Genomic DNA, 565,286 nt, shown 5'->3' on the forward strand with positions numbered 1-565,286 from the left:
AACAAGAAGCCAAACTGTTAGAATATGGAGGCTTTCACAACATACGTTCAGTTCAAAATACTGCAGCAGCAAGTTCCACAAGTTCCTCTAGTACTTCACTGGTGCAAGTACTCAAAGCATCTTTACATTTCTTGGGGTTTATAAAAGCATAGATTTGTTTAACTCAAAATTTCTTCCCCTTTTGATCAGTTACACCCTCCTGTCTACACAGGTCAAGACATTGTTCAACCTCTCCAACGTGAAATTGGGGCTGGAAGGGTGCAACAACCCCACATATGCCCTGCTAATTGGATTACCAATGCCAGGATGTCTGTGTCATCTTCCTGCTCCCTTCTCCCCCCCGACCCCCATCATGAAAGCTCAGAGTCTTAGGCTCAGAAAGAAAATAAACATCTGGTTCTTTTCAAAGTACTGCTAAGCTTTTTAGTTTTGATTAAAATATTTATAATAAGTTCTTGCTCTTATATCCCAAATGGGAGTTAATTATCTTCCATATACCCATAACAAATTTTCAGATACTTTCAATAAATAAAAATAATGTTAAAAGGCCCAGTCCTTGGGGCAGTTTGCCACCAAGAATCTCCTCTCCCTCCCTCCCTCCCTGACAATCAAAAGAGTCAGTCCAGCCTCCCCCATTATGATGCCAGCCAAACATGGGGGATCTCCTCTCACCCTGACGAGCAAAAGATTCAGTCTGGCCCATGAAGAAACCAGATTCTCCTCCCAGCCTCCCATTATAATGCCAGCCAAACATTTTTTAGGGGCAGTTTGCCATGAAGAATGAGTCCAGAAACTGAACAATGAACTCACAGATATATATATATCATTGATTTCAAAGACTGGTAGGCTGGCTAGCCACAAAAATAAAGGAATATTCTGCTTGCTGCTACTTTAACCTTCAAAAGGAGGGGAAAGTATCTCAGCCTCAGAGCTGGATCCTCTTGGGAGTAATCTCTCAGAGGTGCTTCATACTCTTCATCTCCCAGCCCTCTTCGGGGTAACCCATGTTTCTTGGAGACTATGCATATTGCGCAGAGAATGTACAAAAGAGGGCTGTGCACAGCCCCTCCCCCCAACTGCCCTGTGGCTCTGATCGAGGAAGAATCAGGCCAACCTGCCCTGCATTGAACTGGGGACCAACACCCTGCCCTGCCCTGGATCCTTTCCCAAATAAGTTTGAAGGGGGCAATCTTTAATTAGTTTTGATTTTTAAAACTGTAATTAAACATATAGCTGGGAAAGGGGTGGGGAAGGAAGGCCTTGTGTCTCCTTCCCCCCTCCTGACTGAGATATTAATTCTGCAGAGTATGTGATGTCCCCCACCCTCAGAATCAATACCTCAGTAGAGGCATGGATCCAGGGAGGAGGCATCACAGCAGAATGTAGAAGCAACCCCCTTCACTAAACAGCTGTTGGTGATGCTCCACAAACAGCTTTCCTAAAGGAAAGCTGCCTGTGGAGCATAACCTGCACATTGCAGAATTGACCCCTTCACGGAACAGTTGTTGATGATGTTCCACAAATCCCTTTCCTAAAGGAAAGCTGCTTGCAGAGGATAAACTGAATGCTGAAGAATAGAACAGCTGATGAGTTGGGTGGAGGGGGAGATTCTGCATGGGTGAAAACCACTTGCAGAGCATCAATCACACCCTGCAGAATTGTCTCTCAGTGGAGAGATTGATGTGAGGAGGGGTAGGAGGTGGCAGGCAGGCAGGAAAGCAGCAAACAGCAGAAAGTTGGGCCTAGCTTCTCCCGCTTCTGAGATAGGTCTTGGCATTTTCACAGGGATTTCCCACCTTACCTAGCTCTCCTTTCCTGATGCCCCTCATCCTGACAACCATAGCAATCTATGGCTGTCTGAACCCAACTTGTCCAATGCCTTAGTCCCTCTGTATAGGCCCAATTTGGCTTGGGAATCCACAGACTCTGGTGCACAGCCCTAGTACCAAGTGCAGTCGAGATATGTACATTCCCCAAGGCTTGTTGGGAATTATGCATAATAGCTGGAGAATGTACAAAATTCAGGTAATTTATGCATATTTTCCAAGGCCTGCTGGAGTTTATGTATATTTACTGAAGATTAATGTGCATATTCTCCATGAGGCTGGGTTATTATTATGCACATTAACCACTCAACTTACATTACCTTTCACATATACATAAGATTTTTAATATTTGTACAGTAGGGCCCCGCTTTTTGGCTTTCCGCTAATATGGCGGCTTTCAGTTAGAGTAAGGCCCCACTCATACGGAGCTTGTTCCATTTTTATAGTGTTTTTCAGGCATCAGGCACCATTTTATTGACGGAGTTCCGCTTTTCGGCGGGTTTCACTTTTAGGTGGGGGTCTGGAACGTAACCCACCGTATGAGTGGGGCCCTACTGTATTGGCAAATGCGATTTTGTGTTTATACCTTTCAGCCTGTTTGAATTTTTGCAGTGGCCTTTGGCTTAACTTAAACAGATGGAAGAATATTAAGTTTCGTGGGGTTTTGCCCAAGTGGGGAAGAACATTTCTGATCTGATTTCTCTTGGCTTTGTGTTACTTTTTTAAGGGCCAAGAGAAAAATCTTGGATTTTATTCTAAGGGTGGGGTGAACAATATACAACAACTCTCCTCTACTGGGTGTCAGCAAAAGAGGATAGAAGGCACCCTCTAAAATCCCAAAAGCCTCCATTTGCCCCTCCCAAATATCTGAATGCGCCTCCCTCCAAGATTTTCAGATCACCTCCTAGGGATCCATATCTCCAAAGTTAAGAGTGACTGGTTTAAACTAATGCCTACATTTGTAGATGAGCACAAGTAGGCATCAATACTTGCACCTTCTGCCCACTCCAAGAAAGGGAGGATAGCAGCAAACAAAACTAAAATAATAAAGAAAGACTTTTGCACAGAGGATATATTTCACATGTTACTGATTGCAACACCAGGCCTCCATATTATCTAAAGAAGTTCTTTTCCATGAAAGTGAGATGTGAGTCAACAAATGTCCTGGCTCCCAATCAGAGAAGCAGACTCAGGACTTGGTGACTCAGTTTTGTTCAAAGCTTTATTCCAGAAGTCAGTACAGGAATGCAGCATCAGGCATTCTAGGCATGATTCAGGATACAGAACATGAAGAGTCTATGCGTATCTCAGAAGCGGACTAGGCCTGTACAGGCTAGGCATGTCAAAGCAAAAGCAGAATGCATATCTCAGGATATGAACTAAGCATGCGGAGACAACAGCAGACTGTTATTGCAACAACCTAATCAAGTCCACCCATTCTAAATATAAGACAGGTGGGTGGGCACTCTGCTAGGCACTAGTTGCTCTGGAATTTTCTAGCTTGTGCTACAAGGTGGTAGCTTCTTCTGGGAAGAGATGCCGATTCCTTTAGCTGAAGCCTCCTTTTCTGAATTCTAAGTGACCTTAGCAAAAGTGTAATCTCTGACTCTGACATACTACTTTCACTTTGCTCTCTCTGGAACAACTCCAGGCTGTTCATTAAGTTTTACCTGTTCAACAGCTAGGTGTGGGCTGGGTGCCAGTGGGAATTCCTTTTTCTTTGTCATAGACCCAAAGGGGTTACAGGCACTATTAGACTCACCAGACTCAAAAGTCAGAGATTTCTGTAAACATTTCTCCCATTTTTTCTCCAGTCCCCTCTGTAACCCACTCCTTATCCTCCCAATCTTGCCAGAGGTTCTCCTTGGGGCCCATGACAACAAAGAACAATGTATTCCATTCATTGTAGATTTCTTTTCAGCATCTCCTAACTATCAACCGATAATCAAAGAAAGCTGCCCCCTCTTAGAACTTCACGCTAAAGCAGTCAGCAAGCCTCCTGTTCTAGCATCCCACCAGCCTCCAAATCTATAAAGATTATTAATGACAGTTATACTTAAATCTTCAATCAGCAATCCTGGATCACATCCTTGTGAATCTAAATGCTGCATCACTTGTGTTTATTTCAGGGAGCCTGTTACCTTCAACAGCACAATGGCAGGCAGTATTTACTATATCAAGCAAAATATCACCTGCAATATCACTTCCATGCAACATCCTTGCACTGCAAATGTCCAAGATCCAATAGTACATGGGTTAAACAAGTGACCTATGCATATGTTATAAGAACCACACATTCACAATCTTGATGAAAATATCGGAACATCCATTGCAAAGCACTTCAGATAATCACAGCCTCGCTGATTTATCAGTTATGGCAATAGAGATGCCATCCGATCCAAGAATGCTGGGAACAAGAGAAAACTTCTGGGTATATAGACACTGTAACACCCCATTGCCTCACTCTCAAAGATTTTATTTATTTATTTGCTTGCTTGCTTGATTCCCATAAAACATCCCAAAATGATTTAACAATAAAAACATCAGCAGTAAAAGCATATTTTAAAACAATTTCAAGTCCAAAACAGGTAGAGACTGGAATAAAAAAATCTCCACTGAAACAGCTGATCGTAAAGAAGGTCTTCAATAGGCGCCAGAAAGATAGATACAGCGCTTGTCTGATATATAATGGAAAAGAGTTTCAAAGGCGTAGGTGTTGCCACACTAAAGGTTGGATTCCTACATCATATGGGATGCACCTCTCAGCTACCGCTAGGGATGGGGGGGGAATCAATTTTATATGCATTTTAATGAGAAACTTCCTAATTCCCACTTCTCGGACCAATATGCGAACCAAAACACAGCTAACCTTCAAAATTTGCATATCTCTAAATGTTGCAATGAGGTTCTCCAAATGCAACCAAACAATGTATACAAACATCCATATATTAAGGCAGAGTGTGCATAAAAATTCATGTATGAGTGAAAACAATATTAAAAATCATTATATGAGGAGAAATTACTTACGAAAATGTGTGTATTAGAACTGCATACAAAAATGTGTTTATTAGCAGAAATTCACACTAAAGCTGCTTAATTTTAATGACAATTTGTTTTCTTAAAAACTGCAAATTGCTGCAGAAATGTGGAAGACTGAATTTAAAATTGGAAAAATGAAAAACTGAGAGAAAACCAAAATTGACAGATTTGTCCACCCCTAGCTACAGCAAATGGCATCCCTCTGAATATTCTAAAACTGCCATTTTGGCTACAGCATCCTTTGATTTACATCAGAGCAGCTGAAGAAAGAAGTCAAAACACTTTTGCTTCAAGACTTCGATAATTTGGTTTTGTTAATCACAGTGATAAATATATGGCTTTAGTGATTAACTGGATCCTCTGAAGATCCAGAATAAATTTGTCTGAAGTGCTGGTTGATGGTTTAAAAATAGTGCGCGCACACACGCACACACACCGAGAGAAGCCTTGCTTGAGATATCTCATTACAATATAATTTGCATCTTCCCCTCAAAAGTATACAGGGTTTGAGCTGGTTGTTGAACTTCACACAGAAAATTGTGCTGTAAACCTACATATCCGGTTTAATTGCGATATCTCAGTACTCAAGGGAGTAATTGCATTACAGTGTGTTATTTTTATTTATTTATTTATTATTTGATTTATATCCTGCCCTTCCTCCCAGCAGGAGCCCAGGGCGGCAAACGAAAGCACTAAAAACACTTTAAAATATCATAAAAACAGACTTTAAAATACATGAAAACAAATCAATTTTAAAAAGTTTTTCTTAAAAGCTTTGAAGACTTTTTAAAGAAAGGTTTAAAAAACATATTAAAAAGCAATTCCAACACAGAAGCAGACTGGGATAAGGTCTCAACCTAAAAGGCTTGTTGAAAGAGGAATAGGCTCCGAAAAGATAACAGAGATGCCGCCTGTCTAATATTTAAGGCTAAGGAGTTATGATATCTCACGTTTGGAAGATTGGGAATATGAGCTCCCTCCTCCCCTGTCACATGTGGCTTTCCTTCTTCACTCTGGTTTTCTCTAACCATAAATTACCATGCCATTTGAATGGGCAAACTTTTGTTAATACGGCTTCCAAGCATAATTTTCAAAACCACTCCTCAAAGTGTTAGCCACAGTCTGACAAGTCCGTGGCAAAATATGTCTGGAGCAAAACAGGCAGTGGGAGAGATCGCTCATGCATGAGAGGAAAGACAGGAACACAGGTGGCTCCAGCACATTACCTAATCTCCAACAAACCATAGCTTGGAAGATTGGCAATTTGTGATGTCTGAACTAAGCAAGTGTATTTTTACATATTTTCTGGTGTGGAGGTTTTGCTGAGGATTTAAACATGAAATGCAGGAAAATACCTGAACATGCACACTAACTTTCACTCTCATATCTTAGTCTTCAAGGAAAAGAACACATTACAACATTTGTGGCTCGTAAGCATACATGGCAAGTTGTTCTCATATTTTCCCTGGCTCTCTTGAAAACAGGTGTGAGGTTTAAAATGAGGTTTTGAATTTGAAGTACTGGACATCAACATTCATTCCATTATTTCACTTTTCAATGGAACACGCTTGATACGTTTCCTAGCACCTTTGAAAATGGTTGCAGGTAGGGATGGAAGGATCTGTCTATTTTGGTTGTCTCAGTTTCTCATTTTTCTAATCTGAAATTCAATTCTCCACATCTCTGGTTTAAATGCAAACTAAATTGAATTTATCCCCTACCCCTAGTCGCAGGGGTCCTGCTGCAGTCTGAACTTGAAACAGAGTTGTGCTATCGCATTACAAACAAGCAGCCTTAAACCAAAGCCCTCTCTTTGTTCAGCCATATATTTTGCTGCAGCTGCATGACCAAGAAACAGAACTCAGGACAGCTACGAAGGTGAAGGGCTGGAACTATACAGATAGGAACAGAACTGATGCTTGACTACAGTTACAGGGAGCAGATTTATCTTGACAACACTGGGTGCTTCAAGGCTGCCACTATTTTCGTGCAGGATTCAGTCACAGTAAATTCAGGCTGTACAATTAAACTTGATTTGGAGCTCTTGCGGGGGGGGGAATCTGCTACCCCAAAATATCAGACATTTTGTGCTAAGGAATGTGATGGAAGATGCACTACAAAGTAGGATAGTGGTTAACACAACATAATCTAATCTTCATACAAGCAAATCAGGATGAATGCTCATTAAACAGCTGATGTTGTCTACGCTCTCCACAAACAATCAGGATGAATGCTCATTAAACAGGTCATCTGGAAGTGACCACAGGCACAATATGCCCTCAACCCCTGAAACTGGGTGATCTGGCCCTCACAAATCAGAATCCTGCAGGAAGATACTTTTGTGTTGTGTTGTGTCTTGTTCACTGCTTTCTGCTTGCATCACATGAGAAGAAAGATCAATGGGTTAAAATGTAGAGGGGTTGTTGTTGCATGCTTTGCCTTGACACATTAAAAAGGATGGCACTTGTACTTTACAGAAAGGAACCTGAACACTAGACTCAGTCAATGTCCATCGAAACCAATACACAAGGAATATAAATGATGTTGGGGAATTCTTTAATCTAGCAGAAAAGCTCATCTTCTTGAAAGTCAAGGTTCAGGGAAGAAAATGAACTAAACTTAAGAAGCTAATTTTAAACAACTCTGACCAGTACTGAAGTGCCATCCCAAAGGATGGCACAAATTTAAACATCTCCTGTAACCTGAACATTTTTCTATAGTCTTCGGTAAAAAGCTGGGTACAGTATCACTGTAGATCATCAGCATAACGGGTACAATATGACTGTAGATCATTCAGCCTCACTAGAAGATTAGCTTTCTAAAATTCTACTGCCAAATATAAGTGGTAGGTCAAACTAATTTGTGCTGATGTTCTCTTTTGTTTTTGTTTTTTTAATAAGTCCTGAGATTCAGTTCAGAGGACCCTGACTCTGGATAATGTATGAAAAGCAGGAGGAATTCAGCACATATGCTTGCCTTAAAACATTATTTATAATAACAAATCAGAAGGAATGAACCTTTCAAAAGAGGAATAAAGTTGTTTCAAACTTTTTATTACATCTTTAAAACACCTATTAATATTGTATTGAAACTTTAAATCTTCATAAGTTTTTAAGTTCCACCATGGGTGGATCCTGAAATTACTATAGCAGGGGTGGCTGGCCTTTTTGGACTAGTGGGCACATTTTTCACAGTCGCAAAATGGTTGCCATGGGGGTGTGGCATAACACAAATGGCTGCCATGGGGGGTAGAACATAACAGAACATTAAAGAATATACAGTCACTGCTGCTTTCCCCCACCCCCCGACAACCTCATGCTTACCAGAGGAAGTCAGCTATGTCCTGCTGGTCTTAGCTGTGGAGATACAACTGTTAAAGGCACAACAATCCTGTTCTTCCCAATGCCAGCCCTAAACCCAAGCCTAGGCTGCCATTCTGTACCCACTTATCTGAGAGTTGTCCCCAAATACAAAGATAATTACTTCTGAGGAGAAATGTATACCATTGTACTGTAAGTTAACTACACAGCGAATTCTTAAGGAGTATGTGGCTTTAGAGTCTGCTTTAGGAGACATGCCTAAGCATCTTTGCAAAGTTTTCACATTTTGAATTTGCCATTTAGGGAGTAGGGGTGTAGTCATCCGGGGTGCTGGGAGACAGATCCCAGCAGGGTCCCTATGTCTCCAACATCCTGCAAGCCAATCAACATGAAAAGGGAGTGTGGTAGCCACTAAGAGTCCCAATGAGTGTCAATTGCAAGCAAGTCTTTATTAGTTCCTACTTCAAAAAGCCAAGACAAGTTGTGGAGAATGAGAATTCTGTAACTGAAGAAAAGATGGTGAATCCTGATGTTAGCATCCCATCTACATCATCAAGCAGTTTGTTAGCAGCAGGAGTTAAATGTGTAGACACCAAATACTGTAATTCAAGCAATATCTCCAACAGTGTGAAAGCACAGTGAAATGGTGATCATGATAGAGAAGCATAAAGCAGTATTCAAGCCTAGCCAGATTATTCTATACTCTCAGAAGGTTACATAATCTTAGAAGGGGGCATGGCTGTGATTATAATGAAAGGGCCCTACCCTTCTGAATTTTCCACTACACTATTGTTGGGGAGGGGATTCTTTCATATCCACCCACATTTACTATGGAGTAGTATTTGCAGAAAATAACTTCTGAGAGTACCTGACCTCAGACAAACCCACCCAGCAAAGATGCACTCTGGTTGACAGAAAAGAGGAAGGACTGACTATGGAGGTTCCAATGACTACTAGAAAAATGGCAGAAGCAGGAACAATGCAAAAAAGAGGAGAGGAAAACAGCAGCTTGCTAAGACCCCAGGGATTCCTGTTGCCTGGTATCTAAATGACTCACCTATCAATCACAGCTCTGACTTCACTCATTGGCTAAAGACACTGACAGGTGGGAGTAGCCAGGCTGGCTCACTTCACAGAAATTGCTTAGAGATGTACTTGCATATTTAAATATGTATTGCTCAGTAATGGAAAAACAATAATGTTGTTAGGATGGTTGAGAAAATATTGGGAAACAGTACTAATGATTAAAATGACATATAACAGGAATGCTGTACACCATAATTACCAAAATATGTTTTTAGAGAGATGGGCCTTGTTTATACAATTGTGGAACTATAAAGTGACCAATGAAATAGTCCCATTTACATTAATATAGTAATCTATCAGTATATGTGTATGTCTGTGTGTATAATATACAGGGGTTTTTTTCTTAAATGTATTTTCTGTTTTATCTCTTTCTTGTCACTTCCCTCTCAGTTTTTGCAGTTTGTTTTGTTATATAAATCAACATATATGCATTGTTTGTCAGCACTGATATGTTAATGTAATATTTGTAATTACACACCCGCACATTTTGCTTCATACCTTTCTTTCTAGGTGGGCTAGAGATTTTTTTTAGAAAAAGGAAGTTTAAGAGTCATGGATGGAAATAGAGGCCTTTGTGGGTGCTGCACTGGCAATCCTTAAGTATACATTCATTGGTTTCAATGTGAGATACTGCAAGGTCTGATCCAAGTCTGGTCAAAGAAAAACTTTTAAGTGAAGTCATCAGCTCACTAATTACAAATTCCCTAGGGGGCCTTTTGCAAACTGTAAAATAATTCTGCATCGGCAGCTTTTCTAAATGATAACACCTCAGTAAAACTAAATATCTTCCAATATGTACAAGTTATACATGCTGTGCACCCTCTTCATCACAGCATTGGTTGGAAGATCTCAACAGTTATAGTTCTCCCCAAGTTGTATGCATGTACTATGTCATCTAGGCATGCACAAATACACAAAACAGCACAAAGACATTGGTATTTCTGCCTTCAACTATCTCTTAAAGGAGAGCATAAAAGCCACAATGGACAAAAATATACATGTGTGTGTGTGAGAGTGCCCACACGTGCACCTAAATTATTTGCATAAATATATAATTACCACTGCTCCCTCTCATAGCAAACTCAGACAGTGACTGCTGACGGTTATTTAGGTGAAATGCTATTGCTGAGAAATAAGAGGGAGTTATCAGCATGCTGGGAAGATGTTTGTAGTTTCCAAAAGATCCTGAGGGGGCAAAGTACCCCCCCAATAGCATTGGTCATAAAAGAAAAATAGAAAATTTCAAATGTGGAATGAAGAATTCTGGAGGAGGTGATGGCTAGCTGAAACACTGAACAAGAGCACTCCTGTTGAAGGCAAGGGTATATTGCAATATTTTGTTGCACTTATTATATCACGACATGCTTAAAAGGTTCTGGTTCAGCAGGAAACTGCCTGTCACATGCCTTACTAAATTTCTAATCACAGTTCTGTAAACTGTTAGTCAGGGATATCCATGCATTAGAAAGTATGCATATCTTTCCTCTATTAAGAGTCCATTCAAACCCAGGGACAGGAGCAAGCATGAAGGTCATATATCATCTCTCTGTGAATGTGTAATATTTAATGAAATCTGACACCCACATACAGCACCATGAAGAAGTCTTATTCAGGCAAGCTTCAATTCTCATTACAGGAGAAGGAGGATAAATGAACCCAAGGCTCCTTCCTTCACACCACTGCCTAGAAAGGCCATGTGTGCACTGTCTGCAAAGCAGGCCTAATGGCATTCTGTTGAGAATAGATTCTTACCATGGCTGGGATCCAAAGCACTTGTGAAAGGACCCCAATCGCTCCTCAATAGTGCATCAAGCACTATTCTGGAGTGTCACCCAAACTTCAGGAGTAATCAGGGAGGGCACAGGGGGCTGTAGCATGAGAGAGGAATACTACAAGCAGAAGTCTGCTCATAATTTTAGGGCCCATTTCTACCTCAGTCCCCATAATGGTGCAAGTGGAGAGGTTTGTCGCAAGTCACATCAATATTTTCTGACAGAACAGAAGATTGAACCAAGGTCTCTTCCAAAACAGGTTAATTTGGTAACCACTGGTCTGGTGGTAACAGACAGAGGAGATGTATCAGCATCAAACACACAAACTTTTGTGCCACAGAGGAGTTTCTCCAAAGGGAATCTCCAGCTAACTGAGGAATTAAAGCATTTAGTGAACTGAGTCCAAAATGATTGCTCAAATTGCTTAGATGGTGGATTACTTATTAGGAAATGCCACGCTCTATAATTTAATCCTTCATATTCACCATTCTGATTCTGACAAGCTGATGGCTATCAAAACGCTCTCCCAATGGTCTAGACCAGTGGTTCCCAACCTTTATGAGTATGGGACCCCCTTTATAAGCTCAACAAATTTCATGACCCCCTCCCTCTAGAGAGGCAGGCTGCCTTCCAGGAAGGAAGGAGGAAAGCAGCCTTTCCCTGCAGCCTTGCTTCTTTTTGCTCCGCAGAAAGCCCTCTCCTCTTGTTCTGAGTAAGGGTGTCATCATCAGCGGCAGTGCAAGGAGGAATCGGTGATAGTAATCCCTTCTTCCAGTATCTCCACCCTCAGCCTCCTTTGGCGTCTGCCATGTATTTTATAGGCGGATGTCTGAAAGATTCTCTGGTGCTTCAGCAAAAGTCCTCCCCTCTTGTTTGGAGTAGGGGGGAGGTGTCATCTGCAGCAGCAGTGGGGAGCAGACTGTAAAGGGAGTGAAGACTTTTTTTTAAAAAAAATCAATAAATAATTCATTTTTTTACTGTTCGCAGCCCCCTCTGGATTACTTTGCGGCCCCCATGAGGATCACGGCCCCCAGGTTGGGAGCCACTGGTCTAGACCTATGATGATAAATTGTTCTGGTATATTTTTATCCAGTTACCCTTCCACACTGCAGCTTCTTTCCTTTCTTGGAGAACATTAATTCCTCCATTTCCTTCTAATGACCTTCACTTTATTTAACTTAATTAAATCTACTAATACAAGTAATACAAGTAATTACAACCAAATTCTTTTTTATCTTTTTTGGGTGCTTAAGAAGCAGCACCACTAATAGTTGAGTTCATTAACACATCTCTCTCGGAATCAAGATGTATTGTCATAAAAAATGACACCTTGATTCTTTACAGTCATGCTTCTGAATCTTGCTACGACCATTAAACTTGTCTTGGTGGGAGTTCTTGTCATCCCAAGAGCTGTATGTTTCCTTACAATGAGAATAAAATAACAGTGTTCTCTACATTCATATTTTAAAAGATGTGCATATTTCATCATGGAAGAGAGAGATGTGAGTAATGATATGATCAGCATTATAAATGATCAGAGGGCTGTGAAACAAATCCATTCTTCCTGTGAGTCATATTTACAAGTGCTCTTTCAGAAATCAAAATGATTGGCTTTTCAATGCACATTCCCCTTTCAGTTTCCTCATGTATCAAGCTTTAAATTTTCAGAACTTCTAAAGCTGTATTGATGTCTTTATAAATCAGTAAGCATGTCTGGAAAAGTGAAAGCATTCTACCATTCATTTTTATTTAAATTTAAATTTATATTCACCTATCACACAGACTGCAGCCTGTTGCTTACCCTGAGGTATGGCACCTCCTCTTCCTGCTCCTCTACAATCGGGCCCTGCTTGGGGAGGCTGTTGTTGAGGCTTCTGCTCTATTGTTCAGTTCAGGAAGTCCCCCTCTACTCCTCCTCCATGGTACAAGGGGAGGGCAGGCATGGGGCAGATCGTTGGCAAGTCCACAGCAGGCAGATTCTATCCCTAGCACATCACAGCAAACAACAGTTAATGGTTTACCACAAATGCACTGATTTTATCTGGTTTGCTGCTCCCTGCTTGTTGTTGTTATATGCCTTCAAGTGGATTTCATCTTATGGCGACCCTATGAATCAGTGACCTCCAATAGCATCTGTTATAAACCACCCTGTTCAGATCTTGTAAGTTCAGGTCTGTGGCTTCCTTTATGGAATCAATCCATCTCTTGTTTGGTCTTCCTCTTTTTCTACCCCCTTCTGTTTTCCCCAGCATTATTGTCTTTTCTAGTGAATCATGTCTCCTCATTATGTGTCCAAAGTATGATAACCTCAGTGTCATCATACTTCTAGTGATAGTTCTGGTTTAATTTATTCTAACAACTTTGTCGTTTTCACAGTCCATGGTATGCACAAAGCTCTCCTCCAACACCACATTTCAAATGAGTAGATTTTTTCTTATCCCCTTTTTCACTTTCCAACTTCCACATCCATACATAGAGATTGGGAACACCATGGTCTGAATGATCCTGACTTTAGTGTTCAGTGATACATCTTTGCATTTGAGGACCTTTTCTAGTTCTCTCATAGCTGCCCTCCCCAGTCCTAGCCTTCTGATTTTCTGACTATTGTCTCCATTTTGGTTAATGACTCTGCCAAGGTATTGATAATCCTTGACAAGTTCAATGTCCTTGTTGTCAACTTTAAAGTTACATAAATCTGTTGTCATTACTTTAGTCTTCTTGATGTTCTGCTGTAGTCCTGCTTTTGTGTTTTCCTCTTTAACTTTAAAAAAACTTTCAACAGCATTCGTTTCAAATCATTACTGGTTTCTGCTAGTAGTATGGTATCATCTGCATATCTTAAATTATTGATATTTCTCCCTCCAGTTTTCACACTTCCTTCATCTTGGTCCAACCCCACTTTCTGTGTGATATGTTCTGTTTTCCCACAATTCCTAGTTTGTTCTCTACTTTTGCATTCCAGTCCCCCATGATTATCAGCTCATATTGTTCTGGTGTGTGGTCAAGTTCTTCCTGTACTTCTGTGTAAAAGTTCTCCAATTCCTCCTCTTCTGCGTTTGCTGTAATGTTTATATGTTCCATTTTTTGCTAGACAATTTCTAACTTTCCCTGGTTCATATTTCTCAGATTACATGTTCCTATTGTGTACATCATACAGCTCCAGACTCTCCTTTCACATCTGTGCGCATCAGCATCTGAGCTTCCTTTCAGCTTTGATCCAGCTGCATCATTAGTCACAGTGCTACTTGTCCTTTGTTCTTCCCCAGTAGTTTGCTGAGTGCCATCTGACCTGGGGGTCTCATCTTCCAGCACTATCTCGTGTTGCATTTTTAATACACTGTTCATACAGTGGAAGATATAGGGCAGATCCCTGAACCTGAACTAACATTTACAGGAAGGGATTCTGAGGAACTGAGACAAATAGTGGTAACGAGAGAGGAAGTTCTAGGCTTAATGGACAATATAAAAACTGACAAATCACCGGGCCCGGATGGCATCCACCTGAGAGTTCTCAAAGAACTCAAATGTGAAATTGCTGATCTGCTAACTAAAATATGTAACTTGTCCCTCGGGTCCTCCTCCGTGCCAGAGGACTGGAAAGTGGCAAATGTAACGCCAATATTCAAAAAGGGATCCAGAGGGGATCCCAGAAATTACAGGCCAGTTAGCTTAACTTCTGTCCCTGGAAAACTGGTAGAAAGTATTATTAAAGCTAGATGAACTAAGCACATAGAAGAACAAGCCTTGCTGAAGCAGAGCTAGCATGGCTTCTGCAAGGGAAAGTCCTGTCTTAGTAACCTATTAGAATTCTTTGAGAGTGTCAACAAGCATATAGATAGAGGTGATCCAGTGGACATAGTGTACTTAGACTTTCAAAAAGCGTTTGACAAGGTACCTCACCAAAGGCTTCTGAGGAAGCTTAGCAGTCATGGAATAAGAGAATTCCTCTTGTGGATAAGGAATTGGTTAAGAAGCAGAAAGCAGAGAGTAGGAATAAACAGACAGTTCTCCCAATGGAGGGCTGTAGAAAGTGGAGTCCCTCAAGGATCGGTATTGGGACCTGTACTTTTCAACTTGTTCATTAATGACCTAGAATTAGGAGTGAGCAGTGAAGTGGCCAAGTTTGCTGACGACACTAAATTGTTCAGGTTTGTTCAAGCAAAGAAGGATTGCGAAGAGCTCCAAAAAGACCTCTCCAAACTGAGTGAATGGGCGGAAAAATGGCAAATGCAATTCAATATAAATAAGTGTAAAATTATGCATATTGGAGCAAAAAATCTTCATTTCACATATATGTTCATGGGGTCTGAACTGGCAGTGACCGACCAGGAGAGAGACCTCGGGGTTGTAGTAGACAGCACGGTGAAAATGTTGACCCAGTATGCGGCAGCTGTGAAAAAGGCAAATTCAATGCTAGCGATAATTAGGAAAGGTATTGAAAATAAAACAGCCGATATCATAATGCCGTTGTATAAATCTATGGTGCGGCCGCATTTGGAATACTGTGTACAGTTCTGGTCGCCTCATCTCAAAAAGGATATTATAGAGTTGGAAAAGGTTCAGAAGAGGGCAACCAGAATGATCAAGGGGATGGAGCGACTCCCTTATGAGGAAAGGTTGCAGCATTTGGGGCTTTTTAGTTTAGAGAAAAGACGGGTCAGAGGAGACATGATAGAAGTGTATAAAATTATGCATGGCATTGAGAAAGTGGATAGAGAAAAGTTCTTCTCCCTCTCTCATAATACTAGAACACGTGGACATTCAAAGAAGCTGAATGTTGGAAGATTCAGGACAGACAAAAGGAAGTACTTCTTTACTCAGCGCATAGTTAAACTATGGAATTTGCTCCCACAAGATGCAGTAATGGCCACCAGCTTGGATGGCTTTAAAAGAAGATTAGACAAATTCATGGAGGACAGGGCTATCAATGGCTACTAGCCGTGATGGCTGTGCTGTGCCACCCTAGTCAGAGGCAGCATGCTTCTGAAGACCAGTTGCCGGAAGCCTCAGGAGGGGAGAGTGTTCTTGCACTGGGGTCCTGCTTGCGGGCTTCCCCCAGGCACCTGGTTGGCCAATGTGAGAACAGGATGCTGGACTAGATGGGCCACTGGCCTGATCTAGCAGGCTCTTCTTATGTTCTTATGTTTTCATGGTAAGAGGTATTCAGAGGTGGTTCACCATTGCCTTCCTCTGAGTCTGGATGCATCTTAGTCTTGTGTCTCAGCTTTAACCATTCTGCTTTGGGTGCCTCTGCTAGGAGTCTAGCTTCTTGATCTAGACTTTTGAAGGCATTGCTCTCAGCTTCTTCAACATTCTCAAACCTTCTCACCACATTAAGGTGTGCATCCTAGAGGGGGTCCTCCCTACTAGCATGCAGAAATAACAAATTACAATCCCTGGCTTAGTGTTACAACCAAATGAGGAACTGTGGATTGCTACACTCAAACAAACCATAATCATTAAGCTGAGTACAAGTCTTAGCTATACAACATGCTTTGTTTGGAGTGAAACAAACCAAGACCTCTGGTTCAGACATAATATCAAGCAAGGGATTGTGGTTTATTTCTCCTGCAGACTAGCAGGTGAGGTTAGTGCATACACAGTAAACCATTGACTATGACATCTCCCTCCCCCCCCACGCATATAACATTTTCAAGTGTAGAGCCATTTTGATGTAATAGTATACATTTATCTTTCTCAGCAGCTCATTTTTTTGATCCGCTTGTCAGAGATCCTGAAACACCAGTTTGATATTGTCTGTTGGTCAGTTCATCATAGGGATGGGGGAGAAATTTGATTTAGTTTGCATTTAAAGTTGAATCTATAAAATTTGCTCTTTCTGAGACAACATGAGAACTGAAACACAGCCATCCTTCAAAATTCACACTTAACCAAATTTTGCGATGCAGTTCGCCAACCAAACAATGTTTACAAGAATGCATACATTAGGGGAAAGTGTGCATAAAAGGAATATTTTAGTAAAGCTAACATACCAAAATACTTAATATTATGAGAGATCCTTTGAAAAATGTGTACATTAGTCAAAACTGCATGGAAAATGTGTTTATGATGAAAAATTCACACTAAAATGCTGAAGAATTTTCATAAGGATTTCTTTTTAAAAAATTCACTAATTGCTGCAGAAATGTGGAAAACTGAATTTTAAGACTGGAAAAATGAGAAACTGAGAGACGAAACCTGACAGATCCTTCCACCCCTGGTTCAGCAGACTGCTTACTTTCCTGAAATGTCTTGCCATCGGTTCCTCTGTATTTTCTGCTTATTTTGTTCTTGTGCAGTTTGCTTGGCTTGGTCACACCATGCAAAAAAAATTGTGCTTGCCCTGAACTCTTGGGGGGAACGTTTTTTTAAAAAAATCTAGGGTTCCATGGAATTTGCAGTTGCACTTTGAGTTTTCTGCTTCTGAAGATTAGTTACATTCTGAAACTATTTTTATTTCTTGATAAATAAGTTCAAGCCATCACTTGTGGGTTATATCAATACAAAGAACAGTACATGTGTTAATTAGCTTAGCAATACCACAATATATGTGCTATCTAAATCTGTTTCTTGCTAATGGTTCATGTCCCACTACAAGTGTTTACAATCACCTCAGCACTTATCACCAATCTGCTACTGCCTATATTTAGTTTATATTCACAGCACAATCCTAACTGTGTCTACTCAGAAAAGTCCTATTGAATTCAGTGCAGCTTGATCTCAGGTAAATGGGGTTGCAGCCTTAAACTATAATTATCACTGACTATAATTTTTCATTTCATTACCATTCATCTCCCACCTTACAATTTTCTCCTTTATATACATGTCAACTAAGATTTCACTTCATGCATCTGTAAAATGGATCTGAGTCCAGGAAAGCTTATGCCATAATAAAAGTGTTAGTCTTTAGCGTAGGTACCACAAAACTCTTCAATTGTTTTTGCTGCATACTCCTCTGGATATTTTTATTTTGCACCTATGGCAAACTATTGCATTAATGCTGAGGGATCATGGCACCTTTACCCAAAGCCATCACTTTTACTATATCATAAACAAAAGATGTTTAAGAAATCTTCCAGTCACTCAGAGATTTGAAATTCAGAGATTTGAAGAACCAGGTCCTTTAGCTGGAAAAGTAATCTTATAGGCAGCCCTTGAGTTTTCTCACATTTTTGTCATTCTCTTCCCCAACAAAAAAGCACTTTGAGCACCAAAATTTACAACATAAATGGTAAATAGCAAAAAGGCTATTCCCCATAGCAACAATGAATGGGCATGCTGGAAAAACCCAATTGGCAAAACATGAAAGGAAAACCAGAATGAATGGGAATAATTATCTGTAATCTTGTGCCCAAATAGCACCACAACCAATGTATTAGCATGGCAGAACATAAACAGCATATAGTGAGAATTAAAACTGTGATCTAATACAAAAACAAACATATACAGCCTGATATAAATAATAAGGGTGTTGTACACACAGAAACAGGCTTCCATTAGTGCATTGTCCTTCTGGATCCAATTTATGGAAATATGATTATTTATTGGGGGAAACCTACATTCAGCACCTAGTGATCTGTGCATGAGACACATTACTAAGGCTAAGGAGGATGGGTGTGTTACAACTTACCAGCCTCTTGGCCCTGTGTACTCTAAAAGCCTTTTCTGACCTTTAAGTCCCCAGATGTTGCTGGACTACAATTCCCATTCTTCCTAACCATTGGCCATGCTGGCTGGGGCTGGTGGGAGTTGATGTCTGACAACATCTGGGGACCCAAAGGTTGGGAAACTCTGCGGTCTAATAGTTTTATATCTGAAAAAAAGCTGGGAGATGTCTCTTGCCATTACACTGAATTGGCAATTTATATATATATCTTTATTTGCCCTCTAAGCAGCAGTTTCTTCCATAAAACCAAAACATCAATATCGCTAAAACAAAACAGAACATTTAGAACAGAAATAGAAAACCTTAGTCCTCCAGATGTTGTTGGACTTCTACTCCCATCAAACTTGACCATTAGCCATGCTGACTGGGCCTGATAGCAGCTGGAGTCCAAGAAGTCCACAGGTTAGAGTTAGAGTTAGAGTGTAGAGCAGTACAGAAGGTTCAAACCCAGAAGAAGTTTGGAGCACAAAATAGGATTATATTTAGGAAATCACATCATTTGGAATTCAAAGCACAAAATAAAATAATCTAATTCTGATAGGAGGGTCAAACAAATTTTCTTTGTCCCATGTTAGTCAAAAGGTGAAAAGGCACAAACATGCTTTATGGAGCAATCCAACGCCAGGGAAGCAGAAGGGGAAGATCTGGTAGAAGGTCTGTGGCATCCTATTGCCTGTTTGGAAGTGTCCGGGCCGGCTGAATGCCGGTTCAGCCAGAAGCTGCACGCAGGAACTGGAAAGTAAAAGCCAGCTCTCAGAAATACCCCTACCAGGGAGCAAGCACTCCATTGACTTCCATTGTAATTATTTTCTTAGAAGGACCTTTTTCCTGGCGTAACTTTGGCCTGGATCGGGACCTGCAGGAGTGCTCTGAACATGGGTTGGATGTGGCCTAAGTCCCCTTCCCTCGGCCCCTCCTCTGACATGCCCCGGAATGCCCCTTTTTGGGGCCTTCCACTGGCTTCTGCTAGCCCCCTTTCTGCTGGGCTGAGCTTCCCCAGCAGACCCCCAGCAGAGCTGACTGGGTCCTGGCTCTGCTGTGGTTGAGTTGGGATGAGGGGCTTCTGCTAGCATAGCCCAGCTGAGCTAGGACCCAGCCAGCTCAACCAGGGGTCCACCATATCCAGTTCCCCTCAGCCTGGTGGAAATAGCAGTTGGCTTGCACCCTTAGTGATTTAATTTAAGAATCCAATTCCAAAAGTGGAACCTAGGGCTTGGAGAAAGATGTGCTTGAGATTAACGGAGGCTGGACATGTCAGAAAACAACAGAAGCACAGGAATCAATTACATAGTACTGAAATCTCATAGTACTGAAAGAATATATGAGGTACCTAAGGGAAAAAACCTGCCCCCACAATTACTTAAAGAAAAAACAAGATACAGAGCTGCCTGCCACTTATTTGATTGCAGTCACACCATACATTTTAAACACATTTAAAGCACATTTAAAATACCTTCCCCCCCAGCTTCCTGGGAACTGCAGTTTATCTCTCACAAAGCCGCAATTCCCAGCACCCTTATTGATCTACAGTTCCCAGGATTCTTGAGGGGGGGTCCTTTAATGTGCATGATATATGATTTAATTGGATGTGGATGTGGCCTGTGTGTCTGCTCTGGTTCTGATTTAATGTGTGTGAAGCAATTTAAACATTTGTGGTGATCTTGAGCTTGCTTGACAAGGCTACTGCCATTTTATAGTGTCCAAACCCCATTTAAGGAGACTTTGAATTTGGCAAAGTTTTATCTTTCCTTGTTGTCATGTGCATTCTTTGTCTCTTACCTAGGAAAAAACATCTGGCTGACTCTTCTTTCTCCCTGGTTTACAACTCTGCCCCTGTAATTAGTTAAGAAAAAGCAAGATATATAGCTGCCTGCTACGTGCACATCTAATTGGGCCTTGGCAATCATTACAATGACTCTGACCCTGTAACATGTCAGTATTGTAAAACACCAGTAAATATTTATTGGCCCAGATCATCAGCGGCATCAAAACTAATTTAGGTTTCTTCACTGTCAACAGAAATTGTTGGGTGCTTAGGAAAGGGTTGTTCTTTCTAAAATTAATTTTCAGTTAAAATAGCAGAGTCAGGAACAGTACTGTGGTTTATCTTCCTGCCCATGACCAGCATCTCTAAACCACAGGGATTGCCTTCCTCTGGCCAGGCTGATGAAATAGAACGGACAAAACCAACACAATCCTATAGGAATATAGGAAGCTGCCTTATACTGCATCAGATCATTGGCCCATCTAGTTCAGCACTGACTACAACCAGGGGGTGACAACGTTTTTAGACCACAGCACACTTCAAATTTTGAGAGAGTGATGGGTCACCAGTCACAAAATGGCTGCCATAGGGGCATGGCATAACACAAAATTAGAGACTAGTCATAGTTAAGCTTTTCTCATAATTGTATTTCCATACTAGAAAGGGCTTGACTTGTTGAATTTCTGACTGTTGCACAACTTTAAAGACACATGAGCCCTATTTTTCCCCAATGCTAACCCTAAACCAAAGCCTAGGCTATCATCCTGTACCCACTTACCTGGAAGTACAGTAATATCTCAGTTAAGGAATCCTCCAGGAACAAAGCTCCTGTTAACAAAGGCTTTTTAAAAGGTGAAACTGATCAGCTTTGCTTTGCTATGGATAAATTTTCAAACCTGAGCCTTTGCCTTAAGGTGAAACTGACTAGCCTGTGTCTTGGTTTAGCTGTGGATAAACTTCAAGTCTGTGCCTTTGCTTTAAGGTGAAACTGACCAGACTGTGCTTGGCTTTGCTATGGATAAACTTTCAAGCCTGTGCCTTTGCTTTGCTAGGGTGAAACTGACATGTCTGTGTATTTGCTTTGCATTAAAGAGATATCTTGCTTTCTCCCAGGGCTGAACAGGGAATGATCCAATATGATTCAGAGAAGGTGAGGGAGAAGGAGCTGGGTAGGCACCCTTTAAAGCCCCTGTTAAAGCTGCCCCCACCATCTATGATGCTCTTGGAGGTCACTGATTCATAGGGTCGACTTAAGTCGTAATCGACTTGGAGGCACATAACACCAACAACAAACCATCTATGAATGGGTATAGGAACCTATCCCTATTCTTTCCATGTTATTCCTACATCTGATACCAAAGTTTCTCTTGAAGAAGTAATGTCCAGGAACGCATCTACTTTGTTAACTGAGGTATTACTGTAATTGCAGAAAATAACTTCTAGGCACTATGTGATCTCAGGCAAACCCAGCACAGGAAAGATACACCCTGGTTGCTAGGGAAAAAGAGCAAACAATGGAGATTCAAGGACTTTCAAAAAAAAGAAAAGCAGAAGGAGAGAAAGTGCACTAAAAGGGAGGGTGAAACAGCAGTTCTGTAGGACCCCAAGGATTCCTATTGCCTGGTATCCAAAGAACTCATTTACCAGTCACAGCTCTGACTTCACTCACTGGCTACCAATAATGACAGGTAGGCTGGCTCATTTCACAGAAATCACTTAGAAGGGCACCTTCACATTTTGCTCCATAACTTTTCTTCTAGGAGGGCTAGAAACTTACTTTTTAAAAAAGAAAAGAAAAAGAAAGCTCAGATTCTATGCTACCTGCCAGGCATGCCAGTGAAGGCCCATGGGCGACAGGCCTATGCCACTCTGGGCTTCTACTGGGGCAAAAGGTAGGATGGATGGATAGATAGATAGGTGGTGTCCCCCAGTTTACACTGAACGGCAGCGACTGTCCAGAATTTCAGATAAAGACACTCGCAGCCCTACCTGGAGAGATAGGGATTAAATCTGGGACCTTCGGTATGAAAAGCAGATGTTCTACCACTGAGCCAAGGCCCTTTGCCCAAATTGAATGAGAGTGAAACTGTCCTTGGAAGCATGGAAAGCTGCCTTATACAGAGTCAGACCATTGGCCCATTTAGCTTACTGTTGTCTACATTCACTGACAGTGGGTCTCCAAGGTCTGAGACAGGGGACATTCCCAAACCTTCCTGGAGATGCCAGGGATTGAACCTGGAACCTTCTGTATGCAAAGCAGATGTTCTGTCACTGAATAAGAGCCCTTCTAACAAGGACTGCAAAACTGCAGCTGCTCAACATGCAGGTGTTACAGACAGAACAGCCCTGCCAGAAACAAAAAACAAGGTCCCAATCCTATCGTGGTCTTAAATCATCAGCCTCTACTGGTCCTAAGTATGTCCTCTGTATGTCTACTCATAAGTAAAAAGTGAGTTCAGTGGGGCTTAGTCCCTAGGGAAGAGGTTTACAGCCAAACGAAATTTCAAGACTCATAGGCACTCTCTCCCTTTAAAATGCAACTTCTTTTAACAGCAGCAATTCCCTAGAGAAATTCAACTGATTTTCATCAGGCTCCACAGGAACAACGAAACATTTGCTCTTCTGTTCCTTCTTGCTCCTATTCTTATTAGCTCTGATTTATTACTGCCAAACCAAATCCCTTAGTGATATTGCAGCAGCATCCTAAAATTTCCACCCCTATCAAATTTGTGGGGGACCTTATTAACACCTCCAGCAGCACAGCCCTCCTTCATTCACTCCTTGGGAACAACAGGGATTTGAACAGTTACAAGAGTGCCTTCCATGCCAAATAATAGACTACATGTACATTTGCTAGCTTTGCTGCTAGATATAATTAGAGGGAATTTGCATCTCCTGATTGCTCATGCTCCTCAAAAACAATGTGAGCTAATGACAGCCTCATGAAGTGGTTTGGCTACATTACTAAGCTGCCCGAAGATCTATATTCCTGTTTGAAAACAGCTTCGAGTATAGAGGAAACTGTGAAGAGAAAATGATTTTTCCCATTCCCCCGGACATTATTCAGCTATGAATGCACTTCTTTTAGACACCCGCCCCCACCTCTTCCCCATTCATTCTCTTTACTCATAACAAAAAATTGCTTTTCACTGTTGGTTAACACCTGCCCGTTTGTTACAGCTGGCTGGAGAAGAGTCCTATACAGAATGTTTTATTTCCTTGCAGAAGCAGAATAGCAGAGCCTTTACATTTAGGGGAGTCCAAAGTGTGTGGTTTTGTCTGTATGGTGCCTCCGTGCAGTAAAAGGAGATGTGTTGTGTATAGGCACAGTGCATTAACTGTTCACTTAACTGTTAAGAACAGCCCTTAGACTCTTCAGACCTGTGTAAGATGTCCTATTGGAGAGTTTTATATTACACTGGAATTATTATTACTATCAGTAGTTTCCATACTGTCTTCAAAGGCAGTGCCACGTATAATCTAATAAATCAGTGTGGAGTCTCAGTTCAATAGTAAAACTTAATAGCACGGATCTTAACATGGATCTAGGTTAGTTGTAGTTCACATTACACCCTCAAGATGCTGTGGATCTGATGGGACTAGGTAGAGGCATAGAAGTTAACCTGATATTCTCTAACTGGTCTGTTTCACCATCCCTCTCTATAACCCCTGATGCAGCTGCTTCTACAAAAATCTGTCACAAAAAGTTGGCAGACACAGGCCAACTTGGATGCTATAGTTGATACAGTCTCAGTGGATGTAACTTTGGCTCCTGCCTGTCCAATAATAATGGATTCTTTTCCATTTGTACAGCCCAAGGATGTGGACAGGATCCTTGGAGAGGTGAGAGCCACCACATGTCTTCTAGACCCCTGCCCCTTCCTGGCTCATTAAAAGTGCCAGAGAGGGACTGGCTGAGTGGGTGAAGGGAGTGATCAATGCCTCCTTACAACAAGGCAGAGTTCCAGTGTGCCTAAAGGAGGCAGTTGTAAGGCCTTTGTTGAAAAAGCCCTCCCTGGATCCCTCCATAATGGATAATTATCAGCCAGTGTCCAATATCCCATTTTTGGGCAAGGTAATAGAGCATGTGGTGGCCACCCAGCTCCAGGGATTCCTGGATTAAACGGAGTATCTAGATCCATTTCAGTCTGGTTTCAGGCCTGGTTATGGGACGGAGACGGCTTTGGTCGCCTTGGTGGACGACCTACGCAGAGAACTGGACAGGAGGAGTGTGTCCCTGTTGGTTCTGCTGGACCTCTCAGCGGCTTTCAATACCATCCACCATGGTATCCTTCTGGGCCGCCTTGCTGGGATGGGACTTGGGGGCACTGTTTTACAGTGGCTCCATTCCTTCCTGGAGGGACGAAACCAGAAAGTGGTGTTGGGGGATTCCTGTTCGACTCCTTGGCCGTTGGCCTGTGAGGTCCCTCAGGGTTCAGTTTTGTCCCCCATGCTATTTAACATCTACATGAAACCACTGGGAGAGGTTGTCTGGGGGTTTGGGGTTCGGTGCCATCAGTATGCTGATGACACCCAACTCTTCTTCTCCTTTCCACCTAACTCCAAGGAAGCTGTCTTGGTTTCAAACCGATGTCTATCATCAGTGGTGGACTGGATGAGGGCGAACAAATTGAAGCTTAATCCAGACAAGACAGAGGTGCTCCTGGTCAGTCGAAAGGCAAATCAGGGAATAGGGATTCAGCCTGTGCTGGGCAGGGTTACACTCCTCCTGAAGACTCAGGTTCATAGTTTGGGTGTGCTCCTGGACTCAGCCTTAAACCTAGAGGCCCAGGTTTCTGCGGTGGCCAGGAGTGCTTTTGCACAATTAAGATTAGTGCGCCAACTGCACCCGTTCCTTGGGCCGTCTGATCTGGCCACGGTGACACATGCCTGTACATAACCAGAAGACGACTGGGGGACGCAGGACTCCATCCAACCTTAGACTGCTGTTGTGCAACGCCAGGTCTGTGGTGCAGAAAACAACGCTCATCCACGATATGATCTTGGATGAGAACGCAGACCTGGTGTGTATTACGGAGACCTGGCTGGACGAGGCCTCGGCTCCTACGCTGGAGGCCATGTGCCCGGCCAGTTTCCAATACGCACAGCAGCCGAGGGTTGGTAGGCGGAGAGGGGAGGTGGCAGTCATCTATCGAGGGTCCTTGGTTTTTGCCAGGCCCCCTCTCCATGAGACCAAGTTTGTACTGGAGGTTGGGCCCAAAGGGCAGTTTAGGGATTCTACTTGTGTACCGCCCTCCCCGCAACACAGCAGACTCCCTGACCAAGGTGCTTGAGGTGGTCTCGGGTGTACGAGTGCTCTCCCCCAACCTGCTGGTTCTGGGGGACTTCAACGTGCATGCCGAGACCGTCCTCACTGGAGCCCCTCCGGATTTCATGGAAACCATGACTTCCTGGGAACTGCACCTTAGTAATATAGGGCCCACCTATGTAGCCGGTCATGCTCTTGACTTTGTGTTTGTCTCGTGAGGGGAGGGAAGTGCTCTGAGAATGGGGGCTGTTTCTTCTAACCCCGTGTCATGGTCAGATCACTACCTGGTAAATATGGACCTCTCATTGCCACACTCCCTCTGCAGGGGACAAGGACCTATTAAGATGGTCCGCCCCAGACGCCTGATGGATCCAAAAGGATTCCTGAATGCGCTGGGAGATTTGGAGCCAGCTGAAGGCCACTCGGTCGAAACCCTGGTGACAGAGTGGATTAGGGAGATCACTAGGGCAATAGACCGGGTGGCTCCGAAACGTCCTCTCCACCTGAATAGAGCTCAGATAGCACCCTGGTATACACCACACCTCCGGGGTCTGAGACAGGAGGTGAGACGACTAGAGTGCCGGTGGCGGAAATCTTCCTCTGAAGACGATCGGACACTGGTTAGAGCAGCAATAGCCGCCTACCAGGTGGCAACAAAGGCCACAAAGAAGGAATTCTTTGCTGCCTCTATTGCATCTGCAGAGTGTTGTCCCAGGAGGTTGTTCCAAGTGGTCCGGAATCTGGTCGGTCCAGTTGTTCAGGAACCCGTGGAGCAGTCTAAAGCCTCCTGTGACATGTTTGTGAAACACTTTGCCGATAAAATCGAGCACCTGAAGAGCTTGATTCCGTATGCCGTGGATACAGGAAGTGAGCCAGAGCCGGCCAGTTGCATTCTGGTCTGGTGGGATTGGTTTCAGCCTCTTCCCTCTGAGGAAGTGGACAAGGTGCTCTCTACTGTGAAGCCAACCACCTGTCTACTGGATCCTTGCCCCTCGTGGGCTCATTATGAGCTGCAAAGAGAGACTGGGTGAAGGGATCAAGGCTATAGTAAATGCATCCTTGGAAGAGGGTGCACTACCATTAGCCCTCAAGGAGGCAGTTATGAAGCCATCTTAAAAAAGTCCTCCTTGGATCCCCAAGAGTTAAATAACTTCCTCCCAGTCTCTAATTTACCATTTTTGGGCAAGGTGATTGAGCGAGTGGTGGCCAAACAGTTACAGACACACTTGGAGGAAACAGATTATCTGGATCCATTCCAATCGGGCTTCAGGACTGGACATGGAACTGAAACAGCCTTGGTCGCTCTGGTGGATGATATGAGGAGGGCGCTGGATAGGGAGAATTCACCTTCCTCATCCTCCTGGATCTCCCAGCGGCTTTTGATACTGTTGACCACAGTATCCTTTTAGAATGCCTGGAGGGATTAGGAATAGGGGGCACTGTTTTACGGTGGATCCGATCCTATCTCTCAGATAGGCATCAAAGGGTGGCATTGGGGGAGGAGGTTTCAGACCCTTGGCCTCTCAATTGTGGAGTGCCACAGGGTTCTATCCTCTCCCCCATGTTATTCAACATCTATGTAAAGCCGCTGGGGGCCATCATCAGGAGATTTGGGCTGCGGTGCCACCAATATGCGGATGACACCCAGCTCTATCTCTCGTTTAAGTCCTCACCAGAGTTGGCTGTGGATACCATCTCCAAGTGCCTGGAATCCATAAGTGGATGGATGGGAAGGAATAGGCTGAAACTAAATCCCGACAAGACCGAGGTGTTGCTTGTGGGAGACAGGGGCAGGGTGGGGGATATAGACCTGGTGTTCAATGGGGTAAGATTGCCCCTAAAAGACCAGGTCTGCAGCCTCGGGGTCATTCTTGACTCCCAGCTGTCCATGGAGGCTCAGATCTCAGCAGTGAGCCGGGCAGCTTGGTATCAATTACATTTGATTAGGAGGTTGCAACCCTACCTGCCTGCCCATCTGCTCCCAGGGGTAATACATGCCCTGGTCTTCTTTCGCCTAGACTACTGTAATGCGCTCTATGTGGGGTTACCCTTGAAAATGGTCCGGAAATTGCAACTGATACAGAATGCGGCTGCACGCTTGATTAAGAACAGCCGCCGCCGTGATCATATCACTCTGGTGTTGATAGATCTACACTGGCTACCAGTTGTTTACCGGGCCCAATTCAAGGTGTTGGTATTGACCTTTAAAGCCCTATACGGTTTCGGCCCAGTTTATCTGAAGGAGCGCCTCCAGCATCACCAATTATGCCGCCTGACGAGATCAGCCGCGCAAGACCTTCTCTCGGTCCCACCAGTTAAAACAGCGAGACTGGTGCGGACCAGAGAGAGGGCATTTTCGACTGTGGCCCCCACCCTCTGGAATTCCCTTCCTTTTGATCTTCGCCATGCCCCTTCCCTGATAGGTTTCCGCCGGGCCTTGAAAACCTGGCTGTTCAGGCAGGCCTATGGGACCTCTGGGGTGGTTTAGTTTTAATACTGATATTATTAATTATTATTATGATTTTTGTGGTTTTATTGTATTTATTGATGAAATTGTACGTCGCCTAGAGTGGCCGTTGATTCGGCCAGATAGGCGACTCAGAAATAAAATTTATTATTATTAGTTACATCCCGTTTAGATTGCTGTAACGCGCTCTACGTGGGGCTGCCTCTGAAGACTGTTCGGAAACTTCAGTTGGTGCAACGTGCTGCAGCCAGAATGTTAACTGGGGCTGGTTACAGGGACCATACGACTCCCATGTTACAAAAGCTCCACTGGTTGCCACTCTGTTTCCGGACACAATTCAAAGTGCTGGTGATGACCTATAAAGCCCTATATGGCTTAGGTCCAGGCTATCTGTCAGACCGTATCTCCCTATATGAGCCTGCCCTCAGGAGAGGCCCTTCTCTCAATACCTACGTCCTCACAAGCACGACTAGTGGGGACACTAGATAGGGCCTTTTCGGCAGCTGCCCCGAGGCTTTGGAACTCCCTTCCTAGGGAAGCAAGAACGTCCTCCTCCTTGCAGTCCTTCCATCGGCAAGCAAAGACTTTTTTATTTCAACAAGCCTTTGGAACTGAAAGCTGTTAAGGACAGGACTTGAAGGGTGCTGCATTGCTATTGTCTAATTGTATTATTTTAAACTGAGTTTGAATTATTTTAACTGTATGTATGAATGGTTTTAATACTGTAAATAGTTTAATTCGATTTTAATCTAGACTTTTGTATGTTTTTAATTATATGTGTGCTTTTATCTGGAAGCCGCAGTGAGTTCCAGTTTTGGAAAAAGGGCAGGGTAAAAATAATGACAATAAATAAATAAATAGATGTCAGCATGGTTGGGTGGCTCATGATGATCCATTAACACTTCCTTGCCGCTGTCCCTCCTCCTTGGCTATGCACTGAGTGGACCAACATATTAATAGTGCCAGACTCCAGCCCAGAACCTGGAAGCCACAATACATGGCCTGTAGGTTGCATCACGTCCACGTCCGCCATCTGTTCTGCACTGCCACATCTATTTCCACCAGGTACAGCTGAGCAAACAAACGGGCTGGATCACTCATGCTGTGGGGAATGCCAGGGAAGGGATAAGTAACATTTTATAATAACAGACCAAGTATCCAGGATGGAAGAGCAATAGCTCAGTGGCAGAACTCATACTTTGCATGTAGGAAGTCCTGGGTTCAATCCCTAGCATCTTTAGTTAAAAGGAGCTTAGGTACCATGGCTGGGCTGCCCCAGATTTAAGTCCTGGGCATGTTGTCCACAGTGGGGTTCTCAAGTGGTGTGGTGGGCCCCCTGCCATGTACTAGTTAGTGGGTGTGGGCTAATGGCACTGAGTGGACCAACATATTAATGGTGCCATACTCCAGTCAAGAACCTGGAAGCCACAATACATGGCTTGTAGGTTGCATGTGGTTTGGCTCTTTTATCAGAAACAAAGCAGATCATGGCTAAACACAAGAGGTATGGTGAGGGATCACAGAGCAGACAGAGAATATCAAGTTAACTTCTATGTGTCTACCTAGTATGACAGATAGCCTTAGAGGTCAATATCAGCTGTTCAATACCTTATTAGGGTCGACACCCTTCTATTTCTTTCTTATGCTTATAAAATCTTCTGCTCCCTTCCTTCTCCCAACCTCGCTTGGCTGTTTTTTGCAACTATTTTCTTTCTTTTCTTTTCTTTTTAAATCTAAGCACCAAATCCAAAAGTCAAAGCAGAATTGTGACAATGAAACAGCTGAATTTCCCCCACTGGAAAACAGTCAACAATGTAGTTAAAACAACAACTCATCAGTGACTCATGGCCTTAAATACCTTTAGATAATGTGTTTGTCAGTTGATTCTAAATAAGAAACAAAATCATAATCCAAAAGAAGAAAAGAAAAAGAAAAGAGCAAAGGCCAATACTTGATAAATAACAGAGAACAGAATAGAATGTGTCTATTATTCACTATATATATTATCAAGTTGTAAAGGGGAGTATTTAAAACCCGGATTGCTGTGTTGCTCTGATTATATATTAGGTTAATGCTACTGTAGCCATAATGTTCACATGCATAGGAAATGAACCATACCTACAAAAAGCAGGTATTTCTTATCTCTGCCTTTTAACAATTTGCATTTTAACCATAGAGTTTCAACAGAACACTCACAACATATATCTTAAATTAAGAATGTGTGGACTTTATGACGTTCTCAATGTAAGGGACATATGATACTGACAGAGATATTTTCTAATGTGGCCAATTTAAAATGAGAGAATAAGCCACATACCTTGGAAGTAAATCAATGTGCTTTTTAAGTGAGTAATATTTTTTAAAGCATTCTGTGAAGTGTTTCTTTCTTTCTCAGCCATAGCTGTTCAATGTAAAAGAATTATCCTTCTGACAGAGGAGTTATTGCAGTTGGTGGCACATTTGCCTCCGGGCCAGGAGGTTAGAAGTTTAGTCCAACATCATGGCTTAAGCTAAAATCATGGTTGGCACAGCCACACAGGCCATGGAGAAGATGCTATACTATTAGAGGTGGCATCCTTCAGATAAGATATTATATCAGACTCATTTTATCTCATCCCACTTGACTGGGGAGGTAAATGTTCATGATCTCCTGACACTTTCAGAAGGAGAAGAAGGTAAGTTCAGTGTGTCGGCTGATGTCTGTCGTCTTAATAGAAAAAGGTTCTGAAGTGCAAGGCAATGAATAAGCCACAAACCAACAGCTGGCAATCTATTGACAAGAACTGCTACTTATGTACCTATATTAACGTCTCCTAATCTACCTCACAGGGCTGTTGCAAAAATTAAAGGGAGAGGGGAGGATAATGTATACAACCGGGAGCTCTGGGTGGAAAAGCAAGATATAAATATATAATGTCATTCACAGATCATATAAAGTTAGAAAAGCAATCCCTCCTTGTTTTAACGGCAATGTTGCATAGTCCTGAACTGACAGAAAAATACCCCCTCCCCCAAAAAAACATTTTACCACTGCAGTTAAATAGCAACAATCAAAAATATTTTAAGTATGTGCAGTTTCACAACTTTGGTGTCTGAACTACCAACTCCCATTGGAAGAAATGTACACAGCCTTCAGCTCCTGGGAGGAAAATCACAGATACCAATATACAACAACAAACAATCAATAATTGCAGTTTCACAACTCTCAGCAAAACAGATACACACACTTTTTTGCCAACCTTGATAAAGCATTCGTGTGTTAAAGTACAGTCTATGAATTTTAGCTTGCTGCAGCTGTAAGATGTTTGATTATTTTATGGTTCCACAGAATCCACAGAATCGTTGTGGGTGGTGATACCATGCCCCAGGAGTGATTTAATACTGGGAACAATCTATCGTCCCCCTGATCAAAATGCTCAGGGAGACCTGGAGATGAGATATGAAATTGAGGAAGGATCCAAACTAGGAAATGTGGTAGTAATGGATGACTTCAACTACCTGGACATAGACTGGCCACATATGTGTTCCAGTCACGACAAAGAAGCAAAATTTCTAGATATTCTAAATGACTATGCCCTAGAACAGTTGGTCATGGAACCAACCACAGGGATGGCAACCCTGGACTTAATCCTCAGTGGGGACCGGGACCTGGTGCGATATGTAAGTGTTGTCGAACTGATTGGGAGCAGTGACCATAGTGCTATTAAATTAAACATACATGTAAATGTCCAATTGCCTAGAAAATCCAACACAGTCACATTTGACTTCAAAAGAGGAAACGTCACAAAAATGAGGGGATTGGTAAAAAGAAAGCTGAAAAACAAAGTTCAGAGGGTCATATCACTCGAAAATGCTTGGAAGTTGTTTAAAAATACTATATTAGAAGCTCAACTGGAGTGCATACCGCAGATCAGAAAAGGTACCACCAGGGCCAAGAAGATGCCAGCATGGTTAACGAGCAAAGTCAAGGAAGCTCTTAGAGGCAAAAAGTCTTCCTTCAGAAAATGGAAGTCTTGTCCGAATGAAGAAAATAAAAAGGAACACAAACTCTGGCAAAAGAAATGCAAGAAGACAATAAGGGATGCTAAAAAAGAATTTGAGGAGCACATTGCTATGAACATAAAAACCAACAACAAAAAATTCTATAAATACATTCAATGCAGGAGACTATCTAGGGAGGCGATTGGACCCTTGGATGATAAGGGAGTCGAAGGTGTACTAAAGAATGATAAGGAGATTGCAGAGAAGCTAAATGAATTTTTTGCATCTGTCTGCACAGTGGAAGATATAGGGCAGATCCCTGAACCTGAACTAACATTTGCAGGAAGGGATTCTGAGGAACTGAGACAAATAGTGGTAAAGAGAGAGGAAGTTCTAGGCTTAATAGACAATATAAAAACTGACAAATCACCGGGCCCAGATGGCATCCACCCGAGAGTTCTCAAAGAACTCAAAGGTGAAATTGCTGATCTGCTAACTAAAATATGTAACTTGTCCCTCCTCCGTGCCTGAGGACTGGAAAGTGGCAAATGTTATGCCAATCTTTAAAAAGGGGTCCAGGGGTGATCCTGGAAATTACAGGCCAGTTAGCTTAACTTCTGTCCCTGAAAAACTGGTAGACATTATTATTAAAGCTAGATGAACTAAGCACATAGAAGAACAAGCCTTGCTGAAGCAGAGCTAGCATGGCTTCTGCAAGGGAAAGTCCTGCTCAGTAACCTATTAGAATTCTTTGAGAGTGTCAAGCATATAGATAGAGGTGATCCAGTGGACATAGTGTACTTAGACTTTCAAAAAGCTTTTGACAAGGTACCTTACCAAAGACTTCTGAGGAAGCTTAGCAGTCATGGAATAAGAGGAGAAGTCCTCTTGTGGATAAGGATTTGGTTAAGAAGCAGAAAGCAGAGAGTAGGAATAAATGGACAGTTCTCCCAACGGAGGGCTGTAGAAAGTGGAGTCCCTCAAGGATTGGTATTGGGACCTGTACTTTTCAACTTGTTCATTAATGACCTAGAATTAGGAGTGAGCAGTGAAGTGGCCAAGTTTGCTGACGACACTAAATTGTTCAGGGTTGTTAAAACAAAGAAGGATTGCGAAGAGCTCCAAAAAGACCTCTCCAAAATGAGTGAATGGGCGGAAAAATGGCAAATGCAATTCAATATAAACAAGTGTAAAATTATGCATATTGGGGCAAAAAAATCTTAATTTCACATATACGCTCATGGGGTCTGAACTGGCGTTGACCAACCAGGAGAGAGACCTCGGGGTTGTAGTGGACAGCACGATGAAAATGTCGACCCAGCATGCGGCAGCTGTGAAAAAGGCAAATTCCATGCTAGCGATAATTAGGAAAGGTATTGAAAATAAAACAGCCGATATCATCATGCCGTTGTATAAATCTATGGTGCGGCCACATTTGGAATACTGTGTACAGTTCAGGTCGCCTCATCTCAAAAAGGATATTATAGAGTTGGAAAAGGTTCAGAAGAGGGCATCCAGAATGATCAAGGGGATGGAGCGACTCCCTTATGAGGAAAGGTTGCAGCATTTGGGGCTTTTTAGTTTAGAGAAAAGGCGGGTCAGAGGAGACATGATAGAAGTGTATAAAATTATGCATGGCATTGAGAAAGTGGGTAGAGAAAAATTTTTCTTCCTCTCTCATAATACTAGAACTCATGGACATTCAAAGAAGCTGAATGTTGGAAGATTCAGGACAGAGAAAAGGAAGTACTTCTTTACTCAGCGCATAGTTAAACTATGGAATTTGCTCCCACAAGACGCAGTAATGGCCACCAGCTTGGATGGCTTTAAAAGAAGATTAGACAAATTCATGGAGGACAGGGCTATCAATGGCTACTAGCCATGATGGCTGTGCTCTGCCACCCTAGTCAGAGGCAGCATGCTTCTGAAAACCAGTTGCCGGGAGCCTCAGGAGGGGAGAGTGTTCTTGCGCTCAGGTCCTGCTTGCGGGCTTCCCCCAGGCACCTGGTTGGCCACTGTGAGAACAGGATGCTGGACTAGATGGGCCACTGGCCTGATCCAGTAGGCTCTTCTTATGTTCTTATGTTCTTATGGTTGCATTTGCTGATTCATTTTGTATTTTATGTTATGTTACATTATGTTAATGTTTATTTATACCCTGCCTTTCAGCCAAACTGCCCTCAAGGCAGCTTACAGATAAATTAAACACAAATATAAAAATACATCAACAAGGCAATACGTCAATAAAGCAATACATTCTACAAAAAATGAAATTAAATAGCAAATAACATTAATTAAGAAAAAATATCCAGGAAAGGCATTCCATCTCACTTGAACTTATAGCTATTTCAAGGGGCGGTACACCAATCTGAAATGGTGATGGCCTGCGGCTCAGGCCAGGAGTAGTGCAGCTTAACACTGGGGGTCTCCATCTGCATGCCCTGGCCCAGGGCGCAGCTGCCGCCACCACCGCTGGTAAAGTGAAAACAGGACGGCTGCAACTGGCAGGCTGACCAACTTGACTGGCCTGAGGGCCTTCCAATGCTGCAGTGGTAGCTCCCAGGCCTCGTAGTCTTGCAGCTCTTCCGGGGCGATGGGTGCTACTGTAAGTTCCTCTCAGGCTGACTGAACGACTCCCTGGCGGCATCTGCAGATGAAGCGAATAGACCAGGTAGATGTAGACCTTGCACGGCCAGTTGTCATCGGCTCGGCGACGGCTGCAGGCAGCATGGGATCAAAGAAGCCACAGGCCATGGCGTGGATGACGATGTAAAAGGGACCAAGACGGTTTTATATTTTATATTTTAGTCTGATGATTAATGACAAGCAGACCAGTTCTGGCTGGGGGGGCAACATGGGAAATTGGGCAGGGGAGAGGGGAAAACCTCATTTATTTCAAGGGAATAATTTTTGACTCCAAGTAAAATATACCAATACCCAGCAAATTGTGTTTTATTCTGTAAAGACAGCACACATGGGGAGTGAGTGAAATGGTGTGGACATGGAGGAAAGTTCTTAAACAGCCATACACCAGTATCTTCCTCTGTCCAGTGTCAGGCTAACAGCAGCAGCAAGGAGCTTCTCCTATTTTTTCTGCTGCTCTGGGAGCCTCCCCCCTTCCCACCCTAGAGTCCCAGGTGGGGGTGATTAGCATTCCTTCCTCCAATTGCTTAGCAATGGTGATTAAGGCTGCAATCCAATACATGTCTACTCAGAAGTAAGCTCCATTGGGTACAGTGGGACTTACTTCCACGTAAGTGTGCATCAGATTGCAGTCTAAGTGATTAAACATCCTTAGCATTGGTGCTGCCTGCCCAATGCCAAAGCCTTAGAGTTTCCTCCACATTTTGCTTTCTAACTTCCTTTAGAAATGTCCAGTGCACTTTCTTTATATATATATATATATATATATATATATATATATAAAATATAAATATAAATATATATATATATATATATATATATATAAAGCTGAGAGTATGGGGCCCTTGCTGGCTCAGAGCCTTGCACTTGTGTACCTCCAGTAACCTTTGTCAGCAGCCAGAGGACAATTTAAACATCAAGAGATACACAGCTGTAGAATTCCCAGCACTCTATAAAAGCAATCGTAGTTTGAGATCCTATATCAGACTACAGGAATGGGATAGACTGTGATATTATATAAGAGAGAGAAAACAAAAGCAGAGCAGTTGGCTTGACTCAGGATAGAACAGGGTGTCGCAGAAGTAAACAAGTAGACAAGAGAGATTATAGGACATGCAGTCACTGAATATTTCAGGACGTACAAATGCCTCAACAACTTCCAGAAGGGAAGTCATGTTAGTCTCTTGCAACAAAAACAAACACAGTGTTATATAGCACCTTAAAGGTTAAGACACAGAATCCAGTTGGTGCTTTTTGATCAATGGAATGGAGACTAATGGAAGAGGAGGGGAAGGGATTTTCAAAAATTTATTCCTTCTCCCCCCTGCAGCCCCCAGTATCCCCACCGCCCAAAAAAACCTTCACTCCAGAGGGTTGGAGTGGTAAGTGTATAAGGGGGACTTTAGGGTGAAAGATGAATCAGAAAATATAATCTCCCCTCCTCTTCCATTAGCCTCCAGTCTTTGCTTGGTGAAAAGCCCTTCTGTGATTTCAAGACACCATTTGAATTCCATCATAAGCAACTTATGATGGCATAATGACTGACAACTATGAAGTACACCTTTGACTGTGAAAGCTTATGCTGCAAAGAATGTGCTATTATAATAATATATAATAATAACAATAATAACAATAACAACAATAATAATAATATTAAACAAGATGTGCTGATAATCATGGGGGACTGGAATGCAAAAGGAAGGAAATTTCAGTCAATTCTTGTGCTCGAAAGGACAGTTTACTGAGAGACAATAACATAGACCAATGAACCCATTGGGCGAGAGACTACCAAGAATCTTCTCTCCCCAAAATGTGCCAAGCAAAACATTATAAAGGGATTGCACATCATACATATGTCATAACCACAAAGCAGAGGAAAAACCCATATTTAGTATTATCTTACACTTTCTGGGTGGTTATCTTGCACATTATTGCCTTGCCCCTCCATGTGCCAGGTTGGTATCCTCCTCTTATCTCCTTATCGGGCAGTTCAGATTCTCAATCTCTTCACCCTAAAACCCTCTCCTAATGGGAGGTTTACTTCTTCACTTTAAACCGACACTATATGTGAAATATCTCTCTCTTGACCACAACTTCTCCTCCTCCATTGCTTCGTGCATTTCCAAGCTGCTTTCAATTTTAGGCTAAGCTAATACTACATCTAAAATGACAGGTCCTTTTGGACAAGAGAAGAGACAAATTGCAAAAGACTTTTTAGGCCTGATGAGTTATAATTTCCACTCTCATAGGGAACATAGAAGAACTAGGAAAATGGGGCTTAGGAGATACAAATGAAGCAGGAGAAAGACTTAAAGAATTCTATGAAGCCAATACAGTAGGGCCCCGCTTTACAGCGTTCCGCTTTAAGGTGTTCCGCTGATACGGAGGCTTTCATTTTCCATTTTAAAGGTTTTTTTCCCCTTTTGCGACGTTTTTCAGCCGTTTTTGCATCATTTTCGTGCGATGCAGCCCATTAAAGTCAATGGGGTTCCGCTTTACGGCGTTTTCCGCTTTACGGCAGGGGTCCAGAACGGAACCCGCCGTATAAGCAGGGCCCTACTGTAATTTGTTTCTTGCAAACACATTTTTTGAGCAACTGAAAAGATGACTGTACATGTGCACATCACCAAATGATCAATATAGGAATCAAATTGATTATATAATTGGTAGCAGAAGATGGAGAAGTTCCATATTTTCTGCGAAAACAAGACCAGGAGCAGACTGCGGTACAGATCATGAACTGGTCGTATCTAAAATCAGAATAAAGCTAAAGAAGAAGAACAAAGCAATCATAATGCCAAAATACAATTTAAATAACATCCCAGAAGCATATGAAGATCAAATAAGGAACAGGTTTGAGGCTTTAAACTTAGTTGACAAAGAACTAGAAGAACTATGGAGTGAAGTCAGAGACATTATCAGGGAAGAATGCAAAAAGACAATACCTCTAGTTAAAAAGAGAGAAAGACCTCAATGGATGACTGAAGAAACTCTTTAAATGGTTAAAGAGAGAAGGAAAGCAAAAGGAAAACCCTAAATGCAACTATACAGCAACTAGGACATAGAGACAAAGAGAACTATTACAATAGTTATTGTATAGAAATAGAAGAGGACAACAAAAGGGGTAGAACAAGAGGCCTACTCCAAAAGATTAGAGAAATTAAAGGGAAATTTGAACAAAGGGTATGGATGTTGAATAATCAACAGGGAAAAGAGATGCAAGGCTGACAGATTCATTCACGGAGGAACCATATGATGAAGAACCTGAAATTTTAGAATGTGAGGTAAAAGCTGCTCTTAAAATACTTGGAAGAAACAAATCAACAGGAACAGATGGCATACAATAGAGTTGCTACAAGCTACTGAGACTGAATCCGTCCAAATTTTGACAAAAATCTGTCAGGAAATATGGAAAACTAAAAAATGTCCCACAGACTGGAAGTGTTCAATATACATCCCAATTCCAAAGAAAGGGATCCCAGGGAATGCAGTAATTATTGAACTATTGCCCTAATATCCCATGCAAATAAAGTAATGCTCAAGATTCTACAACAAAGGTTCTTACCATATATGGAGCGACAAATGCAAGATGTCCAAGATGGATTTAGAAAAGGAAGAGGTACCAGAGATCATATCGCAAACATAAGTTGGATAATGGAACGGACCAAGGAATTTCAGAAGGAAATCACCCTGCGCTTTACAGATTACAGCAAAGCCTTTGATTGTGTAGATCATGAAAAACTATGGAATGCTTTAAAAGCAATGGGGGTGCCACAGCATCTGATTGTCCTGATGCACAACCTATACTCTGGACAAGAGGCTACTGTAAGGACAGGATATGGAGAAACCAATTGGTTCCCAATAGGAAAGGGTGTGAGACAGGGGTGTATTTTATCACCCTATTTGTTTAATCTACATGCAGAACATATCATACAGAAAGCGGGATTGGACCAAGATGAAGGAGGTGTGAATATTGGATGGATATGCAGATGATACCCTACTCTTAGCAGAAACCAGTAATGATTTGAAATGAATGCTGATGAAAGTTAAATAGGAAAGCACAAAAGCAGGACTGCAGCTGAACATCAAGAAGACTAAAGATATGACGACAGAAGATTTATGTAACTTTAAAGTTGACAACAAGGACATTGAACTTGTCAAGGACTATCAATACCTTGGCACAATCATTAACCAAAATGGAGACAATAGTCAAGAAATCAGAAGAAGGCTAGGACTGGGGAAGGCAGCTATGAGAGAACTAGAAATGGTCCTCCAATGGAAAGATGTATCACCGAACACTAAAGTCAGGATCATTCAGACCATGGTGTTCCCGATCTCTATGTATGGATGTGAAAATTGGACAGTGAAAAAAGCAAATAAGAGAAAAATCAACTCATTTGAAATGTGGTGTTGGAGGAGAGCTTTGCACATACCATGGACTGCAAAAAAGACAAATAATTGGGTATTAGAACAAATTAAACCAGAACTATCACTATAAGCTAAAATGATGAAACTGAGGTTATCATACTTTGGACACATCATGAGACGCCATGATTCCCTAGAAAAGATGATAATGGTGGGAAAAACAGAAGGGAGTAGAAAAAGAGGCAGGCCAAAGAAGAGATGGATTGATTCCATAAAGGAAGCCACAGACCTGAACTTACAAGATCTGAACAGGGTGGTTCACGACAGATGCTATTGGAGGTCTCTGATTCATAAGGTTGCCATAAGTCCTAATCGACTTGAAGGCACATAGCAACAACAAAAACCTAAAAAAATTAAGTGCTGTACATATACTAAACTTGGGTGCAGACCTATGTTCATAATTTAACAGGTAAGAGACAAAAGGAAAAAGGAATGGGGAGTGAAGAAATGAGCAAGCCCAGGAGCTGCACGTTCACTGACTGATGGATAGGCCTAGGCTGGTCCATGCCATAACAATTTTCCTGAGAGGCAGGTAGTGCAGCCTCTCTGTGATCCATCCTAGTTCTCCTGGGCAGTGACAGAGGCCAGAAGATGCCTTCCTTTAGCAATGTCATTGGAGTTTCCTGAGTGCTGGCTGCAGCCATTGCACATGGTACATATTATGGTAGACAATAACATGAGGAATGAACAAAAACCAGTCATGAGATCTTGTACAACACTTGAGGCCCCTGCTGTATTCTAGGTTCTTATAGTGCTGAAAGTAGAGAGCGACTGGGTTTTGTTCAGCATGGACAAAGCTCATATATACTGAGCTTGTTCTCTGTGAACATGCGGCAGCCTTTCCTTTCCCATGTGTAACATTTGATACGTTTGACAGTGTTTTAAAATAGCAATTTTGATGTTAATAAGTAGGTTTGGTGCCAGCATGACCATGTTCTGCATAGAATAACCTCAGCTGCCATAAATTGTGACCACCCTACATTGAAATGGGCAGAATCACCTACAGCCATAATCTCGGAGTGGCAGAGTGGTCTCAGTGGAAAGAAGTGCCTGTGTTATTTTTGGCTTCACTGTGCAGACTTTTACAACTGTATCTGGGGAAGCAACCGGGAAACTGGCTTTTCCTTCTTGTTTCTCTTACTCTTCGTGCTTTTTAAAAAATGCTTTCTATTGTTCTCATTAATTCTTCTTTGCCAGAAGGTCCAACATGGAAAGTTTATCGTTTCCCTTCAGCTACAGATTGGTTTCAAGGTTGCAGCAGCACACACCAAATTCAAATCCAAGACTTGACTGATTTATGTGGATAATACACAGTCAGCAAAGTGTTGGAAATCCTTTCAGTTCCTGCACAACCCTGACTCTCTGCCTTTTGTCTCTGTAAGATGGGGCCACATTCACACCATACATTTATTCCACTATTATTCCACTTTAAATAGTCATGGCTTCCCTTCCAAAAATCCTAGGAAGTGTAGTTTGTGAACAGTGGAATAATTGTATGGTGTGAATGTGGCCAGTTATAAGAAACCTGTAGAATTCTCCTGCAAGAATAGAAGGTTTGGACATTGTCTTACCAATGAAAAGCAGTTCCATAAAGAGGTGACCTTTCCTAATTTACCTGACTCGCTTGATTGACGATCACCCTACATACTGGTCTGTTTGTGGTGTGACATTGTGAGGCAGACACAGGTAAATGTGAAATTCTAATGGGTAGTTCTTAGGTTGGTTAACTTCTTCTTTGCACATTAATTCCATAGAAGCCAACTGATGATAGTGCTTTTCCTGCTACTTGAAAATATGTTAAGAATCTTGGTCACAGAAAGATGCACTACAGAACAGGTGTCAACAAGATACCTGCCCTTGTGTAGGTGTGGTTTGGTTGATAAAAGTGAGGGAAAGTTTCCGAGTTACATGGAAATAGTTCTATATTGAGTGGATGAATGTGAGGTCACAGAGTTATAGATGTGTACATTAGAAAGCTACAATAGAAATCATGTTTTGTACCTTGAGTTCTATTTTATCATCTATTTTAATTTATAAAAATGTGCTATGAGTTGAATGTGCTGTTCATACTCTTCTGCTCCATTCTGTACTTCTCATGTTTCTTGTTGCAAATCAAACAAACAAAAGACTATAGGAATGAGTAAAATACATGCAATGTGCGTATGAAACAGCATGAGAAAGATACATCCTTGATCTGATCTCTTGCTTTGACAAATGTTCACAAAGACACATAGATCATACTGACTCTGCCCATCCATAATATCTTTCTTTGTCTTTCCAGTGCTTTGTTAACTGATAGTTATCAACTAGAGACAAATTCTCACGCATAACCAAGAATAGACAAGTAGTAAATTTCTTCATTGATGGATGGATAAGCAGCAGAGCCCCTGCAAACATTCTTTACAAAAGAGGTGGCACCAATGACTCATTGGACAGCCCCTAGATCACTTTTTGGCAGGCACTTCTTAATTCTAAAAAAACCCCGATATTCAAACCAGTCTAAAATCCAAACTGTTCCATTAGCCTCTTCTGCCATGACCCATCATGATCACTATGACTACCTATTCTTCTACACATGGTGCAGAGGAGTGTTCTTGGTGGCTTCTGTAAACTTTGTAAGATCTGAGTAAGGGTGCAAGTTGTGAAGCAAGAGTTTCCCAGTTCAAGTTCTCAGGTTATGGTCTGAAGGCACACAAAGCCCTCACCTTGCAGAAGCCAAGAGAGTCTGGATCTGGTCAATACCTGGATGGGTAACCACCAGGCAACCACATGTACACACCACCTTGGGTTCCATGAAAGAATAAAGTTGGCTAGAAATTTAATAATGTTTTGAAAAAAATAATCTCAGCTATAAACTCACTAGGTAGCATGAGGCAAATCACAATGTTCCAGCCTCAGATTCACATTTGCAATGCTGTATATTATCCATGATTGTTGCAGCAAGGATTTCTACGAAATATTTGAACACTCAAAACATGTTCTTCCACTGACAGGAGGCTCTTTGATCCAGTGGAGATTCTATGAGCTGAGAGGATGGAGGCAGATGATTTTTGCAAATTCACCTTTTCTCTTGCTGTCTCCTGCACCATCTACCAGGCTGTTCCAATTGGCCCCCAGACTCTCTTGAGCAAACTTGGATGGGGGGCGGGGGAAGACAGGTGTCTACAGAAGAAAGGAGGAATAAGCAAAAATCACCTCCCCTCTTCCTGCTAACAGAAGCCTTTCCTGGATATAACTGCTATATATACAATATAACTGCTGGGCTGTATAATTTTGATTTGAGTTGGCACAAAGTTGCCAAGCTTGTTTTAATAAAACCTTTTATATTTTAATAGGTATTTATTCTGCATTTTTAATGTTGGCATTTTAAAACTCTTTACAAACTCTACCAAAGGCCTTTCCCAGGTCTGTTCCAGCTATGATGGGCTGGTGCCATCAGTTCAGTTTATTTGGTCATAACAAAGCACCAAGCAGAAAGCCAGAAATAACAAAATAAAACTGATCAGGTGGAAAAAGAAATACACATAAGGGAACCACACAAAGTAGCCACCAGCCAATGCCTAGCACAAAATGACACTTAAAACCTGCTGTAAGGTATTCTTGCTTTGTTTTGCAAAAGACGCAACAAAATGAGTTCCATAATGTGAGAAACCTTCTTGGTGCTATTGACCAGGAGAAACTCTCACTTCTGTTGGTTGGACTAGCGTTCACAATCTCACAGAAGATTTTGGAGAAATCTACTTGGAGCATTCTCATAAACAGCACAATGGAATGTGTATTGAGGGATGTCTTTACCCCCACTGATAGAACAATGTAGATTCACCAATAGGCAAAAAAAAAAAAACACTGCAAGGATTTTTTGCCTATTAGTGAATTTCTCTGCTTTTTAATCTGTTAGGTAAGAAATGGGATCCTGTGCAGGTTTGCTGAGAATGGACTGATCATTTGCATACTTATTGAGTTCAGTGGTATTTACTCCCCTGCAATCCTGCTTAGGATAGGTGAAACTGGCCACAAGGGATGGGGAGGGGAGGAGGAGGAAGGCCAAGGAGGGGAGGAGGGGGAGGAGGGGGAGGGGGAGAGCAATTTTGATCATTTGCATGCTTATTGAGTTCAATGGGATTTGCTCCAATGCAATCATGCTTAGGATAGAAGAAACTGACCACAAGGGAAGAGGAGAAGGGGGAGGGAGGAAGGAAGCAGGTGGGAGGGGAGGAAGAGGAAGTGCAGGGGTAGGGGAGGAAGGAGGGGAGAAGAAGCAGAGGGGAGGAGGGGGATGGAAGCAGGAGGGGGGAGGGGAGGAGGAGAGCAGGCTTGATCATTTGCATGCTTATTGAGTTCAATGGGATTTAGTCCAATGCAATTATGCTTAGGATAGGTGAAACTGACCATAGGGGAGGAGGAGAAGGGGGAGGGAGAGAGGGAGAAGGGGAGAGGAGAGGAGAGGGGAACGAGGGGGAGATATTTGGAAGGGGAGGGGTGAGGGGGCAGGAGGGCAGAAGGAAGGAGGAAGGAAGGGGCAGGAGGGAGAAGGTAGGGAGGGCAGGTGTGTTCATTGGAATGCTTATTGAGTTTAGTGGGATTTACTCCTGTACAATCATGCTTAGGATAGGTGAAACTGACCTGAAGAAGGGGCAGGGAGGGGGATGCCCCTTCTATGATGAGTTCCCGCCGGGCCTTGAAGACCTGGCTCTTCAGGCAGGCTTTTGGGGTGGGCTAGATTTTATCCTCATTGTTTTTAGATTTTTAATGTCTATGTATTGTATGCCTATTTTGTACGTTGCTCAGAGTGGCTGGACAGCCAGCCAGATGGGCAACTAATAAATTTAATAAGTAAATAAATGACGGAGGGAAAGGGATGAAGGATAGGAGTGGGGAGGAAGGGGGAGGGGGAGGGAGGGGTGGCAATTAGGTGAGTGAGCTCTGGGCAGAGAGGAAGCCCCTTTCCTTTCCAAAAGGAAAACATTGTGAACAGTATTATTGTTTTTCAGGGTTTCCCCCACCTTTTTATTCTACAGCAGGCACATGTAGTCTCCCACCCAAATTTAAACCAAAGCTGTCCCTGGCCACATCCACACCAGATATTTATTCCACTTTAAACAGTCATGGCTTCCCCAAAAGAATCCTGGGAAGTGTAGCTTGTGAAGGGTGCTGAAAGTTGTTAGGAGACGCCCTATTCCCCTCACAGAGCTACAAGCCCCAGAATTCTCTGGGAAGAGGGGCTGAATATTCAATCACTCTGGGCACTGAAGCTCTGTCAGGGGAATAGGAGTCTCCTAACAACTCTCAGCACCCTTCACAAACTACACTTCTCAGGATTCTTTGTGGGAAGCCTTGACTGTTTAAAGGAGAATAATTCCTGGCATGGGTGTGGCCCAGTCAGAAGGCTGTTAGTCTGGCTTTTAGAACACTGACGGTTCTTACTGAATATGCCTGTGCTATCACAAATGTTAAATTTGTTATATTAATTAAAAATCAGCCAGGCATTTTTTTAACTTTTAAACTGCAGAAGATGAATGTCAGAGTATGGGGCAAGGTCAGTAACAGGATTACAGATACTCTGTGAACATAGCTGATTTTTAATTAATTTCAAGAAATTATGAGACCACTGACAGAAAAAGTCCAATAGGGGTATGGATTCCCCCCTCTCTTGTTTTACACTTTGAACTCTAGATTCTCTCTGAGTGTTTTGTGTATCACCATGAAAATTTAGAGGATTGTTAAGCAAGTGTTTCTTAGTTCAGGACTGTAAGGTTTTATAAGGTTTTGTTTTGAAATGAGCCTATGGGAAGCAGCAGAATGGCATAGGGGGTATTTTCAATTTACATGGCAGAATGTGAAAAAATCCATCCTGGCTACAGTGTACAGCCACTCTTATGGCTGTATAATTAAAAGGTACTTTGTAGTTCCATCTGTCTAAAATGGCTGAGGGCATTTGGTGGAATCTCAGTAAGGTTAAAGCCCTAATTAAATCAAGACAGCTCTAGCAGATTATTTTCTAGTCTGTATAGTCAATGTATCATTGCATACTATGGCACATTAGACAATACAGACATGTCTTTGGATTTAGGCCTGTTTCGCATGGAACACTAAGCCACAGTTTAATACAACATGGTTTAATGTTCTGTGTGAACCCTGCCTAGAACCTTAATGATGGTTTATAGGGCTATGGATTGTATTCGGCTGATTCCCAAGCCAAATTGGGTCTATTTAGAGGAACTCAGGCATCGGACAAGTCAGATTCACACAGCCACAGATTGCTATGGGTCAAGGTTGGATGACCCAGAGTAATCTATGGCTGTCATGGGGTGGGGCATCAGGCAAGAAACAAGAGCCAGTCAGGGAAAGAAAACCACGTGAAAAGGCCAAGACATACCTCAGATCCAAGAGAGCATAGGCCCAGCTTCCTGCTTGTCTGCCGCCTCCCCCCCCCATTGATACCACTGCTGATGGGCAATTCTGCAGAGTGCAAGTGATGCACTGCATGTGGCTTCTGAAAAGAAAGTCACCCTAACATCTCAGCTGTTCGATTCTGCAGTGTGTGGGTTATGCTCCATAAGCAGCTATTCAATGAAGGGGTAAATTCTGCAGGATGCTGTGATGCCTCCTCCCCCCCCCAAATCAATGCCATCCTGGGTGGGAGGCCTCACAGCTCCCTGCAGAATTAACATCTCAGTCAAGAGAGAGTGAAGAAGATGTAAGTAGGGTTGCTAGGTCAGAAGTATCCCAAACCCTGAGATTTCAGGGGTGCACCCTAGTGATGTCATGGGGCAGGCCCTAGTGATGTCATTAAGCATGATACATTAAGTATCAACCATAGTTGCTTGGTGCATACAATTCAAACAAAAACATTTCTCTGATTGGAAATTAAGATAGAAATCTTAGCTACAAGATGGAGCCTGGATAGGGAACATTTAATCTAGCATACTTGGTTCTGGCAAGAATGGTTTAAATGCCCTCAGGCCAGACCAGTCGCTAGAAGGCCATTGTAGGAAGAAAGGAGCCTAGTGTTGTGGAGATGTTAGATGGGAGCACTGAGGAGTAAAGATGAACGCTCTTTGAGGTTTTTTACAATAAAGTGGTATATAAATGTTGTAAATAAAATACATAAATACATTTTGCAGTCACTGTGGCCCTTGGGTCTCTTTCCATTTTTAGGAACAAAGGAATCTGCCTTATACCGACTCAGGCCATTTGGTACAATCTAGCTGAGTACTGATAACATGGACTAGCATTGGCTATCCAGGATTCCAGGCAATAGTTTTTTCCAGGAATTGAATTTTGGACCTTTGCATGCAAAGCATATGCCCTACCACTGAGCTATACCCCTTCCCCTGTTTAAAAAAGTATCTTTTTTAAAAAAAAAAATCAATTCACTAATGAATGCACTTCATACCTAGGGCAGATCCACATCATTCATTTAAAGCACATTCAACACACATTTGAGGCACATGAATCCAACCACAGGATCATGGGAACTGTAGTTTTTTAAGGGTGGTGAGAACTATAAATGTGAGGGGAAAACTATACTTCCCAGGATTCTTTAAGGGAAGTCATGCACTTTAAATGTGAGTTGGATGTGCTTTAAATGTATTGTGTGGATCTACTTCATAAACCTTGCCTGAATGGAAATCATTTTAATTAGTTTTTTAAAATGGAAATGAGCTATAAAGTTTACTGGGTGAGCATGGGCTGATACTCACTATCTCTCAGCCTAATCAGCCCCTCAGGATGAACACAACAGACAGGAACCATGACCACCCCAGGGAAGGACACACTTAAAATAAAAATGTACACCCATAGTGTGAAATCAGATACTTATCAGGACGTGGTATGAAGAAATATTTATATAAGCATGACTGTCAGTGATGCTTATTATTTACACAACCTGTAAAGATATTTATAGTGCAATCCTATGTTTGCTTACTCAGAAGCAAGTGCCAATGTATTCAATGGGGGTTACTCAAACAGGGGACCGTGCACAGAATTGCAACTTCAAGTGATAAGGAGCTTCACTCACCCAACCCGAAATTCAGAATCTTGCCACTTTAAGCTGTTTTGCAACTGTTTATACTTCTTGTTATGGTTATTGGATTTTAAAGAGAGCTATTTCTTATTGTGAGCTGCCTTGGTTTCCAATTGGCAACCCTACCTCACAGGGTTGTTGGAAAGACTCCATACACACACTTGAGATGTAAAAATACATGCACCCCATATAATAGTTTATTGTCAAAACCAGTTGGTAAGTGTAGAACATTTTTTAAAAAAAAATAAAATCAGGATTAGTTTCCTGCATAATATAAGCAGTGATACCTAAGCCTAATTGCATTTAAAAATAGGATTGGAGAGGGAGAAAAAGATATACAACACAAACACAATTCTTCACAATTGCTATGTTCACTCAGAAGTCCCATTAATTTACAACAGTACAATCCTAACCATGTTTTGGTGTATATCTTGTAAACCAGACCACCTAGAAACTCAATTTTTTAAAAAATGAAAGCTGAGAGTCCGAAGACTAAGGAGACTCACCTGGATACCTAGAGAGCAGCCCATCAATCTGAAGTCTCCATGTAAAAACCAGAGACCTAGCAACCCTAGATGCAAGGTCTCCTTCCCATGCCCTTCTCTCAGCTATATGTTTAGTAAGAGCTTGAAAACCCTAATTAAACATTAGCCCCACCCCTGAACTTATTCAGGACTGGATCCAGGGTGAGGTAGTGGTCCCCAGGGCAATCCAGGGAAGGCAGCCTGACGTCCCCAGGTCACAGACATGGGGCAGATAGGGGGAATAGTCTATTAACTATGGTCTGTTAGTGAAAATAAGCCATGGTTTGTTTTTGGCTTATTGATCTTAACTACATGAAGCTGGACACTTGCTTAACTACAGTTTAACAGGTTTGCATCTTTGCTGCATCCTAATCACAAACCCAGCAACAAAGATGCTAGCCAAGACCAGCTAAAAAATAAAACTATTCTACTCATTCCATGTTCCTGTTTACCAAGGCATTTGATGGCTGAAGGAGTCTGTTCCTGTTCAAGATATCACTGGATGAAAGAATGTTTTTAACTATAGCTGGTTTAGATTGTTTTTATCTTTAACTGTTTTTAGAATGCTCTCTTTTCTTATTTCTTTTTGGTTTGTTTTCTTGATTTGTTGCCACCCTGGGCTCATCAGGGGGAAGTGTGGAATATGAAAAAGCATATAAATAAGCAAGGAAATAAAGTAAGAGAGGACCCTGATTGAGCCAGGGTCCCACCCTTGCGTAGAGATGTTTTATGCATCTAGACCCCTTCAAATGCCAGCAGAACATGAAGAAAATGGAAGCATGATCATTGCATGCAGTGGTGTGAGAGCTAGACTGTATTATTTCATATTATTTCAGTTATTGTATATTTATTCCAAACACATGAGCAGGTCATCTGAACCCCCCAATAGATTGGACCTTTACAGTGGTGGCCCTAAACCAGCCTTTCCCAACTAGTGGGCCACCAGCTGTTGTTGGACCACAATTCCCATCATTCCTGACCATTGGCAATGCCAATGCCATTGGCTGATGGGAGTTGTGGTCCAGCAACAACTGGTGGCCCACTAGCTGGGAAAGGCTGCTCTAAATCTTTGGAATTCAATCCCAAATGAAGCATATGGTGCTTCATTGGTGGCTTTTAAGAGGATTTTTAACACTTTTTACAATTCTGTTCATTTTTTTACTGTTTCCTTTAGTTGCTACAATTTTAGTTATTAATATACTCTTATTGTATTTCTTGATTCTTATAAGCCACCTTGTGAGGGCTTTGCTCTAAAAGATGGAATTTAAATACACAAAATAAAGTAAAATAAATAAGGTTTGCATACATAATACGCTCTATGTAGCCAACATGTAGTTATAAAATAGGGTATTTTTAAAAAAAATATCAAGAAGGGAGGAGAAGGAAAAGAGTAAAAGATGACACAACATTCCCATTTCAATATGGTCAAGTTAATACAACATGTCATGTTTTGATAAATATGTATATCAGATCAACAGATATCCTGCAACAGAACAAAAAGTGTCATTTTTTAAAAAAAATTTTTGATTTAGACTTGTATTGGGAAATAGCATTAAAAAAGCCTGAACTGTATGCAAAATTATATGGGAAATTATATCTAATATATGAACCTGCAGAATGCTCTTCTGTGACATCCAACAGAGGTTCTCTCCTGCTTTTTACGGAGCTGACATAGGTGCCTACTTTTTGTACAGAGCAGCACAATCTCATCAACAAATGCTAATTGTTTTTCTTGTTGATATCTATAGCATATTGACATAAATTGTCTACTCTGTTAAAAATGTGGGTGACCTTCCTTTTGATGAATAAGATAAAGTCTGTAAGTGAAATGTTAGCAGTAATCTCCGTTGCCAAGTTTATTTATTTTTTCTTATGAAGAACATTAGGAAGAAAAGTTCTTTTAAGATTTCTTCCTACTGTGAAATAGCCCTCAATATCAGTTGGGAGGCTGGTTTGCGATTACATTGTAGATGGTGTCACTGCTATTACAATGTTATTTAGGGGTTTAATATGTATGCCTAAATGTCTGCAGCTGCAAAATGGGGATCCTCAGTACTGGACAGACACCAGAACAAAAACATTGTATAGAACAGTCACTGTGCAAAGATTCTGCATTCATGCTACCAGTAGATTGCTAATATTCAATTCGCATTTTCTTTTCTTTCCATCTGGATTTATCATATTAATTTATCCTCTTGCCTTCCAACTCCCTAACCCTGGCCAAGTAAGTACAGGAGGTTTAGTGGAGCGTTTCCTTTCTGGGCTACTCTAGTGCAGGATCAACATGTACACACACATGCTACTTGGTCCCTTGCCCCTATATGAAAAGGGTAGGATCATGCCCCATCTATGGTGTCTTCCTGTGTGTTAAAGTCAGGGTAATCACTTGCGATTTGTGCTCAATAGCCATTACTTAGGTGTACATTGTTTCTTTCATTTCATGTGCCTGAAACATCACAACCCCATCTCCCCCTGCTTTTGTATGTGTGTAAATGTTATTTTATTTGTATAGGGCAGGGATGGCCCTCCTGATATTGCTGGACTACAACATCACTCACCACTGGCCATGCTGGCTGAGGCTGATGGGAGTTGGAGTCCAAGAACTACTGGAGGCCACAAGTTAGCTACTTGTGGTATATAGGATCTCCCAATTTGTAATTAATTGAAAAAGAAAGCAATAAAATCTGTTTTTTAAAAATCACACAGTGGACAATGAAGAGACATGACTTTGGCAATGTGGTGATCTTAGGTGATTTTGGCGACAGCCGTTTTAGTGGAGTAGTAAAAGAAGAAGCCAGTATGGAGGGATCAAAAGCAGAGTTGCAGTAGAGAAAGTTGGAACATTGTCAGTAAGCAAGTGTAATCCAAGAATTTGGAGATGCTGGATAGAAAGGAAATTGAGGGGTACTTGGAGAGAGAAAGAGGATGGGTCAAGGGTTTTTTTTAGAAAAGGAGAAGCAGTGCATTGTTTGAATGTAGATAAGAAGGACAGTCAGAGATTTATTGTGTGGTGGAAAGGAAGGGCGACGGATGATGAGATAGCACCCAGGAGTCCAGAGGGGATATGATCAAAGATCCAAAGCAGGATATCTGGTGCGGGTTAGTGAAGAGAGTTGTTGAAAGCTTCTGAATTGATGTCTGGGAAGAACAGATATAGTATATTTTTCCTCACTCCTCTAAATTATGATGGGTATATGAAATGATTTCACCATAAGGACATTTGAGACACATCTAACAAAAAAGACAGAATAGGAGCCAGGACTTTGGTTTCTTTCTCTCCTTCATATCCATCACACTATCCAGAAACAGACTGATGATTACAGTAAAGTTTGGTTACTATGTGGAGGTTGATAACATCCAGGGGAAAAATCACTAGTAAGAATAATGAATTTGTAACAAGTGACAGCAGTGTTTAGAGAGCAGTCACTGTACCTCCCCGCAAATTGGAATGAATGAATCATCTATTGTGTATGAACTGACGATACAGTTGCCTGTAGTCTGAGCCTAGAAAGCCCTTGTCTCTTGTGTTGGCCTTCTAGAGGGGAAACATGGGGGCCCAAATATCACTTTTGGGGAAAGAGTTTGATTGGATTTGGTTCCTGCCCTCAAATTGCTTATATCATACCAAGGTCAAAAACACCCCCACATGCAATTTACAAGGCTCTTACTGGCAAATCTGTTCCAAGTGCTTAAGAAAAACACAAAAGCAGGGCTAAGCATGTGCCAGGTTTCCATGACTCCCTAGTCAATTTCTAACTGCAGCTGCCTCTCAAGAGCTAATTGCCCAGTACAGTTTTTGAGTTCTCTGCCTGCTCTCTTCTCTTCCCCCCCACCTCCCGATTCTGTATTTTGTTTCTCACCAGCTCCCGAATTCATCCTTCTTTGTACTTCCCATTCAGCATATGAGAGAACCAGAATCACAGAACCCCTTAAAAATGTCCCTCCTCTGAGTTCTGCTGCCTGGCTGCTGTGTTCCATGGGACAATATAAAACAATGCAGCATCTTTCCATACTGAACTTTCATGAGTTGTCACAGTGAGCTGTTAAGCTGTTTCTCCAAAGACTAAATATGGTTGCTTTTTAGTAATGCACTTAATGGTGTTGTGAGTCACACTGTTGTGTTACGCGAAGGAAGAAGAGCTTTTCCATCAAGCTGTGGTATATAGCCTAGGTGTTGGAGGGAACAAGAGGCACCAGTGACTAACTGGCTGTTCTATCACCTGGAATCCAACCCATCCACTTGGCAGGGTGGAGTTTGAAAGCTGGTTTTCCAGAGGCCTATATGGCAATTAAGATTGCACCCATTGACTCCTGCCTCTGATCTTCATATATTGAGTGGACCTTGTCCACAGAACATGCACACATAGAAAGCACAGACAGGACAGGATGACACTTGCAGCCCCCCTTCATATATTAATTGTGTGTACAATCTCTAACCACCTAGGCTGTCTGAGCAGGATCTATAGGCTATAATACCCCCCTCCAGTGTACAGGTCTGATCTCAGGAACCATCATGCAAAATTTGCTGACAATATCATAAGGGGAGTCCAAATCAGCGCAGTTTTGACAGGTTCAATCCATCATATTGATTCAAAATGGCATCTAATTGTAGCAAATACAAACCAAAATATGTTCCTCAATCTAAGAAATCACCATGCAAAATTTGGTGACAATATCTTAAGAGGTGGCCAGATCAGTGCAGGTATGAAAGATTCCATCTGCCATCTTGATTCAAAATGGCATCCAATTGTTGGCATACATGGCCTGAAACCTGCTCCTTGCTATCAGGAGCCATCATGCCAAATTTGGTTAAATATGAATGGTTTTGAATGGTTCAGTCTGTTATCGTGGCTGAGCCAGCTGGTAAGGAGGAGAGAGATGGAGGAGGCCAGCAAATCCACCTGCACAGCCCTTGAGGCCCATGAGTATTGTTGGGATTGGGAAGGGGAGAGGAATGCCAGCCATGGCTTGTTGGCTGTGTTTGAGCCTAGAGATCCCTATTTAAGGAGTGTTGCCACACCCCATGAAGACACCAAATGCTGTTCGTAAGCAGGAGAGAGATGGAAGTTGCCTGCAAATCCATCTGCAGAGCCCTCCTTAGCAGCCTTACTGACCTTGGAGTTTTGTTAGGACTGGGAAGAAGAGAGAAACATCAGCTGTGGCTGATTGCCGCTCTGTTTTTCTTTTGTGTTTGTTTTTTGTTCTGTTGCTATTATGGCCAAGAGGCGGGAGGTTCTTGCTGTGGATGCCTTTGGACAATGATTCACACCACTCAGGGTGAGAGTAGGAATGGGGTTCAGTAGCTGGTTCCTAGCCATTTGAGTTCTGACAGTCTGGTTCAGTACTGATCTACCATTCCCCCCCCCATTCTTTGCCCAATTGCTGATTTGCGGGTTTTTTCCAGTGAAACAAATAACAAAATTGCTTTTAAAAAATGCTTATGCTATAGGCACTTGTTCCACTGAGTTAAGAATGCATCAGCTTAGAGGAAAATTGATTACAAAGACAATAACATAACATTGGGAGTGGAATTTGTTTAAAAAAAGAGAAAGTGCTGATGATAGCCGCGACCTGCCACAAGAAATAAATGCTTGTCTGAAAACAATGCGGACTGTCAGATTATGTGAAAATCCAGTAAAAAATCCAATGTAGCGGATATTCTCTGCTATCCCTAGGTGAGAGCCTGGATGGGTTAGGGGAGGTGTGACAGGTGTTATATTGCTCAAAAGCCACAGAGTGAGAGTCTGCTGGTCCTGAGTGAGGAGGTGTTGAACATTTTCAGTTTCAAAATACTGTCAAAATAGCCTTGTTTTAGGTGTAGCCAGAGGCTGGCAATCCCTAGTGCAGTCTTCCCAACCTAGCAACCTCCAGATGCTTAGAACTATAACCCCCATCCGCCCTATACAGCATGGCCAACAATCACAGATGATGCAAATTGTGATCCAAAACATCTGGAGGGCATCATTTGGGTAAGGGCTGCCTAGCAGAGCTAGGGTGAATGTTGTGGGTCAGACAGAGACAGAGCCTGATAGAATCCGATTACTCTCTCAGGGTGGGGACCAATAATACATTTCCTCTACTTCCCCCTCCCCCAAAGATGAGCTTCTTCTAACATTTACTGGCTTCTTAGAATTAGGAACTGGTTACTCATTAGAGCATGATATAATAAAATAATGGCTGGTTGGCGGCCTTAGCTGTAAATGTACACTTCCTTGTAACTGCATGATGGTTGGTCCATTTTGTGGATTTGGTTTTACTGTAAGTGCATTTAGTTTTATTGTAGGCATAAAAGCCAGTGTAGTGTAGTGGATACAGTGTCAGACTAGGACATGGGAGACCAAGGTTCAAAGGCCACTCAGCCACAAACATTGCTGGATGACCTTGGGCCAGTCACTGTCTGTCAGCCTAATCCACCTCACACATTTGTTGGAAGGATAAAATGGGGAGGGAGGAAACCATGCACGCCACCTTGACCTCCTTGGAGGAAAGATGGGATATAAATGCAATAATAAAAATAAAATAAAAATATGGTTAGAGGCTTTATTATTAGATTTATTACATGTCCTTTACCCTAAGGTTCCAGTAATACTTTTATTTTATTTTATTTTTATTTTTTAGGGGTGGGTGAGATATATTTATTTATTTTTAAAATGTAACAGCGTATTCAGTCATCATGCCAAAAAAGAACAGGAGGAACCATATAGTGGCTTCCTCAGAGCTCATGGGACACTAAGCCTCCTGGTTGTGGCACCTCAGTTGTGGTGGATCAGCCTCCCTCTGTCGATTCATTTCATGTCCTTCTGGAGAGTGTTTAGATACCATTTGAAGACTCTGCTGTTTCTTTTAGCTTTACTATTTATTTTTAAGCTTTTCTGTGGTTGTAGTCTATTGTCCTTATCTTCATTTATTTCCTAATATTTACAAACCCACCCTTCATTATGTGGATCCCAGAGTGTTTTTTAAAAACAAATAAGAAAGGTTTTTAGTCTTGATAAAAAGAGAGGCCAGGTATAAATGAATAGATAAAAAACTGACTGATTCAAATCCTCAACCAGGAACTCTCTGGTTCAAATACTGCTTCTATTATGAACACCATAGGAACATAGGAGCTGTGTTATATGAACTCACACCATTGATCCATCTAACTCAGTATTGTCCACCCTGACCAGCAGCAGCTCTCCAGAATTTTAAACAGGGAGTCTCTCCCAGCCCTGCCTGACGACGTCAGATATTGAACCTGGGACTGTCTGTGTGCAAAGCAGATGCTCTGCACTGAGCTACAACCCTTCCCTTTATCACCACTATCTTTCACCTGAAGCCTTCCACATTCTCTCAAAATCTGCTCTGGAGGGTTGGGACACTCTCTGAAGCAGATTTGGGGGGCATGCTGAGGGCTGCAGGGGGAGGAGAGGAAGGCGAAGTTCTGTAATGTCAGATTCTGCTTCTTTTTTATTCTTATCATCATCATGATTGCTCATTTTGTCTGACCTTACCTATAGACACAGCGAATTATCTTAGAATACAATCCCTTAAATTGAAACCCAGAACAACTTGTCAGTCTTGAATATATGAAAACAGCCCAATTTGTGTAATTCTAATTCGGTGGCCACCACACCTGACCCTGTTTCCTATGGAGAAAGGCCTCCTACCTATTAGACTGTAGCTGATTGGTTTGACACCAGTACAGTTGACTGAGAATTGGTAAATGTCCCATCTAGTCCCCCCCTCCGGATATCTATAGTGCTAGCAGGTAGCGTATAATGAGAGTGTTCTTGAAAACTGAGAAGGGTGTCTCACACATGAAAGAAACACATTTGTCAGAATAATCATTTGGTTTAACAAATACAACAGCAAGGGAGCTGCAAAACTGAATCTCTAAAAAGGAAGGATTGACCTGTGGAAGGTGAACTAAAACCCATTTCCTTGTTGCACCACTCATTCACTTTATGTATCAGTCTTATAGGGAGCAATTATCAATCCATTTTTTGCAACAGAGAGTTTTGCATTATGCACCATCAAAAAATAGAAATAAAACTTGAAACAAATTTGTCTGGACTCCTTTCTCTCCCTTTCTCTCTTTTCTTAACCACCACTAAGTTGAAAAAGAAATGGCCAGGAAAGGCCTGCAAAAACAAATGGTGTTTCAATAAGAACCAAAATTCCATCAATGTAGGTACATGCTGCAATTCAGAGGGGAGGTGGTTCTACAGAGAGGGTGCCACTACTGAAAAGGCCATCTGTCTGGTCACTGCTAAGCAGGCCTCTGCAGGTCATGGCATGACAAGGAAGGGCTCATCCAACAATCTTAGTGACCAGGGAAGTGGCTAGGAGAAAAATGCTCCTTTACGTAAGCTGTAGGTCAAAACTGACATCTTAAACCTGGCCTAGCAACAGGAGCTAGTGCAGGTCCTTTAAGAGTGGTATAACTTGTGTATAGTAGGCTGCACCTCTGAGCACCCCAACCTCTCCATTTTGCCCTCGCTGCAGCTTCCAGTACTAAGGGCAGCCTCACTTAGAGCATGCTACAGTCTTGAGGTTGCCAGTGCATAAGTCACAGTAGGAAGGCTATCCTGGTCCAGGAACGATTGTAGCTGGTGCACCAGATGAAGCTGGCAAAAGGTGCTCCAAGCCACCATGGGCACCTAGGACTCCGATGACAAAGATGGGCTTAGTTTATTGTGACCTAACTTTGCATTAAAAAGCAGCTTCTCCAGATCAGAGGGTGCAATGGTACAGAAACCAGAATGATGAACACAGGGAAAGGGACCAGAAGAAGGGATAGCTGGAAGCCATCTGCCTGTTCTCCACAGATAACCACCCCCTCATCCAGTGCCATACCTCTTACTGGTCTATCCTTCTCATCTTCCCGCTAGTCTATCCATTCATGCAGATGCTGACCCAATCCACTGCTAAGCATTCTCTCAGCTTCTCATTACTCACTCTTCAAAATAATCCCCCTACTTATGCTCTGCTCACCATTGCATACCTCCAACATCCACCTACCTATACAGCTCAGAGCCCCCTCTTCACAATGATCAGAGCTATAGCCCCACCATTGACCACATATAATAAAACCACCCTCATGTCATCTGCAGTACAACCAAAAATATATTAAAAGATTAACCACCCAACATTCACTCAGTCCCTCTGACCAATCCCACCATGTTCTCTGTTATTCTCTGTGACCAGTTATTCACTTGCTAATCCTGTCTCTCACCCAGAGCAGCAGTTAGTACTCTCACTTACCCACTCCAGCCTTGACTAATAATTCTTCTGGGCTCTATACCAGGAAGATTAATTCAACTCCGTCACCTTCTCTCTCAGTGGTACTCACTCAATATTCAATTGAAGGAGGGGGGTACCCTTTGACTCATGACATCCCTAAGGAAAAATCAAGTGTGCTCCCTTGGTTGTCAGCCCTATTGGAAATGGCCCACTGCACCACTTATCTCTGGATTAAGTAGTCTTTCTAATATAGTACTAAGACTTTGAGAAGTAGTCACAATTCTGCAAGAGCATCTAGGTCAGCATTTCCCAACTAGTGGGCCACTAGATGTTGTTGGACCACAACTCCCATCAGCCTTGGCCAGCATTGCCAATGGTCAGGAAAGATGGGAATTGCGGTCCAACGACATCTGGTGGCCCACTAGTTGGGAAAGGCTGATCTAGGTTTTTCATTTCTTTTGCATCAAATATATGTATGGGTTGATTTATTTAAAATTATTTATAGCCTGCTCTTCCTCCCTATGGAGATGAGAACAATAAAACAGTAAAATCTGCAACATTCCAGAAACAGAGGACACAAAAGCCTGAAAAATCAAAAGCCTGATTCATATAATGATTGTTCAGATTAACGTGAAGGCATGGAGAAAGTTCATGAACTGTCAGCATGATTTTGCACAGTGCATGGTCAACGTGTCTTGTCTCCAGGTGCTTCTGGAGTACATACAAAACCATACAATCAATAAAAAATATATCTATTGGTTCCACAATAATAACACACGTGTGTATCTGAGATTTGGACAACATTCTGAGATTTGGACCACAACATACAGGATACATTCCTGTAAAGGTTAATTCTCCAGCTCATAAAGGGCTGGAACCAGGGGCATGCAACCTCTCCCACTGCACCCAAGACATTCACTTTTCTCAAGGTTCATTGGGAGTTTGTCCCAAACAGAAATTTCCAAATTCATCAAAATCTTTGCTTTAGACCTGTGTGGTGATAAATTGAGAGACAAATTGTGCTGAAAATTTCTCCCATTTTATTTCTCTACATCAAAACAAGAAACGGCATTCAAAAATCTTTATCAAAGGGGCAGGACATTTTCAATGAAATTGGAGTGTGAAATGTTTGTTCTGCTGAGCTTATTTTCAAGGTGGCTGAGAGGTATTTGAGAGTATCCGTTCTCTTATGACACAAATCATCTCTCTGGTGTTCTGTGCTATGCAGCATTCCCAGGTGTCCACACTAGTAAAAAAAGCACGATGTCCTCAGTTGGGCTTTTCCGTAAGCAGAGGAAGGGGGGGACTAGGGATGGAAAGATCAGTCAGTTTTGGTTTTCCAGTTTCTCGTCTTTCCAATCTGAAATTCAGTTCTCTGTACTTCTGTAGCAACTTGAGATTTTTTTAAAAAGAAAAAACATCCTCATGAAAATTCTTCAATATTTTAGTATGAATTTTTCCTAGTAAACACATTTTGGGTGCAGTTTGATGTACACAGTTTTTACAAACAATTTCTCCTAACAGAATACATTTTTGTATGTTATTCTAACTTATACATTCGTTTTATGCACACTTTCCCCTAATATATGGATTTTTCCAAAGTTTGTTGGAGAACTGTATTGCAAAGTTTGGATAAGGGAAAATTTTGGAGGATAGCTGTGTTTTGGTTCTCGTAAATCTGATGGATTTGGCTTTAAATGTGAACTGAATCAAATTCCTCCCTCATCCCCAGGGAGGACACTACCTACTAAATGCTTGAGAGCTGTTCCTTTTTTTAAAAAAAATGAAGTCTTTTTACTTTTAAACAAATCAGTATGGGAAGATTTTTTTGAGATTAAAATGAATGACCTTCTTTAAACACAAAAAGAAGCAACTGCACAGGTCTCAAACAGTGAAGAGTCATAGTTCAATGGTAGAGCATCTGCTTTGAATTCAGAAGGCCCCAGGTTCAACCCCCGGCTTCTCCAGGTAGGGCTGGGAGAGACTCCTGTCTGAAATCTTGGGCAGCCACTATCAGTTGGTATAAACAGTATGGAGTTAGAAAAACCCATGATCTACATATAAGGAAGTTTCCTATGCTATGCTCCTATGCTACTCAGTAACTAGCCTCCCTGGCTTCCAGTGGTAGATGGTGGCTCCATGTCAGTGGGGCATTGGAATCCATTCTGGGTTTTAGTTTGAACTGTCAAGGAGCTGACCAAGGCGCTGAACCTATTTTGGGAATAAGTTTCAGCACCTTGGACAGCTTCTTGAAATTTCAGACTAAAACCCAGAGTGGATTACACTGCCCCACTGACATGGAGCCACAAGCCACCACTGCTACATTCCCATGCTTCAGTTGAAGCCCAGAGGAAGACATCATGAGGTAACTGCTCCGGTGGGACTTTTTCAGATTAGGAACCACAGGCAGCCAGGGAAGCTGCAGAGCACTGGAGAAATGTTTAATAGCAAGAAACAATACACACACTGCCCTCAGCCACCTCACCATAAAAAAGTAAGCTCAACCCTGCACTCACTGAAATTTGAAAAGCCCTGCAGATGGTGCAGAAAAGTGGCAGTTTCTTTCAGAGGGGAAGAAAACATCTGGAAATTAGAGGCCAGGTTTCAGCACAGCACTAACTGGATGACTTTGCAATGGTCATCTCTCAGTCTAAGACTGCTTTCATACTGCACTTTATTCTGTTATTCCAACGGTTTCTTACCTGATAATTTGTGCATTTTATTTGATCTTCCAAATGATATAAAAGCTAGTTACAGAAATCTAGTGGAATATCATGGAAGGTCCCAGGCTATGGTCTGAAAGCACATGTGGCCAGCTCCCTGCTGAAGCTAAGCAGGGTCAGGTCTGGTCAGTGCCTGGATGGGAGACTGCCTGGGAACCATATGTAAGCCACCTTGGGTTTCAGTCATGAAAAAGAAAGGCGGGGTAGAAACGTAATAAACAAATAATAAATAATAAATAAGTTTAGCACTCATTTCCATGATAAATGATTCCAGAAATAATCCATTTGCAAGCTTGGAAACCTGGAAAATCACAGGAGCTTTGTGCTGGCTGCAGCCACTCGTGTGATAGCCATCCTGGTATACAATGCATTCCCATCATTGATTGATTGATTGATCGATCGGTTGTTCAATTAATTGACTGATGAAAATTGTACCGATTTTCCAGCATAGGCATGGGAAGCAGCTTCTCCTTCCTCCTTTTCCCACGCACACCCCTGTGTCCAGACACTAACTCACACAGTGAATTATGGGGGAACTACAGTGAGAATGTGTATAATGGGTGAGGGACAAAAACAAGACATTGTTCATTGCAATAGTGTGAAAGACATTTGCATGAAATGCCGGTATATGGGCCAAAACAGCCGTAGTTCCTTAACACAACTGGTAATGCAGTGTGAAAGGAATTTTAGAAATTGGAACAGCAACACTACCATTTTAATCTGCAAAACTGACACAATATGCCCCATGTGTGAAAGCAGCATAGCTATGTCACAGGTGTTGTTGTGAGGATCAAATGGCTTCAAAACATTATCCAGGTCTGAACTCTGCATTACCACTGTACCTGGCAGTTCTGCCAAAGTTCAAATGCTGTCATCACTTTAAAATGAACTTTTCAGCAATACAGGTTTAATTTAGATTTAATTTAGTGTATATTACAACACTAATTTCTTATTGAAAACAATTCTGGATTAACACCTGTATCATGGATCTGCATAAATTACCTGGCTGTTATTCCTCATTTAATATGGTTTTTTTCAATCATTTTGATGCTTAACTTACAATAGCTGTCTTATGCATTTAGTTTTCCAAGGATTGCTGTTGGTAAATATGCAAATTCAATACTTTTTAACAATTTAGGGTGCAATCATAAGATAACAAATATGCTTCTTCGCTTGTGGAATTACTTACAGGTAAATAATGTCAGGCTTCCAGGAGAGGCATTTTAAAATAAGCAAGATGTGCCAGTAGGATTCAAGTCAGCTTGAACCATGTGGGAGCTATTTCAAATTACTTGCCAAGCAGACTTGGCAGCCATATGATTAAGGTTCTCACAGCATCAGCCATAGTGCATGAATAACATATATGTCATGGGCCTGGGTGGCTGTAGATAACCATCAACTGAAGATTCCAGAAATAGTTCTCCAATATACTCACAGCTGAGATCGTTCAGAGAATTCCACGTCTTGATATACTTACTTTTACACACTCAGTGCTAACGGGAGCTTTTATTCTAGGGTCAACAGCAGTGCAGGACTTGATATCTGTTCACAATAGACATTGGGGCACATCATAATTATTTTCAAATATTCACAAGGCTATCATAAAGAAGGACAATGCCAAGAAACAGTTGGCTCAAGACTTAGCAAGCAACTATCAAGAGACAGTTCCTAACTGTCAGAAAAGTCCAAATTGCTATGGAACATTAAAAATGTAAGATTATGCCATCATGGGAAAACTTACCATCCACATAAGAATGAAGGAAAGTAAACAGAAACACACTTGTTTTATTCATAATTGGAAGACTTTTATTGAATATTGGCAAAACAGATTGCAATCTTCAGGAGACCTACAGTATTTATTTGGAAAGTTCTAACATGATTTATTTATTTGTTTTCAGATATGAATAATTTGTAACTTTTGTTTTCTTCCTTGTTCTCCCCTCCCCTTCCTAGTGTTGATTTTGTTATGTGGATCTATTTTGTTTTTATAGGGGTGTGTGTGTGTGTGTGTGTGTGTGTTTAAAAAAATTGAATTGAAAAATCTAGTCAAGGGATCAAGTTGTTCAGACGCTAGAGGAACTGTCTACAAATGTTTCAGAGGAAACTGGATATACATTTAAGGCTATTTCAAGATTGCTGTTCTACAAGTCCAGAAGGTTTCACCAAATTGCATTCAAGCTATCTTCCTATTTCATTATTCTACCATATTCCTTACCATTTAATGCCCCCCCCAAAATCAAGAAATTGGGGAGGTCTCCTTATGAGTCTTTAACCTCAAATTCAAATTGAATCAGTGGGGATGTGCAGAGGGGAGCATGTGTATGAAATGATTATTGCAAATCTGCTTTTGTCAGGACATAAAAGTTTTTCAGAACTATACTACCAAACAACATAGTTTCTTAATCTATTTTAGTACAGCTGCCTTTAAGGAGTTGAATGCGATTCCATAAAGTTCACAGTGCTCTTCACAAATATTTACCTATCTAGTGTTTTATGAATAAAGTATGTAGTCTTGCTCTGTAATAACGATAATGTCTGCATTAGCAGAAATAGGTTTTTATGATACCTTTCTATTACATTAGAGATTAACATTTATATTACATTACTTATTGTAGGCTTAATAGTAAGAGAAGAAATAGTAGCTGCTGCAGCCATCATTGCAGAGTCTCAGCAACACTGTCCCAAGTTCTATGATTATTTTTTCAGTTTATATCCTGCCCTTCCACCCAAAGAATGATGAACATGCCAGTTCTATAGGTACCTATGGGTCTGTCTACATATTACTGTCATTGGCCACATCTGCATGTCATGTTGTTGTTATGTGCCTTCAAGTCGATTACGACTTATGGTGACCGCATGAATTGGTGACCTCCAAGAACATCTGTCATGAACCACCCTGTTCAGATCTCGTAAGTTCAGGTCTGTGGCTTCCGTTATGGAATCAATCCATCTCTTGTTTGACCTTCCTCTTTTTCTACTCCCTTCTGTTTTTCTCAGCATTATTGTCTTTTCTAGTGAATCATGTCTTCTCATTATGTGTCCAAAGTATGATAACCTCAGTTTCATCATTTTAGCTTCTAGTGATAGTTCTGGTATAATTTGTTCTAACACCCAATTATTTGTCTTTTTCGCAGTACATGGTATGCGCAAAGCTCTCCTCCAACACCACAATTCAGATGAGCTGATTTTTCTCCTATCCATTTTCACTGTTCAACTTTCACATCCATACATAGAGATTGGGAACACCATGGTCTGAATGATCCTGACTTTCCATGGCTTACTGTGCATGAGTGAATCACTTCCCCCATTCACACTGGGAAGAAACAAACCATAATCCATTACTTAGCATTATGTCCAAACTAAAATCATGGTTTGTTTTGCTCCAACAAACCACCATCAGTAAGTCAAGAAGAAACTTTGGCTACAGTTCATTATTTGTTGGGAGAAAACCAAAGCATGGTGCCTGGCAGTGGCGGCTGATGTCCATTAGGACTGGTGGGGTGGAAATAAGGGAGGCCAATGGTAGGGGGAGCTAGAGCCAATGAGAGGCAGAGCCAATTAATTCCAGTTTTGCCCCATTCTTCTCCCTGCTGTGCTTTACAAAACTGAGACTAAAGAGGAGGAAGCTGACAGCCAGCCCCAGCCCCCTGGACTGGTTGTAAGAAAGAATGCAAGCAGGCAGCTGAGAGCTAGGGATGGATGAGAATTTAAATCAAACTTGACACTGGACTTCCCCATAATTTGCATGTTCACTATCTGGTGTGAACTTCTACAGCTTTTCCTGATACTAGATTTTTTTTAAAAAAAATACTTCAAACATAACAATATAATTATTGTTGAATTCCCTGTGCTGTGTTGCTGTGCTAACATGGAACTGACCAGCAGGGGGCTTTGCTGTGCTAGCATGAAACTGACTTTTCTTTGCTAAGGTGAAACTGACTAGCATGCATGTTTGCTTTGCTAGCCTTAAACTGATCAACATATTTGCTTCACTAATATGAAACAGACTAGCATTGGTCTTTGCTTTGCTTAGGTGAAACCGATCAACATTTCTCTTTGCTTTGCTAACCTGAATCTGACCAGGCAATCTCTCCTTTTTTCTCAGAGTAACTAACCAGGCAGTCTCTTGCTTTCTTCCATGACTGGGGTGAGGGAGATCCAATACAATTTGGAAGGAGGAGGAGGAGGTAAAGAGGGGATTGGGTGGGTGGGCTCGGGGTAGACAGAAAACCACTTTCCTAAAGGAAAACATTATTAGAAATAGCGATAGCAGTATTATTATTTTTTGAAGGAAAAAAGCAAATTGGTAAAAGCAAAATATGGCAGATAAACAACAAAAATGGACAAGTGGAATAAGATTCAGACCAGAACCCAAAGCAGATCCCATCCCTATTGAGAGTAGACTGAGGTTGGTGGGGCAATGCCCCATTTATCCTTATGGACCAGCCACCACTGGTGCCTGGTTCAGACATAACAAGAAGCCAGGGATTGTGGTTTGTTTCCTACCAGTGGGAGTGGGAGTGAGCAGGGAGGAGACATGTGGATGTGATTCAGTCATCCATAGTAAGTTATGGATTATGCCTTACCAAGACATGTAAACATGTCCTTATGTGGTGGAAGCTGGAAATAATCTGCATAAAATGGATTATCTATATCCCCACCATAATGTTTAGCATTGGCTATCATGTTATAGATTAACATGACATCAGCCAATAACCCTACCCTTATCTGGGAGCAAGTCTCATTAATTAACTCAGTGGGGCTTTCTTCTGAGTAGCCTCATCTAGCATTGTACTGCATGTCTTATAGCCCAAATTTGAAAAGACCTTAAAACATTTGCACAGGAGCTCACTAATATACAATGACACTCATATTTGCCGAATAAGCTGTAGGATGAGCTGGTCAGCATGCTGTGGTGGAGAGACGCAGTGGATATCATTACCCATTAGCTTTATGTTGCTGTACTGCCTCCCTGTAGCAAATGGCCATAGCAAAATAATAGCTAGTAGCAAAAAACTTAATCACAGAACCATGCTAAAGGAGTGTTTGTTTCCCCCTTTTTTATACAGGGATCTGGAAGTGATCATGTTGTACACCGCCCTGGGAGCTGCTAGCTATAGGGCGGTTTAGAAATGCAACTAAATAAATAAATAAAATAAATAAGTGAAGAGATTAGTTTCCCTACAGGTCCTGCAGAGCACCAGCTACCCCTGCCTGGTGATGTTTCATATATGATGCTTATAATTTGCTATAAGTACCTATACATACAAATGATATTTAAAAGACCATTTATATTTATTTATTTATTTATTTAATGGATTTATATTCCGCTCTAGTTCAAAAAATTTAGAATTCAGAGCGGAGAACAGTAAGGCACAGTCCAATACAAAATACTAAATAACGCAATTAAAAAATATAAAAGTATATCTACTAAAACAATTTTCTACAACATTTTCAATCAGATGTTAAAAGCTTGGTAAAATAAAAATGTTTTTATCCGGCGCCGGAAATCGATGGTAGAAGTGGAAAGTCGTATCTCGGGCGGAAGCTGGTTCCATAAGGAGGGAGCGGCAACCGAGAAAGTCTTGTTTCTGATAGCCGTGTGTCGGATGGTAAATGTTGATGGAACAATCAGAGTAGATTCGGTGGTCGATCTGATAGGACGGGAAGACTGGAATTCAGAAAGACGATTAGTCTTTATCGGTGCTAATCCGTGTCGGGCTTTAAATGTTAGAACCAGAATCTTGAACTGGTGCCGGAATTCGATGGGGAGCCAATGTAGATGATAAAGAAGGGGCGTGGTGTGGACCCACGGACTGGTTCTAGTGATCATTCTTGCTGCTGCTCTTTGAACTAATTTAAGAGGTCGGAGCGATTTTGCAGGTAGTCCGATGTATAGGGAATTACAATAGTCTAATCGTGAGGTCACTAGTGCTTGAGTAACTTTTCTTAAGATTAGATATCCCTCATCTAATCTTCAAAATACATGTAAACATGGGATCTGCTGAGTAGTTAGCCAAAGGCAGTTTCTCAGATGACATCTTATTGCCATTGTCATCATTCCTGTTTACACTGGGAAGGTGAGTCAGCTGAACAAGAATTTGTTATGCAGAAGCATTGATTATTTCAAGCTAAAGCACAACTACACGTGCCTAGAAATTCTTGACCCTTTTATTTAAAAGATCCTATTTGGATGCTGGTGTCAAACTTTTATCGGCATTAATTACTAGATACACTCTTCACAGGTATCATTTTCATGTAAAAATATGAATAGGAGAAGAAGGAAGATTGACATCTACCTGCATATTTCCCCCTGCTTTGGGAAAGGCAATTTCTAGGGAGGTAGCTAGGGGGATGGAGAGACAGTTAGGAAGTCCATTCTCTTTCTATCCTACCCATGCCAATTTAATACTTCACATTCCAGTATATGAGACTATAGTTTGTTTTAAACATATATAGAAAAACTATATTATGTGACTGAGCATCATGTGTGAACTGGCCCTTAACATGACTTTACTAGATCAGAAGACTAGGATATGATGACACTTAGGGACAATTTTGCAAAATGCAAAATAGCTATTATTGTTCTGGGACAAAAATAAATGCCTTTCTGATAGCTATGGCTGTACCTCTGGATACAATTCTGCAAGAGAAGCTGCTGTACAAAAAGAGGAAATGTTAGAATCTTACCTATAAAAAAGTTAAGACACTTTTTTCTTTTTTCTTAGCAACAGTTTTGTCAGCAGGCAAAGTAATTTACAGACAGATTTGGATAATCCTATCTCTTTAAAAGGGTCTCAAAAGAGTCCTTCACATGGAGCCATGGGTTTTATGTGCTATTCCTTGAATCATTAGCATCACTGCCATAACAACAAAGGAACATCTCACACTACAAACGGAATGATCAAATGGGTTCACAACAATACACATTCTGAGTAGTCTTAAACCACATTATCCTACACATAAATTCCTAGTGGATATTCCAAGCAGATGAATTAAACAAAAAAAGTCCTTAGGCTGGCCAAATATGAACCCCAAATATTCTCAGGAAGTTTTAGCCCATTGACATTGTAGAGTGCAATCCTAATCCTAGATCTCTCAGGATGAGCAAATTAGGATTGGGCAGAACTCCAGCTGAGCTGGCTGGGTCGCAGCTCAGCCAGGGTATGCTGGCATAACTCCCTCTTCCCATCTCAGCCAGGGCTCAGCCAAGATTTGTATAATTTAAACTGTATTATGTCACTCCAGGTTCTGTATCTCAGGATTGCTCTGTTAGAGTGACAATACTATGTCAATCTATAAATTCAAAAACATCTCTTGAATCTATAAATTCAAAAACATCGCGCTGTGGCTGCCGTTGCGGGCTGGCCACTGCTGGGGCATCAGGACGTTACGGCCCTGTGTTGCTGTCGTCGTGCTGCTTGCCTGTTGCTTGGTGTCATCGTTGCTGCTGTGGGTCGTCCTCATCGCGGGGTGCGTTGCTGGTTGGGACGCTGTCTACATCGCCATCGTGCTGTCGTCGCTGCCGTTATTTGCCCGCCCATGTTGGCTAGGACCTTATTGCCGTGACCCGGACCAAGTATTCTACAGACCTGTTACTGTGGCTGGCTGCGACTACCATTCTGGCCGGCTATCACAACCCGGTTTCTGTTTTAAATTGGTGTATGTATGGATGTATGGATGTATAGCTGTATGAATGTGTGAATGTGTATGAATGTGAATTGGATTGATCTGTATTGACTTAGTTAATTTAATTTAATTTAATGTAATTTAATTAGTTTAATTAATTAATTATTGGTTTAATTAATTCAATTTAAATTAGTAATACTGCTGCTACAGGGTACGGAGGCAGGTCTCCGGACTAATTTTATTAGGGTGGGTGGCCTGCTGAGAAGCAGATAGGGATAGAGGCATGTGCAAGCCAGAGAGGGAGGTGGGGGGCCAAGTTATAGGAAGTGTGGGTGGCAGGCGCTGGAAGGGTGCTGCTACCAGACCACGCCGGAATAGGGGAACACGGGACAGATGCATTATATCTATCCCATGTTCCGGGTCTGCTCAGAACCAGACGGAAACTGGGGGACGCAAGGTTCCTACCGACCTTCGACTGCTGTTATGTAATGCCAGGTCTGTGGCTCAGAAAACCTCGCTCATCCATGATATGATCTTGGATGGGCGCGCAGACCTGGCATGTATTACGGAGACTTGGCTGGACGAAGCCTCTGCTCCAATTCTTGAGGCCATGTGTCCGCCAGGTTTCCGTTATGCACAGCAGCCGAGGGTGGGAAGGCGGGGAGGGGGTGTGGCAGTCATCTATCGAGAGTCCTTGGTTTTTGCCAGACCTCCCCTCCATAGGACTCAAATTGTTGATTGCATGTACTGGAGGTTGGGCCCGAAGGGCAGTTTAGGGATCTTGCTGGTGTACTGCCCACCCCGCTGCATGGCAGATTCCCTAGCCGAGGTGCTAGAGGTGGTCTCGGCTGTACGGGCATTGTCCCCAGAGCTGGTAGTGCTGGGTGACTTTAACGTGCATGCCGAGGCCGCTCTCATAGGAGCCCCTCGGGATTTCCTGGAAACCATGGCTTCCTGGGAACTGTACCTAAGTAATACTGGGCCCACCCATGTAGCCGGTCATGCTCTCGACCTAGTATTTGTCCTGGGAGAGGAGAGAAGTGGTCTGAAGTTGGGAGTGATTCATGCCACTTCTGTGTCATGGTCAGACCACTACCTGGTAAATATGGACTTCTCGTTGCCATGCCCTCTCCGCAGGGGTGAAGGACCTACTAAAATGGTCCGCCCCAGACGCCTGATGGATCCGGATGGATTCCTGACTGCGCTTGGGGAATTGGAACCTGCTGAAGGTCGCCCGGTCGAAACCCTGGTGAAGGAGTGGAATGTGGGGATCACCAGGGCATTAGACCAGGTGGCTCCGAAACGTCCTCTCCCCCTGAATAGAACTCAGCTAGCTCCATGGTATACACTGCGGTTGCGTAGCTTGAGACAGGAGGTGAGACGACTAGAGCGCCGGTGGCGGAAATCCCGCTCCGAAGATGTCCGGACACAGGTTAGAGCAGCAGTAGCTGCCTACCAAGTGGCAATAAAGGTAGGAAAGAAGGCTTTCTTTGCTGCCTCTATTGCGTCTGCGGAGTGTTGTCCCAGGAGGCTGTTCCAGGTGGTCCGAAGCCTGGTTGGTCCAGTTGCTCAGGAACCCTTGGAACAGTCAAAGGCCTCCTGTGACCTATTAGCAAAACACTTCGCTGATAAAATCGAACACTTATGGAGCTCGATCCCGCGTGCCGTGGACACAGTCGATGAACCAGAGTTGGCCAGTTGCAAGCCGGTAAATTGGGATCGGTTTCGGCTTCTCCCTTCTGAGAAAGTGGACAAGGTGCTTTCATCTGTGAAGCCAACCACTTGTCTTACTGATCCTTGCCCTTCGTGGCTCCTTGTGAGCTGCAGAGAGAAATTGGGCGAGGGGATCAAAGCGGTGGTAAACGCATCCTTGAAAAAGGGTGTGATGCCATCAGCCTTCAAGGAGGCAATTGTAAAGCCCATCTTAAAGAAGCCCTCCTTGGATCCCCAAGTGTTAGATAACTTCCGCCCAATTTCGAATCTACCATTTCTGGGCAAGGTCATTGAGTGAGTGGTGGCCAACCAGTTGTCAGCACACTTGGATGAAACGGATTATTTGGATCCATACCAATCGGGTTTCAGGACTGGTCACGGAACTGAAACAGCCTTGGTCGCTCTGGTTGATGATTTGAGGAGGGCATTAGATAGGGGAGAATCCACCTTTCTTGTCCTCCTCGATCTCTCAGCGGCTTTTGATACTGTCGACCACAGTATCCTTCTGCTTCGCCTGGAGGGATTGGGAATTGGAGGCACTGTATTACAGTGGTTCCATTCCTTTCTCTCCGACAGGTACCAACAGGTAGCGTTGGGGAGGAGGTATCAGACCCTTGGCCTCTCAATTGTGGTGTGCCACAGGGCTCTATCCTCTCTCCCATGCTATTTAACATCTATATGAAGCCGCTGGGAGCAATCATCAGGAGATTTGGGCTGCAGTGTCATCAATATGCGGATGACACTCAGCTCTATCTCTCGTTTAAATCTTCACCAGAGTTGGCTGTGGAGACCTTGTCCAACTGCCTGGAATCCGTGAGTGGATGGATGGGAAGGAACAAGCTGAAGTTGAACCCTGATAAAACCGAGGTAATACTTGTGGGGGACAAGAGAAGGTTGGGTGACATTGACCTGAAGTTCAATGGGGTGAGTTTACCCCTAAAGGACCAGGTCCGCAGCCTTGGGGTTGTGCTTGATTCCAGTCATCTGAATTAACAGGATTTCACCCACAGTGAGATTAATGAGTTACACTGTATAGAAATAGAAGTTCAGATTAGTCTTTCATACTTTTTTATAGGGGTGTGGAAGATTGTTTTTTTTTTAAAAAAAATCCATTAAACTATTCATTTTTTTATTAAATCTTTCATTCATCTCATTGCTCATTTGTTAGAATCACACATTAGTCTTGCAACAAATTTAATGCACTTTCATTATTCCCGTTCAGTCTAGTTTCCACTGATTTCAAGCTGCTCTTCTGCTGCTTGTAACTTTGGTGTTTTCCATGGGCATGAAATTTGCACATATGATGATACCCTGACAAATTTTAGCTGGTTAGGAAAAAGGGTGCCCCATTTTATAAAATACTGGCAAAGCCAAATTGTAAACAAATGAAGAAGGGAAATGGGACATGCAGTTAAAAAGAGGCTGCCTGAAAGAGGTGGTAGTAAGACCACTCCTGAAGAGACCCTCCCTGGACCCAGAAAATCTTAATAACTATAAGCCAGTAGCAAATGTTCCATTCCTGGGCAAGTTCCTTAAATGAGTGGTGGCAGGCCAGCTCCAGACACTCTTGGATGAGACTGATAATTATCTGGATCCATTTCAGTTGGGTTTCAGGCCTGGTTTTGGCACAGAAACAGCCTTTGTCACCCTGTATGATGACCTCTGTCCGGAGAAAGACAGGAAGAGTGCAACTCTATTGATTCTCCTTGATCTGTCAGTGGCTTTTGATACCATTGACTATGGTATCCTTCTGGGAAGACTGGCTGAGTTGGGAGTGGGAGGGACTGCATGGCTGTGGTTCCACTCCTACTTGGCAGGTCGCCTCCAGAAGGTGGTGCTTTTTGAACATTGCTCGGCACCCTGGACTCTCCAGTATGAAGTTCTGCAGGGGTCATTTCTGTCCCTCATGCTGTTCAACATCTACATGAAACCATTGGGTGCGGTCATCCGGAGCTTTGGAGTGCGTTGCCATCATCTTCTTCGGATGAGGCTGTCAATGTGCTGAACCAGTGCTGGCTGCGACAATGGACTGGATGAGGGCTAATAAACTGAGGCTCAATCCAGACAAGACTGAGATGCTGCTAATGGGTGGTTCTTCTGACAGGATGGTGGATGTCCAATCTGTCCTGGATGGGGTTGCACTCCCCCTCAAGGAGCAGGTTTGTAGCTTGGGGGTTCTCTTAGAACCATCTCTGTCACTTGAGGCTCAGGTAGCCTTGGTGGCACGGAGTACCTTCTGCCAACTTCGGTTGGTGGCCCAGCTACACCCCTATCTGGACAGGGATAACCTGGCTTCAGTTGTCCATGCTCTGGTAACCTCCAAGTTAGATTACTGCAATGTGCTCTACATGGGGCTGCCTTTGAAGATGGTTTGGAAACTGCAGCTTGTGCAAAATGCAGCGGCCAGATTGGTAACAGGGACCAGACGGTTCAAACATATAAAACTGATTCTGGCCCACTTGCATTGGCTGCCTGTATGTTTCTGAGCTCGATTCAAGGTGCTGGTTTTAACCTATAAAGCCTTATTACACGGCTTGGGACCACAATACCTTTTGGAACGCCTCTCCCAACATGAACCCACCCGTACACTATGCTTAGGGTTACCAACCGTACGCTTTTAAGAGTACATGTACTCTTTTTGAGATGGTGCAACAGCATACTCTTACTTTTCACTTATCGAAGCCAAATGTACTCTTTTTGAAATGACAAAATGATGGTAACCCTAACTACGCTCAGCATCTAAGGCCTTCCTCCGGGTTCCTCCTCCGAGGGAAGCTGGGTGTCTGGCAACAAGGGAGAGGGCCTTCTCAGTGGTGGCCCCCAAATTATGGAATGATCTGCTTGATGAGGTGTGCCTGGTGCCAACACTGTTATCTTTTCGGCACTAGGTCAAGACTTTCCTCTTCTCCCAGGCATTTTAGCATGTGTTTTTAAATTGCTTTTTAAAAATGTGTTTTTAAATATGTATATTTGTTTGTAATGTTTTTAATTGTTGTAAACTGCCCAGAGAGCTTCAGCTATGGGGCGGTATACAAATGCAATAAATAATTAAATAATAAAATAAAAACTCAGGGGTGGATTTAAAATGCTTAAAGTGATTGGGAGTTGGAACTTGTTTATTTTTTCACAAATGCAAAACAAAGCAGAACCTGCAAGTGATCTTTCTTGAAATAGCAAAGAAAGAACAAAAGGCGCAATCCAACTTGTATTTATGCCAAGCTGCGGGGAATTGGATATGGCTGACCCCCGGCTGAACTGGCAGGATCTCAGCTCTGCCAGGCTCTGCCAGCAGAAGCCCCTCACAATGGCTCAGCTGGGGGTCTGCTGTGTAAGCCCAGCCTGGCAGAAGCTGGCATAAGGCCCCCAAAAGGGGCATTCTGGGTGTGTGTTGAAGGAGGGGTGAAACATACGCAATATTCAACTACCATTCAGAGCGCTCCTGTGGGTCCTGATCAAGGCCAAAGTTACACTGAGAAAAAGGTTAATCTAAGAAAATAATTATACAACAGGGAGCACTTACTCATGGGTAGGGATATTCATGAGAGCTGCCTTTTTCTTTTCCATTCATGTGCGCAGCTCACAGTTGAGCCAATGTTCTGCCGGCCTGGCGGCTTCTGAATGGTAAATGGATGCCACCGGCTTCCCCGATTTGGATTGCTCTGCCCCTCAGGTAAAGAAAAGCCTTAGATTCTATTATATTCCTCCACATCCCTCTCATAGTGACTGTTTTGTAACAATGAATGCCAGGATTGGATATTCATCCTCCTTTCTGTTTGGAACAGAGGAGAGGTGTGGAAAGCTTCTCTCTGTGAGTGTGGCAGTGGATAATGCCTTTCCCCCACTGAGCTGGCGGGGGAGCATTTCCACACCATTTGGGGGGTCTTTTCTATTTTTCTGCTCTTTTAGATGTGGCAGCCATTTTTTTGTAATGCCAAGCCCCCATGATAGCAACATTGTGTTATGCCAAAGCCCACCAGCAATCATTTTATGTTTTGCTACATGCCCATGTCACTCTCTCAAAATTTCAGATGTGCTCACTGGCCCCAAAAGGTTGGTGACCCTTGATGTAATATATAAACCAGCTCTTAGTGTATGGTCTGATTTGGGATGTTGCTGTATTGAGATTAAGCAGTAAGAGGGCATCCTTCGCGATCAATGATCCATATGTAGTATTTTAATAAAGAATTATGTAACACCATAAAGGATTAAAAACTAGACTAATGGTCTGAGTGATAAGACATTTAAGTCACCTCACTATGTAAATAATACACATCTTAGCAAGTGACAATTGGGGGGGGGAATTATGTTCTTCATCCATGGTGTTTTATTCCTTACAGATGCCTCAAACAATGAAGTTAAGAGAGTTCATTTGCAGTTCACCTTCCAAATATGAATAACCACAACATATAAATGTGTATACCAGAAATACATTTTAACCACAACACACTACAATAATAAGCTCTGTGACTCAAATTCAGCCATGCTTGTGGTTAGGTTCTTTGCTGAATTGCAAACTATTTTTCCTTTTCAATTTTTTTTTTTAAAAATATTTTTTGAATATACTTCCTACAGAGATGTAATTTCTGAAATGTCTCTTTACATTATGTTAAGTAAATCTTACTAATAATAATAATAATAATAATAATAATAATAAAAAACCATGGGTAAGAAAGTTTAACTATAGTTTTGTGTGATTTCTGAAATTGACAACCCATGGTTTGTGATTGGCCAGCAAACCAGAATCAGAAACTATGGGTTGAAATGGATTTCAACCCATAGTTTGTACTAACTATGGTTTGCTATGGTGTATAAACCATACTTCTGGCTTGTTTCTAATCCTAGATACTGGAGTTCTGGGCAGACCAAAACTAAAGCAGATAAGGAGCTTTAAAACATCATTTGCATGTATGTTTGCAAGTTCAAACTATGATTTGGATTCTAAACAATAGCACAAATCCATCATGTTTTAGAGTGATGTCAGAATAAAGCCAATAAAACACCTTGCATCACCATGCCACTTCCAATGAGATTTTCAGTAGAGCAGGGATACCTGGCTGTTTTTGTGTGGCAAGTCACTGTAGATAACCTGCTACAGTGTCCATATACTGAGCAGCCTCCAAAAGACATCAGTACGTTACTTTGGACTGCTTTCAGTGATGGCCAGAAATGTAGATGGCTTTAAAAGAACAGACAAATTCATGGAGAATAAGGATATCAACTGTTATTAGTAATGATGGTTGTATACTAGTTCAGGATCAGAAGTAGCATACCTCTGAATACCATTGGAAGGCATCAGCAGGAGAAGACTATTATTTATTTATTTATTATTTGATTTATATCCTGCCCTGCTTGTGGACTTCTCTGCTCATGCCCTGCCCTTCCCATAGGCATCTGGTTGGCCACTACTTTTAAGTGTGCTTCTGTGTCTGCTATAAACCATCTAGAACACAGTTCTTACACACTGTACAGTGAGTATTTGAAGTCAAGATACAAGGGCTTTCCATGTGTAATGATGTGAAACCAAATATCTCTTTGATTGCCATGATTATGATATTGTACCATTTTGAAGCCTCTGAGAAACAGGGACTCCAAGGGGAAGCATTCCGTGAAAAATAGGAGATTGGCCACCAACAAATAGATAATTAGTGGCCACCAACAGAGTCAATTAAGAGAAGAGTCACACACAAACACCCATGTTACACTGAATGGACCACAACTCCCAGGAGAGAAGGAAATGGGTGCAGGGAAATGAAATACTTTCTCAAAAGTGCTAATTCAAATATGTATCTTTAGTCTATGTGTTGGTAGAGAACCTCCTTTTTTCCCTCTACTATGAACAGAGGCCTCTTTTTATTTGTAATATTAGTTCTTATTTTTGAAACTAAGGTAGAGGGAGTTTGAAACAACTATTTTTGGATTTATTATATATATTGACTTTTTTGAGAACATCTCTATCTGTAAACTTACCCCTTATATACCCAGTCGATCACTGCGCTCTGCAGATGAGGGCCTCCTGCAGATATCATCTCATCAGGAGGTTTGTTCTGCACAATATAGGAAATGGACCTTTAGTGTGGTGGCACCTACCCTGAGGAATTCCCTCCCCTTAAATATTAGGCAGGCGCCATCTCGGCTATCTTTTCGGCACCTTTGAAGACTTTCCTCTTTCAACAAGCCTTTTAAATTGAGACCTATCCCAGTCTGCATCTGTGTTAGAATTGCTTTTAATATGTTTTCTTTAATAATATGTTTTAACCCTTTTTCTTTAAAAAAAACCATGTTTTTAAAGCTTTTTTAAAAAAATGATTTCAACGTTGTTTTGTTTTAATGTATTTTAAGGTCTTTTTATGATGTTTTAAAGTGTTTTTGGCACTTTTGTTTGCTGCCCTGGGCTCCTGCTGGGAGGAAGGGTGTGATATAAATCAAATAATAAATAAATAAATAAGATAAAAGTGGGAGGTGAAATATATTCTAGCAAAATTCTAGGTGTGCTCTACGTTTTTAATTGACTGTGCCCACCTTGCCTTAAATGAAGTGGTTTAAACATAGCAGGCTGAAAACATGCATCTTTGATATAAATCAAATAGTAAATAAATGAACCAGGTGTGGGGAAACTTTGGCCCTTCAGATGTTGCTGATCTACATCTCCCATCATCCATGGCCATTGGCCATACTTGCTAGAGCTGATGGGAGTTGTAATTCAGCAATACTTGGAAGGTCAAAGGTTCCCCATTCCTGATGCAAACTAATAATGCAGCAAAGCAACAGCCATCTCCTACTGGGAGGAAAGGCAGGATATAAATGAATGAATGAATGAATGAGTGCCATTGTTTATGGATTATGTTGCATTTTCTGGCAAAGTATATAAGCAGACTTTCAAACCCCCCATCTCTGCCAAGAAAAGTTTGACCTGCTGAATTTCTGCTTGCCATGCAGCTGTTAAATGCACAGAAGTGTGGCCAGAACAACATGTTAATAATCACTTGTGGAGGCTCTTAAGAAGTGTATGTTGTGACTATATTTAGCACAGTGAGGCCTTCTCCTCTAGGTAAGCCAGGCTCTATCAGAGAAAAGGATGAGAAGACAGTTTACCTAATTAGCAGTTTCCAAACCAATATGTGAACCAAAACATAGCTATCCTTCAAACTTTCTAGTGAATCCTGTCTTCTCATTATGTGTCCAAAGTATGATAACCTCAGTTTCATCATTTTAGCTTCTAGTGATAGTTCTGGTTTAATTTGTTCTAACACCCAATTATTTGTCTTTTTCGCAGTCCATGGTATCCGCAAAGCTTTCCTCCAACACCACATTTCAAATGAGTTGATTTTTCTCTTATCTGCTTTTTTCACTGTCCAACTTTCACATCCATACATAGAGATCGGAAATACCATGGTCTGAATGATCCTGACTTTAGTGTTCGGTGTTCGGTGATACATATTTACATTTGAAGTCCTTTTCTAGTTCTCTCACAGCTGCCCTCCCTAGTCCTAGCCTTCTTCTGATTTCTTTACTATTGTCTCCATTTTGGTTAATGACTGTGCCGATGTATTGATAATCCTTGACAAGTTCAATGTCCTCATTGTCAACTGTAAAGTTACATAAATCTTCTGTTGTCATTACTTTAGTCTTTTTGACGTTCAGCTGTAGTCCTGCTTTTGTGCTTTCCTCTTTAACTTTCATCAGCATCCGTTTCAAATCATTACTGGTTTCTGCTAGTAGTATGATATCGTCTGCATATCTTAAATTATTGATATCTCTCCCTCCAATTTTCACACCTCCTTCATCTTGGTCCAATCCTGCTTTCCGTATGATATGTTCTGCATATAGATTAAATAAATAGGGTGATAAAATACACCCCTGTCTCATGCGCTTTCCGATGGGGAACCAATCGGTTTCTCCATATTCTGTCCTTACAGTAGCCTCTTGTCCAGAGTATAGGTTGTACATCAGGACAATCAGATGCTGTGTCAACCCCACCGCTTTTAAAGTATTCCATAGTTTTTCATGATCTACACAGTCAAAGGCTTTGCTGTAATCTGTAAAGCACAGGGTGATTTTCTTCTGAAATTCCTTGCTCCATTCCATGATGATATGATCTCTGGTGCCTCTTCCCTTTCTAAATCCAGCTTGGACGTCTGGCATTTCTCGTTCCATATATGGTAAGAGCCTTTATTGTAGAATCTTGAGCATTACTTTACTTGCATGGGATATTAAGGCAATAGGTCGATAATTACTGCATCCCTTGGGATCCCCTTTCTTTGGAATTGGGATGTATATAGAACTCTTCCAGTCTGTGGGCCATTGTTTAGTTTTCCATATTTCTTGACATTTTTGTCAAAATTTGGATAGATTCAGTCTCAGTAACTTGTAGCAACTCTATTGGTATGCCATCTGTTCCTGGTGATTTGTTTCTTCCAAGTATTTTAAGAGCAGCTTTCACCACACATTCTAAAATTTCTGGTTCTTCATCATACGGTTCCTCTGTGAATGAATCTGTCATCCTGGCATCTCTTTTATAGAGTTCTTCAGTGTATTGCTTCCATCTTCCTTTTATTTCATCTCGGTCAGTCAGTGTGTTCCCCTGTTGATTATTCAACATCCTTACTCATGGTTTAAATTTCCCTTTCATTTCTCTTTTCTTTTGGAACAGGGCTCTTGTTCTACTCTTTTTGTTGTCCTCTTCTATTTCTATACAGAAACAATTGTAATAGTTCTCTTTGTCCCTATGTAGTAGTCACTGTATTGTTGCATTTAGGGTTCTGACTGTGTTTCTATCTCCTTTTGCTTTTGCTTTCCTTCTCTCTTTAACTATTTTAAGAGTTTCTTCAGTCATCCATTGAGGTCTTTCTCTCTTTTTAACTAGAGGTATTGTCTTTTTGCATTCTTCCCTGATAACGTCTCTGACTTCATTCCATAGTTCTTCTGGTTCTCTGTCAACTAAGTTTATAGCCTCAAACCTGTTCCTTATTTGATCTTTATATGCTTCTGGGATGTTATTTAAATTGTATTTTGGCATTATGATTGCTTTGTTCTTCTTCTTTAGCTTTATTCTGATTTTCGATACAACCAGTTCATGATCTGTACCGCAGTCTGCTCCTAGTCTTGTTTTTGCAGAAAGTATGGAACTTCTCCATCTTCTGCTACCAATTATATAATCAATTTGATTCCTATATTGACCATTTGGTGTCCACATTTACAGTCATCTTTTCAGTTGCTCAAAAAATGTGTTCGCAAGAAATAAATTATTTGCTTCACAGAATTCAATGTCTTTCTCCTGCTTCATTTCTGTCTCCTAGGCCCCATTTCCCCACAATCCCTAACTCTTCTCTGTTCCCTGCTTTTGCATTCCAATCCCCCATGATTATCAGCACATCTTGTTTTGGTGTGTGATCAATTTCTTCCTGTACCTCTGCATAAAATCTCTCCAATTCCTCTTCTGCGTTTGCGGTTGGAGCATAGACTTGAATGATGGTTATGTTATATGTTTCCCGTTTCATCTCATTGATATAACTCGCTCATACCTTGTGTTGTAGCTCCTAATTGCTCTTGCTACATCACTTCTCACTATTAAAGCAACCCCGTTTCTTCTTAATTTCTCATTTCCTGCATAAAATATTTTGTAGTTGCCTGATTGAAAATGTCCCATTCCCGTCCATTTTAGTTCGCTCACACCAAGTATTGTAATGTTGATTCATTCCATTTCTTGCTTGACAATTTCTAACTTTCCCTGGTTCATGCTTCTCACATTCTATGTTCCTATTGTGTGTGTCGTACAACTCCGGACTCTCCTTTCGCATCTGTGCGCATCAGCCTCTGGGCTTCCTTTCGGCTTTGACCCAGCTGCATCATTAGTCACAGTGCTACTCGTACTTGTCCTTTGTTCTTCCCCAGTAGCTCGTTGAGTGTCTTCTGACCTGGGGGTCTCATCTTCTAGCACTATCTCGTGTTGCATTTTGGAGACACTGTTCATAGGGTTTTCATGGTAAGAGATATTCAGAGGTGGTTTACCATTGCTTTCCTCCGAGTTTGAATGCATTAGTCTGGTGTCTCAGCTTTGACCATTCCGCCTTGGGTGCCTCTGCTAGGACTCTAGCCTCTTGGTCTAGACTCCTGACGACATTGCTCTTAGCTTCTTCAACACTCTCAAACCCCTTCACCATGTTAAGGTGTGCATCCTAGAGGGGGTTCATGGTTTGATATGAAGCTCATTCAGATATGAGCAGTTGGCATCAGTGGCTCAGTGCATAAGGACACTGTAGAGCCAGTAATTACAGCCAGCAATTTGTCATAGTACATTACTAAGAACTTCAGTGGTTCAAAATATTCAAAAACTATGAATTTAGAGTGGGGAAATAATTTCCCAAGTCAACAGGTCACATAAAAAATGTAAACCCTCATTGTTCAAGGAAAACTGCTCAAGACCATTTAATTCCTTAAATGCAACAGTTTAAAACCAGTTTGAAATGGGCCTGTTGAAACTTCAAGCAGAATGACAGAAAAGCATGTAGAGAAAAATGTCTTGTTATAATCTTTTCCCCCCTGATTGTGAGGGTTCCTAACCTTAGGTAACCTTACATTCAGCCTGTGCTATATGTTTGTAGGTCTCCCTTTTTTTGCTGTCTGAAAGCTTTCAAAATATTAAAACATCAAAAGAAAAGACCCAGAAAGCTTAGATATCCAGAGCCACAATGTAAGTTAGGTACATGTAAGCCCATTGATTTCAATGGGCTTACTGTGCTTGATTGTGGCCAAGCTATTTAATGAGAAAACACACACCCTCCCTCCAAAAGTTGAAACAAATATAGTAATTATCATCATTGTATCTACTTGATAAAACAAATCATCTGTATTGACCTGCCAAGCTGTGAGGAGAATTTGACTACTGAGCTGCTTCCCCAGATTTCTGATCTGGGCAAGTGTGGAAAAATATTCCTTATTTGTATTGTCTGGTCAGATGGTGAAGAGAATTTTAATTTTTCCACATTTCCCCTGATCAGAAATCTGGGGAAGCCAATTATCAGGTGGTTATATTCACACGTGGTAAAAGTTGCAGCAGTGTATTCACCCAATCTAGTAAAGGAAAATACAAGGGGAAATAGTTTTATTGCCCTTCATGTTAGTTATTGACTATAAAGTAACTTTAAGAAGAACCTTCCATACAAAAGAATACTTATGATTCATCCTATTCCTCTTGCCTGCTTCTGGGTTTACTGTTAGCAACATAAGAAGCTGCTTTGTATCGTCAGACCATTGGTTCATCTAGCTCAGTATTGTCTACATTGTCAGGCAACAGCTCTTCAGTGTTTCAGACTGGGATTTCTCCCAGGCCTACCTCGAAATACCAGGGACTGAACCTGGGACCTTTTACATGCACAGTGTGTGCTCTACTCTGAGCTACAGCATAGTTGTAGTTGAGCAAGCCTATAAACATCTCAGAAAGAATCTTGGGAAGTGTAGCGCAGAGGGACTGACTGTTAAACCAATTCTAGAATGGTCTCTCTGTGAGGGGAAGATGGGTCTACTAGCAACTATGAGCACCCTTCACAAACTACACTTCCCAGGATTCTCTGGGGGAAGCCATGGCTGTTTAATGTGGAATAAATGACTTGTGTGGATGTGGTCTTACAAGCAAGCAAACAAAAGTCTCTCAGAGATCCCTAGTGTTTTGCAGTCCTTCTTGTGAAACCCTAGCAAATGACAGCCATATCCTCCATGGTGCCAAACTGGAAATCTGTGGTGGGTTCATCAGTGCTACACTGGACACAGATAAATTTCAGACATTACAGCCATAAATTGACTGATCAGACATGAACAGGAAGAGAACAGCCAAAGAGAAACAATTTTTGCAGACATGGACCCCATTCTTAGGTCAAAGGGAAAATGATAAACAAGATGGCAAAAATACTTATGAGAGAAATCCAGGATGTAGGTATATCCTAAAGCGGGGAAAGAAGGTAGTTAAAATTTGTTAAATGCTTGCAGGGGTTTTTTTTAGTGTTCCTGTTATCACTGCTAAACAGCATGTTCGGAGAACCTCAATTTCTGGATGCAGATGAGAGCTTTTGAGTTCTATGGATAGATTTATCACCTCTGCATAGAAACTGCATATTTAGATTTGGTGGTGAGGTGCCTTCTGACAATTTCAATATGATATATCTCATACTGCAACCCAGCAAGTAGGTTCTGATCATGGTGGGACACAGGGGCATAAACTGTTTAGTTTATATGTACATTTGCTAATAATACACAATTAGTATATGAGTTTTAAAAAAAGAAAAGAATGTACAAATAGCTTGGTTTGCATGACACGCTAAGGCAACAGCTCTTAGTGAGACTGTGTGAGCGTGAGGGTTCCTACAGAGGAGCCCTCAGCTACTTATGATTGTACATGTCTAGGCATTTTGGTTTGTGCTAAATAAGCCAGGTACGGTGAGGAATTTGTCTTGTTCCCAGAGACCACCATGATCAGCCCCTACTTGTAGGGATGGGGGACAAATTTGATTCAGTTTGCATTTAAAGATGAATCTACCTAATTTGCCCTTCCCAAAACCACACGCACACTGAAACACAGCCATCCTTTGACATTCAAACTTCTCTGAATTTTAAATTAGTGAATGTAGCATGCAAGAATGCAGTAAAGTAGGGAATATTGGTATGCAAAAATGAGTAGACACAATTGTATACCAAAATAAGTATTAGGAGAATGTTTATTAGGAGAAAAATTAGAAACTGAGAGAAAATAAAAAATGACAGATTCACCCATCCCTACCTATAACCTGAAGATGTACTGCAAAAACTGACATATCTTGGTGATTTTTACAAAGAAAATTGCTTCAGGTTTGAACATTTTAAAATAATATTGGCTCCAGTCCAATGAACTTTAATTTTGCTGAGTTGTATTTACTTATTTGTTATTTAAAAGACGTACACCTCACCTCTCCACAAAATATAAAATACACAAAAAATATAAAATACATGATCCAATCTGAAGCAATTTTAGGCTGCAATCCTATACCCATTTACCTAATAGTAAGCCCCATTGAAATCATGTATAGGTTTGCACTGTGAAACAAACTAAAGGTGTTAATCACTGTTCCGTTATATAACAAATGTGTAACTATTTTAAAAGATGAAAATTCTGACCAGCTAAGGAAAATGCAAGCCAAGCTTGCAACCCTTGGTATTGGAATTAGGGTGTTGCCAGCATATCCTGCCGTCCTCTGTGATATGTTGGAGGGCACAATTTAGCAGTCCATTCCAGACAAATGCAGCATTATTTATTTATTATTTTCAGCAGTTTATATACTACTTAATTACAATTGTCTCTAAGCCTTAGCAAAGCTAATCACTTACATCATTATCTCGCATTCTGCATCTCAGAGTTTTACAATAGTGCACTTTTATTAAAATATTATTTTAAAACACAACTTTAAAACATTTTTCACTCATCATTCTAAAGGAAGATATAGCATTATTTTCCTCCAAATTTCTGCTCACCCCCAATTCTTTTCCCTCCCCATTTTTCTAGGCCAATATCGCTGGTCTCTGTCCTGATCCCTGATTCCCTTTTGTCCTTGAAGAGCTGGTGACTATGCCACATCAGCAGGCCCCTCTCCTGCAGGAATTAGATTGTGTTCATGGTAAACATCAAAATTACTGGGTTAAGTCACTGCACAAGTGGAATGTGCAATGTGCAATGGAACTTTCCCTCCCTCTCCTCACCCCATAACCCCCAAATCTGTTTTGGGGATTCCTTTGAATTTTCCTTGAGATGAACAGTACTGGTCACAGCCAACTATGTGAGACAGTATGTGCCTGAGGAGAGGGAAGTATTTGCATTATCAAATAAACTTGATGGTATTTGATATCTCACAGTTAAGCTACATTAATGTGTTGCTTTTTATTTCTTCAGCATAACCTTTTAGGTTCACAGTACCTACTTTGTATCTCAGCTTCTTAATCAAGGGAAAATAATGATACTTGTTCATTTTGGAAAAATATTTTAAAGTATGAGGCTGTTTATTCAGTGTGAAAGCAGAATATTATTCTGAATGATGCTGGTTTGAGTGCTGGCTTACCTTCTACACAACTGATGGTAAATTGAACAACAATTTAAATATGAGTGTCTGTGTTATATGGTTCCACCTACTGAGTAAGAGAAAATGGCATTATTGAATAATTTACAATTCAGATTATGAAGAATGGCAAATTTAATTGCTTATTTCATGTACCATGATGCTATCTGCCTATTTATCCTACAGTTTTTACAAGACTCAACTACCTAAGTTTGAGACTGGATAATTAAAGGATCAAGAAGACAGAGAGAATCTCTTTAATGTGTAAATATTTCAGTGTAGTTGACCTAGAAGTTGACCTGATTTATTTTCCCGCAGTAATTGTGTTATTCAGAAAATGATTAGGCTGCTTAATGCTTCAAAGTGTGGTAGGACAGACTTGGTGTTGGAAGGAGATGCAAGTGAGACAGTCTGCAACTGCTGTCTTTACATACTGCACATTCTAATGGCCTAGCTAAAAGATCAACTGGGTGATATCCAATATCATGTATGTGGATTTCCACTCATACATGGGACTTCCCCTTCCTTTCATTCCACACCACCCCCAAATGTGCTCCGAAGGGTCTCTCAGCCCTCCAGAGCAGCTTTTCAGGGTGTGCAATGGGCTGCAGGAGAGTGAAGTCGATTTGAGTGACACATAGGGGCCTGAAGAGGGGAGAATGGGAAGTTGAAGTCCCATTTTGTGAGCAAAAGTCTACTCCACTGGTGGGCAGTCACAGTTGGATGCCCCCCACTGTGTTTCAGCATATCAGATTTTGGGTATACTGACTGTTGCACTAGCACAACATCACAAACCCTGTGAAGTGTTAGCTGGAGTACCAGGAAGGCCAATTCTTATCACCCTCTCAGCACATGGCAGGCAGGGTGACCACATGTCCTACTTTGCAGAGAATACTCCTCTATTTGAATGTATTTTCTGTTTGAAGATCTGTCTGGTCCAAGCCCAGTTTTAAAATTAGCAGGTGCTGTCTTTTGATGCACAGCTTCAAGATCCATGCTCTCTCATCCTATGGCCCATAATTAGATAGCACATGGACAACAGAAGGAGCAGGCACATATCACCTGATCGGTCTTCCTCACTATGGTGAGATGCATTGTATTTCAATTTAAATTATAGTAATTATTTCTGAAATTTCACCTATACATTTACATTAGCGTATGCAACAATTTATGCAAAATCCCTTTTTTGTAATGCATTTTCTCTTTTCTGGCAAAGTGTAAGTGGCCACCATATAAGGGTGTGTAGGGTCAATATTACTTTTGCGTTCTGTACATCAAATAACACATGGCAAGCTCTAAAAAGACCTTTGAAAAGAATGCCTATAATCTCTAGGACAGATGTTCCCAAACTGTGGTCCATGGACCACCCGCAAGCTTCATTCAAGGTGGTCTGCAGCATGTCCATATTAAATATTCATATTGATTTTTTCATTGTATTTTTATTGCTTCTTTTATTTCTTATATTTTATTGTATTACAATTTTAATTCTATGGAATGCAAATTGTAATACAATTAAATAAAATTTAAGAAATAAAAGAAGTAATAAAAATACAATGAAAAATCATACAGCACTGAGCACAGCGCATTACAACTGCAGCAACAGGTGGAAAAAAATCATTAAATGGCCCACCCAGACCAAATGGTCTGTGGGGGGGGGGAGTTTGGGAACCACTGTTCTAGAAGATGAAGAATCTTTCATTACATATCATACCAACATTTTTGTTTTCCAATTGCTTGAGAAGAAATGACTAGGCATGGCTACACAGGAAATGCCTAGGGACATTTCTCTACAGGGATTGTCAAATGAAACAACCAAGAAATGGCTCAGTTCTATGAGTGTTTCTTGTTGATTCCAAGAACAGAGGAGCTCCGTGCATGAAACTCCAATGCAAATTAGCCTTTCAGCATGGACAGCTTTGACCTTTTGTGAGGCCTAGGAGAAGTGTGATAAAAAATCATTATCAGATGCAAGCCATCTCTTATTAACACAGCACAAAAGGGAAAAAAAACAGCTTTCCCCTATTGCTGTGTGTCAAAATATAAAAAGGCTGAGACATGTCTTTTTAAGTTCTTCTCATGGTTACATCTAAGGGGATCTGCATGCCTAACATTCTGTGTTTTGAGACTCTGTTTACCTCCAGACTGTCACTTAGGCGTGCACAAATTAAGGCTTGCATGCCAGTAAAGTGGATTAAAGTACTCTGCCACAACCAATCCACTTAAAAAAAAATAAGAAAACTGAAAGTGACCAGGAAACACACTAAAAATGTGGGTAATGATCGACTGATAGGAAGATGTATAACCTCTGCACAAAGAAATCATGATGAATGCCCATTGTCACATGACCTTCTCATAAACACATCAGAATGAATGCCTCAGAAAGAGCAGGCTTTGTATAACCTCTACATAAGCTTTGTGCAAGCAAATCAGGATGAATGCTCAATAAAGAGGTCACCTGGAGGAATCTTCTCTGTGGAGAACATCTGTAGCAATCATAGGCTTGCTTCCTAGCTGCAACAAAGCCTACTTGAGGATCACTCATTTGCCATGTTCATATCTCTTGGCTGCTCATGCCAGAATTGGCTCTGCTACCTACAGAGCTGGACCAAACTGAAATTGTTACGTTACATGACTCATGAATTATGAAAAAGTAGGTCCTTTCTAGGGTTCCAGGTCAGAAGCATCCCAAACCCTGAGATTTTGAGGGTGGGTCCAAGTAATGTCATAGGGCGGGCCCAAGTGATGTCACAGGGCAGGTCCAAGTGACATCACAGGGCGGGCCCAAGTGATGTCATTAAGCATGATACATTAAGCATCAGCCACAGTTGCTTGGCACATACAATTCATACAAAAACATTTCTCTGATTGGAAATTAAGATAGAAATCTTAGCTAAAAGATGGAGCCTGGGTAGGGAACATTTAATCTAGCCAACTCGCTTCTGGCAAAAAGGGTTCAAGTACCCTCAGGCCAGGCCAGTCACTAGAAGGCCACTGTAGGAAGAAAGGAGCCTAGTGTTGTGGAGTTGTCAGAAGGGAGCACTCAGGAGTAAAGATGGATGCCCCCGAAGGGCTGCAATTCTGAACACACTTACTAAGCTACCAAGTCCTATAGAACTCAATAGGACTTACTTCTCAGTAGATATGGTTTGGATTGTGTTGTTGGTAAAGCTTGACTAGGGATCCTCTGCAAAGATATCCATATCCAAGTAGGGTTGGCAACCCCCTGCCTGGAATGCCCTGCCCCTACATTTTAACATCCAAATTTCTTTACAGATTTGACTTCACTTCAGAAAGAGGTCTGAGAAATGAGTAAGAAGATTCTCTACCCTTTTCTGTCTCTCCTGTGGGCTGCTATAAACTCACTTCATCAGCCAACCCAGTTCCAGTGAATACAGGCATACCCCACTTAACGTTGCTTCACTTAACGTTGCCTCGCTATAACGTACATGCTCCATACCTCCCCATACCCCGCTTAACGTTCGCGCCCTTTGCAATAACGTACATTTTATTGGCATGACGCTGCTGCCATCTAGTGGTGATTGCGTGCAGTACAAGTGAAGACAATTGCTTCACTTAAAGTAGATTTTCACTTAAAGTATACTCTCCGGTCCCATTGCAAACGTTAAAGCGGAGTATACCTGTATAATTGACAGAGAGAAAGCACACAGGATTTGGTCTGCCTTCATAGGCAGCAGCTCGGAAACAACAACAATTGCAGCCACGCTGCCCAGTATGTGAATTCTCTTTTACCACTATTGGGCAAAAAACAAACAACAAGGCATCATCAGTGGGTTTAAGAGGGTTGAGCAGAGCACATGGAACCACTGTTGTTGCTTCTATGGATGAAAGGGAGTGAGGATAAAGGTAAATGAATGCAAACAGAAAAAGAAAATCAAGAGACAGTGATGATTTCATAAATGCAATACCATACCAACCACAACAAGATTCCTATGAGTAAGGAAGTAAACTAAGCATCCCACAACTAGTCAGGATTCCTAACCAAAAACCAAAACGAAAAAAATCCTGGCAGCCAGTCAGCCAAAGTCACAGAAATCCCCATGCAGCACACCCTGACCCAGGGGCTGCAGTTGGCACAGAATGCTGTGACACAATTGCTGGCATGAGTGAGACCCTATCAGCACGTAATACCTCTGCTCTGAAATCTGCACTGGTTGCTGATTTGCTACAAGGCCAAGTTCAAGGTGTGCTTTCGATGTTACAGGTGCCACATAGTACTTGTTCTGCTCTTCTAAGAAATCAGTCCTTTAGTGATGGACAAGGTGCAAAAACTCCCATCAGGTTATCCATCTTTGGAGCTCCCTGCCTATTGACATTAGCAGGTGCTTTCATTGTACTCTTTTTGGCACGTTCAGACACTTAATGATGTTTCTCTGTGTTGTAGCAATTGTGCTGAGCTAGATGCTATATGATTTTAATTTTATTATATTGCTTTTATTTCTTACATAGAAATTTCTTACAGAATTTCTATAGAATTGAAACTGTAATACAATAAAATACAGTATAAGAAATAAAGGAAGCAATAAAAATACAATTAAAAATCAATTTGAAGGTAGTTCACAGACCAAATAAATAAATAAATAAAAGAAGCAATAAATATACAATTAAAAATCAATATGAGTATTTAATGCCGGCATTCCTCAGACCACCTGAATGTAGCTTGCAGACCCTGGGTGCCCATTAACCACAATTTGGGAAGCCCTGTCCTAGAAGATCAAGCACTTTTATTCTGGATAAAGAGATCCAGAATATATATCTCCTGATTCAGTTCTAATTTTTCCCAACTGTACTTTATGAAGAAAATCCTTCTAACTGTATCTATAAGAGTCTTAAAAATACCTCAAAGAAGAAATCTGTATCAAATATGTCCCTTATGAATGTTGAGTGCTTCAAATGAAACCGTTCACCTTATTATAACTCTCCATGAGCTTTCATAGCATGAGATCAAAAAACAAAGAAATGAATAAAATAGCTGCAATATTGAAAATTATTGCAAAAAAAATGTTGTACATCTTTCATTTATCTGATGCATTAGACAATTTCCAATAATGAAAAATGAAAGGCCAGGAGCTTGTCATGGACAGCTCATTAAGGCCACTTTTTACAACACTTTTTGGGCTCAAATACAGATACCTAGGTTCAAAATATGTGTGTTTTGATTGTGTCGGTTATGAATAAAAGTTTAAATGTTTGTTATATTCTAGGCTTGCATTATAAATTCTGCTGCACAGCCCGCTGCCACTCTCCAGGCCTGCCACCGCTGCTGTCGCCCAGGGAGAGCCCCACCTGGTGCAGCCGCCTGCCTGCCCACGTGGTGCCTGGGCGATCCTCCACCTGCCACCGCAGCTGCGCACTGCTTCTTGGGTGAGGGAGTCCCTGGCTAAAGTTTGTGTCAAGTGCTGAGCAGGAGGAGGGGGAAGGGCAAGGCGGGACCAGGGAGGGAAGGACACAGAGGCGGCTGGTTGCTCAGTGAGTGAGTGAGCGAGCAGGAGGGAGTCAGAGAGGGGAGGCAGCAGCCCGCCCAGACCCCTTTCCAGCAAGCAGAGAGTGAGGATGGCTCCCCTGGGAAGGGGCTGCTGGAGCCTTCAGCGTATGCGTCAAACACATGCGTGGCTGGGTGCAAGTCTGGAAAGTCTGGAAAGCCGGAGATCCAGGTATTTGGGAGTGATTTGACTGGAGACCGGAGAGCGCCCCCAAATGTTGGAGTCTCCAGCTAAAAAACCGGGGTCTGGTATCCCTAGTCCTTTCTGCTTTCCTACCAAGAAGCTGGCTCTTGTCATTGTATCTTGGTTTGTTGGTTATTCCAGTGGTGTGGTGTGGGGGTGGTGCCTGCATTCTGAACAAAGAGACTGAACATGGGGCGGTGGGGAAGTAGAGAGGGAGAAAAATATATTCCACTCCAACTGTTACCACGGTGACATTTCATAATCATAGCCCTTGGGAAGCATACTTCAGTTCAGAAACAGCAGGAGGAAGGACTGTTTTTATATACAGCTAAATCATTAGAGGGTTTAGGCCCAACACCAAAAGAGTGACCCATTCGGAGTAATAAAAGGTCCACACAATGACTTCAGAGGAGGCTGTGGTCATAATGGGAAAGGGTTTACAAGTCCATGGATATTTTGCTCTTTTCTGCACCAAGTAGACCAAAATTCATATGAATTCTTAGTCATCATCAGTTCTTTTCTCTCAGTGACTATGAAAGAGGGAGGGAAGAAAGTAGAAAGCAGGCACGCTGGCTCTTGTTAAATGATAAGAAATATATGTTCTCTGCTAGATTTAAGCCTAGTAGGGAACATATATTTTTTTTCTTTTTTTTTGCAATTCAGAATGAAGTGAATTCTTAGCAGATGATGCCAGAGTAGCCGTTTATTTTATTTTTTTTAATCCATAAGGGGTTGTCAAGTGCCACATTTATGAAAGCACTGGAAGCTAGGTTTTTCAGATATACCCCACTCAGAACTGAAGTTGAGATCCAGTTTAAAGGTTCATACCTTTAAAGCCCTCCACAGCCTGGGACTGACATACAGGGCCAGCTCCAAAGGGCGGCCAGGTGGGGCCCTGATCGAGGGCCCTGTGGCCCACAAGGGCCCCTGAAGAGCCCCTCATTATGATAGGGGAGTGCTGCGGATTGCAGGGGGGGAGCTGCCTGCCCACTCACCAACCTGCCAGTGCTTGCTCGCTCGCTCTCGTCTCCACCCACCTGCTCGCCCTCCCTCTGCCCACTCGCCCTCCCCCCACTCACTCTCCCTCCCCCTGCCTGCTCGCTCACCCTCCCCCCACTTGCTCACCCTTCCCCCAGCCCCCTGCTCTCTTCCCTGCTGTCCCGCCCCCCCGCCTGCTCGCCTGCCCACCCAACTTCCCGCTCCTCTGCCTGCCTGGTAGGTAGGTAGGTAGGTGGGCATGCAGGCATGCGGGCATGCAGGTGCCAGGGCCCAGGGCAGGCTGGAGCCCAAGGGCCCCGGCATGCCTGGGGCCAGCCCTGCTGACATATCATAGAAATCACCTCTCCCAATAAAGGGTCACTCAGTGTTGGAGATCTTCAGTGAGAGCCTTGCTCTGAGTGCCCTTGCTATGGAATTATTGTCCACAGGAGGTCCTGACTTTTAGGTGACTTTGTAATGCTTTCGCAAAAGGAGGAAGGAATGTGCTCTGATTTCTACTCTTTTTTAGGTTTCTGTGTTTTTATTTAATGTTGATAGGAGCTTTGAGCAAACGTGGAGCAGTGGGATAGAAATGTTTTAAAGAATTACAAGTGGGACTTGCAACAAGATGTTTCAATGTGGAGTGCTTCTGTTCAGGATTCCAGCTAGCCAGCCATGCCCTCTTCCAGGATACTCCATTCTATTCCATCCCAGTTTGCTAGGTCTCCTCTCCTGTCGGTGTTCCATGTCTACTGAGCTTGCTCAGTTCTCATTGAGCTACCCTTTGGGTTCTTTTCTCTAATGATTTTTATACTTTTGAAAGCCTTAGCACTTGCCCAAGCCTTCTGATGCCTCCCTTTGGGGTGTGGATCGTGGTGTCATTATGGCTACGTAAGAATCCACACTCAGAGAAGGACTTCACAATAGGCATATACAATTTCCTTATTTCATATAAGAAAGGACACCAAAAGCCTTCTGAATCACAGAGGCTATGAAAGAGTTTCCTTTCCTGGAATACAAAAATGTGAATTGCATAGAACAGAGGTTCCCAAACTGTGCTCCACAGACCACCAGTGGTCCACGAGCTTCATTCAGGTAGTCCGTAGCATGTCCATATTAAACATTTATATCGATTTTTAATGGCATCTTTATTGCTTCTTTTTTTCTTTGTTGTATTTTATGTTCTGTGGAATGCCAAACAAGAAATAAAAGAAGCAATAAAGATGCCATTAAACATCATACAGCATCTAGCAGGGGCATTACAATTGCTACATCAGGCAGAAAACAATCACAAAGGTCTACCAAGACCCTCAGCAGTTTTTAAATGGTCCGTGGAGGGGGGACTTTGGGAACCACTGACATAGAATATAGTTCCAATACCACCAATGCTTCCATGGAAAAGTAGTAACCATAATCACATAAGCTGAGGGGAAAAGTCTGTAAACATTGTACTGACTGCCTGACAGCTTTGGAGCTCAAGAGACAGAGAGTCTGGTTGTTAGCTCTTGTTCCATGGAATCTCAAGGGATGTCTGGTGTCCAGCTTGGTGGACTCCTGATCCAGGGTTGAGTGGCCTTAAGGAGTGGTGGGACATACTACCTTGCAGGGTTGGTTTTTCAGCCCTAGTAAGATTAGCAATGGCTGTTTGCCTTACAAGAGCTTGTTCTCAAGTATTTGGGACCCAGTGATCTTGACATAGGAAAGCAATGAAAACGGTGAAGGGGTTTCTGCTTGGTCTCCCCCTTTATCCATCCATCAATTGATAAGAGGAACTCAGTTATATAGCAGTGAACACTGCAAAGACAGAACATTGGTATTTTATCTTCTCAGCTCATTTACTCCACTGCAAAATGTTGATTCCCTTTGGACTTTTAGAAAGGCCAAGATAAGCCACTTCATTGTGAAACCCAGCCTGTTTTTTATTTTTCCTGTATGTTTGCAAAGCTTCTAAGCCAGATGGTAATGATGGTGTTTGCAAAGCTGCTTGAATTATTGAAATTGCTGATCTTTCTTTATGCAAAAAGAAGAAAATGAAGAAATCAGCACCCTTTCATCTTGTTTCACATGTGGGTCTTTCCCCCAACTGTTTGCTTCCGATGCTGAAAATGAGAAACGAGTTGATTCATACATCAGTATTGGACAATTGCCTCAATCTTTATTTGAATTTACAAAAAGCATTCAAAGTGTTTCTCAAATGTTTGATGTGCATGTGTCTGTGTCGGGGGGTGAGGTGGGAACCCACAAAACATTCAGGGGTTCTTAAGGTTATCTGATCATATGGCTATCCCAATTTTTTATTGTGGTCTAAGTCTGATACAGCTTACATGCTAACAGTAAAAAATAAAATAAATCCCTTTAGCACATATTTTCAAGAACTTTGTATACTTGCATTCTATTTGTTTTTTCATTCAGCCAGAAAATAACAAGTCATGTTTGTAATAGTAATAAAAGGAGTGCTAGAGTCAAGTGCCACTGTTGTAAGTAACCTTAGTAAGTTAGCAGCAATTTCTGCCTCCGTTTAAAAATACAATAAATGTTTTAATAAAAGGCAAGGTTTGAAAAGACAATAAGTGTTTTAATTAAAAAAAAACAGAACAAATGCAGAAAGACACTCCCCACTCTAAGGACTGGTGCCAAAAGATTATGATTCAGCAATGAATGGAAACTGAGTAGGAAGAAAAGAAAAAAATGTAAAGGTAGTTCTCAGTTTGCTTGCACCCAGAAATAAATGAATCTTACCGACCAACTGGGATTTAAAATTTTGGTATTTCAGGGAACACTTGTTAAAGAGATACATTTAAAAGAATAGCAAGAAAATTGTCATCGCAGTAAGAACAAATGCAGTAACAATTCCTTCCTTATTTAAAGACAAAGGAATTAATGACACTTTTGAGGATTTGGTATACTTCTAGAGTGCCATATTTTGTGGATAGGTAGGCCTTCTATAGAAATGTTGTTCAAGTCATAGCTTGAGAACAATAACAAATAGAACTAAAATTGTTTAGAGGAAAATTGGCCAGCAAAACAAATGATCAGAATTAAGAATACTTACATCTAGCTGCCACATACACATAATTCAAAAAAATATAATTCTCTAGCATGATTCAGAGATATAGGATGATACCCAATAGTGACTGTCTACTGATGAAACGGAATTTGTTAGTGGAAGGGGGAAGAGAGGCAATTTTGGGTGACCCCACCTTCCACCTGCAGGACCCCTCATAACCTCTAAATCTACTCGAAACGGCTGGGAACCCTCCGGTGCAGATTTCAGGGGAGTACAGGGTAGGATTGCAGAAAATTGTCTGCCTCTCAGTTACAATGACAAATTCCCTTCCATCAGCAGACCATCACTGCTGGATAACACCTTGTCGGATGTTGGATCTGGCTCAAGCAGATGCCCAGAATGCAGAACAGAATAGTGACAGGCTAGATCCCAGTTGAATCACTCAGCCAGACAAGACATAAGTTTTAAGAGTCACTTTACTGACAATAGAATATATCACAAGCTCTCTCTCTGTACAAACTCCTCGACCCCCACACCCTGCCAGTTTGAGTTTCCAGCTATATACTGATAAGACAGCTGGTTGTCCTGGCAACGTGTCCTTGAGGAGTGCACGTCCACTCCAGCCTTGTGAGCTACTTGGCCTTGTAACTCTGCCATGGAAAAATACTCTTAGGAACTTTTTACTTGCCAACACCCCCCACCTATTTTTCCATAAGCAGCACCTTTTACATTTGTTCACGTTTTTGCTTCCATTTGTCATTACATTTACATTTCTTGTATTCACTTAAATCACATTTCTCCACATGATACATTTTTCAGTTTACATGTTCAGTTCAGTGTACATCTACATTTCTTTGTTCCTTTATTTTACAGAGGTTTTACAAACATCATCAGTTTATCTCTTTGGGTTTTACACACTCCAAGTATAATGTGTCAGCATCCATTACCCTGTGTGTTTGTGCTTCAATCCCCTTTACTGTGGCATTCCTAAATCTGTCAGGCAGCACACCCAAATTTGCCCTTTCAGAACGTCTCAACATTCGCTTGTCACTTTTACCAAGGTATTCAGTGTCTTTTTCTTTTACCCCTGTTTCTCTGTCATGTACTGTGGGTGCATTTGTATTAGACTTGGCTTCAGTGTTTCTTGTTAACACAATTGCTTTGGTTAGCTGACACACATTACAGGCTACATATTTACCACAATTTCTCAATGTCACGTCTTTACTATTTTCAGTTGCTTTCACCACATTTTGATATCCTATATGTCCCAATTTTCTGTGCCATAAATGTACACAATTATTGTGGGGTTTCTCATTGGCACACATAAGCACATGATTTGTTTGTTTCAAGTGTAGGTAGAACAATGAGTTCTTTACTATCCCTTTCATGAATATTTTGTTCCCTTTCATGACTTGACATGAGCCCCTTTGAAACAACACATTGAACCCCATTCCATTAAGTTTTGACACAGCCATAATGTTGCATTCAATGTCAGGAATAAACAGCACATCTGTCATAATGGTATTGAAACCTGCTAATTTCACTGTACCCCTACCTTTGATCAGTTTCTTAGATCCATCAGCCATTATCACATAATCCTCTAGGTCACGAAATGTATGAAACATTGATTTATCTTTGATTATGCTATTTGTAGCCCCACTGTCAAGAGTCCATACATCATTACATTTATTTCCCTGCTTATTGTTAATACATTGCTTATTCTTACTAGCATAGATCACCTGTACATATGGTTTTCTTCCTCTTTCTCTTCTTCTTGCTTCACAATTCTTTTGAAGATGTTGCCTGGAACCACAAAAATAACATGCCTTTTGTCCATACAGTCTCTCCTCCGCTGCTTTGTTGTTCTGCTTTTCCACGTTGTGTTTAGACTCAGTCCTTTCCTGCTTTGCCATTTCTTGCCTTCTTTGAAATTCTTGTAAAAGTTTTCCTTCAATATAGTCCATGGTCAGGTTTGCGTCATTCATCACTTCCATCGAACTCACCAGAGCATCATAACTTGAATCCAGACTTGATAACACAATATAAACTTTTTGCATTTGAGAATGTTCAACGTCACATTCTGTCAACTCAGCAAATATTCTATTCATCTCCAATAAGTGCTCTGACATGGTTGTATTGTCAGATAAGCGCATCTGATATAATCTTCTGGCAAGATATATTTTAGAACTGGCAGTCTTTTTCACATGAATATTTCTTAAAGTTTCCCAGGTTTCTTTAGCTGTTGTTGCTTCACGCACATGCAGTAATTGAGAATCATCAATAGAAAGAACAATTAACGCCTTTGCCCTCTCATCCAGCCTTCTCCAGTCTGCTGGAATTGGCACCACGGCAGGTGGGTCCTCTGCGATAGCTTTCCAAACTCCTTCTTTCACTAGAAAAGCCTGCATTCTCTGTTTCCAACTGCCATAATTTTTCCCTGTCAGCCTTTCCAAGGGAATCCCGGCCGATAACGTAACAGACATACTTTCACTTTTCACAGTTCACCGCCTTTGTAATTAGAGCTTCTCACCTCCGTCCTTCAGTCAGTTATTCCCACGGCTCTCACAGCTTTCAGCTCGGCTTTCAGTTTCGCCGTCTCTTCACACGCTTGTCCTCTTTACTCCTCTTTTGGCTTTTCTTCGGACATCCATCTGCGCATCGAAACCATCCTCTGCTACCAGGTAACCATCAGCACCAGGTAACCATCCTCTGCTACCACTTGTCGGATGTTGGATCTGGCGCAAGCAGATGCCCAGAATGCAGAACAGAATAGTGACAGGCTAGATCCCAGTTGAATCACTCAGCCAGACAAGACATAAGTTTTAAGAGTCACTTTACTGACAATAGAATATATCACAAGCGCTCTCTCTGTACAAACTCCTCGACCCCCACACCCTGCCAGTTTGAGTTTCCAGCTATATACTGATAAGACAGCTGGTTGTCCTGGCAACGTGTCCTTGAGGAGTGCACGTCCACTCCAGCCTTGTGAGCTACTTGGCCTTGTAACTCTGCCATGGAAAAATACTCTTAGGAACTTTTTACTTGCCAACACACCTATGGTGAATACACTTTAGATAGTTGTGGTGGTGAATGGGATCATAGTTAGGGTTGCCAGGTGTCCGGTTTTTGCAAACACCATTTTTGGGAGTCCTCCCTGGTTATCCGGGTGACTCACCTTAATCTCCGGACACGTCGCTTTCATTTCAAGAAAAGTAAGTTTCTAGGTGGTCTGGTTCAAAAGATATAAACCAAAATGTCAGCTGCCCCCCCCCGCAACTTCTGTTACTATCAGCTGCTCTAATCCCTGCCCTTTCTTGTTTTTAGCCAATAAGTGAAGTCAGGGTTGTGATTGACTAGATTTGTTGATTCCCAGGCAATAGCTAAACTCACAGTTTCCTTTTCCTGCTTGTCTCACATCAGGAATTCAGTAAATATATAGCATATATAGCAGCGTAAAGAATAGTTTCTCTGTACAGGATTGGGACTTGCTTCTGCGTAAACATGCATAGGATTGCACTACAACAGAACATCACAGCAGGATCTTGGTAAGCATAAAAGTCTACATGCAGGGTTTTTTAATTACTTGTAAAAATGGCATATACATTTTATCTTTCAAATAATTTTTGAACAGAAGTTTCTAAAAGTGTACATGCTGCAGTGTTTTACTTTTCTAATTAAGGAGTCAAACCAGTTTAAATTTTACTGGAAGAGGGCATTTTATTTGTCTTATTCATAACCTGTTTTGAAAACTTTCCCAATACAAAGTTTTTCTGGGAGGAAAGCTGCAGTGCTAATTCTACATACCTGGGAGCTAACCCCATTGAATTCAGTAGGACTTACTTTTGAGTAGACATGGTTAGGATTGTGCTGAAAATCGATGGGACTTTTGTGTGAACATAGAAAAGGATTGTGTTGTAAATCTTTCCCTCTCCGATCCTTTAAAAAAAAAAAGCAGTTAGGCAGGGCTTACTTAGGTGTCACTGCTTTTATTTGGCAGGAAACTTATACTTTAAAAAAATGTTCTGCAATGGCCAACTGGTTTTGACGATAAACTATTATATGGGGTGTATATAGTTTTACATCTCCAGTGTGTGTGGGTATATGGAGTCTTTCCAACAACCCTGTGAGGTAGGGTTGAAAACCAAAGCAGCTCACAACAAGAAATAAACCCATTTAAAATCCAATAACCATAAAACAAGTATAAAACAGTTGCAAAGCAGTTTAACGTGGCATGATAATGAATTTTGGATTGGGTGAGTGAAGTTGCTTATTACTGAATTGCAGTCCTGTGCTGGCTTCCCTGTCTGAGTAAGCCCCATTGAATACATTGGAACTTGCTTCTGAGTAAACATGCATAGGATTGCACCTTGGGGTGGACATGGTCCCCCTCTGTTGTTTTCACCCTGAGGGGCAGATTACAGTGAGCATTGATGCGTAGCCCATGGTCACCCAATAAACTTTGTATCTTATTTCCATTTTTAAAAATTATTTATTTATTTATTTATTTATTATTTGATTTATATCCTGTCCTTTCTCCCAGTAGGAGCCCAGGGCTATGATAGAAATGATCTCTATGAAGGCAAAGTTTATGAAGTAATTCAGATCCACATAATACATTTAAAGCATATCCAAGCCACATATAAAATGCATGGCTTCCCCCAAAGAATCCTGGGAAGTGTAGTTTCACCCTTACAGTTATAGTTCTCACCACCCTTAATAAACTACAGTTCCCTGGAGTCTGTGATGAGATTCGTGTGCTTTAAATGTATTATGTGGATCTACCCTATTATGCCGTCCATTCATTAGTGAAATGAAATTTAAAAGATACTTTTTTAAACAGGGCTGTACCTCAGTGTTAGGGCACATGCTTTGTATGCAAAGGTCCAAAATTCAATCTCTGGAAGAAACTGTTGCCTGGAATCCGGGAGAGCCAATGCTAATCCATGTCAGCAATACTGAGCTAGATGGTACCAGATGGCCTGACTCGGTACAAAAGAGGAAAGAAACCCATGGGCCAGTGACTCCAAAATCTATTTATTTATTTTATTTACATTTATATACTGCTTTATTGTAAAAAACCTCAAAGTGGTTTATAGCAGGAATTAAAACAATAAAATTATTGGCAAAAACAGTAAAAGACAGGTATTTTAAACATTCAGAATAATAACACCAACAATCACTTAAAAACAAAAAAAAGTGTAATAGCTTTTACATGCCTGGATAGGCTTGCCTAAACAAAAGTGTTTTTAGCAGGTGCCAAAATGAGTACAATGAAGGTGCCTGCCTAATGCAAGTAAGAAGGGAGTTCTAAAGCATAGATACTGCCACACTAAAGGATTGATTTCTGACAAGAACAGAACAAGTACTATGTGGAACTCGTAACATGGAAAGCACATCTCGAACTTTGACTGGTAGCAAATCAGCAACCAGTGCAGATTGCAGAGCAGAGGTATTATATGCTGATAGGGTCTCACTCATGTCAGCTATTGTGTCACAGCATTCTGTGCTAACTGCAGCCCCTGGGTCAGATTGTGCTGCAGGGGGATTTCTATGACCTTGGCTGACTGGCTGCCAGGATTTTCTTAAATTTAGTTAGGAAGTCTGATTGGTTGTGGGATGCTGAGTTTTCTGTCTTGCAGGTATATTGTTATGGTTGGTATGGTATTGCATTTAGGAAATCACCACTCTCTTTTGTTTTACTTTTTCTATTTGCATTTCATTTACCTCTGATCTACTCCTTTACATCCTTAGAAGCAACAACAGTGGTTCCATGCAGTCAGCTCAACCCCCTTAAACCCACTGATGATGCACCTTGTTATTTGTTTCTTGCCCAATAGTGGTAAAAGAGAATTCACATACTGGGATGTTTGGTTCAATTGCTGTTGTTCCCAATCTGTTGCCTGTGAAGGTAGACCAAACCACGTGTGTTTTCTCTGTGTCAATTATTACTCACTGGAATTGGGTTGATTGTCAAAGTGAGTTTATAGCAGCCCACAGAGTAGGCAGGAAAGAATAGAGAATCTTCTTAACTCTTACTCATTTCTCAAACCTCTCTCTGCAGTGAAGGGTCAAGTCTGTAAAATTTGGAACAGCCATGTTAAAAGGCAGATAGGGCATTTCAGGCAGGGAGTTGCCAACCCTGCTTTGATATGGATATTGTTGCAGAGGATTCCTAGTCAAGCCTTACCAACAGCACAATCCTAACAATATCTGGAAAATGGAAATGGACTGCTTCAAGTCGATCCCGACTTATGGCGACCCTATGAATAGGGTTTTCATGGTAAGCGGTATTCAGAAGTGGTTTACCATTGCCTTCCTCTGAGGCTGAGAGGCAGTGACTGGCCTGTTGAGTTCTATGGGGCTTAGTCCCTTAGTAAGTGTGTTTAGAATTGCAGCCATCTTACTCCTGAGTGCTCCCATCTAACATCTCCACAACACTAGGCTTTCTTCCTACAACAGCCTTCTTGTGACTGCCCTGCGGGCACTTAAACCCTTCTTGCCAGAAGCAAGTAGGCTAGATTAAATGTTCCTTACCGAGGAACTCTAAGTAGGTAAGAAGGAATGATCCCATCACTTCAGCGGGACCTGGAAACACACTCATTTAGCTAAGATTTCTATCTTAATTTCCAATCGGTTAATTTTTTTTGTTTGAGTGGTGTGCTCCAGGCAATTGTGGTTGATGCTTAATGTATCATGCTTAAAATCACTAGGGCCCACCCCTATGACATCACTAGGGCTCAGCCCTATGACATCACTAGGGCTCAGCCCTATGACATCATTAGGGTATACCCCTATGACATCACCAGGGCATGCCCCCTATGACATCACTAGGATCCACCCCTGAAATCTCAGGGTTTGGGATGCTTCTGACCTGGCAACCCTAATCACAGTAGCAGGTCCAAGCTTTTTGCAGGGTTTTCAGCGATACATATAGTGTCTGCACATTTGTTAAAAACACATAGGGATCATACAGACCAAATGATAGGAGAAAGTTGCCAGATGCCAGTGAGAGTCTGCAATTGGCAGAAGGTGACCTGCCTTGGGTGTGAGATGAGGGGTATGTCCCCTGTGTGAAAGATATTTAGTGGGTCTGTCTGTTCCCAATTCTTTCAGAGACCTACTGGGATAATTGCTTCAGATAGGATAGGTTTTGTTGGTGGGATCTTGTTGTGTCCATATCAGGAGTTTAGGAGGAATCTTAGTAAGGAGGAACATGAGTGATGCCACCCTAATTTCAGTGATCATGGGTAGAGGGAGGTATGGCCATGGGGAAGTGGTGAGCTATCCTAGAAGATGAGGGCATGGCTATCTATGCCTTGTTCCTCACTCCCACTCCTCCCATGGAAGCTTTCCTCATTGCTCATCTGCTGTGCCCACTGGCCTGTGTGTGCTGTTGTTTAATGCCAGATTGGTACGCAATAAGACCACATTCCTCCATGATTTGATCATGGGAGAGGGTGCCGATTTGGTGTGCATTACCGAGACCTGGGTGGGTGAGTTGGGAGGAGTTGATCTGATCAGTTTTGCCCACCTGGATACTCGGTGCACCACCAGCACAGGCTGCTGGGACAGGGGGAGGGGTTGTTGTCATCTACAGAACTTTCATCTCTGTCACCATGAAACCACTCTGTCTTGGAGCTGGCTGTGAGGGCCTGCATCTGGTGTTGGGCCAAGGAAACAGAAAACTAGGGTTGCTGCTGGTGTACCATCCGCCCTGCTGCCCAGCAGCTTCTCTGACCAAGCTGGTGGAGGCTGTCTTGGCTGTGGTATTGGAGGAGCCCAGAACAATAGTCCTGGGTGATTTCAATGTCCATGCTGAGGATGCCAGTAGAATTCCAGCTCGGGGCTTCATGGCCTCCATGATGACCATGGGGCTGTTTCAAGTTGTCACCAGCCCAACTCATAGGGCAGGGCACATCCTTGACTTGCTTTTTCTGCAAATGGAGGAAGGGGTGGTCTGGAGATGGGGGGGTGGATGTCACCCCATTGTCATGGTCAGACCACTTCCTCGTGAAGTTGAGACTTACAGCTCTGATTCTCCCTTGCAGGGGTGGTGTACAGATTAAGATGGTCCACCCCCAGAGACTAATGGAATCCACTGGAGTCCTGAATGCCCTGGGTGAGTTCCCAGCAGATAGAGCAGGTGACCCTGTTGACTCCTTTGTCTCATTCTGGAACAGCGAGATGCATCAGGCTCCTAACACGGTTGCCCCTGAGTGCTCTCTCCGACATTGTGGAGTTCACTTTGCACCTTGGTACACCAGTAAACTAAAGGTAATGAAACAGGCTGGACAATGGCTAGAGCGCAAGTGGTGCAAGACATGTTTTGAGGCTGATTGGGCATGAGTAAAACTGTCAGTTGTGCTGTGGGGTGCCACAGGGTACCATCTTGTCCCAGATGCTGTTTAACATCTATATGAAGCCCTTGGGAGCGGTCATCAGGAGATATGGGGTGAGCTGTCAGCAGTACGCTGATGATACCCAGCTCTATTTCTTTCTAACATCCGAATCAGGAGAGGCCGTGCAGGCCCTGGACCAGTGTCTGGACTCGGTGGCAGGCTGGATGAGTCTAAATCCTAGTAAGGTGGAGGTGCTGTGCTTGGTGGTTCCCGAGTTTGGATAATTGGTCAGTTGCCTGCTTTGGATGGTGGTGTACTCCCTCTGAAAGAGCAGGTCCATAGTCGAGGGTAGTCCTGGATCCATCTTTGTCACTAGAGCCCAGGTGACCTCAGTGGCTAGGAGTGCCTTTTACCAGCTTCGGCTGGTAAGACAGCTGCAGCCATTTCTGGAGCAGGATAGCCTGACCACTGTTGTCTGTGCACTGGTAATCTCCAGGCTGGATTACTGTAATGCTCTCTATGTGGGGCTGCCCTTGAGGTTGGTCCAGAAGCTGCAGCTGGTGCAAAATGCTGTGGCGCATCTGTTAAGTGGGGTATCACCAACATTTCACCCCACTACTGAAAGTATTGCACTGGCTGCCTATTAGCTATGATCACTACGCTCTGCAGGTGAAGGCCTCCTGCAGATACCATCTTATGAGGAGGTCCATTCCACACAACATAGGAAACAGACCTTTAGTGTAGTGGTATCTACCCTTTGGAATTTCCTCCCCTTAAATATTAGACAGGTGCCATCTCTGTTACCTTTTTGGTGCCTACTGAAGACCTTCCTCTTTCAACAAGCCTTTTAAGTATAGACCTTATCTCAGTTTGTGTCTGTGTTGGAATTGCTTTTTAATATGTTTTTAAACCTTTTTTTTTTAAAGATCTTTTTAAAGATGTTTTGTTTTAATATGTTTTAAAAGATGTTTTGTTGTAATATATTTTAAAGTCTGTTTTTATGATGGTTTAGATGTTTTCTGTGCTTTTGTTTGAGGAAGGGTGGGATATCAATCAATCAAACAAGCAAGCAGGGAAATAAATAAATAAGGGAGAGATCTTCCTGCTGTGACCCTACTTTCCCTGAGCCTAGGTTTCCCCAGACAGATTATTTTCTACATCACACTGGTTCCTTACATTCTTATGAGTGTTTCAGGTGCGATGAAATAGGGTGTATTTCTGATTAATACTCTAAGTGCCTTTACTCAGATTTTTTAAAAAATATTTCTTAAAATAAGGCTGAGCCAAAGGTGTGTGATTTTCATGAACATTTTTGCCAGTTTTTAAAGGCAAAACCCTTTAGAAAAATGTTCAGGAACTGTTGTAAACGAGGATAGATGTATTTGCATTGTCAGGAAACATTGCCCCAAACAGCCTAATTGACCTCTGTGACATCATCATGTACCTTGTGATAAGTTCAAGGAGCTACAATGTGTTGAATACCAGCTGCTGGAAATTGCTATTTCACTCTCCCCGCTTAGTAAAGTAAATTTTGCTAAGGTACATTATTCTTCAGTGAATGGCAGAACTGAGAGCCTTTCACTCCATTCTCACACTGAAATGAAAAGTGTGCAAACTCTATACAAAACATTACATCCTTGAATGGCATGGGGGGGGCACACAAACAAAAGCTTTCAACTAACTCTCTCGGTGAGTCATAATTTAGCTTTCAGTTTCCTCAACCTACTGGTTAATTGCTATATTTGTGCTACCAGCTTGAGACCAGCACAGCAGCTCAGATGCCTGCTTGACTGACACCTTCATCTCCCATCAATCTGTTTATGTAATTAACTGCTGGGGAAAGGAAGGAATCTTCTCTTACAAAATGATGGATATAATGTTGACCAGAATGTGCCTATACAGCAGAGATGGACAACTACAGGCCCAGGGTGGGGGGATGTGGCCCACAAGTCTCTCTATGTAGTCCTCAGGAGGCTCTCCCGGCCCCTCAAGCCACATCCCTCGCCAACTCTGCTTTGCACCCTCCTTTATTTTATTTATTTAATTAATTTAATTTATATACCGCCCTAAGCCTAAAAGGCTCTCTGGGCGGTGTACATCAGAAATAAAACAAGCACAATATATAAATACAATAGATATAACAGAATCAAAAAACAAACAAACAAGCAAAGAACCAAACTACACCAAAATACAACAATAATGCAATACTGTTAAAATACACTATAAAATACACATAAGATACAGTTTAAAATGCCTGGGAGTATAACAAAGTTTTCACCTGGTGCCGAAAAGATAGCAGCATTGGCGCCAGGCGCACCTCATCGAGGAGACTATTCCACAGTTCGGGGGCCACCACTGAAAAGGCCCTAGTTCTAGTCATTACCCTCCGAGCTTCTCGATGGAATGGTACTCGGAGGAGGGCCTTAGATGTTGAGCGCAGTGTACGGGTAGGTTCGTATTGGGAGAGGCGTTCCACCAGATATTGCGGTCCCATGCCGTGTAGGGCTTTATAGGTCAAAACCAGCACTTTGAATTTAGCCCGGAAAGAAATAGGAAGCCAGTGCAGACGGGCCAGAACAGGTGTTATATGAGCGGACCTTTTGGTCTGCGTCAATAATCTGGCCGCTGCATTCTGGACTAACTGTAGTTTCCGAACTGTCTTCAAGGGCAGCCCAACGTAGAGCGCATTGCAGTAGTCCAATCTAGAAGTTACCAGAGCGTGAACAACTGAGGCGAGGTCGTCACTGTCCAGATAGGGACGTAGCTGGGCTACCAATCGAAGATGGTAAAAAGCATTCCGTGCCACCGAGGCCACCTGGGCCTCGAGAGACAAGGAAGGATCGAAAAGAACTCCCAAGCTACGAACCTGTTCCTTCAAGGGGAGTGTAACCCCATCCAGAACAGGATGAACATCCACCATCTGGGCAGTGAAGGCACTCACCAACAGCGTCTCGGTCTTGTCTGGATTGAGCTTCAGTTTGTTCGCTCCCATCCAGTCTATTATCGCGGCCAGGCAACGGTTTAGCACGTTAACAGCCTCACCTGAAGAGGATGAAAAGGAGAAGTAGAGTTGCGTGTCATCAGCGTACTGATGACAACGCACCCCAAAACTCCTGATGACCGCACCCAGCGGCTTCATGTAGATGTTAAAAAGCATGGGGAACAGTACCGATCCCTGCGGGACTCCACAATGGAGAGTCCAGGGTGTCGAGCAATGTTCCCCAAGCACTACCTTCTGGCGACGACCCACCAAGTAGGAGCTGAGCCACTGCCAAGCAGTACCCCCAACTCCCAACTCCGTGAGTCTTCCCAGAAGGATACCATGGTCGATGGTATCAAAAGCTGCTGAGAGATCAAGGAGAATCAACAGAGTCACACTTCCCCTGTCCCTCTCCCGACAAAGGTCATCATACAGGGCGACCAAGGCTGTTTCAGTGCCAAAACCGGGCCTAAAACCTTGAATGTTTTTGCCTGCCTGAGATGGGTCCTTGAACTCTGATCATGCCCCTTGATTGTCTGGATGGAGGACACAGACGGATGTGTGAGTGTGAAGAAACTCGCCTACTGTGCAAAGGTGGAATTCACATTTGTTGTCCTTCTCACTTTTGCCTCTGGCCCCACACTGACATGTGGTCCCCAGAAGGTTGCCCAGAAGGGAATATGGCCCCCAGCTTGCCCAGCTCTGCCATGCAGCTTGTAACAGGAGAGCAATTTCTTCCTAGACACAAGCAATATGTTGTACACCAGTTCTATTCAAAAAGTAAATGGCATTTCAAAGTGGATGGGACGGGAGGCTGCAGGACCCCAAATATTTAAAGGCCACCCACGTGACATTTTGAGAAAATGAACAGAGTAAATGTGTGTCTCCTAGCAGCTACCTTGATAAACCTCTTCTTTCCTGGCCTAGCTGAACCTTAAACTACGCCATTGCACTGTTTGGCTACATAGTGCAACAATGCCAAACAGGGTTTTCTGACTTAGATCTCTCTTTGTCCAAGATACAGTAGTCCAGTCATCTTAGAAGTTTAAAGGTAGAGTTGGGACTTCCGGGAAGGGTGACTTAGCCTGTGCCTGCTTTTGAGACGGGCTCCTGCCTCAAAAGAAGCTTATTCAGATATATCAGTCAGATTTTTTCTTTTTTTTGACTGATTAAACTTCTCCCGGGTAGGGAGAAACGAAGAGATTAACCTCAAAGCCTATTTTTGTTGGGACGACCAGATCTCATTAATTTATGGGACGAGGTCCAGCCGACGAAGGTGGGACGGATTTTTAACAACAAGCTCTATCTGGAAAAGCGAACGTTCATCTTATCTTCTAAGAGAGAACGCACTAACAGGCAAGCACCCTTCTTTCTATATTTTTCTTTTACTTGACTTAAATTGTTGCTGTTTAAAAGAGATTTGCCAGATTGATCGGTTTTTGACATCTCACTGGGGAGCCATAACTTCTCTCTGCTACTCACTAATTAATAGCTTATCTCTGTTTTTGTTGCAAAAAGCTGTCCTGGATTTGCATTCTAAAGATATACACTGAAGAGGGATTTCTATTCCAGATTTTTATTTTGAAGAATATTATATTGCCTGAGACTACTCTCTTTTTGGTCTATTTTATTTTGACGAATCTGTTTTCTGACGACCGCCATTAATTGTTTCGATCCTGGGAACTGCATTTTGTTTACTTAAACATGGAGAGATAAGGCTGTCTGCTCTGTTTATACTGTGATGTCACCAAGTTTGGAGTATTAACCCAATTGTTGCTGAAATAAGAAGTGGTTTTCCTATATTTTTCTTTTAAAATGGCAATTAAGAAAGTGGCTGAGAAGCTGGAAATAACTATGTTTCAGAAAATAATGGATGAGATTGAGATAACGAAACAAAACCTGCGACAGGGTTGTAAGGAGCTGAAAATTGAATTGAGTAAAATGAAGCAGGAGATTAAAGATATAGGGGTCCCTGTGAGAGAGGTGACCCTGGAAGGGGTCCCTGTGAGAGAGGAGACCCCGGAGATTGGAACAAACGTGGAACAGGAAAAAGATTTGGAGTCTATGGACTTTAGAAACAAAATTTATTGTTTGGAGACACAGGAGATTAAAGACATAGGGGTTCTTGTGAGAGAGGAGACCCTGGAGACTGGAACAGGGGTCCCTGTGAGAGAGGAGACCCTGGAGACTGGAACAGGGGTCCCTGTGAGAGAGGAGATCCCGGAGATTGGAACAAACGTGGAACAGGAACAAGACTTGGAGTCTATGGACTTTAGAAATAAAATCTATTGTTTGGAACTCAATGTTATCTCTGAAGAAATTAATGAAGATTCTAGAGATAAAGTTATCAATGGCATGGATAATCTTCTGGACTGGAATGATGTGATGGAGCCCAATATAGAGAAAATCTATGGAATTAACTGCAGCCATGTGACAATGGAAAAACTTTCAAGAGATGACCCAGTGTATTTTGAAAAAAAGAACAGAGATATGATTTTACAGCAGTATTTCAGCAACCTATTCAGAATGGATGGCAAGAAAATATTTGGGATAGAGGTAATTCCCATCAGACTCTTACTATATGACTATGGCTTTGACAGCAAGATTATTATGGAATACTGATAATGGAAGATTGGATACTGAAATTACTGGACTTAACAAGACTACTGAAGATGGAAGATGGAAAATGGAACTAATAGGGATAATAGAACAATGGCTACTGAAATTACTGAACTTAACAGATTCTGATGTGATGGATTAATTGAAATGTTTATTTTGACTATGGTTATGACAATAAGATTATCATAATTAGTAATGAGATGGATTAATCGATATGCTTATCTGGAAAAAAAATTGATAGATATATTTCTTAAAGAATTGAAACCTCTCTTTGACTTTTTGTGGAAAGAATAAAGTAATGTTTATGAGATTTGATGATTAAGTAAGATAACTACTGGAGGAAAGTGATTTTATAATATGACTTAAGAGACAGGATTGTTATATATTATAGACTTATAACTGATTTGATCTTTGACAAATGGGAAGTCAATATTTTACTCTTTATTTTTTATTTTTGTTTTTTTTTTCTTTTTTTCTTTTTGTTTAACTATTTTTGATTTTGTTTTTTGTCTTTGAATGTTTTATGATTTTGTCTTGTATGTTTTATGAAAATCTGAATAAAAATTATTGAAAAAAAAAAAAAAAAAAAGAAGTTTAAAGGTAGAGTTGTCCTCACCTCAAGCAGAGCTCTTTGACTGCCCAAGCTTAGAATATTGACTACTGCAATAAGCTTTATGTGAAACTGACCATGAGGTCAATGTCTGAATTCTGTAACAGGTGCAGAATTCTGTGGATGCCTTCCTTGATAATATGAGAAAGTAGGAGCATATCCCGTCAGTTTGGTGCACTGGCTGATAGTAAGCTTCTGGCTTCAATTCAAGATGCTCATTTTAACTTTTAAAGAACCCCTTAACCTTAGACTTGTACATCTGAGAAAACCACTATCCTCATAGCTCCCATTTACCAGGTACAATTTGGTTTTCAAATTCTTCCAAGCTACACAGGAAGTGGATTGGACTGTGAAAGACCAACCCAAATTGTGTTTGCATTTTTACAAAATCATAGGGCAGTACAATATCTCAGAGAGGAGGTCAGGTCTCCTGCTCCCCTGGTGCATTCACTATAGCTGCCCAATTTTCCTGCTTTCAAAAGTTGGATAGAAATATCTGTGGGCTATAGGTACATTCTTAAACCGCAAGGGGTTTTTTTGCCTATTAGTGAATTTATCTGTTTTTTAATCCGGGAGGTAAGAAATGGGATCCTGTGCAAGTTTGCTGAGAATGGATTGATCATTTGCATGCTTATTGAGTTCAATGGGATTTACTCCCCTGCAATCATTCTTATTAGGATAGGTGAAACTGACCACAGCGGATGGGGAGGGGGGAGGAAGGGCAGGAGTAGGGGAAGAGGAGGAGGGAGGTGAGGAAGGGCAGAGGGGAGGAGGGGACTAGGAACGGGCAGGAGGGAAGAGGAGGATAAGGGCAGGTTTAATCATTTGCATGTTTACTGAGTTCAGTGGGATTTACTCCTGTACAATCATGCTTAGGATAGGTAAAACTGAGCATAGGGGGGAGGAGGAGGGAGGGAGGAAGGGCTGGGGTGGGCAGGGGAGGAGGAAGAAGGGAGAGGGGAAGGGGAAGAAGGGAGAGGAGAGGGGAAGGAGGGGGAAGGCAGGGCTGATCATTTGCATGCTTTTTGAGTTCAGTGGGATTTACTCCTGTGCAATCATGGTTAAGATAGGTAAACTGACCATGGAGGAGGGGGAGGGGGAGGGGAGGGAAGAGGGGATTGGAAGGGGAAGGGAAGGGAGGGGCAAGAAGGGGGAAGGGAGGGGTAAGAGAGAGGGGATAGGAGGGAGGAGAAGTTCAATGATATATAGTCCTGTGCAATCATGCTTAGAATAGGTGAAACTGACCTGGGGGAGGGGTGGGGAGGAGGAGGGAGGAAGGGGGAGGGGAGGAGATGGGGTGGGTGGGCACTGGGCAGAGGGGAAGCCCCTTTCCTTTCCAGAAGGAAAACATTGTGAAAAGTATCGTTGCTTTTCAGCATTTTCCTCACCTTTTTATTCTATAACAGGCATGTGTAGCCTCCCACCCAAAATTAAACCAAAGCTGTCCCTGGCCACATCCACACCAGACCTTTATTTCACTTTAGACAGTATTGGCTTCTCCCAAAGAATCCTGGGAAGTGTAGTTAGTGAAGGGTGCTGAGAATTGCTAGGAGACGCCGTGTTTTCCTCACAGAGCTTCAATCAGAGCGGCTGATTGTTAAGCCACTTTTGCCACTGGAGCTCTGTCAGTGGAATAGGAGTCTCCTCTCGGCACCCTTCACAAATTACACTTCCCAGGATTCTTTGGGGGAAGCCATGTCTATCTAAAGTGAGATAAGGGTCTGGCTTGGGTGTGGCCCCCTGATTAGCCAAGCAGCTGTTAGTCTGGCTTTTAGAACACTGACAGTTGGTTCTTACTGAGTATGCCTGGCCTTATCATTGAGTTTAAATTTCTTAAATTAATTAAGAAATCAGCCAGGCATTTTTAAACTTTTAAACTGCAGAAGATGAAGGTTAGAGTATGGGGCAAGGTCAGTAATCGGATTAAAGGTACTCTGTGAACGTGGCTGATTTTAATCAATTTCAACAAATTATGAGACCACTGACAGAAAAAAGTCTATCAGGGGTCTGATTTTTTCCTCTTGTTTTACACTTTGAACTCTCAATTCTTTCTGACTGTTTTGTTTAGTGCCATGAAAACTCAAGAGTTTCTGAGTTCAGGGCTATAAGTCTTGTAAGGTTTTGTTTTGAAATGAGGGGGGTATTTTCAATTTAATATTGCAGAATGCAAAAAATCCATACTTGCTATAGTATACAGCCACTCTTGTGGCTATATAATAAATACACATCCTAAACGGTAGCATTCTGATATCTCATTTTGCCTGACTGTGTAACTGAATAATTGAGAAATAATTAAAGGAAGCCAGTATTTGTAGGTAAAGAGAAAAAGCGAAGCCTGGAATGAAGCAGTGCTATTAACATGCATTTATGCTAACTCTGTACAGAAAGCTGTACAATATTCTTTTAAAAATGTAAATTAATCATCATAATTACATCCTGCCCTGTATATTTTAAAAGAAATCTCCTACTGAGATTGTCCAGCCAGAAAATAAAAAGTTCTTTTTTGTAAAAAGAAAAGAAAAGAAAAGAAGAGAGAGAGAGAGAGAGAGAGAGAGTATTTCATGAGCATCCTTGAAAGTGCTATCGCTTTGCAGAAAATGTCTAGGCAGAATCGATTCAGGTCAAAAGCCAAATCATTTCTGTGTATTTGTACTGAATAATTCACATGGCTTCTTAGGACTCTACCTGTGATGGTTTTGTATAATACCTGCTATGGTTAGAACACTGTGGCAGTATTGGTTGAGGAGAGTGGACTTCTGTAAGGTGAAGTAGGCCAAGGAGTTATGAACCAGGAGAAATGCCTCTGAATTTAGTGAGATGGGGAGTGTGGCAAAGCTGTAGGTTCTTCTGAATGGCATTGCTTTTAGATTATCTGGCAATAGCCCTAGTCAGCAGTCAGTGGTCATCCACCACAGTTAGGCCAAGACATTTTGCTGGCTGATGCTGAAGTTGCACAGACCTCCAGAATGTGAAAAGAGTTTTCTTTAAAGGAACATTATATTCCAGATCAGTAGGTAAGAACAAACATAATCTATACTACTATGATGCTTGCCTTCTCTTCCCATCACACCAAATACTGTATGCCAGTCTGTGTGGACAACACTGAGCTAGATAGAACCAATGGTAACTTCCTATGTTCCTATGCTTCCCCAAACCCAGAGAATGGGTCAGAGAGAAATATTTGCTGCAAGGTTCAGTATAAACCTCTGCTTTTACGCATGCGTTGTCTATCCCCCTTTTGCTTCTTTTTCTTTTTGCTGCAATGATCCATGAGTAATTTTGTGCAGCCCCATCCTATTCATTTGAGAGCAGATTGTTCAGGAGGAATGGCAGGATGATGGTGGTGGTGTGCTGCTGCTTCTGCCACTATTCTCAGCATCTGCCACCTGCGGTGACCACTTCACTATGCCTAATAGTAGAGCCAGCCCTGCCACATATGCAGTGATGTGACTGAGAGAACTATGTAGGTCTCCCCCACACATTTTGATATCAGGAGGCAAACTGGGTCATGATGATGGAACTCCCAAGGTGAATTGATCTTTCTTGCAGATTTCAAATCAGAATATAAAACCAAGTATGTCTTGAGTATAATAGGAAGCATAATAAGCATAGTAAGTATAATAGGAAGCATTGGAATATACTTAATCTGAGGGAGGCGTTGGGCACAAAAAGATTTTGCAAAGGGGCGTTGGGTCGAAAAAGGTTGGGTGCTGATTTATCCTATCTTATCAGCTATAGATTTGCTGTTGATATTGACAAACAAACAACACAAACAAAAAGTAGAGTGGTAGGGCTGATGTTAAATAATTGCATTGAAGTGAAGCAAACTTATAACTATATAGTTTACATTGGCCAAGTTTGGATATCATTCATGATAGACCTCATTTGGACATCATGCCAAACCATAGTTTGAATGACCTACAGCATACCTTGGTATCACATGCCCCTTCCTCTTCTGCCATCGCTGTAGTTGATATTTGAAAGCTTTCACTTCTGGTTTGGATTAACTGCAGCTTGTTGTGTCATATGAACCCATCAAACTGTAGTTAGCATTAATTATGGTTTATTTTAAACAAGTCATTTCAAAACACAGGTTATGGTGCTGGCTTGTTGAAACCAATGATAGTAAACATTAACCAAAATGTCACCTGTGATCCACCATTTACCAACATTTACTTTTTTCAGTGGATTTTAATTTTTATGCAAAAAAAATTAAAACAACAATCAATATGGATTTGAACAGTGGGTGTGTTGCCACTACCCTTCACACTTTCATGGTATGCATGAGGAGGTTCATTAGAGCACTCCTAAAATCTCTTGGGATCAGTTCCCTATCTGGCAACTTGTTCGGGCAGTAGAGGTCTTAAAGGTGCTGATCCCAGTTACTGGGATTAAGCTATGGAAAAAGTTATTATATAGCTTGAGAGACTTTCAAGTTGGTTTGAATGTGCTTTTAGCCCTCTGGTCCTCAATATGGTGCCTGCAAGCATCACCTATCCCCTCCCTGCTGCTGACACTCCCCATAAGGCCTGCTGACATGCCCCATAAGGCCTGCTGGCACATGGTGTGTCTTCTGATTTTAATATATTTTGAAAGTTTTCTCCCTTGCACCTTGGTCAGTGGTTGACTATTGTAATGTGTTGTATGTGGGGCTGGCCTTGAAGCTGATCTGCAGACTGCAGTTAGTTGAGAATGCGGCTGCTGTGCTGGTAAGTGGGACAGACTCAATGCTAGTGAGCTACAGTGTGCAATTCAAGATGTTAGTACTAGCATATAAAGCCCTAAATGGCTTGGGACCCAAGTATCTAAAAAAGCACTTTTCCCAGTATCAACCATCTCAGACGCTACGATCAGCAAGTGGTGCCACCATCAAGCACTGCTCATCTGGCACTGACGCATGACAGGGCCTTTTCAGCGGTGGCTCCCTGTTTGTGGAATGTCCTCCCCAGTGAGGTGTGTCTGCCTCCATCACTAATGACTTTCAGGAGCAATTTGAAAATATTCCTGTTAACCCAGACATTTGATAGCTGAAGGGGACTGTTCCTGGTAACCCAAAGATCACCGATGAAATAATGGTTTCAACTGTGTTTTAGAATATTTTTTTACCGTTTTTAGAATGTTTTTAATTGTAAGTTTGTTTTGGAATATTTTTAACTGTATTTGGAATGCTTTTCTTTTCTTGTTAAATTTGTTTATGTTTGCTGCCCTGGGCTCCTTCGAGTGGAAGGATGGGAAATAATAATAATAATAATAATAATAATAATAATAATAATAATAATAACAACAACAATATAGGCCTCCAGCCTTATTCTGTCCTTTTCCCAGAATACCTCTGAGCCCCACATGGGCCCAGATATATTCTTCAAAGGAAAGGAAAGAAAGGAAAGGAAAGAGGGTGGAGCAGGTAGAGGCCTGTGCTTTGTCTTCCGCAGGAAAGAAAGTGAAAGGAACTCCTGCTGCTGCCTGCTAACTTTTGGAGATGGTTGAAGCTAACAGTGGGGCAGGGGTCCCTGGAGAGACAGATAGATAGATGTGTGTGTGTGTGTGGTTTTTTCTACTTGCTTTTCTTTGTTTGGGTGGGTGTTAGTTTGAGTTTGTTTTGGTAGGGTTAGTTGGGGTGGATAGAGTGTTCTGCTTGCATTTTTGGGTTGTTTGTTTGGGGGGATTTTGCCTGCCCTTTTGTTTGTTTTTTGGGAGGAGGGAGCCTGTCTTTTTGTTTCATGGTTATTTGCCTGTACCATGGGTTGTTCTTTTGGAGGAGATTACCTGCCCTGGTTTTTGTTTTTTGGGGGGTTGGCTTTTTGTGGGCAGGTGTTTTGCCTGCCCTGGATATTTGGGGTTGTTCTTTGGGGGGAGGTGTTTTTCCTGGCCTTTTTGGTTGTTTGACGGATGTGTGTTTTGCCTGCTTTTTATGTCCCTGTTCTTTCAAGGTGTATTGATGTTTTGCCTGCAATTTTGGAGCTAGGTGTTTCTGAGAGTTACCAATTTTTCTTCTGTGAAATGGGTGTTTTGTGGTACTAACAACAATTTGTTAGACTTCCAAATGTGCTCCTGGACCCAAAAAAAGATTGCAGACTGAGAGCCCTTTGTGGAAGGGCTTTTCTATCACAACACTTGTGGTATATGATCTGATCCTATGGACTGGTATGGAAGAAAAAAGAACAAGATCAGGTATAAAAAAATCTTGCACTACCGCAGTATTATGATCAGTAGTGTTGCATCTTTTTACCAGAAAACCCAATAAGCATGAACAGTACAACTTCATTGTACAAGACCTTGCACATGTCAAATAGGTGCTATATCATGGAAATAGAAAACCTCCTCACTGTAGTGATACATTTGTGTCACATAAATCAAAAAACTGAGCACCAGGAATTATGGATTACCACCCAAATAGCAGTGGATCAGTGGATGCAGACAAGGGAGGCTCATTCTCCTACCAGCCAGAGTCGCCACTCTCTCTCCTGTCCTCCAGGCCTCTATACTTGTTTGTGCTTGCCAGTGGCAACTTCAGAAGACCATTCCCATTGTGCCTGCTGCATAAATATCTCTCTCTCCTGTGTCAGTTGACTTGTTTCTTGTGCACCCACTTAAGTCCAGAAAAAAACATATCTTTTTTTGTATGTCAGTTGAGTCAAGGGAGGGTGTCCAGGATGAATAATGTGCTGTTTTCTCTGTCTCACTCTGACTGGCGTAAATAGGTGTCCCTAAGTCAATTAGGGGACAGTCTTTTATGCCAGAGTATAACATTTTTGAAGGACACCCGCAACCACTCCTGTTGCAATTTGTATCTGTGCATTGGTCACAACTGACTTACTCTCTTTGAGGTTCAAAGTCAGACAGAAGGAAAGGAGAAAAGAGAGATTCTGGAGAAGAAGCAAGGGAAAAAGTTTTGTAATTTGTACATTGTCAGAGTGGTGTGTGAGCTGTTTCTCACCCATTTGTGTACCTGTGTGGTTGTGGAAGAAACACATCATTTACTTGCTCAAAGCAAACTGTTTGTCTGACCAAGAAACACTCACAAAGGCTGTAACCCCCAAATGGCTGTTGTCCTCCACCAAGGAACCTTGGCACAACAAAGTCCTTGCAGAGGCTCATTCCCACCAACCATTTCTGGGTATGCAGCATTTTTTCCTCCCACATCAGTGAAGATATTGCTGTCTCTATTAATTTGCATAAGGGGGGGGAAGAGGCTGCAGCCACAGAAACAGCTAGGGCAAAGCTCTCCTATCACAAGCCCCAATGGACACCAGCCAGCTCTGGATTAAACTGCAGGTAACTTGCTTCTCTCAGGAGGCTTGTGATGCTTATCCAGGTGTTAAGGGACGTCTTTGTAATACTCAACAATGCTTCCCATGAATTTACACTGGCGATGACACATAGCAGTGGCTTTCTAAAGACGCAGCCCCTTTCTAGATCTTGCTTGCCATTTCGAGACAATCTTTGTTTAACAAAGCTGTAAAATTTGCCATAATAGCTGAGCGCAATCTGACCCTGATTTGTTTCATTGTGTGATATATTTCTGTCCCATTTTTGTTATGTAAGCTAGGGGAAATTCCTGTCATTATGATGGGCAGGACGTTTGGAGGAAGGGTTTTTTTTATATTGCAAAGACCTATTGGGGAGGGAGCTGATATTTGTGTGCTCTGCACATGGAGGCAAATTGCATTAGAATCCCTGCCAGTGAGAGTCAAGCCTCCAGTGTCCAGTGGACTGTCGGTTTTCCTTTCAGTGCAGCGATGTCTCAAGAGCAGCATTTCACATTCCCCCTAGAAGTGTGTGGCAATCATTCAGTTATGTGGGAGAAATGAAAGAGACCCTCCAAGAGGCAGTTTTTCAATGGGGCCCCAACTGGCCTCCTCCTTCTGGTTATCCCACCCACTAAGAATCTGCACTTCTTTTTTCTCAATGGACCAAACTCCATTTGCATTGAATCATGCTGGGTTCTGTGGAAATGTAGGAGGGTAGGGTGCGAGTTTGTGTGTGTACACGTCGTTTTTATCCTTTTAGTTTGTTGTTGCAGGTGATGATAGCTGCCGAGGTTTTATGAAGAAATGTGAGACCATATAGGTATAAAAAGTCAGGATTGGCTGATTAACATGCCAATAGAGATGCTGATGCAACTTTTTTTTTGTTAGGCCAGTCAACTACAGGACCGGGCTGCTTAGAGGACCTGTCTCTAGGCTGGCATGCCTGGTTGCTACTGTAGTATACAAATAATAAATAACAGCAATTGAACTGTGCCTTCCTCCTTCACAGTGGATTTGCATTTACAAAATGAATGCCTGTGCCCTAAATGTTTCTAAATCCCAGAAGAGATGTTGGGAGAGTGGGAAGAAACGTTGTTAGCATATAGCCCTCACAGTTTCTTTCTCTCTCTCTTTCACGCACGCACACACAAACACACACTCCATTAATATGCCTAAGGTATGTATCTTCTTAGCATTTGTGCTACCCCCACCTAGTCCTGTATAACCTGGATTGCTTTACAATGAGGCCAGGAACAAAACACATCTTGAGGAAAGCAAAATGGGACAACCAGGTTAGTGATTAGACGGAGGAAAGAAAACTTGGTTGGAAAAGGAACGAAAAATGTCATTTTCCCTCTCCCTAGCATCTCCTTTTGCCTTCTAATTCTGATTTTCCGCTCCCCTCCTCCCTTCTGAGAGCAATTTGATTCTATCTCGCCCATCGTTGTCTTAATAATGATCTGGGCTGTAGCGAGTGACATAGAGCTAGCTGTCTTGGCTCCCAAGAGCTGAGTAACCCTGCCTGAGGACCTATTGATCGGTGACTAAAGAGCAGAGCCCTTTTCAAGTGGAGTTTGCCGCTTAGGGACTGGCAGCTGGGTGCTCACGGCCAGGATCTACCAAAATAATGTTTGGTGGCGAGGTGGGGTGGGGTAAGAAAGGAAACGAATGTTATGGGGAAGAGCTGTAGCTCAGTGGTTAGAGCATCTGTGTGGCAGGCAGAAGGCTCCAGGTTCAATCCCCAGCATCTCTGGGTAGGGCTGAGACAAGAGCCCTGTCTGGATCCATGCAGAGCCGCTGGCAGTTAGTGTAGACAATACTGGCTCGATGGACCAATAGTCTCCCCCGGTGTAAGGCGGCTTCTTATGTTCCTGTGGGAGACTGCACGTGGTGAAGGAGGAGACCCTCAGGAAAGAGACTGCCAAAAAAAAGTCGGGTGGACTGTACAACAATGAGAGGGAAATTAGCTTGATAGAAGAGGGTACTCGTGCATATGCGTGTGCGCGAGGGGGAGAGAGAGAAACAGGCTGTGCATGCATGAGCGTGAGTGAGTGAGGAGGAGGGGGGCTGTGGATGAGAAAGGGTTTCTCTTTCTCTCTCTCGGAGCTCAGTTAATCGTGCTGTCAGTTGGTGTTAAGGCAGCGATCGTAGCGCTGGATTCCAAGAGAAAGAGACACACATAACAGAAGGAAGAGAGGACCAAAAGGGGGTGGGAAAGGGGGGGAAGAAAAGAAAAGAAAGAAACCAGAAGGGGGAAAATACCAAATCTATGCTTGGACCTGGGCTTCTTTCTCGCCAATGCAAAAGGGAATATGCAGCACATTTTTGCCTTCTTCTGCACCAGTTTCCTAGGGGCAGTGTTGGGGGTCAATTTCCCCAGCAACATCCAGATAGGTGAGTGTGAAACTACTGCCTTCCTATGTTGAATGCATTTTCCTGGATCTCTCTCTCTCTCTTGCTCTGTGTGTGTGTCTGATCTAATCCATCCACTGCCTCTACTTGCACAGAAAGAATGGGAGTCTGGCTCATGTATGGGATGGAGTACCATATCTGTAGAATTGTGTAGGGAACAAAAAAAATAAAAATGGTTTGCGTATATTCTTCTTAGTTGGTGGGTGAGGGACATACCTGTACCCAAAGTGCTTTTGAAATGGAAGAGGCAAACAATTTATTTTGTCTTAAACCTGGACTCAGCATTTCATCCTAAAAAACGATTAGGCAGAAAACCACTTTGTATTTTTCCATCAGGTTTTTCTTATTGGGTGTGGGGGTGGGGGTAGGGATGTTTTCTGATGTCTGTATGTAGGTAGAGATACCTGGAGAAATCAGTTCTCTCTAGTCTTTGTTGTTGCTCTTAAACAAAAGCAGAACAATGCCAGGAAGACGTTGCATTCAATCTTTTTCCATTCCATGCATCCCCTTGTCCCCTTTCCAAGCATTAGCAGTATTTATTTCATTTGTCTCATTCATACAGCCAGCCCACAGCTCCCCTCCCAAAACATGATTGATAGTATTTGGTATTGAGAACTGTCTCTTTCCTCGCCCTTCTGTCTTGAACCTTTCTCTCTTTGCAGTGCCAATTGCTGGCTTGTCCTCAGAGTAAAAACAACTCCTGGTAAAGTGTAAAAACACTTGCAGGATAGGCAGTTTTATTGCAGTTTTATGTTCCCTTGCTGGCATCCTCATTTTCCAGATTTCTTCCATGGTTCGCCATGAAACAAAAGGTGAACCTGGAAAATTAGCAGGCTGCCATTTCTAACACCTTCCTTTGGCAACGAGATCTGAGTGTGATTTATTGTATTTTATTTTATTGGTGCAAAATCCTTCCACAGCACCATGCATTGTGTACGCTGTTGAACATGTAGAAAGTATCCTGCTTCATAGGAGACTACACTTAGTGCTTTTGCTTTCTTGCTTTGCTGAATGTAATTGTTATAGCAATTAATAAGCATGATCATGATCATGATGTTCCATTCCATCGAGCCATTTACTCTATCTATGCCTCATTTGCACATCTGTACCTAGGGATGTAATACTCCTTTTGCATTTCGATCAAACTCAAATGTACACTAAAAGTAAATTAACTGCATTCAAAGGTATAATCACACATTTAGTTCCAATAAGCAACTGTCAACAACAACACACTTGGATCCATCTGGTCGCATCATTAGCTTGTGCTCTATGCTATGTTTCTAAGGCTAGAAATTAAATGAATTCAATAATAGCAGACCCTACAGTAGCCAGGTTTCTGGGTGGGCGTCTTGGTCCCTGAATATAATCCCTGGTACAGATAATATCCCTTGTGAATGATCCTTTGCAGCTGCAGGGAGCATGGCTTAATCTGTTTGTAACACTAATTTGGCCATTCCCAGTGCCCATTGTAAGAAGACAGGTGTTGCGTGGATAATGCCGGATTTGCCTTCCTTTGTTCATTTTCTCTTAGTACTCCAACAACTTGTTGAGTAAACATCTGCTCAATGTGGGCAAATGTGGCACACTCAGATCCTGTGTAAAAGGGAAAAGGGTCTCCTTTAGATGAGGGGAGGATGGAAATGCTAATTCCTTTCTTTGACAGTACTCATTTTTAACCCTTAAAGTCCTTTCAGGAAATGATGCCCAAATGATTACCCCCCCCGTCCCCAATTCTATTCCTGATTCACTCTTTATTATCATATTTAGGATATAATTTTTTTTGTGTTATATAATGGTCAGACTGCACAGGATGCTGAAAGCTCATGCCAAAATGTATTTGTTAGTCTCTAAGGTGCAACAGGATTATTTTTGCTAAAAGAGACTGTCTGAAATGGCTACCTTTCTGGAAATGTATCTGGAGAAGTTTTGGCCACTATGCTAGCAAAGTAGTGTCCTAGAATTACTACATGCTGAAGTGGAGTCATAGTAATGCCGTTGTCATTTAATGTTTAACTGATTATCAGTTTTCCATCTCTTTCTTTCTTTTTCCCCCAGGGGGATTATTTCCTACTCAACAATCCCAGGAACATGCTGCTTTTATGTTTGCATTGTCTCAGTTCACAGAGCCCCCCAAGCTGGCTCCTCAGATTGACATTGTGAATATTAGTGACAGCTTTGAAATGACCTACACCTGTAAGTAGTGGCTATCTCTATAGGCCAACTTTTCTCTCTCTCTTCTGTCTGGTTCATCCATGTAGAAGTTGTTCCTTTAAAAATAAGGACATTTATCAAGGTCTGTGTCATGAGATTTCATTCCGATTTCCACCCCACTCCCCAAGTTCCTTTTCATTGTTTCTTTATTTGGAGATTTAGGCAACTTTGTTTTTTTTCACTGCAGTGTTCCAGTTTTTTTCACAGTTTGGGATTATGGATTTGTCATAGCCCAAATGTGTGGTACATGCAGAACAGGAAAGGAAGTGGGATGCATGGGTTATTCCATGTGTTTTTGATAGCTATGACTTAAATCTTGCAACATTTTTCTTAAAAAAAGAGCCAACAGTTAACTTATCTGAGGTTGGCTGGAAGAGCAATGAAAAGTCAGATCTAAAGCTAGCAATCCAACCAATAATGAATGCAAGGTGATATGTTTGAGCTCAAATAGTTATTTGTAAACTTTTACCCAAAGCAGTTAAAGGCATTCTCAGATTAAAACATGCACTAGCAGATCTGCTTATAGAAGGTTTTGTTGGACTTTGCTCCAGAACTCAGCATGGTGGAGGGCTTCGTATGGTACAAGCAGGACAGAAGCCAAAACAATTTGATTAGCCATGAACAAGCATAAAAGAAATAACAAAAACCAAACCTTCACCAATAAAACAGGATTGCTGACAAATTTTGGTCTTTGTCAATGTATGCTGCTGTTCTCAGAGAAAAGGAATTGATTTGGTATTACAGGAATTCTTTAGCTCGGTTTTCTGCTCTGTGTTGTACATTCATAAGACCCAAAGGTTTTAATTAAATGGAACTACCCAAGGCATTTGGTCTGATCTATCAGTTTTTAAGCTTACCTTGTCCTAGCCATCTGTGAATGATCCCAAGGCTCCTATGCACCAGCCAGACAAGAATCATTATTGTGTATGTAGTTGTCATTCTGCAAGCATGTTTTGGCATTTTGTTAGTAAAGGACAACGTGTAGAGAAAGTCAGAATACTTCCATCTCTGATTCCTTTTATGCTATTCCTATTGTAATTTCCATATGGTGGATTTAGACTGGCTATGACAAATAGTAGAACACAAGGACTCAAAGAAGTGTGGCATCAAGATGAGAAGATGAGTCAGAAATGTGGGGCTTGAACAGATACAGTTCTATGGAAGAGATGGAGGCTACAGGTTTTTGATGAGTAGAGTGAAAGATGTGATTTGCTGGATGCAAAAAAAAGTGAACAGCATCAAAACTAGACAAACCCAGAGGGGTGTGCTGCTGATGGAATAAAGCTGCTGGATAATGACATGGACAATTAGTTGCAGATATTAAGCAGGATATTTTGTTTCTGATAAAAGAGTCTGACTTGTCTCAGAATGAAACATTCTACCCTTCCATATTTCCATTCAAAGCAGCTTATGACTTTCTGAGCTCAACTAACTTTGTAGGCCTATGAGCTTACATCAGTTGTGTCTATAGAATCATATAACATCACTGTTCATTGGTGAATTTGGTTTCATGGGCCCAGGAGATCCTTCCTAGCCCTGTGATTTTACAGTTTTATGTCCCCAGTTGTGCTTAGGTAATCAGCACAGAACTGAGATTATGCTCAGACTAGAAATTGTTAAGTAAACAATCTCCTACTTTCCTCAGTTCTCATGGAACAACAATTTTTGACTTGCTTTATATTTGAGATCGGCATTTTGTAGAACAGTTTGTCCTACATGGCCCATGAAAGTTACTCCATGCTATCCGATCGCAGTTTATTCTCCTTTTCTGTTAAATTAAAGCTTCCATCATTTTGTTCTCTGCAGATTGTAGGCAGTCTGTGCTTTCAACAACAGTCATGGAGTACCGCATTTGTGCCTCTGAAAAGTGGTACTAAAAATTATTCTTCCTTATATTCCTTTCTCCATAAGCACAGATAGCAGTGGAGAAACAATAATTTCTTTTTCAGCATTTATATAAGCCGTAGTTTCTTTAGTGGGCTTTTTCTTTTCGGAATATGATGTAAATATTCTTACAGAGATTGTTTGTTTCCATGGAGATGCACAACATGTTTTTGGTTGAGTTGGGTTTTTTATATCATGAGTTACCTTTGTCCTCACATGCCCTGTCACCGATATTTTCAGCTATTCATAAAGTAGGTGGTTCTTCTGACAAGAGCAATTGCATGATGCCTCATAACAGAATTGGCGTGATCACAAGAAAAACATGGAGCTTCTCAATCCCCATGTTTCCCTTGTCAGACTAATGCAGGGGTGAGCAGCACTGGGCAGAGAAGAATTGGCTAATGGGAGAGGGTCTTTTACCCTTTCTCCACCTGTCAAGTCTCCCCTGCAAATACAGTGGTATTCCCTGCCCCCACCCCCACCAAAGCTGGACTCTCAAATCAGATATGAACCTGGCTTGGAAGGAAAAACAGCCTTGCAAGGGCATTTCCAGAGAACAATAGAGGGAGCAGGAGGGGTTAATATCTTACACTCCTCCATTCTGATATCTATTTTTTTTTCCTGAAAGGGCTTCCCTTGCTCCTGCATTTCTAAAAATAAACTTGGAGAGCAGGAACAAGTTGGATTGCCAGAAGCAACTACTACAACTACAGGATCCGTTCTTGCACAAATGGTCAACAGCCTTATGGTGGAAGTTGGCAATCATTGCTGTAAATGAGAAGTGGGAGTTTAGAGTCAGCATGACAGGATAACAACAATATAAAATAACTGTGTGGGTGTGTGTTTCTTGAGACCAGTGTCACTGAATTTTTTAAAATTAATTAATTTATTATGTGATTTCTAAGCCACCCTTCACCAAGGTAGTTTACACATTTAAAAACATCAGAACACCCAATGCAACATTAAATTAATTAAACATTGAACATTAAAATATAAAATTAAAATCGAAAGAAAAGTTGCTCTGTTTAAAACTATAGCTCGATCTATTGATGTATTTTGTGAATATTTGTTTTCTGCATATGGCAGAAGGTTTGAAAGGAAAATTCCCCAAACACCAATGGTGAACTGGCAGAGCACAGTGTAAAAAGGCATCCATTGCCATCTAGCAGGTAATAATGAAATAGAACTAGGAGTCGTATACAGCAGAACTGAGACCCTGTACCAACTGGCAATAAACCAGATGCAGTGACACACTGTTGCATGGTTACCATGCCATCATCTTTGGTAATATAAAGCAATACTAAGCAGACTATATCTGATGCATTTAAATCTTGGCTGCTTCTGCAATAATATTGGCTACTACTTCATAGGAAATGGGTCTGGTTTCAAATTAAATTGCTATAGAAGACATTTGTCTTCCCTTTAACATTAAAGCAAGATCACTATTATTTGTTGTTGGTTATGGCATAGGGTTCAAATCCCCACATAGCCATGAAGCTCATTGGGTGACCTTGGGCCAGTCACTGCCTCTCAGCCTCATGAAAACCCTATTCGTAGGGTCACCATAAGTCGGATTCAACTTGAAGGCAGTACATTTGCATTTTTTTATGGCATAATACATTTATTTGTGTTTTAACAGTGTTGTAAATCGCTTGGAGACCTTCAGGTAACAAGTAACTAACAAACTGAATTATGATGATGATGATGGAGATGATGGTAATAATAAATTTAAAAGATTAAAACTCCATGATAAAAGTAATATCTAGCAATGTTGACTTCATACGTTTAGGCAATCACAATACATATTTATGAAAGTACATTCCAACAGTCACATTAACTTTGGCCCTAAAAAAAAAAACTGTTATGGTGAGTGCATTCTGTGTTTATGTTATGTACCCATTATAGGGGCTCCTCACAAAGAAAACTAATTAAAGGGCCTATCTTGACTTCTGCTAACACTTGTATTTCAGCAATCATTGTAAGATCACCACCCAGTTTTCCATAGTGCTTTCTAATCTCATTTTGGCACCATGTAACTAAAAAAACAAATCAGGTAGTATAAAAATGTATTCTAAAATTAGAAAGCCAAATAGCTTAATGAAGTGCCTTTTCACTTTAGGAATATTAAAAGCTCAGTGCTGCAAAACACTACAGCAGTGTGCCACCCTCAGCAGACCTAACCCCTAAACAGTCAAAATGGAGGGGCATCATGGAAAATAGTAAATTAAAGGGAATGGCTATTGTTCACTGGTAGAGCATCTGCTTTGCAAGCGTCCTGGGTTCAATCCCCAGCATCTCCAGGTAGGGTGGGAGAAACTTCTGTCTAAAATCATGGAGAGCCATGGCCAGTCAGCATAGAACAGTGGGGAAAAGGTTTTCCCCATGGACCAATTGAAAATTGCTGATGGTCTTGGTGGACTGCTTAATGATTTTTCTCTTCTGGTTATAGCAGTTGTAATGTACTGTGCTAGATGGTGATGATTTTTAATGGCATCTTTATTGCTTCTTTTATTATATATTTTATTTTATTACAATTTATATTTCATAGAATTCAAATTGCAATACAATAAAATACAATATATACAAGAAGCAATAGAATGCCATAAAAATCAATATGAATATAAATATTTAATGCAGCCATGCCATGGACCACCTGAATGCAGCTCATGGATCACTGGTGGTCCACGGATCATAGTTTGGGAACCTCAAGCATAGATAATACTGAGCTAAATGAACCAATGGTCTGACCTGTGGGAAATGGCAGTATGTGAAAATGTAGGAGGTGGACACCTTAGATATAGCTTGGAAGATCAATCGTAGTAAAACCAGAGTAGATAGGGTTTTTGTTGCATCTGTGAGATTTCTTCATGAGAAATGGAATCTGTTATCATTCCCTGTCTTTCCAGTATTCATTGTTCTGTTTGCCATTGCTTATGTAGTCAAAACAGCACCATGCACTCTAGAGGAAGGTATCGTCTGGCTTGGTGAAACCCAAGTGTTCTCAGAGGTGGGATCCTAAAAACAGCCCATTGAGGACTGAGGCACTATGCATTTAAAGCTGTATCATACCACTTTCAACAGTTATGGCTTTCCCCAAAGAATCCTGGTAACTGTAGTTTGTTAAGGGTGCTGGGAAGAGGGATTGACTGTTAAACTGCTCTGGGAATTGCAGCTTTGTGAGGGGAATAGGGGTCTCCTATGATACTGTTTTGAATGCATAGTGCAGGTGGGGAGTGTGCTCAGTGGCCATGGAATGCTAACTGTTGTAGGGAGGGGGGATTGAAAACCAGGTGGAGGTGAAATGGAATGGAGCGCCTGGAATCCTGAACAGCCGCACTTCATATTGCAACATTTTTATTGCAGATTCCACTTATGGACTGTAATTTTCATGGTATTGCTAGCCAGAATGCTACTCCACAGGGTATTGCATTAAAGACATGGAGCCTCCCACTAACATGCACAAATTCACCATCTCATTATCAACAGAAACATACCTCACACATACAGTTGCTAAAGTAATATGCCACATAACTGATGGTGCTTGGAGTCTTGTTCTGTTAATGAAATAATACATTAATCTTCTTACATGGTAACAGTTCTACTGTTAGGAAGTCTCTTAGCAAGCCTTCCGTTGAAGAGGGCTATTGTGGAGTATAATACCAAACATCCCAGAACATTATATGTAAACATAACAAAATCGAACACCCAAATATTGAACTCCACTTGGCAATTGCAACCATAACCTAGAAATCTGTTTGTAAATGTATTGCTCACTGTGACATATCGCTTCAGATATCGATAATACTACTACTAGTAGTAGTAGTGTTGTTGTTTTTACTGAATACCAGAGTACACTTACACAGAAAAATGTATAAACGTGACATGAAACTAGTTGTGTCTCAAAAAACCTCAACACCTAATTTTTATGGCCAAAAGAAGGACTTGCATATTCATAAAATTAGTAGCGTCATTATTTTCTGCATTTTAGGCTACCAGCTGTGATCAGTTGTTCTGATCACAAGTTAACATTAACAAGAGAAACCATTCACTAATAGGCAAAAAACCTTGCGGTTTAAGAACGTACCTATAACCCACAGATATTTCTATCCAAGTTTAAAAAGCAGGGAAATTGGGCAGCTATAGTGAATGCACCAGGGGAGCAGGATACCTGACCTCCTCTCTGAGATATTGGACTGCCCTACGAATTTGTCAAAATGCAAACACAATTTGGGTTGGTCTTTCACAGTCCAATCCACATGCTGTGTAGCTTGGAAGAATTTGGTAACATGTGCATATGGTGAGTGGTGGCAACACCTGCCATCTCCAAAGATGGAGAATTATATTTTTGTATGTTTGTTGGTGTTCTTCTTACTTTGCTTCTTTCCTGTGTTACTAATGTTTCTACACAGAATCTAATCTAGAAAATTTTATTTCCCTCATTATTCATCCTAGAAATCTGTGTCAAATTTATTTTTATTAATTTCAAAGCCTTTTTATTGGTCAGTGTCATATGATGGTGAAGACAGCCTTTTGTGTTTCAAATTGGAGGTTATGTTCTTTTTTATTTTGGGTGCAATAACAGTTGAATCTGGAACTGCAGTTTAATGTAAAACCAGACAGATTCCAATATGTTGCTACTTCAGCAATGACTCTAGCTGTTGGAAAAAAGAGGATGCATGTTTTCAGCCTGCTATGTTTCAACCACTTCATTTAAGGTAAGGTGGGCACAGTCAATTAAAAACATAGAGCACACCTAGAGAGGAGGTCAGGTCTCCTGCTCCCCTGGTGCATTTACTATAGCTGCCTAATTTCCCTGCTTTTAAAAGTTGGATAGAAATATATGTGGGCTATAGATACGTTCTTAAACCGCAAGGTTTTTTGCCTATTAGTGAATTTATCTGTTTTTTTAATCCAGGAGGTAAGAAATGGGATCCTGTGCAAGTTTGCTGAGCATGGATTGATCATTTGCATGCTTATTGAGTTCAGTGGGATTTACTTCCCTGCAATCATGCTTAGGATAGGTGAAACTGACCACAGGGGAAGGGAGCAGAGGAGGAGGAGGAAAAGGGAGGGGAGGAAGGGCAGAGGGGAGAAGGGGGACGGGAGCAGGCAGGAGGGGGAGGGGAGAAGGACAGGTTTGATCATTTGTATGTTTATTGAGTTCAGTGGGATTTACTCCTGTGCAATCATGCTTAAAATAGGTAAAACTGACCAGGGGGAAAGAAGGGAAGGCTAGAGTGGGCAGGGGAGGAGGAAGAAGAAAGAGGGGAGGGGAGGAGGAAGGGAGAGGAGAAGGGAAGGAGGGAAAAGGCAGGTCTGATCATTTGCATGCTTATTGAGTTCAGTGGGATTTACTCCTATGCAATCATGGTTAGGATAGGTAAAACTGACCATGGGGGAGGAGAAGGGGGAAGGGGAAGGAGCGGATTGGAGAGGGGCAAAGGAAGGGGGACAGCAGGTTTGATCATTTGCATGATTATAGAGTTCAATGGTATTTACTCCTGTGCAATCATGCATAAGATAGGTAAAACTGGCCATGGGGAGGAGGAGGGGGAGGGGAAGGGGAAGGAGGGGATTGGAAGGGGATGGGGAGGGAGGGGCAAAGGAAGGGGGAGGGAAGGGGCAAGAGGGAGGGTGTAGGAGGGAAGAGAAGGGAAGGTGGGTTTGATCATTTGCATGCTTTTTGAGTTCAATGGGATTCATTTCTGTGCAATCATATTTGAAAATGGAAATGGACTGCCTTCAAGTTGATCCCGACTTATGGCGACCCTATGAACACAGTTTTAATGGTAAATGGTATTCAGAGGGGGTTTACCATTGCCTTCCTCTGAGGGTGAGAGGCAGTGACTGGCCCAAGGTCACCCAGTGAGCTTCATGGCTGTGTGGGAATTTGAACCCTGGTCTCCCAGATCGTAGTCCAACACTGACCTGGGGGAGGAGCAGGGAGGGGAGGAGGAGGAGAGGAGATTGGGTGGCCAGACTCTGGGCAGAGGGCAAGCCCCTTTCCTTTCCAAAAAGAAAACACTGTGAACAGTATCCTTTTTCAGTGTTTCCCCCACCTTTTTATTTTACAGAAGGCACATGTAGTCTCTTACCCAAATGTAAACCAAAGCTGTCCCTGGCCACATCCACACCAGGCCTTTATTTCACTTTAGGCAGTCATGGCTTCTCCCAAAGAATCCTGGGAAGTGTAGTTATTGAAGGGTGCTGAGTGTTGCTAGGAGATGCCCTGTTCCCTTCACAAAGCTTCAATCAGAGTGGCTGACTGTCAAACCACTCTGGCCACTGGAGCTCTGTCAGGGGAATAGGAGTCTCCTCTCAGCACCCTCACAAACTACACTTCCCAGAATTCTCTGGGGGAACGTATGACTGTCTCACATGAAATGAAAGTCTGGTGTGGGTGTGGCTCCCTGATTAGGTAAGCCCAGCAGCTGTGAGGCTTTTAGAACACTGACAGTTGGTTCTTACTGAGCATGCCCCATGTTATCATTGAGTTCCAGCCAAAATTTCTAAAATTAATTAAAATTCAGCCAGGCATTTGTTAAACTTTTAAACTGCAGAAGATGAAGGTCAGAGTTTAACATTGTGGAATGTGAAAAATCCACGCTGGCTACTGCAATGCGCTTTATGTAGGGCTACCTTTGAAGACGGTTCGGAAGCTACAGCTAGTGCAAAATCCAGCCGCCAGACTGCTAACAAGAACTAAGCGGTCTGAGCATATAACACCTGTTTTGGCTCGCCTGCACTGGCTTCCAATATGCTTCCAGGCCAGATTCAAAGTGTTGGTACTAACCTATAAAGCCTTATACGGCGCGGGACCACGATATCTGTTGGAACGCCTCTCCCGATATGAACCCGCCCATACACTACGGTCTACTATGAAGGCCCTTCTCTGGGTCCCGACCCATAGGGAGGCCCGGAGGGTGGTGACAAGATCTAGGGCCTTCTCAGTGGTGGCCCCCGAACTATGGAATAGTCTCCCCGAGGAGGTGCGCTTGGCGCCGACACTACCATCTTTTCGGCGCCAAGTTAAAACCTTCCTCTTCTCTGAGGCATTTTAATGTAAGTTAATTTAATTTTAAATTGTTGTAATCTGATTTTATATTGTACAGTTTTTATATACTTCGTTTTATTAGATTGTGTAATTCTATTGTATTTTTTGATGTTCACTGCCCAGAGATCTACTGCTAGTCGGGCGGTATACAAATTTAATTAATAAATAATAAATAATAGTATACAGCCACTCTCGTGGCTGTGTAATATCATCCTGCCCAGACTTTGAGATCAGCTGGAGAGGCCCTCTTGGTAATTCTATCACTTAATGAGGTCACCGTCAGGGGATCTATGAACCCCAGAAGACTTTCTGAGCAATAGCACCCTGACTGTGGAACACTCTCTCCCTGCTGAGATTTGGATGGCACTGACTTTTTCTATCTTCCAGTACTAGCTGAAGACCAAACTCTTCCAGCAAATGTTTCAGGCATGATATAGGGCCTGCATTGTGACAGATGAATTTTTTTTAAAAAAATAATCTGACTGATTATTTTTTTAAACAATCTAATTAGCCAAAATATGGAGGTTTGTTTTGCAAATATTTTCTTCACCCATGAAAAGTGCCTCCCTTTTTGGTGATTTTTTTCAGGACTGGGAGCTAGGGGCATTTTTTATCCCTCTGTGCACAGGAGTCTTCACTAACACTTAGTCAGGTTGTTCCTCTCCCACTTTCCAGCCAAATGCCTGTCATTCAGGTGGTGGTGATTAGTTTGTTCCCTATCCCAATCCAATGCAGCTTCAGTACCAAGTTCCCCTCTTCAAATCAGCTATCATCATCTGACATCATCATGCCAATAATCGGATTTGACTATGTAATGACATCACTGAGACCAATTCAGAGTAACGTCAGTGGTTCTCTAAGGAGTCCTGTTAGTTGTCGTTGCCCTTGTCTTGTCATCACATAGCCAAATCTGATTAACTCTGTATATTACTACAGGGGATTAAGACCAAAATATAGTACTGAAGCAGCAGCCAAGTGGGACTGTGAACATCAGCAAACAGATGCAAAATAATAATAGTTTGGACTCTCCAAGAGCCCTGATTTTCTAACTGAAAATGTTTGGTAGACAATATTTGGCTGAAACAATAAGAAACAACAAGAAACAATAAGCCATAGTTTGGTCAATGTATAAAGCCTTTCACATGGACTACAACACCACACCTCCTTGATGATTCATGCTGACTGGAGCTAATGGCAGTCATTGTCCAAAGAATCTGGAGGGCACCAGGTTGGGAAAGGCTGATATTAAGTATAATCTGTTCTGGTGTTTCATTTGTAGTGGTTTGGCAACAGGAAGTGACAGTGCAAACATGAACTCAGACTATCCATCCTCTGCCCGTATAAGGACATGATCTTGACTTTCCTTTTTTGATTGGCCTTTTCTTTCAATGGGCACATGGACTGCAAGATTAAAAACTATAAAACATTAAAACATAAATAACAATCAGCACAAAAACAAAGATGATGGGGATATTTAGCCTTGGTTGACAAAACTCAAAGATGTTCTACAGCACTGACTCTTTAGGAAGCACAGCCATGGGTGCAAGCAGAAGTCCTTATGTACTCCAGATATTGGAGGTGTTTCAAGCCCAAAGAATGGAATGGAGTATGGTGCATCCTAATGATGAGCAGAGTTTTCTCCTTTTCTCTGAGATATGTTGTATTTAGGTATAGTGAATTAACTGTGCACTGTTCTGATCAGTGCAGACGTGTTCAGTGCAGAAGTGTTGTTACTTCCACCATCACACACATGTAATTTGATTTGGAAGGCTCAATAGATTAGTTCTGCTCATGGTCAAGACTGATTGTGAAAATGGGAAGTCATTTTTCCACAGTTCAGATTTACTGGAAGCACATATGTGGTGGAAGGTTTGTAGGGTATGATTTGTTAAGCCATCTGCAGCTATTTTGTCCAGAATAATGGTGTTTGGTGCTCCCCCTTTTTTACACATTTTGCTAGTCTTGCAGGAGCCTTAACATTTACCTTAAAATATCACTTTAGGCAAACTTCAGTGTCAGCTGCAGTCTGGATGCACATTATGCATTATCAGCTATTTACTTTTGGCGCATGGTGGTCTGGATAGGATAGATTGTTTGGGGTTGGTTTAGGGCAAGGCATTAACATAGAAGGTTGCTTGATCGTTTTCCAGTTTGATGTGATGGTTTTATATACTAGTCACACATTTTCTTTGCCATTTGAAAATTAACAAAACCATACAATCACATTATTATTATCATTATTACTATAGCAGTAGCAACAGTTGTAGAAGTTGTAGCACCGTTACAAGCAGTAGATGATGATAGTAGTAGTAGCAGCAGCAGCAGTAGTAAAAGAATAATGTTATGATGCTAACATTATTTTGCTATGACAATATTTTCCTTTCCCGATACAACACACTGGAACCTTGCTTTTCAGTGCTAAAATTGCCTTGTAGTTGCACAAAGCAATAGGCATACACATTAATATTCCCAATTGCAGATCCAAATTTATTGCAATTAAACCATTATTCTGTGTTGAGCAAAAAAAAAAAAAAACGAAACTCCTCTGTTGATAAACGTACATTGGTCACCATTTCTTAGAATGGCACTGCTGTAATTTATTCCACTGTTAATTAATTAAAGTGCAGTTTTGTAATTAAACTTCCTCAAGCTCAGTTGTACGATACTATGTAAATTTTTTGTGGGTTGTATTTGTTTATCCCAGGAGTGCCATAAAATTGACTCAAATGTATGTTCCCATATGCTGCAATGCTGCTCACAGTTAGGCCTTTGAAACCTATTGAATTTGAGCAGCCTAACTGTCTGCAGGATGAAAGTCACAGATCACTATACTGCACACATGAGATAATCGTAGCAATGGCTATTGGGCCTGAATCCAACTATCATATGTATCAGATCAATCAGGCAAATTATGATTATTATTACAATAAGCAATAGACTGGGACAGGCGCGTCCGTTTTGAAATAACATGAGAGGGTGTATCACTTCTTTGAAAATTTAATGAAAGTGAAATGTACATAAACTGAGCAGATGAGATTTTTTGTTTTATATTGTATTACATTGTTCAGGCACTTTATTGACGTTGTTGTTGTGGACTACGACTTGGGAGACCAGGGTTCAAATCCCCACATAGCCATGCAGCTCACTGGGTGACCTTGGGCCAGTCACTGCCTCTCAGCCTCATGAAAACCCTAGTCATAGGGTCACCATGAGTTGGAATCAACTTGAAGGCAGTACACACACACACACAAATGTAACTAGCCTCTCAAAAGGTTATGTAAACCATATTTATTTATTTATTTATTTAACAAAACGTATGTACTGCTCGATTGTAGAAAACCTCTAAGTGGTTAATACACATGAGTATGTATGTATGTATGTATTTGAGGGCCTTTTGGCCAAAAGGCAGGATAGAAATAAACGACAACAACAACAACAATAAATGTATTTAATTGATATCTTCCCCTTTCTCCCAGAAGGAGCCCAGTTGAAGCACTGATTATAAATTTCCCTAAACTAATGCAGAAAGTAAATTACAGCTGACATATGCAGGTTTACTCAGAAGTAAGGTAAGCATGCATAGAACTGAAGCCTTAGACAACCATGTATGAAATTATTACATTTGCTATTGATTCCTCTAAAGGGTAGCTCCCTGTGGGTTCTGGTTTTCTTTAGGTCACAAAATCCCAACTACAGATATAAAACTAGAGCCAAATTGCCTGGTAGGCAATGGGGGATTGACTGGGGATGTGCTGTTCTATGGTCAGTCAGTCGAAGCATTGATTACAAATGATCATATTGGTTCCTTTAAGCTGTTGCCCCAAATAAAACAAGTTTAAGGGGCAGACATATCTGAGTCTAACCTTAGCACTTATACTGTTTTGTGAATTCTTCTTTCTGCACTAGTGGTTTTCATATAATGAAGAAAATTCTGCAAAAGAAACTTTTGTTCAGTAGTGGAGATGGGAGGAGCGCAGCTCTGGATATGTGTCAAGGTCAAATGTTTGACAAACTGCAATTTCAGAGGTGACTTCTCAAAATAGGTCTGTCACCAATATTTTGGACCATGATTTCAGCTCATTGTTCTCTCCCCCTTGTCTAGAATAGGGTTAGCCAACATGTACCCACCAGATGTTGTGGACTATAATTCCTATCATCCCTTATCTTTGGCCATGCTAGCTGGGGATGATGGGAACTGTAGTTCAACAGCATCTCTAGGGCTATGGTCTGAAGGCACATGAGGCCAGCTCCCTGCTGAAGCTAAGTAGGGTCAGGTCTGGCCAGTGCCTGGATGGGAGACCGTGTGGGAACCATATGAAAGCCGCCTTGGGTTTCTATCATGAAAAGAAAGGCAGGGTATAAATAATTAAATAAATATTACCCTGATCTAAAACACAGATGGGCACCCTAAGGCTGTATGTGGCCCTTGATCACACTTCATGAGAGATCTCTTATTTCATGTGAGTGGCAAGGTGGGGGGAAAGGAGGAAAAGAGAGGGTGTGGCCTCTAGTGACCCTCTTCCAAAGAAAATCAAACCTATGGAACTGCTGCTGCCCTGGAAGTTCTCATTGTGCAGAAAGTGGGCTGAGTGTAACTATGAATCAGAACTTCCAATGAAAACTAAGATTTAATCAATGCTGAAAGTGAGCAAATATGATCATGTCTGGAGAATTGCCATAAAGTATAATGTTGGCAGGGTAGCTACTGCTATATCCTGTAAGGTTTAAAAATGTTGTTTTGAGACTGTGTTGTCAGAATGAGGGAAGTGCTTAGTTTCTAAAAAGAAAGTGCAACAGACTGTATGGAAGCCCTATCATTTGCCTTTCAAGGAGGCCCTGCTCCTTAATTCTATGTATGGGAGGGATGGACTACAGTTTTTCAGCAAAGAAAAGGCACTCTGAACATGCTCAGAGGGATTTTAATCTATATGCATCATATCTACCTCTTTAATGAAGGGATATGACCACAGATGGCAGGGGCTAGGACTAAAGATGAGAAGGAATGAGGTTGCAAGGTCAAGACTAATAGCAAGAACTTTTCTTCTTCTTCTTCTTCTTCTTCTTCTTCTTCTTATTTATAACCTGCCTTTTGGCCAAAGGGCCTCAAGGCGGCTTACAAAGAAAAATAAACACAAGTATAAAAATACATCAATGAAAACAATACAATTCACAAAAATCAAACTAAACAACAAACAACATTATTAAGAAAAAAAAATGTCCAGGAAAGAAACTCAGAAGCATCGTTATTATCAACCATTTTGTCAGTGTTTCCCTAGCACTTTGGCTCCAAATGGTTCCATTTTGCCTACTAAAGGAAAACTGAGCAGAGACTTGCCTGATAAGGGCAAAGCTTCCTGTCAAAATCCTCTGCTGACACAGACAAAGGAGTAGGTTTCACCTTGCTATTCATTAGTGTTGGGCTTCTGGATAGTGTAAATGCCCTGTCTCCTCTCCACCTGGTTCTATTTTAATCAAAGCTTCACTGCACACCATAAGAGGTTATGTACTGTACACAAAACGTAGAAGTAAAAGAGAGTTGCCTGCCAGCACTGCACCTTGTGCATTCATCAAGCCAAGGACAGTTGCCTTCCTTTTGTTTGTGTCTGGAGAGCACCCTCCCAGGACCTCCCTCATTCTTTTTTAAGGTTTTGTACACCAGAACCTGTAACTGTCTGGACACAGCAGCCTCCCATATTCTCTGCATTCCTGAGTTAGGCTGCTCCACCCCTCCTGTCTCCTATTCCCACTGAGTCTTCCCCTTCCCTCCCCCAGGTTCTATTCTATGATTCTAAGTTAGGACAGATCTTGGATGGTGCCCACCTTGCATCCTGGGATCATTGCCTCTTTTTCTGCAGGCAGACAGAACCTAACAGAGAAACACTCACTGTTCTGCCAGTTCCAGTGTGTCTCCACCTCTCTTTTCTGAAAATGGGGGCATACAATGATAGTCAAATCTCACCCCTTTCTGCTCTGAAACCTGGTCAGATCAGCTTGAGTGCATTTTTAATTCAGCTTCAAACAGATTTCTCAACTTATCAGCAGATTAACCTGTTGCCCCTCCAGGTATGGCCAATGGAAACACTTTGCTGTAAGTGACTAGTGTGCTCACAGTCTGTGTGGAAGGATAGATAATGATTCCCCTCCTTCTCTATCCTTATTGTCCTATATATTTTCATCCCTACTGCAGTAATCCCTCTTCTTTTCCCTTCTCTCCAAGCCAAAGCTATTCTGAGGGGCTATGCCACCAAATCACCCCACAATACCTCCTTGTTTCCTCTATCTCTTTTCCTTCTGGAAAAGTTCTGAATTGTCTCGACTGCTCTCAGAGTTTATGCTCCTCTATCCAGACAAAATGATCTGACCATTACCCACACTTTGTCCCTTGGTATTTGATTAGCATGCTAGTGGAACTGGCATCAGGCTGACCTCCAACTGAGTATGGGCAGGGTTGTTATGGGTAGAGTTTCCCTCTTGCAAACCAATGGAACCACTGGATTTCTGAATGCCATGGGGAGTTCCCATTAAATAGAGCTGGTGGCCCTGTTGAAGCCCTTGTCACACTGTGGAACAGCAAGGCGAGTCTTGACACGGTTGCCCTGAGTGCCCTCTCCGGCATTGAGGAGCCCGATTTGCACCTTGGTACACCAGTGAGCTAAGGGCAATGAAACAGGCTGGATGATGGCTAGAGCGCAAGTGGCGAAAGACGTGCTATGAGGCTGATCGGGAAAGAGTAAAACATCATAACCATGCCTACTGAACGGCAAGGGGGCAGCGAAGAAGGCCCACTTCTCTGCCACCATCACATCCTCAAGTAGCCGTCCAGTGGAGCTTTTCCGTATTGTCAGGGGTCTGTTGACATCAACTCCAGGAAATTGAGTTTTAGACCCTTTGGAGGCCCTCTGTGAATTGTTTGCAAGGCACTTTGAGGGTAAAGTTGCTCACCTCCATAGCAATCTTGATGCCTCATCCACATCTACTGTAGTTCCCAATGAGGTATCCAGTGCAAGGTCTGCTGCAACTTCCTGGCAACAGTTTCAGTTGATGAGGCCTGATGACGTGGTTCCAGCCACCCTGGAAGAGGTGGTGATTTGACTGCTCCTGAAGAAGCCCACACTGAACCCATTGGTTTGCGACAACTACCGATGGTTGCAAATACCCCGTTCTTATGGAAGGTGATTGGGAGGGTTGTGATGCAGCAATTGCAAGTACTCTTGCATGAAATAGACTATCCTGACCCATTCCAGTCTGGGTTCAGGCCTGGTTATGGGACTGAATCGGCCTTGGTCGCCTTAATGGATAACCTTTATCGGGAGAAGGACAGAGGGAGTGCGACCCTGTTATTCTTACTTGATCACTCAGTGGCTTTTGATACCATTGACCATGGTATCCTTCTGGGCTGACTTGGTGAGATGGGTAGTGGAGGCACTGTTTTACAGTGGTTCCAATCCTATCTCCAGGGTTGTTTTCAGAGAATACTGTTTGGATAATTAGTCAGTTGCCTGCTTTGGATGGGGTTGTACTCCTTCTGAAAGAGCAGGTCTGTAGCCTGGGGGTGTTTATGGATCCATCTTTGTCACTAGAGGCCCAGGTGACCTCAGTGGCTAGGAGTGCCTTTCACCAGCTTCAGATGATAAGACAGCTGTGGCCATTTCTGGATAGATAGCCTGACCACTGTTGTCCATGCACTGGTAACCTCTGGATTGGATTATTGTAATGTGCTCTATGTGGGGCTAACCTGTCACTCCATTACTGAAAGAATTGCACTGGCTACCTATTAGCTACCAGGCTAAGTGCAAGGTTCTGGTTGTGGTTTATAAAGCCCTATACAGCTTGGGACCAGGATACCTGAAACACCGTCTTATCCCTTATATACCCTCACTGCACTCTGCAGGTGAGAGTCTCCTGCAGATACCATGTTATCAGGAGGTCCATTCTGCACAACAAAGGAAACGGACCTTTCGTGTAGTGGTGCCTACCCTTTGGAATTCCTTCCCCTTAAATATTAGGCACCATCTCTGTTACCTTTTTGGCGCCTACTGAAGACCTTCCTTTTTCAACAAGCCTTTTAAGTAGAGACCTTATCCCAGTGTGCATCTGTGTTGAAATTGCCTTTTTAATATATTTTTAAACCTTCTTTTTTAATGTTTTTAAAGCTTTTCAAAAAACTTTTTTGAAGATGTTTTGTTTTAATATGTTTTTAATGCTTGTTGTGTTTTAATATATTTTGAAGTCTGTTTTTATGATGTTTAAAAGTGTTTTTAGTGCTTTTGTTTGCCTTCCCTGGGCTCCTACTGGGAGAAAGGGTGGGATATAAATCAAATAAATGAATAATAAAACCATTCATTTTCTAGAAGCACTTGTTCCTTGAACATGGAGACATTGAGTGTAGATCTGCTAGAGACTCATGTTCTGAGCTAACATGGTACTACCATTGAAGCTAACATTTTCCCTACGAGAAGCTTGTCCGTTTAAAGAGCAAAATTAGCTATGTAAATGTGTCAGGTGGGGGCATGTGCTAACTGGTCTTAAAAGTGTCTAGTGTTATAATTTAAGTGCTATAATTTAAGATCTGAGGACTGTTAAGTGAAGCATATTTTTTTACCTTTTTTTTGCCCATTTCTTGAGATAGTTTTATTAGTCACCAGACCATCTGATTAGCTTGTCCTTTTCTGATGCCTCACCTGGTTCTGTTTCCTGCTATGGCCGCCTTTTGAGATTTCACAGGATGGTGAACACAAAAGAATACCTTGCAGAACAATTGCCTGAGGGGGTAAAATGAGTCTGAGATGGATTTGTATCTCACCATTAGCATTCCAGCATCTTCTTAGCACAAGACGTCTCATATTGATACAGCACATTACATGCCACAGCATTCTCCTTTCTGTTTGCTCAGTGTGTCAGTCATTATTCTTCACATCACCTGCCTTTGTTCGATTTCCTCCATTCTCCACTTTAAATGTCATTGCTGATCAATCCCGACAGCAAGATACTTCTGCTTACTAATTTTCCCCACCGTGCCTTTGATCTTGAGTTGAAAGCAGCCCCCATTTTCACTGAAATATTTGCATAACTCAGACCCATAGTTGGAGAAAAGGAAGTGGAATATAAATCCATACATTTGTTTGATCTCTTTGAGAAAGTGATGACAGGAGGGAAGTGAGGATGGAAGACACAAATACATTACCCAGGCTGTGCTTTTTCCTTTTTTCCCCTTTTTGGCCAGTGTGCAGTAAAAAAGAAAGAAAAAAGTCTAAGGTTACTAAGTAATATGTGGCTGATGACAGGGATCCTCTAGTGGGTAAAGAAAGTCCTTGCTCTCAGTTAATAACTGAAGTCTTTGAGTTGTAATAGAGACAGATACACATCCCGTCATGGGATAACAGATAGTGATTGCCTGGAATTGAAACTAGTTCTACAGAACTAGACCTAAAATCAATATCCGAAGTGATATGAGACTTTCATGGATTGCATAGTGTTTTGTCCAAGACAAAATATAGATAAGAGATGATAAGAAGAAATATCAGTAAGGGTCTTCGTAGTGTTGGAAGTTTGGATTGTTCCACAGTGGAACACTGGACAGTAGGTTTTGTATATGCCCAGTGTATGCAGAGATTATATATAATTAGAGGAGCAAGATGTTGCTACCCTACTCATGTCAACAGGAGAAACAGTCAGAGCACATCATTGCACTGGTGAAATAAGCCTTCTCCAGATGTTACAGTAATAGGGAACTATTAGATTAGATGTTGAGGGCAGCTTGTCTAAGGCCACCCAGTGGGTCTATGGCTGAGATGAGATTTGAATAAAGACATGGAGGTTCACAGCTCACATACTACTATGTGCCAGATCATGATAAACCTTGAGGAACACCATATTATACCATGGCACTGTAGGAACTATTTAATGTCACTTGGCCACTTCTGTGCTTGGCAGATGCAGGATTCTCTCGCAGGATGCTTGTCCATATTGAGATATTATAGGCCACTTGGCTGTGGGAAAGGTGGCCTCCCTGATAGCTGTTGATGGGAAGGTGTATCCTATATTGTGGTTGGAGAAGCAATATAACTTCTTTGAATTGATGATTCTCAATCATAATTCCAGGGTATGTTCTCAAGTTACACGAGGCATCAGCCTTACTGAAGCTAAGCTGGTCTGGGTCTGGTAAGTGCCTGGATAGGTGACTGCTTGGGAACCACATATGCTGCCTTGGGTTTCATGGCAAAAAATAAATAAAAGTGGGATATGAAAGTAAGGAAATAATTAGCAGTCTGTGCAGGTTCTACACATAAGCACATGGTATGCAGAAAAAGCTGGCAAGCTTGTCGATAATTTGAACAATCTCCTTTCTGTGTCTTCCTCTACTTTCAAATACATTGTCATAATGGTCCTTAGCAGCAGGACAGTTTACCTGGCAGTAAAACCATGAAGGACCAGACAGTACAAAGGAAACTCTCCTCCTTCCCAGTGCTCTGATAATTTATGAAACCTGAAACAGCTTTGTCATGAATATAGAATCATAGAACTGAAAAGGTCTTGGAGTCTGCCGAAGTTCAACCCTCTGCTCAAAACAGGAAACCCAAAGCTAGACAGATGGCTGTCCAGCCTCTGTGTGAAGATCTCCACTGTGGGGGAGCCCTCTTACCCACTTGGTGATTGCTTCCAATGTCCAATTGCTCCTTCCTTCAAACAGCTTCTCCTAATGTTCAACTATACATAATGATCAAGAACACACTCCCAAGAGGAACTGTTTTGGAGATTACTATTGGTTTGAACTTGAGGACATTTAAAACTATCTGACCAAAGATAGCAAGGAAAGCAATAATTTTATTTTTTTATTTATTAAATTGAAATGCAGGGCCATAGGCCGACGCAAGTAAAACAGTAAAAAATACAATACAAACACAATATAAATACGATAAAAAATATTGCCTAGGTGATATTTGATGAAGTAATGTAATTTGTCCGAAGTTTTCTGGCCACTGTTATGAAAAGGGAAACATTATAAGTTACTTCTCGGTTATGATCTGCCATTAAGAATATAATTTTTTCATCAGATGAGATAAGCCAGGGAATGTCTAGCCATTTCTTAAGGAATCTAAATCTAGGTTGGGTATATATTGGACAATAGAGCAATACATGAGGGAGGTCCTCCAGTATGGGAGAACCACAGACACAAATTCTTTGATCCTTGGGAACACCAGCTAATCGGCCTTCCCTGTCAGCATTTGGAAGGGGAAAAAAAGTAAGGCTGTAAATGCCTGTCTAAGGGCAAAGGGTATAGGTAGTGTGAGGTAAGTAGCACATTGAGGAACAAGTTTAAAACGCCAGAACCAGGGAGAAACCTTTGAATTGGTAATAGTTAGCATATCTAATTTCAGGGAGTGATGGAATATTCGTTCACGTAGAGATTTGTTGTTTAAATCTAAATTAAACTCCAATGGTGAGAGATGGTATGTAGATAGCAAGTTATTTAGCTTAGAGCCCCATAGGGCAAAGGCAAAAGAGTGATTAAGGCATAACTGGAGTAGTACCCTAGACTGAGACTCTTTAGGAGATCTTAGAAACTTCAAAAGAGTGTAATGTATATGTGCTATAAGGGAGGGTAGCTAGTCTCAGCACGCATCATTGCTGCTGAGGTTCCCATCGGGAGAGATAGTAAGCGTCTGAGGAAGCTGTTTTGTATTGTTTCTAGGGCTTTTACAGTGTGATTATCCCAACCCCAAACGGAGACTCCATATAAGATCTGTGGGATCACCTTGGCATTATAAATTTTTAATGCTGGTTGGATCTGATTGCCACCCATAGTGCGAAAGAATTTTAGTATTGCCCCTACTGTCTTAGATGCAAGCAGTTTAGTATATTGTCGATGGTATTGCCAGGAGAGAGTGTCCGAGAAATAAATTCCCAGATATTTGAATTCCCGGAGTTGCTCTAGCTGGTGTTCAGGTATATACCAGCGATGGCCTTGGAATTTCTTCCCAAATACTAAAACTTTACTTTTAGCGTAGTTTATATTCAGGTTTTCCTTTGTACAATAGGTCTGTAGAGATCTCAACAGCTTTCTGAGGCCGATAGGGACTATGGAGAGGAGGACCATGTCATCGGCATAAAGAAGTGTCGAGACTTTCCTTTGGCCAATTGAGGGGGAAAAAAATTGAGGTCCTGATAAGAAAGGGATAATGTCATTTAAAAACAGGTTAAAAAGCAGGGGAGCTAATAGGCATCCTTGCTTGACACCTCTCTCTACCTTGATCGGGTCAGAGAGGGCTCCAGAAAAGGGAGTTCTTACCAGAGCAAATGTATCAGCATATAAAGTGCGAATTAAGTATAAAAGACGCAGGTCAATGTTCAGTTTGTGCAACTTATGCCACAGAGCGTTCCTGTCTATCGAATCGAAAGCAATAATGAGAATGCATTATCAGAAGATGAAATATAAAAATTCTTCTATTGCTGTACTACAAAGGGCCAGGGCTGCTGGGATAAGCTGAAAATGAGAAACAGGCTTGGGCTGCTTTTACACATGGGGCTAATAGCGCTAGTTTAACAGATTAAAAATCTAGCACTTCGTTCCGGATTTCAAAAATCCCTTTCAAACTGCAGTACCAATTTAGCGGCATTCCGCGCAATGGTCTTTCACACAGCACTCTCACCTACCCTGGCCGTTAGAAGACTGCTTCTGTTCCCGCCTTTTCTATTCAAAAGCTCTGCTTGTTCCTTCTGCGTGGGGGGGGGTGAAAGAGGTGCGATTGTGATCAGCTGAGAGGCACGGTAGCACAGCAGCAGAGGCTCTGGTTGAGCACAAGCAGCAGCAGCACAGGCTGCTCTCAGGAGCAGCTGGGATTGGCTGGGAGGCGCAGCGGTGGCAGCGCAGCAGTGCGCGAAGGCTGCATGCTGGGACGGCTGTTGGTAAGGGCGGGAACGCACTGCATGCTGGGATGGCTGTCACGTGAGCAGCGGCAGCTGGCACAAAATTCCCGCAATCTTCCGGGTTCTCAGCCTGCTATCGGAATTTTTCTGGTATCATTTATTGCGGAAATTAGCACTAAACTTCCACTACATTCCACCAGAGCTACCCGTTATGTCGTGTGAAAGCTCAAATTTTATGTGCAATTTAACAGGAAATAAATCGTCAGAATAATGGAATAAAGTGCAGTGTGAAAGCACCCCTAGTCTACAGGGAGTACAGGGAAAATTTCTATGTACAGAAAGTGGTTAATGTCTTTAATGAATTACCAACAGAAGCACAAGATGTGAAACCACAACCAGGCTCTCTAAAGAATGACAAAGGATGCCATACCAGGCTGCAAATTCAGTAGCTATATTCAGTCTAGCCCATGTACGTCTCAAAAAAGCTTTGTCATGAACTTCATGCAGAGGCTTCACTCAGAGCCATCACAGCTATTGCAAGCCCCATCTATGTTCTCTGTGCCAACACCGCATAAGTGTCCAGGGATCACTGGACAATGACAACATTACAACATAACTTAGTGGTAGAGCAATTTATCTGCATGCAGAAGGTTCCTCGGTCCAATCCTTGTATTTTACAGTTATAAGGATTTCAGGCAAGAAAGATAAGGAAAGCCCTTTCTGAGATCTTGGAAGCCACTTCCGTCAAAGTACACACAACACTCGAGTTAGATGGGGCAATAATCTATATATGTAAAGTTTCTTGTGTTCAAAGAACACTGGCTGTTAACTAGCAGAGTGTAACAGACCAAATCTTCCAAGAAGCAGTGGAGTATCTAATAGGGACACACATGTGGGAGGCAAGACAGGAAAGACTCTTTATTGTGAGGAAAGAGAGATGGTTACCTGAGTATATACCAAAGTAAGAAAAATGTAACATGAGCAACATTGCTAAGAATTTGTCTAAATTTCTAGGTCTCTAAAACAGGTAATAAAATGCTGTATCATGACAATGCTGGACTCTCAGCATCTCTGTTAGCAGATTCAAAAGGAATTTGTGCCTTTTTGATGTTCTTTCCTGACTTCCTCACACATGGCTATGTCCCTATCAGACTGTCCAATTTAAACATGTTTTCTTTAGTTTGAAGAGTAGTGCAAGGAAGCAATATTAACAATGCCTGTGGTGTTGCAAATAATTTCCTAAATCTGATTATTACTGTGATAAACTCTTTTAATCTTTCTTTTAAAAGTGCTCATAAAATGCATTTTGGTTAGGAAAAATCAACTCCCTTAAATATTAGGCAGGCGCCATCTCTGTTATCTTTTCGGCGCCTTTTGAAGATTTTCCTCTTTCAACAAGCCTTTTAAGTTGAGACTTTATCCCAGTCTGCGTCTATTTTGAAATTGCTTTTTAATATGTCTTTTAAAAAACTTTTTTTAAAACAATGTTTTTAACCCTTTTTTAAAGATGTCTTTAAAGCTTTTTAAAAAATGTTTTTAAAGTTTTGTTTTAATGTATTTTAAGGTCTTTTTTGATGTTTTAAAGTGTTTTTTAGTGCTTTTGTTTGCTGCCCTGGGCTTCTGCTGGAAGGGCGGGATATAAATCGAATAATAAATAAATAAACTCCCTAAGGAATTGTACAGGCTTCTCTTATTTTAATATGAATACTATTATTGATGTAAACCAGGACAGAATGTGTTGTCTCACAAATCCCTACTCATATGTAGCCCAATCATATTATCTTATTCAATGAGTGGGGGAAAGTCCAAAATAAAACACACCAACACCTTTAAAAAATACCCAACCCCTTCAACACTCCAAAAGTGTGTCAGATGTATGTTCAATCCCCACATTTTCTCCAACTTATACATGCTGAGAAGTAAATCCTATTGTATTCAATAGGGTTTATGTGTTTAGTTGGTGGTATACACACTTAATCTGGGAGTAAATTCAGTGGGGTTTATGGCCTAGTTCGACTAGCTTTATAACACAATCTTTCTGTATGTGTCTACATAGAAATGTTGCACTATGTTCAGTTGGGTTATTCCCAGGGAAGTGCATTGCTACTTTAACATCCTTCACCTGCTGAAGGAACTTTCAGCATGTGTAGCTGCAAAATGTATTAGCTATAGATCCAATGACAGCTTGTTATTTAAAATATATACAGTATTGCTAGTAATCTAACAACTTCACTGACTCCAGATTAGTTTCCAGGCATAATTTAAAATCAGAGCTTGGAAAAATTACTTTTTTGAACTACAACTCCCATCAGCCCAATCCAGTGGCCATGCTGGCTGGGGCTGATGGGAATTGCTTAAAATGCTAGTTTTGTCCTTTAAAGCTCTAAACATTTTGGGACCTCAGTATCTGAAAATCCATTTCCTCCAGTCTGAAGCTATCCAGGAGCTTAGGTCTTCAGGAGATGCATGACGTGCAGAACACGGAATAATGTACTCAAGTTGCAGGAAGCCAGATTTCGACTAAACATCAGGAAAACCTTCCTAACTGTTAGGGTGGTATGACACCTAGGGAGGTGGAGGGCTCTCCAACACTGGAGGCATTCAAAAGGCAGCCAGAAAACTACCTGTCACATATAGGGTTGCCAGGTCAGAAGCATCCCAAAGCCTGAGATTTTAGGGGCAGGCCCAAGTGATGTCATGGGGTGGGCCCGAGTGATGTCATTAAGCATGATACATTAAGCATCAATCACAGTTGCTTGGAGCGTACAATTAAAAAAAAATCTGACTGGAAATTAAGCTAGACATCTTAGCTAAAATATGGAGCCTGGGTAGGGAACATTTAATCTAGCCTACTTGCTTTCGGCAAGAAGGGTTTAAGTGTCTTTAGGCCAGGCCAGTCACCAGAAGGCCACTGTAGGAAGAAAGGAGCCTAGTGTTGTGGAGATGTTAGATGGGAGCATTTGGGAGTAAAGATGGATGCCCCTGAAGGCTACAATTCTAAACACACTTACTAAGGGACTAAGCCCCATAGAACTCAACAGGACTGACTTCTGAGTAGATATAGTTTGGATTGTGCTGTTGGTAAAGCTTGACTAGGGATCCTCTGCAAAGACATCCATATCCAAGCAGGGTTGGCAACCCCCTGCCTGGAATGCCCTGCCCTTATCTTTTAATGTGGCTGCTCCAAACGTCTTTACAGATTTGACCCTTCACTTCAGAAAGAGGTCTGAGAAATGAGTAAGAGTAAGAAGATTCTCTACCCTTTCTGTCTGCATAGATGCCCTCATCCTTCCCCTGCGCCCAGCAGAAGCTCTGGGCCAGGCGGGACGCAGTGGCATCTCATAGAGGACACCCTCCCCTTTCATGGGGTGTATGATTTGTCCTGGCCCAGACCAGATTTTGGGGTGGGCACCCCCAGTTACTTATTTTTCCTGTATGTTTTTTTCTGCTTTGATTTTGTATAGATGCCCACCTGTGTGCCCTGCGCCCAGCAGAAGCTCTGGGCCAGGTGGGACGCAGTGGCATCTCGTAGAGGACACCCCTTTCCTGGGGTATATGATTTGTCCTGTCCCAGAGCAGAGTTTGGGGTAAGCACCCCCAGTTACTTATTTTTTCCTGGGTTTTTCCTCTGCTTTGATTTTGCATAGATGCCCTGATCCATGCCCTGCGCCCAGCAGAAGCTCTGGGCCAGGTGGGACGCAGTGGCATCTCATAGAGGACACCCTCCCCTTTCATAGGGTATATTTGTCCTGGCCCAGAGCAGATTTTGGGGTGGGCACCCCCACTTACTTATTTTTTCCTGTATGTTTTGGTCTGCTTTGATTTTGCATAGATGCCCTCATCCTTCCCCTGCGCCCAGCAGAAGCTCTGGGCTAGGTAGGACGCAGTGGCATCTCATAGAGGACACCCTCCCCTTTCATGGGGTATGATTTGTCCTGGCCCAGAGCAGATTTTGGGGTGGGCACCCCCACTTACTTATTTTTTCTTATATGTTTTTGTCTGCTTTGATTTTGCATAGATGCCCTCGTCCATGCCCTGGGCCCAGCAGAAGCTCTGGGCCAGGTGGGATGCACTGGCATCTCATAGAGGACACCTTCCCCTTTCCTGGGGTATATGATTTGTCCTGTCCTAGAGCAGATCTTGGGGTGGGCACCCCCAGTTACTTATTTTTTATGATTTTATGACAACATTATGTATTTATGATAATATCAGAAGCCTGATGATTTTGATTGCATAAATGTATTGTTATTCTTGACGGGAAGAGTCCCCCGATCACAGTGATATATCATACAGGGTACCCCAACATATATTTTGGGGTTCAGAGACATGTTAAGTTTAATTTGAAGTCGTGGTAGCTGTCAACTCTTCTTTTTTAGTGTTTTGAACTTTCAAGCAAATAAGGAAGTGGGAACTAGGAACCAACTTCAGCATCGTATCAGTTAAATAGATTCAACAGTCATGGGGGTGGCTGACGTTTTGGTGTATATCTCGGGAACCAGACCACCTAGAAACTTTTTTTTAAAAAATTGAAGCTGAGAGTCTGGAGATTAAGGGGTGGTAGCCAGAGAGCCCCCCCCCAAAACCAGAGACTCCAGCCAAAAATCGGAGACCTGGTAACGACCTAGTCGCATATGTTTTAAGTTGAATTCCTGCACTGAGCAGGGGGTTGATGGCCTTATAGGCCCCTTCCACCTCTACTATTCTATAATTCTATGATCCTTGCTTGGCATCTCACCAAGGTTTGAGGTTGCTGGGTGGGAAAGCCAGATAGAGCCTTTTCAGCAGTGGCACCCAGGCTGTTGAATTCATTGCTGCAGGCTGTCTCTCTGCCTTTGAAAGACAAACCAAAACACTGTCATTCACACTACATTTGGCTTGAGTAATCCATAATTAATGTGTATTTTGCTATTGTCTTAGTTTTCTTTATTTCTTTTTTAAGTTATTTTATCAGATGTTTTAAATTATTGTTAGGCACCCTGATTTCCCTTGAGACAGAAAGTTGGTGGCATACATAGCTACAAGATATACGAAGCAACCTGATTGCAAACCTTGTGGATCATATACTGAGAAAATCTCTTGATCACAGATGTAAATAGTTTATCTTAGTTTGTTATGTGAGTCATGGTGAAATGAGCCACCACTTTTATTACATGTAGATGTCATAATTAAGAGGACAAGTCAAAGTACATACTATATCAGGTTTTCGTAGGCTACATGATACAGTTTTGTGCAATAATGATACAGTTTTGTGCAATAATGTTCCACAGTCATCAGTATAACTCATGAGCTAACCTTGAAATCAGGCTGCAGATGACAAAACAGAAGCAGGAAATTACTTTTTGGGAAAATGGGGCAGATCCATGCAAGTGTTTGATTTTCTGAAGAGTTAGGACAGCTGTATAAATTAAAAAGGATGGGCTCCTTGGTCTGATGCTAAATATTAGGTATAGTTACACCTCTGGTATGTGTTGTGTTGTAGTCACTGAATGCTTATTTTTCAACACTTCAGCTTTTCTTTGTTGTGCCATTTTACCTACTTGTACAATATTTTATTAAGCATCAAATATTTTCCATCTTTCCTTTTGAGAACAATGCTCATGCATCAGAAATATAGAAATGAATTAACTATGAACTCCTAGTGTATTTCTTCACCATAAACTAGTTCAGATGTTCACAGAAAATTATGTATGTATATTAGTTCTTGTTCCCAGCTTTAGTATGAACAGAGTCTGTTGTTGACACATGTGTCTATCTCTATTTTAAAAATATTTATTATATCAAATGAGTACGACAATAGACCCTTCTCTGGCACATGGTGACGAAAATTTGGCTAGCTTGTCAGTAATCCATCAGGTTGGGAATTTTTTTTGAAAGAAAGAGTTTATTTTTGTATAATTATGAAAATGAGGAGCAGCTGTGAGATCTTTATACACACAGGTCATGGAATGTGAGCTCACTATCTTTCCTAGCAACTCATTTATTACCAGGTGGCAGACACTGTGTGCTGACCCTCTGGTCTATTTTGCTAAAAGAGGCTGGATTGAGTTGAAAACAATTTGCTTTAAGATCCAGCACAGAGGTTCACAAAGCATTTGTATTCAGAGAAAGCATTCCCTTAGCACCTGGTTTGCCTCTTGCTAAATTGAACAAAACCAAGCATGTGTGTACATTGTGTACACACCCTAGAGACATATATGCCAGGACCCAGACACAATAGTTACTAGAAATGACTTCCTGCAAATCCCAGGACAGCTGTTACACCAGGAAGCTCCCCCCTTCGATCAAAATCCAGTGCTCTTTTCCATATTATAATTGTTGGTAGGAAAGAAAGTGGAGATTAAACACAAGAGATGGCCCTGTATGTTGCTCAGAAAAGAAAGCATATAGCCATATATGTAGTTATTTTAGTGCTCATGGCTGGTGTTCAGAACATGATAAATGTGCTCCCATCAGCAATCTGGCCACCACATTTTGCACCAGCTGGAGCTTCCAAACAAGGGCCAAGGGCAGCCCCACATACAGCACATTGCAGTATACAGATACAGATAGACAGTTTTGAAAGCAAAAAGCAGAACTTCATTCAAGCTTGCTCTGGATCCCTATAAGGATTCCGTTAATCACCTAAAAATATATGAACGTAATTGTGATTAACAAAACAGAGGTTTTTATTGTATTAACAAAATGTTAACGTTTCTGCCTTCATCAGCTGCTAACAAAGAAATGCTGTTACTAAAGTGGCAGTTATAGAGCTTTGAGGATGGAATGCTCAGAGGGGCTTCATTTCTCCTTTACTTTTGGATATATTCTCTGGACACATTGGCACCACATGGCCTTAACCTGGAGGACAGTACAAACATTACTTAGCTTCTGCAAATGAAGCCCCTCTGAGCATTCCATCCTTAAAGTTCTATAACTGCCACCTTGCAAATTATAAATCAACGCCATTACCTTTTATAATTTTTTTTGTTCATTTTTCAATTCAAATGTTATAAAAAATGTAACAAGGCAAAAAAGGACAAATAAGAAAATAATTATGGAGTAGGAAAATCTCCAATCCAAGCATTCCATCATGCATATTAAATGGGGGCATTGCCTTTGGTGGGTTTGGAACTATTGCTTTGTTTCTACCATCTTTCAATGCTATCTTTGCTTTCTATATCCTTTTATTATTTTTAAAACAGTAATGTGAAAAGTGAGTATTTCAAAAGAGCTGTTACTAGTCGTGGTATCCTCTAGATTTATTGATGTGATTTATCAAGCTATATCTAGTACAGTCTGTCAAACCTGCTGTTGTCTAGGCTGATATTACTATATATCCTGTATTGCATTCCATTATTTTGCATATTTTGTACTTGTAAATGTACAAAGCAAGATGGAGCCTCTCAAATTTTTCAGTGTTTGTTTTTAAGCAGAATAGCAAGCCTCAGCATGGAATTCAAGTAGTCGATTTGTTACCCTTCTTGATTGTCCTACTGCACATAAACACACACACCCTTAAACAATCCCCACTAGGGTTGCCAGGTCAGAGCCATCCAAAAACCTGAGAAAATGGGGGCGGGCCCTAGTGATGTCACTGGGCGGGCCCTAGTGACGTCACGGGGTGGGCCCTAGTGATGTCACGGGGCGGGCCCTAGTGATGTCATTAAGCATGATACATTGTATCAACCACAGTTGCTTGGAGCATGCCATTAAAAAAAAAATCTCTGGAGATTAAAATAGAAATCTTACCTAAAATAGGGTGTTCCTAGGTCCATCTGAAGTGACAAGGTCATTCTTTCTCACAAGCTTAGGGTGATGCAAAATGGAAATGGACTGCCTTCAAGTTGGTCCCAGATAGGGTCTTCATGGTAAGCAGTATTCAGACAGAGGTGGTTTACTATTGCCTTCCTCTGAGTCTGAGAGGCAGTGACTGGCCCAAGGTCACCCAGGGAGCTTCATGGCTGTGTGGGGATTCGAACCCTGGTCTCCCAGGTTTTAGTCCAATACTCTAACCACTACACCATACTGGCTCTCAATCCATAATACAAAGTTCTAATATTTAATTCCTCAATGGCCATGTTACTATATAAGCTTTTTTTCTGGATCCCTTAATTATAGGGTGATTGTGATAATGAAAAATCCACCCTCAGTCAGGGAAAAGTCTTGAATGAGCATAGTTTGGGGGGCTCTTCTAGATGAAGCTTTTGTTGTGCACTCGCTCTACCTTATTCACTGAATTTTTCAGAGGGTCCTATTCTTAAATTGCTCCTGTTCTTAAAACAAGCTGTCATTATTTAAATGGAGACTGTCATGTCACAAATTAAAAACACATTTTTTAAAAAAAAATGGGGTGGGGGTGGGGAGAAAAACACAGCTCTAGGGGAGGGCAGTGCACCCATTTGCCCCACACTAGCTACAGGGCAGGACCAAGTGGGCAGAAAGTAGATTGGGATGAATCTCTTGGGTGCTTTGCTGAAATTTCTGGCTCTGTAGTTGGATGCAAGGAGGCAATCTCTGCCACACTGTAAATTGCCAGGTGACATTCACCGGCTCCAATGAGTTCAAGGACCAGTGGCAAAAGATCAGCTAAGAATCAGGTTTCCATAATAAACTCAGTTTTGCAAAAGCTGTTGTGTATTCTTAGCAGTTCTCTACAGTTCAGTAACTTGACATGGCCTTTATTAGGGAAGGACAGACAAATGAGAGGTGATAAAGAAAAGAGGGTGAGAGGAAGAATGAAAAGAAGGGTGTCCAGCTTGCTTTTGGCTTTATGTTCACCTACTGCCAGCTCTGTCAGAAGTGACAGTAGGAAGAAAGAAGTGTGCATGTGTGTGCCCACACCACAGCAAGCGAAATCTCTCTCTCAAGCCACCTCCTGTTTTAAAAAGGACTGTTTATGTTCAAGCACAGTGGGTTTTATTTCTATAACGAGAGGCGCCAAGGTTTTGAGCATGTTGGAAAGCTTATACCCTCTGACCAGGATGCCCTTTGGCCTAGTTCTTAATGTATGGCTGAGGGTGGCTATAATCACTTAGCAGCAAAAGAAATGCACTCTGCACACCCTCAGAGGTACTTTGCTTCACTACTGCCATAGCTGAGCACTGTCATGGAAAAGTGGTTTAGGGGTTGAGCACTGACTCAGATTAAGCCCCGGTCTAAGGAGGGCTAATGTATCTGGACAAGAACACACCCACCCTGCGCACTAACCAGTTAACCACTCTATATGAGATTCAGTGAGGTTGGAACACCCCAGGATCAAATCCCTGCTGGGCCATGAAGCTCTCAGCCTAGCCTACCTCACAGGGTTGGTATGAAGATGTGTGGAGGTCTTTTCTTTTTAAAGAATATGTTTATTCAAGATTTTCTTCTGTCTGTCCTGAAGTTCTGCTAGTTAATTTCATTGAATGTCTGAAGTTCTAGTACTGTGAGAGAGGGAAATGAACTTCCCCACATCATGCATAATCTTTATTATGCCCCCCTCCCTTGCACACACACACTTAGTTGACTTTTTTGTACACTAAAAAATCCAAACACTTTGCCCTTTATGAAGGATGGCTAGATCAGTCTATTTCTGGCCTAAGCCAGTTTCACATACCTTCATTCCTAAATATTTTCTGTCCTGTTTCCATATAAATTTGTGATTTTTTTAATGCACAGAATGCATTTCATTTTTGTATTTTTTTAAATAGGCATGTTGTGGGCATTTTGCCTTATTTATTACCTTATTGTGGGCATTGTTCATTTAATGACATTTGTGTACTGCTTAATCATAAGAAACTTCTAAATGCTTTACATCAAATACTAATTGGTGTATGCATGCATTTTTAGCCTAAAATATGCCATTTTCTCCCGACACACTTTCAGTAAAATACAGATTTTATATGCTTTTTGGTACATTCTTGGGATGGGCCCCCCCAGCCAGAGGGAGGATGGGTGAAGCCACCGGCCGTCCTTTCCAGAGCAGGAGCTCCGGGGCTAAGAAGGAGCTGGCCCGGCCTGCCCTCCACGGCTCCTGCTGAGGCTGCTAGGCCGCGTGGGCCCCGTCTCAGCAGAGGTTGCTAGGAGACTGGGCCCACGCAGCCGGGCAGCCTCAGCAGGAGTGGAGGCCGGCCAGGGCCGGCTCCTTCTTAGCCCCGGAGCCGGTTCCCCTGCTCAGGAAAGGACGGCCGGCGGCTTCACCCCTCCTGCTGTGGGCGCTGCTGGGCGGCAGTGGCCACGATGGGCCCCCCCAGCCAGAGGGAGGAGGGGTGAAGCCGTCGGCCGTCCTTTCCGGAGCAGGAGCTCCGGGGCTAAGAAGGAGCCAGCCCGGCCTGCCCTCCACGGCTCCTGCTGAGGCTGCTAGGCCGCGTGGGCCCCGTCTCGGCAGCAGTTGCTAGGAGACGGGGCCCACACGTCCGGGCAGCCTCAGCAGGAGTGGAGGCCGGCCAGGGCTGGCTCCTTCTTAGCCCCGGAGCCGGTTCCCCTGCTCAGGAAAGGACGGCCGGCGGCTTCACCCCTCCTGCTGTGGGCGCTGCTGGGCGGCAGCGGCTGCGATAGGCCCCCCCAGCCAGAGTCTGCTGAGCCCCATCACGGCCGCTGCCACCCAGCAGCACCCACAGCAGGAGGGGTGAAGCGGCCGGCCGTCCTTTCCCCCAGCCAGAGACTGCTGAGCCCCAGGGGAACTGGCTCCGGACCGGGGCTCAGAAGCAGCCGGCCCAGCCTGGCCTCCACTGCCACCGCTCGCCTCCACCCATCACCCTCACCTGTACTTCTGTGGGTGGCGGGAGCGGGCAGGGGCTGCTGCTGGGGGTCCCTGCAGGGGCGGCGGCGCTCAGTCCTCCTCGTCTCTAGTCCCTGCCTGCGACTGCCTGACTGAAAGAGGGCGGGAAAGCGGCCAGCCACAGCCAAACGTATGCGTGTGTCAATCACGCATGCGTGGCTGAGGGGGCCAATAAAAAGCCGGAGATCCACCTTTTAAATTGAAGTATAGCCAGAGGCCAGAGACGGCCCCCTTTTGCTGGAGTCTCCGGCAGAAAACCGGAGACCTGGCAACCCTAATCCCCACACACATCACAGCAACAGGAGTGTGTTATTTGTTCCTGTACATTTGTTTTTCACCTCCACCTTTGTACTTCAGAACGTTTGAACTCTGAATCTCTTTTCAACTTCTCTACTTCCAGAACCCCTCAGCCAGCCCTTAGGTAGGTAAGTGTGCAAAGATCTTACAAGATGTCTACTCTCAACCCATTGCACTAGGAAACTTTTATTTGAACAAAGCAGTAGATTTTCCTTATAGTTAAGTCTTAACTTCTTTACCATCAAGTAATAGCAATAGTGCCAAGATTAAAATGGCATTTTAGGCCATATGGAGGGACTAAGCAGGCCTAATTCAACATCTGCCCCCCCCCAAGTTAAGGTCTTGTCATTCTTTCATAATCTTATACCTGAGTTACTTACGGACTAGCTGAGCTTCAAACCAATTTTAATTTTCTTAACTTGTGGAAGCTTCAACCAATTTTAATTTTCTTAACTTGTGGAAGCTGAGGTCTTAGGAGGATCCACCTTGATCTTGCAGTTCAGATTTTGAAACTTTAATTTCTCCTTGAAAATAAAGCAGAACTCCTTGGGTGATTGCTTGAATGAAATCAACAGTAACACAGTGTTTAGGAAACTGGAATGAGCTGAAAAGATAGGCTTGGAAATGTCTGTGGGCAATGCCTGCAGGTACACTGAAAAGGATTTATACCATACAGTAAGCAAGGCTTCATGCTGATGCATATCTGATCCATTTGACCCTGTCCATTCCTGGGGAATGGTGATTTGTTTTGCTTCCAGAATGAGCCCTAAACAGCTGTGAAGTGTAAAGGTCTCATTAACTCGCCCAGTTGTGTGATCTGGACATCTTATTTGTGTACAGAAAGAAAGAGATTGGGGGCCAGCTCAGCTCTACTTATTTCTTCTGCACTTAAGCAGGAGACAAAGCAGGGGTCATCCACCCTCATCTTGGACCCTGTAGGCCTTTGTCTATTTTGTCATGACAAGACTCCTACCTTTGAATTAAGAGGACTTGCTTAAAAAAGAACAAGAGTGGTGTTCGGTCAAAGCGCTGGCATGCCTGTCTTGCCTTGATCGGATCCGATCTCATGATGCCCGCAATCAACACTGGTCTAGTTTTATTAATAGCAGGTCAGGACTGCATGGATGGTTCCTCTGCTCCCCTTTCCCTCTCCTTCGTGTAGGGAGGGCGAGCCCTCTGGTCAATCGCCAGAATCAGACTACATCTCCCAGGCTCCTCCCTGGGACTGAAGCGCAGGGCAGAGGGGAGGGGCTGTATCCTCCAGACGCATTGTAGGGGCACCCGGCGGCTTGAGAAATGCTGCAAGCCGGTGGCAGGGCTGCTGTTCGGCTATCATCTCCGTGCTTGGGGTCCTCCAGGGCTAGAAATTGTAGCTGATTTTAAATATACATTTTGTAGTAATTTATTACTACATTTTCCAGGCGTTTTAAAAAAATTTCCTGGGCTTAGGGCGCCTTTGGCGCCCCTCAAGCATTGTGCCCTCCTGCCATGCTTACCTTGCTTACCGTGTTACGCTGGCCCATTAGCAGCTGATGATGGGTGGAAGCTGAAACATTTTGTTAATACAATAAAAACCTCTGTTTTGTTAATCACAATTACGTTATATATATATAAATTTACAAAACTTGGTGCAAAACCTCCCATCGTATATCAAAGACACCAAGGACTTCTTGCTTAAAATTGAGACTTTAAACAAGCAGTATCAATTCCACAACAATACTATACTAGCTACTTTAGATGTCACATCTCTTTACACCAATATACCACATAATGATGGGATTCAGGCTTTAAATGAGTTCCTTAACACCAGAGATATGAACAATCCTCCAACAGAGGTTCTCACAACTTTAGCTACACTAGTCCTGACTTGTAACAACTTTACATTCAATGGAGCACACTACCTGCAATTACAAGGCACAGCTATGGGGACTCGCATGGCTCCATCATATGCAAATCTCTTTATGGGTAAACTGAAACAGGAGATCCTCAAAAAGGCCATCAACAAACCACTTATATGGTGGTGATACATTGACGACATCTTTATGGTCTGGACGAATGGTAAAGAGAGTTTGGCACAATTTAAAAATTACATCAACTCTATCCATCCCTCTATTAAGTTTACATTTAATAGTACAAATGACAATCCGCACATCCCTTTTCTGGATGTCCTTCTTACCATTGAAAACAACAAAATAGCCACTGATCTCTACAGCAAACCCACTGATGCCCACACCTATTTAAACTGGAAATCCTGCCATCCTAGGCATATAAAGAACATTGTGTATAGCTTAGCTCTGAGAATCAAACTTATTTGCAACACTGAAGATAAATACCAGAGAAGGATCAGTGAACTTAAAGAACACCTTCTTCGAAGAGGATATTCTCCACATATTATGAATTGCAACATCCACCGAGCCTCCATTCTGTCCAGAGAAAACCTCCTCCATCATACTGAGGTGTCAAAGAGCAAAGAGCAACGGATTCCATTTGTGGTAGATTTCCATCCAGCATCTCCTAACTATCACCAAGCAATCAAGGAGAGCTACCCATTGCTGGCAAACTCTGAACATCTTACCAGAGCCATCAGCAGGCCTCCTGTTATAGCATTTCGCCAACCTCCTAATTTGCGCAGACTGTTGGTGAGAGCTGTGCTTAAGCCACCTATCACCAATCTAGGGTCTCATCCTTGTCACTCCAAACACTGTATCACATGTGTGTACCTCAGGGAGACAGCCACTTTTACAAGCACTAGGACAGGCAGGACATATTACATCAAACAGAACATCACCTGCAGGTCCTGCAATATAGTTTACATCATCGAGTGCAAAAGACCAGGATGTCATATCCAATACGTAGGAAAGACCACAACTGACCTACGCACGCGCTTCAGGAACCACAAGGCAATTTTGACAAAAAAAAGTGGAGCAACCAGTTGCAAAGCATTTTAACATCGAGGGCCACAGCCTGTTGGACTTTTCTATAACAGCTATAGAGATGCCAACAGATCCAGCAGCATTGACTAAAAAGGAGAACTTTTGGATATACTCTCTGGACACATTGGCACCACATGGCCTGAACCTGGAGGACAGTACCACCACTACTTAGCTTCTGAAAATGAAGCCCCTCTGAGCATTCCATCCTCAAAGCTCTATAACTGCCACCTTGGTAACAGCATTTGTATGTTAGCAGCTGATGATGGCGGAAGCTGAAACGTTTTAGTATTGCAATAAAAACCTCTGTTTGGTTAATCACAATTACGTGCATATATACATATATATATATATATATACATACACAGAGAGAGAGAGAGAGAGAGAGAGATCCTCAGCTGTCTGAGCTGCATGTGTGCCAGTTTGTGTATTTACCTAAGAAGCAGGCTTTTACCCGCATTTAGATCACTGAGACTTATTAAAATAACAAAAGCTACGTTATTTATAGAAATACATAGTAGATAGGAAAGGCATACCTAGTTCTAACTATCTAAGTTGGAAGCACAATGCCCAGACCTGGGTATTGCCCTCATGGCTCAGGAGAGAGAGCAAAGACAAAGATGTCTCTTTTTCCTCGGACAGTCAAAGAAGACAAAGGAGGGGCAGGCCAGCTTCCCTGAGCATATCAGTTTACAACGGAAGGAAGTTAGGTAGGGAAGAGCACAGGTAAAGGTAGGCAAGCCTAGCCCGCTGGAGGACCCTAACTCTATCTCCCTTCTGGAATACAAACAAAAGAACCCAAACAGGAGTTGCTGTTGCCCCACTTCCAACACTTTGGCCCTCCAGAAGTTGTCGGACTCCAGCTCCTATCTGCCACACCCAGCATGGTCAAAGGCCAGGAATGATGGAAGTTGTAGTCCAACAACATCTACAGGTCCACAGGTTCCTTCACCCTGATATAGAGCCTTCAGCAAATATGAGGGTGGGGAGGCCTTAAGCAGTAAATAGGTATGTTACAGGTGGTGTCCCTCTTTTTTCCTCTTTTTTATCTTCTCTTGACAAATTATTTCTTCCTTATGTTCCATGCAAACTACACTTCCTTTACAAGTAGTACTAAGTAGAAGTTATTCTTGGTGTTGCAGAACACATAAACTATGTACTCTGTTTTATGTATGTTATCATAAAATTGTTGGGCTATTTTTAATTGGGAAAAGAGGGAAAAAACAGAGTTCTAAAAACATATGAATGTGGTTTAACAAAAAATGTTCAGCTACTGCTCCCAGAGCAGGCACAAGAGAATCTGAGATATACGATTAGCTACTTTGGTTATATTTAATTTTCTACACTTACTCAGATGCCTGGAGTTTTGAGTTTTGTAGCTCTAAAATAGGCAGACATCATTTTACATTCATATTTCAAGTAATCTCTCATTAGACATTTGAGTGGAACATTCTGGGGTGTTGGGCAAAATAAGGATCAAGGGGCTAATTATACAGCCACGAGAGTGGCTGTATACTATAGTCAGTAGGGATTTTTCGCGTTCTACTTATACCATACTTGTAACTTTCCTTTGAATCATGTATTTCTGGTTATTGCCATGCACATGGGGACCCAAGCCAGCACAGGCTCATATATTAATGACACTTTCCTCAAAATTCCTCCTCTTTCTTTCTGTGCCTGTGTATAATTAATTAATATATGGCTTATTTTATATCATGTCAGATTCCGGAGACCCTGGGTTAGTTTCAAAAACAAAGCCAAGAAATACAGAGAAATAAATTCCACAAATAATATGTAAAAACATTAATATCAGAGCACATTGGAAGATTCAGGACAGACAAAAGGATGTACTTCTTCGCACAATGCATGGTTAAACTGGAATTTACTGCCATGTGATGTAATGATGGCCACCAACCTGGACAGCTTTAAAAGGGGGTTAGGCACATCCATGGAGGATAAAGGCTATCAGTGTCTGCTAGTCATGATGGCTGTGTCCTACCTCCAGTATCAGAAATGATATGCATCTGAGCACTAGTTACTAGGAAGCACAAATGGGAAGAGTGCTGTTGTACTCATGTCCTACTTGTGGACTTCCCATAAGCATTGGGCAGTGTGAGAACAGGATGCTGGCCTTTAGCTTGATCCAGCAGAGCTCTCCTTGGGTTCTTATCATCACACACACATAAGACCAGAAGATACAAACTAGTGATGAAAAAGGTGCTAACAATGTTTCCATTTCCAAGGAAATCCACAGGAGCAACTGCCATATATCAATTCAAACCTTTGGTCCTGTTCCCAGAGAGCCAATTCCATCACCATTGTGTGTGAGAGACAGAGACATCATGGATATCTAGGTCAAAGGATCATATATTGGCTGGATGTGGCTGGAATCAGCTTCAGAAGGACATAACGATTGCAATATTCCCTACATGCCCCCCTCATAACTTGAACTAAGGAAGAAAGCCCTTTTAGCTGTTGTTGTACTTCTGGAAAGCCAAGTCCTCTTCCCATCCAAATGTAATCAAGATTCACTTATACCTATTAAATTGTTTCTAAGGGCCCTGAAAAGAAAAGAGCATTGTTCCAGAAGCACTGTACATCCCACCATAAGAACAATATAAGGAGTATTCCTTCACCCATTATTACCCATCATGATTTGGAAACTGTTTCCAAAAATTGTGTGTGATCCCCTTCTACACATTCATACTTGATACCTATGGTTGGGCAATCAAACTCCACTAATGTCGCACTCTCTGTTTTGTAATTAGAAGTTCCTGCCATGGGAAAACCAAGCCTTTAATAGCAATTCTCAGGTAGAATAAACAGTTTTTTCAGCTTGTTTTGTACCAGTCTCCAGGAGAACCTGTTGTTTGGCAATGCCTAAGAGTCCCTATTTTTCCAGAGAATTGCATACCATGCAGAGCCCAAGGGCTTAGCCATCCCCATGTTCTTCCATCACAGCTTTTTCTCTGAATGTTTGTTGACAATTTGATAATGCAAGTAAATTGACTAGAATCCTACAAAACTGTATGGCTCTAAGATAGATTGCTAAAGAATCTACACCTGCCACTACTGAGCCTTGGTAAAGAGAACAACAGCCCAATTCACAATGAACCTATGAAGAACAGTACTTCTCATCCCCTTTGCTTTTGAAAAGGTAGCATCTGTGTTCTTGCTCTGCCTCTCCTTCTAATTTCGGTTCTTTTCCTGCTTTTTCTGCGGAGCTACCTGTGCTGCCTTGGTAGAGCTGTTATGCGCATTTCGGATCTCTTCCTCAACATAATTTAGTTCCTCTCTTGGCAATAATGTTGATTCCTTCCCTCTTCTTTCTTATTAAGCAATCATCACTTTTTACTGATTCTTCTTGTGGAATTAAAATTCTATGGGCCTCAAAGCTTTGCAGACACAAAGGGAATGATATGTAAGGTGATGTAAGATGTGTAAGATGACGAAGAAACGTGGCAGAGTACATGTACAGAGTGTGTTAATACAGTGTTCCGAGAAAACTGTTGATGGAAAACCACAAAGTAGATAGCACATGTGCGTAGGTCAGGCCTTCTTTCGCAAATAGTTGAAAGAGCTCAGTGTGATGATGGAAATCTGCTTCTGTATGCCTTAGAAATTTGACTATAAGAATGAGCTGGATATTGTCTATGGGAGAGAACTTTTTGGACTAATAGGAAGCCGCCTGGTCTGTTTGAATTTTCTCTCTAAACTGTTTGTTTTCCTTTAAATAAAAGTGCCTCTGGCAAAATCTGGATTAACCACAATGCGAAGCTCTATTTCTTCCACATCCTACAGTTCTCCTCACTATCTCTATCTCTCTGTTCATCTTTCCCTAGTGCCTTCCTTCTCGTCATTTTAAGCTGACTGCTAGTTTGGTTTTAAACATCACCCATGTATTTTACCTCTCTGTCTTTGTAATAAGCTGTGTACCATACACCTCTTCTTGTCTTTTTGCTTGTTCTGGAAGCCTTGATTCCTTGGTTAAAGATCCCAACGCATGTTTCTTTGGTGTTACCTGCACGGCGATAAGTACATGGACAAAAGACACATGGTAACATGGTAACCAGGGCTGGCCCCAGGCATGCTGGAACCCTTGGGCACAAGCCTGCCCCAGGCACCCGCACGCACGGATGCCCCAGCTACCTACCTTTCCCTTGGTGAAGGCTGCCCGTGCTGTGCACACATGCCTGCCATCAACCAAGATTGTGGCCGAGGCTTCCCTAAGGGGCTGATGCCTCTGCCGCCAACTTAGTTGATGGCATGCATGAGTGCTACGTGTGCATCCCTGCCATCAACCAAAATGGCGGCAGGGGCATTAGCCCTTAGGGAAACCTTGGCCGCCATCTTGTTAATGGCAGGCTTGTACCCACAGCACAGCCAGCATTTATATAAAGGAAGAGGTAGGTGGGGCATGCAGGTAGGCGTCACAGGGGGTGCCTGGGAGCTCCCTCTTGCAATCTGTGGGAGGGTTGGGTGCCAATGCTGCCATGGATTGTGGAAGGGAGTGTGATGCGTCCTTCCCTGGCTCTCCCTGTCAGGTTCCTACCTGCTCGTGGTTACTGCCTGTCTCTAGGCACCACAAGGGACTCCACCAGTCCGGACCGCACTCTCTTATGGTTTACCTATCCGCTCTAGCACAGATCTCAACAGATCCCCCTGCTAGGCAACCACCAGTAACGTCCCAATACTAGTATTCCCAGAGACTCTGAATACTGGTATTGTTATTCTCTTCACCGCTGCCACCATTTGTTACAGTTCCCCTTCAGCCTTGGTCATTACCTTACCCTCCCTTCTGGTCTGTGAAACCCCAGCCAAGGATCAGGCCTTTGGTAAACCAAATTAAGTATTTATTACAGATAACAAAGCTAACAAGATTAACAAGATTTCTTCTTAAGGCACATAAGCATATGGTTTTACTCAATACTAATCCGAACTCCACCTCCCTCCTTCTCCACTCTCTCCTGGCAAACAACTCTCTCAAACCCCACCAAGCAATCCACTCTTTCTCTTCTCCCCCCCTGATTCCACTCTCACTCTTCCTTTTATACATTCAGCCATTTTAAACACTCAGCCAATCATCTCGCATTCTACTGCCCATTCACTCCCCCTCCTCTTTTTTATTTATTTATTTATTTATTTTATTTAGACTATTTCTATACCGCTTAATATATAAAAAGATCTCTAAGCGGTGTACAGAGAAATAAAACAAGTACGTATTATAAAAATGCACAATAAAACAGTAATACAAAAAATACATACACGATACAAATTATTAATAAATAAATACCAACACAAATTCCTTCACACTTCCCCTCTCCACCTCCTGGGTCCCATGCAGGACTCCACCAATGCACCCTGGCTCTCACCCAGGGCCCAAACAAACACAAATCCCCCCAAAGTCTCACCAAAAAAGTGGGTTCCCAGGGGATCCCAAAGATGGCACTTAGGACCCACATTTTATAAGCCTGGGAACCATCTTGAATGCTGGATCTTTCCTGCCGCACATGAATTTGCTGAGTTCTTTGCTGAACACTAGGAACCAGAGCCTGGGGTTGTTGCAGCCAACCAGGGCCTATGCTCTTTCTCTCCATCAGCGGGTTGGCCTGCTCCATTGATGATATCCTGTTGGCTAGTATCTTTCACTCCACTTACCATGTATCTTCTAAAACAACAGCACTTACCATATATACATTAATATAGGAACATCACATTTCCCCCCCCCCATTAAACAACAGCAGAGTATTATTCCTGTTCCAGGATTTATACGTCACGTTAACAAATAAAAGTCTCTATGGGGAAAATGTCTTTCTTTGTTCCTCTGTCTGGTCACGTCACTGCAGTCCCAGCCACTTGCCTGGAAAGTCCATCGGCCAGTACATTGTCCTTGCCTTTGATGAACTGGAAGTCCACTTGATAGTCCTGTAGGGCCCAGGACCACCTCTGCAGCATAGTGTTATGGTTTTTCATAGTCTGCAACCATAACAAGGCCCGATGATCCGTAGTCACTGTGAATCTTCGTCCCCACACGTATGGGCGCAACTTGTTCAGTCCCCACACGACTGCTAGGCACTCCTTCTGGACCGACGAATAGTTTTTCTCCCTCGGCGTCAGCTTGCGACTCAGGTACGCCACTGGATGTCTGGTGCCTTCTCTCTCCTGTAGCAAGACGACTCCCAGCACGAGGTCCGACGCATCTGTAGCCACGATGAATGGTTTCTCATAGTCTGGTGCTATTAATATGGGTCCTTGGCACAAGGCTTGCTTCAGTAGATCAAAAGCCTTCTGACATTCATCCGTCCATACCACACGCTCAGAACACTTCTTCTTTGTTAATTCATGCAAGGGGGTTGCTATTTCCCCAAAATTTCTCACAAACTTCCTATAAAATCCAGCCACACCCAGAAATGCCCTTACTTGTTTTTTGGTTAAGGGGATCGGCCATGCTTGTATTGCCTCCACCTTGCTCCATAAGGGGGTGATTTTCCCACTCCCCACCTTATGTCCTAAATAGATTACTTCCTTTAGTCCAAACTGGCATTTCTTAGCTTTTATTGTGAGGCCTGCTTTTCTTAAGGCCTCCAATACTGTTGTCAGGTGTTGGACATGCTCAGGCACCGACTTGCTAAAAATGGCTACGTCATCGATATAGGCCACTGCAAAATCTGACATGCCTCGCAACACAGTATTGATTAGCCTCTGAAATGAACTTGGTGAGTTCCTTAGTCCCATGGGTAAGGTCACAAACTCATATAACCCATCTGGTGTACTGAAGGCAGTTTTGGCTCTGGATTGCTCGTCTAGTTCCATTTGCCAAAATCCTTTACAGAGATCTAGTGTAGAGATAATGGTTGCTGCCCCCAATAACTCTAACATTGCGTCTACCCTAGGCATAGGATACGCATCTGGGACCGTAATTTTATTGATTGGCCGATAATCGATGCAAAACCTTGTCGTTCCATCTTTTTTCAGAACCAGGACAATACTTGAGGCCCAGGGACTGATGGATTCCCTGATCACTCCTAATTCCAGCATATCTTCCACCTCCTTTTTGATCTCATTCAAAACTTTCCCATTCACACAGTACGGAACAGATCTGATTGGGGCATGATCTCCAGTATCAATGGAATGTATAACTATACTGGTTCGGCCAGGTTTGTTGCTAAAGAGATTCCTATAGGTTTTCAAAACTCTCAGAATCTCCTCTTTTACTTCCTCCTTCACCTCCTCTGACCATTCCACTTGATCTACCCCTCCTTTGTCTTTGCTTTCCTGTACCAAATCTGGAAGTTCAGGCCCACTTCTCTCAGGGAATAAGGTAACTTGCAACACCTGTGCATCCCTGGTATGGTAAGGCTTCAACATATTTACATGAACCACTTTGCTTTTGTTTAATTGGTCTGTGGTAATTACATACGTCACTGTGTCAAGCCTTTCTCTGATGGTATATGGTCCTTCCCAGTTAGCCTGTAATTTGTCATGTTTCCTGGGTATGAACGCCATAACCATATCTCCCACATTATACACACGTTCTCTGGCTGTTCTGTCATACCAGTAACGTTGCTTCTCCTGTGCTTGACTGAGATTCTCTTTCACCACTTCCATCATTTGTTTCACTGGTTCACATTCATCCTTTCTCTCAGCAGGCATCCACAGTCTATATAAAATCCCATTTTCACACACAACTTGATTCCTCAGCTTGTCAGTGAAAGGAATCTGTTGGGTCAGAGCTTGTTCCTTTATCTGCTTCAAACTTATATCTTTATGCAGCTCTTCCCTAAATTGCTCTGCTTCTTTCCCAGAGACCACTTGATACATTTTGTCTCCTTCAGCAGGCCTGCTAGTGGTTGCTATGGTGACCTGAGGCTGGTTAACAGATTCCACCCTGTTTGCTTCAGCCCCCCTTAATATGGCTTCTTTTTCTCTGACAATTTGCTGTCTGGTCACTACATAGATCTTTCCTTGGGCGCCCATTACATCCCTTCCCAGTATTACTGGTTTTTGTTGCTGGGCATTAATGCCTACTTTATATCGGCCCTCTCGCCCTCTCCAAGTCATATCCACCAGGGCCACAGGCAAACTTTCTGGTTGACCCCTCACTCCTTGGATAGTCACAGTTTCCTGAGGTAATATTACCTCAGATTTTATTAAATCTGGCCTCAGTAATGTCTGAGCGGCACCAGTATCAAGCAATGCCCAATAATTTGCCCCTTGTACACTCACTTCCTCTCTCAGACTTGAATCAAGGTCTGTTACTTCTGTCCAGTTTATCTGGCAGAACTGAACTTTTTTCGCTGTTTCTAAAGCCTTGGGCTCTGTTTTCACTGCCCTTGTCTGAGCAGGATTACTAATGGGGTTGGCAACCTCACATTGAAAACGTAGGTGCCCCGGTCTACCACATTTGTAGCATAATTTCTCCTCACTTTTAGGGTACACAGATCCACTCTGGGGTGTCCTGTGCCCTTCAGATTTTACTGGAGGACTCACTCGCTGTGGTACCACATCCCTTCTGCCAGCATTATATGGTCTGGGTTTAAACTCTCTTGATGTTTTCCCCACCCAGCCAGTTCTATTGGAGGCGAAGTGATCCGCCATCTCTGCGGCCTCCTGCACAGATGTAGGGGAACGGTCTTTGACCAGGAGCCTTATTTCTGGTGGTAACTGATGGTATAATTGATCCAGTATCATGAGGCTTTTCACCTCTTCCACTGACTGAGCTTTGGCACTACTCATCCACTTTCCAAATATATCCATCAACTTTGCTCCCAGTTCCACAAAAGACCTCCCTGTCTGTATCTGGCAGTTTCTGAAAAGCTTTCTAAAATAATCAGGCCCCAGTCTGAATCTTTTAAACACTGCTTCTTTGAATTCAGCATAGGTGACGGGCCTGTCTGAGGGGAAATATTGGTATACCTCAGCCAATTCCCCTTTAATCAGATTTGATAAATACTGCATGTATTTATCTTCAGGTAGCCCCCACAACTGAGCTGCTTTTTCAAAGGTGCTGAGGTAAATTTGAGGATCTTGACCAGGCTCATAGACAGCAAAGTCCTTTGGAGTAATTTTTATTTTTGCTCCATCTCTGTCCTTTCTTGTTTCATCAGAATGAAACTTCTCTCTTTCAAATTTTAACGTTTCTACTTGTAATTCGGCATCCACTGCTCGTTGCTTCTCCCTCTCCTCAAACCCCAATCTCATTCTCTCAGCTTCCATCTTCAATCTCTCAGCTTCCAACTCCCTCTGCTTGTCTTTTTCCTCAGCTTCCATCCTCAATCTCTCAGCTTCCAACTCCCTCTGCTTGTCTTTTTCCTCAGCTTCCATCCTCAATCTCTCAGCTTCCAACTCCCTCTGCTTGTCTTTTTCCTCAGCCTCCCATCTTAACTTCTCTCTCAAGTACTCTGTGTAAGCGGGATTGCTTAAATATCCTTCTGGGGTCTCTTCCTTGACAGGTTGTTTTTGCTGGGCAGTTGCAAATCCTATAAGTGCTACCCTCAATTCATCTACCCCTTTACCCTCGTGAGGTAAATTGAATGTTATGCACTTCTCCACCAGCTCCTCTCTTTTCATTTTTATGTATTCAGCCATGGTGTTTGAGTTCACTCACTCTTTGCCACACACTCTTTGCCAGTCACTCTCACAAGAAATCTTGTTTTGTTATTTCTGTTTGCCACACCACTGTATCTGGATTCTCTGTTGTTCGTATCCCACCGCTACTGACACCACATGTGATGTAGTCTCCTTTGTTCGTATCCCACCGCACTACCCACACACCCGGAGTGTCAGGGAGCACTACCCACCCACCCTAAGGAGGGACCTCTCGGCCAGGGCCCAACCTGGCTGCCCTCTAGCCCCGTCCTGATGGTAACAGTCTGTTTAGCTCAGTATTTACACTGGCAGAAGTTCTCCAGGGCTTCAGACAGGGCTGTTTCCCAGCCCTATCTAGATATGTTGAGGATTGAATTTGGGACCTTTTGCATAGAAAATATGTGCTCTATCACCAACATGTGTTCCATCACAAAATTGCAAATGACTCAAGGCTCTTCATGCCTGACCACTGCAGTATAAAGAGTGCTTTTCTATGGTCTTGGGCATTATGGTAATATCTGGGAATCAGAACAAGTAGCTGGAGCCCATTGCATGTGTCTGTCTCACCAGGTCATTCCCCAGTCAGGGAAAGGGACCATGAAGGTTAATTCATGATGAGTGCCTTGCATTTCTTCTTTCAGAATTTCCTCTGTAATATTCAAAAAAATAAATTAGTTCAGACTTTTCACGCAAGAAGCATGAAAAGAGAAGGCTTGGATCTTTTTGGCTTCCTTTGCTCTGCTTGTTTCTAATATATGAAGCAATCCAGATATTGTAGGTGTTCAGAAATTGCCATTTTGATAACTCGTTTATCTGTTGCCCAATAATGGAAATGAAAAATATCTCTTTCAATTCAATCTGGGTTAGTAAAGTGCTGGGAAACCTATACAGCGCAGAAATTGACTTATAAAGCTAGTGTGAAGCTTGATTATTTGGCTTCTGTTTATTGACTTCTGCAACAATAATTGAGTGCTGGTATTGCGTAATGGGCTATACTGTGATGTCTCCCAGTTAATATCTCACCTCAACCATGAACTTGCTAGACACCCTGAAGTAAGCAACTGTTTTCAGCCTCGGCCCTCATTTGCAACAGGAGGATCATACCAACCTACCTTTCACTAAGATTAAATATTTTAATTTACTGTATTTGAACACTTTAAACTGCTATATAAATGATAACATTATCAAATGAGAACAGTGCTGTCATAATCTTCAAGTTAATCATTGCATGCATTCATAGCTAGGATGACACATTATAAATTTTAAGAAAATTTATGTGTATAGATATCATATTACTTTGGTATACTTCTAAGGAAATTTTAGATTTGAACAAGAAATAAATGTTCAGTTGGCAGGTTGTCCCCAAAACAGTAGCTGGCTGCAATAGCTCTTCTACTATTTAATTTTCTTTTATTTGATCACTGAATCTTTATTCATAAACAATTATCAATGCCATGTTTATGATAAGATTGTACAAAGGACACAAAAATTCCAGAAAGTGGTGTTGGGTGCAGAATTCATTTGCCTGAAAATGTTAGCATTCATATAAAAAAAAGGGAATTTATATTTGGTTGTAGCAATATGCTTGAAAGTGTGTGGCAATGAGCCTACTGAAATATCAGAAGCTGTAGAGTGGTTGAATGAGGTGGCCAGTAATTAGGGACCTTGAATAGCGTATTGATCCCTCTCTTATGTCCAGCAAAATCAGAATAAATGATGCAAAATAGTAAAAATTATGGGGGGAGGAGAATTCAAAATAGGAAAATCATGCACATTTAAGCTTGATTTTCTTCAAGTATTTGAAAGGTTATCACACAGAGGAGGGCCAGGATCTCTTCTCAAATCATCGCAGAGTGCAGGACACTGAATAATGGGCTCTAGTTACAGGAAGTCAGATTTCAACTGAACATTAGGAAAAACGTTCTGACTGGACTTCCGGGAAGGGTGACTTCGCTTGTGCCTGCTTTTGGGACGGGCTCCCACCTCAAAAGAAGCTTATTCAGATATAAATCAGTCAGAACATTTTTTTTTGACTGATGAAATTTCTCCCGGGCAGGGAGAAACGTAGAGATCAACCTCAAAAGCCTGTTTTTGTTGGGAGGACTGGATTTCATTAATTTATGAGATAAGGTCCAGCCAACAATGCCGGATGGACTTCCGAACAAGCTCTATCTGTTTAAGCGATACGTTTATCTTTTCTTTAAAGAGAGAACGGACTAACAGGCAAGCACCCTTCTTTCTATTATTTTTTTACTTGGTTTAAATTGTTGCAGCAAAAGGAGATTTGTCAGATTGATCGGCTTTGGACAACTTCTGGGTGAGCTATAACTCTTCTCTGTTATTCACGAAATTAACAGCTTATCTCTGTTTCTATCGCAAAAAGCTGTCCTGGAAGTGCATTCTAAAGATATAAACAGAAGAGGGATTTCTATTCCTGATTTCTATTCCGAGGAATATTATATTGTCTGGGACTATTCTCTTTTTGGCCTATTTTATTTTGACGAATCTGCTTCTTCACGACGCCACTAACTGTTTTGATGCTGGGAACTAAATTTGTTTTGCATTCTTGAACATAGAGAGATAAGGCAGGCTGCTCTGTTTATACTGTGATGTCATCAAGCCTGGAATATTAACCCAATTGTTGCTGAAATAAGAAGTGGTTCTTCTTTATTTTTGTTTTGCTTTGTTTTCGTGGTTTTAAAAATGGCAATCAAGAAAGTGGCTGAGAATCTGGAAGTAACTATGTTTCAGAAAATAATGGATGAGATTGAGATAACGAAACAAACCCTGCGACAGGGTAGTAAGGAGCTGAAAATTGAACTGAGCAAAATGACGCAGGAGCTTAAAGAAATAGGGGATCCTGTGAGAGAGGAGAATGAGATCAGAGATGAGAAAAGAAAAAATAAAGGGAAGATACAAGCCCTGGAGATTGGAACAAATGTGGAATTGGAAAAAGATCTGGAGTTTATGGATTTTAGAAATAAAATCTACTGTTTGGAATTTAACGTTATCTCTGAAGAAATTAATGAAGATATTAGAGATAAAGTTATCAATGGCTTGGATAATCTTTTGGACTGGAATGACGTGATGGAGTTTGATATAGAGAAAATCTATGGAATTAACTGCAGCCATGTGACAATGGAAAAACTCTCAAGAGATGAGCCAGTGCATTTTGTAAAAAAGAAGAACAGAGATATGACTTTACAACAGTATTTCAGCAACTTATTCAGAATGGATGGCAAGAAAATATTTGGGATAGAGGAAATTCCCATCAGACTCTTATTATATGACTATGGCTACGACAGCAAGATTATTATGGAATACTGATAATGGAAGATTGGACACTGAAATTACTGGACTTAACAGGACTATTGGAGATGGAAGATGGAACTAATAGGGATAATGGAATAATGGCTATTGAAATTATTGAACCTAACAGATTTTGATGAGATGGATTAATCGAAATGTTTATTTGGACTATGGTTATGACAATAAGATTATTATAATTATTAACGAGATGGATTAATCGACATGTTTATTTGGAGAAAAATTGATAGATATATTTCTTAAAGAATTGAAACCTCTCTTTGACTTTTTGTGGAAAGAATAAAGTAATGTTTATGAGATTTGATGATTAATTAAGATAACTACTGGAGGAAAGTGATTTTATAATATGATTTAAGAGACAGGATTGTTATATATTGTAGACCTATAACTGATTTGATCTGTGACAAATGGGAAGTCAATATTTTATTTTTTTTGTTTAATTATTTTTGTTTTGTTTTGTTTTTTGTCTTTGAATGTTTTATGATTTTGTTTTGTATGTTTTATGAAAATTTGAATAAAAATTATTGTAAAAAAAAAAAGGAAAAACGTTCTGACTGCTTGAGTGGTCCAACAGTGGAACCAATTACCTAGGAAGGTGGTGGGCTCTCCAACACTGGAGGCATTCAAGAGGCAGCTGGACATGCACCTGTCAGGTGTTCTTTAACTTGGATTCCTGCATTGAGCAGGGGGTTGGACTCAATGGCCTTATAGACCCCTTCCAACTCTACCATTCTATGATTTTCTGATTCTGTGATTTACCCAATTAATACAAGTTGCAGAATAAACTTCTGTTTGTACAGAATTTGGATTACCCTGGCCAAGAATGTTATTGGTATGTAATGTGCAGGATTATTCACAGTTCTAACAATGATTCTAATTTAAACCATTTCAGCTTTATTTGTAATTATTGAATACCCTGATGCTTTATCCAACTAACAGTCCTTAACTGGTTTCAAAGAGATATGGATATCACCACTGTTAATAGCCCCATACAAATCTTTCATCTCAGCTGTAACCCACCATGTTAGGTTTCTTCTGCATGGCTTTTAGCATCACTGGCCTGTAACAGGTGATTAAACAGGAAGTAGTCCAAACTAGGATGTGGAAGTAGGAAAGGTTTAAATTAAGCAGAGCGCTACTTCCTGTTCTTGCTTACATTGGAAAATATCTAAGAAAACTCTGCAGAAGAAGTGTTTGAAATTTAGCAGTTCTGTCAGGAAGGGATGCTATTCATTGTGAATATTAAAAGTCATACAACCATATTCAAGGTACCTCTGTTGTCCTGGAATATTAGATAAATTCAGTGTGCAGTGGCTGTTTTGATGAGAAATAGGGATTGTATATGTATATGACATATAGACAAAAGAGAACTGTTCTTGTTTTTTCAGTGATGGAAGCACATGCTGGAATTGAGAGGAACCATTTTGGACAGTGATGATAGCTGCTATTTGCCATCTGTTCTTCCAAACCCATTACAATTGTAGAGGAAATTTCCCTTATAATTAACATAGAGATTCATTCCTCTCCATTCTATTGAAGTGACAAGGGAGTGATTTACTTGCTCATTTCAATCTTCATCTTTATCCCATAACATGGCCCTGGAGGCCTGGCCATATGCCTGGGGCAGCTTGATTGACATGCTGGTAATCACCCTTGTGCTGATTCACCTATGAGAATTTCAAGAAATTAAACTGTGGAGAAATGCTACTTGGGCAACCTGTTAACTCAGAAGTAGATCTGATCCACTCTTGTCACTCCTCATACTTGCTCATAAATGATGTTTCATCATTCAAAGGCAAGTTCATATAAAGACATGGCAAATATAAAATAATGTCTCAGAGATGCATCCAGAGATTGTCCACTTGGTAGGAAAAAAGGTTATGGTCATTGAAATATGTGAGTATATCAATTGAAAGTATGCAATAAATACCGTGAAAGAAAATATGACAGAACTCTGTATGAATTCAGTGGTTGATTTTTTGTTTCTCCACAAGACAACAAAACTTAACCAGAATCTGGATTTATTACGCTATGGTGTGTTCTGCTTCAGGGGGCCTTTTTGCAATTAAGCAGACATCTGCACATGCATGCCCTTTGAGTGGGAGGAACCTTTTTGCTGACATTGTAGACCATCATAGTGTTTTACCAGCAAAGAGGGTTGATATAGTATGCAGCATCAAGAAGGCATCCAGACCTGGGAGAATCTCTCAAACCCCCAAGCAACTTTTCTGGTGGAACTAGGACATTTTCAGTTGATTTCTAGATAATTTAGAACAACAGGATCCACTACCTCTAAACATAGCTTACATGATTATGATTGCTGCTTATACTGTCCACATCTTCTTTTTATTCCAAAGGGTCAGTGAATAAAAACATGTCTGAATTTATCACAGTTGGATTAAATCTTATATGCTATTAGGCTGTTAGGCAAATGGTCGGAGGAAGCACATTCATACTGCTATTAAGAAAAGTTTTCAGTCTGTTTTTAAGTGAAAATATATTTGGCCTGAGATAAATGCAAGGTATAATTAAGAATGCTTGCTCAAAAAAGAAAAAGAAAATTCTTACACTTTTGGAGGGGAAATAACCGTGTATTGGCATGCCCATTTTCTATATTTCAGTTAATTAGTTGGTTAGTTGGTTTTTATACTGCTTTGTGTGTGTGTGGGGGGGGAATCCCAAAGTTCTGGCATTGCTCCGGTGTAGGATTGAACTGTAAGTGTTACAGACATCCATTCAGTTCCTTTAATCTGCATCTTACAGACAACAGTACTTCACATCTGCACTGTTGTATGACAAAGATACATGCACTGAAGACTGGAACATGATTAGATGAGTGCGCTAGTAAAGCCTCAGACTGTCTGTATAGTTAGGTCAAATGACAATGTGGACTGAATTGAGCTCATAGTGTACTTTCCTGATCTTTGTGTTTAGAAAAACTTACCAGAGGCTACTGGGCAGGGCCGGCCTTACCATTAGGCACAGTGAAGCGGCTGCTTCAGCAGCCATTTCTGGATATCATTAAAGGGCAGCAAATTGTTAATTACTATTATTGTATTTTTACTGCTGGGGAGGCGCGTGTGGAATTTCCTGCCTTAGACACCACAATAACTGCTGCCTTTGAGTACCACAACCTTAATTTGGGGAGACTGGGGGACGGATGCCATTTATTTCTTTACCTCAGGCAACAAAATGTCTTGGATCAGACTCCCAGAGGATAACAAATCATTACAATTCTGGTCCAGGTCCAGAGATTCCAGTAAACTGGTTCTCAATGCCTGTTTTGTTGTTGTATTATTCTCTAGCAAAGTGCATAGTTTTATTCTCCAGCAACCACCACATACTCATTTCACTGGCAATCATAGCTAGAAAGACCTAACTGATTTTAAATCGTCGAGTGAGGTTATGAATGCTGTGATCCCTTCCCAAATGGTCTACCAGGCTTATTTTAAAGTCTACATAAAAAGGCAGTTTGCATATCATGTCAGATTACACCTGGCTTGACTGTACTGCATTAAGAGGGGAAATGCCAGCATAAATATGGAAATCACATTTTAGAGAATGAAAAATCAATATCTTTCAAGTAGCTTGCCTTCAGTATGTTTGCAAATTATTGCTTTGTAATAGCCTATTCCTTTGGAGATCATAAACCTCGCTAACTAGATTGCTGTGGGGTTAGGGGAGCAGAAAAGGGAGAGCAGGTTGAAGAGTAACAAATACCCAATGCTCTCTGTGGAGGAAAAATGATTCCCCTCTTTCCTTTTAGAGCAGAGCCACTGTTAGGAACAATGGAGTGTTTCGGAGTGCTCCTGTTCTCCAGCTATTTATGGAGTGATGTTGGGATCACTGTACAGGATATGTCATCTAACTCACCCTGCTTCCACCACAAACACTGCATTCAGAAAGCTCTTTACATACATCATCTTCACATTTGCATGGCAAGGAATTTAAATCTCTCTTTTTCTTTCTCAGACAGACTTTTGGTAGCTCAGAGAAGTCCCAAGAGCTTCCAGAATCAGCACAAACAACAAAAATATTATTCTGATACTTTAAAGATAAACATTTATAGGCATCTGTATTGGTGGACTAGATGCATGATGTATCTGATGAAGTAGATTTTAATCCACGAAAAGCTATTCGTTTTTTGAAAAAGAATATGGTTTAAATCAGGGGTGGGGAACCTCTGGCCTCTAGGCCAATCATGACCCTTCATGGGATCCCATTTGGCCTGCAACAACATTTTCCCTAAACTACACCCACACACCGATATCACTAGTGATGTCAGCAGAAGTACAGGAAGAGCATGGTTTAATCCTGCCTTGGCGTACCATCCTGTTCCCTGCAGAGAGTAAATTCTTGCAGCCAAGGGAGCAATTTTTTTATTGCCACTGATCAGTTAAGTGGGGATTAAATCCCTGTGTAGGAGCACTCTTTGAAGCAGCACATTCATGCACACAAGCTACTTCAAAGATGATTTTGCAAAGGCTTTAAGGCAGCTCCTGCACTCCCATTTGCTCAAACAGGAGCATGGGGGCTGTCTTAACATCTTTTAAGTGTGCATGATGAGAGTCTTCAAGGGGGAGGGGGGAGACTTGAAAGAGGCTTTCCAAATCTCCCCCCTCCCCGTTTAAGTCCTTAACTGTGTAGAATTAAAAGGGGAATGCGGGGAGACTTGGAAAACATTTTTGTCAGTCTTCCTCCTCCCCTTTTAAGTCTCTGATCACAGAGGTTTAAGGCATGTGCAAGGGATTTTGACAGGTGTGCATGCCCACCCACCAGGGTTGATAAAAATTAATGATATTTTTAAGTCAGATTTTTAAAAATTAAATCTTTTTTTTATTTAAATCAATTTAAAAAAAAAATTAAATCACACTTCAAAATGTTCCTAAAACAATTATTAAAAAAAGGAGCCTAGGTCAACGATATCATCATGAATACTAATTATTGTCCTGCTTGAACCCACTGAAGTCAGAGGTGTGCTTTTGTTTAGTAGTTTTAATGGAAAGTTTCAGTCCAGAGCACTTCATGAATCAGCTTATAGGTTACACAGAATTCAGCATAAATCCTAGGAATAACTAGACATGACTGCACTGCACTAAGACATTGTCTCAGCAACTAGATATGCCTGCTTACCAGCCTTAAGTAAGGATGGGCGGGCACCCTACTTGTGTGAACTGGGTGTCAATGTTGAATGTGTGCACACACGAGCGCTCCTCCTCAGAGGGCCAGTGGGGGCCCATTGAGCTTGCCAGCACCACAGCCTACAGGTCTGAGGTGAGGGCAGCTGATCCATCTAGGAAAGGTCCTCCTCAGCAGGGGGAGGAGGCTGCACAATGGCAATGGTGGAGCGGGCGAAGGAAGAGAGTGAAAGTTGGGTGGAGAATTCCTACTCCATATTAGCAGCTTGAATGGGAATACTTTGCAGGATGTTTTGCATTTCTAATTAAAAGCTAAAGGTTGCATTTCATATAATAAAAAATCTTTCATTAAAGCTCTATGTATTTTACAAGTTGAATCTACACAGTTTTCCCTTGATTGTCCAACAGGAAGGAAAATCTAAAGATCAGGAACTAGTCTAGGACAGACCCTCAAGGAAGAGTTAACAAACATACCCTAAAGTATTTGTTTTCTCTCTGCCATTCCCTAAACTTGTAGTATGGACATCTTTTTTTTCAAGTGGAATTTAAAACTGAGATAACTAATGCAGTATCAAAGCAAGCTCAGGAGCTCACTGTCATTACCAAAAAAGCTCAGTTCACGAAGAGTCAGAACACAGGACAGACCATAGGTGAAAGAGGGCTGTATAGGCAAAGTTAAGCTTTTGAGTCTGGCATTTCTGGGGATCTCTCAAAAAGGGGTGAGCCAATTCAACAGCTAAACTTCATGTAAATTAACACACTCTGGAGTGTGGAGGAGGAGTGATGAGGAAGGTCACTGCCTTTCCCTTCACCTGGCCTGGCCCTGATGTCCTCTCCACCTGTTGGGGGGGGGTTGTCTGGCACTATGCACCTCTCCCCTTTAAATGCCCCACCTAGAAATCTGGCTACCCCACCTAACAAAGAAGGCTGGCTACAGGGCTGCCTACAGTCACAGTTGAATATTTGAACTAGAGTGGGCCTGAATGATCCTCCTCCTGAGAGGATGGGTGGGATATAAATCTAATAAATAAATAAATACCGCTGCATTTTCCTGTCACATATACATTTTGTATTTATTAGATGACATTTGCTGAATTCTATTTCTTTTGTACTATGGTTAGGAATGTGTTTGATTCTCACAGTATTTCAGTGCAGTTTTTGGCTTTACATCCCCGTGCTCTCTTGGATATCCACATAATGTCTTCAAAAGTGATTTTAGATGTTCTTGCTTTTCTGAATACCATCTGTGCATGTGGAGTTCTTGTGGCTTTTCTTTTCCCTAAAAAGGCTGTTATGCATTGCACACTGATGTATTTTCTGGCAGTGAGCTGGTGCATATATGTTGACTAGCTGCATATGTGTTGTAGCTATTTCCATAGGGAAGCCTATTTATTTGGAGGCTGTGATGGGCTTAGAGGTGGCAGGTAGCAGTAGTAGAACTATTGCTGGCTGGGAGGTGAATACGAGCTGTAGCCTCCCTTGCCCTTCTTTACTTCATCTGCTCCTGTTCCTGCACCTGAAGAACTACAGACTGTTGAGAAGCCAGAAACTTGAGCCAGCCAGCCCTAGCCTGCAGAGCATCTGTAAGAACTTTGGCACAGCTGTGTAGTTGCTTCCAGGGGGAAGTTTATTGTGTGGAGCTATGATTTGTGAATGGCAGCTGTGTTTGTGGTGAGAGCACAGATGAACTCATGAGTGTATAAAGTGTGATTTATGCTGTGCCTGGTTTGTTAGATAGATAGATAGATAGATAGATAGATAGATAGATAGATAGATAGATAGATAGATAGATAGATAGATAGATAGATAGATAGATAGATAGATAGATAGATTGCACTGTACTATTGCATTTGTATTTACTGTAATTTTATTATATTTTATTCTGTATTATTCTGTTGACGGCTTTGGGCCTTGACCAAAAAGGGGGAACAGAAATAAACCAATGATGATGTTGACTAGGACCCACCATATTCTTTTGTTTTTAATTTGTTTTAAACTGTTTTTAATATTGAATTTTAAATTGTTGTGACCTGCCTTGGGACCTTATGGGGAAGGGCAGGTAATTAATCAAGATGATAACAACAATAATAGACAGGAATGCATATCCAAGTGCACATGAGAAGGCGCATCCCTCTCAGGGCCAGCCCTCCCATCAGGTGGCAGATACGGGAAAGGGTGCGGCAGATAGCAGCAGCAAGGTGTTGAACAACAGGTGTATGTGTGCCCTGTGTCCAGAGCTTGGAAAAATTACTTTTTTGAACTACAACTCCCATCAGCCCCAGCCAGCATGGCCACTGGATCGGGTTGATGGGAGTTGTAGTTCAAAAAAGTAACTTTTCCAAGCTCTGCCTGTGTCCACCTAAGTTAACATGCTGCCCTCAGGAAGGAAGGTAGGAAGCTGTTCTGTCACCAATGTTGACGGTAAATTCAGCTGCCAGCCCAGTCAGCTTCTCTGTGCAAAAAAAGGGTAGCACTATTTTGCCCTTCACTCAGGCCACAAAATGTCTTGGTGCAGCCCTGATCCTACCGAGACTAATGCAGTGCAAACATATGTCCACTCTGACACACATGCAGCCTCTGTTGAATATGTCTAGCTTGCACAAGAGGTCAGGATAATGGTATGCACCTGCAGAAAGGAAACTGAATGCAACATGAATAGAATCTTGCAAACTCCAGTGTCTGCATGTGCACTTCAAGCTATAGATTGCTCATTATGGAAACCCAAATTACTATGGTAAGTATTGTTGATAAAATTCCAAAGAGTTTCACTGGATTGATAGAGTGCTGTTGCACTCTTAGCCTGCTTGTGCTCTTCTTATGCGCATCAGGCTGGCCACAGACAGAAAAGTGTGTTGGACTTGATAAGCCTTTAGTCTGATACAGCATGGCTCTTCTTATGTTCTTATGCAGTCGGGGTGTGAGCGTGTGTCATTTTTCATAGAATGGATACACATGAAGGAGTATTTTGCAGATGTGTGCTTAGGTTACCAGCCTTCAGTGCTCAGTGTTTAGTGGGTTGCATTTTTAAAACCACTGTGCCTTTTGACAATTATATTAAGTAAATTATATGGTACATAATATTTAGATAGTCTCAAGTGGGAAGAAGATATCTGCAAAGAAAAGCAAAACAACACAAGCTGCTGGAGGGAATAACTGCATCTAAGTTGAAAGATCAGGAAAGGAGGGGGAGGGTAATCCACAAGTGGCTAAGGAAGCCAATCGTAAGCTGCATTTGAAGTCCCAAATTCTCCAGTTGGGATAGAAGATGTGTTTGCAGTTGTCGAGATATGAGCTGTCTTGCCTCTAGGCCTTTTCTGCTCCTTAGTATGAATCAACCATGGATTGAATAAAAAATGAACTCAGAAAGACGGGATTTGTGTAATAGAAGAAGCCTCCTGCTTCCCTTCCGCCTCCTATATGGGCAGAGTGTGATTTTTTTAGAAAAGGAAATTCTATTATTCTTGGTGTTACCTGGGAAGCATTTAGGGATAATTACAAAAAAGGGAAGGCCATTAGAGGAAACTTATCGTATGATGAGGGAGAAAAGACAATGGCCTGGCTGTATCTATTTGCATGGATAAAAAAACCACAACTTCAATAAAAGGAGATGTTGAATCATAATTATCTATCTGTATGGTTTGTTTTATGTGTTTTACACATTGGGAAAAGGTGTCTGTAGAAGGTCAAAAGCAGCCTTTCCCAACCAGTGTGCCTCCAGATGTTGTTGGACCACAACTCCCATCAGCCTCAGCCAGCATCGCCAATGGTCAGGAAAGATGGGAATTGTGGTCCAACAACATCTGGAGGCACACTGGTTGGGAAAGGCTGGTCTTAAGGATCAAAGCTCATTGCCAATTTTTTAATTTTTTTAAAAAAACCCTAAGGTTGTATCTAATAGCTACAATTGTCTGGAGGAAGGATACATCCCATAGCAATTAGTTACTCTTCCTAAACTGTAATAATTATATCTTTACAAATGGGATTTTCATTTTCATAATTTGCAGACAAACTCTTCAAAAACCACACGTGTAATAATAATAATTTAATTTTCAAAATAATCAGATGAGTGAGTACATAGACACAAATGTAATGAGGTCCTTTGCTTTAATTTTCCTTACAAACTAGCCCTCTGACTGCACCAAATTCATATTTGGAAGTAAGAGTCATTTAACCTCTTGAGAAGCCAGTATCAAAAGCATCATCACCGTTTTGTAAGACCATCTTTTTCAGGAGATTCTGAAAAGTGGAGAATCTGTATTCTCAGCAGCATCAAATATTGCTTCATGTGCCACATTTTTTTCTTTATGCATGCCAAATAATATGGTTAATTTTATATTTGTTCATTTGCAAAGAAGAACCCCTTGGATTATAGACAAAGTCAGGAGAATTATCAGAGCAGCTCTTCTTCTAGCTTGTGTCCATTCTGAAAAATTCATAGTAGGATTTGACTTCTGCCCGGACTAAATATATTGCCCATCAGTTAATAATGGAATCCAGCTGTCATTTTGATTAACTACATCGATGGCAGTGCAAAAACTCCAGAAACTGAGTCTGTACAGCCCATCACAAATCTCATATACCTTTTGCAAATGCCAGCTCTGCACTTTCCGTCTGTCTGAGTTTGGATTTCATGCCCGCAGCAAAAAGGGCATGTATTATTAATAGACGCAGCTGGGAAGAGCATAAGCAGGTGTAGGGAAATCCTCCGGTCAATCAAATGGCTGTTTGTCACATAAAAACCAACACAGCTTACTTTCATATAGTATCCATCAAAAGTAGCATTGTGAGATGCTTTATGGAAAAAAAAAAGTCAAACAGGGAGCTAATGCTTTAAAGAGCTAAGTGCTGTGTCTCTCCTGCAGGCAGGTGATGCACAGAGACAGGAATAATTGAAATGGAAACAAGATGAAATTTAGACAGCGGTAAGGATGCTAATACATGCTCAGGTGCCAGCAGAGAGTTATAATGAGGGTGGAGTGATAGGCACAAGTGTCAGCTGGGATTTCATTTCATGCTAATGTGGTTTGATATGTGGCTTCCCTTCCATTTCAGCCCCAGGCCAATGTATGATATACCAATATACTTCAAAACTGACCTGAGTCACCTCTTGCCCTATGTTTTAGTTGTCCTAACCTAGAGCAATCCCTGCCAGTTCCAAGATATTTTAAAAATGCACAATACATGGCTGTATAGGTAGGCTGGTTCTGGGTTGAGTATATTCCATTGACCTATTTATTTTACTGCAGTCCCTGATATTGTTATGAAATTATATGTTTGTTGCCCTCACACCTGTGAAATTTTATTTATTATTTATTTATTATATTTATACCCTGCCCTTTTCATGATAGAAACGTAAGGTTGCTTATATATGGTTCCCAGGCGGTCTCCCATCCAGGCACTGACCAGACTTGACCCTGGAGCTGGCCTTATGTGCCTTCAGACTATAGCCTGGGACCAGAAATAAAAACATAAGAAAATAGATGGTTGAACTGTAAGCCACAACTCTTCATTAATTTACATGTTTGATCTGCATCATTTTTGTCTACTTAAAGCCAACTTTCCAAACTCAACGTGTGTGTCCTGCATAGGTGAGTGATAGGAACTGTATGCCACCTTGAGCTCCCTGTTAGAAAGATGGCATATAAATGTAATAATAATTAAAAAATAAATCAGGTCAGAGATATGGCTGGTCTTTGCTTTTCACTGCCCAATCACCTCAAAGGTATGCAGAGAAGGCCCAGTCAACATCATCAACCTCTGAGCTGGTAAGCTTTATGGTCCCCAAGACTCTTGAAGCCCAGGAAATCCCCTACTCTAGGAGCCTTCATTGTTCCTGTGTCTCCCTCAAATCTGCACAGTTGTGACCTATTTATTTGAGTGAAAACTCCTGCCAAGTGAAACCAGCCTTTGAAATCCAAACAATGCAGAGTAAGTGAAAAAAGTCCCTCCCTGCAGCCAATTTTGGACTGGAAATTAAAAAAAATCTTGTTCAGCCCTACTGTCAGCTGGCTAACCCTACACTGCCCAAAGATCAGGGGAAGGGGGCAAGGGCTGGGGTGGCACCACATATTGAAACTGCACTCAAGGGAAGGTGTGACTTTCTTAAACAGGTGCTGCCACACCTGCCACTGATTGGCTTGGCTGCCAAACACAAGGCAGCCAATCAAATTGCTCTTTCTGCTTTCTCCTCTAAGGGATACAGGCAAAACTCCCCCGTTCCATACATGGGGTAGGGAGCGCAGAATTTCTGGGGTACCTAAAGCAGTGCAGAAAATATCTGATAGCCCATTATTGTGTTACCACAAGCAGTGTGGAAACTTCTACTTTGTGGCTTCTTCTGTTCCTGTTCCAGTAATGTGAGAGGCCTGAGAACACATGGTCATGTGCAAAATGCAGCGGCCAGATTCCTAACAGGGACCAGACGGTCCGAACATATAAAACCGATTCTGGCCCACTTCCATTGGCTGCCTGTATGTTTCCAAGCTTGATTCAAGGTGCTGGTTTTGACCTATAAAGCCTTACACAGCTTGGTACCACAATACCTGATGGAACGCCTTTCCTGATACGAACCCACCCGTACACTACGTTCAAGATCAAAGATCAAGGGACGCTCGGAGGGTGGCAACAAGGGAGAGGGCCTTCTCAGTGGTGGCCCCCAAATTATGGAATGATCTTCCTAACGAGGTGCGCCTGGCACCAACACTGTTATCTTATCGGCGCCAAGTCAAGACTTTCCTCTTCTCCCAGGCATTTTAGCATGTGTTTTTAAATTGTTTTTATATTGTTTTGAATTTTAAAATTGTGTTTTAAATTGTTTTTAAAATATGTTTTTAAATTATATATTTGTTTTAATGTTTTTGATTGCTGTAAACCTCCCAGAGAGCTTCAGCTATCGGGCGGTATACAAGTGCAATAAATAAATAAATGGTCATTGTCAATGATAAAGCTGTTTCTTAAGTCAGTATTGCCTCATCCAGGAGGTGGGATACACTACTACAGAAGAAACAGTGTTGGCAGCCCCTTGTACTTATTGGAACTGTATGGGGAAAATCCACATAGTTGAGGTTACAAAATCTCTGAAACATATTTTCAGATATTTTTTTATCCTCAACCTTTAACTCTCACCCCCACCCAAACAGACCACATGCCCTCATCTTAAGGGATGACTGGTTTTCAGCATATTCAAATTGTTGTTGGTACTGTATGGATTAAAGAGAACTATAGTTGTAAAATTGACGAAGTGACACCTTTTGTTGGTGTTGAAACTTGTAGATGCAATCTACATTTGCTGGTAGATGCTGATTCAACTAAAATACTGTGTCATCCATTTTGTATGTTATAACTCAGGTTTCTGGAGTATGAGTAAGCATTAAATGAAGGAAACTGATAATAAGCATATGTTCCCTATCTTCTGACCACATGACAATATACCTCTTGTGATGGTGATGATACTACTTACCCACATCTCAGTCTTCACTGAGAGAGAGAGCTCATCTTTTTTTAGTGATATAGTCCCTTATGGGCTCCTACTGGGAGGAAGGGTGGGATATAAATCAAATATTAAATATTCTTGTTCCTGCATGTAAAATCTGTACTGCTCAAAAGAATTCTGAAAGTTATGCCTTCTGTGATGCTTGCATCCTCAAATACATCATTCTGTCCTAGAGCAGCCTTTCCCAACCAGTGTGCCTCCAGATGTTGTTGGACCACAACTCCCATCAGCCTCAGCCAGCATTGCCAATGGTCAGAAAAGATGGGAATTGTGGTCCAACAACATCTGGAGTCACACTGGTTGGGAAAGGCTGTCCTAGAGTGTCAGAGGTAATACAACAAAATTTAATCTAGGGGGGTTACTAGTGAAGTCAAGACAAGCTAGTAACATATTCAGGGAGACAGGTTGTAGGAAGAGTAGAATGAGGAGCATTATTAGGGACAGCCTTTATGTTAGATAGAATGAGTAAACTGCCCAAAATGCTGATGGTGAGGAAATTGTGTGTAACATCTGTTCTGGTTGGATCCAACATTGGTTCCTCATTCATAAGAACATAAGAGCCTGCTGGATCAGGCCAATGACCAATAGAGAAGTAGTGGGCTCTCCGACACTGGCGGCATTCAAGAGGCAGCTGGACAGCCATCTGTCAGGAATGCTTTGATTTGGATTCCTGCATTGAGCAGGGGGTTGGACTCTAGGGCCTTGTAGGCCCCTTCCAACTGTACTATTCTATGATTCTATGACCCATCTAGTCCAGCACCGTGTTCTCACAGTGGCCAACCAGATGCCTGTAAGAAGCCTGCAAGCAGGAACCTGAGCATAAGATCACTCTCCCCTCCTGCAGTTTCCAGCAACTGATATTTAGAAGCACACAGCCTCCAACTATAGCCATCATGGTTAGTAGCCATCGATAGACTGACATTCCTTAAATTTGTCTAATTCTCTTTTAAAGCCATCCAAGTTGGTGGCCATCACTGCCTCTTATGAGAGAGATTTCATAGTTTAACTATGCAATGTGTGAAGAAGTACTTTCTTTTGTCTGTCTTGAATCTTCCAACATTCAGCTTCATTGGATGTCCATGAGTTCTAGTATTATGAGAGAGGGAGACAAAATTTTCGCTGTCCACTTTCTTCGTGCCATGCATATCATGTCACTTCTTACTTGCCTTTTCTCTAAACTATAAAAGCCCCAAATGTGTCAACCTGTCCTCAAAGGGGAGTTACTTCATCCCCTTAATCATTTTAGTTGCCCTTTTCTGAACCTCTTGCAATTCTTCAGTATCTCTTTGATGCGAGACAACCAGAACTTTACACATTATTCCAAATGTAGTCACACCATAGATTTGTATAATGGCATTATGATTAGTAGCAGTTCTATTTTCTTTTCATTTCCTAATGATCCCTAGCATGGACTTTGCCTTTTTCACAGCTGCCACACACCGTCAACATCCTCCATGTGTTACACTTGTACATCTGAACCCCCCAATGCATGTTTACCCACCAGAGATCTAAATGCACCCCCAAGGGCATAGCGGCAGCTTTTGCTGGGATTAAAACTGGCACACTGCTGTAATGTGTATGATCCCACGCTTAATAACCCAAGAAACACACACAAAAGATGTAACGTGTTGGCTTATTGAAAGAGAAAAAATGGAAAAATATAGCATTCAATTTACAGCTAAAACATAGGCAGTATCTAGCTAATACAATCATGCACTAGAGCTATAACAGTATACAGAGGCCTTAGAGTTGGTTCACACCCTAGATTTGCAAATACATAGATTTATACCAGTAGATAAGAAGGAAAAAGGAAGTATTGAAGGGATATACCTCTCCTGAAGATTATCGATACCCAATGTCAGGAATAAGACTTCTGTGCCTAGCAAGAGCCTAGCTTTCCACTTCAAAATGATCAACAACCGGAAACATATGCACACTGTAATTCATTAATATATTCATTTTTATGCACACTTTCCCCTAACGTGCATTTTTGTAAACTTGTTTGGTTGGAGAACTGCATCACAAAATTCGAATAAGTGCAAATTTTGAAGAATGGCTGTGTTTCAGTTCTCATTGTTTTGGAAAGAGTGAATTCGATAGATTTGGTTTTAAATGTGAACTGAATCAAATCCCCCCCCCAAATTTCCAGGATACTCCCTGGATCCCTTTTTAGAAATTGGTGTCACATTGGCCACTTTCCAGTCTTCAGATATGGAGGTGGATCTTTTGGACAATTTACATATTTTATTAGAAGCCCAGCAATTTCACATTTGAGTTGAGAACTCAGAGTGGATGGCACATGGACCTGGTGATTTGTCTGTTTTTGTTTTATTAGGCCCAGAACTTCCTTTCCCATCACTATTTGCCTCAGTTCCTCAGACTACCGTCCTCTGAAAACATTCCTGGTATTTTGTAAGCCTCGGGCTGAATCAAAGTGGTCTTGATAAAAACAGGGAGAGATTCTGATGCTCTCGAGCTGAATATTCAGTATGCTTGGAGGGGGGGGGGAAGAAAAGAGGCCTCAGCCTTTGATGGGAGGAGGCTGGTCTGAGAAGATTCTATACTCTTGTTCAGATTGCCATGCTAACTTCTGCTAGCCCTAAACATTATTTTCACTTTAACTAGGCAAAATCCTGGGTTATCATTTTAGAGGGAAGGAAGGCCATCCTATAAAAAGAAATACCACTAATCTACTTAATTTACAAATACTTGTCATAAACCTCCCCAGGATTATAATACAATGATGACAGAATCAAGTTTGGCTTTAGCTTGGAATCTGCTGCTCCATATGGAGAGAATGTGTGATTCTAGGAGACATGTTCATATAATACTATGACCAGGAAACACATCCCCAGCGGAGCAGACTCCACTGTAAAGAATTAGCCTGAAACTGACTGAAGGACAACTGACAGATGAAATTATCACTTTGATAGGTATGAACCAGTACTGTCAAGTTAGTTCTCTGAAGGGGAAAATCAATATGCCGAAGAAAAATAATGGGAGCAGTTTGGGTTTGCTAATAATATAAATACTATACAGCCACATCCAAAGTTCAGACTGTTCAGTACAGCTTCAATGGCCTGTGCTGGAAATACAGATCCTTAAACATCAGTACTCTCTTTGAGTCTTACATACCGAAGAGTATTTGTAACATTAAGATTCTCAATAGTTTTCCTGTGGAAGAGGAATTGGGTATTAACTCACCAAGACTGCAATCCTGTGCACACTTATTGGAGGGTAAATTCTATTGAACTCAATAAGACTTTCTTCTAATTGGGGTGGGCATCAATGAAAGCAAGAACTATAAATGGAGGAAATGCTAATATGAGGTACAGAAGAGAAAATGAGGAAGTCCAAGAAGAAATCTGGCTGACCGGTGCCTCATTCATTGAAATACATGGAATGTTTTCTGATACAGTAATACCAGTTAAGAAATACTCCAGGAATGAAGCTCCTTTCAATGAAGACTTTTTTGGGGGTGGGAGCACAGGGGAGGCACACACTCTGAGATAGTCAGAATGTGGCTCCTTGCCTGCTGGATTGCAGCTGCTGCAGGCAGCTCTCTAATCCACAGGTGGAACCATGCTCCTTGCCAGGTGACGCAGGCGCCTGTACAGTAAACAGTGCTTCTGGCAAAGAGCACAGTTCTAGCTGCCATGTGAGAACTGCCTGCAGCCACTGCAATCATTCCTTCTTGCCTGCTGGATTGCCTGCTTGAGTGTCGGAGAGGATGTCAGAGAGAGAGAGAAAGAGAGTGCACATGGTGATGGTGGCTGCCCCTTTCCTGCCTGCTTGAGTGTAGGGGAGGATGTCAGAGAGAGAGAAAGAGAGTGCACATGGTGATGGTGGCTGCCCCTTTCCTGCCTGCTTGAGTGTAGGGGAGGATGGCATGTCCCAGTTTAAAACACATGATGCCCCTTAAATCACCCACCAATGCCTTCATCCACCTGCTGTCTCTCTCACCCCTCAGTACCTGTTGAAGCCACCCCCACAATCTACACAATAAAAGAAAAAAGGCAAGGCAGGCTTCCCTAGATGCATTTTGGAAGAACCCTTCAAGTGGTCTGTAGAAGGTTCAACATATTTTTGTTTACTTATGCAAGACTTCCCTGACCTGGTTGTTACATTCAGTCATGTGTAGTTTTGAATTAAAGGCTTGCTGAAATTATGTTTCAAACTGCTCGTTTTTTGTGGTGCAAGAACCTATCCCTATTTTTCCATGTTATTCCTACCTCTGCTATCAAAGTTTCTGTTAAAGAAGCAATGACCAGGAATGCATGTACTTGCTAACTGAGGTATTACTGTACCACTAAACTGTATTTGACTGGATTCAGCCATTTAACCTGGATGGAACATAAGGTTTTTTATGTGATACACTTATGTTTGTCTCATATGTTCCTCCTTGTACTCAAATATCTATTACCAAAAAGAAATACATCCTGCCAAGCATGAAAGGGGTACATATGTAGGATTGAGCATATCTCTGTATAAATACAAACTTTAAACTAAAGCAGGAAATTAATGCTCTCTCTTTCAAACTTGAAAGGTCATGCATGTATTTTGCACTGAAACATACATATTCAAGTGCTGGTCTTGGGTACCATACCAAATAAACATGAGAATTATCCCCAGGATTTAATGTTAGGCTGCAGTTTGGCAATTTGGGGATTTTCTCACTGTTCAAAGCAATCCCACATTATCATTGTCTTCTTTTTTAAAAAAAATATTTATTTATTTAAGGCAATTCTAAGTCACTTAATCATTAGCATTTCTAAGCAGTGCACATGATAAACCATAGAGAAAACAAAACAAAAATTTATCATGAAACTAAACACTTTTACTTTGTTTAACTTACTTCACTTACCACATTCCTACTTATGTATTTTTGTCAGTTTGTTTTCTTTCATGATTAGCTACAACAATCATTATAAACAAAAATACTCCCCATTATGCAGCCTGACACATGTTCTTCACATTTTTAATTTCCAATCCACCTCTCTCTTGCTGTCATCATCTATTTTATCTTCCTGGTACTATATAGCTATGACTCCAGGGAACACGCTCTTTCTGTTGGCCTACTTTCATGAAATGCCAGGTTTCCCACAGATTACTCAGTACCATTGCATCATTTTCAAACACAGCAGACAGTCCACTATGCAATGCTTCAACAACAGAATATTGCTTCCATCATATTATCTTGCAGGAATTCCACAATCATAGTAAGGTGTCAGAGAAAAAGGCACGTGCCTCTTTACTGGTCTATAGTCCTGAATTTATCAGTCAAGAACCAGAAAAATGTTAAATCCTAATCCCTGCTAATTTCCTCATACACATTGTATGTCATCTTGGACAAGATGCTTGGCATCTTTATTCTATAGGGAAACTCATCTGAAAATGTCAGATTTCCTAAGCTAGAAATTCTGTTTAAGGCAAGTTGGGCTATGATGACTTAGGACCCAACGGGCCTCAGTAATGGAAAAAGGGGTGTTTATTGTCTTACTAATAGGGAACATCAATTTATTCATCATCTTATCAGTTGATACCAAATCAGGTTCTGAAAACATAATGGAGGGAAATGATTGCACAATCTGGGGAGGGGAGTAGGTAGAGCAATGGCCAAATTGTAATGGGAAGAGATTCAATTTAGATACATGTATGGTAATATGCAAAGGGAATACTAACATCGACCTAGCAAATCAGGAAACTATAAAGGCTAAAATTTAGAGAGCAATAATGAGAAGGTCATTGGTAAATAGTTGTGGGGATTAGAATTTATGGTAAAATGATTTAGAGAAAATGTGCACACAAGATTAAAACGTGGATATGAATAAAAGAAAGGGATGACTTGAAAGACGAGCTGAATGAAACCCTACTTCAGACTTGACATTCCGATTGAGGCTTCTTATTTTACATGTGTGTGTTTGTGTTTGCATGCATACACACATATATGGATATGTTTTAACATATGCTTCCAGCTTTGTTTGATCTAGCAACTTGGAAACATCTGCACAAATGTCAGTTCTCATTAAGATAAATTAGTTCAATGTCTTTGATTATAGTTAGTCTGAATGGAAAAATCATGGGACCTCTCCATTTAGATATGTGGAAACCTCAATGAAATTATACCAGGGAAGTGTTGGGCTGCCACTCTGTATCCATAACAAGGGTCATCACCATTCAAAATGTAAATTCATTTTGTTTGCCTATCCACAAATGCATTGATATCTGTGATGTAGGTAGCTTGAAAAGTACAGATGGAAGTGAACCACTATGTTAATTGTTAGTGGTTGCCCAAGACTGGGATCCAACCCTGTGGAACTCCATCCCAGCTGAGATTTGTCAGTCCCTTCCCTGATTAATTTCTGGTGCTTGTTGAAGACCTTTTTTATTTCAGCAGGCATTTTAAGTACGTTTTTATGGTTAATTTCAACAGATTTTGACTTGTATTCAACTATCACTAAGTAGATCATTCTGTCAGCACAAGGATTCCTCCTTGTGTAATGGAACAATCTCTCCCTCTCCCTCTCCTTCCCCTGTGTGCCCCCTGAATCTGTTTTGGATTTCCCCCCAACCTTCCTGAGTACATTTGGGGATGGCATGGGGCATGCATGTGGGAAGGAGAGGGGGAAATCCCCTTGCGCTAGGACTAACCCTTTCACTACTGCAAAAATGGAGATGATGCTGCCCATTATGTCTATTGTATCTTTTTCATAGCCTCATTATACACCACTTAGAGACTACAGTGTTAAGTGGTATACAAATGGTTGAAATAAACAATTAAGTAAACTTAATTTTCTTATGTACAAATATTTTTTTTAATAATTTTTATTCAAATTTTTCAAAAGACAAACAAAACAAAGTAAAAAAACATAACAATACAACAAAAAAATAAAAATAAAATAGTTGACTTCCGATTTGTCGCAGATCAGCTATGAGTATATAATATACATCAAACCTGTCCCTTAATATATACATACAGGATCACTTTTCTCCATAGGCTATCTTAGTTAATCGTCAAATCCCAATATCATCATTTTATTTTGATCTTTCAACAAAAAGTCTAAGAGAGGCTTCCATTCCTTAAGAAATGTGTCTGTCGATTTTTCTCTAAGTAGACATGTCAATTTATCCATCTCTACTAAGTCCATTAATTTCAATAGCCATTCTTCCGTTGGTGTTGATTCCATTTTCCACTTTTGTGCATATAATAATCTTGCTGCCGTAATCATATATAATATTATTCTTCCATATTTCTTTTCTATTTGTTTATCCATAAAACCCAATAAAAAAAAATCTGGTTTTGACTGAATATTTATCTTTAGAATTTTTTGCATCATCCTACCTATCTGTGCCCAAAATGATTTTGCCTTTTTACACAGCCACCACAAATTGAGGCTATATGCCATTTTTTCTCAGCATCAGAAAATATATACATTTGAAAACATAATGATATGTTCTCAATAAGCCCATGAGTTATTAGCGAAGCAAATTAGTACTCTGTTGATATGAAACACTTGGGGAAGGGGCAGTTGCCCTGTTCCCTGGACAGCTGTGTAAAAGAGAAGATTTCAGCTGGTGTAACCTGCAAGATAAGCTGCACCTGCTGAAATCTGTTCTTTTACAAAACTATTTGCTATATATCCCCCCCCCCAAAGAAACAGGTTTGTACTCCTGGATTCCAATGTGCTACTGGAGTCCTAAGTGAGGTCTGAATCTAGGAGTGCTTACTTCCAGCTTAGGCTGGCTTATCAGTTATGGCTGTTCAAGAATAGCCTGGCCTCAGTTGTCAATGCTATAATGACTTTCTGCAGTGCTCGTTTTATTCAGCTGCCCTTGAAGATGGTCTGAAGGCTGTAGCTAGCATAGAATGTGGCTGCTAGGTCGGTGAGTGAGTCAGCCCAATGTGACCATGTGTCAAAGGTCCTGAAAGCACTTCACTGCTGCCAGTGAGCTACCAGGCCCAATTCAAGGTGTTAGTACTAATGTATAAAGGCCTAAACATCTTGGGACCCAAGAACCTCAAAGAGCATCTCCCCCATTGTCAACTATCCCAGGCTCTTTCATTAGCAGGGGATGATCTCTTGTTGGTGCCACCAATGAATGCTGTCAGGGGAGGGCCTTCTCAGTAGCAGTTTTTCTGTTTATGGAACACCCTCCCTAGTGAGGTGCTTGTTATTAGCATTCGGGAGGGAGTTAAAAGCATTTCTATTCATCCAGGCGTTTGATGGCTAAAAGAGACTGTTCTGGCAACCTTGAAATTATTGTCTGTGAGTGTATGTGACTGGTTTTTAAATGTTTTAAATGTGTTTCTATTTTATTTTCACTGTATTGTCTTATTGTTTGGTTGTTTGGCACCCTGGGCTCCGTTGGGAGGAAAAATTGGACAGAAAACTTTATGAAATGAATAAAAAATATTTAAAAGTGCAGGAGCCCTGTCGTTCTCACCTGGCCCCCATATTTTAAAAAATGAAGATTATCCTTGGTAATAAAAAATGCTAGAAGCCATATAGTATAGAGTTAGATTCATTTTGCCATCTATGGTTTGAAACAGATCAAATTAAGAATAATTGAATAGTTGAGGATTGCTTATGAAATTCCACCAGCCAGTACTGGCTATGGTGGACGTTATAGCTAGGGTTGCCAGGTTCAGGGCCTGAGACTCACCCTGTATCTTCAGGAGAAGAGAAAGTCAGCCAAGTGCAGGTGTTCTTGGAATCCGGGCCTGGCAACCAGTAGGTCTTCTGTATCTTTACAAGTTGTGCAGGGGGAAGGGAGAATTCCAGCTTGTGGTTTTTCCCATTACAGTGTTGCAAGAACACCTGCACTTGGCTGACTTTCTCTTCTCCTAAAGATACAGGGTGAGTCTCAGGCCCTGAACCTGGCAACCCTACTTGTAGCTATTTCGTTAAGGTTTGTTACATTTGTTGTCTTTTACTATATGGACATACAGTGCAATCCTATGCATGTCTACTCAGAAAGAAGCCATATTGAGTTTAATGGGACTTACTTCAAGCCAGGTGAGTGTGTATAGGATTGCATTTTTATTGTAGGAAACACGTTGTAGGATTATGATTAAAAAATAGGCCAGTTCTCACTGCTCATAATAAGCTGAGAAAGGCAGAGAATGTGATGCTTATGTGTAAATTTAAAATTAAGACTGAAATAAATAATCAACTGCACATCATTTGTTAAGAAACTGGGGGTGTCTTTATGGAACAGAACTTTTAATATCCTTGCTGGAAGTTTTTGTTGTTGTTGTAGCATCTAAATAAGTAACTTTGTTGTGCCTAAACAATTATTATCTAGAAAGAAACTCTCAGTCGGAAGAGCCTTGCTCATTCACCTTTTGTGGGAACTGGCTTTATATCCTGCATCTTTGACGTTAGCAGCATCTGTTCTTGCATCTTTAACATAAGCTGCATATTTAGTCTTGCTAGATGTCACAGGTTGCTCCTGGTCAGAACTTTGATTGTCATGTAATTTGTAGCTCAAGACTCTCATCAGATTGGTATGTAAATGGAAACAGATGCTTTTTGTAACACCTGTAATGGACCATCTCAGCCATTAGATCTGGAGCAATCACTTTCTGAGGGCTCTTTCTCTCCAGGGGAAGTTCTTATTGCATTATTCATAGATGCTATTTCCATAGTACACTTTTGTTGTTTTTTGATTATAGCTTGTTGTGCTGCCTCCCCAACCCGTTCTTGTTCATGCTTCTTTTACCCAATGCAAAATCCAAGGCCTTGGTGTTTAAAATTACTTAAGGAGAAAAGTCTTCCATAGCAACTAGAGAATCTGAGATGCTAAACTTGTTACCACATCTCTGATGAAGAATCAAGATTTTCCAGTCTTGGTGGGACACAATTGCATACTTTGTTGCAATTACAGTAATAATTGTGAAGATTACATCCACATCCACATAGGATGGGAAGCCTAGTTGTATCTGTAGAGCAGGGATGGGGAAACTTTGGCCCTCCAGCTGTTGCTGAACTACAGCCCTAGCAAGCATGGCCAATGGCTAGGGTTAATGGGAGTTCAGCAACTTTTGGAGTGTCAAAGGTTCACCACACCTGATATAGAGAGAAAAGTAGTAGCCAGCTGGGCTATCAAACTTTCATATCAAACTTTTGATTGACTTTCCCACAAACTCAGAGTTGATATCCCACAAAACGCAGTGTGATATCTATGCACCAAATTACTTGAGAGTTAGACTGAGGATTAATTAGGATCTTAAGTTTCCAGATCCTTCTGTAAACATAATCATTATTTATAAATGATAAATAGTTTGTTAACAAAGGATTCTGAAAGTCTGGGTGCAGCTGCATGCGCCAAAATCCATCATTCATTGTGTAGAAGAGAGCATTGGACTTCTGGGTATATACTGGCAATTGCCATCATAAGGTAATGTGTTAATTATATATTATACACCAACATTATATGCTTATTAGGTGTTAGTTCCCTGTGCCTTAATACAAATCACATAGCACAAAACATGGTCTTAAATATTTATCATCCACATGGGAGAATATTTAACATTCTATTATTGTGCATGGCATTACTGAATATTTTATATCAATAGCAACAGGCCACAGGCTTAAAATGTGTTGCAAACTGGCTATATTTGCATGTAAAAGAATGAAAATGACAAATCATTTGGGCCTGAGGTTCTCAAATCACTTAGGTGTTGCAAACCTTGTCCATTTGCATGATGCTCAGACTCTAAAGAACAAGAACTTGTGTTAATGTGTACATAGACAGGCCCCCGGAGCCCAGGATAATAACAGAAGCTTTTGTGTACAGCATGCTTAAATAATAATGCACTCTGTTAATAATACCTGATGAAGTAATTCTGTGGCATGCAACACAGGCATTTGCGTTGCCCACCAGTGTACAGTAAGAGTTGGTGTTTTACTTCTGTTTGTTTTTATTTCTTCTCATTTACATTCACATGTTTTGTTTTTTATGAACATAGAAGACAATGGCATGCTTTCCATACATTCTTTGTTACAGTTTAACAACAACAGCAAAAGACCTGCCGATCAGATAAGCCTTCCTTGGTTCAGGCTTCTCTGGTGAACCTATGTACATGTTTGAGCTTCACAGAATTTTTCTACAGGTGAAATGAAAACAACCAGAATGTAAAACTGGGTTTGTGTTAAAAGCAAGAAAGATTAATGCGCTATGCGTGGCCAGCATCCAGGTAGTAATAATTCTGATATCCGTCTCTTTCTATATTAAATAGTTGCTGATAATACAAGGTCTTGTGTAAGTTCTGACAGATCACTGAATAATGTCAAGAGAACTGTTATCCATGAGTGACATTCTCTTGAGTGAAGATGGTTAGAACTGACAGGTTCCACTACACTGAGTTTTGGCAGAGAACAGATTCCAGTTCTCAAAAACTTTGGACTGCATAGTCACATAAGCCAGAGTGATTTCTGCGACTTGCTTTCACTCAGCAAAGCAAGTATTTTTTTTTTTTAAAAAAACACCTCTTGCAGAGTCAGGATTTTCAGGTGCAAAGGAGGCAGCTAGCATGCACCTGAAGTCTCTGATTCACTGAGGTGTGTGCTTTATTACTTTCCCTCTGTTTGTTTGTTCTGGGTCTTCAGGCATGGGCTGCACTAGATCCCTCCACATACCAGGAGATATCGGAAAATGTTTTACCTTCCTCTGGCTGAAGCTGAGGACTTCCATTTTGGTATGCATACATGCTCCTACCCACAAGCTCCAAAGCCTCCAAGACAAGAGAGGAAAGGCAAAAACGCATCCTTCCTTCCCCAGAGGCCATGCTTTATTACCAGAGCAGGGCAAGGCAAGAATTGCCAGCCTGGGTTGCTTCAATGTCACATTACAAGGATAATATTTTTATGTTCTTTTATCCTTTCTCCCATTTTTCCCCATTTCTGCATCATACCATTCCATCTGCCTGAGGTTCAGTTACATCTCATATTTTTAAGCCTTCTATGAATACATAGTAGCTTGAAAATAATAGAGTCATTGTAGCTTTGTAGGAAGAATGAGTGTCAGCTACAGGTCCTGCAGGAGTTCTGTTGCTAAGGAGAGCCTTGGAACAGACAGAAGATTAGCCTTGGCATAGAGATGGAAACACATTAGGGTCTTTGTATGATTGGTTCCGTTTCTGCCTTGCTTAAGGGTTCAGCCGATTGTTTAAAAAAAGCTAATGCCAATGGCACAGGCATATTCCTTAATCCCAAACCTCCTGCACTACAGCAACTTTCAGATCTTGACATAGTTCCTCCATGAAGAATGAACATGGATGCCAACATTATTTCTGGGTGGGGAAAGAAAAAAAATATTTGCCATATAATCACTTTACTACAGAGGCTTAAACTATTTGTGCATGCGTGTGTGCATGTGTTCTGAGTGCAATGAAGTTTACACTCCCATTCACATCAAGGCTGGTTGTTGTATTAGCATTTGGAAAATGGGTCAAAACAAGGAGGAAGGCAGCCAGCACTTGCAAATTTATTACAGGTCTCATATTTTTCATTATATAGTCTCAGCTGCTGAGGCTGTAAGATTTGCAATGTTCATTTTGTGAAGTAAGCATCTAACTGCTTTGGCTCTAGAGAAAATATTGAAAATGTACCAAGAAGGGCAACCAAGAGGATAATTTTTTAAAAAAATACAATGCCCAAGTTATTCTCTTAAAATCTTGTCAGGGGACATCAAGCAGCACCCCCTAATCCTGATTAACCTCTTAGTAAAATCACAGGCATTGCTGATATCCTACAATGCCCAAAATATTATAGTTTATTTTCAATATTTTTTTTGGATTATGTCACTACATTAAGGAATGTCTTATGCTTCTGGAATTTTGATAAAAATATTAAGATGGTATCCTGTCTGCCACAAGTAAGATCTCCAATTTCAGGGCTGAGAAGTCCTTTCACATCATCTTCTACTAAACCTTGTGGCTGGCAAGTTAATTTAACTCCGCATTACAATAGCACAATAATCAACTGTCTTCTGTTCACATCCTCTAGTCACCTGTTCCTTTCCATATTGTCACTGACCCTCACCTATGGGTCCTAATAAGATGCTTTTGAGAGCATCCAAATCATCTAGTGAAAACTGCAAATGAACTATAAAATGAATATTGAGTATCTCGACCTCTGGAAATCCTGACATGAGGGCCGGAGCCAAAGGGCAGCCAGGTCGGGCCCTGTGGGCCAGAGGGCACTTCTTTAGGGTGTGGGGATAGTGCTCCCCTTCCACAATCCTTGGCAGGGTCAACTCCGGACCCTGCTGCAGATCACAGAGATGGAGCTCCCAGCCCCCCTACAGACCATGCAGGCCCACAACACCTACCTGCTGCACCTACCTCTCTTCCCTGTCTGTGAAAGCGTAGTGCACATGTGCGCTATCAATAAAGATGGCAGGAGGGGTGTTAGCCCCTTATAGAAGCCTCCGCCACCACCTTGGTTGATAGCAACGACCTGCGTACCCAGCTCACAGGTCATTCACAGAAAGAGAGAAGAGGTAGGTGGAGCGGTCCTGCACAGTCTGGAGGGGGAGCTGGGAGGAGGGGGCTCGGGGCAGGCTGGCGCCCAAGGGCCCACACTATTTCCTGGGAAATTTTGTTTGGCTCTAGAAGGTCTTGATCCATGCTGGTGGAGGCTATGCTAATGCTGGTGGGAGGGGATGCCATCATCAGTCCATGTGTGTGCCTAGGGGCATCTGCAGCCTGGATGACTGGCATTGGACCTTCCCTCCAAGTCTGACCTCAGTCAACTGGCAGTGTGGATAACTTTATCCATACTACATATGCCAGGGATCCTCCCATGCATAGGGGCTGCAGTTCCTCAGGATAACTAGGAGTGAAGTTCACATGTGCAAAAGCATGCAGGTGCTTTGCATAACATAAATAAATGCTATTAATACAGACATTCCCAGTTCACCATCACTAAACATCCACATTGCAGATCCATGCAGAGGCCTCTAATTTATTTATTTATTTCATTTGTATACCGCCCCATAGCCGAAGCTCTCTGGGAGGTTTACAACAATTAAAAACATTTAAAACAAATATACAAATTTAAAAACACATTTTTAAAAGGCAATCTAAAAACACATGCTAAAATGCCTGGGAGAAAAGGAAAGTCTTGACTTGGTGCCAAAAAAACGGTGCTGGCGCCAAGCGCACCTCGTCATGCAGATCATTCCATAATTTGGGGGCCACCACTGAGAAGGCCCTCTCCCTTGTTGCCAGACTCCCAGCTTCCCTCAGAGTAGGCACCTGGAGGAGGGCCTTGGATGTTGAGCATAGTGTACAGGTGGGTTTGTGTCAGAGGAGGCGTTCCATCAGGTATTGTGGTCCTAAGCTGTGTAAGGCTTTATAGGTTAAAACCAGCACCTTGAATTGAGCTCGGAAACATACAGACAGCCCATGCAAGAGTGCCAGAATCGGTTTTATATATTTGAACCATCTGGTCCCTGTTACCAATCTGGCCGCTGAATTTTGCACAAGCTGCAGTTTCTGAACCATCTTCAAAGGCAGCCCCACATAGAGCTCATTGCAATAATCTAACTTGGAGGTTACCAGAGCATGGACAACTGAAGCCAGGTTTTCCTTGTCCAGATAGGGACATAGCTGGGCCACCAACCGAAGTTGGCAGAAGGTACCCTGTGCCACCCAGGCTACCTGAGCCTCAAGTGACAGAGATGGTTCTAAGAGAACCCCCAAGCTACGAACCTGCTCCTTCAGGGCGAATGCAACCCCATCCAAGACAGGTTGGACATCCACCATCTGGTCAGAAGAACCACCCACTAGCAGCATCTCAGTCTTGTCTGGATTGAATCTCAGTTTATTAGCCCTCATCCAGTCCATTGTTGCAGCCAGGCACCGGTTCAGCACATTTACAGTCTCACCTGAAGAAGATGAAAAGGAGAAATAGAGCTGCATGTCATCAGCATACTGATGGCAATGCACTCCAAAGCTCCAGATGACTGCACCCAATGGTTTCATGTAGAGGTTGAACAGCATGGGGGACAGAACTGACCCCTGCAGAACCCCATACTGGAGAGTCCAGGGTGCCGAGCAATGTTCCCCAAGCACCACCTTCTGGAGGTGACCTGCCAAGTAGGAGCAGAACCACCACCATGCAGTCCCTCCCACTCTCAACTCAGCCAGTCTTCCCAGAAGGATACCATGGTCGATGGTATCGAAAGACGCTGAGAGATCAAGGAGAATCAACAGTCACACTCCCCCGTCTCTCTCCCAACAGAGGTCATTATACAGGGCAACCAAGGCTGTTTTCATGCCAAAACCAGGCCTGAAACCCTACTGAAATGGATCCAGATAATCGGTCTCATCCAAGAGTGTCTGGAGCTGGTCTGCCACCACTCGTTCCAGGACCTTGCCCAGGAACGGAACATTTGCTACCAGCCTATAGTTATTAAGATTTTCTGGGTCCAGGGAGGGTCTCTTCAGGAGTGGTCTCACTACTGCCTTTTTCAGGTGGCCAAGGACCACCCCCTCTCATAGAGAGGCATTAATCACATCCCTGGCCCAGTCGACTGTTCCATCCCTGCTAGCTTTTATTAGCCAAGAAGGGCAAGGATCCAGCACAGAAGTGGTTTCACGAACCTGTCCAAGCACCTTGTCAACGTCCTCAAGTTGTACCAACAGAAAGTCATCCAAGAAATCGAGACAAGGCTGTGCTCTGGATACCCCACTTGATTTACCTGCTATAACACTGGAGTCTAAGTCTTGGTGGATGCTGAAGATTTTATCCTGGAAGTGCCTAGCAAATTCATTGCAGCGGACCTCAGATAGTTCTGCCATGTGGGGACAGCATCTAATAGACCCTGGACAATTCTGAAGAGCTCCGCTGGGCAGCAACTTGATGATTTGATAGGGGCAGCAAAATACTGTTTTTTTGCTGCCCTCACTGCCCCTACATATAGCTTACCATAGGCACTTACCAGTGTGTAATTGATTCCACCAGGAGTTCGTCTCCATCTGCACTCAAGCCATCTCCTACATTGTTTCATCACTCTCAGCTCTGGGGTATACCATGGAGCAGTACGAGCTCTACACAGGAGAGCATGCTCAGGAGCAATCATGTCAACCGCCTGGGTCATTTTCGTATTCCACAGTTCAACCAGGGTTTCAACAGGAGTGCCAGCCCTATCAGCCGGAAAACTCCCCAGAGCCCTTTGGAAACCATCCGGGTCCATTAGTCTCTGAGGGCAGACCAACTCAATAGGTCCCCCACCCTTGCAGAGGGGAAAAGCCGCTGTAAGTCTAAACTTCAGCAAGCAGTGATCTGTCCATGACAGAGGGACTGATGTAAGGCCCCCCCCACGTTCAGATCACCATCTCCATGTCCAGGTGCAAAAACTAAGTCTAGAGTATACACTGCTACATGTGTTGGGCCAATGGCATATTGGGACAGTCCCATGGTAGTCATAGAGACCATGAAATCCTGAGCCGCCCCGGATAAGGTGGCCTCAGCATGGATGTTGACATCCCCCAGAACTAACAGTCTGGGGGATCTCAACAGTACACCCAAGACCATCTCCATCAGCTTAGCTAGGAAGTCTGTTGGCGGGGTGGGCGGTACACCAACAGAATCCCCAGTCTGTCCCGCTGACCCAGCACAAGGTGCAAACACTCCAGGCCAGTAGTCACATGGACAGGGTGCTTGCAGAGGAAGATGGACCTCCTATAGACCACAGCAACCCCCATCCCTGACCCCCAGGTCTACCCTGATGCTGAACTGGGTACTCTGGCGGACATAGCTGGGAAAGATTGGCTCCTCCCTGCTCACCCACCCAGGTCTTGGTTATACATGCCAGATCATCTGCCTCATCCACAATTAAACAGTGAATGAGGGAGATCTTATTATGCACCGATCTGGCATTTAGGAGCAGCGTCTGGAAGTGTGAGAGCTGGCTGATAGGGCAACCAACAAACCTGTAGGTTTGGGGAGTACTGGAACAAGGCACAGTCATTAACTGCCTGGGCCATGTTCCCCTTATCTGGCAAGTCCTCCTCACAATGCCATCTCTCCCTCTACCAGTCACTACACTAATTGGGGCCCCCTCAAGTCTCCCCACTTGGCTCTGAGTCCTCTCTCCTAGGCACATGACTCAAGACCCCCAAAAAGCCAGGCAATCTGCAAAGTAGGAGTCACCGCAGCCAGCCAGCTGTATCTCCTCCAGGGAAGGGACAGGTGGCTGAGTACCTGGGGGCCTGGTCCTGCAAGGCGTGACACCTACAGAGCAGAAGTCCAATAGGGAGAGGGCGGTGGTGGTAGCCAAGCAGCAAGCAGGCAGGCAGGCAGATAGCAGCAGCAAATGGCTCTCCTTCCTCCCTGGGTGATGGTGGTCCCCTTCCTCCTGCAGGCACTGGGTCTCTAGGCGCAATTTACTCACAGCTGTGCTGTCTTATGTGTATTATAGTATGAAGGAGCACAATTGCAAACTAGGTGGAATTCAGCAGGGCTTTAAGGAATCCCTTGGTGTCAAGAGCCAGGTGCACAGATTTATTTGTGGATTTTCTATGCTTTGTTTCACCATCTCTGGTTTTACGTTGCGTAGTGCAAAGAGGGCTACTTACCACTCATAGGCACCATTACAAGAGGAACAATTTGTCTAAAGAATGTTGAATGAGAGCAGATGTGGCTGGTATTATTAAGCTGCAGGAGACTGAAATGTCAGCCATAAGTAGTTTTTTTGTTTTGTTTTTTGACAACACAGTTTTAAGGATGTGATTTCTTGGCTTGAACTATTAGAACTCGGCTCCAGAAGAAAATTGTGAGAAGTTCTGTGGCTTCTGGTTGGAGATGTAATTAACTGGCTGGCAACCTATTAAGAGGTCAACTCTGTTGTGCTTCCTTATCACAAATTCCTTTTGCACTACCTTCTCCAACTTTGGAAGGGCCTTGTTAAACAGGGCCAGTTGAGTCACTGTGTCCCACGCACACAAAAACACCAAATATACATTGCCCTACTTAGCATTCTGTCTCTCCCTCTGAGCCTTTCTTTGGTATGAAAATTCAATAGGCTAGGATGCTAGTTTGGCACAGAATAAAGTCACTTGTGTTGCCTAATTTCCTTGTGCACCTCTGTTATATCCGTGGCATCACTTTAAATTGTAGGCTAGTATTAGCAGAGAACCATTTTTCATTAATGGTGTGATTCCTAATATAGTGGCGCTGGCATATGATTAAGAAATTTAATACCTCATACATACCCAGTCGATCATTGCTTTCTGCAGATGAGGGCCCCCTGCAGATATCATCTTATCAGGAGGTCTGTTCTGCACAATGTTGGAAGTGAACTTTTAGTGTTGTGGCACCTACCCTTTGGAATTCCCTCCCCTTAAACATGAGACAGGCACCATCTCTGGTATCTATCCTCTTTCAACAAGCCTTTTAAGTAGAGACCTTATCCTAGTCTGTGTCTGTGTTGAGCCTCGGCTCTCCCTGAAGGAGCAGAGAGGGGAGAGGCATGAGTTTCAGGTGCCTCAGCTGCTAGAAGGCGCGTAAGACCCAGGAGTTGTTGAGTTTGCTTGGGGCCTTGGGGGGAGCAGTGAACTTGAACTCCAGCCAATTCCCACGGGTGGTGCAAGCTCCGTAGAGCAGAGTGCGCCGCCCCCAGTAGTTCCCGAGGGCCCATCAGGAGACGCCCCGGAGGTTGTACCAACTCCTCCCTTGCCAAGCAGTTCCCAGGACGCTTCCAGCATGACGCCACCTCCTGACCTCGAGCCTGCAGCCCAAGAGCAGGTGTCTTCCGACGAGCCATTGGAAACACGCCCCCCCCTCACCTCACACCCGCCGCCGTGAGAAACGGACAGGGCAGAGACAGGACTTACAAAGGAGTCAGAGATTACGATCAAAAACGTTCCCTACATAAGCTGGCCTCTCAAAGAGAGGAGTCGCTGAGTCAACTTCCTTCACGCACCACAGAGCATGTCTAGAGTGTAGTTAGGGGTTTCTAGTGAGTAAGGCAGGTGTCTATATGAAGCGCAATGTCCTAGATGTATCCATTACTCTGATAAAGCAAGATTTAATTGCACCCGCGTCTCCGTCTCGTGGTTCTAGCTCTGGATGGGACAGTCTGTGCTGGAATTACTTTTTTACAAGTTTTTACAGATGCTTTGTTTCAATATGTTTTTAAAGATCTTTTGTTTTAATATGGTTCAATTTTTTTTGTTTTTAATATGTTTTAGAGTGTTTTTAGTATTTTTGTTTGCCCCCCTGGGCTCCTTCTAGGAGGAAGGGCAGGATATAAATTTAATAAATAAATAATAAATGAAATGAACAAGGAATCTGTGACTCTCCAGAAGTAGTTGTTGTTATTGTTGTTTGACTTGTTAGTAGCTTGTTACCCAAAGGTCTCCTAGTGGCTCACAACACTATTAAAACACAAATGCATATGTTATACTATAAAAACAAAAGCAGTACCCCCACACACAGCAGCCACAGGAAGTGTTGGCAGCAGACTAATAACAAACAATATAATCTTAGTCTATCAAAACCCTGGGGAAAAATACAAGTTTTTCCCTAGTGCCAAAATAATGTCAACAAAGGCACTTGGTGGACTTCACTAAGGAGTGCATTCCACAGATGGGCAGCCACAACTGAAAAGGTCTTTTCCCTTGTCACCATCCTCCGAGCCTCCCTCAGAGGGGGGGCCCAGAGGAGAGTCTGGGTAGGTTGATATCAGGAGAGGCATTCTGAAAGATGAGATTCAACACAGAGGAGACAAGAAAAGGAGGAATTTCAAATTGCATACTCATATGGGAGTAAGTCCCATTCAACTCATGTTTCAAAAGTAAACATGTATAGAGTTGCACAGGAAGACAGGTCTCTGTCTTGAGGAAGCACCAGAACAGAGAGAGAGAGAGAGAGATGTGTGAATGTGTACATACACCATCTCTCCAGGGTGGGGCAAGGTGGAGGAAGAGAATGTTTGCAGTCAGGAGGAGGAAAGAGGAAAGAATGTGGCTTTGAGATTTTGGGGAAAACTTAAACATTTTATGCTTGCAATTTCTCTTGATAGGGTAGCACCCTGGTTGCCCTAGTGGACCAGCCCCCACTGACAAAACACATTCATTTTTGAAGCAAACAAGTGTGCATGCAGTATGTGCTGCTGGTGGCCATGCAAGCATCAAGCTCCCATTTCTGTATGTTTCAAAAGTAGAAATGGAAATACTCATGAAACTTAGAAGTGACATAGCACATCCCTGTTTTGTGCTTGGATGTCTTGGATGAGATATATTAAGTAACCTGGTTTATTATGTGGGCATGTGAGCTTTGTAGTACACAAAGGTTTATACCACCATAGATCTCTTTAAGATGTCACAAAACATATTGTTATTTTTGCTGCAGCAGACTAACATGGTTGCCATTCCAGATAAAGCATGATTTTTTTTGCAGCAAGGCTAAGTAAGCTGACTGTAGATGTTTGAGTAGAAGAAAAACCATCCTTCCTGCTAAATGCCTATTTGCAAGAAGAGAGTCAGCTGGATCTGTGTGTGTGTGCTCTACTGTTTGAGAAGCAGTCAGGACTACTAATTCCCTTTTCTTATGTCAAATGTGACTCAGCTGGCACAGTCTGACTCTGTTTAACAAGACCCTTCTAGACTGGGAGAAGGCAATGCAATAGGAATTTGTGATAAGGAAGCGTAGGAGAGTTGACCTCATAATAACATGCCAGCCAGTCAATTACCTCTCCAACCAGAAGCCATAGTTTAAGAACTCATATATTTCATCCCAAGGAATACTTCTAATGAGTCAACCAAGAACATCTTTAACAGCCATATCCTGAATATTGTGTAGTCCAAGAAATCTCTGGCTGACTTTACTGAGCAAGCCAATGGGCTCATCTACACAATGGTTTACTGTGTGTTTGGTGCTACTCACATCTCCTTTTAATTTACATGGTTCACATGACTTTAATGACAAACAGAAGCTATCACAGTTTTCCCCCTGTAAATCCATACTAACCCAATCCTCTGATAATATGAAAAGGGAAGAAAAAAGTGACTTCACTCCATATCTCTAGTGCCTGCAGATACTTTGCTCTGATGCTTTTAGGTTGGTGTGTCAATCATGCCCCTCTCCACACTACTATCTCCTCCTCCCTTCTTTCATTTTTATGTTGCTGCAAATGGTGCCTTATTTTTCTTTTTCCCTTAACTTGTGTGCAAAAACATAACACTGCTCAAACAAAGATTTGTATTTCTGCTGTATTGTACCAGCAAAAATACAAATAATCGCACTTCCAGGTTGTTGTTGTTTTAAATGAAACCTACTGTAGCCGGCAGAACAAACTGAGCATGCTCAATTGCCAAGTAACCAGAGGGAGTGGCAATGTTAAATTAGAGGCTGTGGTCATTAGGAAACTGTGTGTGATTAATCCTTCCCCTCTGTATGAATAGAAAACACTGTGTTTGTAGCTGGCATTGAGCCCTTACTGTGGATGCTGCAAATAGAAAATGGAGGTAGAAACAGCATTCGTAGTACGAAGTAATGCTCCCGTGTGGATAAGTCCAGTCTCTCTTGCAACTCAATGCTAGCCACATTTACTCTGTCCAAATGAGGCTCACTTCCAGGTGAGTTGCTGCCTATGACTGCAGACTTATGCAGATTCCTTGAAGTTCTCCAAAAATGCACCCTCTCTCAATACCGTCACCTTCTCATGCTCTCGCTCTCTGAGCTTTTGGAATAAAGCTTTAGGTTCCCTAGAACCTTGAATGAAGCTTCCAGTTCTGGAGACAGAATGAGGTGTTTGAACTGAAGGCTTTATCTGAGACATAAATGCAGTAGCTCTTATTTATGGAAGGGTGTGAAGGGATTTTTAAAAAAAACAAAACTGCAACCTAGAGTTGCCTCCCTTTTTTCCATTCCTGATAGGGGTACAGCAGTAGGGTAGAGGGAGAAATTCAGTTCAGTCCACATTTTAATGTGAACCTACCTAATTCACACTTTCTGAAACAATACAGACACTGAAAACATAGCTATCCTTCAAAATTTGCACTTCTCCAAATTTTGTGAAGTTTTCCAACCAATGTGTCTAAAAATACCTATATGAGGGGAAACTGTGCCTAAAAAAGCCATATATCCATGCAAATAAGAACAACATGCATTATAGTAGGAGAAATGGCTTGCAAAGATATGTATATTACAAAAATGTGTATGTTGGGCACAACTGAATACAAAAATGTGAATATTAGGAAATATATGCCCTACAACACTGACAAATCTCATGAGGACTTTAAAAAAATGACAAAATGATACAGAAATGTTATGAACTGAATTAAAGATTGGAGAAACGGAGAGAAACTGAAGTGGATAGATTTGGTCTCCTGGAGACAGATTTGTGCTCAAGGTTCCTGCTCTAGCACTGAAGGCACAGGTGTCCTCATTGGCTAGAAGTGCCTTTGACCACCTTTGGTTGGTAAAACAGCTACAACCATTCCTGGATCAGAATAGCTTGACCACAGTTCTCCATGCTTCGGTAACTTTACATTTGGATTACTATAGTGCACTCTATGTGGGGCTACGCTGGAGGTTGGTCCAGAAGATGCAGCTGGTGCAGAATGTGGCGGCTAGGTTGCTTGTGGGAGCAAACTACTACCAGCGTATATCACCTTGCTTGAGGGTTTTGCACTGGCTACCAATCTGCTATGAGGCCAAATTCAAGTTGTCAGAAATAACTTATAATGCCCTATACTGCTCAGGTTTAGGTTACTTGAGAGATTGCCTTAGCCCTTATTTACCCAGTAGGTCACTGTGGTCTGTGGGAGAGCATCTCCTGCAAGTCCCAAAGATATCAGAAGCCCATTCTACAAGAACTCGGAGGAGGGCTTTCAGTGTGGCTGCCTCTGTTCTGTGGAATAGCATTCCTGTTGAGATTTGACAAACACCCTCTATCTGCACTTTCCAGAAACAATTGAAGACATTTTAGTTGCAAGAAGCTGCCTCTCTGTTTTGTTCTGTTTTTAAATATATCCACTATTTTGTGCGTGTTTTATTTTTATTTATTTTTTTATGTTTATATTGTAGATTGCCTTGAGACGCTTGCATAGAAGGCTGCTATTATTGTTATTAATTGCTCAGGCCAGTGTTGTACTTTGGACAGAAACTGGGTTTGCTATAGGGTACTCATGATTGGTCAAGTGCTGCTGCCACAGGAAAGAGAAAAACTGCACCTTCTCAGATTCCCACTTCTTGTCAGCTATTAAAGGGAGAACAGTTCTGTCCTGTGCTGCACAGACAACAGCTTGGTGTTGAAATCAGACTATTATGTTCCTTTGTTTTTACAGAGATATATTGGGTTGCATTCAGTATAGTGCTAAGGCAGTCATTCCATCTGCACAAGGATTTCTCCATGTGCAAGCGAACGATCTCCCCCTCTCCTCCTCCCGTGCACCCCCTAAATCTGTTCTGGATTCCCCCCCCCCAACTTTCCAGAGCAGATTTGGGGACAGTGCAGGGGAGGGGTGGAAATCTTGTTGCAGTAGTGCACTGCTAACTCTAGCACTAGCACAAAAAGTTAGTTGAATACCACCAATTGTCTTAAGCCATAAACTGAAAATTGAATTAAGAGGATGAATAAAATAAATTCAAAACTAGCCATGTGCTTGAAGATGTGTAGGTAACTGTATTCCATCTAGGATTGCTTCTTTTTTTTAAAGTCAACTTGTTCCTATGCCCTTCCATGGTGGACTGTCACAGAACTGTAGCATGTGAGACTTTTCCTGACATGGAAAACAGTGGTGAGGAAAGCTTCTCCTCCTAAATGTCTATGTATTGAGCACTGTGAATGACACAGGACTGGCGTACGTCGAAGGCTTGATAGCAGTAGTGTAGTGGCAAATTCAGAAGCACAGGGTCCCTCATGATAGTCACAGCCACTCCCTTCCCTCTTTTTTGCTGCTGGGTTGAGAATGAGATCCTTGTTAATGCCTTCTCCCATAACAACAGACGTCCCTAGGAGCCAATAAGCACAAAAGTGGAGTGTTAGCTACTGAGAAGAGTCTTCTCAGCAGCTGACTCACCTCCTTTCACTCTAATTGGCTCCAATCAGCAGCAATGGATAAGGAAGACTCTTCTCAGTGCTGAACAAACTTCTCTTTCATGACAATTGGCTCATAGGATGCTGGAGACATAGAGACCCTGCTGGGACCCTGCTCCCAAAAAAGTAAGGAGTCTAAGACCCTGGACGACTACACCAATACTTGGTAGCACTCATTGAATTTCAGGGGGTGGGATCAATATGCTTTCAAAGGGAAGCAAACAAAACAAAGTATTTTGTTATCCTGCTGGATTTTTAAAATAATAATCATGCACTGCATCAAAAATGTATAATGTTGGATGTAGATGCCCTCAAAATATATTGTGCTTTCATAAAAGACATCTGTTCGTCTCCTCACCCCACCCCACAACCTTTTTTCAGAATGACTGGGTAAGCAGAAACAATCAGGGTTCAGTAGTGGGTATGGAGGGGGGAACAGCCTTGAAAACCAGTTCACCTGACTCCCTTGTGCATTGTTCTAAGATGATTTTTGTATTCAGCCAGAGAATGGCTCATCAGTATTTCTATGGTTGTTCCTTGTCACACAGAGCCCATGTGGGAGAAGAAGCAAGGCATGCCTTTCCCCCATATGGCTGTCAAATAAAGCACAATAAGATGTTGTAAGAGGTGATCATGCAGCAAGTCTTGGGCAAATGGGAAAAGAAAGAGCCAGAGGTAGACACAGTAGCTCAAGAGGATTTGTAATGGGATACAAAGATTTTCACCTGGGATGTGAGTTGCTTCTGCACATCTAGCCGTAACCAACTATGCTGTGTGAAAGGCTGACGTACAGGGCATCACTCTGTCCAGGAGGAGGGGGGATCTCTATTTTCTATCCAACCAGCTTCTATGAGTCAAATTAGCTAGGATGTTGGACTACTCCATGTAAGAATGGGGGAGAATTAGTTCCAGTTTTTATTTAAAGCTGAATCTATCAAATTAATACTTTCCAAAACAATATGAGAACTGAAACATAGCCATCCTTCAAAATTAAGGCTTATCTGAATTTTGCCATGCAGTTCTCTAAACAATGTTTACAAAAATGTATACAGTACATTAGGAAAAATGTGCATTAAAATGAATACATTAGTGAAAATAACATACAAAAATGTATTGTATTAGGAGATATTGCCTGCAAAAAATGTGTATATTAGTCAGATTGCATGCAAAAATGTGTTTATTAGAAGAAATATGCCCTAATATGCTAAAGAATTTTCATGAGGTTTCTTTAAAAAAAAAAACAATTGCAAACTGCTGCAGACATGAGTACTGAATTTAAGAATGGAAAAATGAGAAAAGCAGAGAACCCATCTTTACAGATCGTTCCATCCCTAATGCTATGAGAGCCCCAAGTGGAAGCCCTCACTTATCCATCATGATCCTTAACAGCATATGTTATACTTTCCAGGTATCTACCGAGCTTGTTTCATGTTTAAAACCAGGGCCAAACTTCACATTGTATGGAAATGCATGTAACACATCTGCAACAGTATACTTTAGAGGGGAATCTGCTTCAGCAGAGGAATTTTGAGTAAACGAATGGCAGATGTATGGAGTTGCTTTACCCTTTTCTTTAATGGAAATTTCTCCTCCTTATTAACCATCCCCTCAATTCTTTTCTTTCCTCGAAGGGAAAACATTTGCTGATTAACATAAGCCTAGAACCTGTCAGAGGATGGAACAGTTTAGGGAGGGGGGAGATTTGGAATGGGAGAATGGGTTTTGGGAAAAGCAATGCCTCCCCTATGTTACCTAGAATTGGCTGCCAAAAGCAGCTTGTCATTTTTTTTAAAAAAAGATGGTATTTAATGTGTTATTTGCCTCTATATGTGACAGATGCATGTTTGCAGGCATTTTTATTTCACAGGTGCTCTAAGTTTGGGAGCCAGCAATGGCAGTAGCTCCCTGTTGAGTGATACACTAGAACTTTCCAAACCCAGGCTGATCTCCATGCTATGTATAAAGCAGCCCTTGGGTTTGGGTTGGGTAAGTTACTATCTCTAAACCTAACCTGTCTCATAGCCTATAGGTAGAGTGGCCAGATGCAAAAGATGACAGGCTCTTGCAACTGTGTTGTGCAGAAGGGATACTTTCAGCAGGTGTAGCTTGCACAACGATCAGAGGTGCACAATCCCAGTCCTCTTTGCATCTGGCCACCCTACTCTCAGGGTTGTTGTGAGGACAAATGGGATTACTGTATTATGAGTGGTGTAGCAATTAAAATTGTGTGTGTGTGAGTGAGTGATATGTACATGTACAGGTGTGGTTCCATACACTACTACCTCTGGGCATACTTACTGTGGTCAGTCTGCATTTGTTTTTATCCTCCTCCCTGCTGGTAGGGGACACTTGGAAGGTTGGCTATGAGGTAATCTGGATCTTGAGCTGAAAAAAGGTAGATACCAACCCCTGGGTGAAGTACAAGACTAGAACTGAGGAGACCCAGCTTCAGGCCTTTACTCAGCTGTGGAGCTGATTGGGTGACCCTGGGCAAATCATAACCTTTTGGCTTAATTTACCTCACAGTATTTTTGGGAGGATCACCGGGAGGGGGGGCATGCACACCACCTTGAGCCCCTTGGAATAAGGATGGGACAAAACTGTAGACAATAAATAAATAAACAGTACACTGTAAATTTCTAAGAAATTATCATCAGTGACAATAATTTTCTATAATAATACTTGGGTTACTTCAGATCTGTCTCTAAAGCTAGCACTAAGAAGTGAATGTGAATATTTCTTAACTGTGACTCAAGGAACAGTTTTTTCTTGTTGTAAAAATGAATAGGAAGATCTGCTTCTATCTTCCATTTATTTTTGAAAAACGCATATTTTTGGGAAATTTAAATTCAATAAGCGTAGTTAGCCTGATTTTCAGAGAGTTGCAGTTAGCTTCATCTACTCATATGGGACAGTTAAGTGAATTTTAACTTTATACCATGAGATCACCAATCACAAGTAGTCATGCTATGAAATTACTGGCTTGACTATTTTAACCAATCTAGAAACATACTGAATAATCTGATTGCTTTACTATCTTATACCAATACCCTGCAGTTTCTTTCTATCCTGTACTTTGTATCCATGACAAATTGCTTCTGTGTATTATTCACCCAATGAGCCTTTTCTTACACATTGCAGGTACATAAGTTATTTGTACTCATGATGGGTCAGTGCTCATGAACTGTTTGCCATGTGCACATTCAGGCTCTCTGGGCAGGGAAAATTGGTAGGTGGATTTAATTAAGTGATGGTGTCAATTAGCTCAATAGATTGACTGCATTATTTCACCTAATAGAACAGTGATTTCAAACAGACTTTGCAGGAAAACTGTAAGGTTGCCAACTGACCAAAAGAAAAAAGGCTACTCTGTTCTTGTGCCTTTAACATTGGCTTGATGTTCAGAAATCAGCAGGTAAGGCTTTTTACAGTGTGGTCAAGATTATCACCTCTTTGAAGTCCTGAACATCATGACAGGCAGAGTTACAAAGATTTGTCAAAATGCTGATAACACTGTTGGTCCTTGGAATTTTGACCTCTTTTCATTTATAGGAAGGAAAAGGATGCTGGAGCAAATTCTGAACAACTATTAAAGTAACATGAGCCCTGTCTACGCTGATATCTGGTCATCCAATGTACAGGTTTATGGTCAAGTAGATAGATAGGCAGAGAAATCCATACGAGCAGGTCAAACAAGCCAGATAACAAGGTTCTAAAGATTTCAGTACTGGGAATCGGGAGGTACAGTCTGTAGAGAGAAATGCCTTTGTTTCGGAGGAATAGACAGGATACGCTTTGCTGTATGACACAGATGGCAAATTTCTAGTGCTGGTATGCATGAAATGTATTTGTGGCTCTCTAGTCATTTATGTGGGGCCACACAGACCCTCAAACAGAGGAGTAGGTAGGAGTAGGAGTTCACAAAGACACAAGAGAGATGTTTCCTTGGACATCAGAGCTACATGATCTGCAAGAGGGGGAGAAAGAAAGATGATGATGAGTCAGTGAGGTTCCACCCCAGCTCCCCACGTGGGAGGGTATCAACTCTGGAAATGGCAGCTTACAGTAACATTTTCTTCTATTAGATTGATTCCAACAAAAATTCCCCCCAGTTCTGAATCCAGTCTTGGTAACGTGGATTCCACAAATAAGAAAAAAAAAACTATGTTGTGTTTTTTTCCAAACTGAAGATTTTACTGTTGAAAGAGGAAATGATGTCTTAATCCAATAAGCAAATTCACTATTTTGCAAAGTTTTAATTTAAGCTCCAGAGGTAAAAGTTCTGACTGGGTGTGCTGCTTTGAAATACTGAATGAGACTAGACATAACACCTTTAAATCTCACCATTTGGCTGTGATATGTCAGAGTACACTCTTATGTCCATTTACCAGTACTGGGGGGGAAACAGTCATCAGTAGCAACTGGCAGGGCTGTTAACAGGGCTGCATTGCTCTCCTGACTTCCCAGTACCACACATCGCTGCTGAGAAGGAGAGGTGCAAGACAGCGGGAAGCATGGTGTGAATGCAGCATTGGGAGCATCAGATTTTCTCCGCCACTGCACCACACTATGCTGAACTCCCTGCTGTCTTGCCCCACCCTCTCCCTCTCAGTAACCAGTAGCAACAGGCAGTGTTTGAAAGCCAGAAGACCAACATAGCCATATGTGCACAGCCCACCAATGGCTATTGACACCCATAGTGACTTTTCCACCTCAGTTGTTCAGCTTTTTTCAAGCAACAACTGTCTCCTAAATGTCTTGCGCTGGTATGCATTAATTGTATTTGTGGCTTCTAGCTTTCTAATCATTTATGTGGGGCTACACAGAACCTAAAACAGAAGCTCTTAGAGAAGGACATTTCTCAGAAGGTCCCATAATCCATCACATTCAGTCTGTTCGGACCAGGAATGAAAAATTCTGTCAGTTTTGGTTCTCTCAATTTGTCATTTTTTCCAGTCTTAAATTCAGTTCTCCACATTTCTGCAGCAATTTGCGATTTTTTCTAAAAAAAATCCTCATGAAAATTCTCCAGCATTTTAGTGCAAATTTCTCCCACTAAACACATTTGCAGGCAGCAGTTTCTCATATAATGCATTTTGTATGTTATTTTCACTCATATATTCATTTTTATGCACACCTTCCCCTCATGTATGCATTTTTGCAAATATTGTTTGGCTGGTGAACTGCATTGCAAAATTCGGATAAGTGTGAATTTTGAAGGATGGCTGTGTTTCAGTTCTCATATTGTTTCAGAATGTGTGGAATTGAAAGATTCAACTTTAAATATAAACTGCATTGAATTTCTCATCTAACCCTAACTCAGACCTTCTGTTCTTCATCTTTAGCAAACATTCACCAGACTCAGGTGCAGAAATGAGCTTTCAGCTTTCCAGGGACAGAACATGCATGTGTTCTGCCATTGAGCTATGGCCTTTCCCCTTGGGCAGCTTTTTGGCTCTTATGAGATTTTTCAGTTCCATTATGTTTGTCCTAATCATTTAAAAACTCCAATATTGTCCTTACCATCAATATGTCTCTGGTGAGGATATTATGGTCAGCCTTATCTGAAATATCATATTGCTAAAAGAGGTGCAGTTGCACAAAAACTTGGCATGACAACACATAGGATGTTATCTTTAACCCAAAGTATAGCAGAGCTTTTGTCTCCTGCTGGGCTTCACCGTTTGGAACTATATATATATATACATATATACATACATATATATATACATACATATATACATATATACATATATATACATATATACATATATACACATATATACATATATATACATATATATACACACACACATATATATATATATATATATATATATATATATATATATATATATACATATATATATATACATATACATATATACATATACACACACACACACACACACAAACACACACAGAGGGCCAGTTCTAAAAGGTGGCCAGGTGGGGCACTGGCCTGAGGGCCCCTGGTGCTACAGGGGGCCCCTCAGCAGCCCCTCCGCTCCCCTTCCATGACCCGCAGCACCATCTGCAGATCGCAGGGCAGGAGCTTCCGCCTGCCCGTCATTCCCTTGCCCCACATACCTTTCTCCTGCCTTTTATCATTGCCCTTAATGAAGATGGCGGCCACGGCTTCCCTAAGGTACTGAAGCCGCTGCCGCCATCTTAGTTGATGGCAGAGATGTGCACGCGTAGCACGCACGTGTGCCATCAACAAAGATGGCAGTGGAGGCTTCATCCCCTTAGGGAAACCGTGGCCACCATCTTCATTAAGAGCAATGGTAAAAGATAGGAGACAGGTAGGTAGGGGATGTGGGGGTTACGCGCCTGTGCATGCTCACATGCACACACGCCAGGGGCCAGAGCAAGCTGATGCCCAAGGCTCCCAGCATGCCTGGAGCTGGCCCTGTCTGTTGTATATGACATCCCTCCTGCAGCCTGAGAGACTGGCTTCTACCCCAGAGAACAATGCACAGCCAATGAGTTGCTTTAATAAACTGATCTTTAAAAAAAAACAAAACACCAGTTTTACTGTTGCTTCAAAAGTTATCCAACTTCCATATAACTGAGGTTTCTATTCTCTCAGCTTTGTCTCACTGCTCATATTTCCATCAAGTTTCCATCACCGTTTTGAACTATATATATATATACATATATACATACAGGGCCAGCTCCAGGCATGATAGTTACATGATTTATGTAAAATGGGAAATAGGTCTGCATTTCTTCTCCCACTTCCTTAGGGACATATTTATACAACAGAGTTAAACTGGTTCAACAGCTATTCCCTCTCCCCACAAGGTTGTGGGAACTGTAGGTCTAAGATTTCCAACAGAGAATTTTCAGCATTCTCAACAAACTATACTTCCTAAAATATTTTGTGCTGGCCACTGAAAGCAGGAATTGCTCTATTTTCATTTCCTTGTTGTTAAGGATTTAGACAGAGTTATCTTATGTTCTCACTCTGTACTTAATGGGATGATATGTGCACTATAATAGCATCAGTTTAAATACAATTGTTATATGCTACTAACCAGAGCTTGGAAAAGTTACTTTTTTGAACTACAACATCCATCAGCCCAATCCAATGGCCATGCTGGCTGGGGCTGATGGGAGTTGTAGTTCAAAAAAGTAACTTTTCCAAGCTCTGCTACTAACCAGATCTTGGAAAAGTTACTTTTTTGAACTACAACTCCCATCAGTGGCCATGCTAGCTGGGGCTGATGGGAGTTGTAGTTCAAAAAAGTAACTTTTCCAAGCTCTCCTACTAACATTGGTGTTATGCTGTCAGATATCAGTGGGCAGGTGTGGGGAAGAACCTTATGGGTGGGTTATGAATCTGAACTTTTGAGAACCCCTTCCACTGTTAATCTATTGAAGATTTCACCCTATATCCATAAACAGGCCCTAGATGCATCTTTGCAACCCTATGCCTATGAATTGCATTCTGTTCTGGGTTCTGCAATAAATGAAATATACATTCAGATGGAAAAGCAATTACTAATTATCACTGTCGTTGATAAACATTGCCTTAAAATGTACACAAAGGACACAGAGCCCTCTCCAAAGGTTGGACACTTTCAGTAGGGTAAAATTTCCAATCACCAAGCCATATTAATCTTCATTTTCCTGTTACAAAAAGAAAAAGGCTGTGCCTTCCATAAACTCAGGGTAGAAATCACCTTGACTGCATATAGTTATTTTGACCTGTGGTGGGTAAGGCACCAGCAGTTTCTGATGAAATGGTAAAAAGATAAATCACTTGTTTCTGGTGATTGAAGCAACATCGCGGCCATTTAAGTGTTTTTATGGCCATCACATCATCTCTGCCAGTTGTTGTCGTGTCAGTTAGAATACAAATTCTACTGAATGCACTTGTTGGCAGGCTGTGAATTATAAAATGAAATGCATGCGTATGAGATTCCAGATATGACAGGTGGGGATTCTTCCAACAATAAAGTATTTGGATACCCGTTGTTGGAGTGCACATTAAAAAACAGACAAAACCCACTCTTATATTGACTTGTTGCCCCTTGGAGGAAACACACAGTCAAAGGCAACATGGTTGCAAAATTGTTCTCGCTGTCAGTACAAGAAGCAAGAGATACATGCAGTAAGGCAGGTCTGCTGTCAGAGGTATCTTGTGAAATGGCACAAACAAAACGCCAGCAGGTTTCAGGGTAGGGGCAAAAGGAGAAATTCTGTTCTATTCACATTTAAAGGTGAAACTACCTGATTTGCATTTTTCAAAACAATATGCAAACCAAATTTGCACTTCTCCAAATTTTGCAATGCAGTTCTCCAACCAAGTAATGGGTACAAAAATGCATGTATTAAAGTGTACATAAAAAGTGCATATTAGTGAAAATTGCTTTGCAAAATTTATGCTATGCAAAATGGCATACCAAATGTATATATTAGGAGAACTTTGCACTACAATGCTGATGAATTTGCATGAGGACTTTTTAAAAAAAAGAATTCACAAATTGATGTGGAAATGTGGGGAGCTAAAGACTGAAAAAAAGATAAATGGAAAGAAACGGATCCCTGTTTCAGGGTCTGAAATTTGAAGGAAGAAAGGAAGGAATGTGCTCTTCCCTAGTTCACTGTTACTTTCTTGATGGCCCAGATTTCTTATTTTTTTATTTCATTTGTTGGTCGCCTCATACCCAAGGGTCTCTAGGTAACTTACAACAGATATTAAAATATACAGTTTAAAACAGATTTTAAAACATATAATATAATACAAATTTACAGATATACAATCTAAAAACTTAAAACCCAAACTCAAATAAAATGAAAACCCAAATGAAAGAAACTGATTAAGACAGCACATCTCAAGCGCCAAAGGCCTAAGTGAAAATCAAGGTCTCTGTCTGGAGCCTAAAGATGGATAAAGAAGATGCCAGGCATGCCTCACTTGGAAGAGCATTCCACAGCTGAGGGTCACCTCTGAAAATGACTGTTCTGGTGTTGCCACCCTCCAAATCTCCTGTGGAGGGGGCACACGAAGAAGGGCCTCTGATGAGTGAAGGATCTGGGTCAGTTCATATGAGGAGAGGTAGTCCTTGAGATATTGTGGTCCTGTGGTGCATAAAACCCATGAACTGAGCCCAGAAACTAATCTGTAGCCAGTGCAGTCATGCCAGAATTGATATTATGTGTCCCAACCGACTTACCTGGTCAGCAATCTGGCTGCTGAATTCTGTACTAGCTGGAGTTTCTAAACTGTCTTCAAAGGCAGCCCCATGTATAACACATTGCAGTAGTCTAACCTAGAGGTTACCAGAGTGTAGGCAACCAAAGTTAAGCTATCCCTGTCCAGATAGCAGCACAGCTGGAACACCAGGCAAAGCTGGTGGAAGGCACTCTGAGCCACTGAGGTCACTTGAGCCTCAAGCAACGGTAATGGATCCAGGAGTACCCTCAAGCTACATACCTACTCCTTCAGAGGGAGTGTGGCCCCATCCAGAGTGGGCCACAACCCATCTAGAAATGAATTCATAGCCCATCATAGATGGGCTACCTCTGCATCTATGTTTATGTCTCTCTGTATCCAGACTTGAGTTAAATGTCCACAATTTTATTTGCATGTGTGCAGGGCTGGCTCCAGGCATGCCAGGGCCCTCAGGCATCAGCTTGCCCTGGGCTCCGGTGTGTGTGCGTGCGCACACACGCAGCCCCCTCACGCACCCCACCTACCTGTCTCCTGTCTGTTACCATTGCCCTTAATGAAGCTGGCGGCTGCGGTTTCCCTAAGGGGATGAAGCCTCCGCCGCCATCTTTGTTGATGGCACACGTGTGTGCTACATGCGCGCATCTCTGCCATCAACTAAGATGGCGGCAGCGGCTTCAGTACCTTAGGGAAGCCGTGGCCACCATCTTCATTAAGGGCAATGCTAAAAGGCAGGAGACAGGTAGGTGGGGCAAGGGAATGACGGGCAGGCAGAAGCTTCTGCCCTGCGATCCATGTATGGTACCGCGGATCATGGAAGGGGAGCGGAGGGCCCCTCAGGAGCTCCTGTAGCTCTGGGGCCCTCGGGCCAGTGCCCCACCTGGCCGCCCTTTAGAACCAGCCCTGCATGTGTGTCTATCAAAATTTGCATTCTCAACGATGGAACCTTCAGTTAAACTTCTAAGCTGTCAGTGGTGTCCTTTTCCTTGCATCCAAGCCCTCAACATTATTTTATTTGACAAGATTTATATACTGGTTCATCAACAAAAACCTCTAAGTGGTTTACAAAAAACTGGTTTATTGTATTTGTAATGATATGGAATTACCCCTCCCCCCAAAGAAAAGGTCTTTGGGATCTAAGTAGTTACTGAGCTAGCTCCATAAGGCATAGCTCATTAAAGCCTCCAAGCTGTGAGAGCAAGTAAATGGTGTAATCCCTGAGGTTCTCTGACCATGCTTGCAGAAGCTCCAAGTGAACTGAGTTAAAGCTTAGGTACTTTGTTCACAAGCTCTATGTAAGCCCTCCCGTAGCCAAAGTGATGGTAGGCAGTATAGAACTCAGGCAGGGCTCTTGGAAGCTCAGCTGGGGGATGGATGTTAATTTGGAGATCCAATCAAGGCCAGTAGATACCTTCTCATACTTTGGCCAGTGCACCAATACTCATTGGACCCCTCAATAAAGGTTTGAATTTGCTGAGCAGCAACCCAGTGGAACAGTGAAGTAAGGTGTAACCAGTGAAAATTACAGATTCAAGGCTATAACTCGGACTAATCACTTGGTTTGCTTAATGCTTAATGATATTATTAGATCTTATAGAATTTATAGGGGAAGAGCAAGTTATATAAGATAAAATATTTTAAAATAAAGCAACTTACATATTGTATTTATTAATTAAATTTATACCCCACTCTCCTTTCCAAAGGAGCGCAGGAGAGGCAAAAAATCTACAATTAAAATGTGATTACATTTCTGCCCCCCCCCCTTAAATATTAGCTTTGGATACTTTCTTATAGTATCCAATATGCCCTCTCAAGGCATAATATAATGTGGAGGCAGTTGAAAGCACATTGGAAACTGGAGGTACTTTTTGACAATAACCAAAGTAATAACCATTTCTGGACCAGAATAGCCTGACCACTGTTGTCCATGCACTGGTAACCTCCTGGTTGGATTACTGTAATGCACTCTATGTGGGGCTATGCTTGAGGTTGGTCCAGAAGCTGCAGCTGGTGCAAAATGTGGTGGCAAGACTGTGCACTGGGGTAAGGATTGCCAACATGTCACCCCGCTGCTGAAAGAATTGCACTGGCTACCTATTAGCTGCTGGGCCAAGTTTAAGGTTCTAGTTTTGGTGTACAAAGCCCTATACAGCTGGGGACCAGGATGCCTGAAAGAGTGTCTTACCCCTGATATACCCAGTCAATCACTGTGCTATGCAGGTGAGGGCCTTCTGCAGATACCATCTTATCAGGAGGTCCATTCTGCACAACATAGGAAATGGACCTTTAGTGTAGTGGCACCTCCCCTCCTCCCCTTAAATATTAGACAGGCCGTCTCTGTTATCTTTTCAGTGCCTACTGCAGACTTTCCTCTTTCAACAAGCTTTTTAAGTGGAGACCTTATCCCAGTCTGCATCTGTGTTGGAATTGCTTTTTAATATGTTCTTAAAACTTTTTTTTGTAAAAGGTTTTTAAACCTTTTTAAAAAAGATTTATTTAAAGCTTTTTTTTAAAAAAAATGTTTTTAAAGTTGTTTTGTTTTAATATATTTTAAAGTCTCTTATGATATTTTAAAGTGTTTTTAGTGCTTTCTTGCCACCCTGGACTCCTACTGGGAGGAAGGGCAGGGTATAGATCAAATAATAAATAAATAAAAACTAAACTTCAAAGCTTGTTGAGACACAGCTCTAGTCTATATGCTTACTGCTACTACTGCAGTGGTAGGTTGTTACTATTACATTTTAATTACCCTTGGAAGATACACCTAAGCATTCCAGGAGAATCCATTTTGAGGAAAAAACCTGTTAAAAGTGTTCTGGGATTCAGAGCAACTACTTCTCACAGAATTCACTGGCTACAGCCTCCTTAACAAATGTATATTCCTCTGCACTGCACTCCATTGCTTGCTGCAAAGGAAGATGGGACAGTCTTATTATCAGCATGAAATGTAGCAAAAGAGGAACTGGAGCAGCTGGGGAATAATTAACTAATAATTCAAGTATTTGGTCAAAACAATGTCTTAATATTTTATTATGGAGGTAGAAGCAATTGGGAGTTATTCTGAGGGGAAAATGTGAAACTCTCCACACTCAGGGCTTATCCACAGGGAAGTCTAACTTTGTATTAAAGATGCTCTTTTACCATCGTAATATATTTTCAAGGTCCACACTTCTTGCTCAATGGGAAGTTCCAATCTGCTGTTTTCCATTCACACAAGTAGCTGTTCCTCTGGGAAGGATTAGTGTCGCTGTTTCCGTGTGGCCCCACCCCCAATTTTACATATTTACTCCCTCCGGAGTATCGATAGAAGGCAACAATTTCCTCAGTTGTAATCCCCATGACTGTTTGGGCTTCAAGGCTGAAGTGGTGAGAGCACTTTGGCATGCAATTGACAAGAACCAAGGAAACTGACTAGACCCCCCCTCCCTTTCTCCATTGACCAAGCCTGAGGGGGTGTTCTCATGTTACTCTGTACCCAGGTACAAGTTGCCTGTACCTGTGTACAGCTGCTCGTGAGAAAGATTCTACACGTGGTGATTTTTCTAGTCACCACGTGTAGCTGTTCCCTGAATAAACTTGAGTTCTGCTCACGTGTTCATGTCTCCCTGCATTCTCTCCATGTGATCTTGAACGTGTGTAGCTTTCTCCCCGGGGAGAGCCTCTCCGAGACAGTCAGCTATGAGCACCTGCTGTCAACCGGAAGTGAAATAAACCAGAAGCATCAATCTGTGGAGCCAGAACCTTGACCAGAGCTAGGAATAAAGCCTGATTGACAGAGTTGTGGAATTGGCTAAAACTGACTTGTTAGTTTCAGGGGAGGTCCGAGGAGGTGAGAAGGGGAAAGGAATGAAAGGAATGGAATGTAGCACCATGGTAAGAAAAAAAAAGACAAAAAGTCTGAAGGAAAGCTCAGCCAAGAGGGAAAGGGGAGGGGAGTTCAGCAACGGAAGGATGGCAATGTAATCCTAAAGAGGCTTACTCTGAAGTAAGTCCCCAGAGTTCAATGGGGCTTACTCCCAGGTAAATGAGGGAAAGCACAGGGAAGGAGGGAAAAGTGTGTAAGAGAGATCAGCAGCTGAAGGATTGCAGTGCAAACCCAAAGAGGCCTACTCTGAAGTAAGTCCATAGAGTTCAATGGGATTTACTCTCAGGTAAGTGAGGGAAAACACGGCAAATGAGGGGAGAAAGAGAGAGTTCAGCATCTGAAGGATCACAGTGCCATCCTAAACATGTCTTGCATCTCATAGCCTTCTGGTTTCCTTTATCAATTTTTTTTGGATATATATGGATATGTGTGACTATCAACTGGTGGTAAAGGCATTGGTCCACATGAGTATTTATGCCACAATAGGGTTGCCAGGCTCGGCAATCCCATACACAGTCACCTGGCTCGGCGTAAGTCCCATTAAACTCAATATTTTTTTTTATTTAATTCGATTTTTATACCGCCCATAGCAAAGCTCTCTGGGCGGTGTACAACAATAAAAATATAAATTTACATTTCAATTTTAAAACCACATAATCATCATATGGCTTCTTTCTGAGTAGACATGCATAGGATTGCACTATATGTCCATATAGTAAAAGACAACAAATTTAACAAACCCTAACGAAATAGCTACAAGTAGGGTTACCAGGTTCAGGGCCTGAGACTGATCCTGTATCTTTAGGAGAAGAGAAAGTCAGCCAAGTGCAGGTGTTCTTGCAACACTGTAATGGGAAAAACCACAAGCTGGAATTTTCCCTTCCCCCTGCACAACTTGTAAAGATACAGAAGATACAGAAGATACAGAAGACCTCTTGGTTGCCAGGCTCATTACAGTGTTGCAAGAACACCTGCACTTGGCTGACTTTCTCTTCTCCTAAAGATACAGGATCAGTCTCAGGCACTGAACCTGGCAACACTAGTCCTAACCATGTTTATTCAGAAGTAGGTTCCACTGAGTTTATTGCGGCTTACTCCTGAAGTGAAAGTGAATATAGAATTATAGCCTTTAACTTCTAAATTCAATCCTTTCCTTTAAATACTAGGTGATTTATCAATAAATACTATAAAATTTATAACGTCTGTTAAATGTTCAATGTGTCATCATGTGACTCTTATTGTTTCTTGTTACGAGTGGTACACCTACTCTTCAGGATAGTGGCACAAATAGATTCCAAAAAGTCTGCTTTAAATTTGCTCCAAGCCCCCTGTGGCTCTTCCTCTTCTTTTTCTGCCTTCAAGTCGATCCTGACTTATGGCAACCCTATGAACAGGGTTTTCATGGTAAGCGGCATTCAGAGGTGGTTTACCGTTGCCTTCCTCTGAGGCTGAGAGGCAGTGACTGGCCCAAGGTCACCCAGTGAGCTTCATGGCTGTGTGGGGATTCGAACCCTGGTCTCCCAGGTCATAGTCCAACACTCACTACACCTGTGGCATGTAATGAATAATAGCTGCAGTCACAACTGCAATAATAAAATAACTTAATGACTAGGTAACACATTGCTCAGAAATGATAGTTATCAATAAATAATAGAAACGTTGAATAATAGTTATCCCTTGTATCTTAACAACATAAATCCCAAGCATGCCCAAAAGTCACCCAGTGATTTTCATGGCTGAATGAAGATTTGAATCCAGGTCTCCCTAGCCCTAGCCCAGAACTCTTATCACTACACCACACTGGCTTTTGCAGAACCTGTACACTACAGTACCTCTATAAATCCAATATAAATTACCCACTATACTTTTCTTCCTTGGTCTTTTAAAACCCATTGAAATCAATTGTAATGTAAATTCTGTTGTGTGGTTCATATTTTCTCCTGAAGGTCAAGAGAAAGAAATACAGCCGGGACTCTTCCAATAATTTAATGGCATAGATCAGCAGTGATACATTGGGGGGGGAGGGGCAGAATGGCAGTGGCACAGAGATGGCAAGGTTGGGGGTATTTTGGTGGAATGCAGCACAAACTTGCAGGTATATGCCCACCTGCTGCAGGATGGTGGTGCCACCTGCCCTGAACTTATAGGTACCTTGCCCCATTCAGTGAGTGGCAATGCTGCTATTACTGAGAGAGCACTGCTGTTGCAGAATCAGTGGGATCTACCCTGTGTTTTACTAGAACCTCAAGAGCCACCAACTACAGCCAGCTACAAAAGACATATGTCTAGTATGAAAGAACATGGCATTGCTGAGCACAGGGTTATCAGAACTGAGATGAGCTCACAGTCTTTCCACACATAGATCTATTCCTAATTTCCACAAGTATTTTTCATTTCAGTTGTCAAATTTCCAAACGGGTGTGTGCCCTTTCGTTGCTATTGTTAAACAACTGGAAGCCAGAAGCACTTGCCAATTGACTGCAAATCTCCCAGGGATCTACCAATAGGTTACAATCTATCTTCTTGCCATCCCTGCACTAAATCATTTGTATGGGCACAGGCCTACTTTGAAGGGTTGTTGTAGCATGGTTCAAAGGAGTGCTTGCAAGAATGAAACTACAATAGCAGAGGTAAGACTCTTCAAAACATTGCCAAAGAAGGCATTGTGAAAAAGGCAATGTCACCTTTCTACTGCTTATCCAGAAATTAAGAAGAAAAAAATGTGGATTTGGTCATCTCTGTGCAGCTCTTACCTTCTGTTTCAAGTGTCATGCATCAAAATTAGACACACCTGATAGTCAAACGCATGATAATGACTGCCTCCATTAGAAACCTGTCAGAAGTAGCTGCATCACATGGTTTCATGGTAACACCAACCTGCCTTGTAGGGTTGTAATGTTTATTTCATTTATTTATTTATTATTTGATTTATATCCTGCCCTTCCTCCCAGCAGGAGCCCAGGGTGGCAAATACTCTAAATCAGGATGGTTAGACTTCAGGTTTTTCATATTGATTTTTTTTATTATGATTATTACAAAAACCCAAGATCCACCAACCAAAGCAAGCCACAAAATATATACACTTAGAGTTAAAGAATTCTTAGCCCAGGAATTTGTTTTGAGTTCCAAAATTGAACTGAGCTCACAGTATTTCCACAAAAAAATCCCTCCTGATTACCCCCCATTTTCTTTTCAGCAGTATAATGGTGGGGTGGTCATTTTCTTATTTTCATTGTGAAACAAGAGTCTGAAATCCTCACTGATCTTCTGCGAGTCATCCTGAGATACACCAATACATTTTGATCTACTTTCTGCATTTAAAGTGCTATCCAAACGCTAAACATTATGACATAGACCATAAAAAGAGATACTGATGATCACTTTCTGATACTGAGCTACAAAAATTTCCACTGAAAAACCATAAAAACCACAGCACAGAGCTTTCCCAAATACCAGGAAAGGCTTTCCAGGGGGCAGAGTATGTTACAGTGGGAGCAGCAGGCTGGAAAGCCCAATTGATAAAATAATTTTTCCCACATTTATACTGTGTAGTTTTGTGTATTAAAATGCATGATGTCCTCAAGAAAGAATCAGGTGTATCATGTTGGAAGAATTGTTTCAGTTCATACTCTTTTAAGCAGCTTGTTTTTGTTGCAGCCCCCTCCTCCTCAAAATATTTTCCTATATAAATATTCAATATATTTAGGTCTGCACTTTCACAGATTTATCTATGAGTAAGTCCTATTGATCTCTATAGGACTGTATAGACATGTATAGGATTGCTCCATGAAAGCCTACATCAAAAACCATACATACTCTAATAACAAGCTATGAAAAATGCAACATTTTAATAGCTATAATTATGATAGTTACAGGCTGGTATTTTCTTTTTAAAAGTTGGTGTTTTGATTTTAAAAACTTAAGAATCTGCAGGAAAAATGAAAAGAGTAAAACTACATTCCTGTTCCTGCCAAAATTCTTTCTATTGAATATACCCCTTGACAGGAAACAGTTTAAGAAAGTGTAACAGACCCAGCATGCCTTGCCTTGTTGCCAGTAAAAGGGAATTGCTTCAATGGCGCATTTAATAAGTGTCATTGAAGCCATTTTCTTTTCCTGGAAGCGTATGTGTATATAACGGAGACTGTACACTCGTTCAATGTTACATGTGAATAACTGTACGAGTGTACAGCCCAACTACTTGTGTACCCAGGTACAGGGACCGTACACTTGTTGAATGTAATGTGTGAACAGGGCCTGAGTGAAAGGCAGATGGGGGAAAGTGAGTGAAAGGCAAAGTAGGCAGCAGCTGCGGCAGTTTTTGTGGGTAGCAGGTGCAATGAAAGCATCCTGGAGAAAAGGCTGGGGGACAAAGGGGGATTCTGTACCTGGGAAAGTGGGGACATGCACTCCCCAGCAAGATGAAATACAATGGCAATTCTGATTAGATACTGTGGAAACGAAGCCCATCGCTGGTTACAAGGAGTGAAGGAAGGAAGTTTACTGGGGGAGAAAGGGGGAAAAGAAAGAACCTATATCTTAGGAGACAGATCCTAGGAGAAGGAAGCCCATAGAAAGCTAGTTTTCAACACCACCCTAGCAGGAAAGCTTCAGGGGACACTGTAAACAAGGCTAAATTCCAGTCGGAGAGAAGGGGGAAAAGGAAACTCCACCGACACATACAGGGAAAGAGTCAGCTCAGTCCTTGCAAAAAAGGGCAGCTTCAGCCTTCCTGAAACACAACCACAAGCTCTGTTTCCCTAGGTTAAAGAAAGGTCAGGCTGTTCTAGGTGGGAAAACAACAAACACAAAAGACTTGCCTGGAAGGCGCAGCCCCTTGATTAGATTAAAAGCAGCCAAAAGCTTAAACAGCCCCGCCCCTCGCTCAGGAAGGAAGGAAGCCTGAGAGAATACTAAAGAGTTAAGCCCCAGCTGATAGCCATCAGCCTCAAGTAACACATCATTGGCTGGCAGCAGTAGCTGGGAGGAACCAGCCACACATATAAAGTCAGAGCACCCTAGCGAGGGAGCCTGCTCCACGAGCTAGAGGGGGCCCCAGCTGACGAAGCATCAAGGCCCCAGCTGACAAAGCGTCAAGGCGAGTTAAGCAGCAGAGCGAAAAGAGGGTAAGTAGCTCCCATTTATTCCATTATTTAATTGAAGTAAAACAGCTCAGAGCAATAAGTAATAAGGGCAGCCCAAGGTCACCCTGAGCTAGGAGCCAAATCCTGAAAGAACCTATATCTTAGGAGACAGATCCTAGGAGAAGGAAGCCCATAGAAAGCTAGTTTTCAACACCACCCTAGCAGGAAAGCTTCAGGGGACACCGTAAACAAGGCTAAATTCCAGTCGGAGAGAAGGGGGAAAAGGAAACTCCACCGACACATACAGGGAGAGAGTCAGCTCAGTCCTTGCTAAAAAGGGCAGCTTCAGCCTTCCTGAAACACAACCACAAGCTCTGTTTCCCTAGGTTAAAGAAAGGTCAGGCTGTTCTAGGTGGGAAAACAACAAACACAAAAGACTTGCCTGGAAGGCGCAGCCCCTTGATTAGATTAAAAGCAGCCAAAAGCTTAAACAGCCCCGCCCCTCGCTCAGGAAGGAAGGAAGCCTGAGAGAATACTAAAGAGTTAAGCCCCAGCTGATAGCCATCAGCCTCAAGTAACACATCATTGGCTGGCAGCAGTAGCTGGGAGGAACCAGCCACACATATAAAGTCAGAGCACCCTAGCGAGGGAGCCTGCTCCATGAGCTAGAGGGAGCCCCAGCTGACGAGGAGTCAAGGCCCCAGCTGACAAAGCGTCAAGGCGAGTTAAGCAGCAGAGCGAGTTCGGCAGCAGGGGGAGGAGGCCAGGGCCCCCCACTCTGCCCGTCTGTTCCCTGACCTCAACTAGACCGCAGTCTCCAACCCATTGATGTAATAAACCTTAAACAAAACTATGCAAGTAAGAAGCCAGCAGGGGTGTGGGGGCTTTCCAGTGTTTTGCACCGCCTGCAGCATGTACGACTATCTGCCTGTTGGACAGAAGTCGTGGGTGTGCTCTCGGTGCAATGAGCTCCTGGCTCTCCGGGAACAACTTCATTTCCTTGAGGCCAAGGTGGCGGACCTGGAAAAGCTGAGAGAGGCAGAGAGGTGTGTGGAGGAGGCCTTCAGGGACGTTATAGCTGTGTCCCACTCCAACGATGATAGCTCTCCTGCTATCATGGAGAACGATGGTCTCGGGGAAGGAGAGCATCCAGCTGAGGAAGAGGGAAACGATCCCTTAGAAGGGACCCATTCCTTGGGGGATGAGCAGCTATCCTCTCGTGCCGAGGATATATCTCCAGGGGGTGGAGGGATCCTTGTAGTGGGTGATTCGATCATTAGGAACATAGATAGTGGGGTGTGTGATGGGCGTGTAGACCACAAGGTGTTTTGCCTGCCTGGTGCGAAGGTTGCGGATATCGCCCGTCGTTTAGATAGTTTGGTAGACAGTGCTGGGAAGGAGTCAGTGGTCGTGGTGCACGTTGGCACCAACGACATGGGGAAATGCAGCCGTGAGGTCCTGGAAGCAAAATTTAGGTTGCTAGGTAGGATGCTGAAAGCCAGGACCTCCAAGGTGGCTTTCTCTGAAATGCTACCGGTTCCACGCGCAGGACCAGCCAGACAGGCCCAGCTTCGCAGTCTCAATGCGTGGATGAGACGATGGTGTCGGGTGGAAGGGTTCGGATTTGTTAGGCACTGGGGAACATTTTGGGACAAGCCGGGCCTGTACAAAAGGGACGGGCTCCACTTGAACCAGAATGGAACCAGACTGCTGGCACTTAAAATTAAAAAGGTAGCAGAGCAGCTTTTAAACTGACTGAGGGGGGAAACCCGACAGGAGCTGAGAAAGGTCCAGTTCGGAATAAACCTCCCCCCTGGGATAAAAACCAAAGAAATGATGAAATTTTAAAAGGGGTAGGCCTAGAAGTAGGCATTGTGAGAGCAGGGGCACAGGATATAAATTCAGAAGAGCAAAATTACCACAGGTCTAACCACAAGTGCCAAAGACACTTGAAGAGAGACACTGCTTACAAGTGCCTGTACGCTAATGCTAGGAGCCTCCGAACCAAGATGGGAGAACTGGAGTGCTTGGTCTTAGAGAAGAGCATTGATATAGTGAGCATAACCGAGACCTGGTGGAATGGAGAAAACCAGTGGGATACAGTTATCCCTGGATATAAACTATATCGGAAGGACAGGGAAGGACGTATTGGTGGCGGAGTCGCTCTATACGTGAAAGAAGGCATTGAATCCAGCAAGCTCGAAACCCCAAAAGAGGCAGACTCCTCCACAGAATCGTTGTGGGTGGTGATACCGTGCCCCAGGAGGGACTTAATACTGGGAACGATCTATCGTCCCCCTGATCAAAATGCTCAGGGAGACCTTGAGATGAGATATGAAATTGAGGAAGCATCCAAACTAGGAAATGTGGTAGTAATGGGTGACGTCAACTACCCGGACATAGACTGGCTGCATATGTGTTCCAGTCATGACAAAGAAGCAAAGTTTCTAGATATTCTAAATGACTATTCCCTAGATCAGTTGGTCATGGAACCGACCAGAGGGACGGCAACCCTGGACTTAATCCTCAGTGGGGACCGGGACCTGGTGCGAGATGTAAGTGTTGTTGAACCGATTGGGAGCAGTGACCACAGTGCTATTAAATTAAACATACATGTAACTGGCCAATTGCCAAGAAAATCCAACACGGTCACATTTGACTTCAAAAGAGGAAACTTCACAAAAATGAGGGGATTGGTAAAAAGAAAGCTGAAAAACAAAGTCCAGAGGGTCACATCACTCGAAAATGCTTGGAAGTTGTTTAAAAACACTATATTAGAAGCTCAACTGGAGTGCATACCGCAGATCAGAAAAGGTACCGCCAGGGCCAAGAAGATGCCAGCATGGTTAACGAGCAAAGTCAAGGAAGCTCTTAGAGGCAAAAAGTCTTCCTTCAGAAAATGGAAGTCTTGTCCAAATGAAGAAAATAAAAAAGAACACAAACTCTGGCAAAAGAAATGCAAGAAGACAATAAGGGATGCTAAAAAAGAATTTGAGGAGCACATTGCTAAGAACATAAAAACCAACAACAAAAAATTCTATAAATACATTCAAAGCAGGAGACCATCTAGGGAGACAATTGGACCCTTGGATGATAAGGGAGTCAAAGGTGTACTAAAGAACGATAAGGAGATTGCAGAGAAGCTAAATGAATTCTTTGCGTCTGTCTTCACAGTGGAAGATATAGGGCAGATCCCTGAACCTGAACTAACATTTGCAGGAAGGGATTCTGAGGAACTGAGACAAATAGTGGTAACGAGAGAGGAAGTTCTAAGCTTAATGGATAATATAAAAACTGACAAATCACCGGGCCCGGATGGCATCCACCCGAGAGTTCTCAAAGAACTCAAAGGTGAAATTGCTGATCTGCTAACTAAAATATGTAACTTGTCCCTCGGGTCCTCCTCCGTGCCTGAGGACTAGAAAGTGGCAAATGTAACGCCAATCTTTAAAAAGGGATCCAGGGGGGATCCTGGAAATTACAGGCCAGTTAGCTTAACTTCTGTCCCTGGAAAACTGGTAGAAAGTATTATTAAAGCTAGATTAACTAAGCACATAGAAGAACAAGCCTTGCTGAAGCAGAGCCAGCATGGCTTCTGCAAGGGAAAGTCCTGTCTCAGTAACCTATTAGAATTCTTTGAGAGTGTCAACAAGCATATAGATAGAGGTGATTCAGTGGACATAGTGTACTTAGATTTTCAAAAAGCGTTTGACAAGGTACCTCACCAAAGGCTTCTGAGGAAGCTTAGCAGTCATGGAATAAGAGGAGAGGTCCTCTTGTGGATAAGGAATTGGTTAAGAAGCAGAAAGCAGAGAGTAGGAATAAACGGACAGTTCTCCCAATGGAGGGCTGTAGAAAGTGGAGTCCCTCAAGGATCGGTATTGGGACCTGTACTTTTCAACTTGTTCATTAATGACCTAGAATTAGGAGTGAGCAGTGAAGTGGCCAAGTTTGCTGACGACACTAAATTGTTCAGGGTTGTTAAAACAAAAAGGGATTGCGAAGAGCTCCAAAAAGACCTCTCCAAACTGAGTGAATGGGCGGAAAAATGGCAAATGCAATTCAATATAAACAAGTGTAAAATTATGCATATTGGAGCAAAAAATCTGAATTTCACATATACGCTCATGGGGTCTGAACTGGCGGTGACCGACCAGGAGAGAGACCTCGGGGTTGTGGTGGACAGCATGATGAAAATGTCGACCCAGTGTGCGGCAGCTGTGAAAAAGGCAAATTCCATGCTAGCAATAATTAGGAAAGGTATTGAAAATAAAACAGCCGATATCATAATGCCGTTGTATAAATCTATGGTGCGACCGCATTTGGAATACTGTGTACAGTTCTGGTCGCCTCATCTCAGAAAGGATATTATAGAGTTGGAAAAGGTTCAGAAGAGGGCAACCAGAATGATCAAGGGGATGGAGCGACTCCCTTACGAGGAAAGGTTGCAGCATTTGGGGCTTTTTAGTTTAGAGAAAAGGCGGGTCAGAGGAGACATGATAGAAGTGTATAAAATTATGCATGGCATTGAGAAACTGGATAGAGAAAAGTTCTTCTCCCTCTCTCATAATACTAGAACTCATGGACATTCAAAGAAGCTGAATGTTGGAAGATTCAGGACAGACAAAAGGAAGTACTTCTTTACTCAGCGCATAGTTAAACTATGGAATTTGCTCCCACAAGATGCAGTAATGGCCACCAGCTTGGATGGCTTTAAAAGAAGATTAGACAAATTCATGGAGGACAGGGCTATCAATGGCTACTAGCCATGATGGCTGTGCTCTGCCACCCTAGTCAGAGGCAGCATGCTTCTGAAAACCAGTTGCCGGAAGCCTCAGGAGGGGAGAGTGTTCTTGCACTCGGGTCCTGCTTGCGGGCTTCCCCCAGGCACCTGGTTGGCCACTGTGAGAACAGGATGCTGGACTAGATGGGCCACTGGCCTGATCCAGCAGGCTCTTCTTATGTTCTTATGTTCTTATGAAAGGAGGGCTGCAGCAAAGTCCTATGGGGGAGGACAGAGCAGTCAGTCGGAAGTCACTGCTGCTGGAAGTAAGCTGCTGGAAACAAAATGGAATTCATGGGAGAGTTACAGTGGGTGGAGAAAGGGGAACAGCTGAAAGTGATGATTCACCCGCCCACTAAAAAACATTGAAGCAAAGCGCCTACAAGGAAGAGTGCAGCGCAGATGAGATGGTTTTTCCTTCCCTTTTCGCATTATCAGTGGATTATGTTAATACAGATTTAAAAGGGAAAACTGTGTGATAGCTTCTGCTTTCCTGCAATGTCATGTGAACCATGTGAATTAAAAGGGGATACAAGTAGCACCAAACACACAGTAGATTGCAGTATGGATGATTCCTCAGTCTTCCTCTGCATCATATGGTGCTGTGGCATTAGTTTAATTAAGACCAAGGTTCCTTCTACCACTAACTGTGCCAAAGTAGCATGTGACAGAATAGTATGTAAAAAGAAACCACTCCACTTCTGTTAGCAAATGTTTGCCAGGAGTATTGCAGTACTTGGCAGCAGCCCACACATCCCCAAAAGCTGATAGATGGGAGACCTACCTCGTGTTCAATCTAAAAATCGCAGGTTCCTGCTGACTGACTCGACTCTTTCTCTACTCAGTATTTTATCCTGTTGACGCAAGGCTAGGCCAGTTGTTTGGTGTACAGATTTCCTTCGGGCGCTCATGGAATCTGAGAAAATCACAAATCCCAAGAGGTCCTCTCAGTTCTCTTACTTAAATTTTCTTGCTGTAAAATGTATGTGTTTTTAATTCTTTATTTTTTTAAAAATATTTAAACAATGCCCAGCAAAAACAGTCTTGAAGGGAATCTGAAAGGGAGAGAAACATTCTGGCTAAAGGCAGCCATTAGATTCATGCACCATTTACAGAATGAAATATTTGTTTTTGTGGGACTACACAAAGAACCATGAAGGAGAACTGTTGCTTGAAAAAGTATGGAACAGAGAGAAGAGCAGTGTAAGTCCATATATCCAGTTGCTATCATTCTCAGCCTAACCTACCACAGAGTATTGTGAAGATAATTTGGGAGGAAGGGGAATCATGCTGTCCATGCACTGGTAACCTCCAGGCTGGATTGCTGTGATGTGTTTTATGTGGGGCTGCTCTTGAGGTTGATCCGAAAGCTGCAGCTGGTACAAAATGCGGCAGTGTGACTGCATACTAGGGCAGGGTATTGCCAACATGTCCCCCCACTGTTAAAAGAATTGCACTGGCTGCCCATTAGCTACCAGGCCAAGTTCAAGGTTCTGGTTTTGGTGTACAAAGGGCTATACAGCTTTGGACCAAGATACCTGAAAGATCATCTTACCCCTTATATACCCAGTTGATCACTGCCCTCTGCAGATGAGGGCCTCCTGCAGATACCATCTTATTAGGAGGTCCATTCTGCACAACATATCTTTTCAGCACCTACTGAAGACCTTCCTCTTTCAAAAAGCCTTTTAAGTGGAGACCTTATCCCAGTCTGTGTCTGTGTTGAAATTGTTTTTTCAGATTTTTAAAGCTTTTTTTAAAAAGATGTTTTAAAAGACGTTTTGTTTTAATAGCTTTTTAAAAATGCTTTGTTTTAATATATTTTAAAGTCTGTTTTTAAGATGTAGTGTGTTTTTAGTGTTTTTATTTGCCGGCCTGGGCTCCTTCTGGGAGGAAGGGCAGGATATAAATTTAATAAATAAATGAATGAGGTCAGGTGGCTGCCTCAGGTGTCATGAAAGGGCAGTAAATATTTTATTATTGTGTGTTTACTACCAGCAAGGGGAGAGGTACTTCTGTAATTTTCTGCCTCAAGTATCAAAATAACTAGGCTGGCCTTGGGTATTATGCACCTTGACTAAGAGCAAGGGGGTATTGCTGCTCCATCTCAACTCAGCAAAATGCCTTGGGCTGGCCCTGACCAAAAATCACTGCTCTGACCAACTGGAAGGGTGAGATAAAAGGAACAACATAATAAATAAATAAATGAAAAATATTTCCAGAGTAGGGTATTTTGAAATAGTAATCATTTAAAAGAAGATATACCTACTGAAACAGCAAACTACAGTTGGCCTGCTGCTCCCAGTCTCTATGACAATCCTAGCAGCAGATATTTTGTTGCCTGTGGCAAAGTGGGAAATGGCTCCTTCTGCCCCCAAATAAAGGCATATAGTACCCAAGGCTAGCCAAGTTATTTTTGCATCTGAGGCAGAAAATTGCACGAGCACCTCTCCCCTTCCTAGCACTGAACTACGATAACAATACATTAAATAGCGAACAATTTTCTGCCCTTTCAGTGATATGCAAAAAAGAGGACCAGAGACGGCTGCCTCATTTTTCCACATGGTAGGTCCAGCTCTCAGCATTTGAAAAAAGGCAATTTTTTCATAATCAATGTCTGTCATAAAGAATGTCAAACAACAGAGTGACCCTTAATTCAACAATACTATCTGCACAAACAACACTTTATTATTTGGTGTTTTTGAAGCACTTGCATTCTTTTCATAATAAAGACCATAAAGCACAACCGAGGGCTATGTTTCTTCAAGCATCTACTCTAAAATTAATTTTAACTTGCAACCAGTTAATGGATATACTTGTAAAGCCATTATACTCTTCAAATAAAAGTGTCATAATGCTTGGTTGGAAAATGCTACACAACCTCAATTATAATAAAGCTGCAACTGGCACCTCAGTAATGGATATTAATGATATAAAAATGCAATAACAAACAAATCTTAGTCCCTCTGGATTTCATAATGATTGGGGGGCAGTCAATTCTAGTCTAAATGCCCTTAATACAGGGCAATCTGATGCTCCTAATTACAGATTAGATAACCAAATGTTGGACTATCACTGGCCCAAACCATGAGATTGTCTAAAATAGCATCACTTTTCTTAACATAACCTGATGCTATAACTCCTTTGAGCTGACAGCAGGCTACTAAATAGCATCAACTACCAATGAGTCCAGGTTACTCAATAAGAGTAGGAGAGCCCAGATGGCTCATTCTAATTAATCAAAGCGTTAAATTAAAATTTGCGATCAAACTATGGATCAGTTAATTACACTGATAAACTGTTCCACATTTGAATTATTAATTCACTAACAGGCAAAAAAAAACACCTTGTGGTTTAAGAACGTACCTATAGCCAACAGATATTTCTATCTAACAAGCAGGAAATTGCTATAGTGAATGCACTAGGGGAGCAGGAGACCTGACCTCCTCTCTGAGATATTGTACTGCCCTACAAAGTTGTCAAAATGCACACACAATTTGGGTTGGTCTTTCAAAGTCCAATCCACTTCCTGTATAGCTTGGAAGAATTTGGTAAAGGAGGGAGGGAAAGAGGAAGGGCAGAGGGGAGGAGGGGGATGGGAGCAGCAAGGAAGAGGAGCAGAGGAGGAGGAGGGCAGGTTTGATCATTTGTATGCTTACTGAGTTCAGTGGGATTTAACCCCATGCAATCATGCTTTTGTTGTTGTTATATGCCTTCAAGTCTATTACAACTTATGGTGACCCTATGAATCTTTTTTGACTATATTCATAGGGTTTTCATGGTAAGAGGTATTCAGAGGTGGTTTACCATTGCCTTCCTCTAAGCCTACGGCACCCAGTATTCCGAGGCGGTCTCCCATCCAAATACTAATCAGGCCTAGCCCTGCATGCTTAGGATAGTAACTGACCATGGAGGAGGAGGAGAAGAGGGAGGGAAGGAGGGCTAGAGTGGGCAAGGGAGGAGGGCTCCTGTTGGGAGGAAGGGCGGGATATAAATCAAATAATAAATAAATAAATAAAGAAGAAAGAGGGGAGGAGGAAGGGAGAGGAGAGGGGAAGAAGGGGAAAGGCAGGTCTTATCATTTGCATACTTATTGAGTTCAGTGGGATTTACTCCTGTGCAATCATGGTTAGGATAGGTAAAACTGACCATGGGGAAGGGGGAGGGGGAAGGGGAGAGGAAAGGAGAGGGTAGAGGAAGGGAGGATATAGGGGAGAGGGAGGAGGAGGGCAGGTTTGATCATTTGCATGCTTTTTGAGTTCAGTGGGAATTGCTCCTATGCCATCATGCTTAGGATAAGTGAAACTGACTTCAGGAAGAGGGGAGGGGGGAGGAGATGGGTGGATGGGTGCTGAGCAGAGGGAAAGCATTTCCTCACCTTTTTATTCTACAGCAGGCATATGTCGTTTCCCACCCAAATTTAAACTTAAGCTGCACCTGGCCACATCCACACCAGGCCTTTATTTCACTTTAGACAGTCATGGCTTCTCCCAAAGAATCCTGGGGAGTATAGTTAGTGAAGGGTGCTAAGAGTTGCTAAGAGACACCCTGTTCCCCTCACAGAGCTTCAGTTAGAACAGCTGACTGTTACTGGCCACTGGAGCTCTGTCAGGGGAATAGGAGTCTCCTCTCAGCACCCTTCACAAACTATATTTCCCATGATTCTTTGGGGGAAACCATGACTGTCTAAAGTGAAATAAAGGTCTAGTGTGGGTGTGGCCCCCTGATTAGCCAAGCCAATCAGCTGTGAGTCTGGCTTTTAGAACACTGACAGATGGTTCTTACCGAGCATGCCCACACTTACCATTGACTCCAATGCTAAATTTCTTAAATTAACTAAAAATCAGCCAGGCATTTTTAAAAAATGTTTAAACTGCAGAAGATGAAGGTCAGAGTGTGGGGCAAGGTCAGTAATAGGATTACAGGTATTCTGTGAACATGGCTGCTTTTTAATTAATTTCAGGAAATTATGAGAACACTGACAGAAAATAGTCCAACAATGGTCTGGATTTCCCCTCCTCTTTTACACTTTGAACTCTCGATTCTCTCTGACTGTTTTGTGTATCACCATGAAAATTTAGAGGGTTGTTAAGCATGCATTTCTGAGTTCAGGACTATAAGTTTTGTAAGGCTTTGTTTTGAAATGAGCTTATGGGAAGCAGCAGTATGGCATGGGGGTATTTTCAGTTTAACATTGTGGAATGCGAAAAACTCATGCTGGCTATAGTAGACAGCCACTCTCATGGCTGTACAATATTTAACTATAACATCTGTATTCCTGGAGCTTGACTAGATTTTTCTTTTTCAGTTGTTTTAGCAACTATGAGGACTAGGGTCTTACAGTGCAATACAAATGATGGGGAGCTGGTGGGAGGGGGGCCGGCAGAGGAGCAGCCAATGGAAAGCTCTGCGGCATCCACTCCCCATTCAACAGCTGCTGGCATGGTCATGAGCTGAGCATGGGAGCCAGCAGTGAATAGCCCACTGCTATGAACAAGCCTTTCAGAGAGTAAGCAGTCCCTCTAGGCCACCATGGGAATATTTTTACTATGCTGGCCTATTAGCTGGTGGAATTCCCATGGGGATTGGGACCATGGGAACACTCCAAGGGGGACTTGGATGTTGTGTAAGTCCCCCCTCAGCTCCTCCCATGCCACGCCCCTGGAACACCCCATTTTTGGGGCTACCGCTGCCTTCCACCAGCTCTCTGTCTGCCAGGCTGGTGATCCCTGGTAAACCCCTGGCAGCGCCAGCATGTTCCTGGCAGCACTGCGGCTCAGCCAGGATGAGGGGCTTCTACTGGCAGAGCCAGGAGCCTGCCAGCTCAGCCAGGGGTCTGCCACATCCGCCTCCTCCCATCCCAGTGCAAATAGGACTTGGATTGCCTCTTTAATGATATATAAAACAAAGTGAAGACTCACTTTCTGCTTTTATAGCAAAATTCCAAGAGCTGGCACATTATGGAAATTGCTAGACATCATTAAAAGAGCCAAGACTTTGAACAGTGTAATATAATATCCCGTTAGCAATCATGCCTGCAGCAATACAACATGAGTGAGAACTCACTGCATTTACAGGTAACAGACAAGAGGATTCTTTGTTATATATATATGTTCAGCTGGGCAGAGAGAATGGGAAGAATGCAACTTTCCTCTCTGATCCATTGGATTGAGTCCGCTTCAGTATTCTAAATTGCCTGGGCAGCCTACTTACTTAGAAAAGGGTCCTCACTTTTGAAATTATTACATATTTATTATTATTTATCTATTTTATTTATAAAAATACTTTCAATACTGCAATTTCATAAAAAGAATCAAAGCGGTTTACAACAATTATACCTTCTCAATGAGAACCAGGTAAAAAATTAAAATCAGAGATCATCAGCTAATTATTACAGAAGATTTTTTTTTAATCATCTGCATAAGCCTGATACGGTAGTAAAGTTTTCAGCAAGCATTTAAAAGTTGACACAGAAGATCCCTGCTGAATCTGTATTGGCAGAGCATTCCGCAGGACCGGGCCAAGAACACTAAAGACTCAGTTTCGTGTCAATGTCAAATGAGCCTCGCCAGCTCAGAAGATGTCCAACAATATTCCTGCAGCTGATCTGTGATCGAGCTGGGATATAAGGGTTTAGGCAGTCCCTAAGGTACCCTGGACTTAAGCTGTTCAGGGCTGCATAAATTAATGAGAGGCTTGTTACTAAATGGGAAGGTGGTGCAGATGTTTTAACATTGGTACCACATGTTGTTGGCCATGTGCCCCCATCAGCAGTCTGGCAGCTGAATTCTTCTTTAGCTAGAACTTCTGGACCAGGCCCAAGGGCAGCCTCACATAGAGTGTGTGGCAGTAACCCAGTCTCAGGGTTACCAACACATGGACTATATGTGAAGGGCGGGAGAGTGAAACACACAGTCTCAATGGGGCAGGGGTTAAATGAATGGCCTCATGTCTGCTTTGTATCTATGTCACTCTTTTGTATGAGTAACACATAAAGAGGGCTGTTATCTTAACAACTTAGATAAAAATGTTTAAACTTAAAACTAATGGGCAGATAGATAGATAAACAGATGTTAATAACACTGATGAATTGACAAACTCTTTTAGTCCTGATACACTGTTACAGCTTCTCTAGATTGCTGTTTTCAAGCTGCTTTAGCGAGAACTACAAATGAGGAGAAGAACGTTGGTGAAAAACTGCTGTGTGTATATCTGTATGTATTTGTGAGGTCAACTCTCTGTTGATGTTTACTGATAATTCTTAACACTTTGCAGAGGTTATGGAAAATGTTTTTAAAAAGTTGGCATTTATGAATATATCTCAAGGCCAATCAAATGTCTTTGGTTAAATTGCCAAATTTCATTCTTTTGTCCCTAATTTACAGGTAAAAGTTACCATTGCCTGATGTCCAAAACAAGCTTCATGAAACAAACATTTCTGACATATGCCAGTATAAACCTCAAAGTCAACTCAGTGTCTTCAGTTAATAAAAATTATTATTATTTATTGAATTTATATCCCGTCCTTCCTCCCAAAGGAGCCCAGGGCAGCAAATATATACATGAATCAATTTCATCCACATTTTCAATAGTTACTAACAAAGGACCACATACTGGGTATAAATAAGAAAAATATGTACAAATCATTTCTGATTTCACCAGTTCAAATTCCAATCTCCTTCTATAAATGACCTAGTTTAACTCAAATGACTCAATTTATCTGTATTTTTTAACACTTAGTGTTAAATGTCAGCATTTATCAGTACATGTTAGGAAATGCCCAGAACGGTGAAGAAATTAATTGCTTTTTAGACATTGTTTTGCATGAATTATATTTACCAGCATTAAAAGAATTTTTACTGAGCTCTCATGAAAGATATTGTCCTTCAAAAGTAAAAGTTTACAGAAACTTTTTTTGTCTCTTCCTGAACTTCCAAATCCCTAAATTTGTCCTTGGTATTCCATTTCACCATATTTGTAGGTTTGCAGTTTTTCAGCATCGTCCTTCCTGACCACAGGGTAGATGGCTTTGGAAAAATAGATAGGAAAGTATGTCAACTGATACCCATGAAAGTGGCTTCTCTACTATCAAACTATGAACCTCTTGTTTAACTACCATAAAATGTGACTGTTTTCCTTTATTATGTCATATGTTGAAGGGTAATACATTCTGTATCTAAATGTTTATAGTATTGTATTACATACTATATAATACTGTATAAATTATAATGTAGCTGGGTTTAGCTGGACCCTTTGAATAAATTTTGCTCCAGACCTGCAGAAAACCATTCTAGGTGTTGCTGTTTCTTAATTCATTGGATATAGCATCCTTGCCGTAACATATTGGTGACTGAGCCAGAAAGGGAAGATTTGACTGTATAATATCAGACTAAGGCTGTACTTCTGTGTTTATATTCATGGAAGCAAGGCCCAATGAGAGAAGAGATAAGCATGAAATTGGGTGGGTTCATTCCTTTTTTGTCCCCCTCTGAGATCAAGATTGAGAATGGAGAAGAAAGAGGCAAAACAATGATTTGTGTTCCTTTACAAAAGGAAAGATTTCATGGCTGGAAGTTAATGAAGATGGACTCTGTATTATGAATTGTATCCCTCCTTGTCACAGTGGGAACCACAGAAGGATTCTCTCTGCTATGGAGAAGTGGTGACTGCTCACAGTTTGCTAATGTTTTATCTTTTCTACCAGTGTCTTCTATGTAAATAAATAAAGGCAAAGGCCTACTAATAAGACCCCAGGGCTAAGGAATGGGTTTTTTAAAAACAAAAAAACACACACAAAACATATTTTCTTGGCCTGTGCAACTGGAGGGGGGAAAGCCAGGTAAGTAGTTGCCTAAGAAGCAAATAGGTCTCCATCTTCTCATACACAGAAGCCTGCATACTGGATAGAATAGTAGAGTTGGAAGGGGCCTACAAAGCCATCAAGTCCAGCCCACTGCTCAATGCAGGAATCCAAATCAAAGCATTCCCGACAGATGGCTGTCCAGCTGCCTTTTGAATGCCCCCAGTGTCGGAGAGCCCACTACCTCTCTAGGTAATTGATTCCATTACCGTATGGCTCTAAAAGTTAGGAAGTTTTTCCTGATGTCCAGTCGAAATCTGGCTTCCTGCAACTTGAGCCCATTATTCCGTGTCCTGGACTCTGAGATGATTGGGAAGAGATCCTGGCCCTCCTCTGTGTGACAACCTTTCATGTACTTGAAGAGTGCTATCATATCTCCCCTCAGTCTTCTCTTCTCCAGGCTAAGCATGCCCAGTTCTTTCAGTCTCTCCTCATAGGGCTTTGTTTCCAGTCCTTGATCATCCTTGTAGCCCTCCTCTGAACCTGTTCCAGTTTGTCTGCATCCTTCTTGAAGTGGAGAGACCAGAACTGGATGCAGTATTCAAGATGAGGCCTAACCAGTGATGAATAGAGGGGAACTAATACTTCATGCGATTTGGAAACTATGCTTCTGTTAATGCAGGCTAATATAGCATTTCCTTTTTTGCAGCCACATTGTACTGTTGGCTCATATTCAGCTTGTGATCAACAACAATTGCAAGATCCTTCTCATATGTCATATTGCTGAACCAAGTATCCCCCATCATATAACTGTGCATTTGGTTTCTTTTTCATAAGTGTAGAACTTTGCATTTATCCCTGTTGAATTTCATTCTGTTGTTTTCAGCCCAATGCTCCAGCCTATCATGGTCCCTTTGAATTTTGTTTCTGTCTTCCATGGTATTAGCTGTGCACCCCAATTTTGTATCATCTGCAAATTTCATAAGCATGCTCTGTACCTCCTTATCCAAGTCGTTAATAAAAATGTTGAAGAGCACTGGGCCCAGAACCGAACCCTGTGGTACCCCACTCGTTACTTCTGCTCAGTTTGAGAAGGAACCATTGATCAGCACTCTCTTGAGTACGATTCTGGAGCCAACTGTGGATCCAACTGATAGTTGTTCCATCCAGCCCACATTTAGCTAGCTTGCTAATCAGAATATCATGGGGCACTTTGACAAAAGCTTTGCTGAAGTCGAGATATATTATGTCCACAGCATTGCCACAGTCTACAAGGGAGGTTACCTGATCAAAAAATGAGAAAAGATTAGTTTGGCAGGATTTGTTCTTCATAAATCCATGTTGGCTCCTAGTAATCACTGCATTGTTTTCAAGGTGCTTACAGACTGACTGCTTTATAATCTGCTCCAGAAATTTTCCAGGAATTGATGTTAGGCTGACTGGTCTGTAGTTCCTCGGTTCCTCCTTTTTGCCCTTTTTGAAGATAGGGACAACATTAGCTCTCCTCCAGTCATCCGGCACTTCACCAGTCCTCCATGATTTCGCAAAGAGAATAGACAGCAGATCTGAGAGTTCTTCAGCCAGTTTCTTCAATACTCTAGGATGTAGTTTATTGGGCCCTGCCGATTTGAACTCTTTCAACGTGATTAGGTATTCCTTGACCGTTTGTCTGTCAATCTCAAGCTCCAGTCCTACCCCTTCTACCTCATATTTCCTGGGAGGGTCATAGACCCTTTTTTGGGAGAAGACTGAGCCAAAGTAGGAATTGAGCACTTCTGCCTTATATACTAGGAAATAAAACAGAAATAGACAGACTAATGAACAAATGCAAACAATGACCCAGCAATTCATGTAAGGAACCTCCAAAGCAATATATCTGTGGACAGCTAAGTTTTTTTTTGTTTATTTATTTATTTATTATTTAATAATAAATAAATAAATCAATATTTGATTTATATCCCTCCCTTCCTCTCAGCAGGAGCCCAGGGTGGCAAACAAAAGCACTAAAAACACTTTAAGACATCATAAAAAACAGACATTAGTATATATTAAAACAAAACAACTTTAAAAACATTTTTTAAAAGCTTTGAAGATTTTTTTTAAAAGAAGGTCAAAAACCTTATTTTTAAAAAAGGTTTAAAAGCATATTAAAAAGCAATTCCAACACAGAAGCAGACTGGGATAAGGTCTCAACTTAAAAGGCTTGTTGAAAGAGGAAGGTCTTCAATAGGTGCCGAAAAGATAACAGAGTACGTCGCCTAGAGTGGCTAATTGCCAGATAGGCGACTCACAAATTAAATATTATTATTATTATTATTATAGAGGTGGTGCCTGTCTAATATTTAAGGGAACGGAGTTCCACAGGGTAGGTGCCACCACACTAAAGGTCCGTTTTCCTATGTTGTGCAAAATGGACCTCCTAATTAGATGGTATCTGCAGGAGACCCTCACTTGCAAAGTGCAGTGATCGACTGGGTATACAAGGGATAAGACGGTCTTTCGGGTATCCTGGTCCCAAGCTGTATAGGGCTTTGTACACCAAAACTAGAACCTTGAACTTGGCCCAGTAGCAAATGGGCAGCCAGTGCAATTCTTTCAGCAGCACGGTGACATGATGGTGATACCCTGCCCCAGTGAGCAGCCTCGCTGCCACATTTTGCACCAGCTGCAGCTTCTGGACCAACCTCAGGGGCAGCCCCACATAGAGCACATTACAGTAATCCAGCCTGGAGGTTACCAGTGCGTGGACAACAGTGGTCAGGCTATCCTGGTCCAGAAACGGCTGCAGCTGTCTTACCAGCTGAATCTGGTAAAATACCTCCTAGCTACTGAGGTTGCGGGCCTCTAGTGACAAAGATGGATCCAGGAGCCCCCTCCCCCCCAGACTATCTGCTCTTTCAGATGGAGTATGACCCTTTCAGGCAACTGGCCAATAAACCAGATTCAGGAACAACCTACCCACAGTGTGTCTTGTTAGCATTTAGAGTCAATTTATTGGCCCTTAATCAGCCCACCAGTGTTAAACCAGCCTCATAGTTTACTTAATTGGAAATAGGTTAGCAGAGAAGATTCTCTTTCCTTCTTCTGGGCTACTTCACAGGCTTTCTGAGATTTTATGGATTTCAGGATAGCTGCCAACTCAGGAACATCCAACAAGCTGTCATAGAAGCCTTTGACAGAAACCATGCACTAGCCTTTTAGCTAGAGGACAAACAATAACAAAATAAAGAATGGTAGACTGAATGCAGCTTACCGTTATATTAAGGTGAGTAACATGGTATTAACATTTGGGAACCAATGGCTTTGTTACCCACTAGCTTTGGGTGGGTTTAAAAGAGAATTAGACAAATCCATGGGGGATAAGGCTATAAATTGCTACTAGCAATGATGGGTCAATCCAAAAGCACTTGGGGCTTTCCAAATGTGCCAGTCCAAAAAAGTACAAAAAAGCCTCAAAGGAACTTTTGAACAGACCCATCAAATGCTTTGCCACTATCTCCACAGCCTTTTCCTGCTTCCCTAAGGCAAAAGTACTTACCTTGTCTTGGTAATATTTACCAGATGTGGTAGGAGGATTCCACCAATGTGTGAAGGATCTCTTGTTAAGTCCTGGAACCCTGATGGGGAATGACAGAATTGTAGAATTAGCGAAAACTTGGTTCTCATTTAGTCCAACCCTCTGCTCAATACAGGATCTTCAATACAGGATGCAACTGCAGCATCCTTGACAATGGGTGATGGATGAGTCTTGACAACCATATATTGATGGGAGCCTCTGTTGCCACCTCCTATCTCATCCCCTTTCCCCCAAGTTAGGAGGAAAGAGGGGAAAGAGGACAAATCAGTGGCAGTGGTGGGTGCCTCAAAGATACAAGCAGAATTAAGGCAAGGGGAATTCTCACAACCAACTGCACTTATTGCAATGTTGCTCTCAAGAAGGGAAGAGGTGCTCACATAGTCAAATTCTGACCCCAATCCTATTCGCAAAGAACATAAGAGCCTGATGGATCAGGTCAATGGTCCATCTAATCCAGCATCCTATTCTCACAGTGGCCAACAAGATGCCCATGGGAATCCCACAAGCAGGACCTGAGCACAACAGTACTCTCCCCCCACCCTATGATTCCCAGCAACTGGTATTCAGAAGCATGCAGCCTCTGAATTTGGAGGCAGAGCATAGCCATTGTGGATAGTAGCCGTTGATAGCCTTATCCTCCATGGATTTGTCTAATTCTCTTTTAAAGCCACCCAAAGCTAGTGGGGAACAAAGCCATTGTGGGGGAACAAAGTGTTAATACCATGTTACTCGCTTGGTCTTTGTTCTTCTTCATTGTTGGACTACAACCTGGGAGACCAGGGTTCGAATCCCCACACAGCCATGAAGCCCACTGGGTGACCTTGGGCCAGTCACTTCCTCTCAGCCTCAGAGGAAGGCAATGGTAAACCACCTCTGGATACCGCTTACCATCACAACCCTATTCATAGGGTTGCCATAAGTCATAATCAACTTGAAGGCAGTCCATTTTTTTTAGTCCCACCTCAGAACTCACTGCATCATCAAACAAGTCTCACTTCTTAGTTTCACCTCCAGTGTTATATGACTCTCTTATCATCAGTCTTTGCTCTAATTCGCACTACTCACTGTAGTGAGTACTACAGTACTCGACCACTTCCTTCCATACATCCTGTCTATTTACAAGATGGCAGAATGTAAACTATATTGATAAGAACTGCAATATGTCTGCATTACTCCATCTCCTAGCACACTGTTGGGTCAAAATAAAAGTTAGATAGCAGTAGTAGCAAACCATCACCAGCATCTCCTAACTAGTAGAATATAAGAAATGCCTTGATGATTCACACATAAGCCCATTTAAGTCCAATATTCTGTTTCTGGTAATGGCTAGACAGAACCTTACAAGTAAGGCATGAAATCTTCATCGTTCCTAATTGTATGCCCCCAGAATCTGATATTCAGAGGTATTCCCCCTCCCCATTCACAGTGTTCCTCTCTTAAAGCAATTGATAGACTCAGGGCCAGCCAAGATATTCTGCAGCCTGGGGTGGAGCAGCAAATCACCCCTCCAAGTTAAGATGCCTAGTACCCAAAGCCAGGCACATTATTTTGGCCCCTGAGATCAACAGTCCCACAAGTGCCACTTCCCTAGCAGTAAAAATAAAATAATAATTAACTAACAATTTGCTGCCTATTTATGACACCCAGAATTCTTCACTTCGCCTTATGGATGGATTTGTCCTCCATAAATTTGTCTAAAAGCCATGTAAGGTAATGACCATCAACATATCTTTTAATATCTGTAAGTTAATTATTCGTTTTGTTCACCCATTTCAGTGTGTGACCCTGAGATTTAGAATGGTGAAGTTCTAACTCCTTTCTATCCACTCCCTCCATGACATACATGATTTTATAAACTTCAGTCATGTCCCCCCTTAAAGTCCAAAGCTACAAATACTTTCGTCTTTCCTTGAAGGGATAGGTCTTCAAGCCACTGTTCATTGTAGCTTTCCTGAACCTTTTCTGTTCCTTGATCTAGCTCTGTGAGATTATTTTTTGATAAATGTGGCTGCACCACAGATGAATATAGTAGCAGCATGAGACTTGCTATTCTATTTTCCAACTCTTTCATCATTGTCCTCATCATCCTGCAGGGTCAGCCTAGATGAGACACTGGAGATCCAATCTGTTTCAAAAGCAACCACAGGGATGAGATGGAAAGTGGATTGGGGCTGTTGTATGTGGTACGAGGGCTAAAAACTGTTTTCTCTATCCCATTTTCCCTGTCTACATTTCCCACCCCCAAGTTGTTTGCCCCACTAGGGTAAATGGACAACAAGTCTCAATCCTATTTAACACCCCTTCTAGTGGCTGCTTTTAAAAGAGATTAAAAAGAGATGTGAAATTTCATCTTAGATCTCCAGCTTTTCATCTGGATTGACAGTGAGTTTGCTTTTCTCACTGCCACAACATACTGTGATATTTCCAGTAGGATTTTAACCTCAAGATTTCCTGGGTGGTGACAATCCATCCAGAACCCATTGACCTATTTGCAAAGTGAAGATTCGTTTTGGTGAAGAGTGCCTCACTTTGCACTTGCTAATGAATCTCATCAGCCATTTTGTTGTTCATTTATGCAGTGTGTTTGCTCAGTTCTCACCCATATCACTAACTTTGTCACCACTGTATTTGTCCACTGTGTACATTGCCTTTATGATGAATGCTTGCAGATTCACACATATCTTCTCCCTGCCATAGACTTTAGAAAATGCTCTCTAGTGGCAGCCTACCCAACCCCACTGAATAAGTTGTTTTCGTAAGTTCAAGATGGGAGATCCCTAGAAATGAGGCAAAAAGCTAGATAGATACCTCCAGGATCTAGGCAGATCTAGGCAGAACTATTGTGTCTTTCCTTGGGTTACTTTGTTTATATATTTATTTATTTTAAGTATTTGAAAGCTGCCTTTTAGGACATATCCATCACAAGGAGGCTTACATGAAACAATATATAAATATAAAACAATAATAAACATAATCCAAGACCATTTTAAAACAGTAGCATAAAACCAACACATAGGCCAGGCTCAATCTATAAAGACAGCTACATAAAAAGCATTAAAAACAATGTCAAGTTGGCAGCATCAAAAGACCATTAAGCCCCTCTGAAGGGCTGTACTGTCAGGGCCATACATATCCGTTGGAAGAGAATTCCACAAGTGAGAAGGGCTGCCACCAAAAAGGCTCTATATTTTTTGCCTGATAGCCTAATTGTTATTATCAGATAGCCTATAAGCAGAGGCTGCATTTATAGCTGGACAGGTTTATATAGGTGAAAGCAGTTCTTCAGATTATGAAAACAGTGGCCACTGCTATTCCAACATCAGATGACTGCTACAAACCCGCCCATCAAGTATTCCCTTCTCTATTCACACAGAAGCTCAGCCACTTCTACAGACGTGAGTGATCCAGAAATGCCACAGTGCTATTTCAATTCCTTCCCCAAGGTCTTTCAGACCCAACTTGCCACCCCTAATATCTCCTACCTAAGGTCTTTGTTGGTTTCACTGCTACACCTTCATCCAGAGTTTTGTTTGTTTTTTGTTGGGCTTTGCCCATGGAAAGAGTTATGCTAAAAACTGAAGTAACTTGCTAGCTTACTAAAAAAAAAAAAAAGTTGATATAATAGCATGAATTTTGCCTCATTCTGAATAAAGCCTGTGCAGACTGGATAATTAGAAAAATGGCTCCTAGAAATTCATCTAGATAAGAATAAATGTATTCTTCGCTAAATAAACATCAATATAATTCCCTGAAAAAAGTAGATTTTAATTACAAAATGTAGACATGAAGGAAGAAGCTTCTTTAGTGCACGTCCACTACAAGATCAATAGAAGGTTGTCTGTCCTATGCTTCTCTCTACCAGCTAGGGATGGGTGAATCCATCAATTTCAGTATCTTTGGGTTTCTCATTTTTCCCAGGCTTAGGTTCAGTTTTCCACATCAGTGTGTGATTTTTTTTAAAAAAAAACTCATGAAAATGCACCACCATTTTAATGCAAAGTTCTCCTGATGTACACATTTTTGTATGCAATTTTGCCTAATACACAATTTTTGCAAAACAGATTTCCATAAAATAATACATTTTATGTTATTTTCATGAATATATGCATTTTTATGGACATTTTACTCCATTATATGCATTTTTGTAGACATTACTTGGCTGGAGAACTGCCCTGAAAAATCCTGGGAAGTGCAAATTTTGCAGGATGGATGTGTTTTGGTTTATGTATTGTTACAGGAAGCATGAATTGGGTAGATTCACTTTTGAATGTGAACTGAATCTAATGCCCCCAAATCTACTACTAGTACATAGCATCTAGCTGGCATGATTTTGAAATTTCACTCTTTATTTTGACCCACAAGTCACAGGTGGCTAGTAGACAGCTTGCCCTTCTGGAGGTGTGACTACATGAAAAAGCAATAGTTTCATCTAATTTAGTCTCTTTTAATGAAAATGTGAAGTAAATTATGGATTTATTACATTATTCTTAAACTTACATGCTCATGAGACCAGCCCTTGAGATGCACCATAACTAGAGCAGCCTCAGTGACTGAGAATGTGCTGCACTGTAATGCATTTGCAGCCCCAATTTTTTCACTGAAGAGGTCAAGGAGAAAAAAACACCGCGCCTCTGCAGAAATGTTAACTAGAACTGTTACCAACTGATTTCCCACTGCTACTTATTAATTTTTCTCAATATATTTATTGAGGAAATTTTGTCTTGGTGCAACCCACTAAGGTATCTCTTTGTCTCACACCAATTCCAATTATGCCACACCATTTCCAGTTATAACTTTCCACTATACAGTGGAAAACCCACATACAAAAATAAAAAACAATTCCACATTTTTTTAAAAAAATCCATTCCACTGCTCTGCTGGCTCTGAGATTTGTGCATGAGATTAAGTATAGATCTGATGGAGAGTTTGCTATCTCCAAAAGCATACACACCCTAAAAAAATGGATAAATATAACTGAGAATTAATCTTCCCATATAAAAAACCATCTTTCACTTTCTTTTTTTCTCCAGTTCCTCAGTATTGTTTTAAGAAGGAATAAAAGGAAGGCCTCAGCTAGTGATGCCTCTGCATTTACTCAAGTTCAAATAATGTGCCTAAATCTCATGAATTACAGTAAAATTATCCTCATGTTTATTGATACAGTTTGATGGCCTCATTTAATTAATATTTACAACTTTTTTGAGTTTTGTACTGTGTTTGGAAGGAAGGAAGGAAGGAAGGAAGGAAATAGAATGTGAAATTCTCAAAGCTCACTAATAGAGGGTAGAGGGATATGTAAGTAAACATTTTCAGAGTGAAACTAACAATTTTAGCGGGAAGGAAGTGTTCTTGAAAAACATTTTGATTGGGTGAATATTTACCCTTTTTATTTTTTCACCATCTTTGTTTCCCCTGGTGAATGGTTGTTGATGTTGCCTCTGTGCCATTTTTATTCCTTGTGATGGTTGCTTCCTTGTTCCGGAGTTACAATGATGATTTCACATAATCACAATTTACACAATGAATAGGATGACATCACATTACATAGCCAGTCAGATTTGTCTATCTGATTATAATTGATTACGTAAATATTTTGATAAGAATTCCTGAAAATCATGAGATGTGTTTTAGGCACTGTTGAAAATGTTCACAAAGCTGAATAGTACCTGCTGAGCTCCAGACAATGTTATTAGGTTCAAGATTAACAGGGAAGATCGCTTGCAGTTCCATCTGTGGGTCATTTGCAATTGCAGCACAGGGCCAACAATACCATAAGGCAGAGTGAGGCAGCTGCCTTTAATAGTTGATTTTGGATTTCATGAAAGGGCAGCAAATTGTTAGTTATTTAGTTGGCTTTTATTGTACTTCACTGAATTTTGATTACCAGGGACAGTCCATGGGGGATTTTCTGCCTCAGGTGCCAAAATGACCTGGCTGGCTTGGGTACCATGTACATTGACTAAACGTTGGATGGGCATTTGCTGCTCTGCCCAGCAACGTATCTTTGGTGGGCCAATCTCAACTGGAAAGTACCAGTGCCAACCTATCTTCCACAGTATGAAGAGTTTTCCCATGAGTACTGAATAGAATTCTTTTGTGCCTTGGAAACAAGAATGAATGAGATACAAGTGGCATTTGTTATTCCTTGTGCATCAAGGGCACTATTAATAACTATCTTAGAACTTATTGACAATGATGCATACTTCAGAATAACAACCCCTTAATTCATTTAATGTTGTTATTGTTCATACAATAAGGTTGAGGAAAGTAAGAATTCTATTCTATTGAGTTATTTTGATTTCAAAGAACTTTCTTGAGAAGGGATGGATTAGAAATTAAAATAACTCAATAAATAAAGCAGAGCTCTTTCTGTGACCTTATGGTAAAGGCCATGTAATAAATCTAATAAATATATAAATAGTTTCAAATTTATTTAGTTTAATGTCTTTCATGTGTGGGGATAGTCTGGAGTTGCGGTGTTGTAATAATCCTGTTGTCATTGATAGATCATTTCCTGGTGAAGTTTGGTGTTGCAACAACTATCTCCCCCTGCGGGGTGGGAAATTAATTTAGAGAGATTCCTGAATGCTCTGGGGGATTTTCAGGGTGAAAGAGCTGGTGATTCTGTTGAAGCATTAGTCTCACTATGGAATGGCAAGATTAGATGCACCATTAACTCCTCAGTATCCTGTCTGACAATATCAAGCTCAGGCTTCCCCTTGGTTCTCTGGGAAGTCATGGAAAATGAAACAGGTTGGAGAATGGTGGGAGCACAACAACAGAGATCTTGCCACAAAGACAATCAAGCACATGCTGGAGTGCCTGGTTGCACCTACTGCATGGCAATGAAAGTTCTTCTGTTGCATCCTGAAGTGGTATCCTCAAGTAGCCAACCAATAGAGTTGTTCCCATTGGTACATGGATTGTCCCTGTGAATGGGATGCTTGATCCCTCAGACACCTGCTGTTTGACAAATTTGCTAGACACTGTGCAGGTAAAGTCACTCATATTCATGCATAATTGGATGTCTTGGTTGGGACATTTCCTAATGAGGTATCCAATGTTCTGTCTGGTCTGGTTTTATGGGATCATTTTCAGCTATTCAGGTCTGAGGATGTGAACAAGGTTTGTCTACATTCCCCCTCAATCTTGCCTCTTGTGGCTGATTCAAGATACCTAGGGGGGCTCGATTGGGTGGGTCAAGGGTGTAGTTAATGCATCTTTTCACCATCTTAAATATACATCGATGTATCCTCTCCATAAAACACACACACAAACACACACACACACACTGGAGCCAGAGATTTGTGATAACTACTGCCGGGTCACAAATTTCCCCTTTTTGAGCAAGATGCTTGAGAGAATGGTGGCCATTCAACTCCAAGGAGACCAAATTAGCCTTGCTCATCCTGACAGATTATTTTTATTGGGAGAGGACAGAAGCTGTGCAACCTTTTAGATTCTCCTTGATCTCGTGGAAGCTTTCAATATACCATCAACCATTATATCTTGCTGAATTCATTCTGTGGACTGGGAGTTGCAGGCACTGTATTATGGTGGTTCCACTTCTACCTCCAGGACCAGTTTTAGAAGGTAACATTGGGAGGCTGTGCTTCAGCCTCTTGGCATTTATGTTGTAGGGTTCCACAGGATTGTATCTTGTTCCTTATGTTATTTAATATCTATATGAAACCATTGGGAGTGGTCAGTAGCAGATTTGGGGTGAGGTGTCACCAGTATTTGCAAGACACCCAGATCTTTTTCTTGTATCATCTGAGTAAATAAGGCTGTGCAGGTTCTGGACCAATGCTTTGGTGGGCTATATAAGGGCCAATAAGCTGAGTCTCAATGGAGTTCCTGTGGTTGGGTGGTTCACAGATCAAGGAATGAGACTGACTACCTGTTTTGGACATGGTTGCACTCCATGTGAAGGGCCATAATTTGGGAGTGCTCCTGCATCCAACATTTTCACCAGGGGGTCAGGGTGTCTTCACAGCTAGGAGCATCTTTGGCTGGTCCACCAGCTGTGGCCATTCCTAGACAGGAATAGCCTGGCCACTGTGACCCATGCATTGCTAACTTCAAGGATGGGTTTCTGAAATACACTCTGTATGGTGCTGCTCTTGAAACTGCAGCTTGTGTAAAAGGCAGCAGCTCAGCTGCTAATTGGTACAGGCCACTGGGAACACAATACACTGGTGTTGAAAGAACTGCACTCAGATTTGTTTCTGAGACAAATTCAATTTTCTAATGCTAATTTATAAAGCCCTATACAACCTGAGAACTGATTACTTAAAGGAACATATTCTCCCATACAGACCTGCCTGTGCATTAGGACCTATGGGACAGGTCCTGATCCATCTGTGAAATCTGAGGAAGGGCTTTATCAATGGTGGCACCTCAATTATGGAATTCCCGCCCTTCTTAGATAGTGCTGGGACTGAGTCTTACAAGTTTGAAGCACAAGCATTTAAATTTTTTATGTAACTTGCTCTGGAATTTCTATCAAATTGAAGAGCAGGAAATAAATATTTTAAATAAATAAATAATGCCTACCCCATAGCTAAAATATACCTCATTACAAAAATAAAAAGGTGTGTTGAGATGTAATAGGAACTTCTAATTGATCTTTAGAGAAATTTAGCATCAGGATCTCCTCTTGAGTGTTTCTCTTACAGATATCTAGCACATTGCAAGACCACAATCCTCTTACACCATTACAAACTAAAGTTGTTGTGGACAGAATAACTGTATTTAGGCATTCAGTTCACCCATGTGATTAGAACGTGATGAGGAAACAGTGGGGCTGTGCTTGCTGGCCCTGCCCCCTCCATCACATCTCTGTGCCCAGTCTGCTGTCATCGCATATTGGTTAGCAACATCAGAAGCTACCTTGTATCATAGCAGACCGCTGATCCATCTAGCTCAGTATTGTCTACACTGACTGGCAGCAGCCGTCTGGCTTTTCAGACAGGAGAAATTCCCAGCCCTACCTGGGAATCAAACCTGAGACCTTATGGAAAGTACATCCTCTACCACGGAGCAAATGGTCCTTCCCTATGAAGTGAAGGTCTGAATTGAGGAGCCTGATCTGCATGTGTAGGCTGCAGGCTTCTAAATTGCATGGGGAGCCTACACACATACAATAGGCTTCCCCCTTCTGTCCTTCCCCCTCGAATACCCTTGTATGGGTTAGTGTTTCAAGAGTTGAACCAGAACCTAGGAGACCAGGGTTTGAATCCCCACTAAGCCATGAAACTCACTGGGTGACCTTGGGCCAGTCACTTTCTCTCAGCCTAGACTACCTGACAGAGTTATTGTGAAACTGAAATGGGGAGATGGATAACTATGTATACCACCTTGAGGAGCTCCTTGAAGGAAAGAGGGGGATATAAAAATAAATAAATGTGTTAAGTCCCATCTCTGTAACACAAGAACCAGATGTCTATGACTTTAGGAAAGTATTTTAAAGATTTCAAATTGAACCACAACGACATCATAAACCTTTTCTACGTAAACTGCAGATGAAGTGGTGGTTTTCTTCCTGTACTGTACCACTACAGGCTACAGATGAGATTGTTATATGGCTGATGTTCCCTCATATGAAAAACTCCAATTTTCCTGATGTACTTGTTTCTTAAGTGTCATAATTTCCCATCCATGGGAAAATGTTCAAATATGTGATTAACTCCCAACACTACCACTTGCACCTGCAGCCTGAAGTAATATAAACCAGGAGCAGTTTTATCATCTCATCTGCTATTTGGCTAGGCTTTTGATATGGCCATGAAATAGGCAGAATGTAGGTATCTTAAGAGCTGAAGGCACTGTGAACCATACACAGAATGAAACGCTGTACAGCCTTGTGAATTTCAGTGACCTTTTCCTAGGGATGGAATATGTAAATGTCCACTAACCCATATATGTCATCCTCAAGACCCTCGGTGTCCTTATCCTCAGAAAATACATTTCTATTCTGTAAGAGATTTGCAAATTGCCTGTCATATCTTTCTGCTGAAACCTGCAAGGTCTGTCAATCCCAGACCCTTCCATTACAAAGACACAGATGCACTTAAAGTTATGAAGCCCAGAGTAAGCAAATCTAAAATGTTTAATCTATTATTAATCAGACAGTTGCTGAAATGAGAGGGCTCTGGGGGACTTGAGAAAGACATCAATATTTATGGGCTCGTTAGCAAATGTTTCTCTCTCTCTCGTTTTTCTATTTATCTTTAAAGAGGCAGCAGGAGTAGGAAGGATGTTTATGTTTAATGTCATTACATAAGGAGGCAATGTCATGTTTGGGGACAGGAAGATTCAGTACAAGGTTCTGAATATTAATCACAGAAATCAAGTGTTGCAAGTATTTCTAAAGGCGTCAGAATATACCCAAATCAGAAAGTAAAAAAAATAGATTTTGAAAAGCAATTCAGTAGCCGTATGTGTGGATGGAGCTAAATATCAGATGATCTCTGGTTTACAAACGAGAACCACAGAGTCATACAGTGGAAAGTAGCCCAAGCAATCACTTTGACTGGAGATCCCTTATGGATGCTTGCCCAGTTGTTGGTGAATTCTGGCCTCCACCAAATGTTTGTGCTAGGTAGGGAGGTAGCAGCTTAGACCTACTTTGGACATCTGGTTCAAATTATAGATTGATCTACTACTACCAAAACTTACTCAGTTAAAACCACACAATTTGTTAAAATGCCTTGATAAATAAAATGCTATTGCCTGGCACTAAATGTTAGCAGTGTTGGTCCCAGGCAAACTTCTTTGGGAAGGGCATTTCATTACTAAGGTGCCACTACCAAAAAAGCTCTGTCCTTTTTGATTATCTTTGCACTGCTGAGAAGATACTTAGCAAAAGATTATTAAAATGAGCAGGATGTTATAGGAGTAGGCACTTCTTTAAGTATTTGGGTCTAAAGCTCGTTTGAGGCTTTAAAGGTAAGAATCAGCACCATGAATTAGGCCAGGAAGTGAACAGAGAGCCAATGAAACTCTTGTAGAACTAGAATACTATGGATGAACTAAGCTGCACATGTCAAAATCCTGGCAATTGTATTCTGTGCTAATTGAAGCTTTTGGACAGTTATTATTATTACTATTTCTATTATTATTTAATTGTTTTCCTTACCAAGCAACCCCAAATGACTTACAACAACCAGATTAAAACTGATTATAAAAAACAAGCCCATTAAAACCACAAAGACAATACAACCTTAAAAACAAATCAATACAAAAAAAAAAAAAGTCTTGCAAGACCTGCCATTAATACCTAAAGCCATTCAAGTTAAGGACCAAAAGTCCGGATAAAAAGGAAGGGTTTTGCCTAGCACCTGAAAATAGATAATGATGACACTGGGCATACTTCCCTGGGGAGAGCATTCCACAAGTGGGGAGCCACCACTGAAAAGGCCCGTTCTCATGTTGCCATCCTCCACACCTCCTTAAGGCCACATATTAGTGCTGGGCCAAAGTTTTCTCCTGCATTTTTTCAGCCATTCTCCAACCGTTAGTGAGAAAGAAATTGCATTCAAAAATTTTCAAAAGGGTGAGAAAATTTCAATGACATTCTCATGGGTTAGATGCATGATTTATGTCCCCCTTCGTTTGATTTCAAGGTGACCAAGAGGTGTTTGTAAGGGTCTTTTCTTTCATTCTACAAATCCTACCTCTGGTGGTCTATGCTCTGGAGCTTTTCTGGGTGCCTCCGCTTCTTGAAACCCCTATGATGTCCTTGGCTGGGCTTTTCTGTAAGTGCAGAAGGTAGGGAAGCCACATAGTGTGCCTACCCTCTGTTGCTTGGGGTTTTTTTTTAGTGAAGTCTTTTTACATTTAAAGAAATTGGTGCAGAAAGATTTTTTTTTTAAGAAAAGTAAAAGACATACTTCATTTAAAATTACTGAATGCACTGATCTCAGATGCTTAGTAGCCACCCTTCCTAGCTTACCACACTTCAATTAAAACCCAGGGAAATAGTTAATTTCTCTCATGGAGTTTTTTGAAGTCAGGAAGAGCAGGCAGCAAGGGAGGCTGCAGAGCTCTGGAGAAATGTTTAATGGAAAGAAAAACTACACACGGGTACAGCCATCTCACAATGATAAAAGAAGCTTAGTCCATACCTACCTAAAGAAAATCTAATGAAATTGTGAAACATGCTGTGAAAGAGGAAGAAAAATGGAAGGCTCTTTCACTTGTGAAGAAAATGATTGAGAAATTGGAGAATAGGTTTCGGTACAGCACCACATATACACTTCGTTGTAATCAAGTCATATTGTTACCATGGATCCATGATAGCATGGATCACCATGGCCAGACTGTCTCTGTCCAGCATTGGTCAGAGCTATAGCTGGCTTGCGCAGAATAGGTAGAACATCATCTTCCTGGACATAAGGGCCACAGCACCTCCATTTTGCCAGACCACAAGATTTCTGGCCACACTAAACACACAAGAGAAATATATGAATATATGAATGAAATCTTGAATACAGCACAAAACAGTGTCCCATCATGAAATACAGGCCAGCACCAAAGGGTGGCTAGGTCGGGCCCTGGCCAAGGGCCTCTGTGGCCCAGAGGGCCCCTGAAGGGCACCTCATTAGGGTGGAAGAGTAGCACTCCCCTTCTGTGATCCACAGCAGGTCCCTACCACAGATTGCAGGGAGGGAGCTTCCAGGCCTCTCATCTGTTTGCTTGCTCCACCTACCTCTCTCCTGTTTTCTGCTGCTGCGTGCACTGCTCACGCAAGGCTTCCATCAACCAAGATGGCGGTGAAGGCTTTTTTAAGGGGCTAATGCCCCTACCACCATCTTGGTTGATGGCCGGCATGTGCGTGTACGTAGTGTACCATGCATCCATGCCATCAACCAAGTTGGCAGAAGGGGCATCAGCCCCTTAGAGAAGCCTCTGCTACCATTTTGGTTGATGGCAGCCCTGCGCGTGCAATGCGCACAGCAGCAGAAGACAGGAGAGAGGTAGGTGGAATAGACAGGAGCTGCACGCCTGGGGCAGGCTGATGCCCAAGGGCCCAGTCATGCCTGGCGCCTGCCCTGATGAAGTAGATTCAACTGTCCCAACTCTGCCCATCCTAATGCATATCTCAGGAACAGATGATGTCAAAAATTGGCAAAATAGGCATGGGCTTCTTTTCTGATGGCTTGTCCACTTGGAGCAGAAACATTACTGTGGGAGAATAGGTAATCAAATCTATGTCTAAGTGCCCCATCTCCCTGAGGACTTCACCATGTTTCACTTAGCTTGTAAAGTAGTTCTGAAAAGCTGAGCATAGCTTCGAGCAGAGACCTATTGTTTACAGATTTCATTAGCTTGCTACTACTGTGTCTGCTCACACAGTATCTAGGCTGCAGGACATCAAGAAATGCCTTCAGCTCTGTTTAGCTTATAAAGTGGTTTCTGACCCCTGAGCATAAAAGTCTGTTGTTTGCCAATTGAGTCATTGGCTGATGCTGATTCTGCAACCCTTAAGGTCTTCTGCTGATATTGGTTTTTGCTTTCTAATGTTCCTTGTTCTCTTAGTCATCTACTCCTATTTCTTCACCTATGCTAATATTATACTTAATTGTCATATACCTACATAAACACAAGGCTATTACCCTCAAAATAGCTGTATATAGAACTGTTCTCCAGTACTCCACAGTTGGAGGTGAGATGCAGGTGAGTATATGGAAGCTGTCATGCTTGTAAACACTGGTGTTGTAATTCTCAGGGATGAAAAGGCAAAGAAAGGGACTAGCCCTAGGCCAAATGACACCCTCTCCATTTGTTGAATATTTATAGTCCTTTTCACAGTTTTGATGCATGATTTGCATGCATTATTTATTCCTACCATATTAGAAGATAAAATTGCATTCCCGGGTCTGTAAATCAATTTATGTTCTATTCTATTCTATCTTGCCCTTCCTCCCAAAAGGTGTGCAGGGTGGCAAACAACAAGTGATAAAATACTAAAAATATCTTTAAAACAAAACATCTTAGAAACATATTAAACAAAACATCTTAAAAATAATTTCAATAGACATGCAGACTGGGATATAGGTCTCTACTTAAAAGGCATGCTGAAAGAGGAAAGTCTTCAGTAGGTGTTGAAAAGATAACAGAGATGCTGCCTGCCTAATATTTAAGGGGAGGGAATTCCAAAGGGTAGGCGCTACTACACTAAAGGTCCGCTTCCTATGTTGTGCGGAAAGGACTGCCTGAAGTTAGTATCTGCAGGAGGCCCTCAGCCACAGAGCACAGTGATCAGCTGGGTATATACAGTCCCAAGCTGTATGAGTCTGTATTTAATCATGCTACATGAACAGTATGTACTCTTCGTTTCAACTGTTGAGTTAGTACTTGAGTAAATAATCCATGACAGACTCTTCCCGAGCCCTGCACACCCTGAGTCTGCTTCTTTGACAGTCACCTTTTGTTGCTTGCCTCTAAATCCGGACCTCGGTGTGTCAGAACTGATTTTTGGAAAGAGAGTTTGAGATACGTATTCTAAATCAAAAGTGTGGTTGTTTGACACTGTGGAGGAAAGCTGGCTGTATGCAAAAGGAGAGGGAGAGCATCACTGCGTGACACACTTGGGACTGCAGCATGAAACACACTGAGATGGCTGACACCGTGAATGGGGATCTTTTGTCTGTGTGTGTCATGCAGCAAGAGGTATTACGATGCCTGTCACTGAGAGGGAAGGATTACCGCACCTGCAACAGTCAGAGAAGGATTACTATGTCTATGATATGGGGAGAAGGATTATAGCTCCTTTGATACAGCAGGGAGTTTTACTCTGCATATGTAAAGGCAGAGATATGCAGAGTGAGGAGGGTTTTTTATGCGAATGACAGTAAGAGCTTTTTAGCAGCTTTCCAGCTTCCTTTCATAGGAGAAATTGCAGGCTGACTGGGAACGTTGCATTCCCTCCAGCCCATTTCCCTCAGGTATCCATCCTCTTCCTTTAGCATAAAATATATTTCTTCCCTTATTTATTTGCTTAAACATAATATGCAGGCCATTTTTGTCTTCATTCACTCTCACTTACCTTCCAAGACATAAATGGTTGTCATGGAAATCAAGGAGGAGTTCTTGAAAGGATTGCTTAAATTCCTCCTCATCTGTTGGCTCCTACCTCCTGTGAAGAAATTCCTGCAGTAATCCTCAAAGAAATCATCTGGCTTTTTGGAATACATACAGCCACCCACACTCTCATGCTCTGAAAAAGAGAGATGCTGTTGCAGGAGACAGAGGTAAACACTCCAAAGAAGATGATGGTGTTGTTATGCAAGGCAAGCAAAACAAACTGCATGGGGAGTATTCAACTAAATTCTTGTGCTATTAGAATGACTTCAACTAGCACAACTGGACTTCCCCCTCCCCCCCATGCACACCCTGTGCCATCCCCAAATTTGCTCTGGAGGGTTGGGGGAAAACCCAGGAAAGTTTTAGGGAGTGTGTAGGGGAAGGAGAGGGGGAAAATACTCCTTTACACATGGAAACAATTTTTTGCACTGACAGGACGTTCAGCTTAGTGCTCTGTTGAATACACCCTCATATTAGTTCAATGAAACCTTTTTTGATTTTTTTTTAATCTGATAGATGCTGTGGGATAAGCTCCTGGGATGGACAGAACGGAAGCTGAATAGATTCCTGAACTTGTGCATGCAGAAACATCCACTTTGCTAAAAAATAAAAACTCACAACAAACTTATGGGAGGTCTAGCCTTAGATGCCCCGCTGATAAAAGGAGCCCAGTAATTCTACTTGATGAATAAACTTAGTTCAATCACATCTGAAAAGTCCTTTAAGATCTGAGGATTATGAAAAGTGAGGAAGATGCTTCCCCCATAAAACAGGAAAGAAAAATTAACTGAAAGTCCATTCCCTTTTAAATAGGTCTTTATCCTAGATTTTCTACGGTATCATATTCTCTGGTCCCTATCTGTGAGTAGGGATGAATGAGAAATTTGATTCAGTTCACAGTTAAAGGTGAATTTACCTAATTTTTACTTTCTGAAACAATATGCAAACTGAAACTCAGCCATCCTTCAACATTAATACTTTTCTGAATTTTGCAATGCAGTCCTTCAAGTAATGTATACAAAAATTCATATACTGTGGTAAATGTGCATACAAATGCATATATTAGTAAACATAACATATAAAATGCATTATATTCGGGGAAATTCTATTGTAAAAATATATGTATTAGCCAAAATTACATACAAATATTTGTATATTGGGAGAAATTTGCACAAAAATGCTGATGAATTTTCATGAAGAATTTTAAAAAATTGCAAACTGGTGTGGAAATGTGGAGAACTTAAATTCAGATTTGAAAAATGAGAAACTGAGATAAAGTGAAATTGTCAGATTCAACCATCTCTAAACCATCCCTTTAGTGTGAGTCACTAAAGAAAGAACTTTTATCTTCTGACTTTGTTCTTTTGTTAACATTAAATTGCTGTCTGTCTCTTGATGAGCAGAAGCAGTACTTTTACTGCTCATCCTTTCTCTCATCTCCTCTGACTGCTCATATTGGTGACTCCCTTTTTTAAGGACAGAAACCAGAAGTGCTTGCTAAGACTTGATTTATCTCTTTACTTTGCTGCTTATGGAACTGTTAGTGACCTAAGTAACCTTTATGTCTTATGTGAATGAAGGAGATCCATACATTAAAAAGGACCAACTAACACCCCCCCAATGTTGTACTGCTTACCTGGCCCCATCCTCCTTGAACATCTGAAGAGGGGAAGTTACCTCTCATTAACCTCTATGGAATCCTGTATAATCAGTGTTCCAAGTCCCATGGAAACCTACTTCCAGATTGGATTATTGTCCTTTACTTGGGGCTGTCCTTGAAGATGATGCAGACACTTCAACTGATCCAAAATACAACTGCTAGATTATTGGCTGGGGTTCAATTTTGATCTCCCAGTTCATTTCTGGGCCCAATGCAAGGTGCTCCCATTAGTGTTTAAAAAACCTTAAATGACAGGTCCCAAATATCTGAATGACCACCTCCTTCCCTACAGACCCTCTCAGGTGTTAAGATCAGTAGAAGGGGCCTTCTTGGTAATTCCACCACCCTCAGAAGTGAGGGAGGGGTGGCCTAGGAGAGGGCATTGCAGCCCCTAAGTGTGGTACTCCGTCTCCACAGAGGTGTGTTTGGCAACTTCACCATATCAATTCTGGTGAATACTGAAGACACACCTCTTTAGCCTGGCCTTTGACATCTGAAATGTATATATTTAGGACCCACCCTATTTTTGTGATGTAATTTTAAGTTGTTTTGAGTTATGTTTTTTAAACTGTTGTAACCTGCCCTGAGACTGCAAGGTGAACATGGGTAATAACTTAAAGCAAATAATTTATTTATTTATTTATTTATTCATTCATTCATTCATTTGTTGTTGTTGTTGTTGTTGTTAATAATAATAATAATAATAATAATAATAATAATAATAATAATAATAATAATAATAATAATAATAAGCTGCCTATGTGCACTGGCTTCTCCTTCCCCCTGTGTAACACATGACCATTGGAGGCAGAGCCACAGCACCTGCACAATGTCAGAGTGAGGCCAGTTGCATGGCCCCAATGCCCTTTTCAGTGCATGACCCCCCTACAAGCAGTTAACACTGGAGAAGGCTCTAATCAATGTACCATTGCCACCACTTTTATGGCACTACCAATTTCAAAGCAATTTCATTAGGAATGAATAACTAGGCTGTGTTTACAGAATGATAGAAGGTCTGAAGAGCATACTTCTGGATATTGCATTCTGCTGACCCATTTTTCATGGGTATTCCTCTATGAATAGTCTTCTGTGGCAAAAACAGTATTACATTAAAACTGATCGCTTTATCGATTCTTGGATCTCTCCTGGGGAAAAAATGGCTTTGTCCTAATACTGGTGGCCACTCTAATAGAGTCACCAATTTCAGAAGCAGAAAAGCTTCTCAGCAGACTTCTTGAAATTGAAGTGTAAAGCTCAATGATAATATAGTTTAGGAAACTATTGCCTAAGAGTCATTGAGTATAGTTTTGGCCCTTAAGGAATAGACTACTTCTATGCAGTGGGCAATTTGTCACCATTTCAGACTCACCACCTGGAATATCTACTGTGCAGTGTCAAGCATACTTCCAGGTCTTGGCAAGTGTCTCCAACAATGCCATGAGATTTGACATTCTGTGAAACAGATCTGAGAAGTTGCCTTAAGGCCATTGTGAGGTCCCTACATACCACTGGAACAGATGCTGCAGTGGGCTGAGAAGAATCCTATTTTTTCCACAACCTTCTTTTTTATATAGATGGAAAATAGTATTTAAGCATCTGCACCATACAGGCTATTTTGTGACCATATAGCAAGCTTTCTTAGATTATTATCATCATCATTTATTATCTACCCTTCACCCAAAGATCCAGGGCAGGCTGCAACATTAAATTACAGCATTAAGAACAATTAAAAACAACCTAAAATCACAAAATAGGGTGGGTCCCAAAACAACAACAACAACAATAATAATCCTAGGCCAATTCAGTCCTATAGCAGGCCTAAACCCAGATTGGAATGGGTCAAGATAATCTGTTTCATCCAAGAGTACTTGCAATTGCTGCTCCACAACCCTCTCAATCACCTTCCCTAAAAAGGGGTTTTTTTTGTGACCAGGTGGTAGTTGTCACAAACTGATGGGTCCAGGGTGGGATTTTTCAGGAGCGGTCGGATCTCTACCTCTTTCAAGGCAGCTGGAAACACTCCCTCCCACAACAACTCATTGACCATACCCTGGATCCACTCGGTCAAGCCCCCTCAGCAAGGTATAATAAGCCAAGAAGGGCAAGGGTCAAGATGACATATTTCTGGCTGCATTGTCACAAACATCTTGTCCATGTCATCAGGCCACATCAACTGAAGCCAATCCCAAGAAACTGCTGCAGACGTTGCACTGGATACCCAGAGCTTGGAAAAGTTACTTTTATGAACTACAACTCCCATCAGCCCAATCCAGTGGCCATGCTGGCTGGGGCTGATGGGAGTTGTAGTTCAAAAAAGTAACTTTTCCAAGCTCTGTGGATACCTCACTGGGGATTACACTAGATTGCTATGGAGGTGAGCAACTTTACTGTCAAAGTGCCTTGCAAACAATTCACAGTGGGCCTCCAAAGGTTCAAAAGTTCCATTCCCTGGAGCTGATGTCAACAAACTCCTGACAATGCAGAAAAGCTCCACTGGATGGCTACTTGAGGATGTGATGGTGACAGAGAAGTGAGCCTTCTTCACCACCCTCACCGCCACACAGTAGGCATGGTTATGTTTTACTCATGCCCGATCATCCTCACAGCATGTCTTTCGGCACTTGCACTCTAGCCGTCATATAGCCTGTTTCATTGCCCTTAGCTCACTGGTATACCAAGGTGCAAACCAGGCTCCAAAATGTCAGAGAGGGTGCTCAAGGGCAACCATGTCAAGAACCCAATGCACCTTGTGGTTCCACAGCATAACAAGGGCTTCAGCAGGGTCATCTGCTCTATCTACTGGGAACTTCCCCAGGGCATTCAGGAATCCAGTGGATTCATTAGTATCCAGGGACAGACCATCTTAATCTGCCCATCATATACATTTCAGGTGTCAAAGGCCAGGCTAAAGAGGTGCATCTTCAGCATTCATCTAACACTGTACAATGAAGTTGCCAGGCATATTTCATTGGGAAGGGAGTTCCACAACTTAGGGCCCACCACAGAGAAAGCTCTCTCCCAGGCCACCACCACTACTCCGACCTTCTGAGGGTAATGGAAGTGTACCCAACTATAAAAACTTCACGCTGCTTGTTTGTTCCGCTAGGCTCTCCTCTTTAATTTGGCTTCAGGCCTCTATAAGATAAATCTCCACATCCCAATTAGTGAAGCTTCACTTTGTGAGATCTCAAGGCTTGTTCCCAGGCCCCATTCACAATCTGTGAGACTTCCTCTGCACTGTTTCAAATTCCCCCATCCACAGGATGGTACTGTGGTAGGCAGGGAACCTCTGGAGGCAGTTCACACACTTATCTGTGAAATGAGAGTTTCTAGTGATTCAAAAGCATGTGTGCATTACACTTCAAAAGTCTGGAGAAAACATCTTGTACGGATGCCATCCACTTGCACATTTGTACTTTCATTTCAAGTGACATGGACAGAAACTGAAGCATTGAATGTCACCCTTACCAGAGCTTGGAAAAGTTACTTTTTTGAACTACAACTCCCATCAGCCCCAGCCAGCATGGTGCTGGCTGGGGCTGATGGGAGATGTAGTTCAAAAAAGTAACTTTTCCAAGCTCTGACCCTTACACACATGACTCCAGATATAAAAAGGATAAGGCTCGCCTTGGAAAAAAGTCTCCCTTGATCTTCATTCCTCATTTATAACATAGACCTAACAGATAAAGTCTTTATGTCCAGTGGAAGCTGGGCCATTAGGGCAGATAGGTTGCTGCCCCACCAACCTCTGCCCTCAGAGACCCCCCCCTTTGTTTGTCTCCTAGCTTACAACTACTGGAGGGGATGGCCTGGCTGCCAGCTTCTTCCTCCTTGGTCTCAGTGTTGCCCTTGTAGAACTCAACAAAGAGGAGGATGGAGACAAAACTAGAATTACGTGGCTTCTCCCGCAATTGGCTCTGGCTCCATCTACTGTTGGGCTCCCTGCCTTCCGGCCCACCAGTCTTGACGGGCACCAGCCACCAAAACAAACGATAAAGTTTTTCAAATGCTCTGCATTTGAAAAAGCACTATGTCAAACTACTTACATTTACCACCATATATATGAAACCTGCACTCTCTCATTGTCACTATACAATCTCAAAAAGCCACCAGCTTTGTCACATTCTCTGTTTCGTGTTTGTATTTCATCTCCTTACAACATCAAGAAGAAATTCACTTTAGGGTGGAAGATGTTAGTTGAGTCCTTCTAAATGTATAGGAAATTTGAACAAATTAGCATTGTTCAAGTTGCTTCTGTGATTTTTCTTTCTTTCTGCAGAGGTTTTCCTTAAAATTCATACTCCACCCCCCACACACAAAAGAACCCCACAGGAACTGTCTAGCTAGTGAATGCTCTTTTTTAAAAAACAAAAACAAAAAACAGTTCCTAATATACTTGTAGATGTGGTGCCAATATGCCAGAGACTCCAAATGTCAAACTCAGTTACCTTTTTATATCTTTCATGCTGCTGTGTGGTTTGCGCTTGCAACTTCTTTAAAAAAAATAAAAATCTTCACTGCATTTATCTAGAATGTTTATGCAATTTCTCTAACCATCTATTCTAGAGAATCTTCCTTCAATTGCTAAGAATGTTTATTTTCCCAAATAGAAGGAAGAATGAGAAACTGGAAGAATAACCTGTTTTTATGAAATAAGGGTGTCCAAGGTGAAAAAAATCAGTTCACTATTCTATTCATTTTCATTATTAGGATTCTTAGTTATCCAATTTGCATTTGTTTTGATATTCATTTTTGGTATCATATTCATTTGGTTATTAAAGTTTATTTTCTTTCATTATCTTCTTGTAGGGTTTTTCTATTATTTTTTTTTTGCCACCATTTGTTTGTGACAGGAGCTGCAGAGCTTATAACTGCAGCCACCTTTTTCTTTTAACCAGAATGTTTCTTACATTGTTTCTTACATTTATATCCCACCTTTCCATGTAAAATGCCCAAGGTCACTATCAACAAAATGCAACAAAAACCATAGAGTTGGGTCCAGAGATATACCAGCAGATGCTGGTATATCTTCTGCTCCAGATGTTGCATTGTTTCAGGAGTTCCGGGGGGGGTATTAAAAATTGAAGTCCTGCTGATATCCACTACTTTTCTCCCTGCCTTTGAATATTGCAGAATCTGTGGCATTCTGGGGTGCAGGGGAGGAAATGGCAGCTACCAGGAACAGCCACAGAAGACAACTTTTCCCCTGCCAAAAGCAGGTTAAGCTCCTCCACCTCCAGATGGTACAAATGAAGGACAAATGGGCATGGATGAGTGTCCTCAATGGGACCATTGTTTGACCATTCAGATATCAAAAGAGTACCTGGATTTTCCTTATGTTTCTGATGGGGAATTCAACTAATAGATAATGACTTGTCCAAAAGCAACAAGTTCACAACAGACCTTAACATGAGCCCATGAAACTGCATGCCACAATAAGCCAGTTAGACTGTAGCAGTAATCTAGTCCTGGTCCTTAGTGGGATTTACTCTGAGGTAAGTGTGCTTAGAGCTGCCTAAGTGCACTTTCTATGGACTGAATCACTCCCATTGAACATAATGGGGTTTATGTCAGAGCAACCAGGTTTGAAACCATGCCTTCCATATGCTATCTATCTCAAAATGTAGCTACAATCCAATAGGATATACTGTGTCAATCCAATAGGTGATTGACCTTTTTGACAAAGGTAAGAAGCAGGTGATTAGAATCAAAGAGGTAAATGGTGCTGACCTGCGAGCAATTGCTATCCATATTAGTGGCTGTACATGATACTCTTGGCTATTGGATGAAGTATTTGTCCCCATGCAGCACCCATTTGGGTTCACAGACCCAGGTCATAAATGCAATATGTGGTGAAAGATTGCATTCTTTCATCACGTTGAATCCTTTACTGGATTAGGCCAATTTTATGCCTGGCTTATTTCAGTCCTGAAAAAACCTTTACAATGCTGCATTCATATTTGCGCTACACTTCTGATATGCAGTGATGGATCTGTAAATTATAGCAATGAATCATCTTCTGAAGCTCTCCTAGCATGTTAAATTTTGCCTTAGGAATCAATCCTGCCAAGTTGAACACCCATGTGGAACAATACTTTCTGAGACAGCCTCCACTGATTTTGTTGACAGAACAGGAATATAAGACAAAAAATCTGAGGTTCTGGTGATGAATTATAATACTGGAAAAATATAATGAATTCGTAGCCACAAAAATTATCTGTGCAAATATTGGTGCAGAACAAAAGGCATTGTGAACACCAAAAAAACAAATTTCCCTGTGTATTTCTCATATGAGAAATCTGTCTTTGCCACTTATCCACATCCATATCTATCCGTGTCAAGACAGGGTTTTTTTTAATTAAAAAAAGCCTCTTCTAGAAAATTATTTTCCTGTGTATGTAAGGTCTTGGAATGTCATCAGTATTTTGAGTACATTTCAAATGTGTTTGATAACTTTTGATCATCCAAAGCATGAAAAAGTTATGTTCTTTCCCACATAATATTCATAGGAAATGGGGGGGGGGCTTCTAGGACTTAAAAAATCAAATGTGATAACACTGCTGCATGCTTAAAATTGCTTGAGACAGGGGTGGAGAACCCATTTGGTGCAATGGGCCACATCTTTATCTCCCCACCCCACCGGCCACTCTTTTGGTGTTGTTATGATGTCAGGTGACTGATAGGTGGGCAATCCTGCCTACCTGTCAAAGTTGACCTATGTGGATATAGGAAGGGATCTGCTTTGCCAATGCATTCCCTGCAGGAAACTTGCTGGCAAAGCAGAGCCAGGCAGTATTGCACTCTCTGCTCACCAGCTGGTGAGCAGAGAGTACAATCCTGCTGGCTGCAAGAGTCCGCTTCGCCAGTGTGTTCCCCACTGGAGAAGTGGCACCCAGCAGGGTTGAAACCCACCTATCATGATCTCCTCTGAGTACCCAGACCAGAATGAGTACTCTGATTCAAATCAGGAGCAAGAGGACTCTGTAGTGGAGGATGGGAGGATGAGACAATGGAGCAAAGCCCTTTTCATGACCACTTCCAGATGCACCCAGATCTACTAATGAGGCAGGAGTCTTAGATGCTGCCTCTCGCTCCCCCACCAAGAAGAGGGGGCCGTTAGAGACTGTAGAGTTGTTTCCCTGCCAGAGGACGAGGAGGCGAATCTGACAATCTCCCCACAGTTATCAAGAGAAAAGAGGACACTTGTCTCCCTAGACAGAGCACCTGTCTTCAGACCAGGAATATAGCTGAGCATTCTCCACCTCTGCTGAAAAGCTTGGCGCACAGGCAGGGAAACTCACTGAAAGAACAGCACAGCTCCCATGCACTCTTGTGCTTTGTCACCCCCTTCATTTGCCATGGGGGGGGAGGAACGGTTATTTTAAACAGATCCAGGTAAGCAAAGAACAAAACAGGAGTTGCTCTTGCCCCACTTCCAACAGTTCAGGCATTTTTACTCAATTAGAGAGGATGGGGAGAGCAGGGCCCACACTCACTGGCCTTCCCTCTCCATTATACCCCCTTCAGTTCTGTGCTAGAGGGAAAAGTCTGAAGTGGGGGGCCTTCTCTACATGTGTAGGCTCCCCACATGATTTAGAATCCTTGCTTGAATTCTCTTGTCCAGGGTTACCTCCAGCCAACTATGTTTTCCATCAGGATATACTATAAGCTCAAGGAGGTCAAGAAATGCATTCCAGAGTCCCCACCAGTTTTCCAGTTTTCTTTTCCAACTGACTATCAGCATTCCATGGCCAATAAGTGTGCCCAGTCCTCAGTGGGCTGTTTCAGAGGTTTTTGACCCCTAATTCATAGGTTCCCATCTTACTACAGACCCTAATTTGTACCCATGTACAGCAGGGAATGTGATTTGTGGTGTGGCCAGGCACTTGTGGCATCAGCACGACTCTGCTGCACTGTACTATGGGTGGACTCCTCTGGAAAGCCAATGAATGGCCCTGCTTAGCTTCCTGAAAGATGGGGCCCAGGGGCAAATCAGTGGGAAGACCATTTCCCTCTGGTCTACTCCTGAGTTATAAATATAACCTTACCCTGGGAGACTCCAGCAGAGTGGTCACTGGCTTCCTCTCTCATCATCCCTTGTTTGTAGTTCCTCAGGTTTCCATATTGTTTCATCTGTCCTCAATTACACTGCTATGGACAGTGTGTTACGACATGTGCTCTTGTGAACCTGAGTGTGTGCATTTGCCACCCTCATGTCCCATGAAACACACCTCCTTGAGAGGAGGGGATCTTTTGCTAGGGATAAAAACAAGCGCTTTGCCCTGAAATGTGCTTAAATGGTGTATATATTTAACCCAAGAAATGCAGGTCCAAACCAAAATAAAGCAAAGCTTGATTTTATTGAGAGAAAGAGTAGGAAAGCATTACAGAATTACTTGGGTGCGTGGCAGCATTTATCATTAATATCCTAACCCATTCATAACTTTAAACTAAAGAAATCAAAGGACCCTATTACTATAAGAGGTGAAAGGTAGGAGAGTTTACCTATCCTATGCCCGGAATGGGCGATTGAATACAGCTGAAGCTATGTGGAAGAGCTCTGATCCAAAACCAGGAAGGAATCTCTTGGTCTCAAGGTTTTGCACCGAGACCCAGAGTCTCCCCGGTTCTGCCCCTGCAGTCCTTGATGCGTTCCTTGAGAGCGTAGTACACGTGTGTCGGAGCTCTGATGTTCCTCAGTCCCCCTTCCTCTTTCTTCCTCTCCTTTCTTTTTTTCTACCTTCAAGCCTCGGTTTTAAAATACTTTTTTTTCCTCTCTCCCCCTCCTGCCAAGGAGGGTATGAAAGTCTGGTGATGTTGTGTATGTGTGTGTGTATCTCTAACTGACCCTGAAAACTAAGCTCCTAACAAACAATGGGATTCACTGTGGGTGAGGGAAATTTGCCAAAGGACAAGATAACAATTATGCAGAACATTTATGCTGTAGCTTTAGTTTTGTATCTTAATTTCTGCCCTTGTTACTCTTCGCACAAAACCTCGTGGGAAAGCATAACCAGCCATACCATTAGGTGGGGGTGTGTGGTGGGAATTGTAGTTTAGCAGGCTCCATGGCCCTGCCTCGTAACAATCTCCCCCCATTGGAAAGCATCTGTATATACTTATTCAGATGTCTTTTCACACCTTAGACTTCTTAGTCTTGCCCTTGGCTCTAATGCTTACTTCCCTCTGGTATATCTGTGCCATTTGGGATCGGATCCATATTACAAGAGCCATTAAGACGAAGACCAGAATTATTTGAAATATCAAAATCACCACAATGGGGTGCATTATAAGGGTTAAACCTCCTTTGGCGCCTTCTCCACAGCCAAAGAGAGAATCCCACCATCTATGTTCCCCTATCTTTTTAATCTTAGCTGCGATATTAGTGATTGCATGACGATCATGTGTTATCTGGAGTGTAGCTTGCTCTCCCATTTGTTTAACTGCTTCTAATTGTTTCTGTAACATAGGATGAGAAAGTAACTTCTGGAGATCAACTAGGCCGTAACCTAATGCAATGGGTTTGAGGTGTTGAAACAAATCTGGATTAACTAATATTCTCTGGATGGTCCATACAGGGACTTTAAATGAAAAATCACATCCTACTATTTCCTCAATACCACAAAAGCATACTTATCAATAACAACATAATCACAAAATGTTCTAAGGCACACGCACCCATGTCCAGAATATACAATAGTTGAACTTGATTCATTTCTTAGCATGAAAGAGCAATAAGATACATTAATCATTTTGAGAAAAAAGCAATCGTGATGGGATTCCAAACTATCATCTTCACAAACAAATCCTAGATTCTTATGGTGTTGACATCCTTTCACATTAATTGTTACCCATCTTGCATGCTTAATTATAGCCCACTGGTGCACTTCCTGGGCATAAAGAACTAAATCTTGATCTACAGTGATTCCCAATGGAATAACAGGATAAACAGTAATAATTTCAAATGCTTCTACCATTACAATAAACAATCTTAATGCATGTTTTTGCCTATCATATGTGGCATTGACAAGGCTCCACCAATCTTCCAATTTTCTTTCCCCCTTGGACACCTGATGTCGAATTAAGGACCTAATTTCCCTGGGTATGAACCCACTATCTGTCATGTGAATAAGTTCCAAAGCCACTGTATGGGCCCAATTCTGCATTTGGGTGCATGTAATGGCCAAGGAAATATTCTGTTGTAAGGACTGCATGGTGTTTACCATGTCATGATTATCTTTTTCCATTCCCTGTTCCCACATTGGGAGTAAGCTTGCTATAATTTTAGGAGTTTCGGTAGCCTTATCCAGCGCCCTGTTGATAGGTTCGGTCATTTTACTTATTTCTTCAGTGGTATAATGCAATTTGTTGGGTAATATTTCAATATTGGTAGCATCTAGAAATGCAGCTCCAGTTCCCAGCCACCCTGACAAATCCCACTTATTTCTCTTCCCATTCTCTCCATCCCATAATTTAACCCAATTATCCCATCCCCTATTGCTCATCTCTAAATAGGATGCACAGACAGGGAATTCCTTTGCAATATTTAATTTCTCAAGTGAGACTACCACTTCCTTAAGTGCAGTCCCTGGTTTTATTAATAATTGCTGGGGGTGGTTCAATTTAATCACATGAGATCCAACAAGAGGGCTTCTCAAATGGCTTAATTCATTTACCTTTTCAATAAGAGGATTCAATATTATGATTTTCTTAAATGACAAACCTACTTCCAACCTATAAGACCCTGGTGTGCTATATTTCTCAATAATAGAAACATAACCTGTTGACTTAAAAGGAATATGATATTGTCCATAATGGCAGTACTTTTCCTGGATTGGCATTATCCAGTCTGGAGGACCAACAGTATGTATTTTGGTCACATCCATAAGGCCATTGAACCTCTTCCAATGCGTTATAGTTCTGGGATATTCTTCCCCTTTTGATGAAATCAGGACAAGAGCCAGTTCATCGGTAGTTCTTTTCTTGGCACTTGCCATAAAAATCTGGAAGTGTAAAGGTGATCCCTCCCCCCAAGTGACCATAGAAATCCATAAAATGTTGCAAAAATTCTTCATGTATCATGTCGCTGCCTTGGGACATTTCACCAAATCGTGGGGTGCAAGAAATCTTGGTGTCAACAGAAGAATCATGGCAAAAATGAACTTGCTGCTTCTGGGGACCTTTGGTGCATTTAATTAATCGTGACTCCTCACAAGCTGCACTCTGTGAGACAGGTAGCTGATGGAGGATATCTTTTTCCAACTGTTCTCTCCTGGAAGCATTACTTAGTAACCCTGGAAATTGACAGGCCATCTCCACCTCTGGGTCCTGATAACAGATCCAAGCATTTGTGGGGATGGGCTCGATGCCAGTATTCTCCAGAACACCTGCTTTCCACTCTGCACGTGCTCCTAAGATTCCACATATGATCAACAGGATAGTGGGCATGTTCTGGTGCTTTAAGGAAATAACACAGAAATTATTCTTTTCCCTCCCCCGCCCATAAGTCAATCCATTAATTTGCCCCATACGTTCCTTACCCACCACAAATAGTCACTGACTCTTGAACCTGTTCACTGTTTTTCTATGTATCTCAAAACCTATGCCTCAATCTTAAAACTACCCTTGTTCCTCCATATTCTTTCTTCTTTAATCACTTGCTTGGACCAGCAGAGCAAATTTCTTAAAAAAAAACCTGAACAATTGCAACCCTGGGAAAGAAAAAACAAAACATGCATATTGCACCATTTAAACTGTGCCCATTGAAGAATACCATATTACTGTACATCTTGGGCAATGAAGTCCTGAATTTGGGATGCATGCACACAACTAGGACTGGAGGGAGAAAGCACATCAGGTGGTTTGCCCTTCCACTGCTTGGCTACAAGAACTTGTACCTTCAGTGAGGCCCAAAGAAAATATTTAGTCCTGCAGGCATCTTTGTTAGTGTCTCTGTAAGTCTTATCCTCATGTCTTTGTCTGTCCACTGTCTGAATGCACTTTCCCTGTTTCTTACCATGGTTCATCCAATGTCTGTAACCATTGGACTCTATTGGCTTACCCGCATCTTCCCATTTCTTAGACTTGGATTTGCTTACAGGATCCTTTGCTGCTTTTGTGTCCAAATCTTTTCTGTGTAATGCAATTGAATCTGAGATTCCTTTCCCTAATTTTGTGCTTAATTCTGATACATGTGGGATCTTCCTCTTTTGGATTTCTCTTGCTGCAGATGCAAAACAAAGCACAGTCAGTAGCACCAGCATATAACATTCCAAATACAATTGTGCTTCCATTTGTACCATGTCAGGGAGTTTCACCAGTGAACACCCTGTTTGCAGATCAATTGCTCTGGGTTCCTTGTTACTCAACTATCAAGGACTGCATGCAATAACACATTTGCATCAGTGCCTGAATTTGCACACACAAAGTGTGACAATGAAGAAAGCAACTCCCTGTTGGAATCAGGACTTTGCAACTTGTCCATTTGCATGCAGATGGCATCAGAAACCAGCTGCTGTTTTGGAAGCCAAATTGTATTAATTTTCAAAGTAAATTCAATGTCTGGATAGACTCTTCCTGAAGCTAGAAGCTCTATACTTGGAGTCTTGTTTTGATCCAAAGGCTGTTTGCCAGCAAGAGATTGTTCCTCAGGAAAAGAATGTTCATTAGCAAGAGACTGTGGTGTAGTAGACCCAAGGGAAGCATTCAAATCAGTATTTTTTTCCATGGAAGTGGGCACATCTTGTGTGTTTTCAAGCAACTCTGAAGCATTTAAGCAAGGGCCTGCACTTTCAGAAGATGCTTTTGTATGTTCCCCTTTAAGAACATTAATAGGACTTTGCTCAAAGACAGGAGCCCTCCTGGTTTCAACTGTTTCTTTTTCCTTTTGTGCCAAAGAAGATCTTGCACTGTGATCCATGACACCCTGTTTTAGGAGAGAATCACCTCCCCCCGTAGCTACAGAATTTGTACCAAAGACCTCTGGTTTTTGCAGGCTGGATTCATTCGAAAAATCCAAGCCTGGTTTTCTGGCCACTGTTCCCAGTTCCCAAGTGGTGGCCTCCACATTCATTCTGCCCCACAAAGCTGGCGCTAACATTGACACAGTTGTGACTGGAGCAGCAGGAACTGGGCAGCCCTAGGTTCGATCATGAACATCTTGTATGGCCTGCCTCTGCTCTTCTGAGCGAAGCTGGATAGGAGCAGCAGGAGCAAGGGGGGCAGTAGGGGGGAAAACAGAAGCAGAGGTGGAAGGGGCCATATCAGGAGCCTGTGCCTTCAATCTCCTGTGTAAGGCCTCTGCCAAGACTTCAGTGGGTTGCTTATGGAACTGATCCATATTTTCTCCCACATTTCTAAGCATGGACCAAAGATGATTACGGAAGGGATCCCCAAAATCCACCAGTTCATTCCCCTGTCGGGTTTGAGTAGGGCCTTGATGGGAGGGAGAAAAGTTGCTGTGATTGTTGCTGGAGTTATTGAATCCAGATCTTCTCTCTCCCCCCGTTGATGTGAAATTACCCCGATTGGAACCAGGGGCTAAAAAAGGGCGATAGTTTCCTCTTCCCTGGGGTCCCTGATTTGCATTGGGTACAACAGATGAATGAGGCCCCTGATTGGTATATGTGACAGTTTGAATTGGCTCGAGCTGAACCTTCTTCGGTGTAGTGGCAGCTTTTCGCCCCCCTCCAACCTCTCGAAGGAGCTCAGAGACTTGTGAAATAGCCACACTCAATTCTCGCCAAGTAACACCTTCAAGATCCATTCTCCCTATTGCTAACTTCGTTTGAGCATTTAACCCCATGTGTACAGCTTCCAGAAATTCTCTGTCATTATAATCATACTGGCCATCTTCCCGAAGCCTGACATGCTCTGATAAATGTGCAAGGAATTTCTTCCGATTCACATAAACCTCTGGGCTTTCCCCTACACCTTGACTCTCCATAACATATGCCTTTAACACATTCATCCCCGGCAACAAAGCCTTAATCACAATTCTCATCCAATCATACACATGTCTTGCATTCCCCATTCTGAATGTTGCCTCAATGGACGCTGCATCCTGCTCCGTGGCACAATATCTTACCACTTGCATTAAATCTTGAGCATCAGCAGTAGAATACATTTCATCTGCCCTGGTTAACCACGTCAAAGCTGTGTCCTTGTTCAGAGGACCCAAACTATCAGCCACTGCCTTTGCCTGGGGAGGGGACCAACGTACAATCTCTTGGACAATTTTATTACGAGCTGGTCCCATCCCAGTGGCTTCCACCACATTTTTCACTATAATGGGTGCAAGTACCTGTGACTCCTTCCATTCAGGATTTAAAGGAGCAGATGATACAGCCTCTTCTGGGAGGGGGGGAAGAGAGTGTGGAAGGCCCCATTCCTCATCACCATCACCTGAAACATGCATGACTGTGGCCACCAGTCCCTGTTGAACCTGCAACTGTCTTTCCAGTTCTTTAATTTGAGCTTTGCACTCATCATGGCTAACATTCAACCGTTGCTCTCGTGCTCTAACCACCAAGTGTTCAGCTGTTAATTTTGCTCTGGTACATTCATCCTTTTCTTTTTTCAACTCCTTATGAGCTACTTCAGCCTGAATTAATGCATCATCTCTCTCCTTCTCCATTTGTCTTAAAGAAGAAGCCCACCTGATTTTTTCTGCTACCATATTCATTCGTTCACGGCCAAAATTGTCACAATCATTTCTCCATCCTTCATTCAAATCTACCCGTTCCCTTTCAAAAGCCTCTCTTCCTTTTTCCAGTTCCTCAGTCAAATGGAGGCGCTCTATTTCAAATTTCTCATTCAAACCCTCACAATCATTTTCCCCCTTTTCTTTTAACTCCAAACACTCTTTTTCAAAGGCTTCCTCTGCCTGCTCCAACTTACTCCTTGCCTCCTGACTTTTCTTGCGTTCTTCCTCTAACAAATCTGACAAATCCTGACATGCATTATAAAGTCCCCAAGCGGCTGCAGCACTTTTCTTTGATTTGGAAGGCCTGTACTTTTTGCAATATTCCGCATAGGCCTCAGTCATGGTTTTCATAGGGTCATCTGTCTTAAAACAATCATCATCCCACACGCACCTTCCTTTCTTAATCAACCATTTCTCTATTTTCGATAGGCACTCTACTGGACTCATAAAGCGTTTTATTCCCTCCATGGCTACCACTGTTGCCATAGCTTAGAAATCTCCAACACCAAAAGCCAAATGCAAAGAATAAGAAAGAATAAGTTCAGGAATGAGCCACCTTCAAATGCCACATTCCCAAATCAAGTCACTCATGAGTAAAGCTGTTGTACCACAGCACTTAAAGGACATTTCCCCACTCACTTTAAAACAAGAGACAGCAAAGAAAAGAAAATTACACTCATTCCAGACACATTCAAAACTTGGCTACCTGTTTCCCTGGATTGCAGGACTGTTCACATGTTACTTTGTTCCTGCAACCCTTGCTGCCCGCATTCTCCACCAGTCTGTTACGACATGTGCTCTTGGGAACCTGAGTGTGTGCATTTGCCACCCTCATGTCCCATGAAACACACCTCCTTGAGAGGAGGGGATCTTTTGCTAGGGATAAAAACAAGCACTCTGCCCTGAAATGTGCTTCAATGGTGTATATATTTAACCCAAGAAATGCAGGTCCAAACCAAAATAAAGCAAAGCTTGATTTTATTGAGAGAAAGAGTAGGAAAGCATTACAGAATTACTTGGGTGCGTGGCAGCATTTATCATTAATATCCTAACCCATTCATAACTTTAAACTAAAGAAATCAAAGGACCCTATTACTATAAGAGGTGAAAGGTAGGAGAGTTTACCTATCCTATGCCCGGAATGGGCGGTTGAATACAGCTGAAGCTATGTGGAAGAGCTCTGATCCAAAACCAGGAAGGAATCTCTTGGTCTCAAGGTTTTGCACCGAGACCCAGAGTCTCCCCGGTTCTGCCCCTGCAGTCCTTGATGCGTTCCTTGAGAGCGTAGTACACGTGTGTCGGAGCTCTGATGTTCCTCAGCCCCCCTTCCTCTTTCTTCCTCTCCTTTCTTTTTTTCTACCTTCAAGCCTGTTTTAAAATACTTTTTTTCCTCTCTCCCCCTCCTGCCAAGGAGGGTATGAAAGTCTGGTGATGTTGTGTATGTGTGTGTGTATCTCTAACTGACCCTGAAAACTAAGCTCCTAACAAACAATGGGATTCACTGTGGGTGAGGGAAACTTGCCAAAGGACAAGGTAACAATTATGCAGAACATTTATGCTGTAGCTTTAGTTTTGTATCTTAATTTCTGCCCTTGTTACTCTTCGCACAAAACCTCATGGGAAAGCATAACCAGCCATACCATTAGGTGGGGGTGTGTGGTGGGAATTGTAGTTTAGCAGGCTCCATGGCCCTGCCTCGTAACAAGTGCTTGGCGACTGGTTAACAGGGTTGGGAAGGAATTTTACCCACAGAAATAACTGGCCAGGCTGTTTGGTTTTCCACCTTCCTCTTAGCAATGCTGGGGGGATATACTGTTATAACGTTAATCCATCATAATTTTTTCTGTCAGAAGAAGCCTTGGGCAAGATCCATAATTGGGAATGTGGGGGGTAGGCTCCCTGCTTTCTTGAGGGGTGATCCCATACATGATGGTGGGGGATAGGCTCCCTGCTTTCCTGAGAGGTGATCCCATACATGAGTTTGGGGCTGTTTTCTTCTGGCAGTCCCAGCTTGGGGCACTGTTGGGTGACACTCCCAGGTTGCCTGAAGGGCCCCCCCAGACAGTTCTCACCATGGAGGGCCCACCAAATCAAGCCAACTTCTTGAGATGGTCCCTCATCTCTGGGATGAGAACATCTATCAGCAGTCAGGTTGGTCAATGACTGATCCTTGCTCTGTGCCATGCCAAATTTGGAGCATTGTAACCAGTGAAGTTGTGGCCTTGGTAAACTCATAAGAAGTCTCTATGGTTTCTTACTACTGTATATTTTGCACTGGCTGCACGTGGGCACACAAAGATTTTTGCACTTCTGCTAACCTCAGGATTCCCCTAAGCATCCTGATACCTCCATGTTGATTCTTGGTGGGCCCACTTTGCCTGAAATCTTGTTGAAACTCATAGCCTGAGTTTGCCATTAGAAGAAGTGATATTTCTAAATATTAGTTAGTGTTGCCACCTGGCAGAGCTCCTTTCACTTTAAAAGTTGCCTGACAGGCAAAAATTAACCAGGTAGGCTTTGATTTTCTGTCTGCCATGTGACTATTAAAAGATGCAAGAGCCTTGCAAAAAAAAAATGGTATTCCAAATTTTAATATAATGAGCCATTCAGCACTTTTTTCCAAAACAACAAAAGAAAAAGAAACCAAAAGACTCTACTACACTTTAGAGAAGACTGACCACAGTGAAAGCAAACAACTATGTGGTAGATTAGACCCACAACATGCTAAATCAGACCTTATAACAGTAGTTTGCAAGCTAAAGAATAGTTGGCAGGCCTGTGAGTCCCTGTTTGATTTGATGCAACACAAGTGTACCTGTTTTCATCTGTCAAGAACTGGAAAGCATGATTAATGCTGCTGCTCAGGCTGGTTTTTGACAGTGTCTGAGTATGAAATATTGAGGGCTCCTAAGCTATTAAAAAGAATGGAAGGAAGAAAAATCTACTGCCGTCTTCTATACAACAAACGGCTTCCAACACCAGAAAATATTGATTATGCAAAACCTTCCCAGGGAAATGGAGACAAAAAACTCTCTTAGAACTTCAAAGCTTTCATGTTGCAACCTGTAACAAGTTTAAACACAACCCATTTACAAAGCCTTCATCAAAAAGAAACCTGCACTGGAGAAAAGTCACAGCCTTTTATGTGTCACGTAACTGCCACAAATGGCTGTAAAGGGAAATCCTCACTAAGGGGCATGTGTGAGTGTGTAGGGAATCCAAGTTGTTAGTAACAAATTATGTTTCATTTCCACCAAGCCCTGCCATTGGATGTGGCTTCTGATGCTCTTTTTACTTAATAGAATAGCTGTGGCATGCAATAACAGGTCACAGTAGTCTTAACAAGCATTAATATGTGTGACCTATTGTCTCCATGTGAATTAGGTCTGTCAAATGTTTCCAGAATGGTTTGATACTACTGTGATGTTGCTGAAGGCATAGGGCAGGCCTGATACTCTCACCAAGCAGCACATTTTAAACCTGGTTGGGTAGGGACTCGAAAAAGGAATGTATGCAACTTATTTGGTACTTGAATGTACATTCAGATCTGTGGAAAACAATATCCTGCCCCCAAGATGCTAAACTGAATGGAGCTTAGGTGCATCCTATAACCCATATAGACTCACACTGATTCCACAATTCATCAGCCTTGTTCAAAACTTAAAATGAAGCAATCATGGGGAGGGGTAAACCATATCATACATTATTAATCTTGGCATCCCTTAAATTAGCCATACACTCACAGAGATTTAGTCCATTTCACATGGTTGATAATCAGAGATGCCAAATGCATGGAGAAGGAATGGGATTGTGCCCTCTTTTCCCATGCCTAACTTGCTCTCATGTGTTCAGTATCCTCTATCCTACTCCTCTTCCACATGTTCTGTATTTCTGGATATTGACTATATGGAAATAGCTATTATGTCTTGTAATGAATCTTCACATGCTGCTCTAGAACAGAGAGAGCAAGGCAACTTATTCAACTCAGTGGCTGAGGTTACTCCACAGCTAACCTGACAGGGAGCGAGGCACTACCAGCCAACATGTCTCCACTCTGCTCCCCGCCCCAATAATTTGGTTGGGAAGAATCACTCTACTGCTTTGTACTAACCAGTTGCATGGAACCCAGCCTTCCACTTTTGTTTGTGAGTGATAAAGTGGTCCATGTCACTTTTGCATGTGTTCACCCATATGTCCATTCAATTCCATTTCTGTATTAATCTTATTTTTTTTAAAATCACACAAAATTTCACATTCAATTGTAAATTGAAATATGTATTTTCAAACATATTTACACATTATAAAATGTATTTTGATATGGTTTTTTTAGCCAGGAACTGCATTCAGAAATGCCAGGAGGACTCAGTCTATGAGTCACTGAAACTTGAACCCAAAGGATAAATGTATACCTTGCTGAGATGGGTGGGGATACTGAGGAAAGCTGCTTTGCCTCTTCCTGTCTGTCTAGCCTTACTTCGGTTCTGCTTCCTTCTTCCTCCTCTCTTGTTGACGGCAGCCATGTTTGCTGCTGCGAACTCTTTGCTCTACCATGTAAATATCCTTTACTTCTAGTAAACTCTAATTTGTGAGCCAGTGATCAAGTTTCTGTCTGATCTGTCACTATTCATTGTGGAGTTGCTTCAGACTTCAATAACTATGTTTGGATCTGGACATTAGTCCAGGAAGTGTGGATCAGGTCAGTTTGTATTGGAATTTACAAAGGTTTAATTCTACAGCAGCCCTAAAAAAATAAGATTTTGAAATATATAGATCACTTGATTAATTTATCTTTTTCTTGTACATTCCTCAGGAACAATTCCCGCTGTCCTATCCTTTCTTTAAGCTTAGTTCACGTGAACAAAACTAAAGAGTTAAATACTCTTGTATAGTTTTAGGGAAGTGACCCTCATCTCAGCACTGCTCATATACTTTTTTCCTTATAAGGAAGATCATGCCCTGTACTTTTATTTCTAGTCACGCAGGAAGAAGTTCTTCTCTGTTCAGCAGAGAGGTGCATCCTGGGAAGACATGGAGTGGGCTGCGCTCTGATAAAATTCCCATGAACAGCTTGAGCATAGGAGAAGTCTTTCAAGGGGAGTGCATATGCTGCTTCCGTCTTTACTTCAATTAGTCTCCACATAAGTTCATTACAAGAAAAGCAACTAACTGAAGTGATCTGACAGACAGAGATGAGTTTATCATTTGATAGATGGTTGAAAATGTGAACAAACCCTCTCACGCAAATACACTGACCTCAGTTTGAAGGAGGCTCCTCCTTCCTCAAGCAGACCCACTTTGAATTTGGGTTTGAACCCTATTCTTCATGTAGATGCACTAATACAGTTTTTGTCACCGTACCTCAACCAAAATGTAGAAGTTGTAGAAAAGGGCAACCAAAATGGTGAGAGGACTGAAGCAACTCCCTCATGAGGAAGTTACCAAGTTTGGGATGAGTGAGGAGGGTCATGAGAGAAGTGTATAAAATTAGGCATGATGTGGAGGACAAGACCTCTCTCATAATTCTAGAACTCGGGGTCATCCAAAGAAACTGAATTGTGAAAGATTCTAGACAGACAAAAGTCAAACTATGTAATTCCCTAATGTAAATATGGTGATGATGACCAACTTAGAGAGCTTTAAAGGGGAATTAGACAAGTTCATGAAGGATAAGTTTTATTAGTGTCTGGTAGTCATAATTACTATAGTGTCTCCAGGTTCAGAGAAAGCATGCCTCTATGTAACAATCACTGGAGAACTATCAGCAGAGGTACTTGAATAAAGCAGATGGAATTTGGAGATAAAATCCTGGTACAACTTTACAAAAAAAACTGAACAAAAAAGAATACAATTTAAGCAGAAAGAAATAGAGGGGTTTTGTCTTTTGGACAGGCCTTACTGAGAACAGGGAGAGATTCAACTAAAACATCCACGAGTAAACTCCCTCACAGCTAGACAGCCTATTACACCATTTGCTACCTCACTAAAGATCATGCTACCTTTCCTGGTTGCTATGCAACACCTCTGCCACCTTTTCTTGCCAGTTGACTTACTGTCAACATAGTTAACCCTTAAATTACACTAAATGATCTCTCCAACAAGAACATCAGTGAGAGAAAGCTATTGCACTCAGATTCTGCTTGTAGGCTTCCCATAGGCATCTGGTGGGCCACTGTAAGAACATGTGTATAATCCCTAACATTTTGGTCTGATCAAGCAGTCCTTTTTTAATGTTCTTATTTCTACTGCCCTTACTGTTAGTTCCCAGCAAGAAAAACACTCTGAATATCAGTTACCACTAAGGAGAGCCCACATGGAGCCTCTCCTGTACACATGGGAACCCTTTGTGCCTGTTAACCTCTCCTGATCTTAGGTGAAGTGTTTTTTCCTTGAGGAAGATATAGTACCAGGGAAGACCGGGGGGGGGGTGTCCCTGAGGCATTTTTAAGTGTTTTAAGTTGAATACTTAAAATGACCCTCACGTTTTTTTGAATGATCAATATGAAAATTCAAAATCCTGTTTTACTGTCAGGAAGGGGGTGGGAGGAGAAACATTACTAATACAAAGAAGATTTTTAGCTAGAAGACCAATCATTCTGTTCTGCTTATCTCTCACCATAATAATTTTTATAATATTGCAAAGAACAAAGACTCTGCAAATCGTTTCTGATTAACATGGATATATTTGGGCTATACATGCCTCTCTTTATATCCTGCTTTTTAAACAACAAACGAAAAGCTATTCTACACATACATTGATCAGATTAAGAGTATCAAACGTATTTGTAGCAAGATAGAAAATCTTACATTTAAAGGAACATGCACATTAGTAATAATCATACTTTAATATTCATATATATGCATCCAGAGACTGGAGATGTGGAGACATCTGAGGGTAAAGCAATCATTTTACTACTGATAGAAGAGATAGGCTGGAGAGACTGTAATGTATACTTTGCATATGGTGATTTTTTTTTCAACTGCATCCCATTTCATGAACAGATTCTCTATTAACACTGCACAGTTCCATTTACTGTGATTTGGCACGGTGTCTATGTCTCAGAAATCTGCTAGTTTTATAGATGATGAAAATAAGACATTGTCATTTGGAGGGGTGAAGGGAGGGGCAGGTAGGAATTATCCCTTTTAAACATCTCAGCTTTTAAAAGGTGTAAACATGAATACTGATCAAAGGATATATGCAGTGGGGAAACATGGACAGATGATTAGAAGTCACAGAGAACAGGAACTCTACAGCTATACTACAAAGCTTTGGAGACAAAACATGCCAGAGAAGACAAACCAGATCTTACACTCCTTTTGCTTACATCCTGGCTTGGCTTGGTTTGCTGGCATTGTTACATGGTCTAGGTTAAGGAGGGGCAAGCTGACGAACATCCAGAGCTTGGAAGATTACTTTTAAAAAGTAATAAATTACAGTTACAGTTACATGGCCCAAAAAAGTAGTAATTACCGTTACAATTACAATTGCTCTGAAAGTAACTATTAGTTTACTTTTTCTCAAAAGTAATCACTACAGTTACATTTCAGTTACTTTAAAAAAAAATGCCTACAAGGTGCTGGCCTTGGCTGCTGCACATCTAAGTAGCCTAAAACAACATTAAAAATAAACATACACATACAGAGGTAGTAGAATAATTCATTTTATCCATGATAGCAATGGTGGTCTCTCTGCTGGTAAGGGAGGTGGGGAGGGAGGCAGAGGTCACTACTCAGATATTTGCACATCAAACCGAGTGCAACCCTCCCCCTCAGCCAGCCAACAAGCTTAATCTCTCTCATTTAACTACCTCCCGGACCCTGCCCTGCCACCAATTAAGGGACACTCACCCAAGCAAACATTTTCCCCTGAGATGGAAAAAAGTTAAAATACTGCAAATGCAGCACAATAGCCAGAGAGGGTGGTGGAGGCCACTTTGTGTGCCAAGTGCAAGCACACACGTTGTCATCTTTAACCTCCACAGTTCTTTATCTCCATTCTGCTGCTGCCCCTTCTCCTCCTTTATCCATATTCTTGCCCTCCGGCTCCTTTTTCCCTCCACTCCATTTTTTTAAACAATTGTTTTCTCCACTCCACCCTGTCTCACTCTCCACCTCCTCCCTTGTCACCTCCTACCCACCCACAGACCATGATGATAATGAAAGTTGAAGAGAAAAGCACAAAAGCAGGACTACAGCTGAATGTCAAGACTAAAATACTGACAACAGAAGATTTATGTAACTTTAAAGTTGACAATGAGGACATTGAACTTGTCAAAGTTTATCAATACCTCGGCACAGTCATTAACCAAAATGGAGACAATAGTCAAGAAATAAGAAGAAGGCTAGGACTGGGGAGGGCAGCTATGAGAGAATTAGAAAAGGTCCTCAAATGCACAGATGTATCACTGAACACTAAAGTCAGGATCATTCAGACCATGGTATTCCCAATCTCTATGTATGGATGTGAAAGTTGGACAGTGAAAAAAACAGATAAGAGAAAAATCAACTCGTTTGAAATGTGGTGTTGGAGGAGAGCTTTGCGCATACCATGGACTACGAAAAAGACAAATATTTGGGTGTTAGAACAAATTAAACCAGAACTATCATTAGAAGCTAAAATGGTGAAACTGAGGTTAGCATACTTTGGACACATCATGAGAAGACCTGATTCACTAGAAAAGACAATAATGCTGGGAAAAACAGAAGGGAGTAGAAAAAGAGGAAGACCAAACAAGAGATGGATTGATTCCATAAAGGAAGCCACAGACCTGAACTTGCAGCATCTGAACAGGGTGGTTTATAACAGATGATATTGGAGGTTGCTGATACATAAGGGTGCCATAAATCGAAATCGACTTGAAGGCACGTAACAACAATAAATGGCATGGTCACTGCACATCTTGGAGACCATTGCCTCTCTTATGTCCCACTCTAAAATAAATGAAGTATAATTTACTAAGTTTTCTAAGGGTGAAATGACATTGTGTTCAGAACCAGAAATAAGGAGGTGAGTCACAATGGGTTGAATTAGGACCGCATTTATTTCCAAGCACATCGGCAGAAGAAACATAAGGGAAGGGTTGTGACTCTGCTTTGCATACTGAAGGTCCCAGGTTCAATCCCTGGCATCTCCAGGCAAGGCTAGTGCTGCATACACACCATACATTTAAAACACCTTATTTCTTCCAAAGAATCCTGGGAACTGTAGTTTACCCCTCCCAGAGCTACAATTGCCAGCATCCTTAACAAATTACAGTTCCCAGGATTCTTTGAGGGAAATAATGTGCTTTAAATTAATGGTGTGTATGCAGCCTAGGGAGGACTGCTGCCTGAAACCCTGGAGAGTCACTGCCAGTAGGTGTCAAAAATATTGGGCTAGATGGTCCAATAGTATAAAGCAGCTTTCTATGATCCTGTGTAACATTACCATACGGGAAGCTAGCTCTTCCTTCTCCTGCAGGCATTACCTACAGATTATTTGGGTGAGTCTGCCTTTGCCCAGGGACGGGGCATCAGTTCTCATTACCCATTTCCCCAAGACATACCCTTTCTGGTAAGTAAGTTAAAGTTAAAAGAGCCAATTCATATGTTCTTGTCTGTGGTCACAAGGCCCTCAGTGACTCTACTGCCTCAGTTCCATATAAAGTAGTGTTACAACTTATTACAATCAGATAAATAGTATAAATTCAACCTTTTTAAATAGCATAATAGACAATTAGTCAAGAGAAAATCAACTCCCTAACCGCCATACATCAGTCAATCAAACCATTAAACAAACCAATACAATTAAATTCCCAGCCCCCATATAACAACTTCATCTAACTAGAGCTGGACATACATATTATTCTGTTCACTCAAAGATACCGTTACATGATCAACATGCTCACATCCATCAAACACAATCAATTAAATTTTTACAAGTGTAAAACTAATTATAGAAATATATCCACACATAATTAAAATACACCATGTCATCAAAACATTAAAAACAGTGATTATTAAAATGTACAATGAAACAAATGTCTGGCATGTTCAGCCTCTCCTATATGGTAGGTTATCCCATAGGGCTCCATTGAGCCCTTTTTCTTTCTGTCCTTCTGTCCTGAAGTTAATGCTATGCTCCAAAGAGCTGATGGGAAACTACCATTATGCTATGTTATTATCACTGGAATGAATTCATATGGGAATCAGCCAGAACTCCATTATGTGTTCCAGATGCTCACTGAGGGGAAACCATTTTTTTTAAACCCTTCTTAGAAATGATGAAGTATTTATTCAGGATTTGTTCACTGGCATTTTATAGTAGGTGGCAAGATTTTCCCTTGGGAAGCAAGCACTCATTAGTATGACCACACCAGTTTCCATTTTGTTCCATGTACTAAATTGTTGGCAATCCTAGAGTGATTCTGTAGACCTATTAGCAAAAATATTAGTAAGCTGTGTGTGTGAGAGAGAGAGAGACAGAGACAGAGACACAGACAGACAGAGACAGAGTTTTATCAATTTTACTGCATAAAGGTAGTAGGTTAAAGTGTTTGGATGAGAAGTTGGGCAAATCACCCCATTTCCTCTCACTCTCTGCAGGACTCTTTTGCTCTCCTGTTGGCTCCACTTACAGATTTCCCTCTCCTCCTCTGCATCTGAATATCTAACACCACCAACCACTAGGTGTTGATGGTCCATATCTTTAGTACTTGAAAAAAGGAAATGTACTGCCTTCAAGTCAGTTCCAACTTATGGCAACCCTATGAATAGGGTTTTCATGGTAAGCAGTATTCAGAGGTGGTTTACCATGGCCTTCCTCTGAGGCTGAGAGGCAGTGACTGGCCCGAGGTCACCTAGTGAACTTCATGGCTGTGTGGGGATTCGAACCCTGGTCTCCCAGGTTGTATTTCAACACCTTAACCACTACACCACAGGTTCAATGTCTTGTATTGGTGCTGGTGTTGTTCTATCTTGTCTGTATTGTCTTAGAGATGTTCCTGTAAGGAGCAGCTCTGTAGTAGAGTCTGTAACATCAGTTTAACTGTCAACTCTCTAATAAAATGTTTTATTCTCAGCCAATATTATACATCCTTCCCTTTGTTTCATAGCTGTACTCCTTCCATAAGGGGTTCTTACCCTGTGGTCCATGGACCCCTAGGGTCCATGAACGAGGAACAAAAAAAATGACTTTCCAATGCAATAAAATTAATTGTATTTATTTATTTATGGGGGTCCATAGCTTTCATCAGATTCCCTAAAGTGTCCGTGACCCAAAAAAAGGTTAAGAACCACTGCCTTACATAGAAGTTCTTGGTGTGTGACTAGGTACCAGGTAATCCTCATCTATGTGGCATTTGACACAAATCCCACGCAGTATAAGACAGTAAAGCAGCTGTTCCATTAGTTTGCTTGACCTTGGGCTTGACCTTGTCCTTGCTCCCTTTCTCAGCCATATGCTGAGACTGAAGAATAATAATCACAACCAATTGAAATGCAGTGGTCACTTGAAATTCATGTACCTATTGGCTCCCTGTTCATGCCAAGCCAACCATGTTCAGTCACTGCCACATGCAAGATCACTAAACAATTTAAAGTGGTGTACAAAGAGCTTAATTAGCTTGATTTTGCACATGATATTAACATGATCCACTAGCAAAGAACACATGGAAATGCCTGCCAAGCACCCCATGGTTGAGTGAAATACCCCCGAGGGCGCCCCATGCAGAGGAATATCTAATATTTAGATCCAGGAATGTAGTCATCCAGGGTCTCAGACCCCTTACGTTTTTGGGTGCAGGGTCCCAGTAGGGTCCTTATGTCTCCAGCATCTTACAAGCCAATCAACATTAAAAAAAAGTGTGTTAGCCACTGAGAAGAGTCTTTTAACATGCTTCCTTGTCCTTTCCTGCTGATTGCAGCCAATCAGAGTGGAAGGAGGAGAGTCAGCCACTGAGAAGACTGTTTTCAGTAGTTAACACTCTCCACTTTCATGCAGATTGGCTCCTAGGGACATCTGTTGTTGTGGGAGAAGGCATTAACAAGGACCTCATTCTCAACCCAGCAGCAAAAAAAAGGGGAGGGTGTCTGTGACTATCAGGAAGGGACCCTGCACCTCTGAATTTGCCACTACAGTCCTGTTCAGATCTAATATCTAGATTGGGAGGTCCTTAATGATGTGAGGCTTAAGTGGGCAAGAGACAGAAGTTGCAAGTAGGGTTGGGTTCACTGCCTAGTTCCGATTCGCTTGTATTCCGATAGTCTGTCATTCGATCCCAATCTGCCTTTTTTTTGTATCTGCTTGTTTTTTGTGGGGTTTTTGGTTGCAAAAAAAATGCGTAATTTTTAACATAAATGCCTATGTAAGTGATCACAGTGTTCCATGTGGTTTACTTTTTCCTATTTATCACACATACACACTGTTAAGAATGCATCAACTTAGAGGAAATTATTAAGATAATTACATAAAATCGGGGGAGTTAAAAATCCATGCTGATTACAGCTGCAGCCTGCCACAAAAAATCCATGCCGATTACAGCCACAGCCCACCACAAGAAAACAGTGCCAGTCCAAGAAAAGATAGCAAACTTTGGAATTCTGTTGGAATCTGGTACTAAGCCCAATTTCGTGGATATTCTCTCCCATCCTTAGTTTCAACTCTGCTTAGAGCTTAGCATGAAAACAGATGCCCATTTACTACATGATTGCCATTAAGCAGAGGAGCTCTAACCCCTGGAGAAAGTTGTTCATATTTAGGCTCCAATCATTTGATGACAAATGTAAATACACACCCAGAATTTATGGAGTGCTTTAAATCCTGCTATATTGTCAACAACACTTTAGGTATTTAAGAGAAGTATGTAAATGGAAGATGGTAGCCCCAGAAATCGATAACAAAGACAAAGGACAGGGACCATCCCAAAGGAGCTTGCAATTTATTTTTACTTAATTTATTAAAAATGCTTCTAGGCCACTCTTTGGCTACAAAGAACATTATATAAAGTTAATAGAAATAAAACAAACATATCTAATATAATACCAGTCCAGATAAAATGACATCATCAGATATAAAAACACCAGAGGCAGTTAAATATATAATTTTAAATGTCCAACACATTTTGAGCTCCTGCCAGCTTTTCTTCCAGCTCCTAAAAGCTGCCAGAAGCTGGTTCCCTTTCTCCAGTGTCCTGAATGCTCTTCTTGAGTATCCATAGCAACCCAAAGTTACTCATCTCATTCTTTGTGAGTTGTCTGATACATCAGATGCTAGACTTCACATTTTAAATGTAACTACCAACCCGTGGCCATGTCTACAAGGTACTGTAATGGTGATGCTGGATTTTTATTTTTTAAAAAACACATCAACCTCTATTTGGCTCAAATCCCAGGGTAGAGACACATTCACTGTTCTGCCAGTTCCAGTGCGTCTCCACCTCTCTTTTCAGAAAACAGGTACAACACCCTAGTCAAACCCTTCCCCTTTTTACTGTAAAACCCGGGTGGATCAGCTTGAGTACATTTTTTAAGGATTCACTTCACAGAAATATAGCAATTGATCATCAGATCAACCTGTTTCCCCTCCAGGTATGGCCAATGGAAACACTTTGCTGTGGCTGACTATTTATTTAATTTATTTATTTAATTTAATTTTTATACCGCCCATAGCGAGGCTCTCTGGTGTGCTCACAGCACCAGTCTTTGATTAATTTGCTCACAAGCTAAAAAGGGTTCAGGTTGTGTCTTTTTCTTCTTCTTGTACATCACGTAGCAATAGCCTAAACATGAGAAGTTTCCTTACTTCCATTATGTTTGATGGCATTATAGCACTTATGTTGGTTTACTTAGATTCCTTCCCATATGAACATCTCCCAGGCTTTGCACTGAGACAAAAGAATAAGGAAGATGCCTAGCTTAGTTTTAACAGTGAGACTGACAGTCCACTCACAGGTATGAGCCACTGTGCTTAAATTTCCTTGTAAATGTGTATATCATTGCAGCCTGAGCAGCAAAGGTCTATCACTGCAAAATCACATCCAGAAGTTAAAAAGAAGGTACTATTTTTTTTTCTAATACAGCATTAACACAAAGGGAACCTTCAACAAAGATTGTTGTTGTTGTTGTTGTTTTGTGCCTTCAAGTCGATTATGACTTCAAATCATTACTGGTTTCTGCTTAGTAGTATGGCATCATCTGCATATCTTAAATTATTGATATTTTCACACCTCCATCTTGGTCCAATCCTGCTTTCCATATGATATGTTCGGCGTATAGATTAAACAAATAGGGTGATAAAATACACCCCTGTCTCACACCCTTTCTGACTGGGAACCAATCAGTTTCTCCATATTCTGTCCTTACAGTAGCCTCTTGTCCAGAGTATAGGTTGCACATCCGGACAATCAGATGCTTTGGCACCCCCATTTCTTTTAAAGCATTCCATAGTTTTTCATGATCTACACAATCAAAGGCTTTGCTCTAATCTATAAAGCACAGGGTTATTTCCTTCTGAAATTCCTTGCTCCGTTACATTATCCAAATGTATGCTTGCGATATGATCTCTGGTGCCTTTTCTCTTTCTAAATCCAGCTTGGACATCTGGCATTTCTCGCTCCATATATGGTAAGAGCATTTGTTATAGATTCTTGAGCATTACTTTACTTGCATGGGATAGTAAAGCAATAGTTCGATAATTACTGCATTCCCTGGGATCCCCTTTCTTTGGAATTGGGATGTATATTGAACGCTTCCAGTCTGTGGGCTATTGTTTAGTTTTCCATATTTCTTGACAAATTTTTGTCAAACTTTGGACAGATTGAATCTCAGTAGCGTGTAGCAACTCTATTGGTATGCCATCTGTTCCTGGTGATTTGTTTCTTCCCAGTATTTTAAGAGCAGCTTTCACCTCACATTCTAAAATTTCTGGTTCTTCAAATAAGGTACAGGTTTAAATATTAACAGCCACTCACAATACCTTTCTATGGAATAAACTGCTATAGAAAGTCCATAGATTCCCAAACTGTGGTCCATGAGCTTCATTCAAGTGGTCCACAGCATGTCCACATTAAAGATTCATATTGACTTTAATTGTATTTTACTGCTTCCTTAATTTTTTATGCTGTAGCTTACTGTATTATAATTTGAATGCTATGGAATGTAAATTGTAATGCAATAAAATGCAATATAAGAAATAAAATAAGCAAAAATATAATTTAAAATCATATAGCACTTAGCACAGTACATTAAAATTGGTACACCAGGCAGACAAATCATTAAGTGGTCCACTAGGACCATCAGCAATTTTCATGTGGTCTGTGGAAAAAAGTTTTGAAACCACTGCCCTGGTTCTAAATTACACATGGAGCCTCTACTCGTCACAGGGCACCTTCTCTTACTCATAGAGGGTCCCTGCTTCAGAAGGCTGCCCTTCAGTTCATGGAGGGCCATGAAGATATGGGGAATGTGACTTTCTGGAAGGGGTGGAGCTTGCCAGTGTCTGCTCACTCACCCTTGCATGATTGTCATCATACCAGAGAAATCAGTGTTCAAACAAGGCTTGCAATGTAGACAGACTCGTGACATTTCTCCCATACCTCATATTTAGAGAATTGTGGCACACCCTGACTGGATGCTATTATGAACAGAAGTGATGTATTCACGTCTATAGGACATTTATATCAATGAGATTTTTATGTTGCAGATATATCTATATATATGTAAATGTTCCTTATACATTTTACTGTTCACAAATCCAGATGCTTCCATAGCAACAGGGAATGTAATTACCTTCATGTATTTTTAAAAACAAAAAATTGCTTTCAGTGATTCAAATAACCCATTCTAGATAGAGAAAAAGATAATAACTATGTAGGGGGTTGCAAGAAATTACACATCGAAAGACAGCATACTGCCTGTTTTATATTCAGCTCCTAAAATCACCTCAAAAAGATTTCTGCATATTTTTGATTATTATTATTATCATCATTATTACTATTATTATTCAGAATTCCCATTGCATGGTGATTTGAGGGCAAAGTTAAACAGCATTTTGAAAAGCCAGAGTATAACCACGTTTCATCACCAGTACATAAAGCATACAATTGGCTTCCATCTGGAAGTTATTTTCACTCTTTTAAAAATTTGATTTATTACATTTATATCCAACCAGGGCCGGCACCAGCGGATGGCCAGGTCAGACCCTGGCCGAGAGCCCCTTCAGCCCAGAAGGACCCTTTCTTAGTGTGGGAGGGTAGCACTCCCATTCTGCGATCCGCAGCAGTGTTGATTGCTGACCCTGCCACGGATCACAGAGAAGGAGATCCCAGGCACCCCATACAGACTATGCAGGCTTCAAAAAGCCTGCATGCATGCCCCACCTACCTCTCCCATTTCTGTGAATGCTATGTGTGCTACGTGCATACCTGCCATCACCCAAGATAGTGACAGGGGCATCAGCCCCTTAGAGAAGTCCCTGTGGTCATTTTGGTTGATGGCAGGCATGCACACGCAGTGTGCACAGCATTCACATGAGGCAACAGGAGAGGTAGGTGGAGTGTGCATGCGGGTGGGCAGCGTGGGCCAGGGGCAGGCTGGTGCCCAAGGGCCGAGTCATGCACTAGCCCTAATCCCACCTTTCCTCCAAGGAGCTCAGGATGGCATACATGGTTCTCCCCTTCCCATTTTATCCTCACAAAAACTCTGTGTAGTAATTTAGGCTGAGGGGCAGTGATTGGCCCAAAGTCATCCAGTAGCCCAACCACTACAACACACTCTGTATAATATGGTAACAATATGAAACTAGGGATGTGCTTGAATTCCACAAAATTCTGATTTGATACTGGATTTCCTATTTATTCGTGTGTTTTCTTGCCCTCGCAGATCAGGTTTTCTTCAAGTGCTTTTCTGCAGCTGAATCAGTTTTTTAAATAAAAATTGCCTCAAAACTATAGATATTAATATTGATATTTTCCTCAAAATATAAAAATTAATATTATATTTTCCTCAAAATGTCAATATTAATATTGATATTTTGAGGAAAATATTATTTTTTAAAAAAATCTGTGAAAAAATCAATATTTAAAAAAATATTAATAGTAATATCAAATTTTTTGTGGGGGAAAAACTCAAATCAGTATTTATCACAAATAGCGAACATTGATCTCCAATGAAGTGGTACCGGAAGGAAGTTCGACGGAGAGAAAATCAAACCGACACCAAAATGCAGAACCCATCCCTTTATGAAACTATCCTTTTCTGAGCTATGCTTATTGATTCATCAACACAGTACTCTAACTGGCAGAGCTCTCCAAGGTCCCAGTCAAAGGAATTTTCCAACTCTGCAAACTTATATCCTATTAAGTAGAGAGATGCCAGGGATCAAACTTTGGGAATGTAAAACATGTGTTTTCTGAATGTAAAACATTCTGCCCCCAATGCCTTATTTCTCAGAGATTAGGATACTTTTTTTTAGAAAAAATTGTTTATTGAAATAATCGTATGTCTCAATTTCATTAAAAAAGTAGTTTACAAGCATTATATATATATATATATATAAACAAACGTAATTGTGATTAACCAAACAGAGGTTTTTATTATATTAACAAAACGTTTCAGCTTCCGCCTTCATCAGCTGCTAACATAGAAAATATATACACACACACATAAAAAAAAATCCACGGATAAAGTTAAAATCAAATCATCAGCTAATTATTACAGATGTTTTCTTACTTGTTTGCATAAGTCTGGCAGCATACAAAAGTTTTCAGGAAACATTTGTAAATTAAAACAGGAGATGAGCTGAATCTCTATTGAGCCAATGACCTGCTGGCTGGGGCTGATGGGAGATGTAGTTCAAAAAAGTAACTTTTCCAAGGTCTGCCAATGACACTAAAGGCTCGGTTTCATGTCAATGTCAAATGAGCCTCACCAACTTGGGGGACAACCAGTGATGCTCCTACAGATGATTTCAGTGATCGAGCTAGGATATAAGAGTTCAGGCAGTCCCTAAGGTCCCTAGACCTGAGTTCTTCAGGGCTTTTTAAATTAATACACGCACCTTGAATGTGCCTCAGTAGTAAATTCACTAATAGGCAAAAAACCTTAGGGTTTAATAACGTACCTATAGCCCACAGCTATTTCTATCAAACTTTAAAAAGCAGAGAAATTGGGCAGCTATAGTGAATGCACCAGGGGAGCAGGAGACCTGACCTCTCTGAGATATTGGACTTCCCTACAAATTTGTCAAAATGCAACACAGCAAGTGGATTGGACTGTGAAAGAAGAAGAAGAAAGATTCATAGGGTCACCATAAGTTGTAATAGACTTGAAGGCATATAACAACAACAAAAGCATGATTGCATGAGGTTAAATCCCATTGAACTCAGTAAGCATACAAATGATCAAACCTGCCCTCCTCCTCTGCTCCCCTTCCTTCCTGCTCCCATCCCCCTCCTCCCCTCTGCCCTTCCTCCTTCCCTCCCTCCTTTACCAAATTCTTCCCAGCTACACAGGAAGTGGATTGGACTTTGAAAGACCAACCCAAATTGTTTTTGCATTTTTACAAAAACTGCCTCTTGACCTGCAGATATCAGCAGGATGAATTGCTCACGTCATATTTTTGTCCCCATTTTAAAGAAAATTCAGTTTTTCATATTTTTTTCATATAATTAATAGTTTTTCATATAATTAATAGAACATTAAAATTGTACACTGGCATTCAGCCCAGATAAAGATGCAATATATGATAACACATTCACCACGGGGCTGCCCTTAAAATCTATTTGAAGGCTGCAACCAAGAAAGAGCCAATATCTATCCAAAGCCAATGGGAATATATTATATGGTTTGAAATTCCAGCATGACTCAGAACAAATAAATGTTTTCTTTATTATTTAAATGTATAGCTTCAGTGTGTTAAACATCTCAGGAAAGCTATAACACAATCACATCAGTGCAAGCCATTATTACCCAATAAAAACAGCAGAATAAACAGGGGATACATGAAGTTCTGGGGGTGGAATAAATGAGGGAAGGGGCAGTGTACTCTCACCTCCACGCATCCTTGAAGGGGGCTGTCTTATACCAGTGCACCCGAGTAAAGGAATTGTACTGTATTTACTGTGGGTGATATCCAACATTAGTCATGCTGAGCTGGGTGTAAACGCTGCTTGAAATTTATATTTTCTCTGCAAGTTACTTAAGGCCATTGATTTCAGTGGGTGTACTCTGAGTATGACTAATGTTGCATATCACTCTTTGTCCTTTGTCTAGTTGGCCATGGTGAAAACAGCGTGCTGGTCTCCTAGGGCCTTTACTCTGATCCACCAGGGCTCTTATGTTTGTACCAGTAGCGGTCAGTGTAGTTGTGCACAGTCACAGAGCCACCCTCCCAACACTGGTGTTGCTGCAGCTTTGTTGGAAGGGGATGGGGCAGGGCAGGGTGGCAGCAATGTCAGGGCTGTGTGGAATGCCAGATTGGTTCTGCTGGTGCTTCCACATAGCCCATACCACATTGCTGCCCGGCCTTGCCCCAGCCCTCTTCAGGTAAACTGCAGCGACACCGCTATTCCGACTTATAGTACTTCTGAAATGCAAAGAATAAAAGATTTAATGGAGTCAATTAGAAATAAAAAAGGGAGTTTGCTTTAAAAAAAACTGCTTTCTTCAAGGAAAAACAATATTTTGATTGTATTATCTCTTATCCTAGTTATGCCTTTAAATAAAACATAGTCAGTATACCATGCCTAATAGACATCTAATTAAATAGCATAGTGTCCAAGTAACCTGTTCCATTAAACAAATGAAAAGTACTCCCATGCCTTCTTTTTGTTTTTCCACAGTGTTACTATTACTGACATTTAATGTGAATCGCATACTAGTTATGGGAGTATAATAGATTAACTCCCCAACAGTGAATTTAATTTAACTAATTGAGATATTGCAGGAACGATTACTGTAGAGGTTTATGTAGACAAGAATATCATATGAAAGCCAAAATGATCTCCACATTGCTCCCTCGAGTTATCTAATCCACAGGCAGTCGTTCCTTCACATAATCTGATGGGTTTCAAAACACAGGACTATGAGTTCTCTGCTGCTGCAATCTGTTTCACACGCTGGGATTAACAATGATCTGAGAACAGCGTAGGAGGCAAGCTGAATGCTAATGATTGATATAGTGTTGAAGATGGCAGAGAGATTGAGAAGATGCAAGTGTGCACCATTAGGAGCAACTATAATTAATGCATTTAGTGAGATCATAGTCTGTATTATAAAGCATGTGGACCACAAGACCACAAAGGAATTTAAATTGGTGGGTGATTTGTTTTGTTGTACCAAGAATATCTCTTTCATCAATGAGACACGGAACTAGAATTTGACCACTGCCTATCTTTATATCCAGTCACTGATAGCGATATTGCACCGGGGGGGGATTCTAGCTAGCCCCTAATGACCTCCTGTGTATTCAAATGATAACATTTTGTTTTTACTACATGGCAAAAAGATACTTAAATTTCCACCATAGATTTAGACCCCACAACCACCACCCCAAGTTTTCATAATGACTCTTTCACAACCACCCTGAGCAAAAAGTGAGTCCAACTTCAGTCAATGAAGATAGTTTCATAAAGGATCTCCAATGCTTGACTACCATTGCATGGTGGATTTCCATTTATTCTGATCTCCATAGTGAAAGAAGAGGTCTTCCGTGTAATATGCTACCCCATGGTTAACTCTAGCTTCCAATTCCCAGTTGCAGTGTGCATTGTTTTTGTTTAGTTGTCATCGGCTTAATATTGGATAGAAAACTTATTTCTCCTTTTCCATCCAAACTATTGGTTACTGTCCTAGCTAGTAACTCTTTGGGCATGTAACTGCCTCTCTCGATGTGTTTGTACATCACCTTTTGAAGTTTTGAGAAAGTACATGGACAACCAGATTCTCAGAATACACAGGCTGTATACACATGGTGGTTTAAAATGGATTTGATGCATCCTGCATGCTTTTTGCATTGCCCACACACCATTGGCCTCATCCAAGTGCCAGCCTGCAGTCCTCTCTCCCTTTAATTCATATTTTCCTGACCTACAGATAATACGGTAAAGAAAAAAAATCCAACTTAAAACTGCAGATCACCCAGCTGTGGACATAGTGCAGCACATTGTGTGGATGGTTTTGTTTGTTTATGTGTGACGTGTTTTGCTGGGTACCATCTATCAGAACACCTTCTACTTCTATTGGTGAGGCACTCCGCGGTGGGCTGCTGGTGGAACCAGGTGCTACGCACACACAATTTTTTTTTTTTAGACCGCTATTTTGTACAAGTCATGTATATTGGTGTGTGCACAATACACTTCGGTTTCCAGACTGAGAAGGGTGGGCTATTGGTGGAGCCAGACATGATATACACATTTTTTAAATTAATATACTGCTTTCTGCAAGTCTGGTATATTGGAAAGTTTGTGTCTCAGTTTTTTTAAAAAATGGCGGTGTGTGTTTTCTTCTATATGCGTATTCATGTAATGTGAGAAGCAGCACTCCCAATGTAATGCATCACATTTAAGAAAATTAATGTGATTATTTATTTTGAGACTCAACATTGAGCAGTATTGACCTACTTAACCATTCCTCAAGAGTGACATCTACTAATTAAAGATACTTCAGGAATTTATAATGCAGTTGAATATCTTAGCTAGTGGTCATAGCAGTCTAGAATCTTTAATGGAATACCTTAGCTAGCAACAGTTATTAGCTATGCATCTCAAAGAAGCAACAGCGCCATATTTTCTTCTAAGGTACTCAGTTAAATATATGCAACAGCCCCTTTTGCACACCACAGTGAGAAAACTGAGAATACTGCCTTAGAAAGTTTCATAGTGATGGCTCAGGAGTACAGTCTATTGAATTTTATACTGTATTATTATTTTATATTTGTCCCAGTAGCTTTTCTGAATTTGCTGTGATATGTAATTTGCGAATCAGAAGACATGGAGCCTGAATGGGCACAGAAAACTGAGGAGCTAGGCATAAAGAACATAGGAAGGTGCCTTATTCCAGGTCAGACTGACTGTTTACCTAGCTAAGCATTGTGTACTCTTCCCTGCGGGAGTGCTCCAGGGTCTTAGTCAGGGGAGGTCTTTTACCTGTCAGGGACTGAGCCTGTAGCATGCAAAATGTATGCTGTACTACTGACTATGCCTCCTCCCTTTTTAATTAAGTTCGTGTTTTGTGACTGGGGGTCTGTGAGTATATTTGCAACCAGAAGATATACTTGTAGAACATTCATCTGCATATGTTAGTTCTTAAAAAGATACAAGGTAGCTGCTTAAAGAGGCAGAAAATCGATCCCTAGCAATATAGTTTTGATGGGGGAGCAGACGTTGATTCATTCTGATCTGTGTAAAAGCTATGAGTTGCCTCTTCTCCATCTGCCTATAGGTCTCTTCTTTAGGTTTCCTCTGGAATGTCTACAATACACCGTATTTAATATGGCTTTGTTTCTTACCTTTTTTTCAATTGGAATGGAAGAATATGATTTGTTTTCGCAAAAAGGTGATCTATCAGGGATCAGTAGTCTTAATTACCCATCTAGATAATGGCAAAGACCCTAGCTTTGCTAGGGTCAGCAGGGTATCAAATAGGCTTTGTATACAGCCTCTTTTGAGTAAGAGATTGGATATTTGAAGTTTGGAGGTAGATCGAGGAAAACAAAAATAGTGAACAATTTTTCCCCACAGTTTCCCAGAGTATCCCACAATGAAGCAGTTGTGTCTGCCACTTCATGTTAAAGCCAAAGGCTTGGTCACAAGGAAAGAACCTAAGAATTTGCTTTATAATAATTGGAATGTACCAAAGACGGAGTGAAGTTAAATGAGATTGACAGTATATATGCCTGAGGTTTGCAATTCAAAATATACTGTTGTCCTTACCATACCCTCTCCCTGCAGAAAATGTAGATATTAACCTTAAAGCACTCCCATGGCCTCTTTTCAAGTTCTCTCCTGAGGAACTGGATGAAAAGAGATTAAGTCATTCTGCATAGCAGAAGCAGCAGGAACCACTGAAATTATATTCAAAGAAAGCTAGGTCTGACATTTTCAACTTTGGTTTTAATTATGTGACCAAATCACCACACTGCAACTAGCCACTTGCTCCCAAGGCTGGCTTGATCATCTGAATCACAAGTGATTTTTACCAGACACGTAGGGATGGCATGTCCTAATTACAGTTTGGACAAATAAAATCCTATGTGCATAGCCAAAATAATGCAATCAGAATGACCATGTTCACTGAGCTGTAAATTTCCATCACTTTTCAGAAGCATGTTGCTTTCATAAGTATTTATTACATTGAAAGACTTTTTAGTATGATTTTTACCCAGTCCCTCCATTGCATATGCCATGTGATGACAGAGTCAGGCAGATCTTACGTCACCCTTTCTCCCTTTGCTTGGGTGAATGCACTGGATGGAACTGCAACTGAATCCAACTGCTTTTTAAATCTAAATTCCTCTAGTAGGTATTTGAGAAGTCATCACTCCAAGTCTTCTAATCTTATTGGAGAGCTTGGTCTGGTGTTTACAAAATAAATAAATACAACACTATATACAGTGGGATGTGTGTGATGGACCTCACTGGTACAGAGTAGACACTTTTTTCTTTTCTTTTTGGTGACCATGGCAACCATTTTGTGCTGGCACTCACAGCACTTTTACCAAAGTATGAGTACCGGCACCTCATTTTTTTACCCCCAAAAAAGCATCAACTATAAATGGGTGTATTGTATTTGTGCATGGTCCAGCAAGATATCAACAAATTCACACTCATCATCCCTGATAAGTTCAGATCCAGACTAGGTTTCTGATGGCAGAGTTCTTTGTTCCTCCATGCAATGTTAATCACATGGAGGAGGAATCGGAGACAAGTGCACTCCCACCTCCAGCTCCATTGCATTGCCGGTTGTCCTCCACAAGATAAAGGACAACTATATCTATTGGGAAGCCTACTCTTCTCCAAAATAATGTCTGAATAAGGCTAAACTTTCTTACTCAGTCCTGGAGGCTTTCATTCAATGAGATGTGAAATAGCTTTGAATGATACTTATACTTGCAAAGGAGTAAAGCCAAAACAAAATGGAAACATGTCCATTTTTTTTTCAGTTTCTCTGACTTATTTCTCTCCCCCTCTCCCTTTTCCTTCTCAGTCTGTTCACAGTTTTCCAAGGGTGTCTATGCTATCTTTGGCTTTTATGAGAGGAGGACTGTCAACATGCTCACATCCTTCTGTGGGGCACTCCATGTCTGCTTTGTAACACCCAGCTTCCCTGTTGACACATCCAATCAATTTGTTCTCCAGCTGCGCCCAGAACTACAGGATGCCCTCATCAATGTTATAGAATATTACAAGTGCCAGAAATTTATGTACATTTATGACGCTGACCGGGGTGAGTCTGAATGAAAAGTGCCACAAGGCAGGATTGGTTGTGGACAAGGGAGGATGAGTCCTTATTGTCATATGATGTACCAAGGCCACTGGTTCAAATCTCATTTCTTCCACAATTGTACTTATTTGTTTAATTATTTTAGCCATTTTCCCCACCACCTTTCAGGTGGACTTCATAAAGCAGTTTACATTAAATTATTAAAATGATGAGCATTGATAAAAATTATACAATCAAAAAAAGACAAGCAGGGCAAAAAGAAAAAGCTTCTCTGAAAGCCTGTTTCAGCTTCTTGTCCCTCTGGTGACAGTTGGGTGGAGAGCTGGATAGTGGCAACTCATCAAACACTTTTACTAGGTTGCATTAGGCAAGCCACCATGTCACAGCTTCAGCGTTAGTCCTCTCCAATCCTGCAGTATGGGAATAACAATACTACGTTATATGGTTGCTGAAAAGTATGCGAGATTAGTAATTGCTTTCTCTTCAGTATAAGGTTTTGGCTTTTTTTAGGCTGAAGATGCCCTCAGAGCCCCCAAACCCTCTATCATTCAGTGAGGAGTTCTAGTGAGTCCTTCATTTCTCCAGGAGAAAGTCCAGGACTCTTCTCATCATAGGACAACCCCTTTTTAGATACAGAACGCCTCATAATTCTGTTCCTCTATTAATGGAGTAAACGTGACTCCTCTTGTCAGTTAAGTAAATTTCCCACTTCCTTTGTAACCAGTTCCCCTTCACTCTTGGTTCATCAGTCTCGTATGCTACAGTGTCCAGCTGTCTTTAGCTTTTAAAGACAGTTGTTCTCAGTTGTGCATTGAGCCTTGCTCTGTCTCCCCTGGCCATAATCACCCACTATACACTGCCAGGAGATGAGAGAGCAGGCACACACCTCAGCTGGCACCTCCTCACAGAAGCGTTTGAAACCTCAATCACACTATATAAATATTTCCTATTAAAATAATGTTTCTTACCCCTGAAGCTTACAGATAATATGGTGGGCTACACAAACGAATCATTTACAATAGTCAGGATATCTCTGATTGTTGTACACACACAAGCACACAGCCATTTAGAAGAACTAATCCTGCGATTCAGGGTTGAGGTCAGCTAAGTCCTAGTCAGAGTAGACCCACTGAAATTATTGAACCTAAGTTAGTCATGTCTATTTACTTCAATGGGTCTACTCTGAGTAGGACTAGTATTAAATACCACCCTATGATTCTTGTGGTTTAATTGATATATTGTATATGATGGTTTTGATGTAAGCCACCTTGGGAAGATTCTGCCCTGAAAGGTAGCACACAATTTTTTCTTTTATTCTAATCTCATCCCATCTCAGGTTTGTCAGTACTTCAGAAAGTGTTGGATACAGCTGCAGAAAAAAACTGGCAGGTGACAGCTGTCAATATCATGACAACAACAGAAGAGGACTACAAGTCACTTTTCCAGAATCTGGAGAAAAAGAAGGAACGGGTCGTGGTGGTGGACTGTGAATCAGAGCGGCTCAATGCTATTTTGGGCAAGGTTAGTTCTAGTATCAAGCCACTCCTTGTGGCACTCTACAAACTAACAGATTTATTATGGATTACGTTTCATGGAAGTGGACTCTAATCCACACAAAAATTATGCCAGAATAAACTTGCTAGCCTTTTAAGACCTGGTTTTGCTACTAACAGGGCTACCTCTCTCGGGCTCCATCTTCATTATACATTTAAAGCAGGATCATACTACTTTAAACAGTCATGGCTTCCTCCCAAAGAATCCTGGGCACTGTAGTTTGTTAAGGGTGCTAAGTTGTTATGAGACCTCTATGCATCCAACAGAGCTACAGTTCGCAGAGTGGTTTAACATGGGAACACTAGGAATTGTAGCTAACAATTCTCAGCACCCTTAACAAACTAAAGTTTCCAGGATTCCTTGGAGGAAGCCATGACTTGTTAAAGTGGCATAATACTGCTTTAAATGTATAGTGCAGATGAGGCCTGAATGTTGAGTCAGGTAAAGAATTTGAAGGAATATAAGTCGACATTTGTATGGGATTTTGGGGTTGATTTATTGATGTTTTAATTGTTGTTATTACTTTTATTCTAAATCACTTTGAGGGCCTACTTAGGGCAGAAACATGACATGATATAGCCTCCCCCTAAGATGGCTTTTTAAAATGACACACATTTAATAATTGAGCTGAATTCACTCCAATAAATGTTACAATTCAACCTTTGAAGGTTTTGCTTCCACTCCACTCCCCAAACTTTAAGTTCTGGAAATATTTGTTATTTGAAGAACATTCTACATTCTTACATTTTGGATCTGATCTAAAAATTCCTTCAATAAATAATTTCAGAAGCAATTGGAGACATATCCCAGCTCTTCCTGCTTTCTGTTTTAGTTACCAATCATACCATAATGTCATTCTAGAGATGTCTTAGTGGACCCCTCAAGCCATCACATTATTTCTTCTAAATTTCCCCCCTTGCTCCCAGAATTAGGGATGCCATGAACATGATTTTTCACTCATGATGTGAAAACCCATAATCCCTGTTGCAGCTAAATGTTCTGAATAGACAACAGGTTTGAGAATATTATCCTCAGTTCTATATAAGAAAGAAATAATCAACTAAATGTGTGCAAATGATGCAGAATTAAGTCAGTTTTGCATGTGACACAACAGATATGTATTGGAAGAACACAGTAACTGCATTTGCAGAAATGTGGTCCAGGTAGGTTACACCAAGATGCAGGAAGGCAGAAATATCTGCAGAAATAAATGGATGCTTTTTGCAAACCACATATACAGATAGTATGCTTGCTTTGATGTATTAAAAATTGCTCATGACAAAACAGCTGCTGTACTGTATCTCTGGGATTAGAGTGTTTATCAGATTAATCTCACTGTTCCCCTGGGTTCCTCCCATCTGTTTATTTGTATTTACCTGTTGCCTTGTATCTAAAACCAGAACTGTGATTTATATTGCTGAGGAGCTGTTCTTTCATTCCAGAGGTATTCAGCACTACTGTCAAAAAGCATTGGCAATTCTTCAATATAGACAATTTTAATGTAATAATAAAAGGGAATGCAGCAGAATTTGACTCTCAATGCCCTAATGAAGGTGCCAAGTTTTCTTCTCTGGGGAACAAACTTTTATCCTTTGACTTCAAAGTGGGCATAGAATGGACAACTTCCTCATGTGATCCAGTCTTGTAGAGTTGACAAGCCTGCATCTGGTTCTGGTTCTTGCATTTCAACACATAGCAGGATATTTAAGTCCTTTCATCCAGTCTTGTAGGACAAAACCATATCCTCAGTGCACTTATCATTGTGCAATTTACACATAAATAGGTCTACAGGGTAGTCTTTCCGGATGTCACAAATTGCAACCTGTACAAAGTCCCCAAAGTTCAGCCAGCTACCACTTACTGTTTTCTTTCTGGAAACAAAAATACCACCTGGGGCATAAAATGTCCCAGAAATTCAGTGGGGTGTATTTCCTACCTCAGCCAATGTTTGCAGATTGGGCTAGTAAAAACACCCCATCATTTTTTATATATATAAAAATGGTCAGGGATGGGGCAACAAAGAGTAGTGAAGTCAAATGCACAGAAACATTCTATCTCCTCTGAATAAGTATTTTTTGGCTCTGGGTATTCGGGTATTATTAGGCACGTTTCTTCTGACACCACAGACTCAAATATTATCTGCAGTTAAAATATCACCTCAAGGGACACTCGAAATCTCACTGGGTAGAAAATACACCCTAAAAACATTACTGTGATTTTTTCCCCAAGTCTGGATGAAGGAAATTCATTTTCATCTCCTTTCATTTGATTTTCATTTGATTGATTGCTTAGTAAGGATAGGTGAGAAATTCAGTTCAGTTTGCATTTAAACCAATATGACAACTGTAACACAGCCATCCTTTGAAATTCGCACATCTGAAATTTGCAATGCAGTTCTCCAACCGAGCAATGTTTACAAAAATGCATATATTAGGGGAAAGTGTACACAAAATGAATATATTGGTGAAAGTAATATACAGAAATTCATTATATTTGGATAAATTGTTTACACGAAATGTGTTTGTTGTTGTTATGTGCCTTCAACTCGCCTACGACTTATGGCGACCCTATGAATTAGCGACCTCCAATAGCATCTGTTATAAATCACCTTGTTCAGATCTTGTAAGTTCAGGTTTGTGGCTTCCTTTATGGAATCAATCCATCTCTTGTTTGGCCTTCCTCTTTTTCTACTCCCTTCTGTTTTTCCCAGCATTATTGTCTTTTCTAGTGAATCAGGTCTTCTCATTATGTGTCCAAAGTATGATAACCTGTTTCATCATTGAGCTTCTAATGATAGTTCTGGTTCAATTTGTTCTAACACCCAACTATTCGTCTTTTTCACAGTCTGTGGTAGCTGCAAAGCTCTCCTCCAACACCACATTTCAAACGAGTTGATTTTTCTCTTATCCGCTTTTTTCGCTGTCCAACTTTCACATCCATACATAGAGATTGGAAATACCATGGTCTGAATGATTCTGATTTTAGTGTTCAGTGATTCATCTTTGCATTTAAGGATCTTTTCTAGTTCTCTCATAGCTGCTCTCCCCAGTCCTAGCCTTCTTCTAATTTCTTGACTACTGTCTCCATTTTGGTTAATGACTGTGCCAAAGTGTTGATAATCCTTGACAAGTTCAATGCCCTCATTGTCAACCTTTGCTGTTGTTATGTGCCTTCAAGTTGACTACAACTTATGGCAACCCTATGAATCAGCGACCTCCAAGAGCATCTGTCATGAACCACCCTGTTCAGATCGTGTAAGTTCAGGTCTATGGCTTCTTTTATGGAATCAATCCATGTCTTGTTTGGCCTTCCTCTTTTTCTACTCCCTTCTGTTTTTCCCAGCATTATTGTCTTTTCTAGTGAATCATATCTTCTCATGATGTGTCCAAAGTATGATAACCTCAATTTCATCATATTAGCTTCTAGTGATAGTTCTGGTTTAATTTGTTCTAACACCCAATTATTTGTCTTTTTCGCAGTCCATGGTATGTGCAAAGCTCTTCTCCAACACCACATTTCAGATGCATTGATTTTTCTCTTATCCGCTTTTTTCACTGTCCAACTTTCACATCCATACATAGAGATTGGAAATACCATGGTCTGAATGATCCTGACTTTAGTGTTCAGTGATACATCTTTACATTTGAGGACCTTTTCTAGTTCTTTCACAGCTGCCCTCCCCAGTCCTAGCCTTCTTCTGATTTCTTGACTATTGTCTCCATTTTAGTTAAGGACTGTGCCAAGGTATTGATAATCCTTGACATGTTCAATGTCCTCATTGTAAAGTTACATAAATCTTCTGTTGTCATAACTTTAGTCTTTTTGACGTTCAGCTGTAGTCCTGCTTTTGTGCTTTCCTCTTTATCTTTCATCAGCATTCATTTTAAATCATTACTGGTTTCTGCTATTAGTATGTTATCGTCTGCATATCTTAAATTATTGATATTTCTCCCTCCAAATTTCACACCTCCTTCATCTTGGTCCAACCCCACTTTCCGTATGGTATGTTCTGCATATAGATTAAATAAATAGGGTGATAAAATACACCCCTGCCTCATACCCTTTCTGATGGGGAAGCAATCGGTTTCTCCATATCCTGTCCTTACAGTAGCCTCTTGTCCAGAGTATAGGTTGCACATCATGACAATCAGATGCTGTGGCACCCCTATTTCTTTTAAAGCATTCCATAATTTTTCATGATCTACACAGTCAAAGGCTTTGCTGTAATCTATAAAGCACAGGGTGATTTCCTTCTGAAATTCCTTGGTCCATTCCATTATCCAAATGTATGTTTGCGATATGATCTCTGGTGCCTTTTCTCTTTCTAAATCCAGCTTGGACATCTGGCATTTCTTGCTCAATATATGGTAAGAGCCTTTGTTGTAGAATCTTGAACATTGCTTTACTTGCATGGGATAGAAAGGCAATAGTTCGATAATTACTGCATTCCCTAGGATTCCCTTTCTTTGGAATTGAGGTATATATTGAATGCTTCCAGTCTGTGGGCCATTGTTTAGTTTTCCATATTTGTTGTCAAATTCTTTGTTAAAATTTGGACAGATTCAGTCTCAGTAACTTGTAGCAACTCTATTGGTATTCCATCTGTTCCTCGTGATTTGTTTCTTCCAATTATTTTAAGAGCAGCTTTCACCTCACATTCTAAAATTTCTAAAATCTCTTATATAATTCTTCAGTGTATTGCTTCCATCTTCCTTTTATTTCATCTCAATCAGTCAGTGTGTTCCCCTGTTGATTATTCAACATACCCACTCTTGGTTTAAATTTCCCTTTAATTTCTCTAATCTTCTGGAACAGGGCTCTTGTTCTACCTTTTTGTTGTCCTCTTCTGTTTCTATACAATAACTACTGTAATAGTTCTCTTTGTCCCTACGTACTAGTCGCTGTATTATTGCATTTAGGGTTCTAACCATGTCTCTATCTCCTTTTGCTTTCCTTCTTTATTTAACCATTTTAAGAGTTTTATCAGCCATCCATTGAGGTCTTTTTTCTTTTTAACTAGAGGTATTGTCTTTTTGCATTCTTCCCTGATAATGTCTCTGACTTCAATCCATAGTTCTTCTGGTTCTCTGTCAACTAAGTTTAAAGCCTCAAATCTGTTCCTTATTTGATCTTTATATTCTTCTGGGCTGTTATTTAAATTGTATTTTGGCATTATGATTACTTTGTTGTTGTTCTTTAGCTTTACTCTGTTTTTCGCTTTTACCAGTTCATGATCTGTACCACAGTCTGCTCCTAGTCTTGTTTTTGCAGAAAGTATGGGACTTCTCCATCTTCTGCTACCAGTTATAATCAATTTGATTCCTATATTGACCGTTTGGTGATGTCCTCATGTACAGTTCTTTTCGGTTGCTCAAAAAATGTGTTTGCAGGAAACAAATTATTGGCTTCACAGAATTCAATAAGTCTTTCTCCTGCTTCATTTCTATCTCCTAAGCCCCATTTTCCCCACAATTCCTAGTTCTTTTCTGTTCCCTGCTTTTGCATTCCGGTCCCCCATGATTATCAGCACATCTTGTTTTGGTGTGTGGTCACTTTCTTCCTGTACTTCTGCATAAAATCTCTCCAATTCCTCTTCTCTGTTTACAGTTGGAGCATAGACTTGGATGATGGTTATGTTATAGGTTTCCCATTTAATCTCATTGATATCACTGGCTCAGACCTTGCGTTATAGCTCCTCATTGCTTTCGCTACATCACTTCTCACTATTAAGCATTTCTTCTTAATTTCTCATTTCCTGCATAAAATATTTTGTAGTTGCCTGATTGAAAATGTCCCATTCTCGTCCATTTTAATTCAATCACGCCAAGTATTGTAATGTTGATGTGTTCCATTTCTTGCTTAACAATTTCTAACTTTTCCTCGTTCATGCTTCTCACATTCCATGTTCCTATTTATTCATTTATTTATTCATTTATTTATTTATATCCCGCCCTTCCTCCCAGCAGTTCTATTGTGTATGTTGTACAACTCCAGACTCTCCTTTCACATCTTTGCTCATCAGCCTCTGGTCTTCCTTTCACCTTTGGCTTGGTTGTGTCCTTAGTCAAAGCGCTACTTGTGCTTGTCCATTGTTCTTCTCCAGTAGCTCAATGAGTGCCATCTGACCTGGGGGTCTCATCTTCCAGCATTTTGGATACTCTGTTCATAGGGATTTTGTGGTAAGAGGTATTCAGAGGTGGTTTACCATTGTCTTCTTCCCTTTGGATGCATCTTGGATGTAATGTGTACATTAGTCAAAACTGCATACAAAAATGTATTTATTAGGAGAAATTTGCACTAAAATGCAGAAGAAGTTTCTTGAGGACTTTTTTTAAAAAATTGCAAATTGCTTCAGAAATGTGGAGAACCAAATTTAAGATTAGAAAAATGAGAACCCAAATTGACAAATCTTTCCATCCCTATAGCCCAGATAACATTGGCAGCTTATGTCTCAAACTGCTCTGCTTCCTCTGTAAAATCATACACTTGCTTCCATCAACAAATGGATATGTTTGGTGGTATATATTTTAAAGTGGGTGTAGATGTTTCTTCCCCCAAAAACAGGATTCAAAGTTCTTGTGAAGCTCTGGCACAATAGTGCTAACCAGGATGAGCACAGAGAAAAGAATGTTCGCTGAGCCTGGAGATCTTCGTGGGAGAAGTAGTTTCTTAGGTAGACATAGATCACACTATTTAATGCTTCGTTGTCTAGAAGGTTACAGGTGGCCAGTGAAGCTGCTAAACCTCAATAGTCATACTGTGATCCAAACAACTCTTCAGGGGGTGGACCACATTCTACACCATCTAGGGACATTGAGATATTAAGAGCTATCTCTGAAATTATTATTACTAACTGCCATGAAAATGGAAATGGACTGCCTTCAAGTCAATTCCAACTTATGGCGACCCTATGAATAGGGTTTTCATGGTAAGTGGCATTCAGAGGTGGTTTACCATTGCCTCCCTCTGAGGCTGAGAGGCAGTGACTGGCCCAAAGTCACCCATTGAGCTTCATGGCTGTGTGGGGATTCGAATCCTGGTCTCCCAGGTCATAGTTCAACACTCTAACCACTACGCCACACTGGCTCTCTACTAACTGCCATAACAACTGCCAACTAACATAGCCTTGGTGAAAAGTGCCATATAAACCTCCTCTATCCTCCTAATGGACTTCACTCCACCAACCCACACCTATGCCTACTACTTGGCCTGCAAATAGCCACTGAGTTGCATTCATCTTTCTCCTGTATTGGAACAAGGAAAGATTAGTGTATCTAATCAGGCCCTGATAGCTTTGTTTTGGGAATACATTTAAAATTTCTGAGCAGCATGTGTATCCACAATCAAATAGAATTTGGTAACAGGCTATTCTGCTTTCTAATTGATCTAAAAAAAACCAGGCTTTCAGAGCTTTGTAGTTTTAATTTTTGACCTATAGTAAACCAATAAACCATGATCATTAGGGGTCTTTTTGCTCTTTAATTCTTGTTAAGTTCTTGTCTCTGTGCCTGGAATGAATCATAAATAAACCTTTGGATCCCTTCAAAAATCAAAATGTCCTATTGGTTCTCCCCGCCCCCCAGTCTATCTTCAGCTCCCAGTTTTCTCTCCCTCCAGTAGATAGAGCTTCTGCCCATTGCCAAGTCAGTAATGAAACTTGGTACAAAAAAACCTGTCAAGAGGTAGTTCTCCTCTGTCACTTCTCCCATTAAAAGGCAAATGACCATTTGCAGCATGCCACATGGACCAGGAACACTAGATTTAAAAGTCATTATCATCATCTTCTTCTTTTCTTCAAATCAGAGCTAGGTGCGTAAAGCACAGGACACAATTTTCATAATTCATCTATCTGGTCTGGTGGATTAACACTTCATTTGAGGTGTTTTTGGACTATTTTACTGATATTAGCATGTATGTTTTTCCCTCTGCACCTAATAGCAGCTCTGGAACAGGGGGTGATTTACATTTAAGAATCAGCATACAAGGGATGGATTACCTCCCCTCCCACTGCTGTGATCCTGTAGCCAATGGTCTGGTGAGCAAGACCACAGGAAGAAAGCAAACTTAGAGAAAGGGCCTAAAGAGGGTCAGTTAGCAATCTTGAGGGAGAGGAAACCAGTAACCAAAGGGTTAAGGAGCCAGGTGGGTGAGTGGAGCTTAAATTCCAAGATATAAGCCAGTGGGACACACCCAAAGGGAGAAAGTTTGAATGGAAGAAGAGAGATTGCAGAAGGCTATTGGACAGTGAGTGGCACTAGAAGCAGAGGAACACCTAGGGATAGGCCAGCCTGATGAGCCTTCACAATTGGATGTGGCACAGACCTTGCAATGTCTAGCAGACTACCAGAAGAGGAAGGAGTTGGAGGCACAGGAGGAGACTGCCCCTTGATCCATTGGGCCAGGATTGCCCATCACTTATGAGGCCAGTGATGGTCCCAACCATGAGTTGAAGATAGGAGGAGTAGCAGGATGAAGTAACCAGTGCCTGCATCTGTATAATTGTGAATAATAAAGCATCGCTCATTAAATTTGAGTTTTGGAGTCAAAGCAGGCCCCTATGAACACTCTCTCTCTCTCTCTCTCTCTCTCACACACACACACACACACACACAGAGAGAGAGAGAGAGAGAGAGAGAGAGAGAGAGAGAGAGAGAGAGAGAGAGGCCAGACCCTCTTAGTGACAGGCTGCAGTCTACATTCCCTTCCCCAAAAGCTATTTTTAGGGAAAGGAAATGATATCAAGACACACAACATGTGTGATCTTAAATGCTTAAACATGTATAAATTGCTAGCATATATGCTTTAAGAGCTTGATGGCATATAAAGTTTTTTCAAGGTTTTGCCGTCATAATGCCACAATAATGAGAGATGTCTCACCAGATTAATTCATCCCCAGCATAGAGGCATTAAGAGGCAGGTGGGCATTCAGTGACTATATTGGCATCTACTGCATGCACACACTGAAGAAAGTGTCCCTGTGTACAGGAGCCATATTGACATTTTTTCTATGTAAACTGCTATTATAGTTATTTCTGGTAACTAGTCTTCATGGTTTATTTTTGTAAAAATAAGTAAATAAATATCCACAACTATTCCACAAATATTGAGAAACAGATGAAATATAATTTGAAAATGACCACTGCACTTTCCATATTTGTTTTGTTCTGCTTATCTTCAACCTCTCTAATCTGCATGGATAGCTCATAAGGCAGTCCTGTTTTCTCCAACCCAGTATTTATCCCCTAAAATATCATAAAGCTGAAGTTGCTTTCTAAGTTCAGGAGAAATCCATGCAATGAGCTTTTCGGGAGCAATCATGCTGATCTGCAGCAGTTCCAGACTCATTTGCTTCAGTCATTATTTAATTATCCCACCCAGGAGATCTGCATGGTATGAAAGGTGGTGGAGCCTTACTTATTTGTATCCAGAAGCGCTAACAAATGTCTGCTCTGATAACGCTAATTGAGGTGCTGGGATATTAGCACAGGAGTCAGACAGCTTTTAATGTATACTCAAGAGCATTTCTGCACAAGGCTAAGGCAGGTGAGCCAGTTAACATATGAACAAGTGTCCAAGAGCTACTAATCCATTTGGTGATAATTGTAATGCCAGGGATCTTTATGACACTGTTTAGTATTCCTACAGATCCCACCTGGCCATGGATGTTTAATTGAAAACCCATTCACACATCTCCATTCTGTAGTCATGTGCTCTATAAAATAAAATAAAATAAAAATTTCAAAGATCCTTGAATTTAATTTGTATTGTATTTATTCTTGTTTGTAGCTGGAAACCTAATAAAGGTACAGAAGTGGGAGAGAAGAGACAGACAGAAATAGCTCAGGGTTGCTGTCCTGCAGCTCTCCTTTCTGCTTCCAAATAAGTATTATTGCAAGTGTTTTGGTTCATATACTGTATATTAGATAAGATCATGGCCCAAATGTATATTTTGCTGATGGAAACAAGAATTTGGAAAAGCAAAGTCAATAGAAACGGATAAGGAACGTCGCAGCTACCTTTGTCCTTTAGGAAGAGTCTCTTCAGTTCCACAAAGGCAATGGAAAGATATCTATTACTGACAAAGAAACATGACCGCATTATAAGCCATTCAATATTTATATTGACAAAGAGCAGTAAAACTGTCTGCATTCTGCCCTGCAAAGGTCATGGTGGTAGGGAGAGAAATTCACAAACACTTAACGTTCTTTATCCTGGAAGACCATATATATAAACTTGTAGTTCTGTAATATTGTACAGGCTAGATTTGAGTCCTCTGGGGCAACCTCTGCTCTCAGGACGTGGTGCAGTGTCCACAGTTTAATTCTGCCATGCCGCTGCACCATTACCTTTACTCAATTTGATTCAAGCAGGAATCTGAAAATGTTTATTTGATATAATCTTGAGAATTTTCATCACATTGACCGAATTGTGCTGCGCTTCTTGTGGATTGTCACTGGAGTATCCCAGAAAGGAAATGCCTTGAGCATTAATTAACGCTCACAGGGTTGCTAAAATCAGTACCTTTCTGCCTTGTAATGTCTATAGTTGAAGACCTCTGCCCTCAGGCCATTCAGCCAGGTCTTAAGTTCTGCCAAGGAAGTCATTAATGGAAATTCCAGAAATAAAATACCAACCCAGAAATATCACAACTGCCCCCTCCCCTGAAAGTTTTCAAAGTGTAGATCAAGGGGGTGGTGATTCAGGGCTGTGCTCCCTCATGCTTACAGTAGATGGGCAAAAGCCAGTGGTGGGTGGGGCCAGACCCAAAAGTGGGTAGGACCACCCCTTTTATCTCTTTCTGCCACTCCCTTTCCCTTTGCCACCCTGTTTCCCCATTTCCTCTTGCCACAAGCTGTAAGTTTATTTTATTTTTTACTTTTATTATTTTATTATATATCTATCCTGCCTTTCTTTCATCAAGGAACTCAAGGCAGCATGCATGTGGCTCCCAGGCAGTCTCCCACCCAGGCACTGACCAGACCCAGACCTGCTTAGCTTCAGCAACATGGTGGCCTCATGTGCCTTCAGACCATACCCTGGGACCACCCCTTATATAAATAATGGTAAAAACTTCACTATTCAGTTCAAACTATGACACATCTGACATGTGCCCACATAAAACACATCAAGGGGTTGGGGTAGTAGAGCAAATATTTAAACAATCTCTTTTAAAAGAATTATACAAATTTGTAATGAATGGTTCTATCAAAGCTTGTTAACTATAACAGCACAATGAAACTTCCATGAGCAGAGGCATCATACCCCTGAATTTCTGATACATAGCCCAGGATGCCCATGCCCTATTTGTGAGGTCGCAGACACATTTAGCTGGCTCCTGTTAAAAAAAAAAAGCTTAATATGAGCCCACAATGCTCACATTGTCATTCTACTCTTAAGTAGACGTGACTCATGCGTCTCCTTTCATCTGCTTCTGTTGTAATAGAAGGACTCATATCTTTCACCTTCTGAGAGATGATCTATGGGCCCCAAATAACTCCACTTCACAGAAGCCAGTCCAGGTGAAGACTCCAAGTCCCATTTTGGACATTGCAGGAAAAGCTGAGAAACCAAAAGAAAAACTCGCTCAGCCTTCTGTTTTCTCTACCTTTGTCTAATGTACAAACCAGCTCTGGAAGATGTGACAGCAAACGTTTCCTGTCAGTAGTGGTGATCATCATCTCCCTTTGTTTGTGAGATATAGAACAGCATAATTTTATAAACTTTTGATGCATGACTATAATGCATCATGTGTTTGCATCCTACGTTGGGAATATAGTAACTGTATTTGTTTTGCCTCTGCACATGGAAGTTTCATTTTGCTATCATGGCTAACAAGCTTTGCTTATGATGATCACGGAGCAACTCTAACCCCATGTGTCATGATAGACAGCTTCTTCTAATTTGAATATGGGAATGGTATCTTTAAGTAGCTTCTCAGTAGTCTGATGCAAATATTCTCATTTATACTACGACTGAGCTAAAATACTTGCAGAAGCAGGAGATACATTGTGAAACTCTCCTCACTTTACTAGTAAATTATGCTGTTAAATAAAATGTTTTGCATTTCACCATTGCAGATCATCAAGCTTGGAAAAAATGGGATAGGATACCACTATATTCTTGCAACTCTGGTAAGCTGGATCTTGTTTGCTTTCTGTTGTCTACGTGGTGTATTTCCTGATCAACCTTTTTCATTTATTGGCTTTAAATTTAGTATTTACGGAAAGTGTAAGCAGGGCCGGTCCCAAAAGGCAGCCAGGTCAGGCCCTAGCCGACGCCTCCTGGAGCCACAGAGGCCCCTGAGGGGCTTCTCAATAGGATGGGGGAGGAGTAGCACTCCTTTTCCGTGATCTGCAGCAGAGTAGCTGCTCCGGATCGCAGAGAGAGAACTTCTTCCACCTGCCCGTCTCTCCTATTTTTTGAGGCTGTGCAGGCTGTGCAAGCAGGACTGCCATTAACCAAGATGGCAGCTGAGGTTTCCCTACGGGGCTGAAGCTTCTGGTGCCACCTTGATTGATGACAGCAATGCACACATGTAGCAGCCTGTGCAGCCGCAAAGGACAGGAGAGACGGAGCCAGCGAACAGGCAGGTGGAAGAAGCTCCCTCCCTGCAAGAGACAGGTAGGCATGTGTGTGTGTGTGCAAGCATGTGAGTGTGTGCGTGTGTGAGCGCATGCCGGGGCCTGGGGCAAGCTGGTGCCCAAGGGCCCGGCATATCTGGAGCTGGCCCTGAGTGTAAGGGTGGCTTTAAACACAACAGTGCAATATAGTGGGTTGATATTCTTCAGCAAAGTGTACACAATGGTACATATAGATGTTCTCAATATGACTCTTGAAAATAAGTGGTTTTGTTGTGATGTGTTGGCCCAGGCTGTAGCATGCATCGCAAGAGGCAGGGGAGGTGAGCCAACCAAGTAGCCCAGTCCCTCCTCCCTTGGTCTTCATCAAATGGATATCTTCATTCTCCAGCTGCCTCCAGTCATCTGTCCTCTAGCCTCTCAAATTTACCTGCCGACCACCCAGTCAGCTCTCTGTACAGGGCAGTGTGGTAATTCAGGAAGGGTGACTAACGAGCCCCTGGACAAACTTAAACCAAAACAACTTTAGCTTATACTAAAAGTAGCAATTTAAACAGTTACTGTGAAGTTGTTATTGGCGGTGGGGGATTAATTTTAAATCGGTTTGATCAGTTAACCATACATTTGTTTTATTTATTATTTGTTTAAAATATTTCTATCCCGCCCTTCTACCCTACAGTAGGGCACTCAGGACAGCTCACAATAAAATCATATACAATGAAATCATACACAATAAAAACACAAAAGCCAATGGAAATGCACAGAGATACATATCCATCCAAATCTAGGCTCTTTACTCTAGACTCCTTCCCTGCCTAAGCCAATTCATAGCACTCAAGCCATTTCCAGACCTCTCTGTTCTCCTTCTGGAGCCTGGAACCACTTCACCCCTCTCTGTCCTGGTTTTATTTCTGATTTCAGCTCTTTCTTATTTCTCCTATGACGTTTTCACTCTGTTTGCAAACTTTCCTTATATACTTTATTTCCACAACTGTTCCCAACCTCTTGATCAATGAGAGGGGCAGGAAAATTCTGTTTAAGTTTCTGTTTCTCATAATCAGTTAGAATTCTCTTCCCTCTCCCCCTTAAGTTTCAGACTGTACAACAGAAAGCAACCATTTTGCAACCCAGGCACAAAGCACAAAATGGCTAGAACATTGTCATGACTTTACAAGTATAAACTAGCTCAAACAATACAATTAGGCTGCAGTCCTACCCCACTTACATAGAGTAAGCACAATCAAATTCAGTAGGACTTCTGAATAGACATGGTTAGGATTATGCTGTTGGAAAGGAAATGGAATGGAAATGGAGGCTCGGCCTCACACCCTTAAGAACATAAGAAGGGCCTATTGAATCAGACCAGTGGCCCATCTTGTCTAGCATCCTGTTCTCACAGTGGCCAACCAGATGCCTATGGGAAGCCCTTCCCTGCCTTCTAAATACACTTCTGAGGGCTGGTACCAGTGAATCTGCATGGAACCTCTTTAAATCTCCTCATGTGCTAGCTCTGAATTCATGGTGAACCATTTATGTAAAGTTGCTGTGGGTCTGCTCCCAGGCATTTCGGTTAGTGACACCTCATACTCAGACCCTAAGTCAGAATCATATGCTTTCCATGTAAGCTTCCCCAAATCCTGCAGAGATTGAGTTTTCTGTTAAGCAGAACCTATACTGTGGACCTGTTAGCTGAACCCTGATACTTGCTCCTGAGCAACCTTGTTATAGATCAGTACCTGGCAAGGTTGGCTTAGTGCTCCATAGTCTCATAGCCTTTCCAGAACAGGAGAAGAAAGGACACTAATCCTGACTGTGTTGCCCACTTTTGCAAATATGCATTTAGATTAATTTATGGTTATTCTGTTTTCAGGTCCTGAAATATATGAGGCATTGATTCTTTCCAAAGGTCTTTTTAACATTCTAACGGAACTAATATTCAGAGGCAAATTCAAAATTGTGTGTGTGTGTGTGTGTGTGTGTGTGTGTGTGTGTGTGTGAGAGAGAGAGAGAGAGAGAGAGAGAGAGAGAGAGAGAGAGAGAGAACTTGGACAAAATGCATTTGACAGGTCCCTGTGAGAAGACTGTTTGTTCTCTAGACTCTGTTCAGTCTTTTACTTCTCTGGTGAGACTGCCAATAATTGTTTAACGGTTTGTTATTGTGTGTGTCATGGCCACATGGCTTCAATATGTCCGTACTTTCAAACTCATTTAATCTAGGCCACCACACAGCTATAAGCTGGCAGTAATGAAATTCACTCTCTACTAAACTGCACTGCATTTCAGTCAGCGTACCAACAGTGAAGTGTTCCATGTCCCATTAGCAATCCCAGGAGCCCTCTCAGCAAAGGAACAGATTGGGACTTCAGTCAACTACAAAATTCTAGTCACCATCTGAGTCAGTGGTAAACATTTTATTTAAGTACTACTAGAGTGTTCAAGAAAAGGAGGCTGGACTCCCCCCCCCCATTTATGCCAAACAAAATTAGGGCAGCATATAAGCAACGTGTTAAATCCAGGGATGGAACCTCAAGCTCAGGGACTAAATGCAGCCTGTCCAAGTCTCTATATCTGGCCCTTGAAACTCTCCCAAGACCACTCGTCCCTCACCAGGCACTCCCCCTCTCCCTAGGCCACAGCTTGACTGGCCCTGGATTGCACTTTCTTTGAGTTCATTTGCTTGGCTGGAACGTGCCCTTAAGCTGGAATGTAACCAACTGTATAAAGATGAGTCGCATCCTTTTCTCCACTCACTTTTGCGTCTGGCCCCACCCACCAGTGGCATGTGACCCCTGGAAGATTACTCCTGAGGGAATGTGGCCCACATACCTAAAAAGGTTCCCCATCCCCATGTTAAATACACAGCCAACCAGACTTAATAGCAGAGCTTGGAAAAGTTACTTTTTTGAACTACAACTCCCATCAGCCCCAGCCAGCATGGTCACTGGATTGGGCTGATGAGAGCTGTAGTTCAAAAAAGTAACTTTTCCAAGCTCTGCTTAATGGTATTAGGAGAGGGGCGGAGGTGCAAAGGAGGAAGGTGTTGATATGCCCTTTCCACCTTTCCTCAGTCTCTCATTTCGTCTCTGAGTCACTTGATAAGTAGAGATGAACTAGGAGGAGGTGCACTGCTGGGTGCTTTATATTTACTTGCGCAGGTCCTCAGAACCCAAAGTATTGGCAAGAGCTACTTATGAGAACAACGTGAAGTAAGCTAATCAAAACACCTTTGCGTGTGACCTGAGAAATTCCAACAGAATCCTTTGCATGTTCTCCTTGACTAGAAACAACTAAAGGCAGAGTTGCCACCAAAGTGAAACATGGAATGAATTGCAAAGCATTTGCAAGATTCTGAAGAAAGCTAAAAGAGTTCCAGTGCCTCTAGCAAAATATCTCACATACAGGCAGTGAGTACTGATGTCTTCAGTGTCATCAACATATCCCTAGGAGAGGACAGTCTGTGAGGGACTGTCCAGCCCAAGTCTGGTTTAAGTATAAAAAGAAGGGAGGGTAAGGGCCTTGAAGTTGCCCATCAACAGCACCTGGACCACTGACTGAGCAGGTATGCAAGTCACCTGGTCACAGCCTTCCCACTATAGTGAGATGTACTGTATTTCTGTTTCAATTTTAGTACTTATTTATATATTTGCATCTATACATAAAAATATCCCTGTGCAAAGATTATGCAAATTCGTGCTCTCCTTTGTTCTGATTTCCCCCCTTTGGTGATACATATCTTCTTTTTGGTGATTTGTACATGTTTATTGTACTCCTAAATAAGAATTTTGAAATTAATTTGTAAGTTCGACCTTGTACAAAAATATGATGAATTTCAGAGGAAGGTAAAATAATTTCACTAATAAAAATTTTCATGGGAGTTTTTTGCATGCATAAATAAAAGATAGCAATTCATATCTTCTTGTCAGAAATGCTTGGTGGATTTTTTTTTCCTGGTTTGAAAGGATTGTCTGGAACCCTCTTTGGGCATTCTGCTCAGATGTAAAACCTACACACAAACAGGGTGCATGGAAGTGAAGGTGATAAGCTCTGCTCCACACACACACACACACACACACACACACACACACCAGTCACTATCACCCCCCATCACCCTCATACTCATGGAGGGCAAAGTTCTACTCATTGACACTCTCTGCCCGATTTAGAACCCTGCATACATCCCTAGTCTCTCTGCTCACATATGGGTATTACACCTGAGCAGAATATCTGACTAGGGCTTGGGATTACGGCTTTTTCCCCCTACCCTTTGCATGCGCTCCTTTTGAATACATAACATTCCTAACATTCAAACCTGCCACAATTTGCCATCCCTACAGTTCTTTGCAGAGAGCAATTGTGAAAGAGGAAACTGAAAACCTACCCAGGCTACTGAGATACACTGTATTTTTCTCCATAGGCTTTTTGACATACTCATGATTCAAGCCATGCTTAGAGATGTGAAGACCTTGGGGGGAAATGGAAAAATGGGGCGGAAAGCAATTTTCCCTAAATTTTCTCTCTATTTTTCCAGGGAAAACAAAAAAAAGTGGATCCCCCCCCCCATTTTTCTGGGTTTTTTCCCAGGCCTTCACATCTCTAGCCACACTCCATCTTGTTTAAGAAGTCTATACATTTATGGCTTTGGAGGGCAATCCTAACATAATTGTTTGGTATACTATATCTTTTCCTGGAGCTTTGCACCAAAATCCAAGCATATGGGCATCAGTAATTAAATGTTAAGCTACCAATTAATCAAACCATAATCACCATTTTCTCCCAACTAATCCTGAGATCATGCTATAATTTAAAAGAAAAAAGAAAACGCACAATTACATTGTTATTAAATACTATGGGCTGTGTCCGAAGGCGAAAAATGGCATATGCTTTAGAAAGTAGTTGCCATTGTTTTCAAATCTGTGCTGGATCATTCAGTTGCTTTTTGTTAGGAAAGCTTCTCGTGATACAACTGCCAATTCCACATGTAGTGGTGAGCTCTTTGAGTGAACTGGCTCTCTCTTATGGATTGGCTCATACAGCCTATTTTGTCTCCATACCACTGCAAAAAGCCACCCTGTAGAGGTACTCAGATCATCAGATGTGGTCTTCCTGGTCAGATCAAAACTACAGCATTTCCAGCTGCAGCTGTTAAGCACATAAATTAAGTGCTTAAAATGATCTTGAATTTATCTCAGAAGTACACTTCTTCCTTCAAGACCAGAAGCACAGTTTGCTTTGATTTTCGGCAACATGTTTTCATGTTAAAATAAAATAAAATGTACAGCTCCTCAACACGGGAGAATCAAGTGTTTTTGGCCTCCTCCAAGTTGGTCTCCCGATGCTGCATCCCCGACAAAAATATCCTTATATGTTTAAGAAAATTCACTGTTTTGTGATTCTTTTATAGCCTGAGTGTGTGCACTGAGCTAAAGGAAGTAAAAAAAATAATAATCCAGGTTAAATTATCTCAAGCGAGGGCCTTAAGAAGTCTATGGTAAAGTAGGTTAAAAGTAGGTTGAAGATGAGCAGAGATATTTCAAAGAAGAAGCACATGCTTTTCCTGTCCTAGCCATCATTGGAAAAAGAAATTATGGGCACAGTGAAAAAAGGAGTGACCATTGGGTTGGAAGAAGCAGAGGGGGAAGTGCCATCCGCTCCTTGCTCTAATGTACTACCTGCACCTAATTTGTCAGCAGCGAAAATGGCTCATTTTGATCAGCAAACAGTGATTTCCACAACTCTGCTTGTAACATTGTACAAAACAAGTGTTTTATTTTTGCAGCCAACGGCATGCAGAAACCAATGTATTCCTGGCAAGAACATCTTTTCTAACAAAATGTCTGTTTTCTACATGAAACTGCAAATAACTTTTTCATGTTCATGAACAGGGGGGAAAAAATCAGTTCTATGTTTCAGTAGAACATTGTGCGAAACACACGAAGTGCAAAAATAATCTTAAGAGCCTCTTTGGCTGTTCAGCTGAGTGAAGCACAAGGGGATGCTCATCCCATTTTTACTCTGTTTTTGTGCTTCTTGCATAACATAGGAAGCAGGGGCTGTATATCTCCACTGTAAAAAAAAATTGTGTAGTTCTTCCCAAGGTACCCATTATTTTGCATGTTAGACAAGAAGTGCAAAATAAAATCACACTTTCTTTTCACTGTGAAGTGGCTTTCAGCACCACTCGTAAATTATGAGAGACAACTTGTGTTGCCACTGCATGTACATCAGGCTTTCTACAGTTTTCTGAAATGTAGAACAGAATTTCTGCACCTAAATGCTGTACCCCATTTCCAGCACATTATCATGTCCAGAAATTACATTTTTTTACATGTACAGACAATAAATATAATATGAGAAACTGCCTTCAGTAGTTGAATAGATACTAGCGTAAGTCTCTAAGGGAGCTATCATAAAAGCCAGCTGACACTTATTTATGTTGGGATAGCCAAACAAAATTATTTAGGGTATCCTTTCTGTCTTTTTTTTTAAAGAGCTCATTCAAGAAGTCTTCATAAGAAATCAAGAGGTGAACTTTGGTGAATCTTTTAAATTGTTCAGTTGTGTGTTTTTAAAGTCAAGGAAGAAAAGAAGGATCACAGTGAGCTTTGTCAGAATATGAAGCTTAGAAACCTTTGCGACCCATCTCTTTTGCCATTTCCCATAACCTCAGCATCACCTTTCCCTACTTTTGATGCAGGTGATTTAGCTGGGGGTACCATATTTTATGGGAGGAACACCAGTTTTCTACTGAGAAGGAGAAAATGTGAGGCTATAAATAAGACTTTAAAATTGCTTGCACAGGGGAAGTGTCAGAAATGCCTCATACCTTAAATATTCTCCCTTTTGCCCGACCCAAAATCTCTATCTGGAAATGGTCTCATTTGTTATCCTTTGATATTTTCTATGTAAACTGCTTAGAGGTTATGGATGATCAAGTGGTATATAAGTCCTGTTAAATAAAATATAGTAAATGGCTAGGACAAGTATCATATTTATTGATTTTTTTTATTTAAGGATTTATAAACTGCTTCCTGCCACATGTTTCCAAAGTGGTCCTCAACAGAAATATCAAAAATATACATAGTAAAATAAAGTATAGATAGCAATCTAAAAAATAGATCTTAAAATCATTAAATTACAAAATTCCTTATAGCGTACAATATGAAATGATTGAGTCACTCTTCAGAGGAAGCCCTCTTTAAAAGATAATTTTTCAATAACTGTCTAAAAGCAAAAATGCTGTTCAGAGAAAACCCTCTTAAAGACAAATTTTCTAAGTTCTAAGGCAAATATGTACTAAATGGGACATGCTACACTGAGCTCCTGTGGGAAGAAGGGCACAATATAAATTGCAGTAATGATGATAATGCAGGATTGAACATGTTTCATTAGCACTTGAAAATATTCACTAGCTCCCAGATTGTTTCTGGGCACAATTCAAAATGCTATTATAATTATGTATTAATAATACACAGCCCTACATGACCTGAGAGCAGGGTGTCTGAAAGATCACCTTTCCATATGAATGTGTCCATCCACCGAGATCATCAGTGCTTTCGCCTTCAGAGGTGGGGTGGGTAGGCTGGAACCCTGATTAAAGACATTCACTTGGGCTTCACTTTATTCCGTTACTCTGATAGTTTCTTACCTGGTAATTTGTTCATTATATTTGACCTTTCACATGACATAAAAACTAGTTCCAGAAATCTAGTGGAAATTTAGCGCTAGTTTTTGTGATAAATAATGCCAGAAATAATCCGTTTGCAATCCTGGGAACCTGGAAGATCATGGGAGCTTTGTGCTAGCTGCAGCCACTCACTTGACAGGCATCCTGGCATGCAATGCTTTTCCATCCTTTAGGTGCGCACCAATATTTTTTGCCTGACTAAAATTGTACCAGTATTCCAGCGCAGGTGCAGGTAACAGCATTCCCTTCCTCCTTTTCCCACACACACCCCAGTCTCCAGACACTAAGTTGCATAGTGAAGTATGGGGGAGCTACAGTATACATGTGTATAATGGGTGAGGGAGGAAAACAAGGCACTGTTTGTTGCAGCAGTGTGAAAGACAGTTGAGGGAAATGCTGGTATATTCGCCAAAAAGCCACAGTTCCTTAACACAACAGATACTGCAGTGTGAAAGGAATTTTAGAAATCGGCACAGAAGTGTTATTATTTTAATTTGTTAAACTAACAAATTAAACTATTAATTAACAGGAACAGTTTCTCTTCTTGGTCTTTTCATTGTGGTTTACTCTGCACCTGCTAGACCTGTACTAAATCTGCTATGCGTTGGTTGTTTAAATCTGTTGTGATAAAATTATCTTGAAGTTTTTAGAATTTTTGGCTTGGATCCCAACTTTCCTTCCCTGAAAGAAAGAAAGTTCACATTCACTATACATGCCTTTCCCTTCTCTGCCTTCCCTCTGTAGCTCCCAACACCACAAAAAAAACCTGCTTGTGGGTGTTGGGAGACCTTTGAATATAGGGGGGCTGTGGATAGATAGAATTTAATGGAAGTGCTCCTCTTGCATCATTGGAAGAGCAACTTAGGCTCCAAATCAGTCTGTAAGCTGCCGTGAAGACCTTATGGGAAAGTATTGTACGAATATTTTAAATAAAATAAATATATACAACTTTGGCATCCTAGGCAAAATATCGAATGGTGAGATACCCACATGCCTACATAATTTCCTAGAACAGGCAACTGAAATTGGCAGATGTTAACAATTTAAAAGTAAACAATATTCAGAAAGCCTGTCCTGTGTCACAGGCTGATGACCTCAATGAACCACTCTGTTAAAGAAAGTGCATAATTCATCAAGGAGCATCTAAAGCTCTACACATGAATACCCTTTGTGTCATTACTTGGTGTATGTTCAATAAAAATCTATGAAGTATTACATAAAGATTTATTGACACTCTGTTGGAAACGTTCTACTTAAATAAATTATAGCCCCATCATTTGTAAGTACAGGCATGTACCAATAAAACCTTTATGGCACAGCTAAACACGATGTACTGTTTGAAAAGACTTTATTAAGCTGGTGCCATATTAAGCTGGCTTTGTACAGTTTGAGGTGCTGTTCCTTCCATAGTTGGTTATGTAACCAGAGAGAACAATGGAAAGAAGCAGACATTCAAATGTGAACTTTGTGGAAATATCTTCTTTTTAAAGGTGAAAATAATAAAAAATGTACTTTCCTTGGGTTAACTGTGAATAATGCCAAGTGTTGACATTGCTGCTTTCCCCAGAAAAATGCAGAGGCACATTGACTGGGAAAGGATTCAAACCCTGTTTCCATCAATTTTGCTGAGAAAACTAGTGACTGAAATGGCTCTGTGCCATTTTCAACGGATGGAGGCTGCATATATTTGGAACTCCGATAAACCATAACTCAGTGCAAATTGTAAGGCATGAAGCAAGAAGTCCTGAGATTAAAAGAACTAGATGAGGCACCTTCAAGATTCATCCCCCTTGTCACTCATACATAAATAACAGGGACACTTTTGGCACTGCATGAAGTAGATCTCCAGGCTTTGTGAAAAACTAAAGAAAGGTTCTAACACAGGCGTGGAGGGCCAGGCATTTGCTAAATACTTGGTGGGAGGCAGGATAATCACAAGGAACCTGAATTTCCTGGAAGAAAATAGAGTGGTAGCATTCACCATTGTGGTCAGGTATCCTTACCTAAATACAAAATGTCAGGTGAGAATATGCTTTCATTTGTTTACATTTTCCCCAGGGCTGAATTTAGGGGCAGATAACCCTGGCAACCACTTGGAAAACTAGGCTGTGGGGAGGCACCAGGAAGGTCGTTATCGTGGGTTCAACTATCCCCTCAACACCTGAACAAAATAGCACAAACAGGTTATCTTAACTTGCACAGCTAATAACAATTTTGTGCTTGGCCAGTGTTGCATTAAGATATAGATTCACTAATAGGCAAAAAAAAAAAAAATCTTGCGGTTTAAGAATGTACCTATAGCCAACAGATATTTCTATCAAGCTTTAAAAAAGAAGGGAAATTGGGCAGCTATAGTGAATGCACCAGGGCGGCAGGAGACATGACCTCCTCTCTGAGATATTGTACTGCCCTACAGATTTGTCAAAATGCAAACACAATTTTGGTTGGTCTTTCACAGTCCAGTCCACTTCCTGTATAGCTTGGAAGAATTTGTAACATGTTCCTCTGAGCATGGGATTGGATGGAGAGGGGGGAGGGGCAAAGGAAGGGGGAGGGAAATGGCAAGAGGGAGGGGATAGAGGGTAGGAGGAAGGGAGGACAGGTTTGATCATTTGCATGATTTTGTATTCAATGGGATATACTCCTGTATAATCATGCTTAGGAGAGGTGAAGCTGACCTGGGGGAGGGGGAGGGAGGAGGGGGAGGGGAGGATATTGAGTAGGTGGGCACTGGGCAGAGGGAAAGTCCCTTTCCTTTCCAAAAGGAAAACATTGTGAACAGCATCATTGTTTTTCAGGGTTTCCCCACCTTTTTATTCTCCAGCAAGCACATGTAGTCTCCTGCCCAGAGCTTGGAAAAGTTACTTTTTTTAACTACAACTCCCATCAGCCCCAACCAGAGCCATGCTGGCTGGGGCTGATGGGAGTTGTAGTTCAAAAAAGTAACTTTTCCAAGCTCTGCTCCTGCCCAAATGTAAACCAAAGCTGTCACTGGCCAAATCCCCACCAGACCTGTATTTCACTTTAGACAGTCATGGCTTCCCCCAAAGAGTCCTGGGAAGTGTAGTTTGTGAAGGGTGCTGAGAGTTGTTAGGAGACGCCCTATTCCCCTCACAGAGCTCCAGTCTTCAGAAGAGGGGCTGACTGTTAAACCACTCTGGCCACTGGAGCTCTGTCGGGGAGTAGGAGTCCACTATCAGCTCTCCGCACCCTTCACAAACTACACTTTGTAGGATTCTTTGGGGGAAGCTACGACTGTCTAAAATGAAATAAATGTCTGGTGTGGGTGTGGCCCCCTGATTAGCCAAGCCAAACACCTGTGAGTCTGGCTTTTGGAACACTGACTGTTGGTTCTTACTGAGCATGCCCACATTTAACATTGACTTCAATGTTAATTTTCTTTAATTAATTAGAAATCAGCCAGGCATTTTTTAAACTTTTAAACTGCAGAAGCTGAAGGCAAGAGTATGGGGCAAGGTCAGTAATAGGATTACAGGTACTCTGTGAACATTGCTGATTTTTAATTAATTTCAACAAATTAGGAGACCACTGACAGAAAAAAAGGGATCTGGATTTTTTGTTTCTTGTTTTGCACTTTGAGCTCTTGATTGTCTCTGAGTGTTTTTTGTGTATCACCATGAAAACTTAGAGGGTTGTTAAGCAAGCGTTTCTGAGTCCAGGACTATGTTTTGTAAGATTTTGTTTCAAAATGAGCTTATTGGAAACATCAGAATGGCATGGGGGTATTTTCAATTTAACATTGCGGACTGCGAAAAAATTCATGCTGGCTATAGTATACAGCCACTCTCATGGTTGTATAGTATAGATATGAACATTTATCACAGTATCCATGCAACCTTTGGTGTGAGTTTGACTTGTGAATGCTATCGGGATGTACAGTGTTAATCATACTTAAATTAGGTCCATTAATTTCAATGGGTTTTTCTGAGTAGAACTTAGTTGGATTAACATACATGGTATATATGTTAATAATGTAAGCATAAATGGTTGTAACTGTGATAAATCTAGGAATGTAAATTTATAACCTTATATGAGAGATAAAATGTTTATCAGATTGTTTATTAAAGTCATGAAATGGGCTATACTGCAAATGCAATAAAAATAAGGAATTGTTCCAACAAAATCATCCCATTAGCACAAGGACTTCTGCCTACGCAATAGGACTTTCTCTCCTTTCCTCATGCTCTCCATCCCCATAAATCTGCTCTGGAGGGTTGGGGAAAACCCAGAACAGATTTGGGAGGTGGACAGAGGAAAGGGATAGGAAGTCCCATAGTGCGGTGGAAGTCTTTGTGCTAACACTTTCATTGAATACAACCCCAGGTATTCAAAAGTTGGAAAAAATGGGAGCATTGAACAATCTCTTCACACAGGGCCTGTGAAGGTCAAGCAGTGGTGCATGAGAGGGTGCATGAGAGGGTTTTCTCTGCGATGGTTGATGTGAGATGTGTCTGGCCTCATCACTATAATAATAATAATAAACTTTAATTTGTTAGTCGCCTATCTGTCCAAGTTTTGGACACTCTAGGCGACTTACAGCAGCAACAAATACAATATACAATACAATAAATACAACCATATTCATCAATTAAAACTAACATCAAAACATCAGTTAAAACATTACAAACTAATCTAGCTCGAAGTTCCTGTAGGGCTGCCTGAAGAGCCAGGTCTTTAACGCTCGTCGAAAACTCATCAGGGAGTTTCATACATTTCATTATCAGGTCAAGACATACCTTTTTGCATAGGCGTTTGGGGATGGGGGATGAGATCAGACTATCCCTCAAACTTAATAGTTAATGTGTATGCATTACAGTTTTCTTGTACTGAGCTGTATGTAATCCTGTAATGATCAAAGGTGGGCTACAAATGTCTGTTAATATATAAATTGTTCCCTTGCTTTCAGACTCTCCTAAGATCCGAATCCCTAGAACGTTGCTGGTCCAACCAGTAAAACTATATTCAATATCAGACAATCAGTACTGAGGACTGAGAAGTCAATGTTTACCAGTAAACCCACTATAATATATTATGTTCTGTCTGACTACATACTTGATCTGAAACAATTGTGTTTTTGCTCCCCCCCTTTACCCTCCAGATTCCTGGCTTCACCACAACCTACTGTGTTCTTCACAGGCCCTGTTGCAAACTGTTGGATTAATTTAGCCAAGCTATGACACACAGCTTGGGAAGGTGGCAGTATATTGAATGTTGTCTGATGTAGCCTTCCCTTTGGTTTCAATCACACAGAGACTTTTGTTATGGAAAATAAGAAAGCTTAGTTTATTGTAGGAGATGCATTCTTGGGTAAAAAAGTTCCTACTTCTAGCTAACGGAAGTTGGAGATGCAAGGAGGCATGCCTGCTCCTTTGATCTCAGAAGAGAGAGAGAGAGAGAGATCTCCTCTCCTAAGGTGGGACAAAGAAGAAGGGAGTAACAGGAAATGAGGTCAGGAATCCTAAGAGTATCAGTCTAGCACCTGAAGGAAAGTCAGCACAGAGATCAAAGGATAGTGAGACAGTTTAGGAAGCTTGGAGGTTCCTCTCTCTATCTGCTTTAACCCCATGCAACCCCCAACAAATTGAGTTGTATTTCAACACTTCCAGCACAGATGCTCTGCCCTGGTTCTCCCCCATAGATGTAACCAAGGGGCCTATCTTTTTTCAAATTGAATACTGGTAAATCTACTCCTAGATGTATAATCCTATGGCATAAGAATGATTAGCTGTGCAGTGGATGTTTTCTCATTATCCAGCCATAAAACAGCATTGCATAAACAAAGACATGATCCTTTGCATGCTTACTCAGAAGTAAGTTCGCTGAGTTCAGTGGGTCTTAATCCAAGTAAGTATGCATGGATTTGTAGAATTTCTTAATGCTGCAGTCCTAAATCATTAACTAATAGAGAGTAACCCCCACTGAACATAGGGGAATACTGCTTTTCCAGTATAGTTTTTTAAAATGTTTTTAACGTTGAGTTTTGTTTTAATGTATTTTAAGGTCTTCTTATGATGTTTCAAAGTGTTTTTAGTGTTTCTGTTTGCCGCCCTGGGCTCCAGATGGAAGCAAGAGTGGGGGATAGATAGACAGACAGACAGACAGACAGACAGACTAGATAGATAGATAGATAGATAGATAGATAGATAGATAGATAGATAGATAGATAGATAGATAGATAGATAGATAGAGGGATAGAGGGATGGCAGGAGTATTTTGGTGGTTTAACCAGATCTGACATTGCAGTAATTATGTGAAGACAAGGAACATGTGTCCTGTAGGAAGACATGCTAGAACAAGACTTGGGCAGATGGCCTCCTTTCTTCAAAATACCCTCATCATTAATTACTTGTGATAGAAATGAAGAAGAGATTTTGTATTCCACTCAGGAAGTCAAATCAAATGAAAGCATTGGATATCTCTGGCATAATCACTCATTGTGATATCTTACCAATTTCTCCCTCCAAACAGATTCTGGAATGACCAAGAATTATTTATATTCAGTTCAACCAAGTCTGTATAGCAATTACTGGTGAAGTGACCAATTTCATTTGTAAAATCATGTTGTTTTATAAAAGCATTCTAGTGGGAGGAGAGGGATAACAGGCTTGTGGTTAAGGCATAAATTAGGGATTTCTAAAACTTAAGAGCTTCTCTTTGTTTGATAGCCTTCAAAGGCTCCAGCAAACAACCAAGGCTCAACCAACAGTCAGTACAAAGATATCTTTGTGCAGGACTGATGAATAAGCCCAGTTCCAAATCAGTTCTCCAACAGTGACAGTGGCACAGTCTTTTACGGATCCCAAAGAATATAAATGTTTTAACTCCTATAATAAAATAATAAATTAAAATGTGTCATGTAAATCAATATTACCACTATATCCAAGCCTATTCTGCCTGAAGAATATAAAAGTTTTAACTCCTACAATAAAACAATCAATTAAAATGTGTCATGTAAATAAGTATTGCCATCGTATCCAAGCCTACTCTGCCTGAACACCAACTACATAAAGAAAATAGTTATTCTTGAAGAAAATGTAACATTTACAAAATTTAGATCATAGCTTACATTCTGTTGTATCTAATTATCTGAATGGCCTTGGGATTTGAAAGTGACTAGCTTTGAAATAAATTTACTTTTTTAGAGTCCCGTTTGTTTTGTATACTTCTTAGAAGCAGCTAGTAACATACACATTGGATATGTATCTGTCTGCCTGATGCAGAGTTCATGTTGATAGTGAAGCTACTTAACAGGTGTGAAACACTGGTGGTTAGGGCCCTTTGTTTTGGGTTCTGTGATATGGCTTCGCCATCCAACTTTGGCACCAATTTCCTAAGACAATATACTATCAGAATTCACAATGTTCTAGCAATGGAAATGCTATGGTCTTGTTTACTCGTTCACACTTTGTGCGTATAGTGAACACATAGAAGGGGATCAGAACCTTCCATGCTGACACTGCTTCCACTTGCTCCACCACAATATCTGTGTGTTTGGTGCAATGCAAGAACCCTGCAGGATAAGGGATTGTGATGACTTGGATGTTGGACTAAATGCACCAACATTTGGTGTAGGGATGGCAGGAATAAAGAAATAAAGACATTGGACTTCTCAATCCATTTGCTATACATGTGGAATGGGATCCGTTCAATGGAGCATACATTCAATGTCTTACTTCTAGTCCACTGATGCAGAATTAGGGTTGCCATATTGCCCGGTTAGCCGGGTTTTACCTGGATTCTTTGCATGCCACCTGGCGCCCGTTTAGCCCCTTAGATGGCCCGGATTCTCAGCTTTAATTTTAAAAAAATTAAGTTTCTAGGTGGTCCGGTTCTCTCGATATATACATAAAAATGTCAGCCGCCCCCTGACTGTTAAATCTTTCTTTAAACAGTACTGTATAGCACTTCGTAGCTTTAACCCCACCCGTTCAGGATTGCAGCCAATCAGTGAAGCCAGGGTTGCATTTGGTTGACCTGAGGCAGTGTCTAGAAAACCTCATTGCAATGCCAGAAAATTGTGGTCCCCCTCCTGTTTATCAGAAAATCTCATAAATTGGGTAAGTATATACATTTCAGGTTTTTTTCCTCTTGTGTGCGGGAGTCAGATCTTGGGCAGTGTTTTGAAAACCTTCCCAATACTTGCTTTTGTAAAAGCAATGCTAATCCCATATGTCCAGAGTAAATCCCATTGAATTCAGTAGGATTTACTTTTGAGTAGACATGGTTATGAATGTGCTGAAAATTAATGGGACTTTGGAGTGAATGTGAAAAAGAATTGTGTTTGTGTTCTAACTCTTTCTGTCTCCCTCTCCAGTCCTATTTTAAAGCAAGTAGGCAGGGCTTACTTAGGTATTACAGTTTTTATTCTGTAGGAAACTAATACTGATTTTTTAAAAACTAATACTGATTTTTCTGCAATGACCAACTGGTTTGACAATAAACTATTATATGGGCTGTATGTATTTATACATCTGCAGTGTGTGTATGTGTGTGCGTGTATGGAGTGTTTCCAACAACCCTGTGAGGTAGGGTTGGAAACCAAGGCAGCTCACAACAAGAAATAAAACCATTTAAAATCCAATAACCATAAAAACAAGTATAAACAGCTGCAAAACAGCATAAAGTGGCATGATTCAGAATTTTGGGTTGTGTGAATGAAGTTGCTTATCACTTGAGGTTGCATTTCTGTCCCTGTTTGAGTAAGCCCCACTGAATACACTGGGACTTGCTTCTGAATAAATAAACCTAGGATTGCACTATAAACTCAGACAGCACCCTGGTATACGCCACGGTTGCGGGGTCTGAGACAGGAGGTGAGACGACTTGAGCGCCGGTGGCGGAAATCTCGCACTGAAGACGATCGGACACTGGTTAGAGCAGCAATAACTGCCTACCAAGTGGCAACAAAGGCAACAAAGAAGGAATTCTTTGCTGCCTCTGTTGCATCAGCAGAGCGTTGTCCCAGGAGATTGTTCCAAGTGGTCTGTAGCCTGGTCGGTCCAGTTGCTCAGGAACCCATGGAGAAATCTAAAATCTCCTGTGACATTTTTGCGAAACACTTTGCTGATAAAATCGAGCGCCTAAAGAGCATGATCCCGCTCGCTGTGGATACAGGAAGTAGGCCTGGGTCGGCCAGTTGCATTCTGGTCCGGTGGGATCAGTTTCAGCCTCTTCCCTCTGAGGAAGTGGACAAGGTGCTCGGTACTGTGAAACCAACCACCTGTCTGCTTGATCCTTGCCCTTCATGGCTCATTGTGAGTTGTAAAGGGAAGCTGAGTGAAGGGATCAAGGCAGTGGTAAATGCATCCTTGGAAGAGGGTGCAATGCCATTAGCCCTCAAGAAGGCGGTGATAAAGCCCATCTTAAAAAACCCCTCCTTGGATCCCCAAGAGTTGAACAACTTTCGCCCAGTTTCTAACTTACCATTCTTGGGCAAGGTGATTGAGCGAGTGGTGGCTAAGCAGTTACAGACACACTTGGAGGAAACGGATTATTTGGATCCATTCCAATCGGGCTTCAGGACTGGGCATGGCACTGAAACAGCCTTGGTCGCCCTGGTGGATGATATGAGGAGAGCGTTGGATAGGGCAGAATATACCTTCCTCGTCCTCCTCAATCTCTCAGCGGCTTTCTATACCGTTGACCACGGTATCTTGTTGAATCGCCTAGAGGGATTGGGAATAGGTGGCACTGTCTTACAGTGGTTCCATTCCTACCTCTCAAATAGGCACCAACGAGTAGCTTTGGGAGATGAGGTTTCAGACCCTTGGTCTCTTAATTGTGGAGTACCACAGGGTTCTGTCCTCTCTCCCATGCTGTTTAACATCTATGTGAAGCCGCTGGGGGCTATCATCAGGAGTTTTGGGCTGCAGTGTCACCAATATGCGGATGACACTCAGCTCTATCTCTCCTTTAAGTCCTCACCTGAGTTGGCTGTAGATGCCATGTCCAAGTGCCTGGAATCCGTAAGTGGATGGATGGGAGAGAACCGGCTGAAGCTGAATCCAAGTATGCTGCCTGACAAGATCAGCCTCACAAGACCTTCTCTCGGTCCCACCGGTTAGAACAGCTAGGCTGGTGCGGACCAGAGAGAGGGCATTTTCGGTTGTGGCCCCCACCCTCTGGAACTCCCTTCCTTTCGATCTTCGACACGCTCCCTCCCTGCTAGGTTTTCGCCAAGCCCTAAAGACCTGGCTATTCAGGCAGGCCTATGGGGTTGGGGAGGATTAGTTTTAGGATGTTTTAAACTTGATATTGGTTTTAAGGCTGATTAAGATTGTGTTGTGTTATATTTTGTATCTTGTGCATTGTGTATTGTTTTATGGTTGTAAGTCGCCTAGAGTGTCCATTAACTTGGACAGATAGGCGACCAATAAATAAAATTTTATTATTATTATTATTATTATTATTATTAAATATCTTTATGGTTTGTGTAAATAATAAATATATTTGATAGTCATGCTTATATAAATATTTCTTCATTTATCATATTTTTTGTTTTTGGTTAGGAAACCTGACTGGTTTTGAGATGCTTAGTTTTCTGCCTTACTCATAGGAATCTTGTTGTGTTTGATATGGTGTTGCATTTAATAAATCATGGTACGAAATGGCCTGAATCAGTATAAGGCAGATTCCTTGGTTCCTAAGTGGGAAGAGACTCAAGGGCCACAGTGACTCCAACATTTATTTATGTATTTTTATTTACAACATTTATATACCGCTTTACTGTAAAAAATCTCAAAGTGGTTTACAGAAAGAATTAAAACAAAACTATTGGCAAAAGCGTTAATGACAGATACTTAAAAACATTCAAAATAATAAAACCAACAATGAGTTAAAAACAGATTTAAAAACACAATAGCTTCCACATGCCTGGAGAGGCTTGCCTCAAGAAAACTGATTTTAGCAGGTGCTGAAAAGAGGCATCTGCCTAATGTCAATAGGCAAGGAGTTCCAAAGCGTAAGAGCTGCCACTTTACAGGACTGATTTCTTACAAGAGCAGAACAAGTACTGTACTATATGGCACCCATAACATGGAAAGCACAGCTTGAACTTGGCCTGGTAGCAAATCAGCAACCAATGCAGATTTCTGAGGAGAGGTATTATGTGCTGATAGGATCTCACTCATGTCAGCAATTGTGCTGCAGCATTCTGCATTAACTGCAGTCCCCAGGTCAGGTTGTGCTGCATGGGGATTTCTGTTACCTTGGCTGACTGGCTGCTAGGATTTTTTTAGTTTGGGTTTTTGGTTATGAATCCTGACTGGTTGTGGGATGCTGAGTTTTCTGCCTTACTCATAGGAATCTTATTGTGGTTGGTATGGTATTACATTTAGGAAAGTGTTACTGCCTTTTGTGTTGTTTTTTTCCTATTTGCATTTCACTTATCTTTAACCTCACTCCGTTACAGCCATAGAAGCAACAGCAGCATATCCAAGGTAATTAACTCCCATTAGTGATAAGAGCAAGAATTTATAATTATTATTTTAATTAAAACAAGAGGCTTATGAGTACTTTGAAGAGGACCAGATATTTATTTTCTTTCTGAGCCCAGGACTGGGTCTTTCATGATGCCGGGGGGGGGAGCAGGAGAGTAGTTGGGTTGTTGCACACTTCCAGGCCCAGTTTCGTTTTGAGTATGGAGGTGGAAACTGTGTAGATGTGGTTGATCAAAGGGAGAAGAAATTTTGAGTTACCCATACAGATACTTTGAATGTCTGAGTGCCTGCACCAGTGGAATACTGGAGGAACTTGTAAAACTTGCTGCAACAGTATTTAGAACTGAGCATGTGGTGTGAAAGACTCCTTTTCCTAACATTTTGGCTTATTGTTTTTCTCCACCCACCACATCTCTGAAATATATCGTATATGTAATGGTTAACCATACTAAAAAATGTAAATAAGTTTATTTCGGTCAATGACCAGCAAAGGTTAACCATACTGCTGCCCTGACTTACTTTGTTTGTTTCTATTGTGTGTTTTTATTATGTTTTTATATTGATTGTGTATTTTTATTGTTTTTATTATATTTGTAAGCTGTGCTGAGCTCTGTTTTTAACAGCAGAAGGGCAGGATATAAATACTCTTAATCAATCAATAAATATTCCATAGTGTTGGAAACTAGAGTCTAGGCATTTAAGGCTGAAAATGTTGCTTTAAAAAAAAAGATTTCTCACATCTTTCCCCAGTTTTTGGTGGTAATTCCTAGGCACAAAAACAAAACAACTGGATAATCCAAATATTAATATGCAAATAATTTGCATAATATGCAAATTAGCCTGCCCGGATTTGTGGAACTGGAATATGGCAACCCTATGCAGATTGTACATGATGGTGAACAAAAAACATGCCTATGTCACCCATCAACAGTTATTTACAAATCCGTTGTCTTTCTTGTGTGTTCTATTTCAAAGTGAATGAATTTCCAGAGGGGTAGCCCTGTTAGTCTTTTGTGGTAGAAACGGCAAAGAGTCTTATGACACTTTAAGGACAAAGTTAATGAAGTGCCTTGTGGCACATCACAAAACCAGCAATGGCTGCAATTCTAATCATATCTATTCAGAAGTAAGTTCTATTGAATTCAGTGGGGCTTACTCCCAGGTAAATGGATTGCAGCCTACGTTGCTAGCTGAACTAAACATGATTGCGGCTTATCTTGGTCATATAAGTCCTTTTTTATTGCAACTTTTTTTTCATAAATGCATATTTTATACAGAAAAAATTCATGTGTAGTATGTCTGCTAAAACATAACACTTAAACTAATATTTTTAAAGTTTGTAATAAACATGATTTTGTGTTTGGCAGCTTTAAATCCTTTTTTTGTGCCAATGTATTTATGCTATGTGAAAAAGAACAATAGTGAATGTGTTGCATTGATTTTCAAATTCTTTTAAGATTTGGCTTGGCTTGGAGTAGATTCTTAAACAAAGATTTTAAGGATGGATGGATGGATAGATGGATGGATGGTTAAAAATGAGAAATCCAGATGGTTCATCCCACGTTGACAAGGCTTAGACTTAACTGAGGAACACAGATAAAATCTATAGTTAACAAAAGAGATTATTTCTTTCCATGTGAAAAGAACAGTTATGAATGAAGCACAACTCATGTCAATGAGGAGTCATGCCTTCAGTATTGGGGCCCCAACTCTGTGGAACTCCCTCCCACGAGGAGCTAGACAGGCACGCTCCCTGCTGATTTTCAGATGTCTGGGAGGCCTTTGCATCATGAATGCTTATTAAGTTATTTTACATTTTCTGATGTTTTTGTTTGTTTGTTTGTTTGTTTGTTGGCATTTTAGATTTCTGAGGTTTTAAATTTCTGAGGTTTAATTTATGCTTTAAATTTTGTATATTGTATATTTTTATCATTGTAAGCTATAGTGAGACCTAGATGTGAAAAGCAGGATATAAATTTTTAAAATAAATACAAATAAATGAAATAAATATAATGTGCACATGTTCGTGTAAAAAAACCTGTTGTAGAGAACTAATAAAATAGTATTCATAGCATGTGTCTATACTGTGATGGAGGTCAAATGGGCAGACAGTAGGGATGTGCTAGAATTCCACCCAATTCCTATCTGGGAACACATTTTCCATTTATTTTCTTATTCTCTATAGTTGAGGATCAGACGTTTATGTAGCTATTTTCCGTGGCTATTTTTGAAAATTTTTAAAAATAAAATCAGCCTCTAAAATACTGATATCAAGAATGATAATATTATCAATATTTCCTTTCATTTATTAGTATTTCATTTGAAAATATCAATGTTTCCTTTAAAATTATTGATATTATCATTTTTTTGCCAGGGGAAAAAACTAATTGGTAAAAGCAGCAGCTAGCGGACAAAGAACAAACTTGAATTGATACTAGCATGTTAGGTCGACTGAATGCTTTCAGACAGGTACCAGCCAACAGATGCCATCCCTAGTGGACAGAAAGAAATCCACTTGATACTCTGTTTTAAGAACATAAGAACATAAGAAGAGCCTGCTGGATCAGGCCAGTGGCCCATCTAGTCCAGCATCCTGTTCTCACAGTAGCCAACCAGGTGCCTGGGGGAAGCCCGCAAGCAGGACCCGAGTGCAAGAACACTCTCCCCTCCTGAGGCTTCCGGCAACTGGTTTTCAGAAGCATGCTGCCTCTGACTAGGGTGGCAGAGCACAGCCATCACGGCTAGTAGCCATTGATAGTCCTGTCCTCCATGAATTTGTCTAATCTTCTTTTAAAGCCATCCAAGCTGGTGGCCATTACTGCATCTTGTGGGAGCAAATTCCATAGTTTAACTATGCGCTGAGTAAAGAAGTACTTCCTTTTGTCTGTCCTGAATCTTCCAACATTCAGCTTCTTTGAATGTCCACGAGTTCTAGTATTATGAGAGAGGGAGAAGAACTTTTCTCTATCCACTTTCTCAATGCCATGCATAATTTTATACACTTCTATCATGTCTCCTCTGACCCGCCTTTTCTCTAAACTAAAAAGCCCCAAATGCTGCAACCTTTCCTCGTAAGGGAGTCGCTCCATCCCCTTGATCATTCTGGTTGCCCTCTTCTGAACCTTTTCCAACTCTATAATATCCTTTCTGAGATGAGGCGACCAGAACTGTACACAGTATTCCAAATGCGGCCGCACCATAGATTTATACAACGGCATTATGATATCGGCTGTTTTATTTTCAATACCTTTCCTAATTATTGCTAGCATTGAATTTGCCTTTTTCACAGCTGCCGCACACTGGGTCGACATTTTCATCGTGCTGTCCACCACAACCCCGAGGTCTCTCTCCTGGTCGGTCACCGCCAGTTCAGACCCCATGAGCGTATATGTGAAATTAAGATTTTTTGCTCCAATATGCATAATTTTACACTTGTTTATATTGAATTGCATTTGCCATTTTTCCGCCCATTCACTCAGTTTGGAGAGGTCTTTTTGGAGCTCTTCGCAATCCCTTTTTGTTTTAACAACCCTGAACAATTTAGTGTCGTCAGCAAACTTGGCCACTTCACTGCTCACTCCTAATTCTAGGTCATTAATGAACAAGTTGAAAAGTACAGGTCCCAATACCGATCCTTGAGGGACTCCACTTTCTACAGCCCTCCATTGGGAGAACTGTCCGTTGATTCCTACTCTCTGCTTTCTGCTTCTTAACCAATTCCTTATCCACAAGAGGACCTCTCCTCTTATTCCATGACTGCTAAGCTTCCTCAGAAGCCTTTGGTGAGGTACCTTGTCAAATGCTTTTTGAAAGTCTAAGTACACTATGTCCACTGGATCACCTCTATCTATATGCTTGTTGACACTCTCAAAGAATTCTAATAGGTTACTGACACAGGACTTTCCCTTGCAGAAGCCATGCTGGCTCTGCTTCAGCAAGGCTTGTTCTTCTATGTGCTTGGTTAATCTAGCTTTAATAATACTTTCTACCATTTTTCCAGGGACAGAAGTTAAGCTAACTGGCCTGTAATTTCCGGGATCCCCCCTGGATCCCTTTTTGAAGATTGGCGTTACATTTGCCACTTTCCAGTCCTCAGGCACGGAGGAGGACCCGAGGGACAAGTTACATATTTTAGTTAGCAGATCAGCAATTTCACCTTTGAGTTCTTCGAGAACTCTCGGGTGGATGCCATCCGGACCCGGTGATTTGTCAGTTTTTATATTATCCATTAAGCTTAGAACTTCCTCTCTCGTTACCACTATTTGTCTTAGTTCCTCAGAATCCCTTCCTGCAAATGTTAGTTCAGGTTCAGGGATCTGCCCTATATCTTCCACTGTGAAGACAGATGCAAAGAATTCATTTAGCTTCTCTGCAATCTCCTTATCGTTCTTTAGTACACCTTTGACTCCCTTATCATCCAAGGGTCCAATTGTCTCCCTAGATGGTCTCCTGCTTTGAATGTATTTATAGAATTTTTTGTTGTTGGTTTTTATGTTCTTAGCAATGTGCTCCTCAAATTCTTTTTTAGCATCCCTTATTGTCTTCTTGCATTTCTTTTGCCAGAGTTTGTGTTCTTTTTTATTTTCTTCATTTGGACAAGACTTCCATTTTCTGAAGGAAGACTTTTTGCCTCTAAGAGCTTCCTTGACTTTGCTCGTTAACCATGCTGTTATCTTCTTGGCCCTGGCGGTACCTTTTCTGATCTGCGGTATGCACTCCAGTTGAGCTTCTAATATAGTGTTTTTAAACAACTTCCAAGCATTTTCGAGTGATGTGACCCTCTGGACTTTGTTTTTCAGCTTTCTTTTTACCAATCCCCTCATTTTTGTGAAGTTTCCTCTTTTGAAGTCAAATGTGACCGTGTTGGATTTTCTTGGCAATTGGCCAGTTACATGTATGTTTAATTTAATAGCACTGTGGTCACTGCTCCCAATCGGTTCAACAACACTTACATCTTGCACCATGTCCCGGTCCCCACTGAGGATTAAGTCCAGGGTTGCCGTCCCTCTGGTCGGTTCCATGACCAACTGATCTAGGGAATAGTCATTTAGAATATCTAGAAACTTTGCTTCTTTGTCATGACTGGAACACATATGCAGCCAGTCTATGTCCGGGTAGTTGAAGTCACCCATTACTACCACATTTCCTAGTTTGGATGCTTCCTCAATTTCATATCTCATCTCAAGGTCTCCCTGAGCATTTTGATCAGGGGGACGATAGATCGTTCCCAGTATTAAGTCCCTCCTGGGGCATGGTATCACCACCCACAATGATTCTGTGGAGGAGTCTGCCTCTTTTGGGGTTTCGAGCTTGCTGGATTCAATGCCTTTTTCCACCAATACGTCCTTCCCTGTCCTTCCGATATAGTTTATATCCAGGGATAACCGTATCCCACTGGTTTTCTCCATTCCACCAGGTCTCGGTTATGCTCACTATATCAATGCTCTTCTCTAAGACCAAGCACTCCAGTTCTCCCATCTTGGTTCGGAGGCTCCTAGCATTAGCATACAGGCACTTGTAAGCAGTGTCTCTCTTCAAGTGTCTTTGGCACTTGTGGTTAGGCCTGTGGTAATTTTGCTCTTCTGAATTTATATCCTGTGCCCCTGCTCTCACAATGCCTACTTCTAGGCCTACCCCTTTTAAAATTTCATCATTTCTTTGGTTTTTATCCCAGGGGGGAGGTTTATTCCGAACCGGACCTTTCTCAGCTCCTGTAGGGTTTCCCCCCTCAGTCAGTTTAAAAGCTGCTGTGCTACCTTTTTAATTTTAAGTGCCAGCAGTCTGGTTCCATTCTGGTTCAAGTGGAGCCCGTCCCTTTTGTACAGGCCCGGCTTGTCCCAAAATGTTCCCCAGTGCCTAACAAATCCAAACCCTTCCACCTGACACCATCGTCTCATCCACGCATTGAGACTGCGAAGCTGGGCCTGTCTGCACGTGGAACCGGTAGCATTTCAGAGAAAGCCACCTTGGAGGTCCTGGCTTTCAGCATCCTACCTAGCAACCTAAATTTTGCTTCCAGGACCTCACGGCTGCATTTCCCCATGTCGTTGGTGCCAACATGCACCACGACCACTGACTCCTTCCCAGCACTGTCTACCAAACTATCTAAACGACGGACGATATCCGCAACCTTCGCACCAGGCAGGCAAAACACCTTGCGGTCTACACGCCCATCACACACCCCACTGTCTATGTTCCTAATGATTGAATCACCCACTACAAGGATCCCTCCACCCCCTGGAGATATATCCTCGGCACGAGAGGATAGCTGCTCATCCCCCAAGGAATGGGTCCCTTCTAAGGGATCGTTTCCCTCTTCCTCAGCTGGATGCTCTCCTTCCCCAAGACCATCGTTCTCCATGATAGCAGGAGAGCTATCATCGTTGGAGTGGGACACAGCTATAACGTCCCTGAAGGCCTCCTCCACACACCTCTCTGCCTCTCTCAGCTTTTCCAGGTCCGCCACCTTGGCCTCAAGGAAATGAAGTCTTTCCCGGAGAGCCAGGAGCTCATTGCACCGAGAGCACACCCACGACTTCTGTCCAACAGGCAGATAGTCGTACATGCTGCAGGCGGTGCAAAACACTGGAAAGCCCCCACACCCCTGCTGGCTTCTTACCTGCATAGTTTTGTTTAAGGTTTATTACATCAGTGGGTTGGAGACTGCGGTTTAGTTGAGGTCAGGGAACAGACGGGCAGAGATGGGGGGCCCTGGCCTCCTCGCCCTGCTGCCGAACTCGCTCTGCTGCTTAACTTGCCTTGACGCTTTGTCAGCTGGGGCTCCCTCTAGCTCGTGTAGCAGGCTCCCTCGCTAGGGTGCTCTGACTTTATATGTGTGGCTGGTTCCTCCCAGCTACTGCTGCCAGCCAATGATGTGTTACTTGAGGCTGATGGCTATCAGCTGGGGCTTAACTCTTTAGTATTCTCTCAGGCTTCCTTCCTTCCTGAGCGAGGGGCGGGGCTGTTTAAGCTTTTGGCTGCTTTTAATCTAATCAAGGGGCTGCGCCTTCCAGGCAAGTCTTTTGTGTTTGTTGTTTTCCCACCTAGAACAGCCTGACCTTTCTTTAACCTAGGGAAACAGAGCTTGTGGTTGTGTTTCAGGAAGGCTGAAGCTGCCCTTTTTAGCAAGGACTGAGCTGACTCTCTCCCTGTATGTGTCGGTGGAGTTTCCTTTTCCCCCTTCTCTCCGACTGGAATTTAGCCTTGTTTACGGTGTCCCCTGAAGCTTTCCTGCTAGGGTGGTGTTGAAAACTAGCTTTCTATGGGCTTCCTTCTCCTAGGATCTGTCTCCTAAGATATAGGTTCTTTCAGGATTTGGCTCCTAGCTCAGGGTGACCTTGGGCTGCCCTTATTACTTATTGCTCTGAGCTGTTTTACTTCAATTAAATAATGGAATAAATGGGAGCTACTTACCCTCTTTTCGCTCTGCTGCTTAACTCGCCTTGACGCTTTGTCAGCTGGGGCCTTGACGCTTCGTCAGCTGGGGCCCCCTCTAGCTCGTAGAGCAGGCTCCCTTGCTAGGGTGCTCTGACTTTATATGTGTGGCTGGTTCCTCAATTTTCAATGGATTCCTCTGACATCCCTATCAATGGGTTCCCTTTTGGTCTAATAATTCATCCTTCTTGCTCCCAGGGATGAAAGAGTCCTGAATTATGGAGACAGAAGTACATTCGGTATCAAGGTGGGGGAGGGAAAGTATAACAAGGCATGTAGTAAGATTAAGCAGAGCCGGACAAAGGTTGGCTCAGACAAAACTGTCTTCCTCCTCCGTCAGTAAGTAAGAGCTGTGCATTTTGATACCAGGCCTCGAGGGGGTAGGAGGTGTGAAATGGAGGGAGAAGAAGCCAGTGATCCTCAGAATTATGACAGGCTCTTCGGGACTATTTCCTCCCCCAAGGAAAACATTGTATTTTAGACTGTACTGTGCAGGAATTGTTAAAGAACTGTCAAAACAATAGCTAAATTCTACTAGGAGTTCGTGCACAGCAAGAGCATATTTCTGCTTACTGCTGCCAGCCCTTTAGAATCTTATCTGCTAAATGTGGAGGGAGAAGGAGAGCCCCCCCCCCGAGATGAATGTAGGAACTGGAAAAGTCAGGTTACTCATATGGGCTGGTGCCTGCTGCAGAATCTTTGAGTGCCTTCAACTTGTCATTATTTTGAGGAAGGGATTCAAGAACATACTGAAAATTTAGGTTTGTGCAATTAAAGTGGATTAAAGTGTTTTGTCAACCTACAACCAATCTCCTTTAAAAAAAAATAACCCAGACTTTTTGCAGTTAAAGATGGGGAAATGCACTGAAAAATGTGGACTGAACCAATTATTAAAGGGAAGACATATAAACATCCCGTAAGCAAATCAGCATAAATGCTCAATGAAGACCAGACATAGTCTCTTACATAAACTTTGTGCAAGCAATCAGGAGGACTGCTCAATAAACAGGTTGTCTGAAGAAAGCTTTAGATACAGTCTTGCCTAATAGCATAATAGAGGTTGCTGCTCCTCCTACAGAAGAATGGAAGAATCTTTCAACAGTTCCTTCACTGTAGCTTACATGTGATATGTAATTGGCAATGTGGCTAGAACACTTGAATGGAGTTGGTGAATTGTTGCATGGAAAGGAGGGTTAGGCAAACTGGGCTGAATTAACAGTGCTATTGATCAATGTGTCTTTGCGAGAGGAAGTGGTCCCAGCCAACCTGAAAGAGGCAGTAATCTGACCGCTCCTGAAAAAAAACCCCGGACCCATTTTTAAGGAAGGTGATTGAGAGGGTTGTGGCACAGCAATTACAAGTTGGTCATCCTGATGGACTACGTTTATCAGGAGAAGAACAGGGAGAATGTGACCCTTAATCTCTCAGCGGTTGATACAATTGACCATGGTATCCTTCTGAGCCAATTTGGTGAGATGGGTATCAGTGGCACTGTTTTACAGTGGTTCCGATCCTATCTCCAGGGTTGTTTTCAGAGAATAGCATTGGGTAATTGTTTTTTTTTGGCCCCCTGGCAGTTGTGCTCTGAGATGCTGCAGGGTATCATCTTGTCTCAAATGCTGTTTAACATCTATATAAAGCCCTTGGGAGCATTCATCAGGAGATTTGGGGTGAGGTGTCAGTAGTATGCTGATGATACCCAGCTCTATTTCTCTGTAGCATCTGAATCGGGAGAGGTCATGCAAGCCCTGGACCGCTGCCTGGACTGGGTGGTAGGCTGGATGAGGGCCAATAAACTGAATCTGAATCCTAGCAAGATGGAGGCATTGTGGATTGGTGGTTCCCAAGTTCAGATAATTGGTCAATTGCCTGCTTTGGATGAGGTCATACTTACTCTGAAAGAGGGAGTTCGTTGTCTAGGGGTGCCTGGATCTTTCTTTGTCACTAGAGGCCCAGGTGATCTCAGTGGTTAGGAGTGCCTTTTACCAGCTTTGGCTAGTAAGACAGCTGCGATCATTTTTGGACTGGGATAGCCTGACCACTGTTGTCCATGCACTGATAACCTCCAGGCTAGATTATTGTAATGCACTCTATGTGGGGCTGCCCTTGAGGTTGGTCTGGAAGCTGCAGCTGGTGTACAATGCAGTGGTGTGACTGCTCACTGGAGCAGGGATTGCCAACATGTCACCCTGATGCTGAAATAATTGCACTGGCTGCCCATTAGCTACCAGGCTACATTCAAGGTTCTGGTTTTGGTGTACAAAGCCCTGTACCGCTTGGGACCAGGATACCTGAAAGCTCATCTAACCCCTTATATACCCAGTCAATCACTACGCTCTGCAGATGAGGGCTTTCTGCAGACACCATCTTATCAGGAGGTCCACTCCACACAACATAGGAAGCGAAGCTTTAGTGTTGTGTCACCGACACTTTGGAATTCCCTTGCCTTAAATATTAGACAGACACCATCTCTGTTATCTTTTCGGCATCTATTGAAGACCTTCCTCTTCCAACAAGCCTTTTAAGTAGAGGCCTTATCCCAGTCTGTGTCTGTGCTGGAATTGCTTTTAAGATGGTTTTAAAGTTGTTGTTGTTTTTTAAAAAATGTTTTTAAGATGTTTTGTTTTAATATGTTTTTAAGATGTTTTGAAGTGCTTTTAGTGTCTTTGTTGGCTGCCCTGGACTCCCTCTGGGAGGAAGGGCAGGATATAAATTTAATAAATAAATTATAAATAAATTATACAAAACATGTTTCGGAACCAGTTAAACAGGCGACATCTGCTGTACATCTTTGTAAGAGTTCTTCTATGGGAAAACTTTATCTGTTGTGCTCTCTTATCTAGACTCCATTCAAAATTCCTTACAAATAAATATTGGTAGCTGTTGCTTTGTAGATTAACATGGTAGCATATCATTAGAATATGTTGAAATGCTGGTAGTCAGCCCAGTGTAAGGGTTAGAATAAATACATTCTGTAATGAAGGTCACCTGGTCACAGCCTTCCCACTATGGTAAGATGTACTTCCATTTATATTATAGTTATTAGTTCTGGGCTCCTTTGGGAGGATGGTGGGATATAAATTTAATAAAACAAATAAATAAACTTGCAACTAAACAAAAATTAGCAAATTCAAATTTTACACAAATCTGTGTCCTCCAATGTGCACCCAAATGCATTTTGGTGATGCATTTTCTCTTTTTTGATAGTGTTAGTGGCAACCCTACTGAATGGTACAATAAGAGTTCTTTAAAGTGTTGGCTCTAGCAGGGGGTCAGGGGAGAAGGGGGCACCTCTGCTTCAGGCCAGCACAAACTGTTCTTATTACTGTAAAACTAATAAGCTGATCTGAATCAGTAACTGGCAAACCAACTTAAGATTTCAATCCTATACATGTACACACATACCTGGAAGTAAGTCTCATTGAACTCAATAGGACTTGCTTCTGATCTGAGCAGACATCTATAAGATTTTACTGTAAGTCACTACTAGTTATTATTACTCATATCTGTTGACTCTTATTCCAGAAGTTTAGATTTGCAGGCTATAGAAGCAATGTTAAAGACCGGAAGTAATGTAAACCATCACCCAACTGTCAAAGTTGACAATTTTTAAAATGCCAGTTAAGGTATGTAAACTGTATTTGGAAGTACATCAGACATCAGGGTAATATCTTCCTGAAAAGATCTTAACAAATATAAATTTCAATATGGTGAAAAGCTGTCCAATCTGAGAAGAGTCATCTCAAGTTCCCTATGCTGTAAGTCTGATGCTCCATCTACGTTTGAAGAGAAAAACAATACCGTGTTTGATTTGTGCATTTTCAAATCAATCAACACTGAAGATGCAGTGGGAAGCCTGGCTGGATAGCTTCCTGTAATGGAATGTGGGTTTTTTCCTCTCCATAATTTACTTATATTAGAAAGCTTTCTAAACTAAAAGAAGCATGAAAATCCATCAAAGTTAACATATCTACTCCCTTAGTGCTCACTGGCACTTTGTAGCTGTGTTTGCCATTAATATTTCCTTTGCTGAAGCCAAATGCACAGAGTGAAGCTGTGTAAGGCTGGGATGCTATGACCTAAAGCTGCCATATGGCTGGTTTTAAAACAGTTTGGCCTTTTTTCCCCTAGGTTTTTGGTTTGTTTGTTTTTAAGAGTCAGTGCAAACGCTAGATGTGTAGTTTGTGTACAGGTTTAATATGTGCATACTCTTAACAAATCAGTACATATATACAATTTAGCTAAAGTTTTACTCTGGGGAAAATGGCATCCCTAGTTATAACCAATGGTACAAACAAATCACATGTGCAGAGCTGTTTATCATATTTTTCTTGCATTGCAACAGTGAATCCCTACTCCCTCATCTGTTCATATTGTCTGTCTCTGTCTCCTTTCCAGGCAGCACATGATTTTCCAGTACTTGCTGCACCATGTCCTTCTAGTACCATCTTTTTTTAGGATGTACCTCTTGAATTTCTGCCTGGACATTTACTGCAGTCTTTGGAATCTGAGGAAGCACTGTGATTTGCACAAATAACGGTGCTTTATATGTTATACTTTTTAGCCCTACATTACTGTGCACCTGTGCAAGTAACAAGTATGCATGATCAAGGACTATTGGCTGCAGCAATGTGCACGATGCTGGGAAATGTTCTCCTAGCAGGACAATCCAAAGCCTGGTCAAACAGCAGCAAAGCATGAGAGAGCAGAGCCACTACCGCATCCGCAGACCCATCTTTCATTCCAACGGGGAAGGCGGGGAGCAGGCAAATTGCTTTGCCAGTCTGGAGTTGATGTGACAATTGGGCCTGATTTAGACCTAATACTGTCAAGTGATGGAAGTGGGGCAGCTGGAGATCCAGCAGATCCTGAGCTGGCTCAGCCCTTCTCCACCACATTTTGGGGCTTTCTATGGACTGCTGCTGGCAGGGATTCTATTCTTCTGTCATCTGCACATTCAGCAGGTAAATTAGGAAGCTCCACATTTCACAGGCAAAGGCTCACAGAGGCAGGGCTAAGGAGAGGGACACCTCCACCCAATCCAATCCAACCCTCCCCAGCCTGCCACAGAGGAGATTTGGATACTGAGGGGGTACTGCCTCAGTTCAGGGAAATTAAAAATCAAATAACAAAACAAAATGCCAGCCGCTCTCCCCCATTTAATCTGGAATTATCCTTTCTGGGAGAAATCTGATATTTATTTTTTTAAAATGACCCATTTGGCATTTGCAATAGCTCAACGATCTGGAAACTCATACTGCTTGCTTATTCCTTGTGTTGATTTGAGGATTAGTGAAAGTGAAAATAATAGCATGGGAACTGGCCTTAGTTGAAGGTGTGTGTTTCCAAACATGCAGATCATTAGCTGCTGCAAATGACCTGCTGGATATTAACAGAACTACTTTATCAAGTCCACTATAGAAGTATATATTACCGTTTGGAAGGCTGTAATAGAGAAGAAGCCAAAGGAAAGGAAAGGGCTTACTTGCTTTTGCCACATGGCACTTCATTGTCCACCTGAGATGCTGTGGGGAAGAATCCTATGGTGTCAGAATTCTAATTCTGGGCTGCTGTAGATCAGCCATTGACAATCCACTGCTATTCATTCCCCAGTAACAATAAATGCAAGCATTACCACTGAGAAAGAAATAGGGGAGAAAATAGAATGCTGCTATTATTTTAGATTGCTCATTCCACTCTGAATGCTGCGTACAGCACGACCCCAGAGACAAAACTATAGTGTTCTATAACTGATCCAAATGGTTTAGCAAACACAGTGAGACTGAACATTTGCCTTGTCAATTTCTACCGAAACAGTGTTAATTTAACCACAACATAAATATTATTTTTTGTATTCTCATCCTACAGCAATAACTACATTGTTGTAGTAAGGGAAGAAGCCTTGGTACATCTGCCAGTTTTTATTCTGCTGCTGAATTATTTTCTTGGATATGCCAGAATAATGCAGATGCAGTGAAACTCTGCTAGATCTATACAGATTCTGATATCAGTTATAAATGGAATTTATCTGAAATAGTGTCAGTGACTAGCAGGGTTCAGAGTGGTGTCTAGCAGTGACCTCCACTGGCTACAAGTGATGTTCCAGCACCTACCAGGGGCCCATGAGCCATCCTGGATGCAGGCGGTGTCGCACCTGTTTCAGCCTCAGCAGTCAAAAGAATAGAATGGAAAGGTGAGGGCAGAGATTAGAAGAGTAGGAAGGACTATGGAGTAGGAGAGGGGAAGGACCAGCGAGGAGGAATGGAAAAATGCAGAAGGAGAGATAGAGAAATGTAGGAAAAGAGAGGACAGGGAGAAGGAGAATTCTACAGAGCTTGAGAAAGAGAGTGGAGGAAAGGGAAAGAGTGTGCAATAAAAGACAAGTCTAAAATGGGGGAAACAGGAGATCAGGCTCAGGAAGAGAGTTGGAAGCAGAGGAGGAGGCAAAGAAGAGAGAGTGGAAAGGGGAAAAGGCACGAGACAAAGAGGGAGAAAAAAGACAGAATCAAAGCCCCTCGTGGCTTACTTGTATTTACCAATAAGGGGTGGCATTCAATGGTAGTCCTACTCAGAGTACACTCACTGAAGTCAACTGACATGACTAACTTTGGTTTATTGATTTCAATGGGCCTGCTCTGAGTAGGACTTGGTTGAGTACAAGCCGTAATCCGAAAGTTGGAATACTCGATCATTGGAACACATCTCAGAGCTGTGGGAAAGGCTACAGCCGAGGAATGTTTTTCAGTCCTACCACACTAGAGGGATACAAGGGGAAGCCCTTTGCAAGAGTTGGTTTGACACAAAGATCCACTGAGGGTCATATGAAGGCAAGACAGTCTGGGTACAAGAGAGGCTCTCTCCCTGAAGGTATGCCACCTGGACTTAATGAGGGAAAATGCCCTGCTTGTGACAACGAATAATAGCAAATACATGTAAATATTTGTTTCAAAAGACTTTGTGTACACCTCTGCTTAGCAAGGGAAGATGGATGGGATGCAGTTTGAGATGTCCTTCTGCCCTGAACCCATGACAACAGGTGTGCAAAGAAACCAGGGTTTAGTCATCCTCTGACCCTGTGTATTATGGCACAATCCTAGCAGTTGTCATTCTGCTGTTGGACCACATACGATCAAGCTGAAGGGTCCCAAGTAGATGTCCTTGTGCTGAGGTTGTGTACCATCTCCAACTCGACACCAGACTCCACGAGCGATTTATGTGCCACACATTTATCAGTGCTACATGCTTGCCAAGCATAGACAGTGTGAGGTAGTGGTTAGAGTGTTGGACTAAGATCTGGGAAACCAGTATTCAAACCTCCGCCCAGCCATCAAGTTCACTAGGTGGCCTTGGGCCAGTCAACTCTCAGCCTAACCTACCTCACAGGATAGTTGTAATGGGGGAAATGAGGTATGCCACCTTGAGCCCCTTGAAGGAAATGTGGGGTATAAATGAAATAATAAAGTGCATAATATATAAATAAAATATCATGACAACACAATGGCAAAGGGTATCGTTTGCATGAATTATGCATTTTAAGTTATTTTAATGTATTTTTGATTTTACTGTTTACAATTTTATTACATATGTGTTTGATTTTATTTTTGTAAGCCGCCCTGAGTGCCCTATTATAGGGTAGAAGAGCAGGATAAAAATATTTTTAAATAAATAAATAAACGAAGAAAGCCTCAGGTTCATTTCATTTTTCCAGTTAGAAGACTCTCTGGCAGCAGGGCCAGGAAAGACCTCTCCTTTAGACCCTTTGGGGCTGCTGCCAGTAAGAGTACAAAAGACAGTTTAGGGCTAGATGGGACCAATGATCTGACTCAGTGTAGGGCCGCTTCATAGGTATAGAGTAGCGCCCAGTTATGTCCCTTCATTCACAGAAAGGTCTTCAACGCCCCAGAGGCTTCCAGGAACAGAAGCAGGGAACAATTTTTGCTGCTTCCCCCTTCCAGCTGCACCCTCGTCCACCACCCCCATATTTGCTCCAGAGGTTAGGAAATTCTCCAGAACAAAGTGGGAGGCAGTGAAGGGTGCTGTAAAAGAAAGGGAGAATTTGTGAAAAATCACCTTCCCCCTTCCATTCATGGAAGCCTCAGTTAGAGCAAAGGGCCTTCCATCAACGGAGGGAAACAACTGGATACAACTCATTCAAATGATTAAAAAATGAACTGTTACGTAATTAGGTACTGTTTTTAAACAAGGGAATCTTTAAAACTGGCCCTGCGTCATGGCTTACATTCTAGTGGGATTTATACAACCAGTAAAAAAAGAGGAGAAAGTAATGATATAGATGCTGCAGCTCCAGTTTCTGAGTATTCTGTTGTGCTAAACATATTTAAGGGTTGTTGTTTTTCCCAAAGGTATATTACCTACACTATTTTAAAAAAGCATGCTAAAGCTAAACTGAAATGATCTAGAGTGAGCTTTTGTCTGCTGATCTTACCATATGTTTGTCTTTAATTTACACAGCATGACCCATACAATAAATTGTTGAGAAGAGCAGGAAAAGATTATTGCCGTTTTAAAGATCTATATTTATTACACATCTTTGAAATGTATCTTTCAAGTCTCACCTTTCCAGCACTGCCCAGAGATTCTTTCTGCGCTGGCTGAATTTTGCCAAGTTCTATTAACTGCTTGCTTTTTGTTTTTAAATTTAATGGGCACTTTTGAAGATGTAGAAGAATTTTAATGCAGATGGGAATATATTTACAATTGCTGCTACCCAGATTTGCCACCTAGCTGGTTTTATGAACACTTTGGCGTTTTGTTTTGCTTTAAGCTAGCTTCTGTCTTACACAGTGGGCAGTTTTGAATTTCTTTATTTAGATTTATAGGCCATTCTATCCCATGGACTCTAGGCGGCTAGCAATAATACTAGAACAAAAACTGCCTCTAAGGCACTATAATCAAATCAATTAATAGAAAGAGCTAGCAGGGAAAAAAGAGGTCAAATTAAAAAAAAAGCAGAAAAGCATTAGAACATGCTGTTTATAAGCAGACTATTACAAAATTTGAGAAGCTGCGCCTGTACATTCACTTTGGCTTCTTTCTCTTATTTGCCATTGTCACCAACACCCAGCACTGGAGTCCCATTCACATCTCTCTTCTCCTACATGTCCTGAGAAATTGAGTAGGAACAATTAAGCTCTAATGTTTAAAAACATTGAGCAATTTATCAATGCTTTTAACTAAATAAATAAATAAATGTTTTTTAAAAAAAATCTGTGAGAGATCATCACTTTCACATTGGTTTGTTTACAGCCAAACTAAGCATAACATCAAATGCACTTTAACTTCTTTAGCCACTGGGATGGAGCTGATAATTATCAGGATTGCAGTAGGTGCGGAGGGAGAGTTTCACCTTTTTGCTCCCTACTGTGGCCCTGTTGAAATCTCTCCTTTGAAGCTGCTACTTGCATTGGAGGAAATCCCCCCCCACTGGCCAATGGTGGATTTTCTCCCAGTGTAAATAGCAGTTTCAAAGGAGAGATTTTTGCCAGGATCACAGCAGAGGACAAAAGGGTTAAATTTCCCTTTTCCCATCTACTGTGATCCTGATAATTATCAGCTCTACCCCAACAGCTACTATATGCGTTTTTAAAAAGCTGGCACATTAAGTGAACTCATGTAACATAACATCTAGTTTGGCTGCCCTGCGCTCCTTTGGAAAGGAGTGTGGGATATAAATTTAATTAATTAATACACACGCACACACACCAAAGAGCAGCAATACCCAATTTATTATGATAAGTTGATACATAGAATAGCAAGCTGGTCTCATTCTCCAACTCCCTCTATGCTAATATGCCACAAACAGTCATAAAACGTAACATTGTTTTCATCCCATTAGCTTGCTAGAGAAAGGATTCATCCCTTCTCCTGGTGCTCTGGCACCCCCTTCAGCTGGGGACCTTCTCCCACCTGAACCAGCCTATATATTGGTGATCAGAGAAACAGCCTTCCGAACTTTAGTCTCTGGAATGCTCTGTCCAGGGTTGCTCACCCAGTGGCTACTCCTGTCTTTTCAGTACCAGTCAAACACTTTATTTTCTCCATTTTTTAAAGAAATGTAGGTTGAGCTGGTATGAATTCTGCTCCTGTTGTAACTGGTGTTTACTGTTGTGTGTTCTGTGGCTGTGCATATGTCTTAATTTGTCATTGAATATTTGTTATTATTTGTTTGTTCTGTTATCATTTTTGTAACCCACCTTGGAAGTGGTGACTCTCAAGGGGCAAGGTGTAAATTCTTAAAGAAATAAACATCTATGTGATGGAGAAGGTGAAAGGGTAGGTAACGTGCTTTCTAGAACTACAGTACTGTCATATAGACTACTCTGTTCCTTGACCGCTAAATATGAAAATTTACCTTTTGGTCAACTGAAAAGTCAGTTGTTCTATAGCTTTTCTTTCTTTCATAGACCTTAATCTGAGCGTGTCTTATCCTCTATTGACACTTGATTGAGTGTATGAGATTTAGAGTTGGATGAGTATCTCCTTATGACTAATGCTCCTTGCAAATTTTGACACTTTCCCCATTGAATCATTCTCTAGGAATACATTTTCCCATTAGTCAAGCAGCCCTAATGAAAATGTACTCTGGCTAATGGGCCTATTTTCCTTTTCACATTGAAATTCGTGTCATCATCCCATGATGGCCTCTTCTTTTGGCTGTGTGGGACTGAAATATAGTAAAGTCGGCCTTTCTGAAGGAGAAAACTAGTTGTAAGAATAATAGTTGTTGCAATAATAATAATAGTAATAACGACAACTACATCAGCAACAATTTCAGGCCATTCAGGATACTCAAACACTGTGTGTTGCATTAGGGATCACAGGGACTTTAAATATTTTATTAGCTAAATGTTTTTATTAAATATTTTATAAATTAAATGTACCTCAAAAAGAATATTGTAGAGTAGGAAAAGATGCAAAAAAAACCCGCAATCAAAAATATCAGAATCTGTAGCAACTCCCCTACCAGGAAAACTTTGGGGCTGGGGTAAAGGCATGTAAAGGGAACATGCTACAGATGTAAACAGTCATGCACGATGTGGATAAAGAGAGATTTTTTCTTCCTCTCTCATCATGCTAGAACCTGGAATCATGCAGTAAGACAGAATGTTGGAAGATTCAAAACAGACAAAAGCTATCGTTTCCAGGTCGAGGGAAGTAACAGTCCCACTATATTCTGCATTGGTCAGGCCTCATCTGGAATACTGCGATCAGTTCTGGGCGCCTCATTTTAAGAAAGATATAGACAAGTTGGAGCGGGTTCAGAAGAGGGCGACAAGGATGATAGCCGGTATGGAGAACAAGTCTTATGAGGAAAGGTTGAAGGAACTTGGCATGTTCAGTCTGGTGAAGAGAAGGCTGAGGGGTGACATGATTGCACTCTTTAAGTACCTGAAGGGCTGTCACATAGAGGAGGGTACAGATTTGTTCTCTGCTGCCCCAGAGGGTAGGACTAGGTCTAATGGTTTTAAGTTGCAGGAGCGTAGATTCAGATTGGACATTAGAAAGAACTTCTTGACAGTAAGGGCAGTTTGGCAATGGAACCGACTGCCTAGGGAGGTGGTGGGATCCCCTTCGCTGGATGTCTTCAAGCAGAGGCTGGACAGCTATCTGCGGGAGATGCTCTAGCTGTGGATTTCCTGCTGTGAGCAGGGAGTTAGACTCGATGGCCTACAAGGCCCCTTCCAACTCTATGATTCTATGAAATAATTTTTCATACAGTTGAACTATGGAATTTCATTCCACAAGATGTGGTGATGGCCACCAATTTAGAGATTAGACATAAGTAAAGGAGGCTAAGGCTATCAATGCCTACTAGTTATGGTGACTACATGCTAGGGTTAGGCTCCATTTACTAGTCCCAATCCACTTGCATTCTGTCAAATTGAACTCAGTTCCATCCTGCCTTTCTTTGTTTCTACCAACTTTGGCTTTCATCCAATTTGATACTTCAGTTTAAGTGTAAGAAATTAGGAACAAGGTAGAAAGGCATTGAAACATTTAATACTACAGAGATTAACAGGAAAGCCTAGAGAGTTTTGCACACATTTTCTAGACTTACCTTAAGGTGGGCGAAACTCTCTAGCTTCCCTTTTAATCTCTAGTATTAACCCTTTAAATGCTGTACTTCTTTCTTCCTTCACCATTAAAAGAGGTCTCAGGAAATTTATGAGTGAAAAGAAAAAGAGGTGAAAGGAGTCAAAGGGACAAGGCAGAAAATGTTACAGAGGGAGGAAAAGGAAATAGGAGGAAATTGTATTGGTTGCAAATAGAGTTCCGTACTGTTAAGTCCTATGGCAAGCCAAGAAGAGAAAGAATATTTTTTTAAAAAAATCTGGTGTTGGGGAAAAGCCACAGAAACTCAAAATATTCAGGATCGGTCCGCAAAAAGAGCAGGCATGCAGACTTTCAAAAATTCTGGTCCCAAATCCAATTTTGATGAAATTCTCACCCTTCCCTACTACATGCTACTTCTGACTACCAGTTATTGAGTATTCATCTAGTAGAGAGTTATTGTCCTTATGTCCTGCTTGTAGGCTTCCCAGAGGCATCTGGGTGGCCACTGTGGGAAACTGGATGCTGGACTGGAAGAGCCTTTGGTCTGATCATGTTCTTATGCATGACAAATTTGCTGAAAGGTGATGAGGAGGAAGCAACAGAGTTTCTCTCTCTCCCTCTGTCTCTCTCTCTCCACCCTTCTCACAATTCACTTTTTGGAGCTAATTATTAAGGTCTGGGCTTGATCCTCATCAGTGGTGGGAACTGCTTGTATAAGATGGAAAGTCCTGTCATAGTTAAAGCTACTAAGTCTTGTTTCCACTAGCTACTCACAATTCAGAGCACTACTCAAGGCTGAACAGATGACTCCAAACATCAAGCCACATCACAGGACACCATATGTTCCTTGGCTTCCATTATCTCCATCACATTGCAACCAGTTTTGTTGCACTGAAGCATTACAAGGATACAGAAGCCAGGAAACTGGCTTGTACGGAAGGATAATATGTACATCACACAGTCCCCTTCACTTTCATTCACTTCTTTGTTTTGCTTCTCTTCTTTAGGGCTTCATGGATATTGATTTAGCAAAATTCAAGGAAAGTGGTGCAAATGTGACTGGATTCCAGTTGGTTAATTATACAGACACCATTCCAGCCAGGATCATGCAGCAGTGGAAGAACAACGATGCCAGAGAACAACCTCGTGTTGACTGGAAGAGGCCAAAGGCAAGTGGTACTGAAAACCGTTTGTTTGAGGCAGGCTTAATGCGGCTCTTTTGTCGTTGGATGCTTTCCATTTGAAATCAAAGCTAAAAATTGTAATTTTCATATGAAATCACAATGGACTTATTCAGGAAGGATAAACTGGAGAACACCAACATTTCACTTCGTTAGTCTAGGGAGAACCTCATGTGATGTTTTAAAAAAATTAAGCAAAGAAGGACTACTTTAGAAAATAAAACTACAAGTTGCCTTTGTTTCTGTAAGGACCAAGTACTATATGGCACAAGGAAATAATTACCTTCTATAAGTACTGGCTTTTGAGATATATTTGAAGTATGCACACGCACACCCTTGAAAAATCTTGTGGATATATATTTGCTTTTCTTAACCAAGCACAGTTATTGTTTTAAAACAATGTTGGCTGAACTCCCACATCTTTGGAGTTCTGAGTTGGTGGCCGAAGAAAGATTCTAAACATGCTTACCGGGAAGAATGATTTCCCTAGGTTCCCTTTCCAAGTAAGTAAGATTGCAACCTTGCTTGAACTATGAGGAAAGGCAGGGTATAAATATTCTAAATAAGTAAAAATGTTTGCCAGTCTAGTGATAATATAAAGATGAAATATTCATTATACACTTTGGGGCAATGCTCCAGAGGTATTTCCATAACTGTTTCATACTGAATTAAGCAAAGTGTTCAAAGTGTAAAACTTTTTTTTAAAAAAAGCATAGTTTTCCATCAGATTTTTATCTGAAAGGTATCAGCTCTGTAGTAAAACATCCAGGATGTCATTCTGCAGACATACAGAAATACATTTTTATTCTCATTTAATTTGAGCAATACTGTAATGTTAAATATATATAGAGAGAGGAGACATAGTTGTTCTGGGGTTGCCACAGTAGGGCAAGTAGTTCTTGAGGAAAATTTGGTTGGATCCAGAAGATTCAGTGGAACACCTGGCTTCTTTCCTCTCAGCCCCTTGAACCACCCTGAAATCCTGGGGATGAGTCTTCTGGAATGGCATGGGATGGGCAGGGGGTACTACAGTGCCATGGGGAAATCAGAGTAATATGGTAGGGCTGCCTTGGTAATGCAGAAGCACTTTTCTGTTCATTCAAGGTCCTTGTTTCAGAATCTAGGTTCCGTGTACAAACTTTTATAAAGTGTGCAGCAGAAAATGTTACAAATAATGTTCTGTATCATCGTTTTGGGGGGGGGGGTATTGCAATTGGCAACTATTTTAACCACCTAGTATACCCCTGGCATTTCTTAATGCATTTATGTGGGGCAGGCAGAAACATGGCTGGATTAGTTGTGCAACTGAGTTCTCCCTGGGGAACTTGATCATGTGGCCAACTCCTGCAGAAAGCAGGGGTGAAGTCACTATCCACCAGCTGACAGTATACATATTTACTTGGGTAAGCCCTACTGATCTCTTATGTCTGATTTCACTGGGCATCAGTCAAAACCAAGCATAGAGGCCCAGCCTTTAGCTCAGATGACAAAATCTCACACAACTGTCCCTTTAATTACAAAGCACCTCATTCTGTACTGCGGAGATATCCCCACAATGTTGACTTTATGCTGATACTACTGAAATGGCCATTCAGATGGCAACCCTTAAACTCTAGCTTTAATTTTAAGGTTCCTGTTTTGGAAGAACATGAGTTTCCAAGTTTCCAACCCTAATAGTGAGCACATATCTTTTTTTCTGTCTTCTAGTACACATCTGCTCTTACGTATGATGGAGTTCGGGTAATGGCAGAAGCTTTTCAGAGTCTCAGGAAACAGAGGATTGACATCTCTCGTCGTGGGAATGCTGGGGATTGCCTAGCAAATCCAGCTGTTCCTTGGGGACAAGGAATTGACATTCAGAGAGCTCTACAACAGGTCAGATAACAAACCATGGTGTGGAACAAGTTATTGTCTAATAACCAGTTATTGCATTATTTGCCAAAAATGTCCAGTTGTCCTTTTAACTTCTTTAAAGTTGGTTTGGTACTATCACTTTCCCTGAAATACTTGTTTATAAACCCACCAAAGTTTATTTCCAATGCTTCAGAAACTTTTAATGAGAATAGGTAACTATAATCTCCATGTTTACACATAAGTGGGCACTGGTTGTGTCAAATGTGCAGAAATAGTATGTAGTGGAATCCTTCTTGAACTATATAACTACAGACTCCTGGGGGTGAATTATATGTTTGAATGTCCCCTGCAGAGGAAAGCTGACATGTCAGAGATAAGGCTAAGTAATACCCCTTCTCCCTTGACTTGCTAAGTTTTCAGTCGCATGATAGCAGAGACTCCTGAGCAGAGCAGTTTTCCCCTTTACTTCCAGTACACAGTGATTTATTGCCTTTCTAAACATTATAATGTGCCACTATGTAATTCTTACTATATTTTTCACTGAAAGAATTTTAGCCCATTGAATACAACTAGTTATTGATGTAATGATTTGCATTTTTGTGCTGTTGTAAGCCGCTTTGAGCATATTTATATGGAAAAGTGGGATATAAATTCAAGTAATAATAGTTGAGCCCACAGAGGTGATGAAATTATGGTATCTTGGTTTATCTGAATCATCCTGCCAAGCAGAAAGGATAATTATGCTAACAGGTCAGGTGGAAATGTGTGGGAAAATTTCTTTGTGGCCACATTCACACCATATTTTTTTCCACTATTATTCCACTTTAAACAGTTATGACTTGCCCCAAAGAATCCTGGGAAGGGTAGTTTGTGATGCGTGCTGTGTTGTTAGGAGATTCCCTAGTCTACTCACAGAACTACACTTGCCAACATGGTTTAACAGACAGTATCTCTTCCCAGGGAACTCTGGGAACTGTAGCTGTGTGAGGGGAAGAGGGGTCTTCTAACAACTCTCAGCACCCTTCATAAACTACAATTCCCAGGATTCTATGGGAATGACTGTTTAAAGTGTAATAATAGTGGAATAAATATATGGAGTCAATGTGGCAAGTATCCACCCTTTTTGTTGGAATTAGGAGTGAGAAGCAACATTGTTGCTTAGATATTATCTCTTTCACAAAATCACGTCCAAATTAGTGTAGGAAGATCTTGTTATACACATATATGGGAGTGAGCTGATTTTAAATCTTTGGATGAAGGAAAAACACTTTGATGTTTGATAAAAACATTTTATCTTTTAACAGATTCCTATATTTTTTTTAAGGTTCGCTTTGAAGGACTGACTGGTAATGTCCAGTTCAATGAGAAAGGACATCGGACCAATTACACCCTTCATGTGATTGAAATGAAACATGATGGGATCAGAAAGGTAACGGTTTGCTTTGCTTTGGAAAACAGCAAAAGCTACAATAATCTTGGAACCAGAACTTGTTTTTGATAACATTTCTTCTCAGAAGTTAGCTTTTGTTGTGAGCAATTTATGTAAGTGAATTACAGATGGACAGATCTATCTATTTACAGGGAGTGTCACTTTTGCTTGTTTTTAGCCATAATTCTGTTCACTTTTGTTTCCACATTAATCAATCTGTGATTTATTTTTAATCATGTCAAAATACATACCAAAATCCTTTTTTTCATAAACATTTTGATGTGTATTGTCTCCATAATCAGCTTGTCCGGTGGGGTGGAGCCACAGTGCTAGTTTCCCTGGAGTGGCATTGCTGCTGCTTTACAGGAGGGAGAGGGGCAAGGTGATAGAGCAGCCTTTCCCAACCAGTGTGCCTCCAGATGTTGTTGGACCACAACTCCCATCTTCCTGACCACTGGCAATGCTGGCTGAGGCTGATGGGAGTTGTGGTCCAACAACATCTGGAGGCACACTGGTTGGGAATGGCTGTGATAGAGAGTTCAGGGCTGTGTGGGTGCACTGGTGGAGCCAATCTGGTGCTCCTGCACCCACACAGCCTCAGTCTCACCGCTGCCTGTCCCCTCTCCCCTTCCTATAAGCGGCAGTGGTACTGCTACCGGGAAGCTAGCATTGTGGCTCCGCCTCTCTAGGCAAGCTGCTTCTCATTGTCATGAGCCACATAAAAAAGTCCTGGCAAGATTGGTCTGAGGAGGAGGAAGTCTGGGATCCTGGGGTAAAGTGGTCTGAGCTTGGGCAACAAGGATATCTGCCTGTTGATAACCCCTCCCCTGAAGTGTCAGCTGATGCAGGTGAGGGATTAATGCCCTCACCCCCCCCCGAATACGCCACCCATCATGGCTGATCCACTGCTGATCTCCTGTGGTGAGCTCACCCATCACCCAGGAGGGAGGGTTCAAGGTGGGACAGGAGGAAGATCTAGCAGAGTTGTCCCCACATCAGTCACCACAGACACAGGTGCAAACAGACTGAGCCCATTATCCAGCCTGCTTGCTTGCCAGTCCCAAGCTGAGAGAAAAGCCCAGCGAAAATAGTGGTGCCCACCTCATCCTTTATTATTAAGGGGATTCAGAGGGCCTGTCTGCAACATCATCTTGACTTGAGTAGCCATGTCACTTTGTGCCTCATATCCTACCTATGTTCAAGTCATGTGCTAACCTGTGGTTTAATGCCCTTGGCAATAATCAGGCTGGGAGCCCCAAGTCTGAATCTGTTAGGGGAAGCCAGGACACTAATTTTCTCTAAAAATACATATTTTGATATGTTTAAACTGCTGAAAACTCTAGTGTACCATTCAGAGAAGTGTGGTAGATAGCTTAGTTCCAATCCATACATTAGTCTGAGAGGTGAATATCAGGACATTTCATGTAGGAATTTTAAAAAGGCTGTTTTTCCCCCTTTTGGGTGTATAGTCATTGAAAAATGTGCATCAGTTTGGTATTTAAGTACAACGGGGTAGAGAAGTGGATTACACAGAGGAATCTAATCTTATACTAATTATTTCACCATCATCTGCTTATATGGAAGCATGAAAGGGAGGGCTTCTTCAGAACTACAAATAAACTCAAAAGGCTGATGTATGTTTCCATGAATATAATGACACCAGTATATGTGCTGTTTGTAAAATCAGTCATGATTTTGCTACTATGCCCCTTAAAGTGTAAGAGGCAAAAGAAAATTTAAGGGGATGGTTTATTTCTCACAATGCTTTACAGTGGGTTTTCTCTCTAGTATTACATTTCAGGCAGTTGTTAAACTGGCTTTATGGGAAAGATATGCAATGATTTCTTTATCATTACTAGATTGGTTATTGGAATGAAGATGAAAAGCTTGTCCCAACAGCCATAGATCAACAAGGAGCAAATGAAACCACAACTCTGCAAAATAGGACCTACATTGTTACAACTATTTTAGTAAGTGTTACAGAATTGTTATGTATAAATGGGGGTGGGAAGGAGAGAAAGACAGACAAATTAAAGCCAATAGCTGTGAAATGATGGTTTGGGGAAAATGAAGGTGGCTAGTGGATATGTCCTTCAGGGTTTAAGCAGGTGGGACAATGAGCAAGAGCCATCTCGGTCCTGGAATCACTTCATAATAACCAAGTCAAGAGATGAAATCTATGAGTGAATACTACGACAAGCATTTTCAAGCTATGTGTGTATGAAGGGGGGGTTAAATCTTGCAAAATTGTATAGGTAAAGCTATACCATTATGATTCACAATAAGCTATTCCTATGGGGAGTTATTTATTTATTTAATTATTCATTTGAAATATTCTTAGGCTGCCTTTTAAGGGCAAGATTCTCTCAAAGGAGCTTACAGAATAGAAGTATATCAACAACCACAATAGATTACTAAAAAAAATCAGTGAACATCATAAAACAAAATCCAGCTCAAAGATTAAAGTACAATACGCAACTGCAACTAAAAGCCATCAATAGTCTAATAAGGAACAGGCCAATTAAGGTGGCCTAGCATAAAATAGTTAAAATATCACAAGGAAGCATGCTACTACAGCTGTTGTGCAGCATGCTCCTAAATGTTTTCTTGTATCTAATATAAACTGCCTTTGTGCTCCAGCACAGGGGGGGAAATCAGTGAAATGAACTAGAATGTATCCAAACACTGTAAAGAATCTTCAAAGTCTAGAATGGATTCCAGTATGGGCAGGAGGACACTTTAATTTGTAGAGAAATGTAAATACATAGAATGTTTTGCCATCACTAGCCATGATTATGGTAATTGCTGCCAAATGTTGTCTATGATAATCTGGTTGGTGTGTTACATTGGCCAATGTCATGGAATCCTGGGTCTGCTCAGATGTGCAACAAAACATCTTGCATTAGCAAACTATATTTATGATTTCCATTCTCATTACAGCATGAATTATGGCTAGGAATGGTTATACAGGTAGAATGGTTAAACTGCTAGTTCCCCCATTGTTATTGGTGTTATGTCTTCTGCTACTGTATGTCTCAAAACATTAAATGTCATGGCTTCATTAACTGGGGCATTTGCCCTCAGTGATGGGAATGCTGAGCAGCCATCATGTTTAATGCTCCTACACTGCTACAGCACCATGCTCATTTGTTGGAAATAGCAGTTGCCATGCATCTGATAGTAAGGATATGATCTTGTCCTATAAACTGCTGGTTTTGACCTATAAAGCCCTGCACGGTTCAGGACCTCAATACCTCAAGGACTGCCTTTCCCCATACGAGCCTACCCAGACCTGACATTAATATCTGAGGCCCTTCTCTTTGTAGCCCCTCCAAGACATGTTCAGAGGGTAGCAAACTGAGAATGGGCCTTTCCTGTGGTAGCTCCTTGATTATGGAATGCTTTCCCCAGGGAAGTTCATCTGGTGCTGACTGTCATCTTTTTGGCACTAGGTAAAAACATTTTTATCTTCCTGGGCATTTGGATGGTATAAATGGTCTAGCTTGTAGTAACAGTTCGTGGTATTTGTTCTTGTGTTGGGTGGGGCTGGATATTCAAGTGATTTTGGATGAACACTTTTAGTATATTTGTATTGTTTTTATTGATATTTGATTATGTATTTTGTATTTCACTTTTCTTATAAATCACTTTGGGACTCCTTTCAGTTGTGTGAAAAATAAATAAATGCAATAAACTAAACTAAAAACTAACGATGAGCTACAGCCACATCAGGATCCAGTTAAGGATAGATAGGAATTCCATCCTTTCATTACCTAGCCACAGGAGGTGCTTATTCTTTTCCTGACTTTCTTCCAGGAAGCAGCATATCATGGAAGATAAGGGCAAGAGATCCTGGATGACACTGGAGGTGGTTGTGTGCATCTAGATCTCTGTGAAGGAGATCATTGATTATTTGACAGAGTTCTTGAGTTCAAGGAGATGCTTTTCTCTTTGGAGTTTATGTCTGGAACACGTTCACCTTTTCTCCTTAGCCAATTCCACATTGCCTGTGCCACACTTCCTTTTTACAAGTCATCCAGAAGACATTATAGCCAGCCTTTTCCCACAAGGTGTTAGCATGAGTGCTGAAGATTTTCATTTTTCTTTGACCATATGCAACAAGATACACACTTCCAGAAGGATGAAACATGGCTGTGTAACTTGTTCTGTTTCTCCCAGGAAGCTCCCTATGTGATGCAAAAGAAGACCAATGAGCCATTGGAAGGAAATTTCAGGTACGAAGGTTATTGCGTGGAGTTAGCTGCTGAGATTGCGAAACATGTTGGCTACAACTACAGCTTGCAGATTGTTGCTGATGGGAAATATGGAGCCCGAGATCCTGAGACTAAATTATGGAATGGCATGGTCGGGGAGCTAGTATATGGAGTAAGTTTCTCTCTCTCATCCTGTGATTTTAAAAAATGTAACAGCTACTGATACAAGAACATCCCGCAGTGTATCATTAGATGAACACTAAAGATTTCAGATGATTTTGCAACAAGTCACTTGCCATTTGTGTCTAGTTGCTGCACAGCTGATCATTATCCACTAATAACAGCAAGACATGTATTAAAATTTGTGCTAGTGAATATAGTGTATCATTAATGATCCTGTACAGCTGGCAAATAGCCATATGAGTTGAACCATTTTCAGTCAACTGAATTTTTTCTGTCAGTTATTTGTTAGTAGAAAAGTATATCCTGGCAAAAAATAAATGGCCGGGCATCATGCCAGGAAGAGATTCTCCTCTTCTGCTTTTGTAGTTGAGGCTTGTTATTATCATGTCATTTCGGAATGACAAAATTATGTAAAGATTATGGAATGGAGATGTCACAGGTCCTAGACTGCAACATCAGTTGGGGATTTGTTAAGGAAAGGGAAATATTACTAACAATTAACAACAGGGAAGAAAATAGTACTAACACACATTGGGTTTATTTTTATTTTAAACGTTGCGTTAAGATGGGGAAGCCATGTGGTGTTTTCCAGATATTGTTGGACTACAAGTCCCATCATCCCTTACCATTGGTCATTCTGGCTGGGGCTGAAGGGCACCATGTTGGCTACCCCTGCTTCGAGAAAAACTTGCTTTGACCAATCAGAAGTGGCAATGAATGAAAAAAATCTAACTAAATTAAAAAATAGTTTAAAAATATAACTAGTACTCTTAAGCTTTTCAAAATTAAAAAATATTCCTCATCTCACAGCAGAAAAAACAATACAACTCTGATATGAGAGTACAAATAGCATTTGATGCAAACAACAACTTGATAACAAAACCTTGAAACATTTTAGGACTGGTGCATTGCAGATCTTCAAAACATCTGTCTAACATCAATCTCCTTTTCTTTTCAGAGAGCTGATGTGGCTGTTGCACCATTGACCATCACTCTAGTGAGAGAGGAAGTTATAGACTTTTCCAAACCATTTATGAGCCTGGGCATATCTATCATGATTAAAAAACCACAGAAGTCCAAGCCTGGGGTCTTTTCTTTTCTGGATCCCTTAGCTTATGAGATTTGGATGTGCATAGTTTTTGCCTACATTGGAGTAAGTGTTGTCCTTTTTCTGGTCAGTCGCTTCAGTCCTTATGAGTGGCATAACGAAGAGCTTGAAGAAGGACGTGACCAGCCAGCCAACGACCAAACTAACGAATTTGGGATATTTAACAGTCTTTGGTTTTCCTTGGGAGCTTTTATGCAACAAGGATGTGATATATCTCCAAGGTTAGTAATTTTCTCTAAATATGCAGAGAAAATGGCTGTGAGAGGGTGGGTCTCTACCTGCTATGGGACATTTCTTTCATATTTTTCACCTGCAGGATAATAGCTGAAGCCAAGACCTATCTGTGAATATGTTGAAGCAGGGTTCAATGAAAGATGGGATTCTTGGATGGGTTGCTCCTCCTACTCACTCCACTAGGGAGCACTATGTAAATAACAAATCCTTACTGAGTGGGTGAGCACTCCCTCTGATTCCTTTCTGCCTAGTTCCAACACACAGAGCTCTGCTGGCCATCACAGTTGTTAGTAACCCTTAGTTTACAGCTTTTTTTATACTACCCACTCTCTCAAGATAGTTGGGGGAGAGAGGGCTTATAATAGAAAGAGCTTTGGAATTCCAGCTGCTGTGTCTCCAGTCTAGAAGTTCCAAGCCCAGCCCATTAAGAGTTGTTGGAGGACAGGACAGAGAAGCGTTAGGGTGCCAGGAAATGCAGGAGTTCTGGGTTGCTGAGGCTTCAGGAACAGAGATCCTCCACAGTGATGGGTCTGTCAGCAGCACCCAATGCTCTGATCCCAACTGATCTTTCCTGGGGGGAATATCAAGTTTGGATGGGAATATTTGCTGTTGTGAAAGCACTCACCATAGCTGCCATATCCTACAACTGCTCTGGACCTTGGAGAAGAAAAAGAAATTGTATCCATGGGCTGGATAAAACTGAACAGCAAGACTTAGTATGCTCTGAGATTTAGGATCTATAGAGAGCAAACAAACCGACTGAAGCTGGTGAAATGAATGATGTTTGTTAAGGAGCCTGTTTCTCTTTGAATCTACTGAACACTGGCGCACACATGCATGTAGGTTTTGCAGAGTTTTGTAGAACTCTGCCCACAATTTGGTGGAACCGTTCATGCCATGATATAGCTGAACATCTATGTTTGAATACTTAATCCTGATGAAATCAAATGTGCATTTGTTGAAGTCTGTTTCCACCCTCCTGGACTATTTAAAACAGTGGCAGTCAGCAAGGTCCCTTCTTGATATTGTTGGATTCCAAGTCACATCAGCCCCAGCCAGTGGTTAGGACATTGGGAGTTGTAGTCCATCAACATTTGGAGGGCACTATGCTAGGTACTCCTGGTTTAAAAAGAATACATCACCCTGAGATACTCTTTATTTATGTATTTATTAAATTTATATCCCGCCCTTTCTTCATTTGCCCAGTGTGGATGGAATTAATTGTACTTATGCTTTGAGGACAAAATAAAATAGTAGAAGATGGGCCTAAAAATTCCATCAACACATATCATTACTGGTGCACAGCCAGTAGCAAACTTCTGTCAATAGGCCCCGGTTCTGAGCTGTCTATTTTCTGTTAGACAATTTACTCTACTTACCAGGCAGTAGAGAAACAAAGATCTTGGAGGCAATTGGGCAGTTGTAACATCTCAGATACTAATGGGTTTTAAAAGGTCATTGCCTGATTACTGATTCTGATATATCTAATATGTTCTGCTCGCTAAAGTTCTTGTTATGATGGAGCACCAGCAAAGAAAGGGGGTAAAAAAGCTTTAGCCCCCTCTGTTAGCTTAGCCACACTAATAGAACAAAATGAACTTAGTTTCGATCAGCATATCATAGCCAGAATTTTGTAAAGTCATGAGGGAACAATTTAAACATACTTACATGAGCTGCACTTCAATACAGGGCTGTGATAAATGTGTATGATATTCCTCAAATCAATGAATTCATTTATTTAATCACTTTGATTAAACTTGAGGGGAATTTTGAATCAAAGGGAATAATACATTGTAATTGGTGGGATTGAGACTGAGGGGGTACACTTGTTTATCTTAGAAAAGTAATTTCGGCTCTGGTATGTTACTGTAACAGTGAATTTAAAAGAAAATATTAAAAATGACCTTTCTGCTTAAATTAGTAACTCTATTAATTAAATGCAAATTTATCTCACGGCTCCTTCATCATCTTCCAAACAGTACCTAGATTGAGATTTTGCTGGTACACAACTTTAATTACATTTATTAACTAATTGTCTGAAAGTCAGATTGAGGTTTGCTAATATGAACATTAACTCACATCTAACCAATTAATTGAGTGAAACCCAGATATTAATCAACTAAAAAATTAAATCAGTGAACAGCTATAATTCAAAAATATAAAATATGAAAATGAATGCAGTGGGTCCACTTAGCATGTTTTATGCTAAACGGACGTATGAGGTAGATTAACACCAGCTGTAAGAATGTATACAGCCCAAATAAAATAAAGTGGCCTAGTTGTAACACTTCCTACGTTGCTGAGTTTAGCGTGCCTGCCCAAGGATAGGGAGTCAAGCACATTCATCCCTCGAGAGCTCTAGCATAAAGGCTAAGTTTGATGTGAAAGTACAGCACTATATATTAATGTAAGAGGACCAGACAGCCCCTACTATCTATATATTCTAAACAAGTGATACGGCGTATAAATGCAGATCCACAATTCCAAGTTCCTTCCCCCTCACAAACAATTGGAAGAGTCACCAAAGAATGGTATACGGCTTTATGTGTATATGCTCCACGTCACAGGTTGTGGCATCTGTGTCAGTGCAGCGGGTCAGGGAGGATGCACAGGGCATACAGTCTTACTGCCACAACAGGCAGTCCCATGTAAAGATTGTGGCTGCATACACACCATATGTTTAAAGCACATGGCTCCCCCCCCAAGAATCCTGGGAACTGTAGTTTACCCCTCAATGAGCTACAATTCCTAGCACCCTCAACAAATTACAGTTCCCAGGATCCTCTGGGGGAAGCCATGCACTTTAAAGGCATGGCGTGCATGCAGCCTGTATGAACTTGTCCCAGGTGGTGTCGTCCAAGTATAAAATAGGCACATAGCTCAAACACCATAGATTTAGCTATCACATCATGACATTTCAGCATAATAGAGTTCAGTGGCCGCAGTTCAGCTGGGAGTCATTGAACTGATTTCCACATTCCACATCTCCTCACATGGTGGAGGAGCAGGTATGTATACCACACACATTAGGTAACATATTGTTGCACGCCACCCCAGTGTCCGAGTAATGCAAGACTTCCAGGGGTTCCTGCTCTTACAAAGGGATTCCAGGTTTAAAGCTGAGTCCAGGAGCACACCCAAACTGCGAACCTGTGTCTTCAGGGGGAGTGTAACCCCATCCAGCACCGGCTGTATCCCTATTATCCAATGTATGTTTGCGATAGTCATAGTACAGTTGCATTTCCACACAACACAGTACAAAAGCAGTCCATTCCTTTATAGCACGTTTTCAGTTAATTACTCTGTCTTTAGTCTTCCTCTTCTTTCTTGGAGCTCCCAGTCATAGTTCTGCATCCAAACCGGTTACCCAGTCCTCAAACTTGGCAGTGCCCAAGATAGTGAGTTCTTGATATGTTTAAGCCAGATTACAGCCTCAGTACTGGAGCTCCTTGTGCCACTTGCAGCACAGCAGCCAAAAACAGACACATTTTCCCTTGCTCTCCCAAACAGTTGTACACACACAAAATCTAACAGGCATAGTATAGTAAATCTTAAACATTAAAACATTACTACAAAAACCTATCAGCATAATTCCTAAAAACAATCATTGAACAGCTCATGTCCCCACAAGCATGCAAAAAGCACAAATCAACAGCATGTCAAAAGGCAATACTAACACTATCAGGGAGAATTCCTACAGCAAATCAGTGCACAGTCCCATAAGAACAATCCTCACCCCCAAACCATGCAGTTGCCCACATGGCCCTTTGTCTTGGGGCTTCACGGAGTCCCCAGTCCAAGCTGATCCCTGCTGCTGCCTGCAGGGTCTTGGGATGCATCTCCAGGAACACATCTGTTTTGTCATTAACACACAGCAGACTGTAGCCATTATTCTCCCACTCTCTGCCTTGGAAAAAGTCTTTAAGCCTGTCCACCCTGCCCCAAACTCCAAATCATAGTTCTAACACAAGTCTTTATCTGGGGGCATCTTCTTCAGGACTAGATGGCCTAGCCCACCCAGGTTGGCAGAAAGAATCCTTCTTCTCTGTTCTCTCCCACCATCTCCAGTGTAAATCACGCACCCAAGCAGAGGCAGTAACCCTCCCAGGGTCTCTTGCCCTCCAAACTCACAAGACCCTGGATGCCTCTCACTGCTGGAGCCTGCTCAGGAGCGGCACCAATCATAGGAGCTGGATCCCACCCTGTAAGGCCAATATGAGGCACCCAAAGGACAAAGGCACTTGAGGATCTTATCTCACCCATCTCTCCAAGCACTGGGAGCTCCTCTTGGACTTGTACTCCCACCTCAGGCTTCTCCTCCTGCATTTTTTCTTGCACAGCCATTTCTCCAGGTGCTGGCAGCTCCTCTCGCACACGCAGTTCCTCCTGCACTTTCTCTTCCACAGGTGGCACACACGGGATGAAGAAATCTATCAACAGTTGTTCTTCTCCAGCCTGTAGTTCACCTTTCTACAAGGCCTTTTCTTCCTCCTGCATTACTTCTTCAACAGCAAGCACACATGGAGTGGAGAAATCTATGTGCAGCATTTCCTCTCCAGCCTATATTTCACTTTCTTCTAAGGTGTCTTCTTCATTTACCAGTCTGTCCTCCAATTCTTGGGGCTTTACTTCCAGAGTTCTGGCATCTTACCCGCCAGCAGGCTCCTGGACAATCAAGGAGTCTTCCCACACCACTGGCTGCAACTCCTCACAGTCCAAGCTGTTCAGCTGCCCATCCACTTCATGGATCTCTTTAGCCACCCCAGTCTGGGTGCTCTGCAGCTGGGCTCCCAGGTCATTCTCAATCCTTTGTAGCAACTGATCAGGCAGGGCTCTCACCGCCTTACATGGGGCCTCCTTTTTCTCTTCAAAGGTGCTTTCAAAACTCTCCCCCATTTGTTGCCAGTGCTCCCAGTGCTCCCAGTGCTCCCATTGCCTAGGTTGCCAGTCCTCCTGGTGATCTCACTGCCTTTGCTGCTGGTCTTCCTGGCACCACAGTTTCATCTGTTCCAGGAGTGCTACTATTCCTTCCTCCATTTTGACTCAGGCACACCTTGCTCCCAATTCTTTTCCCAGAAAACTCAATCCCACTGCTAACACCAGTGTTGCATGCCACTCTAATCTCTGACCAGTGCAAGACTTCCAGGGGTTCCTGCTCTTACCCAGGGTTTGGTTTCCTTAGAATGAATGTCAGCAGAGACTATGGTGTCTTTATAATATGTGGTTTATTTACACACATTCACAGCTGAGCATAAGATGGAGGGGTTCAAAGCATTAGCAGTCCAATAGATCCTGCTTTTTCATCAGGCTTATAGGAGACATCGTGAAGCCATCATGCAGGGAGCGAATCTCTCTCCGTGGTCTCCCCAGTTCCCAGCTTCAGACTCAACTAAAAACCCAAGCCTGTCTTTGGCCCCAGGAGGGGGGGCTCTCCTGAAAAGTTTCAACAACAATAGGATCTCTCTGGCCCATTCCCCAGTTAATGGGCACTTGGCAGACCATTAGTCTACCTGGCCACTCCATTAGATTAACAAAGGAGACTCATCTGACCAGCAGAACAGGTTTCTCAGCTGCAGAGCCCACCTCCAGGATTCCAAATCGGGGTGGAAGGGGACTCATAGAAATCATCTATCTCAAACCCCAAACCCATAACAATATGATGCAAATGCCCCATGCATTTGGCCAATTATTCCCCTCAAAAACATGGGTGGGAAATATTGGGTCTAGAAGTCTACGCTCGTATCACATGTTAGTTTATGCATGTAGCCAATCCTCTACCACCTAAAGAGGCTCTACAGCTAGAGAAGGATGTGAACATGACCATCAACTCATGCAAGGCAAAAAAGGGTTTTTTCTAATGTTTGAGCCTTCCTTGCCTTCCCTGGAGCATCCAGCATCTAGTTCTTTCCCAGGGCTTTAATCCTGCTTTTTCTAGGCTTTGGACCATGTGTACTAATAGCTATGCCTCATTAGGCCAATGCTGCAGAAGTATCAATTCACATATTTTTCATCACCACAGAAATCTTTTTTTAAAATAAACTAAAAATCAGGCTTTACCAAATAATAGCCTACTTAAATATTTTTATTTCCCACTTTGAAGAATACAATGACTAAGAAGATACAAGATGCTTTCTTGATGCTACTGACTAGCACTGCAGCTTTCTTTATCTCACCACGGGCATTTCTGGATAAAAGCCTAAGGCCACTGTTAAGCACAAGGTTGAGGCCATTTATTTTATTCACACTGACATTAAGAAAAGCCTTAGCCAAATATGGTGTGTTTCCAAGGTACTGCTTTCAAAAATGACAGAAAAGCAAGCACTCAAAATGAAAATGAGAGAAAAGCTTTGCTAAGTTTGTGGGCATTTTCGACACCACATGAATAGGTAGGGTTCAGGGGGAGGAGAAAAGAAACAGATCATAAGCATCCAATGCATCAGAAAATAATGAAAACCTTTGTACACATGAAATGCTTGTGAGGAGCTGCTGAATCTCTGTGCAGTTCCTCCCCGTGGTGAAACACTGAACTTTAGGTACTTACAGGCCCTAAACCAGCCTTTCCCAACTAGTGGGCCACCAGATGTTGTTGTACCACAATTCCCATCTTTCCTGACCATTGCCAATGCTGGCTGAGGCTGATGGGAGTTGTGGTCCAACAACATCTGGTGGCCAACTAGTTGGGAAAGGCTGCCCTAAACTGACTCCAGTCACCCAGTCAGGCTATTGGATCCTCCTGGACAGGAAGGATTATAAAGAACTTCCTGTTACAGCTGAGCTGTGCTTGGTCTTCCTGAGTTCTGGTGTGTTTGCGTATTGCTGGTTATTCTTTAGTCTTGACTCCTGCCTTCTGGATTGTCCTGTCCTTAAACGCTCTTTGGTCCTTTGTCCTTCTGTCCTGACTTCTGGCTCCAAGCTCTAGGCCCAACTCACCCTGCCGGCCGTGGCCCAGTCCTTACATAATCATGGGTGGCCAATATAGCAATGGTGCAGATAGACATCTTGTCCAGACAACTCTTCTTGTTCCAAACAATTCTGCTCCGAGATCTGTTAACTCCAGTTCTGGCCAAATGTAAGAAGTGAATGTTATGATGAAAACTGAATAAAAACACATTAAAAAGAGAGAAAGAGAAAGTATGAAAGCCAAGATTGAAGTGAATGACTTTCAACAGACCCAAACACTTGCAGTACCAAATCTGGAATTATACTATGCTGCTGCCCAGCTCCCATTTTATCTAGGATGGATTCTTCCCTTTTCAGATCACAAATAAACTTGAACAATAAGCCATGGTCAACTATGCTCTAGACACCTTGATATGGGTCATACACAAGTCCTATTTAGGCATGCATTTTACTTGTGTGTAAGCAAATAGACATGGAGGAGCACTGCCAAGCTTCAGCCGCTCCAGCACATCATCTGTTCACTATTTACAGTTTTCCATGGGTTTGAGGGCAATGAAGGAGGAAGCTTGCTGTGCTCATGGAGGTTCCCTGCATGGTTTAGAACCTTCCACCATCAGGATTCTAAATCATATGGGCAATTCTCCATAATCAGTGGAGGCTTCCTGCAGACCTTCACCCTAAAATGTGTGGAGGGCTATAAACTGGGTGAAAGTGATGTGGCACAAGGGGTGGTGCTTGGAAGCGCTCCCCCACTCACCCTCATATAAGTAAAATGCAGAGCCAAATAGAGCTATTGTGGCAGACCTACGTGCATCCTTGAACACCTGGTAATTATGGATAATGTACTTATCTGGGAAAGCTGATGGAAAAAAACCCTGGCTTCTGGTCTGTCTCCAGTAATGTCAGTGACACATCATCTAAAATTGTGGTACACCACAATTCCAGATGTCCATGCTTAGAAAGCAGTAAATGTATATTGATTGTATCGCTAGATAAAGAGGAATCTCTCTCCTAAATAGTTTATTTTATTGGATAAATGGGAACCTATCTTCTAGGCCACTGTCTTGAAAAATGCTGAGCCGATTTTATTTTCTTTATATCAGTACCTGCAACTAGGGGAGGCTGGTCCATTAGGGCTACTGGGGCATACCCTCCCAGTGAGAATGTCAAGCAATTTTTAAAATCCTTCCCCCAAAAGCGACACACATTTTCCTGTTCCACACACATTGTGCAATTTCTTGAATTTATTAAATAGGTTTGTGAAGGCATTTCTGTCAATATCCTGCTCTTTGGCCAATCAGCTCTCTGCACCACTCAGTCAATCCTTCCTAATCCAAATGGCAGAAAGGCCCTTCCCTAGACTGCCTGTTTGTCAGCCCTACTAGGAAGTCTCCTACGCCATCTGTTTTCATCCTGCACAGCCAGTATAGCAAATTAGGGAACAGTCAGGCCTGTGTGGTAACTTTAGCCTAGTTCTGAGCATAATCAGAGCTTTTTACCTGAAAGCCAAATCTCTTTATAGGTAAGTAGAGAAGGAACAGGAAAATGTTTCTTATTTTGAGGAGCTTTTTTTGTTTAGTATTTTTTGTGGCTTTGCTGGAGAGGGGGGAGGAGGGAGGAGAACAAGCAAGCAAGCGAGTCTCTTTCTTTAGTAATTATATTTTTTAATTAATCATTCTGCATTTATTGTTGTGAATTGCTAGAAGTAGTGGGTGGCTTGTGTATGTGTTGCAACAAACTCTGTGTTAACCATGTTCCTGCATTCACTCATTAAAAGCTGGGTGGAGCAAGGCAGGTTGATCAGAGCCACTTGGAACTTAAGAGTATTTCCAGAAAAGATGTATTTCTGCTTTCAACAAGCCCCTCCTGAATGCAGAGAAAAATGCATGGGGCTATAATTTCTAGCTTGCTTTTTGGTGGGTTTTGTCAGTAATTTCTAAAATGAAAATTTTGGGCTCTATACCTGTCTGGATATGACTCCACCTCCTTTCCCAAACCTGGAAGATGTTTGCCTTAATCTTAGACATAACAGAGGCTAATTATGATTAGTCTGGTGTGATGGACTCTGCACATGAACATAGACACATTTGCAAGATTGAGCCATGCATTGCAAACATGTTCTGCTGTGTTCTGCTGTGCCCTGGCTCTAATGAAACAATTGTTTGTCTATCGGCTGGAATACTTTTTTTTTTAATTTAGAGAAAAAAATGTTTTAGGTAAGGAAAAGTTAAATTGATTTGTCTAGGGAAGAAAACTGCAATGGAAGCAACAGTTCCTCATATTTTAAGTGTGTGTGTGTGTATGTTTAGGGTTTTGGCAATGGATATGTAGGTGTAATCAATATATGAATTCAACAATGTCCTGTGGTATGGCTTAATTTGTGAATAAGAGTTTGTGGAGTCAATCTTATCTGCAAATCATATTTGGCCCTCTTTCATGAAGCTCTTCCGTTGTCTATATATGTGCAGAGAATTGATATATTTTTAATAAGGAGCAGGGCCAGCTCCAAAGGGCAGCCAGGTGGGGCCCTGGCCGAGGGCCTCTGGGGCTACAGGGGCCCCCGAGGGGCCACTCCACTCCCCTTCCGTGATTTGTGGCAGGATCGCTGCCATGGATCGCATGCTGAGAGCTCCGGAGTCCTCGCCATTCCCTTGCTTCAACCTACCTCTCTTGGCTTTTGTGTGGTTGCATGCACAGCGCTGCCCTTAACCAAGATGGCAGCCAAGGTTTCCCAAAAGGGCTGAAGCCCCTGCTGCCATCTTGGCTCATGGCAGGGATGCATGCACATAGCTGCCATCAGCTTGGCCGCCATCTTGGTTAAGGGCAGTGCTGTGCGTGCAACAGCACGACAGCCAAGAAAGGTAGGTTGAAGCAAGGGAATGGCATGGGCTCTGGGGCTCTCGGTGTGCAATCTGCAGCAGCAATCCTGCCACGAATCGTGAAAGGGGAGCACTGGGGCCCAGGGCAGGCTTGTGCCCAAGGGTGGGGCATGTCTGGGGCCAGCCCTGGTAAGGAGACAGTTGCACCCTGCACATATGTAATGAAACACTTCCCTAAATAAGTGCTGTACAAGTCCTGTTGTGATGAAAACAGCAAGGTAGCAGCTCTACCAAGTCAAAATATTACCAGCCACCACTGCCTGCAACATTGTCACTTCCTTAGCAGGCTCATATGTCTTCCTGTGTGATGCACCCACTCATAGACTCAAAATGGAAATAGAAATTGACTGCCTTCAAGTTGATTCCAACCTATGGCGATCCTATGAATAGGGTTTTCATGGTAAGCAGTAATCAGAGGGGGTTACAGAACTGATATTATTTGTTTATAGCAGGGATAGAAAACCTTTGACCCATGAGACTGTTTCCCCAAAATCACACCTGACATCAGGTAGAGACACAGCTACCAACAAACAATCAGAAGTCTTAAAGTGCGCTCCCAATTGCTCCTTAGTGACACCAAGCACACTGGGATTGGCTGTGCTATGCAGAGCTTCAAGTCTGTGACTATAGTAATTTCCAAATATCATTTTAGATGGTACTATTTGTGGAATGGACACCATTGGCAAAATGGATGTCTTCCCTCCTTGCAGCTCTCTGGGCACCTCCCAAAATCTGCTCCAGATAGTTGGGGGCTCTCCAGAGCAGATTTGGGAGTAGCCAGTTGCAAGTGGAGAAGACAGAGATGTCCTGTGAAGAAAGTGGGAGTCCACTTGCACAGTGCTGGATGCTGCCCTAAGTATTTTCAGAGAAACTTTCTGTCCCTTGGGATTGCTAGTTTCTTTCCAAAAATTAAAACGGGAAAATATTCTGTCTAGCTAGTCTGCATACTGATTATTTATTTTAGCATCACATAATTATAGGTGTACACTTTATTCATTTAGGCTTTCCATGTTGGAATATTTCTGTATGCTTGATCTGTGTGTGTGTATCTATATCTATATCTACATATAGATATAGATAGATATGGCAAAATCTATCAAACCTGCTATCAACAAATTCAGAACAAAAAAGACATTGAGAATCATTTATAAGATGCAACATTAATCTTAATTAATATTATTACCAACTTTAAAATATTCCCAGAAATAATGTTATAAATAATAAACGATGCCCCTCTGTTAATCTTCATGCCCTCCCCTATTCAGATTGTACTGTGCTTAGAAAAAATACATTCTCATGCCACTCTGACCAAAAACCAAAAATCCCACTGCCTCTTGCCTACCCATCATGTCTAAGTACTGGAAAGTTTGGAAACCATTGTAGAAAGATATTTCATTATTCCCAGTCAATACACACAGGATATAAAAGACTTTGTTGTATTGGAAACAGCAGTGGCTTGTGAGGGACTCCAATATATATATAAAGGGGTCATTGATTATGAGTAGTGGTGTAGAGGGAGGGCTCCATCATGCTCTAACTAACTGCTGTCAGAAGTACTGGGAGAACCAGAGGGACAGCTGCTGTGTGACCCTGGAATAAAACTCTTCAAAGTACACCATAAATAGATCATTTGCTTTTGGTGAACTGGATGCCACACAGAATGATTGTAATGAAATACACCCGACTGAAGCGTGGTATCGATCACTTTGCATTATTTTTCCCTGTAACTGAACTACAAATAATGATGTCTACAAGATACAGTTGAATAAAAGTGCTATCTATCTGGTCTGTGGATGGCATTCTGCATTTACATCTATCCTTCCCTTGTCAACTTGTACTCATCAGAACATTAATCTCTCCATACAAAGTTAAATTCTTTGTGGCCAGAAACATATACTAGAGATTTCCTTCCACTGATGTCTCTCCACTCTGTAAGGCAGAGCTCCTAGGAGAAAATAGGGTGCTATCAGGCATCCTGAATTCTATTCTGTGTGAATGGCCTCTTCATCAGACCATGAAGCAAAGTTAGTACCAACCCATGCGCGGGTTAAGATACATCGCACCAGAGGTACCACCACTCTTTTGTTTGAATCAGTTTCTTGTTAAAGACAGTGTGAGATGCTGGCAGGGAGAGAGAAAGGGTGAGTGACCAGCAACAAAGGAGGATAGAATTTTAAAGAATCTTTAATAATGGTAAAAGAAAATATTATTCAACACTGCATGATAAGCTGCATCAGCCACTATTCCCTCTTCTGTGAAAGATCTAGGAGCCCTTGCCCTTTTCAGGAAGGAGGAAAAATACATAGCAGGGTGGTCATGGTAGTGGAGGAGGAGGATTGGATCCCATGTTGTAGTTTAAATGTAGGTTCTAGAGTTGAAAAGGTTGAAGACTATCAGAGTGATTCATCCCCTCCTTAAACCCTGCAGCACAGCTGTTGGACTTTATGGGCTCCCTCGTATGTTAATCAGTGAAATTAGCTTATTTTCCCCATCCTTTTGTGCTTTTCTATGGTCTCTTCTTCAGGGCTGTCAGTATGCAAAAGGAAGTTCCCACCATTATTGATTTTCCTTACCAATAGCATTTCTAACCTATGGCTCTCCCAGCCCAAGAGCAGCTTTTACTTTTGACATCCACAACTGACATAGCATCTATGCATGCATTTTTAGTCAGGTGCCCATAATATCCAAATGCACTATAGAAGAATAGACCCCAACTTAAAAACAAAACAAAAAAGTCTAAGGGCACTTCCAGATGACCTGTTTATTGATTTATTTTGCAGGGAGATTAGACAATGCTGGCTATTTATTGAACATTCATTGTGGGGAGGTGAGATGATGTTGCATCAACCAGGTGACTTCTCAGTGCCTTTTCCAGTCATTTCCCTTATTGCAAAAAGTGTGGGGTTTTGCTTTGCGTTGTTTGAAGTGGGCTTCTTGCACAAGACTGCCAAATCCATTTTAATTACACAACCTGAATGTTCTGATATGTCATTGAATGCCACTCAAAAATAACACTTGTTACTAGCCATGGTGGCCATAAGCCTATGAGTATACAAGCTGTTGCACTCAGATTCTGCTTGCTAGCTTCCCATAGGTATTTGATGGGCTACTGTGAGAACAGGATGCTGGACTAGATGGGCCATTGGCCTGATCCTGCAGGACTCCCATGTTCTTAGGTTAATTGTCTGGAAGCACCCAAAGTCTCATATGGTAGAAAGAGTTATGGAGCTTCAAGCATTGAACATGTAGCCAGAGGGAGAAGTGCTACCCCCTTTTTTTGTCATGTTCTGTCACAAGCAAAACCTTTTCTTCTAGTGAGAAAATATAATTGCTCTTTGTTTTGTTTTATTTAAAATACTTAACTTCTGCCGGTGAGATGGAGTTTGGAGCAGAAGGGTTGCAGCACCCTAACAATCTCTGGAAATTTTGTAGTTCTGAAACACATTTTTAAAGGAGGCTGGGTAGTGTCTTACCATAGAAACAGCTCCTTAGAGAGCCAGTGCAGTAACAACTGAAGAAGCCATTGTACTCTCCAGCCAGTAAGCATTCCATAGCAACCAAGATGCTGCCAAGAGGAGCTACAGGAGACTAGAATAGGATTTCCTGTTCATATGTAGGGAGGCCAGAAGTGCATTTAGAGGCTGACTAAGGTGACCCCAGGGGTGTAATCATCTGGGGTCTCAGGGGATCTTTGATCCCTTACTTTTTGGGGGAGCAGGGTTCCTGTGTCTCCAGCAACCTACAAGCCAATCAGCATGAAAGGGGAGTGTATTGGTCACTGAGAAGTGTCTTCTAACGTGTTTCTTTGTCCTTTCCTGCTGATTGGAGCCAATCAGAGTGAGAGGAAGTGAATCAACCACTAAGAAGACTCTTCTCAGTAGCTAACACTGTCCCTGTTCATGCTTATTGGCTCTTAAGGATGTTGTGAGAGAAGGCATTAACAAGGATCTCTTTCTCAACCCAGCAGGAAAAGGGGGTGGGGGCATGGCTGTGACAATCATGAAGGGACCCTGCACGTCTGAATTTGCCACTACACTTCTGGGTGGCCCTGTCTCCTACTTTACAGAACACAGCCCTCTACTTGAAGGACTCAGAGGACAGTCCTCTATTTGAAGGACTGTTCAGTCCAAGTCCAGTTTAAAGATAAAGATGGGAGAGCAAGGCTACTGAAGTTGCCCACCAACGATCAGAACCTAGAGAGCAGACTGAACAAGTTGCACACAGGTCACCCATTCACAGTCTTCTCTATTGTGGTGATGTGTTGCATTTCCGTTTGTTTCTGTGCAAATTTTATGCAGATGTGTGTCATCTCTCTCTCTCTCTCATTTAGTGATGCATTTTCTCTGTTTTGCAAATGTTCATTTTACGGCTGATTGCCACAGAGCTGCAAGACCCACATTTTTTTAAAAAAATTGACAAACATCTGTTTAGGTCTCATCCACACCATACATTTAAAAGCACTCAGAATTATTAGGAGATGCCTCCCAGAGCTACAGTTCCCAGGACCCTTAACAAACTACATTTCTCATGATTCTTTAGGGGAAACTGTGGCTGTTAAAATGGTGTAAGAATGCTTTAAATGTATTGTGTGGATGTGACCTTAAACTAACAACAGGTTTAGGCAACTTTTGACTCTGGCCTATGAATTTTTCAGGATATGTAGCTGTCATGTCTGAAGTTTCTTTTAACCCAAAGGTTAAACATAACCAAATGTCAGATTCTTACATGTAAAATTAGGATAGTTGCAAACTCTTTAGGGCTGCTGAAAATGCTGTAATATGACTGAAATCAAAACTGGAATTTCTCCACCCCCAACAAGATGCTCACGTAATACATGTTTGCATACCCTATTCCTTGATGACTTCAGTGAGAACTAATTCCCAGAAAGTGCTGCATGTCTGGATACAAATTCTTCTTAGCTATGAAGAATCTAGAGGGCTGTAGCAAGGGAGCAGACGAACCACACATGCCACCCTGAATTCCTTGGCAGAAGGATGAAAAGTAAATTATATTTAGCTTTTATATGGATATGTCCCTTTTCCCTCCCTGCCACAATCAGAGCACCACCAACAAGGAGGCAACTGTGATGGTTACTGCAGCTGCAACAAATAGGACCCCGAGGCAGGACCTTCTTCATTTCCATCCTTGAACCTCCTTCTCTGTCCACAGAGAAGATCTTCAACATCTTATGGACCCTAGACTTCCGGGAAGGGTGACTTCGCTTGTGCCTGCTTTTGAGACGGGCTCCCGCCTCAAAAGAAGCTTATTCAGATATAAATCAGTCAGAACATTTTTTTTTTGACTGATGAAATTTCTCCCGGGCAGGCAGAAACGTAGAGATCAACCTCAAAAGCCTGTTTTTGTTGGGAGGACTGGATTTCATTAATTTATGAGAAAAGGTCCAGCCAGCAATGCCGGATGGACTTCCGAACAAGCTCTATCTGATTAATGCGATACGTTTATCTTTTCTTCAAAGAGAAAACAGACTAACAGGCAAGCACCCTTCTTTCTATTATTTTTTTTACTTGGTTTAAATTGTTGCAGCAAAAAGAGATTTGTCAAATGAATCAGCTTTAAAGAACTTCTGGGTGAGCTATAACTCTTCTCTGTTATTCACGAAATTAACAGCTTATCTCTGTTTCTATTGCAAAAAGCTGTCCTAGAAGTGCATTCTAAAGATATAAACAGAAGAGGGATTTCTATTCCGAGGAACATTATATTGTCTGGGACTATTTTCTTTTTGGTCTATTTTATTTTGACGAATCTGCTTCTTCACGACGCCACTAACTGTTTTGATGCTGGGAACTAAATTTGTTTTGTATTCTTGAACATAGAGAGATAAGGCAGGCTGCTCTGTTTATACTGTGATGTCATCAAGCCTGGAATATTAACCCAATTGTTGCTGAAATAAGAAGTGGTTCTTCTTTATTTTTGTTTTGTTTTGTTTTCGTGGTTTTAAAAATGGCAATCAAGAAAGTGGCTGAGAATCTGGAAGTAATTATGTTTCAGAAAATAATGGATGAGATTGAGATAACGAAACAAACCCTGCGACAGGGCAGTAAGGAGCTGAAAATTGAACTGAGCAAAATGACGCAGGAGCTTAAAGAAATAGGGGATCCTGTAAGAGAGGAGAATGAGATCAGAGATGAGAAAAGAAAAAATAAAGGGAAGATACAAGCCCTGGAGATTGGAACAAATGTGGAATTGGAAAAAGATCTGGAGTTTATGGATATTAGAAATAAAATCTACTGTTTGGAATTTAACGTTATCTCTGAAGAAATTAATGAAGATATTAGAGATAAAGTTATCAATGGCTTGGATAATCTTCTGGACTGGAATGACGTGATGGAGCTTGATATAGAGAAAATCTATGGAATTAACTGCAGCCATGTGACAATGGAAAAACTCTCAAGAGATGAGCCAGTGCATTTTGTAAAAAAGAAGAACAGAGATATGACTTTACAACAATATTTCAGCAACTTATTCAGAATTGATGGCAAGAAAATATTTGGGATAGAGGAAATTCCCATCAGACTCTTATTATATGACTATGGTTATAACAGCAAGATTATTATGGAATACTGATAATGGAAGATTGGACACTGAAATTACTGGACTTAACAGGACTATTGAAGATGGAAGATGGAATTAATATGGATAATGGAATAATGGCTATTGAAATTATTGGACCTAACAGATTTTGATGAGATGGATTAATCGATATGTTTATTTGGACTATGGTTATGACAATAAGATTATTATTATTATTAACGAGATGGATTAATCGACATGTTTATTAGGAGAAAAATTGATAGATATATTTCTTAAAGAATTGAAACCTCTCTTTGACTTTTTGTGGAAAGAATAAAGTAATGTTTATGAGATTTGATGATTAATTAAGATAACTACTGGAGGAAAGTGATTTTATAATATAATTTAAGAGACAGGATTGTTATATATTGTAGACCTATAACTGATTTGATCTGCGACAAATGGGAAGTCAACATTTTATTTTTTTGTTTAATCATTTTTGTTTTGTTTTGTTTTTTGTCTTTGAATGTTTTATGATTTTGTTTTGTATGTTTTATGAAAATTTGAATAAAAATTATTGTAAAAAAAAAAAAATCTTATGGACCCTGGGATACCCTCCCAGGGTCCATAGGCTTGTGCCCTTATCGCTGCTTTAATCATTATTGAATTTTACATTTATTTTATTTCTTGTAAGCCAGTTTGAAAATTTTGCTACAGGCAGCCTATAAATATTGTATGAAATAAATAATGTATTTCCTTGTGTGATCACAGTTCGCCAAAAATTACTTCAGTAACAGTTATTTTGATATTAAAATAATAGAAGAGCTTTCATCTGAAAATGGGAATTATGTCCACATAATTGGCTAATAGCATATTACCTATTCAAAACTGACAAGTATTTTGAATTGTAGTATCACCACCTAATACCTTGTCTTGGCTAGTAATACATATTGAAAGGAAAAAATGGAAATTGAATTTCAGTCTGAAAGATTGTGAAATGTAATTAGCAATTTGCTTGAAAAATTGATTTCAGAAACAAAATTGCAGATATGTATGGGAAGAATTTTTAAAAAATAAGATTAATTTTTAAAAAAAACTGTTGCCTGTTTTCTCATCACCGACACCACACCCAAAATTGGATTTTGGCTTGAAGCATGTGGGGGGACAGAGAGAGAGAGATAAACGAGCAGACATGTAATCACTTTTCTTTTAATCTTTCCTGCCAAAGTTGTGATCTCTAGATGTGATGACAGTGCAAGTGAAGTTTCTGTAAATGGTTTGTTCTATTTAGGCTACAAACGGCAACCAGTCAAATGACTCATAAGTGTTTCTAAGGTTCATTTGCTTCAGAATATAAGGAACCACACAGATTAAAAAAAAAGTCCAGGTGGTTGCAATAGTGCCTTTCATAAACTCCACTATCACTGGTCACTAAACTGCACTGAAGAGAACTGCTCTGAAGAGAATTGCTTAGTCAGCCTTTGTTGTTGTTTTATGCCTTCAAGTTGATTACAACTTATGGTGACCCTATGAATCTTTTGGATATATCATAGGGTTTTCATGGTAAGAGGTATTCAGAGGTGGTTTACCATTGCCTTTCTCTAAGCCTACGGCACCCAGTATTCCCAGGTGGTCTCCCATCCAAGTACTAACCAGGCCTGACCCTGCTTAGCTTCCGAGATCAGACGGGATTGGATGTGTTCAGGGTAGTATGGCCGTAGGCTTTATCAGCCTTCGGATTCCTGAAACCTGGGGGGGGGGGAATTTATGTTGCCTTTTCTTTCAGGCCCAACATATGTGAACATATATGTTTACACATGCATATCCTGTGATTTCATGTCACCACTTGAGAGAACCCAGTTTTCAGTGGACAAATGTGGAAAAAAGTGCTCTGAAAACTTTATGGCACATGGTAAGAACAGGGCTTCCCCACCTATAATGAAAGGGCCAGGATTATGTTTTGAAAGCGCATGATGCAGCAACGTTGCGCAAGCTAAGCAGGTATGGGTCTGTCTTCCTGAGAACTCCATGATCAATGTTTGAGTTCCATTGAAGAAAGTGCAGGGGAAGCTCTGTTGATGGTGCCGTCATTGGGTGCTCCCCAGTTGGTATCAATCCATGGCAGAGCCTTCTCGTTGGCATTATTATTTCAATTTATATCCCGCCCTTTCTCCCAAAGAAGCCTAAGGTAACAAATACATTAATAGCATTAAAAACATTCTAAAAACAGTTTAAAACAACCACATTATCTCAGCTAATGATTTCAAGGTTGCCAGGAAAAGTGTCATTCAGCCATCAAATACCTGGGTAAACAAGAATCTTTTTAATTCCTCCTGAAAGTCGGTAATGACAGAGACGGAAACCCCTCACCAAGGAGGATATTGCACAAATTGGGAACCATCACTGAAAAGACCCTGTCATAGGTTAGTGCCAATTGGGCAGCCCCCAGTGGCAGCACCACCAACAAGGCCTCATACAGCCCAAGATGGCTGATATAAGGGAAGGCACTTTTAGATATTTGGGTCCCAAGCCATTTAGGGCTTTATATGTTAGTACCAATACTTTGAATTGGGCCTGGTAGCTCACTGGAAGCCAGTCCAGCACTTTCAGGACCAGTGACACATGGTCCCATTGAGCATCCCCACTTACCAGGCTACCATCTTCAAGGGCAGCTCTACATACAGTGCATTACAATAGTCCAGCTGGTCACCAAAGCATGGACAAGGCTTTCCTGGTGCAGAAACTGCTATAGCTGGTAAACCAGCCCTGCTGGGCATAAGCACTCCTGGTCCCAGGAGCCACTTGAAGCTCCATTGACAAGTTGCAATCCAAGAATCCTCCTAGACTATGAATTTGTTCCTATGGGGTAGTGTAATGCCTCCCAGAACAGGTTGCACACCTAATTTGATTACTGAAAGATACTATTCTTTGAAATTATTAGTGGTGAGGGAATGTGACTGCTTTACATGTTTTAGACGTTCTTAAAGTGTTTAAATATTTTAGATGTTCCTTAAAGTGTATTTTATGTGTATAAATGTGTATTTTATGTTACTTTGTAATTGTATTGGTTTCCACATGGGTATTTGCCACCTTGGCTCCTTTGGCAGGAAGGGTGGGGTAGAAATAAATAAAATAAAAACAAAGATAACAATAAGAACTAAACGCTATGTAAGTATTGCTCACCCAACATGTTTTATAGCAGAAATACATGATCAGGAGAATCACATGGTATAGCTTTTCCTGGGCTTTTAACATTTTTGACTGCAGCCGGTGGTGGGTTTTGCATCTTTTCATGCTTTCCTTTATGTTCCCTGCACATATAAGAGTAGCATGTTAACAGACAAGAGTTCTAGCATATTTTTAATATGGAAGTATATTCAAATACGGTGTCTGAAATGCACAGTTCAGGTTGAATTGCACCATCTGATTCTCCTGATCATGTATTTCAGCTGCTCGTCAGACTGGTAATCTTTGTCCATTAGTGCTCTCATAGCAAAAGATCAACCTGTGTGTACTAACTGGAAACCCTTTATATTAATGCATTTTATATGGTTGCCAGATGCCCCTTACTTTACATAGGCTGCTCCTTATATTGTCCCAGATAGTACAATGTGGAGTACATTCTGTTTCATTAGCTATCCTAAGTTGGCAGGTCTACATACTCATGGGTGTAGAGGGAGAAACTATAAAAATTGAGATCAGGAGGAAATGAAATGGGGAAAAATACATACTGTGAAAGTTATGATAAAGCTTAAATGGAGAATGAGAGGGTGAATGACAATTGGACCAGATCTCTCACATGTGTGTGTGTGCGATCTTTTTATGTTAATCTGATTAAGAAACCTCAAAAAGGAATTCTAACATTTGCCTATTACCCCAGGAGAGTTGCTGCTTATGCTCATATCCAAAGATGGAGCCTCTGTTGTTCAGTAGTAGGGCTGATGCTCCATACTTTGATCTTCAGATAAAATACCCCATTGGCAGTGCAAAATGGATAGCATCTTCCATTAAAAGGCTTCAGAATCTTGTGCAAATACTAGTCCATTCTTCCAGTAGCCCTGATGAAATGGAACAGAAAGAAGGGGAAGCCTGACATGCAAATTATGATTGAGAGGAAGATGATGAATATTAATTTTAAATAATCTAAAAGAAGTGCATGAAACAACAGAGACCTATCCTGCCTTGGCTTGAGTAACATTACAAGTCCTGAGAGGAAAAGCAGGATAGATATGGATAAGTAGCTGGCACCTGAAAAGTGTGTCTTTGTCTAGTAGACTAATGATTCCATTCACAAAGTCAGTACACTTAACCAAAGAATTGTTACCCTAAGCAATCTATTTTAGTAGTTTCACCTGCCATGAGCATACTCTACCTGCAGCTCTTGTTAATGAAGCACATAAATCCAAGGCCAACTAAATCAATCCTCCTTGTTGGAAAGGATTTAGAAAAGGTCCAAAATTCTTCTTCCCACCACCACACCCTTTCAGTGTTCCATCTAGCCCCGTGGAAATGTCATAGGATCCAGTAGTCAAGTGAACAGTTCTTATGTGTCGATTCCCATGAAAACCAAGATGATGCAGATAATACCATCACAGAAGACGTTCTAGATTGTTTTTAATACTCAAAATACAACACAAATAAAATTGAACTGAATATTTCTCACAATACAAAATCAGGTGAGGGGTGAGTGGGAGAAAGCTTTTAATACCAGTTGCTTCCATATCATAATGCTTAATAGGCCAGGAGATTTATTTAGTCCCTGGTAGGCCCCCGTACATCAGTAATGGGGACCCTGAGGCCCTCCAGATGATGTTAGACTCCATTTCTCGTCAGCCTCAGCCAGCATGGCCAATACGCATGGATAGGTATGGGGGAGAAATTAGATTTGGTTCACCTTTAAAGCCAAATCTATCAAATTTGCACTTTCCAAAACAAAATGAGAACTGAAACACATCCATCCTTCAAAATTTGCAGTAATCTGAATGTTGCAATGTAGTTTGCAAAAATGCATGTATGTTAGGTAAAAGTGTGAATAAAAATGAATATATAAAGTATTTGTGAAAATAAATGCATTTAAATGTGATATAATGCAAAATGCATTGTATTGGAATAATTCCTTGCAAAGATGTGTACAGTAGTGAGAACTGCATAAAAATGCTGAAGAATTTTCATGAGGATTAAAAAAATTGCCAACCGCTGTAGAAATGTGGAGAGCTGAATTAAAGAATGGAAAAATGAGAAACAGAGAGAAATTGACAGATGCTTCCGTCCCTTCTCAGGGATGATGGGAGCTGTCGTCCAACAACACATGGCGGGCCACAGGTTCCCCATTCTTGCCATGCATGTTTGGTGAGGTCCATTTTGCTTGATGAATCATATGCTGCACAAGTCTCGGCTGGTGTCAAGATTGGATGTGGGAATAAAATGAGAGATAGATTACCCCCATGTACGTTGCGCTGAGCTCCTTGTAGGAAGGATGGATGGAAATGCAGAAAATAAAAAAAAACTGTATTGGATCTACACAAAGGCTTTTTTTTACCCTAGTAGATTCTAGTTAAGTGTCCTGTCTGAGGCTCATAAACAGTGAATGCCATTTTAGGATTAAAAATCCAAGGTTGTGCCTTCTCTCTCTTTGCTTGGATTACTAAACAGACTCTTGCTGTCAAAAATGCTAATTGGGCTTTCATGAGGGGGGAAAAAGATGTGTAAATCTTCTTTCGGCTGCAGTTTGAAGCTGCTGTACATTCCAAAACACTAGGGGAGGGGGAATGAGACGTCTGAACATCTGACTAACAGTAAATGGTGTAATCCATTCCTGTCTAACCATGAAAATTCATCTTGATGAAAGCTTTCACATAGAGAACAGAAATGGAAGAAAACAATGATCTGAAAATACTGAGGTGTCTGGGGTCATTAACATTAGGAGAGAGCGGTAAGTAAACCATGAAATTTAATTAAACTCACACAGACAGGAGTCCAATCACAACGCCGAATGGATCAGAGGTCTTCTGCGTTGCAATGGAGACATGATTCAACCTATTCTAATTGTGGTCCTAACTTCAGATTAATCAGGGAGAGCAGCTTATTCATTAGTTCCTACGTAGTTATTACCTGTTTAAAAGATAAATGATACCAAGGCTTCTTGTGGTTGCATACTTTTCTTATCAGCCTCCTGGGTCTTCACAGCAGCTTGATCTGCAGATGTTAGCAGCTGATGATGAGGTTTATCTGTGCTCCATAAAAAGTTCCACCTGCAGAACAAGCTGCAGTTAAAGGCACAGGAGCCTGCCAAGCCAGTAAACCTCCCACTGCCCCCAAGCTGTCATGATGTCATAGAGTGATAGAGGGGGCAAGGTGAGATGGCAAGTTACATGGCAGCCATGGCCTGGGCCTCAGTAGCTGCGGCCTGAGCAATAAGCCTGGTGGGAAGCCAGTGGTGGCGGTTGCTGCAACTGCAGCCTGGGCAGGAGGCCAGTGAACATAAGAAGAGCCTGCCAGATCAGGCCAGTGGCCCATCCAGTCCAGCATCCTGTTCTCACAGTGGCCAGCCAGATGGCCATGGAAAGCCCACAAGCAGGACCTGGGTGCTACAGTGCTGTCCCCTCCTTCAGCTTCCAATAACTGGTTTTCAGAAGTATACTGCCTCTGACTATGGAGGCAGACCATCATGGCTAGTAGCCATTGATAACCCTATCAGTCATGAATTTGTTTAATCTTCTTTTAAAATCATCCATGTTGGTGGCCATCACTGCTTCTTGTGGGAGCGAATTCCACCGTTTTACTATGCACCACAGTTTAACTATGGTGATAGTGGCAGGAGCAGCTCAGAGGCTAGGTGGAAGGATGGGCTGCAGGATTGGTGACCCATGTTGGGGAAAGGGGGAAGTTTTGGCAACCTGTGGTGGGGTAGGGGGAGCTTTGGGGACCTATGGGAGAGAAGGCAGGAGGGCTTTGATGACAGGTGGGGTTGATGAGCAAAGCAAGCAGGGGCAGAACCCCTAGTCATTATATATTGCATTTAGATTCTGCCTTACTTCCAAGGAACTCAAGGTGGTATAAATGTTTCTTCCCCTCTTCATTTTATTCTCACAACAATCCAGTGAGGTTGGTTAGTCTGAGAGGCAGTGACCAGCCCAAGGTCTCTCAGTGAACTTCATGGCTGAGTGGGGATTTGAACCCTGGTCTTTACATCTTTAAATGTTTTGTGTGGTGCCAGGGTAGTTGTGGAAAGCCTGGACTTATTGGGAGGGGCAATAGCTCAGTGGTGGAGCATATAGTTTGCCCGCAGAGGGTTTCTGGTATCCCTGGTTTCAAGGATCAGGTAGCAGGTGATGGGAAAGACATTTCTGCCTGAGACTGTGAAGATGCTGCTTCTGCTGACACCAGAGTCGACAATACTGAGCTATCTATTGAACAAATAGCCTGACCTAGTATGTCATTGCATTTTTGAGAGCATGATCTGCAGGTAGGTGATTCAGCAGCCAGGTTCAGAATGACAAACAGCCTAGAAATCCATGTATGCTGCTTTTGGTCCCATGGAAGAAAGGTGTAGTCTGTGTGAAAATAAAGCAGTACAAGCAGCTCCTCATCTTGTGAACAAATGCTTACCAGCTTAGAGAGTCATGACATTATTACATTTGTATCCCACCTTTCCTCCAAGGAGCTCAAGTCAACGTACATAGTTTTCCCTCCCTCCCTCCGCCCCCTACATTTTACCCTCACAATTCCATGAGATAGGTTAGGCTGAGAGACAGTGAGGGACCCAAAGTCACCCGTTGAGGGTTCATGGCTTGAGTGGCGATTTGAACCTGGGTCTCTCCAATCCTAGTTCTTTTATGCCATTGATGTGCATGGTACTTTATGGAGTATAAGCAGACAGATCCTTGCCCCGAAGAGCTTGCAATCTAAAATTCAGATAGGAAACAACAAACAAAGGGGAGGTAGGGCTTACTTGAATTAAGGCATGGGAACAGGTAGATTCTAAATGAGGTTCAAGAGTAATAGCAGTGTTACAATCATAAATGACAACTCTTTCTCCCTCCGAAAAAACGATCCAGCCAGTTTTTGAATTAAGACTGGCGTTCCAGTATGGTCTTAACACTTCAGCTTGCAAGTAAAAGCATCTTTAGTTGCATTTGAATTTGTGCCTTATGGCAGACTTCCATGGCTCCTCAGGATTTTTAGATCCATATTGAAAAATGGTAACTGTGCTACCCCTACAGTCTGAATGGTAGGGACAGTGGAACCAACTTGTGGGGGGAGTGTTGACATCTTTTGAATTGCAACTTACCCCCAGGGTATTCTGCCCCAGGACAAGAGGTTGTAACAGTTGTAACATTTGGTACATTCAGTTCCATAATAATTGGATAGATCAAAAGGAAGCATGCTGTATGTTTAGAAGTGGATTTCGTTCCAGTTCTGGAGAGGGGAAACTGCTGGTGCATTTTCTTCTCTCCATTTTGCATAAATTCACTCTGTGACAAATATGTCAGTTGATGAAATAAGCCTTTATTAAAAATGAATTGAACAACAAATCTAGGAAATCTTCCCTAAGCAGCCACAGCTTTATAACACCAGATTTGCCTTTCTAATTAAAATGATGTCACTTTTAAGTGTAATTCTCCACACGAAACAAGTTCTAGGGAGAGCGGAAGGTGGAGCGAGCAGTGGTGAGAGGCCCAAGAAGTTGCTCAAACAATTTTCAAAGAGATTTATTTTGAATATTTCATGATGATCGTATTCATCTTTCCGTCTTAAGTGTGTTGGGCAGGCGAATTGGTGCCTTTGGTAATAAGGTGTCAAAGTAAATGCAAAGTACTGTTAGTTTCCGTTACCTTCAGCAGAGGATAAGATCAAACAGCAAGTTGTCTGATATGTGAGGTTGCATTTTGTTTTTTTAAAAAATGAGAGATTAGCAGATACAGTTCCTTCTTTGTCATGCAAAGAATAAATCCATTAATTTAACCAAAACAAGAGGCCCTGGCATAATTTATGAATGGGGCATTTCCATCCCTCCCTTCCTCTTATATAAAAATGATGTCTAAGTAGGTATGGGGAAGAGAGTAGAGTGATTGTTTGGCCAAGGGCTCTAGATTTCTGCATTGCAAGGAGCAATCTGCATCTGAAAATGTAAACATTCCTACTTGCTTCAAAACAAAATCCAGTGCAGGTGAGCAACTTACCAAATGGGTATGTGCACACTTAGTCACTTATATTTATTTATTATTTGATATAAATCCTGCCCTTCCTCCCAGCAGGAGCCCAGGGCTGCAAACAAAATTTATTTATTTATTTATTTTTATTTAATTTAATTTATATACCGCCCTAAGCCCGAAGCTCTCTGGGCGGTGTACATGAAAATAAAAACAAGTACAATATATAAATACAATAAGTACAAAAAGCACTAAAAACACTTTAAAACATCATAAAAATATATTTTAAAATACATTTTTGAAAAAAACTTTAAAAACATTTTTAAAAAAAGCTTTGAAGACATCTTTAAAAAAAGTTTAAAAACATATTGTTAAAAAAAGTTTAAAAACATTAATAAGCAATTCCAACACAGACGCAGACTGGGATAAGGTCTCAATCTAAAAGCCTTGTTGAAAGAGGAAGGTCTTCAATAGGCACCGAAAAGATAACAGAGAAGGCACCTGTCTAATATATTCACTTATATATATATATATATATATATATATATATATATATATATATATATATATATATATACACACACACACACACATACATATATATACATACATACATATATATATATATATACATATATATGTGTGTATGTTTATGTATACATATATATATATTATATATATATTATATATATATATTATATTCACCCTGATAAGTAAGAGTCTTAGTGTGTAATTCAGTGCTAGGTTTGAGCCGTAAGCCTTGGGATGGCACATTGGAGGAGCTAGCGAGAGAAACTGTCATATATTGTATTGCTTGAGTAAGTAATGTGGAATGATGTTTGCTACTACTAGCTTCCTCTTTGTCTGTTCCTATTTTCTGTGTGCCAAAGCAAGTATACAGAGAGCTCCTGCCTGGTACCTGCCCTCAGTATACACACATGCTTAATAAGTGTGCTGTGCTAAAGGAAACACATATAGTATGGCCTTTATTAGTAGCTTAACATACACATTTTAGCTACTGATAACATTTATTTCCATGTGCGTCAAAAATTTCACATACAGATTTCTGCAGTTTAAGCACAAGAATAGAGCAGGCCATTTTCCTCATCAGCTAGCAGCCCTGTTCTATATAGATTTCTGTTTTAATTAGGACTGCTATTGTTCCCTCCCCCCCACTTTTTCATCTGCAAGATAAGCAAAACAAAATTCAACTGGTGAATCCTTGTGTAGCTTTGAGGTAATACAGTGGGGAAAGTTTCACCTGTTGATTTTTTCCCCGTAGTCGACACAGATACAAAAGTGATGGCATCCCCAGTTCCTGTTGCTTTAGATAAACCAAAAAGAGCTGAAGAAAAGAGTTGCCAACAGGCCAGCATCATCTGCCTTTTATCGCAGTTTGATCTGTAGAAATCATCAAGTGAAGCTTTTCATCACATGGAGATAATACTAGAGCTCAGGGCCATCTGGTGAAGCTGAATGTTGGAAGACTCAGGACAGACCAAAAAAAGTATTTCTTCACACAGCATTAAAATATGGAATTCACTCCCACAAAGTGCAGGGATGGCCACCACCTTGGATAGCTTTTAAAGAGGATTGGATTTATGGAGGATAAGGTTGTCAATAGCTACTAGCCATGATGGCTGTGTTCTACCTCCACTTTCTGGGAATCACAAAGTAGGGAGAGTTCTGTTGCACTAAGATCTTGCTTGTGGGCTTCTCCTAGAGATCTGATTAACCACTGTGAGAATGGCTCCTCTTATAGGAATTATGTGCTAAGTTTGGCAGATGTAACACGCATACACATGAATCCACGATGTGTGTTAACCTACTAGAGTTCCAAATGCACCCTCAAGAGCATCGCAGGACCTTTTGCTGGAATTAAAACCCGCCCCTTGCTCTGTGTGTATGATTCCACTATCAGCATACTCCCAAGAACAATACACAATGATAAGGGTTGGTTTATTGAAAGAGGAAACAGGAAAAATGTAGCATTCAATTTACATTATACGGGCAATGTCCTGACACAATTGCACGTTAAAGCTGTGAGAGAATAGAGAGTCTTCAGACCTGTTCACACCCAGATTGCAAGTACACAGATCAAGGAAGAAAGAAAAAGAAGTAACAAAGAAATATACCTTTCCTGGAGATCATCAAGACTTAAAGTCAGGAATAAGACTTCTGTGCCTAGCGAGTGCCAAACTCTCCCCTTCAAAGTAACCCACAGTTAGGCACAGAGTTCTCAACCTTTACTCAGTCTGATATCCTGTGCAGTGGGCTGATGTTTCTGTGGAGTGATGTAGAGTCTTCAGGAAGTCACTGGAGCCAAGAGTGTGCTGTTTTCACCCTGGCAAAACCGCTAGTTTAAATACATTTTTGGTTACATAGAGTTGTACAGGGTTAGGGAGGGGAAATGTATAAGAGATCATCAAAGGGCATCAAAAGATTCTTTTCAAATAAAGGGTTTTGGGATCTGGTTTTTTAAAGATTTTTAAGATAAGCATACGTGATCAAAATTCCTGTTTTTGGAAGGTCTGGTCCTTATCTTTTTGAAGTCAAAGGGTGTTATATTCTACCAGGATGTTTGAAAGATTCTTCCTTTGGCAATGTAAAATTTAGGAATTTGGTTTATTACTCTTTGAGCCAGGAAGTCTGCTCTGACTCTTTTAAGTCGCGATCATCTCAGAGTTCACGAAAGGTGTGTTTCCCAGGATTCCCCACAACTCTGACTCTCATGCTAAGATCCTTAATGAACCAAAGAGTAAGAACTCCCAAAAATACAGGTACCCCTGTAACCCAGATCAAGCTGCTGTTAAAGGCACAGAAGCAAGAGACAGCACAAAAGTGGGCAACATTAGAAGTCTTTCTTTTCTAACATAGCAAACCTAATAATTTAGAAGTTCCATCTGGCCAGTCTGGTAATTTCATCAAAAGAGGTCCTTTGCCTTTTCCCCCCACATCAAGTTATCCAAACATTAATTAAAATGTTTCTCTGCACAACTGTCACAACTTACTGCTCTCGTAGATCTGATTCTATGAAAAAAAGATGTTCCTTCTTCCAAGCACCCACCATGCCAATGAAAGAGAATAAATCCAAAGGTCAGATGCAGAAATCCAAATGTCAAGATTTATGACACAGCCTTTTGGGAGTACTAAGATGAGCTGAAGATAATAATTATTCTCTAATGGAGAAAGTGATTAGAAGGAAACAGCATTGCATCTTCTGTTATGACACAAGGCAGGTAAATCTCATGCTTCAAGAGTGGAGCATGATCACCCCATGCAAAAAGATTCACATCTCAGCCTATTAATGCTGGGAAAATGAGACTTGTAGGTGATACTTGATATCATGGGGGGGGGAACATCCACAAAACCTTAGTGTTCCACAAGTAGAATAATCACTATGGTTCCTCTGTCAATTATGATGTCTCCAAAGCAGAAATTATTCAATATCAACAAAGTGCAAAATGCCCATAATGGTGGTATGCCTGCATGTGTAGATATACATATACACAGTCTCATGGTGGCCAGCCAACCAGAATCTGTAAAAAAAATCCACTGTACTTTTCCTAAAGGAGTAAATAACAGCCATCCACTAATATGGGGAAAGGGGGAAAGGGTCCATCGTTAGGGTTCTAACTAAACCTGCCCCCTGTATGCCTCAAAGATATTCGCCCAGTTCACATGTAACGCTAAACTCTAATTAAGCACTACATGGATGAATCTTCATGAGGCCAAGCAAAGTGCCACTCTCATATCATGCGAACAGCCATTCTTGGAAATTTGTACTTCTCTGAATTTAGCAATACAGTTCTTCAGCCTAGAAATGTATACAGAAATGCATATACTGGAGTAAAGTGTGCATATAAATGCATATAAGTGAAAATAACATACAAAAATGCATTATATTAGGAAAAATTGCTTGCAGAAATGTGTGTATTAGGAGAAATTGCATACAAAAATGTGTATATTAGAAATATGCACTAAAATGCAAACTAATTCACGAGGACTTAAAAAAATTCCAACCTGATGTGGAAATGTGAAGAGCTGGATTCAAGACTGGAAAAGTGAGAAATTGAAATTTGCCCATCCCTACTTTGCAAAGGTCCTCCTACAGGCCTCATGGGCAGTATGCAAACCTGATGCTTCACTTGGTTGGGCTTGTTGAGGCTCATCCGCATAACACTAAATTGTTCTAAACTTGATTTTCCCCTCTTCACTCCCCACCCACATTACCCTAAGCAAAGAGCTTGTTTTGAGAAGGAAGAAACACAGTGTGTCAGCTCCTGAAAGGGATGTATGTTGAGTGCCCGACATGGTTTGCTTCCTTCCTTCTCCTCCCACACCACAAAGTTAGATCCCGGGGAGAGATGATGATGATGTATTTCTATGCCGCCTTTTGGCCAAAAGGCCCTCAAGATGCAGTGTCTTATAGTGGCCGGCCTTTCCCAACCTTTGAGTCCCCAGATGTTGCTGGACTACAACTCCCATCTGCTTCAGCCTGGAAAATGGTCAGGAATGATGGGAACTGTAGTCCAGCAACATCTGGGGACCCAAAGGTTAGGAAAAGCTGTATTATAGCACCCATCCCAACTCATTGCCTGACTTCTGCTTTGGGTACTATTGTTTCTTCTGCTTCTTCTTGATTCTTTGTCTTCTGAATGTATGATTGCAATAAATATTGTACATATTTTTATGGAAGACTGTTTAACTTCTTAGCAGGGAAAAATAGCTTGCATATTCATTCAGCATCCGATCATGTATCATTAAGCTTTTTAAAGCCAAAATTAACATGCCATAGCCACCTGTCCGCAGCTCCTGGCTCCTACAATGACAGCAGCATACAATCAGATAGCATGAGCCATCTATATAACTGACAGGCAGTTGTCCCACTGAGATTCATTGATTAAGAATAAGAAAGCCATGTTTGAGGTCTAAAGGCTGGGGTCTAGTTAACTGCAGCTGAGGGAATTTAAGCCATAAAAATATATTGGCATCAGAAAAGGAAGAAAAGCAACTAGAGATGTATATGATTATTAGGCATGCAAATGCAGCCTGTCAGACTGAAATGGCCCTCATCAGCAGAAATGATGGTATTGAACGCTAGACAGTTATTCTTGTCTGGTGCTTCTGTGCTTGTTACAAGTGCTTCCAGTTGACAGGAAATGGAGTAGGAGCAGGAAGAAAGCTGAGGAATGGAAAGTTGAATGGGAAGGACCCAGAGATTGAGCTTCACAAGTAAGGGGCAACAGATAGGATGGCCCCTTATTCACTGCTTTAAAAAAGTGATCACAAAAGGATATAGATCTGCCCAAGAGATAAGTAGAGAGCAAAGACTGAGGGAGTGAAAATATGTTTTATCTATTGATTTGTACTATGCAGGCCTATCTGTCTATCCTGTCTAATAGATACAGCCTGCAGTTTGCCTTTTTTGTGTAACTTTGCATAATATATTCATATATTCAAAGCATTTGACATTTTGGGCGAGTATTGAAGTGATGGAGAGCTAGGAGGAGCAGGAAAATAAGAAGATTGAGAGAAGTCCTTGAACCCATCAACTCTGGGCACAAAATGCCAGTCAATTAAAATGATAAATCTACTACAAATTTTTACAACTGTTGAGTTAGACTGAGGATCGTGTACTAGCAGGGTGTTTACAGGTTAGGAGCGCAGAGGGTTGAGTGACCTGTTCAAGAAACATGTATACAGACTTTGCAGCTGGCACTACATCATTCTATTTTCTTTCCCTCATATTTGCAAAGAAAATAGCTACTCTGCCATCTCTGTCTCTGGCCACATTTTATTGACAACTGATATCTCTGAATTGTGGACACTTAGAGTCATTCTTCTAGGAATTCAAAAGTGAAAACAGTATCTATACTTGATAAGATTGGTGGTTTTTCATCTCCCCAGTTTCAAACAAAACTAAAAGGTGCAAATTTATTCACAGTGGATTTGCCAGTGGTCATGTGTGCTGTCTGGTTTCCATCACCATCTCTTCTTCTGTCTTCCCAACGTTCTCTAACTGACCAGTTCCATTTGTCTAAATCAGGAGTGGGGAACCTTTGGACTTTCAGCTGTTGTTGGTCTACCATTCCCATCAGCCCCAGCAAGCATGGCTGATGACCAGGAATTATGGGAGCTGTAGTTCAACAACATGTGGAGGGCCAAAGGTTCTCCACAACTGAATTGACTTCAAATGAAGTTGGTATAAACAAGAGGATTGCACGACATTTGAAAGCTATGCCAGAGTAACATCAGTGCATGTACAAACAAGGCAAAGACAGATGTAAGTCAGATGTAATTTTTTAAATAGTGGACTGCAGTTAAAGTGCAGCTATCCTCTTTTACAGCAAACTCTGAATATCCAATTTTGCAGTATGGTTGACTCTGAACTGTGGAAAAGACAGCTGTGGAAGGCTAGAAATCTTGGCATCACAAAGGCTGCAATCCTATAACACACTTATCTAAAAGTAAATCTCATTGGCTACATTTGCATGTAATATTAAGCCATAAACCATAGTTTACTAAGCCATACCGTGCATTAGCTGTGTGTGAACAAGCCACAAAGGGTTTAGATTAGTGTGATGTCCAAACCAGAGCTTGGAAGTAATTAGTTAGAAAAATGAATTGCTTGTAATTTATTACTTTTTTTAGGAACAAGTGGGTAATTTGTTAACATTTTTATGGTAAAAGAAAGAAAAGTAATTTTATTAATGTTGAAGTGTAATCGTAATGTTTCCAGCATTACTTTGGGGCATTACTGGAGGGCGAAAGAGCAGATGAAGTCTTCTGCTCCTCCGATTCATGGATGAAAATCATGTGCCTCAAACTGGGCTTCTGTGCAGCATCACTCTTCCCTTGTGCTCTGTGGGTGTTTAGAAGATGACAAGAGAGAAGGTGGAGAGGAAAACGGGGGTGGAATGGAGAGAAACAATGGTGAAAGTGGATGGTGGTGGAGAGGAATAGAATGGAGGGAGAAAGGAGCCAGAGGGCAAGGATGTGGGTGAGGGAGGCAGCAACGGAATGGAGATGGGAAACGAGGACGTGTGTGTGTGTGTTACTACTGTGTTTGTACTTGGCGCGGAAGCAGCTTCTGCCACCCTTCATGGATACTTTGTTGCATTTGCAGTGTTTTAACTTTATTGCACCCCAGGGGAAAATGTTTGCTTCGGCAGACGTGCCTTAGTTGGTGGCGGAGCAGGGCCTGGGAGATGGTTGAGTGAGAGAGACAACCCTTGCTGGCTGAGAGAGAGGGGCTGCACTTGGTTTGGCGCACAAAGCTCTGAGTGGTGGCCTCTGCCTCCCTTCCCAGCGACGAGACCACCACTGCTATCTTATGGATTAAAAAAAAAATTCTATTCCCCCCGTGTTTATTTTTAATGTTGTTTTAGATTACTTACGTGTGCAACAGCATCTTGTAGGCATTCTAGGGTTTTTTAAAAGTAACTTAACTGTAATTTTAGTGATTATTTTGGTGTAACGGTAAAGTAATCAATTCCTTTCAGAACAATTGTAATGCTAATTTATTCCTTTTTGGGGCCATGTAACAGTAATTGTAATTTATTACTTTTTAAAGGTAATCTTCCAAGCTCTGGTCCAAACCTAGGTCCATGGCTTGTTTTGCCCCAGCAAACCAGTTGTTACGTCAACAACAGACCATGGTTTAAGGATGGGTAGAGATTATGGTTTGTTAGTTTTAAACAAATCACAGTCTTGGATTTAGATATTCCACTAAGCTAAATTCTTTGTGGTTTGTTTACCCTGTCATCCAAAGGCAGAAGACAAGTGGGATACACGGTATTACCTTAGTAAACCTATGGGTTGTACTAAATGTAGCACTAAGCAATCATATCATCAGTGAAATAAGCAGATCATACCAATGGAATGGAATGATTTCCCCCTCTCTTCCCCTCATACGCCCCCTAAACCTGTTATGGGTTTTCCCCAAGCCTCCCAAGCTAATCTGGGGAAAGAGAGGGGGGAAATCCAGCTGCACTAGCGCTAACTCTTGCACTAGCACAACCTTTTAGTTGAATACCGCCCATAGTCTTTGGTTTAGCATAATGTGCAAAGGCAGGCATTGGGCTTCTGAGTAAACTGGCCGGTTCCAAAGGGCGGCCAAGTGGGGCCCTGGCCGAGGGCCCCTAGGGCTACAGGGGCCCCTCCGCTCCCCTTCCATGATATGCAGCAGGATCACTGCTGCGGATTGCACGGCAAGAGCTTCGAAGCCCCGCCATTCCCTTGCTTAACCTACCTTTCTCAGCTTTTCTGCAGTTGCGCATGCAGCGCTGTCCTTAACCAAGATGTTGGCCAAGGTTTCCCTAAGGGGCTGAAGCCTCTGCTGCCATCTTGGCTGATGGCACACATGCGTGCTATGCATGCGCATTCCTGCCATGAGCCAAGATGGTGGCAGAGGCTTCAGCCCCTTATAGAAACCTTGGCTGCCATCTTGGTTAAGGGCAGCGCTGTGCGTGCAACTGCACAACAGCTGAGAAAGGTAGGTTAAGCAAGGGAATGGCGGGGGCTCTGGAGCTCTCACCATGCGATCCGCGGCAGCGATCCTGCCACGAATCGCAGAAGGTGAGCGCTGGGGCCTGGGGCAGGTTTGTGCCCCAGGGCCCCAGCATGTGAGTAGACATGCATAGGATTGCACTGCAATACACCTCTCTCCACATGTTTTGCAACTGTTTGGAGGGTTTTTGTAAAAAAGTGACAGATGATATCTAAATGAATTGACATAGGTACTCTGCTTTCTTTAAAAATATATATGTTGGGCAGCCCACCTGAAGCATGGAGTGAGATGGGCAAGGCAGAATGCATGGATGAACTAATATTTTTCTTGCTGGTATTTCTGACTGTCATGGAAATGACAAAGCTTGCCTCTTTAAATACTATACTTGTTCTTCACTTTGACCTAGACAACCTGTACAATGATTAGGTTACATCACCCTTTTCTTTGGCTAGTAATATGTACTTTTCACCAGCTGGACTAATTAGAACAGGATGCAATTTTCCAATTGCTGAGGTGCACATATTAATTCACGGGAACCTTTCAGAAATGTGGGCAGTTGGATCCTTTAATTCATGACAGGCACTCCAGCTATCAATTGGCAGAGGCGTTGAAATGTCACTGCTGCATTTCTTGTGTGAAAATAAAACTTCCCTTATAGCTAAGTGGCTGTTACTAATGTTGTAGTAGGTTGACCTGACGGGCTGCAGGGATGTATCCTTTTACCATCCACATGAACAGCGTAGGACTATGTCAATTAACTCCACATCAGTTCTATGCAACGGATATATGTGAATTGGCCCTTTGAGCCATCACTAGCCCACCTTCCGTAGGATTAATTACATTTCAGGGTTTTATATTTGTTATTGATTTTATTCTATATTGTATTTTAATCTCGTTTTGTACACCTCCCAGAGAGCTATTAGCTATGGGCGGTCTAGAAATGAAAATAAATAAATAAATAAATAAATATATCAGAATGGAAAAATGAAACCTATTAACTTATTAAACAAATCTCAGCAATTAAAAAATAAAAACCTGGGACATAATCCAGCTTCTTCTGCACATGGAGACTAGGGTTCAGAGGCTTCCATACTGGAAGGTACCGAAGGCCTCCCTATCATGCCTTCTTCCAGTGCTGATGATCACATAACTTCTCTTCTTGATAATTCCATTGTTCCAGTACTTCATTGTTTTTATGATGATCTTCTTCACATGGTGGTCCACTTTCACTGGACATTAAACTGCTAGGGAAAGGTATGCTAAATACAAGCTTCTCCTAAAGTCTATTTTTTTCATTCACTGTTCCTTTCAATGTTCAGTGTTCCACTGTTTCTTTGAATGTTCCAAGCAAAGAACATTCGTGTGGAGCAGCTCTTCATATAGATTCATAATGTCATCATAACATTTGTCCTCATGCCACCAAGGAACTGACATGCTTTAGGATCTGTATAAAGACACATGAAAATGGTTTATTAATATGGTGAGCTGCCACTGAACAGTTGCACTTTCAAGGGGTCTTCACTAGGCATTACATAGGAAGATGGGCCTCACAGGTGAAATGTGTTGCTAAGTTAAGAAAGGTGCTAGTGACTGGAACCCTTTAATATAACCCCAGGCTGAGGTTAACCTTATGCACATTTAGACCTTGATACACCTTGATACACTAATTGTAGGTGCACTGAAATTATTCCATTAGAGCCTCTCTTTTAAATTTGCCTTCACTCTTTCTTTTTCCCTTTTCCTGCAGATCCCTGTCTGGACGTATAGTTGGTGGGGTCTGGTGGTTTTTCACCTTGATCATCATCTCTTCTTACACAGCCAATCTAGCTGCGTTCTTGACAGTAGAGAGGATGGTGTCTCCCATAGAGAGTGCAGAAGACTTGGCCAAGCAAACGGAGATTGCTTATGGGACTTTGGATGCTGGGTCTACGAAAGAATTCTTTCGGGTAAGAGAAAATAGTTCTGACTTCAATATGCAAAAGTAGGAGTCTCATGCTAGCTCAGGAAATGCAGCACACACAGGGTCTGCCAGATACCATAAATACCCTAGAAACATGGCGTAATTACACTCTTCCACAGATTACTGAGTAATTACACTTAGCAGCATCAAAAGTAATTACCTTGTGACTTGCAGCTCAGGTTTAGAGAATAATAAGTGCTTGGTTAGCTCTGTAATTTAATGGTACCATTTACCATATGTAAATACACTGACGTTACACTCAAGGGGAGCTTATGTAGCAAGCCCCCCAAAAGTACACTTCTTTTAGTGGTCGAATGTCCCGTTTCTTGTTTCCCTCTAACATGCTCTCCAGCCTGCCCACTCCATTTATGGAGTCCAATGCAAATGATACAGTTCAATTGCTCTTACTGTTGATCACATGAGGCTGTAGAATACTGAATCAGATCATTGGAACACTCTATACCCCCAACTGGCAGCGGCTCTTCAGAAGCCTTTCCTAGCCCCAAAATACAATTTCACATCCAACAACAACATACCGGTGATTCTAGGAGCTGAAATTTGAACTCTCTGCCTGTATAGCATGTGTTCTGCCATTGCTCTGTGGCCTCACTGCAGCGCTAGTATTTAGGAGCCATGCTCATATTTCTAGCGTAGCTCCTAGGATTTAGCCTAAATATTTGTATCTTTAGCAGCAAATTGTTTTTCCCCCTATCTCCCTTTCCACTCAGCTTAGGCTGCACTCCAGTATGTCTACTCAGAATAAGCTCCATTGGGTTCAATGGGACTTACTCCTAGGTAAGTGTATATTGGATTGCAGCCTTAGTTCTTGTTCCCTAAAATGTGCCATTGTGATCACAGTAATGACAGCAGGAGTATATCTGTGTAGTGCCAACAATTTATACAGTATGTTTCTCCACATACTGGGCACCTGTTGGTAAGGGATTGTATGGAGGCCATTCACCTCTATGAATCTACCCTCAGCCTTGAGTGCTTTCTCTCTCTAGCTATGCAATGTGTAGGCACACAGCCCAGCAAATGTGTGTCTTCCTTGGTGTATGAATCTCTGCTCTATTAACACATGCTAAGAGCAGTGGATTTATGCTATTCTGGACAGAGATCTAAAATAGCGGTTTTTGAGAAGATGTGGACGTACATGAAGTCAGCTGAGCCCTCTGTTTTCGTGCCGACAACAGAAGAGGGGATGAAGCGTGTGAGGAGATCCAAAGGGAAGTATGCCTACCTGCTAGAGTCTACCATGAATGAGTACATTGAGCAGAGAAAACCATGTGACACCATGAAGGTGGGAGGTAACTTGGATTCCAAAGGCTATGGCATTGCAACGCCAAAAGGTTCACCACTGAGGTAGGTAAACTCAATGTGTTATCCCTTTTCCTGCAGCCCAAGCAGTCAAAGCATCCAGAAATGTGGCTCCAGACTCACTTACCACAGTATATAGATAATGAAACTCAGGGCAGAGGGAGAGAGATACAATAAATGATATGCAAGGAAGTAAACTGCTTGGACTGCTTAACAGTGAAAGGAGTGACCAGTTCTTCAAGGACTGCTTTTTGCAATGGCCTCACTCCCTATATTCCAAATGGGTGCAACCAGGTATTTACAGTTGGCATTGTGTGGCATACTCGCTACTGTTGATATTAACAAAGCAATATTTTGAAGCACAACTTGCTTATTCTATGGTGCATGACAATTGTACAATATATATTATAGCCCTTGTTTGAATTCAGACTTTAAAAAGGATTCTAGTGGTAAAAGTGTTCTGGTATGTGCATGTCTAAACAAAGAGATGCAAATCTGTATGGGACAAATAAATGGAAAAGCGAAGTGTTTTCCTTTTAGCTAGGCAATAAACAGCTGGAAGGTTCTCATGCTGAGCCTGTTACCCTTAGCAACCCTCAGAACCTAGTTAGTAAATGGTACTGGGCTGAAGTGCTGCAGAAGAAGACAACACGTACGTAGAACACGCAACAGCCACACAAATGGAACATGCAAATGGAACACACAACAGCCGCATAGTACAAGTGACATGCCAAGCAGTAAAAAAAGCACAATAATTCACCAATGCATTACCTACAAAACACTTTGCAGCACACTATTATCTACACGTCTAGCACACGTTTGGATTTTCTCACAAACACTCCAATACTCAGTGAGTCCAAGGCAAGAATTGCATGCAGAGTTTCAAGGTTTGGGTTTTAAAGTAAGCCTCATGTTTTCAAAGAGAACAAAATTTGCAGAGAGAGATTGCTATTTGCATTTTTAAATTTACATTTTAAAAGGAGCTTGCTGTTCCAAAATCTTTAGGGTACATTGAAACAACTGTGATATTTCTACTGAAAAATAAAACAGAAAAAAGCAGAGGTTGATTTTCCTGTTCTTCAAAATATCTCTTCGACCAGACAAGGTGGGGGGAGGGGCAGGAGACAGAACTGTTTATTCTTAATACAACTTCCCAGTTCAATAGAAACAGCCAAGGGAGGACACTTTGTTTTTCCATTTGGTCTGATGGCACTTCTTTGGAACATGGGTCTCAGTCTTCTGTCCCATGATGTTTGTTGTTTGTGGTCATTTTAACTGTTAAACTAATAGTATATCCTCTTCAATCACCATGTGGCATCTTTCTCCATTGTGGGAGCCAATCCAGGGAACACATCCTGTTCCATCACTGACTGAACTGTTGATGGACTCTATTCTTGTTTCCATCTGAGTCAGCAGACATTTGGCCATTGAAGTCAATGGGATCAGAATCAGCTGCATAAGAGAAACATTTTATCAGAACTGTTCATTTGCTTGTTTTACTTTATTATTAGTTACTTTTTACCCCCCCAAAAAAATTCTCAAGATGGCTCACACAATAAAAACTTCACACAACACAATCCAACTTTTGAAACAATAGCAAACATTAAATGATCATTACTAATATGTATCAACAATACCCTCTCATGCTACAACACCAGATGATTACCAAAAAATCCTAGTTAAGATCGCTGCGAAGGCTATAACAGTATTGTCACTTAAATGCCTGAGAGAATAGGAACAACTTCATCCAGCATGGAAAAGATGAAAACATCAGTGGCAGGCAGACCTCCCTGGGGAGAGCTTTCCACAAACAAAAGCTGAAAAGGCCTGCTTGATAGGCCGATTAGGTAGAATATTGAGAATTTTGTTATTGATTTTGGGTCATCCTCAGAATACATGGAACAAACATAAGAAATCTGAAGGTTGAGCATAAGTAGAGGAGGCACAGTTTAGCACTTATACAAACAGCAAATTCTACTGCCTCACATCAGACTTCCAAGGGCTGCATACACTTACATTTAAGCACATGACTTCCCCCAAAGAATCCTGTAGTTTGTTAAAGGTGCTGGGACTTGTAGCTCTGTGAAGGGTAAACTACAGTTTCCAGTCTTTGGGGGAAGCCATGTGCTCAAAATGTATGGTGTGTGAACAGTTGAACAGAAAGTGGAGTGACAGAGAGGGTAGGAGGGAAAGATCTGCGGGAGGGAAAGGGGACTGGATCTGGGTGGAAAATGAAGCAACTGGGAGGAAATGATGAAGGAGTCAGGGGTGGGGCAATGCCACAGAGAGAGAGAGAATGGAGTGCCAGAAAGGTACACATGCGAACACACACGTCTGATCCAGTGAAATGGATCCTCATGAAATTGCATACTTTTTTCACAGATCCTCCCCACCACCACACCAAACCACTATCAAATCACAAATTACATCTGTCTGCATTGAATGAACCATAGATATCCACACATGTGTTCTGTGATTTGCTGGTGATTTTGTTCCAGTGTGTCAAAAATGATCTATGAGAATCTGCCTTGGATCAGTGTTTTTGTGGTACTAGCAAACACCAGATATGTGATTTTTACTGGGCAGTTTACCTTGTTAAGTTTAATTTGATGGTGGTTTTATGGAGACTGTGTAAAATCAAACAAATTCAAGAGGATCTGTTTTAATTCTACTGTATCCAGCTTTTACCCAGCCCCCATGAAAAGAAAAGAGTGTGTACACACACACACACACACACACACACACACACACACACACACACACACGGGGTGGGGGGAGAGAAGGGTGATGCTCATGGTACTTTCACAAAATTCAAAAAGGGCCCAAGGGTCGGTAAACCCCCACCCAGCCATTCTGGCCCATTTTGCTATAATTTCCCTAACACAAGATGTGCTTGGTATGCTTGGCTTCTGACTATTAAGGAATGTTAATCAGTCTTTCTGACTCCAAAATTCTTTTCTACCCCAACCCAAACTCCTTCATTGCAATCAAGTCACAAACCCATCACAGTATTATAGAATATATTGTAGACTACCCTAAACCTAAATGATAAGCCATGTGTATGAAATATTTTTTTAAAATGAAATTTCTTCAATTATGAAAACAGGGCTAGAAATGTGTGAACGTTTTCAAGATGCATCAGAAAGTACTTTTTTGTGTGCAATGCATATAATATTATCTAGGAATATGCAACATTATCTCATAGAATAAGTTTTAACACTTTGTTTTTTCCGCTACTCAGCTTTAGCTAATAAATGATATGTGAATTAAAAATAATAATACACTCATGGCTCAAAGTATTTTTGGAAGTGTGTGTGTGTTTGTGCATATGTTAATACCAGATCAAAATTAGATAGCGCTGAACATGCAAAACATATTGGGGGAAATTACATTGACACAAATGTGTGTGCAATCTGAGAGTGATAAATTAGGATGGGTAGACCTTATACACTCTGTGTGTCTGTCTGTATGTCTCTGTCTCTCACTCACACACAAAGAGAAAGAGAAGTGAAGGGGGAGGAGGCAGATTGCATTCTGTAATTGGCTTTTCTTCTCAAAGTGGTAACCTTTAAGCAAAGCTCCCTTGAGGCCCATAAACTTGTATGTCAATTATTCCAAGTCATTTAAATGAATAAAAATGTTCCTTGTCAAAGATCCAGCAAAACTAACACACTTCAGAGGAAAATGTGCCAGCCAACTCTGTTTTTCATCAAGGATTCGGTGACTGTCAGATATTGGAAGATGCTGTATGCCATATGAGCTACAGAGGAGAACCAATTACTTCAAATTTAGTCTCTTAAGGGGAGAAAGACATGGAATAAACAACCTATGAATGTAGCAGAGTGATCTGTTCTTAAACAACAACAAAGGGTTCACTGGGCTTTATAATGCCATATACCCACACAGGAATTAAAGTATTCTTTCAGTTCACTGATTAGTACATCTTCTTAGATTTTTAAACAATGACTGTACAAATGAGGCTGCATTCTGCTTTAGAATACAGGCATCATAATCTGGGTTGGATCATCACTACTTGTGCTTAAATACTGCTTATATGCTCCATGCCCAGCATTTGATGTGTCAAATGTGACTCAGAAGTACAACACATATCTCGTGCAAGGGTTCCAGTGTAATACCACAGTTGGCGTACTTGTGCCAGCAGCAGTGCTGGCTCTTAACCCAGAATGCAGAGCTTTTGTTCTTTTCTTTCAGCAACAGCCCTGGCAATTACAGTCTTTCTTTCTTTCTTTCTGTAGTGGGATATGGGTTGCAGAGTGGAGCAGAACCTCCTCCTCCCCCGTCCCTGACACCAGCATTGCTGCTGTTTTCCTGGGTGGGGCGGTGGTGGGGCAGCAGTGAGGTCAGTACCATATGAGTGCACTGGTGGGAGCACCAGATTGGTGGTGGCCAGTGCAGCCACACAACTCTGACCTCCCAGCCATCCCAGCCCTGTCCAGTCCCACAGCAGTGACGCCGGTGTTCAAAGGGCGGCTGCACAGCTGTGCCCCACCACACATGCCTCTGCTGGCTGCTTTTTCTTCTGTCAATGTGAGGGGACTAACTCATAGGAGGAAAATGAAAACGGGCCTCATAGGAACCTGCCCCCCCATTTGCAAGGGATCATGGGAGTAATTTGTACAGCCTGAGACATGAAGAATTTACCCACTAACATAAATGTGCACCAATGTCATTGAGTTATTGGTGTTTGAACAGCAGAGAGTAGGATGGGGAGAGAGTCCACCTGGCACAGAATGATACCCTAGCTAAGGCTTTCCTACCCATCCCTCCAGACATTTTGAACTATAACTCCCATCAGCACTTACAATTAGCCATCTCCAATAATATTTGGAAGTCACCAGATTAAGAAAAGCATGCACCATTTAAAATTGTTGATGTTCCTCAGACCAAAAAAAACAGAATAAGCTGAAGGAATCTCTCTGGTTTATTATGTTTTTTAGCTATCATGGTGTTTATTATTAGAACTATATTATAGTTTGATTCTTTCCAGATATTTAAAATATGTTATGCCCTACTTTAATATAAAGTCAAGGCTGGTTCCAGCGTTTTAAAATCCCAATAAACTCAGCGTTTCAAAATCCCAATAAATCCCTCCAAAATATAACAACTGACAACAGATCAGCATTAGGGAGTACTGGAATAAAAAGGGCCTTAACATTTCCAGGGAAGAGAGGGTGAAAGTGGGGGGGGGGAGGACTATTATAGAGAAGGTCTTACTTGGTGCCCTTACCAATTTCACACTACAGGATAATAGAATCTGAAGTAAGGCCTCCGCAGCTGATCACACAGATAACAAAAGACATTTCCTAAGATATGCTTCAATTGTGCCTCTAAATCAACAGCCAGCCAGCATGATTTAAAATATTTTCACTGTCAAAAAACAAAGCATAGTGATCTGGACTAGCTGCATTTCGCAAACCATTCAGAGATTTTTCCATGTGAAGCACACTGCAGTTCTAAATCATTTAGGTTGCAGCTTATTTATTACATGTGTATCCTGCCTTTCCTCCAAGCAACTTGAGGCAAAATACATAGCTCTTGCCCACTTTATCCTCACAAGCATCCTTTGAGGTAGATTAGGCTGGGAGTTATTGGCCCAAGGTCACCCAGTAAACGTCATGGCTGAGTTAGGATTTGCATGTGGATCTCTCCAGTCTTAGTCTGTTACTCTAACCAATTCACTACACTGGCTCTCAAATGTATGGGTGGCAATAACCAGATCCCTGTCTTTCAGGAAAGGTGAAAGATGGCAGACCAGATGCAGTTGATCAAAAGCTTTTCACATTACAACCAATAGCTAAGTGTGAGGCTAGCAAAATATCCAGGCTTCATATGCCCATCCCACCACTGGTATGCCTAGACAGCCCAGTTCTTTTATCACATTTTCATAAGGAATCCTTATGAGGCGCTATCAAAACTTGGAAAGACGGCTCACTGTAGTGTGAAATTGGCATAACTCAACAGGAAGCTGTGGAGAATGCAGTACAGGGCAAATGTGTCTTAGCTCACCAACACAACGTAAAAGAACTGTGGCACAATGTGCTTGGGAAATGAAGAGCTGACCCTGTACATCAGTTGCTCTTCTCCACTCCCCCACCATTGCCAGCTTCTTCCATCCTACTCCTGCAGCTTGAAGTGTCCAGTATAATAAGTAGGCATGCAGCCCACTTGATCAGCAGCGCTACTGCTACAGCTCTGAATGTTGATGGGCATATAAGCTGTCCATAACAAAAGATTCAATGAAATAGTGTCTTCTCTATAGCATACATAGCATAGCTATATAGGATCTGGCCCATTGACTTCAATAGAATTCCAAACATTTAAATCAGATGAGGATCTCTTCCTTTTTCTGTTTTTATATGTCGTGAAATGTCTGATGTGTTCTTTCTCAGTTGCATATTGATTTGAACATGTTATGCTTCTTAAATTGATTAAATGTTTATTTTTTCCCTTTTCTGTTACTTAAACAGATTTATTACTGATCGTTTTTATATGTCTTTTGTGACATGAGGATCACTCAGGAGGAATAGGCGAGCCAGACTCCCCTCCCCCATTCCCAAATTATTATCTACCTATCTATTTTACTTTGTTTTTTGCAAAAGGCCAAATTATTGAGCCACAGCTGCAGCTTGACAAATGGCACTTCCACTGCTCTTGCACTTAATTATTTCAGAAAATAACCCTATGCCAGTGCTTGGAAATCGGATTTTGTATTACATCAATTCATCCGCTATAGAAGATGGGCATCCAGTGTGAGCAGCTGTTACTTAAAGCAAAGCAAACTTTGGGATTCTGCTCTCTATAGCAGCTTTTGTACTGCAAAATTTCCCAATCGCAGGGAGCGCTATACATCCCCCTCCACACTGTTTTTCAAATTGCAAGGGATGAAAGCAAACTCACTGGGGGAGAATACTAGAGCAGACTAAAGGGTGCTGGTTCACCGATCCCTTGTTGTCACATGACTTTCCGAGTGTTCTCCGCCTGTTACTCATTGAGTGTTATCTATTCATTTTAAAGAAACCCAGTAAACCTGGCAGTGTTAAAACTGAACGAGCAGGGGCTTTTGGACAAATTGAAAAACAAATGGTGGTACGACAAGGGCGAGTGCGGCAGCGGGGGAGGTGACTCCAAGGTCAGCCTCAGTAAGAACAACCTAGTGGGTATAAACGGCATGGATAGTAACCAGCAACCACACTGCCAACACACCTTTGTGTTCAAATACTCTGGGGAAAGACACACTATTGGACAGTCCTCTTGCTGGGTGAGAACATGCACTCTGCTTAATAAATAAAGACATGAGAGAGGAGCTAGATGTGATGCCTGCATGGCCATTGTGGCAACCCTTCCTACAGCAGAAGGGATTAAAATCACCCTTGTTCATTGCATTAAAACCTCCGTAAGACAACTTCCCCTCCTTTCCCCACCTCTGCTCCCACCCTTAAAGTTTTCTTCTTGGATCTCTCCAGCATGACCATGGATAGGAGACAGAGATACTGTGCAGGGTTCTGCTACTGACTGATTGTCCTGCAGATGGGAATAGTCCACGGCCATCAGCATTAGCAAGGCCATTGCAAGTATCTATGGCAGGTGGTTGAGGTTGCTGGTTACTCAAAGTGATATAGTAATACTCATCTTGCTATGCTGGAGGAACGAAGGGTGCAAATGTGCCGGGAGTGGTGGGGATGGATGGAATGCTGGAGGAGGGTGGGGCGGCCAGATGGAGTATTCAATCGTATCACTTTGTAAATGTATAACTTGTACAATGAATGCTGTGAATGAACTGTCTGTGCTGAATAACATAAAATAACATTGGTAATGTTATTTATGTTATTTCCCCCCCTGGTTTGAAGAGGTCCCGTAAACCTAGCGGTTTTGAAACTCAGTGAGCAAGGCGTCTTAGACAAGCTGAAAAGCAAATGGTGGTACGATAAAGGGGAGTGTGGAAGCAAAGACTCCGGAAGTAAGGTTAGTTACCCCTGAAGAGGTTGTGCATACCCATTTTTTAAAAAAAGTGTGTTACCAAAGAGTCTACAGGCCTTAAAAGTACAAAAGTTTGCAACCTCATATGAAGCATATTAGTGCCCCCGCCACACACGCACACACACAGAAAGTTACTCTTCATGTGCATTGCAGTATCAGAGTAGATTGCACCAAAGTACAGAAATAGTAAACTAGCAGATGCCAGGCGATGGTATGCCATGGTAGAATTGGAAAAAGAAGAAATGACTTTCAGTAGGTATGGAGAGGAAATTAGTAATGTTATGGAGAGAAAAGGATACCACTTATTAGTATTATGAAGGGAGGAGCTGTGGTTTAAGCCAGGACAGAAACTTCATTCATGATAATGAGATGCATGCTTCTGAGCCCAAGTACAAAACACGTATCAGGAATGTGTCCAATTATTATTATTGTTGTTGTAGTAGTAATAGTAGTATAATGATAATATATTCCTTAAAATCCAGTAATGTATTAATTTATTTTAGCATTTCTGGGCTGCTTTTCCAAATAAACAACAATTAAAATAAGTACAAATCCATAATAAAACAATGATATGAACTAACAAGCACACTTCAGTGAACAATTAGAAATAAAGCCATACTATGTACTGTACCAAAAAAAAAAGACAGGTCCTTACATTCTAATGGACACAGCAAAAAGACATAAAGGAAGAGCAAATGAGGTGCATTTCAGGTAACCAGGTGGTATGGCCACTGATGGAAGGATCAGCGTAATTTTATGGCACCAGCATTCAGATGGTATTGGAAGCCATGAAGTTGATTATACTGCATGGCTTCCAATACCATCTGAATGCTGGTGCCATAAAATTACGTTGATCCTTCCATCAGTGGCCATACCACCTGGTTACCTGAAATGCACCTCATTTGCTCTTCCTTTGATTATACTGTCCAAACCTGATGAACATATCCAGGGTAATGGGCACAGAAAGAACAGAAGATAACTAGGACTGGAGCTCTGAGGACTTGTGGCAACAAAGAAACTGAAGAGGAGAAGCCCCCATTGACAGATTTTGAACATACAGGAAGAAAAACATCCACGGATGACATTGTGTAATGTAAAGGAATAGAAGAAATCAAAGAGCAGAGGGTGGTCAGGGCTGATGGGTGCAGCAGAAGGACCAAAAAGAAAGGGAACAGAATAAAGCTTTTGGATTTGGAGAGAGTTTAATAAAGGGCTATCTGGGTGTTGTAGGGAGAACCCAAATTTCAGTACAGCAGTTGAGACAAGGCAGTAGAGAGCATCTTCCAGGGTTTGATGTAAAGTGAAGAAGAAAGCCAAATTGTCTATTTAAGAAGCAAGAAAAATTAAGGGAGACTTTTGCAAGCAGTAGGCAAAAAGTGCACATTTGGGAGCAGGAGAATATTGTCTTGATCTGTTCTCCTCCCATGAAAATACTTTACAATGTTTTCCTTACAGCACAATCCTATACATATCTATTCAGAAGTAAGTCCAACTGCATTTAGTGAGGCTTACTTAAGTAGTTATGTAGGATTGCAGCCTGAGTTAACACACTTGGAAAATACGTTGGAATGGATAATCTGAGCGGATCTCACAAGAACGATCCCTCAGCTGAAGCTGGTTGCAGATGGCATTTCCTGAAAAATCCATGCAGATTTTCTGTTACAACATTCTCATAGAGAAAAAGGATTATGTCATGCTGAATATACTGTTGAATCTATGTGAGAGAGTGCAATGATGGAGAAGAAAGTGTAAGATTGGAGATGGCAGTGAAAAGTCAACAGAAAACAGTATCATGGGTAAAAATAGGGAAATTTGATGTGAAGTAGAATGATAAATTCAGTGAGTGGACATATTATATAGAGAAGACTTATTAGGTGAATCAGGCTTGAGAAACTAGCCCTTGTATTGGTGCCTGAGGGAGAGATGAACTTCATTGTGTTTAGCTGCTGGATACTTGCCAAAATCCAGACCAGCTGCCTTGTAAGAATCGAATTGTCCTTAATTCAAGGACATTATAACCCCATAGCGGATACCCTTTGTTGAAGGCCACCCCAGCTGTGTATTACTATCTATAGTAATATAGATAACACTGTTCTGCAGTGAGTGATCCTGAGGCATTCATTCAGGGTATTAAACCAATGCCCTTTCCTACAATACTGAAGCATGTGCAGATGGAGTCAGAGGAAAAGTACTTGCTAAAGTTCCCCTTTTCTGTTAATGATGGTTCTGGTTGATGAACTGCTGAGACTCTCTTGAATACTGCACTCACCAAAAGTAGGACTATGAACTCTACAGCAGGGATGGCTAACCTGTGGGCCTCCAGACATTATTAGACTCCAACTCCCATCAGCCCCAGCCAGCACAACCAATAGTCAGGGATGATGGAAGTTGCAATCTGGCAATAGCTCAAGAATCACAGGTTAGCCACCCCGTCCTACAAACTTCTTAAAAACTGAAATTCCATATTTTTCAATAAAAAAATGCATTTATCTTTTTAACCAAACATAAAACTGGTTATCTTTTTACTAGTTTAAGAAGGAGGGGATAGGATGAAAGCTATGCTTTTTTATCAGTAATTTTAACTGCCTGTTCCTGCTCTTACCGTTTTGTAAAGTACTATATAGTATTGTGAACATGCAACATGCTGACAGAATAACCAAATTTTGTTCTTTACATATTAATTGCCCTCCTGTTGGGTGCTAAGTGCCCTATGCAGGACCCCACTCAAACAAAAATCCCATTAAGCACAGAAAAGGTGTTATCTCCTCCTACATTACATGAAGCTCAGCAATTACCATGCAAGTGAAGAGTAACTACTTAGCTGTGTGCTGTTGAGGGCTTCCTCGGTGCTTTCCCCAACAGGCTGTATTTACCAGTGCTAGAAAAGCCCCATAGCAATCATGTCCCAAACAAACTGCTTGTGGCACTGATCCCATTTAAAACTATTGGTGGCAGCAGAACTCAGAGCCACTACAAGATTGCATCTATCTCATATTGCCTTCCGTGCCATAAGATGAAAAAGTAGTGCAGAAGGGGCCACGGAGGTTTACGTGAATCCTATGATCTCAGTGTGGATCATATTAACTGCATGTTCTTATACAGATGAGAAGCCAAACATGTGAATTGCATGTAAACATTGTGGCTATTCATGAGGCTTGTGCGTGCTTCTTAACACTCCAATAGTAAAAGCTATTAATTCTGCATGTCTGGATTGCTGAGGAAATGTATGAATAAAATAAGAGTTAAAAAGAAAACTTGCATTGGAAATTCTGTCGACTTTAGAACCATGTGAGTAGGAAACACTGAGGGGAGGAAAGATTACTGATGATAAAGATTAATACACTGATAGCAACATTCATTAGATCAATATTAAAATGAAAGTATGTTTCAAATGTTCTTCCTTGTCTTCTCCTGAATAAATAAAGCAATCTCCAAAGGTCCTTAGCTTAAACACATTGTGAACTATTCCCAGGATTTACCCACTGACTTGAGGGCCTACATGGCAATCTAGTGCTCTCCAAGTGGGTCATCAGTGCAGCTCACTATCTGATGAGCTTCATCTCATTCTGACAGCCTCACACATGTGGCTATATAACAGTCAAGTGAAATCTGACACAGAAATCAGTTTACCTGTGCAGTAGGGAATCTGCATGTGTAAAACAGCTGTTCCATTTTCCCTTAACTTGTACTGGATGCTGCTACCTGCAAGCAAAACAAGCACATTCATCTTCCATTTATGTAGGTCAGTACTGGCTGCTGTTACGCATGGGTAAGCTGAGCAATACATGAAGTTGTGTATACGTATCAGTGGGAAACAGAAAACGTGAGCTCATTCTTGTATAATGTGCTCACCAGGAGAGTTGCATGGTGCAAATCAGGGTGCACTTCCCTATGACACATGGCTTCATCACCAGCACCATTTTATTACTACTCAAACACAACATTTTCTCTATTGTGTCTAACCAGGGCCTGGTAGGCTGTCATAATTTTCACACCACCTGTCATATTTTTCATAAAAGCCCCAGTGGCATGGATTTTGCAGGTACTAAGTCTTGTATGGATTTAGTTGTACAAAGATCAGAAGGTACAACTGCTGTATGTATAATATCTTGTACTTCAGTGCCCATTCTATAGCAGTTGCTGAAATTTAACTTTCGTGTGTATGCATTTTAATGAACTGCATTTTAAAGAAGACACCTAGCTAAATTCTCCATTTAAAAAAACCCTATTCTTATTCTTTTGCCCATCTCTCTCCCAGAATGCGGGTCCCCAGGTGAATTAGATAGATTTAAAAATACAAAGCATACATAAAACTATAGAGATTTTAAAAATACACAAATATACTCAGGCTGCAATCCAAACCCACCTTATGCTGGGCTGGGATATGTGTGTGGATTGAGTGGAGGTGTCTCTCTTCTTGCTTCTGCCGACTTAGCCGGCTTCCTGCCATCTGCCACCAATGGAATAACTAAAGTGTTACTTCATCAGCGCAGACCTCCCCCTCCCACCTGCCAAATGGTGGGCAGGAGGCCCACCAGTGATATCCTTGCCAGCAGAGCCTGGAGGAAAGCTCTGAAATGAGGTGTTCCATGGATGGGGCAGGGATGAGCTGAGCTGGAATCCGCTGGATCCTGAACTGCTCTCATGGCTGGTGCTGGCCAGTATTGGGCCTGATATGGACTCCATGGTTGCTCCAGGTTGGAGCTAGAGGAGGGATCAGGCCTGCCCCCCCCCTTCTGCTGTTGCCACCAAATGGCCAAGATGTGGATGTGGTGGTGGCGGCTCTGCAGTTCTGCAGAGCATCACTGGTGGAAGTAGGAACTTTAGATTGCTCTCCCAGTAGGAGAACCGCATTTCCATCATTCAGTCCTAGCAACAAATTAATCTTCTGGGCATTTTACTGAGTAGCTATATTATATAAACTAAACATACTTTTCATTGAAAATGGAAATGGCCTGCCTTCAAGTCGATCCCGACTTATGGTGACCCTCTGAATAGGGTTTTCATGGTAAGCAATATTCAAAGGTGGTTTACCATTGCCTTCCTCTGAGGCTGAGAGGCAGTGACTGGCCCAGGGCCACCCAGTGAGCTTTGTGGCTGTGTGGGCATTTGAACCCTGGTAATAATGTAGTTTAGTCTATAAAATCATCACCTACAAATAATCCCTGCTTCATAACAGAACAGTGGGAGATCCACATTTCTCTTCCACTTGGTTTATGTATGAGACTACATCAGTAGACTCTTAAGCAAGTGTAGAGGTTAATGATGAAGTGGAAGTTGTAAAATATTAGTCTGAGTGTAATTTTTTTAAAAAAAAATCAATGAGGCCTACTCCCAGGTAAGAATGCATAGGACTGCAGCCAGAATGCAGTATCCAATATAGCACTAAATAACTGCTCTGCTAGGATAAGGATATATCCTTGCGCAATGGAATTTCCCCCCTTCCTGCCCCCATGCTCACTCCAGGCCCTCCCCTGTTCCAAAGGGCTGGGGGAGAACCCAGAACAGGTTTGGGGAGGGGCATGGAGGGAAATGAAGGTGATATGGTCTATTGTGCAAGCGTAAATCCTTGCACTGATGGAACACATTACTTGGAAACCATCCTTAGTTCCATTGAAATCCATTTTAAGATCCAGGTAAACCAAACTAAGTGTCTCCACCATCCTGAGTGCTAGAGACTGGCAACATGGTCAAGAAGCTCCTAGTGCATCCTTCGTTGACTACCAATAGCCTAAAAGATTCTCTGAATTAGTCTTGGTGGATAGCACAACCAACCAAAACCTTACTTTCCCTTGGTGGGGAAAGCAAATCTGGAACAGAACATTATACTCTCTTTCTAAAGAGAAAAAGAAGAGCAGCAGTTATACTCCTATTGATACACTGGTCTGAAAGGTCTTTCAGTATCAGGCAAACATTTTCACTATGTTACCCCTCAGACAAATAATGCCCTTTATTTATTTATTTAATGTATATCCTACCCTTCCTCCCAAAGGATCCCGGGGAGAAAACAAGTGATAAAATAATAACATCTTTTAAAACAACTTAAAACATACACACACTCAAATTGCACAATAACCTGTGCCAAAATCACAAGCATAAACTGGAGTTTACAAATATGTAATTATAATCAGAAACCTTAGCCAGGACATGTCATTCAAAATACAACACTGATTTTATAGCTATTGGGAAATGAAAAAATAAAATTCCAGGGCAGACTTTAAAAAAGCTTTATATTACAGTTGGCGGCCTGTTTTTCAAGGGATTGGGCCTGAGAACTGCCAGAAGCCTAACAAATAAATAAGCAAGACTAGACTGCAAGCTCTTACTTGGCTATGGGTGGATCTGAACCCCTTTTCTTTCACCTGTAAGGCTCATGTTTTTTACATTACCATAAAGTTAAAGATGACAAATCTCTCTGCAAACCGGGAAGACACTTGAAATTAAATAAAACTAGCTTTCATTACTACTATATTCCAAAATTCTCAATTTTTTTTTCTTTCACACTGCTCATGAATACTGATAAGACTGCTATCCTATTCACACTTTACCCGAGAATAAATCCTGTAAAATTCAGCAGGGCATATATCTGAGTATACATGTTTAGGATTATATTATCAGACATCTTATTTCCATATATAACCAAAAATTATATATCGCTGGATTGTAAGAAAACTTCTAAGCAGTTTACAAAATATATTAAAATTATAAATAAAATTTTAACAACAGTTAAAAATGAATTAAAAGACAATTAAAATCAGCAGTAAACTAAAAAGAGATCAAAACACATCAACATCTACATGTCTTGATAGGCTTATTATATATAATGCAATTGGGTGCACACATTGTATAAAGTTGAATTTCCAGCATTTGGAGTTCTGAGGAATAAATTCACAGATAAAAAAGAGAATTAGCCAGTCTCAACACAAAGGGCAAAGCACCCATTGGCTTTTATCCAAAGACCAACAACAGACATTTCCACCTTCTAAGTGGCACCAAGGTGCCTTCCTTTATCCCCCTTAAGGTGAAAAAGAATCGGGGAACTCAGTCCTTAAAGAATTTTTCTTCTTCTGTCCGAGCAGAATAAAACTACAAGAAACAGGATGGGGGATAAGCTGCCACCAGTTAAGAAGAAGCAGGCAGGGAACAGGGAAGGTGCCTTGTCACCATGGCAACAAGGCTGGGAACATTTTTGAAAGATGGGCTTTTTGCTTGCTTTTCACCTGCCAATCTTCCTCTTCCCTCCTTCTCTTCCCTCCAATGTGACTCTCCCTCTGCAGGAGGCACACTGTGACATTTACACTCCCACTAATAAGCTGACTGCATGACGGGCAAACTCCTTGGGAGAGCATGTGTCACAAAGGCCAAATGGCAAGGAGCTGCAGCTGAGGGAAATGGTTTGATTCTTTCGGAAGTTACGGTGGGGATTGGTGCCTTTCTCATGTTCTGTTACTATTAGTGCTATTAAGTAGGGAGCCTGTACGAAAAACAGCAGGTAAGGTCTTTTGGAGCCAAGAAGCCAAGGCAAGCCATGGCAGGCTAGATTTTATTTTGTTTTGCCTTTGCAGTGTGTGGATATGACCCTGGTGCCAATATCCAACTGGGAAAGAACTGTGACTGCAAGACAATAGTCACTCTCCAGAGAACCTCTTTGAAATTAGAAATGATATCCTTCTAGCAAAGAAAATGTGAGAGCCAAGAAGCAGCAAGATGCCTATGGAGCACTTTCAAGCTTAACTCTACATTGTGACAACTGGATTTTTTACAAGCTCTCTCTCTCTCAGTATACTTCTCTCTAGTCAGGCTTCAGTCATCCTTGGCACCACATTTTTCATGCCATTTTTATCCTGGCCTGTCTCAACTATGGTAGCAGGAGGGAAAATTAGGCTCAGCCCTAGGGCCCAGATGTGCCATGTAGCCTTTCAACATTGAACAGATGTATAAATGACAACGTTCCTGATTCTACTTGCATGGTCATTTAAACTTGGATGTATTTTCATTACAAGACATTTTCCCATTGGCAGCACATAAAGAATAAAGGCACTGATATTTGAATAAGTTTCCATCAGGAGATCTTTGAAAATCTGAAAGAAGAAAATTTGACTCCCCAGCATGCACAGCACATACAACTAACCTTGAACATCCCATTCACTCTTCCCATTCTCCCTCTCAGTGTGTGTGTGAAAGAGAACAAGAGAGAGAGGCACAAATAAAAAGCATGCACTAATATTAACACTTTGAAATGGGTTTGTGAAAAGAACACAATCAAATCTTAAAGTCGGAGACAGAGTATAAAATGTCCCCTTTCTCAGAGCCATGGATTCTGAGCATCAGAATTGTGATTAAATAGAGAGGTGGAGAAGACTGAAATGTTTACAGCTAGAAAATGTCTGAAAGAAGAATCTGGATTAATGGCTCACCGGCTTGGCAAAGAACAGATGAATTCATATTGAGCCAGTTTGTGGAACAGAAAATCGTATTTCCATCTCAGAATAAGAGTGCTGAAGGAATTAGCGAGTCAATATGACAGAATGCAGTCTAATAACATTCACATTACAGAGCATAGAGAAGTGGGGGAAGAACAAATATACCATGCGAAAAGTATCTGCATGGTAACCTCCATTGTCAGAAAAGAATGCTTTGATTTGAATTTATAGTTCAGTTCCTATAGCTTTGGGGCTATGGAGCTACACAGAAGCTGGGGTGGAGACCTAAAAGTTTCACTCTCTATACATTAATACTTCACAATTGATTCTACCAAAAACATGCATACAAAATTGAAAACAATAAATAAAACATTAACTTGATAACTGATTTGACAAGGGTGTTGCATTCCCACCTTCCTTTTGAAAGAAGCATGAAGTTGCCAAGCCATGACATTTCACAATGGATTTTAACAGCAGCAAAGAGAGCTCATAAAGCACAGTATATGTTCCCAGTAGCCAGTCTAGCATTCTAACTGTACTCCTTGATCATCTGTTCCTCCACTGATAACTAGCTGTGTTTTATTCAGAAAGTACTGAATAAGTTAGGCTGCAATCTAATACATGTTTACTTAGAAGTAATTTCCATTGGGTTCAATGGGACTTACTCCCAGATAAGTGTGTATTGGATTGCAGCCTAAGTGCAGAGCTTGGAAAAGTTACTTTTGTGAACTACAACTCCCATCAGCCCAATCCAGTGGCCATGCTGGCTGGGGCTGATGGGAGTTGTAGTTCAAAAAAAGTAACTTTTCCAAGCTCTGCCTAAGTGAACAAGTAATAAGCAAGACCAGCATTCCCTGTGCTAAACTGGAAAAGAGGAGTCAGAATTTAACATTTTAAAAAATCATTTCTACTTGAAAGAGTCACTATGAATGAAAACAAACATTCTAAAATGTGACTGACATTTTGACACGTTTGCTGCATTCTGAAGCATTTGTTTTCAGGGTATAGGATGTGTGCCCACTTTTACCAAACTTTACAATATGTGCCTGCCTTTATCCTACATTTGCCACCCTGGGCTCCTACTGGGAGGAAGGGTGGGATATAAATCTAATGAATAATAAATAAATAAATTTACATTTGCAGACCACATTAATGACAAGAATGTCATCTTTATGCCAGTCATAACAAAGTCCCTCTTTTACCTGAAATGTATAATAGGATCTTGGAACCATGTTGCTAAGAATCCAGGAACTGATTGCAATACATGTATGAAGTACACACATATACAAACACTTTCCAAATTATCTTTTAAGACACAAGAGTCCCTTGTAGGAATGTTCCTGTGACTTGGAAATCCATGCCAATTCAAGCACTGCTTATATGACCTCAAGTAAATCCCAATGACATCTGATATCTGTGGTTTGCATAATGTAACTAGTAGAGAAACAATACTTTTGCAAATTTAAATTCATAGCCAAGTATTCATTTCATTTGATAAATACTCAGACTTAATCAGATGTCTAGAATATGTGTCAAATTAGAGACCAATGTTTGCTGTGCTTCTAATGTTAATATTATGACTCAGTTTCTACCTCTGTAAAACAGGGAAGAATTATACTTAGCTATTTAACACAGGCAGATTAATTACTGGGTGTTTATAAAATCAGCTTGTAATCAAAATTAAGTGCTAAAGATGATTAATTATTAGATGGCTAATAATCTTCCTTATCAATAGAATAATGGATTTTAAAATGCATCATCAGAACATGGACCCAAAATATACAAATCAACTGCATGTCTAAGGAGAGGACCTTTTCAGTGTCATTGCAACCTGGATATTGTACGAAGGGGGAGGGGCATGTTAGAAGAAAATAAAGTAAGTTATTTTGATTTGTTGCTCAGCAACAGAAGTTGCGGGGGAAACAATCAAAGAAGAAAAGAACACACGTTTCTAAGACAGTGAGTTATTTTAGGAGAGGCAAAGACTGGAGACTAGCAAATGTCAGCTCACAGTAGATAACATTTTTATCAATAATTGAAACTACCTAGGCATTTGAGGCAAATAAGTATTTAAGGGTGATGACTAAAAACATGTAGTCACACCTTTCCCAAAGAGTTGCAAAGCCACTGAAATGTTTAGTCAATTTTGTGTTCAGTGGGGAAAGAATATTCATATGTGAAGAAAGGAAGCTGAAATGTCTTGTGTATTTGAAAACAAGTGGTGGCTTCCCAGTTTTATTGTATCATATGAAACACTCACTTCTAAAGAACTATGTTAACAGCTTGTTTCTCCCTCCCACATCCCTTCTCCCCTTTCCTTTTTCTTATAGGACAAAACAAGTGCTTTGAGTCTCAGCAATGTGGCTGGTGTTTTCTACATCCTCATCGGTGGGCTTGGATTAGCCATGCTGGTTGCCTTAATCGAATTTTGTTACAAGTCCAGAAGTGAATCAAAACGGATGAAGGTGGCAACACATTCACAGGCCTTTCACACCTTCTTTCTGATACCAGCCAGACTCCTAATGTTCCTTTAGAAATGGATCCAACCAAGGATGGCCATTAGGGTAGAACGTCAATAGTTAAGGGACAAGGAAATGAATTTTCCTGGGCCTGTTTAGTGTTCAACTGAATAAGGTCTGAGAAAGGGCTTCTTTGCAAATAGTTTGTAGACACAAATATTAGGAGTTATGGAAAATGCATTTAAGCCTCTGTTTCAGATACGCTTAACACAAAAAAACCTCAACATTGTTTAAAACAGAGTTTAGGAACTAAAACAGACCCAAGTTAGTTGGCTCCCTGTCCTTGCTATAATGGGACTTTTGGAGGCTTTCCAAGTAACCTTGGAAAGTCATTCTGAAAAAATAGTGTCTACCCTCAGCTGCAAGAGCAGCTTTAGACATTACAGCATCCACAGCCACTTGCATCTGCAAGTTCATGTTGATTTCTGGTTTTGCACTGCTGTGGGAATATCCAAAGTAGAAGTTTCAAGATTCATAAGTTTCAGATGCACAATCCTTGCTCAACTATGAAGTTCACTATGTAGTCTTTGAACAACCTACCTTACAACGTTGTCGTGAGGCAGTTGTCTGTCTAAACAACTCAGGATGCTATCATGTTTGGGGCTGTTCTGAGGAGCCTTGCACTGCTCATAGCAGAGCAAATATTCCTGGACATAACAAAAACAGTTCATTGTAGCAGTTTCATGCTTAATGAGGCCACTTTTTTGTGACGCCACCCAATGGTATCATATTTAATCCACATGAAGATTTCAGCTCTAAAATTCACACACTTTCCTGTGTAGAAAAGTCCTTGTTGCCCAATCCAATGAATCGCTGTGAATTTCTTTTTAGAATCAGGAATAATTTATGGTTGTTAATTCAGCATTGTACTTTTGAATCACTACTTTAACTGTAGTTCTTTACATTGGTAAGGAATGTCAAGATCTTGGAGTGACCCAGCCTCTGCCCGCCATCTTTGTTCAATGATCTTCAAACTCAAGACCAAAGCAGTGATTTTGTATTTGTTGTCATTGCTGTTACAGTATTAATTTTTGAAAAGAAATTACACTTCTCCAATGCATGGATAAATAAAAGAATATCAACAAGACACTCTTCTTCCAGCTATGAATGGGCAAGAATTCAGCTGAATTCAGATTTAGCACTGGATTTTTCAATGGTCCACATATTCTCCATCTTTGCAGAGCAATCCTGTTTGCTCCAAACTTCAGCGGCTTTCCCCCAACACTAGATTCCCCCCACCAAAATATATTGCTCTTTTATAGATTTTACTCACAGCACAGCAGTACAAGTTTCTCTGTGTGTGTGCCAGCCCCCTCTACTCAAATAATTCAAGCTCCAAGAGGAAGGAAGGAAGCCAAGTGTTGCTCATGTTGACTCAGGGCTTGGCAAGGAGGAAGGGGAGCACAGGAAGCTGCTTTCCTCCTTTCCTTTCCAAAAGGAAAACAGCCAGTCTCTTCTTGCTAACATGAAAACTGTACCACCTGAGTCACAGTAAAGGAGGAGGAGGAGGTGGCAAAATCACTTTCCTTTATCAATACTTTCTTTGAAAAATATCGATATTTTTATCAATAATTTATATTTAAAATATCTATATTTTATTCCATGTATCAATATTTCCATTCATAATAATGATATTTTGAAAGAAAATATTGATATACTGAAAGAAAATTTTGAACAATATTGATATTAATATCAACATTTTGGGAAAAAGAAAAAAATCAGACCAGTAAAAGCAGTAGATAGTGAACAAATAATGAATTTGAATTGATGTTGCCTGTTAGGTCAACGGAATACTTCCGAAGCGACACTGGGCAATGGATCCCATCCCTACTTCCAGTACACCTTTACCTTCTTCCACTCAGTTTCCCAGACGCTTACTCACAAAATAGGAATAAAAAGCAGGGAATACTTATGCAAACCAAGCCTGCAAGTAGATTCTGTACAGCAAATAATAGTCAGCTGACAGCTATTCTAATTTGTATACAAATGTAGCAATGAATGCCAAATAGAATAAGACTTTTCTTAAGTGCTCTTTCTATTATAAGTAACTCTGTACTTACTAGCCATGCATAATTGGCCTTCCTAGCCATATATCTCAAGATTAATACACCAATGAGGAAAGAAGTTCCAAATATGCAAGAATTTTGGAGAGTCAATTTAAAATCACAATATCCTTGTGATATAAGTTAGGCTGAGATATATCATTGCTTGCCCAAGGCCTCCTATTGAGCTTCATAGCTTGTGGGCATTGGTTTCCATATCCATGTCCAACAGTCTATCAATTGCAATACCCTTCAGCTTCAAATTTACCCTCTCCTGCAGGGTTGGGGAGCCTGTAGCCTTCTAAATGGTGTTAGATTACAACCCCCATCATCCCTGACTGTTGGCCATGTTGGCTGGGGCTGATGAGAGTTGGAGTCCAGCAACATCTGGATGACCAGAGATGCCCAAGCCTAGCTCTACTGTATACAAGTACAACTTTCAAGTTCAGGGTTTTTAAAAAAATATTATTATATCAGGAAATGTTACTGTGTGAATAAGCCTATTCCTCACACAACTTAATAACTGTCCTTTGATTCCTTTGTTCTCTCACTGTTGTCCTTACGATAACGCCACTTACCTTTTTTTTTATTAATAATTTTTATTCAAATTTTTCAAAAAACAAACAAAACAAAGTAAAAAAAAACCATAACAATACCACAACAAAAAATAAAAAATAAAATAGTTGACTTCCGATTTGTCGCAGATCAGCTATAAGTATACAATATACATCAAACCTGTCCCTTAATATATACATACAGAATCCCTTTTCTCCATAGGCTGTCTTAATTAATCGTCGAATCCCAATATCATCATTTTATTTTGATCTTTCAACAAAAAGTCTAAGAGAGGCTTCCATTCCTTAAGAAATGTATCTGTCGATTTTTCTCTAAGTAAACATGTCAATTTATCCATTTCTACTAAGTCCATTAATTTCAATAGCCATTCTTCCATTGTTGGTGTTGATTCCATTTTCCACTTTTGTGCATATAATAATCTTGCTGCCGTAATCATATATAATATTATTCTTCCATATTTCTTTTCTATTTGTTTATCCATAAAACCCAATAAAAAAAATTCTGGTTTTGATTGAATATTTATCTTTAGAATTTTTTGCATCTTCCTACCTATCTGTGCCCAAAATGATTTTGCCTTTTTACACAGCCACCACATATGATAAAATGATCCTTCTTGTTGTTTACATTTCCAACAAACATTAGAAACATTACTATACATTTTTGACAACTTTTCTGGAGTCATATACCAACGGTACATCATTTTATAAAAATTTTCTTTAAGATTATAGCATAGTGTAAATTTCAAGCCTTTTTTCCACATATTTTCCCATTGATCCATTTGTATGTTATAACCAAAATTTTTTGCCCACTTTACCATACACTCTTTTACTTGTTCTTCCTCCATATCCATTTTCGATAAGAGTTTATACATTTTCGCAATTATATTTTCATCATTTGTACACAATCCTATTTCAAAATCAGATTTACTTATTTCAAACCCATACATTTTCTTATCTATTTTATATCTTTCTAACAATTGTAAATAGGCAAACCATTGGAAACTATATCCTTCCTTTGTCAGTTGTTCTCTCTCTTTCATTATATATTCTCCATGTACATTTTCTAATAGTTCTTGATAAGTTAACCATTTCTCATTTCCAGCCATTTCTCTTCTGTAAAACGCTTCTTGACTTGAGACACATAATGGTATTTTCGAATAAAACCTTGGTTTATATCTATTCCATATTTTCAACAGAGGATGTCTTATAAAATGATTGTTAAAGTCTACATTTACTTTTGCTTTGTCATACCATAGATATCCATGCCATCCCCACTTCAAATTATGGCCCTCCAAATCCAATAGTCTTTTATTCCTCAATAAGATCCATTCCTTTATCCAGACTAGACAGCAGGCAGCAAAATAAAGTCTCAGATTTGGTAATCCCAGTCCTCCTCTTTCTTTGGCATCTTGTAGTAGTTTAAATTTAACTCTTGGTTTTTTTCCTTGCCATACAAATTTAGAGATATCTTTTTGCCATTGTTTAAAAGGTAAATCAGAGGATATTACAGGTATTGTTTGAAACAGAAACATCATTCTCGGTAATACATTCATTTTTATCACAGATATTCTACCCATTAATGACAGTTGTAGTTTATCCCATTTTAGCAAGTCTTTCTTAATCTCTGTCCATAATTTTTCATAATTATTATGAAACAACTTTGAATTTTTGTTTGTCATAATGATACCTAAATATTTCAACTTTTTCTCTATTGTAAAATCTGTCTTGTCCATTAACTCTTTCTGTTCCCTTAAAGTTAAATTTTTCACCAACATCTTTGTTTTTTGATTGTTGATCTTAAATCCTGCTAACGATCCAAATTCTTTTAATTTGTCCATCAATACATTAATTCCTTCCAAAGGGTTTTCTAGTACAATTATCAAATCATCAGCAAATGCTCTCAATTTATATTCTTCTTTTTTTATCTTTAATCCCGAAATTCTTTTATCTTACCTTATATCTCTAAGCAGCACTTCTAAAACCAGAATAAATAAAAGGGGAGATAAAGGACATCCCTGTCTTGTACCCTTTTGTATTTCACATGAATCCGTTAAATCTCCATTAACAATTATCTGAGCCTTCTGAGATGTATAAATCGATCTAATCCATTTTATGAAATTATCTCCAAAATCCATTTGCTCCAAAACCTGAAACATAAATTTCCAATTCAAATTATCAAATGCTTTTTCAGCATCTAAAAAAATCAAAGCTGCTTGTTTATCATTTCGTTGTTCTAAATATTCCAAGACATTCAAGACATTTCTGACGTTGTCACGTAATTGTCTTTTAGGTAAAAACCCTGATTGATCTTCCTGAATAGATTGTTGCAATATTATTTTCAATCTTTCTGCCAAGATCGTTGTAAAAATTTTATAGTCATTATTCAATAGAGATATTGGTCGATAATTTTTTGTTTTAGTTAAATCTTGCTCCTCTTTAGGTATTAATGTTATATTAGCATTTTTCCAACTATCCGGTATCTTTCCCTCTTGCAGAATAAGATTCATTGTAGACTGTAAAGGTAGTAAGAGTTCTTCCTCCAAACATTTATAATACATTGCAGATAACCCATCTGGTCCTGGTGCCTTTCCTAATTTAATTTTGTTTATAGCTTCAGATATCTCTCTTGACGTAATAGGGCCATTAATAGCTTGTCTCTGAAAATCTGTAATTTTAGGCAAATTCTGTTTAGATATATACTCTTCTATTTTTTCAGATGGAATTTCCTGACATTTGTACAATGTTGAGTAATATTGATGAAAAATCTTTTTGATTTTTACATTATCTGTCAACGTCTCTTCTCCTTCTTGTATCTTTAAAATAATATTTTTTGACGTTCTTTTCTTAATTTATATGCTAACCATTTCCCAGGTTTATTTGCAAATTCAAAAGTCCTTTGTTTAGCAAAATTTAGTTTTCTTTCAATTTCTCTAACTGTCAGCATTGATACTTGCTTCTGTAACATTTTAATTTGATTTACAATAGAAACTTTAGTTGGATTCTTTTTCAATTCTTCCTCTTTTTGTTTTATTTCTTCCAAAATTAATTGCATTTTCTGTTGTTTCTTTTTTTTTAATTCAGAGTTACATTTAATAAAATATCCCCTCATAAATGCCTTACTTGTATCCCAAACGATATTTTCACTTGTTCCTTTATGTAAATTATGTTCAAAAAACTCTTTTAATTTCTTCTTACATTTTTGTACTACTTTGTCATTCTGTAATAAAGATTCATTTAGTCTCCATCTAAATCCAAGATTTTTTTTTTTAAATTAATATCACAGGATTATGATCCGAAAAAGTTTTTGGTAATATATCCATTTTAAAAGTATCCTTCGCTAAAATTTTAGACATCCAAATCATATCAATCCTCGAGAATGTTTTGTGTCTTTCTGAAAAATAAGTAAATTCCTTTGCATTATCATTTATATATCTCCAGGTATCCACCAATTCTAAATGTTCCATCAGTTCAAAGCAAATCTTCGGTAATTTACCCTGTGTCTCTTTGATATTTTTTTCAGAAAGCCTATCAATTTTTGGTGAGATTACCCCATTCCAATCACCCATGACACACCAATGATCATATGAAAACTCTGACAATTTTTCCATAAGTCCTGTGTAAAACCTTGTTTTATCTTCATTGGGGGCATAAATACCCACTATCAAAATGTTTGTACCCTGTAGAGTAATTTCAACCCCCACAAATCTACCACTATCATCCAGTAATACCAATTTAGGAAGCAATTGTGGGTTAATGTAGAGAACAACTCCATTTTTTTTTTTGGTCCAGCCGAAATAAATTCTTCACCCAAATTTTTACAAATCAAATATTTGGAATCTTTCTTCTTAATATGAGTTTCTTGTAAACAAATTATATCCAATTTTAGTTTTTTCAAATAATGAAACACTTTCTTTCTCTTCTGCGCCGTGTTGGCTCCATTTATATTCCAAGTTAGATATTTGTAATCCATCTTCAAGCGTGTATTTTAAAATGTGCCTGATGCTCCTTTTAATCCATCATCTTCCTTTCCTTTGAGTTTATCTTCATCCATGTCTTTTGAAGCTTTTCTCAAGAAGTCCCTTGCTTTTTGAACAGTATTCAATCTATATTTCTGTTGTCTGAATGTAAAAATCACTCCTTCTGGAACATCCCATCTAAATTGAATTTTGCGTTGCTTGAGTTTCTCTGTAAGGAAAGCATATTCTTTTCTCTTACGTAAAAGTCTAATAGGAATTTCTTTCATCACCAGTATTTCCTTACCATCAATTTTAAAGGTATTTTTAAAGTGTTGCTGTAATACCATATCTCTGGTCGTCTTCTTTATAAAATGAACAAGCACATCTCTTGGAATTTTATTCATTGTTGCATATCTGGAATTAATTCTATACACTTTGTCTATTTCAAATTCCATCCGATCTTCATTCAAATCCAGAAATTTTACTAAAGCATTACAATTTTATCTCTGATGTCTTCACCTGTTTCCTCAGGGATTGCACGGAATCTCAAACAATGTTCTTTGTTTTTCATTTCAGTCACAGCCATATAGTCCAAGTTTTTTTCTAATTCCAGATTTAATATATCTGTTCTATTCTCCAAGATTTGTACCTTTTCTTTAGTATTTTTTGCATCCTCCTTTATTTGCCCAATTGTCCCTTTAATCTCATCCACTTGTGTTTTAATATAGTCTTTTATATCTGTCAGTTCAGTTTTCATTTCCTGTTTTATATCATTAATCCCTTCCATTATTTTTTGAAACATATCTGGGGGTATAGCCCCTTCCTGTGGATCAGTAGAACCTCTTCGCTCCTGGGCCTTAGTTGTTTTTTTAGTTGTCATTTTCAAGAGAAGCCTTTAATTTCTGATATTAATCACTGTTCCAAAACCTAGAGGCAGTCTATTTCTTTTTTTTTTCCTCCACCAACAAAAAAGTTAATATTCCAGGCCTGTTATTGTAATCCAGTCAGCACAACACAGTTCTTATCTACGTCCAAGAATGCAAAACAATTCTGGTTCCCAACACCAAACGATTAGTAACATGTACGAGCAGCAGATTCGTCCAAAAAGAAATAGTCCAAGGAGAAAAATAGTCCAAAATATATTTCCATCAAATAATAATTACCTCTCATCCGTTTTTAAGCTTTAAAACTCCAAATTCAGGCCAGCTTTTTGTCGTAAAAAAAGTATATAAGTTGTTTACATTTTCTTTCTTCCTTAATTATATTTAAAAGAGAAAAAGTATGACTCACCCAGGTTTCTCAGTTGCTGATTCGTAAACAAATCCCTTTTATTGTAGTAATTTAAGCCAAATGATAAGATTTAGACAGAAGTAGGCTCGCTGGTTAAGGATGTTTTTTTAAGAAGAAAAAAAAACGCTTCACTTTTTTTCAGTACAGCTTGCATGGAAATCCTGATTCCGTCTTCAGCTGATCGGCATGCCTTCTTATCTCAGGGATTTCCTGGTCAATTCCAGCCGCCGACAGCTCAACGAAGTCTTGTGGAAAATCTGATTGGTTCTCCTATACCTTGGAGAACATTTAAGCCAGTCAAAGTTTCCTCTGGCTGGCTTTTAACCTGAAAAAAGCTTCCTCTGAGGCAGAGATCTCTCAGAGACAGTCACCAGCTGAGCACTCACTTCCGGGAAGTCGATAACGCCACTTACCTTTAATCAGCAAAGGTCTTAAAACATTACACCTTTAAATGATAGTCAAAGCTTATCACGTGCTTACATTATTTACAATGGGGTTCTTGTTGTTAACTATATTAAGCACCCAGTGAGATAATTACTTGTGTACTAAGGGCAGAAGTAAATATTATCTTGTCAAATGTCTGGCCCCAACCTCAGTTTTGTCAAGATAACAGAAATGCGAGGGCAGAACACACTTTCAGGGAAGACTCAGCAGGAGGGAACAAGAGCTGCTTACTCCTACCAACTCTCACCACCTACTCAGCCAAATGTCCTACTAATGACAACCCTCCCCCATTGTGTTTCTCTCAGTTTTGGAGCAGGGGGAGGGGGGCAAAATGAAAACTAGTGGGGAAGGGGGAGGATTTGTATGGAAGAACTGGGAGGTGGGGGAAGGCTTAAGCATCCATCTATCCTGCTCAGTTCCCCTCAGCTCCATATTAGCAGATGAAGGACACAATTGCCCCTAGCTCTGCCCAAAGTATAGTTCTTATATGGAATAAGTGAAATGTTTGTGTTGGACCAACTAGTTGTTTTAAAGCATTGGCAATCTTTCTAGCCTAAGAAATGTTACTCACACATAGGTGATCTGAGCAACAATAAAAATAAACTCTGATACAATAAATCCTTTCCTTACTTAGTTATTAATTACTTTAAAATTGTGTTTGCTTTGAATATGTATGCCTGAAGAACTTGATGATTTCCAAGCTTAAAGGTGCCAGGGCTTGGAAATCACCAGACCTGACCAAGAAATCCTTAACAATGATACCCGTGGAGTTGGTAACTTGTGATTATTCATTCACTTGGCACATTATCAAAGTTACCGTCTCCTTAATTTGCTATTTCACATGTTCTAGACTTTGGCCCTAAAAACAGACTCGAAGGCTCATCAGTCATGAGCATTGGAGATGTAGATATAGATACACCATTCCAACTATTCTGTGTAGCTTTTCTGTGATTCTCACATACCCTTGTATACATGGAGCCTCTCCTAGTCATGACAGGCAAAGCCAGAAACACCACTGATAATGGTGACAAAGACATCAATTGACAATTGTCAATGCAGTGACATTAGGCGTTTAGAAGCTCACTTACAAAAACCTCCATTTGAAATTTAGCAATGCCTAGATTTTAGATGGTTGGTGCCAAGCAGAATTGGGGATGGGAGTGATCCAAGCGTACTAGTAGACTGAAAAAATGAAATGTAGTATATTATGATTATCCAATCATTCCTAGGGACAGGGGGAGACCCCCCTTGTCTCTCTTAAAAAGGGTTTTTGTTTGATCCCACAGCAATCAATCAATGAAGCCATACGAACATCAACCCTCCCCAGAGCATCCGCAGCAGGAACCAGCAGTGGAGAAAACGGACGGGTGGTGAGCCACGATTTCCCCCAAACCATGCAGGAGATTCCATGCATGGGTCACAGCTCTGGGACACCCCTGGGAGCGACGGGATTATAATTACCCTTGATGGATATTCTGGGTGAGAGCAGGGTCTTCCTATCCCCAGCTTCTCCAGTGCTAAAAACCAGACCAAGAAGAGGGACAATGCACTGGATCTTCTAGAGGAAACCAGATTCATTTTACTTTGTTTTTTTGTGTGTGTGTGTGTATGTGTGTGTTTATTTTACAGTAAATCCACAGGCAGAAAGTACAACCTGTACTGCAATAAGGAGAGGGCAACTGGACTGAACAGAATGTGGAGACATCCCTGGATACACGGTTACAGGAACACTGAGGAAGACAGCGCCATTTTGTTTTTAACTTGGTTGTTAATAAGTTCTTAGTATGTGCAATATATATTTTTCTTACTAATTCCCGTGATGTCAGGGTGATATCAGCCCTGCCCTGCTCAACAGTTTAAAATCAGGTTTAGTTTGGGATGCAAACCATAAATGTCTGTGCTACTAACAGTGAAAGGGGAGGAAAAAACCAATTCCCTTGAGACAACAGGACTTTACTGTGTTTTAAAGTTGTTGCAACAAGGCTTGCTAGGCCATTGATAGAGTACTCTATTCCACTGTCGCATGAAGGATTTCAAAGACAGTCGAAGGAGAAACCTCACATGGAGAAAGGAATAGGAAGACTTCTGAATAGGAGGCTAATGGTTGTATCTGGATTTATGAGAGTCCACGTAAACAGAGGTTGATGTATTCTGTATTCCAGAATTTGAAAGTGGTTATTTAAGTTAAAAGTGTTGTGAGCATGGGAAATATCAGTCTCCAGAATATGCATTTGGCAGGCTATCAAATGGACAGGTTACATATAGGGGAAACCAAGAAAATGCAAAATATCAATCTATCTATATATTACATATCCTCCTTGACTGCATTCTCGAGAGTGAAGAGGCAAGTATCAGCCATTTCCTCATTCCTGCACTACTGTAAGGTTTCTTTCTGCGGTGATCTTTGAGTAGAGAACCATTCATCACCAGTTAATCAGACTACGGCATCCAAGTGGTTTTGTATAATCTGGGGTTTTGGTCTTTGTAGGCCGGATCTGATGAGCATTCCATGGAATGTGGGCCAAACAAGATTCATGATGACCAAAAAGTAATAATAATAATAATAATAAATTATCACTGAATGATACCAACAAGATGCCAACATTCACCTAGATACAGCATTCCACAATATTTGCTTGCAACTGGCCACTATTAAAAATAAAATAAATTCAGTTTCAAGAATCAGACCTTGGCCAGTGGCATCATTTGCAGAAAAGCCAATGGCATGGTTTCCATCTCATCCATCATCATAAAGGGAAGTGGAACTCTCAGAACCAACCAGCTGGTACCCTGCTTGCTGTTGAAAGCTTTGCCTCTGATACAAAACCCAAGCTTGCAGTGAAACACTGAAATCCAGAGAGCTGTACAAAGCACAAGAGAGAGGACTTGCTGGCAGTATTTCTCCCAGTTGTGTGTGCATTGAAACCAAACCTTCATTTGTATGTATATGTGTGATATCACCACCATGAACAGTGAAATACTTGAGCAGAGTGGAAAACATTGCCCTGAAGAAAACAATTAAGGAGAAATATCTTCGGCTCCATCATATGTCTGGAGGAAACCCAACCTCTCCCTTACAATTCCCATCCTCATATTTGCATTTGCCCATGACTTGATGGTAACTCCAGACTTTACAAGGGGCTAAAACTTCCTCCAAGTGCCAGTGGAAACCCATCAGTATAACAGAAACTTGTTATATCTAATTTCTGAGACCTGTGTGTAACTTACATGTGTAAAATAGGAAACTGTGACATAGAATGGAGGCAAAAGGATGTGAGAAGAATGTAGCACAGGCTACAGACTGAAATGGCTTTGTTGTGGGGACCATCATGATGTAGCTTTTTAATATATAAGTGTGACTGGCAATTGGCTCTAAAACAAATAAGCTATCATACATTACTTTCTGTGCTTATGAAGCATCAAGAACCATTAAAGACTGGTTTCTAGGAATGGTTTTACCATTCAACATTCTGTTGTTCCATCAATTTTCTCCACTCGTCTTAAGACGGCATCTTCATAAGACTGGCCGCACAGAAGTTGCAGATCCCCTTAAGGGGGCACAGCATGCCTAGTGCCTCTTTTGTTTTCTCTCAATGTAACTGGAAGCCTTTTTGTCTTCATTTTTCATCCAGCTATTAGTCAAGACTCAGATCTCAGCCTCTGATAATAACTCTTCAAGGTCTTGTTCTCAGTGTGTGATTCTTACTATTATTTTTAATTTTATGTCTGCTTTTGGTTACATTTTGAGTTTAGTTCTGTGTATGTCTTTATGGTGTGCACGGCTCACAAAACTAAGCCTGTTTTTGATGAAGAGATATTTTGGATGTCCAAGAAGACCCAATCTTTCTTTCAATCACAAGAACTTTCCATAACTCCTGCAACTATTTCCCACCTTAAAATGCAAAGGGAGCAGAATGCAAGGATTGTCTTCTGTATGGAATAAAAATAAAGCCCATAAAACTAAAAAAAAAAAAAAAAACCTCAGTTGCCTTTGTGGCAAAGAAATCAAAGAGACCTATCTGACAATTGAGCCAGCCAGTTAGATGGGTTTGTGGGAAGGAGCCTTCTGTGATAGGACAAATGCCTGTAACAATAGGACATGAGACTCATCTTTAAAATGCTTTTGATCAATGAAAGGGTGGGAGGAGGAAATGAAGAATGATACAGAAGAAGAGGGGAAATGTTAACTTGTAATATGTATTTTTACTACACTTTTCTTAAATATAGAATAATGTGGTGGGAGGGGGAACCCTTAAAGACATTGACATTTTTCTCAACAAGAATCCATATTTAACAGTTTTTGCTTTCATTAAATTTTGTTCTTTGGTATCTGGATTTTTTATTTAAGAGTTATATTTATTTTCACTCACCATCTTTGGGTTACTACAAATGTTTTGCAGATTGTTACCTGTCTTTTTAATGATGCTGAGAAATAAGAAATGTTGCCAGGAATTTATATAATATGGATGCTTTCTCCCTTTTCCTTCCCTGACCATGTTACTTTGTGCTAAGGCCAGATGAGTGGAAGAAAAAAATGTTACCATTTTGAAAGTATTTTCAATCCTCTGCCTATATAGTAGCCATGTAAGTATAGGAAGAGTGGATCCCCCTGAATCTTACCAGAAATGATCCAGAATTAACCAATAGATTCTCTGGATTTTTGTTCAACTTTTGCAAAATTATTCCAGGCACTGGCACAAGGTGATGCTGCCAGGGTCTATAGACCATCTAAGGGCCTAGTTTCTGTTCATTTCAAACTGAGCTAGGACTGTCTGAGGTCTGGCTTGAAATGAGCCTGCAGGCATGAACACCCAAAATCTAGGTTTTGTAGATGTTGCGGGCATATCTATAGTCATGCTAACCAAACCCCAGCCATTATCTAGAACCTGATCCACAGAGTCCATCAATGATTGCTCTGACCAAACACAAAATCTCTCAGATGGGAATAGGATTCAGTGGTAGTAGTTACATGCCCTCTGGACCATAGAATATTAACTCCCAACTACCCAGCTATGTCCAGAGTTCACCAGAGCTCAGCTGCCCCACTAACTTAGGGCATGGAGGAGGGAAATTCCAGTGAAGCAGAATGTTTTTGTCAATCACACTCTGACTTAGAACCTGTTACTCCAGGTTGAATCTATATATATTAGTTTTCACTGTAGTGCACTACATTAGAAATGACCTGGTACCATTTGGAACTGTGGAGAAATAGATTTACTCTTGACTGTCCTTAGACAATACTTTATTATGAGAGTTGGCAAGTTTCTTATAGATTCCTTACTATTTTCACATAATGCATGATTAATCTATTGCCACTAACAATAAAAATAAAAAACAGGTTCAGAAAGGGAAAAGTATGCCCAAAGGTTGTCCAAAATAGCAAAGCAACTTCTGTCCAACTTATGCAGTTGATTGTTTTTCCACACAGCTTCCAATTTCATATTAAACTTCTGCCTAGGTATTCCGTTGAATGTGTCATGTGATACACTGTTGGGTTTCACTTTTTCATTGTTAAACCATGGTTAACAGCATCATATGATCTTATCATGCATAATATAGTGTATTGGTTTTCCTAGCTTGCCATGCCAGGGATTGCTGAGTCAACTCTCAAGCAGTGAGCAGTTTAGTCTCAGCTATTGGGATTTGAGTACCTCTACCTGAGCTATTGAAAAATGTTCTTAGTTCTTACTCTGCATCAGAGCCACAATTTATTCTAGGGCTACAATCCACATTTACAAGCAAGCTGGTTCCACTGAAATCAAGTGGAGTTTATTTAATTCTTTGTATATGTAAGAACTCCAACATATGTTGAAAGAAAAACAGGTTCAAAGGTCATCCACTACAGCCATTTTGCTAGACTTCAAGCATGGCTTTTCCCAGACTGAGGAGCTATACATTAGGGCCAAGTATCATGAGAAGGATGGAAATAGTATTCATGGCTGTTTGATCTTGATGGTTGTCTGAATACTTACAGAATAAATCTTTTCTGTTTCTAGGGGGATAAAGTATTCTGGCTTTACAGGAGCTAACTGCTATTGCTGTAATGCAACTGATGATATTAAAACCTTTCAATTGTATACAGACTATAAAGCCTTATGATACGTACCATTCACTTATAACTGCTGTTTTAGGAATGGAAACATCTCCCATGAAGTATTGCTATTTTTGCACAGATTCTCATCTTGACAAGAATTAAGAACAGTGGACGTACAGGAGTGATGACAGAACTACGGTCAAAGTATCACCATCTGTATTAAGCAGACATATACACTGCCATATGCCTCACTTGTGGGTTCTTTTGATGTTCCTTGTGTGCTCGTTTGCATTTCCTGACTTCCTACCATTGAAATAAGTATGATGACTTGATTAGAGCCAATTAGCTATGGTGACTGTCAGCCAAAAGTGTCTAGCCCCATAAATAGTTTATATAAACAGTGCTGCTCTTTTTAGCAAGGCATCTGTCTTCCAGTGGCAATAGTGTATCCCTGGGACTGCAGATCTCTTTGGGCCCAGGGGCACATTCAGATTCTTGAGAGTGCACTGTGGACACTGTCAAAAAATGCACAACATGGCTGTCATAATGGGTATGGGCAGTGACAGAAAGCAAACTCTCAGGACACACAGAAAGAAAAACACACAAACTCAGCCTAGCAGTAGCACCACATCACTGCAGCTTACCTGGACGGGGCAGGGCTATGACTGCCACCCTGCCCCACCGCTATCCTTTACTGGTAAGCAGCAGTTATGATATTATTGGGAAGGCAGCTCTGCAGTTCAATCTCACCAGGCGCTAATGAGCCCATAAGGGTGGCAGACCAAGAATGAAAGGGAAAAGCCTTTCCCCTGAAAGAGAGAGAAAACATAAATCCTGCCAGAGAGAGGGAGAGAGAAACTGCACAAATTCAGCCTCAAAGAGAAGAAAACATAGCCCTCAAAAGGAACTTCTTCCCATCTCCCTTCCTGTGTTGCTTCATTCCCCACCAATACCTTGCATCAGGCCTTGTTACTATTTCTGCTCTTGCCCACAAACGTACCTTTTTGTGTTTTGTTTTGTAAAAACATATTCACAAAGTGTTTCCCCTCCTTCCTGCTTGACTGCTGTGCTCCCAGTCTCAGCCTGGAAAAGTTCATAGCATGAGCAGCTGGCACGGAGGGATGGTCCTGTGCTCCTTACCTCCCGACAGCAGCATCGCTGCCACTTTCTGGGATAGGGCAGGGGGATGGTAAGATCAGGCTGTGTGGACACACAGGCAGAAGTGCCAGATTGGCTCTGCCAGTGCACCAGCACAGGCTCAAACTTGCCACCACCTACCCTGTCCCCGCATTGTCCCAGGAAGTGGCAGTGATGCCAGTAATAGCGGAGTGGCAGTGTAGCACCACTTCACAGCATTGGCCACATAGAGCTGAGAGAAGAAGTAGGAAAAAATGATAAGAATGATATATTTTACACTTATAATAATAATAATAATAATAATAATAATAAAATTTTATTTAGCAGACGCCAATCTGTCCGACTGAACGGACACTCTGGGCGACTTACAATATAAAATACAATATAAAATATTTCTCTCTACTCTGTATGTCTAAAGGCTGTGATTGCCCCTTTCCCATTTCCAAAGGAAGAAAAAAGGTGGAGGGAGCACAGAGGCCTTGGTGCCAGGGAAAGATATCACAGGCACAATTGTGCCCATGGCCACAATGCTGGGGATGCCAAGTGCATCCCACTATCCTGTTTTGACATTCTACATCTTCCCCTCTTTTCTATGATGACCTCTTGCTTCTGATGCAATGTGAAATAGGCTATACTCACAATAAGACAGCTACAGAGTATTATATTGTACCTCCCCAGGAATAGGCAGAGAAGCTGTTCATGGACCAGATTAAATAAAAGTGGTGATACAACCACTTGTAAACATGGTTATGTATAGGTCGGTCTCATAATCTGAATCTAATCATTCCATACCTAATGTAAATACAGTACTTATAAGAAGGTTATGAGCTGTCAGACTGGAATATATCAAGATGTGGGAACACAATGATACTTCTACGTGCTCCTTTTCTTTATTTTATTGTTTAGATTTAGAATCTTTTAAGGCTGCCCCTCAGGGCACCATACAGAAAAATAACAAACAGACCAATATAGAATCATAACAGAAGTTGAAGAAAAGCACATGTCAAAGCCTTCTTTAGGGGGGGTATCGCTTCAGAATACTTGTGTGGAATTGTACCTTTGAACACCCGCCCCTGGAATTAAAAAACAAACTTTCTGCATATTAAAAAATAACAGCACATCAGGTGGAAGGCTAGGTTGCTTCCCAGATCACAGCTCAATGAATGAGCATTTACTTTTAAAAAAGAAACAATAAAGCAGGAAGGAAGGAAGCCCAAACTTCCCTCCTCCAACTTTTCCCACACTTGCTCTTCCTATCCATACTTTCCACCTGCAGTACCAAACAGGGCTCAATGCTTGCCCTACTGTTAATGCAGAAGGAAGGAAGACCACAGGACCAAGGAAAATTCAAGCAGGGGAAGTCACAAGTTGGGATGGGCAAACGTGTCCAAATGGGTTTCTCTCAGCTTCTCATTTTTCCAAATATTCAGTTTTCCATATGTCCATATCTGTTTGTGATTCCCCCCCCCAAGTCCCCATGAAAATCTATCAGCATTTTAGTGCATATTTCTCATAATATACCCATTTCTACAAAGCAATTTTGCCAAATACAATGCATTTTTGCATGTTACTTTCATGAATATCTGCATTTATGTGCACAGTTACCTTAGGATATGCACTTTGTGCACATGAATTGGGTGGAGAACTGCACTGCCAAATGCAGAGAAGTGCGCTGCGCATGTCAAAGGAATGCTTTGTTGTGGGTCACATATTTTCAAAAGTGCAAATTAGGTAAGTTTGCCTTTAAATATGAACTAAATCAAATTTCTTCTCCACCCCTAGCCACAAGGATGTTATTTCAGGCATGCAGCCAAATGTGTGAGAGGAAATGCACTGTGCCAGGCAGTGGAGGCTGGCAGCTCTGATGTCACTGGGATTCAGGACCTTGGACAGCTCCTTGAAAGATCAGACAAAAACCTGGAACAGATTCAATGCCCCATTGACGTCAAAGCCACCAATCTCCACTGGTGCAGGGGCTTCAAGTCCTCACACACTGTATGCTTGACTTCCTGCACTGAGTGGGAAGGTTGGAAAGGGATCTCTAAGCATATTCACCTTGGAATGAGCTTAAAAGCCTCCCTGTAATCAAGAACACAGCGCAGGGTTCCCAGTCACTGGGAGGCTTCTAAGCAAGTTCAGCTAAACACACTTAGGCCCCTTTCAGACCTTTCCATTCAGTGCAGGAAGGTCAGAGTGGAGCGGGTGGGGACAAGGACACTGGAGGCAGGGGTGGCACACATGCCTCTGTGCCCCCTACACATTTTATGTTTTCACATGTTTGGCTTAATGCCTGAGCAATGCTCTTATTTCCTGCTTAAGTATGCTTATATTCCCATTCTCTATGTCACTGTTCTTCAGCCTTGGGTCCCCAGATGTTGTTGGACTACAACTCCCATCATTGCCAGACAGCATGATCAATGGTCAAGGCGGATGGAGTTGTAGTCCATAAACATCTGGAGACCCAAGGCTGAAGAACAGTGCTCTATGTTGTGGCCTGGCAGGCCTAGCTATAACCCTTTTCATGGCTAGCTTTTCACAATGTTGCAGGGCTTTTCTATAATATGAAGAGGCGTGGGCAGAGCAATCCTAAGTATAGGAAGGCAGTGGAATTTGTGATGCCATAAATTAAGCCAGCATAGGTTTTCCCAATTCCAAGATGCATTCAGAAGCCGGACTACTGCCAGCTGAGCTGTCTGGAGCTTGGAAGAGGGAAAATAATTTTTCAAAATAGAGGTTGACTTACACCACCCTTTTTGCTGATATATATTCCACCAGGTTGCCAAGTCACGTGACTGAAGTGGAAGAGGTTTGGAACAGGTGATAAGTCTCTCTTCATCCTGCCATGCCCTCGGAACATCCTTTGTCAGGGGCCTACACTGGCTTAAGTTCCACCAGCTAAGCCAGCATTGCTCCGTCTCAGCTTGGTTGAGGGAGTTACACCAGTGTAGTCCTGGCTCAGTTGGGTCAGCCCAAGATCCACCTATTCCAAAGTCACTCATCCTGGTGAACCTTGGGTTTGGATTGCTGTGTAAGTTATATAATTCTGATTCTGCATTCCAAAGTTGTACAGTCACAGTTCCTGCACCACATGCTCTAGAAGACTTGATTGACCCTGAGTTTGGGATCTAGGTTGGGAAAGACATTTCAGCCAGGTGACTTTTGATACTGAATGTGTTCATAAAGAAGCAGTCTGCATCCAGAGAACTTTATTTATTTATTTATCTATCTATTAATTTTTTAAAATTATACCATTGATTCCCCTTCCTTCAAAAATACTTTTTCCCCAGGGCAGCTTTAGGGCATGGAATTCAAAGTAACACCAGAACACGATATATTTTTATCTGTATTTATTTGTTGGTAAACCATTCAAAATGAGATAAATTATAGGGCTGTACACAGCCCCCCCTCCACTCTGTGGCTCTCATCCAGGGGGCATCAGGCTAACCCACCCTGGGTTGACCTGGGGACCACTGCCACACCCTGGATCTGGTCCCAAATATGTTCATGGGTGGGGCTAACTTGCAATTCCTTCCCCTTTCCCAACTGAGATGGAGGGATCAATTCTGCAGGGTGCTGTAATGCCTTCCTCCCCCAAGTATCAATACCTCAATAGAGCCATTGATCCAGGGGGGAGGCATTGCATCACCCTGCAGAATTGACCCCTCCACTGAAAAACTCTTTAGTGGAAGGGCGATCATGCATGGGTGATGCTCTGCAAATGGCTTTCATAAAGGAAAGCCACTTGCAGTTCATCACCTGCACTCTGCAGAATCAGCTCCTCCACTGAACAGCTGTTGAGCAAGGGGGACAATCCTGCACAGGTGATGCTCAGCAAGTGACTTTCTATTAGGAGGGGCGGCAGGCGGGAAGGAAGCTGGGCCTACCTTCTTCCAGATCTGATGTAGGTCTTGGCCTTTTCACAGATTTTTCCCACCTTGCCTGGCTCTCCTTCTTGCCTTATGCCAACAGCCATTAATTTTTCTGGCTCATCAAACCAAACCCGCAGTGATCCGTGGCTGTCTGAACCCAATTTGTCCAATGCCTGAGACCTTCTGAATAGGCCCAGTTTGCCTCAGGCCTCAGCCAAATCTGGTGCACAACCATAATGACTTAGACCGTATGATTTTAATTAATAATTTCTGGACAGTGGCAAACCCCATGCTGCAGCATTTAGCAGGCTAGCAAATTCCAGGTGTACACAGGTTGTACTGTGTCTCATGGTGCAGCAGGAGCAGGTAAGAACTCTTTTCTTCATGACAGTTCCAGTAAAAAAATAATGTTCAGCTGAAGGTCTTTGACTGGGATTTTCTAGCTTATCTGTTTCTAGTGTCTTGGCCTCACCTGTTGCTTGCTGACTAGCTGTAGCATGATTGGCTACTGGAACTACTTGGCAACCTGCTGATTTAAGTTTTCAGGTTATTCTTATTTGCCTGGTACTCAGTGGGAGCTGGCCATTAGGGCAGATGGTCCAACCAACTGGAGCCTGTCCTCAGTCACTCCCCACCTGCTTCCTTAAAACCAGTCCAGAGGGTGGCATTGCCTGTCAACTTCCTTCTCCTCCTTAGTATGTGTTACCCTCATAGTACTCAGCAAGGAAGAGGATATGGGCAAAACTAGAAGTAGTTGGCTCTGCCTGTCATTGGCTCTGACTCTACCCCTCCCTTCCACCCTACCAGTCACAATGGGCACCAGCCACCATTGCTGGTGCTCCTACCATGCCTGTTAGCTGGCATTTTGTTGACAGCCGACAAGTGATGACAGCTGTGACCAGCAAAGTCCCAGGCCCACTTCAGATAAAGCCAAATGCCTGTCACTGAATCTGGGAATTGTGTACATCACATTTATTTGTTTGTTTGTTTGTTTGTTTGTAAGGTTTCTTACCTGCCCTTCACCATAAGGTGCTAAGGCATATCACAACAAAACAATGACACCATTATAAAAACCAGTAAAACAGTTCCAAACAAAAACAGAACAGTGTAGATTAAACAAAAGAGGTGGGTCCCACAACACAAAACACCTTAACTGCGAAAGGCCGAGGTAAAGAGATGCATGTTCAGCATAAGGTAGAATCTATACAAAGGAAAAACACCTCTGTGGGGAGGGAGTTGCACAATTTAGGGTCTGTCTCATAGAAAGCCTTCTTCCAAATCACCATTCCCCCACTTCTGAGGATTCTGCTGATCTTAACACACAAGGGGGTCTGTAGATGTGGAAGTGGTCTTTGAGATATTTGGGGCCTAAATCATTTAGGGTAGCGATTCCCAACGTGGGCGGTAGCACCCCCCTGGGGGCGTTACAGCCTTTCAAGGGGGTGTTGGTGTCACTACAAACTTTGGGGGAGGTTCATTAGGGGGGCATTAACATTTGGCGATCTGAAGTTGAAGCATTTAAGTTTGCTGTCCACAGATAGAGTAGAAAGAAGGGTGGAAGCACAGTGTCATTCTTTGCCCCACACTAACCTACCACAGCTAAAGTACTGAAACATAAGGAGGATGTAGCCAATCCAATCCAGGCTTACTTAACTGTACCTGAAGTCACATGTATGCTACTTAAGAGTAAAGCGGGTTATTTTGCCAGTAACATCGATGGTGGCTATAGATACGTTTGGGGGAATGGAGGCAAGGGTTGCCTGCAGGAGTTCTTGAGCTGTAGGGGAAAGGCCCCATGATCTGCTTATATCCCCAGAGACAAAAGAAGGGAGATTGTAGGCTCGGTCTGGTAAGTAACCTACAGATTACTTTGGGCAGGGTGGAAAAAATGAGGGGGTTCTATTATTACCTTACGGTGTTGATTTTGCCCTGTTTTTTGAGGTAGGTTTCTCTCCTACGTTCTGATTCGCCCTAATTTAAATATCCTCATACCCTCACTCCTTCTATGAGGATTTAATGAGAAGCCAGGATAAGAAGGCATTTCAAAGCTGAGAAAGCTGTGTTCTTTTGGTCGGGGTGAGGAGGAGGAGTTTGTTGATTTATCTGCTTTGCAGCTGTTTTCAAAACGTTTTGCCTTCTCATGACATGTAAGCTGGAGGCTGGAACTACAGAGCTGTGAACTCATCAACATATGAGGGGGTCTGAGTCAGATGGCAAGACCCTGCAGGAGCGGCATGCACCTTTGCAGTAGGAAGTTTTTGCGGTATGCAGTCTCTTGCTGCTGCAGATGCTTGCAAATCTTGCAACTCGCGCACCTCTGTCTGCCTTCCTCCCAGGCTTGGTAGCACTAAGTCTAAGAAGTCGTTACTGTGTCTGACAAGGCGTTATTTGCCCAGGCTGTTGTAATTCTGTCTGTATCATTGTGCTCTGTTTGTGGCAGTGAAGAGACACGGTGCTTGCTTTGCTTGTGTTAGCAGGTCTTTCCTTGCCTCCGCGTGGATTTTTCTTCCCAGTAAAGGCGTTATATGTGTTCAGGTGTCTCTAGGTCAGCGATTCCCAATGCTGAATAGCGGCCAGTGTCATAAGTGTGGACTTAATTAGTGTAATCTAAGTGCAATAAAAAGGCATGATAAAAACGATCAGTAATAATCATTGAAAATACCTTTTATGCATTAGTCATATTTTAAGGGAAGAATAGGAAGCATTGGCATATACTTAATCTGAGGGGGGCATTGGGCACAAAAAGATTTTGCAAAGGGGCATTGGGTCGAAAAAGGTTGGGTAATGCTGATTTAGGGGTTCAAACACCAATGTGAGCACCTTGAACTAGGCCCGGAAATGAACTGGCAACCAGAGCAGCTGTTTTAAAGCAGGAGTTATGTGAATTCTAAATGGAACCCTGGCCATTAACCTGGTTGCTGCATTTTGTCTAACTGCAGGGGAAGATGGCTGTGTGAAGTGATGCCCAAGTACTTTGGGCAATTTTCACCATGCCAGTGAAATCTATGCAAATAAGTATCCACATAGCTCTTTGGTAGCAATCCTATTCCAGTAACATCTTAAGAAGGCATTAGGAATACTGATAAAGAACTTTCCAAATAAGATCACTGTAATGATCCCAGATATATTTGTACAATGGAAAGTTTGAATATGAAAAAGATATGTGTTACAAGTTAAGTGCATCAGCTATAAATGCTAGTTTCATTCAGGCTTGTCGAAGGACTAAGTCTTCTCCCCAGACACACATCTGAACCATCTGACTTTGGCTATCTTCTGCTTCTGAAATTGGTGTGCTCCTTCATGTTGGGCTGTATCCAAGTTCCTTATTCCACATAAGGAAGCTCAGGTACAGGTAGCTGTTTTTCCCAGAATCTGTGTGCACACACCTAGGGCAAACTTTGCCAATGGATGAACATGGACACTTTCAAAACTTGTACCCAAATCTTCCAGATGGTTGACTGCAGGGAGGGCTGGATAGAGATGCCAGAGATGGGAACACATGACAGATTCCAAATTGGGTTAGCAGATTTTCAAAGACCAATTTCTGCATGCAAGAGCCAAATGGAAGGAAAATGTCCTCAAGAATGTGAGCAGCAACCAGGAGGGAAGAGTCATACAGTTCCTGCATTACGAGAAGCAAAGTAGAGAGCCTGCGAGCCAGAGCACTGCACTATGTTCTGTTTCTGCTGGAGAAATGCTGCTTTTAATGGAATCACAGTTCTTTGCATTCTTGGTTACCTGTTCTGCATTCTGCTCCTGTACAGCCTCATCAAATCCCATGACTTTCAGAACTATCTGGGTCTTTATAAAGCCTACCTATACCTCTAGATTCCAATCCAGACCATTTGCCCCCAAATCCAATAGGGATGGGGGGGATTTGATTCAATTCACGTTTAAAGGCTAACTTACAACATTCTTAATTTTTGAAACAATATACAAATCAAAACACAGCCATCCTTCACAATTCACACTTCTAATTTTGAAATGCAGTTCCCCAGCCAAGTAATGTGTAGAAAGATGCATTCACTAGGGAACAATTTGCAGAAAATGCATATAAGTGAAAATAACATACAAAAATGCATTATATTAGGGGAAATTGCTTGCAAAAATATGTACATTAGTCAAAACGGCATATAAAATGTGTTTATTAGGAGTAATTTGTACTAAAATGCTGGCAAATTTTCATGAGGATTTTAAAAATAATAATTCACAAATAGTTGCAGAAATATGAACTACATTTAAGACTGGAAAAATGAGAAACTTGGAGACCCAAAATTGACAGATTTATCCGTCCCTACCACCTATCCCCACATCTACAGTTGCCTGTCTATCTACCAAGGCTATCTCATTGCTATCCCAAGCTCATACTGTCCATGAATGAACTGCTGGACTCCCTCACTCTACAAGACCTCCCCTCCTAGATTACATTCTGCATATACCCACAAGAAGTCCATCATTCTTGCTGACTGGGCAAAAACATTGGCTTTATATTTCCTCCATCCCTCTCATTTGCTTCCCATCCTCAGCCTTTCTGCTCTTTCAGCTAAAACACTGGCTCTTGCTGTGGTTCTCTCTTGCCTTGACTATTGCAACTCGAAGATTTATTTTATTATGCATCAGTCTTCTCACTGCTATATAGATCCAACATCCGAATCATTTAGCTTTCCACGGCTTTGTCTCACCCTAGTTTTCTGCCCTCATTTCACCTTCATTCATTGGTGACATTGGGGCTGCTGGGATAGAGGGTAGGGCTGGTAATAGTAGGCTCCCAAGGAGGTGTACATTGGATTGCAGTCTTAGGATTTCCCACCTTTTCCTGCTGGTGGTGTTCTTGTGTCTTTAACAGCAGTCTGACATGCAGAAATTAAAGTGAAACTTCTCCTGGCATGGGTATATCAGTGGCAGGAAAAGCTTCCAGTCTGAGCTTTTGCATGTATACTCAAAAGTAAGGCCTACCACAATCAAGATTTATTTCTATGAGCACAGGTTCTCTCCCCCTCCAGCTGTTCCAAAGTCTTCCACTCTCAGAAACAACACCCATTCTCCCTTAAGATCTATGATTCCTAAATTTCCTTTTGAGAATACCTATATGATGCTAGCTCTCTTTCCTCCTTCTTACCCCTCCTCAAAATGCATCTTTTGTCCATAGTCATCCCCATCATAGAGAACTGCTAGAAAAGGTGAGTGCATTTGCTTGCATTAATCCCTTGTTTTCTTCCCCTCTGTTATTTTGGTTACTTTTGTCTACTCTTTTTGTCCTCTCTCCTCCACTGTCAGAGCTTAGACTGTAAGCTCTTATGGGCAGGGTCTTGTTCTTTTTTCCTGAGGATACTTTCTAAAATGCTTTGTACTATTAAAAAAACTTGCTCCTGCTACATTGCAAATATACAAGTACTAGAGGCTGCTGCCCCTCCACGCTCTGAGCACCAAACCCACCACTTAACCCTAGGAATGGCAACCCAGGGTACCCCCACCTCCCTCACCAAACCCCTCAGTGCCCCCAGGTGTTGATACAGCACTGCTGCCTTGCTCACCTGACACCGGCCCACCTCGTGCCAACTCATGCTCCGTGGTCGGTCACTTGTATGGCCCCACTGTCATCACCCAGCCAATTAGGATGAGGAGACATCTGGTAAAAGGGGCAGTGCAGGAAGGAGGAAGGTAGTGAGAAGCAGCAGGCAGATGGCCTGGTAATCTGCTGCTGCAGCAGCAGCCATAGATCGGCTGCTGCTTCTGGTTGCCTTTCTCTTTCCGATGCTGCTTCTCCTGCTGGACCATCTCTTCAGCATAATCAGCCAGGCAGCCATAGCCATGCTGAAGTTCACAGCTCCACTTTTTTTTTTTACACTTATATATATATAGATAGATATTTACAGTCTTCAGTGAAGATGGCCAAGAATTATTTGCTCCATGGAAAAAAAATAATTACCCAGCTTATTACCAGGCAACTAAACTTGGTAGGATCTCATATTTGGATCTATCCTGTTTATAATAGAAGGCCTTTGACTATGCCGTTTGCACAATAGCTGGCAAGCTTGATTAAGCTGATTCTTAAACAGCACTAATAAGGGAGGAGGTGTTTTCCTTTTTGTCACTCTTCAAATTAAATGACTCCTTTCCTCTCTCTCTCTCTCTCTCCTCTGAAATGATCTGCCCTTGGAAAGTGCCCCACAATCAAGTAGAACACTTTCATTTATCAACATTAAGCAAGAGATTAATTTTGAAAATTTGGTTGTGGGGGGATGTTTTTATAAAATCAAAGAAAGAGCACCATTAATTTAGTGCCTTCTTCTACATCATGGTGTTCACCACATCAATGATGCTGACCTCAGGCATAAGGCATTGATGATTTTTGGCAAAAGAACATATTGTGCCCTAAATGGGATTGGGAAGGAAAACTTCAAACTTTTATTCCTCCATAGTTTTAAGGGGGATACTTGGTAGACTTGCAGAATGAATAGAACAGAAGAAACCAAACTAGTCTTAAGAGTCACTGGAACAGAATTCCAAGTCTTACAGGGTTTTTTTTGTTTTGAAAGGAGGGAAGCAAGAATCCAAGTGCATCTAAGGGTTAACTACACATGGCATTAAATGTGCCTTTGCACCTCCACATTTCTAACATGTAGGGTTTTTTTAAAAAAATATATACAAATTGCATCATATGGGGTGATAATAGGATCAGAGCAGGCATGGAGGGAAAATGTAACCCTTTCCTCTCCTGCTGCAGCCCAGAAGTCAACGCCTCTTCTGAAGCTAGTATTCCCCCCCCATTACTGTCATTCCGGGATTCCCCCACAAAGCAAATACCAATTTCAGAAGAGGAAGAGTGATATTTATCAGGACTACATCAGGGGAGGGAAGAGTTAAATTCTCTTTCCCTGCCAGATTCCAAAATGTCTCCGTTCCCCATTGAGCAGATGCTATTTGCATTTTTAAAGAGCTGCATGTTAGATGCAGTCACATTTAATATCATGTCTAGTTTGCTCCTAAATGTGTATCAAGAATCAACATCTCCAGAACACACAAATAGTCAGACTTCCAGGCGTTCTTAAAATCACAGAAGGATAGCTCCTGTACTCTCACAAAACTGCCTCAAGTTCATTGCTGTTAAACCGCCTTTTACATTTCCACAATAATACAACATTGCTTCCCCTGTCTTTCAGCTACTATGTAACTCTATACTGATGTTGGCATCATCTGCTCAGATGCATTCAACTGGATTCGCTTTATTCACACTTTTGTGCAATGCTTTGGAATCTTTTGATGAAGGGCGGTTAGGAAATATTTTTAATGAAATAAATATAGTTCTTCAGAAATATAAATGTGTGTGGTGCAATCCTGTGCATGCTCACTTGGAAGACTGTTTCACTAATTTCAGTAGGCTGTATGTGCATCTGATTCACTTATTTGAAAGTACAGCCCACTGCAGTAGTAGCTGGTATGGTGTGGTGAAGTCATTTGCCTGGCATCAACATTGCTGCCATTTGCCTGGATGGGGCTGGGAAAGGGTGGCAGTGAGGTTGAGGATTTGCAGGTACAGCAGTGGAGTCAGACCGTTGATCCACTGGTGCATCCATACAGCTCCAGCCTTAATTTCAATATGGAGATTTCAGTTCCTATACTAGTGCTCAGATTGTCTACTGTTGTTCTCATTTAGTGTCAGAAGATTGCTCCATGATTCATCTTGATATGCTTCCGTTTTCACACTTATTACACTATTTTTACATTTCTGTGAGGCAAACACATGACTTGTCTCCAAATGCCACCACGCAGCTGTTGTTTGAGGGATATTTACTAATTTAATAAGTGGTTACAAGCCTAGAAAGATGTTTGTTCCAGGATCTGGGAATATGACATCCTAAAGTTGAGGGAACTGTAATTTTTAATTGATTTTCATTAAAATTCACATGGACTAAATATAGATCTGCAATAACTAAGGATACTTTATGATCAAAATCCTAGAAAAGGCTCTTTCCAAAGAAGAGGAACAGAGTAGTCTTTTCAAGCATTTCCTCCCTAGTTTAAAAATCTATTGCTTACAATCCAGCAAAAAATTAGGATAAACCCTCTGAAAACAATTGATTGAAAGTCACTAAATCTGTATTGGATTACAGCTATGACTATTTCACTGCAACAAAGGTGTTAGCAACAGCCCAGTTATATGCATATACTTATTTGGAAGTAAATCTAATTGATTTCAGTGGAACACATAAGAACATAAGATCACTTGTAACTTGTGCCAATGCAGAAGCCAAGGAAACCTGCAGTAGGTCGAGCCAGAGCCAATGAGATGCAGAGCCACCCATTTGACTGATTGTAAACCAAAGGTCCATTTAATCCAGTTTCCTGTTCTCATAGTGGCCAACCAGATGTCTGTGAAAAGCACACAAGCAGGACCTTCCAAACTGAATGAAAACTGTGTGATTGCATTTCTGTCTTTTAAAACCTTTTTTAAAATAATCAGTAGGATGGTGTATCCAGAGTGTGACATGTAGGGGGAACTTAACCCTTCACACAGACAAACTGTTTCCCCCGTGAATATTGCTACCCCACTGTGAAACAGCTATTTTTTGCCGCTAGAGGAAACATATATGAACTAGCACAGAGAAATGAGAGCCAGTTGGAATTTTTCTTCCACAGGCTAATAGCAAGCACAGTAGGTGATTCTGTCAGAACTACATCAAAGGGGGAATGGGTTAAACTTTCCCTTATCTTATGACAAAAAGTTGTGTGTGTGTGTAATGCCTGCTATTTTTATTATTATTAACTGACACGGGGCTCTTCCAGATGTCCTTTTATTGCACATTCATGATTATTTGTGCTCATTATGCTATTTGGGTGGTCAAACACAATTCTGTTTTCCATACTGTTTATGCCTTCAGAGGTTTTGGAGAGATCATACTACTTCATTTCCAACAGTGTGTAACCCATAACTTCCTGCTGAAATCCTGTAATAAACTATGGGCTCATCCAGACGACTGTAAAATGTGTGACATGATCGCTTTGTGTTTTCATTATTTTTCAGTCGTCCATATGATGCTGCGTGCTTTTGCACATTTTTGCGCGGTTAAATCCGCTCCTGCAATACCGCAAATCATACGATTTGCTTTTTTAAACCGGGAATCATCCACTGTACCTTCAGGCGCTCGGATGCAATACTGCAGACTTTACAGCTGTGGGCGTTTGATGGGCAGTTCTTGGGTGGTTCCCCATATCCCTTCCCTCGTTCTCAGCTGATCACGTATTTCCACTGTTGCGCATGTGTGCGAATGTCCGGGGAAAGCCCGGGAAAAAGGAACCTATCAGAGCAGTGGTGTGGTGTTGGGGGCCCCCCCCCTGCAACTTCTACTGTGCAGATGCAAAAAAGCGCATTTGCGCAGAAGCAGCAACAGCAGTTAATTTTTAGCCAGCCTGCAAACTGGGCAGCCGCTCAGGGTGAGATCTGCAATTGTGGTTGTTTGTAAACTTTTTCAAGGGAGAAAATATTTATCTTTGCCTAACCTCCACCTCCCACCCTTCACCCCCGCATCAAATGCCCTTCTTGAATGTATTGGTTTTTGCTTCCAGGCATCCAGAGTCCAGGGAGAGGGTGGGAGAAGAGAAATAGAGGCTTTCCTCTTGGATTACAGACACTCAGGCACCCTTAGTCAATTTCTCTTTCCTACCTGCAAGGCTACTCTCTTTGAGTCTTGTCAATTTCAACCACAGCCTGCAGGTTCTCTGCAGCCCAGCTGAGCTGAAAAGCATACAGTCGCTTTTGCTAAATATCACAAATACAAGCAAAAAACCCACAGGAATTATTGGCATATAAGTGGTTTGCAAGAGCTTCTCAGCCACCTGCAACCATAGAGACTGGTGGTCTACCTTCCTAGACATGACACATCGTTATCTGCTGTTATGGAGAAATAAGTGGAATTGCAATCATGTGTATCTTCAGAAACGTTAAAGGTAGAAAAGCATACAGTCAATTTTGCGAAATATCGCAAATACAAATAAACAAAAATACAGGAATTATAGGCATATAAGTGGTTTGCACGTTTCTTTTATCAGAGGGAACACCGCAAAGCCTGTGCTGGTTGCTTCAGTGCAGATTGACACAGCTGCTCACAGGGCTGTTTGCCCGCATTCCCTGCCCGAGCCAAGAGCGGTCACCTGTGGGGGGGGGCTGTTTGCTTCCCTCAGGGGCAGCATTCCTGCCGCTGAGCCACATAATGGTCCAGGGCTGAACCCTGCAGTGAATGAGCCCAAGGGTTACGGGGGGATTTGCCCGGCAATTACAAGCGCTGATCCCTTGCACTGCCCACAATCCCCCTGGATGGTCAGAGGCACCTGGAGACACACCCCCCCGGCCAGCACTGCTCCAGAGTGGTGAGCGACAAGGAACTCCATTACAGCCACTACTACCAAACCATTAGGAAATTCAAACTTTCATGCTCATACATTCAAGCACATGCGCCTTGTTGTGCTTTGTTGCAAAGGGGGAGAGGAGCATACGTCATATTTTTGCGGACCAATTGGCTGATAGGGGGGAGTGTTATGGGCGGAGCTGGGAAAAAGCGAGAAGAAGTATGGGTCCTCTTGCTGTGTGTGTGGGCGCAAAGAAGCGGGTTTTTTATCAGGAAAGAGCGAACAAACAGGCAAAGTGAGGACTGTCAGATGACGAACCGGATATGGAAAACGTGGATTATCCCACTCTGTTTGGATGAGCCCTAAGTATCTGAACCACGGAGGAACCACTAACAGAGATATAAGGAATGAGATGGTCCTTAAGATATCCTGGACCCAAGTTGTTAAGAGCCTTGTAAATTAATATAAGAACCTTGAACCTGACCTGGTAGCATATGGGCAGGCAGTGCAAACTTTTAAGCACCAGAATTATGTTCTGGCTGCACAGAGCTTGGAAAAGTTACTTTTTTGAACTACAACTCCCATCAGCCCCAGCCAGCATGGCCACTGGATTGGGCTGATGGGAGTTGTAGTTCAAAAAAGTAACTTTTCCAAGCTCTGTGCTGGCAGTAGTCTGCCTCATCAACAATCTATATGCAGCACCAGCTGAAGCTTCCAGACAAGGTACAAGGGTTGGCTCACATAGAACACATTGCAGTAATCAAGTCTTGAGATTACCAGTGCATGAATCACTGTAGCCAGGCTATTCCTGTCCAAGAATGGGCATAGTTTGCACACCAGCTGTAGCTGGTTCGGGGTTCGGTGCAGATGACACCCAACTCTATTTCTCCTTTCCACCTAATTCCAAGGAAACTGTCTCGGTTCTAAACCAGTGTCTGACAGCAGTGGTGGACTGGATGAGGGTGAACAAGCTGAAGCTTAATCCAGACAAGACAGAGGTGCTCCTAGTCAGTCGAAAGGCAGATCAGGGAATAGGGGTTCAGCCTGTGCTGGACGGGGTTACACTCCCCCTGAAGATGCAGGTTCGCAGTTTGGGTGTGCTCCTGGACTCAGCCTTAAACCTGGAGGCCCAGGTTTCTGTGGTGGCCAGGAGTGCTTTTGCACAGTTAAGACTAGTGCGCCAACTGCACCCGTTCCTGGAGTCGTCTGATGTGGCCACGGTGACACATGCCTTAGTTACATCCCACTTAGACTATTGTAATGTGCTCTACGTGGGGCTGCCTCTGAAGACTGTTTGGAAACTTCAGTTGGTGCAACGAGCTGCAGCCAGAATGTTAACTGGGGCTGGTTACAGGGACCATACAACTCCCCTGCTGCAACAGCTCCACTGGCTGCTAGTCTGTTTACGGACACAATTCAAAGTGCTGGTTATGGCCTATAAAGCCCTATACGGCTTAGGTCCAGGCTATCTGTCAGACTGTATCTCCCTATATGAACCTGTCCGGGCCCTGAGATCTTCAGGAGAGACCCTTCTTGCAATCCCAACACCTTCACAAGTGTGACTGGTGGGGACATGAGACAGGGCCTTTTCGGTAGCTGCCCCTAGGCTCTGGAACTCCCTCCCTAGGGAGGCAAGAATGGCCTCTTCTGTGCAGTCCTTCTGCCGACAGCTAAAGACTTTTTCCTTCCGTTAGGCCTTTGGAACTGAAGGCTTTAAGAGTAGTGATTGATGAGGGTGCTGTATGTTATTCTTTTACTTGTATGCTCTTAAACTGGGTTGCAGTATTTTAAGTGTATGGCTAATTGGTTTTAACATCTTAATAGTTTAATTCTGTTTTAATGCTGATTTTTATGTTTATATGTTTTCTATGTTTATATGTTCTTAATGATATGTTCTTACTTTTATTATTTATTTATTTATTTATTTAATTACATTTCTAGACCGCCCTATAGCAGAAAGCTCTCAGGGCGGTGTACAACAAATAAAATCACAATTAAAATATGAGCAAGTGTGAAAAATATAATACAATTATAAAAACATTAAACATGATAAAAATCCGAAATAGAATTGCCATTGAGTTTATAAATTAAAATCCATATTAGGTTTAAAATTAAATTTAAAATGTTTAAAAAGCCTGGGCGAAAAGGTAGGTTTTTACCTGGCGCCGAAAAGATAACAAAGAAGGCGCCAGGCGTATCTCGTCTGGGAGGGCATTCCATAGTTCGGGGGCCACCACCGAGAAGGCCCTAGATCTAGTTGTTGATCTCCGGGCCTCTTTATGAGTTGGGACCTGGAGAAGGGCCTTCGACATCGAGCGTAGTGAACGGGTAGGTACATAGCGAGAGAGGCGCTCCACCAGGTATTGCAGTCCGATGCCGTTTAGGGCTTTATAGGTAAGAACCAACACTTTGAATCTGGCCCGGAAACATATCGGTAGCCAGTGCAGCTGCGCCAGGACAGGTGTTATATGGTCAAATTTCTTTGTCCCAGTGAGAACTCTGGCCGCAGCATTTTGCACTAGCTGAAGTTTCCGAACCGTCTTCATAGGTAGCCCCACGTAGAGTGCATTACAGTAGTCCAATCTAGAGGTTACCATAGCATGGATAACTGAGGCGAGATTCTCCCTGTCCAGATAGGGTCGTAGTTGGGCTACCAGCCAAAGCTGGTAGAATGCATTCCGTGCCACCGAGGCTACCTGAGCCTCAAGTGACGGGAGTGGGTCTAATAAGACCCCCAAACTACGTACCTGCTCCTTTAGGGGGAGTGTAACCCCATCTAGGGCAGGTCGAACATCAACCATCTGGGCAGAGGGCCCTCCCACCAACAGCATCTCAGTCTTGTTAGGATTGAGTTTCAGTTTATTAGCTCTCATCCAGCCCATTATCGCGGCCAGGCAGCGGTCTAGTACATCAACAGCCTCACCTGACGAAGATGAAAAGGAGTAGTAGAGCTGCGTATCATCAGCATATTGCTGGAAATGCACTCCAAAACTCCTGATGACCTCACCCAGCGGCTTCATATAGATATTGAAAAGCATGGGGGACAGAACTGAACCCTGCGGGACTCCATATTGGAGTACCCAGGGACTCGAGTAATGTTCCCCCAGCATCACCTTCTGGAGACGATTCCCGAGATAGGAGCAGAGCCACCGCCAAGCAGTGCCTCCCACTCCTAAATCCGTAAGTCGCTCCAGAAGGATACCATGGTCGATGGTATCAAACGCCGCTGAGAGATCAAGGAGAACCAACAGAGTTACACTCCCTCTGTCTTTCTCCCGACAGAGGTCATCATACAGGGCGACCAAGGCCGTTTCTGTACCAAACCCCGGCCGAAAGCCCGATTGAAATGGGTCCAGATAATCAGTTTCATCCAAGAGAGCCTGGAGTTGGCGAGCGACCACACGCTCTAGGACCTTGCCCAGGAATGGAACATTTGCTACCGGCCTATAGTTGTCCAAATTATCAGTGTCCAAGGAGGATTTTTTTAGGAGCGGTCTTACCACCGCCTGTTTCAGGCAGGGTGGGACCACTCCCTCTCGTAAAGAGGCATTAATCACCTCCTTGGCCCAGCCGGCTGTTCCATTCCTGCTAGCTTTTATTAGCCATGAGGGGCAAGGATCCAGAGCAGAAGTGGTCGCCTGCACCTGTCCAAGCACCTTGTCCACATCCTCAAGCTGTACCAACTGAAACTCATCCAATAAAACAGGACAAGACTGTGCTCTGGACACCTCATTAGGATCAACTGCTACAATAATGGAGTCAAGGTCCCTCTTTATCTAGAAGCCGCCTTGAGTTCCAGTTTGGAAAAAGGGTGGGGTATAAATAAAGATGATGATGATAATAATAATAATAATAATAATAATAATAATAATAATAATAATAATAATAATAATAATAATAATAATAATAATAGCTAGTAAAAGGAACTCCTAGCCACTGAGGATACATGAGCCTCATATGAGAAAGATGGATCCAGGAGCACTCCCAAACTACAAAGGTATTCTTTCAGAGGGAGAACAACCTCATCCAGAACAGTCAAATGGCCAATCTCCCAGACATGGGAACCACCTACCCACAATGCCTCTATCTTCCCAGGTTTCAAATTAAGTTTATTGGCCCTCATCCATTCCACAGCCATTGCATCCAGGCAACGTTCCAGACCATGCTTAGTCTCTCCTGATTTAAATATTATGGAGAAATAGAACTCTGTATCATTAGCCTACTGATGACACTTTGCCCCCAAAGTCCTAAAGACCACTCCCAACAGCTTCACATTTATGTTAAACAGCTGTAGCGACAATATCATGCCCTGCAGCTCACCATAGCACATGGACCATGGAGCCAACATACAGTTTCCCAATGCTAATCTAGCCTCACTGTCATTTTGGCAAGACTTGGAAGTAAAAATAGATTGAGCTGTGCATTCTGAGCTATGCATGCAATAATGTGGCCCCAGGAACAAAGCCCTATAAATATTTTAAAGCCTCAGCAGTATCTGTCTGTCTAAATTGCATTACATGTGCACACTTGGTATATCAATTGACTGACAGTTTAGGCAGCATGCTACCACCATTTCTGTCCTCCAGAATGCCACAGAATTGGTTCTGCAACAGCATTGTTATATACAAGTGTATGAAGAGTAAGAAGAGGGACCTTAGCTCAGTGACAGAGCACATGGTTCGCATGCTGTAGGCCCCAGGTTCAATCCCTGGATCTCTAGTTAGAAGGATCAGATGTTAGGTGGTGTGAAAAGCCATCGTCTGGAAAGGTGCTGCTAGTCAAAGTAGACAATGCAGAGCTAGATAGACTAACAGTCCAACCAGATATAAGGCAGTTTTAGGTCAAGAGTACCTAGACCACAGATAGGGAACCTGGGGCCTTCAGATATTATTTATTTATTTTATTTTAAAATATTTCTATCCCGCCCTTCTACCCTATAACAGGGCACTCAGGGTGGCTTACAAAAATAAAATCAAACACGTACATAATAAAATTGTAAACAGTAAAATCACAAAAATATTAAAATAAATTGCAATACATAAAATACAATATACATATTTATATATATATACAGATTCTCCGTGGTAAGCGGCGGTAACACAGCCAAATCTCTGCTCACGGCCAGAGTTTGATTCCAACGGAAGAAGGAAGTCGAATCTCCAGTAAAAGGGGTTGAGGTCCACTCAGCCTTCCATCCATCCGTGGTTGGTAAAATGAGTACCCGGCATATGTGAAGAAAGGCCGGAGAAGGAACTGGCAATCCCACCCCATATATACCATCTGCCTAGTAAACGTCGCAAGACATCACCCTAAGAGTCGGAAATGACTCGCACTATAAGTGCGGGGACACCTTTACCTTTATATATATATATGTGTGTGTGTGTGTATACACACACGCACACACACGCACACACACGCACACACACACACACACACACACACATATATATATATAATATTATACAGCCACAAGAGTGGATGTATACTGTAGTCAGCAGGGATTTTTCACATTCCACAATGTTAAATGGAAAATATCCCCCCATGCCATTCTGAGGCTTCCCATAAGCTCATTTCAAAACAAAACCTTACAAAACTGATAGTTCTGAACTCAGAAACACTTCCTTAACAACCCTGTCAATTTTCATGGCGATACACAAAATAGTCAGAGAGAATTGAGAGTTCAAAGTCTAAAAAGAGGGGGGGGAACGCAGAGCCCTTTTGGACTTTTTTCTGCGAGTTCTCATAATCTGTTGAAATTCATTAAAAATCAGCCATGTTCACAGAGTACCTGTAATCCTAATACTGACCTTGCCCCATACTCTGACCTTCATCTACTGCAGTTTAAAAGTTAAAAAAATGCCTGGTTGATTTTTAATTAATTTAAGAAATTTTGGCTGGAAGCCTATTATAATGCAGGGCATGCTCAGTAAGGACCAACTGTCAGTGTTCTAAAAGCCTCACAGCTGCTGGGCTTGGCTAATCAGAGGGCCACACCCACACCAGACTTGATTTCACTTGAGACAGTCATGGCTTCCCTCAAAGAATCCTGGGAAGTGTAGTTTGTGAAGGGTGCTGAGAGGAGACTCCTATTCCCCTGAGAGAATGGTTTAACAGTCAGCCACTCTGATTGAAGGTCTGTGAGAGAAACAGGGCGTCTCCTAGCAACTCTCAGCACCCTTCACTAACTACACTTCCCAGGATTCTTTGAGAGAAGCCATGATTGGCTTTGAGCCATGGCTTTGAGAGAAGCCATGATAAATTCTTTTAAATTGTTTTTAAAAGATGTGTTTTTAAATTTGTATATTTGTTTTTAATGTTTTTATTATTGTAAACCGCCCAGAGAGCTTCGGCTATGGGGTGGTATATAAATACACTAAATAAATAGATAAATAAATAATGATTGTCCAAAGTGTAATAGAGGCCTGGTGTGGATGTGGCCAGGGACAGCTTTGTTTTAAATTTGGGTGGGAGGTAGGGTTGCCAGGTTCAGGGACTGATCCTGATCCTGTATCTTTAGGAGAAGAGAAAGTCAGCCAATTGCCGGTGTTCTTGCAACATTGTAATGGGAAAAACTACAAGGTAGAATTCTCCCTTCCCCCTGCCCAACTGTGAAAGATACAGAAGACGTCTTGGTTGACAGGCCCAGCCTGGTCAGTTTTACCTATCCTAATCATGATTGCATAGGAGTATATCCAATTCAACTCAATAATCATACAAATGTTCAGACCTGCCTTTTCCCTTCTTCCCCTTTCCTCTCTCTTTCTCCTCCCCTCTTCCTTCTTCCGCCTTCCCTGCCCACTCCAGCCCTCCGTCCCTCCCCCCCAGTCAGTTTTACCTATCCTAAGCATGATTGCACGGGAGTAAATCCCACTGAACTCAATAAACATGCAAACAACCACATCTGTCCTTCTTCTCCCCTCCCCCTCCTGCCTGCTCCCATCCCAGTCCTCCCCTCTGCCTTTCCATATCTCCCTATACGAGCCTGCCTGGGCCCTGAGATCCTCAGGAGAGGCCCTTCTCTCAATACCTACATCCTCACAAGCACGACTAGTGAGGACGCGAGATAGGGCCTTTTCGGTGGCTGCCCCGAGGCTTTGGAACTCCCTTCCTAGGGAAGCAAGAATGGCCCCCTCCTTGCAGTCCTTCCGTCGGCAAGCAAAGACTTTTTTATTTCAACAAGCCTTTGGAACTGAAAGCTGTTAAGGACAGGTCTTGAAGGGTGCTGCATTGCTGTTGCCTAATTGTATTATTTTAAACTGAGTTTGGATTATTGTATGTATGAATGGTTTTAATACTGTAAATTGTTTAATTTGATTTTAATCTAGACTTTTGTATATTTTTAATTATATGTGTGCTTTTATTTGGAAGCTGCCGTGAGTTCCAGTTTTGGAAAAAGGGCGGGGTAAAAATAATAATAAATAAAAATAAATATAATAGTATGTTTATACGATCAATATTGTATGGTTATCCTTTAGCTATTCCACAATAACCCTGGGAAGTAACTTTGGATTCCCATTTTACAGTTTGAGTACTGAACCACGGACACAGTTTTATTTTACTTTTTACACAATTTGCGCTCCACATTTCTAACAAATATTCAAGATAGCCATAGACTACCCATGATTTTACAGATGAACTATAACCACATGGGTTAAATCATTTTGATGGGGAAAGAACCAGCATTTTCAGGGCTGCCATATAATATGGAAGAGTTTGTGGTCAGTCTTTTTTTAAAAACCAGTCTCATAATTTCAGGAAGGCCTGGGTGCTAATCATATTTCCGACCCTGTTTCTTTCAGACCAGAGTTGTCGTAAGCATTTAAATAGGGGCACTAGTAAAAGTACTTTCTTATAAAAACATAAGAACCTGCTGGATCAGAGCCAAAGGCCCATCTAGTCCAGCACTCTGTTCTCACAATGGCCAACAGATGCCTGTGGGAACCCCATAAGGAAGACCTGAGTGCAACAGCACTGTCCCTACCAGCAGTTCTCAGCAACCGTCATGGCTAGTGCTCACTGACAGCCTTTTTCCTCCATGAATTTCTTTGATCCTCTTTGAAAGTCATGCAACTTGGCAGCCATCGCTACATCAAGTGAGTGCTCCTGGTCAGATGCCTGTAAGCAGAATGAGGGCAAGTTGTCACAGCTTCCTTCCATCAGCCTCCTGCCTGCCTCAATTCTATGAGCCACCACCACCTCCTTCCTGGCCCCAGGCTCTGAAGTGTATCTTATGGCATCAGAAGCAGGTGGTGGAGATAATTCCCTATACCTCAGTGGAGCATTTATTCCTAGTAGTCCCAGCCTCAGGATTAAAAGACACTCTCAAGCAACAACTAGAATGCACCATATTGGTTTTCTCTGCTTGTAGATCATAGCATACGTGTGACATCATAAACTGTTGTGAAACATAAATACTCAGGTCTGAACTGCTGTTCCCTAACCAATGTACTAATCCATAACACTGTGCTCTTTCTGCCAGTTTAAAATGGGGTTAATCCCCACTGTGAGAGTTATCGGTGAGGTTTAATAAGCTGATGTTTGCTCAGCACTCTCCATGGAATAATTATACACAAGATGCACATCCCTTTTATTAGCAAGAATCTTTGATGGCTCAGTCTAGCTGTCAGGGCACCTTTTCATTCCTGAGGATCAGTCACTAAATATGTTCATTACTCTGCAGGGATGGTTTAACATGCTCCCTGGATCCCTTTGCCAGTAATTCCTTCTTCATTCAGGCTGGCATCAGAATAAATGGCATGTCGTGTTCTTTAAGTCCCAACTTTTTAGATGAAAGGTACATAGTGTTGTTCACATACATCAACATGATAAATCCATGTGTTCCTGATGGAAGGATTACTGGAGATATGTTGGCTTGATCTTGGAAAGCCTCAAGGCCACTTTTCCTGCAGGCTGATGGGTTGATAACTTGACACAATTGCAAAACATTTATTTTGTTAACAGCCAAAGACTCTCAGAAAGCAGAAATTAACACAGATTTCCAGATTCACAAATCAAATGCAGCTTTCTGTTTGTTATACTGACAAACACACAAAAGCGACATCTTTTGAGAGAACCAGTTTGATTAGCTTAGCTAACTTTCAGTGTTGTGATTAGTCTGCCTTTAGCTAGCTCAGCAGCAAGAATATTATGAAACACTGAAGTCAGCAAAGAAGATTTTAGTCTTGGGCAATGTCTGTATTAGGGGGGCAGACAATTGTCCAGTGGCAAAAATCATATTTTTTTCTGCATAAACCAACCTGGCAGAGAAATTTGATTCTGTTTGCATTAACAAGCGACCTTCCAAATTGCACTTTCTGAAACACAGCCATTCCTCAAAATTTGTATTTTCCAACTCTTGCAGTGCAGTTCTCCAACCAAGTAACGTGTACAAAACTGCATATACTAGGGCATTAGGGTAAAGTGTTCATATAAATGTTTATATTCATGAAAATAACATACAAAAACACTTTATATTAAGGGAAATTGCATTCAAAAATGTATATATTTAGACAAGTTCACAGTAAAATGCTGATGAATTTAAAAAATAGTGAACTGTTGAGGAAATGTAGAGAGCTGAATTTAAGATTAGAAAAATTAGAAACTAAAAGAAACCCAAATTGACAGATTCATCCATCCTTAACTGGAGCAAAGGATCTATTATAAAAATCAGCACAATCAAACATGAAGGACTTCATATTTATGGGATGTGTGGACTCAAACTATATGAAATCTCTCTTACAAGGACTGAAAACAACTTTATTTTACCGTGACGGAGATTTTGTGGGGTTCACAGAATCATAGAATTATAGCATTGGAAAGGCTATTGAGTCCAATCCCCTGTTCAGTGCAGGAATCCAGGTTAAAGCATACCCAACGTGTCCAGCTGTCCAGTTATCTCTTGAATGCCTCCCGTGTTGGAAGCCCACCACCTCCCTAGGTAATTGGTACCATTGTTGTACCACTCTGTTGGGAATTTTACCTGATGTTCAGCAGAAATTGTAACTTGAGCCCATTATTCTGTGTCCTGTGTCCTGCACTCTGGAATGATTGAGAAGAAATCCTGGCCCTCTGTGTGACAACCTGTCAAGTACTTGAAGAGTCTTATCTTTTCAAGGCTAAACATGCCCAGGGCTTTCAGTCTCTCCTCATAGGGCCTTTTTTCCAGTCCCCTGATTACTCTTATTGCCCTCCTCTGAATCTGTTCCAGTTTGTCTGTATCCTTCTTCAAGTGTGGTTTCCAGAACTGGATACAGTACTCAAGATGAGGCCTAACCAGTGCCCAATAGCAAGGAACTAGTACTTCACACAATTTGGAAACTATACTGTTGTTAATGCAGCCTAAAATAGCATTTGCCTTTTTTGCAGTCACATTGCACTGTTGGCTCATATTCAGCTTGTGATCAACAACAATTCCAAGGGCTCATCCAGACAACTGCAAAATGTGTGACATGCCCGCTATGTGTGTTCATTATTTTTCGGTTGTCCAAATGATGTCTCCCGCTGTTACGCATTTTCGCGGGTTAAATCCACTCCTTGCAATACTGGCAAAAATGCGATTTGCTGTTTAAAATCGGGAATCATCCATTGTGCCTTCAGGAGTTAGGATGCAATACCACGGACTTTACAGCTGATGGGCAGTTCTTGGGCGTTTCCCCTTGCCCCTTCTCCTCATTCCTGCCAATCACGTATCTGCAGTTTTGCACATGTGTGAGAATAAGCCCAGGAAAATTGAACCAATCATCACAATGGTGGGGTGTTGGGGGGGTCTGCAACTACTGTGCAGATGCATTTTATTTTTTGCCAGCCTGCAAACTGGGTGGCCGCTCTGGGTGAGATCTGCAATGCACAGTAAGCGAGAAAGGGGTGGGTGGTCGGTTTCAGCCTGCCTCCGGAAAGCTTTGTCAATTTCATTCTACTTGCTGGGGTTTTTGCTTCAAATCAGAAAAGCCTACATTGGTTTAAGTGTAATATCACAAATACAAACAAGAAAAGGGCTGCTGGTCGGTTTCACATCTGCTCCGGAAAGCTTTGTCAATTTCATTCTCAGTGGGAAGGAAAGGGAGCGGGGGTGACACGTTTCTTGCTTTTTTGGAGAAATAAGTGCAATTGCCAGCGTGTGTATCTCCTTAAATATCAATAAAGACAGAAAAGCATACATTCGTTTAAGTGTACTATGGCAAATACAAGCAAGAAAAGGGCTGCTGGTGGGTTTCATGCCTGCTCCGGAAAGCTTTGTCAATTTCATTCTCCGTGGGAAGGAAAGGGAGAAGGGGTGTGTGTGACACGTTTCTTGCTTTTTTGGAGAAATAAGTGCAATTGCCAGTGTGTGTATCTCCTTAAATATCAATAAAGGCAGAAAAGCATACATTCATTTAAGCATAATATCGCAAATACAAACAAGGCAGGCGTGAAACCGACCAGCAGCCTTTCCTTCTGAGGCGAGAACTCCTTTACAGCCATATTGTGCTTCGTTGCAAAGGGGGAGAGGAGCATACGTAATTTTTTTGCTGACCAATTGGTTGATAGGGGGAGGTTTTAGAGGCAGAGCTTGGAAAAAGTGAAAAGAATGTAAGGGGTCTTACCGCTGTGTGTGCGGGTGCAAAAAAGCGTGTTTTTTTATTGGGAAAGAGCGAACTGAAAGGCAAAGTGAGGACTATCAGATGACAAACCGAATATGGAAACCGTGGATTATCCCGCTCCGTTTGGATAAGCCCCAAGTATCCCCATCTTATAACCATGGATTTGGTTTCTTTTTCCTAGATATAGAACTTTGCACTTATCCCTGTTAAATTTCATTCTCTTGTTTTGAGTCCAATGCTACATCCTATCAAGATACCTTTGAATTTTGTTTCTATCCTCCAGGGTATTAGCTATCCTGCCAATTTTGTTTCATCTGCAAACTTGATAAGCATTCCCTGCACTTCCTCATCCAAGTCATTAATAAAAATGTTGATGAGCACTAGCCCAGGACTGAGCCCTGTGGTACCCCGCTCATTATCTCCCTGCAGTTTGAGAAGGAACCACTGATAAGCACTCTTTGAGTACAGTAGGGCCCCACTTTACAGCAATTCGCTTTACAGCAATTCGCTAATACAGCGGTCTGAATTAGACACAATTAGACAAAAGCCCCACTCATATGGCGCTTGTTCCGCTTTTACGGCGGTTTTCAGGCATCATGCACCATTCTATTCAATGGATTCCGCTTTACAGTGGGGGTCCGGAACATAACCCGCCATATGGGTGGGGCCCTACTGTACTATGCTGTAGCCAACTGTGGATGCACCTGATAGCTGTTGCATCCAGCCCACATTTAGCTAGCTAGGGTTGGCAGGGGGGATATAAAATTATTTCAAGGTACAAATCAATATGCCTCCAGTTGGAAATCTCTGAGCTTGGTTCTAAAAAAGTCTCCCTAGAAATATAATCCCAAACCAGGCACTATGGTTCTAGTGCTGTAGCTATAACATCACTTCTTTTAAAAGAAATCTGACCAGAAATTAAGAACTAGTTGTGTGGACCAAATTTTGGAATTTATGACATACAGGGCATTCTTCTTACATCATCATCATCATCATCATTATGGCTTATCTATATAATATACCACTTCTCAGCTTAAAAGGCCAAACTATGAATAAGCTCCACCTCCATTTAAATGTTTATGAAACCTCTCAATGACCTGCATGAAAGTGAATATTGTCCAACAAAAAACAACACTCCATACAGTGTTAATGACACAAATGATATTCATGGCTATCATTTCTAAATGGTTACCAGTGGTTATACTTTAAATGATAGTTCAAAAGAAGCACGAGTGATACACAGTGACGGCATTTTACACTGCCTTTGGCAAATGAGATACGTTTGTTCAGAAAAATATTTCCTTTTGTGGCCGAGAAGCAGGAGCAGCGAGCATGGGGCTCGGGGCCCCTCCCAGCACTGTATTCCCAACATCAGCATTGCTGCCACTTACTGGGGCTGGGGCTGGGGCAGGGCAAGGTAGTAGTAAGGTCAGAACTGTGGAGGCATGCCAGCAGTAATGCTGATTCTGCTGGTGTGCCCACATAGCCCTGCCTTGCTCCTGCTCCACTCTCTCCCTACACCACCCTGGAAAGTGGCAGTGCTACTAATGTCAGGTGGGCAGCTGTGCAGCATCACCCCACTTTGTCAGCTGTTGTCCAGAAGGCTAGACAAGCTCAAGAGCACTTCGCTGATTTTCTTCTGCTTTTGGCACAGACTCAGAATTCAGAGCTACCCTTTCATTGTATGTAATGAATTGTTCACACATGCATAATTCCAGAATAGTTTAGGCTGTAAACAGGGCATTGTTAAGATGGAAGTTTAATGCCCCAAATGGCTCTTATGCAACATGGCCTACTGACATTTCAGGTAGCCTGTAAATTTTGCATGAGAAGATTTGTACCAATTATTTTTAAAATTAACTGCAGAATTATTGGCAGATCTCAGCTTGACAGTCTCCACTTCTCAGATGTGTTACCAAAGCAGCTACACCAAACGCAAGCTTTTCCCTTCCTTCCAGCATTTGAGGTGTGAGGTCTGCACTACATCCTGCGTACTGATGCTGTTTGCATTCTGCTTCATAGTTTTCCCATCCAAAATCTAGTATAGTAATATCTCAGTTAATAAATCCTCCAGGAAAGAAGTTCCTTTTAACAAAGTCTTTTTTGGGCGCAGGGTGTGTGTGGGGGGGCACACTCTGACATAGTCAGAATGTGGCTCCTTGTCTACTGGATTGTGGCAGCTGCAGGAAGCTCTCTCATGCGTGGCTGGAATTTCACTCCTTGCCAAGTGGCACAGGTGCCTCTGCAGCAAACAGTGTTTTGGGTGCCCTGGAAGCACTGTTTACTTCAGATGTGTCTGCTTGAGTGTAGGGAAGGATGGCACAGAGAGAGAGAGAGAGAGAGAGAGAGAGAGAGAGCACAGGGTGGTGGCAGTAGTGGCTGCCCCTTGCCTGCATGCTTGAGTGTATGGAGATTAGAACTATGCTCAAAGCTTTAGATTGCTATAGCAAGATGCTACCTGATAAAAGAAAAAAGGCAAGGCAGGCATCCCTGGATTCATTCTGGAAAAAGCCTTGAAGTGGTCGGTATGCAAGGCTTACCTGACCTGGTTGTTTCATTTCAGACATGCATATTGTTAGTTTTGAATAAAAATGTTGCTCAAATACATTGAACTGCTCTTCTTTTTTGTGATGTAGGAACCTAGTCCTATTCTTGCCATGTTATTCCTACCTCCGGTACCAAAGTTTCTCTTAAAGAAGTAATGTACAGGCATGCATCTACTATGTTAACTGAGGTATTACTTATCTCATTAAAGAAGTGTAAGCATTTTGTACAACTGGTTTTGTACAACTGGTGCTGAATGCCTGAATGAGTGAGTGAGTGAGTGAGTGAATTTCTTCCTAGCTATTCCTAGCTTTTATTACCAGAATCTCGTTCATTATTTGATGTGCGTTTCTTGCGTGAAGCTTGGATTTGGATTCCTGCATTGAGCAGGGGGTTGGACTTGATGGCCTTATAGGCCCCTTCCAACTCTGCTATTCTATGATTCCATGAATTTGCACCATAGTACCCTTGTCGTAATAATCTTGTCTCCTAGCAAAAACTGGAGACAAAAACTGGATCCTGAGAAATTATCTAGCTCTGGAAACTGTAGTTCTGTGAGGGCTAGAGAACTTCACATTCTTAGCACCCACAAAACTATATTTTGAAGGATTCTTTGGGAAATGTGTAACTATTAAACTGATGTAAAACCAATATCTTTTTTCAGTGTGGACCTCTAAACAGCATGAACAGCAAAAACTGGCAGGCTAGTAATTCCCCACTCCCTGCTTGATCTCCGTTACCTATATATTTGCACAATACAGGACATTGCTTATTGTGCTTTTCCCATATAAGAGAGAGAGCAGCTCCTTCAGTTTTCAGTTACCAGTCTCTTATTCAACTGCTTCAAACATGTTTTGTGTTTTTTAAAAAAATGTCCTTATGCACACACCCCACCCAATCCTCCACCACTTAGATTTTTGCTATTCATTTTCACATGGATCTCTCTTTGAGGTCACTTTAAAAAAAGCAAAAACAAAAAGCAGAACAACTTCCTCAGGCCATTGCCCAGAGTGGTATTAACTATGAAACATGCTTAAATAATTGGCCAGAGCCCCTGCCTTTGTCTGCCATATGAATCCTTTCTTGCAAAGATGCCAATCATGTGACCAGAGCATTCTTTGCAGCAGAGTTCAACAAAGCAAGAGCTCATCTGCTGACAGTTAAATAAATAAGTTTGCAATCTATTTTAATGCACTTCCATAATGTTCAATTAACTCTGTTGGCTGAGGTGTTAGCAAAGCATCATTAATGGCTGTGGATGAGGTGGAAAGTGAATGTTGTATAGGCAAAATGAGCCAGAATAAAGTCTATTTAAAGATAACAAACTTGAGAGTAAAGAGTAAATCTGGTCCTGCCTGCTTTCTGATCTTCAGTTTCACCTGGACCACAACATTAAAATTAATCATCACTAATTATTCTTATCTGAAGCCTATTTGTTCATTGCCAACATGATTCCAAGTGGTTACCAATGCGGACTTCACTACTCTGCCCTCTGCCCTTCCTGTTCCAGAGAATTCACAGAATTGAATCTTTGAAACTTATAAAATACCTGCTGCTTTTCTGATACCCACACAACTTGCCTACAAGTAGCTACCAAGTGATGACTAGCTTCTTGCTTTTCTGTTGGACATTTAGATGGCAGGAAAAGGTCAAGGTGAATATTGTTCACTATTGTTATTATCTGCATTGTTGCTGCTCCTTTTTCTTTTGCTTTCCTTCTTTCTTTAACCATTTTAAGAGTTTCTTCAGTCATCCACTGATTTCTTTCTCTCTTTTTAACTAGAGGTATTGTCTTTTTGCATTCTTCCTTGATAATGTCTGCATTTTGTTGTTATGTGCCTTCAAGTTAATTACGACTTATGGTGATCCTATGAATCAGCGACCTCCAAGAGCATATGTCATGAACCACCCTGTTCAGATCTTGTAAGTTCAGGTCTGTGGCTTCCTTTATGGAATCAATCCATCTCTTGTTTGGTCTTCCTCTTTTTCTACTCCCTTCTGTTTTTCCCAGCATTATTGTCTTTTCTAGTGAATCATGTCTTCTCATTATGTTTCCAAAGTATGATAATCTCAGTTTTGTCATTTTAGCTTCTAGAGACAGTTCTGGTTTTATTTGTTCTGACATTCAATTATTTGTCTTTTTCACGGTCCATGGTATGTGCAAAGCTCTCCTCCAACACCACATTTCAAATGAATTGAATGAGTTGAAATGTCTGCATTACACTAACAAAAAGATCCCCACCCTTAAATAATAACACCTGGCATGCGAGGCTATGAGTACTCACTAGTTAAGAAGCTAGCCAAGAATTTTATTGTCTCTCTTGAATGAGAACAGAAGGGACAACAGGAAACTCCTAATCCTACCTAGCTACAGCTATAGTAGACCTAGTGCTACCTAGTGACCAAACTCAGGAGAAGGCAATGGTAAACTACCTTTGAATACCTCTTACCACAAAAACCCTAGGGTCACCATAAGTCGTAATTGACTTGAAGGCACATAACAATTATGAAGTGACTGCTATAGAATGACACTATCCATGCATCTTAGTCTTTTGTTTAAAGAAATAACAATTACATAAATGAGTTCTGCTGAAACACTTGGTAATATATTTAAATCTCAAAGGATTCCAAACAACTTGACTTGAACAAGTGATGATCTAAGCAGCAATATCACTGTCAGTCGTACAAGACAGTTCAGGTAGAGTTTCTTTAGGTGGATTTTTTCAGGTACTACTTCTGCATTTGGCAATTGTGCGTTCTTAGGAATAGGACGATTTTGTCAGTTTCTATTAAGTATTCCATGTTCAATCTCAACTGAATATGAAATTTTTCCTTGTACCATACCTTGTGTTGCAATGTCTTTTCTCAACAGAGTTTAACATAAGGTCTCTTTCTCTTTCTCTTGGCTCTAAAAGTGTAGCTCTCACACTGAAATGTGCCAGTTTATAACCTTACTAAACATGATATTCTGAAGCAACAACTTTTTCCAAATCAGGCTACTTTGAAATAAGATTTTTTTCTCTAGGGTTGAAATAGGTATTCTGAATTGTCTTCCCATTAGCAGTTCTGCTGGGTTAGATTGAGTAGCTATCAGTGATGTTGACCTGTAGTTCAAAATAGCCATATGTGGGTCATTCTTTCTCAATTTCCTTTGCAGTTCATACTGCTCTGGCTGCCTCACCATTTGCTTGCATCCATATGGCAAAAGTTGGAAGATGTCTAGAATGAGTTGAAGTCTGCTGCAATAAATTGGGTTGCATTGTCAGTCACAAGTTTTTCTGGAATGCCAAAGCAAACAAAGGTATTATTCACTTGCCTGACATTAATAGCCACAACATTGTTGCACAGCTTTTCCAAGTCTGTTGAGTAAGGATCCTTCCTTTGTGTTGATCTATTTCGTCTGCAGTAGTCAGGGGATAAAATTTTGTTCTTATGTCACTCCAGTAGCAGATCAACATGCTGTCTGCTTTGCTCAGCCATGGCATTGGATAGACCTTGATGTGTCCAGATATCCCCCACATGCAACATATATCCTCTTTTATTCTGGTCCCTTCTGGTTCTTTCAACTTTTGATAACTCTGTACGGCCTTTTAAATTCAGATTATTTTCAATCTTTGGTCAGAGCAGCATATCTTAGTTAGTGGTTATTGAGCTTTTGCACATCACCCCTTCCTATTTATATTAATAGCAAATGTATTTTTAATTGAATTTATATTCCATCCTTCCTCTCAAAAGAGCCCAGGGCAGCAAACATAAATAAAACAATTTAATAAGATTTCAGAAAGATTCACAAGAACAATGACTTCAGACCTGCGAAGACAGTTCTCTACTAGCCCAGCCATTTGTGGAGTGCAGCATGCCCCCAGAGAGTGATGGGAGAGGAAGATTTCATCCTCCTTCCTGTGCCATCTCTTGTGGGATTGCCTGTCCTGTAGTCCAGGGTGATTGTCTGAGAGCTCCTGAAGGATGGAGACCACCCCAGGCCTTTTAAAAGGCACTGGCCTACCAAGTACTGGCATGTTTCTTCCACGTACTAGCTTTCCTACCTACCCTTCCTCAGTTTTAGGGCACCACTGACCTGTTTTATAACTGACTCATTCACTGATGGTGTCAGATAGGAATTTTTACTCCCAACAAATTTGGCCCCACTGATGAGCAGTTTTTTTCACCTATCCCTCTGTGGTTAGTTGTGCAATTGCTAGGCATTTCTTTTACATCTGTCACAACTTAAGGCAGAAATGGCATTGGGCAGGATCAAACATAAGGGGGATCCCCATAAGGGGTCCAGTGCATATTCAATGGCCGTGCCGCTAGATCTAGAGGGGGGTCACCTTATCCAGCTCACAACTCCCCACTGTTTGGTCAGTGGGATCACAGGTGCCTTGGGTGCACACCTCACCTGGGTCTAAGGCTGGCCACCTCCCAAGAATGTTTCCTGACTACTTATTGGATGACTCAGCATTTCCTCAGCATGGGCTGCTGGAATAAAGCAGATCCTTGACCAATGCCTGCCACCTCCACTTTACTTGCTTTAATCAATAAAGTTGTGGCCCGATTTCACGCATAAATATTGTGTTGGTGGTGTTATTCCCATTGGTATAGGGGGAGCAACATGCTCCTGCCACACAAATAAGGCCTTCACTGACACTTGTGATATTTTCTGCCTCAGGCATCAAAATAGCTTGACCAGCCTTGAATGCTATACACCTTGCCTCAGGAGCAAAATGTATTTGGACAGCCCTGATAGCAGGGATCTTCTGGGATTCAGCCCCTTTGCCCCACAGTGTTGAAATCTCAATCAAAAATCTTCTCAGAGTAAATCAAGGTTTTTCAGTGGCTGACTCAAAAACAATGGAAGACTATTTCAATATAAGAATACTAGAGGATAAGCATAATAGATGCATTTGGCTCAGGCAAATCAAGTGAAAAATCAGTTTGTGTCCTATTCCAGAAAGCTCATAGTGGGGTGTTGAGGGGTGCATTTGCCAACCTGGTGCCCACCAGATGTTTCAGACAACTTCAATCAGCCTCAGCCAGCACAGCCTCCAAGGCCATCACTCTGACTACTATAACCACACCGTCTGTCAGTGTACACAGTTTTGATATGTCCCTCTGTGCTTAGCAGGATTCCCAGCCCTTTGCTATAAGAAGAAGCTAAAGCAGCTTACAAAGCCAGTGCAAATTAATGACATGCCATTTTTTTTCTAATAGCAAATCTGGGGTTCTTGGGATGGAGAGAACTAGTGCAGAATCCCATAGGCCTCTGAACAGATTCCAAACTTCCTGACTCCCAGTTTTGAGTTCAGAATCTTAACTTATCACCAGGGCCAAAGATGCAAAAGTCAGAGCAGCGCTGATATGCAAAGATCAAGCACTCAAAAGGCAGAGATAACAGCAAGGCATACAAATATCAGAAGAGTGTTTGGGTTACTAATCTTGCTTCCTTCTTAGAAGCTGCTGCCTGTAGCTGCCAGCACAGTTAATTTGCTTTTCCATCTATTTGTCATTTTACACACAGGATGTTCCTTCGCAAAGTCAAATGACTCTCCTTTCAGTGGTGTGGCTTTGGAATGGAGGGGCCCACGCAGCTTAAAAGGATGGCTGTTTTGTTGCCTCAGATTAGCTCAAATAGTGTGACAAGCATTCCCCACATCAAAACCAATGTTGTTAACCTTGAAATCAACATTATTAATATTTCAACGCTGGTCCCATAAGAAGCAACAGAAAGAGGCTCTCCTGGACTAGTGACAGCTCATCCTCATTTGATTCTAATCATATATGAGTTAAGAAGACATCATTAAAAGTACATTAAGTTTAATTATGCCAGCAGCAGCCACAGACAGTATGCGCAGCAGCCAAATGCAGAATCCATAATTAGACAAAACCTAACCCATTAGATTCTTATTTGTTAAGAAAATGTATCTCATATATGAGTGTCAGTGTAAAGCAATCCATAGCAATTGCTGGAGCTTACCCTCCCATTTTGTTGCTCATTCTGTGATTTTTTGGGGGTTTTTTTTTTTTTAAAAAAATGCTACTAGCCAAAGCATTTAACTGCTTTGATTTTCCTTTCTCTTCAAACAAGAATGCAACAAGATGGATGTCTTATTTAGACTCATTTAATTATGCATGCTTGTTATTCTGCTGTTATTTATCATGTCTAGTGTGGTAATGTCCTAAGCTCCTAGAAAGAAATGGGGCTACTCTAAAAAGGGGGGAGATTTTTATTGTACAAATAGTAAACCAAGAGTGACAAAATGGCCTCATACAACCAGCTGCATGGCAAAATTTTCATGTAGGCAAAGAGTTACTAGTTGCAGAGACAAAAGTGCAGGAAACATGCACTCATTTTCATACTGCGAGGGCAATGTGACACAATCACAAGCACTCTTTACAGAACTCACAGGACTATGTGATCATTCTTCTCCCTGATATAATGGTTTGCATCAACTTTATTATTTCTATAGCATCATGAATGTACATAGTGCTTTACTAAACAACATAAGGAAATCTTCCAGATTCCCATTCTGAGGGGCTTGCAATAGGAATACAGGAACCTAGAAAGCTATCTTATACCAAGCTAAACCAACAGTCCATCTCGGTCGGTATTGGCAATGGCTCTCCAGGATTTCGGGCAGTAGACATTCCCAGATGTTCTACCAGTGAGCTATGGCCCTTCTTCTAAAATAACTCATGAACACACACAGGAAGCTGCCTTATACTGAGTCAGGCTATTGGTCCATCTAGCCCTGTATTGACTACACTGACTGGCCGTGGCTCTCCAGAGTTTCAGATAGGAACTTTTCCAGCCACATCTGGAGACACCAGGGATTGACCCTGGAGCTTCTGCGTGCAAAGGATGTGCTCTACCACTGAGCTACTGTCAGTCTAAATTTTGATAACAGGAGAAAGAATGAAGGGAGGAGAGCAAAGAGAAGGCCAGGGATAAGGAACAATAGAAGAGTTGCCACACCCTCACCCTTACTAGGACACTGACATATTGCAGTCTATTAGGAGAGACTATTTGGGGTCCAAAAATACATAAAGGTTAGCTAAGAGATTAGTGATCCTATCACAGAGAACCCAGTGTTGTGATGGTGGTGGGGAAGGATGCAGCATACTAATCTCAACCAGTAACCTAACCCCTCAATAAAATTACTTCATTTCTATCTCCTAAGCGCCATTTCCCCACAATTTCTAGTTCTTCTCTGTTCCCTACTTTTGCATTCCAGTCCCCCATGATTATCATCACATCTTGTTTTGGTGTGTGATCAATTTCTTCCTGTACTTCTGTGTAAAATGTCTCCAGTTCCTCTTCTTCTGTGTTTGCCGTTGGAGCATAGACTTGGATTATGGTTGTGTTAATAGGTTTCCCATTTAATCTCATTGATATAACTCGCTCAGACCTTGCGTTGTAGCTCCTAATTGCTTTTGCTACATCACTTCTCACTATTAAAGCAACCCCATTTCTTCTTAATTTCTCATTTCCTGCATAAAATATTTTGTAGTTGCCTGACTGAAAATGCCCCATTACCATCCATTTTAATTTACTCAGGCCAAGTATTGTAATGTTGATATGTTCCATTTCTTGCTTGACAATTTGTAACACTTCCCTGGTTCATGCTTCTCACATTCCATGTTCCTATTGTGTGCATCGTACAACTCCAGACTCTCCTTTTGCATCTGTGTGCACCAGCCTCTGGGCTTCCTTTCGGCTTTGACCCAGCTGCGTCATTAGTCACAGCACTACTCGTACCTGTCTGTTGTTCTTCTCCAGTAGCACAGTGAGTGCCTTCTGACCTGGGGGTCTCATCTGCCAGCACTATGCCATGTTGCATTTTGGATACTCTGTTCATAGGGTTTTCATGGTAAGAGGTATTCAGAGGTGGTATACCATTGCCTTCCTCTGAGTCTGGATGCATCTTAGTCTAGTGTCTCAGCTTTGACCATTCCACCTTAGGTGTCCCTGCTAGGAGTCTAGCCTCTTGGTCTAGCCTCCTAACAGCATAGTTCTCAGCTTCTTTGACACTCTCAAACCCCCTCATCACATTAAAGTGTGCATCTTAGAGGGGGACAGAGAATCTAACCTAGAAAATTATATTTCTCTCATTATTCATCCTAGAAATCTGTGTCAAATTTATTTGTATTAATTTCAAAGCCTTTTTATTGGTCAATGTCATATATTGTGAAGACAGCCTTTTGTGTTTCAAACTGGAGGTTATGTTCTATTTCTATATTCAATTGGGTACATTAACAGTTGAATCTAAAATTGCAGTTTGATGTAAAATCACACTGATTGCAATATGTTGCTACTTAAACAATGACTCTAGCTGTTCGAAAAAACAAACTTGGCCTGAGCAAGATGCATGTTTTCAGCCAGCTATGCTTAAACTAGTCCACTTAAGGAAAGGTGGGCATAGTCAATTGAAAATATAGAGCACACCTAGAATTTTGCTGGAATATATTTCACCTCCCATTGTTTGACCTTGTGCAAACTGAGATACAGAATCACTAGTTAATTTTAATTCTATAGTGTACAGATGTGGGTAAATTGAATATGTTATGATTGTATTTATATGTGTATTTTAAATTTTAATTATGTACGCCGCCTAGAGTGGCTGTTTATTCAGCCAGATAGGCGGCCTAAAAATAAAATTTTATTATTATTATTATTATACACCTCATGTCCACTGGAAACTATTCTGTAGAATAATCAATGCCATTATTCCACAAATGTTTTTGGAGACTTTTTAGTGTTGCAAAGTGTTGTTGTACCTCACATATTCACAGAAACAGAAGCAAATGAAAATGACTTACTATAGGAAACGTCACTAAAATTGCAAAGTAAATGAAACAAATTTAAAGTGACTATCTGAACTCTATCAACTGTCTTAATATTGTTGCTTCCTCCCTGCTAAAACAAGATCAGCACAGCATATGTCTTGTTTCTGTTATTTGGGCTGATTGCAGGTGTTGCCACCACTCACCATATGCTTAGAGGCACATGTTACCAAATTCTTCAAGCTACACAGGAAGTGGATTAGACTGTGGAAGACCAACCCAGATTGTGTTTGCACTGTTACAAATTTGTAGGGCAGTACAATATCTCAGAGAGGTCAGATCTCCTGGTCTCCTGGTACATTTACTATAGCTGTCCAATTTCCCTGCTGTTTAGATAGAAATATCTGTGGGCTATAAGTACATTCTTAAACTGCAAGGTTTTTTGCCTATTAGTGAATTTCTCTGCTTTTTAATCCGGGAGGTAAGAAATGGGATCCTGTGCAGGTTTCCTGAGAATAGACTGTTCATTTGCATACTTATTGAGTTCAATGGGATTTACTCCCCTGCAATCATGCTTAGGATAAGTGAAACTGACCACAGAGAAGGAGAGGAGGAAGGGTGAGGGTTAGGAGGGGGATGGGAGCAGGCAGGGAGAGAAGGGCAGGTTTGATCATTTGCATGCTTATTGTGTTCAGTGGGATTTACGCCCAAGCTTAGGATATGCTTAGGACAGGTAAAACTGACCAAGAAGGAGAGGAGGAGGAGAGGAAACGGGGGCTGGAGTGGGCAGGGGAGGAGGAAGAAGGAAGAGGGGAGGGGAGGAAGAAGGGAGGAGGAAGGGAGAGAAGAGGGGAAGGAAGGGAAAGGCAGGTCTGATCATTTGCATGCTTATTGAGTTCAATGGGATTTACTCCCATGCAATCTTACTTAAGATAGGTAAAGCTGACCATGGGGGAAGAGAAGGGAGAGGGGAGGGGAAGGAGGAGGGGGAAGGAGGAGGGGGAAGGAGGGGATTGAAAGGGGATGGGGAATGAAGGAGAAAGGAAGGGGGAGGGAAGGGGTAAAAGGGAGGTTTGAGGAGGGAGGGGAGGGCATGTTTGATTGCTTGCATGCTTTTTGATTTCGATGGGATTTACTCTCATGCAAAAATGCTTAGAATAAGTGAAACTGACCTGGGGGAGGGGCAGGGAGGGGAGGAGGTGGCAGAAAGGGGGATAGGAGATTGGGTGGACACTGGGCAGAGGGGAAGCTCCTTTCCTTTCCAAAAGTAATACACTGTGAACAATATCATTGTTTTTCAGCATTTTCCCACCTTTTTTATTCTACAGCAGGCACAAGTAGCCTCCCACCCAAATTTAAACCAAAGCTGTCCCTGGCCACATCCACACCAGGCTTTTATTTCATTTTAGACAGCCATGGCTTCTCTCAGAGAATCCTGGGAAGTGAAAGGTGCTGAGAGTTGCTAGGAGATACCCTGTTTCCCTCACAGAGCTTCATTCAGAGCGGCTGACTGTTCAACCACTCTGGCCACTGAAACTCTGTCAGGGGAATAGGAGCCTCCTCTCAGCACTTCACAAACTACACTTCCCAGGATTCTTTGGGGGAAGCCATGACTGTCTCAAATGAAATAAAGGTCTGGCGTGGGTGTGCTCTCTGATTAGGTAAGCCAAGCAGCTGTGAGTCTGGCTTTTAGAACATTGACAGTTGGTTGTTACTGAGCATGCCCAGGGTTATCATTGACTATAATGCTAAATTTCTTAAATTAGTTAAAGATCAGCTGGGCATTTTTTTTAACTTTTAAACTGCAGAAGATGAAGGTCAGAGTATGGGGCAAGGATAGTAATAGGATTACAAGTACTCTGTGAACATGGCTGATTTTTAATTAATTTCAATAAGTTACGAGAACTGTGACAGAATAAAAGTCCCACAAGGGTCTGCTTTTCTCTCTCTTTTTACACTTTGAACTCTGGATTCTCTCTGACTATTTAGTGTATCACCATGAAAACATAAAGGGTTTGTTATGTAAGCATTTCAGAGTTCAGGACTATCAGTTTTGTAAGGTTTTGTTTTAAAATGATCTTATGGGAAGCATCAGAATGGCATGGGGGGTATTTTCAATTTAACATTGCCAAATGAGAAAAATCCATGCTGACTATAGTATACAGCCACAATCTACTATCTGTACTGAAATTGCCAAGTTAATAATAAGCATTCTCACTGGCTGTCCCAAAGCCTCCCATCTCTGGAGAATCACTTAGTCCAGTCCTGGTCATTTTCCAGAACTGACATTTTTATTTTGGCAGGCTTCTAATGGCTGGACTTAAAGGGACATGGGCTAATGCAGATATTGTATTTTAATATATGCATTTAAGGCTGCAGTCCTATACACTCCTACATAGGAGTAAATCCCATTTAACTCAATGTGACTTACTTCAGAGCTGGCATGCATTGGGTTTCAGGATTGTTCCCTGCCAATGGACTAGGAATCCAAATTAAAAATGGCTTTGGATTCAAGGATGTATGAGTCTGCATGTAAATGATCCAAAAAAAATAAAATATCAACAAGAACCTAAACAAGTAAATAAAATAAAATACTTTCTCGCTGAATGGCTTGTTCCGAACAGAAATGTCAGGACCTTTAGAGTCTTATAATTCCCTTTTCATGTGATAATCCATAAAGCACAGTAAAGGGGCATCCAGTGATGTTAATTGTACTTTCCAAAATAACATAGTTTCGGTGTTCAGACAGCTGTTATTAAAAGCTCAGAAGGGAAGTGTTAACCCTTGTGCATTAGCTCTTGGGCAGAATCTTTCTGATGGAAGATTTACTCACACTTTGTTTTGTGTTTTGTTATATGGTATATCTTCCTTGAGACCTGGGATCTTACTGAGAACAAGCTGTCCAGCAATTTAACAAGAGCAGGAGCTGCATATTTGACCATCAAGAATGAAGAGAGCTTTAACGGCATATGGGGACTCTCTAACACAACATGGTGAATCATGGTACATTATATGCCTGTAAAGTGTTTGGCTGTCATGGCTTTTGGAGTGCTGTTCTGCCATAGCATAGAGCTCAAAAGGAAGCTGCTAAAATTATTTGTTTCAATCAGTCTCTCTTTCTCAGCTGGTTTGAGTCTCTGTCCTCCTGACCTTCATTTGCTTTTTGCTTCATTTACAGCACAACCCAATGTGTGTCTACTCAGAAATTAAGTCCAATGGAGTTCAATGGGACATCCAGGGAAGGGGAAAATTTAGCCTTTCAAATGTTTGTAGACTCCAGTTCCTATCATCCTTCACCATGGCCATACCGGCTAAGGCTGATGGGAGTTGGAGTCTAACACATCTGTACAGCCACAAGTTCCCTTCTCTGCCCTAAAGTTCTTTGTCTCATTTAAATTCTCTTCACAGCCATGAAAGAAAAATGGTGGTGTAGTGGAAGCACAAGGATTACTGACAGACATTAATTGTATAATGTACCTACTGATCTGTGGCCCACAATAGATGCAATGAAGATTGCTGAATTTAGAACCATCTTGTGCAGAGTTTAAACACAAAAGCATACAGATAAGAGTTTGGCTGTCTTGGTTAACAACAGGGGGATATATTGTTATGGGCTTGCTCAACAAACTTAATGGGTGATGGGATAAGTAACAAAAAGGTTTTAATTGATTCTTAATTTAATCTAATTACTCTCCAGCCTTTGAATACTGGGTGGAAGAGAGAAACAAGCTGTAGCAGTTTTGAATCTGAGGCAGCTAGGGGCAGAGAGAGAGAGAGAGAGAGGAGATATGTTAGCTGGACTGGAATCAGCCTGAAGGATTGGACGAGAGTATCTGATCAAGAATCTGTGGCTCTGCTATCTTCCAGTATTCCAGTTGTGGGGAACCTGTGGCCTTCCAGATGTTGGACTACAACTCCCATTATTACTGATCATTGACCATACTGATGGAAGTTGGAGTCCACCAGCATCTAGAGGACCACAGGTGCTGATTTATGCTCCTGTATTATGCCCAGCTTGTATATTTGTCAGTAGAAAAGATTCTATGAAGGCACCATGAGAATAAAGAATAAAACTAAACTCCTTTCACTCTGCCTAGTCTGGGAAGTGGAGAACACTTACCACTGGTGTTATCTGTTTATTAAATTTATATCCCTCCTTTCCTCTCAAAGGAGCCTAGGGTAGCATTATTGTGTCCTTGGTGGTGAGTGAGCCTAGAAATCAGAGTGTTTACTACTACCCATGGACTTCTCACTCATTGGAGAAGTGTGGAACATTTAACAATATTTTTACCATCATGGAAAACTCTTTTAAGCAACCGGAACTAGTAAGTGCTATACTGTGTGAATGCATTGGATTGGTTATCCCAAGAATTCCATGAATGGCCACCCAGGATCTGGATAACATAGCCAATGCTAACAAGATCAGGCAGCTGCCAGATGCCCCATGGCCACTCAGTCAATCTCTGCATCAGAATTGAGGGACCTCTGGCCCTCCAGATGTTATTGGAGTACAACTCCCATCAACCCTGATCACTGACCATGCTGGCTAAGGCTGGTGGGAGGTGGAGACCACCAACATCTTTTGGAGGGTCACAGCTTCCCCATCCCTCTCCAAATCTAGTACAGTCCCTTGTTCACTGCTCTTCCAGAGTCTGGGAAGACCTTTGCTTTTCCAGACGTATAGGGCCCAGTGGAGGCTGGTGGCTCCGATGTCTGTGGGGCTGTGAATCCACTCTGGGTTTTAGTCTGAACTTTCAAGGAGCTGTCCAAGGTGCTTTCAGACACAGTGGATTTACTGCCCCACTGACATTGGAGCGACCAGCCTCCACTGATAGGGCTAGATGTACATTCCATGAAAATGTGATGTTATGGGCAGATTGTTTAGGGTTGCCATATTCCAGTTCCACAAATCCGGGTAGGTTAATTTGCATATTATGCAAATTATTTCCATATTATGCAAATATTTGCATATTAATATTTGGATTGTCCAGTTGTTTTGTTTTTGTGCCTAGGAATTACCACCAAAAACTGGGGAAAGATGTAAGAAATCTTTTTTTTAAAAGCAACATTTTCAGCCTTAAATGCCTAGACTCTAGTTTCCAACACTATGGAGTATTTATTGATTGATTAAGAGAATTTATATCCTGCCCTTTTGCTGTTAAAAACAGAGCTCAGCACAGCTTACAAATATAATAAAAACAATAAAAATACACAATCAATATAAAAACATAATAAAAACACAAAATAGCAACAAACATAAAGTAAGTCAGGGCAGCAGCACGGTTAACCATTACATATATGACATATTTCAGAGATGTGGTGGGTGGAGAAAAACAAGCCAAAATGTTAGGAAAACGAGTCTTTCACACCACATGCTCAGTTCTAAATACTGTTGCAGCAAGTTTTACAAGTTTCTCCAGTATTCCACTGGTGCAGGCACTCAGACATTCAAAGTATCTGTATGTTTCTTAGGTTTTATATAAGCAGAGCTTTGCTTAACTCAAAATTTCTTCTCCCTCTGATAACCACATCTACACAGGTTCCACCTCCATACTCAAAATGAAACTGGGCCTGGAAGTGTACAACAACCCCACACATACCTTGCTAATTAGATTACCAATGCCAGGATGTCTGTCTTATCGACTACTCTCCTGCTTCCCCCCCACACACACACACACACCGGGCATCATGAAAGACCCAGTCCTGGGCTCAGAAAGAAAATAAATATCTGGTCCTCTTCAAAGTATTGATAAGCCTCTTGTTTTAATTGAAATAATAATTATAAATTCTTGTTCTTATCACTAATGGGAGTTAATTATCTTGCATATGCTGCTGTTGCTTCTATGGCTATAACGGAGTGAGGTTAAAGATAAGTGAAATGCAAATAGGAAAAAAAAATACAGAAGGCAGTAACACTTTCCTAAATGTAATACCATACCAACCACAACAAGATTCCTATGAGTAAGGCAAAAAACTAAGCATCTCACAACCAGTCAAGATTCCTAACCAAAAACCAAAAATATGATAAATGAAGAAATATTTATATAAGCATGACTATCAAATATATTTATTATTTACACAAACTGTAAAGATATTTATAGTGCAATCCTAAATTTATTTATTCAGAAGCAAGTCCCAGCGTATTCAGTGGGGCTTACTCAAACAGGGACAGAAATGCAACCTCAAGTGATAAGCAACTTCATTCACACAACCCAAAATTCCAAATCATGCCACTTTACACTGTTTTGCAACTGTTTATACTTGTTTTTATGGTTATTGGATTTTAAATGGCTTTATTTCTTGTTGTGAGCTGCCTTGGTTTCCAACCCTACCTCACAGGGGTGTTGGAAAGACTCCATACGCACACACTGCAGATGTATAAATACATACAACCCATATAATAGTTTATTGTCAAACCAGTTGGTCATTGCAGAAAAATCAGTATTAGTTTTTTAAAAATCAGTATTAGCTTCCTACAGAATAAAAACTGTAACACCTACGTAAGCCCTGCCTACTTGCTTTAAAATAGGACTGGGGGGGGGGACAGAAAGAGAACACAAACACAATTCTTTTTTACATTCACTCCAAAGTCCCACTGATTTTCAGCACATTCATAATCATGTCTACTCAAAAGTAATTCCTAGTGAATTCAATAGGATTTACTCTGGACATATGGGATTAGCAATGCTTTTACCCCCACAAAAGCAAGTATTGGGAAGGTTTTCAAAACACTGCCCAGGATCTGACTCCTACACACAAGAGGGGGAAAAACTGAAATGTATATACTTACCCAATTTATGAGATTTTCAGATAAACAGGGAGCGAAACCACCATTTTGTTTTCTAGACCTGCCTCAGGTCAATGAAACTGAAACACAATCCCTGATTGGCTGCAATCCTGAACGGGCGGGGTTAAAGCTACGAAGTGCTATACAGTAGTTTAAAAAAAATTAACGGGGGGGTGCCTGACGTTTTTATATATCTCTCGAGAACCGCACCACCTAGACACTTAATTTGTTTTTTAAATGAAAGCTGAGAATCCGGGCCACCTAAGGGGCTAGCCGGGCTCTGGGTGGCATGCTTAGAATCCGGGTAAAACCCGGCTATCCGGGCAATATGGCAACCCTAAGATTGTTGAACTTAGAAAGACTAGATTCAAACCCCTCTCAGACATTAAGGTAACTTTGAGCCAGTCTCTATCTCTCAGCCTAAACTACCCGAGGCTGTTGTGCAAATAAAAAAGATGGGGGAGGCTCATCCTGAGCAGAGCAGGACAGAAATCTATACAATAAAATTATCATTTCCAGAGATAAACCACCCATTGCTTAATGCTCTCCAGAGACACAGAGCCTGCTCAGACTGTGCTTTAAATACCCAATTATTATGCCTCAATTCAATCCATTGCACTCCAGGTTATAAAGAAAGGGTTGTATATAACATTTGGCTATTTTGCACATGTTCTCATCATCTTGCTTTTTTAAAATTTGCATGTAGATAGGGAGTAAGTTTTTTCAGTATTTATATACCACCCAACAACAGAAGTTCTATAGGTCGTTTACAAGTATGAAGTGCATTTTCCTCATTCTGGGTTCTTTAAGGACTATAAACTTTCCTGTTTCTCTCATTGCCTTCCATATGCAAAAGTGTGACTATGCCACTTCTGCCATCTGCCTTGGTTATCATGCATGCAGACAAGAAAATGTAATGATATTAGCAAAAGAAGAAAAACTAAGATTAAAAAGACAATAGAAAAGCAAGAGTTCAACTGAAAGCAAGAAACAGACGGAGATGATTTAAAAAAAAAGAGGAGGAAGAGGAGAATACAAGAAGACATCATTGCCTGAATGATATATGTATAAAAAATGAGATTTGTTATTCAAAAGGTTTCCAAGACACCCAAAATGATGTAGTACAAAATAAATGAATGAGAAAAGGGGACAAATGGGCAAAGAGCAATTGCTATTTGTAGTTCTTGCAGGTGTTATTTTTCCTGCCTGTAATGATCTTTGGAGGCTTAATGAGTAGGTTCCCTTTGGAAGTACCAGCCATCTAATCCTGCTGCGAAACCATTCTTGGCCTCCCATTGTAGTGAGATTTGAAGACAAGTGATGGCTTGCATGACTCCCAGAACCCCATGTCTACTGCCTCGGAAAGGCTCCAGTGTGCCGCAATGGTGCTTGCTATAGCTGTGCACGGTGATTTGCTATTTATTTCATTGTTCCCCTGGTGGAGATGCAGAGATCTAGACTTGAAAGCTTCATTTGTATGGAAATCAGGACAATGACACCTGCAGATGCTCTATCAGTCAGTTTTGAAGCAATTAAATTGGGACGGAGGGGTCGTGGGGGTGGACAAGTATTACAGCTTGTTGCTCAAATGGTCTGGCATTTCTCCTGTAACAACAAGCATGCTATTACTGTTTTTAACAGAAAGGCTTCAATGTAATGACAATTATCAGTGCTATCTTATTCACAGAAGCCAAACATCAACCCCACTGATGCCTGCATGTGTGGGTGGAATTTCATTAATCCCTCCACCTCCTATTTGGAACCAGAAGTACCAGGTGCCAAAAGAAACGCTAGAGCTACATTGATTCTCTCCTCCCCTCTATTTCTGTTCCTGAATATAAACTGGGCACCCTCCCAAATATCCCATTAACTGGTGCTGTGATTCTCCCCCCCAAAAAAGGTGGGTTCTTGTGCCTTTACTAACAACATGGCAAGCTGAAATTCCATAAGCATCTTCTGCATGTGTATGCCATCATGAAAAAAAGCCACTTGTTGACACTGATGATCATGCGACAGTTAAAGACACGGAGATATATAAAAATAGGCATGGTGTGGAGAAAGGAGATAGACAAAAGCTTTCAAACTCATAATACTATTTATTTATATTAATATTTATATTGAATTTATATTCCACCCTTCCTCCCAAAGGAGCTCAGGGTGGCAAGCACTAAAAAAGTTAAAACAATGCCATTAAAAATAAAACAAATATATATTTAAAACAATTACAAACATCTTAGAACAATAAGAACATGTAAAAACATTTAAAATACTAAAACCAATGAAGCTGCATGGTGGGAAGTTCAAAAGAAAAGAAGTACTTCACACAACACGTAGTGAAGCTGTGGAGTTCACTACTGAAAGATGCGGCGATGGCCACCACCCACTTGGAGGGCATCAAAGTGGGATTAGACAAATTCATGGAAGAAAAGGATATCAAAAGCTACTAGTCATGATAGTTATATACCTCCTCCAGAATCAGAGGCAGCATGCCCCTGAATATCATTTGCTGGAAATAACAAGTGGGAGAATGCAATTGCACTCAGGTCCTAGGGGGTGTTTTTTTTGGGGGGGGTGTCCCACAGACATCTGGTTAGTCACTGTGACAACAGAATTCTGGATGAGATAGGACTTAGGTCTGACCTATCAGGGCTCTTCTTATAGTCAAAGGAACATAGAAAGCTGACCTACATTGTGTCACACTATCGGTCCATCTAGCTCAATATTGTCTACACTGACTGAGTGGCTCTCCAGGATTTTGGACAGGGGTTTCTCCCAGCCTTCCTGGCAATAGTGGAGATTGCACTTGGGTCCTTCTGAATGCAAAGTCCCTCCCCCATTCACACTCTAATAACTTGGGCAGGTCACTAGGAACATACCTTGCCAGTTTTGAATGAATGAAACGTTATTTTGTAAAGCCATGGGCTACCAATATAAACACAGCAGGCAGGGCTGTAACCAACTAAGTTCAACTCAGAGTAGACCCACTGGATTTAATGAACCTAAATTAGTCATGTCTATTAACTTCAGTGGGTCTATTCTGGGTAGGACTAGCATTGCATACAACCTACAGTCATTTTGACATATTCATCCTTTACATACACACACGCATGCACACATGAAAACAGAAAAATAATCCCCCATGTAAATCACACATTGCCCCTCGACAATAAACTATAAAGTTGTTAAAAACACAATAAACTACGAGCACATCCCATTCCCACCCACTATGCTTTTTGGAACCTGGCTTGTATTTTCTTGGCTGACAGAGCAAATCTTGCTACTTGGGTGTAATAAATATATTCTTGCCTCCAAGCAAGGTACATTTCGGGTCCAGGATGAGTCTGTTGGGCAGAGACTGGAGTAAGATGTTTGTGTCTAGTGTGCTCATATAAGAGGCAAATGAACAGGTAATGGGATACATCCTCAATCTCACTGGACTCACAAACACAGAGTCTTGGGTGAGCTGGAATGTTACAAAATTTCCTATCCCAGAAAGCAGAGGGCGCACACTAGAGACATACGGCCAGCCCTGCCAGGTGGCAACCAGAGGGCTTGCTAAGAATTCGTTCACTCCTCTCCGATCAATTCCCAGCATTCCAGAGTTGTTCCTGAGTCTAGTTCCACAGGAGTAGTGGAACTATCTGTGTGTAAACCAAGAAAGCATGTCCTGCTCAGAACAAGATGGATAGTTAATTAAATTTCCTTCACAATAACATGTGGCAGCAAAATTAAATTGAAAGAAGGGTCAGTCTTGGGTCTTGTAATTATATCTGAAAGGCTGGTTTGGTTCCATATGTTTGAATTTGATTTTTTCATGTTATTGGCTGTGTGGGTATGTTAAGAACATAAGAATAGCTCCGCTGGATCAGACCAAATGCCCATCTTGTCCAGGATCCTGTTTTGACAGTGGCAAACCAGATCCCTATGGGAAGCCCCAAAGAAGGACCTGAGCGCAACAGCATGCTCCTCACTTGGGATTCCCAGCATTCTGGCATTCAGAGGCATGCTACCTCCAATAGTGGTAGGACATAGCCATCATGACTAGTACCCACTGATAGTCTTATCCATCATGAATTTGTCTAAACCTCTTTTAAAGCCTTGAAATTTGGCAGCCATCACAATGCTTTGTCTTATTTTAATATAATTTAATCTTATTTTAAATAAGGCATTTTGTGTTTCAACAATAGCCATGTATTAAAACAGGGATGGCAATATGTTTTTTGAGCTTAGAGTGCTCCTCTGTTGCTGGCAGTTCACAGTTCAAATCCAACTCTATTTGGACTAGCTTTCACCTGACTAAGGCTTCAGTCTTGTACACACTTACTTGTACACAGTAATTACCACCGAATGCAGTGGGACATACTTTTCAGTAAACGTGCTTAGGATAGCACTACACATTCTGTTTTTCCCCACTGTGGTGGTTTTCAGAATCTGGAAATAATTTGAGCTGGAAAGTTAAGCCATTAGCTGTTTGCTAATTTAGTAAATAATACGTTTTGCTTGCATTTTATGTCAAGTATTGTAAGGCTGTAAGCGTTTTACATTTCATTAAGCTCTCAGTCTTTTGTACTTATCTTGTGCTTTATTTTCTTTGTACCTCGCAGTGTTTTATTTAACTGACAGCACAATCCTTGAGATGGTCTACTCAGACGTAAGCCCCGTTAAACTCAGTGAGACTTAATCCTAGGTAAGTGTGTATATGATTGCAGCCTGAATTAGGGTTTTAAGTGAAACTGTCCCAGACTTCACTGGTAGAATAAGTTGCCAGCTTACCACTATTATTGCAAACCTCAGTGGGCTGTGGTATCAAATAAAACGCTCATATAAAAATGAAAAGGTTAATTCTCCTCCTCTTGTTCTAGCTCACCACTGTTTGTGCAGTAACCCTGCAGAGCCATTTCAGGGAGCCAGAAGAAAAAGATGGACAAAATTAATCCCAGTAGGTAGGCAACAGGCTGATCAAGAACCTCCAAATGGAATGGAAAAGATTTGCAATGGAAGGAGTACCAAACAGACAGCGCCTTATAGCCCTCCATGGTTTACCCTGTGGGGAAGGGCCATAGCTCAATGATAAGAGTATCTGCTTTGCACGCAGAAGGTTCCAGGTTCAGTCTCCAGATCGGGCTGGAAAAGACTCCTGTCTGTAACCCTACAGAGCTGCAGCCAACTAGCAGAGCTTGGAAAAGTTACTTTTTTTGAACTCCCATCAGCCCCAGCCAGCATGGCCACTGGATTGGGCTGATGGGAGTTGTAGTTCAAAAAAGTAACTTTTCCAAGCTCTGCCAACTAGTGTAGGCACTACTGACCTGGATGGATGAATGGCCTGGGCAAACATCTGGAAACTAATTAATCCTCCAGAACTGCTGCATAGCGTAAATAATTGTTTAGTGGGTCCTCTGAACTGGATAATTATCTTCATCCTTAAAGCTTGTGGATTTGAATCCTAATCATTTTCATTTGTTTCTTCTTTATAGGTGCTTGAATTAGGGAAGTCAAACCTAGGTGGAAACAGTAGGTATGGTCCTGATATCCAACTTTTAGCTATTGCAGGGGGTGGGGGAGCTATGTGCATTAATCACTTCAAGCTTATAGGTTTTGCGGGCTTAAATACAAATAAAAATCAACTGAAGGTATCTTACTTTCCTTATATGGCAATGGTCAGGCACTTGCCAATAGTTGCTGTCCCAGCAATAAATTGACTATGTACATTTAGATTTCAATTAATTTCCCTGTGTTAAATGAACTGGCTCCTATAGCTTTCAGCAATAAAAATCTTGTTAATTGAAAACATTTGCTTTATCTGCTTGAGAAAGGATGGACAAAAGTAGAGCAGTGAAATACAGTGTGCCGCTGTGGGCATGCAGTGTAATACATCACAGTCATGAGCAGGAAAGTAGGGGCAATGTTCAAATAACATTACGGGTGGAGTGTATACGTGAAAAGGTGATTGTATCACACTGGCTGATGCACAAACGGAGCATCAAAACTGTTTTGAGTACTTCTTTCCATAGCAGACAGAAGGCTAACATAAACCAAGATACTCTGATAATTAAAAGTCTGTAAATGGGGTACTTTTTACTTCTAAATGTTGACACACGGAAAACAAAATGTGCTGAAGACATTCTGGAACCTTCTGTTAGTAATGTGGGTATTTCATATTCAGATTTGCTAGGTACAAACATGGACTGAAGAATAGGGCAGGAGTGGGTCTCGGGCAGCAGTGGTGTTTGGCAGAGGAGTTATAGGGAGGAAGAGACAAAGACAAAGAGGGCTCTGACAGTGTGCTCTGAAGGGCTCCATAGCAGCTTGACTGGAAGCAGCATGGCTTGGCAGCTGCTAGTGCAACTAGGAGCAGCTGTGTGGGCTGGAAGTTTTTTCATTCTGTTCCCTAACTCCTAACTGAGCAGAGCAGAGGGAGCTGTGTCAGCTGGTCCAGAGGAGATACAAGAGAACCCACTTTCAGAGAGCAAGCAAACAGGGAGAACTAACAGAAGTTTGGCAGAGGAGGTCAAGGGGGAGGTCTCTAAATTTGTTTCCCTTGTACAGTACACCACATACCAGTGGGACTCTCCTATTTACCCTGAAGGAGGACAGGACAAAGCACAGGCCATTCCAATAAAAGTAGAAAGAAAGAAACAAAAGGCAGTGGAGACTATGGATGGGAAGGGCATTCCGGTGGTGGTGACCGCAAGGTTTGTGCAATGTTTGTTTTCTTGCCTGAGAATAACATGGCGTACACGTGCAACAAGTGCAAGCAGGTGGAGCTACTGGAAGAAAAAGTGAAGGGACTGGAATGGCAGGTGGCCACACTGAAGAGTATAAGAGAAGATGAAGAGTTCTTAGATAGAACACTGGATCAACAGCAGAAAAGAGAACTACAGGAGGTGGAAGACCAACAGCATGTTGAAGAAGAAGAGGAGAGTGTTGTGGAGAGCAACAACGAAGTGGAGGAAACTCCATGGAAAAGGGTGACAGGAGCAGATGAGCAAGAACACATCCATCACTGGTGCAACTATAGAACCACTTCCAGGCACTTGAGGATGAGACTAGAAGACAGTCTGCAGGGGAAGAATTACAGGAGACCCCACACGACAGCGAGCGAGAGGCTGAAGCTCAGTCAAGCAGAGGCAATGAAACCACGGCCCACAACAAGAACAAGAGTAGTAGTGGTGGGAGACTCCCTACTACATGGAATTGACACCCAAGTATGCTGAGAAGATCCATGGACTCGCCAGGTATGCTGCCTCCCTGGAGGACAGATGAGAGATGTGACGGAAGGGTTGCCATTGCTCATAAAGCCCATTGACAGATATCCCTTTCTGCTCATCCATGTGGGAATGAATGATACTGCCAAGCGGAGCTATGAAGAAATCACATCAGACTTTGAAGCTCTGTGAAAGAAACTCAAGGACTTTGGGCCCAGATAGTTTCCTCATCCATCCTTCCTGTACTTAGAAGAGGAGTGGAAACAGAAAGAAAAATGCTCAGGTGAATGACTGGCTATGAAGGTGGTGCCAATACGAGAGATTTGGATTCTGGGACCACGGGCTATGATTCCTGGAAGTTGAACTGCTAGCAAGTGATGGGTTGCACCTCACAAGGACTGAGAAGAATGTATTTGGCCACCGCATGGAAAAATTAATCAGGAGAGCTTTAAACTGAATCCTAAGGGGGACAGAGACATAAACTTGGGGGTAACGACTAACAAAGGCTTGTGTACAGTAAGAGAAACTGAGGGAGAGGCTCTAATGGGGCCCAGTGATAGTCTTCATAAAAATGTAGGAAGGAAACTAGTCCATAAATGACAGGGACTTCGATATCTGTATCTCTATGTACAATAAAGTTTCTATGACTATGAGTATACTAATTCCCAGAATATGGCAAACAAACAGGATGAACTTGAACTCTTAATACAGGAAATTAAACACGACTTGAGAGATATAACTGAAACTTGGTGGAATAACTCCAGTGACTGGAACACAGCGACTGAAGGATATAACCTGTTCAAAAAGAACAGAAGGAATAGAAAGGGAGGCGGAGGCACACTCTATGTTAAAAATATGTACCCCTGCCCAGAAATACAGGAAGATGAGCTTGGTAGCTCCACTGAGAGTATTTCGATTAAAAGAATTTGGGCAAGGAATAAAAGGAACATGATGGTTGGAGTCTACTACCGACCACCCAATGAAGGAGAAGACGAGGATGAAACTTTTGCAAAGTAAATTGCCAATGTTTCGAGGAGGCATGATGTAATAGTAATGGGGGACTTCAATTACCCCAATATCTGTTGAGAGACAAATTCTGCCAATCACGGCCCCTCCAAGAAATTCCTGACTTGTGTTGGAGATAACTTCCTTCTACAGAAAATGGAGGAAGCAACTAGAAGATCAGCTATCCTTGACCTGATTCTAACCAACAGAGATGACGTGGTGGATGAAGTAGCCGTTACGGGGACTCTGGGGGAAAGTGGCCATGCTATACCTGAGTCCTTTATTTTAAAGGAAACAAAAGCTGAGGGTAGCCATACGCATACCCTGGACTTCAGGAAAGCTGATTTTAATAAACTCAGAATGATGATAAGTCAGGTTCAGTGGCAAGTGACCCTAAGTCCAAGGTGGGTTGGAGTTTCTAAAAGACGAAACTCTAAAAGCACAATGGCAAACACTTCTGTCAAGGATAAAAGGGGGAAAACAGCAGAAGAAGCCAATGTGGCTTCACAGAGATGACCTAAAAACAAAAAAGGACACATACAGAAAGTGGAAGGAAGGCCAGAGCACAAAGGAAGAGTACAGATAGGTAGCACGGAATTGCAGGGATAGTGTCAGGAAAGCTAAAGCTGAGAATGAGCTGAGGTTAGCGAGGAATGCTAAAAGCAACAAAAAAGCTTTCTTCAGGTACATCCATAGTAAAATACAGAGAAAAGAAATGGTGGTACAGCTACTCAAAGAGGATGGGAAAATAATAACAGATGACAAAGAAAAGGCAGAAGTGCTCAATTCCTACTTTGGCTCAGTCTTCTCCCAAAAAAGGGTATATGACCCTCCTGGGAAACATGAAGTTGAAGGGGCAGGATTCCAGTTTGAGACTGATAGACAGATGGTCAAGGAATAGCTAATAATTTTTGAATGAGTTCAAATCTTCTGATTAACTGCATCTAAGAGTATTGAAGGAACTGGCTGAAGACATCTCAGAACCACTCTCTATTATCTTTGAGAAATCGTGGAGGATGGGTGAAGTGCCGAACAACTGGAGGAGGGCTAATGTTGTGCCAATCTTCAAAAAGGGCAAAAAGGAGGAACCTGGGAACTACATGCCAGTTAGCCTGACATCAATCCCTGAGGAAATTATGGAACAGATTATAAAGCAGTCAGTCTGTAAGCACCTTGAAAACAAGGCAGTGATTACTAGAAGCCAACATGGATTTATCAAAAACAAATCCTTCCAGACTAATCTTATCTCATTTTGTGATCGGGTAACCTCGCTGGTAGACTGTGGGAATTCTATGGACATAATATATCTCAACTTCAGGAAAGCTTTTGACAAAGTGCCCCATAACATTCTGATTAGCAAGCTAGCTAAATTTGGGTGGATGGAACAACTGTAGGTGGATCCACAGTTGGCTACAACATTGTACTCAAAGAGTGCTTATCAATGGTTCCTTCTCAAACTGGGGGGAGGTAACGAGCAGAGTACCTCAGGGCTCTGTCCTAGGCCCAGTGCTCTTCAACATTTTCATTAATGACTTGGCTGAGGAGGTGCAGGGAATGCTTATCAAATTTGCAGATGATACAAAATTGGGAGGAGTGGCTAATACTTTAGAAGACAAACAAAATTCAAAGGTATCTTGATAGGCTGCAGAATTTGGCTGAAAACAACAAAATGAAATTTAACAGGGATAAATTCTACCCCTAGGAAAAAGAAACCAAATGCACAGTTATAAGATTGGGGATTCTTGGCTCAGCAATACTACATGCAAGAAGGATCTTGGAGTTTTTATTGAGCACAAACTGAATATGAGCCAAAAGTACTATGTGGCTGAAAAAAAGGCAAATGTTATTTTAGGCTGCATTAACAGAAGCATAGTTTCCAAATCATGTGAAGTATTGGTTCCCCTCTATTCAGCACTGGTTAGGCCTCATCTTGAGTACTGCGCCCACTTCTGGACACCACACTTTAAGAAGGAAGCAGACAAACTGGAACAGGTTCAGAGGAGGGCAATAAGGATGATCAGGGGACTGGAAACAAAGCCTTATGAGGAGAGATTGAAAGAAATGAGCAAGTTTAGGCTTGAGAAAAGAAGACTGAGGTGAGATATGAAGCATTCTTTAGGTACTTGAAAGGTTGCCACACAGAGGAGGGCCAGAATCTCTTCTCAAGCATCCCAGAGTGCAGAACACAGAATAATAGCCTCAAGTTGCAGGAAGCCAGATTTCAACTGAACATCAAGAAAAACCTCCTAACTGTTAGAGTGGTACAACAATGGAACCAATTACCTAGGGATGTGGTGAGCTCTCCAACACTGGAGGTATTCAAGAGGCAGCTAGACAGCCACCTGTCGGGTATGCTTTAATTTGGATTCCTGCATTGAGCTGGACTCTATGATTCTGTGGAGAATTCTAGGATTCTTCCAACTCTATAATTCTATGGAGATTGCGAGATATGCAGGAAAACCTTATATTTTCAAAATGACTCCTTTCCATGCAAAACCAGCTGGAGCTAAGGACTGCACGTGCACACTGCTATCAGGTTTCCTCCAAACATTAGCAGTAGAGAGCAGTGTGCAGGTGCCTATATATAGGCCTTTACAGTCTCCAAACACAGGTCCAGCACCTCAACTGCCTCTTCTGATTTAGATAGTACAGAACAATAGAGTTGATTGCCATCTGCATATTGATAATACCTCACTCCAAATCTCTTGATGGCAGCTCCCAATGGCTTCATATAGAGATTAAATAATATAGTATGGGATACAAGATTGATCCCTGTGTGGTGCCACAGTATAGCTTCCATGGCACCAAACAGTAGCCCTGAATTGTAATTTCCAGACTACTCTCTGGATATAACCCCAAAGAGAGGAATGGAACCACCATAACATGATACCCCAGCCCCCACCTCATGGAGCTGCTCCAAGAGTATACCATGGTCAACAGCATCAAAAGCTGCAGAGAGGGTTGCATTCCCCCCATCTATCTCCCAACAAATGTCATCAGCCAAGGCTCTTTCAGTACCATGGTGAGACCTGAAGCCAGATTGCTGTGGATCCAGATAATCAGTTTCCTCCAAGCGTGTCTGGAGCTGGGCTGCCACTACTGTCTTGACCACCTTGCACCAAAAGGGGATTCATCACTGGATGCTAGTTGTTGAACACTTCTGGGTCCAGAGAGGTCCTCTTCAGAAGGGGATGCACTGCGGCTTTCTTCAAGACAGGCAACACCCTCCGTCACTCTTCCGATGAAACATTAATCATTCCGTGAATCATTTTTTAGACAAAGAAATGTGTGGGTTGGTTCTCTATGCCTGCTATACATACTTACCTAGGAGAAAGTGCCATTGAACTCTTATGAGCTTATTTCTGGGTAAAAAAGCATAGGGTTGTACTGTCAGTTCTTAAAAGCAGAAGCTTATCTCTGTTGTAGGAAAGCAGGTCATAATGGAAACTCATACTCTTTGCCTTCTCGCCTTCTCTGTAAGAAAGAAGATCTAATTTTAAGACTGTTTAGTCTGACAGAGGTTGCATCACATACTACACTGCATAGACACATCCTCCAACTTAATTAAACAAGACAGAAGCCTGGCCTGGCCTCAGAATGATGCAACAATAACTCCACCATACAAAGAGAACACAGCTGGATATTTTTAACTGGAAATGTGAATGAGCCAGAGATGGGGTATTGGGATTGGTTGCTCTATGGAATGATGTCCATACCTGAGATAAACAAGGGGTGAGGAACATCCAGCCCACAGGCCTAATTAGGCCCACCAGGCCTCCCCATCTGGCCTGCAAGGCCACTTGGGCTAAGTGAGTCAAGCCATGCCCACCTGCCCTACACCTGACATAATATATGACATCACATATGGGGCAAGTAAAGACTCAGCTGGACCAAAGGGGGCTTGCAGGCACTGCTGATGAGCAGGACCTGCAAAGCTCTGTGCACAGCACCATGCAAGCCCTAACAATCTGCACTCAACAATCAGCCCAACAGTAGATCTGTCTTGCATATCATTATGAAGACGCTATTAACAACACTAGTGGAATATTTATTGCCTATCAGCCATCCCTAGACATACATGTCCTCAGTATGCAGTTGGCTTGCCATTTTCAGATAGTGCACCGCTGTGGGGTGGGAAATCAAAGGGAGACAGAACTGGAAAGGGGCATAGCTCGGTGGCAGAGCATCTGCTTTGCGTGCAGAAGGTTCCAGTTCAATCCCTGGCATCTCCAGGAAGGATTGGGAGAGACCTCTGTCTGAAACCCTGGAGAGCTGCTGCCAGTCAGTGTAGACAATACTGAGGTAGAGGGACGAAGGATCTGACAGATAAACTGAGAAAGCAGCTTCCTGTCTTCCTATGCCTCTATTTGGAGAACATTTATCCTTGTTTTTTCTCCCTCCTTTCCCCCCCCCTTCCTCTTCTTCTAAGACCAGTCCTGGTTAACTCTAAGTCTTTTCTCTGCTTGGTTCACTGCAGGAAGGAAAATGGGGGAAAGAATATAAGGTAGGCAAAAGTGTTGTCCTACTTTTTTAAAAAAAAAATAAATACAAACTACCCTATGACTTCTTCGCCTGAACATATACTACTTTCATTGAGCTTAGCTGCTTTTTCAATAACTTGCCAATCTACTTTCTTCAAGAAAAATGCACAGCTCCAGCCATGCCTGGCCTTCCCCGAAAATTACTGTGGTTCCTTGCTGCCAAGTGAAGCTGCAGAATAATTCCTTAAGAAATGGTGTGTGATGCCCCCCTCCTTTCTTAGCCTGATTATTTTAAGCCCTCTATGAGTCCCCCACCAACTGATCCTCATGTTATCGCATATACACAGTAGTCCTTTCATTAAAAGAAAATCAGAGAAACTGACTTTAATAAATGTTAACACCCTCTGTGAGAAATCCAGCAATTAAAGCTTCTGCCCCTGGACCTTTTAAAATGACACAGAACAAATCCCCATCCCTGGTAATAAAAATGTAGCTCATCAAAGATGGCGAACACGTGAGACTAAAGATTGGGCAAAGGGAAGGGAAAGGAGAACTAAGATACTTTAAAGAATGAGGCAGTAGACGACCTCTGTCTTTTTCATCCTCTGTACTCAAAGAGAGAACAGACAGGCTTCATTAGAATGATACTGATAAACGAAAGCAGCAGGAAGTTATATACTTTGGAATATAGGAGCAAATGAGAATGGGTTGACTAGTCTTGCCATCTAGGGCTTTTAAAGTTTACTTTATTACTCTGATTTTATTTGTGTAATCTTTTCAAGTAAAGGGTATGTGGGGGGGTGGCAAAAAATTGAGATTAGCTTTCAGTGTAAAGTCAGTTTTGATCCCAAGAATAATCAACTGATACAGAGGTATCCCCCCTCCATCTATTATGGGAAACATGTGGTAACAATGTGCAGTTGCATGTACTGGGGGTGTGCAGCGACCACAAGTTTCACCCCTGTAGCATTTGGAATCCACTTGGAATCAAATCCACTTGGCGTCATTTCCGTTTGATTCATTGTTTGGTTCAGAATCTTATCAGAAGCTGTTTTACCCCATCAACTATAAAGGAGAAACTAAAAATGGCTGTAACTTTCTTCCCTTTCACATAAGTGGATGGCATTTTCAGGCAGAGGAGCTCCTCCCAAGTGGATTAATCCAGCCAAATTCAGACAGATCTATCCAGGGGTTTTAATGTAGAAACCTTTAAAGTTTATTTTGAAGGGGAAAAACAAAGTCTCTAACTTTCTCATTTTTGGCCAGAATTGAATGCCATTTGCAGGCATGGTCACCCCTTCTTAGGGGATGAAGTCTGCCAAATTTCAGAAAGATAGACACAGCAGTTATCTCGCAAAAGCAGACTTTATCAGGGTGGGGGGAAATCAAGTTCCCTCCCTTGGTAGTGAGTCAGCTAGGACTGAATTTATCCTCTTTCGGAGATAACAAAGACAACTTTGCAGGTAGTTTAGAGGTATATAGTGATGGTAAAAAATGGTTGTAGCCGACTCTGAATTGGTAGCTTTTTCTATATGGCAGCCAAAATCCTCCAAATATAGAATTCAGCAATGTTCTAAAGTCTAGGAAAGTGTGCTTGGTGTCTATGTATAGGTTTTGTTGGATGGGAAATTTAAATTTTAAGCTCTCCATACCTCCCAAATCATCTAAGATGGCTTCCACAATCCAAAATGGCCATCACCATAATGATTTACAAAGCTATGGGAACCACACCTGCTCCCCCTCCATAATGCTGGGAAAGTTACATGATCACATAAAAAATACAATACACATACATTTCCAAGACAAAAAATTGTTTGAAACAAAAATAAAAATTTCATCGACATTTTGTCCGTTAATTGTATTTCTTGCTGTCTAATCATTGCCTTCTTCCATGTTGTTACACTTTATCTTGCACATGTCAGTCCTGCTTTTTCAATGACACATGACTTCTCACAATTACATGCCATAAACTCTAAAATCTTGTGCAATGCAGCTTTGCTGCCAAGCCATTTGATTTTCAGGTAGTCATCAGTGATAATCCAACCATGCCCATTTGGAGAGGGTATTTCAGGGTTTGGAATTGCAGCACATCTCCAAATTGCCTGATAATTTGCCCATTGAATATGAAGATGCAAGGATGTACAGCATGGAAGCATATCTTCTGGCTGCATATCAACACTCTTTACACAATGTAACTCAAATAGTAATAGGTTAACATCACACAACTTCTTGCCGTACAACTCACACACCAGTGATCCTATTTCTATGAAAGTTTCTTCTTCTACATTCCAAGAAGGGCCTAGTTTTGGTGATTTTAGCAACAACTTTACATTACCGAGTTCTCCTTTACTGCAAAATGCAAAAACTGAATCACATCCGAACCAAGCATACATACCAGGAAGCGCTGTTTAGAAATCATGCAGAGGGATATTATCAGGAAGCAGATATTGAATCTTCTGAATCACAAGATCATAACTCAAAATGCAGGCTTTTGAGTGCTTTCTGAAGTAGACATAACCACTTTTGTTTATTGAATGGAATTGGCAGAGTAAAATTACTATAACACCTGTGTCATTAGTGTGCAAGACATGCTTTTTGTATATGTGTGATCCATGTACCATCATCCTGGGATCAGCTTTTTAATGTAAACAAGTAAATTCTGGAATATGAGTGGCACCTTCTTTACAAATTTGCCAACACACACTGCCAACTGTTACATAAAATTCTTTATCACCCAGCATGTCTCTGAGTGCTTTTTTTCCATTCATAGACAAGAAACCTGACAAGTTCTGTTTTGTGATTCTTGAATGAATTGTCGCCATCCCTTGGTTTCATATGACCCCATAATGCTGCTGTAAATTACCCCTGATGGTGCATCATTCTCTGATCTGCGGTTTTTCTCAGTGTCTTTAATGTAAGACATGTTGTACACATCGAATACCACAGCCACTCAGCTGCTTGGCAGGTGATGTTTTCTGTAAAATAGCAATTCTGTCAAAAAACTGATATAGCAAGCTCCATGTCTTCAGCCTGGACATCTTTAATGAAATAGTTGAGAAGTTGTGCCTTATTTGTCTTCCTGGGATGAGAAAATGCATCACTCAAACACTAGGATAGGGGTCCCAATGGTTATGAAAAAACAGACTTCATATCATTTTTTTGTACCTGCCCCCAAACAGACATTCTAGCAAAGAGTGAACAATCTTGTTTCAGTGGAAGGAGTCTGTCTTTTGCATTGACTTTAATGACCGTTGTGAGATCTTTGAATGTTTTAAATCCCAGTTCAGGAAGCGTAGAAAAAAATTGGTACACGCATTGAATGTACAACAGTCTTGAACAAATTTATTGAAGGCTTCTATTCCCCTTTTCTCCTTTATCTTAGTTGTAGCAGATTTACCTGTTGAAAGACTACTTAGTTCACCACCAATCCAGGGATTGGCTACTACTTCACCAGCAATATTCAGGGTTTTTTGAAATGTGTTATTGCCTTTCTAATACATGATTGTGCAAGTTTTCTGTGTTGATATGATATATGTAGGTTAACTTCTAGGTGTTCTTGAAGGAGTCTTCTAAATGTAGCTCTCCTCGATACATTCAGTACGCATCAGTGGGTTGAAGGATAATTTGCACTGAAGCCTTTATACCCTCTTGCAGTCTTGCAGTCACAGTTAATAGTGTTCTCAGTGGTTTTGTCTGCTTCATGTCCAACAAAAGGATTAGTTACATGCTTTCAAATTGTGAACTCACCTCGCAGATCACTATGTAGATCACTATCCTAGCCATTTTGGATTATGGAAGCCATCTTAGATGATTTGGGAGTTATGGAGAGCTTAAAATTTAAATTCTCCATCCAACAAAACCTATACATAGACACCAAGCACACTTTCCTAGACTTCAGAATAAGAATATTGCCAAATTCAGAGGATTCAGTCTTAGATTTTGGTTGCTATATAAAAAAGCTACCGATTCAGAGTGGGCAACAACAATTTTTTACCTTCACTATATGCCTCTAAACTACCTGCAAAGATTCATCTGTCTCATCTGTTAACTCCGAAAGAGGATAAATTCATTAAACTGTCATACTAGCTGACTTATAGGGTTTTTTGGAGCAATCAATTTGTAAAGTGGGGACACAAAGAAGGTGCCCCTGAGTATGAAAACTGCCACAATTCAGACAAATAGGTCTAGAGACTTTTGTGCTAGGTGATTTTATATTTGTTATTTTAAAAAAAAACCTGGAAAGTCACTGGTTTTTTCCTCACTGCTGCACCCCCCCCCTTTTTGGAAGTAAGAAAAAAGCAAGAGAGCTCTGATTTGTAATTGTTTATTAGGGGGAAAAGTGTTTGGGAAAGAAGCAGGCCACCTCAATTGTCTAATTCTGCCAATTACACACTGCTTTCACAGCCAAAACACAGAAAAGAATGATGACCTGCATGAAAAATAAGCCTGTTTATTTACTTCAACATCCCTTCCACAAATCACTGACTAGAGTGCACTGGGAAAATAATTCACTGTGTTTAAAAGCTAGATCTGTCACTCAAAATAAAAGATCCCACCCCACCTCTCTACCCCCTTCCCTCTTGAGCTCTGGACATTTCCCCCATTTGGTGGGGAGGGGAACAAGGCAACAGAGCTACTCGGAGGTTTGAGGACTCCCAGATCCACCTTGACACACCATGTTAATGGCATGATCAAACTTGGGAACACAAGAGTCTGCTCTGAATCATCCCGGTTAGCTTCTTTATTTGGGGCATACACTGAGCTGATGCACACCCCAGCATATACATGGGAAGATATAGCATAAAACTACAGGGTTCTGAGATAACCCCTTGTATTTATAAGCATCTATGTACTTGTCTATCCACAGCAGATAGAAGGACAATTTCCAGTCACTGGAAACAAATATCTGACAATTTTATGGTGCCACAACAAAGTTTGGGATATTGCCGTAAGGGGGGGGGATGAGGAGGGGAGTTCACTTATCAGATCAGAACACTGTCTGGCCAGTACAGACCAAACAAATTATTAGGAAAATTGTACCAATGGCTCAGATGTGCAGGGAAATTGCCAGCAACATCAAGATCACAACATAGTGATATTTTTATATATGAAATGGAATAGTTATGTTTTGTTTTTTAGATAAGCCATGGATTCACCAAATAATTCAATATATATTGCACTGGTTTATTGTTACTGGTGTATAATGAATCCCATTTAAATCAGCAAGACGTACTTCCAACTACAGGACTGTGCTGTATTTTTTTTAAAAAAAATGTTTCATTTAAATTATAAACATAAATAACCAAAAACCAAGTTTAATATAAAAAGCAATGGTATATAATATTTGATTATTTTGTTTCACAGAGAAAAATAGTTACCTATAATTGTTAATATATGAAAACAAGTTTATATATCAGAGTTGAGTAATCTACAGCCCTCTGGATATTGTTAGACTAAAAGTCCCATCTTCCTGGTCCATTGACCATAGTAGCTGGAGCTGATGAGTGTTGGAGTCCAACAAGATCAGGAGTGCCACACATTCTCCATCCCTATTATTGACATGAAGATGTAGTGATTCCCCATACAAACATACTTGCTGTGCTTCCTGCGCTTGCAGTTCCTGATCTAAAGTTGGTCTATATAGACAATGATCAGTTCAGTACTTGTAGCTGCTGGCTCTTTGAAGAGCAGCAACTTCCTGTGGTTTTATTTTTTACTGGGTATTGACATTTGTCCTTGGACAAGGGAGCACATTATTGCTAGAGGTTCCAGCTGAGATGAAGGACTTGCCCTACTAGATTTTGTAGGCCCACACAATGAGAGTATATGGCAAAGCAGTTGAAGTCTCTCTCTGTAGAAAAGGCAAATTAAAAAGAGTGATAGAGACAGCATCACTCCCCACCCCATCTTGTAGTGCAATCATATATAAGAGGAAACACTGTGGTACTGTAGTTCTGTAATGGCTATGGAGAGAAATCATTTTTATTTTATTAATTTTGAGATTTATATGTCATCACATGGTTCTGGTGATTCACAAACAACTGAAAAATGCACTTTTAAAAAAAATGTAGCATGAAAACTTTAAACTGAAACCTTAAAAAAGCATGCAGGTAGTGACTAAAGTATCTTCAGATTCCCTTCCCTCTGCAATGAAATATGTTTTGTTAGATTAGTTGTTTACCATTTTTTTAAGATTAAAGAGAAAAGTCTTATTCAGGCATATGTTACCTATTTGGGCATTTGTGGATACTGAACTCCCGAAGAGGCTAATGAGAATGGGAAGGGTAGCTCCATCCTCTAGATCAGCCTTTCCCAACTAGTGGGCCACCAGATGTTGTTGGACCACAGTTCCCATCTTTCCTGACCATTGGCAATGCTGGCTGAGGCTGATGGGAGTTGTGGTCCAACAACATCTGGTAGCCCACTAATTGGAAAGTCTGCTCTAGATGCTGATCTATGTGCCAGCCATGCCCCCCAGCTGTCACATGTTCTGTTTCAGTCAGAATGGGGTCTGTATGCATGCCCATGGAGCTCCCTCCAGGGGGATAGAAAGGCCGGATATGAAGCATTCAGGAGTGTGGTTGGCACATTTGTCAGCAAGAGCATGGGGCAGGATTAGCCCACACATTCTCTGTGGCCCCTTCAGAGCTTGGAAAAGTTACTTTTTTGAACTACAACTCCCATCAGCCCAATCCAGTGGCCATGCTGGCTGGGGCTGATGGGCGTTGTAGTTCAAAAAAGTAACTTTCCAAGCTCTGCCCCTTCATACAAATGTGTAGCTGGCCACTGTGGATATCACTGTTGGGTGTAGGTCTTGCCAGCATAACATTGTGACTCTATCGTGGCTACTTTTAACATGTGAGGGGTTTCATGTGAACCACTCGATTCTGTTACCTGACTTCTCAATGGGAGACAGGTATTTACTGTAGGATTGCTGCTCCACATGCATGCAATTTTTTTTCAGCATCCATATAACACTGTTGGAGTCAAAATCCCATCTTGTGTTTCCCTGTTATTTTAGCTGGATTTTATGAACCACTTTATTGAGTTTGTATGGAACATGAGTTTTCCAATTCTTGGGGGAGCCACATGAGTCTGCTGCAGTAAGAACACCAAAGAGAGTATTCTACAGTCGCATTCTGTGATCTTGGGCAGGTTGCTTCATTTCACTGTGCCTTGTTTTTCCTGCAGTAAATAGAATCTGGAAATAAAAAAAATATAGTAAAGTACATTCACAGATGACACTGAGGCTTCCAGAGAAAAGAAACTGCTGATGACCGCAATGAAGTCATCTGCTGAAAATATTTTGTCTGTCTGTAATGAGGCTTACTATTTAAGCCAAAACTTTTTATTCGTTTCATTTTACTACATGGCTCAGCCAGCCATGGATGGATTAGTTCATATTATAGAAATAGATAATATTTTGTGAGTGTACTCAATGAGGCGAGCAATTGGCAGTGATAAATAATGGGTGTGCTGAGACCTGTGAACAATGTCTAGTGAAGCTGATGAGAGTCTTTTAGTGATAGCAGAAATGGCATTGGCTTGTTTCCAGAGAAGTGACCGGCCAAGAGGTTAAGATGAATCGATGGTAAGAAAGTTTTAATATGGTCCCTGATAGCTGTGTGTACAGCCTGTGAAACAGTAACCAGGCTCATTTCTTTCAGCTCAAGTTACTTCAGTTCATTTCTCCACCCAAAAAGATGAACTAGTTGATAAGCCTTAAATGAAAGATCTACAATGAATGTTGGAGAACTCATCGTGCTGCTGCTTTCAACTCTGTTTCTGGACACATTGTGCTTGTCTGCACATTTACAATGTAGTAAAGACATGGATTCACAATAAATGTTGCTGCTACACTGTGCAAACATAAGACTCTGAAATATTAAATGAAATTGAATTGGCTACAGACTTACAGGAAACCATGGTACAATAGAGCTTCAGGGCAGCCAACATTGAGCCTTCCAGATGCAGTGAGCTACAACTTCCATCCACCCCAGCAAGCATGGCCATTCCCCAAGGATTATGGGTGTTGGAGTCCACAACATCTGGAGGGCTACCTACGATATAACTAAACCACATGTGGTCAGTATGACAGAAGGGAGCTCTCTGTGCTATCCTTATAGTGGTCCTGCTGTCCCAGGAAGGGCTGGCATAGACTATCTCCCAGATCTTCTGCCTGTAAAAATGAGTTCTGGTCCTTAGGGCTTCAAAGGTCCTTCCTTTTGAAGAGAAGAGGAGGGATGGAGCATTCAGAAATGTTTAGCTCTGTTACTACTCAGTTAGTTTGTAGATCAATCTTACAGGATTCTCAGATGTTCCAAAAGCAGCCAAAACTCTTCGGCATTTGGCATAGAGCTTGGAAAAGTTACTTTTTTGAACTACAACTCCCATCAGCCCCAGCCAGCATGGCCACTGGATTGGGCTGATGGGAGTTGTAGTTCAAAAAAGTAACTTTTCCAAGCTCTGGCAGCTGAATATAAAACTTTGGATTCAGACCTTAGGGGCTTTGAATCTTGCCCTACTCCACTTTATCCCTGCATTTCCAAACAAGACTAATCAATGCAAAATGGTTTTCTGAAGTGAAGAGTCAAAGACATTGGGTAGCTTAATGTTCCGCTTCCACTAAATGCAGGACCAGTTTGGCTTTTGATGGCTCTCTCTCCCCCTCTACATTTCTGTTGCCAGGAAGACAGGGCTTTCTCCCAAGCATGGCAGATTCTGCTCTAACGCAGAGAACTCCAGTACCTCTGTGGCAAAAGAATCTTTAATGTCCAGGACAATTGGCTTTGGGCAAAATACAGATCTCATCCATTGCTGCCCAGTGTGATGGTATCTCTGGCACCAATGTCTTTGCCAATCTGTGGAAAAATGCAATTCAGTGCCTGGAGAGGTAGGTGAAAATTGAAGAGGGGGAGGTTGTTTGCTGGATATGTTTTGTTTTATTTATTCAGCAGCCTCTTTCTCCATAGAGCTCTTTCCTGCTTCACAGTGATAAGCAGAGACTCTCTTTGCTCTATACCACCCCTGCTGGCTTTTATCAGTCTAGTTTCTGCTGAGCTCACATCATTAGCATGTTGATTGAATATATTAAGGAGGCACCTCACACTTAATGTAACATCTTTCACACTCCCCAAAAAGAAACTCAGTTGCACTAATGAATGTGTTGGAAACAGTGATTCCAAGTACAGTGGGCCAGAATGGATTTGCTGACATAGGAACAGGTTTAGGAGCAGAGGATGCTGCCTTATACTGAGTCAGATCTATTGGTCATTTAACTCAGTATTGTCTACACTGACTAGCAGCACCCCTCCAGGGTTTTAGACAGGGGACATTCCCAGACCTATCTGGAGCTGCTAGAGATTAAACTTGGGTCCATCTGCTGCATACAAGGCAGATGCTGTGCAGGTGCTATTGAGCTACAGCCCTTCCCCATGCAAGAGTGTACACACACTGTCTCTAAAAACTGTGCAAACAGGACAAAATCCTAATACTACCACTTGTGTCAGCCTCGGCTACCATTACCGAACAATTACCTGATAGTCACCTTTGCTGACAACCTAAAGAGCACAAGAAATTTAAATGTATTTGGTTGTTGCATGACGGCCACCAAGGGACAGTCCCCAGGAAACTGATGCATTAATACATTTTTAAAAGATACCCATTGTTTCATGGTTACAGTGTACACAAACTTCTACTCAATAAGCCAGTTGTCTGTGATCCTGTTGTCCTGCGTTCCCTGCTTCACTCAGTGGAGGGGAAATTTCAGGGGCAACCTTTCATGCCAGAGGAAACAGTGAAAGAAAATAAGGAAAGAGCCTTCCCTGTAAAGAGAAAGTACTGGAGTTTTATAGTGTCTTTCTCATATATCCGTTTGCCAATAGACAGCAGAATGGGGTGGGCACTGAGCAGATGGACATACAGGCATTACTGATCTTATTTATTTATTATTTATTTATTATTTGATTTATATCCCGCCCTTCCTCCCAGCAGGAGCCCAGGGCGGCAATCTTAACACAGCACAAGCCAATGTTACCCCCAAAGTAAACTTTTCCTCTCTTTTTAAAGTTCATTAGATGAGTTTTTAGAATCCAGTGTGAAGAGAGGACTTAAGAGCAAACTACAAAGGCCAGCCTACCTTCAGCACCACATCATCACTTCAACCTAGAACCCATGCTGTCATCACTTCAGCCTAGAACCCATGCTGTCAAGGATCTCCAAGAATACTAGCCACCAAAGAATTTGTGCTTAATTACTGCTACAACCCTAGACTCAGCCATGAGCATGCACCTGGTGAAACGCAGGCAGCCACTTTTTCTTGTTCTCCCTTTCTTGGGAGAGGTAATGATTAGGATTTCTGTCTCTTATTTGGATGGCTTTAAAAGAGAATTCAATGAACTCATGGAGGATAAGGCTATCAATGGCTACTGGCCACCATGGCTATGTTCTCCCTCCATGGTCATAGGCAGTGTGCCTCTCTATACTAGCTGCTTAGAAGCACATGCTGGTTGCACTCAGGTTCTGCTTGTGGGCATGGCCATCATGAGAACAGCATGTTGGGCTGTGATGGGTCTCTGGCGTGATGCAGCTGGATCTTCTTATGTTCTCTGAATTCTCACGTTAGTCCAATCAAACCCTAGTCATTTGCATTAGAGCTTTCCCCCCTAGTACATTTAGGCAAGCATTTCCCTGCACTTGAACGTTTGATTTTACTGTTTTAATGATTTGTTTTTAACCGTTTTAACGATCATGTTTTTAACTGGTTTTTTTTACTTTATATTTTAATGAAGCATGTTTTAATATTATAATTGAACCGAAAGTAGGTATTTTGACTATGTGTGCATTTTATAATTGATTTTATGTTGCAAACCTCTTAGAAGCCATTTTGGCATATAAGCGGTCAATAAATAAATAAATATATTCCCTGGCAATATATTGCAGATAAGGTGTCTATCTCTGCAGTAGGAACTGTATAAGGTTACAGCACAGAGTAGACTTACTGAAATTAATGAACCTAAGTTAGATGCATCCATTGACTTCAGTGGGTTCACTCTGAGTAGGACTAGCATGGAATACCACCCATAATAATTTATGGTACATGAATGTCTTTGTAAAGCTATTGTGTTTGTCTAATCACACTGGGTTATTTGTAGGATCATCATGTTATGTTTGAAATGATTTAATATGATATATTGATTTGCATTTCTGTTGTGAGCTGCTTTGAGCATATTTATATGGGAAAGCAGCAGACAATTTTAAATAAAATAAGAAATAAATAAATACTGATAACATATTTTGGGTAGCCTGGGCTTATTTGCAACAACTAACCATCATGCTATTCTATCTTTCTGTTCAAGCACTTCAACCCTCAAAGCAACTGTTATCATGAGGAGATCTGGCAGTATTCAGCCTGTTCAATTATTTCCCTGCTTCCCTCCCCACAAAGGTGGACTTTGCAACAAATTCTAATTGCCTGGAGTTGCCACCAGCCATCCAAACCCACTATTTAGGATCCTATTGTTCCTCAATAAAAATAGAGACAACTTACTGTTGTACAGGTTCCAGTGCGTCTCCACCTCTCTTTTCTGGAAAAGGGGGCACATGATGCTAGTCAAACTCCTCCCCTTTTCCCTCTAAAACTCTGGTCAGATCAGCTTCAGTGAATTTTTTTTTAATTCAGCTTCAGGCAGATTTTGCAACTGATTGGTAGATCAACCCTTTTTGTCTTCTAGGTGTGGCCAATGGAAATGCTTTGCTGCCGGCTCAGGCGGAGACAGTGATTGACCCAATGCTTTGCTGTGGGTGGTCCTCAAAGGTCTGAAGTCAGCAGTGGGGAAGGGAGGTGTGGCCAACAAAGGGCACAGTCACTTCAAAATGCAGCCAAGAAAAAACATTCGGGCTGCTTTTCAAACGACTGTGCCCACAGCCTAAGTATACAAAAATGCAGAGGAGGGAATAAGCACTTTATATTACCTAAGACATCCTTATAACGATATTGTCCTAATGTGCTTTTTAACTGAGAGTGCCATCAGCAATCCCTATACATAGTAGAATGACACTCAAAAAAGTAACTGCAAATGGGGAAAAGCTGTCTGTGTCAGACAAGCCCGGTTGTACCTTATTCTCTGCATGGTTCATAACAGTTGACTGCCCCTTGCAGAACTGGGGCTCAAGCAGCACATAAAGGCAATAGCCCTGGCCTGCTATAGACCCCAGCAACTGGTTTACTGCCTCTGAACCTGGGAGCATCCACCTATTTAGTTCATCAGCATGGATAAGAAAAGTAACTAATCAATCTCTAGTGACCCTGAGGATGTTTGGCTAGCTGGAATGCTAGGGCTACTGAAGAGAAATGTTTATGGAAGGATTTCTGTTGGTGAGCACAGCAATTCCTTTATTTAAGGAGGATTGTATTCTTAGCTGTTGTGGATGGCAAAGCTGCTTGGTGTATAATTCAAAAGCATACACTCCAACACCAACAAAAAGTTGGTCCCTATAGATCAGTGATGGGGAGCCTGTGGCCCTCCAGCTGTTGTTGGACTACAACTCCCATCACCTATGATGGCCACTGGCTATACAACAAAGTCTGGAGGGCTGCAGGTTCCCCACCCCTGCTACAGATACAATGATGATGACTATAATGCCTTTCTTCTGGTGATATAAACATCACTACCTGATCATGAAGTGAAAAAACAAGTTTCTTAAGACAAGGCTCTCTGAGCAATCTGCATGTGGCAACAGGCTGCGATTGCTCTCTGATGAGGGAAAGGCATTATTCCTATGCTCAGAGGCACCTTTTAAAAATTCACATCTCGCTTTGTCTGTCCTGATACTAAAAACAGATCTGGGGGCTGAGGAATGATACAGAAGTAGGCCTCGCCACACTGATCCTGCCAATTATACAGTGCTATCTATCTGCAAATGCCAAACCATTATTTGATGCTGCATGTCCCATGCCTAATTCCATATTCACACATTTCTGTCTCTAGCTGTGGCAACTGCTAATCTCTTTAAAAGAGCCAAAACCCTTTCAAAGCTTGAGTGATGATGAGACACAGAGAGAATGAAAGAATGTGTTTGTGGATCTGCCGAAAAGCTACAGGGTCTTTTCATAACAAGAAACAGAGGAGGCAGGAGGGATAGGGAGAAGGGAAATGCGGCTCTTCACGCCAAAAAAGTGAGTGGCAACAGTACCAGTAACAAAAATTAAAACTCTTTTCCTGAACACCTCACAGCTGTGCCACAGGATCTCCTGCAATGACCTGAATCAATTTTTTTATTTCCTCTACTCTTTTATTGATCAGGTGCAGTTTAGAAGTTTAGAGTTCAGTATAAATAGCCTGGCGTACCCTCCCCAACAAGCAGTGGAATATAGCATTTCTTTCCTGCTCACCCCCATGCACACGCAAGCCATTCTCCATTCAACCCAATCATGCCTGCTTTGTCTTCTCAGCTCAGTGATGACAGTACAAGCATTTTGGGTTTCAATAAAAGAAAATAAATGGTGTCTGAAGAGTTTCTTGGTACTCTGTAGTCCTCCCACTCCCCCTCCTGGTACACAAGAGCTAAACAACCATGTGTATGTAACATCACCCACAGAGGAAGGAACAAAAAGAAAATATAGTCTCTCTACCATAAATTCTGAGACTGTACTCCATCAATTGCTAATAATGATGATGATGATGATAAGGAAAAATGGTAATAAATGAGGTGCTGGTACTCATATATTGATAAGAGTGCTGTGGATACCAGCACAAAATGCTTGCCATGGGCAGCAAAAAAAAAAGAGGTTCCAGTATTCCGTACCTATGAGTATTGTCACAAAGAAAGCCATGATGATGGTGTGCCTCAGTGAGAGGAATAGTATACAAAATCTGTACAATTGCTGCCTAGCTGTTTTATTGGCTACAGATTTTGGTGGGTTTTTTTAATAGAAGTCTTAGAATCATCATGTTTGTTCCCTCCATGTTCAGATGTCCCCTGTACCAAGAACCGTAATCCATGCAAACGAATGCCAAACAAAGATGGTTCCTACTCCGAGGCACTTGTATTCTGAGGGCTCACCCATATATTCATATCATATGTAATGTAAGCCCCTTGTGTCTACATTAATTCACCCTCATCCCAGAGCTTGGAAGATTACTTTTAGAAAGTAATAAATTGCAGTTACAGTTACATGGCCCCCCCAAAAGTAGTAATTGCTGTTACAATTACAATTGCTCTGAAAGTAACTGGTTACTTTACTTTTACTCAAAAGTGATTGCTACGATTACATTTTAGTTACTTTAAAAAAAATGCCTACAAGGTGCTGGCCTTGGCTGCTGCACATCTAAGTAGCCTAAAACAATATTAAAAATAAGCACACACACACAGAGGGTAGTAGAATATTTTTTTATCCATAAGATTAACAGAATGGCATAACAGAATCTCACATCCCCTCACTCCACCCCCAGCAATGATGATACCCCAACACACATATTTTTGTATATATATATATTGCCTCCAGCTCTTTTCTCCTTCCACTCCTGTCAATTTTTAAACAATTGTTTTCTCCACCCCGTCTCGCTCTCCACCTCCTCCCTCGTCGCCTCCTAAGCACCCATAGAGCATGAAGGAAGAACAACGCTGCACAGAAGCCCAATTTGAAGCACATGATTTTTATTCACAAATCAGAGGAGCAGAAGACTTCCCCTGCTCCCCCCCAAGTAATGTGCAAAAGTAATGCTGGAAACATTACAATTACTCCTCAAAAGTAATGAAGTTACTACTCGTTCTATTACCAGCAAAATGTAATGAAGTTACCCACTTTTTACTCAAAAAAGTAATAAATTACAAGTAATTTGTTACTCGTAACTAGTTACTTCCAAGCTCTGCCTCATCCATATGATGTTCTCTTCCAATCACTGTCTTCTTCTCCCTTCATCCAGAGTTTACAGTATCAACCATACACTGAAAAGGAGAGAAACAGCAATTACTAAAGGGTTGCTGAGGAGGGATGCTGGTTGCATTGTCTCACATTGTCAACTCTTTCCACGCCTCCTGCTTCTTTTGGGTTCCCATTGGCTCCCTCACCCATCTCCCTTCTGATCTGAGCCATCAGCAACACAACAAGATGAGAAGGTGGGAGGGGAGTTTGTAAACAAAATTGGGCACGCCTGCAAGTTTGGATGAGGAAAAATGTTTGATTTGAGTGCAAAGAAAGTGCAAAACAATTCGGTTTGGACTACCAGTGGACAATTCCAGTAAGGAAAACATGGATATTTAGTATGGTCTGGATGAACCCTGAAAGTGTGTTCCTCAGGTTGCCCATAGAACCATTTCCTGCATTAGAATATTCCTCCTAGTGAATTGAGGTCTGCATTATGCAGATGCCACCCTCACATTAGCATCTCCTGAAGCAATTCACCAGCAAACCCTTACTCCTGCAGAGGTGCATCCACCAATATCTAGTGCTGTCATGAAAATATTTCAAGTAATAGCACTGATCCATGTGTTGAGCCCCATGGAGTTCTGTATAAATCAGCTGGATTTATGTAAAAATGTTCTGTCACCTGTGCATCAATCAGATGGAAGCTTCTTTAGACATCAGCCAGTGTGGTGTAGTGGTTAGAGTGTTGGACTACAACCTGGGAGACGAGGGTTTGAATCCCCACACAGCCATGAAGCTCACTGGGTGACCTTGGGCCAGTCACTGCCTCTCAGCCTCAGAGGAAGGCAATGTTAAACCACCTCTGAGTACCGCTTACCATGAAAACCCTATTCATAAGGTCACCATAAGTCAGGATTGACTTGAAGACAGTCCATTTTTCATACCATGCACACCAGCAGCAATTGATTCTTACAATGTGGTGATGCTTCAGCCACATTCATTGGGCTAAGTTGCCTGATTATTCTGCTTAAGGTGAACCAGCTGACAGCAGGAAAATAAGGGGATGTCCACATATATCCACAAGTCATTTTCCTGTGCTCTTAGTCCAGTGCTGTAATGTGGGAAGCATCTTGGGGAGGGGGAGGGGGAGGGGAGAGGTGCTGTTGTCATTCCCAAGCTGAAAATAGTGAGCCTGCTATACAACCTGCATTGGCCCCAGTCTCAAGCCCTCTTCAGGCACCCAGATAGCAGGTTAACATGTAAGGAGAAAAACACAAGTGAACACACTGGTTCGATCCTCTCACCATTCTAGCCACCTTCCAACGTATGAAGGCTCTCCACCTGCTTTAGAACCCTGGAAAATGCTCTGCTTTGGTCTTGTGCTATTGCTGACTCTCTCTCTCTCTCTCTCTCTCTCTCTCTCTCTCTCTTGATATATACATTTAGGGTTGAATCCAGTAATTTAGTGGCAAATTCAGAAGTGCAGGGTCCCTCCATGTTAGTCAAAGCCACACACCCTTCCATTTTTTATTTTTTTGCTGCTGGGTTGAGAATGAGATCCTTGTTAATGCCTTCTCCCACAAGAACAGGCATCCCTAGGAGCAATAAGCATGAAAGGGAAGAGCGCTCAGAAGAGTCTTCTCAGTGGCTGACTTGCCTCTTTTTACTCTGATTGGCTCCAAGCAGCAGGAAAGGGCAAGTAAGCATGTTTGAAGACTCTTCTCAGGGGCTAATCCGCTCCCCTTTCATGCTGATTGGCTCACAGGATGCTGGAGACATAGGGACGCTGCTGGGACCTGGCTCCCAAAAATGTAAAGGGTCTAAGACCCCCTGAGATCCCGGATGATTACACCCCTGCTAGTATCCAGCACAAGGATTTCCACTTCTCCCTCTTCCCCCATGCACCGCTTAAATCTGCTCTACCGGTTCTCCCAACCATCTGGAGCAGATTTGGGGAGGAGGAGGAGGTCCCATTGCCCAAGTAGAAATCCTCACATTAATGGGATGCTTACTTAGCACTACCTTGAGTACAGCCCTTAGATGAAGAATTTCATCTTATTTTCCTTGTGAACTATCTTGAGAACTGTTAGAGCTGAAAGGCAACCTAAAACTGTAAATCACCAAAGACAGGTTACCTTTCTCTTAATGGGAGTCTACATTCCACCGGTGCTACCCAGGACCTGTGACTGGCAGGTTTAACGACTGAAGTGAAGAGGGCACCTTTCTTTTAAATGCCCTCAATGCCTCTGCACTGGACAAGGGCAGTTTGATAACATCCTCCTCCGGCAAACAGGGATCTCTTAAAATGTTAAGAAACACAGATATCCCTGGTTGCTCTGGGTGTAGTACAATATAATGCCGGTGATGCAGGTGAGTGAACAAGCCAACCTTGTTAAGGGTACCTGCTATCTCTGCACATGATGTACTGAGCTATGATTACATGCATGCCACACAACCTACTATTTCTAAATCTATTTAGCTTGTCAGAATCTGGTTTTGTTACTTTTTGCTGAGATTCCAAAAAAGTAGGGATTGGGCAAAGCCAAGTGACAGTTGGCAAGTAGGGATTGGGCAAAGCCAAGTGACCCTTTTTCTTTGAACAGCAAACCCCACCTGCCAAATCTCAAACTGTGTTTTGAATATCCCCTCTGTTTAAAGGGTAACAGCACAGTGATGTGCCACTGGAAAAACAGAACGCAAGAGCATCCTTGGGGGCAGAGAACAAGTTTCATGGTTCTTTGGATCCTGGCCTATGTCTGTTAGAACAAGAAGACAATACCTCATTGTCAGCTATATAGTACACAGAGATTCTCTTTGTGTTTTTAAGAATTTCATAATGTAGCTATGGATATATTCAAAGTAGATTCTTTGTTTTAAAAAAATAAGAACAGTATATTGCCACTTTAGAAGACTGAAATGAAACATTTTGTACTTGCTCTGGAATTTTTTAAAAAAAACATTCCATGACGTGTGAGATTCATTACTAATTATGCAATTATTTTGTTCCCTAGCACTTTGCGAAGGAAGGACTTGGAGAGCTTTCAGCAGTTGGTGGTGTGGAGAAAATAATAAGTTACTTTTTAAAATCACAGCTTTTGATTTCTATTATTTTTAGAGGGCAATTTTCTTTTATTAATATGCTTTATTTTCTCTTATCAATAACATGGCAAATGACTGAATTTTAAAAGACAGCACTATAGATTATCCTTATATCTATGTATATGAGAGAGGAAGGGAGAATATTGGTACACTTTGAACCATCTTTTATACACTTGCCTGCAACTTGTTCATGTTACAGTTAGGAATGCCCATGCAGAGCTGCACAACAGACCATTGTTACAGTATAACTCTGGTTTGTATCAGTGCATGTGTTACATAAGTCGGGGATGGGGAACAAAAGACAGGAATTTCTGCTCTAATCTTAGTCTTGCTTTTGCGTGCAACATTTATTTTGTTCCTTAGTGTTTCAACATTTAAAAGTGCAAGCAGTCCACAGACACGTCAGTGGTGCATGAGACCTCTGTACGCAACTGAGTGCCAGATGTGGTCTGGGAAGAGGTCTGAACGGCGATTTTGCTAGATTGACCTTTGCTGCAAGCTGAAAGATATGCATGACATCTGTGAATCCGTCTTTAGCAGTTTGGGAAATGAATTCCATGCATGCTGTCACTACATTACGTATCCCCAAATCGACAGTTGGGCAGTACATTTAGTAGAACCAAGCAAAATGTCACAAAGCAGTCACCAAGCTTTTGAGCCCTCAGAACTCTTCATCAGGCTGGATGTTAAGCAAAGCAGGGGCTGGAGAGAGAAAAGCATGTCATCACAAAGTTGTAACTACAAAATTTGCATTTGATCACAGTTTTAAGATGAAGTGTGTGACAAAATCTGGATTGCTTCTGTTTAGGGTTGCAGCTAGTTAGCTATGGCCTCTTCCAGGATACCTCATTCCATTCCTTCCTGGTTTTCCTTTCCTCCCACAACCCACCCCCTTCATTGGATTGAATCCAACATTTTCCCCCAATTTGAAAAGAACCATAGACTAGCATGCCACAGACTAGTGTAGCTTTGGTGTCTATGGCTTGTATTCAACACAGCATGAGCTGCATCCCACTCACGCAATGGGTATTCTCCTTCCCTTTCCTCTCCTCGTGCCCCCCAAATCAGAGGATCCCCCAGTCCTGTGGAGCATATTTTGGGGCTGCAGGGGGAGGAGAGGGAAGTTCCATTGCATGAGCAGAAGTCCTGGGATCCTTCTCCAAGGCAGGACAGGATATAAATAAATAAATAAATAAATAAATAAATAAATAAAAGGTCTGTTGTGTGAGTGAGATGGCCACATTGGATACAACCCTTAATTTATTACCATGTTATGTTGTTAATGGGTTCACTTTTTTATATACAGTTCTGATTCCGTTCTGATTCCTCTGCCAATTGTGAATTTTGCAACATGCCATGTACTGGAAATAAATAGTACTTGCTGCTTATATAACATTTTTTGAGTGTTAAAACTTGACATTCTCTTAGTAATTCATGCATATTCCTAGATATATTACTATACTGCTTGGCCATATAGCAAACAAGGGACTGAGAGGTTGTGGTTTTCCAAGCAAGATTGTAAGTGAGGTGGCATTTAAACTTAGGGGCTCCCCAGGTCACAGCTTATTCTTACAACCCAAGCCTATACATCTACTCAGAAGTTATGTCCCACTCAGTTCAATGGGGCTTATGCCCAGATAAGTGGATATAGGATTGCAGCCCCAACCACTAAACTACACCAATTCCCTGAAAACCTCCCAAATCCAGAGATGGGTTAGCTGTCATATCAAAAATTGTTGACATACTTAACAAGGCTCCCCACCATTTCAGGAAGATCAATATGCAGAGAAAGGCCTGTCAGGTAACTACTACATAAAAATTGTTCTGTTGTGTTGGATTCAGATGATTGGTAGCTTATGATAGTCACTTTAAAATTCATCACCGATGACACTCTCAGTTATCTATGGCTTTTGCGATCCAGTGGAATGTCGCAGTTGCCATCACAACTAGTTGACCTTAAAATGCTATAGGGCTGGGGAACCTTGTTTCTCTGTCAAGGGCCACATTCCCTGGGGTGTAATCTGTTTGGGGCCGCATGCTGCAGTGAATGGGGCATCCCTTTTCTCTGTCTCTTTCTGCCATCCCCTTTCTCCTGCATTATCTTTTATTTTATTTACGAAAGTATTTATATATTGCCAGTTCATACAACATAAAGTGGAAGTGTACAGCAATGCATACAATAAAATAGAAAACACTATACAAACATTAAATTGTGTTACATGATGATGATGATGCATGATTTTAGACAACATACATCTTTGGGGCTGCAGGTTGCCCATCCCAGTGCTACAATGGTGCTTGCCATGGAAATACTAGAAATGAGCTTGGCTGCTTCAGGAGCATCTGGCTGCCTGACGTTTGTTTGTTCTCCAGTCCCTTTGTCACCTTCACCTTCCTTGCAATGCTTCACTTCAGATCAGAATTGACTTTCTTCTCCATCCATGCCCCAGGCTGTGTATGCAGCTGGCACAATGCAAAAGAGGCAGAAAAAATAGTTGAAGTGGAGGAGGGAGACAGCTAGTTTCTTAACACACAGCAGGTAATCACAGATGTTTTGCAAATGAACCTCTTGGGGGGGCACAACAAACCTGTTTGCAGCAGATTGCTCTTCTAGACTAGTGCTTGTGTTCAATCCACTGGGTTTGGAGAACCCAGCAAGGCAGAGCACATTAGGGGGCATCACCTGCCAGCCAGAGAATTCAGAGAGATTAAGATCACTTCTTAGAAAATGAAGTGACATTTACCAAACTTATTGTGCTTTGCAGAGATATTTGACTGGCTAAACGAGCTGGGTGAGCTGCTGTGATGCAGACCTGGAGAACAGCCACATAATCCTCCAGATCAATTACAATGTGTAGCATTTTCTATCCATTTTGCCTTTGTGGTGCTATTTGCATTCCTCTGGAATATGAAATGAAGGCTGCAGTCCCATGCACTGTTGGCCTGTGTGCGTAGTTGTGTGAAACAGCATACATTACGTTGGAGTTAAGTTGAGCAAGAAACATCCTTCAGAGCATGTTAAGAGTCTTTATTGAAAGACATTAAGGCCAGAGGCTTAAGAGTAAATACATGTAGAGATTCTTCAGTCTCCCCCCTTCTGGTACATCTCTCTCCATAGATAAACACAAAAGACAGCCTCTCAGCTCAGAGGCATAATTCAGAAGAGCACAACACATAGACTCTGTTAGAACTTTCCCAGTCGCTATCAGATGGCTACCATAGCAACGACCCTGGCAGTCCGTTCCCAGACAGGGCATAGACATAACTCCCCCTTAACCACAGTTACGTCTTCAAACTTGCAGGCTTCATGGAAAACTACTAGAGACAGTAATGCCTACTGGTCACCAGCCCAACATGCACAAGTACTTGAGAGGAAGGCCCATTGAACTCAGTGGGGCTTTCTTCTGAGTAAATGGAAGTCTATTATCTTGATGTCCACTGGTTCAGTAGCTTCTGGCTGTGAAATGATGTGATATATAAATATCTGTAAAATAAATAAACATGCCTAGGATTGTACTCCTGTTTAGAATCAGCAGGAATTCTCGTCGCTTCTGAGATATTTTCGCATCCACAGTTTCCCAGTGTGTAGTATTGTTACATTGCTTCCCACTTCCCATAGCGGCAAGACATACCAGGGGCTGTATTTAGCTGAATTTGGTTTTCTTAGGAGGGCAGATCACTGGAGACTTATGGCGTTTCATAATATTTAGGTTATTTACATATATAGAAGTAGAGCACAGAGGTTGTGCACCTTGCACCATCACTGTATGCTTTTTGACAATTCATCAAGGTGCACCTCTTTACCCAGACATTTGGTTGAGTGACTACCTTCCCTCCCCCTACATTAATGTACACTGCAGTGCACTGCAGTTCTGTGCTGCTGTTTTGCTGTTTGGATGTGTGTTGGTTTTATGGTTTTTATTTTATGATTTTAATTGTACATTGTACTTATTTCAATTATTAAATTTTTGTAACTTGCCCTGGGAACATTTGGTGAAGGGCAGGCTATAATTACAATAAATAAATATGGCAAGCAAATACTTCTAAAAGCAGCCAATCAAGAATCTCATCGAAATCTCAACCCAGCACCACAAGATGCTTTCTAGCCTTCAGCTAACCCTCTCTTCTGCCTCAAACTGCAGTTTCTTTTTCAGTGTCACAAAACCTGCTTCTTTTCTCTATTCCAAAACTGCTTCTATTGTTCTCTTTCTCCCTATCAACTCCCCCCAGTTTTGATGATTTCACATTTATTTATTTATTTGTTTTGTTGCATTTATATACCGCCCATAGAAAGTAGCTCTCAGGGCGGTAAACATAATAGGATAAAATACATACATCATAATAATAAAATCACAAAACATATAAGACACAATGAAAACAAAATACAAAATACATTCTAAGCCGTCCTCTACTAATTAATTCCCAGGAAGACGCATCCCTTGAACTTTTTCAGTCATTACCAAACAAAATTTATTTATTTATATGAAGAGACTCTTCAGCTAAAAAAAACTCTCAGAGCAGCTCACATAGATCAATAATAAAGATCAGAAACAGAGATCAGTAATAAGACAGTCTCTGCCTTCAGGTTTACAGTCTAACAGGCACAACGCTTAAGGAAAAGTGACCGGGAGGGCAGATAAAACAAGCAAGCTAAGGGATGAGTTCTTAGTTACAGCGTTCTTGTAAGGACCAGTTGGAATGGAAGAACTGAACTGGTAATGATCTCTCAGTTTCTGGTCTCTCAGCAGAGCCAAATGACCCTGCTTACCACCTCTTCCTCTGTTGCAGCCCAGTAGAACAGCTTCTATTCTATTTTCCTTCTCTTCCTCAGCCGCAGACTGATGGAATGACTGTTCCCTGGTGGAATGACTGTTTCCTCCCCATTAAAGGTTCCACAAAAGATATGGCCTAGTCAATATTCAGAGCAACATAATAATTTACAGAGGGGTAGCTGTGTGAAGTTAGTTGCGGAGAGGGGGGGACAGAGTCCTGTGACACCTTAAAGACTTGACACGTTTTATTATGGAACAAGTTTTTGTGGCAATTGTTAGAAGATAGCTTGAAATGTGAAATAATCACAAAACTAGGGAGAGGTGATTCATCCCCCTCCAGCCAAAGATCTGTGAAAGAGAGGGGGGGTGAGGATAAAATCTGAATGAACAGGAATGCAGTTTTACACTGGGCTGCATTGTTTGGGAGTGGGGATTTTATGGATACTTGGATTTCCATATAACGTGAACTCTACTTTGTTAATAGTAAACTGCAAAACATGGCTTATTTGGACCATTATAAATAATATGAAAAATGGAAATGGACTGCCTTCAAGTCAATCCCAACTTATGGTGACCCTATGAATAGGGTTTTCATGGTAAGCAGTATTCAGAGGGGGTTTACCATTGCCTTCCTTTGAGGCTGAGAGGCAGTGACTGGCCCAAGGGCACCCAGTGAGCTTCATGGCTGTGTGGGGATTGGAACCCTGGTCTCCCAAGTTGTAGTCCAGCACGTTAACTACTACACCACACTGGCTTATTCCACACACCCTTTCCCTCACAACATTTACGTGTTTGATTGATTTAAAATATTTCTATCTCACCTTCAAACCATAGGCCTCAAGGCAGCTTATAATACTCATAAACAACCATATCATCAGAAAAGCAATCAATATCAAAACTCAACAGTCACAGCTAAAACTTGCATAACTCTAACCTAATAACAGCAACAGAAGCAGGAACATTCATAGGAAGATAAGAAGCTGCCTTATACCAAATCAAAGCATTGGTCCACCTAGCTCAGAAATGTCTACACTGACTGGCAGCGGCTCTCCAGGTTTTAGTCAGGAAATATTCCCAGTCCTGTCTGGAGCTGCCAGGGGTTGAACCTGGGACCTTCTGCATGCAAGGCAGATGCTCTACCATTGAGTTATGGCCCTTGCCCATTCATTTAATGAAGCCTACTGAATTCCTGGGTAAATAAAAGGTTGTACCACCTGGTGCCTAAAAGCCATCGAAATGGTTGCCAGGCAAAGAGGTCATGCAAGAAGTTCTACAGACAGGGCACCACCAGAGAAAAGGGCCTGTCCCTTGTAGCCACCCACTGAACCTTAGGTGGTGGCACTCAGAGCAGAGCCTTAGGTGAAGATCTCAGCAGCCAGGCAGGTCTGGAGTCACCAGCTAACTTGCTGCCTGCTGTGGTCTCAGCTAGGGATGGGCAAGTTTGTCAATTTCATTTTCTCTCAATTTCTCATTTTGCCAGTCTTAAGATCAGATCTTCACATTTCCACATCAGTTTGCTAATTATTTAAAAGCAAGCCCTCATGAACATTCAGCAGCATTTTACTGCAAATTTTTCTTAATATATACACTTTTGCCTCGTATACACAATTTTGCCTACATATTTCCTCAAATATAAACCATTTTTATATTCTATTTTCACTAATATATGCTTTTTATGCACACTTAACCCAAGCATATGCATTTTTTGTACACATTGCTTGACTGGAGAACTATACAGCAAAATTTGGAGAAGGGCAGATTTGGAAGGATGGCTGTGTTTTGGTTTGTGCATTGTTTCAGAAAGTGCCAAGCAGGTCATTTTGCCTAGAATTGCGAACTGAATCAAATTGGTCCCCCATCCTTAGTCACAGCTTTGCCTTCCCAACCAGCTGCTCCCTATGATGGTCTCAGCTTGTCCTTCCCTTCTTTGGCTCTCAGATTCCTCACATGCTGTTTTCTCTCCTTTCGCCATACATCAGGTACCCTTGGCTCCTTGCTCATGTCCTTTTGCTACCAGTGGAATCGATTTCTCACAGAACAATCAGGTTCTCGGATGCATGTGCAGTTGGGCTGGGCGGTGCTGAAGCTGTCCTAGGAAAAGCTTTCCTCCATAACTTAGGCAGCCATCCAAATCACCCAGGCTTTCATTGTGGTTAGGGATGAAACAAATAACACAAGCCAAACAGAGCTGTTGTGCACATGATATGTAAACATGTCAAGCAAAACCCCAACAGCTATTTCTTTTTGGGGAGATTGGGAGATGAAAAGTAGGAGACAGAGGGGATACTTAGCCCTTTCCTTATCCAACACTTACCCCTAGAGAATTTCTCTCGCTGCTTTCCCTCCTGCAGAGTAAAGAAGTGCCTGGTGTATCAGGGAGATTCAGGGGGAATGTAGCAGATGTTCAAAGGGTTCAACCCTACTCCCTCTTTGCTGTTCTACTCCCTATCACCCCTTCCAGTGCCACTTTATCCTCAAACAGGGTTAGATTTATTGTTGTTGTTGTTGAGGGATACTTTCTTTTGTGGTAATATGTCAAAGGGTGCATGCTGGCAGTGAATAGGACCAGACTCCAAAGTGGACAGGATCACCCTATTCTCTCTCTGTCACCCCCATTGCTCCCACACTGTTTCTGATACCCCCTTCTCTCTCTCTCTCTCTCTCTCTCTCTCTCTCTTCCATCCCTTTACTCCTACCCAGTCGCCTGGTGGGAGAGGGTCAGATTGCTTATCCCAGAGGTCTGAACTGATTACTTAGAGAACTTTTTCTCTCTTCTTTCCATCACTTCTTCATACATTTTCATCCCTCCCCCAGGTTTTCCCCCACCCATCTTCCTTCTCTTCCTCCAGGTTCCCCCTACCCACATGAAATTAAGCAAGGACCACATGAAACGAGGCTGAGTGCCATATGCGGCCTTTGATCCACAGGTTGCAAAGCCCTGCCCTAGAAGCCGCAACAGTCAGATTTTAGTCATGTGTGATGTATAGGTAATTCCGTCATCAGAGGAGAAAGCAGCCTGAGCTGAGATGGGCTGACCCTTCTGCGCCACCTCTCCAAGGATTAAATCATGGTCCCCATTTAGAAACATATCTTTATTATCTTGCTATATTTAAATTAGCAATTATTGTAAGTAGTGCTTGTGGTAAATGGTAGTCATTTAAGAATGCAAGGGCATTCTATAAGTACACAGCAGTTGTACTGAACAACTCCAAAGATTAAATTATATACTCTTTTGTTTGAAAAGTGGTTTGCAGGTCAATTAGCTTTTATGCTGGATTCTTGTGCAGCTCCCACTGCTATTAGTATGGATGTTAATACTCAGACATCTAGCTGTGTTGACCAGCTTCCAACAGAACATAACTGAATATATGCAACAAAATGTTATACCCTTTGAAATTTGCTAATTTCAGTGACATGAATTGTCATTAAAAATATTTCTGGTTTTATTCCAGTGATGCAAAATGAATTTAAAATGGCCCATCTTTTTTCCCACCCTATTTTTTTTACAAACATACAATCAGCACTCATTTCTAGCAAGAACAGTATCTAAACAAACTCACTTGTATCTCTGTGGCTGGCTTTTGTAGGTGGGCTGGACAAGTTTTATGTACAATGTGTGTCCTTTGTTAGAATCTTGATTTAATTTAAAACAAAGGTAAACTTCTTACCCACATGATTATAGAAAGATTTCTACCAAAGTTGCACTATTATAAAATGTTCTGTCGTCTGATTGCTGTAGAAATTTAAGGTCACTTTTGTGCATTTGAGTGACGTTTCTGACTTCGTTGAGATCACAAGAGATAGCTTTGCAAGCAACAATCAAAATACTGCCAGAATACAAACAATGTAAAGGGGAATATCATAAACCACTTGTAAACCGCTTTGATGTTTTCAAATGAAACAGCCCTATACAAATATATTTATAAATAAATAAATAAGAATTCAGATTTCACATATGTATATAATGTGTGATGCACCTAAGAAAACAAGGAAAACTTGATCCAGCATTAACTTCAAAGCATTGATGGAGCTTTGTATTGTCATTAGATTTTCAGACCAGGATTTTGGGTTCGCTGCAGTTTTGAAATATCCTGTTTAATAAATAAAATCATATTGGAGTCAGTGGTTGTCTATAGACTGCCAGTTGGTCATATATCTACTCAGGGAAAAACAGATTAAAATATATCAAAAACTCACTACAAACTGGCTAGACCCTTGCCACCAAAAGCCAGGCCAACCTAAAAGGCCTTAGACAACTTCCAAAGGACCATTTCAAAAACTATGCACTCAACATGGAGGAGGGCCACTCCTATTTGAAATGTACTTACCATAGGGATGACCCCAATTGCACGAAAAATGGTCCTAGGAGTGTTATGCCATACATTCCTGGATGAGTTAGATCAGTTGGTGGGAAGAGACATACCCATTTTTTGATACAAGATTTATTTGAAAAGTAACTTTCACTTTTTCCCATGATGTGCTCGTCTCAGTTGAACTTCACGAAGATGACACGGGAGTGGAGAAGATGTGAGAGTGGGAGTGAGAGGCTGAGAGAGGGGAGGAAAGAACTCACTGAGTTTCTGATGGAACAAAACAATTTGTGATTTTCATCCTTGTCAACAGCAAATTGCTTGTCAAGCAACTCATAAGGGACCAACTCCTGTCAGTTAAGTGTGAATAATAATTGGATTGCAGGACTCTTATCATTCATTGCAATGATCTCCAAAGTGTCCTTGCCTCTCATGCTCTCATGCCAACAGGCTTTGCCATTTGGTTTCTTGTCAATGTTGAGTGTCCTCCTCTTGCTTCTTTTTTTCTGGCTACTAATTGCAACAGCTTTTTCATATAAACTCCTTCTTAGAGCTTGAAAATCATTTGCAAAAAATGTTTGAGAGAGAGAATAAGCAGGAATCACTACAGACCTTATATCTTCTTTTTTTTAAAAAAAAGCTCAATAGATGTCGAATAGAATCATAGTGTTGGAAGGGGCCTAGCTGTCCAGCTGCCTCTTGAATGACTCCAGTGTTGAAAAGCCCATCACCTCCCTAGGTAATTGCTTCCCTTGACCTACCATGGAGGTAGTTGAAGCAATTCTTACTAGTACAATGGAAATAAAGTCAGTCTAAGGCTGCAGTCCAAACCGCCGATCGGCTGTGCTGCAGAAGCAGGAGTGGGGTTGGATAGGGCAAAGGACTCTGTGTCTACCCTGCCCCAAACAGCTTCTCCTCCAGATGAAATTGTGGGCAGGCAGAAATACCACTAGTGAGATTTGTACTAGTGGTAGACCACAGAAAACCCCCAAACTGGACAAAATGGGAGTGCCTGAGTCAGCTACAGTTCCCCAAGTGGTTTGACAATTAATACCTCTCCCCAGGGAACTCTGTGAATTATAGCTCTGTGAGGGGAATAGGGATCTCCTAACAACTCTCAACACCTGTCACAGACTACACTTCCCAGGATTCTTTGGGAGAAGCCGTGACCGTTTAAAGAGGAATAACAGTGCTTTCAATGTTTCTCTGCTGCTCATGCATGCCAGTTTTGAGTAGCATCTACACGATGCCACCCTCATCAAAATGCTATCCCATGTTATTTTCCCATATAATCCTGAGTTAATGTTTCCACAGAATAGATATAGATATGGTATATCTGAAAGTGATGTTTATGATGGAGGCCTCCATCAGTTAGAAACTGGGCAAAAACCACCAGAATAGAATCACCCAGCCTAGGACTAGGACTCCAAATCAAAGTGAACCAGATTTGTAAAAGGGGAAGGGTGTCTTTTAAAACAATCCATTTTTGTTACCCTACTCCAATAGACCAGCAGACATATGGTTTCTCCATTAAGGTGCCACTTGGATTTATCCTTACAGGCGGCAAGCACACACACATAGCCCTGCAGCTAATGAAAGAGTCACACTCTGTCACAGCAATTTTGATCTTATTTGTCTCTGCATGCTTAGCTAGCCAAAATACATCAGATATTATTAAGACTGGCCATGAAACGGGAATGGCAGCAGTTGTGCAAGGGATGTGAAGGGTCATTTTCAAACTCTGAAGTGTGTAATTATGGATTTAGCACCCATCTTCCTGCTCTTCAAAGGATTTAGACTTAGAAACTTTCAACAGTCTAGGCTTTTCAACAAGTCTGTGTGTGATGTTGACACTGTGCAAGAATGAAGTGAAGGGGGAACGGATGGAACAGTGTGTGCACAGAAGAAAAAATAACTTCAGGACCTACTTCAGTGCTCCAGATAGTGGGTCACTTCAGTCTGGCAGTTCAGACCAACATCTTGCTTCTGTCTGAATCTTAGGCAGAGCCTCATTTCAGTTTGTTTCCCAAAGCCTTCCCCAATGGCTATAACAGGGAAATGAAAAAGCAGGTATACCATTTTTTAGAATTTTTGACAGAATTAGATGAAACTAACAGGTTTAGTAGCTCCTGCTGAATGGATGAAGCATGCCCAATCTCAGACAAACAGGTGGAAGGGTGTAGATGTAGAATTATAGAACCATAAAACAGTAGAGTTGGAAGGGGCCTATAAGGCCGTCGAGTCCAACCCCCTGCTCAATGCAGGAATCCAACTTAAAGCATACCTGACAGGTGCTTGCCAGCTTCCTCTTGAATGCCTCCAGTGTTGGACAGCCCACCACCTCCCTAGGTAATTGGTTCCATTGTCGTACCGCTCTAACAGTAGAGAAGTTTTTCCTGATGTTCAGCTGAAATCTGGCTTCCTGTAGCTTGAGCCCATTATTCCATGTCCTGCGCTCTGTGTGACAATCTTTCAAGTACTTGAAGAGTCTTCTCAAGGCTAAACATGCCCAGTTCTTTCAGTCTCTCCTCACAGGACTTTGTTTCCAGTCCCCTGATCACCCTTTTTGCCCTCCTCTGAAGCTGTTCCATTTTGTCTGCATCCTTCTTAAAATGTGGTGTCCAGAACTGAAAGCAGTACTTGAGATGAGCCCTAACCAGTGTTGAATAGAGAGCAACTACTACTTCACATGATTTGGAACCTATATGTCTGTTAATGCAGCCTAAAATAGCATTTGCCTTTTTTGCAGTCACATCACACAGTTGGCTCATATTCAGCTTGTGATCAACAACAATTCTAAGATCCTTCTCACATCTAGTATTGCTGAGCCAAGTATTCCCCATTTTATAACTCGTGTGTGTGTGTGTGAGAGAGAGAGAGAGAGAGAGAGAGAGAGACAGAGAGACAGAGAGACAGAGAGACAGAGAGACAGAGAGACAGAGAGACAGAGAGACACAGAGAGAGAGACCTTAAACTTTGCATTTTAAAAGTTGGGGTGCCCTACCTTCTCTGCTTTTTTGTGGGCAATTTGCATGATTGTGACCTAAAGTGTAGAGATGTCTCAAAGTAAGTTCCCTGAAAAATTCAGAAGGATAGATGCAGGAGATGGAGAGTTACTATGAATGAAAAACTATTTGAGGCTTTGTCTGTTTGCTTTCTCCTTAATTGGTGCCAAAGTCGCAGAAAGTGCTTCATCCTTGCTTGAGCAGAGTATGACACTTTATGGAGAAAATATATGAAAGAGTACACTATAGTGCTTGTGTGCACACTATATAATATCATGCAAGATCATAGGTGTTTTTAAAAGGAATTCCCTTCTGCCCCATGGTTTTGTGGGCAATTCACCATGTTCTTTGTTGTGTCACTGTGTTTTACACAGAGAGAGACTGTGATAGACTGCAAACTATAATACCCTAATGTGCTTGTAATGCTGTCTTGGGAAAACACTGTGCTTTAAAAGGTGACCAAATTCATTCCCTCTGGGATGCACACCTTAACATGGTGAGGGGGTTTGAGAGTGTCGAAGAAGTTGAGAGCAATGCCATCAAGAGTCTAGACCAGCCTTTCCCAACCAGTGTGCCTCCAGATGTTGTTGGACCACAATTCCCATCTTTCCTGACTATTGGCAATGCTGGCTGAGGCTGATGGGAGTTGTGGTCCAACAACATCTGGAGGCACACTGTTTGTGAAAGACTGGTCTAGACCAAGAGGCAGGGGCACCCAAGACAGAATGGTCAAAGCTGAGACTCCAGACTAAGATGCATCCAAAATCAGAGGAAGGCAATGGTAAACCACCTCTGAATACCTCTTACCACAAAAACCCTATGAACAGAGTATCCAAAATGCAACACGAGATAGTGCTGGAAGATGAGACCCCCCAGGTCAGAAGACACTCACCGAACTACTGGGGAAGAACAAAGGACAAGGACAAGTAGCACCATGGCCAATGACGCACCATGACCAATGACGCAGAGGCTGATGCGCACAGATGCAAAAGGAGAGTCTGGAGTTGTACAATGCACACAATAGGAACATGGAATGTGAGAAGCATGAACCAGGGAAATGTTACAAATTGTCAAGCAAGAAATAGAACATTTCAACATTACAATACTTGCCCTTAAATTAAAATGGATGGTAATGGGGCATTTTCAATCAGGCAACTACAAAATTTGACAAATTTGTAGGGCAGTACAATATCTCAGATCAGAGGTCAGGTCTCCTGCTCCCCTGGTGCATTCACTATAGCTGCTCAATTTCCCTGCTTTTTAAAGTTGGATAGAAATATCTGTGGACTATACGTACGTTCTTAAACCGCAAGGTTTGTTGCCTATTAGTGAATTTCTCTGCTTTTTTATCCAGGAGGTGTAAGAAATGGGATCCTGTGCAAGTTTGCTGAGAATTGATTGATCATTTGTATGCTTATTGAGCAGTAGGATTTACTCCCCTGCAATCATGCTTAGGATAGGTGAAACTGACCACAGGGGTGGGGAATGGAGGAGCAGGAGGGAGGGGAGGGGAGGAGGAGGAGGAGGGAGGAGAGGGGTGGCAGAGGGGAGGGGGGAGCAGGTAGGAGGGGGAGGGAAGGAGAAGGACAGGTTAGATAATTTGTATGTTTATTGAGTTCAGTGAGATTTACTCCTGTGCAATCTTGCTTAGGATAGGTAAAACTGACTGGGGGAAGGGAGGGAGGGCTGGAGTGGGCAGGGGAGGAGGAAGAAGGAAGATGGGAGTAGAGGAGGAAGGAACAGGAGAGGGGAAAGGCAGGTCTGATTATTTGCATGCTCATTGAGTTCAATGGGATTTACTCTTATGCAATCTCATGGTAAGGATAGGTAAAACTTACCATGGAGGAGGGGGAGGGGGAAGGAGAAGAGCAGATTGGAGGGGGCAATGGAAGGGGGAGGGGAGGGGAGGATTGATCATTTGCATGTTTATAGAGTTCAGTGATATTTATTCCCGTGCAATCATGCTTAAGATAGGTAAAACTGACCATGGGGAGGAGGAAGAGGAGAGGGAGGAGGGGGAATGGGAAGGGGAAGGAGGGGATGGGAAGGGAATGGGTAGGGAGGGGCAAAGGAAGGGGGAGGGAAGGGGCAAAGGAAGGGGGAGGGAAGGGGCAAGAAAGGGGTTAGGAGGAAGGAGAAGGGAGGTGGGTTTCAGCATTTGCATTCTTTTTCAGTTCAATGTGATGTATTTCTGGGGAATCATGTTTGAAAATGGAAATGGGCTGCCTTCAAGTCGATCCCGAGTAATGGTCACCCTATGAATAGGGTTTTCATGGTAAATGTTGAGCCTCAGCTCTCCCAGAAGGGACAGGAAGGGGGGAGGCATGAGTTTCAGGCGCCTCCGCTGCCAGAAGGCACAGGAGACTTGGGAGTTGTTGAGTCTGAGTGGGACCTTGGGGGGGGAAGCGAGTTCCCACTGATGGCGCGATCTCCGAGGAGGAGAGCATGCCGCCCCCAGTTGCTGCTGAGGACCTGTTGGGGGAAGCTCCAGCGAAAGTGCCAACTCCTCCCTTACCAGGCAGTTCCCAGGATGGTACCAGCATGACGCAGCCCCCTGACCTCAAGCCCGTTACTCAGGAGCAGGTGTCTTCCGATGAGATGTTAGAAACATGCCCTCTATCACCTCGCTCCCGCCGCCGCGAGAAACAGACAGGGCAGAGAAAGGACTTGCGAAGGAGTCAGAGATTATGATCAAAAATGTTCCCTACTTAAGCTTGCCGCTCACAGTGGGGAGTTGCTGAGTCAACTTCCTTCATACACCGCAGAGCATGTCTAGAGTGTAGTTAGGGATTTTAGTGAGTTAGTGCAGGTTTTTCTATGCAGTGCAATGCCTTCGATGTATCCATTACTTTAATAAAACGAGATTTAATTGCACCCACGTCTCAGCCTCGTAGTTCCGGCTCTGGACGGGACAGTAAAAGGTATTCAGAGGAGGTTTTATCATTGCCTTCCACTGAGGCTGAGAGGCAGTGACTGGCCCAAGGTCACCCACTGAACTTCATGGCTGTGTGGGGATTCAAACCCTGGTCTCCCAGGTCATAATCCACCACTGACCTGGAGGAGGGGCAGGGAGGGGGGGAGGAGGGGGAGGGGAGGAGATTGGGTGGCCAGGCTCTGGGCAGAGGGGAAGCCCCTTTCCTTTCCAAAAGGAAAACATTGTGAACAGTATCATTGCTTTTCAGCATTTCCCCCACCATTTTATTCTATAGTGGGCACATGTAGCCTCCCGCCCAAATTTAAACCAAAGCTGTCCCTGGCCACATCCACACCAGGCCTTTATTTTACTTTGGACAGTCATGGCTTCTCTCAAAGAATCCTGAGAAGTGTAGTTAGTGAAGGGTGCTGAGGGTTGCTAGGAGACGCCCAGTTCCCCTCACAGACCTTCTTGCAGAATGTGAAAAATCCATGCTGGCTAAAGTATACAGCCACTCTCATGGCTGTATAATTTCTATCCCGCTTTTTAGCCAAAAGGCCCTGAAGGCGGGTTACAAAAAATAAACACAAATATAGAAATATATATCTCTAAAACCAGTACAATTTACAAAAATTAAACAACAAGGTAATAACCTTATTAAAAAGCAACAATAACAACTTTAAATAAAAATACAGTTACAGCTAGAATTACCAATGTGCTCATAATCATGGGGGACTGGAATGCAAAAGTAGGGAGCAGAGAAGAACCAGGAATTGTGTGGAAATGGGGCTTAGGAGATAGAAATGAAGCAGGAGAGAAACTTGTTGAATTCTGTGAAGCCAATAATTTGTTTCTTGCAAACACATTTTTGAGCAACTGAAAAGACAATTCAATATAGGAATCAAATTGATTATATAATTGGCAACAGAAGATGGAGAAGTTCCATACTTTCTGCAAAAACAAGACTAGGAGCTGACTGCGGTACAGATCATGAACTGGTCATATCGAAAATCAGAGTAAAGCTAAAGAAGAACAACAAAGCAATCATAATGCCAAAATACAATTTAAATAACATCCCAGAAAAATATAAAGATCAAATAAGGATCAGGTTTGAGGCTTTAAACTTAGTTGACAGAGAACCAGAAGAACTATGGAATGAAGTCAGAGACGTTATCAGGGAAGAATGCAAAAAGACCATACCTCTAGTTAAAAAAAGAGAAAGACCTCAATGGATGACTGAAGAAACTCTTAAAATTGTTAAAGAGAGAAGAAAAGTAAAAGCAAAAGGAGAAAGAAACACGGTTAGAACCCTAAATGCCACAATACAGCACCTAGTACGTAGGGACAAAGAGAAGTATTGCAATAGTTATTGTATAGTAATAGAAGAGGACAATAAAAAGGGTAGAACAAGAACCCTATTCCAAAAGATTAGAGAAATTAAAAGGAAATTTAAACCAAGAGTAGGAACGTTGAATAATCAATAGGGGAACACACTGACTGACCAAGATGAAATAAAAGAAAGATGGAAGCAATACACTGAAGAACTCTATAAAAGAGATGCCAGGATGACAGATTCATTCATGGAGGAACCATATGATGAAGAACCAGAAATTTCAGAATGTGAGGTAAATGTTATGTAAAATACTTGGAAGAAACTAATCACCAGGAACAGATGGCATACCAATAGAGTTGCTACAAGCTACTGAGACTGAATCTGTCCAAAGTTTGACAAAAATTTGTCAACAAATATGGAAAACTAAACAATGCCCCACAGACTGGAAGCGTTCCATATACATCCCAGTTCCAAAGAAAGAGGATCCCAGGGAATGCAGTAATTATCAATCTACTGCCTTGATATCCCATGCAAGTAAAGTAATGCTCAAGATTCTACAGCAAAGCTCTTACCATATATGGAATTAGAAGCACCACATGTCCAAGCTGGATTTAGAAAGGAAAGAGGTACCAGAGATCATATTGCGAACATACGTTGGATAATGGAACTGAGCAAGGAATTTCAGAAGGAAATCACCCTGTGCTTTAAAGATTACAGCAAAGCCTTTGACTGTGTAGATCATGAAAATGCTTTAAAAGAAATGGGGGTGCCATAGCATCTAATCGTCCTGATGCGCAACCTATACTCTGGACAAGAGGCTACTGTAAGGACAGAATATGGAGAAACAGATTGGTTCCCCATCGGAAAGGGTGTGAGACATGGATGTATTTTATCACCCTATTTGTTTAATCTATATGCAGAACATATCATACAGGAAGTGGGATTGGACCAAGATGAAGGAGGTGTGAAAATTGGAGTGAGAAATATCAATAATTTAAGATATGCAGACGATACCATACTATTAGCAGAAACCAGTAATGATTTGAAAAGAATGCTGATGAAAGTTAAAGAGGAAAGCACAAAAGCAGGACTACTGCTGAACGTCAAGAAGACTAAAGTAATGACAACAGAAGATTTATGTAACTTTAAAGTTGACAATGAGGACATTGAACTTGTCAAGGATTATCAATACCTTGGCACAGTCATTAACAAAAATGGAGACAATAGTCAAGAAATCAGACGAAGGCTAGGACTGGGGAGGGCAGCTGTGGGAGAACTAGAAAAGGTCCTCAAACGCAAAGATGTATCACTGAACACTAAAGTCAGGATCATTCAGACCATGGTATTCCTGATCTCCATATATGGATATGAAAATTGGACAGTGAAAAAAGCAGATAAGAGAAAAATCAACTCATTTGAAATGTGGTGTTGGAGGAGAGCTTTGCGCATACCATGGACTACAAAAAAGACAAATAATTGGGTGTTAGAACAAATTAAACCAGAACTACCACTAGAAGCTAAAATGATGAAGCTGAGGATATCATACTTTGGACACATAATGAGAAGACATGATTCATTAGAAAAGACAATAATGCTGGGAAAAACAGAAGGGAGTAGAAAAAGAGGAAGGCCAAACAAGATATGGATTGATTCCATAACGGAAGCCACAGACCTGAACTTACAAGTTCTGAACAGGGTGGTTCATGACAGAAGCTCTTGGAGGTTGCTGATTCATAGGGTCGTCATAAGTCGTAATCGACTTGAAGACACATAACAACAACAAAAATTCAATACATTTATGAAATTAAAACATGCCCGCAGATAGGAATGGAGGAGAAATTAGATTCAGTTTGCATTTAAAGTCAAATTTATCAAATCCATATTTTCTGAAACTATACAAGAACCAAAATGCAGCCATGCTTTGACATTCACATTTATCTGAATTTTGTGATACAATTTTCCAACCAACCAATGTTTACAAAAATGCATGTATTAAGAGAAAGTGTGCATAAAAAGGCATATATTAGTGAAAATAACATTCAAAAAATGCATTACATTTGAAAAATGTGTACATTAGTCAAAACTGCACCCAAAATGTGTTTATTAGGAGATAGGTTCACTAAAAGAATTTTCATGATTTTTTAAAATTGCAAATTGCTGCAGAAATGTGGAGAGTCAAATTTACGATTGGAAAAACGAGAAACTGGGAGAACCTAAAGTGGCAGATCCTTCCATCCCTGCCCTCAGAGCACCAGCCCCCTACTCTGTCAGTCAGACATGCATGTAGTTCCTTTTCACTTTGTTTCAAAGCTAAGAAGTCCAACTCATCTCTGTGATTTTGCGTTAGGAGCAAGTGTGCATCTGTGCATCACTCACTAAAACCCTCCCTGCTTGTAAAGCACCTTTGCTGCCACCAACCCATTATTTCAGGCAGAGAGTGGTAAACTTCTAGCTACAGGTGTCATGGTGAGGAGTGGTTAATGTAATTCAAAGCTCTCCATACCAAAAAAATATCCTTGTACATTGAACGCTGGCACTTCAGGGAAGCAAGCAGGCCAGAATACTTTCCCACATCATCTGGCTTTCTATATGTGTCGAAGAACTTTCAGTCACATGAGCACCAGACTGCAGTGCTACAGGCCATGATCTGGGGGGAAATATTTTGAAAGATGGGCTTTTATAATATAACACAAGGAGCTCAAGGCTGTTTATGTATCTGACAGTGCAATCCTATACATATCTACTCACAAGTTAGCCGCATTGAATTCAATGGGACTTACTTCCAGGAAAGTGTGTTTAATATTGCCAACTAAATTCATCTGGGTGAATCCTACTCTACAGCAGTCCTCAAACTTCTTTAATTCTCTTAAGCTAATAATAATTTTAAAAAGCAGTTTGAGGACTTGTCATGAAAACTCCTTAAAGAGAAAGTTGTGATAACACTGTGAACACACAGCTGGTGGAACTTTGATGGGTTAAATTATTGCCTTTTTTCTCCTGGAGATAAGCCACAGATTCTACAGATACCAATTTCTTAATATCCCAATCAGCGCTTCCAACCTAATTCCAGAAAGAGAGAGGCTACACAGCCAATTCTTTTGTTTCAAAACTGACACCTCTTCAGTTTGTCACCATGTTCTGTGCTTAGCAGCTTGCTTTCCCCTGCTCTGTGACACACTGCAATCCCTATTATGTTCCTGTCGATTTTGTCTTTGACAAGACAAACAGCTGCTTCACTCTGCCAGTCAAGTTAGCCAAGAGCCATGTCAAGAGCAGATGGATAGCAAAGGGGGGGTCTTCTAATCCTCACTGCGTTTTGTTTGCTTTGCCTTCTCATCTTCGCTAATAGACAGCCCCTCACCACACATCCCAAAGACTTGACTCCCCCATGCAAGGAGCAAGATGCCAGCCCTCCTGCAACTTGGAACTTGCTTGCACAAGGTTCTGCCTTGGTTTCTCAAACTTGAGAAGAAAACCCCATTTTCAAGGACTGCAGTGTCCCTTTAATCTTCCTGAATATCTGTTTCTTCCCAATGTTTGCCAAGGCTGGCCCAAGACATTTTCTGCATGATAAGAAGGGCAAGGGATGCATGAACATGCCCCAATCCATTCCAACATCCATTTGCACTTTCATCTGGTGTTTTCCATTCTGCTGCAATTGGTTTCTTTTGCACAAGTCTTTCTTGTATTCCATTGTTTATGGAGATTATATATATATATATATATATATATATATATATATATATATATATATATATATATATATATATATATATATATATAACATATATCATAGCACACAATAGTCTTGCTGCATCCAACAGATAATTATCCATCAGATAATTACTTTACCTGTGTGTTCTTTGAGGAAGGTCCATAATGTTCTGAGAAAAATCTTTGCCTGCTGAATGTTAACCAGCTCCAGATCTATTAAAGCAGGAGTAGGAGCCTGTGGACATCCACATGTTGCTGGACTACTGGATCAGGCCAATGGCCCATGTAGTCCAGCATTCTGTTTGCATAGTGGCCAACCAGATGCCGATGGGAAGCCTGAAAACAGGACCTAAGCGCACCAGCATTCTCCCCAGTTGTGAGTCCTATCAACTCATATTCATGGCTAGAAGTCACTGATGTCCTTATCCTCCATGAATTTTTCAAATCCTCTTTTCAAGCCATCCAAATTTGTGGCCATCACTACATCTCGCGGTAGCAAATTCCACGGTTTAACTATGTGCTGTGTGAAGAAATACTTTGTTTTGTCTGGCCTGAATCTTGCAACGTTCCATTTCCTTGCATCCTAGCATTATGAGAGAGGGAGAAAAACCTTCTCCACACCATACACAATCTTATACACCTGTATAATGTTGCCCCTTACTTACCAAATTTTTAAACCTTTTCTCATAGGGAAGTTGGTCCAGCTCTTTTGTGATATTTGTTGCCTTTTCCAGCTTTATAATACTGTTTTGAAGTGAGGAAACCGGAACAGTATTCCGAGTATGATCACTTCATTTATCTGTATAACTGTCATGGCCCCGTCAGAGGACTCCTCAGATGAGGACGACTCGGGAGTAACAGCAGCAGACCCAGGAGCAGCAGGAGACACGGAGGAGCCTCCTGAGAATCCAGCTCCTTCTGCCCCTCAGCTGCAGAGCACCCCAGGGACAGCAGAGGCCCTGCAGCCAGACACAGACAGTGAACAGGATACCCCCCCTCACCTGCAGAACGTAGACAGCAGAAGGTCAGGCAGAAGAGAGGCAGGCCTGTCTCCTTAAGGCCCAAACGCTGAGGGCTCACACCTGCTGTCCATCCTGCTCTTTATAAGGCACACCTTGGCTGCAGCTTGTTGCTGACTGCAACGTCAGGCGTGGCTTTGTGTAGACCTAGTTTCCCTGCAGCATCTCTTTGACTGACCTCCTTGGCAATTGATCCCGGACCTCCACTGACCTCGCTTCTGGACTTCTGACTCGGCAAGTACGCTTCGGATAGTCCTGGCAGATTTACAACCCGACTGCTGGCTAAGGACTTTCCTTCCCTGCCAACGACCCAGGAATTTCCAGCCCCCCCTGACACTGCTGATGCAGTGTAGAGCTGACAATAACAAGTCAACAGTATGATACCGGCAGTTTTATTTTCAATCCCTTTCCTAATGTTGAGATATGACAGGCACCCACTATCTGCACTTTGCATAAACAGTTGGAGACATTTTTGCTCCAACAGGCTTTGCCAGCTGGTTGAATAGGGGCTTATCCATACTTATCGTGAAAATCCACATTTTCAGTATTCAATTCATCACCTGAGAGTCCACACCTGAGCTGTTTGTTATCTGTTTGCCATAATAAATGGTCAGGAGTTTCCACATCCATATGGGTGGACATGAACATTAAAGTTATATTGATTTTTCACTATGCTCCGCCTGTAATTCCTCCCCTATAAGTGCATTGGTCCATGTTGTATCACGTTTTATGTTCTCCCACCCACCAAAGGAACTGCGCTAAAGCAAAATAACATTTCCGTGGTGGCACATAAAGCAGTTTGTCAACCAAAGCGCACAAAAATCAAATTTGCATGTTCAAAAAACCCCTTTGTAAACCCTTCGAAAACATGTTTTTTTCCTCATAATAAAAACCATGTTCTATTTTTAACATTACTGGTTGTGTTTTCTGTTACTTAAGTGGTTGTTAGATTGTTTTCTGCATAATCGCAAAATTTGTAGAATACAAGACCAGAGTACCACCCAGAAATAGCCTAATTCAGTACCAGAGATAATACTGGCTATTAGGGAAGAAGAAAGGGGGCATAGACAGAAGACAGAGGAACACCCGTGGACTGAAGATCCGCAGCAAAGTATCTGAGCAACGGAATGTTAATGCAATTAATAATCGACACAGTGAAGCTGATCGGTTTTTCGGCAGTATGCCAAATGTGGATTTATCCAGATGAAAATCTGTAATAGTGTGCAATGTTATATGGACAACAGTAAATTAATAAGGACACAAAGGAATTATGTTGCAGATTTTACAGGGGTATGGACGGGCCCCGGGTCTCTGAATGGATGTTGTTTTGTTTCAAATATATCAGCTGTTTTTTGTTTTTTTTAACTGCTTTTTCTTTTCTGCTTTACTGTACATCACCTTGATAAGATTATAGAATGATGATGACGACGACGACGACGATGATGATGTCACATGTTGGTGGCTATGTGCCCCCATCAGTAGAATGGGTGCTACATCCTGCACCAGCTGGAGCTTCTGAACCAGGCCCAAGAGCAGTCCTACACAGATCATTTTGCAGCAATCCAGCCTCGAGGTTACCAGCGCATGGACTACAGTGGCCAGGCTATCCCTGTCCAGGAGCAGCAGCAGCTGGTGATTCAAATGAAGCTTCATCCCTGACAATTGGCCATTGGGCTGATTGGAATCCAATACCATCTAGAGCAGTGGCTTTTAACCTTTTTGGGGTCATGGACCCCTTTGATTAAATCTGATTAGAGCTATGGACCCCATACATTAAAAAAAACCAATTTATATATAGTGCACTTGATTCAAGGACCACCTGAAGCCCATCCATGCATTCCCTAGGAATCCATGGACCCCAAGTTAAGAACACCTGCTGTAGAGGGGCCCACCACAGTCTTAAAGGAACAAAAATCCAGTCTTTTTGGAGGGGTGGGGGTAGAATATGTCCTAAATATTCCTGGTGGGTGATTGGAACTGATGAATGTCTATATTTCCATTAGTAGAGAATCTTAGCATTTCTGCATAGCTGTTTGCATATGCACATCAGAAGAGTCCTTCTAGAGTCAGATCAAGGGCCCATCCTAGCCTAGCATCCTGTTTCTAGCAGAGACCATACTGATGCTTCTCGAAGGCCACATGCAGACCAGGAGGCAACAGCCCTCTCCCACTATTCATACACACAGACACACACACCAGCATCTAGGGTTGTATCCAAACTTAGGGCTTATCCAAACGGAGCGGGATAATCCACGGTTTCCATATTCGGTTTGTCATCTGATAGTCCTCACTTTGCCTTTTAGTTCGCTCTTTCCCAATTAAAAAACACGCTTGTTCGCACACGCAGAGGTAAGACCCCTTACATTCTTTTCGCTTTTTCCAAGCTCTGCCTCTAAAACCTCCCCCTATCAACCAATTGGTCAGCAAAAAAATTACGTATGCTCCTCTCCCCCTTTGCAACGAAGCACAATATGGCTGTAAAGGAGTTCTCGCCTCGGAAGGAAAGGCTGCTGGTCGGTTTCACGCCTGCCTTGTTTGTATTTGTGATATTATGCTTAAATGAATGTATGCTTTTCTGCCTTTATTGATATTTAAGGAGATACACATGCTAGCAATTGCACTTATTTCTTCAAAAAAGCAAGAAATGTATCAACCCCCCCCCTGCTTCTCCCTTTTCTTCCCAGGCGAATGAAATTGACAAAGCTTTCCGGAGCAGGCTTGAAACGAACCAGAAGCCCTTTTCTGAGTTTGTATTTGCGATATTACACTTAAACGAATGTATGCTTTTCTGATTTGAAGCAAAACCCCCAGCAAGTACAATGAAATTGACAAAGCTTTCCACAGGCAGTCTGAAACCGACCACCACCCCTTTCTTGCTTGCTGTGCATTGCAGATCTCACCCAGAGCGGCTGCCTAGTTTGCAGGCTGGCAAAAAATAAAATGCATCTGCGCAGTTATCTCTCCCTGTGGGAACCTCTGCAGCGATGACTCGAATTGAGACGGGCTCCCCCCCACTGATGGCTCTCATACATTTTACCCTTCTGAAATTTTTGAGAACACTCAATGGGCCCCAGCCTGGGACATTATTACAATTATGTTTTGACCACCCATTCGCTTCTATCTTATGGCGCTCTAAATTAACTAAACTGCTATCAACTTACCACCTTTTAGAGCAGGATTTCAACGCAATGCCAAATAATAAATCTCTACGTGAATACATATTCCTCCACTCTATGAACCAGGATAGGCTATCCTCCATCAACTCAAAGGTATCTCCTTGGTACTGGAGATTTAAGCTTGACCCCCACTGCTCTACTTATCTCCTTCAACCAATACCCCTTGTCCTTAGACGGGCGTTTACAGCCCTACATTTTTTCTCCTTACCAAAAGCGGACAGGGAAGGTCAACTAGCCGGTGTCCCTAAGGACCAAAGGAATTGTGTCTGTGGCTCACCCTCGGCGGAAGACCTTCCCCACGTTTTGCTCTACTGCCCAATTTATACTCAGCCCAGAAATAGATTTCTTAGTAAATGGTTAGAAATCCCTCAGCTTGATTCACTTGATGAAAAAATCATTTTTTTAATGTCAGATCATAACTTGGAAGTAACCCACAAAGTAGCTCTTTTTGTAATAGCAGCAAGAAAACTTAGGGTCAGTTACATTGCCCTTCGAGATATTACATAGGCAAGTTCTCTTACATGAGATCCCCGCTTAAATGCTTCCCTTTTAAATGTCTCCATTTGATTTTAAAGTATTGTATATGTATTGTTTTAATTTGCGTTGGCCTTTGGTCCTGCAAACAAATCAATAAAGCAAAGCTCATTTCACTGAGTAGTTGCAGACACCCCCCCAACACCCCACCATTGTGATGATTGGTTCAATTTTCCCTGGCTTATTCTCACACATGCGCAAAAGTGCAGATACATGATTGGCTGGAATGAGGAGAAGGGGCAAGGAGAAACGCCCAAGAACCGCCCATCAGCTGTAAAGTCCGCGGTATTGCATCCTAACTCCTGAAGACACAGCGGATGATTCCCTATTTTAAACAGCAAATCGCATTTTTGCCAGTATTGCAAGGAGCGGATTTAACCCGCGAAAATGTGTAACAGCGCGAGACGTCATTTGGACAACCAAAAAATAATGAACACACATAGCGGGCGTGTCACACATTTTGCAGTCATCTGGATGAGCCCTTAGTCATGCTTAGAGTAAACAATGGGTGTAGATAATAAATCCCACTGAAATCAGTGCGCCTGTGCTAAGCATGACTAAGTCTGCACCCATCCTCTAGTATTCAGAGTCACACATAAAGATACTATATAGCTATCACAGCTAATGGATGTAAACCTGTCTTTCAGGAATCTAATCTCCTTTTCAAGCCAGTTAAGCCGTTGGCCATGAGCACATTGTGTAGCAGCAAAAAATATGTGTCTGTGTGAAGAAGTGCCTTGTTTTGTCTAGAGGCCATGATTAGAACCAATGGATGGAGATGGCTCGGAAATGGATTTCAGCAAGACATTAGGAAAAACTTTCTAACAGGAAGAGCTCTGCAAAAGTGAAACAGACTGTCTTAGGAGATAGCGGGCTGTCCTTTGCCGGAGATATTTAAGCAGAAGCTGGAAGGCCATCTGTCAGAAAGACTGTAATTGAATCCTGCATCACAGATCCTGCTTTGAGCACAGAGCTGGACTAGAATTCTTTAGCAGCTCAATAGTTAAAACATTCTGAAATTGCTCCTGTTATTACAGTCCTTGCCCATCACTGTCTACAAAAGGTTCCTTCTGATTCTACAGTTCCATGACTATATCTTGAATCCACTGCCAATTTGTTTCATTGGGTGGCCTAAGTTCTAGTCTAGAGAGATGGGGAGGGAATCACAACTCTTCACTTTCCATGTATCATTCATATATATTTTTAAATCCCTCTATAACACCCTACTTAGTCATCCCTTTTTAAAAGTAAAAACCTTCAAACCTTTAAGCCTTTCTTCATAGGAAAGGTGCTCCAGCTTCTTGATCTAGCAGGCTGAGTGTAAATTTTAATGCCATAATCATTTGAATGGGAAGGGAATTCAAGTTGCGGATCTCTCTTTAACGAGAGAGGGAAACCAGAGAGCAATTCCAAAACCAGCTTTCACCCCCACCTCAGAAATAAATCTTTTGGAAAGCATTTTAATTTTTTTTGTAGGAAACCATTCAGATCCTCATACTTCCCTCATGTGCTTTCTAAGGATCCACGATTTTTCAAGCAAACTTAAAGCACATATTCAACTAAACTTCTTGTGTTTGCCCTTCCCTCCAACATTTCTTTCTTTACTTTCTTTAATATGGTATTCATTAAAACTGAACTTCAGTCTACAAGGTTATGATATCTGTACTCTTTTTAAAAAACATATATAAAAGCACAGTAGGGAAACACCAGGAAATGAAAAGCAAGCGCCGTGGTTCATTTTTGCTTAAAACTAGTGTTGTCTTTTGTAGCAAATGATTGACAAGCAACATCATCATAGCAATTAAATAATATATGTTAAGTACTGAGCTGTGAAAGAACCGCTTCAGATGGAATTTGGCTGTGTTAACATGGAAACATACCTCCTAACTCCCTTATCTTTTCCAGTGCACCTGGCACTGTGTCCTATTTAAATTTACAAATCCAAAGCTCATACTAAGTAAATATTCAGATTTCAGTCAAACTCATACATTGGAGAGGGGAGAAACCATCTATATTTGGCCTTTGGCCCCCCTCCCACCAGCATGCATGGAAGAAGAAGAGCTGGCAAGAGCCTACAGATTTGCTATATTAATTGAAAAGCATGACCTTGCCCAGTAATCTTCATAGCTGTGCATTTCAGAGAAATGCTGCTTGAACTGAGTTCACTGCTGTTTTCTTTGATGCCTATCTATCTATCTATCTATCTATCTATCTATCTATCTATCTATCTATCTATCTATCTATCTATCTATCTATCTATCTATCTATCTATCTATCTATCTATCTATCTATCTATCTATCTATCTATCTATCTATCTATCTATCTATCTATCTGGGGTGGGGAGGGAGCAACGAGGGCTTGGCTTGCAAATCAGTTTTTAACGGTGCCTGCTGAGACTGGAATGGTGTGAAAGGGCTCCTCACCCAAGGCAGTCAGTTGCTCATTGCCTGTGAAAGGGGGTCATAACTGGGTGACATTTTGTTAGCCCTACTTTGGCTTTTCTCTTTCTCTCCTGGCCTTGGTTTCCCTTCTATTGTGCCACCTTCCGCTAGATATTTTGTTCCAGAGCAGGTTAAATTTTGAACACTAAAGGTCCAACACCTTCCCAGCTAGGCAGAGTGGGTGCAAAGGAGTGTGATAGAGTACACTGACCAAGAACATCACTGATGATCATTCACAGATAACAGGTGTATGAACAATGTAGGTGGCATGTCTTTCCTGTGGGAATATTGGTGATATTGTCAAAGAGGACAGAGCCCTCTTTAGATAAGAGCTCATCCACTCAGTGAATACATGAGCAGGGAAGAGGGACTGTGCTAGTTAGCTGCATGCTTGACATTGGCATTCTCCCTGATAGCAGTGTTCTCTACTGAATGTACGAAAATGGCCTTGCATGCATTCAGCTGTTGGAGTTGCCATGGGACTGACTGGAAGCCTCAGAGTGCTCGGGGTTCTCAGTTGTGTGGAAAGCCCCGAATGCATAAATCTGTACACAAGTGGGAGCCTTTTTCATGTGTTCAGCTGAATCCACAAACGTTGGGGGTGGGGTGTTACCAAAGGGCTGTGCTTGGGGTTGTGGGAGTGGCTAGCAGGCACAGCCCTCCTCTGTCATTTACTGAATGTGTGAACTTGTTTGAAGAGATCTTCAATCTCAGTGACATCATATTCACCAGGTTAGTTGCTTTACACTAATGCATACTATGCATTAATCACAAGTATCAAAGCCAGACCTGAAGTTCTAGCATTACCAAGCAATCAAACTTAGATGCAAGCTATGCAACTGGAGGGGGAGGCCAATGTAGCTAAAGTTTGGCTTGGTTCTTCTCAGTGGTTCCCATTCAGTTCTATTGAACAGCAGTGGAGAATCTCTGGACTATGGGCCCAATTAGGCATGCCAAGTCATTTCAGCCAAGTTGGAGAATAGGGAAAGATTGCTGGAAACAGAGGTTGCATGGCAAGTGGGAAGTAATTCCTGTAGATGCAGAAGTTACAGCATTCCTCTGGGAAGAAGCATATAATAATTCTCAAATAGTATTGTAACATCCACCCCTGCTCTAAAGCCTTCCCCTGAATTACAACAGCAATTGCTAGAAGCAGTCTTGCAAGCTGATGGTGTAGCCAGAATTGCAGCAGCAGATACAAAAGTAAAACTAAAGGCATCATTTCAGGCATCATTCCCAAGACTGTTGGGGAAGTAGATTATTTTACAAGGAGAGTGCAAGCAAGAGAATTGGTGGATGACAATATTCCTGAAAATATAAAAAAGAGAAAAATAATAGCGTTCTCCCTCCTGCATTGCACATAGCTCTAGGTTCAGGTAGAAGGGCAACTGCAAAGGAGTGTTTGGCCATTTTAGAGACTGCTTATGGCAACATAGTGCCAGTTTCTGAATTAAAAGCAATTTTTTATGAGACTCATCAGCACATTAAAGAGCCTCCCTCTGTGTATCTGAATCTGTTACATGTATTAGCAGTGGAAATCCTGGAAGAAAAGGGGATAGAAGAGAAAGAGTTTGACTTGTATGTTCAAGAACAATTTTTCAGAGGATGTTGGCATGAAGTGTTGTTAACTGCTTTGAAAATAAAAGGCATAGGCTCTGGTAATAGGCCAAAAGGGGTCCCTTATGTAGAGCTCCTGTGTGCTGTAAGGTCTTTGGAGAAAGAAATTTCTGACAAGCAGGAGAGAAAATGTAAACAAGAGCTGCATGAAACAAGGAGGCCTTTAAGTAAAAACACAGGATTAACTGAAAAGGAATCAGAAAAGAATTGTGACAATAGAGAACCAGATTGGAAAGCCAAATATTTGGAGTCTGAAAGAGAGATGACTATTATTATTATTATTATTATTATTATTATTATTATTATTATTATTATTATTATTATTATTATTATTATTTATTACACTTATATACCGCCCGACTAGCAAAAGCTCTCTGGGCGGTGAACAACAGAGAATAAGCTAAAGATAGCTGCTTAAAAAGCAGGGGAGTTTGCGGGTAAAAGGCCTTTCTCTCCCCAGAACTATAAGGAAGACAGAAGATCAGTGATGCACAGAAGGCGCAACATGGAGCCATAGTGTTTCAACTGTGGAGAAAAAGGCCGTTTTCAAAGCAACTGTGATAATGGGCCTAATCCAGCTTTAGTTCATAAGAATTTAACAAGCCCAGTAGGGTCTCAGGAGCAGACTGGCCTAAAAGCAGCAGTTAAGGGCAAGGCAGTTAGCCAGTGGGCCTCAGGAAGGGAAGCTTTAGCCACAAGTGATAAAGAGACATTGCAAAGACTGGTGGGGCCAGTGTGTTATGATTATGTGTACTTGGATGGGATAGAGTGCACATACCTGATAGATATTGGTTCACAAGTGACCTGCGTTTGTGAGACATTATAGAAAGCATCTACTTGATAGACAGCTGCAGTCCATTAGTGATTTGCTTGAAATAAAAGGAGCTGGAGGACAAATAGTGCCTTATTTAGGATTTATAATCTTTGAACTGCAGGTTCCATGTGATGGTGAAAATATAGATGAGAAGTATGAGATTCTAGTCCTGGTGTGCCCAGATCAACGCATGAACCAACAAGTATCAGCCATTATGGGCACAAATGTATTGAAATGCATGATGGATGCCAACACTAATCCAGATGACTTTAGTTCTTTGAACAGAAAGGGCTTGCCATATTCATGGGGGAAAGCTTGTGAATAGTACTTGAGAAGCCAGAGAATTGCATCAGAAGCTATAGAAGGGAGTGAGATACGTTTACTGAGGGGAAAGCCAGTTAAGGTCCCAGCTGGAGGATCATGCACTGTGTCAGGTATGTTGCACATGATCAGACAAGGAACTATGGTACTTCTAGAAGATCCAGATGTTGTAGCTGGACCAGGAGGGTTAGCTGTTTTCCCATGAATTGTAAAGCCTACTACATTTAATATGAGAACAGGAGTTCAAGTTAAGAATTTGACACAAAGGGACATTACAATAAACCACCACACTGTGATTGCTAAGGCTCATGAAGTAGAGTGGGTAAAGGCATTTCCTATGATGACATCAGATGCAATGATCAGAGATGATAAATCCTTATCTCTTAATTTTGAAGCATCCCCTTTGAGTGCAGCTGAACAAAGAAGAATCCCCCAAAATATAATTAAGGAAGCATTACAAGCATTTGCAGGGCATGATTTAGATTTTGGCAAGGTTTCAGGTGTAACTCACCATATTGAATTGCTTAGCGATGTGCCATTCAAAGAAAGGACTAGGAGAGTTTCACCTGCAGATTTTGAAGATCTGAGACAGCACTTGTGTGAGCTTGCATCACTGGGTGTAATTGAGGAAACCACTAGTCCCTATGCTTCTCCAGTGGTTCTTGTACAGAAAAAGACTGGAGCTCTTAGGATGGTAGTGGATTATAGAAAATTGAACAATTTAACCAAGAAAGATGAATACCCCCTACCTAGAATAGAAGAAACTTTTGCACTTCTTGCAGGATCTAAATGGTTCTCTGTATTAGATTTGAAGAGTGGTTATTACCAAGTGCCTATGGAACCTGCAGATCGCCCAAAGACAGCCTTCACCACTCCATTGGGAAATTGGCAATTTAAAATGATGCCACAGGGCTTAACTAATGCTCCAGCCACCTTTCAGAGGATGATGGAGAAGGTCATGCATGGCTTAAACTTAACCAAAGTAGTTGCATTTTTGGATGATTTGATTATTTTTTCATCTACCAAGAAAGAGCATGAGGAGTGTCTCCTCAAAGTTTTAAAAAGGCTCCAGAGCTATGGATTAAAATTAGTACCCTCAAAATGCAGGCAATTTCAAACATCACTGAAATATCTTGGGCATGTAATATCAGCAGAAGGAATGCAGCCTGATGAAGAGAAAACAGAAGCAATTAACAGTTGGCCAATCCCTACTACTATAAAAGAGCTTCGCAGGTTTTTAGAGTTTGCAGGATATTACAGGAGCTTTGTGCAAAATTATTCCGTTATTGCAAAACCTCTGAACACCCTTCTGTCTGGCAATCCTAAAGAGAGCAGACGGAATGGAAGACAGTCCCTTGAAGGAAAGTAGAATGCAGCATGTCAAGAGGCTTTTGAAGTTCTGAAACAAAAATTAACCACTGCACCTGTGTTGGGTTTTGCTGATTGGAAGTTACCATATATTTTGCATACAGATGCTAGCAGCAGTGGACTAGGTGCGGCCTTATATCAAGAGCAGAATGGAATACTTCATGCCATAGCATATGCCAGTAGAGGACTCTGTCTCAGTGAACACAATTACCCAGCACATAAGTTAGAATTTCTGGCTTTGAAGTGGGCAGTCTGTGACAAGTTTCATGATTTCCTATATGGTGCTGAGTTTAAAGTGATGACTGACAACAACCCACTCTCATATGTACTAACAGCTGCAGAATTAGATGCAGTTGGACATCGATGGGCAGCCGCTTTGTCTTTGTACAGCTTCGAGATCATATACCGGTCAGGCAGAGCAAATATAGATGCAGATGCTTTATCAAGGCAGCAGGATGGTACTCTAGCAGAGGATGAAGCAGTAACACAGGTAGAGAAAATTGCTAAAATGCTGTCCAAAATTCAGCAGGACCCTATAGCATGGAACAGATGGAATAATGAAATCTGCAAAGCAGCTATCCATGTCCAGACTTTGTTGCCGAATGGTTCTTCATTAGAGGGTTTCTTAGATCAAGGTAGTGGCCTAATAGAGACACTACCATCTTCTGAGCAGAGTATCTCATCTGAGTTTGAAAATCCCAACACTGGAAGTGAGACTTTCTGTGACCCAGATGCAAGTCCTCCAGACTGGAAAAGGTTGCAGAGAAGGGACAAGTCTATAGCTCACATAATACAGTATTTGGAGAGAGGTCATAAACCCACTTTGGAGGAGGAAAAGGCAGAAGGATATGATACCCGGTTGTATTTGAGAGAGTGACCTAAGCTTTTCCTATCAGATGGTGTTTTATATCAGAGAGTGCAGCGGAGAGGAAGTAGACCAGCTCGTGGTACCTTATAGGAAGAAGGCTTTGGAAGGAATCCATGATGCAATGGGTCATTTTGGAATAGAAAGGACACTAGACCTGGCTAGGGACAGGATAGTTTGAAGATCTTCCTCTGAATGTGCGGAGACTACATTATCATCGGCATGTTGAAGTTCTATGACAGAGGTTGTAATTACCTTACTTTTTGCTTTCAGCCTACTGAGATTAAAAAGCTTTCCATCTGTTCGATGTGTAATTTCCACACCAGTGGGAAGTTTCCCCTCAACAAGGTGTAGAATCATGGCGATGAAAATAGCAAATAAGGTCGGAGCAATGACACATCCCTGTTTGACGCCTGATCCCTTCAGCATCGTCTGAGCTCTGTGAGTGCCGCATTCTCCCCAATAAAGCATAGAGTGTTCGAGGATTGGAATATTCGCAGGGAGACCAAAATGCTTATTTACAAAGCCATTGTACTACCGACCTTACTGTACACCTGTGAAACATGGACCATCTATAAACACCACTCCCAATTTCTTGAAAGATCCCATCAATGCTGCCTCCGGAAAATTCTGCAAATTACTTGGGAAGATAGGCGGACTAATGTTAGCATATTGGAAGAAGCAAAGACCACCAGTGTTGAAACAATGATCCTCCAACATCAACTTTGCTGGACTGGCCATGTTGTTCAAATGCCTGATCACCGTCTTCCAAAGCAGCTACTCTACTTCCAACTTAAGGATGGAAAATGGAATATCGGTGGACAGCAAAAGAGGTTTAAAGATGTTCTCAAAGCTAATCTAAAAAAATGTAACATAAGCATAGAGAACTGGGAAACCTTGGCCCATGAGCGTCCCAGTTGGAGGCCGGCCATTATCAAAGGTGCTATGGACTTTGAAGAAGCACGAGTACAGGGAGAAAGGGACAAACAAGCTAAGCGGAAGGCACATCAAACAAATCCTCATTGTGACCATCTTCCATCTGGAAATCTATGTCCTCACTGCGGGAGGCTGTGTGGACAATCTTACTCAGCCACAAGTGATCGCCAATAAATGAATGAAATGAAATGAATTTGTATATGTATTCTTTAATTACATTGGCACTGTGCAGAGTGCTGTACACATGGTTTCAAAAAGCCTAATGCCCAGAACTCTGCAAAACTAAAAAATCAGCTGATAGTTGGAGCTTGAGAAGTGCTGTGTCAAGTTCTTTACTCAGAGCTTTGCAGATGCCACCAGCCAGCTGACTGTCTGTTTTGTGGGCTGTGCCTTTGCCTGCATAGTTTGATTTCAGTGATTTCATTGTGACATCAGGTGATTGACAGGTGGGCAGCCTCCCCCAAAGTTAATAGGCTACAATCTTGGGCAGAGTAACTGAGCAACAAAACATTATTCTGCCCCAGATCCTGGGTTTACACTCAGACTTGATCTATCCTTCCTTGGGTCCCCAACTGCAGCTCTTTTACTTCCTCCCATTCTCCCAGTGTTCTGAAGCTTCCCCTTTCTTGCTCCCCATAACAAAATTGGCTGCTGCAAGCACTGCTTTAGAAATCTGGGCAGGAATAACAGTGAAAACCAAAACATTGACTCATTGGCAGCAGTCACGTGGGCAGTCATTACTTCTCTTACCATGACATTTTAAGTAGCCTGCTCTTTGGCTATTCCCCACTTGTGTGCCCTGGAGTATTTTTGGTGACCTAATAATGTCCTTGAAGCGAGTGTCATTTATGCATGAGAATCTTTTCTGAAATGAAAAGCTTCAACCAAAAGGTTGCATGGCAGAAAGAGATGTGGAAATCACACCGGAAATCTCCATTATGTTGCTATACAAGACTAAATTCATTACCACCTCCACCACACTTTGACAGAAGTGAGCTCTGGTTTCCTTCAGTGTGCAAACTTTTATTGCTCTTTCCAGGATGGTCCTGTTGCTTATTACAATGTGGTCAGAGAGTGAAAATTAGACTTGCTGGTTAACAGTATCCTCACGACAGAAGGCATAAGCATTGGAAATTTGAAAAATGGGTTCCTCAAGGGTGTCATTTGCCTGCCAAGGCTCTTTTGGAGGAATTCAGGCAGCTTTGTAGTAGTAGTAGTAGTAGTAAGTTTATTTGCAGTCAAAGACCCGTCCTGATACAGGCATATAGTACAAGCCAAATAAAATAAAGGTAAAAACAATAGAAGATAAAAACAATGCATTTTGTCTATTAGGGTTTTGATATACATATAAATACAAATTAACTGGATAACACTTCGGTTCGTACCAATTGCGCAGCATATATAAATTTAGCAACCTTAAGGGTAAGTGCTCTATTTATTCCTGATAAAAAATAACGGACCACATTATCCGGAGCCAGCGAAGGGCTGCTTTCCATTATGGCAGATAGAAACTTGCGTCGTATATGTTCATAAATAGGGCAATTAATCAAAACATGGGTGTTTCAATGTTACCCTTCCCACAAGGGCACAAGCGGTGTTCATAGGGAATTCCTTGATACCTCCCTGTCAGTAATGCAGACTGAAGAGAGTTAAATCTGGCCTTAGTAAAAGCCAGATGTAATTTTGGAACCGTAAGGAAGTCCAGATATGGGGCGTAGATAAAGGGCTCGAATTTTAGATTAAAATGAATGGGAGAGCATGTTTTTGTAGCCATAAGTACAGCGTTTTGTAAATCTATATCTTTGAGGCGAGACTGTATTACACTTTTAGCTGAAGTAGAAGTATGTGTTGCTAGATATTCTACTGAAAGGCCTATCGAGGAAAGTTTGCTCTTAAGTTTTATATTCCAACTTGAAGTGAATAAATCTCTCCAAAGATATATTAAATAACCCGGAGGTTTTTCGTAGGATAGTCTAGCCCAATAGTTTGTGGTCGTCAGCCACGCTTGGCATTCAACGGAAGGCAGACCGCATTCTAACCTCAGAGCTGCTGCCGGAGCACATCTTAATGCCCCCAATATTCGACGTAAGAAAAGAGAAAGACCAGCTTCAACTGATGAATTAAAAGCATGGATCCACAGTGGCACACCAAAAAGTAACTGTGGAATAATTTTTGCTTGGAACACCTGGATTGCTGCAGGTACGTAGCGCCCCCCTTTGTAGAAAAAAAAACAAAGAACATTTTTTACAGAGTTTTGGGCCTTCCAAACAGCGATCCGTATGTGGGTGGCCCAGTTTAACGTCGAGTGGAAGGTAATACCTAAATATTGGTACTGCGAAACCAAATCTATTTGTTGTCCATTTACTGTCCATGTACCAGAAATTTTACGTCTAGAGAATACTAGTATTTTAGTTTTAGAATAATTTATGGTTAATTGATTTTGAGTGCAATAGGCCATAAATACTCGCAGTAAACGTTTGAGGCCCACCTTGGAGAGGGAAAGGAGGGCAGCGTCGTCCGCATACAGGAGCAGGGGACAAGGTTGAACATCAATTTTAGGAGAATGATAGTCCCTGGATAAACAACTTGAGTTTAGATCATTGAGGTATAGGTTGAACAAAAGAGGGGCTAAGATGCATCCCTGACTTACTCCCTTCCTAATAGGAATTGGGTTCGTTAAGCCTCCTTCGCGTCCGCAACGGACCCGCAGTGACGTGTGTTGATGAAGGTTATAAATCAGAAAAAGTAACTTCTTATCAATTGAAGATTTTATTAGTTTACTCCATAGACGATCCCTAGGAATGGAGTCGAATGCAGATTTTAAGTCTACGAATGCGACATACAGGCCATTTCCTCTGTGGCTCATATATTTTTCTGCTAAAAAGTTTAGCAGAAGGCAGTGGTCAAGTACCGAACTTCCTTTTCTAAAGCCGGCCTGTTCCCCTCCTAATACATTTTCTGCCTCCATCCAGGTATAAAGTTTTAATTTAAGGTATGACGCGTATAGTTTGCCAATTACGGACAATAAACTAATCTGCCTGTAATTCGAGGGGTCCTCTCTATCACCTTTTTTATAGATAGTAACAACTATTGATTCACGCCAAGCTTCTGGAAAGTGACCAGTATTATTGATTTTTGTAAATATGTTGGCTAATAGCAGAGCCCACCAATCCGGAAAGTTTTTCAATAATTCCGGTGGAATGTTATCTGGTCCAGGGGCCTTAGCGGATTTTAGCCCTGAGATCAAGTCGATTATTTCCCTCTGAGTGGTCGGAGCCCATTGGGGGAGATTAGAAAAGTCAGGGGGGGAATTAAGGTTTGAGGAATTTTGGTGATCTACCTCATAAAGCTCTAAGAAGTAGCTTTCCCATTTTTGGGGTGGGATGTTACATGAGGTATAGGGGGTAGAACTCAGCACATTGGAAATAGTTAGCCAAATTTTTTTAGAGTTTTTGGTCCTAGCGGCACAGATTAAAGACTTCCAATCCTCCTGAATGGCCTGTCTCTTTTTACTAGCCAACATTTTCTTGTATTTTCTTTTTAGATCATAATATTCGGAAGGCAGGCGGTTGGAATTTTGTTGCCGATATTGTAGGTAAACTAACCTTAGTTTCCGTTTAAGGGCTAAACAATCGCAGTCGAACCATCTGGGTTTCGCTGTTAAATTTGATATGTCTCTAGATGTCTTAGATAAGAGAATGGAGTTTAAGTATGAAATTAGATGACCATACTCAGTGAAGAGGGAGGACAAATTATTATCCTTCATTAACTGCTCTCGGACGTTTATGGCCCACGGAGTGTTTAGGGCAGTTTCGATCCTAGACCCTAGTGAAGCTGTCCACATCGTCTTTTTTTGTACAAGGTGTGTGTCATGTGAGAGTGGGATATGCTCAGTATGTAAGTGAAGCTGCTCCGAGATACGACATAGAAAAGTAATAGGTAAATGATCGCTATTTTGTCTAGTTCCAACCGTGAAAGTAGTTATTGACTTTAGCAGTTCTTTTGAGATTATAACGTAATCGATCACACTGCTTCCGCGGTTGAACATACAGGTAAATTCCCCACTGTCCTCTAGTTGGATAAGGCCATTTAGCATTAACAGATCATGACTGCCTACTAACCGGGCTAGACATATTCCCCCATAATTAACCTTAACATCTTTCGATATTCTATCAGCAGCAGGAATAGGCCATCCGATTTCTTCACCATGCCACAACTTTGAAGAGAATAAAGAATCGGTATTAGATCCGGTTCTAGCGTTAAAGTCTCCTGTAAGGATCAGTTTTGCTTTAGGGAATTCACATTCAATGTTTGATAAATAATTGTCCAACTCCTCCCATACTGAGTCTGTGTGAGTCCTCGAGTTTGAAGGGGGAATATAAACATTGATGATCAAAATAGCCATTGTGTTACACTTCAGAAGAACTGCCATTGCAGTATTTTCCAGGGGTTGAAGTTCACTGTGTTGGACCTTTAATGAAGTGGAAATCAGAATTGCCAAACCCCCTTTCGCTCTGCCTTTCCTATTGCCTGAGGAAGTTGCTGGAAGTTGGTAAGAGGAGTATCCGTTCAGGGTAGGGGTGGAGTTGGACCAGGTCTCTTGAAGGATTATTATATCGTATTTGGACAGATAAGCAAGCAGATCTGGATCCTTTTGTTTTGATTTCCATCCAGCTATGTTCCAGGAGAGGAAGTAGAATACATCATTTTTTGTGGAAACGGCCTTTGTATGCAGAGGAGGTGATATCTGGATGCTGAACGCAGGACTTTGGTCATAGTTTATTGCGGGGGTTTGATATCAGTTTGCTCCCATCGTATGCTTTAGAGCTCCTGTGACATCATCAGGTATTTCTCCATACTTTGTGGGGCGTTTAAGGTTTTTATTCAAATTGGATAGAGTATTTTGTCGAGATGGGGAACCCAGTTCTTCGGGATATAAGAACCTGGCATTATCCCATTCATCACCTACCATAATTGGCTTATAGATTACTTTAGCGCAGGCAGCTTTGTATTGCCAGTTTCCTCTCAGCTTTCAAAGGTAAATTCAAGGCAGAATCATCAATCAGCCCCGATCCTGAATGCTACTGTTCCACTGGAACTTTCTGTCTCCAACTCCAAGTAGACAGTGTTACGGGCTCTGAAAAGGCTCACCTGGGTTCAGATGCAGAGAACAATGCATCTAATTATACTGGTTTGACATGAAATAAATCCATGCCCAAACATTACTGGTTAAAATTAGCAGTGGTTGATACTAAACACCTAAACTTGCATATTTGAAATGCACAGTTCTATGTTCCATCCATACCAAGAGTGCTATATAGCTGCTGTGGATGGAGCCATTTGAAGGTCAGTACACATTCACTATAATCCTTGCGGAAGGTGCCACTTTATAACTCCCCTTTTAAATGCTTTTAATTACTTCTTTTTAATTATTGCTAAAACATTTTTCCAGCTATTTTTTTTAAATGAGAGGTCTAGCACTATGACAACTATAGATGTTATAATGACTTTTTAAATATTTTGGTGCTAGAGTGCTATAATGTTATTTTTAAAAAATGGAAGGGGACATTTCTACTCTGTGCTTATTTAGCTGCATGGTTAATACAAACACTGTAGTGTTACTGCACTTTCATTCGAAAATATATAGCATTTTAGCAATAATTAAAAGTTCAATATAAAAAACAAAAATGATTCATTAAGTGGCACCCACTGCAAACATTATAATGTACTGACCTGTGATAGGTTCACTTGCTTAAAGTGCCATTGCCCATGTCAAAACCCTAACTTTGAAAACACAGAAGACTCACTCTAAAGGGAACTATGTTGTTGTCGTTATGTGCCTTCAAGTTGATTATGACTTATGGCAACCCTATGAATCAGCAACCTCCAATAGCATCTGTTACAAACCACCCTGTTCAGATCTTGTAACTTCAGGTCTGTGGCTTCCTTTACATTGCAATATTTATGGCAGATGAATTCCTTGATCCAAATCAGGAGTTCAGAATGCTCTAAGTAGGAAGACAGGGCAGGGGGAATTTTACAAAGGAGGACACTAGTTTGCAAGTAGCTAAAAGCAAGGATGGTGCTGTGAAATAAAACTATACATACATAAAAATAGCACTATACATCTATTAAAGCACATTCTGAATCCAGATTCCTATTTCAAAAGGTCTCAGGCTTCTGAACTGCAGTGGAAATTATGCTTTTCTTCCATTCTGAAAAAATGTGGACTTTTTTCTACAGACTCAGAAAAGATGGAAGCAGCACAGGGAAAACACAGGATGATTGTGATCAGATGATGGCACTGTGTGGATATCCTGTTTTCTGTTGCTAGTACTGGGTTCTGTGCTGAATTGTACTCTAGGCTCCCCCATGTATCTGAACTATAAGTTGCCCATCATGAAATCCAGCTATGTTCACACATAGCTATGCTCATCCTTTGAAGTAATCTGCAGCAGGGTTTCTTCAAAATGGCTAGCCTACCAGTCCTTACAACAGCAAATGGTGGCAACTGAAGCACTACATTCTGAACTTGAGTATGCACAATTACCCTAGGACATTGTTTCCTACACATAAACTGGTAGTAAATTAGGATCTTTTTTTCTGGCTTAAAATCAGGAGCACATTTGACTCTTAACTCAAAAACATAGGTATGAATTTTCTCTGTCTGTTCTCAATATAATGGACAGATATTCTCTTTGTATCTAGGGGTATGTCTAAAGACTGTCTTTCATATCCAATCTCCCATCAGCTTTGATTCAGAGATGGGGACCATGCTTTCTAGGCGAGGTTGATAGCTATACTAGTATAGTATAGTATATAATTTTTCGAGTTACATTTCAGGCTCTCTTGTGGCACACTAGTGTGATTCAAGTAACCATTTAAAAATCACTGCAATGGAAGATCCAAATGCACTCTCCTCAATGAAAATATAACATCACAAGTGGCAATACTGGTTATTGGTTGTTATTTATTTATTTATTATAGAATCATAGAATAGTAGAGCTGGAAGGGGCCTATAAGGCCATCAAGTCCAGCCCCCTACTCAATGCAGGAATCCAAATCAAAGCATTCCCGACAGATGGCTGTCCAGCTGCCAGTGTCAGAGAGCCCACTACCTCTCTAGGTAATTGGTTCCATTGTCGTATGGCTCTAACAGTTAGGAAGTTTTTCCTGATGTCCAGTCGAAATCTGGCTTCCTGCAACTTGAGCCCATTATTCCGTGTCCTGCACTCTGAGATGATTGGGAAGAGATCCTGGCCCTCCTCTGTGTGACAACCTTTCATGTACTTGAAGAGCGCTATCATATCTCCCCTCAGTCTTCTCTTCTCCAGGCTAAACATGCCCAGTTCTTTCAGTCTCTCCTCATAGGGCTTGGTTTCTAGTCCCCTGATCATCTTTGTTGCGCTCCTCTGAACCTGTTCCAGTTTGTTTGCATCCTTCTTGAAGTGAGGAGACCAGAACTGGATGCAGTATTCAAGATGAGGCCTAATCAGTGCTGAATAGAAGGGAACTAATACTTCACACAATTTGGAAACTATACTTCTGTTAATGCAGCCTAATATAGCTTTTGCCTTTTTTGCAGCCACATCATACTGTTGACTCATATTCAGCTCATGATCAACGACAATTCCAAGATCCTTCTCACATGTCGTATGGCTGAGCCAAGTATCCCCCATGTTATAACTGCACATTTGGTTTCTTTTTCCTAAGTGTAGAACTTTGCATTTATCCCTGTTGAATTTCATTCTTTGTTTTCAGCCCAATGCTCCAGCCTATCATGGTCCCGTTGAATTTTGTTTCTGTCTTCCAAGGTATTAGCTATGCCCCCCAATTTTGTATCATCTGCAAATTTGATAAGCATGCTCTGTACCTCCTTATCTAAGTCATTAATAAAAATGTTGAAGAGCACTGGGCCCAGGACCGAGCCCTGTGGTACTCCACTCGTTACTTCCACCCAGTTTGAGAAGGAATCATTGATAAGCACTCTTTGAGTACGATTCCGGAGCCAGCTGTGGATCCACCTGATAGTTGTTCTATCCAGCCCACATTTAGCTAGCTTGCTAATCAGAAAATCAATATTATTTGATTTATATTCCACCCTTCCTCGCAGCAGGAGCCCAGGGCCGCAAACAGAAGTGCTAAAAACACATCAAAACATCATAAAAACAGACCTTAAAATACACCAAAACAAAACAACTTTAAAAACTTTAAAAAAGAAGAAGAAGCTTTTAAAACATCTTTTAAAAGGGGTTAAAAAACATATTGTTTTTAAAACAAACATATTAACAAGCAATTCCAACACAGACGCAGACTGGGATAGGTCTCAACTTAAAAGGCTTGTTGAAAGAGGAAAGTCTTCAAAAGGCGCTGAAAAGATAACATGACCATTTTTCCAATCTTCAGTTCTCCACATTTACACATCATTTTGTGCTGTTTTTTTAAAAAAGAAAATTCTCATGAAAATGCATCCGCATCATTTTTCTCCTAATAGACACATTTTTGTACACAGTTTAGCCTAATAGACACATTTTCAAAGCAATTTTCCCTAATAAAATGCAGCGTTATTTTCATGAATATAGGCCTTTTTAATGCACATTTCACCCTACTATGCCTTTTTGTACACATTACTTGGTTGGAGAACTATGCACTTCAAGGAGGGCTGTTCCAGTCCACGTCTTGTTTTGGAAAGTGCAACTTAGGTAGGTTCACCTTTAAATGTGAACAGAATGGAATTTCTCCCTCACCCTTACCATATCTATAAACACCTACAGTTAGCAGAGCAGAGCTGACAGGTGTATTTGCTTTGCTTTGTGTGTGCGCTCTCCCCTATTCACATTTGTTTTTGATATTATCAGGAGACATAAGGTTTGAGCAGTGAGATCACAGTGTTAGCTTTTTAAAAAAGATGTTTTTAAAGCTTTTTTTTTTTTTTAAAAAGATATTTTAGAGTGTTTTTAATGTTTTTGTTTGCTGCCCTGGGCTCCTTCTGGGAGGCAGGGTGGGATATTAATTAATTAATTAATAGTACATTATTGGAAATATTTGTGTGTGGGGGTGGTATTTCACACAAAGAGCCACAACAAAGTATGAACACTACTGAGGGGGAGTAAGTGGTGTGGAAATTCAGCAGCTATTAGTTTATTTCCTCAACAATGTGATATTGCTGACATTTCGTTTAGGAAATGCAGGAGACAGCAGGGAACGAAACACATGCCTTATTACATTCTGCTAGGTCAGCTGATAGCTGGTTTCGTTTGCCTGAAGTCTGCTTTTTGCTAGGTCAAGGTCTGCCTGTTTTTCATTCTTTCCTTCTTGTCAGCTAGAAACCCCTTTCCTGCTTAAAGCATCATTATTTTCTCACTAGTTCTACTATGTCTATTTGTCCGTCTGTCTACCTACACACACATATGTGGATATGTGGACTGCCTTCAAGTCAATCCCGACTTATGGCTACCCTATGAATAGGGTTTTCATGGTAAGCGGTATTCAGAGGGGGTTTACCATTGCCTCCCTCTGACGCTAGTTCTCCCCAGCCGGCCAGGGCCTGCTCAGCTTGCCACAGCTGCACAAGCCAGCCCCTTCCTTATTTGCAACTGCCAGCTGGGGGGCAACTGGGCTCCTTGGGACTATGAAGCTTGCCCACGGTTGCACAGGTGGCAGGGCACGTAACCCCTGAGCCACTCACTGTGGGGGTGATCTCTAGCTGGCCCTTGACACCCAGGAGACACAAGCGGGGATGTGAACTCACAGACTCTGGACTCCCAGACATACGCACATACAAACACAAGAAAACTATACATCCAACAAACAGCATGGAAACTCTGTTCACACTGCATTTTCCAGCTAAAACAAATTGACACTCTGGTGGGAGCCCTCCATTCTCTAAAGTGGGGAGGTTGTCTTCCTTCAGCCCAAAACATACATATTACCCCCCCCAAAAAAAGCTTCAAGGGTATACATGGTTCTTTTAAAAGAGAGAGAGAGAGAGAGAATCCAAATTGCATCTGGAAAACCCATTAGTGTTCTCTCCCTTTTTAGCAGACATATTTGTTAGGACACTGATTCTGTACTCTAAAACATAAACTTTTTTAAAAAGTTCAGAACTAGTGCAGAGGCATTTCTTGATGACCTGCCTAAAGATGAGTGAATGAACAGGATTCTCAGTGAAATTGTTAGCTGATGAGTGATTTTATTTATTCATTGACTCAGATAGCGAAGGGAAGAAAATGTATCAGTACAATGGGTCCATCCACACCACAGTAAATAATAATACCAATGTTTGGAAAACTGAATTTGGTTCTCAAGGAAAAGCTGGACTTTTCTGAAATCCATCGCTTCTTTTCAGGGCTAGATGTGATCTTCCCACTAACTGAGATATGTGTTTACAGGACTCACTCTATTCCCAGTTACTGTAATTTGTTTTAACTGTTTTTAATATTGGATTTTAAATTGTTGTAATCCACCCTGGGGCCTGCTGTTGAAGAGCGGGTAATAAATAAATTTAATAAGAACAACAACTTACCTGGCATTTAGCAACAGCCGTATAAACCCTAGAGAAGGCTGCTGCTCAAACCACCAGAAACCCTTCAACTGGGAGATGAATTGAAAAAGGGAAGATCACACAGGTATCTGATCCATTCAGAATGCCTGCCTGTGAAATCCGGTCTCAATAAATCCTGGGAATTTCTGTTTTCCCTCCCAAGTTAAATAGCAACTTCAGGATAGACCTTTTTAAAGTAAAAACAAGATCCAATTAAAAGTAGTGGAATAGGGGAATTAACCAGATCAGGGCCAGCATTTGCAAGAGACTGATATGATAGAGAAGCGGATGTTTCTAATCTCCTTGGCTTTGTTACAGACTTTATTTTCTTGTCTATATTGAGTACTACAGTACTAAGTTTACAGTTGCAATTTATTTTCTTTAAAGATTTGGGCAAAGCGCTTGACAATATGTTATCTTGTAAAAACTCACTGGAAAGTAGGTCATTGTTGAGCCCCATTTTATAGCATTATAGTATTGGGGGTGGGATGGATGATGTTTGTGGGTCCCCTCCAAGCCTGCAATCCTGTATCTGGAAGTTGGGATCTGTAATGGAAAAAAACCTGATCTACTGGTCAAACGAGCACCTTTCATAAGTTAATAGTTATGGCCAAGCCAGTGTGTGTCGAGTGGCCAGTCTACATGCCAAAGGATGTGGTCTAGAGCAAACTTGTTGCAATCTGGCAGGAGAGTGACTCCTCATCCCTATTCCTGGGGGCCAGCAGGTGGTCTGTGTTAATTAGTTTTATCTGGAGCTGGGAGCCAGAAACACACAGAGAGGCTTTCCTTGCTTTCTGTGCTGAACTCTAAGCTATGGCTTGGAAGACTCCCCTAGAAACCTAACTGGGGAAGTAAGAACAGTTGGAGTGTTAATGCTGAGAATGCCTCCATCTTAGACTCAGGTTATGCGTATGTGGAAGTCCCCTGGAAGTATCACACCACTTGGAGATTGGGGTGCACACAACAATACTTGAACCTGAACGAGTAGCTTGCCCAAGGTGCTCTACTATAGGCTAGGGCAGACTGCAGACTTGTGGGATTTACTTCGTAAATCCAACTGGTGCCAAGTGCAAAAGATACATACTTAGAATTAAGTATGTAAATATATGCACAACATAGGAAGCGGACCTTTGGTGTAGTGGCATCTACCCTCTGGAATTCCCTCCCCTTGAATATTAAACAGGTGCCATCTCTGTTATTTTTTCAACACCTACTGAAGACTTTCCTCTTACAACAAGCCTTTTAAGTAGAGACCTTAATTGCTTTTTAATCCGTTTTTAAAGCTTTTTTTTAAAAAAAAGTTGTTTTTAAGGATGTTTTGTTTTAATATATCTTAAAGTATGTTTTTATGATGTTTTAGAGTGTTTTTAGTGCTTTTGTTTGCCGCCCTGAGCTCCTACTTGGAGGAAGGACGGGATATAAATGTAATAAATACATAAATAAATAAATGAATGCTAAATTAAATAAATCTGAACCCAAACATTTGTCCTGAGTACCAAAACTGAACTGAGCTCACAATTCTTCCACACAAAAAATCCACCCCTCTGGTCCCTCTCCCCCTACAAAGCTTTCTTTATTTCAGAAATACAGTAGGGGGGTTGTTTTGCTGTTACCATTGTTATACAATTGGGAGTCAAAAATTCTTGCTGATGTACTTCAGATCACCCAGAGATCTACCAGTAGATCCCACTTTACCTTCTGCCCACCCCTGTTCTAGTAAATACCCTGGTTCAGGAAAGCCCTGAATCTGCCCAGTCGCTACAATACAACACATTGGCTGCTAGGATCACTGCTCTTTCCAAACTCTTCTAGCATGTATTCAACTGATGAATTTCACACTGAATGGATACTGTTTCTTGTCCAGTCTAATGCTGATTTATGGTGGCAAACAAAGGCACAAAAATATCATTGATCAAAATTCTGACAGCTGATTCTCACTCATTCCTTCAGTACTGTGGTCCATCTCTCTCCCTCTTTCTCTTGCAAAGAAAGAAACTTAATGTAGGAAATATAATCTTGTCATCACCCAAATAAACTTGGTTAACTGAGACTCTCAGAAACCATTGACACAAAGGCTTAAACAAATTTATTATTATTATTTATTATTATTGTTGTTCTTCTTCTTCATTTCTACCCCGCCTTTTGGCCAAAAGGTCCTCAAGGCGGCTTACAAAAAACACAAATATAAAAATACATCAATAAAAGCAATACAATTTACAAGAGGCAATACATAAATAAATGTGAGTGAGAAGAGTTTGATTGATGTAGTTCAATTCGTACAGGATTTCTTTTCAAATTATAATGAATGAAGAGAAAACAGTTAAGGTGAACAAAAGCAGCTTTATTTTTTGTGGGGGGATTACATTTTATTTTAATAATGTTTTATTTATATCATTTTTACTTTTTTATAATCTACACGGTGGTTTACTATGCGTTTGGTGCTACTCACGTCTCCTTTAAATTTGCATGGTTAACTTGATGTTACTGGCAAACAGAAGCTATCAAGCAGTTTCCCCCCTGTAAGTCTATACTAACCCAATCCAGTGGTAATACAAAAAGGGGAGAAAAATAAGCATTGGCTTTGCTTCTCTGCTCCATGTAGGCACTTTGCTTTGCTGTTCTTAGGTGGGTGTGTCAATCATTCCCCTCTCCATGCCCACTATATCCTCACTTCTTTCATTTTGTTTCCTGTGGGCTGATAGGGTCTCCTCCATTCTACTGGCCATTTTTATTTTGTTGCAAACGGTTCCTTTATTTTCTTTTTCCCCTAACTTGTGCACAAAAGTGTAACACTGCTCAAAGATTTGTATTTCAGCTTTATCCTACCAGCCATAGGTAGCGAAAACACAGATATTCACACTTCTGTTGTGTTTTTTAAAGGAACCTAGTGCAGCTGGTACAACAGACTGAGCATGCTTGGTCACCAAACAACCAGAGGGAGTGGAAATGTATCATTAGAGGGCAGGGCTACAAGGAAACAGTGAGACTAATCCATCCCAGATGAATACCTACTTGTATGAATGGGAAAAACTGATTGGCAGCTAACAATGAGCAGGAACTGCAGATGGTATTTGCTATGGAGAAATGTTCCCATGTAGATCAACCCTCAGCCTTGTAAGCAGTACTTTCACTGACTACACTGGGACTTATTTCTGAGTAAACCTGCACAGGATGAATTAAGACAGCTCTTAAAAGGTCAAGAGAGCTCTCAGGAAAAGCAGATTGACTGATTATTCATCTCGGGCAATGCATTAGTATATAAGAACCACTGCCTTCCAGATCAGATCACAATAACATCTAGTACAAAATTCTAGTTCCAACAGCAGCCTCAAGAGCTAGCTTGAAAGCTCATAACCAACCCATGAAGGTGATGATCAGTTTCTACCTCCAGCCTCAGGGACCCAGTATGGTTAGAAGACATGGGAGCGTCCAGATGTAGATTATTTAGCAGAGGGTTGACCATATGTCAATGGGGCCCACAGCCCAAAATAGGTTAGCCGCCTCTGTCATAAAGTATATAAAGGTGGCAATATCTGCCCCAAGAATAGTATGATAACACACATTTGAGGTAGTGAGCCTGAAGAATGGTGGATGGAGATCCTTTAGGCCTCTGTTGAGCCAAAGGATACAGAGTCATAGAACGTCCAAGGAGGTCCAGTGTGTATATTTACACATACGCATGCTTACACACAGAGTTATAATTTTACTTCCAACAGTCAACCTCAGCACCAGTTCTGTTGAGCTCCTAGCAACCTCGTTGCTTAGCAAAACCATTTATAAAAATGGGCTTTTAATGCTGTTCTGCTTCTTTCTTCTGTTGCCTCTACTTTGTCTATTTAAAAGGGTGAGCCTTTGTGAGAGGGAACCATCTTCCTAATATTTGTATTTTAAATTCCTGTAACAGTGAAGAATTATAAATATAAAATAAGGAATGCCAATAATAATAATAGTAATAATAATAAAACTCTTTCCCTGCCATTCTCCTATGTAGAACCATGGCTCATTATTTACATGCAGTGCTTTTTTTTGTGATGGTACTCATCAGTACGTAGTACCGGCACCTCTTTTTTGGCTGCCACTGGCAACTATTGGGTGCTGGCATCCACAGAACCTTTATCAAGGTGTGAGTAACAGCACCGCATTTTTTTACCAAAAAAAAAAGCACTGTTTACTAGGTTGGCATTTCAATATTAAGAGAAACATTAAGAGATCTGATATCTGAAATATGGATGTCAGGTGTCCATGATGTTCTGTGGAGCTCTGACTATAAGGCTCTTCAGACCAGTCTTCTCCAGGACTTCTCTTGTGCTGGGGCTTAGCGCGGATTTGGAATCTTTCAGTACCAGGAATAAACCCTAAAGTATAGAAAGTAATATACTTCAAGGGAGATGGATAGCTGAAACCATTGGCCTTGAAGATTGCTCGGTGATACAGTATGTGCTTTGCATGCAAAAAGTCTCCAGTTTGATCTAGCATTCCAGTTAAAAGGACTAGGTAGCAGGAGATGGGAAAGATTCCTTTGCGTGAGATCTGGGAAGTCCTGGCCAGTCAGAGTAGAGCTAGGACTAGGCTAGATGGACAAACAAGTCTGACCTGACACAAGATGGCTTCCTTGAGAGAAAAGTACTTCACCACTGTATAATCACTGCCAGCCCTCTCCCATCCTACATTAAGGACGAAGCAACACAGCTAACAGACAAAGGGCATAGCTGCAAGCATGACTGCTGTTAACCCTCTGTTTACAAATTTAGCTGCCACTACTAATATAATGCCCATGTGGTTGTATAGCAATGCAAATGGTGCTGAGTGCTTCATATACAAAGTACTAAGAAAAGTTAAAGCAGGGGTGGGGAACCTGTGACCCTCCAGATAGTGTTGGACTCCAACTCCCATCACCCTCAGCCAACATGGCCGACGATTAGGGGTAATGGGAGCTGGAGCCCAGCAACATCATTCAGCCAGTGTGCTATAGTGGTTAGAAGGTTGGACTAAGACCTGGGAGACCAGGGATCAAATCCTGACTCAGCCATGATGAAGCTTGCTGGGTGACCTTGAGCTAGTACATGGAGAACCATGTACACCACCTTGAGACCCTTGGAAAAAAGGTGGGATATAAATGCAATAAAAACCATAAAATAAACAGTGGTCCTACCCCTGCTTTAAGATTAGAAAAAGGTAAGAAACTTTCTTTTCCATCTCCTCAGTTAGCCCACAAAAAAGCTGGCTGTTCCATTCCTACCTGAAAGGGGGGGGGGACCCTTTAGCAATCCTTACAAACAACTGCTTTTCATTTTTTTTAAAAAAAATCACAAACTGATTTCACATGGAGGACTAAGGGAATGGTGGCATGCCTAAGGCCACTTGGTGGATCTGTGACTGACATTTGAATTAAGGGACTTTCTGGATCCACCTCTTGAGTATTCTGCCATGCCAATTCTCAGTGTTTTTCTTCTAGTCAATCACAGCTTTCCACCAATGAACCCTGTAAGTTCTTGACTGGGTTTTAACATGGTTTTGAGACCAGCAAGTGGTAGTATTGCAAAGAAAACAGATCCACTTCTTGTCCCTCAATATTTGGAACCTCTGTTGAGTTACTGGAAAGTATCCAGGGAGATCTGAACAATTTGCTCTTGGCTTAAGAAAATTAAATGCTTAACTGGGAGGAAGGGAAGGGATATAAATCTATTAAATAATATCTTCTGTAGAGTGTTCAACTGGATCCATTCCTCAGCCACATAACCTATTTTCAGCCCATGGGAAATAAAAGCAAGGATGAATGGTTTTTGAAGGAACTACCTCTGAAGTGAAGCACATCAAGGCTTGGATGGAAGACTTCTTGGGTTCCCCACATATCTTACTCTTACCTCTTTGTGTAGAGGGCAGCATTTGTTACAAAAATTGGTAGTATGGTTTTCTTCTCCCATCAATATCACTTACACGTGGTCTCACCATTTGTCATTAGGAAATTAAGTTTCTAGATCTGAGGGTGCTGGCTCCCATGCATCCTGAGACCCAGAATTAGCCACTTACACAGGGCAGGAGGATCTGCATCTTTCCAGATGTTGTTGGTCTCCAACTCCCATCAGCCCCAGCCAGCCACTATGGGCAAGGGTCAGGGATGATGGGAGTTGTAGTAGCCCAGCAACATCCAGTAGACGACAGGTTCCCCACCCCTACTTACCAAGGCCATAAAAGCTGAGAAAAATTTGCTCTGTCTCTGCAGCTCAGTACACAGAAAACCTAGCTGTTCCATTGCTACCTGAAACTGGGGGGGGGGATAAGTAGTTTATTTGACTTATAAGAAAGGGAAGGAGAAGAGGCCTCACTGTAATTATAGATAAGCAACCAAGCATACCATGCTATTAATATATGCTTGGTTTTAATATGGGAAAAGAATGGGAAGCTGCATTTCCCCCCTTTAATTCTTTTAACAGGCACTTTTCAAGCCTGTGGCATTAAAACAAAAACATTGCTCTGTTTTCTGTTGACCTCAGTAGAATGGAGCTGAGGGTAAAGTTAAAATGGGAGAACAAAGTGACAGCCCCATGGCAGCCTGTGGATTCTACCTTTCATGTTCTTTTTGCCCATGGCTTTGAAACAGAGGCAATTGACCCTTTCATATGTAAATGGAGAGTGTGATGGCTTCAAGATCTTTGGAGAGGCTCAGCCATCCAAATGCTAAAAGGAAAGCTTCAGAAACTCACAGGCGTGATGCTAGTCACTTGGAATAGGTGAATATTAGTATTGGAACATTATGAGTAGAGACCATGTGCTACAGTCATTGCGGGGGACGACGACAGGGAAATAACATCTATCATCCTCAGTGTACTACTCAGAAAAGAGAAGCAGCCAGTAACAAGGGCTATGGTTTCCTCAATTACATTTCCACCCACACAAGCTTAAGAGCCATAACTCAGTGGTAGAGCATCTGCTTTGCAAGCAGGTGGTCCCTGATTCAAAACCTGGCATCTCCAGGTAAGGCTGGGAATAGCCCATCTAAAGTCCTGGAGAGCCACTGCCAGTCAGTGTAGTCAGTATGGAGCTGGATGGAGGAATGGTTTGATTCAATATGAAGTTGTTTATGCATTCCATCACTGCAAAGATTTACACTTGCAAATAGAATTTTCCTTCTCTCTTCCCCCTGCATGCGCCCTGTGCCCTCCCCAAATCTGCTCTGGAGGATTGGGGGAGTCTCTAGGTGTATGGGGCTAGGAGGGGGAGCTCTTTTAAGAAAGAAAGAGCCTGCTGGATCAGGCCAACGGCCCATCTAGTCCAGCATCCTGTTCTCACAGTGGCCAACCAGATGCCTATGAGAAGTCCTGCAATTTCTAGCAACTGGTATTCAGAAGCATACTTCCTCCTACCAAGGAGAGAGAGTATAGTCATCATGGCTAGCAGCCAGTAACAAGCTTATCAAATCTGTCTAATCCTCTTTTAAAGCCATCCAAGGTGGTGGCCATTTCTGCCTCCTATGAGAGTGAATTCCATAGTTTAACTATGTGCTCCATGAAGAAATACTTTCTTTTGTCAGTCTTGAATCATCTAACATTTAGCTTTATTGGATGTCCACAAGTTCTACTGTTATGAGACAGAGAGAGCATTTTTTCTCCCTATCCACTTTCTCTATGCCATGCATAATTTGACACACTTCTGTTAGGTCACCACTTACTTACCTTTTTTCTTTACTAAAAAGCCCAAAACGCTGCAACCTTTCCTCATGGGGGGGGGGGGTTGTCACTCAATCCCCTTGATAATCTTGGTTGATTTTCTGAATCTTTTCCAACTCTACAATATCTTTTTTGAGGTGAGGCAGCCAGAACTCTGCACAGCATTCCAAATGTGGTTGCACATAATTTGTATAATCACATTATTATATTGGCAGTTTTATTTTCAATACCTTTCCTAATGATCCCTAACATGGAATTTGCCTTTTGTACAGCTGCTGCACACTGGGTCAACATCTTCATCGAACTATCCACGATGACCCCAAGGTCTCATTTCTGGTCAGTCACCATCAGTTCCAGCCCCATGAGCATATATATGAAATTAAGATTTTCTGCCCAAACATGCATCACTTTACATTTGTTTACACTGCATTGCGTCTGCCGTTTTGCTACCCATTCACTCAGTTTGGAGAGGTCCTTTTGGAGCTCTTTGCAATCCCTTTTTGTTTAAACAGTCATGAACAATTTAGTGTCTTCAGCAAATGTGGCCACCTTGCTGCTCACCCATACCTCTAGATCATTAATGAACGAATTAAAAAGCACAGGTCCCAATACTTGGGGGATTCCACTTTCTACATCCCTCCACTGGGAGAACTGTCTGTTTATTTCTGCTCTCTGGTTCCTGTTTCCTTGCCAGTTCCTGAGCCATAAGAGGACCTCTCCTCTTATTCCATGACTGCTAAGCTTTCTCAGGAATCTCTAGTGAGGTATCTTGTCGAAAGTTTATTCAGGTGCACTATGTGAATTGGAAGTGGAAATCCTTGTGCTGATTGGATAGCGCCCTATATTCCTGTTCTCACTTTAATTGCAGCATCTTCAAATATTTGAAGGGCTATCACATAAAGAATAGAGCACATTTGTTTTCTGTTGCAATGGAGCATAGGACCTGAACAACAGGTTCAAATTACAACCAGTTCAAATTACAAGAAACAGGAATTCAACCAACTTCTCGAAAGTATTTCCTGATGGTATAAGCAGCTCAACAGTGGAACAGACTGCCTTGGAAAGTAATGGACTCTCCATCATAAAGGCTTTTAAATCAGAGGCTGGATGGCCATTCATCAGGAGTTGGATAGATTACCTCTGAAGTTTCTCCAGTGCATCAAGAGATCCACATGTGGAAGCAGCCTTTCACATGTGTTGCTCGACACCAGCCTTTCCCAACCAGTGTGCCTCCAGATGTTGTTGGACCACAATTCCCATCTTTCCTGACCATTGGCAATGCTGGCTGAGGCTGATGGGAGTTGTGGTGCAACAACATCTGGAGGCACACTGGTTGGGAAAGGCTGATCTACACCAATGGTTTTTGACCTTTTTTGGGTCGCCAACCCTTTTGAGAATCTGATAAAAGCTATGGACCCCCATAAATAAATAAATACAATTTATTGCATTGGAAATTGATTTTTGTGCCTAGTTTCGGAAACCCCTAAAGCCCATCCATGGACCCCCTGGGAGTCCATGGACCACAGGTTAAGAACCCCTGGACTAGACTATACAATTGAATGATCTACTTTGAGGTGCCTGTGATGGCTCTTCAGAGGTTCTGTTCTTTTTGACCAAATGAACATAGAGGGTAGTCGCTAGAAATGCTGCCCTGACCCTGTGTGAAAATTAGCGAGTGGTGTTCTGTTTAGTTTGCTAGGTTTTTTTGTGTGGTTTGTTTTGTATATTGTCATATATGTACATGGCACTTCACAAAGATCAGGTATGACAGTTCCCTACCCCAAGGGGCTTATAATCTGAAATAAACACAAGGAAACAAAAGAGGAAGCGAAGAGACGTTGATAGGCAGGGGAAAATATACGATTATTTCAGTTACACATACATTGCCTTAGTTACAATAAACTATCTGTCATATTTTGTTTTGACCTCCGTCAGTATGTTCATGACATTCAGCACTATATTGTTAACAGAGCATCTAGGAACTGCCATCTTTGTCTGAAACCTGATTGAATGAATGAGAATGTCCAATTTAGGTGAATCCAGGAAAAAAAAGATAGAGGTGGTGATACTAGTGGGAAAAGCTCAGGGCTGAAGAGATCTCAGAGATTATCTAGACCACCACGAGCCCTACAGAAGCAGGAAACCCCTAATAAGTAGGCATTCAGCCAGTGCTTAAAAACCTCTGATGAAGGAGAATCCACCCCCTCTTATAGCAGTCTGTTCCACTGTCTAGCCACTTGTACTGTCAGGAAGTTCTTCCTAGTGTGGTAACTTGCCCTGTTTCATCAGGTAGGAACCAAAAATACTTCTGTATCCAAACCTGTTTTTTGAGTAGCAGGCAATAGCACCAGCTGCTAAAAGTATGTTTACTAACTGCATTTACTAGGAGGCTCCATTCTTTCCTGGACAGGGCCAAGTTTGCCATGCTTTTATAGCATTCAATGTTATGTCAGGGACTCAAATCAAACCTGAACCAAAAACTGGAATGGACCTTTGCTTTTCTTTGAACAGGAACGAAATCTGAACTATTACCTGAAAGTCTATTGAACTTGGACAAGACGAGAAAACCAAACACACACCAGGATACCTGTTCAGAATGGTTCAACCACACATCAAAACATTTATTGGCTCCAGCAGAACCAGAATCAGAATGAATACATAAAATAAAGCCAGTATCTGGGAAGAACAGTATCTTTTGGGTTTGTTCAGTCTTCTCTTACTCTTTAAGGGTCAGGGCTGGGAAGTATTAGGCAGGGATGGGAGGGCTACTTCTCCGTTGTGACAAGGGTTAGATCAACATACAAGTTTGAGCATGGAAGGGATGAACATACAAGATGTATGTGAGGTAAGACAAGACAAGTGCCATAGGACAGATTTGATGTTTATCAAATAGTGTTTACATGTACAGTATAATGAGAATGCATATGTAACTGCAAAATGAAGTAGCAATATGTTTGAAATAAGGAACCCAAAACTGGGCAGGAGAACAGGAAACAAGATTACAGAAAGACAGGAAATGCAAATATCAGAATCTTAACTAAACCAGTTGGTTAGAGTATCAACTGAACCTTTACTAGTCTGAAAAGTTTACTGAAATCAAACCAGAACACCTTGCAGCTGAACCCATCCTGAACTAAATAAATAAAAAATAATGGTTTGACTCCCTGCATTATGCACCATCCACCAAAATCCTTGCATGTAAAGAGTGTGTTTCAATGCATGCTGACCCAGCGCACTTGATACAGCTCAAAAACTTGGATGCCGTAAAAGCAGGCTGTAAAATAGTCTCTTTTTGGTTGATAATCACCAGTGTGCTTAATTTTTGTTATTTCTTTGTCTGTGAAGTCCTCTGTTCTATAATGACACCTAGTGGAAAGAGACTTCATTGCAAAGCTAATCGTGTTGAAGTGCATCCCAGTCCAGTTGACATATGGAACCATCAAGTGACACATTTAACCTAACAGAAGTGATGTGCAACCTGTGCAGCAGTGGTGGGGAACTGCTGGCCTTTAGCCTGATGTGCTCCTTGGGATCTCCCCATCTGGCATGAAGTATCCCCTCCTCCTGCACTGCAATTAGGCTTGAAAAAAGTCCTCTTTTGTAGTCAACAAAATGTTTCTTTCAAACCTAATTGCAGTAGGAAGGGGCATCCTCAGAATGGTCACAGCTGGGGGGGGCAAGGATTAACCCTCCTCTCCCTTTGTTCTGCATCCCCTTGCTGAAATTACACACTGAGCCACAACTGGACTTGGAAAAAAGCCTTCTGTTTCCTACAAGCCTAATTGTTGCAGGGGAGAAGGGAATCTTCTTGGAGAGTGCAACCAGGGAAGGAAGAGTTAATCTTCCCTCCCCAGTTGCAGTCTTGAGGAAGATCACTGCCCCCACCTAGGGCAATTAGGCTTGGAAAAAAAAGCTTTAAAAGTTTTCAACTCTAATTGCTGGAGGGTAGAGTGTGAGTATATGCCTGTGCATGCCACATGTCGGTGCTGTGTGTGCAGGTGCGTGGCTATCTTAGCTACATCTACCACTGATATACAACCTCCTAGAACAAATGTTGTTGGACTCTAACTCTCATCATCTCCAACTCTCCAGCATAGCCAGTTGTCAGAGGTGATGGGAGTTGTAGTGCAGCAACATCTTGAGGGCACATTAGTTATCCCTGCCTAGAGGGTTGGCCAAGAGGGAATATAGCCTCCAGGACAAAAAAGATTCCCAAATCCTTGTGTCCAGCATTATGTTATCACCTTCCACCATGCACCTTGACAGGCCAATTACAGCCGTTTCATGCATCTGTGTACTGTCTCCCCAGTTATGAGAACATAAACACCCCAGTGGTGTGAACGCAAGGAGAATTTTTTTTTGTATGCCATGGTACTCTTTACACAGCTGAAAGCCAGAATCCCAAGTCAATTCCTGTGAAATACGTAAAACTCAAATAGATCCAAATAGACGCAAACACTAGACTAAAAAAAACAAAGCTTTATTAGTATGATAAGAAAATTATAATTATAATTAGATCAGCAGGGAATTGAAAGGTACAAATACAAATGAACTCCAAGGAAAGTGGAACAATTTTCCAACACATTTCTGCCAAGAAAAAGAAGCCGCTCACTTACAGTGGAATCCTAAGCACCCTTTCCCAGGAGTGAGTCACAGACCTACCCCTGGGCCCACTGCCTTAGCATCTCTACATAATGAGCAGTATCTTGCAACCAAAAGAGAGCACAAACTGCTTTCAAAAACTAGCCTCATCCACATTTACAGCTTTGGGAAAAGGGGGAAGCAAGGAAGCCTTTGTGGGGTTAAAAAACAAATACAACACAACAAGCAGGATTAATTTATTTTCGTGTTTGACTATGCAGCTGAAGAAATGCCAACTGGCAGAGGGTCAGAAAAGGTTCAAAATAACAACCCCTCCTCCTGCAACTTCACCTGGCTCTGGAGTACCTCAGACTCCACCTTGAGAAAAGGCACTTTCCAATTAAGAGAAACCTGTGCGTGTTATCAGTGGCTTTAAACGCTCCCTTCATATTTCCATTCCCTATAGCATGTGAAGCAAGGAGTAGCAGCAGCAAATCTCTTCCATAGCAGGCATATATACAAAAAGGCATTCAACCTACCACCACTCCACCCTTGGGCTGGGGTAGCCTGACTTCTCCTTACCATAACCCCAAGGCCATGTGAACAGGTCAAGCACCCATAAGACTCCAATACTAATGGTCTGAGTTAACAAGACTCCCTTTTCTTCTTTATTGAGAGACAAGGCCAGACTGAAAAGGCCAAGCAGCCAGCTTTAAACAAGAGACTGCTCCATATGGAGCAGGATAAGCAGCACATCACCTTACCGAATGGGTCACCATGTGCCAGGTTGAAGCTGCCAAGCTGTTATACGCAGACACCTCCTTGTGTGAAGATGTCTCCAGGAAGTCAGATTTAAAGTATCTGCCATACAAATGGACTGGGTATTTAAATCCAACCAAAACAGGGTTTTTTCACATTAAAAAGAAACAAGTACAGATTTCAAGAATCCAACTTTGCCCCATCCCTTTTAACATCTTTGGTTGCAGAAGCTTATTATTCCCCCTTCATGAGGCTCTTTGTACAAAAGAATGGGCTCAACTCAAATGCTTCAGAATGAGACATTTAGAAGAAAGCAAAGAAATAAACAGCTGATGTCTGCATGACAAAATAGGCAAAGAGGCTGTTGAATCTCAGTTACATTCTGTAAATAAATGTCACTTACCCTGACTTAGGATTTTTAGATAAGGGGACAGATACTGAGATTGGCTAGAAAGTCACGTCAAAATGCTGCACAGCTTTAAATGTAAATAATATCTGTCCAGATGTTTCCAAATAAATACAGAAAGAAATTTAAGATGAAAAGGCACTTGGACAAACCCAGATGAGCCACTCATTGCAGAAAACTTTAGGATACTAGGCAATGTTGAAGATCTCTGTTCCTTTGCAATACATAAACTAAAACAAGTTTTACAAAGCCAAACAGAAAAAATTGTTGGTAACTTCAGTTACTGATTTTCTTCTCTTTACATTATGATGCAGAGCTAACATGATCTAGTTTCAAATCTACATACTTATAAACCTTCCACACCCGGTTAAGGATCTACCAGACTCTGAGACACTTGCATCCTTTTGTTAGAAAGCAGTGGTTACAGATTTGAAGAAAAGTTATTCAAGAGGCAAAACTGGCGCGCATATTCAATTGGTACTGCAGAATTCCCTAAGTTCTCTCATTTAGTTATTGAACATATATTTAATCTAAAGGGGGGGGACATTGTATGGTTTGGGTCTGCTGTTGTCTATACTTTATTATAAAACACTATTACTTATTTGCCACTCAGCTATAAGAGTCTGGCCAAGAGTGAAGTAATGTAGCCCTCTGGAGCAAGTACGGGGAATTTGTGGCTCTCCTGATGTTGCTGGACTAAAAGTCCCATCATCCCTCGCTATTGGCCAAACTGATGGGAGTAGATGGGAGCTGCAATCCAACAATATCTAGAGGACAACAGGCTCCCCATCCTACTGCTCCCTACATACTTACATTTTGTGGGTATCAACTTAATTCTGAATGAAAGCAACCATGCAGCATATCATTCCTCATATTAAGCCTATCTTTGTGGCATATGTAAAGAAGGATCACTTTCAAAACAAGACAAAACTGAAACTTCAGCTCAGATGAATAAAACCAGGTTGACAGCATGAACCCTAAGTGCTCATTTTAAACTTGTGGATTTCAAGAAATGTGATAATGCATTTATAGACCCAAACACTGATTTGTAACTTTGGGGGCAGGGGGTTCAAGGCTGGATGCAATTGCTCAGTGAACTTCTTCATGATGGGAAGCTCCAACAAACATGAGAGTCAAACAAAAGTGTATTGAGCTCATCTATGAGAAAACAGTGCTAGCAATTTGACTCATGATGGCAACCATTTCTAGAAATATTATCAGAGTGATAACTTGCTGGTTGGTTTTCAGTCATTTGCAAGCAAATCCCCCCCTTTCCTTCCTCCTTTGCTTCTAAATTGGTCCTATCCTATTAGTAAGTGGTTGGGCAGAGGGATATAGTAATGAGGATTCTGGCTGCACAGGAGATGTTGAACATGTGCATTTCTAATTTCTAATGTGGTAATTGTTTGTTAATTTGTCAAAACTCAATCATTTGTTTTTATATAGAATGTCCATCTGCTAGGGATGGGGGAGAATATCCACTAAATCAGACCTGGTACCAGGTTCTGACTGTATTCACCAGTCTGCTATCCTTTTAGACCAGCACCGATTTTTTGCGGCATGTAATCAGCTTGGATTTTGTAGTGTCGCCTGCAATCAGCAAGATTTTTTTTTAAAAAAACACCCATTTTACATATCTCTTTCGCAATCAAAGCTGCTACATTCATACCTGCAGGAATGATCATTCATGTAGGCTACTTAAAAATTACACAATGGTTTTCCTGCCACCAAAAACCACATGAAACACTGTGATCATTTACATAAGTACCTACGTTAATAATTACGATTTTTTACAATTTTTACAACAATGTTGTAATTCTTTTTAAATAAAATGGGCAGGCCAATGGCACATTAAGCCTTGTACCTACAGTGTTATTAGATAGTATTAGATCATAGAATTTATGGTAAACCAAAGGGAAACAGAGTTATATATGTGAAGAAGATATAATAGGGCTGTTGTAATCAAGTACACCATGCTTTGTTGCTCACTTCCCACCTCTATGGACTTGAAATAAGCATTCTGTCTAATAACTATTAATATTTCCATCTTCTAAGTGGGCAAGAGTCCCATGGTACCTGATAAAATCAACAAAATGAATGAACACTCATACCTTGTAAAGCAGATTACTATACTGGATACATTGGTGTGTATTATGTGTCCATCCCCACTGCATCAGAAGATATAGGGCCTTGCTTACAATAGCCTTGCAAAGATTTTTTGTATTACATGTAGTTGCCTACCCAGACACACGATAATTGGGCAGAGCTGGATACTTAGCTGTGTCGGTTACTGTTCTCATATAGAGTGATTCTCGGCCAACACATTTTAAACCACTGATAATCTTGTAGCTCTTTGGTCCATCCCATAGCAGTGAGTTCCAGAATTTTAATTGTCTCTTTCAAATTTCTCTTCGGTTATCCTTTAGAGGCTAAAATTGTGTCCATGAACAGTCATTCTATTGCTTGGGAGAGTTTTCCTTATTTCAAGTAATGTATTTAAATAATTGTTAGTTTCTTATAATATAAAAGTGGGTCAACACACAAGTGGGGAACCTGTTGCCCTCAAAATGCTGCTGGATTCCCAACTCCCATCATCCCTGGCCCCTGGCCATGCTAGCAGGGGCTGATGGGAGTTGAAGTCCAACCTCACCTGGAGGGCCACAGGTTCTTCATCCTTGGTCTACACCATTGTTCTCTTTGTTTTTTCTTTTTACTCATTCGCAATGTCAAAGGACCAAGCTCCATGCAAGACTCATGTGACAAACTCGACCCCTGTGTTTTTTCTTTCATTAAAATGCAGCCATTGTGGGGAGTGGAATTTGTATTGGGGCTGTGGTGCTGGGGGAGAGAGATTAACCCTTTGCTCCTGCACCATGGCCTTGATCCAAAGTCTCTCTCCCTTGAAGCTGGCACTGAGGGAGATCAAAAAGACAGCTGCCTCACCCCCTTCTGCAGCTAACAGCAGCCTCAAGGAAATGCTTAAGTTGGAGAAATGGCACAATATACATTTTGCAGAGCTCTAAATAATCCCACACAACCATCATTGACATAAGAGGACAAAGCCCAGGAAGCCCTAGCATTCGGGCTGGGGTTTGGTTTTTGCTTTCAATGGATGTAGTTGCTCAGAAGCTTCTTCACTTAGCACAAGACGGGCATGCCAGTCAGGTTTCA

The 565,286-nt window shown here is 41.5% G+C and overlaps 1 protein-coding gene, 2 long non-coding RNA genes and 1 other non-coding gene across 7 annotated transcripts; 1 reads left to right on the forward strand and 3 right to left on the reverse strand.

The window, feature by feature from the left end:
- Positions 1-17,845: 17,845 nt before the first annotated feature.
- On the reverse strand, positions 17,846-21,281 carry LOC133382263 (uncharacterized). The gene is made up of 3 exons (XR_009761878.1): positions 21,253-21,281; positions 20,489-20,542; positions 17,846-19,441 (listed from the first exon to the last, which is right to left on the reverse strand). It is a non-coding gene; the product is annotated as an uncharacterized LOC133382263 (long non-coding RNA).
- Positions 21,282-116,953: 95,672 nt separating this feature from the next.
- On the forward strand, positions 116,954-424,739 carry GRIA1 (glutamate ionotropic receptor AMPA type subunit 1). Of its 4 annotated transcripts, none has more exons than XM_061617437.1 (16): positions 116,954-117,035; positions 119,109-119,246; positions 295,561-295,800; positions 297,134-297,318; positions 309,429-309,482; positions 349,589-349,750; positions 351,470-351,637; positions 352,941-353,045; positions 354,905-355,015; positions 357,225-357,431; positions 358,401-358,771; positions 394,506-394,704; positions 395,833-396,080; positions 403,071-403,185; positions 414,787-414,921; positions 424,548-424,739. In XM_061617437.1, the coding sequence occupies exons 1-16, from the start codon at positions 116,954-116,956 to the stop codon at positions 424,737-424,739; spliced, it is 2,712 nt and encodes a 903-aa protein (XP_061473421.1). The 4 variants fall into 4 exon arrangements, with proteins under 4 accessions (XP_061473421.1, XP_061473420.1, XP_061473422.1 ...); XM_061617436.1 differs by lacking the exon at positions 403,071-403,185 and adding an exon at positions 403,904-404,018; XM_061617438.1 differs by lacking the exon at positions 351,470-351,637.
- LOC133382579 (5S ribosomal RNA) lies at positions 376,699-376,817 on the reverse strand. The gene has a single exon (XR_009761990.1). It is a non-coding gene; the product is annotated as a 5S ribosomal RNA (ribosomal RNA).
- Positions 378,336-381,285, reverse strand: LOC133382264 (uncharacterized). Its single transcript, XR_009761879.1, has 3 exons — positions 381,206-381,285; positions 378,970-379,152; positions 378,336-378,405 (listed from the first exon to the last, which is right to left on the reverse strand). It is a non-coding gene; the product is annotated as an uncharacterized LOC133382264 (long non-coding RNA).
- Positions 424,740-565,286: the final 140,547 nt, after the last annotated feature.

Source organism: Rhineura floridana, chromosome 3 (genome assembly GCF_030035675.1).
Source record: "Rhineura floridana isolate rRhiFlo1 chromosome 3, rRhiFlo1.hap2, whole genome shotgun sequence".
Lineage (NCBI taxonomy): Eukaryota > Metazoa > Chordata > Lepidosauria > Squamata > Rhineuridae > Rhineura > Rhineura floridana.

Excerpts from the sequence above, each read along its gene's own strand:
- GRIA1 (XM_061617437.1), top strand. The coding sequence starts at position 116,954 with ATGCAGCACATTTTTGCCTTCTTCTGCACCAGTTTCCTAGGGGCAGTG. Across the intron at positions 355,016-357,224 it reads ACATTGTTACAACTATTTTA|GAAGCTCCCTATGTGATGCA; the intron begins GTAAGTGTTACA and ends TGTTTCTCCCAG. Across the intron at positions 403,186-414,786 it reads GCGGGGGAGGTGACTCCAAG|GACAAAACAAGTGCTTTGAG; the intron begins GTCAGCCTCAGT and ends TTTTTCTTATAG.